At 44.9% G+C, this 465671-nt stretch overlaps 1 protein-coding gene across 1 annotated transcript; it reads left to right on the forward strand.

The window, feature by feature from the left end:
- Nucleotides 1-24548: 24548 nt before the first annotated feature.
- On the forward strand, nucleotides 24549-399294 carry TMEM178B (transmembrane protein 178B). Its single transcript, XM_060245680.1, has 4 exons — nucleotides 24549-25554; nucleotides 117308-117421; nucleotides 358234-358371; nucleotides 398961-399294. Exons 1-4 carry the CDS (start codon nucleotides 25173-25175, stop codon nucleotides 399209-399211), a joined length of 885 nt encoding a protein of 294 aa, XP_060101663.1. The 5' UTR covers nucleotides 24549-25172; the 3' UTR covers nucleotides 399212-399294.
- Nucleotides 399295-465671: the final 66377 nt, after the last annotated feature.

Genomic DNA, 465671 nt, shown 5'->3' on the forward strand with positions numbered 1-465671 from the left:
ATTTCTTTTGTCATATATCTTATGACAACATCTCTTGGTAAATTATTTTTCTTGGCACAGAGTGAGTTCACTCTATACATATAATCATACATATTTTTAGTCTCTTCAGGATCTTCCTCCAAAAATTCTGCAATTATTTTTATTATATATTCTTTCAAGTCACCATCTTCCTTTTCAGGTACTCCTCTCAGATGTATCTGAGTCTCCATCAGTTTGCAGTCATGGATTGTCACTTTTTCTTGTATTTTCAACAAGGTGGAGTCATGTATTTTCATTCTCCCTTCTACCTCCTGCACTTTTTAAGATGTTTCCTTTGTCTCCTTTCTGAGATCTTCCATATCTTTTTTAATCTCTTCTATAATTTCCTTTTTTGATGCAATTATCATCTCTCTTGTGCCGTTCATCATTCTGGCCTCCATTGCCTCTAATTGATCCTGCATTTTCTCCAATGAAGCAGCCCTTGTACGGGTTTGCTTGTGTTCTGACATTTAAAAACACCGAAAATTTTGATCTCACCAATTTGAAATTTGACTATCAAGTTCAAAAGATTAGAGCTTGCTTTTTACAACAAGCCTAATTTCGCTGTCCTCAGAGCTTCCTAGACTGAAATATTAATTTTTAAAGTTTTTAAATTCTTCAAAATGGCGGTCACGACTTTTTGCTTCTCTCTAAAAAATTTTTCCTTTTAAAGGCTTCTAAAGTCCATTATAAACAATATGTTCAATAGTATTTACCCTCTTATCATCATCTCAATTATTTCCAACAGTTTTTAATGTCCCGAACACTTTAAAAATATTATTTTAATTTTGACCTCCTTGCAATGGCCGCCGATATTTCTCAATGGTATTATAATCCTAGAGTAGGCTTTTTTTCAGCTACTTCCTGCTTTGCTTGCCACTAAATCTCGTTTTCACTGGTGAAGAGATCTCACAATACTTGACGTACTTCCTGTGTTGATTGTATATGCTGCAGGTCTGTGACGATGGTGTTCTTTTTTTCAAAACCACAAGTAGACCAAACAATAAATTCCTTTCCACTTTTTAGCTCTGTCCTTTAAATTTACAAAGTCCAAATTTCACCTCTTCCTCCCTTCTTCTTCCAAGCTGTCTAGATTTCCATTTCCCACCTTCTGAATTTATTCTGTTTAACTGTAAATAGTCCTGGAATGAAAGGTAGTAATCTGTACCTTTTCTGCCAATTAACCAGATCCACACCAGTCTTCTGTAGCTTTAGATGTTTAGCAATGTCCAAGAAGGTTAGGATTCTGTTGACCTTATGTCAAATAAATGACTCTGAGAACTTCTGCAGATGATGAAAATGCAACTCTTCTCCGGAGACCCCTCAAAGGAGCCCCCTCCCCGGGACTCCCTTTTAGCCAAGGTAAATCTCCTCAAAGTTTTCTGTGCATATCTTGGACTAATCTCTAACTGAGAAAAGTAGGCAGTAGGCATTAGTTTACCTTCCACTACCCTGAACAGAAGTTCCAGCTTGCTCCCGTTATGAGAAGCAGCTCAGCTCGGCATTTTCCTCCCCTGTAAGTCCGTGTAGCAGAGGTCCATTGAAGGTATCTTAGTAGGCAGGTAGTTGAGGAAAATTAGACCCCTTATTGTTTTCCTAGTCTTAGCCTGAGCACAAGTGGCAGGCAGACTAAACATGGGCAGTAAGGTTGGAAACTATGGGTGGGGAAATACCTGGAGGTTTGTGGGATGGAGCCTGGGACGGGCGGGGTTTGGGGGAGGGGAAGACCCATAGAATCCACTTTCCAAAGCAACCGTTTTCTCCTGGAGTGGGGCATCTCTGTCATCAATTGTAATAGCATGAGATTTTCAGGTCCCATCTGGAGGTTGGCAGCCCCAATTGGCAGCTCTGTGACCTCCACACACCTAGAAGAAGCACACAGCTTATTGGTAGGGCCTTGTCCACTCTAGAAATTCCAGCATGGTAACCCTGGAAACTTCTTTGTGGGAGCAACAGCTCTGTTGAAAAAATTAAAGTCAGTGGGGGGGGGAGTGTTTTTCTTTCTTTGGTCACATTTTTAGAAAATCAGAGAGAAACAGGTCTCCTTCACTTGAGAATTCCTCTCGCCTTTTCTACATGCTCTCCACTACCTCAATTTATAATCCTCTCTTTGTGATCTAATCATTTCTACAGCAACCCATTATAATATACACAAACAGTATTAGGATTTCAGGTGGGAAAATAAGCTGCAGGCACCGGGTGAACTCTGAAGAAACCAGAAAGTGCATTTGCATGCAAATAAAGAAGGAGAGAAGAAAAATGCAAAACTTGTGGGAGCCTGCAACAGAGTTTCTTCTAAACAGGGTTTCTTTTCTAAATCCTTGGCATCAGCTGCTCTGTTAGATATATTTGCTCTACTGAATGAAGCTACTCAGCTGGGACTATCTGCCAACCAAGATACAAAATTGACAAAAATTACAGGTTAGCCTTATTTCAAAGAGCTGGGTATTATAACCCGCTTTTTGCTACCTTAAGAGCCCCGTGGCGCAGAATGTTAAAGCTGCAGTACTGCAGTCCTAAGCTCTGCTCACGACCTGAGCTCGATCCCCTGTGGAAGCTGGGTTTTCAGGTAGCTGGCTCAAGGTTGACTCAGCCTTCCATCCTTCCGAGGTCGGTAAAATGAGTTCCCAGCTTGCTGGGGGGAAAGTGTTGATGACTGGGGAAGGCAATGGCAAACCACCCCGTAAAAAGTCTGCTGTGAAAATGTGAAAGCAACGCCACCCCAGAGTCAGAAATGACTGGTGCTTGCACAGGGGACCTTTCCTTAAGGAGTCTCAAAGTGGCTTACAATCACATTTCCCTTCCTCTTCCCACAACAGGCAAATTTGTTAGGTAGGTGAGACTGAGAGAGTTCTGAGAGAACTGTGTCTGGCCCAAGGTCACCCAGCAGGCTTCATGTGAAGGAGTGGGGGATCAAACCCAGCTCTCCAGAGTAGAGTCCACCACCATTAACCACTACACCATACTGCTTCTTATTGGGAGGGAGTTAACCGCCCCCCCTCCCAAAACACACACACACACACATGCACAATACCTTGGACCAAATGAAACATCACAAAATATCAAGTGCAAGCTTTTGAGTTCACTTCATCAGTATTGGATGTGATGTACCATAGGGGGAAGAATTTCAGATGGTTCCATTCACTCTTTTCTAATATTTCAGTTGGTCCTAATAAAAACGGTATTACACAAAAGATATGCAAGAATTATGTTTTCTTTTCTGTCCTTCTGCAAATATAAAGAACTTTGGAGAAACAGGTCAAGGCTCCCCCCTCCTCTTTCTGTCAACTCTAGACCTCCTATAGCAATTTTCCAGTATTCACAAATGTCAGCTAAAAATAATCCTTGGCTTCTTTTTCATTGGATGCCAACAGGTAGCAGCAAAGTGAGTTGCCAGCTGGGATTGATGCCGAGGACTAGTTGTAGATCTGATGCATTCATCCTGGAGAAGCAAAGTCCAGTTCTGTCTATTGGCACAATTCTCATCAGTCATTCCATTGATGCTTATGCTGATGGAACACACCCAAAGGGAGGAATTTCACCAAGACCATCCAATATAGAGTCACCTTTGATCTTATCGAAAAGTGTCCTTCATACTACAGTAAGAAGCCTTCAGCTATAGAAAAACACAAGCTAACCTGCCTACCATCCCTTACAAACAGCCATCCATTTTCTAAGTATCACACGGAAGAACCAAATCTTCATGTACTATGAATAACCTGGAAATGAATTATTCAGAAGGGAATCTCCAACAGTCTTTAATGTACCACATAGCTTTCAGCTGGCTGGTTCTTCAGTAGAATCCCTCTCCTGACAAACAGGCTCACCCACACCAGCCGGATCCCACCTTTTCCTCTGATGCTTTCCTCCAGTATTTCTGTAACCCTCCTTCATGCTTTCATAATCTCTCATTAGCAATGCAATCCCACACATCTCCAAGAGGTCTATGGGGCTTACTCTCAAGTAATCCAACGTAGGATTGCTATGCTTGACTACTTGAGAGTAAGCCCTATAGACAGTGGGCAACTGTGGCACAGTACTTGATGTACATATTATGAAAGCTCCACATGTTGTGCAGAACTTGCCTGTTTGTTCAGAGCTGCTGTTTTTTTAATTTGTGGTCTCTCTCTTTTTTTTTTTTGCAATATCTTTTTCATTGTGTGGAATAAAAGCACAGTCTTCCCATTGCAGGTGGTCCTTGTACTATTGTTCTGCACTACATTGAGAAGACTGCTCTGGTGACATGTCGGCTTGGAAAATGTTTATTTACTTCATGCATATCTTGCCTTTCTCTCCTCCCCACATGGACCTAAAGCAGCTGACATCCTTCTCTTCTCCTGTTTTATCCTCAAAAACCAGGTTGGGAATGTGAGAAAGTCGTAAGCTTCTGGAAAAGTATTATCCAAAAGGTGTCAGAAATTACGGGTGTTCGCATTCCATATACTCCAGATTTCATATTATTGTATAACTGGTTAGATTCGAAAATTCCATCTAGGCATTGCTCATTGTTGGTAACTCTGCCGACAGCAGCGAAATCTTTCATAGCTACCACATGGAAAAGCCGCAATTATTTAAGTGTTGATCAATGGTTTTCCAAAATTTGGGACCATATGGCCATGGAAAAAATAGCACCAGGTCTTAATTCTATAGATCCCTACACGGCCCATGAAAAGTTTATTGCAAAATGGTTTCCGATAATTGAGAAGTTAGATAACGATCCTTGCTATGTAAATTTGCTCTTGAAATGTGAGAGCTATAAATTTCTGTTACTATTGTAAATATGGTTAGTTTTGGGCAGGCATTTTGGTTTTAATTTGAAATATTTGGTTATAGTTTGTCTATCGGTTTTTGAGGATATATGTATACATATATTTAAGAATGACTCTTTTGACTCTTTTGTATGTATACAACTCTATTTTATGTTCGTCTTTCTGTGGTGTTGAAAAAACAACAACAACCAGGTTGGAATCCCCACTTGTGCTTTGGAAGTTTGCTGGGTGACCTTGGGACAGTCATACGCTCTTAGTGGACTCTAACTCACAGGGTTGTCATGAGGATAAAATGGAGGAGGGGGGGATGCAGTGAGCTGCATTCGGTCCCCAGGAAAGTGAAAGGAAGTGTACAGTGAAGTAAATTATATAAATAAGCAACCCTGTGAGGGATTGGTTTAATTTTGCCCATGCAAAGCAGCCAGAACATAGCTGGCACAGTATATATTAATATTACTCCTACCTACAAAAGGTGGTGTATCACAGCAGCTAAGAGACAGATTTGCAAGGCTGGCAAGTCAAATGACATGTCAGCCACAAATCCACTTGCTTGTGGTTTTTTGCCTTCAAGCCACAGCTGATTTAGGGTGACCGCATGGGGTTTTCAAGGCAAGAGATATTCAGTGGCCGTTTGCTATTGCCTGCCTCTGCATTGAAACCTTGGCCTTCCTTGGTTGTCTTCCATCCAAACATAAGCCAGGGCTGACTTTTCCAAGATCTGATGAGATCAGGCTAACCTGGGCTATCTGAGTGCCCTTGGGAAAGACACTCTCTCAGCCCCTGCCTCCGCATCTGTGCTATGGGGGAGAGAATAATACCAGCTTGCCTCAGAAGGATTGCTGGGATGTGCTTTGAACGTGCCATCTTAACCAGAGTTACACCTTTCTATGACCAGCGTAGTCAATGAGCTTAAAAGGGGATAAATCTGTTTAGGACTGCACTGTGCATACACTGTATAAATGCTTAGTATCTTTATGTAAATGTACATATTTGTATCCCTGTGCTTCACCTGAGCACACATACTCCATCACTGTCTAGCTCTTCTTGTTAACTGGCACTGACTATAAACTTAAAGAGATGGGAGTACCAGACCACCTCTCATGTCTCCTGAGAAACCTGATAAGGGTCAAGAAGCAACTGTCAGAACGGAATATTACATGCAGAATGCTGGCCTGGATGAAGCACAAGCCGGAATTAAGATTGCCGGGAAAAACATCAACAACCTCAGATATGCAGATGACACTACTCTAATGGCAGAAAGTGAGGAAGACTTAAAGAACCTCTTGTTGAGGGTGAAAGAGGAGAGCACAAAAGTAGGCTTGAAACTCAACATCAAAAAACCTAAGATAATGGCATCTGGCCCCATCACACTTTGGCAAATAGAAGGGGAAGATATGGAAGTAGTGACAGACCTCACATTTCTGGGATCCAAGATCACTGCAGATGGTGACTGTAGACATGAAATTAAAAGACGTTTGCTCCTTGGGAGGACAGCTATGGTGAACCTGGGCAGTATAATAAAAAGTAGAGACATCACCCTGCCAACAAAAGTCTGTATAGTCATAGCGATGGTATTCTCAGTAGTAATGTATGGCTGTGAGAGCTGGACCATAAGGAAGGCCGAGCGCAGAAGAATAGATGCTTTTGAGTTGTGGTGCTGGAGAAGAATCTTGAGAGTCCCTTGGACTGCAAGAAGATCAAATCAGTCAGTCCTAAGGGAAATCAACCCAGACTGTTCCCTGGAAGGTCAGATGCTGAAGTTGAAGCTCAAATACTTTGGCCACCAAATGAGAAGGGAGCACTCTCTGGAGAAGATCCTGATGCTAGGAAAGACAGAAGGCAAAAGAAGAAGGGAACGGCAAAAGATGAGATGGCTGGACAGTGTTACTGATGTAGCAAACATGAATTTGAGCAGACTTCGGAGGATGGTGGAAGACAGGAGGGCCTGGCGTGACTTTGTCCATGGGGTCGCAAAGAGTCGGATTTGACTGTGCGACTGAACAACAACAAACTATATTAAGGACTCTGAGAGAGTAAATTTCAGTGCAATCCTGTGCGGAGCTATTCATGTGTAAGTCCACTGAAATAAGTGGATTTGAAACAGGATAGCATAGGCCTCCATTGTTTGCATGACTCCTACTCACTCTAGGAAGCAGATTGATCCCTGGGGACACAGCAGTTGGTCATCCCTGTTGCACGCAAACCGTGAGCCAAGCATGCTCCCCCACCCAATCAACAAAGGAATGTGCAACCAGAGTTCTGTTGAAGCAGGAATTGTTTATATAAGACTAATCAATAGGCCTGGAGAAACGCTCCACAATCTCTCTATACCAATCTCCCCTGTGTTGCTCAAGAAATCAGGTCTATTACAGCAGTTTATATACGTTTTAATAACATATCCAACATGGGACAGATTAATTATAATTGGTTTATCAAAACATGATCCAATAGTTTATCTCTGTTCCCATTGGGCAGTTCCCTCTCAGGTTATTCGAGCCCTTGCAAAGAAGCTGAGCAGGTGCTGGTGCAGAAAGTGTATACCTTAGCACAGGGGTGCCCAAACCAGCTTAATATAAGAGCCACATAGAATAAATGGCAGATATTTGAAAGCTGTGAGACATGAATGTCAGATGTTTGAGAGCCGGAAGGAAGGAAGGAAGGAAGGAAGGAAGGAAGGAAGGAAGGAAGGAAGGAAGGAAGGAAGGAAGGAAGGAAGGAAAATAGATGGGGGAGGGAAGGAGACATGGAAAGAAAGCAATTTTAAATGCATCTTCCAAGCCGCCAGCTGACTTGGTGAAGTGATTTAAAGACAGAAATGGCTTCTCTAAGTCAGCTGACAGGGCAGTAGGGGCTTCCAGAGCCACACAATGTGTGTGAAAGAGCCACATGCGTCTCCCAAGCCACAATTTGGCCACCCCTGCTTTATATTTTTTTAAAAAACCACTAGTCAAGGCCAGTGTGGGCTGCTGGAAGTTCCATTTTTAGGGCAATGCTAGATTATTGTGGGATGCCCAGGGCTCTTCCCGAAGTGCCTGGATCAGCTTACTATTGCTTTGACCCACCTGCAGCTGTATGGAATGCGGACGTTTTCATCGGAAATGCTTCTCTTTGTTTGGCACTTTCTCTGAGATAAAGAACTTTGTTTAGGAACGTGGTGTTCTCTCTTGCTAATACTTTCTGGCTTAAAGTTTTCTCTATTAGAAAAATAAAGTAGACTTTAGGCTTAATCAATATATCCCATATTCAAGTATGATTCTCAGCGTAAGGCATAGCTTCTAATTAATCCCTGAAGTGTTCGTGCAAAATTTAATGTGCAAATAGGTTGATTTCTCTATCATCCCTGTTCTAGGACACATCTACTTTGCAGCTTTATAGAAACTTCATTCCATGTTCTGCTGGTGCAGGAAACAGAATGGACTACAGCCTACGTTATAGTTTTTGTGTGTCTGCATGCATTCTTTCCTTGCAGGCACTATTGCACTTGTGCTGGCCACCTCCTTCTGTCACACAAACTATCAGGGATCGCAGTGCATAGCACGTGGTTGCTGTACATCACACAGGGATCAGAGGGACTGAAGCAGGGTATCCGATTCCCTCTTGCAGGCCTGTTCTCAGAGCTCTATAGGGAAGCACCCTTTGAAAGCTTCGTGCTCCAGAAACTACAAAAAGGGATGGCCGTGCTGCATTCCTGCACTTCTGATCCCTGAAAAAGAAATCAGCTTCAAGGACGTCCAACCCCTCCCCCACTAGATGGCACTGAACTCTTTTTCTTTGTAAGAAAAAAAATGGAGGCGGGGAAAGAACTGGGCGGTGGGGGGGGGAGGGAACCCCACCACCCATGTTAATGGTCATGTTGGTGTAAAACAGATGAAGATGAACTTACCGAATAACCTCATGCAATAAATAGCATGATACTATGTTTCCTTAGAAAAATGACTCATTCACTTTAGCAGAACAGACTTTCAGGTTAATAGCTGCAATTCTAAAGTCACGGATAGGCTGATCGTCAGCATATTCATTCCAGACAAGTAGACCACTGCCTACTAGGCAGAGTAATTGTGGTCTAGTGGACTGGCTTAACTCTGTATAGGACTGCATGGTAAGTCTCACTGAGTTCAATTCCATTTCTTTCAGAGGCCATCCAGCACTACCTGGACATAGGCCACATGCAAATCATTGCAAAGCACAGCACAGTTCTATGCAATTTAACTCACAAGTGAGTCATGCTGATTTTGATAAATGTGCACAGGGTGCATCCTTATGCTGCTTCAGGCATTTTTTCATGCCCCAGGTCCATGAACTTTGATGCAGATGGGCCAGTTCCCACCACACTTAGTTAAATAACCTGTTTTTGGCTCCTTGGGGTGTTTAGTATTTTGGGTGTTGTAGATCCTCCTTTCCCCAAGGTAGCTTGATCTACGCAGGTTCAGTCCTGGTTAGTACTTCAATAGAAATCCATCAAGGAAGTTTGGGGTTGCTATGCAGAGGCAGGCAATGGCAAGCCCCCTCTGTAACATCTCTTGCCTTGAGAACACTACCAGGTTGCCATAAGATGGCTGCAGCTTGACAGCCCAAGAAGATAAAAAATTAACCTCTAGAGTCTTCCTTCTTTTTTATTATTTTTTATTTTCTTAAAGGAAGGGTGGGATACAGAAGGAACAAGGGGTTGGGGGAAATAAAAATTCATCAACAAGTTTTCAGATATCATGAATACAAGGAAAGTCAGGTATAGTAATACAAATACATTTTTCAAATATAGAAGCAGACAGTAGAACATAATCATATTTCAGAATGTTTTCTCTCTTTGGGAAATGAAACAAGTTGTTTAAAGATATTTAAAGAAGATCTAATAAAAAATTTAAAAAGATTACATCTCTAGCATAAAGCCAAATAGTAGCACAAGGTTTGAGCCTTTATTATAACCTACATATTATTTTAATACTTATCATATTGTAAATGTAAGTGTAGATGACTGGGGAAGGCAATAAAACTACCCCATAACAAAAAGTCTGCCAAGAAAATGTCATGATGTGATGTCACGCCATGGGTTGGTAATGACTTGGTGCTTGCACAGTGGACTACCTTTATCTTTTTAAATCTTATTCTTACTAAATATTTTAAATACTTATTACAATATTAAGTAAAAGGATTAAAACTTTAATCAATGTTTCCTTCGACTCTTTTATAATATTCAAATAGGTTCAAAATTTTCCCCATTTTGTATTGGATCAAAAAACTCAATTATTCCCCTAATATGAATAATTAACTTGCCAACTTAGGGGGAGGTATTTGTGAATGTCCTGCATTGTGCAGGGGGATTGGACTAGATGACCCTGGAGATCCATTCCAAATCTATAATTCTATGATTTCTGTTGATATTCTTTATGCGGTCTTTTGTTTACATATTTAATTTTACCATTATCATTTCATTGCCATGTATCTAAGTAAATCTTGTGGAGTTCTTTCTGTATTGTCTGGTAAAATTCCCAGTCTTAGGTTTCATTAAATTTATTTTGAATTTCAGAATGTATATTTTCCAAGTATCTCTTTGTCTTGTTCCCACATGTGGTAAAGGGTGCCTTCTACCTCCTTACATTTCATAGAATCATAAGAGTTGGAAGGGACCTCCAGGGTCATCTAGTCCAAACCCCTGCAGAACCTTTTGAAATTCTTACCCATCTTTTCAGAATTCCCATCTCTTTGGGGAACTGAAATGTTTCATGGTTATTTATTCTGCATTTATTGTTTGTAAATTATAATTTTGTTATTAACCCCTCCTGAGCCCAGCTATTGGGAAGGGCTGTCAAAAATGTAATTAAATAATAAATAAATATATTTTGGAGTGGCATATAATTGATAAAACATCTTGTACCAGAGAATCTTCCTTTCTTGAAAGGAGATCTGGTGTGATCTTTTAGCCCCATCCACCTTTTTGGAAAGCTCACTGTAACTTGAAAGACCACCATATCCCCAGGTGATAATCATTGCAGAATAAATTGAAATAATCCCACCATTATGCTGTATAGTTCCTGGGCAGCAACTATTTATTAGTCATTTGTTGCATTTATAGACTGCATTCTTACTGTGCTATCTGAAGCAGAGTTACATCCTTTTAAGCCCATCGACTTTGATGTCTTTAGAACTGTACTTAAGACTGCACTGTTTATGGAACTCTGTCCTTGGTGCTTGCCTCCTTCAATGGACGGCTGCTATCTAGCGTATCTCAGCACATCTATCACAGACTTGTGCCCTAAGCTACTCTGCTTTATGTCCCAGTGCTGTAGCTGCCATTTTCTCTGAATTGGTGTTGTCCCTCAAGATGTGTGGCCTATTGGTTACAGTCAGACTTGCATTTGGGAGGCCCACATTTGAATCTCCACGCTGCCATGGAACTTCACTGGATGATTCTGGACCAGTTTCAGTCAGCCTACCCTACCTCACAGGATTGTTGTTAAAAGGATAACATGAAGATGTTTGGGAGCAATGAAAGATATAAATATCTAAATAAATAAACATTTGATCCTCTCTCTGCCCTTTCAATCTAAGCAGGGCTTTTTTGTAGAAAAAGCCCAGCAGGAACTCATTTGCATATTAGGCTACACCCCCTGACACCACCATAGTTTCAAATAGGGCTTTTTTGTGGAAAAAGTCCAGCAGGACTGTATTTGCATATTAGGCCACACCCCAGATGCTAAGCCAGCCAGAACTGTGTTCCTGTGCATTCCTGCTCAAAAAGAAAAAAGAAAGAAAAAAGAAAAGCCCTGAATCTAAGTAAAGCTCCAATAGGACCAAACAAGGCATGACACTGGCTCTCTGTGATCATGTCCTCAAACAGGTCACATAGGTGCTCAAAGCAACAGTGGTATGTGCAGATGCCCAAGGTACAGGAAAGGGGGATTTGATACAGTCCTCCATTCCCCTGATCAGAAATGCCTTTGTCTTTTTTAGGAAGAGCAAAATATGTATCCACAAAGTGACAGATCTGTAACTGGCCATGAGAATCTAAAGGCCACCAGTTTGCGGCTTCAGGTGTGTCTCCACCACACAAAGCCACCTTAGGTCCTTTGGTTTATCAAGGTGAATGTTGTCTGCTCTGACTGGATCTCAGGCACCTCTTACATTAGGGATACCAGATACTTTTAGCTGGCAGGAACTGACCTGTACACAAAGGACCTCAAACTCACACACATATTCCAGGGTCTTAGGTGGTCATTCCCATCCCCTATGGTTGCCAACTCCAGGATGGAAAATTCCTGGAGATTTAAGGGAGGAGAGAGAGCTGAGAAGGGGAAGGAGTTCCGCTGGGGTGGGATTCCATAAAGGCAGCCCCCGGAGTTACCATGTTCTCCGCGGGGACTGATTTCTGTAGTCTAGAGGTGAGCTATAAGTCCAGGATAGCTCCAGACCCCATCTGGAGTATGGCAACCCTTACCACCCCCGCCTGTTTTCGCTGAAGGTCGAACCCAAGGCCTTCTGTCTGATGTTCTGCTAGGAGCCGGGGCTGCCTCCTAGGTCCTTACTGCTCCTCCTCTCTGCTCTCCCATCCCTATAACGCTTCTCCTTCTCCACCGCCCTCTTGCCAGAGGATCAGCTCGGAACCACGACGCAGAAACTGGGCTCGGACTGAGGAAGACCCGCGACGGGCCCTGCTTTTCGTCTCCGTTCACCAGTTCTGGGGCTGGCAGGGAGGCGGTCCTCCCTCTGCGCGCAAGAGCGGGCGGGGGAGGAGGGCTGGGTGGGCGGCAGCAGGGAATTCAATAATGATCTGTTTGTGCGGAGACGCGCCGCCCTCTAATAAGCCCGCGAAGAAACCCGGGAAACGCGAGTCGCAGGCGGGGGGCCGCCGAGTCCCTCCCACGGGCAGGAAGGATGAGACACACACGGCGGGGAGGGGGCGTGCAGAGGGAAGCGGGCGGGAAAGGCGCCAGCCGCCCGACCCTCAAGCGCCTTGGCTCGGAAGTCAGCTCGCTGACGTTGCCAGTTGAGCCAGGGGCGTCGCTTCCCAGGGAGGGCGCAGAGAAACGGCCTGGCTTGTGGAGGAGCAAGTCCCATTGAGGTCCCTGGGGCGTTACTCTCCGGTAAGCGCGCACAGGATCGAAGGGGGCCTAGAAAGAGACGAAAAAGTGGGAACCTTATTGCGGGCGAAACTTCAAACCTGGATCTACCCGGAGGCGCTTGGCTACCGGCCTCAGGTTTACCTCATCACAAAGAAGGCGAATCTTAGGGGAGAGGGGTCGAAAAGACTTGAGTGCAGCTGGAGAAAGGGGGAGAGCGAAAACACGGATATGGCTGCTAGACCAGGGCTGGATTCAGTCACATTGTTGATGTATTTTCATTGGTGCAAATGGAAATAACCCTCAGCATCTCAAATATCACCATTGACCGAGGTGAAATATTGCATATTATCTGGAGAAAGAACATAAAAGAAGCCATGCTGGATCACACCAGTGGCCTGTTCAATTCAGCACTCTGTCACACAATGGCCAAAACCCCTCAGGAAGTCCACCACTAAAACAGAACTCCAGAAGCCCTTCCACTGTTGCCTTCCCTCCAAGCACTTAAGAATACAGAGTATCACTGCCCTGATGCAGTGTTCCCTGTGGCTAATAGCCACTGATGGACCTCTGTTCCATATGTTTAGCCAATCCTCTCTTGAAGCTTTCTGTGCTTGTAGCCACCACCACTTCCTGCAGCAGTGATTTCCACATGTTAATTACTCTTTGGTATAGAAGTACTTCATTTTATGTGTTCATTAATTTAATTGAGTTCCCTTCAGTTCTTGTATTGTGAGAAAGGGAGAAAAGTACTCTCTCTACCTTCTCTATCCCATGCATAATTTTGTAAACCTCTATCATGTCGCCCCTCAATTGTCATATCTCCAAGGTAAAAATTCCCAACCTCTTTAACCTTTCTTCAAAGGAAAAGCGTTCTATCGTCTTAATCATTTTAGTTTCCCTTTTTGGAACTTATTCCAATGCTATAAAATTTATTTTTAAGCATGGTGACCAGAACTGCACAATATTCTGAATGAAGCCGTACCATAGATTTATACAGGGACATTATGATACTGACTGATTTGTTTTCAGTCCCCTTTCTAACAATCCCCAGGATAGCATTTGGCGCTTTTTTTTTTTTTAATTATTGCAGTTGAACACTGAGTTGACATTTTCAGTGAATTATCTGCCACTCCAAGGTCTCTCTCTTGGTTGGTTACTGCCAGTTTGAACCCCATCAACTTATATTTATAGTTAGGATTTTTGGCTCTGATTTGTGTTACTTTGCACTTGCCCATGTTGAACCTCATTTCCCATGTTGATACCCACTCACCCAGCCCTGATAGATCCCTTCACAGTCCTCCCTGGTTTTTACCGCCCTGAACAACTTAATGTCATCTACAAATTTAGCCACCACTTCACTTACTCAAATAATTAAAGAACAAGTTACAAAGCACTGACCTACGGAGTCCTGCAGTACCCCATGTTTACCACCTTCCACTGTGAAAACTGCTAATTTATACTCACACTCTGTTTCCTGTTAATTAAGCAGTTTTTAAATCCACAAGAGGACTTGTCCTCTTATCCCATGACTGCTGAGTCTGCTTAGGAGCTTTTGATTAGGAACTTTATCAAAAGCTCTTTGGAAGTCTAGGTAAACAACATATACTGATTCACCCTTGTCCATCAGCTTGCTCACCCTTCCCCCACAAAGAATTCTAAAAGCTAGTGAGACAAGATCTTTCCTTACTGAATTCATACTGATTCTTCCTCAATAGCTTTTATTCATCAATGTGCCTTCTAATTCTGTCTTTACTAACTGATTCCACCAACTTTCCCAGCATCTATGTTAGACTGTTTGGCCTGTATTATCTCAGATCTCCCCTGGAATATTTTTTTGAAGATGGGTGACTACCTTTCAGTCTTTGGGAATGGAGGCAGATTTTAGAGATAGATTACATAACTTTGTTAGGAGATCCACAAGTTCAGGTTTGAGTTCTTTCAGAACTCTTGGATATATGCCATCTGGGCCTGGTGATCTGTCAGTTTTTATCAATCATAGGACCTCAATCTGACCAAGGTGTTTTGACACCCCTCTTGGAATCAGTGGTTCTGGAGAGGGCAAGCACCTCCCATCTTCCATAGTGAAGATGGGGGGTGGGATGCATTCAGCTTCTCTGTCATTTCCCTATCATCCTTTAGTAATCCTTGGTCATCCAACAGCCCCACTGCCCCTGTGGCTTATTTTGTTCTGTGGATGCATTTGAAGATTTTTTTATTTGTGGTCTTTATTTTATTTGCAATATGTTCTTCATTGTCCCTTTTTGCCTGTCTGATCACTGACTTCTATTTTATTTGCCAAAGCCTGTGCTCCCTTTTATTTACCTCACTTAGACCAGCCTACCACCACTTAAAGGAATCATTCTTATCTTTTACTGCTTCTATTACTTTGTTTGTTAACCATGTGGGCCTTTTAAAATTCCTATTTGTACTTTTCCTAACCTGCAGTAAACAATTTACCTGCCCTTCCAGGATTGTAGTTTTTAAATAGTCTCTAAGCTTCCTGAAGGGATTTGACCCTCCTTACCTTTCCTCTCAGTTTATTTTTCACAATCCCCTTCATTTGAGAGAGGTTACCCTCTTCTAAACTTAAATGTAGTTGTGTTGGTCTTTGAGGGCAGTTCCCTATTTACATAAATGCTAAACTTAATAGCATTATGGTCACTGTTCCCAAATGATGCTATCATGTTCACATCTCTCACCAAGTCTTGAGCATTATTTAGGACCAAGTCCAGGATCACCTCCCCCTGGTAGATTCTGTGACCATCTGCTCCACGGCACAATGGAGCTCCATGGCACAACTTGAGAGTATCTGAAAACCCAATTTCTTTCTCTTGACCTGAACACATTGACCAAATCAATGTGTGGGTAGTTAAAATCACCTTTTATGACACAGTTATTTTGTCTACCTACTTTCCTTAATTATTTTGCTGTTTTTAAATCACCTTTGGTCTGGTGGGTGAAAATGAACTCCCAGAATTAAGTTTTCTTTTGGGCATAATTTTTCCACCCACAACATTTCTGTAAGTGCATCTATTTCTCTCAGATTCTCAGTTTTACTGGATTGTATATCCTCTCTGACATACAGATCTACTCCACCTCTGACCATCCCCTTCCTGTCTTCCTGATATAATTTATATCCTAGAATAATGGTATCCCGCTGATTATCCTCATCCCATCAAATTTCTGAAATGCCCACAGTGTCTGTGTTCTCCTCTCACACGAAGCATTCCAGCTCCCGCATTTTACCTTGGACACTTCTAGCATTGTATATAAGCATCTAGAAGGCCTGCAGCCTTCCTCCTGTGACCTTTAGACCTTGTCAGGCAGCCAGTATTGTTTGTCACAGTGGCCAGTCCTAATCCATTTGACTCTAGAACAGTAACAGCAGCCACTTTGTTTCTTAGAGATGAGCCATCCCAAACCAGAGACATTTCATCTCCTGTTCGCTTTCCTCTAAGATTTAGTTAAAAAACTGCTCTGCCACCTTTTTGATTTTAAGCACCAGCAGCCTGGATCCTTCTTGGGACAAGTAGAGACTGTCTCTTTTGCACAGATCTTGCTTGTTCCCAAAAGCATCCCAGTGCCTAACAAACTCAAACCCTTCCTTGTCTCATCCACACATTGAGACTCCTAGTTTGGGCCTGCCTAGCTGGCCCTGCACATGGAACAGGCAGCATTTCTGAGAAGGCTACCTTGGAGGTCCTGGTCTTGAGTCTCCTACCTAGCAGCTTAAATGTTTCCTCCAGGACCATGCAACTATATTTCCCCACATCATTGGTGCCAACATGTACCACAACCACTGTCTCCTTCCCAATGCTGTCTACCAGCCAATCTGGACCACATGTAATGTCCACTACTTTTGCACCAGGCAGGCAAGTAACCATACAGTCAGTACACAGGTTTGACACCCATCTATTTACATGCCAAAGGATCAAATCACCAAGAGCCCCCCTCTCTCCCTGCCCAGGGACAGTTCTTTGGTGCGAAAGGACACCTGTTCACCAACTGTAGAAGGGGTCCCTTCTGAAGAAACATTCCTCCTTTTTTCAGCATGGTGCCCTCCTTCTCCTAGAGCAGGGGTGGCCAAACTGCAGCTCAGGAGCCACATGTGACTCTTTCACATATATTGTGCGACCCTCGAAGCCCCCACCACCCCATTGGCTGACTTGGAGAAAGGATTTCTCTCTTTAAATCACTTTTTCAAGCGATGCTAGCTGGCACCTTGGAGAATCCATTTAAAATTAAAGTTGCTTTCTTTCCACCTCTCCTTTCTTCCCCATCTTCCCTCCCTTTCCTTTCCTTTCCTTTCCTTTCCTTTCCTTTCCTTTCCTTTCCTTTCCTTTCCTTTCCTTTCCTTTCCTTTCCTTTCCTTTCCTTTCCTTTCCTTTCCTTTCCTTTCCTTTCCTTTCCTTTCCTTTCCTTTCCTTTCCTTTCCTTTCCTTTCCTTTCCTTTCCTTTCCTTTCCTTCCTCCCTCCCTTCCTTCCTTCCTTCCTTCCTTCCTTCCTTCCTTCCTTCCTTCCTTCCTTCCTTCCTTCCTTCCTTCCTCTTGTGACTCTCAAACATCTGAGGCTTATTCTGTGTGGCTCTCATGTCAAGCAAGTTTGGCCATCCCTGTCCTAGACCCTCATGTTTCCAGGGATTGTGGAGCTGCCGTTCTCAGAGTGGGACACTTTTAACAAGTCTTATCCATGTGCCTAATTGACTGTCTTTGCTTCTCCAGGTCAGCCAAATGGCCTCAAGGGTGTGAACTCATCCTCTGAGAACCAGGAGCTCCTTGCACTGAGGATACACCCATGCCTTCTGTCCAGCTGGCAGATTGTCATACATGTTGCAATACACTGGATAACCCTCAATCCCCTTCATAATTGCTTTTGAAATCCCATTTTTAAATAAATTTCCCATTCAGGTAGATTTGTTTTGTTCCATTGCATCTGAGATGAAGTCCCATTTATTTTGTTAGTAAGACTGGGCAATATTACATTAGATTCTGCCACTTTTTCTGCTGATGGATGAGGGAGGAGGGATATTCTGATTCAATTTCCTTCCTCACTGCAGCCCCCATTCAGCATGCCCCCCCTTTTTGTCTCTGTGGGTTCCAATGATCCCTGGAATAGGTTGGGGAGGCTCAAAATGGGTCCCTCCTTCCTCTTGCCTAGTAGGAAGACCCAACCGATTTTTCATGTAGTTTTACATTTCATAAATGCATTTTCAGTATGTAACCTGGGTGCATGAGGATCCTACAAGTACAATCCAAAGCAGAGTGACACCTTTCTAAGACCAAGGACTTCAGTGCACTCATAATGGAATAACTCTGCTTAGGACTGCACTGTCAGAATTCTTTGCCTGAATTCACCCATTCTGCTTAAAGTGCTTTTCTGCTTTTTTCTCCCATTGTTATTGTGCATGATTGGCAGTAGAACAGATAGATTCGAATCCAGTAGCACCTTCAAGACCAATAGGATTTTGGGGGCATAAGCTTTCCAGAGTCAAAGCTCTGGCAGAAAGTGTTTGTGTCAGGTTTCTAAATCAACAGAGGGCACTGTAGGAAGGGCGGTTCACAATCTCATTTTCAGCCACCCTTGTGTGTCTTTCAATGCATGTGTGATTTCAGCCTTGGAAGGAAGCCACAGCACTTAACCCTATTCAAATGGACTGCATTGTCATGCCCCAGATGTGCTCCTGCTGGCAGCAGACTGGTGGATCCTGACATGGACAGCGCTTCCATTTTCCTGAACTCCCGAAGAGATGATTAATTTTAATGTCCTCAAACTTATGCAGACAAAGGATACTGCCTAGTCAGAGTCATTGTTTATTGCATGTCGAATACCAACATTTCTTATTCATACAGTGCGGAGGAAACGGAATACAATACAAAGACAATCGATATTCAGTAAACATCACCAACTTCTTGAACCTGTCTCAGCTGCTGTGCCTTCCCAAGGAACTTGCTCTGCAGTCCATAAAGATGAAGTATTTTGCAATACAAAGTTAAGCATTGTGCCCGCTACTATTCGAAGCAAGCTGCTATTGAAGAAACAGTTGCAGAGGGCAGTCAAGGAAGCCAGCAAACACGGGCCTGGATCCTCCTGTCCAACAAAGCTGTAAGCCTTTCTTCAGCCTAAGGAGCCTTTCTCCTGTGTAAGTGGTGCTTCTGCTGGAGCTGAGCAGAGGGGCTGGATACACAGTAGTACAGCATCCAGATCAGTATGTTTCCTATTATCCCTATCTTGGTTATCTGAAGAACACTTAATTGCCCATTTGCTATGTCCATATCTGCTACATTAGAGACATAAACTGATTTAACAGTCAATGGATTTGGATCTAGCGATCACAGATATTTCCTGCACAGCCTGGGGTCCGTTCAATAGTTGCTAGCCCTGCAGTTGGTATGTCTGCATGCAGATTCAGAGGGCAGCTGTGTTGGTCTGCAGTTGAACCGCTAAATTGGAATCTGGGAACACCTTAGGAGCAACAGTGTTTCGAGGTGGGGGTGGGGATGAGCTTTCTAGAGTCAAAGCTCTCTTCATCAGATACAAGTCAGGATGGAGATCCCAAATCAGGATGGAGATATGCCAGTTTGGTGTAGTGGTTGTATGCGGACTCTTATCTGGGAGAACTGGGTTTGATTCCTCCCTCCTCCACTTGCAGCTCTGGCAAGAATTGTCCTTGAAAGAGTTCAGCCCCACCAACCTCACTGTGTGTCTGTTGTGGGGGAGGAAGATAAAGAAGATTGTGAGCCGCTCTGAGATTCATGGTGGAGGACAGAATATAAATCCAATATCGTAGTCATCATCATCGTCATTATTATCTTCCTCCTCTTCTTCTTCTTCTTCTGGAGTCATGATGCAGAAGAAAGAGGCAAAATATAATCAGCTTGAATGGAGCAGGGGATAAATGCTTAGAGGCAGAAAAATAGCCTCTGCATCTGATAAAGGGAGCTTTGCATCTCAAAAGCTCAAATCCTGCTGGCCTCTAAGGTGTTCCTGGTCTTGAATCTAGCTGTTCCATACGCAGAGGCAGTCAGCCTCTGAAATCCAGTGCTAGGAGGCAACATTAGGGGAAGGTCTTAGCCTCTGTGCTCTGGGTTTTGTTGTTGGGTGTTTTTTGGCCTGCCAGGCAACTGCTTGGTCACTGTGTAAAATGGTGCTGGACCGGATGAACCACTGGTCTGATCCAGCAGGGAGGTTCTTACACTATTATGTTCTTTTATGCCCTGAGAGAGCGTGTTTTTGGGATCCAGAGTGTTTTTTAAAATATCATTTTTATTAAGATTTGAAAAGATGCTCATCAGCAAAACAGTAAGGACCATATAAACAAATAGTCACAATACAAGCTTAAAAGAAAAGATATCTTCATATGACACGCCTGCCGACTAATAGAGTTTTGATTGCTAGAATTTGCCACATGGAATTCTGATGCTTCTCATCAAAGAAACCCTGCTCTTCCAATGAACTGTCTGAACTTGGCTACAGACTGAGGGTAGAGAGCCAGTTTGGCATAGTGGCTAAGTGTGCGGACTCTTATTTGGGAGAACCAGGTTTGATTCTCCACTTCTCCACTTGTAGCTGCTGGAATGGCTTTGGGTCTTGCAGAGTTGTCCCTGAAAGGGCAGCTTCTGTGAGAGCTCTCTCAGCCCCACCCACCTCACAGTGCCTGCTGTGGGGAAAGAAGGTAAAGGAGATTGTAAGTCACTCTGAGACTCTGATTCAGAGAGAAGGGCAGGTCATAAAACTACAGTCTTCTTCTTGTTCTCTAGATCAGTATGAAGTCTGTTACTGGATCTGAGTTTTGTAGTGCTCATATATTTATTTACTCCATTTACCCCACTTACTTTTCCAATGGGGTCTCAAAGTAGTTTGCAACATTCTCCCCTTCTCCATTTTATTCTCACAACAATCCTGTGATGCAGGCTAGGCTAAGAGTATGTAACTGGCCCAAGAGCACCCTGCAAACTTCCATGGCATGAGTGGGGATTTGAACCTGGGTCTACAGATCCCAGTCCTACACTCTTAATTACTTGATTGCTTAGGGGGGGCTTAGGGCTGTGCCAAAATTAGAGGCCTGGAGTAAAAAAACTGGATGGATATTTCCAATCAAGTTCACATATTAACTACAGCTGTTCCGACATGTACAGTCTGTGGTCACTGAGCATCTCTTCTTCAAATGTAATCTCTTTTCAAGGCTCCCTCCTTTCAATCCCGTTTCCTTTGTATTGCTGCCCTATCAGGATCCTATTTCTTCTGTTCTTCCTTTAACCTGCTTACCTTCTTTATGATTTAAGCCAGGGGTGTCAAACATGCTGCCTGGGGGCCAAATCAGGCCCCTGGAGGGCTCCTGTCAGGTCCACGAGCAACTCACTGTCATCTGCTTCCTTCTCCCTCTCTTGCTTCCTTCTGCATCACCACTTGCTTTTTCAGGCTTGCTCAATCACACAGGAGCTACAGAACAAAGCTTCTGCCTTGGTGAGGAAGTGAGGGAAGGAGAACTAGCTTTGCCAGGCTCTCTCAATTGCACAGCAGAGCTACTGTGAGCCAAGCCTCTCTTCCTTCTGTTGGTTGAGGCTCAGCAAGCCAGTGAGGTGGATTAGGTTGATTGAGTGTGCGCCTTGACCTGGCATTACATTTTATGACACACACGGCTCAGCCCGACAAGGTCAAGATCCGGCCCTCATAGCAAATGAGTTTGGCACCCCTGATCTAAGCATTCCAACCAATGAATTATCAAATAGATTTTAGGGCAGTCCAACCATTCACTGCTCAGAGCTTCCCCATCACCACAAAAGTTCAAGTGCATCAACTAGCCGGTGAGTTCCAGTAGGAACTTTGTAGGAGAGCCACATTCTTGCAGTCTTCAGGCCAAAACTTGCAATCCCATACAAATAACCACCCTAGTTCTTTGTTGCAGTTCTCAGTTCAAAATTTAGTGACTACGTCAGACCTGTCAAATCCATGGTAAAAAAAAAAGGGGGGGAAGCGCCTCTTGTCAATAGCTGACATGGTAGTCGCATCTGTGAAATTCTGGCTTAAAGTATCAGTAGGCAGAGGGATGAATATAGGTGCTCATGAAGATAAAGCAATCATTACACATAAATTAGCCAATGCTAACCAAGCTTATTCTTCTTCCTTTCTGGTTCCAGTCTTGCCAGATCTTAGTTTGAGCAAGGCCTTCTGATCAGTATCCTGCTATGATGGTTATGTTTTCATAAGACACTTCAAAACAAGCCAGCTTCTTGGGGTATATTATCCAATTCCTTTCTATAATAAATTTCCTTTAATGTGGTGAAAAGTGTCATCAAGGCACAGCCAACTTATGGTGACCCTCTAGGGTTTTCAAGGCAAGAGACATTCAGAGGGTTTTTTTGGTCTGCCTCTGCATAATAGCCTTGGACTTCCTTAGTGGTCTCCCATCCAAGTACTAACCAGGGCTGATCCTGCTTAGCTTCTGAGATCTTATATGACTGGACTAGCTTGGGCCATCCACATCAGTTCATGCCTTAATATAGAGCAGGGGTGGTCAAACTTGCTTAACATAAGAGCCACATAGAATAAATGTCAGATGTCAGAGAGCTGCAAGACATGAATGTCAGATGTTTGAGAGCCATAAGACATGAACATCAGATGACTGAAAGCCTCAAGACACAGGAAGGAAGGAAGGAAGGAAGTAGATGGAGAGGTAGAAAGAAAGCAGGTTTAACTGCATTTCCCAAGCTGCCAGCTGGCTTGGATTGAAGAAGTGATTTAAAGAGACAGATGTCTTCTCCAAGTTGGGCAGTGGGGGCTTCAAGAGCCACACAATATGTATGAAAGAGCCACATGTAGCTCCTGAGCCACAGTTTGGCCACCCCTGATACAGAGCAATATTTCAATATAAATAACTTCCTTGAAAACCTAGACTTTCTGGCAACCCTTTGTTCACATATGTGCCTGGAAAATGTTTAGGTAGCAATAGCTAGCATCAATAATGCATATAGCACTTTTAGTGTATACAATGCTTTACAATGCATATCTCGTTAATTCTCCTAAGAGCACCGTGAGGGGTAGGTGATTAATTTTTAGCTGGAAATCTGAGCTAGAAAGATAGGGGTATACCCAAGATGACTCAGATATGGTGAAGGTTTGGAAGCTTTACATATATGCAGACAGACAAATTAGATCTGGTAATTTGGCAGTTTACCAAGGGGTGTGTTTGTGTGTGTGTGAGTCAAGGGATGTATATTTGCAAACTTCAGAGTAATCCTCATCTTTATCTTTCTCTGTGTGCATGTAATTGTAGTGGTTCATTTAGCCTAGCTGTAATTTTTTTGTTTTTGTTTTATATAGATTTCGAGGGTACGGCAGCCCCAGGTCAAGAAGTCCCACAGAGAACATTGTTTTCATTCTGCCCTCCTTAAAGAAAGGACAAATCAAGGAATTTCTCTCTCTTTCTTTGCCTCTCTCTCTCTCTCTGCGAAGGAGTGCAGTTTATCTTTAAGGAGGCTAGAGAAATAAGAAATGAGGCTCACGTTGCACGGGTGACATCACTGGCTTCTGGCTGGGCGCTCTGTATTCTCTGGCTGTCGGCTTCAGCCAAGGCTGCGGGGTGGCGTGTTTGAAGAAGGCAAGATTCCCAGGTGGCCGGAAGACTTGGAGCTGCTCGTATTTGGGTTACTAAGGGCGGGTGGATTTTCTTTTTTTAAAAAAAAGCACACTGTCCTCCACGCAGGACAATGATATTCCTAAAGCTCTCGGACGCTCCGCATCGCCTCTGTCGGCTTCCGCTCTCTGGACGAGATGGGTGAGTGATTCCCCTCCGCGAGCCCAAGGGGAAGGCGAGACCGAAAATGCCGGAATCTCCCGCACAGCTGTCGATGGCGGGACCGTGCCTCGGAGGAAGCTGCTGAGGGCTGAAAGATCTCGGCTCTTGCACCGGGGGATCGAACCCTGTGTCAGGGAAATGGTGCATACCGTCAGCTATTGACAAGAGGCGCTCCCCCCCCCTTTTTTTTTACTTGAATCGGCGCTATTGATTCATTTCATCCCCGCCCCTCTCTCGACTTAGCTTTTTTTTTTTTTTAAAAAAAAGATCAGGTATAAGCACAGAGGAAGAAAAGGTGCCTGTCTGTAAACATATGTACATTTGGAAAATCTTGCTCATCCGACAACGGAATCCTCGGTGCAAAAAAGAACCAGGCAGGCAGGCGGGTGTAATAGCAGGAGGAGGAGGAGGAGGAGGGAAAACAAAAGATTCCGGGGGCTGGGTCTAGCGAGAGGAAGCTGGCGCTGTCCGTGGTGCTGAATCGCGCCGCTCTTCCAGCCCCCACAGTTCCCGGGCGCCTCTCTCCAGCCGTCTGCCACACGCAGCTCCCCGGCAAGGAGGAATAATAATAATAAAAACCAACCACCCAAGAGAGGCTTTGCCGGCGACGCGGGGCTGCTCTCCCCCGAGCGCCCGGGCGTTCTCGAGCTTCAGACGTTCTCCTCTTGACGTTGCCTTGATCACAGGAGCAGACAACGCAACACAACGCCGCCGAAATCCGAGAGAGGCAAGAACGTGGACGCCCCAGACCGCTATGCCAGGACGTTGCTGCAGAGCGACAGGAGTTCCGAAGCTCGCAAGAAGCTCCAATGGAGCCGGGCGTTAGGAAAGGAGGGAGCCAGTTCGTCTAAGTCGGGATCCAACCGCGACCAAGCGGCAGCTTTTTCTCCGCTCCTTTCCTTCCTCTCCGCCCTTCGGGAACCAGCAAGCCTCCTAACGCTGGCCCGAGATTCTTGCCAAAATAATAATAAAAGCGTGCTTGGAATCAAGGTAACCGGCTGCCGGGAAGCGGAAGATTGCCAGCTGTTTTCAGTGCGGGGGGGAGGGGGAGGACTTTGATTTCCAGGCATATTTACCCTTGCGGATGTGATTCCTTAAAGGGATGATCCCGATATAAAAAGCCACTCCTTTGGCATTCCTGAGTGGGCAAGGCTGGAAGAGCTCAGTGGACCGATCCAGATGGCCAGACACAAGGAGGGGATGCTTCTCTACCACTGAGTACTCTTTGTGGCCAATGACAGATAACTCTGCTTTGCTGGGTACCATATTGACTTAAGGGGGAAGCTTCACAATTGCTGGCCGTTTTGCCTCCCTCTGGTCTCTAGGGCAAGTGGATGAGTGCTCAGGATCACTTCCTTCTGGGGGAGAAGTTTCCCTGCCTAGAGTCTGATGAATCTCCAAGTGCTTGTATGTGATCACTGAAGGAAGTCACTGTCCTGTGCTAGTTGCCCAGGAGCTGGGCTCATTGGGTACCAGGTTGAAGGGCTTTGCCTCTCACTGAAGATGCTCATGGTGTTTCTGTGAAGCTAAGGTATGGCTGCTGGAAGGTTATTGCTCTATGCTGGTCTCTCCTTAGCGTTGTGTGCTTTAGGCATGCTGGCTGTGGCCATCTGCTCTGACCATTGGTATGAAACTGATGCCAGGAAGCACAGGGAACGGTGCAAAAGCTTCACCACTCGGAGGAATGACCCTGGTTTCATTTATAACTCTAACAATAACCTGCCCCTCAGGGCTAGCCGGTCTAGGCTCGACCGCTGGGAAGGGAAACTTCTCTTGGCAAGAAATAGGAGGCAGCTCTTTGCCATGAGTGCCGTTGACGAGTGCAACAGACAGTACAACTCTACTAACATGGGGCTCTGGAGAAAATGCCACCGTCTGGGATTTGACCAGGACCTGGAGGAACTCATTGCTAAAGGTAGGGTCTTCTTTTTGAGATGTACCTGATTGAGCCACCTCGTCCAAAGTGGTATGCTTAAACCGAATGCTAACCTCTACTCAAAGTAGAGCTTTCTTACTTGCACCCATAGTCTTCTCCACTAGATTGCCTCGTTGGTTCCACGATCATGTATGAGATAGTTCTTCCTTATAGAGTTCGGAAATGGGGAGGGTGGTTGGGGGCACTGCTGTGAATAGCTCGATTAAGACATTAAGAAAGGGTGAGGTCATACCAGGCTTATAGGCCTTAGCAGGGAGAGGTTTGGAAGGTCATGAGACCTGCCTCCTAATTCATGTGTTGCCATTTTTTAAAATAAGGCCCTACATCATTGTGGCATTTAGGGCTTTTCCTCAATGCACAAACAGCATGGAGAACCTACAGAATCAAGGATTTTGAATCTGATCGTGCTTCACTGAATCTGGCTAATTTGTTTTTGCTTGTCAGTAATTTTGCACCAGAAACCTGGGTGATTTCTGAATTGAATGATTAATAGGCTTCTTTTAACATTGACTAGAGAACAAACAAAGAGAAATGCCAAAGGGATGGACACAGACACACAGCTCTTATTGGATACACGTTATTTGAAAACAGATCCTTAAACCATTTCAGGTGTCAAAATCATGTTACGGTGAAGCAAGAAAGCTCTAAACAGGAAATATATTGTGTCCCCTCTCCATAGATAATCTGTTGTCTGACAGTATCCTCCTATTCTACCCACCACCTTTATGAGGAAAATGTCTAACAATGACAATTGATCTGTTAGCATCGTATCATAGTACACAAAAAGGATTTGATGTAGCTACTTTTGCCAAACTGTTTATCTGAGGAAAATATATTAATTTGTAAGACATGTGGGTGTTAGTAGCGAAATCTGCACCATTCCTACAATATTGTATCCAAATGATACAAAAAAAGGAGCAGAGTCTCCTTCAATGGTTGTTAGGATGCAATGCAAGGATCACCTTGCACTCAGTGAGTAGGCAGGTTTCCCTCTCTCTTTTACAGGGCTTTGTGCTTCAGAAATATTAAATATCTGCAATGCTTCCTTAAGCTCTATTCTCTTTATTTTTGCTTCAGCTTGGTTTCCAAGGGCATTTGTATACACAAATAACTTTGCCTCCATTTGCTTCACTCAAGGCTTCCAAAGGTTGACATTGTGACATCAGCCAACCTTAGCCAACAAGAAATCCGATTGGAAGCCTGGTCAGCTCTTTGTTATGACTTCAGAGGCCACCTTGAGTTTAATGGCCAGAAGGCGTTGGGGGGGGGGGGGGGGCGGCTGTTTGGTGACTTCATGAAATGCACTGTTGGCTCCAGTCCATTTTGTAATGGGCAACCATCCATAATAAAAAACTGTCATTGCAGTTGGCACCCTGGTTGGCAAGCTCAGCAGGGAAACCAAGGATGCTTTCAGGTTAAGCTTCAGGTTTATAGCTCTGAAAAAGATAAGAATAAAATTGAGGGTTCCCCCCCCCCCCCCGAAACTGGTAAACAGGAAAGGAAATTTATGAACCTGGCTACTTTTACTTGCAGCAACTCCGCTTTAGCAGTTTCACTCGTAAAGCCTACATATTATTTATACAATGCTTTAAATTGGCCAAGTGCTTTGTCTTTTAATGTTTGCCCTTGCTGTATAATTCTATTTTAACAGATGTGGAGAGGCAGCAGCTTGGCCACGTAGCAAATCAGCTGTGATATGAGCATAGGTTTGATGGGATTGACATAGGAAACCCAGGTTCAAATCTCAGTTTGTCTATGGGCCTCCATGGGACTAGTCCATGCCTCAGTAGTAGGGTATAAGCCTTGAGTGCAGAAGGCCTCAGGTTCAATCCCGGACCTCTCAGCTGAAAGAATTTCTGGCAGGAGATGTTGGGAAAGACTTATGTTTGCCTGAGATTCTGGAGAGCTGCCACCAGAGTAGGCAGTGCTGTTAGATGAACCAGTCATCCAATTCCTTGTTTCATGTGTTCCTATGTCAACCTGGCTCATGTGACCTACCATACAACATGAGAATCAAATGCTGCTCTAAAGTTCACTGAGGAAGAACTAAGCACATACAAAACAAAGAACTAAGCACATACAAAACAAATACCAACAAGAAACACAAGTAAAAGCCAAAACAAGGCCCCAAGATAATAACAACTAGATAGAATGCTTCCACCATTAAAGATAGCTAGGCCAGACCTGTCCCTGAAAGTTACTCCTGCCAGTGGGGGTGGGTCCTACCTGTATCCTACCACTCCATTGAGCAAGGTTTATTTATTAATTAAAATATTTATATCACAGCATTCCTTTAGGTTCCATTGGCACTGTGTTGGGGCCCCCAGTCTGGCATGACATTAATAGCTATGGAGTATATCAGCTAACTCTCTCTGTCTGTCTGTCTATCTATCCATCCATACATATTTATGAGCCAATCATGCATTTAAAAATTGGGGAATGGGAAAAGAGCAAAACATTACCAGAACTATTACTACATGATTGGGGGCAAGGGGAATGATGGTAACAAGATATGCTCAAGATGGGTAGCCACTAATGCTCCCTTTAAGCTGTGAAGTCTTGTGAGCAAAAATTCTGTTTTGTGAGCAACTGGCATTAAAGTTGTGAGCTGTTGCATACATTAGTTTGCTCTGGGGTCATTATTCCTGAGCTAAGGCAAAAATGTGTGAGCCACAAGCTAAAAAACTGTGAGCTAGCTCACACTAACTCAGCTTAGAAGGAACATAGGTAGCCACATTAGTCTGTCTGTAGCAGTAGAAAAGAATAAGAGTTCAGTAGCACCTTAAAGACTGATAAAATTTGTGGCAGAGTATGAACTTTCATGAGCCACTGCTCACTTCTTCAGATACAGCTAGAATGACACAGCTAGCTAGCTGTATCTGAAGGAGTGAGTGGTGACTCACAGAAGCTCATACACTGCCACAAATGTTGTTAGGTTTCAAGGTGCTACTGGACTCTTACTAGCTATGCTCAGGGAGCATCTTGAACCTCCTCTCTGTTGCCATTTCTGGACGAAGGTACTGAAAATGATGCACACCTGAACTGGCCCCTATCAAGTGCTCAACAGAATACTTCTAGAAATGCTTGTTCCAACATTGAAACCAGAAGTTTCTTTGTTGTGCCTGCCCATATTTGTGGTCACTCTGACGTGTTTGACGTGTTTAGGAATGTCAAGATAGGCTAGAAGTTCAGGCACATCCATAACATATAGCTAAACAGAACAGGAAGCTATCTGGGAGAATAGCTACGCCCTGTGTGTGTAGAGTCAAGTTACAGCCAACTTAATGGTGACCCCAGAGGGTTTTCAAAGTGAGGAGGAGGAGATTGGATTTATACCCCACCCTTCGCTCAGAGTCTCAAAGCAGCTTACAATCTCCTTTTCCTTCCCTTCCTCACAACAGACACCCTGTGAAGTAGGTGAGCCTGAGAGAGCTCTGAGAGAACTTGTGACTGACTCAAGATCACTCCAGCACTTGCATGTGGAGGAGTGGGGAATCAAACCCAGTTGTCCTAGATAAGAGTCTGCACACTTAACCACTACACCAAACTGGCTGTCTCAAGGGATGTTCGGAGACAGTTTGCCGTTGCCTGCTTCTGTTTAGCAACCCTTGGTGGCCTCCCATTCAAATACTAACCAGGGCTGTCCCAGCTTAGCTTCTGAGATATGATAAGATTGAGCTAGCCTGGCAATCCAGGTCAAGAGAAACAAAAAGTGAGGTCAGGAATGCGAATCAAGTAGGAAAAAGGAAAATGTAGAGTCCCATGGTGTAGTGATTAGAGTACCAGAACAGGATATGGAAGAAACAGGTTCTAATTCCCACTCTGCCATGGAAGCTTGCTGGGTGACCATGGGACAGTCACTATCTTTTAATCTACCCTAACCCACAAGTTTGTTGTTGTGAGGATAAAATAGAGGAGGGGAGGGTGGTGGTGTAAGCAGCTTTGGGTCCCCATTGTGGAGAAAAGTGGAGTATAAATATTTAAATAATAAACCCAGATTTTTGCTAATTAAATGAAAACAGCTGAATGAACGTGATTTTGCAAGCTTCTGCATTGGCAACTACTCTTCATGTTGCCATCTGTGATAACCATAGTCAATCGGATTTATTTGTTGAAATCCATCCCAAACCCAATACTGCTGGTTGTTTCCTGAAAGTGGTCTGTGCATTTTCAATAGCTCCATATCCATGGAAAAAGTGAAACAGATTAGAATATATGCTTGGCATCAGAATGGATGGTTTTGATTTCTAGATGAAACAATATTCTAGTGTTCTCTGTTGAAGACACCCATTTTCACCAAAGTCTTTACATTGGCTCTTCAATATCAGCTGAATTTCCAGGTCCATATACTTCCAAGGAGGTGCTTATTTGACCCACTACTCTCATAAGTAATTTCTTTAGGAAAACCTTTCTAGCTTTCTTCCTAGAAAGGAGGGAAGTAAAGCCCCTGTTGGAGGAAAAATACAAGGAAAGATTCACATAGTTTTCTACCCAAAGGAGACTGCAGTAGCTACTTTACAGAGCTAATTTGATTGTTAATGTCAACACTCTTTTAATGCTCATATTTCATGGCTTTGCTGTATGTATGCTGTTCCCCCCTTATACTGGATAAACTGAGTCTATATCAATGTATTCCAATGGCTATTGTATGATATGGAGTTGGACAGAAAGGAAATTTGATGGTTCCTCTGAATTCAAGGGGATTGAATCCAAGTAATGGGATTGCACAGTTTCTTGGCAATAAGACCTATTGGCCCTGTCATGATCTGAGGTCTAGTGTGGCCTAGAGGGCAGGGAGAAGCCTGCCTAGGAGTTGCTAGAGGGCCTACATCTCCCAGGATCCCTTCTGTCCCTCTGGTTGGGTGAAGACGTTTAGGAGGGAAAACTAGCCCAAGAAGGATGGGACCTGGGAGGAAAGCATAAATAGGCTTGGCTGGAAAGGGAAATTGTTTTCTCTGGAAAAGGCTGCAGAAGAGAAGGGGGCAGGGGAGAGCTCTTACCCAAGGGGTGAGTTTTGGCAATAGAGGCAGGGAATCTCTAATCAGATGCATCAGGTTTTTATGTATTTTCACCAACCGTTACTGTATATATATTTCACTGTTGCACTGAACGTTTTTTTTTTTTAATTGCCCACCTATTGTTTGAGTACTGTAAATAAATTGTTGTTTAATTGCCTGGGTCCTCATATCTCCTTGGTCATGTTTAAAAGATTTTACTAAAAGGAAGATATAGGGATGGTTGGGTACTCTGGGCCCTCCCATGCAGACCCTTACCAGAGTAGTGGCAGCCAGTAGCGGGCCTTCCTGGTCCCCTGCTGTGTGACAGGCCCTGAACTGGATAACTCAGGCTAGCTCAAAGTCAGCAGATCGTGGAAGCTAAGTCGCATCAGTCCTAGTCAGAACTTGGATGGGAGGAAGCCCAGGGTCACTATGCAGAGGCAGGCAACAGCAAACTACTCCTGAACGTCTCTTGCCTTGGAAAACCTACAGGATTGCCGTAAGTCTGCTGTGACTTGACAGCGCTTTCCACCACCACCACTAAGTGTCAGAACTTGAAGAACGTCAAACGAGGCCCATGACTCTGGTTAAAGTCTAAGCGTTTATTGAGAACAGTACAGGTAGAAGACGAGTTGATTCTGATAACGAGCTCAGCAGCAGTTACATACTTTAAGCTAAGCTATTACAACAACAAACTGGTTCCCACCCCTCAAGAGGCCCTGCTTGGTTTCCAAGGCTTCTTATCGATGAGAGAGGAAAGGGGGAGGCAGCTTCAAAGGTTACTGGCAGATGTTTCCCAAGGACTCCCCGTCACCCTCCAGTTGGCTTGGAATGCGAAGCATTTGTACACACTACTAGATACAGGGCTAGCTATTTCCTAACAGTTGCAATATAGATTCAGCTAAGCTAAGCAGGCATTACAATCATAGAGTTTAATAATTACAAGTTCTGACATACTGCCCCCCCTAGGCCCCCGCCCGGGGCTTGTGCGGGTACAGTTGGTGGAATCTCTTAAGCAGTTGTGGGGCAGACACGTCACAGGCTTTGACCCACTCATCGCAGCTCGGGGGGAAGTGTTTCCACCGTATCAGATAGTGCAACACTCCACGTTGGACCCTGGAGTCTAGGATTTCCTGCACCTCATGGTGGCTCTGGCCCCTCACGCGAGTAGGGGGCGGTTCGGGGGGGCGTGGGTGCCAGGGCGTGGCCCCCGGGTCTTTACGAAGGAGGCTGCAATGAAACACCGGGTGGATCTTACTAAACATTTTAGGCAACTCTAGTTCCACAGTGACCTTATTGATCACGCGTTTTATTTTGAAGGGACCAAGGTATTTGGAAGTTACGGCCAACTCTCCCTTATACTTGCTCTCCAGCTTCCTTAGGTCTTTATGCTTTTTGTGGCAAAATGCCCAATTATCTATCAGACCTAACCACTCCAAGTCATCGCAGGGCATTTATGTTGGCCAGACTAAACGCGTTTCCCTCCAAAGTTTTACAAGGGAGATATCAGCGAGTCCCTTTAGCCGACAGACTTTGCTCCTGTGGAGCGAATACCCCTGACTCAATCCAGCATATATTGCTTGATTGTTCTTTTTACCATAACCTCCGTAAAGATTTATTTGGCAAGCTTTCTTTTTCTCCAGATTTGTCTATTCTGCCACCCTGTTATTATTTATTGAGTGATACTGAGGGGGTGGTTAGTGAGGCTGTGGCAAAATTTCTGGCTGACATCCTTAAATTTAATTCTGACCATGTTTGAATGTATCTGTAAGCTCGGTTTTATTTTGATTTTATCTCCAATGTTTAAATTTTTATATTCTGTGTATTTTTATCTGAATCTATTATGCCATTAAAGGTTTGGTATGGTATGGTATGGTATTTGGAAGTTAGTTTCCGACACTTCTGGGGAAGGGGAAGGTTTTTGGTGGAGAGAAATACTGAGTCCCCTTCCTTGAACTCCCACTCGGGAGAGTGCTTACGGTCGAAATGCTTTTTATAATCTTCTTTAGCTTTCTCCAGGTTCTCCTGTATCACCTTCCAGCCCTTCTGGATCCCCTCCCACCATTGTTGACAAGAGGTGGGCTCAGTGGCGTTTTCGGTCGGGGAAAGGAGAGGGACGGGCTTTCCTTCGTAGCCATTGACAACCTGGAAGGGGGAAGTTTTGGTGGAACTGTGTAAGCTGTTGTTGTACCCGTATTCGGCAAATGGCAATAGCTCCACCCAATTGGTCTGCTGGTAGTTGATGTAGCACCTAAGGTACTGTTCCAGCAGGCCGTTCACCCTCTCCGTCTGTCCGTCTGTCTGGGGGTGGTAGGCAGAGCTTAGCCCCTGCTCTATGCCTGTGAGTTTGCAAAACTCCCGCCAGAAGTTGGCAACGAACTGCGGCCCGCGGTCGCTAATTACCTTATCTGGGAATGAGTGGAGGCGGACCACGTGATTAAAGAAAAGGTGTGCCAATTTTTTAGCAGTGGGGAGCTGCTTGCATGGGATGAAATGAGCTTGCTTGGAAAAAGTATCTACCACCACCAGTATCACTGTTTTCCCTTGAGAGGGGGGTAGCTCGACTATGAAATCCATCGAGACCACCGCCCATGGTCGCGTGGCTGTCGGTAGGGGAATAAGGTGGCCAGGCGGTTTCCCCCCCCTTCGTTTCGCCATGATGCATGTGGGGCATGAACTCACGAATTCTGACACATCTCTTTTCAATTTGGGCCACCAGAACTGTCTCGTGACTAGGTTCAGGGTTTTCACGTAACCAAAGTGCCCTGCTAGCCTGCCTGAGTGGCAGTTTTCCAGTACTTCCTTTCGCAGGGTTCTGGGCACGTAGATCTTCCCCTTGTAGTACCAAAGCCCCCCTTCTCCCTTCTCTACCCGTTCGGGCCGATCCCCTCCCTCAGCTTCCGTTTCGGCCTCGAACCGGTCTTTCCCCTTCAGTTCCGGGGCTCCGGTTGTTTTCCCTGATCGAGTGGTGACTCCCCCCGCTACTTGGTTTGGGGAGATCAGGGAATCTATTACCTCCTCCCTTTGACTGTCGTGCTGGGGCATGCGCGAGAGCGCGTCGGCCAAAAAGTTCTTGGTGCCGGGGATATGTTTTAGCACGAAGTCGAATTTAGCAAAGAATCCCGCCCACCGGATCTGTTTTGCAGTCAGTTTGCGACGGCCGGTGAGGGCCTCTAGGTTCTTGTGATCGGTCCAAATTTCGAAAGGGACTCGGGCTCCCTCCAACCAGGATCTCCATGTTTTCAGAGCAAACATTACTGCAAAAGCCTCCTTGTCCCAGACCGACCAGTTCCTTTGTTCGTTCGAAAATTTGTGAGAGATGTAGGCGCAGGGACGGAGTTCCCCCTCCTCGTTCCTCTGCGTCAATATGGCTCCTACGGCGACATCGGAGGCGTCGCATTGTACCACGAAGGGTTTTAATTCATTGGGGTGAGCCAATATTGGTTCAGAGGTGAAGAGTTGTTTGGCTCTTTAAAAGCTCTGTGGCATTCCGGCGTCCACGTTAGGCGCGCGCCGGGTTTTTTCGCTTCGTCCCCTTTTCCCTTAGTTTTGAGGAGTTCCGTGAGGGGGAGCATTACCCGGGCGAACCCCTTAATGAACCCGCGGTAAAAATTTGCGAACCCGAGAAATGATTGTAGCTGCCGTCGGGTTCGGGGTGGTTCCCAATCTAGAACCGCTTGAATTTTGGGGGGGTCCATTGCTAGTCCCTCCCCTGACACTCGGAATCCTAGGTAGTCTAGTTCCGTCTTGTGGAACTCACATTTAGACAGTTTAGCATACAGTTTGTTCTTGCACAAGGTAGACAACACTTTTCTCACCAGGGGCACATGCGATTCAAGATCTTTCGAATAAATAATGATGTCATCCAGGTACACCACCACCCCCTTATACAAGAATTCCCTCAGCACTTCATTTATAAAGTTCATGAAAACCCCTGGCGCCCCTTGAAGCCCGAAGGGCATCACCAAATATTCAAATTGTCCCATGGGTGTATTGAACGCCGTTTTCCACTCGTCTCCTTCTTTAATCCGCACGCGGAAGTACGCGTCTCTGAGATCGAGCTTGGTGAAGATTTTTCCCTCGGCCACAGTGTTCAATAGGTCTCTTATCAGCGGGATCGGATAAGCATTGGACATGGAAATCCCGTTTATCCCGCGAAAATCTGTGCAAAGTCTAAGCCCCCCGTCCTTTTTCTTGCGGAATAACACAGGGGCTGCATGGGGGGCCGTGGCCGGCCGAATGAAACCCCGCTTCAAATTTTTGTCAATGAATTTTCTCAGTTCAGCTTTCTCTGCCCACCCCATTGAGTACAGTTTCGCCTTCGGTAATGTCTGCCCTGGGATTAGTTCGATAGCACAGTCCGTAGGGCGGTGGGGAGGGAGCTCGTCAGCCTCTCGCTCACTGAAGGCTTTCCTTAAGTCCCTGTATTCTTTGGGGATCGACCCTATTTCCTCAAGGGTGAGGCAGAGTCTCTCGTTCTGAGGAGGGGCCTTCGGACCCCACTCGGTGTTCCAATGGTGGTGCTCACACCGCCAGTTCGGGAATCGTACGATTTGTTCGGCCCACCGAATGTCCGGTTGGTGTCTAGCCAGCCACCCTGCTCCCACCACTACATCAAAAGAGGAGGACGGGGCTATGACGAAAGTCTCTATTCCCCAGTGCTCCTCCGTCCCCACGGGGGTAGCTTGGGTTTCTAGGGTGCAAGGTTCCCCTCTCATGGGCGACCCATCCATCTGTTCGAACTGGATGGGATGGGGGAGGGGGGACGTGGCTAGCCTCAGCGCTTCCACTAGGCGCGGGGTGATAATGTCTCGGGTGCACCCGGAATCGATTAGGGCACGGGCGTGCATAAACCGCTTGAGGTTGGGGTTCAGGAGGGTGACCGCTATGAACAATAACCCCCCGGTAACTCTCACCGTCAGTAGTGCCGGCGTTTTCTGGACCTGCTTTGCGGCACCGACTAAAGCAGGTCGCTGTCGTTTCCCACCGGCTCTTGATCCCAGGACTCCTCTATGGTGGTAACATCCTCGTCAATCGCCAAGGATGTGGCGACGGCGCCCCGGCTGGGCTCCTTGGAGCGGCTGCCTTTCTTCTTCTGCACGGTGGGTGCCGGCTTGGGCTGAGTAGGGGTCGGCGTTTGCCTCTCCGGGCAGTTGGCGGCGAGGTGATTCGGGTCCCCACACTCGAAGCACTTGCGAGCCGCGGTGGTGGGGTTCGAGGTCGCGGGGGCCCGCCTCCCTTCGGGCTTGCCGGATGCGGGACTCTGCTTCTCCCCCTTCTTGCCTTGCTGCCGACGCCGCATCTCCACATGTTGGAGGTCGGTTTCCACCTCCCCGGCCAGTTGGATCCATCCCACCAGAGTGTCTGGTCTTCCCTGGTGGTAGCACCGGTCTAAGATGTTCGCGTTCAGGCCGTTCTTGAACGCGGTGTATTTCATTACTTCATTCCATCCCCTGGCTGCCGCACAGTAGCCCATGAACTCGGTAGCGTACTCCCGGGTGGTGCGGTTTCCTTGCTCGATTCTTTGCAGGGCCGCGACAGCTTTCTCTTCCCGCAGGGGGTCTCCATATTGCCGAAGCATGGCTTGTAGAAAATCGGCCACGGTGGCGAGTTCTGGTTTCCGCCCCGTGTAAAGCCCCACGTACCATTTTTGGGCCGGTCCTCTCAGTCTGGAGGCGATGTGGGCCACGCGGCTCGCTTCCGTGGGGTACCCCGCTCCCCAGTGCGTGAAAAACGTGTTGCACTGGATCGTAAAGTATTCCACCGCTTCCCCGTCTCCGTTGAAGGTAATCTTCAGCTCCCGGTGTCCTCCCCCGTCCCCTCCGGCCGGGGCGACCGGCACTACTGGTGGCGGTCCCCCGGGGGCTGGGGCTGCTGGGGCGGCCGGCACCATGGGGGGTCCCGGTGCTGCGGGGCCGGCGGGTGGTGGCGGCGCCGGCGGGGGTAGCGGGGCCGGCGCGCCCCGTGGTCCCTCTCGGGCTCCGGTCTGCCTCCGGATCGCGTCCAGCTGTTCCCGGATTTCTCGGGTGATCTGGACATGGCTGGCCTGGATCTCTTCCATCAGGGCCCAAAGATCCGCCTCCATGGGTTTGTTGGTGGGCTCTCCGTTATCTGGTGCCCTTTTAGCCATCTAGCCAAGGTTCCCAGTTCGGATAAGCTCAAAAATAGGATCAGAATCAAAATGTCAGAATTTGAAGAACGTCAAACGAGGCCCATGACTCTGGTTAAAGCCTAAGCGTTTATTGAGAACAGTACAGGTAGAAGACGAGTTGATTCTGATAACGAGCTCAGCAGCAGTTACATACTTTAAGCTAAGCTATTACAACAACAAACTGGTTCCCACCCCTCAAGAGGCCCTGCTTGGTTTCCAAGGCTTCTTATCGATGAGAGAGGAAAGGGGGAGGCAGCTTCAAAGGTTACTGGCAGATGTTTCCCAAGGACTCCCCGTCACCCTCCAGTTGGCTTGGAATGCGAAGCATTTGTACACACTACTAGATACAGGGCTAGCTATTTCCTAACAGTTGCAATATAGATTCAGCTAAGCTAAGCAGGCATTACAATCATAGAGTTTAATAATTACAAGTTCTGACACTAAGAGTACTTGGGATCTACGGTATTTCCCTGACTTTCTTTCAAAGAACTCAAGGCAGTGGACATGGGGAGATCCCGTTTGGACATCACAGCAGTTCTGTGAGTAGGTTACTATGAGAAGTAGTGAGTACCCCAAGATCGCTCATTGAACATGATCAGGCCTCTTCAGCTCAAATCATTATTCTTTCCACTACAGCACACTAGACACAATTCCTTATTAATATAATGGAATTTCAGTGGACTGTCCAAGTGACAGGACAAACTGGCCTTTATCTGTTTAGCACAGGGTATCATTAATAGCTATGCAGTCCCATGGCGCAAAGTGGTAAAGCTGCAGTGCTGCAGTCCAAACTCTCTGCTCATGACCTATCCTGGTGGAAGCTGGGTTCAGGTAGCTGGCTCAAGGTTGACTTAGCCTTCCATCCTTCCGAGGTCAGTAAAATGAGTACCCAGCTTGCTGGGGGGAAAGTGTAGATGACTGGAGAAGGCAATGGCAAACCACCCTGTAAAAAGTCTGCCATGAAAACATTGTGATGCAACGTCACCCCAGAGTTGGAAATGACTGGTGCTCGCTCAGGGGACTACCTTTACCTTTTTAAAACAAACAAACAAACAAACCCAACCCATTAATAACTATGGAACGTATCTGCTATGTTTACCTAGTTACACATTTGATTGCTTGAACATTCATATTTGCACCCCTTTCAGTCCATTGATGTCTATAACTCTGCTTACAATTGCACTATCTGCTTACTTTATTTATTATGCTATTTATCATCTGCCTTTCTCATTGGAACTCAAGGTGGATTGCACAGAGTAAGTCAGTACAGTCAACAGGATGGAATGTCCAATACAAAAAGCAACAGGATTTGACTTGCCGAAATCTGGAGGCAACCAAAGGAGGAGCAAGGCATAAGTATTAACACAACAGGTTTAATGAATGCAAAATTTATATAGTGGAAGCCTATTTACAACAACAGATAGCATGAATTAAACACAGTGGCATAGTCTACAGTCCCTAACCCTTTATCTCAGGTTCTTTCTCAGTTGTATTCTTACAGTGCAGCCCTCTTTCCTGTGCAAAAGGCCCTCTTAAATAATTCAGTTTTGCATAGTTTGCAGAAAGCCAGGAGAGTGGAATCCTTATTTATTTGCTTATCCATTTTATATTCACTTTATATTCTAAGCAGCAGCTCAGCTGAGGTTCTCAGGTGCCCCCTGTATCATTTAATATAAGCATTATATTTGTAGACCCGTTTAGCTTCATTGCTGGAATTGCATCAAAGTTCCCTCAGACCATTCTCTAGACATACATCTATAGGATTTGAGTGTCTTTTGCCTCAAAGCTAAGTATTTTGGTTTGCAGATTGGGCAGCTGGCTAGCTTACCCTTTATTCCTAAATGGATTTGTGTGAAAATTCATTCTATTTAAATTGACGGGACTTATTTCCATGTAAAGGTGTTGGTGCTATAGTTCAGAGCAGTTAGGAAGAAACCTTGTTTTAATTGATCATCCTTTCTTTTGTACCCTTAGAAGCTCATTGATTCACAAATCTTGAGCAGCGGAAGACAGTTATTTGTTATTTCTTATTTTGTGGACGCAAGGGCTAAAAGGACTGAGACAAATTTCACAATTGCAAGAGTGATCTTAGGTTTTAAATGATCAGTGATTATAGGAATGCTAGTCTTAAGGTTGCTAGGTCTGTGTTGGGAAATACCTGGAGACTTTGGGGGTGGATCCAGGAGAGGGTGGGGTTTGGGGAGGGGAGGGGCCTCAGCATGGTACAATGCCATAGAGTCCACCCTTCAAAGCAGCCATTTTCTCTAGGGGAGCTGTTCTCTGCCAACTGGAGATTAGTTGTAAAAGCAGGAGATCTGCAGGCCCCACCTGGAAGCTGGCAACTGTAGCCTGGATTTTTAGCTCCTCTCCATTGTACATAGATCAATTTCCTTGGAGAAAATGAATGCTTTGGAGGATGGACTCCATGACATTGTACCCCACTGAGGTCCCTGACCCCCCTGGGCTCCACCCCCAATGCTCCAGCAGTTCCCCAACCTGGAGCCAGCAACCCTATCAGTGACTAACTTCCAACCTACAAACTTAGAGTGTGTGAAAACTATTCTTTGATGCTCATTTCAAACTGAGGTGTTGCTGAGGAGTGACATTTTGAAGTGTAACACTTTTAAGAATGGAGAAGGTGGTTTGATCATGCTGATTTTAAAAATTAATTTGCAAAAAGAATGACAAAATATTTACAAACCATATTTAGTGTACATTATTACAGAAATCATGAATTACAATACAAGAAGTCTCCCATCTTGGATAGAATGTGAAAGAGAGAAAAAAAGAAAGTCATATATATATATATGACTTTCTTTTTTTTCTGCCACAGTTTTCCTACTGTGGCAGGAAAAACGGTTCTCAGGTTTGGGGAATTTTCCATGTTTTTACTGGAGAAAACTAAATGTGTTTAGGACCTATTGATGAGTTCCTAGAAAGTTACCAACATGTGTTCTCCCACAGTCCAAGCAATCCAAGAGAAATTGTGAAACTATTAGTAATGTGATGATTTTTTAATAAAGGTGAAGGATGACCCTACATCTGCATAACACACGTCCCCTTTGAAAAACAAAAGGCTGCTTGATCCACAAAACAAGAAGCAAGGCCAAGGAGTGACCAAGTTTTCAACTTGCTGGTGATATTGGTCAGTGTATGGCAAGTTGCTGAACAACCTATTATGACAATTCTAATGAATTTTGCATCAGGCTTCTTCACAACTCGTTCTCTGCCTGCCTTTAGAGCTTACTTCTTTGGACATGGTGTCTTGAATGCAAATTAGTATGTGTTTATACTTTTCTAATGATCACCTTTTTATTGTTTTATGATGATATTTTATTATTTTGGCATGCATGGATTGCACTGTACATTGCCTTGGACAGGTTGTCTGGAAAGGCATTTTATATATTTCCTAAATTAATTATCTTTCATTTTTCTGTTAAAAGCACCTCTGGAGAAAGCTAATTGGCAGGATTTAGTCTTTAGAGCATACCGAAAGAGAATTGTAAGGGCAGCTTTTGAGGGACATTGGCAAGAAGCTGTCTGAGCCAGCAACAAGATATTATGCAGGGTGACACTACAGGAAGGAAAATACCAATATAGTGGTAGTTAAGGTGGTTATAAAAGCAGCTTCATGGCAGAGCACCTGCTTTGCATGCAAAATGTTCCAGTTTCATTCATGCCATTTAAAAGTCTCTTGCCAGTCAACTGCTTGAGACTGTGGAGAGCTGCTACCAGTCAGAGTAGCCAAGGGACTACCTAGGCAGACAAAGGGACTATAAGGTAGCTTCAGTATAAGGTAGCTTCTTCATGTGGCCCTTTTCTGGCTATTGTTGGAATCAGTGATCATGACCTGGGATTGCTGTCTCAATTATTGACTGGATTACTGTGGAGGGGCCATGGAGTGGTAGAACATCTGCTTGGCATGCAAAATGTCCAAAATTCAATCTCTGGTATCTCTATTTTAAAAAGAGCAGGCAGCAGATGATATGAAAGACCTCTGCTTGGAACCCTGGACAGCTGCTATCGGTGTGAGTAGACCAGGGATGGCCAAACTTGTTTAATGTAAGACCCACATAGAATAAGTGTCATATGTTTGAGAGCCACAAGACATGAACATCAGCTGTCTGAGAGCCGGAAGGAAGGCAAATAGATGGGGGAGGGAGAGAGGTAGAAAGAAGGCAACTTTAAATGCATTCTCCAAGCTGCTGGCTGGCTTGGCTTGGAGAAGTTATTGAAAGAAACAAATGTCGTCTTCAAGCTGGCCGATGGGTGGTGGGGGCTTCAAGAACCACACAATATGTGTGAAACAGCCGCATGTGGTTCCTGAGCCACAGTTTGGCCACATCTGGAGTAGACAATACTGACTTCGATGGACCAAAGGTCTAATGCAGTATAAAGTGACTTTATCTGTCTGTCTGTCTGTCTGTTGTATCAATCTATCTATCTATTGGTCTATCATCTTATCTGTCTCTCTGCCTGTCTAATAGCAGAAGTGTGCCCCCATCTGCAGATATCTAAATTTGCAGATTGGGGCCACACTGACAGAAAGGAGATTTTCCTCCAAACCTGTGGAGCCCTTCAGGTTTGCAGAAGAATCTGAATTTTTTTTTAAAAAAAAACTTGGAGGGGTTATGACCCTCCCAAAAAAATAACATGAACTGTGTAGGTGCACATGTACAGCAGCCCACCTCCTCTACTCACCCACCCCAGCCACTGAGGCTTCAAAACTGCAGGTGGGAGAAGGAAGTTGTTGCCACTGCTATTGAGGGCAAGCAAAGCTACAGGAAGCCACCTATAGTTAAACATTGTGCTTATATCCAGTTCTCAAATCTTTCCCCCCTCCTTTTCCTAAATTCCACTTTAAAAAATTATAAATTTTTATCCTAGTTGTGTCCTGTTTTATCCAGTTCGTGTCCTGATACCCATCTGTGTTCTGAGCATGTCATCTTGCTTACCAGTTCTGCAATTGTTAGGCCTGTTTCGAAAGTGCTTCAGAGTTACAACTTAACATAGTTTGTGTGTATCTTTGAGAAGAAATCAGTAAATGGACATTCTGAGAAAGGATGAAAGCGGGGTGAGCATGGTGTTTTTGTTTTGTTTTGTGGAAGGGACAGTGACAGGAGGCACTGGGAAGGAGAGGGGACAACAATGACAGAGACAGGTGAGGGAGAAAGAAGGGCGAAAGAAGGGTGAGGGAGAATGAGAGATGGGGGCATGAGCAACAGAGGAGGGTGGGGAGAAATGAGAGAGAGGGGGCATGAGTGACAGAGAAAGGGGGGAGGGGAGGAAGCAAAGGCAGAGAATGGAATTCCCTCTCCCCTCAAGATCCTTGTGGGTCCTCACTTGTGTGTGTATATAGTGAAGTTCACTAATAGTGAAGTTGGCAAAATCTTTGGATACTTAAATCTGGTAACTGAAGCTGTGAACAGGCAAGACAGATCTTTCTGCAAACCTGAAAAGGCTCCTGGTTTGCAGAAAAATGTGAAATCTAAAAAGATATTTGGGGTTTTAAAAACCTCAAATGATAAAAGGAGCTCCTGTAGCTTTAAACAACTAGTTCCCTCAGTGGCTGTTGCTAGGCAACCACAGTATTCCAAGCTAAGTTTGAGGAGGGGAGGGACCTCAGAGGGGTATAATGCCATAGACTCAGCCTCCAAAGCAGCCATTTCTTTCAGGCTAGAGTTGCCAACCTCCAGATGAGGACTGGAGATCGCCCAGAATTATAACTTCTCTCCAGATGACAGAAATCAGTTCCTGTGGATAAACTGGTTGTTTTGGAGGGTAGACTATGGCATTGTACCCTGATGAGGTTGCTTCCATCCCCAATCTTTGCTCTCCCATGATTCCACCCCCAAATTTGCAGGGATTTCCCAACCTGGAGCTGGCAACCCTAAGGGGAACTGATTTTTGTTCTTGGGAGATCCACTGTGATTCCAAGAAGTAAAGAGTCCAGTAGCACCTTTAAGACTAATAAAATAACCTTTTGAGATACACAGCTCAAAAAGCATGGAGGGTATGTAGAATGTAGATGCATGGAGGGTATGTAGAAGCTGGCCAGAGATACATAGGTGGTAAGGGGAGGGGCGGGAGGATGCAGGAAGTGAGTGCCATATAAATGCAAAGCAGTTGCAGAAGTCATGAAAAAGGTAGAATATGCAATCCAGGCTTCTTTCTATTGATAAATCTGAATGGAATACCTGAAAAGGAAAGGCAGTTACTTCTGGTAATGAGATAACCATCCAAAGTCTCTCTATTCAATCTAAGTCTGACTGAGTCAAATTTACATATGAATTCCAATACAGCAGCTTCCTATTAGATTTTGTTTTTGAAATGTTTCTGTTGAACAATGGTGACCTTTAAGTCCTTGATGGAATGCCCTGGTAGATTGAAGTATTCTCCTATTGATTTCTGGATATTGCCATTTTTTATGTCAGATTTGATGTCCATTTATTCTTTTGCATAAAGGTTGGCTGGTTTGTCCTATGTACAGAGCAGAGGAGCATTGTTGGCACCTGAGAGCATATATCACATTGGAGGATGAGCAGCTGTAGGAGCCAGAGGTTGTGTGGTGGACGCCATTGGGCCCTGTAATCATATTTTCTGGGTAGATATGTGGCCAAAGTTGGCATCTGGGTCTGGTTCCTGTGTTGGTGACTGTTGGATGGCCATGGTTGTTGGATGGCCATGGCCATGGTTGTTAGTGAGAAGTGATTTAAGGTTGGGGGGCTGTCTGTAGGCAAGGTGAGGTCTTCCAGCCAGGGCTTGTGAGAGAGAGGCATCATTTTCTAGGATGGGCTGCAGATCACTGATGACATGTTGGACTGGTTTGAGATGGGAACTATAGATGACAACCAGTGATGTTCTGTTGTTGGTTCTTTTTAGTTTGTCCTGGAGTAGGCTGCTTCTGAGTACTAGTCTGTCAATTGGTTTCTGGGTACTAGTTTGTCAATTGGTTTCCTCACCTCATTTGGTGGGTACTGTAGTCCCAAAGATGCTTGTTGTAAATCCCTTAAGTGAGAGTTCCAATCAAGAGCTCTGGAGCAAATACAATTGTAATGTAATGCTTGGCTGTAGGCGATGATTGAGTGGTATGTTTTGGGTGGTAGCTGGAGGCATATAGATATGAGTATTGGTAGGTGGGTTTCCAATATAAGGTGGTGTTTTTCTGTCCATCATGTAGTTGAACAGTGGTGTTCAGAAAGTGTACCGGTTGTGTAGAGTGATCCAGGCTCAGGTGGCATGAAAACTGTTGAAGTCCTGGTGAAATCTCTCTCAAGGGCTTCCTTCCCATGATGAAGATGTTATTCCTGGTGTCTTGCAGTCCATCCGCATGTGGCACTCCCCATGGATATATAGGAACGTATCCCTATGGACACACCCCAGGAACCATGGCAGGAACGTTTTACCTACCACCCTAAGTCCACAAACCAGGTAACCCAGGATGCCCCATTTTTTCAGGAATTGGCATGATCATGGTAGGAGTCACAGGATATATGGACTCTATCCTCAGGCCCTGTGCCATCAGCATATATAGCTATGTACGAGACACTACTGATTTTCTCAAGAAAATGCAGTCCATTTTCAGCCTCCCAGACAACATCATCCTAGCAACTATGGATGTTGAGGCTCTGTACATGAACATCCCACAGGCTTTCAGGAAAGAAAAAGAGGAAATAAAGTGAGATGCCTCCTTCAAGCCATTGCAGGTTTCTGCTTGTATAATATAATGGTGAGTCCAGTATTTTCGGTTGTCGTCAGTATTCTAGCATCAGAACCCCATAGGTCTTATGAGAAACTGGTGACATACTGTACAGTCCTATGGAGAGTTACTCCACTCTATGCCCATTGAAATCAACAGCAGTAGCTCCTTATGATTGCACTATGAGAAGAGTGTAACTTTTTAAAAGACCACACTTCTAGTGAGACCCCTGCACTGGCTCTGACTCTCTTAGCAGGAATTGGTCCTTATGGCTTTACTAGAGTACAAACTCTCTGGAGGGCACCTGATACATCTTTGCTCCTAAAGCAGCCACATGCATTACAGCCTCCAGTCGTGAGTAGGAATGAAAACAGCTGCCCAAGGAAAGCAGCATGAAATAATGGGATAATGAAGATGCAATAAACCAAATGAAGTAGTAATGTGACAATTTAAAACCTATGCTTATGGGAAACATCCTAGAAGACCTTTTCTTTCACATTTGGAAGACTGCCACTGGAAATGTTCTAATCTGATCACAGTTTGCTTCTGCTAGAGTCTGATTATATTTTTTTTTAAAAAGAAGAATTAATATATCTGCATTCATTTTTTTCCAGCAAAGCCATTGCATCCAGATTACAGTTTGCTTTGTGGGTATATTTAGCCACAGACACTGTGGGGGGGGGGGGGATCCCAAAACCTAACAACAGTGTGTAGCTCAACCTCCAAAACAGATCAAATGCAGAGAATTTGGCTAGGGAGGTTACCAGTTTAGCCTGTTGGGACTAAGAGAAAGTGAAAATGTCATCACAAGCAGGGGTCATGTTGTAGAAAAAGAGGTGCTGGAGCTCATTAGCACAACTCATTTGCATTTGCCACCCACCCCTGACATCACCAGAAGGTGTACTAAATTATATCAGCTCAGCATTTACCCTCAAATGCTTCTTGAATTATAATTGCCATAAGAAAACCTTACTCCCATCATACTTTTTAAATTACTTTTTCCTATGTGGCCACAGTGGCGTGATGATTTTCATCTGTCTGCTTTCTATGTTTTGGTTATTTTCCCAAATTTTTTGTGGGGAAAAAATATTAGAAAGTTTGTCAAATCTTAGAGTTCAGCAAAATTCTCACAGGGGGTTTAAACAATGGAGCCCAGAAGCAAGTATTTTGGTTTAAGAAAGAAAGAGCACAATAAAATTTAGAGGTTTAAGAACTCGGCTCCTTTGAGCTCCTGCCCAAAATGAGGCCTGATCACGAGAAACTTCCTTCCTAGCAAAACTTCCTTCTTACCGAAAGACTGATGGGGCCACTGGTTCCATCCATGTGATCATTTTTGTATCTTTTCTCCAATTACCCTTGTACATCTTTTCTCCCAATACTACTGTCTCTACTGACTTTCTCCTTAGACTTGTGGATATGCACCTGTCGTTTTTGGATCTTCTGTGGGTATCCTTGTATGAGAACATATGATGAACCTCACTGAATTGGAGAAGAAGTTCATCTAGTCTGGCCGCCCATGTTCATCAGTGGCCAACCAGGACTCTGGAAGGCACAGAAGTCGAGGGCACAAATGGGCACCAAAGCCTTATTGTATCCATGAGCAATTGGCTTTGAGATGCATATTGCCTCTGAGCATAGAGTTTATATGTAGCCCTTATGACTAATAGCCATTGATCAACCTGATCATCACAAATGTATCTAACCCACATTCCAGGCTACCTAAGCTAGTGTTATTCTCCTGCAGTGAGTTTTGCAAGTCAATTTTTGCATTGTGTATGAAGTATATGTTTAGATTATATATGGATCTGATCCAGCAAATGCTGCTCACTCACTGCCTAGTCTCTGACTCCTGTTCAAAAGCTGTCCTATGACAAACACTGACACATCCAGCCCAGCCCTGATGTACCCTATTTAACATCCCTTTCCAGTATGATATTGGCTCATTAAGGATTGCTCTTTCAGCCAATCCCTAACCTTGCTTTCTCAGAAGTAAATTTCAGTGGGACTTGTTTTCAAAGTTAATGTGGTTAGGACTGCGGCCTTTGGGACTATTTTCCCTGGCTCATTGTGCATCCTCTATAACAGCACTTTCCATTATATACTACTCACTTCATGGCAGATGTGAGTCCTGAGTCAAGGATCAATAAAATGCTTGTTGTACTCACCCACTCCATCAGTAATGTGTGTGTGTAAAAGTGCTATCAAGTCACAGCTGAATTATGGTGACCTCACCAAGGAGCTTTCAGGACAAGTGAGAAGCAGAGGTAGTTTCCCTTGCCTTCCTCTGCAGAGCCTTTCTTGATGATCTCCTTTTCAAGTACCAATCCTGATCTGGATAGCCCAGGTAAGCCCGATCTCAGAAGCTAAACAGTACTTGGATGGGAGACCTCCTTGAAATACCAAGTCAGGAGGACAGGGGCAGAGGTCCATCAGTGGCTATTAGCCACAAGGTATAGATGGAACTCTCTGTCTGGGACAAATGATGCTCTGTATTTTTGGTGCTTGGGGGGGCAACAGTGGGAGGACTTCTAGTGTCCTGGTCCTATTGGTGAACCTCTTGACAGCACCTGGTTTTTTTGGCCACTGTGTGACAAACTGTTGGACTGGATAGGCCATTGGCCTGATCCAACATGGCTTCTCTTATGTTCTTATGTTATTTATTCAGCCACCTCTTTGAATATCCTGCAGGCCCCCAGTAGGGGTGAAACACCAGAGGTCAATATGACCTCTAGGTGCAGACACACACACAAAGAAATATCAAAAAGTACCAACCCTGGTAGGCTATACCATTTGGACTTCCCTCTACTCATCAGTAATAGCTGTGCATATAGAGACATTTTGACCTGGAGAAGTTTTCTGCGTATGTCTCAACTTCAGGAAACAGAGAATGGACTTAGAAAGCCTTCAAAACTTAGAGCAGGAGTCAGGAAACTCCCACAGAATCTTGAGGATGAATCTTGTGGCCACCAGATGAATTTTCTTAGTCTGCAGGTCCTGGTCTCTGTCCAAGCTATTGAGGCATTGGGAGTCCTGCTGGGGGGGGGGGCAAAGGTGAGGCAGAAGTCATCAGGTATGTCTTTTGCCCACCATCGCCTCCTAGACCTGTGCATCCACCAACTGAGCCTAAGGCAAATCTCTGAATTGGTGGCAGCACACCCGGCTCCAGGTGTGACTGGCCAAGTACAGCCTTCATCTCCCTCCTATTTTGTTTGCCATCTCACCAATATCTTGACAGGTAGCTGTTGCATTTTTTTGGGGGGGGGCAGTTGGGTCCTTCCCTGCTGTTAGAAGATGATGAGTCCATGATGCTGTCAGTAAAAACCTGCATCGAGTAACAGTCTGTATTTATTTTGCAGCTGTGCTTGTGAAAGCTCAGATGTTAATTTATGGTCTTATATCTGATCTAGAAGCTGAAAGACCAAACAGCAAGCATTGCCAAGGTCACTGGCAAGGTCATGCTACTTTTGCTACAGCCTCCTAGTAGCTTTTTTACAAAGAAGACACTCGAAGCAGGCTGGTCAGCAGCTCCCAGTTCTACAGCAGTGCCTTGCATTTGCTTTCTGATTGTGTTGCTTGTCCATCGGTCCTGCCCTCTCTGTTTGCCTATTCCGTGCCTGTTTGTTTTCCTTTTCACCCTGCTAGGACACCTGAGTCCTAGCTTGTCCCTTGACATCTGTAGCTATCGGCAGATATAGTCGCACCTGTTACTGGAATTAGGACTGCAGTGGTTAGTACTTATGGAGAATGAGTCACCCTCTTTGTGTGAAATAGCTCAGTTTTCCCACTTCACTGCAAGTCTTCATTGTCAGTTGAGTGGCATAGAAATGTGGGTCTTATGCGCATGGGTAACAATTCAGATGACCCATTCAAAATGAGCAAAAGATAGCATTTGCCAGGAGAAGGAAGAAAACAGCTGTCATCATAAGCAAGATGGTTGTCTGCGCTGACTTAAAAAGTCTAATCAAAGATGTTACTCTGCCCACTGCCCCAGTGAATAACCCTAACATTAATTTAGAGGAGGATGGTGTTAAACTCCCAGCTCTTGGAAGAGACAGGTCCATTTATTTATTTATTAGATTAGAATCGATTAGGCCTAGATTCTGGAACAGGATGTCAGTGAACTCATAGAGCCCCATGAGCATGAAGCCCATTTAGGGAAGAGAAGATGATAGTATTTATCAAGGATGTAGGACCCAGAAGTTCACACTTCCCAAAGGTGTGAACTTACTTGTAGGCAAATGCACGAATTGCATTTTTGTGGTTTCGGTCGGTTTATGGTTTGTGGCTGAACCACAAACCAAATAACAACAACAACGCTGCAGGCTCAGAAAGGTTGGAGAGCCCTGCCTCAAGCAGTGTGAACCAACAACTGTAACTTTTCTCCCTCTCTTTCCAGATCATTTTGCTGATCTTATTTTTGTATGAGGCCCGTGTTTCATGCTCATTTTCCCCAGTCTCCTGAACATTCCATTGCACTTAGTTTTACCTTGGGGAGAAGATGAGAGAGTGAATGAACCATATATGTGACAGTTGTTCGACTCATCACTTAACGCGTGATAAGAAAATGCCACAAACAACACGTATAGGAGAAAATAACAGACTCTTATTAGGGGCATTGTATTGAACCAAGTAAAAAAAGGGTCATAAGGTAAAACTATTTGTTGCCTCCCAAAATGCCCCCCCCCCCCAAAAAAAATCAGAACTCCGCACTGGGCCTTCCATCCCTCTTTCCCATGCCGAATGTCATCTTTTTGTCAAATTCCACCCCCTGCTTCCCTCATAGTCGCTGCATTCTGTCTGACCTCCCCACTAGCATTGAAAACGTTCTGTGACATCTTAACAGTGAGGTGGCAGTTGCAAAAGTCAACATTTGTTGAGAGGGGGAAAAAAAGGATGGCTGACATTGTCAATACATTAATGTCAGGGATGGTTGGTGTTGGCAGGTGATGGGAGTCGCGCAGAGCTAGGCTGCTGCAGGGTGGGTTGACATCAATATTTGTGATACGCTGGCTCTTTCTGACTCCACAGGCTCCCAGCCATGCGGTACTCAGAGAATTACCAAGGCTTCTGCTGGGTTTCTGAGGGGCTAGAGACTACATTTCAGACAACCACCATGAAAGTAGGCCTACTGTGTGTGACGTTTTTCAGAGTTTTCCATGTGGCAAAGGTTTGTGAGAATCCACCTTGAAGGGAACAATGGATTCTGCCACTCTGACAAGCTAGATTTTCCCAACATGTCCATAGGGACGTTGTGGAATCCACTGAGGATTGGATCCTTTCGGACAACTGAGTTCCATTTGATTCCAGAATTTAATCTGGTTGTTAGAATTCCTCTGATTTCCCACCATTCCTTGGTGAACACTGTATCCTGTTAAGGGTTTAAACGTGGAGTTCTGCAAATTAACCACTAATACCTTATTATCTTTACCCCTCAGGATGCTGGTCAGAAGAGGGGAGGACAGGCAGTTTGAAGTGAGACACTAGAACTATAGCCGAGAGTTATCTTGGTTCTAAGAATCCACTGGTCTTGACTCAGCTAGAAAACTTTCAGCTCTGCATTACTCACCCAATATGGACATCTTATGGCTCAACCATGTTTAGCATGCTTAGAGCTATATCTTCTGGAGACCCACACGGTATTTGAATTTGGCATTCAGCAGAACTGGTGTTGTGATCAGGGTGTTTGATTTGGACCAGGGAACACCAGGGCTGAGGTCAGATGCACATAAACTGACAAGATGGGCATGGATGAAAGCCAGATGCATGTCGGATTTTATGCGGTTATCCAAGCATGAGCATTTGACAATGGTCATTGGCTCGTTCGTGTCCCGAACTGCCACGACTGAGATGCGGACTTTTTTGATAGTACATTAAATCCAGAATAAGAATGCTTCTGACGACTCCTGCGCGTATTTTCTATGTTTGAACGCTCCATTGTAGCCGACTCGTCGCAAGCGCATCATCTGCTTCCCTGCGAGAGCCCACTCCAAATGATATCATTGCGCCAGCAATTGTTGACTCAGCCTTCCAACCTTCCGAGGTTGGTAAAATATGTAGCCAGCTTGCTGGGGCGGGGGGGTGGGGGGTGGGAGGGAAATATAGATGACTGGGGAAGGCAATGGCAAACCACCCTGTAAAAGATCTGCCATGAAAACTTTGTGAAAGCAGCGTCACCCCAGAGTCGAAAACAACTGGTGCTTGCACAGGGGACCTTTCCTAAATGGGGGGGGAGGCAGATCGCCCACCTTTGCTGTCTCCCTGCCAGGCAGAGAGACAGCAAAGAGAGTTGCTGTGCTCCCCCCCATTTAAACACCATGGCGGGGTGTTTAAATGGGGGGGGGGAGGAAGATCACCCACCTTTGCTGTCTCCCCGCCAGGCGGAGAGACAGCAAAGAGAGCTCCTGGGCTTCCCCTTCCTTTCTAGGTGTTTAAATGGGGGGGGGGGGGGGCAGATTGCCCACCTTTTCTGACACCTTTAAAAAAAAAAAAGCCAAGCACAATATCCCACGTACTGTGCTTGCGCGAGTGCAGAATGCCATCTCAAAAAATGAGGTCCGGTTGAGACCTCTGATCAGTCAGCGAGGGGACCAACGCTGCTTAGATCTGAAGGATGGAGGGATGTCTGATCAGGAAATTCGTTGTAAAAAAGCTGCAGGGTATAATAGCGACGCGTTAGGGATGGATTTAATGGTGAGTGTGACTGCGGCCCTGGTTTAGTCCCTGAAACTGACTTGGATGTGATCTTGAGTCAGCTACTCTCTCTCAGCCTAGCCTACATCTCAAGATGGTTGTGGGGTAAAAGGGAGGGAGGGAGGGAGGGTCATATAAGCTTCCTCTGAGCTCCTGAGTAGAAAAATGTGATGGAATTCCTGAGAATCATTACTTTTATTGTTCTAAACCCTGAATTTCCCTGGTCCCAGACTTGAATTGATTTGTTTGAAAATGAACAGGTATTGTAGTAGTTCACTTGTACAAAAGGTGGTTCTTCTGTGTTGTTTACTTATGGCCCAAGTAATTTTTGCATGCTACCATGTACCGCTTCTGACTTTGCTTTACTAGATTTTCCCCATCCTTCTTCTCAAGAGTTCAGTGGTTCTCCCCTTCTTCATTTTATCTTCACAACAACCTTTCAAGGTAGGTTAGAGAGGGAGAGAGAATGACCTTTGTAAGTGATCTTTCCACTCTGAACAAAAAAACTTTGTGCAAATATAAGCAGATAACGATAGAATGGACTATTCACAGAACCGAATGCAGAACCTGTGGGGTCATGTGTGCTTTATTTTGGTTTCTGTGATTCAAAATGCCAGTTCTTTTTGCCACAAGGACATTTAATGATATACAGAAACCCCTGGATAAATGGTCTGGAGAGTTTGCATGGGGCCACTGTTTTCCAGACTTTTTGTACATTGGCCAGTTTTTAGCGGGGCGGATTAAACTGGAGGAATCCTCCTGCATTCAAAATGAAAAACAAATATGTGCCTACAAACTCCTGAAACAATAGGCAAGTGGCATCTGTGCAAGGATACAGGCTCCTGGTATCCTGTTCTCTTGTTAGCCATTTACTCAGAATTCAGAGGTGGGACTGAGATTTCTGGGCAGTTCTCCCATGCCAATCAATTGCACTACAGGCTGCGTTGGGGAGTGCATCCTTCTATAGAATTATGGCCCTACCCAAGTTTTAGTAGAAGGTGGTGCCATAGAGGCCCTCATGACTTTGTTGGCCATCACAGTGGATCTGAAAGCAATCCAAGGTCTACTCAGAACTCAACTCAGGTCTATTGAACAGAGTTCTCTGCGGAAAGCATGCTTAGGATTGCACTGTTTCCAAGCTGTCCATTTCCTTCTCTTGCATATACTCAGGGCCATAGTCAGCAGGGGAGCACTGGGGGTGGTGCCCCCATAGAATTTGCAGCACCTCACCCAATTGTGGGGTGCTGCAGATTCTATAGGGGGCACTGCCCCAATACCCCCTTGCTGGCTACAGCCCTGCATATATTGGTGTTCCTGGCCTGCGATTGTGGAAACACTGCATGGGGTTATTATGAATCTAGCTCTGCAATAATATTTGTTTAGCAGAGTAACCAGTTGGCCTGGAATGTGGTAGGAACATGTGACTTTCGACGTTCCAGCAGTTTCCTCCCCAATTGCACTGAGCAGTGATTAAATGGACAGCAGTTTCTCTTGGAGAAGTGTTAACTTTCGAGGCCCAGTGTCAAGCACCACCCCCCTGTTTCTGATGGCTTTCCCACTGTGAGGTGACTCGGCTGACATTTGAAGGTAATGGGGGTAAGGAACATGGATACATTTCCCTGTGGTTTTCATAGGAGACACGCAGGAGCCAGTGTGTACCTGTCACATTTCTTTTTTTTTACCAGCCTGGTTACAGAGAGCCTCTGGAGATGATACCCTCCGGCAAGCATCTGCTTGATGTTCTTGATTGCTGGTATTCATCCTGAGTGACCTTTCCATTTGCTGATGTGTGGGTCGCTGTACGTACCAGTCTCTTTCATCCAAGGCTACCATTTCACAGCGGTTAACTGTCTTTAGGGGAGTGATTTTCTTGAATGCTTCATTTGCCAATTTTGTTTGGGACAGAGAGGGGAAGCAGAAGATGGAAGTCAAGTGGCCACTGCAACTGATATTTTTGCCTTCTGTTAGGCTTTTACAAAATATATATATATATATATATATATATATATATATATATATATATATATATATATATATATATATATATATACTAGGCACACATATAGAAATATGGCTGGAGAAAACAATTGGTTCCTAACTCTAAGGCAGGTTCTGTTTCCCATCATCACCCAGCACAGTGATCCAAAAGACCACTGTTCAGCTCAAAGAGGAGTCCGTAGGAGGCACTGCAAAGGCTGTATCTCAAGAATGCCAACTAATGAATGAATCAAGGCACAAGGGGAACATTCTGCTTGAATTAAGCCTTTCTGGGATCAATTGAGGCAGCAGCTCTTCCATGGCATGATGAGAGAGCTCTCCTAGACTGTGGTCGAACCCAAAACTCAGGGGGACATTAGTTCCCATGATGCTCCCCAGTTCTGCACATATCTTAAATCTGTAGAAAGATTCAGGTTTGAAAGCCTGTTGCAAATAGTATGGTGCAGATTTTGAATGCCTTACTTGACTGAGCAGTGAAAGACTGATACGCATCATGTAGGCTACTAAGCTCCAGATGCCTCTTAAGTTCAAGAACATACTGATGATGTCACCAGTGCTGTCCTGGGTCTAGAGGTCTCTCTGACCTGCCCTGGTGAGACCTGTTACTGACTAAATGGGTCTGTTGTGTCAGAAAAGGCCAAAGTCGATGAGATACCGGAATATTTGTGATCTGACCTTCCTGGCAGTTTTAGAAGGCAAACAGCAGCCACCAGATCTCCCTGATTTGGACCACAGCCAGGGCATGGGGGAAGAAAGGATTTAATTCTTCCTTCCCTGCATGCTTTTGTCAGTTGTAGCTGACCTTCCCCTGACATGCTCCTCTCTTCTTTGCCTTTATTCCTGCTTTCCCAATCTATTAACAGCATGGGGGTCAGTTTTGACAGGCAAAGCAATTAAACAGTGGAAGGGTTGACTCCTCTGGTCCCAGATGGCTCTAGTTTCTTTCTGGTTGGACCCTGCTTTGACAAGCTATTCAGCCTCTGAACTCCATGGCATAATGGACCCCCAATAAAGTGGATAAGGGTTTTTTTAAAAAAATATTTCATTATTATTAATAAGGTGAAAAACTTAGTTCTATAAAAACCAGTGAGGGAGAGTTGTGCCTTGAAACTGAGTTCAGATTGAACCCAAGTCAAGCAGAACTCTGAGGTTTTTGAAAGCAAAAATATTCTCTCTTGCTATGTTTCTGTGTGTGTGTGAGAGAGAGAGAGGGAAGGAGAGAGAGAGACTGAAATATCTTTTCCTTCCTCCTTCATAATGCAAGAAGGAACTGGAGCAATGTGAGAAGCCCGATATATAAATATCTTATTTAGTTAGTCTCAGAAAGGTATTATTAACAGCCCTGCTTTAAGGATTTATTGGGGGATTTTGGTAAGACCGTGTTAGTAGAGGAATTACAGTCATACCCGGGTAAGACTTTGTCAGTGCAGGAGAAAATAATGTTGATCCAATCAGAGATATTTTACAGGATCAATATAATATTCTCCAGTATAATCACAACCAAGGAGATTACAGCCTTGGCAACAAGAATGATGAAGGATTACTTGACAGATCCTGGTCTCATTCATTCCCGTTGTTTTAACTTTTCAAACAGAAGAGCACCTTTCTTTAGTCTGGAAAACAAGCAACGTGTGTTTTACATTTCCAAAAATGTATCAGGATTCCTCAGGACAAGCAGAAGCCTTCAGAGTAACATTTTTAAACAATCCTCAGAACCAACCACATGAACTTTCCATTAGCAGGGACAGAGACAGTCTAGGTTACATGACCTTGAGAGATTACTTTCCCCACCTCACTCTCAAAGCTCGAAGAGAATGTTTTTGTGAACCAGACGAGAGCAGGGAAGAGATCAATAGACAATCCACGTCCTACAGTCTGAACATGATGGGGAAACACTGTGTAGGTCTGGTTAACCAGTGTCTTGGATCATTGAAGATTTTGCTAGAAACGGAGCGGGCTGTCTGTGGAAGGGAGCATTTTTTGTCTTCAGAAATTCAGCATTTCCTTCCAGAAAAAAAATAATTTGTAATCAGTGGAACTTCCTAATTGGTTACTCCCCATTTAGGGCCTTTTTTGTTGTTGTGTCTTACTCTGGTAGTTGTGGTACTCTGGTGTTGCGGCTTACTCTGATAGTAACATGCTCAACCAAAATGTGTCAGATGAAAGCAAATGCATTAATGTCATATTACTGGGCAGAAGAGTAGATTCTCACAGGACTGGTGCAGTTGTAATGGTGGTTAAGAGAGCAGGAAAGAGCCATAGGGGGTCACACGCTATATCCCTTCAGCAAGCATCACCCTCTATAGCTGTTTGCAGGAGGACTGGGGTATATATTAATGGAAATAAAAAAAATAGACTACAATGGTTCTTCCTACTCTATAGTTGACCTATAGTTGACCTGATTAGCCTATTGGTACACTTGAAAATGTAGCAGATGTAAACATTTCTTGCATTATTGATTGTTCTAACCCAGCAGAATTCTTTATGCATTCCATATTTCCTTGGTATGGAGGCCAGAATCCTTTTTCAAGGTCACCTCAAGGAAGTTTCTTTCTAATCCTGCATCTGACTGAGTGAACTCTTGATTCACAAAAGTACGTCTATTGTGGGGAGAGGAAGGGAAGGAGATTATAAGGCACTTTGAGACTCCAAGTGAAGGCCGGGGTATAAATCCAATCTCCTCCTCCGTCAGTTGAATAGTTTCCAATAGAGGCTTCTCTTATGTTCTTAATGACACCTTAGAGTTGGATTACAGCCAGGGCTTTTTTGTAGCAGGAACTCCTTTGCATATTAAGATACACCCCCCTGATGTAGCCAATCCTCCAAGAGCTTACAGGGTTCTTAGTACAGGGCTTACTGTAAACTCTTGGAGGATCTGGCTACATCAGGAAGGTGTAGCCTAATATGCAAAGTAGTTCCTGCTAGAAAAAAGCCCTGGTTACAGCAGGGATCCCCAACCTTTTTGAGCCTGTGGGCACCTTTGGAGTTGTGACAGAGTGGAGGGCCCAGTCACAAAATGGCTGCAGCAGGAGGAGAATCCAGTGACAAAACGACTGCTGCAGAAAGCAGAACCACACCCACAGAAGAAGTCCAAGCGTAGGGGAGAAGAAGGCGCAGGGGTGAAATTCTTAGCAGGAGCTCCTTTCCATATTAGGCCACACCTCCTAATGTAGCCAATCCTCCAAGAGCCTACAAGGCTCATTTTTGTAAGCTCTTGGAGGATTGGCTATCTCAGGGGTGCGTGGCCTAATATGCAAAGAAGCTCCTGCTAGAATTCCACCCCTGAAGAAGAGTGATAAGAATACACTGGGGAAGAGGAATAAGAGAAAAAAAACACTTTGGGGGCAGGCGACAGCTGCCACTGAAGAAATATTATTTTAATCTGCATAACCAATAAGATTTGGTGGTCAATCCAGGGCTTTTTTTGAGCAGGGATAGACAGGAATGCAGTACTGTCTGACTTGGTGTAAGGGAGTGTGGCCTATTATGCAAATGAGCTCCTGCTGGGCTTTTCCTGCAAGAAAAAGGCCTGGGTAAATCTAAAGCCTCCTTGAGCAAGAGCCTTGCCTGGCCCCACACACTTTCCTAAAATATTTGGTGGACGCCAAGAAAGGTCTCTGCCACGTTGGGGATCCCTGAGCTGAATCAAATGCCTATCGTAGACCTTGTTATTGCTAGCAATTGTTGATTCCTTTAGGCAGAGAGAAATTGATTAAAGAATGATTCAGCATTTGAATCATGCTGCAGACCTGTTGAAGTTTCCATGTTTTGGTTCTGATTATTATTGCATGCCAAGCCTGGAAAACATTAATTTTGGTGAAACAATTGAGATGTGAAGGTGGACAGGATGTGAAGCATTAGGGAAACACGTCTGGGAGTAATATGCCACTCACAGAGGTGGCTTAGATCGTGCCCAACTGTGCCCTTTTTAGTCTTTTCCCCTTGGTTTATCTCACTCCCCACCCTTTTTGCTGTTCTGCGCTGGCTTTCCTTCCCCTAGATGAGCTTAATGAAACACAGCTTTAGACTGGAAATGTTGGCACTCATGGATTCTTTCTTAGCTCTCTTCCTTCCCTTCCCTTGCTCTCCCCCCACCACATTCACTTCAACTTTGTTAGTCTTTCTAAGACATGTTTGTTCCACTGCTTCTTCAGTCTTTTCTTTTTGAGCTGTTTGTGCTCACTCCCTATGGATCATCCTTCCCTATTGATGTCCATACAGCTCAAGGTTGCCTGAAACCCTTTAACAGATGCAGCTGCCTTCCACTCAGTCAAACCATTGACCCTTGTGACCTGGCATTGACTCTGGACTTCAAGACTATTTGAAGAGCCCCACCCTTTTCTCCGCTGATATTCTTTTAGCTGGCAATGCATGCATTTCAGCTGTCCCTGTTTAGCAGAGGTGGTATATATTTTGGTCTCTGGAAAATCGAAGACATCCCGGGAAAATACCCCAGTGTGAAATTGGCCTCTGTATTTATGCCTCACCCTGATCTGGGGCCCAGGCTAGCCTGGTCTCATCAGATCTCAGAAGCTAAGCTAAGCACTGTTGGTCCTGGTTTGCATTTGGATGAAAGACCAGTAAGGAAATCCAGGGGCTCTGCTGTAAGAAAGGAAACTTCAAGTGGAGCTGAGGCTACATGACAGAGCAGGCACATAGGGGCCTGGATACGGTCCCTACCATCTTCATTCAAAAGCTCTCAGGTAGCAGTAGATGCTGGGAATGACCTGAGAACTGTCAATCAGAGTCAGCACTACTGAACTGAACACACGGCTGGGCATCCTCCATGGGCTTGAGGAGAGTCCAGTGGTGACCAGAGTTGCTTGACCCATCTGCTTCTTCCAGGAACTGTCCAACAGGTCTCTGAGGGTATCTCCCATTTGCTGGGAGGAGAGGTGCCTGGAGATGACTCTTTGGTTCCTTGGGGTTTGAAGGGGTACAAAAGAGTTGTGCTCTGCTCAGAGCCGGATTAACAATTAGGCCAAGTAGGCACTGGCCTATGGGCCCCACACCTTTAGGGGCCCTGGGCCAGCTTTCCTCCAGTTTCCCCCCTGCTTGCAGCCCTCCCAGCCTGCACACACAGACAGCAACTGAGATGCTCTTTGCCCAACTTGCCTGGTACAGCTGGTGATGACGTTGTCACCAAGTTTGCCTCTCTCTGCCTCTCCCCTGCAGCTTAGTAAAAGGGGCTTTTAAGAAGGTGCCCACAGGCTGCAGTGGGGGCTGTGTGTGGTGTGGTGAGTGCTCTAAGATAATTTGTAAGGGGGCCCCCATGATTTCGACTGCCTGGGGCCTCCACAGGGTTTAATCCGGCACTGACTCTGCTGCCTCCTTCAGGAAGCTGTGTACATGTGCAAAGGATGCACATTATCTGTACCTACCTACTTATCATATGTCTATCTACCTACCTACCTACCTATCGTCTGTCTGTCTGTCTATCTGTCAGTCAGTTTATTATTATGGCCCATGGCCAGCATAGATCAAAACAAGCTAATTTACATAAAATTCAGAAAGTGCACGCCATTTAGTGCATATCTATCTGTCTAATTTATCTAATCTGTCTGTCTGCCTATATTATGCCCTTCTCTCAGGGACTCAAGGTGGATTACACATAGTGAGTCAGTACAATCAACAAAATGGGACATCCCATAACCAATGCATTAGGATTTTAGACGGCTGGAACCACCAGACAGCAACTGAAGCATAAGTGTTCACAAGACATGTGAAGTGTTACAGAAATTACAGAATGGGATTCTACTTAAAGGAAGCTATACACAGCAGTACAGAGACCACAGTTTCAAGCATTTATCTGCATAAATTTGTGAACCATTTTGTACATCCCTCTTACCTGTGCAGAAAAGCCCTCTTGAATAGTTCATTTTGCATAGCTCGTGGAAAGGCAATACAGGCAGTTGTTGATTTGGCCCGTTTGTAAGTTGGCACATGTGGAAGCCCCAGCTGATGCAAGGGGGAGAAGAATGCTTAGTGTCCTGCCCGGGGACCCTGGCTAGACAGATGAATGGTCTGACCCAGAGCACGGCAGCTTCTATTCATCCCTCTTTGTTCCATGCTACTCTTGGCTAGTTTAGGCAGTGATTATGTCTGAGCAAGCCAGCCCCATATTTGTCAATACAGACCAGTAAGGGTTCTAATTTTTGGATCTCATGAAGCGAAAAATGCTTTCTAAAGTGGGTCTCCCACCACAGGGGACATAAGGGGAGCCATTGTCTGGATGACGAATGTTATCATCCCACATCGAGTCTGGAGGCGGACAATAGGTTTTACCAACGAGCTGACGGTGGTTGGCAAGAGAGATTGCCACTCGCGGTGTGTTCACACTTGTCCTATTTCCGTCTGCTGGTAAATAAGATTTGCAGGCGGGTGTATAGTTTGTGCAGAAGCATCAAGAGGGATGGGGGTGAATGGGTCTGTGTGTGGTGAAATGTGCATCTGTACCATGGGAAGCAACGGATCTCTCTTTCCACTATAAATGCTCTTAGTGATGGTTGTCTACTTCCTGCCTTCCGGGATGAAATAAGAATGGCCCAGGGAAAAAAAAACTAGATCATGTCTCGATGTCCCCCCCCCTCCATTTTTAGCCAGATATGAGTGGAGAGCAACAATTTTTTAAAAGGAATAAGTAATGCTGAGAAATTTTTGGAGGATTCCTTTGGCAGCCCAGCCCAGCCTAGCCTGGCTGCTGCAAGACTCTGGAGGTATTTATAGCCCTAGAACTGATGGTATCCTATCAGGTATTCTGCTGGGGAGCTGGTAGAAAATCCACATTCAAAGGACACGAGGGGTTCTGGCTTCAAGCCCACCAGAGCAAAGTGAATCTGTACAAATCCATGCTGATACACTCGACCTCTCTTGCATAAGTCCACAATTGGCTTTTGTCTTTGATTCCTCCCCCTCCCCCACTCTTGACTCCCAGTTTTCAGCCTCCTTCATGTTTATTCAGTGCTTGACATTCTAGGCTCATAATTCATTTCCTTGGGAAAAAAAAAACCATATCTCAGGAGGGGGTTTTGTCAAACGGTTTGAGAAAGACGCTTTGAGCAGTAAAGCCAGTGTTGTGTAATGGGGAGTGTGCCAGACTAAGTCCACAAAGACCTGGGTTTTAATCCACCCCTGATGCCATAAAGCTCACTGGGTGGCCTAGTCTACCTCACAGGGTGGCTGTGTGGGTAAAATGGAAGATTGGTAAATGATATACACTGCTCTGAGCTGCCGGAAGGAAAAGCAGAGTTACCAACCTCGAGGTGGGGCCTAGGAGATCTCCTGCTTCTACAGCTGATCTCCAGCTGGCAGAGATAGCCTCCCCTAGAGAAAATGGAATGTTTTCTTCTTAACTTCTTGCCTATCATTTCCCCAAGAACTGCTATCAGATCAGATTCAGAAAGAGGGAAGATGGTACTTTCTAGATCAGGGGTATCAAAGTCATTTGTTTTGAGGGCCAGATCTGACATAAATGAGACGTTGGGCTGGGCCATGTGTCATAAAGTGTAATGCCAGGAGGCAGAGATACAAACTTTATAAAGGACACAGAGGTTCTTTCTTTCTTTCTTTCTTTCTTTCTTTCTTTCTTTCTTTCTTTCTTTCTTTCTTTCTTTCTTTCTTTCTTTCTTTCTTTCTTTCTTTCTTTCTTTCTTTCTTTCTTTCTTTCTTTCTTTCTTTCTTTCTGTCCGTCCTCCCGTCCGTTCTTTCTTTCGTCCTTCCTGCTTTCTTTGTATCTCTCTTGTGGGATTGAGGGAACTGGGCCAAGGATGCTCTGGTTCTTTTCCTCCCTCCCCAGGGGTTGAGGAAGGGGAGGAGTCTCAGCCAATAGAAAGAGGAGAAACTTGGTTCAGTAGTTCTGCTGTGTGATTGAGAGAACCTGGCAAAGCAAGTCCTCCTTTCTCCCTCTCCCTCCCTAAAGGAAGACCCTCAGCCAATGGAGAAAATAGAGGCTTCACTCTGTAGCTCCTGTGTGGCTGAACAAGCCTGGCAAAGGCTTCTGTGTCTTCTGTGACACAGAAGAAGCAAGAGAGAGGAAGAAGGAAACAGACTTGCTTAAGGGTCTGATCAGAGCCCTCCAGGGGCCTGATTTGGCCCCTAGGCCACATGTTTGACACCCCTGATCTAGATGCTTATCTTGTCTCCCACAGAACCTAACAGAAGTTTGAGGGATTTCTCTTATGAAAACAGCACAGGGGGCAGACCCCTGATCCACTTCTGCAGCCCCAGATCCAAATCTCCTTTCGCAACTACTTTTTGAAGTAAAGTTGCAGATTGGAAGATCCTGTCACAGACCCCTTCCAGTGCATATAGACTTGTCCTAAGGATCCTTTTTAAGTTTCATGGTCCCAAGAAGTCTAAACATCTGGAATTATCCTATACGCAATGAGCTCACCAGATTGCATATAGGCAAAGCAGATTTACAGACTAGTTACTGAACTGCAGAGTGAATTCAGCAAACTGCTGACTGCTTAGAATGGTAATGAGCTCTCAAGAGAGAGAGAGAGTGAAGGAACTTGGAAACAGCTGGAGCATTTGAATGGCAAGGGCTGATGCACACAGAATGGCCACGGTATGGGGCACAATTCAAAATCAGTCTCCCAGTGGTAGCCCCTATGCAAAAATGGTTTGTGTGCAACCATTCCCCATGCAAATTTGGTGGGGAGAGAAAGCACCAGTGACAAAGTCTCTGGGACAGATGTTGGCAGGGCGGGGAGAAAACATGCCTGATCCGCATGGCAAAGTGCATCAGGGAATGCTGCAGTTGGCAGGGAAGAATGCTAAGGAGGCCCTTCTGCTTTGTATGCATCACCTCTAGCCACAGATTAAAAAAGAGCAGGGGTCATTTTGTAGAAAAATAGGTAGCGGAGCTCATTAGCATAACTCATTAGCATATTCCTCCCCCCCTGCCAAAAGCAACCTGATGCAAGAAAGGAGAGCCCTGGGTGAGTGAGGCCTGCTTGGGCTGGCTAGAGAGCCAGCCAGCCCAAGCAGGTCTCACTTGCCTGGGGCTTTCCTGCCCCCCTCTCAGTCAAAAGGCCAGCAAGCCACCCTAAATCACATAAGAAGTGGAGAAAGGGTGGCATGGGCTTCTCCTGGGGTTAATGAGGCCTGCTGGGGGCATGGCAAAGCCCCTGGTGGCTGGCTGGCTGCCCACTCTCCTAATCTAGCAATTGTTGTGCAGCTGCACCCACTATTCAATCAACAAGGTAGATGGGGAGGAAGAGGGGGAACCCTCAAAAAGGTTCAGGAGCTGTGTTCCTATGAGCTTCTGCTGAATCTGAGGCCTGAAAAAGACTGAGAGAAAAATTCAGACTAGACCTGGATAGCCAGGCTAGCCTAGTCTCATCAGATCTTGGAAGCTAAGCAAGGTCACCTCTGGTCAGTATTTGGATGGGAGACCACCAAGAAATACTAGAGTAGCTATGCAGAGGAAGGTAATGGCAAATCATCTCTGAATGTCTCTTGCTTTGAAAACCCTATGGGGTCACCATAAGTTGGCTGTGACTTGATGGCCAACCCCACCACCAAAAAACAACAACTGAGCAGATGGCAGCATGGTTAACAATGTAATGGAAGCCATCAATGGAAAGAGAGCAAGAGAATGTCTTGATATAAAAATGGTTGGTGGAGTTATACTTGGAATATTGTATACAGTTTTAGTCACCCAGCTTCAGAAAGACATCGTGGAGCTGGGAATGGTACAGAAAATAGCACATACGAAAGAAACTGGAATATTTTTATTTAGGGAAAGAGTGATGTGTTTAGAGATATTTAGTTCAGAGGGGGGGGGGAAGAAAAATAGGTGGGGGATGCAAGAGGTTTATGAGACTGAATACACAAATCTGTCTTACACTGAATCTGAACATTGGTACATCAAGGTCAGTGCTGTCTACCCAGAGTGACAGTTGCTCTCCTGAGATCTTTTACATCTTACTACCTCACCCTTTTAAGCTGGAGATGCCATGAATCTTCTGTACACTAAGCAGATGCTCTCCTATTAAGCTATAGCCCCTCCCACAAATTATGATTGGTCAAAGGAAGTGAATAACAGGACAATTTTCTTCTTCTCTCATAATGATAAGACTTGAGTGCACCAGCAAAACAGATCAGCATTCGGTTCAGAATGGACAAAAGCTGTTTTATGGAATTTATCGTCAGAGGATATGGTGATAGTCACTGTCTTAGATGGCTTTAAAAGAAAATGAGACAAATTCATGGTGGTTATGTCTGCCAGAAATGATTATCCAGGGTAACTAAATGAAACCTCTTTGACTATTTACCAGATAGCACAAACCATTGGGCCCTGATATGGATGTCCCAGGCTAGCCTGATCTCATTAGCTCTTGGAAGCTAAGTAGGGTCATCCCTGATTAGTATTTGGATGGGAGGCCACCAAAGTACGTAGTCCACGGTCACTAATGCAGAGGCAGGTAATGGCAAGCCACCTCTGAATGTCTCTTTCCTTAAAAACTTCATGGGGTCTCCATAAGTCAGCTGTGGCTTGATGGTACTTTTCAACCATCACCACAAACCAGGGGAGAAGGCTGCTTGAGTTCTTCGGGGGTATCAAATTGGCTGTTGCTGGAGACGGAATGGTTGGCTAGATGGACCTTAGGTGTAGCATGTTTCATGGGGTAATTTCTAAGTTGGCATCTCCTTGATTTCTGTGGTCTGTTCTGCCTCTCAAGGCAGCCCATTTGGCATTGAAGAAAGCCCTTCTTTTTTCCGTCATACTCCCACATCATGGAATAAACTTCCTGAAGAGGTGAGGTGAAGAGGTGACTTTTTTTTTTTGCTGTAACTCATAGACAGCTCATGGCAACCCCATTGGGTTTTCAAGGCAAGAGACGTTCAGAGGTGGTTTGCCATTGCCTGCCTCTGCCTGGTATTCCTTGGTGGTCTCCCATCTAAATACTAGCCAGAGCCCACCCTGCTTTGCAGAGATCTGACAAGATCAGTCTGGTTTGGGCTATCCAGGTTACATTGCACTGTTTTTAGAAGCTGCCATTTTATTGTCTAGGGCTTTTAAGTGGGAGGAGACTGCAGGCCTATTCAGGAGGAAGTTTGCTTTGTTATGGTTTTAATTTAGACTTGTAAGCCACCTTGAGCCACAAAGGTAGGGTATAAATATTTAAATAAATAACCACAGTGGTACAAGGAACAGAAAGAGAAGTGGTTCTGAGAGCATGAGAGGACAGAGAGTCAGCAGGATATGATAGGAAGTGATTTGAAAGTGGGCATATTTTACAATTTTGGCCCTCACATTTTGAATTCTGATTTTGAAATGAGAAGTTTTTCACTGAAGTTCAAGTCCTGTTGCTGTTGGTTTGTAATTGATTGCATTGGTTGTCATCACATATAAATTCTCCTAAGTTGTCAGTTATTAAAGACCATTGGATTTCATCTCCTCTGTATTGTCAAATTCCATGCATCCTGCCTTGCATTATTAAATGTGGTTAAATACCATTGCTATGATAGCTATTAATACCCTGCCAGATATTGACAGGGTCAAATACCCTGCATGACAGCTTTTAAGTCCTAATATGCCAACTATCAGATACGGAAGTCATAGGATGTCAGATGCAAATGAGAAATTGTCAGAGAGCAATTGGCAAATATTCCGACATACAAAAAACATCTGGAGAGCAATGTTCCCTCTAAGCTGAGTTAGTGTGAGCTAGCTCACAGATTTTTAGCCTCCAACTCACACATTTTTGTCTTCGCTTAGGAAGGATGACCCCAGAGCACACTGATTTATGCAGTAGCTCACAACTTTAATGCCAGCAGCTCACAACTTTAATGTCAGTAGCTCACAAAGTAGAATTTTTGCTCACAAGACTCTGCAGCTTAGAGGGAACGCTGCTGGAGAGTATTCAGCATCAGAGAAGAATGTGAGAATCGTTTTAGGGAATTTCAGCTCTCCAAACAGGACTTTCTCTTATGCAGAACCAATTGCATTCAGCCAAGGCTGGCTCCAGGCTTTGGGGATTCAAGATGCCTTGGTAGGACCCTCTCCTTAAGGGGGTTGAATGACTCCCTGCTACTGCACTTATTTGCCCCACTCCTGCTGGGTGCAATCCACACTGTTTACTCCAAGATCAGGTAACTGCTACAAACATCTCCTTCTCCTTGTGTTGTTCACCTCTTGCTATTTCAGAAACAGGGGCAGTTTTAACAATGTGGCATCCAGGGCAGATGCTGCACATCACATGTGGGGGGAGGCACAGGAGAGCCCCCCCTACTCTGCAGCCCACTGTCCCAGCTGCTGGCCAGAAGCCTTTGCTGCCAGGGAGCTGCTGCTGACTGGTGCACTTCCTCAGGCTCAGGTGGGCGGGATCAGCTGTAAGACACTGGGAACCTCCAGACTGCCTTGCAGCTGATCCCTATTTTATTTTATTATCCCTATTTTATTATATTATGCTGCCTGAAACTCAGGCTATCCAAGGTGTGGAGGGATCAGGTGTAGGGTCATGACCTCGCCCCCACTGTCCTACATCTTATTGCCTTCTCTCTGTGCTGCCTAAATGATTCAGGGGCCCCATCTATCAGTTTTGCTTGAGCTGCCATAATAATGATGCCCCCCCCCGGACAAGACAAACAAGCAGGTAGTTGCAGCCTAGGGTTGCCAACTCTGGACATTCCTGGAGATTTATAGGGGTGGAGCTTGGGGAGGGCATTGTTTGTGGACGGCTTAGTAGGATATAATACCATAAACTCTCCAAAACAGTCACTTTCTCCAGGGGAACAGATCTCTGTTGTCTGGAGATCAGTCACAGTTCTGTGGATCTCCAGACCCCATCTGGAGGTTGGCAACCTTAAATCCATACTAGTTGCAGCAGGGTCAGAGGTCTCCAGCGATTAGCTGTGAGCTGTTTGCTCCGGTTTGGCTATCAGCAGATACCTAACAGAGCTAACGCCTCACATGGGCTCTGTATTCAGGAAAACAATTTAAATGTAACTAGGTAGGGGTTTGCCCCCCTGCATCTGTATTGGTTTATGAGCTGAAGTGTTCATTTAATTAGGTGCTCTCTAATCCCATGGCCAAAATTAAAAAGACGGGCAAGGCAGTTGGCCCCCTTCCTGGACCGCGACGACCTAGCAACAGTGATCCACGCTACGGTCACCTCGAGGTTGGATTACTGCAATGCCCTCTACATGGGGCTGCCCCTGTGCCGGACCCGGAAATTGCAGCTGGTGCAGAATGCCGCGGCCCGGCTGTTACTGGGCCTCCCAAGGTGGGGGCACATCCGGCCGGGTCTTCAGGCTCTGCACTGGCTCCCAATAACATACTGAGTCTGGTACAAGGTGCTGGTCATCACCTTTAAAGCCCTATATGGCCTGGGACCTGCCTACCTGAGGGACCGTCTCTCCCCACACGTTCCCCAGAGAGTACTGAAGTCTGGGACTCAAAATCTTCTCACCATCCCCGGGCCTAAGGAAGTTTGACTCAAGACAACCAGAGACAGGGCCTTCTCCACAATGGCTCCAACATGGTGGAACCAGCTGCCGGAAGAGGTGAGGGCCCTGTGGGATCTTACTCAGTTCCGCAGGGCCTGTAAGACAACCCTCTTCCGGTTAGCCTACGCCTGACTGGATAAATGTAACTTACTAGATTTTTGTGATTTATACAGTATAGTTTTAATGTTGAAATTTTAAGGTTTTTAGGTCTTTAAATGCTTATTTTTTAATTGTAATAACTTTGCTCCTGTTTTATTGTTTTATCGTTTGCTGTGAGCCGCCTTGAGCCACTCTGTGGGAAGGGCGGGGTATAAGTTACGGAATAAATAAATAAATAAATAAATAAAAAGCAGTAAATGGAGACATATCCTCTAGCACAAATCAGAGGCAGCTTTTCACAGAGACAGTTCCCTGAGAAGGACACAATGCTGGAGACATTTGGTGTTTTTGTCCTCTGTGTTAACAAAGATACCAGCTGAGTGAGGTAGGGGGATAAGCAGGCGCAAAATTTGAGGATGACAGTCTTCAATGCAGCTTCTGCCCCTCCAGAGAAACAGTACACCCTGGGAAACTTGCAGATTTCCTTCTTGCTGATGGCGAGAAGTGCTGCCATCAAGTCACAGCTGGCTTATGGTGACTCTGTAGATTTTTGGGGCAAGAGCTGTTTGGAGGTGGCTTGCCACTGCCTGCCTCTGCATAGCAGCCCTGGTCTTCCTTGGAGGTCTCCAGTCCAAGCACTAACAGGGCCATCTTTGCTTAGCTTCTGAGATCTGACCACATTGAGGTAGCCAGGGCCATCCAGGTCTGGACTTGGCAGCCAGCTACAAGAGCTCATGTGTCTCTTCCTTCAGTTTGGTGTAATGGTCAAGAAGAGTGGTAGACTGTTATCTGGAGAACCAGATTTGATTCCCCACTCCTCCAAGTGAAGCCAGCTGGATGACAGGCAATACTCCCTGTAAGCAGTGGAGTCTTGTGAGCAAAAATTATATTTTGTGAGCTACTGGCATTAAAGCTGTGAGACTGCATAAATGAGTTTGCTCTGGGGCCTTTCCCCACATGAATATCCTATCACACATTAGCATGCTGAACAATCAGCAATAGACCTCGCCTACAGCAGTTACAAATGGCCAGCTGTGCACAAAATGGTGCTTTGGCCTTCTGGTCTAGTGTGCATGCTTTCATGTACCCACATACCAGCCAGCATTGCAATACACCTGCCTTCTGACCCTGAGACCCTGCCTTCATCACTGTATTTATGTTTCTTTCCAGAGAAACATTTCTGACAGCCAGCATGGTGTAGTGGTTAAGAGGGGCAGACTCTACTCTGGAGAACTGGGTTTGATTCCCCACTCCTCCTCATGCAGCTGCTGGGTAACTTCGGGTCAGTCACACTTCTCTTAGAGCTGTTCTCTCAAGAGCAGTTCTCTCAGAGCTCTCTCACCTCCACCTACCTCACAGAGTGTCTGTTGTAGGGAGAGGAAGGCGATTGTAAGCCACTCTGAGACTTCTTTGAGTAGTGAACAGCAGGGTATAAAAACCAGCTCTTCTTAATTAGCAATGATTCAGTTTTTGCCAATATGATGTTCAAAAATGGAATGCGCCTTGCTTCAATGCTTGTTTCCCATTCTCTCTTGAGCACCCTGTATAATTGCACAAAGGATTTGTTCACCATTTAAAACAAGTGGGATTTGAAACAGTTTTGCATCCACACAGCTGGCAGCTTTCGACATGGCAGCTGGCTGGACACTGATGTCAGGGCATGTTCACCATGGATAGGATGGCTGGGGGCTTATATATCTCACTCATTTTCTATTGTGACAGCCTTTGGCTATATAAAATAAATACTCTGACTGACTTTTGTATCTCACAGGAATTAGGGTTGCCAAGTCCCTCCAGCCACTGGAGGTGGGGTGGAAGGGTAGGGTTGCCAGATCCAAGTTGGGAGACTCCTGGAAATTTGGGGGTTGAGCCTTGGGAGGACAGGGACCTCAGTGGGGTACAATGCCATAGGCCCCGCCTTCCAAAGCATCCATTTTCTCCAGGATAACTGATCTCTGTAGTCTGAAGATGAACCGTAATTCCAGGGGACCCACAGGTCCTACCTGGAGGCTGGCATCTTGACTTGTAGTAGGTAGGTCACACATCACTGAAAACCAGCTAGATTTCATGTGCTGCGTTTGTGCTTGTGCTATTGGTGACATTTATCATACTGACATATACTCAGACAGTTCTGGATCAAACTATAGTTTCAAGACAGGAGGGTGAAAAAATGTGAAAATATCTGTGTATGAGTGTTTGAGGGTGCTGCTTGCAATTTGCAGCCACTCAACAATCCAGACAGAGGAGTGTTTGCCCATGATGGAAGGCACAGCAGTAGCAACAACAAAATCATTGAGTAACCTTGGCAACAAATGGACCACCTCCCCAAGGAGCCCAGTGGAATTGCCATGGAGGATATGTAGAAGGGATGGGCCAGAAAAAAGATGGCGGAAAGTGTGAAAAACTCCCACATGCAGGACCACCATCACCTGTGAGCAGGTCTTTGCATCCACAGAGAAGAAGAAAATAAAAGATTGGATTTATACCCTGCCCTTCACTCAGAATTTCAGAGCCGCTTACAATCTCCTTTCCCTGCCCCTCTCTGCAACAGACACTCTGTGAGGTAGGTGGGGCTGAGAGAGCTCTTTTGAGAACTGCTCTTGAGAGAACAGCTCTGAGACAACTTGTGACTGATCCAAGGTCACCCAGCTGGCTGCATGTGGAAGAGTGTGGAATCAAACCTGGTCCTCCTAGATAAGAGTCCTCTCACTTAACCAGTACACTTAACCAAACTGGCTCTCAGTACTTAACCACTACACCAAACAGAGGTGGTGATGGTGAAAGCAATGTAGAGAAGCCTCACAGGGTAGAAGCAGCTGAAGAGATGAAGGGGTCAGACTGGGTTCATATCTGCAACTGGCCACAAAGCTTACTGGGTAAGTCTGGGCTATCCACAGTCTTTCATCCAGGGCAAAGGGCAAGATGAAATATATAGCCTTCTTAGCTTCCTTGAGGAAAAAGTGGGATAAAAATGTCACAGGCGTTATATCTATTTAGAAATTTTTACCCTGTTTTTCTTCCTAGTGGGAATCCAAGACAACTTACAGCATTGTTCTCCCTTCCTCCATTTTTTCTTCCTTACAATTATCCCGTGAAGTAAATTAAGCTGAGGGAAAGTGGCCAGTCCAAAGTCACCCAGTGAACTTCCATGGCAGAACAGGGATTTGCACCTGGTTCTCCCAGATATCACTCCAACATTTTATCCACTACACTCCCCCAGATCTCTTTTATGTGCAAGGAGGACTGTGTGGGTGATGGAGGCCTTGTGGGGGTGGAAAGGGCTGTCAAGTCACAACCAATTCATGGTGACCCTGTAAGTGTTTTCAAGGCAAGTGACTGTTAAAACCCCTTTATTCTTGAGGTTTACAGTAGTAGCTTTCACAGCAACTACAGTTAAATCTGACTTCTTTTTTCTTTTTTGGGAAAAAAAGCTAGTTTTTAAGCCTCACAAGCCCTCGCTTGCCGTTGTGTTTTCTTTCCCTGGGCAATTCTGACATATTCCTGAAATGAGCAATTTGTGGCTGTCACTTTTCTTCCTTTCATCTCTCGAGTTTCCTTCTTTTTTGCTTTGTTTGCTTCAGTTTGGGGTGGACACCATATTAAAGGTCATTTGACAGTTTTAGGAGAGAGATTTTTAAAAAGAAAATAAAGGCTATTCAAAGGGGTACCCTTTTTTGTTCTTACTCACACTGCAGAATTTGATATTGAAAGAGGCATCTTTGCCTTTTTTATTAATATCAATTGGGGTACTTTCCAGTTTTCCCTTAAGCCCTTATTATTTGTATTTTCAAAAATATACTCAATGTACTCAGGTCGTGTGTGTGTTTTTTTAAATCTACTCCATGTATTCAGTAAAATACTTTTAGGCACACATTTTCCACATCTGTAAAACAGGATTGAACTTGGTCTTTAAATACAGTTGGGTTTACTGTGGAAGATCACAGGGCTTGAGAAACTGGGATTCTTCCACCCTAGGGTTGCCAGCTCCAGATAGAGAAATTCATGGAGATTTGGAGCCCAGGGAAGATGGGGTTAAGAGAAGGTGGGACCTTAGCAGGGTATAATGCCATAGAGTCTATCCTGCGAAGCAGACATTTTCTCCATAGGAACTGATATCTGTAGTCTGGAAATCAGGTGTAATTCCTGGGGATCTCCAGGCCCCACCTGGAGGCTGGCAACCCTATGAGAGCCAGTTTGATGTAGTGGTTATGTGTGTGGACTCTTACATGGAAGAACCAGGTTTGATTCCCCACTCCTCCACTTGCAGCTGCTAGAATAATAATAATAATAATAATAATAATAATAATAATAATAATAATAATAATAATAATAATAATAATAATAATATTTTATTTATATCCCACCCTCCCCGCCGAAGCAGGCTTAGGACGGCTAGCAACATCAGTCCATACAATAAATTATACAACAGGTTTTAAAATCACATTCACTTTAAAACATTCCAATTAAAATTAACATTCCTAGTGCTACTCTATTAGGTGTGGCCTTGGGTCAGCCATAGCTCTCCTAGGAGTTGTCCTTGAAAGGGCAGCTGCTGTAAGAGCTCTCTCAGCCCCACCTACCTCACAGGGTATCTGTGAGGGGGGGGAAGGTAAAGGAGATTGTGACTGCTCTGAGATGCTGAAATTCAGAGTATAGGGTGGGATATAAATCCAATATTCTCCTCCTCCTCTTCTTCTTCTTCCTCCTCTTCCTCTTCCTAGTGGGCACATGGCTGTCTTATCAGCAAGACCTCTCAGGGCTGGAGGCTCCCCCTGTAGCCAGGTAGAACCTGTGGCAGATTCTGGTTCTCTGGGAACTATCCTGGATATTTCAACTCTGCAGAACTGCACTATCAGATCAGAATTCTACCTTGGGAAGAAGTTGCTGGCAAATCTGTTTATTAATGCCCACTGATGGCAAGAGAGAATGGGCTCCATTTATAGGCATGATTTTAGAAGAACAAATGCCATGCTGGCTCTCCATCATTCAGTACTGGAAATGTTGGCTAGGGAGGATATAGAATCTCTTTCTCTGGAGGTTTTCCAGACAAGGCTGGGTTAGCATTTCTTGGAATATTTTAAGTATAATGTAAAGAGTATAGGGCATTGAACAGCATTTTTCTAAAACGTAGAAACCAATGAGATTTTTCTGAGACCCAGTATTCCTGACACCCAGACTGAGGCCTTGTATATACGTAGAATGGCATGAGGTGGAAATGTAGTGGCAGAGTCTTGAGGTGGTCAGCTGTACAAACAACTGTGAAACCAATGTGCATAGAGAGTGAGTAGCCATAATAGCACTGATGTGGGGGAGGGGCTGTTGTTAACATGTATAGTATATAGCAGGGATGGCCAAACTTGCTTAACATAAGAGCCACATAGAATAAATGTTATATGTTTGAGAGCCACAAGATATGAATGTCAGATGTTTGAGAGAAGCAAGGAAGATAGATGGGAAGAAAGAAAGGAACTTTAACTTCAGATGCATTCTCCAAGCCACTGGCTGGCTTGGCTTGGAGAAGTGATTGAAAGAGAGAAATGCCTTCTCCAAGCTGGCTGGCAGGATGGTGGGGGCTTTAAGAGCCACACAATATTTGTAAAAGAGCCACATGTAGCTCCTAAACCAGTTTGGCCACCCCTTGTATATAGAGCACACCCCTACATTGTGAGAGGGGATTGTTAACCCAGACTCAGGAAAATACCTCCAAAGAAAGGAGAACACTGCAAGTTCTTAAATACCTGACAATTTTTTTTGAGTACTAGCTAATACATGGTTCTAAATTTCTCTATTTCTTTTATTTAGTTTAAAAACTCTTAATTCATGCAAAAAGGTTACAATAAATACATAGTTAAACGGCTACACTCTTACAAAGCTAAACTAACCATTTAACCCAATGTATTAGCAAAAGCAAAGCCTTCCCATGCGTATAGCAGCATAACAGCATTTGTATCTCACCTCTCCTAGGGGACTTCTTGTAGTTGTCTGTGGCGAGGTTGTGGAGAAGTCAAGGTTCCCTACCTTCACTGGCTTTCCCCTACTTTTTTAATACACTTTTTTTAGGTGTCTGACCATGGAATAAGAAGACCGTCTTTGGCTTATATTTCAACATATCCTGGAATTTTCCTTATTAGGGACTTTTTCCAGTATCAAGGACCTTTTCCCTATTAGGGACTTTATAGTACCAAGGACCTTCTACGTAAGAGATATGCTTCTTTCTGCCAGGTGTCAGCCTGATCCTGATCATATCCTGACCTCCCTCCTTGGCTTCTCTTCAGATTGTCAGAGGACCCCATTTTGTATTAAAGAATCCATTTTGAATATGATCACTTTGGATTCATTTTACGTTCAATAGAATAAGTACAGACCACCAAATCTAAAACTCACTCACTCTATCTCTTGTAGATATATATTTGTAATAGGCAGGGCATTTTTAATAGAAAAGACCCAGCAGGAAGTCATTTACATATTAAGCCACACCCCTGACATCACCATTGTTTCAAACAGGGTTTTTTGGTGGAAAAAGCCCAGCAGAAACTCATCTGCATATTAGGCCACACCCCTGACTCCAAGCCAGCTGGAACTAAGTTCCTGCTAAAATAAAGCCCTGGTAATATGAAAACATGAATAGTGTACAGTAAATGTAGTATATGTGTGTGTGTGTGTGTGTTCTCACTAGTGTCCTAAGAATCTGTCATTAAGATTCTATGTAACCCCAACCTTCTACAACGCTCTGATAACTCTATAGCCTAATTCAGGTATCCTCAGATTTCTTCTAATCAGTTCAGATCAATTCACAATTTCCTAAAACACCTTGCAACTACCTAATTTACACAATATATGTCTATATGTTATAGTATAACCTTTACAACAATATATGTGTGTGTGTGACATACAAATATATAGCTAATTTCTATGTAAATTCTCTAAAATCCTTATACAGAAAACACGGAAAATCCTTATATGGAAAACCCCTAAGTAGCACTCTCTCCCCTCCCTCCTCCTCCTACCTACTATCATAGCATAATGTTGGATCATTTCCTTTTGGAGATTTCTCCCAACCTACCCAATATTAGAATTTAAGACCACCATCTTTCTTTTCCTCAGCCCCTTTTCAACAGCAGCATATTGGAGGGCCATACATATTCTTACAAAAACATGTATATTTTCTGCAAAATGTAAGCTATCCCCAGGTTCTATAACAGGGGTGGCCGAACTTACTTAATGTAAGAACCACACAGAATAAACGGCAGGTCTTTGAGAGCCACAAAGGAAGGAAGGAAGGAAGGAAGGAAGGAAGGAAGGAAGGAAGGAAGGAAGGAAGGAAGGAAGGAAGGAAGGAAGGAAGGAAGGAAGGAAAATAGATGGGGAGGGAGGTGGAAAGAAAGCAACGTGAAATGCATTTCCCAAGCCATTGGCTGGCTTGGTTGGAGAAGTGATTTAAAGAAATAAATGCCTTCTCCAAGCTAGCCAATGGGGTGGGGTGAGGTGGGGTGGCTTCGAGAGCTGCGCAACTCATGTGAAAGAGCCACAGTTTGGCCACCTCCGTTCTATAAGAAGGTCCAGTTTTCTTGGCTTGATTGGTCCTTACATCTGGAAATCACAAGTTGGCTTGACCTCTCCAAGTTTATATAAATTATCTCATTTTCCTCCAATGTAAATATTTTGCAGGTCAGTTTATGATTCTTCAAGTACTTTGCTGATGGCCAGTTCATAACAAAAGCTGACATGTTTCATAACAGCTGGTAAACACATTCCACAATGTAAACCTAAGCAATTCTGTATAAGGTCAAAAGTAAGTTCAAACCTTCAGTTATCTGCTTTTCCAGGTTGTGCTGCAAAACCTAGAAAGTATAGCAATAGTATAACAATGGCTAACATTGTGGCTCAGTGGTAGAGCACCTGCTTGGCATGCAGAAGACCCCAGGTTCAATCCCCAGCATCTCCATTTAAAGGAACCAGGCAGTAGCTGATGTGAAAGACCTCAGCTTGAGACCCTGGAGAGCTACTGCCAGTCTGAGTTATAAGACAGTTTCATATGTTTGTATGTGATTGTTGGCTTAGGAGCCTGGAGTCAAAATGTGTAGGAAGTAGGGTTACCAGGGGTGATTACAGGCTGGTACTTTGAGCCAACTCGGAGATGGCTCTGAAATTGACCCAAAAAATCCTTACACAAACATCTGCCGGCCGTCCTCGTCCTGTCCACACCCTGGCCTCCACAGTCCGACTCAAAAAGCTATCACTTCTGAAGTGGTAGCAAATATCTGAGCCGCACGCCAGTTGCCTCCTTGGCATCTGGAAGCAGAAGGGCGCAAGCGAGGCGCTTTGGCGATGTGAAACCGGCAAGCTGCCCCAAGTCACAACCAGCTTAAAAAAAACAAAACTGTTCAGAGCGCATGCACACACATGAGCGCGCATGCACATGACTACTGAAAATGTATGGGAAAAACCCAAGCTGAGTGATGGGAATGGTGCGCAACAGCCGTCTGAACATGCCCATGTCACCCCATGGACAGGATGGAGACAGCTTGTGGGGGACCATGTGGATGCTTCAGGACAGCTCTTTTTTAGCCAGCCCAATTTGGAATGCCTCCCATGCACCCAACATTGCCCGTCTGTTATCAGCTCAGATGTCCTCTTTTTAGAGGACATGTCCTCTTTTTTTTTTTAGTGTCTGTCCTTTTTTGGGCTCTTTTTAGAAAACTTCCTCTTTTTGGGTTGGAAGGTTAGAAATATTCTTAGTCAGTAGCAATTATTACATCTTAAATAGTATTTAAAATGAGATTTGTCATAGGGATCACTTGTTTGAAGTAGTCAGTTGGAAAATGTCTCCTCTTTTTAAGTTTTTCAAAATATGGTAACCCTAGTAGGAAGGGCACGCATTAGGATTCCTCCTCATGATCAAAAATGTTTGGAAAAGAATGTTCCCAGCAGGGGTCGTTTTGTAGAAAAATAGGTGGCGGAGCTCGTTAGCATAGTTTATTAGCATATGCTGCCTCCCCCAGCCGAAAACCACCCGATGTAAGAAAGGAGAGCCCCGGACAAGTGAGGCCTGCTTGGGCTGGTTAGAGATCCAGCCAGCCCAAGCAGGTCTTGGTCACCTGGGGCTCTCCTGGTCTGCCCCCCCCCAGTCAAAAGGCCAACAAGCCACTCGCCACACAAAATCACATAAGAAGTGGAGAAAGTGTGGTGTGGGTTTCTCCAGGGGTTAATGAGGGCTGCTGGGGGTGTGGTAAAGCCCCTGGTGGCTGGCTGGCTTCCTGCTCTCCTAATCCAGGGATTGTTATGCAGCTGCACCAACTATTCAGTGGACAAGAAGAAGACGACATTGGATTTATATTCCGCCCTCCACTCAAGAGTCTCAGAGCAGCTTACGATCTCCTTTATCTCCCTCCCCCACTACAGCACCCTGTGAGGTGGGTGGGGCTGAGAGGACTCTCACAGCAGCTGCTCTTTCAAGGACAACCTCTGCCAGAGCTATGGCTGACCCAAGGCCATGCCAGCAGGTGCAAGTGGAGGGGAATCAAACCTGGTTCTCCCAGATAAGAGTCCGTACACTTAACCACTACACCAAACTGGCTCTCAAGGTGGTGGGGAAGAAAAGGGGGAACCATCAGAAAGGTTCAGGAGCTGTGCTCCTGTGAGCTCCTGCTGAATCTGAGGACTGGTTCCCAGTAAGGCATTTAAACAATATACTTCCTACATGCATAAGCCATAGAGTTGCCAATCTCCATGCTATCTTTGCTCTGCCTAGACATCGTATTTCTACACATATGAAGTCCACAGATGCACAGTACTACTGTGAGATGAGACAGTGCCTTTGCCCCATTGTGTTGTGTTGTGAATTTTTAAAAAAATGTATAAATACCACAGTTTTCTTCTTCCCAAAAACATTGCCCAACTTTTAGAAAATCTTTAACATGTGTTATTCTATGAGTGGCAAATTCCATGCCTCTTTGTAATAAGTTTGAGATGTTTTTTCCCTAGGCCCAAAGTTATTCACTGCAAAAAGAAATTATGAATCATTTAAAATACTGAATACATTTTGAGACTTCTTGCAATCTGTTAGAAGGCAATAAAGGAACAGGAAAAAAAGGGCAAAATGTGTTGAATAAGTTGTGTTGTGAATTATACAATCCGTTCTGTGATGTGGGAGGTTCAGCCTGGCAATCCAAGTCAGAGCAACGTCATTTTTGAACCCTTGAGTCATTTGCAGTGTCATTCTAAAGCCAGCCTGCACACCGCTTAGCTCCTACACCAATATCATGTGGGCTGCAGTCCTAAAGACAGCTGGGAGTAAGTCCCACTGGATAGCGGACAACTTACTTCCAGCGTTCCTTCTAAGCTGAGTCAGTATGAGCCAGCTCACAGTTTTTTAGCCTCCGGCTCACACATTTTTGTCTTAACTCAGGAAAAATGGCCCCCAGAGCAAGCTAATTTATGCGGTAGCTCACAACTTTAATGCCAGCAGCTCACAATCGAGAATTTTTGCTCACAAGACACCACAGCTTAGAGGGAGTGCTGCTTACTTCTGAGTAGACCTGCTTAGGATCACTCCCTCAGAGCTCACCAATATAACCCCTTCCATAGTTCCAATGAAAACTTGGCACAGATGTGCTGGCATTGGGACGGGAAGTGGATGGTGCTGAGTGGTGTGCTGGAAGAGGTGGCAGGCAGGCTTTGTTGGCACCAGAGCTTTTTTTTGTAGCAGGAACTCCTTTGCATATTAGGCCACACCCCCTGATGTAGCCAATCCTCCTGGAGCTTACATAGACCCTGTACTAAGAGCCCTGTAAACTCTTGGAGGATTGGCTACCTCAGGGCTGTGTGGCCTGATATGCAAAAGAGTTCCTGCTACAAAAAAAAGCCCTGGTTGGCACCTTCAGTCCCTTGTCTAGTGTTACAGCAGCAAAGATGCTCATTGCAGTATGTTGAGTTTGGTATCCCTCCCACCATGCCTAGATAGTCACAGCATAGCTTAGATGAAAGACTATCTTTCGCACATGCTGAGTATGGCACTGTCAGCCCACTTTCAATGCACATTGCAACCATTGGTGTGGAATGGGAAAATCCACTAGCGAACCATCTCTAAAGTGCGCTGAAAGTGGATTTAAAGTGCATTATTCAGTGAGTGTGAAAGTGCCGTAAAGTCTGCAGCCTATCACAGCTCTCCTAAGTACTATACAAGGCTGAGCCAGGGCAGCCTTGATACGACACATGGGTACATTTGTCTGGCTTTGTGTTATGCATAATTAGAACATGCATGGGGGGGGGAGGGGAGCTTTGGTTAGGAATGCTAGAAAGAAGGCACTTTCCAAACACAGTTATAGTCTATTGCCAGCGGCGGCACCAGGGTTTTCAGTGGCCCAAGCAAGGCACCCTCACCTGTGCCTGCTTCGCCATCCCTGCTCAGCCCCTTCCTCCTCCCTGCTGCCACCTGCCCACCCACAGCACTCCAGGCCCTTGCCTCATGAGCTGAGTCACGCTCCTCTCTGACTTGCTCCTTGGCTCCTGGTGCTACTGCTGGGCTTTAAGGCCAGTTGCAGCTTCCCACACTGCTGGGCTTCTTCTGGGCCGGTGCTTCTTCCCAGCCTGCATGAGTCCATCCCAGCCGGCACCCCCCTGTGGCGGGATTCCACTATAGGCAGCTGCCTATATTGCCTATTGGTTGGTTCCAGCCCTTTCTATTGGTAACCCCGCTTTGCTCAGAACTTTTACAGATTCTCCATCTCAGGACACAGAGTCTGAGCTGAAGCTTCTCCTTCTCCAGATGGGAATGCAAGGTGCTCCATACAGGTAAGCAAAGCAGGGGTGGAACTGCATGCTTCAAATTCCGATGCTGCAATCTCTCTCCCTGTTTGTAATGATATTTAAAACTCTTCCTCCTTCCATAGTGGCTAGCAGGGCCTCCCCAACAGGGGGCACAGGATTAGCACACTACGGAAAAAGGGGAACCTCCTTGGAGATACAGGCTGTTATCACACACACTAAATAATGCACTTTCTGTCCACTTTCAATGCACTTTCCAACTGGATTTTGCCAGTTCAAACAGCATTGAAAGTACATTATTTAGAGTGTGTGATCACAGCCATAGAGGCAGAGCAGCACCGCATTTGTCGGTGTGATGTAGTGCAAAGTAACCCCACATGCAAGTGAGGGTAAAAGGGAGCACAGCTTCATTTCTTGGTAACTAGAAATTGGGGAGGGGTGTGGCTCAGTGGTAGAGCATCTGCTTGGCATGCAGAAAGTCCCCAGTTCAATCCCCAGCATCTCCAGTTTAGCATCAAGAAGCAGGTAGTGTGAAAGACCTCCACCTGAAGTCCTGGAGAGCTGCTGTCAGACTGAGTAAGCAATACTGATCCTGATGAGCCGGTGGTCTGATTCAGTCTAAGGCAGCTTCAGGAGTTCATGAACTAGTGGCCATTCCACTTTAATCCTTGCAACTGCAGGCCAAACACTCGTGGTACTTTCTGTCTTGCAAGACCAGAGTGCTACGGGAGAAGCTTAAAAAGAAATAACAGACTGAGTTTCAAGGCCACTCTCTACAAAGAATGGGTATGTATTGATTCAATTACTACAATAACTCCCCCAAAAGGTGAATTCCACTGTGTGGCTGCCCCTATGGGAAGGAAGGGTAGTATAAAAGCCAAAAGAACACCTAGCTGGTGTCACTCTGCTAAATTTATATCTCACATCCTGTGCAGTGCTTGAGCCCACATGTTGTCTGTTGCTGCTATGGAATGCTATTGTCCCTATGTCTCTTTTGGCTCTTGACAGGTATCATCCAATGTAGACAGAGGCAGGATGGACCTCATTCTCAGTGCAGTGTCAACCATCTGCAAGTGTTCAACAAGACCAACAGCTTACAATGACCAATGGGTATCCACCTGCTCTTCTGTGTGGTTGCCGACTTTCTTCTTCCAGCCTGGCTGCTGCCACAGTGCAAGCAAACAACAGACAGTTGTTTGATTGACCTACCCAGCTGTACTTATCATGGGTGTACAGTGACAAGGACATCTCTACCTGTTTTATGGTACTGCAGCTTTCAAGAGCACAGGAGTCTTGCTGGGATGAGTGTTAGCGGCCCTGTTAGTCTCATTGGCATTCAGAACTCTGTTCCTGATGCTGTTCAATAAAAGTTTGGATTGTTTCACAGCTGTGTCTTTGTTTTAATGGGGTCGGCAGAGATCTATGCCCACTTCCTGCTTCTGAATAAAGTCAACTCTCTTCAGCCTGTAACTCTCACTAGGATGAGAGGGTCCTCCAATATTTGTCTGCATGGTATATTCTGACATCCCCCCTTCCTCCGTGGAGCTCAGGAGTGGTATAGATAGATCTCCTTAGCAGTGCTGAGTACTTCTCTGCCAACATGTTCCCCAGGTGAAAATACTTTATCTGAATGCCTTGAATACACATGAGCTCCTGCTTGGATCACCTTGATGTTCACAGGCAAGGTTTGTTGTGAGCATGACTTTTTTTTGTAGGCCACACACCCCTGATGTAGCCAATCCTCCTGGAGCTTACAGTAGGTCCTGTACTAAGAACCTTGTAAGCTCTTGGAGGACTGGCTACATTGGGGTGTGTGGTCTATTATGCAAAGGAGTTCCTGCTACAAAAAAGCCCTGGTTGGGTCAATATGTGTTCTGGTAGAGAGAGAGAGATTGAGTTTCTTGATGCTCTCAATGACTGTGCTATGGAGCAGATGGTCTCAGAACCTACCAGGGATGGGGTGATCCTGGATTTGGTCCTAAGTAATGGCCAAGACTTGGTGAGAGATGTAAAAGTGATTGCACCACTTGGGAGCAGTGACCATAATGTTATTGATTTCACCGTTTGTATAAATAGGGAGTTGCCCAAAAAGACCGCCACAAGCACGTTTAACTTTAAAAGGGGTAAATACACTGAGATGAGGAGGCATGTGAGGAGGAAACTGAAAGGAAAGGTAAATAAGGTCAAAACCCTTGGGGAAGCTTGGACACTATTTAAAACCATAATCCTAGATGCTCAGATAAAATACATACCGCAAGTTAGGAAAGGCACAAACAGGCATAAGAAAAGGCCTACATGGTTAACAAACAAAGTAATGGAAGCTGTAAAAGGTAAGAAGGACTCCTTTAAGTGGTGGAAAACCAGTCCAAGTGAGATTAGTAAAAGGGAACACAGGCTGTGGCAAATCAAATGCAAGACTGTGATCAGGCAGGCAAAAAGGGACTATGAGGAGCATATTGCAAAAAACATAAAGACCAACAATAAAAATTTCTTCAAATATATTAGAAGTAGGAAACCAGCCAGGGAGGCAGTGGGGCCCTTGGATGACCATGGGGTAAAAGGATTACTGAAGGAGGATAGGGAAATGGCTGAGAAGCTGAATGAATTTTTTGCCTCCGTCTTCACTGTGGCAGACGAGAACTTTTTGCCCGCCCCAGAACCACTAATTTTGGAAGGGGTGTTGAAAGACCTGAGTCAGATTGAGGTGACAAAAGAGGAGGTCCTACAACTGATAGACAAATTAAAAACTAATAAGTCACCGGGTCCGGATGGCATACATCCGAGAGTTCTGAAAGAACTCAAAGTTGAACTTGTGGCTCTTCTAACAAAAATCTGTAATCTTTCATTGAAATCTGCCTCTGTTCCTGAGGACTGGAAGGTAGCAAATGTCACCCCCATCTTTAAAAAGGGTTCCAGAGGAGATCCTGGAAATTACAGGCCTGTCAGTCTGACTTCAATACCGGGAAAGTTGGTAGAAACCATTATCGACAGAATGAGTAGGCACATTGATGAACACGGGTTATTGAGGAAGACTCAGCATGGGTTCTGCAAGGGAAGATCTTGCCTCACTAACCTGTTACATTTCTTTGAGGGGGTGAACAAACATGTGGACAAAGGAGACCTGATAGATGTTGTTTACCTTGACTTCCAGAAAGCTTTTGATAAAGTTCCTCATCAAAGGCTCCTTAGAAAGCTTGAGAGTCATGGAGTAAAAGGACAGGTCCTCTTGTGGATCAAAAACTGGCTGAGTAATAGGAAGCAGAGAGTGAGTATAAACGGGCAGTCTTTGCAGTGGAGGACGGTAAGCAGTGGGGTGCCGCAGGGCTCGGTACTGGGTCCCATGCTCTTTAACTTGTTCATAAATGATTTAGAGTTGGGAGTGAGCAGTGAAGTGGCCAAGTTTGCGGATGACACTAAATTGTTCAGGGTGGTGAGAACCAGAGAGAATTGTGAGGAACTCCAAAGGGATCTGTTGAGGCTGGGTGAGTGGGCATCAACGTGGCAGATGCGGTTCAATGTGGCCAATTGCAAAGTAATGCACATTGGGGCCAAGAATCCCAGCTACAAATACAAGTTGATGGGGTGTGAACTGGCAGAGACTGACCAAGAGAGAGATCTTGGGGTCATGGTAGATAACTCACTGAAAATGTCAAGACAGTGTGCGTTTGCAATAAAAAAGGCCAACGCCATGCTGGGAATTATTAGGAAGGGAATTGAAAACAAATCAGCCAGTATCATAATGCCCCTGTATAAATCAAAGGTGTGGTCTCATTTGGAGTACTGTGTGCAGTTCTGGTCGCCGCACCTCAAAAAGGATATTATAGCATTGGAGAAAATCCAGAAAAGGGCAACTAGAATGATTAAACGGCTGGAACACTTTCTCTATGAAGAAAGGTTGAAACGCTTGGGACTCTTTAGCTTGGAGAAACGTCGACTGCAGGGTGACATGATAGAGATTTACAAGATAATGCATGGTATGGAGAAAGTCGAGAAAGAAGTACTTTTCTCCCTTTCTCACAATACAAGAACTCGTGGGCATTTGATGAAATTGCTGAGCAGCCAGGTTAAAACATATGAAGCTGCCTTATACTGAATCAGACCCTTGATCCATCAAAGTCAGTATTGTCTACTCAGACTGGCAGCGGCTCTCCAGGGTCTCAAGCTGAGGTTTTTCACACCTACTTGCCTGGACCCTTTTTTGGAGATGCCAGGGATTGAATCTGGGACCTTCTGCTTACCAAGCAGATGCTCTACCACTGAGCCACCGTCGGATAAAAGGAAGTACTTCTTCACCCAAAGGGTTATTAACATGTGGAATTCACTGCCACAGGAGGTGGTGGCAGCCACAAGCATAGCCACCTTCAAGAGGGGTTTAGATAAAAATATGGAGCAGAGGTCCATCAGTGGCTATTAGCCACAGTGTGTGTGTATATATAAAATTTTTTGCCACTGTGTGACACAGAGTGTTGGACTGGATGGGCCATTGGCCTGATCCAACATGGCTTCTCTTATGTTCTTATGTTCTTACCAGGCTGAGCAGCTTTATGACTGTCCAGTAGCTGTTTGATCATCAAAACCTGAGGCTGCTTTTGCCCAGTCCAAGGACAAAATAATCTCATTTACTGGAGGACTGGCAGGGTCCTCAAGGATCAGGCCAATAGATTTACTGACTTGTGTAAAGCATGGACCTCCTTGCAGTTTGTCCCTTCCGTGTGCTTGCAGAATCAGATTTATCATTTGAATGACAACATGGCTTATACTACACGACTTTGCTTTACATGCCTGTGCAGTGACTATGTTAACTTTTAGTTGATCACAAAGAGCTGGTTGCAAGATTAGTTTGGTTCATGGGCAGAAAGCAAAGGCACACAGACACTAAGTAGTAAGTCTCAGATTAAAATAACAAAGTGATCCCCCCCCCCATTTTCCAATGTGCTTTTTCAAAAATTGGAGGTGGAAACTAGGGTTCCCAAATCCCCCGCTAGGCCTGGAGACTTCCGATTTGGAGCCTCCTCCCCCCGCTGGCCATAAAAGGGAAAGCGGGGGGGGAGGGGAGGGGGGAGAACGGCAGCCCTTCCCACCCAGCCCCGATCGCAGCAGCCAGAGCTCTTCCGTTTTCTCAGGCTGCTTCCCACCCCCAGTCAGCTGGCCGGTGAAGGGAGGGGAGCCCAGCCACGCCCCCAAAGGACCATGTGCCTTTGCGCCTCCGGAGGTGAGTGAGTTCTGTCCCCTGCATGAGATTTCCCAGAAACGGGGGGGGGGGGGGTGGAGAGGGAAATGTCTTCTCATAGGGTATAATGGGGAATTGATCTGGAGGTTTCGGTGGCTCTGGGGGAGCTGTTTTTTGAGGTAGAGGCACCAAATTTTCAATATAGTATCTAGAGCCTCTTCCCAAAGTATACCCCAAATTTCAAAACGATTGGACCAGGGGGTCCAATTCTATGAGCCCCAAAAGAAGGTGCCCTTATCCTTCATTATTTCCTATGGAAGGAAGACATTTAAAAAGGTGTGCTGTCCCTTTAAATGTGATGGCCAGTACTCTCTTGGAGTTCAGTTATGCTTGTCATACTCTTGTTCCTGGCTCCGCCCCAATGTCTCCTGGCTCCACCCCCAAAGTCTCCTGGCTCCACCCCCAAAGTCCCCAGATATTTCTTGAATTGGACTTGGCAACCCTAGTGGAAACAGCAGTAGCAGATTGATGACAGTAGGTGGAGCTATGTAGATAAAGTCCGGTGGTGCAAGAAACAGTATAATCATGGCAACACAGGCATCCAAATTAATTCAGGCACATCCAAACAGCATGTCAAATGATCAGCCTATGGGAAGCAACAAAAGCTAAACTGATGGGTATTCAAACATAACTGATTCTTTCTTCCCATTTTGTTATCACAGCAACCCTGAAAAGTAGGTTAGTTTGAGAATGAATGACTGGCCTAAAATAATCCAGTAAATTTAGTTTATTCCATTTCTATCCTGTTCCATTTCCTGCAAGCAGGACTCTGGGCAGCTTACAACATGTAATATACAGCAATATATAATAAAATATATAAAATGCAGTTTTAAACCAACACTATTCAGCAATTCAGTCTACTAGATGGTGCTGTATATTAATCCCAGAGTACAGCTGGCTGGATCTATATTCCACCCACAGGAAGGGATCTTCAATAGGAAAGGATAGAGGAGAAGGGAAAGAACCCGGGAGGCCATTGTCCTTTCTAATCATCACTGTCCTCAACCATACGCACAGTAGAACATCTCAGTTTTACAGTCCTGCAGGGCCCGGATCTCACTCGGAAGAGAGTTCCACCAGACTGGGGCCAGGACCAAAAAGGCCCTGGTCCCATTCAAGGGCAGCTGGACTATTTTGGGCCCAGCAGATTAGTACCAGTTGAGTGTAATGCTTTTGGAGGGGCATACAGGGAGAGGTGGTCCTGCAGATACTATGGTCCCAGACTTCATACAGAGGTGGGAATATGATTCCAGGTTTTACATTTTCTATTTACTACACCATGGTGGTTCTTGAGGTTTACGCTGTTGTGCAATGGGGAGGGACAGGCTTCTCTGGGTTCACTGTTCACCCAGTCATTGATGGCATGTTTATTTACTGTTTTTATAGTCTGCCTTTCTTGCTGAGATGGATTACACAGGGTTAATTGAAGCAATCAGTAGAAGGAGACATCTAATAAGCAATATACTAGGACTAGGATTACAAAAATCTGAATGAGCATAGCATGTTAGGCCTCATACAGAGTGCAGATACGATGCAGAGACAGGGTATTATATCACTCATTAGACAACAGTGCAGTGACAACAGGGTATGCAGCTACCTTTTTTTTTGCTGTCAAGTTGCATCTGATTTATGACAACCCCCTGGGGTTTTCAAGGCAAGAAGATGCTCGGAGGTGGTTTGCCATTTCCTGCCTCTGCATCACAACCAATGCTCCCCCTAAACTGTGGAGTCTTGTGAGCAAAAATTCTCCCATGTGAGCTACTGGCATTAAAGCTGTGAGCTACTGCATACATTATTTTGCTCTGGGGCCATTTTCCCTGAGCTAAGACAAAAATGTGTGAGCTGGAGGTTAAAAAAGCTGTGAGCTAGCTCACACTAACTCAACTTAGAGGGAACACTGATCACAACCCTGGACTTCCTTGGTGGTCTCCCACCCAAGTACTCACCAGGGCTGACCTTGCTTAGCTTCTGAGATCAAATGAGATGGGTTTAGCCTGGGCAATCCAGGTCAGAGCAAACACATAATGTACACAGTGCTAGTGTCCATGTTGAGTCCCTTCCCCTTAACAAAGCATTTTCTGAAACCATTCTGTTCTATTGTAGACCTATTACTTTTATAGAAATGTCCTGCGGAAGAAATCTGTTTTAGGTAGTTTGCAGAATGACAGAAGCGTGGGAGCTTTCCTGCCTAAGCCATGCATGATGCGTGGCAGAGAGGAGAGATGGACAGCAAGGGTCATTGAGACGAAGAGGGGCAGCCGTCAGGAATGCAGGAAGCACCGTCACCCAGCCATGCTGCTGCCAAGCTCTGCAGATAGCGCCCTGTGTCTACGTGGGAAAGATACATTCCTCCAAACTAGTGGGCAAGCATTCAAAAACAACATATGGAAATTACACACAGGCAGCATCCGTCGGTGCAATTAATGGACTTTCCTGTATAGTCTAGCAGCAACATTTGGGAAACATATGGCTGACCTGGCAGAGAAATGGCCTCTCCCTTAGCAGAATAGATAGAAAAGCTTCTGAATTTAGTAAATATGAGAGTACTAGCAAAGCGCTCGGTTCTTCGATGGGCACAGTGTGGGGCTTTTAGGCAGAGCAAGGCTGCCAGTTTTGGATTTACATATTTGGTGACTTTCATGGCAGGCTGCCAGGCAGATGTTGAGCCTCTGAAACTGACCTCATTGCTGTCCATGCTGGGGAGAGTTTCACCCAGCCTGCAGGCAGGGAAGAGGGCGATTTCTTTCACAGGAGTTATAAAACTAAGGTTGCCAATTCTGGATTGAGGAATTCCTGGAGATTTGGAAGGTGGAGCCTGGGGAGGGTGGGGTTTTCGGGAGGGACCTCAGCAGAATACAATGCCCATAGAGTCCACCTTCCAAAGCAGCCCCTTTCTCCAAGGGAACTGACCTCCATCACCTGCAGATCAGTTGTAATTCCAGGAGGCCTCCAGGCCCCACCTGAAGGTTGGCAACCCTAAAACGCCACCCACCTTGACTTGGCAGCAAGGTCTAAGCATCATTGCTCCGGGCCTGATGCAAACTTGTAACGTGCCCCACTTTCTTGATTCTGTCCAGAGACTCATAGAGTGATGATAAAAAAGTCTATTCCATTCCCAAACTGTCACAAATAGACCATTTCATAGTAATGGGCTTGTAGGTCAGGCCTGCCCAGACTTTAGCGGAGTGTACCCTTTCCCCTCAGTGCATGAGTTCTGTTTGGCTGCTGTTTAGCAAAGGGAATGAAACCAGAATGGAAAGTTAATTACCTTGCTAGCGTCTCTGTATGGTAGATAAGAAGTTCAAGTCCAGCAGGGAAAGTTAGAGAATCAGAAATGAGTGTATTTTCCCTGTTCTACCCCCCTTGTGATTACAGAATTTTGTTCTGCACTGTGTTGTGTTCCTCCTTAATCTTAAACTGTGAGCATTTCTAAAATGAAGTCTTGGAATGGAGCTGGCACAGCTTGCCATGATTGTGTTTCTTCAGTTTATTTGTACTCCTCCTCCAACCTCAGCACTTTACTGACACACACATTCAACACTGATAAAATAATCTTGATGCAACTGCACATATTATTGTTTCAAGATCCTTTGTGTCTGGTGGTTGGCCCATTTGTGCACACTTTCCTGAGCATAGCTACAACACAACACAAAAACAATCTTGATGGAAGATTGGGGGTGTCTTTTTTTTGCAGAGTATCAGTTCACAGGTATACATTGGCAAGGTCACTTGTGTATTCTAAATTCAACATTTGGATTTTTTTAAAAGGAGCAACAGAAAATCCCTAATGCATGAGTTCCACTTTGGAAACCAGGCTGGGTGACTTAGAATTTTGAGGCAGCAGAAGAAGATAGCTGGAGCCAGGAAGAGCCAACCAAGTTGCAGGATGTGTCACATGATGAAGGACAAACCAAGGTTCAGAGCCACAGATTGCCATGAAACGACCTTGTCTCATTGCTAATGCTCTCTAAGCATGTGTGCTGACCAACTGGTGCTTCTAATAAGGCAGCAGAACAATGGTAGCTCTATGGGGATCCAGAAAGTGAGGCTTCATGCCCCTCCTAAAGATCCCAACTCATGGGTTAAAGACCACCACCCTAGGACATACTCAACCCTCCCTTGTAGCTGTGCATTACTGGGCAATCTGCCTTTTAAATTTTCCCATTCAGGAATCCATGACAAGTTTAGAAAGAACTCCAGAGTTGCCCAAAACTATTTGAACGCCATTCTCTAGACTTCCTTTTCTATGCCTGCCCTGAAATCTCTTTTCTCAGCCAGCTGGGATAGGCACAAGATCAGAACATCTGATTTCCCCCCTCCCAGAACATGTGAATTTATGCATGAAACTGTGGGGAAAGCATCACAAGTTTTTCTCTCCCTACAACGAGGGAAGCCTCTGACAGTGATGAGCAACAGAATCAGGGCACATGGAAGAGAGCATTTTTGTCATAAGGCGCATAGCTGACTTATGGAATTAGCTGCCATATGATGTGTGTCCAGTGGCTTTAGATGGGTTTAAGAAAGGATTAGACAAGCTCACAGAGGATCGGTCCATCAGCAGTTATTAACTTTGATAGCTATGTGCAAACGTCTTGCCTTGGAAAGCCAGTTGTTGGTGGGCAGAGGGTGGGAGAGGGTTCTGGATCCAATGGACCTTCAGCTGAACTCATCAGATTATTTATATATATATTTTTGTAAATGTGAGTCTTCTGCACAGATATACCCCCCATTCCCCAAACAAGCACTGACTACCCACTTTGTGATGGTTCTGCAAAGCCAGGACAGCAAATACATACATTTGGCTCTGTGTGCCTTTCCCTTTCGACTCCCTTTCCCCTCTTGCTGCTCGCTTGCTTTCATCCTGACTAATTTTCCATAGCTCTGATCAAGAAGGTCTCAATTTCCCTCTCGGCTGGAGCTCCCTTTTGCCCTTCTCATGGCATTATGTTATTTGTCGGGCTCTCGACATCAAACAGGATAACAAATTTGTTGGGCGGGAGGGAAATGGCTGCGTTAAATTGATTCCACTGTACAAACCTGGAGCAACCATTTCGAACCGCTAATGAATTGCAATCTTCTTTCATTACTGGGGGAGGAATTTTAGCTTTCTCTGTGTTATGGCAGTAAGCATGTCCCACTCGCCAGCTTTGATGCAAATCTCTTTCTTTATTAGCCCGGGTCCAGTGTAATGAAACCAGCCCCATATCTTTTTCCAAGCAGGAATTTGCAAAATGCTGGGGTGAACAAGTTCTCTCTTGTCCCCTTTGTGCATTGTTGGCTATGGGCAATGGTGACAATTTTGCATGCGATCCCCTACCCCCCGGAAGGTTAGGACAGGAAGTCAAGATTTTGCTCTTTAGACAGCAATTTGCTGCTGGTCCCGTTCCCTGGCCCTAAAGGCATCCAGCTGTCCTCAACCAGGGCCAGAGCCTTTTTGTTTTTGGCCCCAACTTGGTGGAACTCTGCCAGATTCCATCAGGGCCTGTAAGGCAGAGATGTTCCACCAGGCTTTTGGTTGAGGGCAGCGATGATTACCATTTTAACTGGCACCCTTCTCTGCTCTCTAGATGCGTTATGCCTGCTTCCCCTGCCTGCAATGTAGCTGCAGTCTGAACTGGGATTAATTATTGCCATCTGATCTTAAAATGTTTTAACGTTATCAGTTGTTTTATTTATATGTTTTCTTATGGACTTGTATATCACCCAGAGCCCTGCTGTAGCAGGGAATTAGGCAATTCATAATAATAGTAATAGTAATACTAATAATAATAACAACAACAACAACATTATTTCTGGTGGGAGGTAAGTTCATGGTAGATATTTATTTATTGGATTTCTATCCCACCCATCCCACCAAAGCAGGCTCAGGGCTGGTCACAACAGTATAAAATACAACATATTAGTTTCTTTTTCTGAAACTAATAAAACTTTTTGAAATGTCATATTAAGATAAATTTACATTGTTCATGAACAGTTAAAAGGCAGGTCTGGGCTAATGTATCAAGTGTCATAGTCAGGGCTTTTTCTATAGCAGGAACTCCTTTGCATATTAGGCCACACACCCCTGATGTAGCCAATCCTCCTGGAGCTTACAGTAGACCCTGTAAGAAGAGCCCTGTAAGCTCTTGAAGGATTGGCTACATCAGGGGTGTGTAGCCTAATACACAATAGAGTTCCTGCTACAAAAAAGGCCTTGATCATATTTAAACCAACAGGCCTGTTTCCTGGGGATCTGTACAGTTCTGCTTGACTCCCACTTCCCTTCCCACTGTCACAGAGTAGATCCACTTGTTGGAGCAAAGCAGGATTTAAAAAACCCTTTGAAGGCTTACATTAAACAAGGGAAGGAGGTTACCCCCTTTTCTGCTCTGCTTTGCAGTGCTAAAGGAGGGAAAGAAGACTGCCTTGTTAGCAGAGGGGGGCAGATCGTTTTAACTAGTACTGGTCACAGTTTCAGAGCAATATGAATTACAGGAGTATTCTAGCCAAATCCCTGACTGCCTATACACTTGTTTGACTGCCTTCTTCTTTCCTGGATCAATCACCTGCCAGCTGGACCTCATCTTGCCTCAAGGCCACCTACCTGGTCTGCTGCTTCAGTATGTAGCCAGCTATAAAGAAACACTTCTCTTGACCTGGGACCATTGATTCACACAACTCATTTGGGGTGGTTTCCTTCCTTCCCTGCTGTTGTCATTGTTGTTTCTGCACCAATACAAAGGGTCACGTGAATGCACCAGTGTGGACTCACATCACTGACCAATGTGCCTAAAGAATTCCACAAAACTTGTTGCATGGAACCCAGAGAGCTGGATATGTTGCTCTTCCTACACATAACAAAGGCAAGCACATTGCATGGTGGTAGAGCCCAAACTTTGTATACAAATGGCTCAGTGATGGTGGAAAGTACCACCAAGTTGCAGCCAACTTATGGTGACCCTGTAGGGTTTTCAAGGTAAGAGATGAACAGAGGTGGTTTGCCATTGCCTGCTTCCACATCACAACCCTGGAGAGAGATGGTGCTTGTGCGTGCACACCTTTTATTGCTAAAGATGACATTCCCCAATTGCTCATTCACTGTTATCCCTGCCAGCTGACTGCCTCACTGCCTCCAGCTGTGTTTTTGCTCCTGTGGACCAGAATGTTTAAGTAGTTCTTAAGGGAAAAAAAGAGAAAGATTAAACAACTGGCTAGTGTACAGAATAGAAAAGGGCCTGAAAGAGAGCTGGGTGGGAAAGGATTTTAAGCATTCGTGACTCCAAAGTGCGACGTAGGGGCTAATCAGCTGCCATTGAAATATGATTTTGAAAACACCATCAGGAACATGAGCTGGATAAGTTGGTTCTGTTCTCTTCCTCCCAAATTACCGAGCCATGGTTTGCAAAGCATTATGGCAATATTTTTGCCATATCACAGCTGATTTGGTGAGCTTGTACATTTTCAATGAGGCTAGAGTATGTTTTTCTTAGAGGGAATGATACAAACTTGCCTGCTGTCTGGGAAATCAGAGCTGTTCTGCTTGGGAAGGGCACTTTTTCTAACAACAGATGGAAAACCGAAGAGGGAGAAGGAAGGAGAGGGAGGAGAAAGAATAGGCGAGACCGATAGATTGCTGCTGCTCTCCGCCATCTTAAAAATAACACCCTCTGCATTTAAAGCAAAACAAGCAGTGTGATCGTTCATGTTGATTCATGTGGCTTGCTCATAAAACAATCCCCTCTGTTTTCAGCTAAGGACGTCAGTTCAGCAGCATTGGCCGTGCTTGGAAGGAAGTTCATTTTCACAGTAATTTACAGGCTGGATTCACTTTTTTCTTTCTTTCTTTTCTTTGTTAAAAAAGATGTAGTGGATTTATTTTATTGCTAATTTCCTTTTGGCAGTGATAACACCAGTCCTGGGTTTGTGAAAATGGCTGACCCAGTCCAAGCTAAAGCATACCTCTCTGTTTCTGCTATTTCCCCCACTCTGTTTATTGTAGGTAGGAGAAAGAGGTCCTTGTTATTGAAAGATGGTAGATGTAGCAGAGGAATTGCAGAGGGGATGATTCTTAAATGCATCAGCTCAGCAGGACTAGATTTGTTAGGCAGCATCAACCAAGAATCAGGTAATCTGTGCATTATATATGTCCCCTTGTCATGGATAAATTATTACCTCGTAAGGGCACAACTCAGGGACCTTTAATCTCTGCAGGAATGGAAGATCAGTTAAAATGGCCACTCCCCTGTTGCAGCACATCCTGGATATCATCGGTTTTCCAGAAATCTCTTGGATAACCGCAAACTGAACACCCATGAAGTTCACTGATAGTGAATCAGACCATCCTCTCATCAAAGTCAGTACTCAGGTTGGCAGCAGCCTTCCAGGGTCTCAGGCCAAGCTCTTTAATATCCCCTTTTAAGCAGAGATGCTGAGCATTGGACCTGGGACCTTCTGCATGCAAGAAGAAGACTGCAGATTTATACCACACCCTTCTCTCTGAATCAGAGACTCCGAGGCGTTTACAATCTCCTATATCTTCTCCCCCCACAACAGACACCCTGTGAAGTGGGTGGGGCTGAGAGGGCTCTCACAGCAGCTGCCCTTTCAAGGACAACTCCTGCAAGATCTATGGCTAGCTCAAGGCCATTCCAGCAGCTGTAAGTGGAGGAGTGGGGAATCAAACCCGGTTGTCCCAGATAAGAGTCCACACACTTAACCACTACACAAAACTGACTCTGGCAGCAAAGCAGAGGATCTTCCACTGAGCCACAGCCCCTCCCCTGCTTTTGCTAATCTCCCTGTATGATTGGGTTGCCTTCTGGAACATGGGCATCCCATGGGCCCTTGACATGCTGACTCCCAGGGAATCTTTCTTGCATCTGTGGTGGAATTCACTACCTTAAATGACTTTAAAAGGGGATATGACCAATTCATGGAGAGTAGGCCCAAGATGGCTGAGTGGAATCTCTCTGTTCTGAATATCTCTGAATATCAGTTTCTATAGACTGTCCAGGGTATTTGGCTTGCTACTGTAGAAAACAGGATGCTGGGCTCAGTGGGCCGCTGGTCAGATCCAGCAAGATACTTCTTATACACTTTCGTGAAGCTAATCAAATTAGTGAGGGAAACTATGCAGTCTTATTACCCACCCTTATGAATCATCATGATCCTTCCATGAGCTGTTGTGTAGACAGTATGGCTTGCATCTGTTCCAACTGAGATATTACTATTACAGCAGGCTCCAATCCAGAAGACTGCTTAACACCAGCTTGTCACATTTTCTTAGTTCTTCAGTTCCTTTGTTGCCCAAGGATGGGAATGGTATACTGAGAGAGATATAGCTTCATTGCCTTGTCTCTGGTCCCAGACAAAACAACCAAAATGGTTATAGTGACCAAATAACTGTGTATTCATTTAATACAGTCCATAGGAAACATAAATATACAATTCCCAAACAATACAACAATGTTTCTGTTTTTCATGCACTACAGATAATGGTATGGCTATAATTATTCATTTATTTGCAGCTGAAGAAAAATAAAAATATTGTTGCAGAACCATTTAGAGCATTGTACCTTGTGAGTATATATCCTCAAGAATATTGTGACTATAATCATGTATTGCCCTTTTGTTTAGAATGCGTCATATATTATGTTTCTTGTATTTTAGTTGTAAGAAGTGATTTATGGAGCACCCAATGCTAGAAGAGAAATCAAAGCAGGAGTAACCAAGTCGACTCCCTGCATGTCGGGACTCCATTGGAACAGTATTGTTTGGGAATTGTATATTTAAGTTTCCTATGGACTGTGTTCAAGAAATATACATAGTTATTTGGTCACTATAACCATTTTGGTTACTTTGTCTATATCCTTAAGGTGACCTCTCTCTGTGCACTAATTTGTCCCTGGTCCCACCAGTGCAGTCACCGAAAGCCATTGGGCGTGTTGATTATGGAACTCACTGCTGTTCATGAAGACTCTATTCAGTTTAACAGCTTATTTTTCCAATATGCTATTCTCAGAATTCTGTACTGAAGGGTGTATTTTGCAAAAAGTCATGACCATAGCAGTGTTAAAACTCAAGTTTTGAATAAATTTACTGACCATTTAGTTTGGAGTAATCCTAATACATTCAGTGGCACCGCAAGCCATGTGATTCAGCAGCACATTGTCCCTATTTGGGTGTGCATCTTAACATTTTCTACTGTCGAAAATGATGACTTTGAGGAGCTGTCCAGTGCTGAAGTCATTCAAAACCAATCCCCGGCATTTTGCCCATTGTAAGGTAACTACTGCACATCCCTGTAGCAATTGAAATGGAACTTCTGATAGCTTACAAGAAAAGGTACAGATGAAGTTTTTAAAAGCAAAGAGATTTTAAAGAAACTGCATTTTCAGAAGAGAACATAAAAATAACATCCTTGAGAAAAACAACAAAACAAATCAGGAAATAATCAATTAGGCATGAATATTTTAGAAAGTGCTTTGCGCTTAAATAGCTGCATGTCTCAGAAAACCTCAAAGTACTGGATAGTCTCTGAAGATAGCTGCACATATCTTAATGACTGTTCAAAGCAGTAATGTTAGTCAAGGGAATGCTGTGGAAGATACGACTGTATGTGGTTTGTATTGTTTTTGTTAAAAACCTTTTTTCACTTCCGCCTTCAGAACTTTGATAATATTTATTTATTTATTTGCTTCATTTGTATGTATCCTGTCTTTCTCCCCAGTAGGGACTCAAGGCAGCTTACATCTTTGGTCCATTTTATCCTCACAACAACTCTGTGAGGTAGGTTAATCTGAGTGAGTGTGCCCAAGGTCACCCAGTGAGATTCCATGGTATGAGTAGGGATTTGAACCTGGGTCTCCCAGCTACTGGTCAAACACTCTTAACCACTGTTATAGATAATGTTGCATAGAATGCAATTGAGTGATAACAGGTCAGTGACAAACACTTTAGAGAATGTCGGCTATTCAGCCCTTCTCCAAAGTACAATGGCTCTAGCTCCAAAGACAGTGGGTTGCTCAAGTCCCATTGGGCCTGCACTGGAGTCCCAAAGCCATGAGCCTGCGTTGGAATTCACTTTGAATGACTTGCAAGATTCTCCAGAGCCTGGTTCTTGTTGAGTTTGCGAGTACAGATTTTAAAGCTGACCATATGAAGCTACCTTTATACTTAGTTAGATCACTGGATCATTTCAGGGCCCTGCACTTAGCAACTCTCCATGGTCTCAGGCAGAAAAAGTTGTCTTTCCCAACATGATATCATTCATCTGGATATACCAAGGGTTGAACTAGGGTTCTTCTTTATTCAAAGTGCACACACTGCCACTGAACACTGGACTCTACCCAAGCTCCATCTATAGTTAGAAGTGGTACAGACCACTTGCTGGTTTGCCACCTTAGTGAGAACTAGACCAAAGATCCTCTAAGGTTGTATAGAAGCTGAAAAGATACATTCTATTAATGCTGTCATTCTGTGATGTTGAGTGACTGATCTACAGCCAATACTCCCTCTAAGGTGTGGAGTCTTGTGAACAAAACTTCTACTTCATGAGCTACTGGCATTACAGTTGTGAGCTACTGCATAAATTAGCTTGCTCTGGGGCCATTTTTTCTGAGCTAAAACAAAAATGAGTGAGCTGGAGGCCAAAAACTGTGAGCTAGCTCACACTAACTCAATTTAGAGGGAACATTGTCTACAGCAGAGCAATTTCTTTTCTTTAATCAATGCCTCATATTTGATGTTTCTTATACATTTTCAGAAAAAAATATGTCTGGTTGTTTAGAACAGTTTATATGACTGGTGTCTCAGTGATGTTTTACTTTCAGCAGAATGACATGGCAATGCTCTTTCTGGACCATACCTCTTCAGGTTGCAGAATGGTGCATTTGGATGCCCTCATGCCAAAACTTTATTTACTTGCAAGTAGAAAGATTGAATGTTGCAAGGGGGGGGGGGGTTGACAAAGCTGAATGGTAGCTTTCTACATGCAATGAGTTTTTTACTTGTGAGCAAGTGAACACCCTGTCTTGAACCTGAAGTTGTACAGTCTAGAAAACGGTTGCAACTTAGTTTTGCTGACTGCTTAAACTGGCTTTTAAAGAACCCTCTGTGGGTGGATCCCAGTCTAACTCCCTTTATCTTATCTTTCTTCTTTGGAGAAAACAAAACTCTTTCTCAAGAAAAACCTCAAGGATCTGGCCTGGAATTTCCTCTATTTGATTACTGAACATCGTTTTTCCTGACCCTTCCCCATTTCCTGTCCTGTTTGCTCACTCATTCACACTGGAGCAACCATTATAAATGATTTGGGATTTCATACTGCTGAGGTTTCTTCTTTTTTAGTTTAATAAATTATGAAGAGGTGACCTCTCTGCAAACTCCTTCTGGGACAATTATATCTTGCACAACTCCTGCTCATGTTGAGAAGAACTGCAATGAAGGAGTCAGATCCTGACAGACTGTGCCCATCTCTAAGATAAGAAAAACCAAATATGCTGCTAGGACATGCATACATTTGTTGGCAGGGCTCTTTTTGGTGGAAAAAGCCCAGCAGGAACTTATTTGCATATTGGGCCATACCCCCTGATGTCACCAGAAGTAATGTCACCCGCTCAGTAGATTACTTTCCATGGTATTGACACAGAACAGTACAGTGCCATCATCTGCATTTCATGGATGTGTGTTCTCACACAGCCCAATGAGAGGCCTTGTTTCCTCCCCTCCCCCAACATGGCCAGAGAGAGAGAGAGCCACAGGCAGTGGAGTGGGCAGTGACAAACCCAGCTTCTTCCAGGAGGAGGTGTTTCTGGGCAGCTCCACATCTTTCACTCTCTTCACAAGCCTGTTGACAGGCCTGTAGCCAGAAATTTTTTTGGGGGGAGGCCCAGTGGATAAATTTTTAGGTGGGGGGCTGTGGTGCCCAGAATGACATCACAAGAGGCTTCATCCCCCGCACCCCTGCCAAATAGCTGATCGGCGGTAAAGCGCTACTGCCACAGCTGCTGCCCCCTTCCCTTCTGTGGCGGCAGTGCATTCCACTACACACACACACATGCTGAGCATGTCTGGAATCAGCCCTATGCTTAGACTCAGCCAAGCCTCCTGAGGGAGGAGAATGCTTAGAGGTGTTGGCCCAGTCAGTGGGAGGGGGGTGGGAGGGGTGGGGCGATGGAGCCGCAAAAGGGAAGGGGAGGGGGGCAGCAGCCACTGCAGCAGCATTTTACCTGCTGATGGGGGGGGGGAGGCACGGCGGGCAGAGTCTGCCTGGGGTCTCCCAATTGAGTCTTGATTGGGTCTCGGCCCAATGGAGGGGCCACAGAGGTTGAAGGGGGATTGGTTGAATGGAGCAGCCTGGTACCCATGGGCCCCCTGTAACTACGGGACTGCCTGTTGGAGAGGATGGAGTGTGTCATCTGGGCTGCCTAGTGCCTTCCCTCTGCCTAGTGTCTTCCCTCTGCTGGAGACCTTTTTTTGAACCAGAGCCCTGGCCAAGCCAGTCAGAACTGTGATCTTGTGTGTTTGTGCTCAAAAAAATGTCCTGCTTGTTGGAGTCCTTTTTATTGATAGCCTTGCATTAGCCATATAAGCAATGCCGGGCTGCATTTTTGAGAGTGAGCCCCTGACTTTAGGCCCCTCTGCATTATCCATAAGCTTATGAAAATAGCTGAATTTGCAGACTATAGACAATGGAAGCAGATGCTGGCAAAATTACATAAGGGATTTCAAATGTTTGTTCAGACATCATGTTGGAAGTACACTTGAGTATTTCAACAACCTTGGAATGAATGTTTTCCTAACTAATTATTACTGCTGCATATGAATTTTATTTCTACTAAATAGAAGAGCTAGTCAGCAATGAGCTGCACTGTTCAAATCTCTGCTCAAATCACAATTCAATCTCCCTTTCTTGCAGCTGTCCTTCCCCCACCCATTCAGCATTTGACTAGCTCAGGAGGCAGAAAAAAGGGTTAACTTATAAAAGAGGTGGGTCCAAGGGTTATTTTTATATCTGAGTGGAGTAGGGTGAAGGTGTGCAGCTTGTCTTTCTACTATTCCAATCCTACCCATTTTGCCTGTGTAACCCTTGTGGCCCCAAGAGGGTCAGGTTAGTGGTCATGGTTTAATGGATGTCCTGTTCAAAGCCAGAAATGTGCTTAAACAAATAACTTTTCTTTGAAAGCAGGAAGAATGGGGGATATAGAATGAGGAGTTGCTCTCTTGGAACTTGCCGCTTCTCCTTCTTTGGTGGTTTTCAAACAGAGGCTAGATGGCCCTCTGACAGCAATGCTGATTCTGTGAACTTGGGCAAATCATGAGAGGGAGGGTAGGAAGGGTTGCATCAGTGCTTAGCAGCCCCGTAGCCAGAAATATTTGGGTGGGGGGACCCAGGGCATAAAATTTTGGGTGGGGGGGCACAAGAAAAGGGTGCGGAGAGTGGTGGGAGAGCAGCAGCAGCTAGAACGGGGCTGCGGGGAGAGTGGGGGCTGCAAGAAAAGGGTGCTGAGAGTGGCAGCAGCCGGAACCAGGCCATGGGGAGAGTGGGGGCCGCAAGAAAGGGGTGCGGAGAGCAGTGGGAGAGTGGCGGTGGCCAGAACAGGGCTGCGGGTAGAGTGGGGGCCTCAAGAAAGGGATGAGGAGAGCAGCAGCAGCCAGAACTGGGCCATGGAGAGAGTGGGGGCCACAAGAAAGGGATGCAGAGGGTGGCGGAAGAGCAGTGCTGGCGAGAATGGAGCCGCGGGGAGAGCAGTGGTTGCAAGAAAGAAGTGGAGAGAGCTCTAGGAGAGCGGCAGCAGCGAGGGCAGTGGGGAAAGGAGGGGCTATACAGGCGGAAGGGAGGTTTGGGTGGAGGGGCTGTGCCCCCCGGGCCCTCCGTAGCTACTTAGTTCTCATGGCCCCTTCTTACACACCCAGGGAAATGTTTGCCACTTTGGGGTCAGGCAACAATTTTTCTCTTGGCCAGTTTGGCAAGGTATCCTGGAGGGTTTTTTTTTTTTTTGCCATCTTCTGGGCATGGAGCAGGGGTCTCTGGGGGTGGGGGAACATATTTGTAAATTTCTTGCGTTGTGTAGGGGGTTAAACTAGATGGCCTTGGAGACCCCTTTAAACTCTATGATTCTATTCCTGTCCTTTTGCCAGGCAGCCAACCCCCAGCCTGTGCCCAAATCATCTTCCTCTAGAGGGCAGTATTTCCAGCCCAGGACCCACCAAGCCACAAAACGTTCTAATAATAAAATATTGTTGAAAATGCCTACAGCTGTATAACACCCAGGGCTGAGCATGTTCTTGTTATATTCTAAGTCCAATCACCAGGGGTTTTTTTGTGCAGGAACACACAGGAATGCAGTCCCAGCTGGCTTGGTGTCAGGGTGTGTGGCTGTCAAGTTCTGTGCAGTTATCACCCGGTTCACCTCTTTGATGTAAATCAAATTAGGCATTTATTGAAAATGATAGACATGGTCACAACAAAGACAGACTTTGCCAAAACTGGTCAATACAAGTCAAAGCATACCTTTATACTTGGTCACAGAGCCGTCAATTACGCAGTGCAAACAGGCACACAAATTATGGCGGGCAGTTATAAAAACCAGACATCTACTCATTCTCCCCCCCCCTTTAGTTCACAGACTCCTTTCTAAAGTGGAAGTTTTTTTCAGACAGCAGATAACTGGTGACCGTCATCTCTCCCAGAAATGTGCAGCTGAGGCAGAATGGTTATTTGAGAACATTTACAAAAGTAAATATAAGAAACAAGCAAAGCAACTGAGAACACCAAACATGAGAACTAGGAGGTAGACCAAGGGCCTGCACAAACATAGCAAAACATAGTTCTAATATGGAAACGAGTTCCTGCTGGGCTTTTCTACAAAAGCTCTGTGTGAAACAATGGTGATGTCATGGGGTGTGGCCTAATATGCAAATGAGTTCATGCTAGGCTTTTTCTACAATCACAGTATGTTATGCATTTTTGTGCTGCTGCTTGGGAAGTGTAGTTCAGTCCCATAAGTTTGGAACATGCACAAAGGTGATGCATGGCAAATGATACGTACTGTGGGTGCATGTGGGTGCAAAAGGGGCACACACATTCAAAAGGTAGCTGCTTTTAAATAATGTGTGGCCTGCCCATGTTTACCCTGGGTATACATAATCCGAGCAAGCCAGTACAGTGTGAACATGTGCTGACAGCAGCTACCCCGCTAAGCTGTTATGCTAAGTGCCACGTCACCAACTGCGCTGATGCAAATATCCTTGAAACACTCTTGTTCAATTGCAAACAAAGCATCAGTATGAAGATACAGAGGTCGTTTTCGCACTCACCTTAATCAGCAGCGACAACCCTCTTCACCGCGCAGGATCTGCGCGGATTTCGCACTAATTGCTGCGGAGCACCCAGAAGAGCCGGAAAGTCCCGGCGCTTTTGCGGCGCAAACGGAAACTGGTTTTTGGCGGTTTCCGTTTGCGCCGCAAAAGCGCTGGGACTTTCCGGCTCTTCTGGGTGCTCCGCGGCAATTAGTGCGAAATCCGCGCAGATCCTGCACGGTGAAGAGGGTCGTCGCTGCTGATTAAGGTGAGTGCGAAAACGACCAGAGTGTCTGAGTTGTAGGAAAAAGGGACACTGCAGACCAGATAGGTTTGATTTTGCATTTGCAAATTATTGAATCATAGCTAGAACTTTTGCTGTAAACAAGGAAATCCCCAGGTCAAATCTCACACATAGCACTTAACCTCAACGCCCAACTGAATATCAGTTGGTGCTTCTCCATCTCGTAAGGGAACAGGTCAACCCTGGACAGATACATGATCCACAATGCAATCCTACAGAGAGTTATTCCAGTCTAAGCCTTTTCATTTCAATAGGCTTAAACTGGAGTAACTCTTTTTAGGATTACACTGCCAAGCAAGCCAGTAGATCACAAATATGTGCCAGCAGTAGCTATTCACCCCAGGAAAAGAGTCAAATACCAAGGAGTAGGTCAGGGAGGGGACAGAATGTTAGAACTTTTATGTCTTCACCATATTGGAGATTCTCAACTTGGTTCTCTGCGTCATCTCTCTCTGCTGTGATTTTTGTCATAGCTGGCTCCATCAAGCTGTCAATGACTATTGAATTAAGAACAAAGCTTTTCTGTGTGGTGAATTTTTTAAATTCTGGATGCTTTTCAGGTATGGTGCTATTCCCCCAAATGGGTCTGTCCTCATCATAGCTTCCATCAAAAGTATTCAATGAGAAATCACTGAAGACCAATACTCCCTCTGAACTGTGGATTCTTGTGAGAAAAAAATTCTACTTTGTGAGCTACTGCATTAAAATTGTGAGCTGCTTCATAAATTAGTTTGCTCGGGGCCATTTTTTCTGAGCTAAGACAAAAATGTATGAGCCAGAGGCTGAAAATGGTGAGCTAGCTCACTCTAACTCAGTTTAGAGTGAACATTACTGAAGACATATTAGAACTGGGACCACTACTAGCCTCGGATTCCACAGCTCACATTAGACTGCTTACTTAAAACATATTAAGAACACTGTTAAAGAAATGCAAAAGATGACAAATGAATATTTCTTGCAGGTACTTTTTCATGAAACTGTGATTGGCTTCATCTACCTGGCTGAGTGTGACAGGGCAATGACATACTTGGATAATGTGTGAAATTGTTCTAGTGATGTCTAACATTTTCCCATGTAAACATCTGAACACAGGCGGCCTCTTCCTATGGTCTTTCATAATGTTTTCATCTGTAGCTTCTGAGCACCTCATTCAACTTGTTTACATTCAGCTCTCACAATGGAGTCTGATTCAAAGGTTCCTAAACCAGGAATTCCACTCAGCACATGATTAAAAGAGGGAGGAAAGAAAGGGGTGTTTGTGCACGAGCATGGCAAATAAGCCATATCTGAGCTGGTCATGGATAAACAAAGGTCTGTTGCGATGTCTGATGATGGCTGGTGAGATTTTTTCCTCCAATGTCTGAATCCTAATAGCTGACAGAAAATGTGTTGATTGACTGGGCTGTAAGCCTGCAGGCAGGATTGGTTCTTTTAAACTTTAACAATAGTCCCGCACCTAGTGTTTGAGGGACTTTATAAATAATAAATCTCCCCATTATTAGTCTGGTTAGAAGAGAAGTCCGTATGTCAAGTGTGTGGGTGGAGGTTTTTCTCTTCACAATTCTCTGATATGCTTTGACTCAGCGGGAGATGAAAAGTGGTGGATGAGACTTATCATAAGTGACAGAAGTCGCTGCTTTTGCCATCTGTGAGGTAAAAGGATTGCTTTCCAGGATAACCACCCCCCACACCCAGTTCCTAGTAGATTCTTGGCACAGGCCTTCTGGATTAGAAAAGATTTCCGGCCTTAGTGGCAGACTTGAAATCCTTTTAAATAAACAAAGGCCTTCGGATTTTAATTGGTTTAGTAAGTAGATTAAGCAAATCAAACTCTAATCACAGATTAAAAGTTGACCCTCCTATTAATTGAGGGAATGACTAAAAGTCAATTGTTACTGAGGTAGTGGTGGTGGTTTGATCCATTGTTTCTTTTGTGATCAGGCTTATTAACAATGGCCTGTTAGATTACTGACCAGTTGCTCTGAGGGGGAGGATGTTGTAACTTCTGTCATTGCTCAGGGGGTCAAAGACTGCTAAGAGATAGCATCCCACTCTCTCAGGATGTACCCCATGGAAATGGGGAGACTGCTAAGATTGACCTCTGCCTCTAGCCAGAGAATGAACTGTTACTTGCTGCTCCCTTTCCTGTTTGAAATATGGGTGCCAGTTTCCAGATGAGGACTGAAGATCTCCCAGAATTACAGCTGATTTTCAGATGACAGAGATCATTTCCCCTGGAGAAAATGGCTGCTTTAGAGGGTGGAAATAACTGAAATAGTAGCAAAGTTTCTTTATAGAGCTATCGTTACTCATCCTGATAAGTAGTACTATGTATTAGGTTTTACTATGTTGCTACCTTGTTTATATTTTGTAATCCTAATTTTATTCTGTTTGCACTCTGTACTCTCCTAATCTGTAACATGCCCGACCCTCTACTTTATATTTTTATATATGCCAAAAAAGGCTTGTCTTGATGAATGAGCAGGAACACAGTTCTGGCTGGTTTGGGGTCAGGGGTGTGTGACCCAGGGGTGGAATTCTAGCAGGAGCTCCTTTACATATTAGGCCACATCCCCCTGATGCAGCCAATCCTCCAAGAGTTTACAAGGCTCTTTTTTGTAAGCTATTGGAGGACTGGCTACATCAGGGGTGTGGCTTAATATGCAAATGAATTCCTGCTGGGATTTTTCTACAAAGAAAGCCCTGGTGGACTTTATGGCATCATACCCTGCTGAGATCCCTACCCTTTGCAAAGCTTGCCCTCCCTTGTAGAGTTACCAGGCACAGCCTGGCAACCAGTGGGAGACTGGAGGCGGGCAGGGGTATGGGGAGCAACTGTTTGAGATGGTATGATATCACTTCTGGGGAAATGTGGAAGCGATGTTGCACATCTCTAGGAAGCTAGAGATTTCTAGGGAAGATTGACATCACTTCCAGATTTTCCCTAGAAAGACATCATGCCATTGGCCTCATGGCCATGCAAAATGTTTCTCATTGCCACTCTGAGTAGCAGCAGGAACTGGAGGGCAGGTGTGGAGGATGCCCCACCTAGAAGAGGCAGCCCTGTTCCCCCAGCTCCTCTCCTGAATCCTCAGGAATTTCTCAAACCCTGGCCTGAAAGAATACTGAGTCTTCCTACTGAGTCTGTAGGAAGAAAGGGAAAGGCACTCTGATTTCTCTTCACTTGCCAGGGGACTCAGAATCACTGAGAAATTCCCCCACTCCTTTCCAGGAGGAATACCAACAGCAGCAGATAGTTTGGACTCAACTTTGTTAGATCATTTTCCATCTCCATCTTGGTCCTCCATTTCCTCTTCCTTGTGTAGCTATTTAGTTTGTAAACAGGAGGATGGGGGTATTGATCTCTATATTGATCTAAACTGCTTTGGGGAGACAGTTTTCTGAGAAACAGGAACAAATTAATAAATATGTTTGGAACTTAGGCTGAGAACCAGTGTGGTATAGCGGTCAAAGTGGCTGTTTGTGTGTGTCAAGTGCCACCAAGTTGCTTCCAATTATGGTGACCACAGGGGTGGAATTCTAGCAGGAGCTCCTTTGCATATTAGGCCACACCCCCTTATATAGCCAATCCTCCAAGAGCTTACAAAAAAGAGCCTTGTAAGCTCTTCGAGGATTGGCTACATCAGGGGTGTGTGGCCTAATATGCAAAGGAACTCCTGCTAGAATTCCACTCCTGGGTGACCCCATGAATTAGTCTTAACATTTTTGCAGGATATTTTTGTATTGTGTGTATTTCCATGCCTGGAAGTCATGGTGACTTCTGGTGAACCCTACTGGGGCATGGAGGACATTCAGAGAAGTGGCTTGATATAGCCTGCCTCTGCCTCCTGGTCCTGGTGTTCCAAGGAGATCTTCCATCCAGGTACTTGCCAGGGTTGGCCCTGCTGAGCTTCTGAGATCTGACAAGATCGAGCCTGCCTGAGCTCTCCAGGTCAGGGCTGACTCTATGAACTAATGACCACCAGGGGTGGAATTCTAGCAGGAGCTCCTTTACATATTAGGCCACACACCCCTGATGTAGCCAATCCTTGAAGAGCTTACAAGGTTCTTTTTTGTAAGCTCTTGGAGGATTGGCTACATAAGGGGGTGTGGCCTAATATGCAAAGGAGCTCCTGTTAGAATTCAACCCCTGATGACCACTAAAACGTCACATCCTTAATAGCCTCACTTTAATGTGAGGACTGTGGCTTCCATGACTGAGTCAGACTATCTCAGGCTGGCTCTTCTTCTTTTCTTGCTGCCTTCAACTTTTCCTAACATTATGGACTTTTGCAGTGATGCCTTCTCATAATGTGACCCCAGTATGATAGCTTCAGTTCAGATCTGGGAGACCCAGATGCAAATCCCCATTCCACCAGGGGAGCTCAAGCCAATTAGTCTCTCTCAGCCTAGCATGCCTTCTAGGTTTGTTGTAACCGCGAGGCTAAAACAGAAGAGAATAATGTTATAAGTCACTTTGGTCCCCATTGGGGAGAAAAAGTGGGGTACAAATATTGAAATAAATATTGAAATAAATAAATAGACCTAACAGCAGAGCACATTGCAAGCTAATGCTCCATGGTCTTCACATTTGACCCAAACGAGGAACTGGCTTGCAAGTGGGCTTTACTTTTGGTCCTCATACTAGAGTGAGAAGGAGATTTACCATGCTTATCATCAAGCACTAGCATCTCCCTCTGTTCCAGAGAGAGAGAGAGAACATGCATCTAATCCATTAAGATTGACTGGATCATTCCAAACAATGTCCATCAGCTAGTCTCCCAAATTTTCATTCCCCATCCCTGCTCTTTGATACTGTGTCAAGCCAAGAGATCTAGAAAAGGCTGTGTCTGTGGCCAAGCTGATGGTCCATAATGGGATTGCCAATTCACCACCCTCCATGTAGGGCCTGGAGATCTGGAATTCCAACATATCTCTAGAGGGTGGGCTCCATGAAACTATATATCCTACTGAGGCTCCTCCCCTTCATCCTAAGGCTCCACTCCCAAATCATAGAATCATAGAGTTGGAAGGGATCTCCAGGGACATCTAATCCAACCCCCTGCACAATGCAGGAAACTCACAAATACCTCCCCCTAAATTTATAGGATTTTCATTGCTGTGAGATGGCCATCTAGCCTCTGTTTAAAAACCTCCAGAGAAGGAGAGCCCACCACCTCCTGAGGAAGCCTGTTCCACTGAGGAACTGCTCTAATGGTCAGGAAGTTCTTCCTAATGTTGAGCCGGAAACTCTTTTGATTTAATTTCAACCCATTGGTTCTGGTCCTACCTTCTGGGGCCACAGAAAACAATTCCATACCATCCTCTATATGACTACCGTTCAAGTACTTGAAGATGGTGATCATATCACCTCTCAGCTGCCTCCTCTCCAGGCTAAACATCCCCAGCTCCTTCAACCTTTCTTCATAGGACTTGGTCTCCAGACCCCTCACCATCTTCGTCGCCCTCCTCAGGACCCGTTCCAGCTTGTCTATATCCTTCTTAAAATGTGTGCCCCAAACTGAACACAATATTCCAGGTGAGGTCTTACTAGAGCAGAGTAAAGCGATACCATCACTTCTGGACACTATACTTCTGTTGATACAGCCCATAATTGCATTTGCCTTTTTAGCCACTACATCACACTGTTGACTCACATTCAGCGTATGGTCCATTAAGACCCCTAGATCCTTTTTGCACGTACTACTGCCCAGACAAGTCTCCCCTATCCTATAACCATGCATTGGATTTTTCCTACCTAAATATAGAACTTTACATTTATTCCTGTTAAAATTCAGTTTCTTGGTTTTAGCTCAGTTTTCCAGCCTGTCTTCAGGAATTTCCCAACTCAGATTTGGCAATGGTAGCCCGAGTTCATGGTAGGGTTGCTAAGTCCCCCCTAGCTACTGGGAGGTGATGGGGGGAGGGGTTAGGGTTGTCAGATCCAGATTGGGAAACTCCTGGAGGTTTGGGAATGGATAATGGGGAAGACAGGGACCTCAGTGGGGTACAGTGCTGTAGATTCTACCCTCTGAAGCAACTGATCTCTGTAGTCTGAAGATGAGTTGTAATTCTGGGAGATCCTCAGGTCTCATCTGGAGGCTGGCAGCCCTAGTGCATGGCTGTGATATGCTGGTGCAGGAGACGTTCAGCAAACCAGTCATATGATAGGGAGTTTGTACAATTTAAGAGCATCTGGATTTTATCTCTGAATTTCCTGCATTGTGCAGGGGGTTGGACTAGATGACCCAGGAGGTCCCTTCCAACTCCAAGGCTGTGGTTGTGGGCCTTTTCACTACATCTGTTTGTCCATTGTGTAAAACAGAATGGTGGGTGAGATGGATCCAGTATGGCTGCTTTTATGCTTTCTTATGCTTTCAAAGGGGTATAATTAGCCACTCACCTGTGGCAACAGGAACGGGAGCTCAGGGGCAGAGACCATGCTTTGCATGAATGCAGTTCCATTTCTGACCCCCTGCATCTCTGTTTGGGGAAGATCTCATAGTAATGTTTGGAAAGACCCCTGGAGGGCAGCAGCTGGAGAAGACCACACTGAGCTAAGATGGACCAGTGTTTTGATTTGGTATAAGGCAGTCCACTTCTGTGCCTTTGTTCTGGTGTTCTTGTGCCATATAACAAACAGCTTGTCCTTCTTTTATGTCCCTAAAACACAACAAGCTGCTGGATCATTGGTGTGTCTTTACCAGCAACTGATGTCTCAGTGATTCTTTATCGATCATTTAACTTCTGCCGCCAAACAGGGTATAAAGACTTTACAGTTTTTTAAACCTCATTGTCCATGAAAATAGACATACAAGGAACCAGAACAATAGCCAACTCATAACTACAGTTTCCAACGCCCCCCTGGTCCACTCATCCTGTATTCTGACCGTGAGACTGTTAGCAGCTAGGCTCAAACTGTGTTTCATAATTGTCCTCTGTGCCTCTTTGGTGGAGGGCCTCTTTGTATGGCTAAGAGAAACTATGAGCACAATTCCCTGCTTGGGAGACTTCAGAGCTGGAATATGTATTTATTTATCCTTCCCACCAGCTGCTCCATTTAACCAGCTGTGTTCATCTGGTGCAACCTCATTCATATTCCTAATGTTAGAATTTTACTCTTGGTTGAAAGTGTAATGAGAAGGTATCATGAGATGACTGCTTCTAGAGATATATGAGGATCTGGTGTTTGTGCAGGGGTCTGATATTAGGGTTAAGGGAAAAAAAGGTAAAGGCAGTCCCCTGTGCACGCACCAGTCATTTCTGACTCTGGGGTGATGTTGCATCATGACATTTTCATGGCAGACTTTTTTTGATGGGGTGGTTTGCCATTGCCTTCCCCCCCAGCAAGCTGGGTACTCATTTCCCCCAAGACAAGCTGGGTACTCATTTTACTGACCTTGGAAGAATGGAAGGCTGAGTCAATCTTGAGCCAGCTACCTGAACCCAGCTTCTGCTGGGATTGAACTCAGGTCGTGAGCAGGGAGCTTGGACAGCAGTACTGCAGCTTTACCACTCTGTGCCACGGGGCTCTTCCTAGTAGAGTTAAGAAGGCAAGGTCAAAGATAATGGGTTGGATCCCATGATTGGTCAGCAGAGTTGTTGATGTCTTCTGATCTTCCTGCCCGCCCCCCAGCAGTCATTTCCAGTAGGGTTTCTACTAATTCCCAGGTGGGGACTGGAGTCTCCCAGAACTACAAGTGATGTCCAGATTACATTGATAATTTCTCCTAAAAATGACAACTTTGGTGGGTGGGCGCCACGGAATTATATCACAGCCAAACTCCCTCCTCATCCAAATTCCTCCCTCCTCAAGCATCATTCCCAAATCTCCAGGAATTTTCAAAGTGAGTGTTGGCAAGTTCAGAGGACCTACACAGAGTAACAGCAATGTGGAATGGAAGACTTCACTGGGAAGGGTGCACATGAAGCTATTTCTTCCTACTGCTTGAATGAGCAGAGCTTTGCTGACAGAAGGAGAAAGCAATTCCATCCCTTTCTTCTCCCCTCTGCAGCTTCCTATCCCTGTAAATAAACTTTCCTGATCCTGAACCATAGCTACAAGGAGAGGAAGCCCTTGTGTTGAGTCCAATTTAATGCTCAGATGCAACATTTTAAGGAATATTTCCTGTCCTCCGTTTTTAGAGAGAGATCTATCAAAGTTCTGTTTTCAGACTCTTTTAGTAATCAGTGCATCTCCCACTGGAAATGTGACCAACTGGTACTTTCTGAGTGATAAAGATTAGAATCTAGCTGGAGACCCTAAAGCAAAAATGTCATGAGATTGCAACCAAAATGAGATTACCGTCATTATGACATGCAATTTACTGATCAGGAAGTCTTGAGTTGAATGTGGTTGACTTCCTGAGTTGTGTAAAAGTACTCAATTGAACTGAAGTTTCCAAACCAGATTATACTGTGGAATGTGTTGGAATTTCATTGTTTGGAAGAACCTCCTGTTTTAGCAAAAACAGAATCTACAATACATACGATAAGTTCTTAGTAGAGAAATTCTTAGGGTTATGCTGCAGCAAATGGCAAATGCCATCAAAGACAAAGGTGGCTTGCTGGGTGGGCATGTGGATGGAGTACTCCATGTAGACAAGAAGAGGATCATTCTTGGTGAACTGGCACCTCCAACTTGCCTTTTGTGCTCTGAAGAAGGAAAAGTTGAAGGAGCTGGATATGTTTAGGCTGGAGAGGAGGTAACTGAGAGGTGATATGCTCACCCTCTTCAAGTATTTGAAGGGCTGTCATATAGAGGATGGTGCAGAGTTGTTTTCTGTTGCCCCAGAAGGCTGGACCAGAACCAACAGGTTGAAATTAAACCAAAAGAGTTTTTGACTAAACCAGGGCCTTTTTTGAGCAGGAATGCACAGAAATGCAATTCTGGCTGGCTTGGTGTCAGGGGTGTGTGGCCTAATATGCAAATGAATTCCTGCTGGGCTTTTTCTACAAAAAAGCCAAATGCTAAACAATGGTAATGTCAGTGGATGTGGCCTAACATGTAAATGAGTTCCTGCTGGGCTTTTTCTACACCTCCCCCCGGACTAAACGTAGAAAGAACTTCCTGACAGAGTAGTTCCCCAGTGGAACAGGCTTTCTTGGGAAATGGTTGGCTTTCCTTCTTTGGAGCTTTGTAAACAGAAGTTAAATGGCCATCTGATATCAATGCTGATTCTGGGAACTTAGGCAGATCATGAGGAGGAGGGCAGGAAGGGTTGCATCAGTGGTTAGTTCTCATGGCCCCCTTTTACATGCCCAGGGAAATGCTGATCACCACTTTGAGGTCAGGCAGCAATTTTTCTCTAGGCCAGTTTTGAAAGGGATCCTGGAGAAGTTGTTTTTTTTTTTTGCCATCTTCTGGGCTTATAGCAGGGGTCACTAGGTATGTGTATGTAGGGGAGAGGTACTTGTGAATTTCCTGCATTGTGGAGGGGGTTGGACTAGATTACCCTAGAGGCATCTTCCAACTCCATGATTCTAGGTTAGAAAAGACAGAGCTCACCAGGATTCAGCTGCTCATACAGGAGTGGACTATCCATTTAAATTACTAGGAACTTCCTTCTGCCTTAGGATACCATTCATTGTCCATCATCCTGATTTTGCCTCAAGAAGTATATTGACCTTACCATACTTTATGGCTATCCAACTAACTGTGCATTCCAGTTAAAATGGGCTACTGAAAGAACTAAAACCAAATTATGAGAGTCCACAACTTCCCACAGGAGAAATAATACAGTGTTGGGGCAGAAGTTCTAAACAAGCTGAAGTTTGACATATTTATTCATATTTAAATCATTATCAAATGAGTTGAAATAATAATATGTTCGTAAATATCAAAGCCAGAACAAAGAATAACATTTGAATTAATCATCCACCATGAACAGTTCAAATGGAGAGATGCTAGGTGGTGGCAATGGCAGAAACATGAAGTTTCACTGAAGGCACCTAAGTCATTGTATATATAAGTCATTCCATATATCTGTGAGCCCAGACCTGGATAGCTAAGGCTAGCCCGATCTCATCAGCTCTCAGAAGCTACAGCCCGGGTTAGTATTTGAATGGGAGAGCACCAAGGAAGTTCAGGGTCACTGTGCAGAGGAAGGCAATGGCAAACCCCCTCTGAATGTCTCTTGCCTTGAAAACCTCATTTGGTCACTGTAACTTCTAATGTGATGTGATGGCACTTTCTACCACCTCTACCACATGTCTCTATATGAACAATCATTTCAAGAAGAAGAAGAAGAAGAAGAAGATATTGGATTCATATCCTGCCCTCTGAATCTCAGAGTCTCAGAACGGTCGCAATCTCCTTTACCTTCCTCCCCCACAACAAACACCCTGTGAGGTAGGTGGGGCTGAGAGAGCTCACACAGAAGCTGTCCTTTCAAGGACAACTCCTGCAAGAGCTATGGCTGACCCAAGGCCATTCCAGCAGCTGCAAGTGGAGGAGTGGGGAATCAAATCCGGTTCTCCCAGATAACAGTTCATGCACTTAACCACTGCACCAAACTGGCTCTCTCAATCACAATTGAATGGGGGAATTTGGAATGAAAGCATGGGCATATATGGGGCTGAAAGGGCAGTGGTAAGTTGTGACTCTTGAAGCTCTGGGGCCTTGTGATTATGGGGCTAATTGTGTGCCATTTACACACAAAAGCTCACATTGCATTCAATTAGACATTAACCCCCTCCAGTTAAGAGAAAGCTGATATACCCATGGTTTTGCCTACTTGTGCATGCAACATAGCCCCTTACTTAGAAATAAGTTTACAATAACAAGAACTTTCGTTGGTCACAAACAACATAAAGAACTCTGTGGTCATAAAAGTGAACCTACAAATGTTGCTGACCAAGATGGGCTCTAGCTTTCCCAAGCACAGGATTCCAAAAGGGACCTTTGTCCAGGCAGTTCCAATATGCACAGAGGACTAACTGAAACACAGTGCCACTGCAGGGCTTTTTTTGTAGTAGGAACTCATTTGCATATTAGGCCACACACCCGTGATGTAGCCAATCCTCCAAGAATACAGGGCCTACTATAAGCTCCAGGAGGATTGGTTACATGAGAGGTGTGCGACCCAGGGCTTTTTTTTGTAGAGAAAGCCTGGCAGAAACTCATTTGCATATTAGGCCACACCCTGACATCACCATTGTTTCACACCGGGCATTTTTGTAGAAAAGTTCAGAAGGAACTCATTTGCATATTAGGCCACACCCCCTGATGCCAAGCCAGCCAGAACTGTGTTTCTATGCTTTCCTGCTCAAAAAGAACCCTGGTGTGGCCTAATATGTAAAAGAGTTCCTGCTACAAAAAAAGCTCTGGTCACCTGTGTTCTGCTGCCAAAGAAGAATGGGAGGGCACTGATTCCTTGAGAGCATGTGCCGAGTGCTTTCACTTCACAGCGGGGCATGAGGCTGAGCGCATTCACTCAGGCAAGGCTGGTCACATTTGCCACTGCTGGAAGAGGAAGTGCATGTAGGGGAAAGATTACATGGAGACATGGTAGAGGTATAGCAGCCCCGTGGCACAGAGTGGTAAAGCTGCAGTACTGCAGTCCAATGAGTACCCAGCTTGCTGGGGGGAGAGCGTAGATGACTGGGGAAAGGCAATGGCAAACCACCCCGTAAAAAGTCTGCCATGAAAATGTTGTGAAAGCAACGTCACCCCAGAGTCAGAAACGACTGATGCTTGCTGGTGGAGGTGCTGCAATGCAATATCTGGGTGTGACCCACACTTTTGCCAATATTGGTGGGAACCCATTATGCCATTGACATGTGTGGGTTGCTGTTGGCCATTGTACAGATATAGTGTTGTAGCGACTGGCCATTGTACACCTAAGATATTGCAGCATCTGGATCAGGCAACCTGTCCTGAACATCCCAGTTCCTTCGCTATTGTGACACAGGTTCAGAGCAAAGATGGAGGAAATCTCAGTCTCAGGGTCCCTTGAACAAAACACTTCGATCCACTCTAGTGTTCCATGGTGTTGACCATTGCAAAATCCCATTGATTTTAATAGAGAATGTGCAGATTGGTTTCTGTGTTAGGCCAAATAGCTACATGCTACTGCTGATGCTTTTTTGAATAATAAACAAGATACTTGCCATTACAAAAAAAAGCCTTGTAATCTCTTGGAGGATTGGCCACATCAGGAGGGTGTGGCCTAATATGCAAAGAAACTCCTGCTAGAATTCTACCCCTGCTTGCCATCATTTCTTTCCTACAACTGCAGATTTGTGTTCTGCAGTCCAAAAGAGGGCACCTGCTGGATGGGTATCTGAAAACACAAAAATTAATTCCAGCTACATAAGCATTTTACTGGTGGCGGAGCTTTGCATGCAGAAGGCCCTGGATTTAATTCTTGACTGATTAAAGGCTATCAAGAAACAGACATTAGGAAAGGCCTTCCATGGCCTGAGACTCTGGAGAGCTACTAGTCAGTGGCAGAGCACATGATTTGCATGCAAAAGGCTCCAAGTCCAATCTCTGACATCTTAGGTCAGGGGTGGTCAATGGTAGCTCTCCAGATGTTTTTTCTCTACAATTCCCATCAGCCCCAGCCATTGGCCATGCTGGCTGGGGCTGATGGGAGTTGTAGGCAAAAAAACATCTGGAGAGCTACCATTAGCCACCCCTGCCTTAGGTTAAAGGATCTCAGGAAATAGGTGCTGGAAAAAGCCTTGGTGAGCCACAAAGGAGACAGTGCAAAGGTAGCAGAACAACAGCTAGACTTAGTATACAGTGGAACAGCTTCAGTGGGGTATTGTTAGAGACTAGGATATGGGAGATGCAAATTAGAATCCTCACTCTGCCATAGATGTTTGCTGTGCCACCTTGGGCCAGTCAGAAACGTTCACCCTAACCTACTTCATGGGGTTGTTGTGAGGATAAAATAGAGGAGAGGAGAAAAATGTGAGCCACTTTGTGCCCCCACTGGGGAGAAAGGCATGGTATAATTGAAGTAAGTAAATAAATAGATGTGTACTGTCCATTGTGCATGGCAGCATTCATGCCTATGCTGCTAAGGTTGCATCATGCACCACCAGTTGGAGCTGGCCGCCCACTTTCTCTCTCTCTCTCTCTGTCTCTCTTTTTATGCCACCTCTTGGTGCTCAGAGCAGAGCTGGTTTCACCCAGCAGAGTCTGATGGATTTCCCAAATCAAAATGAAAACTGAAGGGTATATGTTCGTCTAGTACAAGGATATCCAACATGGTGCCTGTGGACACCATGGTGCCCAGGATACCTCTCTTCATGCCTGCCAAGTGTTTGAAGAAAGTGGGTGTGGCCAGGTGTGGCTTTCGCTCAGCAGGGCTTCTAATTGGCCATTAAAAATTTGATTGGCTGTGCAGATCTTTTAAAGAAAAATGTTGCTTTCCCAGCAGCTGCTACTTCAGCACAATACTCTTCACTGTGTCACTGAAGGTAAGCTGCAACAGCCATTTTGTCACTGCCTCTACCTTCTGTGGCAACCATTTTGTTGCAGCCATTGTGTCACTGTGTCCACCATGCTGTGTCAGAGTTCCAAAGGAGCCTGAAGGCTAAAAAAGAGAGAGAAAGCTAGGGACCTCTGGTTTAATATTTCTATCATTGTGCGCATTCTCAGATTCTGCATTCAAAAACCCTGCCTGGAACCTCAATGGCATCTGCCATTGATGGGAGCTAAGCAGGGGTGGAATTCTAGCAGGAGCTCCTTTGCCTGTTAGGCCACATACCCCTGATGTAGCCAGTCCTCCAAGAGCTTACAAAAAAGAGCCTTGTAAGTTCTTGGAGGATTGGCTACATCTGGGGTGTGTGGCCTAATATGCAAAGGAGCTCCTGCTAGAATTCCATGCCTAAGTTTGTAGGCATGGACTTCTTCACTTCCTCCTAAGGAATTACTTGTTCCATGTCTTTTAGCCCCAGTGCAGGGGAAAGATTTCAGGCACATCGCCAACTTAAGTAGTCACCCCCTGACCATGGCACAGTAGTCCACTTTGGTTTCCCACCCATATAGGTCCATTCTTCAGTAGCATAAATGCAGCAGAGCAAATAATAGTGCTTGAAGACAAACTTTGAACATTGTTACCCATATAAATATGTTAAATAGTTCATTGAACAGAGGCAATTACTGTTATTTTAGTAAAAAAAAAGATCATTGTAGTTTTCCTTTTAAGTGCAGCCCTTTGCTGGGAAACTTTTCATTCCGGGTGTGCATTTGGTGCCCAGATGGCGAAGGCACACGCCGGAGCCCATCACGCTGTCAGGGCAGACGGGCCCTTATGTAAATATTTTGCTTTCCCCCTATAATATTTGGTTTTGTCTAGTCTAATTGCTGTCAGAGGCAGAACGTCTAGGAGAACCCGCAGAAAGCAAAACAATGAACACCTCCAGTAAACTTTGGAAGATGCTAACCCGCCTAGGTCGTAACTAGCAATTAGGTTGCATAATGCTTTACTCACCCTCTGATTTTGTGGCACATCGCTACAGTTCATGCCAGATGCAATTTCATGACCTGAGGTAGTTCGAAAGCTCCTTTTATAAAGGCAAGTGGTAGGAGAAATCTAACCTGCAGGACACCGAATAGCATCAGGTCTGGAGATGGCAAAGAGTCCTGTTGTCTTGCTGAACTGAAAGGCCAGTAATCAAAGATATGGATAGACTTTTGGCTTAATTCTTCCTCCCAATCTTTATTCCCACTGAAAGGGAGCCTACAAACACCTTAAGTCTTCTCTGTGGTCCTCCTTGTAAAAATTATGACTACATGTTCCTTGGGAGGTCAAGTTCATGTTGGTTTGGTCACCACCTGAAGACCCTGCATAGGAATTCCTTTGCAGTAAATGGTGTTACATGTGAAAGTTTCACTGGAAAAAAAATCATATTTCATTATGAAAGTTTTGAAGCTAATGTGAGTCATTTGTTACATTATTTGATTTTTCAAAATAATTGGTTTTATTGGTTTCATAAGCTCTACAAAATCCCTGACCTGGCTAACTCAGCCTAGCCCCATCTAGTCAGATCTTGGGAGGTAAGCAGGATTGTCCCTGGCTACTATTTGAATGGGAAACCTCTAAGGAAGTCCAGGGTTGCTACACAGAGGCAGGCAATGGCAAGCCACCTCTGAATGTCACTTGCTTTGAAAACCCTGTGGAGTCACCATAAGTCAACTGTGACTTGATGACACTTACCACCACCACCAAACTATTATCAATGTGGGATCATAACATGATATCACTAAACAAAATCAACTCACATCTATTGATTGTTATCATTACTGAAATCCTCTATTCCAGGAGTGGCCAAACTTGCTTAACATAAGAGCCACATAGAATAAATGTGTCTGAGAGCCACAAGGAAGGAAGGAAGTCAAATAGATGAAGGAGGGAGAGGTGGAAAGAAAACATTAACTTTAAATGTATTCTCCAAGCTGTTGGCTGGCTTGGCTTGGAGAAGTGATTTAAAGAGACAAATGCCTTCTCCAGGCTGGTGGATGGAGTTCTGGGAGCTTTGAGAGCTACATAATATGCATGAAAGAGCTACATAATATGCATGTGGATCCTGAGCTGCAGTTTGGCCACCCCTGCTCTATTCTTCTTACACAGTGATAATTCCTGGGGTTCACTATTGAGGAAACCATGATGCTTAATCTGATTGACCTTCAAGTGTCCTTTCACTTTCCTATGAGTATGCATAGAAGAACTGTAGATGGGTTCCAAGCATATATTTTATCTTCCTGACCAGAATCACCTTTGAGGAAATCCCTTGGGATGGGTAGATAGGAAGCTTTAATGCTGATACCATTCTGCCTGAACATTGAGTATTTTTTATTTTAAAAAGTTGTATGACTTTATCAGCAATGCACAAACAGAAATCATACTTGCTTGTTTAATAGTTACATCTTAATTAAGCATACCAATTCAAATAAAATAAAATAAAACATATTGTTATTAATACCAACAAAGGATCAGATACCAACGTCATATTATCAAGCCATGTTTATTATTAGTATATATATATATTACTTAGATCCAGGTGGGCAGCCGTGTTGGTCTGAAGCAGTAGAACAGTAAGAGTCCAGTAGCATCTTTGAGACCAACAAAGTTTTATTCAGAATGTAAGCTTTCATATGCATGCCTACTACTTCAGATGAGGGAACAGGGTCCGTAATATAGAATATTTGTCGTGATTAGGAGTGCCTAATCTGTTCCTATAATTAAATATCCCCCCCCCCATTTTACCTAGTTCCATATGAACTTACCCAACTGCTATGGTCATCTTCTGAAGTCCTTCTTCAGATTCCTCCTTTTTATGAGGTTACATAGATGGTGACCTGAGGGAGGGCCGTCTTGACCATGGCCCCCAAATTATGGAACTCCTCCAAATTACTTCTTGGCTATGGCGCCCAAATTATGGAATTTCTTTCCAACCCCTTCCATCACTATCTGCACCAGTAAAAACCTTTGTTTTGTCTGGCATTTTCTCAATGACCCCTGATTCCTTCCTAATGTTTAAACTGTTCTCTCTGTGTTTTAAAGATGTATTGTTGCTTGGGTTTAAATGGATGATCTTTGATAATGTTTGGTTATTAACTGAAAATTCTCCCTCCCTTTACTGCTTCGGAGTGTTGGAAGTTTCCTTTACCCATCTTCATGAGTAGCTATTGGTGAAATTGTTCTCCATGCCTAATTTACATATGCTTGTAGACATCATTGTGTCCACTGGTAGTCAATTCCAGAATTTAATTTCTTGTTGCGTAAAGAAGCATTTCCTTTTGTCTGTCCTGAATTTATTTATTCACTGGGGGGCTCTTGAGTTACAATATCTGGGACTATCTATGTCAGTTTTGACTGTTTACAATGTTACTACCAAGAAGACATGAAAAACTCTTTGCAACATCCATACTTTTGAGAGAAAGAACAATGGTGGTCACACATTTTGTGATCACATTTACTGAAATAGCTGTTTTTTCAGGCCACTGGTAGAGAGCTTTCCCAGGTTCATAAATACTGCTTTAACTGAAATCTGTTCATGTGTACCTAACTTTGCTTTTGCAATGTCTTCTTGATTTTCTCAGGAGCAATTGACCAGTGTTCATACATCAAGTACCACTACTCCTCAGCAACCATTCCCAAGAACCTCACCTACAATATTACTAAGACCATCCGCCAGGATGAGTGGCATGCCCTGCGTAAGTCTCTCCTGTTTTTTCTTTCCATCCTTCTTAGTTATGGACAACCAAGTGGCATTCTTTGGGTTCTGCAAAGGGATGAACGAGAACCTGAAATCGTATATTTTGTCAATTTTACTCTTTTCTGTTAATTGTCTTGCTCATGCCAGAAACACCGTTGGTGCCAGATATGCAAGGGCTGCAGCTGAATTAAAACTGGAAATGACAAACCAAACCAACACTGTGATTGCTAATTCACTTACAACTTCAGCATGCTTAATACTTTTGCTCATGAGGTTGATGCCACTGCACAATTTCTTGATGATCTTGGAGCACAGGAAGCCAAAGGAAACCTAGATAATTCATAAGACATATTTAATTTGCTGAGGCTGACATAGATTGATTTTTTCCCACCTCAGTTCTTTCTGGCATGTTAAGATGGTCTTTCCAGAATATCAGCATGAATATAATTGATATATGAATGGTCAGCAGAACTATAAGATCAAATATGTGGTCCTGGCTTTCCCTCCCTTGACTTTCAGAGAAGGACTGAGAAGAACGTGGTCTTCACTTTGAACTATGGTTTGGCATGGTTAGCCATATTTATGCTGGCTCATAAATTTCCCCTTGGATTATTGCACCACTTGGATCTCTCCAACCAATACTCACTCAGCCAGAGCTCTTTCCCTTTGCACTATAAGCCACACTCAGCTCAACCCTTCTCTTTGCCAAGGGCAACACACAGAAGGCCACCAGAAAACTGGCTGGTTGTCACTATCGCCAATGGGCATCATGTTGTAATAACATCTAGAGGAACAGATCATCACAGTAGAAGTGTCCCTTTGGAGTGTGTGGCTGACATTAGACATTCCTGTTCCTCCCTTAACATTGGCAAAGATGGCAGAAGGGCTTTTGTGTCCAGAGGGAAGAAATATATTTTCTTATGATTGCATATGAAGCTTGCCAGGGTCCTTGCCAATGTCTATTCCAAACAGAATTTCTAGAGAGATGGGTGATGGCACAATCCATTCAAGGGGCAATCTTGGAATGATTCTATGAAAAAGAAGCATGTTCTGGTAGCTATGGGTAAATACAAAGGTTAAAAAAAGCAGAGCAGTAGGGAATGACAGAATACTCAAGCAGCAAGAACTGGTGAATCAGCCATCCAGTCTTATCTGATTTTAGTGGGCTTTGGTGGGGGCAGGGGTGGAATTCTAGCAGGAGCTCCTTTGCATATTAGGCCACACACCCCTGATGTAGCCAATCCTCCAAGAGCTTACAGGGCTCTTTTTTGTAAGCTCTTGGATGATTGGCTGTATCAGGGGATGTGGCCTAATATGCAAAGGAGCTCCTGCTAGAATTCCACCCCTGAATGGGGGCAATTATGCATAGATTGTATTGCAAATGTCCAATGGATTTTGAACTGGTACCTTTTCACAGGAGCACAATCTTAAAAAGCTGGGGAAACTTCCTACCACAAGAAAAATAGTTTCCAGCAGGTTGCCATGTTGGTCTGCAGTAGAAGAGCAAGTCCAGAGGCCCAGCAGCATCTTATACAATCTTTTGAGAGTCAAAATTAATCTTGTTGGTCTTTATGGTGCTACTGGACCAAATCTTGTTTTTCTATCCCAAATTTAGAAACAGCCAGAAGATATCTTTGTCCCAAGTGTATGGGATTTCCCCAAGTGTGCTTGCCCACGAAAGCTCTCCTTGATGAAAACTTTGTTGGTCTTAAAGGTGCCACCGGACTCGAACTGTGTTCTGTTGCTTCAGACCAGCTCAGTTGGCCAACTCAGATCTATGGTTTCCCCTCATTTTAGCTTCTTCAGAGAACTCAAAGTGAAACATACCTGCATTTTAGTTATTAAATGGGTGATACAGAACTTTGATTTGAAAGCATTTATTCCTTTCAGTTTTATTCTGCCCTTGAGGAAGAATACAAGCTTAAAGCATGTACAGCACCATCTCCCTAGTATTCATTCATTGCAAATAGGTGCATACCTGGACTTCCAACCATTGTTTCTGGTTTACAAACCTGTTACAGACTAACCAAAACCCCTCCTTAAGACTAAAACAGTAGGAAATGATTCATACCAAAAGAGATCAATACCAAAAGCACTATCAGAATGTCACTCATAGCCTCTAAAAGCCCTGGGAAACAGCAAGAACGAGACACCACTGCCTAAAAAGCTGTGTTGCTAGTGACTGAAGCTTTGAATCACAGAGATGAATCTCTTGGTCATCTCTTAGGAACTGGGCAGGTTGAAGTGGGAGGAAGCAGGCCTTCCTAGTCTCTGGTCACACACCTTTCAGCCCATTAGTATCCATGGTTTTTCTTTTTACAGCAAGTTTGGATGCCATAACCAATCAGGTACTCCACAATGGCCTCTGATGCAATGGTGATAATGCAATGGTGACATTGGGTCTCAGTGCTTCCAAGATCATCCTCAGTTCTGGCCATGAATGGTGTTGATTGTTAAGTTTTAGGGATGTTGTTCAAGGTCAGATTTTTTTTTTAGTTTTTTCCCCAATTGTACAGTACAGTACATTCTTACCGAGGATAACAAACAATACATTTCTTGCTCCATCAGGGAGAGTTTCTACCGTCTGATTGCAAAAGTGTGAGTGTGCAGGGTGGGGAGATATTCTGGTTGTTTGAGAAAGAGAAAAACATCTATTCCTGCAGTTACCAATAAAAAAGAACAAGGATATGCATCAATTTGATGGAACATTTGTGTGCTTTTTGGTAGAAAGAGCTCTGTGAAACTGATACGTTTGAAGCCAATAATAAATCCGTAAAGTACATAAAATCTGTAAAGCAAATAAAATATTCCAGGAGATTTATGTTTCTCGTGAACTTGGAAGTGCAATTTTAATTCAAGCTTTGCATTGCAAATGCCTTTCCCTCCCCAAAATAATTCACAAGTGGTTTTGATGTGCACCGCTGGCTTCCTGTTTGCACTTCATTTGCCCCCAGTTCTGTCAGTTCTGGCTGACTTGGAGATTCCCAGTAGAATAGAAGCCAAGTTAAAAATGCATCTAATAACTTGATATGTACAAAAGTTAATGCTTTTGGCTGCTTTTCCCTGTTTCACCTCAAAGGAAAACCAGTGCCAAAAAACAGTCCATCGATGATGGAATTCATTTATTTGTCAGAGATTGCTGGTGATTATGACGGTCCAAAGGAAAATCCAAAAATAAAAACCACGTAATAGGTTTTATTGAAGCAAAATATGAAATCACATGCATGCTCTAGAATAACAGATTCTAGCCCATTGAAGAATTCTGGAGAACCCAAACATTTGAACACTATTTTATGACTTTTTGGGTTTATCCTCACAAAAAGGGACTAGCTTGCTGCTTTAGGGAAGGATATTTACTTGCCGTAGTTGGTCTGGATGGCCTTTTGCCATGTTGGTGATCATTATCAAGGTGATTTGCTGACATTCAATCTGATCCTTTGAATGCTGGCAAAGAATCAGGTCTGGATCTAGTGCAGTTTACTCCCAAGCAAATGCCTATTAGGATTGTAGCAGTGCAGCAATTATTTTCATGTTTACCAATTAGAAAGTCTTGCTGAGCCCACTGAGATTTACTCCCAAGTAAGAGTTCAGGCTTAGGTAACATAGCTCTGGGAAATGAGACCATATGAGTCAAAATGGGACATGCTCAAATTGTGTTGCATGACCTCTTCACTTTGAGGGTTGGAAATGGAATGGTCAGTCAAGTTGTATTTAGCATCTGCAGATGTATTCAGTTTTGAAGGTAAGTAGGAATGGTTTTACTGTCTGTATTGGCGCTGGGATATTTATATTTTTACAGGTTCAGTAATACTAACCAGGGCCAACACTGCTTAGCCACAAAGTATAGATGGAACACTATGGGAGTGATCAAACGAGAGATTTGGCCCAACCTAGCCATGCCTCCCCTCTGGAGTTAATGTGTGCTATCACATGCACACATCTGCCCTGGAGTCCCATCTGCACTTACCTCACTTGAGGACATGCTGGAACTGGATTAAATAGTTCCCAGTAGCAAACCTCTAAAACATATGCAGGGCACATTCCCAGCTGTCTGAATGGCTGAGCGTGCTCTGCAACCGCCCCGAACCTGCCTGGCATGCACATGAGCAGTCTGAATTCTCCTCTTGCACGAATGTGGCCATGCTTCTCCTAGCAGCAGGGCAGGGGCTGTGTGATTGCTGCATCATGGATCAAAGAGAACTGGCTTTTTCAGAGCTGGGATACTGCCGTGTCAAATCTCTTGTGTGATCTCATCCTTTGTCTGGGGCAGTGATAGTATTTTTGGTGCTTGGGTGGCAATGGTGGGAGGTCTTCTGGTGTTCTGGCCCTGCTGATGGACCTCCTGTGGGCCCCTAGGTTTTGACCACAGAGTGACACAGAGTGTTGGACTGGATGGGCCATTGGCCTGATCCAACACGGCTTCTCTTATGTTCTTATGATTTGAACCTGTGTTTCCTGGGTCCTAGTCTGACATTCAAGCCTCAACACTTGCTGGCTCTTCTCCTAACTGCAACCCTGAGCACCCTGGAGAAAGGCCAAAATGTGCACCTCATAAAGTAAATAATTTCCACCTTGAGATAGGCATTAATGGAAATCTCTAATGGTGTTAATTTCTTGAGACCTTTTCCTTAAGTCATATTTTCTTGCAGAGGGGCAGTCCCTAATTCCCACCAGCCCTTGGCTGGTGTCCTTTCACTGCATCCCTATGCTTTGGTCAGCTTGGAAACTGAAGCTCAATAAGAAAATCAAGCACTATCACTCTTTGCCATAGGAATAAGGTGAACTAAACATGTAGATGACTTAAAAAAAAAATAACCCTCAGGCAGTAGAAGAGTTGAACCTCAGATCAATATGGGCCTGTCGACCCTTTTCTTGCTGTTGAACACAAACCGGGATTGACGTCCTCAGGGAAGTCTCCTTTGCAAGCCAGTGTATCCAATTGCCTGAGGTAGAGATGAGATTAGACTCTGGAGAAGGCCGGCTTTCCTGCAGGAGAAAGAGAGAAAGATATTAGATGAAGACTAAAAAAGATCCCAGGAACAAGCACAATTCCTGCCAGATGTTCCTAGCTAATAAAATTTTTGTTTCTTCATGAAAGCAAGACCAAATCCCCAGTGATGCAAAGATCCACAGGCAAGCTGTACTCGAAGCCCGGCTGTTTGTTATTCCAAGCACTGAAATGTTTTGCTTCAGGGGCTCCCGTTCTATCATCCTCAGACCTACAAAATGAAAATGGAGAGGAGTAAGTTCTTCTTTGGCTTTTACCAAAAGACATCCCCCTCCCCTGCTGCTGCCTTGCCAAAAGAAGAATCTGGAAACTCACAAGCTGGTCTGAAAAGTAGATTCTCCAGTTTGATGAAAAGTCAACCCCGATTTGAAGATTCTCTGGTTTGAAGAAATATGTAGACTCTCTGTTTTGAAGATTCTATGGTTTAAAGAGAAGTGTGCAGCTCATCAAGGGTTGAATCCCAGATGATGTTTCCAGGCACAAAAGGACTTCTGTCACTTTCCTCATGCAGACCGAAATGCCTCTCTGTGGCTGCGATCACACACGCTAAATAATGCACTTTCAATCCACTTTTTAACTGGTTTTTGCCAGTGCACACAGTAAAATCCAGTTGGAATGTGCATTGGAAGTGGATTGAAAGTGTGTGTGATTGCAGTCATTATGTCGCTCCTGGGGTATTAGGGACACCTAGGAGCAGCATGGGCGACTGTATGGGCAAAAATCACCATCTTTGCATAACACTGTTTTTTTCTGACAGGATCCTAATTATTTGTTTCATTGTTTTTCATTCCTTCTTCAGGTTGCAAAATTTGTTCAGAATTGTGTCCATTTTTGTTCCCTTTTTTGCCAGGATTTGGGGAAGGAAGGCTGACTTTAAATTTTTTTTAAATGGATTTGCTTTGTTAACATAAAAGAATTTCAAGTCTAAAGCCCTATATGGCCAGGGTCCTGCATACCTTAGGGACAACCTTTCCCTGCATATGCCCCAGCGAGCACTTCGGTCCAGGTCTCAAAACCTGTTGACAGTTCCCAGCATCAGAGAAGCGAGGCTCAAATCAACAAGAGCCAGGGCCTTTTCCGTTGCTGCCCCTAGCTGGTGGAATGAGCTGCTGGAAGAGATCAGGGCCCTGTGAGAGCTTTCACTGTTACGCAGGGCCTGTAAAAAGGCACTCTTCCACCATGCATTTTTATAAAGATAACATCTGCAGCAGCGGGATTGGCCCGAAACATCACCGATGGTCTACGTCTTCATGTTACTGCGATCCTAGGAGCTCTTAGAATGGCTAACCACCATTCAGATCGCTGTCTACTTATACTTGATACCAGTATAAGTAGATGTTTTTAGAAATTGTTTTAATATTTTATGTTTTTATTGTTGTTTTATTTTATTTGATCACACAATGTAACTGTGTGACCTCAAATTTGTGAGCCGCCCTGGGTCTGCCTCAGCGGGGAGGGCGGGATATAAATCAAACAAATAAATAAATAATAATAATACATGACACAAGATGCCGTCTGGCGTGTCTGGGGAGGGGCTTGCTCTTCTTCTCACAAGCATCAGTTCTACACTTTTTGCTATCTTATAAAACCCTTGCATTTTGTTTTTTGCTTTGTGTCCTAGCCGAAACATGGCAAAGGGTTGAAAATGAGCCTTTTCCCTCTAGGATTCGCAACTGCCATCTCAGCCTTTCCTATCAAGATCGACAGATGAGCAGCTGTGTTTTATGTCTCATAATTCAAGGCACATGTTACATCTGGCCATGGAACAACTGTGTGATTGCTATGGAAACTGAGCGTCCTTTTCTGCACATAGCTTGGGTAAAAATTGTGCCATTGGGCTGCCTTGGAAAGCACATGTTTATAATCCAGTAGCTGATGCTTTCTGGAAATCAGTGAGAATATATCTATATTTATTTGGAATAATTTCTGACTCTGATTCATCCCATGTTTACATGCTCCTTGTCACTCCATGATAGCTGTTATTGATGACCCACTGGCAGAATGTGCACAGCAAGTTTGGTGGTAGCCAATTCTATTGTTGGAGTTGATTTGTTTTGGTACATTTTCAGAATGCTGGCTGCTTCCATTTCACATTGGTGTCTTCTTTGCGTGGTGTTGTTAGAACAATCGGCATACAATTATAATCTCCAAAAGAAACAGAGAATAAGACCTGGGCATGGGAAATGAACAGATACTTCTAGAAGGGCATAGCACCTTCAAGTCAAAGGGGTGGCCAACATTTTATTGAGAGAATTTCATTTATTTTAGTCCCCCCCCCCCCGCAATATCCAAGAAACTTTCTGAACCTATGCTGTGTTCCAGGAGGGTATTAATCTCCAAGCAATTTATAATTGAAAGAGGGCACTTTTGACATTCACAAAGCTGGACCCAAAACTACCCCTAGCCTCTTTACAAACCCAGTCAGGGCAAAGCAATTCCCTCCAAAGTTAAAAATGCAGCTGCTGTTGAAACCATCAGCATTTCCAACTAGTAGTATCACTTTTGTCTTGTCTGAATGATTCAACTTGTTTATTGCTTGCTGAGATTTCCAGTTCAGAATCAGCCTTGACCTCAGTTTTTCTTTGCGGGGGGGGGGGACTTTTTTTGTAGCAGGAACTCCTTTGCATATTAGGCCACACACCCCTGATGTAGCCAATCCTCCAAGAGCTTACAGGGCTCTTAGTACAGGGCCTACTGTAACACTTGGAGGATTGGCTACATCAGGGGTGTGTGGCCTAATATGCAAAAGAGTTCCTGCTACAACAATAAAAGCCTGGGGGAGGGGCTTTCTGAGATGCTGGTGTCATACATACACTTCAACTACAATGAATAATGAGTATATAAAACAATGATCAGAAAGGTGTTTATTAGAGGCATTTTGGGTTCACCCGGGTCTCTGCTTTCTGCCATTTTAAAAGCAATGGAAAGCACCAAGTAGGATGAAGTCTTTTGAGGCTCCTATTCTGTACAGCTGAGATAGACAGTGTGGTGGAGGGAGGGGTAGCATTTGAGAGCATGGATTTGCCCCACTCAAAGTGTGTCTTCAAAAAGAAAATCTGTCTCTCTATTCTCTTTGTCTGCCAAAGAATTGGCAGAAGAGGTGGCTCCTTCAGATGATCAAAACTAGGGTCATGTAGGAAAAGTTCTTGAGACACAATGTGTTTTAGGATATCTGGCCCAAAGACACCTTTTCAGCTATGAGCAGAGTGTAGAGGCACAGCACTCCACTATTTTGGTCCCTATAGTGGTACAACTCCTTATATCTTCTTGAACCAGAGCACTTTAAAATGATTTCATGTTCATTTGCTCTTCTCCGTGAATCCTAGGAACTGCAAAGGAACATCTAGGGATCTTGTTAGAGAATTTTTACCAGTTAAAATTTGTAGGGTTCTTTAGGGGACACCATGACAGTTAACAAGGTATAAAACCAATCACAGTTTGCAGTTCCAATATGCCCAGTGTTGCAGAATATGCTTCATCGTGGGAACTATTAGTGAGAATTTTGATCTGTTGAAATATCTGGTTCCCAAAAATAATTTTTCTTCTTCCTTTCTACCTGACAAGGGCAAAAGTTGCTTTTCTTCATCATTTATCTACCTAAATAGGTTTTTATTCCACCCTTCTTCAGGGGATCAGGGGCAGTGTATTTGTTTCTCTCTGCCTCCATTTTATTCTGAGTCCAACTTTGTGAGGTAAATTAGACTGAGGCAGTAAGGCCAAGGCTGTTTGGTGACTTCCACAGCAGACTGGGGGCTTGAACCTGGGTTTTGTGGATCCTAGTAGTCAGTCCTCTATCCACCATACCACACTGTCTTTCACCACACTTTTATAAGAAAAGAAGAGTTGGTTTTTATACCCTGCTTTTCTCTGCCTTAGAGAGCCCCATGGCACAGAGTGTTAAAGCTGCAGTGCTGCAGTCCTAAGCTCTGCTCACGACCTGAGTTCGATCCCCAGTGGAAGCTGGGTTTCAGGTAGCCAGCTCGAGGTTGACTCAGCCTTCCATCCTTCCGAGGTCAGTATAATGAGTACCCAGCTTGCTGGGGGGAAAGCGTAGATGACTGGGGAAAGGCAATGGCAAATCACTCCGTAAAAAGTCTGCCGTGAAAACGTTGTGAAAGCAACGTCACCCCAGTCGGAAACGACTGGTGCTTGCACAGGGGACCTTTCCTTTTCCTTTCCTTTCTCTACCTTAAGAAGTCTCAAAGCAGCTTACAATCACCTTGTCTTTTCTCTCCCCACAAGAGGCACCCGGTGAGGTAGGTGGAGCTGAGAGAATTCTGAGAGCTGTGACTGGACCAAGGTCACCCAGCCGGCTTCATGTGGAGGAGTGAGGAATCAAACCCAGTTCTCCAGTTTAGGATCCTCTGCTCGTATATAAAAGGAGACCCAGATTACTGGGGGGTTTAAAGGGGTGGGGGATTAAAAAACTCTCTGGCTCTTCCTCTGATACTCCATAGCTGAGATTTTCCATGTAGCAGTGTTGACAGGTAAAACACACCAGCGCTAATCACTTCAAATCACTCAGCTAGTCAAAATATAGCTTTATTAATATGCATGTGGGACAGTGTCTGTCTCTCTTGCTCATTCTCTGGGGAAAGACACGGAGAGAAAGATGGGTGTACTTCTGTGTCTCCTGACTAATCAAGAAAGATAAGCGCATTCTTTGGGTGAGTGTGCTGCAATGTGCGTGTGTATGTGTTTTTTTTAAAACTCAGTATGGTACATGTCTTTTCCATCTAGAGCTCCTACAGTTTTTGATTTATATATCAATTTAATGACCAATTCATAATGATTTATCTCTCAGTTTATTTATGCCTTGGCCTATCACCACAGCCTGGCCTACTCTGCAGTGTGAAATCCGGCCAGAAAAATATTTCGAGGTGATTAACCTATTCAGTCCCCCACAGAAATATAAAAATCCAGTACTTTTAATACAAAGTAAATATTTCCTTTCTTCTGCACAGGCAGAAAGAGTTCCAGGCTAGAAAAAGGCTTTAGTGCAACTTGTTAAGAAAATGGCCCATACTTAATAAGAGGAATTATATCACCCAGCTGGTCTGTGAATGTTATGCATTGGAAGGGTATTTATGGGAGCACACAGATTGAGAATTTTTTCCAGTTGGACTGCCTTGCCACCTTTCTTGTGGATTGGAAATACAATGCTCAGTTTCCAACCAGAGGGAAAGATGCCAGTTTTATTGATGTGGGTAAAAACCTTGGTGAATACCATTCAGGAAAGGATTTAAACAATTCTGGAGGGATATAGTTCTCTCCTGGAGATTTTCCCAGAGCCCAAGAAGTAATAAGACCTTTAACCTCAGATTCAGTGACTGGTGGCCAATCAGCTGATGTAGCAAATTCAATAGCAGAGATCTACCTCTGTGAGCCATCAATCAAGGGTAAGGATGGAGGACTGCTATGGTTTCTTCCAAAGTATCCTAGAGATTGTAGCTTGGTGAGGGTGAGTAACGCCCTGTGCAGGGTTCTAATTGAACTCATCACAGAACTACATTTCCCAAGTTTCCACAGGGAGAGGGGATGACTATCAAATTAGTTCTGAAATAAGTTTTTCTTCCCCACCCCTCAGTTTCTTATATTAAATGTCAAATTCAGATATATAAATATGAACCTTCAAATATACACACTGGGATGTGGTTGCCAGTTTTGGATTAGAAAATACCTGAAGATTTTGGGGGTGGAGCCTGAAGAGGTGGGGTTTGGGAAGGGACTTCAATGCACTATGATGCCATAGAGTCAACCATTTTCTCCAGGCGAACTGATCTCTGTTACCTGGAGATCAGCTGTAATTCCAGGATATCTCCAGCCACCACCTGGAAGTTGACAACCCTAACTGGGAAATGAATTTTCGACTTGTTTCAAGTATCATTTCTACTTTTCCAGGCATGGCAAATTCTGTGCCTAAAATAGGAACACAAGTTCTGAAAAGGATCCTTTAATTAATGTTACATCCAACATCAAGAGTTCAGAGCATCACTGTCCCAGACAGAGTGTTCAGTCTATACCAGGGGTGGGGAACAGTGGCTCTCCAGATGTTTTTTGCCTACAACTCCCATCAACCCCAGCCATTGGCCATACTGGCTGGGGCTGATGGAATTTGTAGGCAAAAAACATCTGGAGAGCCACTGTTCCCCACCCCTGGTCTATACCTTGTGGCTAATAGCTACTGATGGACCTCTGTTTGTTTACCCAATCCCCTCTTGAAGCTGTCTTTGCCTATAGCTGCCACCACTTCTTGCAGCAGTGAATTCCACATGTTAATTATTTTTTGAGTGAAGTTCTTCCTTTTACCTGTTCTAAACCTATTGCTCATTTAATTTTATTGAGTGCCCACAAGTTCTTGTACTGTGAGAAAGGGTTAAAATTACTTCTTTCTCTCCCTTCTTATCCAATCAATAAGGTCCTTCTTGTTCCAAAAAGTATCCCAGTGCCTAAAAAATGTAATATTTCTTTCCCTACACCATTGTCTCATCCTTGCGACTCCCCCCTGGCTCCTGTTTAAACAATGGCCTGATGTTGCTTCCAGAAGTGACATCACACCTCCCCAGGAATCACCAGAAACTCTGTGGTTTTATCACAGTAGTTCAAAAATATCCCACTGATTGCCAGGTAGGGTTGCCAACTCAGTTTTGAGAAGTATCTGGAGATTTTGGGGGTAGAGCCTGAGGAGGGTGGGATTTGGGGAGGGGACGGTCTTCAGTGGAGTATAACGCTATAGAGTTCACCTGCCAAAGTGTCCATTTTCTCCAGGTGAACTCATCTGTCTCCTAGAGATCAATTGTAATGGTGGGAGATCTCAAGCCACCACCTGGAAGTTGGCAACCCTATTGCCACACCAGGCCTGTCCATCCTAGTGTTTATATAGAAACAGGTGTTGCTGTCTGTTTGGTGGCGCAGCACATTTACAGTGTGTATGCTATACATCATACATTTTTGGGCAGTAGTCTTCCAGTCCTGTTGATCTTGTGGGCACTTTTGGAATTTTGAGAAAGGATAGCATGCGCCACCATAAAATGGTTGCTTTGGGAGGAAGGAGTAATCACAAAATGACTGCCATGGAATATTGGAAAGTTTCAAGCCAAGTCTCTTCCTGTAATGGAGGAAAGCTATTTACACTCCCTGCAGACCCTAGGGTGGGGCCTTGAATCAGAACCACCTTGTTGCTCCAACAAGTTGAAAGAAAGCTAGGGTTGACCCTGTGTTTTGGGAAATAACCAAATGAGCAGAAGGAAATACCTTGATGAGTACTGTGGTGTTCACCATTGTGGTAGAATATTGCTGCAGATTATAATAGTAATATTTTCAAATGCACTTCAGTAGCTTCATTCATTTTTGTTACAATTTTTATTATTTTCATTTGTTTTTTATAATGCATTAATTTTGTTCACATTGTGGGTACTGACCTCCCCTCCACCATTTTTGTTTTTTCATCCTTTGTGGCCAACCTCAAGTACCCTTTTGAACCAAGACTTCTGGAGACCATTTCCTGTGTTTCTTAATTGCCCGGCTGAACTCTAACAAACATCTGCATTACTGCTCAATGTGTTTCTCTTTACACCAATCCACTCTGTGCAGCTCAGTCCCTCCACTATCACTGCCCTACCATACTTAATGCTTGCCCTGAAAAAAAAAAAAAATCTGTCGAGGGATAACTTCTGTTAGATTTCAGAGCAGAGGCCCGTTTGGTGAGCACGGATGGATGTTTACTTTAATGGTCATCCATAATGGCGGATGAAACGTGCATGTGATTGCTGGCCTGCCAGCTCAAAGGGATCTTCACTTCATCATTTGCACAGGACAGCTAATGAATCACTTTCCTGTGTGTGTGCGTGCGCCAGCATTCGTGAGCATGCATAGATGCATAGAAAATCCGTATCATTTCTTCATGATCACAGTTGCCTTTGCTTGAATTGCCCTCCGTTGTCTCTGTTTACTATTGGAAACTTAAACTTAATTCTCATTGAGGGACTGTGAGGAGGAGGAATCAATGGGAGCCTATCACTTACTGACATGAGAGGGACTCCTCTGCCGTACACAACAAAGGCGGTGAATTATTCAGAAGGGTCTCGATCTCTTATTCCCTCTCTCAAGGTTGGGCTTATTAAAATTGCATAGGAGGGCTCAATGGGGGTCAAGGATCCATTTGGCTATCTATCCCCAGGCGGAAATGTATGCTTTTTCAGGATGAGACGATAAGACCAATTTTGTTTCCTGTTTTGGTAGTTTTACCCAGCTTTTCCTTTACCCCACTGTGAACCTAAAGCGACTTAAAAAATGTAACTTAAATAAACAGAAAATAAAACCAGGACAATGCACCATATTTTTGGCTGTTCTTGAATCCACTGGGCTAGTCTACTCAGGGCTAGAAGTTGTGAACTGAGGTCCAACAGCCAAGGGCCAAGAGCCCTTTGGCTTCTACCTTCTACTTACTGCAAAAGGCTTGGGCCTCTGGCCACACCCAGGCTTTAAGGCCTGTATCAGGACAGAAACAGAAGTTCAGCACAGATCTCATCAAGTGGAAGGCATGCCTCCCAAATTCACCTCCCGTTACCTAATCTTTTGATTGTATATGCAAGGTTCTTCAACTTTTTTGAGCCTGCAGGCACATTTGGAATTCTGTAATGGCATGGTGGGCACAGCGACAAAATGGCTGCCACAAGAGGTGGAGTCAGTCACAAAACTATTGCCACAGCTTAACTTCAGTAACAAAGTGAAAATCCTTGTGCTGTGGTGGCAGCTGCTGCCAAAGCAACATTTTGAAAAATCTGCACATTTGATCCAATCAAATCTCTGATAGTCAAATCAGAAGCATTGCTGGGTAATTGCCGTACCTGTTTCTACCTGCTCCCTAAAAATATTTGGCAGGCACCAGAACAGGTGTTGGTAGGTGCCATGGACCCACAAGTACCATGTTGCAAGGCCCCTGGTGTATGTCATCACTGGTATGTTTACCCTGGGTTTTTTTAAAAACAGAAGTGCTAGATTTGCATCCAGTAGCATCTTGGTGGTGGTGGAGGAAAGTGCCATCACATCACAGCTGACTTATGGTGGCCTCATAGGGTTTTCAAGGCAAAAGACATTCAGTGGCGGTTTGCCTTGCCTGCCCTCCATCTCACGACTGTGATATTCCTTGGAGGTCTTCCTTCCAATCCCTAGCCAGAGCCAACCCTGCTTAGCTTCCTTTGATTCTCAAAAGCTTATACCCTGAAAATCTTTGTAGCAGGAACTGCTTTGCATATTAGGCCACGCACCCCTCATGTAGCCAATCTTCCAAGAGCTTACAGGGCTCTTATTACAGGGCCTACTGTAAGCTCCAGGAGGATTGGCTACATCAGGGGTGTGTGGCCTAATGTACAAAGGAGTTCCTGCTACAAAAAAAGCTCTGCTAGATACCAATTAAAGTTTTGTGGCATAAGCTTTCAAGAATAAAAGCTCTCTTCCTCCGGTCTTCTTAAAAACAGTGATTCTTTTCTTTCTTGTACATCAATTTATTAAGCTAAAAAGAACATATCTACTAAAAGTAATATGAGTTATTTCATTTACACCAGAGACTAGGAAATAGGGATGCCAGCCTCCAAGTGGGACCCAGGGATCCCCCAGAATTACAGCTCATCTCCAGACTACAGAAATCAGTTCCCCTGGAGAAAATGGGGGCTTCAGAGGGTGGACTGTGTGGTATTGTAGCCCACTGAGGTCCCTGTCCACCCCAGGCTCTATCCCCAAATCCCCTGGAGTTTCCCAATCTGGACCTGGCAATGCTACCTCCCCATCCCCCACTGGTGGCCAGGGGGACCTGGCAACTCTATTGGGAAACAAATTATGGGTTGAGAATGCAGGGGTTCTAATTAAGGGTTGCAAATTTTGCACTGAGTTGAAATCAAGGAAACTGATAAAATCATTTGTACGGCTGACTCCTGCAATGTTTTTACTATGACCACCATGCAAGCTGTTACCCAGTTGTTGTGTGGAATCCAGATGGTATTTCTTAAGTTAGCTCCTCTCAAATCACAGTACTCTTTATCATTGAGGAAATAGTATTTGTCCACCCGTTGACAGCTGGTGTATCTACTGCAGTCTTGATAGCTATGTGGAATATGGTTGCTGAGTGTCACACAGGTACCCACTGACTAGTACTTGTCACATTACTACTGATGAGTGCCATTACTCCACCTACTGATGCCCTTGTGATCTTTTTTTAAGTTTCAAAACAGCCTTGCAGCCAGGGGTCATTTTCTAGAAAAAGAGGTGCTGGAGCTCATCTGCATAACTCATTTGCATGTGCCACAAACCCCTGACATCACCGGAAAGTGTACTAAATTATATCAGCTCAGCATCTACCTTAAAATGCTTCTTGAATTATAATTGTCATAAAGTGAACCTTACTCCCATCCAATGCTCCCTCTAAGCTGCAGAGACATGTGACCTAAAATTCTACTTTGTGAGCTACTGGCATTAAAGTTGTGAGCTATTGCATCAATTAGTTTGCTCTAGGGCCAGTTTTTTCTGAGCTAAGACAAAAATGTGTGAGCCGGAGACTAAGAACCTGTGAGCTAGCTCACACTAACTTAGTTTAAGAGGGAACACTGCTCCCATCATACTTTTAAAATCCCTTTCTTCTATGTGGCCACAGTGGCATGATGAAGATTTCCATCTGTCTGCTTGATATGCTTTGGTTATTTCCCCATTTTTTGTGGGGAAAATATTAGAAAGTTTGTCAGATCTTAAGAGTTCAGCAAAGTTCTCACAAGGGGTTTGAACAATGAGCCCAGAGGCAAGTATTGGGGTGGGGGAGGTTAAGAAAGAAAGAGCACAATAAAATCTAGAGGTTCTGGAGCTCCGCTCCTGCCCAAAATGAGGCCTACTTGCAGCACAACTGTAGGTAGGCACAAATCCCTATAAAATTCCCAACTACACTGCATAATAGCTGCTCTCTTCAAGGAGTATGTAGTGCCTGGTTTGGCACTAGTATGTTTATCAACCCCTGATTTTTTAAAACCAGATCTGGAGTTCAGCAATGGGTTGGACAGATATACATCTAGCCAGTGTTTTTTGAAACCGCATTTCAGGGAATCCCGGAAATTCACCAAAGAAAAGAGCAGTAAAGACTGCTGACCTGTTCTGAAACACTGTTTACCCACCTCTAGTGATTTTCCCTTGCAGCTGCATGAAAGTGCTGGGCGCGTTTTAGGTCATATGTTTAAGCAGAAAACAATAAAGCCTTATCTCTGGCATCTGGACATCAGTTGTAATTCCAGGAGATCTCTGGCTACCACCTGAAAGTTGGCAATGTTAGGTGAAGCAGTACCTGAAATGAGGTAGTATATCCATCAGTCACATCCTAGTTATGGCTCTGTGATCAGGACTGGACTGGTGACCTTGAGGCACATCTACAGCCATACAGCCACATCCAGCAGACCACCGTTAGCTAGGTAGTAGGGATTTTATTTATTTATTTATTACTTTCAATTTATATCCCGCCCTCTCCGCAAGCGGACTCAGGGTGGCTTACAACATCATAAAATACAATCAATCCAATAAAACATATAAAACCATAATTTATGTATATCAGCTTTAAAACCATTCTATGGCGCTATTTCAGATGCCAGACTCCCTGCCCCCAGTGTGTGTAGTGGTCTCTTGGGTGTGCAACTTGAGAACCAGTTTGGTGTAGTTAAGTGCACAGACTCTTATCTGGGAGAACAGGCTTTGATTTCCCACTTCTCCACATGCACCTGCTGATGTGACCTTCGGTCAGTTCTCTAAAGGCTGTTCTGCTCAAGAGCAGTTCTGGGAGAGCTCCCTCAGCCCCACCTACCTCACAGGGTATCTGTTGTGGGGAGGGGAAGGGAGGAGGTTGTAAGCCACTCTGAGATTCCTTTGGCTAGCGAAGGGTGAGGTATAAATCCAATCTCTTCTTCTTCTCTTTCAGTCTCCGCTTATCTACCATTGGCCAGCCAGCCATTAGGGGGATTTCCCCTGAAAGGGAAGAATGTCGGAAATTAATCCATGTGCTTGTGTGTCCCAGAAGTGGCATAGGCATAGCAAGGATATTGGGCTGGGGTGTAATGCTCTGGTTTTGAGGCAAACTCTACGGTAGAAGCTAATTCTAATTCTACCATAGAGTTTTGCCTAAAAACAGAGCATTGCTCTCTGATGTGCCCATGTCACTTCTGGGTCATGTAGGCACATAATTAATTTCCAGCATTCCTCCCTGCTCTCGATAAGCGTACTCACCAGCTGTTCTGAGGGACCTAAACAGCGAAGCCCCAAAAGGCACACAACCGATGAGTCAATCACTGGAAACTCTATGGAGCCAGTAGAAATAATTTCCAGAACTCAGTGTTCATGTACCTTTAAGGATTTGTGTGAGATGAAGAGAGAGCCCTTTATGAATTGTGCCAAGTGTTTTCAACAGGTCAGCCGAATGAGTTATGCATTTATAAATATATCAAGGTTTTGTAAAAGTTTTTGGTGTATAAGTCTTCGCAGCATTATTGATTGTGTGCTTTTTGGGGCTTTGCTGTTTGTGTCTTTCTGCACAGCTGTCTCCTTTGTTTGTATTTTTCTGAGGGACCTGGCAACCCTACTAGGCAGTGAAGGATAGCTGAAGCTAGACTAGGGTTGCCTAGCTCCTGCGGGGTGGGGGATCCCTCCCCTGGGAGGGCCGCAATCTGCTGGCAGGTTTCTAGTGTGACACTCTAGGAACTGTGGTAAAACTGTGGTACCATAGAGTTTTAGCACGAGTCCTAGAGCATCCCTGGTGCGATGATTTCTTGGTGACATCATCATGCCGTACAGTAGAGGGGCTTGGCAACCCTAAGCTAGACACACTCTGGCAAGCAGGGCTTTTTTTGAGCAGAAATGCACAGGAATGCAATTCCAGCTGGCTTGGTGTCAGGAGGTGTGGTCTAATATGCAAATAAGTTCCTGCTGGACTTTTTCTACAAAAAAGCCCTGTGTGAAACAATGGTGATACAAGGGGTGTGGTCTAATAGGCAAATGAGTTCCTGCTGGTCTTTTTCTACCAAAAAAGGCCCTGCTGGCAAGCAAGCTGCTATTTCAACAGGCTTTTAATAAAGAAAGAGCCTTTTAATACCAGCTTGGCCTTTACAGTGAGCATGAATACTTAGAGCGAAGAACCAGGCCAAAGTCTGTATCTTTCAAAGGCCAGGTAAAATACCTATTGGCTTCTTGTGTTGCCTGACAATTCCTGTAACTACAAGTACTTCCTTCTGCCTATGCCTGTGCTGATGGCACTCACATTCAGCAGATCCCTCTTCTGGTGAGCTGCCAGTTATACACTAGAGTCAGCCTGCCATCACATCTCACTGCTTAGACATTGCTCGCATCTTTGAGAACAATGGAATGGGGTTAGCACACAGGGGAATGCATTTGGAATCTATAAGTTATGTTAGATGCATTTAAATGTTTCTGCCTTCAAGGGTCAGATTTGCTGATAAGTTAGGACAGGGAGTTTGGGGCAGTAGAACTTCAGCTGCATAATGCCCTTGATAAAGCGAATGCCAAAGTTTTTCCTTGACGGCTTTTGGGGAATTCGGTGAAAACATTCTTGCTTCAGAAGGCTTTTAGGCTGCTTGCTGAAACCAGTTCCAGTCCTGCTCTTTAGATAGTATAAAATTCTTGTCAGGCTGTTTGAGGGTTTGCCTTATGGTTTTAACCAGGGCTTGTTTTGTAGAACTCATTTGCATATTAGGCCACACTCCCGAACTCACCATTGTTTTGCACAGGGCTTTTCTGTAGTAAAAGCCCAGCAGGGACTCATTTGCATATTAGGCCACACCCCCTGACACCAGCCCAGCCGGAACTGCGTTCCTGCTAAAAAAAAAAAAAGAAGCCCTGGTTTTAATGTTTTTTTGTTACTTGCTTTGGATCCATTTGTGGATAAGGACAAATGCAAATATTTTAGATAAAGTGGAACTGGAATAAATAATTTGGTTTAAAGACATGGGTGTGCAACTTATTAGACTGTGATGATCTGGGTTGGGAAATACTTGGAGATTTTGGGAGTGGAGCCTGGGGAGGGTGGGATTTGGGGAGAGGAGGGACCTCAGCAGGTATGATGGACCCCTGTTAATTCCCTTGGATGAGCATAAATGGCACTGGAGACATTAGTTAGAAATTCAAATAAAACAACAAAATTTATTGGACATCTGGGTGGGAATAAGCAGACACTTTTAGGACCTTCAGATGGATATTGTGTTTCTGCACCACACTCACTCCCTTTTGCACTTTCCTCAAGACCTCCTCTGTGACACCTCCCTAGTGTCTCTTCTCTCTCTCCAACCACCACAAAAGTCAAAACCCAGCTCCCTCTTTAGAATTCTGTGGGCTTGTTCCATAAGAACATAAGAACAAGAGAACATAAGAGAAGCCATGTTAGATCAGGCCAATGGCCCATCCAGTCCAACATTCTGTGTCACACAGCGGCCAAATATATATATATATATATATATATATATATATATATATATATATATATATATATATATATATATATATATATATATATATATATATATATACATACATACACATTCCAACCAATGGGAGAGCTAGGAAAAAAGCTGTCAATCATAGCCAGTCTTCCGTCTCTGCCCCTCTTCAAACAATTCTTCAGTTTTGCAAAATCATCTTTTTGTTCTAGTCCATCACAGCAGGCTATAGTGCCACAGAGTCAAAGCATACATTTTCTCCAGGGGAACAGAAATTGAGCATCTGGAGATCAATTGTAATAGTGGGAGATCTCCAGGTGTCATCTGGAGGTTGGCAACCTTATTTCATGTGGTTGTCTAGTATTTTTACAGATGGTGGGCAGCAGAGGTTCTCTTAGACTGGCCTCTTGAAAGTGGAATAGCCTGTGTGGTTCGTGTTTACTGTATCAGACTGGGGCCATGAAATTCACTGAGTGAGCTGAGGCCAGTCATGAACTCTCAGTCTAACCTACCTCATAGGACCGTTGCAAAGAAGAAGAAGAAGAAGATATTGGATTTATATCCCGCCCTCCACTCCGAAGAGTCTCAGAGCGGCTCACAATCTCCTTTACCTTCCTCCCCCACAACAAACACCCTGTGAGGTGGGTGGGGCTGGAGAGGGCTCTCCCAGCAGCTGCCCTTTCAAGGACAACTTCTGCCAGAGCTATGGCTGACCCAAGGCCATTCCAGCAGGTGCAAGTGGAGGAGTAGGGAATCAAACCCGGTTCTCCCAGATAAGAGTCCGCACACTTAACCACTACACCAAACTGGCTCTCCAAAGGCAAAATGAGAGAGGGGAGAGGACTGTATATACTGCCTGGCGCTCCCTGGAGGAAGAGGGGGTTAAAAAGTCCAAGTTTAAATAAATAAAACCTACACCCTTGCCTCAGTCACGATGGTATGCAAACAAGCGACAGAGGAGTATGAAATGCTGTTTAGTGAGCAGATGAGTACAAGCTCATCAGGTCACAAGAGGACACATACGCTAGCGAGTACAAAATTAAGAAATGCATTTCTGCTGTGAAACATGAAATATACAGGTAGGCTAAAGTACAAGAGTACATGTTTTTCAGTGCAAAAATTTATGCGACTGAAAAATAATAGCAGAAACATGAATAGAATTGCAAACCTCTGGGCAACCATTGTCTCAACAGCAAGACAATACTGTCTTTTTTAACAGGCCAGAATTTACAGCATATGTCTTTGGAAAAAGCCATCATTTAACCACTGTGTCAAGGTGAGCAGGTTTGTTGGAGATATTTTGAGGTAGCAGTCAATTGCACATGAAAGATTACTGGTCCACAGTTCATATATTATAGGTGGTTTCATCTGAGAAATATTAAACGCTAAGGGTTTTCTGAAGGGTCTGCTATTCAAAGCACTTCAATTTTTGGCTACAGAGTCATCTTCTTGGAGAAGGAACTAGCTGAACCTGGCTAGTCCAGCTGATAAATACTGAGGTTGCCTGATGTTGCAGGTGCGTGTGAAATCCAATTCTGGACAAATTGAGTACTGTGTATAATTCTGGTCACCACACCTCAAAAAAGATATTATAGCATTGGAAAAAATGCAAAAAAGGGCAACTAGAATGATTAAAGGGTTGGAACACTTTCCCTAAGAAGAAAGGTTAAAACGCTTGGGGCTCTTTAGCTTGGAGAAATGTCAACTGTGGGGTGACATGATAGATGTTTACAAGATTATGCACAGGATAGAGAAGGCAGAGAAAGAACTACTTTTCTCCTTTTCTCACAATATAAGACCTCATGGACACTCAATGAAATTGCTGAGCAGTCGGGTTAGAATGGATAAAAGAAAGTACTTCTTTACCCAAAGGGTGATTAACATGAGGAATTCACTGCCACAGGAGTGGCGGCTATAGGCATAGCCAGCTTCAAGAGGGGTTTGGATAAGCATATGGAGCAGAGGTCCATCAGTGGCTATTAGCCACAGCGTATTGTTGGAACTCTCTGTCTGGGGCAGTGATGCTCTCTATTCTTGGTTCTGGGAGGGCAACAAGTGAGGACTTCTAGTGTCCTGGCCCCACTGATGGACCTCCTGATGGGACCTGGGTTTTTTGGCCATTGTGTGACACAGTGTGTTGGACTGGCTGGGCCATTGGCCTGATCCAACGTGGCTTCTCTTATGTTATGTTCTCTTATGCCCTCTCTCTCTTAGACGATTCTGTATTACCTACTGTTCTGGATGGACCTCCTAAATGGACAGATCATTCTGCTAAGCTTCGTTTCATTTATTTGATTTATACTCCACCCTTCCTGCAAAGTAGGCTCAGGCTCAAAGCACGTTCCATCATTGAGTCAAACAGTTAAAACATCTGACTGATTGAATGACTTAGGCCCATGTGATGCAAAGATGTGGCAGATTTACTTACCCCCAGAAGGGACTGACTGGGAGGAACATTTCCCAATCCCCGACATTTTGAGCCTGCGGGCACCTTTGGAATTCTGATGAAGTGTGGAGGGTGCAGCCACAAAATGGCTGCCTCAAAACAGCTGCTGCAGGAGGTAGAGCCAGTGGTAGGTGGGTAATAGTTTTATTGTATGTGGCCATTGGCCAGGTGGAGCCAGTGACAAAATGGTTGCTGTAGCTTACTTTCAGTCCCATACAGGAGATCGTTGTGCTGGGGAGACAGCTGTAGCCAAAGCAATGTCTTTAAAATTCTGCTGTGTGCTGGGGAGACAGCTGTGCTGGGGAGACAGCTGTAGCCAAAGCAATGTCTTTAAAATTCTGCACAGTCAATCAGATATTCAATGACCAGTCAGAAGCCTTGCTGGGCAAAAGCCCTACCCACTTTCCCAAAACACTTGGTGGCCACCAGGCAAAGTTTTAGTGGGTGCCACGATGCCCCCAGATATGATAAACGAACTAGCTTGATGATACTTCCACTTGTGATTACCAAGCAAGGCTGCCCAAATGGAAAACAATTCTTATACAAGCATTAGAATCCAGGGTCTCTGTGTGATGGACAAGAAAATGCTTTGCAAATATATGACAACTGAGCTTTGCTCAGAGGCAGAGAAGGCGTTCCTAACATGGCTGGCAAAGCTCAAAGAAGAGCATGAATGGAAGACGATGGTAGACGACTTCCAAAGAGGATGGGTTCTCTTTGTAGGAGTCTAGTAAGACCAACAAAGCTTCATTCAGAATGTAAACTTCCCTATGAGTGCTTACTTCATCAGACAATGGAATGGGGTACAGTGACATGTTTATAAGTAAGTTAGGTTGACAGGAACACCTCTGAGAAAAACATGTTCTCAATTTAAACTAGTCTGAAGGAGCAATAGCACAATTAACAGACTGCATTTATTGCCTAGGGACACTTTCACCATCATTCTCCAATTCTGCCTTTGCTGTTTTCCCATGCTAATGCTATCCAGACCAAATGTTCTTTCAGTTTGTTAATTTCACTGTTTTGCTGTATACTGCTCTGCATTCTTAACCACTGTCCACCAGCTGTATGTATTTCAGCTCACTGTACCCTATTCCATTGTCTGATGAAATGTGCATGCATACGAAAGCTTATATTCTGAATAAAATTTTGTTGGTCTTAAAGGTGCTATTAGACTTTGCTAGACTTTGTTGGTCTTAAAGGTGCTACTACTTTGTCCTATTGCTTCAGACCAACACAGCTGCCCACTTGGGTTCTTGTTGTGTTATTGCAGCTGTTGCCTTATTCAGAAGCGGTTCGAGCTGCTTCCTTCCTCTGCAAGTGGAATGGTGTCAAAGTGGAATGGGAGTAAAAAAGGCTGTCTTTCTTTTTTCTTGGCAAGAGAGCAGACGGTGCAGAAAGAATAAAGCAGAACAGGAGAGATCCTCACACCCCTTAACTTCCCACCCCCTCCTACAGCTTAAGATGAAAACTCTGAGCAAAACTGAAGAATTTTTGAGATTCCAAGATGCAGACTGCAAAAGTGATAATCTGACTACACTGTCAGTCAGGAGCCCAGAAGATGGAGAAACCATAACATGTGTCCCTGCTCCCTACTCCTAAACAAGGCCCAGTTACACCACATATGTATTTCTCTACTTTGACCAGGCTTTTCACTAAACACTTTTCCCATGTTATCCTTTAAACAGGTTATTTCTTCAGAGAGTCTTTCCAGGCAGTGGCCAAAGCTTGCCACCATATTTAAGAACACTAAGAAAGTTCTGCAGTATCAGTCCAGAAATCCACATGTCCATCTAGACCCCTACCATGGCTAATCCAGGTGCCTACGAAAGCCTACAAGTAGGATTCATCCCTGTAGATACTTGTCCCACCCCATAATTATTATTACACTGAACCTGAACATTCTACGTCATAGCCATTTCTAGGCAGTAACTGCCTTGAATAGCTCTCCCTTTTAAAGGTATCTATACTGATTAACATCTTGTTCCTGTTATATAAGAATATAAAGACAGCTCTGCACCAGTGCATCCAACCCCTGAAAAAAATGTTATGCATATTCAACTGGATATTCTGCAACAGGTCCCCAGCCATCTCAAGTGTGTAGGCAGTTTTAGAATTTTGAGAATAGGGAATGAGCACAAAATGGAGGTGCTGTGACTGAGCACAAAATGGCTGCCATGCTGGCAGAAGCCAATGACAAAAAGCTGCAGCATTCTAAACCAAGCATCCTATTCTGATGGAGGCAGCTGTTTCCAAATAGATGCTCCAGGCAAACACAAAGGTGAAACCACCTGCACTATTCTCCTGTTCCAATGAAGTAAAGCAAAATCAGGAATGGCTTTTTGTTTTGGGGAAGAAGGATGTGTGTGCCCAGATATGCATTGGGGGGCATTGTGGATACTACATTGGGGTTAAGTATGTGGACTCTTTACTTATATTAATCACTATCTATATGTATTTATAAATAAGTATATGACCCCTAGACAGCACAGTTGTTAATTATGCTTTGTTTAACAGTTGCAATTCTTTTACTCTGTATTGATTGGTTATAGTAATGTTATGCTTATTGAATGATTAAAAAAAAGTACGTGGACTCTTATCTGGGAGAACCGGGTTTGATTCCCCACTCCTCCACTTGCAGCTGCTGGAATGGCCTTGGGTCAGCCATAGCTCTTGCAGAGCTGTTCTTGAAAAGTTAGCTTCTGTGAGAGCTCTCTCAGCCCCACCTACCTCACAGGGTGTCTGTTGTGGGGGAGGAAGGTAAAGGAGATTGTAGGCCATTCTGAGATTCAGAGTGGAGGGTGGGGTATAAGTCCGATATCATCATCATCTTCTCTCTAAACTGAGTGTGTGTGTTGTTGCCAGGTCTTATCTGGCTGCTGGCAGGGATACTGTTCTTGTGCACACAAAGCACACACAGTGCAATTACGTCATCTGAAGAGCTCTGTCAGCGTGTAATGTGCCTGGCATGATTATGTCACCCAGAAGGGAACCCTAGTTTGTATGTGTGTTAAATGAGATCAAGTTGTTTCCAATTTTTAATGGTCCTATGAATTAATGTGTTCCAAAATATCCCATCATAATAGTCTTGCTCAGGTCTTGCAAACTGAGGGTCATGGCTTCCTTGATTGAGTCTGTCCATGAGTCTGTCCATTGAGTCTGTCTTCCTCTTTTCCTAGTGTTATTATCTTTTCCACTGAGTCTTGCCTTCTCATAATATGGACCAAAGCACAATAACCTCAGATTAGGCGTTTTAGCTTCTAAGGAGTTCAGGGTTGATTTGATCTAGAATTGCGAGAAACATCCAGTATTCCAGTCAAAAACCACTATAAAGTGAAGACTGAGGGTGTGATCACACAAGAGATTAGGCCAGCCCAATGGGAACTCTTGGTAGCAAATCTCCAAAGTGCATGCATGGAGCGCTTTCTGGCTGTCTGAATGGTCAGGGCATGCAATGCATGTGCCCTGCATGTGCAGTAGCATTCTGAATGCTCCTCTTGCATGTATGTGGCCCATGGCTCTCCCAGCAGCAGGTCAGGGGCTGTGTGATTGCTGCAGCATGCCTTTCTCAAAGCTAAGAGATAGCCGCAGCAAATTCCAAGTATGATCACACCCTGAGTCTGGCCAAAACTTGCATCTAAACTCATACATTTCCCCCCAGCTTTAGCTTCAAACCTCAGGGGCTCCAAGTTGGAGAACATCTTTAATTTGCTTTTTCAGCCTACATGTGTCAGTGTTTTGGCGTAGGAAAGATAAGTGGCAGGAAAGGTTGAGCAAAATAAACCCAGCTTCCCCCCCTCCAGGATCAATAGAAATCAATCCCTTCATTTTGTCTGCATGACAAAACAATAACAGCAGTTAAAAGTACATTTGATTCCTTCAGCTAGTGGACAGGCCCAGAGAGGGGGGGGGGGGGAACCAGCAGCTACTCAGCACTCCAGAAACAGGCTGTGCTGCAACTCAAGCCAAGCCAGGCCTCACACTTGCCACAAAGCTACGGATTAATCTCTTTTCTTTCTTTAATTCCTCACTAACTATTGTAAGAGAGTTTTAAAGAACAAGTTAATGGAGGAAGAGGAAGAAGAGGAGGAGGGTTTTTACACCCTGCTTTTCTCTACTTTAAGGAGCATCAAAGCAGCTTGCAATCACCTTCCCTTCCTCTCCCCACAACAGGCACCTTGTGAGGCAGGTGGGGCTGAGAGAGTTCTTAAAGAACTCTGTCTGGCCCAAGGTCACCCGTAGGCTTCAAGTGGAGGAGAAGTGGGGAATTAAACCGGGTTCTCCACATTAGGGTCCACCACTTTTAACTATTGTAACATGTTGGCTTTCAGGAAACCTATTATGTGAGGTAAGTATTATTAAAAAAAATTGGCTATTACTTAGTCCCGCCCCCATTCCTTAGTTCCAGCAGAAATAAAATCTAAAAGAAGTGCAGACTTTCATCAGAGGGACTTTGAACAGCCCCCTCGCCATACATTCACTGAGTTGTGGGGGAAAGTTGCAACCGTAGAGTTGCCTCCCTCCAAATGGGGCCCAGAGATCTCCTGCTTTTACAACTGATCTCCAGCTGGCAGAGATCAGCTCCCCGGGAGAAAATGGCTGCTTTGAAGGGTGGACTCTGTAGCATTGTACCATGATGAGGCCCCTCCCCTTCCCAAATCCTGCCCTCACCTGGATCCAGCCCTGAGGTCTCCAGGTATTTTCCAACACAGACCTGGCAACTCTACCCTAGAGGCAGGACTAAGTATGTGTATTTTGCCCTTCTCTCTTTTCTGGGAAATAAAATTCTTTGCAGGGCCTGGAATTCCCCTGGAAGAACAACTTCGGAAGGCTTTGCACAATTCAATCCTCGTCCTCTCTGATAAGAATACTATTGGCTGGATTTCAGAAGGAGTCCTGTGAGAGCTTTCTGGCGCCTTCTAGGCTGTTTTAGTTACCTCATTGGCAGCTGAAGTGATGCTAACAGCCTCCACTGCATGTATTAAAGTTTGAGGACCCAGCTCACTAGACATCGAAGTGGTTTTATCTGTTGCTGTACCTAGCATTGAGATAGTATTATTATTATTATTATTATTATTGCCATTGTTTTTGTGATAAGGAACACAAAAGTGCAAATACACTATCACATTGTCATCAGCCATTCTAAAGGCTGAAGGGAGGAGATGAAATAGTGCTACCAGCCTCAAGATGGATATGGAGGTCTCCCAGAATTACAGATGGTCTCCAGGCTACCGAGATTGGTTCCCCTGGAGCAAGGGTGGTCAAAATGTGGCTCAGGGGCCATGTGTGGCTTTTATGTGGCTCTTGAAGCCCCCACTGCCTTGGCAGCCAGCTTGGGGAAGGCATTTGTCTCTTTAAATCACTTTGCCAAGGCATCCGGTGGCTTGAAGAATGCATTTAAAGTTAAAGTTGTATTCTTTCCCCCTCCCCCATCTATTTTCCTTCCTTCCCTTCCTTTGGCATTATATCATTTTGAGGTCTCCCCCTCTCCTCAAATCCCACCTTCATCAGGCTCCCTCCCTCTAGGAATTGCCTAACCTGGACCTAGCAACCCTATTTAAGAACATAAGAATATAATAGAAGCCATGTTGGATCAGGCCAATGGCCCATCCAGTCCAACACTTTGTGTCACACAGCGGCTAAAAAAACTCCCCAAGTGCCATCAGAAGGTTCACAAGTGGGTCTAGAAGCCCTTCCACTTTGCCCCCCCCCCCAAGCACCAAGAATCACTGCCCCAGACAGTTCCAATAATATACTGTGGCTAATAGCAACTGATGGACCTCTGCTCCATATTTTTATCCAATCCCCTCTTGAAGCTGTCTATGCTTGTGGCCGCCACCACCTCCTGTGGCAGTAAATTCCACATGCTAATCACCCTTTGTGTGAAGAAGTACTTCCTTTTATCCATTCTAACCCAACTGCTCAGCAATTTCATTGAATGCCCACGAGTTCTTGTATTATGAGAAAGGGAGAAAAGTACTTCTTTCTCTACTTTCTCCATCCCATGCATAATCTTGTAAATTTCTGTCATGTCACCCCGCAGTCGACGTTTCTCCAAGCTAAAGAGCCCCAAGTGTTTTAACATTTCTTCATAGCAAAAGTGTTCCAAACCTTTAATCATTCTAGTTGCCCTTTTCTGGACTTTTTCCAGTGCTATAATATCCTTTTTGAGGTGCAGTGACCAAAATTGTACAGAGTATTCCAAATGAGACCACACTATCGATTTATACAGGGGCATTATGATACTGGCTGATTTATTTTCAATTCCCTTCCTAATAATTCCCAGCATGGCGTTGGCCTTTTTATTGCAACCACGCACTATCTTGACATTTTTAGTGAGGTATCTACCAGGACCCCAAGATCTCTCTCTTGGTCAGTCTCTGCCAGTTCACACCCCATCAACTTGTATTTGTAGCTGGGATTTTTGGCCCTAATGTGCATTACTTTGCACTTGGCCACACTGAACCTCATCTGCCACATTGACGCCCACTCACCCAGCCTCAACAGATCCCTTTGTAGTTCCTCACAGTCCTCTCTGGTTCTCATCACCCTGAACAATTTAGTGTCATCCGCAAACTTGGCCACTGCTTACTCCCAACTCCAAATCATTAATGAACAAGTTAAAGAGCATGGGACCCAGTACTGAGCCCTGAAGCACCTCACTGCTTACCGTCCTCCACTGTGAAGACTGCCCATTTATACTCACTGTTTTTTATTAATTAGCCACTTTTTTATCCACAAGAGCACTTGTTTTTTTACTCCAAGATTCTTGAGCTTACTAAGGAACCTTTGATGAGGAACTTTATCAAAAGCTTTCTGGAAGTCAAGGTAAACAACATCTATTGGATCCCCTTTGTCCACATGTTTGTTCACCCCCTCAAAGAACTGTAACAGGTTAGTGAGGGAGTTTTCTTCTAACCCCTTAGTCACCCTATCTTCACCTGTCTTTCCCAGGGCCGGTGTGCCCGCTAGGTGACCTTAGGCGGTCGCCTAGGACACAGCCCTGGGGGGATCACTGAGTTGGGTGCCCCTTGGGAGGATGGGGACTGATCCTTCACTCCCAGGCTATTTAAATCACACAGGAAGGACCTGGAGATCTCTCAGAATTACAACTTTACTCCAGATGACAGAGATCTGCCCCCTTGAAGAAAATAACTGCTTTGGATGGTGGCTGGTATGGCATTATATTTGACGGAGACCTTCCCACTCCCCAAACCCTGCCTCCCTCATAGGGCTGCCAAGCTCCTGACAGGGGATCCCCTGGTTTTGGAGGGCCCAACACTCCGGCACACAGCAGGCCACTGGAGGGATCCCCGCCCCCAAACAGCCCCGTCACTGTGTGACATGTCCCATGCAATGACATAACCTGGAAGTGGCATCATCGCACCAGGCATGTCACGTCGTAGATGCTCTAGGATCTGCGGTAAAACTCTATGGTACCAGAGTTTTTACCGCAAATCCTAGAGCGGCAGAGGGACTCCCTCAGATTCTACCACAAAATCTCCAGGAATTTCTCAACCTGGAGCTGGCAAGTCTAGTCAGGCCTAGCCCTAATGAGTCTTCCCTCAAGACCAAAATAGGCCTGAACCAAGCCCTGCCACCTTCCCCTGACTTTTACTCAATGAAAACCAGCTTGGAATACTGTGGTTACCTAGTAACTGCCACTGAGGGAATTTTGCTTAAAGCTAGATGGCGCTCCTTTTATCGTTTTCAGGCTTTTAAAAAGGTAAAGGTAGTCCTCTGTGCAAGCACCAGTCGTTTCCAACTCTGGGGTGATGTTGCTTTTTCAATGTTTTCACGGCAGACTTTTTACGGGGTGGTTTGCCATTGCCTTCCCCAGTCATCTACACTTTCCCCACAGCAAGCTGGGTACTCATTTGACCGACCTCGGAAGGATGGAAGGCTGAGTCAACCTTGAGCCAGCTTCCTGAACCCAGCTTCCGCTGGAATCAAACTCAGGTTGTGAGCAGAGCTTAGGATTGCAGCACTGCAGCTTTACCACTCTGCGCCACGGGGCTCACTACTAATGTGGGCTTAAAAAAAAAAGATTTAACATTTTCCTGCAAACCAGGGCCCCTTTTCAGGTTTGTAGAAAGGTCTATCTTGCCCACAGCTCCAGTTACCAGATTTAAGTATCCAAAGATTTCTGTCTGCATTTTAAATTGCTAGGAGCCACTTTGGGAGCCATTGTAATATATTTTAAAGCATAGTACCTCAGAGCCAACCAAAATTTCATTTGTCACCTTTACAACATCCCTGTGAAGTGGGGAACAGTGAGTGGGTTAGAGTGAAGCAGCAGCTCCAAATGACTGAAGAGCCTCGGCAAACCTCCACAAGGATGATCATGTCATGTTTGCCACCAGTGCACACGACATCTTTTGGACCATACAGTTGAAACCTTAAACTCAGGCTCTCTTTGGCTGTTTGGTAACCTGGCTCTGCTGAGCATTCAGTAAGCAGGGTTCTGAATGGCTTCCCACCCAAGCAAATGACCTTGGGCCTTCTTTAGACAGGTGCAGTGAAGGATTTTGAATGTTGAATATGCATAACACCAGGCCTCAGATTCAGTGGGAGCTCACAGGAGCACAGCTCCTGAACCTTTCTGAGAGTTCCGCCTCCTCCTTCTGAGAGTTCCACCTCCTTCTGAGAGTTCCACCTCCTTGTCCACTGAATAGCATGTGCAGCTGAATAACAATCCCTGGATGAGCTCCATCACCTATTTTTCTACAAAATGACCCCTGCATAACACTACCTGTTCTAGGCAGTCTATTGTTATTGTTGTTGTTAGTCTGAGACCTCATTTTTAGGTTTCCAAATCTGTACTTGAAAATTATCTTCAAATGCCTTCATCTAGTACATTTGGAAAAAAAAAATCACAGTAATTTAGTAATCTCTGTTCTCTTCCACATTTAAAAATAATAATGCACATAGACAGCTGTTCAATTCTCCTTCCAAATTGGCAGGCAGACCTCAGTACTTCATTCTCCTGGCTCCCTCCTGGGCCAGGCCCCCTTGGAAGGTACTGGATGTGGTCAAGAGAGGTCTACTTCATCACTCCTCTCTCTAGCATTTGCCCAAAGAGCCTCCAGGTGCATGAAGGCGATTTGTTTTGGCAGTACATTGTTCATGCTGTGGTGACGGGATGGGTGTTCGTATTCTGTAAATAGGTGATTAATATTCCAAACGCGCTGTAGCCTCATTTAATGTTAATGTCAATTCAGCATCTTAATTCCAACGTGCTGGTGGAAAGCTGATAAATCATCCAGCCAAATCCCGGGAAAGGGGCCGCACAATTTCATTGGCACCCTGCTACAGCTCTTTGCAGTTTCTTTAATCCATCGTGATGCTGTTATGAGCTTTGGCTTCCATCCTCTTTGGAGTGACATCATTTTTCATAGAAAGTCGGAGCTGGAAAGGATCCAGCCCCTAAAGTGAATTTGAAGGCAAGACCCCCCCTCCCCGCCTTTCTAAAGCATCCCTGACAGAAGCACATCTGGCACTGCCTTGGAAACCTTCTGGGAAGTCAACAAAAATGCTTTCCTGGAAAACATCACCTTTAAAAATAGCTTGGCGGTTTCTTTCTTCATAAGCAGGGATGTCAACTGGCTGGTATTTTGCCGATCTGACTATTAAAAGCCCTTTATGTCTAAATTCTGCCAGGCTTTTATGATAATCAAACTGCCATATACTGAGTTAGATTTTTGGTTTATCAAGCCAGAATTGTCTACTCTGACTACCAGTGGCTTTCTCGAGCTTTTTGTAGGAATCTTTTCTAGCACTGCTACATAGACTCCAGGAACAGAGCTTTAGACTGTCTGCACACAAAGTCACTGATGGACTTCATGACTTTTGTCTAATTCCTTTTTTAAAAGTCTCCTGTTCCAGTGGCAATTGCTACTTCCTTAATCATGTAGTCAGATAGGTAGACAGGTAGCCTGTTTGGAATCTAGTGCCCATCAACTTCATTGGATAACTCTGAATTCTAGTATTTTGTGAGAGGGAGGAAAGGTTCTCTCTCTCTCTCTTTGTTTTCTCCACCCCATGCATAATTTAAACACTTTTTATAGGGTTGCCAGTCTCCAATTTCACGGGCTCCTGGCTGGCAGGGGGAAGCTCTGCACCCAACAACCATGACCCCTGCATGATGTCCCTCATGTGATGACATCATACAGAAGTGACATCATCATGCTGGGAACATTCCATGGTGATGCTCTGATTTTGGGCAAAACTTTATGGTTTAAGCCCAATTTTACCATAGAGTTTGCTCCCAAACCAGAGCATCACCACATGACATCCCTGGCATGATGTCACTTCCACATGATGTCATCACCTCACCCCCCATGCCCAGAAACTTTTATCTTGTCCCCCCCCCATTACTGATCTGTTCTCCAAAGTAAAAAACCCCCAGAAATTTTAGCTTTTTCTCTTAGAGCAATGGCCCCCAACCTTTTTGAGTCTGTGAGCACCTTTGGAATTCTGACACAGTAGGAACAGCACAAAATGGCTGTCGCAAAATGTCTGCTGCATGAGGTGATTCCAGCCAGAGTATGGTTGCTGAAGCTTAGCTTCAGCCACACAATGAAGATACTTTTGTGTGGTGGCAGCTGCTGCCAAAGCCACATTTTTTTAAAATGTGTACAGCCAATCAAATCTCCAGTGGACAATCAGAACTCTTGCTAAGTAAAAGCCCCACCTGGCTCTACCCACTTCCCCAAAATACTTGGCTGGCACCAGGAAAGGTGTTGGTGGGTGCCATGCACTCATGGGAATGATGCTGGTGACCCCCCTCTTAGAGAATGTGCCCCACTTCCTTTATTGTGGCTGCCTGTTCCATGGCTAGTATGTATTAAAAGCCAAACCCACTTCAAGCTATTGCACCTGTACTATAGTAAGGCCCCAGATGGTGCTATCCCATTCTGATTTGATTTGTGACATGTCCTGAAAGGTTGCTCAAAGAGTAGTCTCCATGTAAAAACAAATAGCACACTTGTAATTCTGTTTACAGATTTTTCTTCAAAAATATGGTCTTTTGGTATACAGTGCCATATGTAACAACAATCAAACAACTTAGGCAGATCATGAGAAGGAGGACAGGGGGAGATACTTGTGATTTTCCTGCATTGTGCAGGGGTTGGACTAGATCATGGCTGTTCTACACCCATGCCAAGCCAGCCAGAACTGAAGCCCTGATTATATTTGACTTCTAGCTCACCCTCTTCTGCACGGCAAGGCTCAGGTTACAACAAATAACATACACAGTTCTCATCATTCTGTCTCAGAAAGGATGGCACAGAGTTGGACGAGGTGCAGAAAAACAAACCAGAATAAATGGACTGAAAGCCGTGGGGCTTGTTGTCTAGTCCCTCCTCTGCTTAAATAAGGCACAGGATATGAATGGCCAGGCTGGTTGTCTTCCAACCATTGATGGATGGGAGGGACTTCACATGCAGGCTCTGCTTATCCCAGACAGACATTTCCTGTGTGTGGCTGGTACACCCACCCTCCTGTGGGGCATCATGGGACCAAGGAATATTGAAGGGGGTATCCCAATGATTGATCTGCTATGAGGATCATTTTGGCCTGCTTCATGTTTCAAGGAGGTGGAATAATGAGGCCTGGTCCTTGACTGGTTAGGCCATAACTAATTTAGCAGGAATAGGGAGGGTTCCTCAGGAAAACTGGGAAACACCCTGAGATGTTGGATGTGACTGGAGGGCTAATCTTTTAATCATTTCATGGTGGGGTTGGAAGGGAAAACTCTTGATTAAGGTTGCCAGCTCTGGATTGGAAAATACCTGAAGATTTTGGAAGCTAACCTGGAGAGGACAGGGTTTGTGAAGGGGAGGGACCTCAGCAGAGTATAATAATGCCATAGATTCTATCCTCCAAAGCAGCCATTTTTCCCCCTGGGATAACTTATCATTGTCATCTGGAGATCCACTGTAGTAGGAGATTTCCAGTTGCTACCTGGAGGCTGGCAACACTACCTTTGATTCACAGTTGTCTATATGACAGGTTGGGAGAAGCTTGGCATCTCCTGGGGCATTTTATAAGAAAGCAAAGGATGCCATTGGTACTCTTTAGAGGAAGGGTAGGATAGAAGTGTATAAAATAAATAAGAACAAATATTTGGGCTCTCTTCTAGTGGCTCTGTGCCCCTCTAGGGGCCTAAGTCAGAGTGTGAGACTCCAAATACTGAAGTTATCACAGAAAAGGGTCTTTGCTGCAACGACACAGCAGTGGAACAGGCTTCCTCAGGAGGTGATGGGTTCTCCTTTTCTGGAGGTTTTCAAACAGAGGCTAGATGGCCATCTGACAGCAATGCTGATTTGGTGAACTTAGGCTGATCATGAGAGGAAGAGCAGGAAGGGTTCCTTGCATCACTGCTTAGTTCTCATGGCCCCTTCTTAAACACCCAGGGAAATGCTGATTGTTGCTTTGGGGCCCCGAAGCAATTTTCTGTAGGCCAGTTTTGCCAGGGATCCTGGAGAGGGGTTTTTTTGCCATCTTCTGGGCATGGGGCAGAGTCACTGAGTGTAGGGGGGGGGGGGGGCGGGAGAAATATATTTGTGACTCTCCTGCATTGTGTAGGGGGTTGGACTAGATGACCCTGGAGGTACCTTTCAATGTTATGGTACTATTTTATGAGCCTGCAAGCACCAGGATTTTGATGTTATAACAGAGAAGCAAAGGTCTCTGTATTACACTCCTTTTTCTAGCTACGATGGTTTCTATCTGACAGGGCGTCCCTGGGACAGCCAGCAATACGTGGCTTCCTCCAGCAGCTGTCACTGTAAAGACCCTGACATGCCTAAGACAGAATGATACATTTCCACTTTGGATTACAACAATCTTTTGGCAGACAGAAGTTCTAGTGACAAAGAGAGAAAAACTGATCCAAGAGGCCACACCAGTAAGACAGCATCCCAGCGCAGACAAAGCTGCCTCTGAACACCCAGCCATAAGGCCAGGCTAGGTCCCTGGAAAGTAAATATTGAGAAATGCTAATTCCTTAAGCAGGAGACTCACTGGAAGAGTTTGCCTTTTGGAAGGTGTCACACAGCACAGCAGGGGCCTAGGAGGGCCTTCTACTGGCTGCCACCACTCTGGTAAGGGTCTACATGGGTCTACATGCCCAGAGCACCCAGCCACTACGGCTGCCAAGCCCCGGGCCAGGTAGGGGTTCTCCCACCCTGGAGGTTCCCAACCCGCTGGCCCACATTGGGCCAGCAGGGGGAACCTCCCGCGACATCACCGGCGCGATGATGTCACCAGGAAATGATGTCATCGCAACAGCAACATCGCTCGCCAGCCGCTCTCGGTGTTTCCAGGAAAACTATATGGTTTTCCTGGATGCTCTAGTGATTTGGAAAACTCTATGGTACAATGGGCACCATAGTTTTTCCCTCCCACATCACTAGAGTGTCTGGAAAAAACGTAGTTTTCCTGGAAACGCCGAGAGCGGCCAGCGAGCAACATTGCCGGCATGATGACATCACTTCTGGGTGACGTCATCGCACCGCAAGCACAGCATGCTCATGGAAAAAGGCCCCTGCCGGAGGGAACCCTACCAACCACCTCTGTCTTCCTTATTAGTAAATACCTCTTAACTGTGACCAAGGAGACATGAGGACCCACAGGCAGTATAACAACGTTTATTTACAGTGCTCAAATAATAAGTGCGAAAAACCAGTAAAATATATATACAGTAAAGGTTGGTGCAAATAAACAGAAGCCCTGATGCATTTAGCTAGACATTCCCTTCTTCTAATACCAAAACTCACCACCTTGGGTAAGGGATCTCTCTTGCTGCCTTCTCTCCTGCAGCCTTTTCCAGAGAGAATGCACCCTCCCTGTGCTTGGCCCTTTTATGCTTTCCTCCCAGGTCCCACTCCTCCCTGGGCTAGCTTCCTTCCAAAACCTTGCCACCCAATCAGAGGGACAGAAGGGATCCTGGGAAATGTAGGCTTTTTGTAATAACTCCCAGGCAGGCTTCTCTGGACCCTGTCGGCCTCACTAGGCCCAGGATTGTGACAGAAGGGAACGTAGAGTTGCCGACTCTAACTTGGGAAATTCCTGGAAATTCAAAAGCAGTGTCTGGAGGGAGGAGGGAGGGAACTTCCATATGTGATTCCATATAGTCCATCTTTTAATTAGGGTTGCCAAGTCCAATTCAAGAAATATCTGGGGACTTTGGGGGTGGAGCCAGGAGACTTTGGGGGTGGACCAGGAGACATTGGGGCGGAGCCAGGAACAAGAGTGTGACAAGCATAACTGAACTCCAAGAGAGTTCTGGCCATCACATTTAAAGGGACAGCACACCTTTTTAAATGTCTTCCTTCCATAGGAAATAATGAAGGATAAGGGCACCTTCTTTTGGGGCTCATAGAATTGGACCCCCTGGTCCAATCGTTTTGAAATTTGGGGGATACTTTGGGGAGAGGCACTAGATACTATATTGAAAATTTGGTGCCTCTACCTCAAAAAACAGCTCCCCCAGAGCCCCCGAAACCTCCAGATCAATTCCCCATTATACCCTATGAGAAGACGTTTCCCTCTCCCCCCCTCCCCCTCCCCCTCCCCCCCCCTTTCTGGGAAATCTGATGCAGGGGACAGAACTCACTCACCTCCGGAGGTGCAAAGGCACATGGTCCTTTGGGGGCGTGGCTGGGCTCCCCTCCCTTCACCGGCCAGCTGACTGGGGGCGGGAAGCAGCCTGAGAAAACGGAAGAGCTCTGGCTTCCGTTCTCCTCCCTCCCCTCCCCCCGCTTTCCCTTTTATGGCCAGCGGGGGGAGGAGGCTCCAAATCTGGAGTCTCCAGGCCTAGCGGGGGATTTGGGAACCCTACTTTTAATGCTGCCATTTCCTCTGGGAGAACTGATCTAGAGGAAATTAGTAGTAATTGCAGGGGAATTTCAGGTAGGGCGACTTTAGCAGGTATGCTGAAAAAGATACCCTCCTAGGCAACTTACAGCCCAGGCCTAATCCTTGGTCTGTAAGAAAACGATATAATTCTGCTAGATCAGAAGAGACAAGGAGAAACGGAAACAAGGAGGCAGGTTTCTTCTTTGGGGTCCCTCAGAAGCTTCTACAGATAATTTTGTGTTTGTTTTGTGTTGGTGCAGGTCGGGTTCTTTTCGATTCAGGCCACAAAAACAAAAAATGTTTTAACCAAGTCGGCCATTTAATGATTTTACTTTTCAAAGAAAATTCAGCTCTTAGGTAGTAAAACATCCTACCATGGTTGACATTTGAAGCATGGTGATTGATTGTGAGGCTATTTCACCAGGAGAACACAGCACATCTGGAGCAGCTTTAAAAGATGGGTCATATGTCTAGAGGTATTAAGTTTTAATCTTGACATACAAGGGCATCAGCAGAAATCATTTGGGGGTGGGCAAGGACAAAGATCCCTGTAGACATTTTGCTGGTTAATTGGAAGTGTGTATGTGTCAGAGTACATTAAAACAACAGTAAATTTAAGGCAGATACCCCCCTTGCTTCTGGAGGACACCATGCTGATACGTGTCAGGGCGTTAATAAAACACATGTCCATGATGACACCAGCTCCTGTTAGTAGCTTGTGAGAAATGTCCCAATGAATATGCCCAATAGATGCCTAAAAAAGGTTTTTACACAGAGCTCCCTGACTTACCAGTTTTACCAGTGACTGGCTGCAGTCCATTCATGTCCACCCAGATAGTGACCCTCATTTTTGTACAAGTGTCCATGAAGCTCAGGGGTGGACAAACTTGCTTAATGCAAGAGCCACATAAAATAAATATCAGATGTTTTAAAGCCTCAAGACATGAATGTCAGAGGGAGGGAGGGAGGGAGGAAGGAAGGAAGGAAGGAAGGAAGGAAGGAAGGAAGGAAGGAAGGAAGGAAGGAAGGAAGGAAGGAAGGAAGGAAGGAAGGAAGGAAGGAAGGAAGGAAGGAAGGAAGGAAGGAAAATAGATTGGGAGGAGAGAGGTTGAAAGAAAGCAACTTTAACTTTAAATGGAGAAGTAATTTAAAGAGACAAATGCCTTCTCCAAGCCAGCCGTTGGGGCAGTGGGGACTTCAAGAGCCACATGATATGTGTGAAAAGCCACATGTGGCTCCCAAGCCACAGTTTAGCCACCCCTGGTGTAGCTGTTCTGGAATAGCTGTTCTGAAACTGTCTGAAACTCTACTCAGAAATGTGCTTAAAGAGTTTCCAGGTATTGAAGCAAGATCAGTATCTTGACTCTGCTTGTAACTGAGGATTCCATTTTCAGCAAACCTGTTTGGGAGTCAGACATACCTTGTTCCATACTCACAATCAGACTGTGAGCTGACCAAGAATGTTTTACTTGTTTATTGTTTTATTTCTTTATTAAAACATTTACACCTTGCCTTTCCCTTTGGCTAAAGGCGGCTTACAAAAATATATATTAAAATATTGCAAATGAAAACTAAATGGAATTACCTCCCCTACCCTGGCTGCTTCCCTCCACATGCCGGTTGCTAATACTCTATCGCACACCTTGGAAAACAGGCAAAGCTTGCAGTGGCTCCTGAAAATCTCCAGTGGTGAGGCTCCTCCCATCTTCTCAGGGAGCCCATTGTACAGAATGGGAACCATGATGGAAAAGACTTGAAGCCTTGCTGATGCCAGACAGACTACCCTAAGTAGAGAAAGAGCCAGCATGTACCAGGCTTGCATCAAGCAGATGGAACAGGTGCTAAACAAATTTGCACCTGCCTTTTGGCTGGAAACTGACTCACAGCAGATTGAGAAATTGCACAGGGGTCAGGTTTGGATCTCCCCAGGGCTTTTTTTGTAGAAAAAGCCCAGCAGTAACCAATTTGCATATTAAGCAACACCCCTGATGCCACCATTATTTTGCACAGGGCTTTTTGTGGAAAAAGCCCAGCAGGAACTAATTTCCATATTACGCCACATCCCTTGAAACCAAGCCAACCGGAACTGTGTTTCTGCTCAAAAAAAGCCCTGGATCTCTCATGACTTCTGTCTGCCTTAGATGAGTTGTGCTGGGACACAGGAAAGCTTCAGAAGTTCTTAGAAACCTGTACAGTGGCACTGATAGGAGATGATCTGGGGATGGGCTTCTGATCCAGTCCCACCCCATTAGAAAAATTGCACAGTGAAGATGAAGAGCAGAAGTGATTGGCTTCTCTCTACTGCAAAAGGGGCAGGGAAAAGAGATCATTTGCAGCTTAGGCTGCAGAGAAGAGAAGGGGAATCAGCCAGGCTTCTGATCCCCCAATGTCCCCCCATGTCCTGCCTCTTAGCAAATCTGGGACACAGGAAAGTTTCAAAGGTGGGAGATCAGAAACGCCTGACTTCTGCCTGATTCCAGCGATAAACTGGGAGGCAGTTCCGATTTCTGCCCCCTAAAATTACTTTGCTTGGATCCAGAGCAAAAATTCCCTATCAGCAGTTCAGAAGCCAGCTCCCAGAGATCCCTTTAGTTGGGAATCAACTTCTGATGGTTTCAAGAAGCTTTTTCCTGTGAACAGACATGAACAACCTGCGGATAGCTGAACAGCCCATTGATTCATTGGCTGCCTGATTGCCACTGCTGAGCAGGATGTAAGCCGAACTGGCCAGTACTTATCACTACTCTGAAAAGGTCATATGGGGTGAGTACAGACCGGCACTTTGAGCCAACTCAGAGACGCCTCAAAAATTGACCTAAAAAATCCTTCCACACACAAACATCTGCCGCCCGTCCTCGTCCCATCCTCACCCCGTCCTCTAGCTATAGTTTGGAGGTCAGTTGTAATTCCAGTGGTTCTCCAAGCCCCATCAAGAAGCTGATAACCCCTAGGCCCTTTTCATTTGTCCCCCAGGGCAGCTGGTTGGTTGCTGTGAGAAATAAGACTCTGGATCACTGGTCTGATCCAGCAGGCATCTTTTTAATGTTCTATGCTCGTATTTGCTTTGGTCTTGACAGATGCAGGAGAGAATGTGGCTATGGTGCAAACAGGTGTGTCCAAGCTAGACAGTTCACATTGGGGAAGGGGAAAAGGTACAGAGATCTCAAGCCTTAACTAACACAGGATTGAGTCAGTAGGCAGACCCAATGTCCTTCAATGTCCCCACTTACTTCAAAATAAGGCCACTCTTGCCTTTCTGCTCCTTCGCTTCCCTCATCCTCAGAATGCAGGAAGGCTCAGGCACATAAGGAGATTTTGGTTTCTCTTATCCTCATTGTTGCAAAGATTCTGTTTCCAGGATGTCATAGACTATGCAATTTTTGGCTTAAAGGGTTCACACAGGGGAAGCAGCACCTGTTTCAGTACCTTGCATTTGGATGAGTTAAAGCAGAACAGAGGAAAAGTAAACCAAAATTAGATTCTCAACTCTCTGCCCCTCTCCAAAGTAGGATAATTGTTAAAAATATCACAACAATGCAAAAACTGTGCCATGAACACTCAGTGATAGAGGCGACACAATCTCGATAGCACACAGTCTGAACAAGCATATTTGTCAGTGGAAAGTCACCAGAAGAATGAACCTGCATCTGTGGTACTTTGATCTTCAACCCGATTGGCAGAAATACACAATGGGAGGCTGCTGTCTCGCTAAAAGCAGTCTTAAATCATGACCGCTGATGATCACAAAGAGCCACAGTGGTCCAATATAGAAGAAAATAGTCCGAGGCAGAATAATCTACCCTCGGCAGATGCCCCCAAAAGGTATCATAACCTTTCTGACATCCCCATCTGCATCTTCCTGAATAACACATCTTCACATTAGAGGTGATTATTGCATTTATAAATAAAACTCAAAATCTCCAAAAAGCCATAGGAAAGGGACTCATGGACATCCTAAACTGGTGAAATGCAAAATAGGGGCGTGAGTGGGCCTATATCATGTTTACCTTTTGCTTGTAATCTGCAAGGTGCCCATGGAGGGCTGAGGGCTGCTGTCTGGTCTGAGACAGGTTCATTTGCAAAGTCACCTTTCGCCTGTCATTGCCAGATACTGGACACTGAACCATTATTCTGAATCTTCCTTTCCATTTTGTCCTTTTCCCTAATGATTCTCCTGAAAACTTCTCACTTGATCTGCAGATGTTGTGGATTTGTGTAATAGAAATGGACAGAAGCCCTCTAAGAAATGCTGTGAGTTTTATCAAAGCTCTCTCTCCCTCTCTCTTTTTGGCTTCCTTTCGGTTTCTCAGATGTTTTCCCCAGGTGGTTTCAGATTTGCTCTGGAGAAGGTTTGGTGGCAACTCATACATGTAACATATAGAACTGCCAGGTCTGTGCTGGAAAATACCTGGAGTCTTTGAGGGTGGAGCTGGGAGAGGGTGAGGTTTGGGGAGGGGAGGGGCCTCAGCATGGTCCAATGCCATAGAATCCACCCTTCAAAGCAGCCATTTTTTCCAGGAGAGCTGATCTCTGCCAGCTGGAGATCAGTTACAAAAGCGGGAGGTCTCCAGGCCTCATCTGGAGGCTGGCAACCCTATATAACAACCAAACAGAGAGCTTTGGGCTGCTACAGCCTTTCTAGAATTGTAACTGTCCCATATGGGGCAGCTCAAAAGGATGATTAAGTAGTTAGTAACTGAAGAAAGCAGCATTTATCATCTGTTCTGAGCAAACCAGCTTCATGGAGTATATAAATGGAATTCTCCCCCCATTTTTATTTTTAATAGTAATTTTCAGGGGAAGATCCAATGGCAGTCATTCCCCCAACAGCTGATAGTGTTGCATAGAGGTAGGGCCAATTGTAAAGCAATTACTGGACTGCGAGATGAATGAGAATAAAGTGCTGACATCTCTGGAGGGTAATGGCTTCTCTGCAGAGGCAGAGCACTAAATGAAGCAACTGTGACATTTGAACAATAGTGGGGAAGGGATCCAAAGGGGAATTGTTTGCATGCTGCCTGTGGAACACAAGCGGAGCGCAAGATTAATGCTGAGATGTCCTGCATTTAGAATCATAGAACACAGAGTTGGAAGGGGCCATACAGGCCATCTGCTCAGTGCAGGATCAGCCTAGAGCATCCCTGACAACTGTTTGTTCAGACACTGCTTAAAGCTTGCCAGGGAAGGGGAGCTTACCACCTCCCTCAATAGCTGATTCCAGCTACTTCAGGAGAGAGACCATTTCGAGTAAGCAGTGCACAGCTTTCCTGCTAAGTAGAAGATGTTGTGTTTGTCCAGAGATTTCTGATCGTTGTGAGGGGTTGATTCCCACATGCTACATTTCATTTGACCCAAAGGCTAAGATTCAGGTGGTACAGAATTTAGCAAAAAGGAAAAGGTTCTCTGCCCAGCTAGCCTGACTGAATCCTCACTGCCTGCTTCAGACGTCTGATGAACTGGGATCATCTAGAAGTGCATTAGTTTTCAAGTTTGACAGACCAACTGGAAACTTGTTCGAGCATTTTTGCTTATCTGATAGCTTTTTGCTGCTATGGATAGTCCAGTGTGGTTTATAGTTTAAAATGTTGGACTAGGACTGGGGAGAGTCGGATTAAAATTGCCAAGAACTTCACTGGGTAACCTTGGGTCAGTCACATTCTCTCATTCTCACCTGCCTCTCAGAGTTCTTGAGAGGATAAATGAGGAGGAAAGATCAGGGGCTCCCAACATGGTCCCTATGGGTTCCATGGCACCTGCTGATACCTTGGGAGCCAGTTTGGTGTAGTGGTTAAGAGTGGCAGACTCTAATCTGGGAGAACCGGGTTTGATTCCCCACTCCTCCACATGCAGCTACTGGGTGACCTTGGGCCAGTCACAGTGCTCCCAGAGGTTCTCTCAGCCCCACCTACCTCACAGGGTGTCTGTTGTGGGGAGAGGAAGGGAAGGAGATTGTAAAGCACCCTGAGACTCCAAGTGAAGGGTGGGGCTTTTGGGTTAGGCAGTGGGCATCAATTTTTATTGGGCTCCTTCTGTCACACGGTTACTTCTTTGGAAAGTGAATCTTACTCATGAAGACTTGGTCCCTCAAGAGCTGGGGACAATCTGCTGAGAAAGTTTACAATTGACTGGATCACCTGAAATATAATGAAATTAGTCCGGACACTTGTTTTATTATAGATTGGTAGTTTTAAATGGAGTAGTAGGTTTTAAATGTATTTAAATGTGAATTTTATTGTTTTGATTATGCTGTAACCTGTCCTGAGCCTGTTGGCTAGAATTCCAATCCAATCCAATACAATCAGTAAATAAATAAATAAATCCTACTCCTCTTCCTGGTGCTCACTAAACATTTCTAGAAAGTGGATGGGACCAGCACAGCTTCTGATTAGTCATTGGAGATCAAATAGTTTGTGCAGGTCCTAAAATGTTGTTTTAGCAGCAGCTGCCACCACAGCACAAGAACCTTTGCTGTGTGACAGAAGGTAAGCTGGGCATATACAACAAAATAGTTTTAAGCAATGCATTTATTTTTAAAGGCACCCTGTTTCCATGAAATGTTGAAGAATTAGTGTTAGAATTATAGACATGACCTCTCTCCTTGACATTTTGTGATTGGCTGTGCCTCTTTGTGGCAGCCATTTTATGGTTGGCTCCACATCCTGCAGCAGCCATTTTGTAGTTGGGCCCACCACCCCGTGTCAGAATTTCAAAGTTGCCCACAGGCTCAAAAAAGATTGAGGACCCCTGATTGTACACCATCCTAACTTTCTTGGAGAAAGGGCAGGATAAAAATTAAATAGATTATGCAGCAAAATCTGACTGACTTCACACATCATTCTTCTCACTGTATTACTCTCATTGGCTAGAATCTCCCATGTGATTAATCCTGGAAATAGAAGGAAGCAGTGGTGAAGATGACTCAGTGAAATAATGGCACGCCAAAGAACAGAAAGAATATTTGTATCAACAAGGGATTTTTTTTTTGTGAGAAAAAATTCCACCCTGCTGATATCACTGTTTTTCAACCTGAAAACTGAAACCAGAATCCTGGCATCAACCTGATGTTGGCATGGACATTAATGACACAATTCAGGACAGTTCATGGGGCTGGAGAGGATGTTAGTATCCAAGCTGATGGTGCTGCCAGCGTTGTTGGCTCTGACAGATTCTTGGCTATCCTAGCTGTGTCTCTTAAGCAGAGGGCTGCCACACAAATTTCTGCCCCCAGAGATACATACAGTGACTCCTCTGTGGAGTGGTTTTCACACCTCTGTTTAAGCCCAAGCATCTAAATGTGTTTGGGTGACTTTATGAATTAATGACCTGCAAAATGTTCTATCACTGACAGCCTTAGCAGTAAATTGTAAATTGTTACTGTCAGAAGTATGTTGAAAGAAAACATTACTGTTTATATTCAGAAGCTTCTAAAATGGTTTTAAATCTTTTTATTGATAATCATATAATATACAGAAGCTTACCATCTTCCAAGGAACATCTCCCTTAAATACTAGCTTCCTTAACCTATCCCTTGCTCCTTTAATGCACTTTGCAATGCTCAACGCTATAGAAACAATAGAAACAATTTCTCTCGGGATCACTTAGATATGATAGAAAAATTTACCTTGAGTTAGGGGGTTAGATGGTATCCTGAAAAGTGGTATCATTCTACATACATGGCCCAGCAATTAGCTGGGTCAGGTATGTTGAATGATGCCACTTTTCAGGGATCGGGGGGGATGAATGGAAATTGTCATGTCAAAATTTTAGAATCCTGTTTTGTTTTGTTTTAAATATTAGAGGAGGTAAATTGGTTTCTCCAGGTAGGGAAGAGTATCCATTGGCCCAGTCCTAGGGGTGAGCTCATGCTGGCAAAAAACTTTGAAGAAGAAGAAGAAGAAGAAGATATTGGATTTATATCCCGCCCTCCACTCCGAAGAGTCTCAGAGCGGCTCACAATCTCCTTTACCTTCCTCCCCCACAACAAACACCCTGTGAGGTGGGTGGGGCTGGAGAGGGCTCTCACAGCAGCTGCCCTTTCAAGGACAACCTCTGTGATAACTATGGCTGACCCAAGGCCATTCCAGCAGGTGCAAGTGGAGGAGTGGGGAATCAAACCCGGTTCTCCCAGATAAGAGTCCGCACACTTAACCACTACACCAAACTGGCTCTCTAAATATAAGAAGACATGTGTATATTTGTGGGAGGGGTGTATGCAAGAGAGAGAATGATTAGGGGACATGGAATTAAGCAACTAGGGAAGTCAAGGAGGCAGAAGAGTGACAGGAATGAATTTCACAAATTGATTTGGAATAACCAGCCAAACTGCTGGCTGCAGCTTTTTGCTTATTACAGTAACATGACTTTGCTTTGCCAAGTGAAAGGTAAGGCTGTATGGACCTGAACAGAAATGTTCTTTTAGCTGGGCTATTGACAGGGATACTGATCCAATACATGAGGGACTATCACAAGGAGCACCCGGCAGGGTCCTTTGCATCAGGGGTTCGCTGTGAAGAAAGCCGCCCTCCTCCTTCCTGGAGAATCTTAGCAAGCCAGATTGTATCTTGGCTGAAGTGTACAGAAGGCAAGAAGCTTCCATGGCTGATTTAATTTCCATGGTAATTAGTTTCCCTCTCTACCATATAAACGGACTATCTCCTGCCAGCGAAGAGAACAATTTGTACTTTTCCTTGGTTCTGAAGAACTTTTGGCCTCACTCCGTAATATCAAGTGTCGCTGAGATTTCTTCAGAGGAAGGAGAAGAAACAAAGGCGAGCGTGATTTGGCTTTCAGGCCTGCATGGCTTCTGCCTCCCCAAGCTGAACAAAGCCCACCAGCCATATGTTGAGGGCCACCAGGGGCTCATTAGGCCAGTTTTTGCAGTCAACCTGGGATGACCAAAATAGGAACTGAAGGTTGTCAAGCACTTTCTGCACCACCGTACATGACTGGCCTCTGGGCTGCCTTCAACATAGCAGGTCACAGGACACACGGGCCTTTTTATGTTGCACTCCTTGTCCTGCCATTTCTAGTTCTGTGAGGGCAATATTTGTTTAGCATGACTCACTCTCCTTGCAATGGAAAGGTGGCAAGGGATATTTTCTAAAAGGAGATGCTGATGCTATCGTGCGAGGCTAGTTTTAAGCAATCCTGGATGGTTTGTGATCAGTGTTCCCTCTAAGCTGAGTTAGTGTGAGCTAGCTCACAGTTTTTTCATCTCCAGCTCACACATTTTTTGTCTTAGCTCAGGAAGGATGGTCCCAGAGCAAATCAATTTATGCAGTAGCTCACAGCTTTAGTACCAGTAGCTCATGAAGTAATATTTTTGCTCACAAGACTCCACAGCTTAGAGGGAGTATTGCTTGTGATCCATCCTGCCAAAGATAGGCAACTAGTCATTTATTCTGGCTCTCCAGATGTCTCAGTCAGGAAATAAAAGTGGGCATTTTAGGAAGCCATTGGTAGTTGATGAGCTGACATTCTGACTGGCATGTTGTGTGGCTCTTGTCAGGCTGGATGTATCACTGTGAAGGAAACCTCCTGGCATTGGCTCTTGTTCCCTGACACCCATTGACAGTCTGGTGGGAGGAAATGGGGGGCTCTGACACTGTGCCAACTCAAGGTCACTCTCAGTGAAAAACTGGAAGTGACATCATTGGTTGAACCATCTGGTTTTGGCCAAATCATAGAGCGTCGCCATGACATGAGAAATCATAGAGTATTGCCATGAGAGCCAGTTTGGTGTAGTGGTTAAGAGCCACAGACTCTGATTTGAAGAACTGAGTTTGATTCCCCAGCCCTCCATATGCAACTGCTGGTGTGACTTTGGGTCAGTCACAAGTTCTCTCAGAGCTGTTCTCTCAGGAGTAGTTCTCAAAAGAGCTGTCCCAGTCCCACCTACCTCACAGGGTGTCTGTTGCATGAAGGGGAAAGAGATTGTAAGTCACTCTGAAACTCTGAAAAAAGGGCAGGTATAAATCCAATCTCCTCCTCCTCCTCCTCCATGACATCACTTCTGATTTGGCTACTATATTTCCTGTGCACCCCAACACACACAAACAATAATACATAACTATAAAATATAACCCTTTTAATTACCACAAGAGTAGTTATGATCATGTACATGGATTGCATAGATCATCTCTCCCCTCTATTGTTGAATATTTGCATATCTGAAGTGAGGGTTGGAAGTAAAAGTTATGGCACCAAACAGTGCACAAGCTTGTGAGTTCTTCAGAACTGGAGGTTAAAAAAAAATGCTGAAAGTTCCTTTCAAGTTTTACTCTAGTTCTGTAGGAGAACGGGTGGTTAGGGACCTCTCTCACTAATAAGTTTTCAAATTGCAAGGTGTTTTGCTTTATGGGCAAGACTGGTATTTCTCATTCCATTACCCCGTTTCATACACTGACCCCCAGACTCTCCACAGCTTTGATATAATCATCATGGACACAATGTACGTATTGAGTTTTAAAAACCAAACTGTTAGTTTTATCTTGGGCCCTTAGTAATGATGAAATTATTTCAATTTCTAAGAAATTGTCCTGCTTTCCTGCAATATGGGATGGGTGCCATTGGTAATGTTACTCAGAAGAGCCACACGTGGCAGGTCAAATAGCAGCAAGCGACTTCTGAGGCACTGAGAAAATATCTCTAGGTCAAAGTCTGTGAAGCACAATAGCAGCCCTGGTATTTTGCAGTCGGTTTGGGGGATTATAAATCATATGGACCTGGTTTGCACATTGCAGCCAGGTTTGTGGTTCCAATTTTTATTCCATTTTTTGTGGCAATCTTTGTGGTGTGGAGAGACATGTGACTGGCCATTCTGTGTACCTATTTGATACTATGAATTTGTAGCCCTGCAAGAGAACAGTCTCTGGATAGTGTTTCATCCTGGAAGGGAAACAGATTTGATATTTACCAGACTGTGCAGCAGGGAGCTTCTTATTGCTCTTAATCTAATTATTGGAGTGTTCTTGTTAACTTATTGATGGTGGGAGACATTCCTTCTCTTTTGGTATATGGGATTCATGTGCAGTGGCTACACATGGCCAGTTTTACCTCATGGCCACAGGCAGGCCTTGAATTCAGCCGGAGCTCACAGGAGCACAGCTTTCTGATGCCCGCCTCCTCCTCCCCACCTACTTTGTTCATTGAATAGTAGGTACAGCTGCATAACAATCCCTAGATTAGGAGAGCAGGCAGCCAGCCAGCCCCAGGAGCTTTGCCACCCGCCCCCCCCCCAGCAGCCCTTATTAACCCCTGGAGAAGCCTGTGTCACCCTTTCTCCACTTCTTATGTGATTTTGGACAGCGGGTGGCTTTCTGGTCTTTTGACTGGGGGGCGAGGTGGCCAAGAAGAGCTTCAGGTGAGTGAGGCCTGCTTGGGCTGGCTGGATCTCTAGCTAGCCCAAGCAGGCCTCACTCACCTGGGACTCCCCTTTCTTGCATCGGATTGCTTTTGGCTGGTGAGGGGGGGAGCATATGTTAATGAGTTATGCTAATGAGCTCCACCACCTATTTTTCTACAAAATGACCCCTGGCCACAGGAAGTCCCAGACAGAGTTAAGTCATGGTTGGGGATCTTCTCTGGAGTTTTTGCTTTCAGCATTCAGACTGCACGCACACCAAGGGGATCATCTTTGGTGTCACAGCTAATCAACTGGGGATAAATTAAACAATTGCTTTGTTTGATGGGAGGGAGCTTGAGTGTTCCCCATAGAATTCTGGATTCCATCTAGCCCTCATTTCTATCCACTGACATAACCTGACTTAATCAGTGGCTACCTGGATCACTTAATCAGTGGCTACCTGGAAGCATCACAATGTCCCAATAAATGGCCAGCAACTAACTGGGCTCCTTGAGTGGGGTCCGACTCAGGAAATCTGGGGACTTTGGGGGTAGAGCCAAGAGCAAGGTTGTGACAAGCACAGTTGAACTTTGAAGGAAGTTCTGGCCATCTCATTTAAAGGGACCACACACTTTTAAATGCCTTCCCTCCATTTGGAAATAATGAAGGACAGGGGCGCCTTCTTTTGGGGCTCATAGAATTGGACCCCTGGTCCAATCTTTTTGAAACATGGGAAGTGCTTTGAGAAGAGGTACTAGATGCTGTGTTGAAAATTTAGTATCTCTACCTCAAAAAACAGGGGCCCCCCAGCCCCAGGTACCCATGGATCAATTCTCCATTATATCCCATGGGAATTGGTCTCCATAGGGTATAATGGAGTGCCCAGCAGGCATTTCTCTCTTCCCTACCCCATTTTCTGACAACCCTGAAAGGGCAGGGGGAGAGGGCCTCCAAACTGGGGGATCCCCTGACCTCAACGCGGGTTTGGCAACACTAATCACAATTCCTTTTTAAGTGAGGATCACTACATGTTCACTTTTGTTACATCACATCGTGGCTGTCAATCTTCTTTCTCTTTTCACTGATCCACCCCTTCTCCAAAGTAGGAAGCACCTGGGCCTGAGCAACTCACACACTCTCTCTTTCTCTCAGTGCAAACGTAGTTATGAACACCCTGACTCAAGTCTTTCCCTCTGTACCCGGGTTCTCTCACCTGTCGGTCTCTTCATACAACCGCACTCTTCTTGTGACCATTTCCCACAACTACCCAAATGCCAACAGCTTGGCAGTCCGCCCAAAGAGGACTGGCAATCATAGGCACCACTGTGTTGCAAAGCTTTCTCAGTCATGCAAAGACTCTGCCGTCACCCTGTAATTGTTCCACCTCTGAGTAACTGCAGTAAGAGGTTGTGTAGTTGCTTAATGGCAGGAGCACCTGCTTTACATGCAGAAGGTCCCAGGTTCACATCTAGGAATCTCCATTTAAAGGAGGTTTTGAGAAAGTCTTTTTGAGACTTTGGAGAGCTGTGGCCAGACAATAGTAACCTAGATGAGCCAATGATCTAATATAGCAAAAGGCAAATATATGGGAACAGATCAAGCTGCCTTGTACCAAGCCCTTTACCTAATTTCCTTAGCATACATATTAAATTTTCCAGGCTCTTTTTGTAGAAAAAGTCCAGCAAGAACTCATTCACATATTAGGCCGCACCCCTGACTCCAAGCCAGCCAGAACTGCATTCCTGTGCATTCCTGCTCAAAAAAAGCCCTGATTATTTTTATTTTTTTGCTTTTCGTAGTTTGACAAGCACATCTGTCCTTCCTTCACTTGGTCCTTTGCTCCTTCCTTGCTTGGGGCTTTACTCTGAACAATTACTATCAAATTTCACAACTTTTCTGCCGCGGTTACTTTTTTTAAAATCACTTCTGGGTTTTACATTTCCTGTGATTTTGATGTGCATATTATGACACTTGTACACATATCCAATGCACACAGGACACTGATGAGGTGTAGGAGAAAGGACTCAACAAGTAAAGTTTTCTGCAATTAAAATACCTATAGAAAAACCCTTATGGAAAGTTCCATAGTTTCCTTTCTTAGTTTCCACACTGAATGTACTTAGTCTAAAAAAGTAATTTTTCCCCCTAATTGCCAACTCTTCAAATGCAAATTTGAGTTCTCTCTGCTTCATACATCATCTCTGGGAATAAAGAGCCTCCAATTATAGCTTTGCTGACAATTTCATTGGTGATGAATGAGGCCAAACACAATTCAGCTGGCTCCTCAATAGCTAGATTTTGCTTGTTAGAACCTCTGAGCAAAAACTTCATGTCAATAAAGGAAGTGGATACGACTGTTGGAGATGCAAGCAGTGTGAGGCTGTGGGCTTGTTGCATGGACAGCACCTGCCACTCACATGGTGAGTGAGGTGCGTAATAATAATGCGATGACTAATTTGGAAACTATCAATTTCCATTTCAAGTTATGATGTCTGAAGAGGCCTTTTAATAGCATCTCACTCTGAAATACTCTACTCTTCCCTCTCCTCAGTACATTGTAACCACCATCAAGGAAAGTCACATTCTGTAAGCAGAAGCTGGTTGAAGATTTCTGCTTGTGCTGCAGCCCTTGTACAAGTGGAAGCATACTAAAAAGATTGCATAGTCTAGGGCAAGGGTGTCGAACTCATTTATTATGAGGGATGGATCTGACATAAATGAGACCTTGTTGGGCCCAGGGTTTGTGTGTCATAAAATGTAATGCCTTTGCGAGACTATTCAGTTAAGTGAGGGCAGAAATTAGTGTTGATGTGGATCTGATACAGTTAAGAGTTATCAACCCAGTGAAATTCCTAGAGATTTGGGGGTGGGGCTTGGGGAAGGCAGAATTTAGAGAGGGGAGGGAGTTCAACAGGGCACATGATGTCATAGCTTCTGCGCTCTGTAGAGATCATTTTCTTCAGGGGATCTGGTCTCTCTAGTCTGGAGGTCAGTTCTAATTTTGGGAGAACTCCCTGCCCTGCCCTGCCCTGCCCTGAAGGTAGTAACCCACAGGTACAGTAACAGTCTGAACATGAGGCAAAATTTGACAGGTTTGTCTTCTTCTATTCCTATGCCAGCAGAATAGGGGAAGGATTTATAGATTCCAGATTCTTTGCCACTCTTAAAGACACAGGAGCCATTTCAGTGTCTGAATCTTATAAGAAGCATTGGATTCTCTGGATGCAGGAAACGCACACTGTTTATTGTATCTGGAAAAGCTTCCCGTGTATGCCATGAGCTGCTGTGGGATGAGGAGAAAGTCTCTGACTCACCTGCCCAATTATCTGCTCTTATGATTTATACGAGATTTTTTTCTTTTAATCATGCTGTTAGCTACTACATCTACAAACAAGCACTCCCCATTGTATCCATTCAGTTTTAGTAGGAGAGCTTCAGGCCTTGGCAGTCTCAGATTCTCCAGGGGGAGTGAATACTATAAGGCGGGAGTGGTGGTGGAGGTTAGTATATAGGCAGCTGGGAGATGGGAAGTCTGGTGGTGCAGAAGGTAAACCTGGTAGCCTTAGTCAGCAGTACATTGGCAAGACTGAAGAAGAACAGCAGATCTGTAAGCTTTATATTAGTTAGTAGGACAGGGCCTTTTGGCCAGAAAAATTTTGGGTTGGCAAAAACTTGATAAACCTGCAGTTCCCTCTTCCAGCAAGCAGCCAGAAGGAGCAAGGAGTCTTGAGACCAGTTGGGTGTAATGTTTAGGATCTGGGAGAACCAAGTTCGAATTCCCACTCTGCCATGGAAGCTCACTGGGTGATCTTGGGCTAGTCACTCCCTGTCTAACTAAACTCATAGAGTCGCTGTGAGCATATAGAAAGGACGAGCAATTCTATCAGCTGCTTTGGGTTTTCACTGGGGAGAAAAATCAGGAAATATACAAACGAACAAATGAATGAATGCGTATGAACTTCATGATTCCCTGTTTAGGTATGTGGTGCCTGTCATAGGCTGTAGATATTAAGACATACAAACTCCTTGAGAAGAATGACTGGTCACTGTCTTCCACTGTTGGTAGCCAGTGACAAAATAACATAGTTAGCCGTGCCTAGGGTGCCAAACAGTCTAGGGCCGGCCCTGACTACAGGCATGTTCCAAGGCTCTGTTTTGGGTGCCCCAAATTTCTGAGAATACTTTGGTGGCAACCCAAGAGAGGGTCTTATTGGTCATAGCACTAAAACTATGGAACTCTCCCCCAAGGATATTGTCTGTCCCCTTCTCTCACTGTCTTCTACCAGCAGGCAAAGATGTATTGTTCTGCCTGGCATTCCCTCAGTGATTTCTCAACCTCCCCCTTGCTTGTCTGTGCTTTTAAATATGTATTTTCCATTTAGGTTTTAATTGAGTTTTTTGGTGATGTGCTTTTAAATTGCTCATTTTAACCGTTAGCCACCTTGATGGGGCAGCAGGGCAAGGTACATGTTCCGTGAATAAATGAATGCTGTTCTTGACAGGCCTCCTTTCAGATCACTCTCACCCCAATAATCCAGTATCCGTGCCTTCTTTGAAACCCGTCTGGAGGTGACTGAGATATCAGATGAGCTTTCTGCCTGTTTGTCCATCAGCCAGACACAGGCAATAAATTCATTTCCTTTTCTCCTTGAAGTTCAGCCTGTCACCTGCTCCTTCCATTGCTGCTATTAAATATGAGGGGGTGTATTTACTTGAGGCATTTTCCAGTTCATAAATTTCTACCTTCACAGGATACAAATACAGGAGGCAAAGAAGATTGTTAGAAGAAGGCAGAGAGGTTTAATTCTGATTTTTTTTTTTTGGTAGCCCTTGTTCCTTCTGAATTTATGGCTGGGTAGAAGAAAATCTCCTGGTCTTTGATACTTCCCTCTCTCATGCACAAACATACGTGTATGCACACATGTATGTACATGGGTTCAAGCCATAGTCCCAGGGCTTTTTTGGTAGAAAAAGTCCAGCAGGAACTTATTTGCATATTAGGCCACCCCCTGATGCCACCGATGTTTCACTCAGGGATTTTTTTGTAGAAAAAGCCCAGCAGGAACTCATTTGCATATTAGGCCACACCCTGGCACAAAGCCAACCAGAACTATGTTCCTGTGCGTTCCTGCTCAAAAAAAGCCCTGCATAGTCCTAAAAGGAAAAAATAGCTATATGGTTTGCAAATATATTTCTTCTGCTACAACCAGCAAAACGTGTCCAGATTGTGACACATTTCAAAATAGCACAACGCCAGAGACCTTGCAGTGGAGCTTAGCATCCTTTAGGATCTATGCAGATGGCACTTCCTTTTTGCTAAATAATGATGGCAAGAAGTACATCCCGGTTTTTGTGTGTGCAGGTTTATAAGGCAATTTTTGTTCTATGGACTAAATGGATTGCTGTCATAGTATTATGGATGGTTATAGCTGGCCTTTAAAAAAAACGGATTAAACACATTCATGGAGGATTAACGGGAATTACCCACAGGGGTACAAACAAAGCACTTGTATTTAAATGTAGTATTTATCTGATTGCCAGATGCTAGGGTGGAAAGAATAGGAAATGGCTGTCCTCCTTGCACTTTGCTTGTTGGAGTCCCAAGGGCATCTGGCCGACCTTCATTAGAGATAATGCTGGAGAGCGGCCATGGCTCAGTGGGAGAGCCCCTGCTTTGCATGCAGAAGGTCCCAGGTTCAACCCCTGCCATTTCCAGTTAAAAAGGACCAGGCAGTACATGATGTGAAAGAATTTTTCCTGAAACTCTGGAGAGCTGCTACCAGTCGAGCAGACAACGCTGACCTTGATGGACCAATGGTTTGATTCCGTATAAGGCAGCTTTGTGTGTGTGCTCATTAGAAACCATGCTGAATTAGATAGTCCTTGGTCTGATCCAGCAGGGCAAATTCATATGTTCTTATGGGCCAGTAGGAAATCAGCAGGGAATGATGTCATGTATGAATACAGGGATAGAGCATCCATGCACCTTGAATGAAACTTTAAACCCAGACTTTCCCCATTGATGTAAAATACCCCTATGATGTCTTTTGCTTTAAGTATTATCTTGAAAGGTCTGCCCCCCCACCCATGCTTACTTAAATACACAATTGCTAGCATTGGCCAGCAGATGGGGCTATTCTTACTCCACTGCAGACAGCACACAACTAACTTCTTCTAAAGGGAAAACAAATCCTTGCATTGTCTTCTTCTGGGAACAGCAGCATTTATTGTTTGTGAGAAATCCATTCTGAGGGCATCAGGAGATGCAGGAAGCATCTCTCTTATATCTCTAGGACATTGTGGGGATTGGGGGGTGGAATAATGGAGGGCCATGGACACATTGTGATTAATAGTCACTCCTCTAAACGCCTCTGCGTTTGCAGGATGGCACATCCTTGATCTGTATCAAATGCAGGCACATCTTTCCTGGGATATGTGGGTGTGATTAATAGCCATCCATTGACCAGAGAATTAAATGGTGGGATTCTCTATGAGATGCATAATTTCTGTTTATGCTGCTGGAGCCTATTTCATCTTCCAGATACCTTCTGCATCTCAGAAAGCGCCACAGATGGACAGTAGGGGTGATCAAGGAGTCATAGCTTTGGGTGTTAGGAGCTTTCTAGTATGCTTTTAATGGGGTTCTTAGATCTTAGACAGGCAGCCCAAATAGCTCAATTTTGCCTGGCCTTGCCAGAGCTTGGGAACTAAGCAGGGGTGGCCACAGTCAGTGCTTGGATGGGAGGCCACCAAGGAAGACCAGAGTTCCTAAGTGGAGGAAGGCAAGGGCAGATCACCTCTGCTCAGCTCTTGCCTGGAGTCCCCCATGGATGGGGTTGCCATGAGTCAGTTGCAAATTGACAGCTTCTTCTTCTATCTCAGGTCTCCTACAGGAGACATTTCACATGTCTGTCTTTGCTTTGAGATAGTCCATAGCAGAAGGGTCAGCAGCATCATGGCCAGATAATATATAGCGGTGGTGGCCAAACTTGTTTAACATAAGAACTATTGAATAAACATTAGATGTCTGAGAGCCACATGATATGAACATCAGATGCAACGTTCTCTCTAAGCTGTAGAATCTTGTGAGCAAAATTTCTACTTTGTGAGCTACCGGCATTGAAGTTGTGAGCTACTGCATAAATTAATTTGCTTTTGGGCCATTTTTCCTGAGCTGAGACAAAAATGTGTAAGCTGGAGGCTAAAAATCTGTGAGCTAGCTCACACTAACTCAGCTTAAAGAGAACACTGATCAGATGTTTGAGAGCCACAAAGAAGGAAGGAAGGAAGGAAGGAAGGAAGGAAGGAAGGAAGGAAGGAAGGAAGGAAGGAAGGAAGGAAATAGATGGGTGGAGGGAGCAGGTAGGGAGAGGTGGAAAGAAAACAACTTTAAATGCATTCTCTGAGCTGCTGGCTGGCTTGGCTTGGAGAAGTGATTTAAAGAGAGAAATGCCTTCTCCAAGCCAGCTGACAGTGTGGTGGGGGCTTCAAGAGCCACACATTTTGTGTGAAGGAGCCACATATGGCTCCTGAGCCACAATTTGGCCACCCCTGATAGACATTGGCAAATTAGAACTGAGGATCCTGATTTGGACATCTTCTGTCCCTTGTATGTGGATGTGTCATCTTTTTGGATGACAAAACCGAGATGAAAAAGGAGATGCTCACAAACAGATTCTAACCCAAAAGGTTAGACAGCCCCCAATGGGATCAATTATTTAAGGACAAACTTGGAACAATCAATGTTTATAATGTAAAAGGACTTAAGGCACTAGATTAAAAGAAATAAAAGACTGTGCTACAAGGTCATAAAATGTCCTATAGAAAAATCCTTGGTTAATTTGATAAACTGCCAGCCATTGGATTCTTGAAGTCCACTACATTGGACAAAGATCAAACTTAATGACAGCAAATGGGCAGCTTGTCATCGTGACTATTCCCACAAAAGCTCTGTGTTCCAAATTCAAAGTCACATAAAGTCAGCATGGGGTAACAGTGGAAAGAGCGGGACTGTGGAGATCCAGAATGAAATCTCCACCCTGCCATGAAGGGTAACAGGGCCAGTCCCAGGTTTTTGTAGGCCCAGGGTTAGAGGGTATAACAAGGTGCCCCTTTCCCACTTTCCCTGCTGGGCAGAAAGACAGGGAACAAATGAAGCAAATAAATATCTCAAAAGAACCCTGAGAGATAGGATAGAATAAAGCTGTAGCGACATGGTCAGGATTACACAGTGAGCCAGATGAAGGCTGAGTGATGAGGCCCACGGACAGATCTCGCTGGTCAGTGAGTGCCTACCTATGATGCTAGCCCTTCTGGGTAATCTTGGACTAGGCAGCTCTTCCTGCCAACCACACAGTGCTGCTTTGAGAATAAAAGTGTGGGAAAGAACCTACAAACACCACCTTCAGCTTTTTAAGAGCTGGTCAAACGGGGAGAGAAAGATAGGAATCTGTGGAGAACAGAAATACAAAACTCATCACATGTCCAGAGTCTTCAGAGCCCTTTATTGGCAAGGAGATAGAACATAAGCCGGGGTGGCCAAACTTGCTTAATGTAACAGCCACATAGAATAAATGTCAGATGTTTGAGAGTCTCAAGACATGAACATCAGATGTTTGAGACCCGCAAGGGAGGGAGGGAGGGAAGGAGGGAGGGAGAGAGGAAAATAGATGGGGGAGAGAGAGGTGAAAAGAAAGCAAATTTTATTTTGAATGCATTATCCAAGCTGCTGGCTGGATAATGCCTTCTTTGACAGGGCAGTGGGGGCTTTGAGAACCACACAATATGTGTGAAAGAGCCACATGTGGCTCCTGAGCCACAGTTTGGCCACCCCTGAAATAAGCCTTTGGCCAGAACTTTTTCTTCATTACCTTTAAGCAACCTCTGGCCAGGCATCATGACACCTTCCCTTCACTTTCTTCTCTTTTGCTATTGGACCTGATGCGATGTGTCAGTTTTCAGCAGTCTGTTTACCTTGAATGGAGCTTCCGAATCCTAGCCCTGAAGGGACTAAAAATGGGAAGTTATTTTTGTCACTCTTTGTTCTCTCACTTCAGGTTGCTGGAGCTGTGCGGGGGGGGGGGGGGGGGAGAGAAAAGATTTAAGGTCCCCCCTGGGTGCTTAGCCTGGCATTTTGATAAACTAGTTCTTTATCATATGCAGACTGGATTCCACCTAGAGAACTTGGTTCATTGTTCTAGTCCTGCTGCTATCCTGCCAGTTGGTTGACATCTTCTGTGTTCTAAATATTAAGAGGTCACAATTGGGTATTTGCTTGGGAGTTGACTGAAGGATTTCCATCTTCTCTGCCACTCTATGGCTTCCAAGTCTGTTTCTGGGAAGTATTAGGCAATTTGTGGCAATGGATAAACAGGTGGGCTGAGATCTTGGTTTTTTGCTTGCACTGAACTGGGGTGTGCATGCCATTCACACCTCAGTCTTCTGAGGCCTGCCATTCGTATCTTGTCATGAGAAAGCCTTTCATTTTCAGTGTCCCACTAGGAAGAAGAAGAAGAAGAAGAAGAAGAAGAAGAAGAAGAAGAAGAAGAAGAAGAAGAAGAAGAAGAAGAAGAAGAAGTTCACTCAGAGTCTCAGCAGTTTACAATCTCCTTTCCCAAGGCTTTTTTTTAAGCAGGAGCACACAAGAATGCAGTTCTGGCTAGTTTGGTGTCAGGGGGTGTGGCCTAATATGCAAATGAGTTCATGCTTGGCTTTTTTCTACAAAAAGCCCTGTGTGAGACAATGGTGGCATCAGGGGCGTGGCTTAATATGCAAATGAGTTCCTGCTGGGCTTTTTCAACCAAAAAAGTCCTATCCTTTCCCTTCCCCTCCCCATAACAGACACTCTGTGAGGTAGGTGGAACTGAGAGAGAGAACTGTGAGAACTACTCTTGAGAGAGCAGCTCTGAGAGAACTTGTGACTGACCCGAGGTCACACCAGCAGCTGCATGTGGAGGAGTGGGAAATCAAGCTCAGTTCTCTAAATCTGAGTCCACGGCTCTTAACCACTGCATCAAACTGGCTCTCAAAGGAAAGAAAGGCTCTGATATGGATAGCTCAGACAAGCCCAATCTCATCAGATCTTGGAAGCTAAGCAGGGTCGACTCTGGCAAGTACTTGGATAGGAAATCTCATTGGAATATCAGAAGTTGGGAGGCAGAGGCAGGCTTTATTCAGCCACCTCCCTGAATATCCAGCAATCCCCTAGTAGGGGTCAGTCACCAGAGATCACCATGACTTCCAGGTGCACGCACTCACACACACACACACACACACACAAAAAAAAAAAAAAAGGGAGAAAGAAAGGTGGTAGTGTATATCTCCTATGGGATCCAGGGAATGGAGCAAAGGAAGCTCTGGCTCTTTCCTTCCTTTCCCAAGGGATAAAGAGGGGGAGGAGCCTCAGCCGATAGAAGGAAGAGAGGCTTGGCTCAGTAGCTGTGCTGTGTGATTGAGACAGTCTGGAAAAACAAGCTCCGCCTTTTCCCCCTTCCTCCCCAAGGGAGGAGCCTCAGCCAATTGAGGAAATAGAGGTTTTGGCTTGTAGCTCCTGTGTGATTGAGAAAGCCTTACAAAGCAAGCTGTTATGCAGAAGGAAGCAAGAGACAGAGAGAAGGAAGCAAATGACAGTGAGTGGCTCAGGGGCCTGATAGGAGCCCTCTGGGGGCCTGATTTGGCCCCTGGGCCTCATGTTTGACACCCCTGCTTTAAGCTGTGAAGTCTTGTGAGCAAAAATTCTACTTTGTGAGGTACTGGCATTAAAGTTGTGAGCTACTGCATAAATTAACTTGCTCTGGGACCATTTTTCCGGAGTTAACATGAAAATGTGTGAGCCAGAGGCTAAAGAAGAAGATACTGGATTTATATCATGCCCTATACTCAGAATCTCTGAGTCTCAGAGCGGTCACAATCTCCTTTACCTCCCCCCCTCCCCCACAACAGACACCCTGTGAGGTAGGTGAGGCTGAGAGAACTCTTACAGCAGATGCCCTTTCAAGGACAACTCCTACAAGAGCCATGTCTGACCAAGGCCATTCCAGTAGCTGCAAGTGGAGGAGTGGGGAATCAGACCCAGTTCTCCCAGATAAGAGTCCGCACGCTTAACCACTACACCAAACTGGCTCTCCAAAAACAAATGAACTGTGAGCTAGCTCACACTAACTCAGCTTAGAGGGAACACTGCCCCCGATGGACATTTGACTGGGAGTCTGGTGGCACACCAGCACATGTCAGGTACATCACACAGCTTGGCCCTCAGTGCCTGCAAATTAGAGTTGTGCTGCATAGTACTCATCTCATGGGTCTGCTGCCAGAAAGACATCCATGTGCTGACATATTCTCTTTTAGGATTGCCAACTGTCAGGGGGTGGGGCCCTGAAGTTCTTCAGGAGTTACACTTAATACCCAGTTCCCCTGGAGGAAAAAAGGCAACTTTGGAGAATGGTCTCTTTATAGGCCTCCCCCTTCCCAAAGCCCTTCCCTGCCCAGGCTCCACTTCCTCCAGGAATTTCTCAACCCTGAGTTGGCAATCCTATCTTCCATCCTGAATCATGACTGCTTTGGCTGGAGGGACACTTGCAAGGTAAGGGGTGAAAAGTATTTCATATTGACTTTGTGGTGGAATGGTGGGCAAACATTTGCTTGCAACTGATGGAGGGTGGGAGGAAGACCAGTTTCCTCTCTCCTCCAGCCCTCTTTATCACTGTTGGGAAAACAGCTCCCTCCTGGCCTGCCAACCTGTGTGGCACATGCTGAGCATTTTGCACTTTGCTTATGCAGCATTAGTGGCTTCATGGCACAGAGTGGTAAAGCAGCAGTACTGCAGCACTGTGGTCTGAAATCTCTGCTCACGACCTGAGTTTGATCTCAGCGGAAGCTGGTTCAGGTAGCCGGCTCCAGGTTGACTCAGTCTTCCATCCTTCCGAGGTCGGTAAAAGGAGTACCCAGCTTGCTGGGGGGAAAGTGTAAAAGACTAGGGAGGCAATGGCAAACCACCCCATAAAAAGTCTGCCATGAAAACATTGCAAAAGTAATGTCACCCCAGAGTCGGAAATGACTGGTGTTTGCACAGGGGACCTTTCTTTTCCTATGCAGTATTAAGGAATCCAGTCACACCTGTACCCTTATAGAGAACTTTCCAGGCAGACAGCTCCATCTGGCTGCAAGACCATTTTCCTGAGGTTAATGATTGCCTGAAGGGAGCTCCTGGTGACCTTTCACCCAGACAGTCATTAAAATTCCAGACCTGGGAGGCGTTTGCTGCTATTCTAAGCACAGCAGAGCTACCTTTAAGAAGCCTGGCTGGTATTGCTGAATCAGAGGGTCTCTTCTAAATTGGTGGACGATGTCGCTGTTAAAGGGGATCCTCCTGAGCCACAAGGATTGCAAAGGTCTGCTTCACTGGAAGCGTCTCATCAGGACGATGTGTAATTTTGCCAGGGTCCATTCCCTCCAAGGTTCTGCTTCACCCTCATCAGGGTCATGTCCTTTAATGTCTGGAATATGAATCTTGTGCGCTGAAAATGAAAAAAAAAAAAAGTGACTTGTAAAGCCCCCCCAAACTACTGCATTTTGCACCTGGAGGATTGTGTGCAGTTCTGGAGGCCTCACTTCCTGAAGGATGTGGACAGAATGGAACAGATGCAGAGGAGAGTGATGAGGATATGGGGCCTGGAGACCAAGCCTTAGGAGGAAAGGCTGAGGGAATGTTCAGTCTGGAGGAGAGGAGTATTTGAAGGGCTGTCACTTAGAGGAGGGCAGGGAGCTGTTCCTGTTGGTAGCAGAGGAGAGGACTCGCAATAATGGGTTTAAACTAAGAAGGAGAAGAAGATATTGGATTTATATCCTGCGCTATACTCTGAATCTCAGAGTCTCAGAGCGGCTTACAATCTCCTTTACCCCCCCCCCCCCCACAGCAGACACCCTGTGAGGTGGGTGGGACTGAGGGAGCTCGGACAGCAGCTGCTGTTTCAAGGACAAGTCCTACGAGAGCTATGGCTGACCCAAGGCCATTCCAGCAGGTGAAAGTGGAGTGGGGAATCGAACCCGGTTCTCCCAGATAAGAGTCCGTGCACTTAACCACTACACCAAACTAGCAGGAAGGTACCAGCTGGATATTAGGAAAAACGTTTTTACAGTACAAGTTGTTCAACAGTGGAATCAGCTACTTGTGGAGATGGTGAGCTCTCCCTTGCTGGCAGTCTTTAAGCACTTGTCATGGATGCTAGTCTAGGTTGATGCTGCATTGAGCAGGAGGTTGAACTAAGTGGCCTGTATGACCCCTTCCAACTCTGTGATTCTGTGAATTCTCTCTGAGAGCTTCTATAGCAGAGTGGGTCTCCTAGGCCCTAGTCCAATACCATGTTGGATTTACTGGAATATAGTTCCTGTTGCTCCTAATCTCTTGACTTTTGGCACATTCCAGGAGCATCAAGGTGTAGAGTTGTCAACTCCACACTGAGGAATTCCTGGAGGTTTGAGGGCAGAGCCCAAAGGGAGTAGAGTCTGGGGAACGGGAAGGAGCTCAGCAGGTATGAGATGCTATGAGTCTATTCTCCAAAGTTGCCATTTTCTTTGAGGGAATTGGTCTCTGTCATCTGGAGATCTGTTGTAATTCTGAGAGAACTCCAGGCCAGACCTGGAGGCTGGCAACCCCAGACAGGCTCTGCTGTAAGCCATCTTCACTATCATTTCTGGCTAAGATTGGATGGAAAAGTGAAAAGGGGCAGTCAGAACTGCTGGTGAATTGAATTTATTACAAACTCAGTCAAATCAATGAAGAAGTCTGGTCTCAATCTGTAACAGGTCTGGGGAGGGACAGGGGAATATCTAGGGTGCCTCTTTCTGACCTCTCCCCTCCCCTTTTCTGAGATTCTGCAGTGACACTCTTTATATGACAAAGAAACAGGAGAGAAAGGGTGCAAGCTCAATTCAATTACCCTTTGCAAGTCACCTTCAGGGCTGCCTTGCTATGATTGAATGCATTTCTCGGCGCCTGATAAGAACAATGCGTATGCATTGATTAAGCTAAGTTATGTAAGATTTTTGGACGCTTTTAACTGCACCAAAATGAACTTCTCAGCCTGATCCAGGAAACATGGCAGCAGGACTGGAAACAAGACCTAATGAGCTGATAAACTGGAGGGAAGTTGCCAATTTGATGACAACTCGGAGTGGCTGCAGCTGCTGGAATTGCAAGTCGCAAAGCAGTGGGGTGCAAAATACATTGCCTGGCACAGAAGAGCATTGCCAACTCTCCGGTGGGGGGAGGCCTGAAGATCCCCCAGAATTATATCTGATCTCCAGACAACAGAGATCAGTTCCCCTGGAGAAAATGGCTGCTTTGGAAGGTAGTTTTTACTGTACGATACCCACTGAGGTCCCTCACCTCCCTAAACTCTGCCTTTCCCAGGCTTTCCCCTCAAATCTCAAACTATGCTCCATTAGAGCTATACTACTTTCTAGCCTTTCAATGGAATACTCTGTGGTTGGGGCTGAGAACTTGCAGACTGCTGGATAAGGTTTGTGGTACAGGGTTGCCAGCTCCAGGTTCAGAAATTCCTCATGTTGCCTCCCAACACTGATATCTGTACTGAGTGGTCTTTAGTGAAGCGGTTCCTTTCGACATTTTGGCTAATAACTACTGCAAGCAAAGGCAACCACTGACTTAATCTCTGCTGCACTGTAGCACTGCCATTACCGATGGTCAGAGGATGCAATTGCAACATCAGGCCCAGCATGACCAGATGGCTGAAGAGCCAATAGAGTCCCATTTGGCCTGGTATAACTTCTTTCTCTGACCCGGCTCCTCTAAAATCCTGCATGAACCTCTATTATTAAACCTAGTGGACTGCTTCCTGGCCACCAGACATACAGCGTATCCAAGTCCTTATTCTTGAAAGTAACAGAAAATGAAAAGGGCATCACTCTAGCTTGGAGCTTTGCACTCATGGTGACCTTCAAAGTGTATTTTCTAGCTTTTTTTGCAGGAAGGTTCCCAGAGAGTGAGTAGACCAAGCGCTGGGTGAAGGGGCAGAGCTCTCACTGGTCACTGTCTTTTCTGATCTGCATAAAAGCTTGCCCTTTCTGTTAGCAGACTTTGTGTGTATCCAACCACCCCTCGCTCTTCCTCTTCCAGCTTTTGTTATCTCACCCAATGATCCTTCCCCTGGTGTCTCAGCCTCACCAGTCTTCGTACCTTCTCCTCCTTCCACATAGCTGCCTTGGCCATCCTCGTACCTTCTCCTCCTTCCACATAGCTGCCTTGGCCATCTTAAGTCTCTTTTGGGGACTGACCTCAACTTGATGCCATCACTTTTGCACCTCCCCGGATCAGATGCATTGGCCCAACCATACCATTAATAAGTGGGGAAGGGCTATGTGGCTCAGTGGCAGAACATCTGCTTGGCATGCAGAAGGGCCCAAGTCCAATCTCCAGCATCTCCAGTTAAAGTCCCAGGCATCTCCATTTAAAAAAGATCAGGTAGTAGGTAACATGAAAGACCTCTACTTGAGGACTGGAGAGCTTCTGCCCATCTGTGTAGACACTATTGACCTTGATGTACCAAGGGTCTGATTCAGTATAAAGCAGCTTCATGTGTTCCTGTCCAAGCTTATAGAGATGCAGTTCCTACTGCTTTCAGCTAAGAAGCAGTTAACCTACAGAGGGACCTTCTAGTGTGACATGGATGCCAGGCTCCTCCATGTGACAAGAGCTATATCTAGAAGACACTCTAACTCCACTAGCAGTAGCAAGTGGGGGGCAGGATTGTGCTTAGGGTTGCCAGTGGGTTTCTCCCCACTTTGGGGGGCTTTGATTCACCACTGACCAGCTGACTGGTGGGGAAAACCCCACTCAGCTGTCCAACATCCCCAGCATGATGACATCACTTCCAGGTCTGACCGACTCATGAAGTAAGTCTGTGAGGAAATGACACTTTCTGCAAGTATTTGTGTATTTCTACTCAGGTTGACTGGCTAGGGTTGCCAGCCTCCAGGTGGGACCTGGGGATCCTTAGAATTTCCATTTATCTCCAGACTGCAGAGATCAGTTCCCCTAGAGAAAATGGATGCTTTGGAGCAGGAGTGGCCAACGGTAGCATGGCTAATGGCTGGGGCTGGTGGGAGTGGTAGGCAAAAAACATCTGGAGAGCTACCGTTGGCCACCCCTGCTTTGGAGGATGGACTCTACTATGGCATTGTACCCCACTATAGGTGATGTCATCATGCTGGGGATGTTGTGTGAGGATGCTCTAGTATTTGGATACTCTATGGTTTTAAGGGTGGGGAAAAAACAGAGTTTCACCTAAATACCAGAGTGTCCCTGCTCAATGTCCCTGACACAATGACATCACTTGCAGGAGACATCATCATGTCAGGAACTTTGCATAATGTCCCTGCCACCCCCAGAACACCGCCCAAATCCCCCCACCAGATGGGCGAGGGGACCTAGCAACCTTAGCTGTGCTTCACACAGTCTTTCACTGGTGTATCATTACTCTGTTTTCTGTGTCAGCAGCTGACCAAGGACTGTTCTGTAATATAGGATGGAACAGATCACACAAATATTTAATTTAAGACGTGTAGCATTCTAGTTAAACCAATAACCGCTGGAAACCAACATCAATATTCCTGTAGCACTAGCTTAGCAATTTTTATGAGTAGAAGGGGCAGGGGAGGAAAAACATCAGCCTTGTCACTGACAATGCCCAGCTTTGTTTCATAAGCCCAGTGTTTTTGCTGTGGTCAGTCTGAGAAGTTGCTGGTGAAGGGTCTTGCCATTCAATAGATGCCATGCTGTTACCCCCCACTTCTCTCTCCACCTCCTGCCTGTCAAGTTTCCTTTTTCAATTGCTAGGAAGAGCAATCGTGGTTGGCTTTGAGAAACTCTTCCTGACCTTGGAACCATAGTTAAGCAATCGGGGAGGGGGGGGGTGTCTGGGGAACTGCATGCTCCATTCCTTCACCACCGCCCCTTTTTGGAGCAGAAATTATCCACTTCTGGGTTTAACTCTGCTGCAGCTTCAGTGCCAGACCAAGAGCACCTCCTTGCTGCCACCACCCACCATTCCCCCAAGCGCGCCATGCTTCGGTATGGCGCCCACTCCCTTCCCTTCTCTTCCCCTTCTCATTGCCTCCCCCCCTGCACAACCTGAGCGTGCCTCACCTGAGCTGTACCAGCCGTGACAAAGCATGTATCTTATCTTTCGAAGAATGCACTGGAGGCTTCTTCCCCCTCCTTTCCTGAACTAGAAGGGAGGGGGAGCCAAGCCTCCTCCAGCATGTTCTTTGAAAGATAAGATGCACGCCACATCATGGCTGGCAGGGCCCAGGCGCAGTGCACTCTGATCATGCCAGGGGGAGGGGAAGGGAAGGAAAAGGAGGGGGCGGGTGGCGGCTGGTGGGGCGGCAGGCGGGAGAGGCAGGCAAACTAGGTACTTGCCTGGGGCACCGGGAGGGGGGAGCCTAATTCGGCACCCCCACCCTCCCAGTGCCCTAAGCCAGCGCCTAATTTGCCTAGTGGACGAGCCAGCCCTGGCTACAAACAATCACATGGCTTTAAAATGCGTCTGACCAACTAATGAAGTAGGTCTGTGAGGAAATGATACTTCCTCCAAGTATCTGTGTATTTCTACTCAGGTTGACTAGCTAGGGTTGCCAGCCTTCAGGTGGGACCTGAGAATTCTTAGAATTACGTATTATCTTCATACTGCAAAGATCAGTTCCCCTATAGAAAATGGATGCTTTGAAGGATGGACTCTATGGCATTGTACCCCACTGAAGCCCCAGTCCTCTCCAGGCTCCATCCCCAAATCTCCAAGAGTTCCCCAACCTGGATATGACAACCCTACCCCCCATCCTCCACTGGTGGCCAGAGGGGACCCGGTAACTCTATCAAACTATCTGTACTGACAGTATGCTCAAAAGCAAGAGCCAGCTTCCTCCTCCTCTCCCCTTTTTCTCAATTCCTTCTGAATTTAGTGTTATCAGACCTCCTGCTATGGTAGGAGGCCTCCCAACAACCACTGCTGTTGCTTGCTTCCAGAAGTAACTCTGGGTAGGTCTAGGAATTTCCAGAAATTCTGTGGTAAAGCCATAGATTCTGGTGCTTCCTAGAGATACACATTGCACAACCATAGAGTTTCTGGTGATTCCTAGAGGTACCTGTTGTCACTTCTAGGTTGTACCCAGAAGTGACATAGTGATGTCACCATGACCAACCCCGCCCCCCCAAAAATCTTCCTGCTCCCAAACCTCCTGCAAACTGCAGAGTTTGGTGGCTGTAATGGAGGCAACCCAAGAGCTGCTGCAGGTTTGTAATGGGGACTTCCCTCCTAAAAGTGACAAAATGATTCTAAGTTTTCCTTTTCCCACCTTGGCATATTTTTACAAGGCGGGTTGGTGGGTGGAAGAAAGGAGCCATTTATGAGAGGCAGCTGTGCTTTGGGAGGCATTCAGAAGCCATTCTTGGAGACTAGTTGATCTTGAAACACCAGGAGACACACACAGGCACATGATCTGAAGACAGATGACCAGCCAAGATGGTAAAACTGAGATTAATAGAGCCTGAACTACAAACTTGGAACCATTAAAGTATTTCTGCCTATCTCTTTAACGTCACAGAGGTAAGATTTACATCAAGGAAGGGAAACAGGAATGTGTTATACCTATTCGATTTTCTCTATGCTCACATGCCGTAATCATCGCTGTTCAACTGTATTTACTTGCGTATTCATTGCTTGCATATATTCTTTAAGATGAAAATGTCCTTTTCTGACATTTTTTTGGGGTCTTTACAAACATGTACATACACACACACACACTCACACAGCCTCCTGCTTTGATGTAATGCTTATCAAAGTACATAGAAGATGCAGGGACAGACTGCTTAGACAACAGTACCTCTAACAGGTGAGATTTCAAGAATCTCCCCCCCTCCATGTTTGCTGAATGAAGGAGGGGATTCTGAATCTGAATACAGAGTCTGATTATTGGCTGTTAGACTCCAGTTCCATTAATAGCTTGCTGGTGGCAGCAGACTGTAAACTAGGGTTGCCAAGTCCGACTCAAGAAAAATCTGGGGACTTTGGGGGTGGAGCCAGGAGACTTTGGGGGTGGAGCCAAGAACAAAGGTAGGACAAGCACAATTGAACTCCAAGGGGAGTTCTGGCAATCAGATTTAAAGGGAACACACACCTTTTAAATGCCTTCCCTCCATTTGGAAATGATGGATAGGGGCACCTTTTTCTAGGGCTCATAGAATTGGACCTCCTGGTCCAATCTTCTTGAAACTTGGAGGGTGTTTTGAGGAGAGGCACTGGATTGTATGCTGAAAATTTGGTGCCTCTGCCTCAAAAAAACAACCCCCTAGAGTCAATGTTCCCTCTAAGCTGTGGAGTCTTGTGAGCAAAAATTCTACTTTGTGAGCTACTGGCATTAAGGTTGTGAGCTACTGCATAAATTAGTTTGCTCTGGAGCCATTTTTCCTGAGCTAAGACAAAAATGTTTGAGCTGGAGGCTAAAAAACTGAGCTAGCTCTTGCTAACTCAGAGGGAACACTGCCTAAGAGCCCCAGATAACCACAGATCAATTCTCCATTATATCCTATTGGAATTGGTCTCCATAGGGCATAATGGAGTGCACAGCAGACATTTCCCTCCCCCCGCATGCTTTCTGATAACCCTGAAGTGGGGGGAGGGCCTCCAATCTCGGGAATTCCCTGATCCCACCTGTGGATTGGCAACCTTACTGTAAACCCTACTTGGTGAAAGGGAATGAGCCTGTTTGCGGGAAGGGCAGGATACAAATCTAATATGATAAAATAAATAAACTGGTAGAGGTCAAGTCCTCATTGTGGTCCAGAAACTTGAGGTCAGGGCAGGCTGAATAAACCCCTTGTTCTCAGTGATGAAACACAAGGATCCAGGGGCAGTTTTATCACAAGATCCATCAGTTTCTATTAGCTATGATGACTAAAGGGAACCTGTGAATACTGGTTGCAGTGGGGATAAGTGGAGGGGTTGGATTTGGCTTTCAGTGCCCTGAATATAGGCCCTCTGACAGCACTGGATTGGCCACTGTGAGGAACAGGATGATGCCACAAAGGTTGCAGTTCTCTCTAAGAACTGGCCAAAACTCTATGGTAAAACAGATCTGGTAACCCTGCTGAAGAATGACTGAGGGGGTCTGTGAGCAAGGAAAATAAATTGCCAGTTTAGTCTGGATCCAAGCCAATAACAGCTAACACAAAGTTCCTTCTTATCCGAAGGTTGTGGCATCTACTTGTTAGATCAGTTGGTCTCCCCTGCGATATCACACTGCTACCACAACACTATATCACTCTGTTGGACCATCCTGCTATACTACTAACTCACTATTGTAACTGATTTTATTGTGATTTTATTGTAATTTATTGTGATTCATTGATGTACTCCGCCATGAGCCCCCATGGGGGAATGGGCAGAATATAAATAAAATATTATTATTATTATTATTATTATTATTATTATTATTATTATTATTATTATTATTATTATTATTATTATTATTATTAACAATTTTTTAAAAAAAGGTCCAGGGAGCATTCCTTTGCCTTCCAGGAAGGAATATAGGCCAAGAAGGAGCAAGCAGTTCTGTAGCACCCTCTTTTTGGGCTGCCTTACAAATATTTAAATATTGTTCCTGTGGAGTCCATGTCAGCTCCTGTCATATTGGTCTATTCCTCAATAGCATCTTTACAATTGTTCTGCCCTATAGGAGATCCTCTTTATATTTGAATCAAGGCCTCTTCAGGGGTTAAAACATTAAAAGGAGAGTTATCACCCCCTGATCAGACAAAGGGCACTGTATAAATATGAAATACACAGGAGATATTTCTATTGATTGAGTATCCTTCATAATGACCTTCTCCTTCTGGCTTATTGTTAAATGGCCTTCTGTGAAAATTATGTTCTAGATCTTTCTGAAGAAGAGTATGGCTTGGCTTTAAGGGCCAGCTGGTCTGGCATGTCATGATTTTTCAAACAGCAGCTTTTTGGACCACTAATTGATTATACCTCGTGGGTGCAACTCACGCAAATAACGTGCACCATGTGAATTATTTAGTCCTGGTAATCAATGTCATTTCCAATTTCCAACATTCCCTATGGGGGAGAATATTATTCTTTAATATCTTTAAATAAAAATGTCTTCAGTGCCGAAGATTTGAAAATTCCATTCATTTTGGATCACTTTCCAACACAAATGTAGAGTCTATAAATAGCAAGCTATTACTGAGACCGGTGGGAGAGACTGGCATGTTATTTTATATTCATGTTTCAGTATTATTGTGACAAAAGAGATTGACTTTCTTAGGACGGTAGGGGTTGATGGACATGCAAAAGGCTGATTCGCTTTCACGTCAGTGGGACTGAATTCTCTGGAGGCCAAAGGATTTTGTTGGGGGATTTTGTGTGTGGCTGAAATGGTTTGTGAATCACACTGCTTAAATTGTTGTGGATGACACTGTTCTTACCTGGACTGTCCTTTGTCCTCCTCTAATGACGACTTCTCATTAGGATGTTAGAAGAGGATCAATGAATGGGAGGGCAGGAGGCTGTATGGATCCCAGGTTCCCAAATGGCATTGACTGAGATGATGATGAAGTGGACTCCAGGTTCATATTAAGCTGCTTCTAATCCCTCTTTCCCATTAAGACTCTGCCACTGAAGAGAGAACTTATTTCCTAGTGTTTTGACAGAAGATGAACAATTGCATTTGCTAAAGCAATTTGAAAGATCATAAAAACTGTCAGTACAAAGACAGCTCTCTGTGTGCATGCCTTGTGTGTATTTAAGAGACAAAGGCACAGTATATGTGTGTGTGAACTGTTGCCTGTCTGTGTACACCAGGGATATACAATTGGGAGGAGGAGTTCTGCCATGATAGACATTGACCCAACTCAAAGTGATGGATTTCTGTGACAAATAGGTCAGCTTTTACAGATTTCATAGACCCTCTGTTGTGGTGGCTAATAGCAGGTCCCCCCACCCTTGGTATCTGCAGTTTGGACCCTCTAAATAGATTTGTGCATTTATCATCATCATCATCATCAGCTGAGAGCCAGTTTGGTGTAGTGGTTAAATGTGCGGACTCTTATCTGGGAGAACCGGTTTTGATTCCCATTCCTCCACTTGCAGCTACTGGAATGGCCTTGGGTCAGCCATAGCTCTTGCAGAGGTTGTCCTTGAAAGAGCAGCTGCTATGAGAATCATCTTAGCCCCACCCACCTCACAGGGTGTCTGTTGTGGGGGAGGAAAATAAAGCTGCTCTGAGACTCTGAGATTCAGAGTGTAGGACAGGATATAAGTCCAATATCATCTTCACCATCATCAATAACTTTATATTCTGCCTTTCTCCCCAATGGGGGCTCAGTGTCTTAAAATGTCATCTCTTTTGCATTTTATCCTCACCATCACTCTGTTAAGTAGGTAAGGCTGAGTGTTTGATTGGCTCAAGGTCACCCAGGAAGCTTCCATGGCAGAGTGGGGATTCAAACCTGGGTCTCCCAGATCCCAGTCTGACACTTTAACCACTACACCATGCTGATTCTTCACTTAGAGTGGCACTGGAACATGAGTTTTGTAGTCTTAAAAATAAACAATAGGTTTAGGTGTTATGCATACATATTTCAAACTTCCTTAATATGGACACAATCCATACATGGAGGGTGGATTTTGCTCATGCCTGCTACTCTACCCTGACCTCCATGTATTGCTCAAATCAGTACAAAGCTCCCCTGCATGTAGAAACACTGCGCATACATAGGGCTGGCTCTAGACTGTCTGGCACCCTAGGCAAGGCTAACTTCTGGCACCAACCCCCCTCCTTGCATTGATAATGTCATCAAGTCACATGGGGGGGGGGGGCACCACAGAAGGCCAGCGCCCTAGTTTGCCTAGTGGCAGGGCTGGCCCTGCACATAATCCATTCAATTTTTTTTTGTATGATACAAACCCTGCCTATGGAACCTCCATATATATAAAGCAACTATGCAGGAAGCCTCTGAGCACGAGCTCTGTAACATATGTAAAACATCCCAAATGCCCCCTTTGCACATTGATTGAACCTACTAGGCTTCAAGAATTGAAACAGAAGGTTAGGGAAACTGCAGTTCCCATCAACCCTGGCAGGAAGTCATACCATGAAAGTTTGGGAAGAAGCTGATCAGGGCCTATTTACTATTAATATATATATATATATCTTGTTAACCCCCCCCCACACACACATTTGAAAGTCATAGTTTGTGATTTAGGGGAGGGCTGTGAAGTCTGCTGGATAATAGTGAGCAGGGCTTTTTTTGTATAAAATGCCCAGCAGGAACTCATTTGCATATTAGGCCTCACCCCCTAACATCACCATTGTTTCATAGGACTTTTTGTAGAAAAAGTACACCATGAGCTCATTTGCATATTAGGCCACACCGCTGACACCAAGCCAGCCAGAACTGAGTTCCTGGGTGTTCCTGCTCAAAAAAAGCTCTGATAGTGAGCTTTTTTTGGGGGGGGGGGGGTGAGCCAGTTTGACTCATGTAGTTTTGAAAGAGTCTGTCCTAGCCTAAAGAAATGGTGTGTTTTTGTCAACATTGCTAAACCGCTTCACTCTAAAGATTAATTTATTGTATTGCTAAAGGATGAATTTAAGCAGGGAGAAATGCAAAATATGATCAAAGGTAGGAAGACTCTGTATGAAATAAGACCAAACAGCTGGACCCACCTGGCATAGCAAAATATAAGACTTTGTGAATAAATCAAAGGGGTTAATCCGGGAGAGGAGGAGATAGATTGAAGGTGTACAGAAACAAGTGGATTATTAACCGCCTGTGAATAAATTTATGTAACAAATCAAACTGGCAAAGAGGTGAAGTTTGGCTTCTGCATGACTTGTAAGAGAGGTTAGGATTCTGGCGTAGGGTTGCCTGGTCCTTCCTAGCTACTGGCAGGGAATGGGCAGGTAAGGTTGCTAGATCCAGGCTGGAAAACTCCTGGAGATTTGGGGCAAAGCATAGGGAGGACCGGGACCTCAGTGCCATAAAGTCCACCCTCCAAAGCATCCATTTTCTCCAGGGGAACTAATCTTTGTAGCCAGGCCTTGAATTCAGCAAGAGCTCACAGGAGCACAGCTCCAGAACCTTTCTGACAGCCCCCCTCCTCCTCCCCACCTATCTTGTCTATTGAATAGTAGGTGCAGCTGCATAACAATCCCTGGATTAGGAGCAGACAGCCAGCCACCAGAGCTTTGCCACCCCCCACCCCCCCCAGCAGCCCTTATTAACCCCTGGAGAAGCCCATACCACTCTTTCTCCACTTCTTATGTGATTTTGGGTGGCGGGTGGCTTGCTGGCCTTTTGACTGGGGGGGGGCAGCGCCCAAGGAAAGCCCCAGGTGAGCAGGCCTTGCTCACCCCGGGCGCTCCTTTCTTGCATCGGGTTGCTTTTGGCTGGTGTGGGGGGCATCATATGCTAATGAGTTATGCTAATGAGCTCCACCACCTATTTTTCTACAAAATGACTCCTGTTTGTAGCTGTAATTCTGGGGGGTCCCTGGGTCCCACCTGAAGGCTAGTAACCCTACTGCAATGAGGTTTGATATGAAGAATTTACCACCTTGATTTGGCCTCAGACCTGGCCACTGCTGAGAAAAAGATAAGAACATAAAAGAAGCCATGTTGGATCAGGCCAATGGACCATCCAGTCCAATACTCTGTGTCACACAGTGGCTAAAAAAACCAAGTGCCATCAGGAGGTCCACCAGTGGGGCCAGGACATTAGAAGCCCTCCCACTGTATTATTCTATTACACTTTGTGAAGAGTGATATTATAGTTTATGAAGAGTGATCAGCCATCTCCAATCACTAGATTCTAGTGGTTGATTGCACTAGGTCAAGTGGTGTCTCTCAGCTCAGTTGCCCAAACTGAGTGAGTTCAGCAGATCTGAGAGTATGTCAGACTGACATGGGATTGGTCTTTGGGTGTCACATGATTCCCCAAGCCAGGGGAATTCTGGGCTGTTGTTTAAGTGTCCCAGTTGTTACCAACAGTTGAGGTGGATGGAAAGGGAGCAGGACCTAGTTGTAACAGTCTTTCTTCATGTATAACCTTGATCTGGAATTTCTCCTCCTTCTTTGAGCCTTTTTAAAATGAAAATCAGGGCTCAAAATATTTTTAAATATATGAGCAACAAATATATCTCTTCAAGCCTCAGATTCTCAGTCTATTTGACGGGGGTGGATTTTCAATCCTATCGCAACTGTGCCATGAAACCCAGTTTCTTAGGACTCACAAAGCACTTCTGAGATCTTGGGCTGATAGTCTGCGAGGAGAAAAATATATATATTCTGGGCTTGGTGAGTGGTTTCTCCCAGTAACTCAAATAAAGATTACAGCTTTTCACATTCATCTGAAAGAGGCAATCAGGGACAGTCAGAAAGAAAAAGCAGTGGAGGAAATTCAGGTGTAAACATTTCCAGAGGCTTTTTCTTTCCCTCCCTTGGGCTCAGATAGGATTTTCTGATGGTGTCCCAATTGCAGTGCAGCTGCTAGGAGAAATTAACCACTCCATCACAGATTTTGCACACCACTCCCCCCCACCAGCTCCAGCCTTGCCTGTAAGAGCTTCCATACAGCTCTGGGTTCTCACAGCAACCATGTTCCTTTGAGAATATTTGTTCACCCTTTCCACTGAGGCTGCTGCAGGAAGGAATTGTCCAGTCTGATCTACAGTTAGTTACACCAGGCTTACTGACATTGAAATTATAGTATCCGAGGCAAGGTCCCCCCCACAGGCACGCCAATAAAAAAGAGGGAGTCGTCTTTCATTTGCATACAAGTTACAGTTATGTCGATGATTGGTGATGATGATGATGAGTGACTCCATGGGTGGATGGCCTTGGAAAAGGGCTGTACTCTTACCTTCCCAGAGGAGGGAAAGTGAGCCTACATAGCCAAACCTGAGGAAAAGGAGAGAAAACCTTGTGATGAAGATCTTAAGGTCCATTTGAGCTTGAATGGGGAGGGATGGTCCTTCAAGCATGAGGGATTCAGGTTGTAGAGTTTGTGGGCATTACATCAGTGCAACCAGTAGCAGTGAGTTCTGCAGTTTAATGATGGGTTGTAATTCTACTGGGACCCAGGACTTTTTTTTGAGCAGGAACACACAGGAACGCAGTTCCGGCTGGCTTGGTGGTGGGGTGTGTGGCTTAATATGCAAATGATTTCCTAACAGGCTTTTTCTAAAAAAAAAAAAAGTCCTGCTGGGACTTCTCCTCTTTGATTTGTCTTCTGGATCATAGGATAAGCAAATTTGAGGCTATCTCTTTCTTTCACCCTGACCTTAATAGTTCAGGCTAGCCTGATCTCATTAGATTTCAGAAACCAAGCAGGGTTGGTCCTTGTTAGTAATTGAATGGGGGACCACCAAGAAAGTCTAGGGTTGCTACGCAGAGGCAGGCAACAGCAAGCCACCTCTAAATGTGTCTTGCCTTGAAAACCTTATGGGCCACCGTAAGTTGACTGCAACTTGATGGCAAAACATTTAAAAAACCCTCTTACATATTACGATTTGGGGGGGGGCTTTTCAACCCCCTATCCCCCTCTCAGATTAAAGAGGCTCAGTATCACGATGTTTGAGAGCCACTGGTATACCTTAATGGGTAAGCGGCAGGAGAGAGATGGTTTGTGAAAGCTTGTAGCGTAAACAATGTCTGCTATAATCTGTATATGAGAACACTAATAACGGCTGACGTTGCTTTGTAGCTTTGGGGTAAATACACCATGCAGAGATCCCAGAAACAAGTCCAGTGAGGAAGGCAGGGCATAAGGAAGGGGGAGCTACATGGCTCTGGTAATAGTGAAGGGGGGCTTCACTATTATCAAAGCCATATAGCTTCCCTTTTTCACATCTACGTGGAATGAATGATGAACTCCTGCACACCTCAGGTTGGCATCTTTTGCCAGCACAGCTCAAACTCAGCATGAAAATATATATGCCAGTGCTGTATCTCACCTGTATTGTACTCTAAGAAATTAAAAACCAGCAAAGCCAGGCTAGTAAGATTAGAACTGCTATGCCCCCACCCCCACCCTTGAACTCAAGCAGCCTCAAATCATGCTAAACATCAGTTAGCTGGTGTGGTAGAACCTCAGGAACAAACCAGCGTGCATTTATTGGCTAGGGCAAAAGCTCACACAGATGGTAGCCTACCAAGCAGAAAGTTGCCTACTAGATATTTATTTTATTTATTTTGTAGCCTTATATTCCGCCTTTCCCCATAAACGGGCTCAAGGCGGATATTGGTTATAACCAGGGCTTTTGGGGTAGCAAGAACTTCTTTGCCTATTAGGCCACACACCCCTGACGTAGCCAATCCTCCAAGAGTTTAGCCAATCCTCCAAGCCAATCCTCCAGGGGTCTTAGTACAGGACCTACTGTAAGCTCCAGGAGGATTGGCTACATCAGGGCTGTGTGGCCTAATAGGCGAAGGAGTTCCTGCTACAAAAAATACCCCTGGAGATTCCTGACAATGTCATGTGTATTCAGTTCTAGGGGTGTTATTGAGTTCCTGGTGAGTATCTAAAACATAGCAGGTGGGCTGTGTTTTTAACTGAATCTGAATTTAATGACAGATTGGGCTAGAGAATTGGATGCAGACCTGAGAATCATGAACACATGAAGCTACCTTATACTGAGTCAGTCAATTTGTTAAGATCAGTGGTACCTGCTCTGGAGAGGGAAGGTGACATGGGTATAGTCTGATCTCATTAGATATTAGAAGCTAAGCAGGGTTGGTATTTGGAAAGGAGACCACCAAAGAAAACTCCCCACCCCAATTTCCCCGGATTTCCCAAGCCAGAGCTGGCAACCCTAGCACCATATGTGGGATCCCCTTCTCCCAAACACTGTATGAGATAGGACAGGTTGAGGGACTGTCTTATGGCTGAGCACAGATGTGAAGCTGTGTCCTCCTACCCCAGTCAAAGTCTGACACTCCAGCCACTGAGCTATGTTGGCTTTCAAGCCATTGCTTGATTGAGAAGGTGCCAGTGGATTCCCTAGTGTGGATCTGATTGACCCTAGTCTCCAGTAGGCTGGAGTTAGCCAGAGGGTATTTAACTCAACGGTTGGACACTTACTTTGCATGCAGAAGGTCTCCAAATTCTGTTTGTGCTATTTCCTGCTAAAAGCCTGGAAAAGCGTTGCTCGTGCCAGGCAGAGTTAACACTACTAGGTTGGAGGGACCAATGTCAGGGCTCAGTAAAAGGCTTGATTTGCTTTCTCGTATGAACTCTCCTTTCCTTGAATGGTCATTGGTGGACTCATTTTGATCAAAGGCCTCAAGTGAGGCCGGACACACACACACACACACACACACACACAAATAAGGAAATGATACAGGAATAATGTATGTGCGTGTGTGTGTGTAAACTATTTTATTTATAGATTTAAAATCCGCCCCTTTTTAATTGCTATTTCTAAATTGCAGGAACTCATTTGCATATTAGGCCACATACCCCTGATGTAGCCAGTCCTCCAAGAGCTTACAAAAAAGAGCCTTGTAAGCTCTTGGAGGATTGGCTACATCAGAGGTGTGTGGCCTAATATGCAAAGGAGCTCTTGCTAGAATTCCACCCCTGATATTAGGCCACACCCCCTGATGCCAAGTCAGCTGGAACTGTGTTCCTGTGAGTTTCTGCTCAAAAAAATCCCTGGCCCTATCATTAAAAATACATCTTTTCCTTCAGTGTCATCATCACCAAGAAGAATTTTGCCATGTCGAAAGTGATCTTTGGATCCTCATCCTTTAGTAAAAATGGTACTGTTTTCATTCTATCAACAGATAGTAAGTTCTTTAGGATCAGAAGTAACCATTTCATTCTGTATATATTTCTACCATGGACAATCCAAGATCATATGATTCAGCGTTTCAAGCTCTCTCTACAATATCTGTCCTGGAATGCGATCTTCATATAATGGGCCCTCATTGTTACTGCCAGGAATGCATTCATCCAAGCTATAAAAATGCTTGACTATAGGTGGGGAATGTTAACAATGTCAAGTAGACTGGCAGGGCTGGGAAGTATGAACAGTAGTCTGAACGGGAATCTGTGATTGGATCTCCCAATCCAGTTTGACTTTGCAAAGCAGATGCACGGAGGTTGCAGCTTTGATTTGAACTGTGGAACTGGGCCATGGGAGGCTTAACCTGGTTTTTTTTTAGAAAAACCCCAACAGGAACTCATTTGCATATTAGGCCACACCCCTGACATCACCATTGTTTTGCACCAGGCTTTTTTGTAGGAAAAGCCCAGCAGGGATTCATTTGCATATTAGGCCACATCCCTGACACCAATCCAGCTGGAACTGTATTCCTGCTAAAAAAAGGGGGGGGGGACCCCTGAGTTGCGCATAATAGCAGTTCAGGGAGGGAGAAAGAGTGCAGAGGAGGAAAAGAGATAACACAGGACAACAACCCTGATCCTAATCTGCCCGCATTCCAACTGCCTTTTTGGGGGAAATCCTGTCCTGAAAAACTATTGATGTTTAGCCTTCACAAATATAACCCCGTGACTATTTCCATAGTAAATGACAATTTTCCAGAGCAGAGTCAGGGTTCTTCCTGAATCCCTCCTCATCTTTACTATACAAGGTGGCAAATATACTTCTTCCCCCCAAATACCTACAAGCTAATCTCTCTCTGTTGGATCAAAAAATAGCTAATCCTTCAATCTAATCTTTCCAACCTATACTCTGCCATTGTGATAATTCTGATTTAGCATCCTCCTTCATCTAATCTCGCTCTGCTTGATCTTTCCCATCTGTCCATTTCCATAATCTCTGTGTAATATTACTAATTTAGTTAATATCAGGGTTTCCAAAGTGCCTCTTAGGCTACTTCTAGAGGTGGCAGAGCAACCCTTCTCCACTGCTCCTTCTCAGGGAGTTATACAATCCATGTTTTACATTCTGTAGAACAGAATTCAGAAGTTTGGCTTCTAGCAAAACAGTGAATTGCCCCATGAAACCTGTAAGAGCTGAAAGGTCGCTGTACAGGTCTGTGTTCATTAGGGTGATAATGGGCTGCTAATAGCCTTAGCCAGGACTTTGATGCAGAGATGCTACAGAAGATGCTGGACATGTGTATCACTGTCTAAGGATTGTGTACAACACCACTTCTCTGAAGATCAGAAAGCGTGTCCCCTTACTTTATTTATTTATTTGATTCCATTTTTATCCCACCCTCCCTGCAAACAGGCTCAGGGAGGGTTACAAGTCACACAGATAACAGAATAATTTAGATAATTAAAATCATGATACTATTAAAGCAACAAAAACAGTAGTCTTAGTGGGTTTGCCTCAAGAATGATGTTCAGTATGGGCTGCTCAGAGGCCAGCATTTCAGCAAGGGAGACCAAGATGGTCCATCAGTGGCTATTAGCCACAGCGTATAGACGGAACTCTCTGTCTGGGGCAAGTGATGCTCTGTATTCTTGGTGCTGGATGGGTGGGGGGGGGCAACAGTGGGAGGACTTCTAGTGTCCTGACCCCACTGGTGGACCTCCTGATGGGACCTGGGTTTTTTTGGTCAGGATGTTGGACTGGATGGGCCATTGGCCTGATCCAACATGGCTTCTCTCATGTTCTTAAGATGGATTTGGATGTCTGCTGCCTCATCTGAAGGCCTGGCAGAATAGCTCCATTTTGCAGGTCCTGCAGAACTGTAGGAAATCCTGCAGGGCCCTGGTCTCGAGGGGGAGCTTTTTCCACCAGGCTGGGGCCAGGGCAGAGAAAGCCCTGGCACTAGTGGAGGCCAGCTGGGCATCCTTGCAACTGAGGATAACCACAAGATGTTGATCAGTTGAGGCACATATGGGGAGAGATGATCCTGAAGATATGCAGGTCCCTGGCTGTGTAGGGCCTTGAAGTTTAACTCTAGAACCTTGAACTGGAACTGATACTCTATTGGCAGCCAGTGCAGCTGGCACAGAACTGGCTGAATGTGAACCCGCACATGTGCCGCCACATTCTGCACCAGCTGCAGCTTCTGGGTCAAGTTCAAGGGCAGTCCTGCATCAAGTGAGTTACAGTTACCCAATTTGGAAGTGACCATTGTGTGGCTCACTGTAGCTAAATCCTAGGAACTGAGATGTGGGACCAGTTGTTTGACCAGCTGCAGATGATAAAAGGCCAATCGAGCAATTGTGGCAACCTGGACCTCCATTGAAAGGGAGGCATCTAGAAGCACACCCAAACTCTTCACCCTTGACGCAACTCTAGCAACAACATTATATCTGGGTGAGAAAGATAGTACCAAGGAAGGCAAACTATGAGCAAATTGTGAATAAATTGTTTGGTAAATGTGCTGTCTCTCATCTCATCCATCATGGATCTGACGCATCTAAAGAGCTCAGGGCAGCCTACCTGGTTCTCCTCTTCTCCCTGTGAGGTAGGTTAGGTTGAGAGAAAGCAACGAGCCCACAGGCACCCAGAGAGCTCCCTGACTGAGTATTAGTTTGAACCCAAATTTCCCTTTCCTGATAATCACTACACCATAATGGCCTTCTAGTGTGGGTAGACCCAGTGCGATGGGGTGGTTAAGAGTGCCAGGCTAGTATCTAGGAGACCAGAGCTGGAATCCCCACTCAGGCCGTGGAAGGTTGCTGGGTGACCTTGGGCCAGTCACACTCTCTAATCTATTCACAGGGTCATTGCAAGGATAAAATTGAGGAGAGGAGAATGATGTAAGTTTCCTTGGGGCCCCAATAAATAAGATGCTGTATGTATATTTGAGTGGGGAGCATGCAGTGTCCATTGCTCCTCTAATACTGACGATAATCTAATACTGATGATAGGAGCAACTGCTAGGGCCCAGTGCTTCTGGTAAGGTCTACTACCTACCCATCTCCCCTGTTGCTTGCGTGCATGTCTGCCCCCTGCCTGCTTGCAAGGTAGAGCTGCAAGCTTCCAGGTGGTGTCTAGAGCTCTGCTGAGATTACAGCTGATCTCCAGGTGACAGAGATGAGTCCCCCTGAAGAAAATGGCTGCTTGGGAAGGCAGACTGTATGGTCTTACATCTTGCTGAGGCCCCTCCCCTCTCCAAACTCTGCCCTCCTCAGACTCCACCCCTCAAATCTCCAGGAATTTCCCAACCTGGAGCTGGCAACTCTATGCAATGCAAAAGTTCCACCAGTCAAGCTCCAGTTTAAATGTGCTGCTCAGCATGGCTAGTGAAGGGCCTATCGGTGTTCACAGAGGCAGCAGTTCCAGCCACACCTCCCACCCAGCATCTTTAGGGAAAGGGCATGCAGGCAGCATGAAGGGTGGTGAGCAAGAAGAGTGGGAGAGCTCACAGCCAGGCAGGGGAAGGATGCATAGGCAGGTAGGGGGACAACGGTTGATGGGGTGGCCCTGGGCACTTTCTGACAGGCCTGGCCCCAAACCTAGAACCAGCCCTGCTGGAATCTTCTGCGTACAAAGCAGAGACTCCATCACTGAACCTTAAATGCTGTTGGCACTGGATTTTCAACCTCCTGGACTCGGGGTCTACCTCCTCTGTCTTTTTTTTTTGCTTAGGAAACTCCATTAAGAGCCATTTAAATAAACCAACAACAAGAAACAACCGCAATAGGCAATAGCAACATTTCCCCACATGTGGCCTGGTTCCCTCCCCCCTCCCCATTCCATATTTAATAATTAAAAGCAGATAAAACCACACGACTAGACACCCATGGCTACACTTTGACCACAATGCTCTCCCACTCATTTCTCTCTACAGCAACACCAATTAGCTTCAATGTTCATAATAGCACGCCAGGCTCACAGGTGTGAGAAGATCATTGGTTACTGCCATAGCAGCCCCAGTGACACAGAAAATGGCTGGAGAGAAACAGCTTCTGTTTAAAACGGGAACGGACTCCTTCTCGGTTTGTGTAAGCAGCCGGCGAGATACATGCTGCCTTGCAAACGCTCAAGGACTGGGAGTCTATTTCTGTTCGTTCCACAAAATGGCCTTCATAATTTTCTCTGTTTCACAACCCTTATTTAGCAAGGCTGGCTTTTGCTGAAGTAGCGGGAATTTGAACGATCCAATTCTGTATGGAAATCATCTTGGCTCAGGAGGAGTAGGGCTTGGCCGACTTCCAGGGGGAAACGGCCTTTTCTTGCAAGCAATTTTGAATACATATACCTGAGCGCTGTCAAGATTGTGGCGGGGCTCATTAATTGACTGTCTGGAATCAAGTGTGCCGCGCGCCAATGTGCCTCTGTATTGTAATTTCAGTGTACCCTAAATTTTTCAATCTCGCCTGAAGTGGTACTTTCTACCTTGAATGCAGGTTTGTTGTTTTTAAAAGGTAGCGTAGATTGGTGAGGTCTGGGCAGCATTTATAAAGCTAGTTGCCCTTGGCAGATTCTCTGAGCACTGATAATAAAGTGCTGACCTCTTTTTTCCCCAGTGGTATTTGGCAGAAAAAGCTTCTTAATAAGGGTGGGGGTGGGGGTAGAGATCTGTGTGTTTTAAAACAAACTTTAAAGCTAAGCTCTGCAAAAGAAAGCAGGCTGAGTGGCCGGAACTTCTCCATTCTCCTAGATGTGGTCACACCTAGCAAATGGTGAACGGTGGAAGCTTGCCTAAGTTGCCCCTGTCCATCCATCTAGCCCTGACTCACTGCCACATGATTCCCTACATTTAGAAAGGTAGCCAAGTGTTGAAGAAGGGCTCAGCATGCCTTTTACCTGACCTACTATTTATTATGTGCAGGAAATATCTTTTTCTCCTACCCAGGGGTGGCCAAACTGCGGCTCAGGAGCCACATGTGGCTCTTTCACACATATTGTATGGCTCTTGAAGACCCCACTGCCCCATAGACTTGGAAAAGTTTCTGTCTTTAAATCACTTCTCTAAGCTTGTAGGATGCATTTAATGTTAAAGTTGCTTTCTTTCCACCTCTCTCCCTCCCCTCCCCTCCCTTCCTCCTTCCTTCCTTCCTTCCTTCCTTCCTTCCTTCCTTCCTTCCTTCCTTCCTTCCTTCCTTCCTTCCTTCCTTCCTTCCTTCCTTCCTTCCTTCCTTCCTTGTCTCGTGGCTCTCAAACATCTGATGTTCATGTCTTGCAACTCTCAAAACCTGTTGTTTATTCTGTGTGGCTCTTATGTTAAGCAAGTTTGGCCACCCCTGCGCTACCCCTTCCCCACAAAGCACTGGAAATGCAGCATGGCGGAAAGCAGTTTGTATCCCTGCTCCCCACCACCATTAGTTCCTGCTCTTGACTGAATTCTGAGAACGCAACACATATAATCAGAGTGGAGGCCAGTCCCGCAGCAGCATTAGACCCAACACTCAAGAGGCCCTACAAGCTGAGTCTAGGAGGTGGTAATGATGAGTAGGATAATGACTTTGGTTGGGCTAATAGATCTTGGCAGCGTAATTTCCCCTGATGAAAATAAAAGGAAATAAATCTTTAAAGTATTGCTAAATCAATAGCCACTGGCAGAGGGGCTGCTGGAAGATCCACAGAGTCCTGTTCTTTCGTAAGCTGTGTGCTCAGAGCCCTGCAAGGGAACCTTCATGCCGTCCCACATCCCCTGTACAAAATGAAATGCCCAACAAACCCTTCCTGCTTAAATTCTAAAATTAAAGAAAGGTTCAAAGGCTCAATTCTGTCTGAACATTATTGCTTCAGATTGCTAAGAAGCCTTGTCCTGAATTCTAGATGTAGTGTTTGATTACTGGGAGGAGCGCCATTTCATCTGCCTACTGTGCAGATGATGATGATATTGGATTTATATCCCGCCCTCCACTCTGAATTGCAGAGTCTCAGAGTGGTTCACAATCTCCTTTATCTTCCTCCCCCACAACAGACACCCTGTGAGGTGGGTGGGGCTGAGAGGGCTCCCACAGCAGCTGACCTTTCAAGGAGAACTCCTGTGATAGCTATGGCTGACCCAAGGCCATCCCAGCAGGTGCAAGTGGAGGAGTGGTGAATCAAACCCGATTCTCCCAGATAAGAGTCTGCACACTTAATCACTACAAACTGGCTCTCAGGAGAATGGAATGTCCAAAAAAGGAGCTAGATAAGAATGTGCAGGACTTTCCGTAGGAAACAAAGCACCAATACCTGACTACTTGCTAGAAGAGGGATCCAAGTAGGCAGCCGTGTTCTTAAACCTGTACCATTTTGCATTCTGGGCCACTACCTACCAGCTATGTATGGCTCCGCTCACTGTGCCAGATTCCTCGTCTGATGAAGTGTGCTTAGGTAGCAAACAAAAACGTATGTTCTGAATAAAACTAAGTTGGTCTTAAAGGTGCAATCGACTCCTATTTTGTTTTGCTAGAAGAGGGTTTGAATTGGATCCTTCTCTACATATGACTTTGCTCCCTGGTGTATATCATGCAAGGTTGGGAATTCTTGCTGCCTCATGGAGTTTTCAACTCTGGGTTGGGAAATTCCTGGAGATTTTGTGAGTGGACTCTGAGGAGAGTAAGGTTTGAGAAGGGGAGGGCCCTCAGCAGGGTATAATGCCATAGAGTCCACTCAGTGGAACAGGCTTCCTCGGGAGGTGGTGGGCTCTCCTTCCTTGGAGGTTTTAAACAGAGGGTAGATGGCCATCTGACAGCAATGAAGATCCTGTGAATTTAGGGGGAGGTATTTGTGAGTTTCCTGCATTGAGCAGGCAGTTGGACTAGATGACCTTGGAGGTCCCTGCCAACTCTATGATTCTATGATTCTCCAAAGCATCTATTTTTTAAAAAAAAAACAGGGGAACTGATCTGTGTAGTCTGGACATGAGTTGTAATACCATCAGATGTTAACAACACTTCTTGTGAACCGTCCTGAGCCTGCTTCAGCGGGGAGAGTGGGATATAAATCTAATAAATAATAATAATAATAATTCTGGTAGCTCTTCAGGCCCCATCTGGCGGCTGGCAATCCCACTGCCTCAACATACACAACCACTTTCTACAGAGCTCAAACTGCATGTGCAATGAAGCTCATTAACTCTAACCAGCTTATGGGAGGAATGGCTGCCTTTTCAGAAGCAGGACGCTAGGGTACAATGCTCACCATCACAGAAAACAGGATGTAACAGTCGTCTTAGTCCACGATTTGCATCAACTCCAGCCATAACTACTGAATAGGTACAACATGTTTTCATTTATTGTGTTGGGTTGACCTAGCCTTGCCAACTCTGGAGGGGAAATTACCTGGATATTTTGGGAGTGAAGCCTGGGGAGGGTGGGGTTTCGGGAGAGGAGGGACCTCAGCAGGGTACAATGCCATAAAGTCTACCCTCCAAAGAAGCCATTTTCTCCAGGGGAACTAGAATACAGTTGTAATAGCAGGAGGCCTATAGACCCCACCTGGAGGTTGGCAACCCTAGCTTGACCTAATTTGAGGTGCTTTTTATTATTATTACTAGGAATAAAGTCCATTGTGGGAATAAATACAACACGCTCTAGAAAGAGGCTCTGGGTGAGTGCCCTGGCCTTGGGCACTCAGCATTCATTTGCTGTGACATCATAGCATGACGACGATCACACAGATGCTGAAGCTCAGCATTCTTTTCATCTGTACTGTGTTGTTGCTACCTTTTCCTGTCATATTCAGCCTTGTGGCTTTTAGCATCAGTGTGCACTTGTGGCATGATCTGGGTTTTTTGGCCTGGCATGATTGTGTTATGGCATACCATAAAATATGCACCTCCAGGCAGCCATTTTCTGTAGCGGAGTTGATCTGACTTCAGCTTTCCATCTCCTCCCCTCCTCCCTGCAGTCTATACCTAGAAAAAGTACAGTCGTTCTCCACTGGGGCCAAAGCAGGAGGGGAACAATCTTGGCAGAGTATAATGACACAGAGTTTACCATTTTCTCCAGGGGTCCTGATCTCTGCCATTGGACAGCAATTGTAATTCTGAGTGATCTCTGGCCCTCACATGGAGATTTGCAACAGTGATTCCCCAGGAGGACATGGCTGGTTGGGAGTGTGGAGTCTATGGCATTATACCTCTCTGAGATTCCACCCCTCCTCAAATCCCACCATCTCCAGGCTCCACCCCCTCAAATCTCCAGAATTTTCCAACCTTAGAGTTGGCAACCCTATCTCATTCTCAGCCACCATCAACCTTCCTTTATCTGCCCCTCTGACGTCACCTTTCCATCTCGTCTCCCTTCCCTGCAGCCTCTACCTAGGAAAAGTACAGTCTTTCTCTGCAGTGGGGACCCAAGCAGCTTACATCATTACTGACAGAACGAGGATCATCATCATCATCATCATCATTATCATCATAATTTCTACACTGCCCATAGCTGGGTGGTTTACAACCAATATAAAACAATAAAATACAATAGATAAAACTTTAACTTTAAGATAACATCAAAAAATTAAAGAACAATAGATCTGACTCCAAAAGATCTGACCCAAAGTGAAAGAAAAACAACCTGACTAATAGTATCAGACCCCTGTGTCAGGGGGACATTTAAAGGCCTCTGCAAAGAGCGTTGTCAGGGGGACATTTAAAGGCCTCTGCAAAGAGAGTTGTCTTAACTTAGTGCCAGAAAAATGGCAAATTTGGCAACAGGAGAGGTACAGCAGGGAGGTTGTTCCAAAGATGGGGGTCATCACTGAAAAGGCCCTACCTCTGGTTGCCACTCTCTGAACCTCTCAAGGGGTTGGCACCCAGAGGAAGGCCCCTCTGGGTTTGACCATAGTATCCAGATAGATTGAGGGAAAGGCGCTCCAACAGATATTGTGGCCCCAAGCCATATAGAGCTTTATAAGTTAAGACTAGCACCTTGAATTGGGACTGGAAACATACAGGCAGCCAGTGCAGGCAGGCCAGAACTTATCTCTGTTCAGACCTCTGGGTCCTAGTTATTAATCTGCGCCAGATGCAGCTTCTGAACTTTATGTTATTTTGCCTAGTCTGTTTGATCTTAAGCACTAGACCTTGCAGACAGGTTGGTGGAAAGGGAAAGGAGGAGAATGTTCCTTTGAAACCCCCAAGGAAAGGAACAGGGAAGAAAAAGGCCTTTGCTCCATGGCTCACTTAAGTCTAAACTTGGATTCCAAAAACTTAAAATGTAAACTTGGAACATTCTGTCTTGTATCCAGCCATCCATGGACTTCACAGCTTGCTGCTTCCCTTCTTCCTGAAATTTGTTTCCAGACAAAAGTGGGCTCTTGGAAATAACATATGGGGGAAAGTGGGATCCTATAATGGGTCGACTTTCCCAGGAGTCCAAAGCGACCCAGACTACTTCCAGCTTTTTAATAAGTAGCCTTTTAAAAACTGCACCACTAATCAAATCTCCAATGGCCAATCAGAAGCCTTGCTGGGCAAAAGCCCTACCTGGCCACATCCACTTTCTGCAAACACTTGGAGGCTGCCAGGAAAGGTGTCAGTCGGCACGATCACACTCACAGGCACCACGTTATGGACCCCTTCCTTCATTTTTAGGGAGCCGCAATAGCAACCACTGCCATTATAGGATCAGGAAGAATGGCAAACCCCTGGGTTTTCTTAGTCAATATGTAGTTCCATTTTCCTTCCAGGCTTTCCAGTTTGTTTGCTTATATAGTCAGGGTAGGCTTGCATGGTCAAAACTGTTATGAGAATTCACCATGTGCTTTAAATTTGTAAAGGCTCTCTTAACAGTTAAAGCTGAATGTATCCATGTTATGTGATTCTTGCTTATGGAGTCCCCTGTAGGATCAGATCAAGGTCTGTTTAGTCTAGCAGTGGCTCCCAAGTTCTTTGTTTTTTCTCAGCCTGGTTACCTGCAGGGCTCACTTTGTAGCAGGAGTTCCTTTGCATATTAGACCACACAGCCCTGATGTAGCCAATCCCCCGAGTTTACAGGGCTCTTCTTACAGGGCCTTCTATAAGTTCTTGGAGGATTGGCTACATCAGGGGTGTGTAGCCTAATATGCAAAGGAGCTCCTGCTACAAAATGAGCCCTGGTTACCTGCAATCTCAATAAGATATGTCACAGATTGCACCTGAGATCTTTTGTGTGGCATGCAAGTAGGCTACTGAGCAATGGACCCTTTGCTGTGGCTGAAAGGAGAAAAAAAATCACCATAAGACTTGAATAAGGATCTCTGAGGACCAAATATCAGTTCATCCACTATGCTCTATGAATCAGCTCCCTACAGAGATCCAGGCCCTACCTGGCTTATTAGCCTTCCGTAGGGCCTGTAAAACGGAGCTGTTCTGCCAGACTTTTAGTTGAGGCTGCAGGCGTCTATTCTTGGTCTGGTTGGCCTCCCCTATCGGCAGTGTCACCTGTGTTACAAAATGAATTGTCATCTGCCATTTCTATAAGATATCATGATGTGAGAAGGCCAGGCTGGACAATATGTGATGTGGTAAACTTCTCTGAGTGCTGTTGAGCTGTCTGTTTTTAAAAATGTTTTTATTGTATTTTATTGTTTTATCATATGCTGTACTTCACCCTGAGCCCTACGGGTGGAATAGAAATATACTAAAATAAATAAACCAGAACAGCTTATTGCCTACTTGCCCCATAGAAAACATAGGTCTGCCAGGTCTTCCCACTTCACTTCCAGCCTTTGCTTCAGCTGTAAAGAGCCACAGGAGCAAACAGGGCATGGGTTAAAAACAGCAGAGACCAGAGGGGGTTCCTAGAGCCTTGCACAATGCAGTGATGTCACTTCCAGTTTTTCAGCAGGAAATGACATCACAACACCACACTATGTTTTTTCTGCCTATCTTCACCCCTCCAAACCTCTTGCTGGTTACCAGCAACCCTGCAGAAAAGTCAGTGAGTCCTAATTAGAGGGCAGACTCTATGATATTCCATACATCAGGGTTCCCCAACATGGTTCCTATGGACACAATGATAACACCCCCAGTACTTCCGCTGGTGCTCACCAAGCTAGATGTGTCCACTGTAAGACAGGGCTTGTCATTGGCTACCTGCTTTCAAACAGTTTTATGTTGCAATAGCAACCACTACTATAGGATCAGGAAGAATGGCAAACACCTGGATTTCCTCAATCAATGTGTGGTTCCATTTTCCCTCCAAGCTTTCCAATTTATTTGTTTGTTTGTTTTTTATTTTGTCTTCTTTTTCATCCTCTCCTCAGACTCCCCCCTCCCTCTCCTCAGATTTCCTTGTTTTCTTCTGTAATTATTTTGTAAAGTGGAGGAGGTGGTATTGCATGGGGCTCCCCATTTTGGCATGGTGCTCACTGCTGCCTCTCAAAATTCCACAGGCTCAAAGAGGTTGGGATCTCTGACCTAAAGTGACAATACATAATGTTGTTCCTCTCTCCCTCCCCCACACTCTGCCTTCCCCAAGCAGCACCCCCAAATCTCCAGGAATGTTCCAAACTGGAGTTGGCAAAGATAGACCCAACCCATTTCATATACTGAGAATTCAAGAGAGGGTTGCCAATCTCCAAGTGGGGTCTGGATTTCTCTTGGAATTACAGCTGATCTCCAAATGATAAAGATCAGTTCTCCTGGAGAAAAAAAAATTAAGAGGTGGACTTCCTGGGTTTACACCCTGATGAGGTCTCTCCCCTCCTCCAAACCCTTCCCTTCCAAGGTTCTACCCTCAAATCTCCCAAAGTTGGCAACCCAAATTCAAGACTGATAATCTATTTCTGCAATTTTAGAAGAGGACTCTCTCACGTTCTTTTGTTGCTTGTTAAATGTTTGCCTCTGCATCAGCTTGATCTGGTAGGATTTCTGACCACCCTTGCATACAAAATCTACAGAATTATGCTACAGAGTTCTTTTTCAGAGGTTGCTCTGGTTCTCTTCCCCTAAATTATTTGTGTATTCCCATTATACTTTCCTTTGTAGTGCTAATAAAATCTATATAAGATTTTCTCACCATGCAAATGAAAAAAAAAGAGCGAGAGCGAGAGGAAGGTTTTACAGCTAAAGAACAGCAACTTAAGAAGCAGAAACATAATACTAATTATTACAATCATCAATATTTAAAGAGAGGTTAGAATTCATTTCAGGCTGGTAGGAGGCTGCCTTGTCCACAAAAAGCCTTTCTTTTTTGTTTTGTTTTTTTTTTAAAGCAGAGAAAATTTCTGCCCTGCAAGCAAAATTCCAGCAGCAGAATTAATGAAAGCGACCAAACCAAGTTAGTGAATGCACATATAAACAAACTCAATTTAAATAGCAAATGGGATGGATGGTTTATTGCACCTTTTCAGGGCAGGGGGAAAAAAACCCATGAAAAACTAATACATTGCAGTTGTACCACTCCAGTCTGAGTGAAACATGAACTAGGGAGAGTTGCAGTCAAACCACATCTAGTGAGGACAACATTAGGCCAAGGGTCAGTATGGCGTGGGACCAGCATAAAGGACCAGTGTGGTATAGTGGCTGGAATGTCAGATGCACTGTGGAGGTAGTGGTTATGGATAGGCACATACCGGGAAAATGCAGTTCCGTTTGTGGCACACCCGGTTCATGAGCCACAAACGGTCACAAACATTTAGGCATCAAATTAACCAGTTCAGGTCATGAGGCTTGTGATGCAATAGAACACCTCCCCCCACCCAAACATGCTAGAGACACCAAACTCACAAGGGATCTCCAGCTCACTCTGGTCTACCTGCTTTCCAAGTTATGTGCAGATTACATTTTGGGGGACCAAATTATGCTCCCTAAAGATGCCCCCAGGAAAGTGCTTTTGGGGAAAATGTCAGGTACAGGTTCAAAAGTGCAAGCTACGCAGATCAGATGCACACGGAACCTCACCCTACTGCCCTGTCCTCTACAATTTCTTTCGTGTTGCTTTGTAGTTTGGCAAACATTTCTGTTGAGTGGAGACAGTCTGTCTGGAAATGTACTCATTCACGAACTGCCACAAACTGCTGTGAATTGCTTGACAGTTTGTGGAAAGTTTGTCCTGGTTGACCTGCCACAAACTTCAGTTTGTGAACCACAAGAAGCCAGAATCCATCATGAACCAGTTCGTGCCCATAAATTAATTAATTCAATTTATAACCCACCCTTCTTGTAGAACATGCTCAAAGCGGGTTATATCATAAAAGAAGACAATCAGCAGTTAAAACCAAATTAAAATATATTAAATCTAAAATTACAGAATGGTAGTGGTAGGGATGGTACTACCATCTCTAATGGTAGTGGAAAGCGTTGTCAAGTCACAGCTAATTTATGGAAACCACATAGAGTTTTCAAGGCAAGAGACATTCAGAGGCGATTTGCCCTTTCCTTCTTCTACATAGTGACCTTGGACTTCCTTGGTAGTCTCCCACCTAAATCCTTAGCAAGTCCAGTATTCGAGGTCTAACAAAATCAGGCTAGCCGGGACCATCCAGGTCAGGGCATTGCACTGGGGAGACCCAGTTAGAAATCCTGGGCTGCTATAGAAGCTCATTGGCTGATCTTGGGCCAGTTATTCTCTCTCAATCCAACCAACCCCACAGGTTTATTGGAAGGATAAAATGGAAGATGGGAGAAACATACACCACCCTCCAGCACTTTGGATGGATGGTGAGATAAGGCTCTCAATAAATAAATACATTAAATTTGATTTCCTGTGCAATGAGCACAAACACATTTGGAAGACATCATGAACAAGATCCAAACACATTGTGCTTTTTAGGCAATCTTAGTTCACATTAGTAATCTTCAGCTGCAGTAGAGAAGCAGAAAAGCCTGTAGAAGTAACTGCCAGCCACCTAGAGCAATGGAAGGAATTAACACCACATAGCCTTCATTTGGTTTAAAAGCTATTCTGTCTTCCTGGGGATCTGCAATTCAGCAGACCCAGGAGAGCTACTCCCAGGCAGAATCACAATACTCCTCTTCAGTTATGAAATTTGCAACTATGAGATGTGGCTTTGACCACTAGTTTATCTGACTTTAAAAGGTGGTGTCATGGGCTCCAGGGAAGCCTGTATTAAAGTAGCAACCTACATCTCCTAGAATTTCTTCAGTCCCTCTGATTGAGTGGGCAGCAGTTTTGCAGGGAAAACTTAAGCAGTGAGAATAGAGAGGTGGGACCTGGGAGGAAAGGATAAGAGGCCTAGCTAGAGGAGGAGATGTGTTCTCACTGGAAAGGCTGAGCTGGGAAGAGGCTGCAGTCAGGAGAGTTCCCTCATCCAAATAGGGGTGAGTTGGAAGCAGTTAGTCGCATCAGGGCTTTTATTTCCTTTGTACTATCTTTACTGTTTTTCTGTTTTTCACTGTTGCACTAATAATTAAAACCCACTTGTTTGTTCTTGAGCACTTACAATAAACTTATTATTGTTATACTGCCTGGGTCCTCATGCCTCTTCAGTCACAGAGGAAGGTATTTGCTAAGAAAGAAGACAGAGGGGTTGGGTGGGTGCTCTGGGCCCTCCCAGACAGACCCATACCACAGTGGTGGCAGCCTGTAAAGGCCCCCCCTACTCCCCTGCTTGTGACAGGCAGTTACACAAATTCATGGAGAATAAGTCTGTCACTGGCTGTTAATCGTGATGACTAAATGAAACCCCCATGTTTAAAATAAGTAGTCCTCTAATATTAGTACAGGGAGGCATTGGGTTGACCACTGTGTGAAACAGGAGGCTGGATCACTAGTCTGCTCCAGCACAGATGCTCTTCTGCTCCATTACACTTATGAATTCTTCTTTGGTTTGTACATATGAGCCTCTCCTTCCCTCACCTTCCCTTGACTACATTTCCTGTGATGTCTGAGCCACTAGGGAAGAAAGAGGAGGCTCCCCACTCACCAGCGCATTGCAGGAGAGGAGTTCTAAGCTGAGAAAAAACTGAGCTGTTTGTCGAAAGTCAGTGAGTAGCTTGGATCTCCTGAGCCTGAATCCACACTGAGCTCAGGAGGACAAGCCCATCTCTACAAAACAGACAGTACCAAGCTGAGTGACTTATAGTCTAACTCAGTTCTCAGGCAGCTTCACCAATACTTGGTGTGGGAAAAAGAAAAGAAGACCCTGCAGGGGGCAGCAAGAGGAAAGGCCAGTTAGATAGGATAGTGAAGTCAGCAGTGCACCTTCTTTCCTGCTAAGTGTTATTCGTTGTCTGTCTCCAGATTGCTACTCTTAGAGTTATGTCCTGATCCTTCTTGGAAGTTCCACAACTCTCCATCCTCTCTCTCAGCTAGCAATGCAGCTAGGAATGTATCTTTGTCTCTTCTCTTGACTATCAAGTAAGTTAATTCCTGTATGAAGCTTTCTTTGCACTTTGATCGGTTTGTGCTCCTCTGTTGCATTAATCACTCAGCCAACAGAAGGTCCACCTACCCTAGTATTCTGCAGCCAAAATCTGAAGCCTCAGAAGCAGGATGTGGTAGGTGATGGGCATCTTTCACATCTCCTACGGGCAGGCCACACACCCCTGATGTAGCCAATCCTCCAAGAGTTTACAGGGCTCTTAACACAGGGCCTATTGTAAGCTCCAGGAGGATTGGCTATATCAGGGGTATGTGGCCTAATATGCAAAGGAGTTCCTGCTGCAAGAAAAGCCCCCCCTATGGGCATTCCGTTTCACAGGCTAATAGCCACAAATGTGTCTAATGCTTTTTGAGACCATGTAAGTGGGAAGCTTGTGTAGTTACCATGTGCTGTGCAGTACCTGTTCATTTCTGAAATGGGGTTAATGACTGTGCTTTTGACTTTATTCCTAGAAAGCTCATAGGAACAATTTGCCAAGATTCCTGGTGAGACTGTCATCCATCCTTCTCTTGTCCAGTCCTTTAACCCTCCCCCCCCCCCCACTAAACACTCCAGTGCCTCTCACCATGAGCACTGCAGCAGGCAGAGCTGAAACCCTGGGAGCTACTTCCTACATTACAGAGCTGCAGTTTCCAAGGTGACCTTCATGTTTTAAGAAAACATAATCAAGGCACATTAGTGATTTTATTTAATTTATTCATTTATGTAGGCCTTGTCAAGCAAGACAACTGTGTAGTGTGCTTGGGTAAATATATGAGGCAAGGTCACCTCCCCCCGCCCAATCCCATTGTAGGATCCTTCTGGTGGATATATCATGCCACAGAAATAACTGCGAATAGCAATGCGGAAGCTGCAGAAAGTGAGGAAATCAGGACTGGAAAGCTCTGATGTGAACGTAGATCCTTCCACCCCTTTTCTTCCTGGCAGGACTGCCAGCTCTGGGTTGGGAAATACTTGAAGATTTTGGAGATGGAGCCTGGGGAGGAGAGAGTCCTCAGCAGGGTATAAAGCTGTAGGGTCTACTCTCCAAAGCAGTACCTCCAAAGCAGCCATTGTCTCCAGGGGAACTGATCTTGGTCATCTGGAGATCCATTGTAACAACAGGAGGTCTCCAGCCACCATTTGAAGGTATAGTTTTTTTTCCTTTTGTTACAATATCACTTTTCTGTATAGCCACTTCTTTCTGCACCACTTGAAGGTTGGCAGCCCTACCTATTTGTAGAGTAGGAACTTCTGCAGTGTGTCATCCACCATGGGATAATGTGAGAAAGTCTTGTTTGTAGGAAACTAATCCAGTCTATAGAGGATATGGCAGTGCTAGAGTAGAGAGGAGCAGGGGTTTTTTGCAGAAAAAGTCCTGCAGGAACTCATTTGCATATTAGGCCACACCCCCTGACATCACCATTGTTTCACTCAGGGCTTTTTGTAGAAAAAGCCCAGCAGGAACATATTTGCATATTAGGCCACACCCCCAACATCAAGCCAGCTGGAACTGCATTCCTGCTCAAAAAAAGTCCTGGAGAGGAGCTACTTGTTGGCTTCTCCCACAGGTTGTTCATGTTATCCAGGTGGTGCTGGAAGGATCTGTGCTTGGTCAGTTCTCACAATACCAGTGTAATGTAAGAAGGAGCTTTTACAGGGAGGAGCTTTTCTACACAGTGAATAGAGTTGCACTGTACGAAATGATTCACAAAGTTACTCTGAAAAATTGTTAGGGACTGTGGTCTATACTACTTTGTATAGCTTGCTGAAACTAGCATTCTACTGTGGGATTTTGCAGCATTTAATGTGTCATGTTAATACTTATGCTTTGTTTCAGGTCTGTTTTTGGACTTCTGGTTGGTTCTAGAATTCTGATCCTGTTGCATTGTTTATTGAACATCCCGTCTGTTGATTATATTGACTCATACTGTATCATCCACCATGAGTTCAAGAGAGAAAGGGAGACTACATAATAATAATAATAATAATAATAATAATAATAATAATAATAATAATAATAATAATGATGATGATGATGATGATGATGATGATGATGATGATGATGATGATGATGATGATGATGATGATGATGATGATGATGATGATGATGTGAAATAAATGGAGGTGCCTTTCCATGTCATGAAACATCCAGGGGAGTAAGCATCAAATATGGGCAACTGCATCTCATTTGCAGCTGTATGGCATTAGCTATGGTATTTTAGTTGTGTGTTTTTCTGTCTTGCAAACAGTGCCAAGCAGAGTTACAGCTTTCTAAACTCATTGATTTCTAACCCTGTCCCATAATTCCTTGAAATCTAGGTGCTCCTGAGAAATAAACGCCTATAATCTTTTAAAAATAGGGTACAGGATGCCTCCCTCACCTTTCTCTTCTGAAATAAGTGAATATGGTGTGATGGAAGATTTCTTCTCCTTCTTCTATTTTAAATGTCCAATCCTCTTCCTTTGACATTCCATTTCGCATTTTGAAAAGCATCTCAAAGCACGACATGAAACTGCTACAAAGCAAGCAGTGGGGGTTTTGACAGTTCCCACATTGAGGATTTTTTTTGCATCAAAGAAAGAAAAGTCAGGTATTGGCACAAACTGTGGTGACCTGGCTGGTGAATATAGCATTTTCTTTTTGTTCAGTGAGCCAAAAATTAAGTCAAAGTCCCACATTCCATACTTCCCTGCCAGGCCAGCTGCCTTGATGGAATGACATTATAAGAACACACTGGCAGAAAACTAGCCCATGAACTGGAGACTGAGGGACTGCCTCCTCACACATTTAGGCTGTGCTCTCACCGGGCTGTGTTAGAAAGTGTTGATAACATATCCCTTGGCCATGGTCGTTTTCAGCTCTTTCACAGTTTGTTCTCTCATAGACATCATTTCTTGACCTGACAGAGACAGAGTTCTTCCTGGCTTCTCAGTGGGATTTTTCACACACACTCAGAGCTGTTATTTATCTTTTCTGTCAGAATCCTTCCATGTTTCTGCTTGACTATGATACGCATTTTCCTGAAGACGGGTTCCTTTTATGGATCTTAGTATCCCCTGTGATGTCACTGCCATATCTGTATTAAGCAGAAGGACTCCTTTGGTACAGGCTTGTGCATCACCACAGAGCTTGGAAGGGTGCAGAACAAAGCAACCCATAAGATCAAGGGGTTAGAATATCTTCCCTAACAAAAAAGGCTAAAGAGCATTGGGCTTTGGGGTGTAGGAAAAAGATGACTAAGGATGGACATGATAGAAGCTGGTACTCCAGTGGGGGCAAAAATGGGGAGATTGGAAGCAATGGCACACAATTGTACTTGAAAGTGACATCAAGATGTTCTCAGAACTTCCCAAATCTCTATGGTTCTTACCATAGAACCTGGAGAATTCCTGGAGTTTCATGATGTCACTTCTGGGTGCAATTGGAAGTGACATCACATTGCTCATCCACCCCCCTGTTCCTGCTGGAGTGGAGGTTGCCTGGCAACTCTCTCTACCACTTCTCTGTTGGATATAGGGTGCTAGACTAGACAGACCTTTGGTCTATTCCTGCAAGGCATGTTCACCTGCAGAAATGCAATAAAATCCAATTCCTTTCTGCCTGTGAGGCCTGGATTCGATCAGACACATAACAGAAGCTTTATAGGCTTCATAAGCTCCCCTGCTTGCAGGATTCTGTTGCTGTGCGTGCTATGGTTAGTGTATTAATTATTCATGTTTACCTTAATATACATTACATGGAATATTCCCATTTCGCTTCTGTTCTCTCTCTCTCTCCTGCAGGTGAGTCATGTTAGATATCATTGACATTTAGAGCTTTCAAACAACTTGTCATTTTTGCTTTGGTCTTTTGCGATTTCCATATCATGCAGCTCCCTGGGAGTGCAACTGTGCTGGAGGGTGGGGGCAGTGGTAAGAAAATCTGCAGTGCAGCTCACAGTGTTCCGGCAGCCCCACAATTATGGACCACCCTCCCCAGGGAGGGGCACTTGGCCCCATCACTGTCAATCCTTAGGAGGCAGTTGAAGGGAGTTTCATTTAGGACTGCATTTTGATTGATTTAGCTTTTATTATTGGCAGTTCTATTTGGACTTTTTAAAGAGTTGACTTTTGTGGGTTTTATAATTGTCGTTTTATTTTTTAAAATAATGTTTTATTTATATTGTAAGCTCCCTTGAGTTCCGCACACATATGGGCATGCGTGCGAACACACACACGCATACACACACTGTGTTTACATGTCTGAGCAATGTGGTGCTTCCTGGCCTCTAGCAGGACTGGATTAAGAGTATAAGGGGTGTTGGAACCTCTGGGAGAGCATAGGTTGACCCGTGGACACCTGGTAGCATGGACACCTCTCTCACAGACACAGACATGTGCTTGCTCATGGCAGAACATAGCCATTCTGCTTCTCATACCAGATGAGCTAGAAACGCATCCACTCTGCAGTGTCCAGGCACGAAATGTGGGAAAAGTAGAATTTACGAAGCCCCAGGGTGGTGAGGTGGGCTCGGGCTGCGAAGTAGCTTTGAAAAACTAGTTGGTAGCAGCTTTGAGAAGGCTCAAGGTGCATTTCCACTGGAGCTTCCTGTTGGCAGAGTAATTAACACAGCAATGGTGCACAACCTGATTAAAGAGTAGATAAAGGTTTATTTAGGAATTAATATACTTGATAGGAAAGAGAGGGCTTTCCTTACTTGAGGTAAGACTTGAGATCAGATGGGCAGTTTGGCCTGATATAGTTGCTTTACCCTAACTGATCAAAAGGGCTCATTCACACACCTACATCTGGCAGCTGATCCCCAGTCATACTCACCCCATCGTAAGATGAGTTGGAGATGGAGTAAATAGACAGCAGATGAATTTTGGTGCTTTCAGATCTCTGCACATCCATCCCGAATTGCCAGGTATCTGAACTCCCCTGGTGCATGCTCAAACTGGTTTGGAAGTGTGAACTTTTAGTTCTGGTTTTCTGTTTTTTAAAATGGTAGAGCATATGTGCATGGGCACACATGCACACCCAATTATTATTATTATTATTTTTTAAAAAGTCAAAGTTGTGCATGGTTGACGTGCAGCACTAATTGGAATGGCCAACCATGGAAGAAGCTCAAGGTGCAGCCAGATCAGGGTAGAAATCTGATTGAAAATCCCCATCACAAAATGTAATTAAGGTCGTGCCCAACCTGCGCCCACCTGTCAATCTGAGCACAGCCTGAGTGTGGCACTTCCAAGAAGAAGGGGGAAATTGCCCTAAGAGTAGCAATCTGAAGACAGACAAGGAATAATTCTAAACAGGAGAGAAGGTGCTGACCTGACTATCCTATCTAATTGTCTTTTTGCTGACCCCTGCAGTGTCCTTTTCTTCTTTGTATACCAGACATTGCCTTTTCCAGCACTTCCCACATAATTGTCCTGGTACTTCAAAGCTAAACTAGAAGAATACGAAGAAGTTCCCGAACAGTGTGGGACAAGAAACGTTCCTTATTCCATTCACCCTATTTCTCACATGACAGAGCTGTACATACAGTTGCTAGCCTGTAATAGATACAGGCAGAATATAGATGGGTTGAGAAGCAGCAGCAACTAACAACTGACTAGATGTAAAGGAAGAGGAAAGGCTAAGAGAGTACAACCATACCGAAGATCAAGGCTGGTTCAAAAGTCTCTCTCTGCTAGGAACTTTAGTTCTGAGATCATTCTTAGCACAATGAACTATGGTTCCAAGGATTCTTTGGGGGGAAGCCATAATGGACAAAAGTCCAAATAATATTAATATAAGTTTGAATATAGGCACAAAGAGAGCAGAATTGCTGTTAAATGAAATGGCCCTGCCAGAGTGCACTTCAAAATGGAGGCGGTATGAAGGTGCTTAGCAGTGTCACCCAGAATCATTGGAAGAGAAGGGTTCTAAGCAACCACGGTCTGCCTGCTTACTGAAGCCTATATTCTAGGAGACCAATATATTTCTATCTCTATGCTGAGGATGAAGAGAATGAACAGGGATCTCCTTGGATGCTGCTTCTCCTCGGCTCTGACTTTATTTTGAAGGGATGATTAAATATAGCTGGGATTCCGGCCTGCTGGTCCATCCATCACTAACAGCTTGAACAGTGGCCAAGCTGAAAGGCCTCCATCTTGGTAGGGGGCTGGCGGATGCTGGATCGCTTGAAGCAGAGTGAGAAGCTTTTTAAGGGGAAAGAGTTCGTCGGGAGTCATGAGGGTTTTGTAGCCTACAAACGAAGTTTGCCCTGAGAGCCCATCACAGGAAGCAGTGGCAGAAGCAGCAATAATTTTCCCTCAAGGCTTTCTGTAGGACAGAAGGAGGGGGAAAGAGGAAAAAATTAAAGTGTGGAAGGTTAGTCAAACAGCTAACCCACATTTTTTCCCCAGCAGCCAGAATTAGTTGTTCTGACAGATGAAATGTGGCTCTTAACCTTCCCTTCTCCTCCTAGCAAGCGTTTCCCTTAATTCTTATCACATTTGAAGCTTGCCATTGACATAGCCTGTGTCTTTTCTGTCAAACTCTCTTTTCAAGACCAAGAAAATGTAACATGAATATCCCTGCATACAGATTTTCTTGGACTGCACCCACAGGGGGAAAATGGCTCCCACCAGGGCCTGTCCTTGGTGCTCCAAAGGGCATGATCATCACTGGTGTTCTCTTTGGCCTTTCTCTGCCCTTCTGGAGGCAGTTTTGCTTCTGATGCTAAATGGTCCTGATTATCGCCTGGATTGGAGACTGCCCAGGAACCAAATGCAAGCTGCTCTGAGCTATCTGGGAAAGGGCAGCGTATCAGCATTACAAGTACCAATGGGCCAACTAAACACACAGCTACTGCAGCTACCCATTGAGTTTAGCTCCTTTGAGTTTAGCTCCTTGAGTTTAGCTCCTTTCTCCCCACTTGTAATGCCCATTTGAACTTACTTGGTGGGAAACTGTGAAATTAGGATATTGTGCAGGCCTCAGATTCAGTGGGAGCTCACAGGAGCAGAGCTCCTGAACCTTTCTGAGAGTTCCACCTCCTTGTCCATTGAATAGTATGTGCAGCTGCATATCAATCCCTGGATGAGCTCCACCACCTATTTTTCTACAAAATGACCACTGATATTGTGCATTCCCCTGCTTCACCTGGTTAGCTGCTGGTGATGAGGGGAGCACAGGATATAGTGATGTTGTAATAAAGGTTTAGCTTGGATGCATGGTTATGTTTTATTGAAATACAGGAATAAATCCCAGTAGAGTCAGTGGCTTTCTTCCTACTTTTTTTATAATGGGTTAAGTGGAACCTGATATGCTTTAGTAAAACCAGATTGTGCACAATCACCGATTGCAAAGGATGATTAGTTATCTTGAGGAGCAGTACCTGAAAAAATTCCATCCTTTTCAAGGGGAAATGTGGACATGGGTTGGAAGGGTTTCCACGCATGACATTGTCATAAACCTTGACTCTGCTTCACATATACAGTGATTGTGTACTAAAGTGGGGGATTCTTCAAGTGTAGCTTACGATCCGCTTAGGGATGGTTCTTGCAGGCTTGTCCCTTGATGGCTTCCTTCATGTGTGACTAAGACATCCTAAATTTACCCCCTGTAGTTAGAACTGACTGATGGTTTTCCGTTTATCAATGGATCTACTTCACACATTCATTCATCAAAAGCAGTAAAACTGAGTGATCTGTCAACCATACCCCTGTTCAACAACTTACAGTGCAATCTTAAGCAGTGTTTACCCTTCTAAGCCTATTGTAGTCAATAGGTTTAAAAGAGTAACTCTACTTAGGATTGCACCATTAGCTCAATAGATAAGTATAACTCACCAAGTATTGATGGCTTCTATAAGGACTTGTTCCTTCAGTGGGGTGGCTCTGTTGCTATGAAGTAGCTTACTGGAAGAAATTAGGCATGCAGACTTCTTTTAATCATGTTAATGGATTTGTCACAAGCTGTGCTCTTCCAAAGGGCCTTTTGGCTTTTAAAAATCCAAAGGGCTGTGGCTCACTGGTATACATGCCAAGAGCATCTGCTTGGCATGCAGAAGGATCCAGGTTCAATCCTTGGCATCTCCAGTTAAAAGGATCAGGCAGGAGGTGATGTGAAAGACCTCTGCCTGAGACCCTGGAGAGATGCTGCCAGTTTGAGTAGACAATACTGACTTTGATGGACCAGGGGTCTGATTCAGTAGAAAGCAACTTCATGTGTTCATGCGTTCAAATGCTTGGATTTGAAATGAGCTTCTTACATTATGGCTGCCTCTGTGGGGTGTTTAATACAGTTTTAGGGTTTATTGCAGGTTGGTTTATTGTTATTATTTGGTTTATTGCCTTTGAATTTATGTCTACTGTTGACCACTTTAACTAGATTTGTGGTGCAATCCCATCGAAATCAGTAGACAGACTGGACTTGCCCTGCATGGGATTGTGCTTTTAGAAAAGCAGGATGAGGCAGAGAAACACTCCCAAAAATTGAACAACCCACAAGTAATCCAAGAGAGATTGTAAAGATACACCACTGAAGCATTCAGAAAGTATCTTTTGTTATAGACAGGCTAGTTATCCTATAGTGAAATTATATCTGAGCCTTGTCTAGTCTTGTTCAGACAAAACATGCCACTCTTACAATAGGATTTTAAGAAAAGAGTCCCTTTCACTCACTAGCACAGAGATGGCCAAACTTTCTTAATGTAAGAGCCACATAGAATAAACGTCAGATGTTTGAGAACCACAAGGGAGGGAGGGAGGGAGGGAGGGAGGGAAGGAAGGAAGGAAGGAAGGAAGGAAGGAAGGAAGGAAGGAAGGAAGGAAGGAAGGAAGGAAGGAAGGAAGGAAGGAAGGAAGGAAGGAAGGAAGGAAGGAAGGAAGGAAGGAAATGCTTTCTGCAAGCCAGCTGACTGGGGGTGGGGGGCTTCGAGAGCCATACAATATGTGTGAAAGAGCCACATGTGGCTCCCAAGCTGCAGTTTGGCCACACCTGCACTAGCACTTCATAGCCTAACCAGTGACAGTGGGAATAAATCCTTCCATAACATGGTGACATTGGAACTAAGCGATACTAACCCCTACCAAGGAAGATTGAGTTATTTGCTTCAGTGATTTCAGTTCATTTGCTCTCAGATATAACCCCCTGATCAACATTTCACACTTGGCAACTGCATTGTAATAATACCACTCAGAACACAATCATTACTGTAGAAGAGTCATACCCTCCTGCAATCTGGTATGTTTCAACATCTCTGGAAGCATGGAGCAGGGGGGAAAGATTCACGCCAGTTTATAATGTAATTCCTTCTAGTACTGGGTTCTCTCCTAGCCCAGATCAGGTGGTTCATCAAGGGATCAAGTATTTACTTTCCTGTTTTCAGTTGCTGTGAGTTCAAGTTGTGTTTGGCTGTTTTAAGACATTTTGGTGAAAAGTATTCTGTCTCACTCACCGTGGTGGGGGAGGGTGGGAAGGAGAAAAAAAAAAGAGAAGAAAACCCAAATCCTCTGCATACAGTTATTCTTATCAGCCAAAAACATGCTGCCAGGGACTCAAACATTTGAACAGTTCTTTGTACTCAGGAAGCAAACCGTAATAAGCTAAAGTCTGATTCCGCATAAATGTTGCATCTGCAAGGAGGGCTTTACTCCATATGAAGTAGAAGGATATACTTTGAACTGTCTGTCCTTTCATTTCCAAATTTCTCTTTCTCCATCCATTCCCTTCTGCCTATAATCCTGCAGCTGTCTTCTTTGTTTTTATTGAGAGGAGGCTTTTCTAACTCAATCAACAGGGCCAGGAGACTTGTCTCTGTGTGTATATTGAGCATTTAAAAGTACTCAGCCTGTGGATAGATGGATAGATCTGATGATGAATTTACAGGAGGAGAGCAGTTAATTAGCCTGGTTTTATGCCAATATCAATATGTTTCTTATGACAATCATGGGGCCATGTTGGTACCCTCAGGTGGTAATTTACATGAAAGTTCTCAAATGCATTAAGCTTTAAACAACAGCTTTAAATAGTCTGCTGAACATGGTTGCCGGATGCCGCTTCTATAAAGGACTGGAAATTTGACTCCCATCGTCAGGGTTTTCATTAACAACTAAATCAGCAACCACACTCTAAAAAACATACTTACATTTCTCTTTCTGTGAATGAATACATATTTTTAAATAGTGAGCCAGATTTTTGTTGTTATTAGACTAGGAAAACGCAAAGTATCTGAGCTGTGCTTGATCAAGTGGTCCAAGAAATAATTGATGCTAAAGGATCACACATACCATACTTTCCAGCATTTAACTGAATCCTCCTGCCCCATGAATATGGAGTTACTTCTGAAAACCTCTCCTCATGAACTTGCAACTATGCAGACATAAGACACAGGCTGTGCCCATCATGTGTTTCCACTTGTTAACAGCAATCTCCTCTAATTAGGGGGAGGGACGGTGGCTCAGTGGAAGAGCATCTGCTGGGTAAGCAGAAGGTCTCAGGTTCAATCCCTGGCATCTCCAACTAAAAAGGGCCCAGGCAAGTAGGCATGAAAAACCTCAACTTGAGACCCTGGAGAGCCTCTGCCAGTCTGAGTAGACAATACTGTCTTTGATGGACCGAGGGTCTGATTCAGTATAAGGCAGCTTTGTATGTTCTCACTAGTCAGGGCTAGGCAAACTAGGCAATTGCCTAAGGTACTGGCTTTCTGGGGGTGCCAAATTGGGTGCCCCCATGTGACTCAGTGATGTTATCAGTGCGGGGGGGGGGGGAGCACCAGAAGTTAGCCTTGCCTAGGGTGCCAGACAGTCTAGGATTGGCCATGCCACACTAGTACAACCTAGAGATGGGGCAGGTCCATACAACATGTCAGCAACCAAGCAGAACAGACCCTTGGCAGCTTACCAAGTGTATGCTAGACCTTCTGTTTCTATAGTCTGCCTTCTCCAGCAACAATGAGAGGGGTGGGGTGGGAAGCCACTTATTTCATTGCTGTAATGGGTTATAGCCTAGACTAGCCCAATTTTGCAAGCTAAGCAGGGTTAGCTTTGGTTAATATTTGGATAGGAGAATACCAAGAAACTCCAGGGGCACTGCCCAGAGGCAGCCAATGGCAAAACACCTCTGAATGTCTCTTGTCTTGAAACCCTATTGAGCCACCATAAGTTGACAGTGACGTGATGGTACTTTCTAGCACCATTGCTGCCAATGGTGTTATGAGGAAAAAATGCAGTGTCAGTCTCGGACTTCATTGGGTGGATCCCAAGGTCCAATGGCTGTAAGAAGGCCTATTTCTGTGTAGCTGCAATAACTGTCAGTCCTGAGACTTCTTGAGCACCTGCTAGTTTGGCTCCTGTCTTGTTCTCCAGAGTTGAGTTTTCATGATGTAACAAGTCCTGCTATGATGGGCTTTGGCTACTGTCATAGCAGGTCACCGCAAACCATCTTTTGCATTTCCTGCATGCTGGCAATGACCTCACACCAATTTTCATGAAATGTGAATACACCCATTTAATATACACCTCACATTTTGTAGAGCATTCTGTACTGCTTCTCTGTGCCAAAAATGACAACTAATCACATCAGTCGTTAAGGGTAGAACTGCAACTCTGGTTATTTATTTAGGACATTATTGCCCCACTCTTACTCAAAGGAGATCAAGGAACACCCATAAACATATGAAGCTGCCTTATACAGAATCAGATCCTTCATCCATCACAGTTGATATTATCTACTCTGACTGGCAGCAGCTCTCCAGGGTCCCAGAGAGAGAGAGCTCTTTCACATCATTTATTGCCTGGCCCTTTTTAAACTGGAAATGTCAGGGACTGAACCTATGGCCTTCTATATGAGAAGCAGATGCTGTACCCCTGAGCCACAGTGGTCATCTTCATTGCAGCACCCCCATTTAGTAGGTAAGGCTGAGAAAGCAAGGGAATAGCCCAAAGGCACCCAAGTAAGCTTTCCTTTGCAGAGTGGGGGTTTGAATGGAACCTGAATCTCCCAGGCCTTAGCTCAGGCATTTAACCACTCCACCATGCTGTCTCTCAATCTTGTTTGATGTGCTTCTGAAAGGAGAACAATGTAAGCTCTTTTGGATCCTAACTGGGGAGAAAGGTGGGGTATAAATAAATAAATAATAAATAAATTGTTCCTTTCCTGGCCAATTAAACAAACAAACAAATAAATTGTTCCCTTACAGGCCAATCCCTGTTTCTTGTTAGCAAACTGGGATAGGGAGAGTTCAGGGTGCAGAAGAGAGTCTAAGACAGGAAGAGGACACAGACTGCCTGCCAATTTAACATCTGCTGGTTTGGATAGGAAAACTACCAGCAGATTTGAGACTGCAGCAGAATATGTAGTTGTGACCTATGAGAACATTTCTGGGCAAGAATATAAAAACCTCAATCTATGTACATTTCAGTTCAAAATGCTTGTGTCTTTCACATCCTACCACGTTAGAGGTACGCAGGGCTTTTTTTGTAGCAGGAACTCCTCTGCAAATTAGGCTACACCCCTCCGATGTAGCCAATTCTCCTGGAGCTTACAGTAGGCCCTGTATTAAGAGTCCTGAAAGCTCTTGGAGGATTGACTTCATCTAGGGTGCGTGGCCTTTTATGCAAAGAAGTTCCTGCTACAAAAAAAGCCCTGGAGGTATGGCTATTTCTAGTCAATCCATTGAGTTTGCCAGGTCTGCTGCTGTGATTGTAGGCCTCCAACTAGCAAGTCCCATTGCCTGCCACTGTTCCAAGTGGCGGTGGGGAATCAATGTTTAAAAAAGAACCAACACTGCTGAAACTATAGAGTTTCTGGAGATTCCTAGAGCTACCCATTGTCACTTCTGGCTAAAACCCCAAAGTGAGGTGGCCACATTGGCAACATCACTGATGTCACTGACGCCATGTCTCTGCTCCCAACCTGCCTGGCAAACCTCAGCCGCCTGAACCTGGTCATGTGACTTCTCTTTGTCCATTCTCCAGGTTTTCCTTCACCTTTTGGACTCTTTCCTCTTCATCCTTCTAGATCACTCCATCCTCACTCATCCCTCTGCTTCTCTTTGCTGATCTTCTATGCTCATTTTTTGCCTTCTTTCTAGGCCCTGCCCTGACTTGGATGGACTGAACTGGCCCAACCTTGTTAGATCGTGGAAGCTAAGCAGAGCTGGCCCTGGTTAGTACTTGGAAGGGAGACCATCAAGAAAGTTCAGGGTTGCTATGCAGAGGCAGGCAATGGCAAACCACCTCTGAATGTCTCTTGCCTTGAAAACCCTGAGGGGTTGCCATGGGTCAGCTGTGACTTGATGGCAGGGCTTTTTTGTAGCAGGAACTCCTTTGCATATTGGGCCACACACCCCTGATGTAACCAATCCTCCAAGAGCTTACAGTAAGCCCTGTAAGAAGAGCCATGTAAGCTCTTGGAGGATTGGCTACATCAGGGGGGTGTAGCCTTATATACAAAAGTGTTCTTGCTACAAAAAAAGCCCTGGGTGGCACTTTCCACCAACACCATCTAGGTCCTGGCTCTACCTCAGTTTCAAGCACACAACCAATGGCAACTGCAGTCTCTTTGACCCCCAAGGCCAGGTATTCTACTGCAACCACCACCACTAAAGGCTTTGCTACATTGCAGTACAGATCAACCAGAAAATGTCACAAAGGCAAAAGAGCATTTTAATGTCAGATGCAAAAGCGGCCCTTGAGATGTCCCAGTGTGCTTCTGTTTTATCATATTTGAGAGATTCTTCAGAAAGTGCTGAATCCAGTCATAAGGTCAAGAAATGGTGGAATTAATGGCCTCTTATGATTCTTTCTAGATGGCTGCTTGCAGATGTCCTTACACGCACACACACACCCTCCTCCACCCCCACAGATCACCATCTTTTTTCCACATGACCTTCAGAGAGCAGAGGTGGGAGGGAAGAATGCTCAGCCTAGAGTATCAGACCAGATTCCCTGGTTCCATTGAGCTTCAATGTGAAAGCCTCTCTCTAAGATTATAGGAAGGAGTGGGGGGGAGAGAGCTGCTTCCCTTATTGAGTGCCTGTCAGAAGCAGGAGAAAAGGCAAACGATTTTGTCTTAAGGAGAGGCTGGGGAATGAAGGATTGCAGACAGGATCCCTCCGCAAGAGACCCAGAAGGTTATATTTCCTGACGACATGGCCTCCGTTGGTGTTGACAGGTTGGTGGCAGAAAGGAAATAATCTTTAAAACAGTTAAAAAGATTTCTGGAAGCCTGGTACTAATAATGACACCCCTGATGCTTGTAAATGAATATTTTAAACAATCTACTTCTAGTTTACTTTGGGCTGTTTATGCAGTTGACTGCTCTGTGTGTCTCCAGGTTCAGCCCAGGAAAGGAGAAAAAAAAGAGACCATGTCAGTTCCAGAGTCATTTTCCAGTCAATTTCACTCTCAAGTCCTCCCTAATGCAGAGATAGCAGTTGCTTCAGCCCAATTGCTAATTTGCTTTTTCGATGTTTCTGGTGTATTTTTCTCCCGGTAGCTTCCTTTGGGTTTTGTAATTTCCTTGGTACATCCCTATTGGTCTTGTGTTTACAGAAAGTTTTCCCATACTGAAAGTTTTGTTTCAATATCTAACTTTGCTTTTAATGAGATAAGGCAACAACTCATTTAGCCTAGGAAGGGCCTCAGCATTTCCCTTCCCTGGTTCCAGTATGAACTTATAACACACACACACACACACACACAAGGGTCATGTCCCCTACATACAATTTCAGTCACAAATTTTAATAGCTTTTTGATGCTCACCCCTGCATTTCAATGCTCAGGTGCTCATGAGAACATAAGAAAAGCCATGTTGGATCAGACTAATGGCCCATCCAGTCCAACACTCTGTATCACACAGTGGCCAAAAAACCCCAGGTGCCATCAGGAGGTCCATCAGTGAGGCCAGGACACTAGAAGCCCTCCCTCTGTTGCCACCCCCAAACACCAAGAATATAGAGCATCACTGCACCAGACAGAGAGTTCCATCAATACCCTGTGCCTAATAGCCTCTAATGGACCTCTGCTCCATATGTTTATCCAACCCCCTCTTGAAGCTTTCCATGTTTGTAGCTGCCGCTATCTGCTGCAGAAGTGAATTCCATGTATTAATCACCCTTTGGGTGAAGAAGTACTTCCTTTTATCTGTTCTAACCCAACTGCTCTGCAATTTCGAGTGTCCATGAGTTCTTGTATTGTGAGAAAGGGAGAAAAGTACTTCTTTCTCTACCTTCCCTATCCCATGCATAATCTTGTAAACCTCTATCATGTCACCCCACAGTTGACATTTCTCCAAGCTAAAGAGCCCCAAGCGTTTTAACCTTTCTTCATAGGGAAAGTGTTACAACCCTTTAATCATTCTAGTTGCCCTTTTCTGGACCTTTTCCAATGCTGTAGTATCTTTTTTGAGGTGTGATGACCAGGATTCAGGTGCTGAATTTAAGCATTGGATGTTTGCAGCCAAATCGCTGGCTGGCAAGTTCAAGTGGCTGTATGATTTTCAGTCCCCATGCTGGACAACATTTTGGTTTTTGCTACTCCCATTTGAAATGCAAGATCAAAATGATGCAATAACAATACACACTAATACTTGCAAATTCTCCTGTCTGAGTCTTGACTTGAAGGTGTAGCATCCATTTCCTTTAGTGAACCTACTTCTTGACCAGTTTCTCTAGCACTCTTGCTCCCTCCTTCACTCTTCATAGCATGGTGTCCCCTCTATGGTCTACTGCAAATCCCAACAATTTTACCCTGCTATGAGAATAATCTAAAATGAGCCAGTGTCAAGGTACCAAACTGTGTTCTGGTTCCAATGAATGGCAGATGAACAATGTGTGCATAAAACAGAGATTGGGAATAGCATGGAGAGAAGACAGAAATGGCTTTAGGAGAGGACATGGTTTGCACTGAATGGCAACAGCTGGCTGGGATAGCAGCCTTACTTTCATGATGCATGCATTCCATCACTGGAATCTGATGGTTCCCAAAATGAGAAGGAATGATGCATACATCCAAAGTTGCAGTCATTGCCACCAACTCTATGAGAACAACTTCTTCCTAATCCCAGTTAAAAGTGTGATACCACAGGTATCAATGTTGGAACAGCTTTGGAGGAATCAGAGGGTGCCTGTCTTTGCTTGAGAGAGAAGCTGGCTTGGTGTACCCTGCTCTCATCAGAACTTGGAAGCTAAGCAAAGTCAGTACTTGGAAGGGAGGTCATCAAGGAAGACTCTGCAGAGGAAGGCAATGGCAAACCACCTCTGCTTCTCACATGTCTTGAAGGCCCCTTGCTGGGGTCATCAGACGTCAGCTGTGACTTGATGGCACTTTACACACAGAATCTTTTCTCCAGAAGGGAGAAGAGGTTTGGGGATTAACACCCTTCATGTTCATACTGCCCCACTGAATCCATTTGTCTTTGATCCAAGCCTCCCATAATCCAGAAATTAGGGCACAGCTGCTGGCAGGCTGATCAAAAATAACACAAAACATTTTGCATCCCTAGCTTCATGTATAAAGAAAGTGAGGTTTGAACTGTGGACTTCCTCAATGGCCTTTCTGACAACTCTGCTGTACCAGAAGACTATTCTTCCCTCACACCATTCACTCACCACAATAAGGCCCCATCTGGTTCACTGGGCGTGGGTCAAGAAGAGAGATTCAGCTCTCTCTTTAAATGCAGTGTGACATTTAATCTCCCAAGTGGTTGCAAACTAGAATGAGTGCCAGGGAAGTGGATCCCCAACTCTGGGCTAAGCAAATTCTGGCTGGAAGCTCTGTGCAGCTAAGCCATTGCAAAACTGGCAACTTTGCTATAGCAATTCGTTGTAAAACCCATCTGCAACGCTCACAGTGACTCCTAGATGGAAATTGCTGGGGAGATGAATATAGATGAGCCAGCAGTACCATCCAATTCCCACCACAGTTTCAGCACAGATACAGCTGAAGCACTAAGCAGAGGAAGAATGTCCAGTGGGACCAACAGCTCTTTCTTTTGACAAACACAGAAGAGTAAAAATGATACCTTACATTCATCACTTACCTAGTGCTTTCACAATACACACTATGTCTTATAATCCATATGTCTATCATCTTGACAATTGCATGAAGAAGCCTTCTTCAATTTTATGAGTGGGGGGCACAGTCTGAGAGGTGATGCCAAGCTAGGGCTACCCTAATAGCTCTCAAAGCAAGAGCCTGTGAGGACCTGTGGGAGAACAGAAGCCAGTCTTCCATCATCTGGGCCCCATTCCATGCTCTCCCCTTGCTCCTGTTTTCCTCCATTTGCTCTGACTGCCTTCTCCTTTGGTGGTCCCTCCTTCTCCTCTGGATCTTTCCCCTTCCCCTCTCCTGCAGCATCACTTTCCACTTGATCCTGCCCCAGAGACCCCTTGTTTCCTTTCTTGGTTCTTCTCCTTCTTGCAGCCCCCATTTTCCTCCTCCCCATTGTGGCTTTTACTTGCTAGGCAGTTCCATAAAGGCTGTTGGGATCTTGCAAAACTGCACCATGAGATCTTCTTGACCATTTTGGATTATGTGGATGTTTTAACTAGCATGAATTGTGTATAAGATGATTGCAGCAAGGATTGGGATCCCCTCCAATGCAAGTTCAGTTCTCATGTTACATTCTGTGCATGCATGAAACATGTATTGGGAGTGAGTGTGCTTATATTTTTGAATATCTTGAGGAACAGAAATCAGGACATTGATTTCTACATACTCAACTCACATCAGTCCTATCTACTTGTAAGGTGCTGCAGCGATTGTATACATAAGAACATAAGAGAGGCCATGTTGGATCAGGCCAATGGCCCACCCAGTCCAACACTCTGTGTCACACAGTGGCCAAAAAACCCAAGTGCCATCAGGAGGTCCACCAGTGGAGCCAGAACACTAGAAGCCCTCCCACTGTGCCCTCCTCAAGCACCAAGAATAGAGCATCACTGCCCCAGACAGAAAGTTTCACTGATAAGCTGTGGCTAATAGCCACTGTTAGATCTCTGCTCCATATACTTATCCAAACCCCTCTTGAAGCTGTCTTTGCTTGTAGCTGCCACCACCTCCTGTGGCAGTGAATTCCATGTTAATCATGCTTTGGGTGAAGAAGTACTTCATTTTATCTGTTCTAAGCCGACTGCTCAGCAATTTCATTGAATGTCTATGAGTTCTTGTATTGTGAGAAAGGGAGAAAAGTACTTCTTTCTCTACCTTCTCTGTCCCATGCATAATCTTGTAAACATCTATCATGTCACCCCTCCGTCGATGTTTCTCCAAGCTAAAGAGCCCCAAGTGTTTTAACCTTTCTTCATAGAGAAAGTGTTTCAACTCTTTAATCATTCTAGTATAACCTGGCATTATATGGACATATAGTATTGGTAGACTTATCAGGACTACTTTCTTTTTAGGATTCAGGCAGTTCCTAATTCTAAGCTTTTCCGAATAATGGCCACTTTTATGTCTTGGCTGTATCTTCTTGTAAGACAGGGATACTTCTCATTTAGATTTTCCCCATCCAACTCTGACCAAAGGAGGGAATTACAATGAAATAAGTCACCACCAGTATGGAAACCACTTTATACTGATAAGCCAGAGTAGATCAGGTCCTGCTCCCTGATTCCTTGAAACCTTTGGTTTCAGACTTTCTTGCTAGTCTGAACAATAGGAGACTGCTGACAATGGGGTCAGAATGTTGGCTAGGGAGCACAGCTATCACACTGAATGAGAGCATACTTGGGAAGAGAGGAATGTGGTTATGAGGTGGAGCACATGCTGTGGATACAGATTGTCTCAGTTTTATCCCCATCTTTGGTTCAAGAATCTTAAAGTAAGCGGTATCGGGAAAGTCCTCCCTCTGACTGAGACCCCTGACCATCACTGGCAGCAGAGTAGATAATAATAAGCAAGGTGGAGCAACATGATGGTGTAAAGCAGCTTCATGAGTTCACAATTATTCTTATAGGGTTAGCTGAAGAGCACATGGTTTGCATGCAGAAGGCCACAGGTTCAGTCTCCAGTTTTCCAGTTTAACGATTCCGGAGAGCAGGGGCTGGTAAAGAGTCAGACCACTCTACATCAGGACCTTGGAGAGCTCTCACTAGAAAATGCCGAAATAGATTGATCAGGGCTGAGAGCACATCCACTAAATAATGCACTTTCAACCCACTTTTAATGCTCTTTCCAACTGGATTTTGCCCATTCATACAGTAAAATCCAGCTGGAAAGTGGATTAAAAGTGGATTGAAAGTGCATTGTTTAGTGTGTGTGATCACAGTTCAATAGTCAGATTTGGTACAAGGTAACTTCATAGGTCTAATTTCATGGGCCTGATGGCATGACATTGCTCTGCCCCATTAGGGGTGTGTATTCAGATATATCTGAGTGAGATTGTCTCCAAAATTAGTGGTTTAGGGTTGGCTCAGAGAGACCTAAATTAATGCAAAGCATTCCTGAAATTCTGGACTTAAAACTTTTCTCCCAGAATTTTGGGAGGGTTTCAGAGTTTTGAGGAGGCACGAGAGTGGGGAGGGAGAGAGAAAAAGCTGGCCCAGGAAACAGCAATTTAAATAAGACTCTAGCTCCTTCCACTGCAGAGATATACCTTTGTCAGATCTCTGATGACAGAGCTTTGACTCTCAGAAGTTTATGCCCAGAAAATCTTTTTGGTCTCTAAGGTGCTTCCGGACTCCGATCTAACTTATTTCTTTGTATTTTGGCAATGAGAAGAGCTAATGATTTACTTTTTGAAAAATGAAAGCTAAATATTTACTTTTTGAAAAATGAAATCCAGAGAACCTGGTGCACATATCACTATGCTGTTGTATAGATATCATCATCAGTCATCATCATCATCATCGTTTCTAAACTGCCCTACCCCAAAGGGTGTACAACAAGGATTAAAACATACAGTACTTCATTAGAAACATTAAAACAATCAATGCTTAATCAGATTAAAACCAGTAACAACTATCTTCAGATGGTGTTCAATATCAGATTTCTTCCACCATGGGGTGAGTCATGGGCTGAATGCAATGGGGAAAAAAATGTAGCTGTCCTCAACCGTAGGCCAGAGGAACATCTCTGTCTTGCATGCCCTGTTGAATTGTTCAAAGTCCCACAGGGTCTGGATGTCTCCATTCAGATAGTTCCACCAGGCTGGGGCCAGATCTGAAAAGGTCATTTAAGAACTATATAACACTATTCCACTGTTAATTTTATAAAAGCACCCAATGGCTGGGGAGGAAATGGCTGCTGCAACAGCCAAATCCTCACAGGAGTTCAGGAGCTTGCTTGCTGGCCTGCTGTTTTCTGGCTGTGGGGCAGGTATTTGGTCCAGGACTGGTTCCATATCTTGCCCCTCCTTTCCAATTCCTGTTGCAGGGGGAGTGGGAGGATGACAAAAATAATGGGCCTGAATTTTACAGAACCCGCACCTCCAAATACACAGGGGGGAAAAATTCTGAACCCTAATAACACTTCTGGGGAAAACAGATATTGAAAATGGTGCTCTATCTGAAATCCAGATCCAGAATTATTACAAAAATTATTGAAGTACACATTCCTGTTCCCTGTGCTTTTTTAGCAGACAAACTAGGTACTTTTGCCTTCAAGTTGTTGACTATAAAATCTTCAGAGGAGTTTAGACACCCCCTGGATTAGGGATAGGAGAGCTGCTAATTCTTTCCATTTGCTGCCTTTCCAAATCATTTTCAAAAGGAAGACATTTGTGTGTGTGTTTTCCTTCCTGCTTCCATTTGGGGATGTATTTGTGCTTAAATTATGCTTGTGAGCTTGATTATGTGTGAGTGGCAGCTGAGGACACTAACAAGATGCCTACTTTCCAATACAATTGCTTCATCAGGAGGATGGGGAAAGGAGATAATGAAGGTGGTTAAACAGGGGATAGCTCTGCCAAACTTATTTGCTTCATAAATATTCATGCTCTTTCCCTCCCATCTCCTTGCCCTTGGGCTGGTTCTATTAATGGGGAAGTGTTAGCTGAAGATCGAGAGCAAATCCTTAAAAAGGAGGTCCTATTTGGTTCATACCTGGTGCTTTTTCTGCAGTAGCTAGAGGCAGGGGCATGGCTGACTAAGTATTGTGCTGGAATGATTCCTAGCACAGATAGAGTTGTTTACAGAATCATTCTGGGAATAAGCAAAAAACAAACACACACATGTATGATAAAGTAGGAGTCCAATAGCACCTTAAGACCAATAAAGTTTTATTTAGAATGTAAGCTTTTATGTGCTCTAAGCACACTTCATCAGATGAGGAATCAGGTACAGACTTTGTTGGTCTTTAAGGTGCAACTTGACTCCTACTTTATCATACATTTTATTAGTCTTTAAGGTGCTACTGGACTCTTGCTCTTTTCTAGTGCTGAAAGGCTGAGATAGAGAAGAGCTGGCCTGAGATCACCCACTGAGCTTCAAACAGAGCTCTGAATTCAAATCCTCACAGTTTGAAGTCCAGCAAACCAGTCATTACGTCAGACTGACTGGTATGTTTGTACTGGATAGCCTTCTTTATTGTAAATGTAAGTGTAATGAATGGTAATAACAGTCAAGGTCAGAGGAGAAATTGCCTTGTAGAGAGATTCACATGGAGATTCAATGCACATTAGACTTATTCACCAACTTAACTGTTTTTGTGACTGTTATTAATAGGTTGGCTCCAAAGATACTATATGCGTTGATGGAAATAATAACAATAGCAGTAACAACAATACCATGTACATTTTTTCTTTTTGTTTTGCTAGAAAGCAACTAGCTTAGCTTCTTGATAGTTTAATACTGAATGATATTATCTTTGTATGAGATTAAACCCAATACAATTTTAAATTTTATAATAACAATAGTAACAACAACAGCAACATGTTTGGCTCTAAAGGTGTATTGTGCTCATGGAAATAATTCATCCTAATAGGGATTTGTCCATGAATGGAAGAACACATCTGTATAGGAATTTATCCCTCCATCAATGTATATTTTGCTTTACAGAGTAACATAAGAAAAAAAGACTATCCCCACCCCAAAGGAAATTAAGCATGCTAAATTAGGCAGTTATAAGGACTTGGACTTCATTTCATGCAGGGAACTAAGTGTTAAGGTCAAAGCCTTGTGGAAGAGAGAGTTTTGAACCAAAGTTTGAAAGAGAAGAGAAAAAACAGATTACATGATTAATTATAGTGTTGATCAGGGCTCTTTTTGTAGCAGGAGATCCTTTGCATATTAGACCATATACCCCTGATGTGGCCAATTCTTCAAGAGCTTACAGGGCTCTTAGTATAGGGCCTACTGTAAGCTCCAGGAGGATTGGCTACATCAGGTGTGTGGGGCCTAATATGAAAAGGAGCTCCTGCTACAAAAAGAGCCCTGTTGTTGATTATGATATCAGCGAAGAAGATTATGACTTTTTAATGAGAGAAGGATGTCCAGGGGAAGCAAGAGAACATATAGCATTTGAGGGAGCAGGAGGCCTTCATGGTAGCTGAATCCCATCAAGCTGATAAAACTAGGCTGGACTAATAGACCTCTATAGTACACTATACCTTTTGGTCTGTGTGATCAGAGAAATGTTTTTTTGGAGGGAGACTGGCATTGTTTATTAAGACTATCTATCCTGCATTTGGCAGAAGCGATGTGGCCAGGTACGGGCCTTGGGCTCTTCTTAAGAGGAAAAATGCACCAGGTGCAGAGTCTCCTGTGTCATCCCGCCACTCGGACAGGAACAGCCACACCTGGCGAAATCTTTCCTTCAAATGCGATGCTTTCAGATCTAAGTGCCTCTAATTGCAGCAATTGTTGCTATAGTCAGTTTGAGCTGGAAAAGCTAATTGCGGGTGTTTTTGATCTAAAGGGGATGTTAATCTCAGGTAAGGTACTCATTCCTTGGGTAGGTACTAAAGACAGCTATTAAAAGTCTGCTTCGGCAAGCTATTATGGTTCTTTTGTTCTTTTGGCTCTCAGGGTGTCTGGTCATCGTCTCATTTAAATTCTGGGTCAGGTGTACAGGATTTTGCTTGAAATGAAAGCACAAGGTTACAGACGGAAGCAGGTGGGGACTGAAGGAGTAAATGTTAATGACTCTCTAACATCTCATAACAAAACGATGGCTAATTAGATTCTGCACTACGTTTTCAGCCATTTTCATATCCCACATTGTTTCTCCAAGGGAAATTTCCATTAACAACAAAGTCAACTTTTTTTGCTGCTGCTGCTGCCTGTTCTTTTCCATCTGAAATCCTAAGCCTTTGTGAACACACACAATTAATTGCTGTGGCAATTATGATGATGTCACCGGGAAAGGATTATGACTTTTTAATGAGAAAATGAACTGCCATTGTGTATTTCCTTTTCAACCAAGAATTACTTTCACTATGAATGCTGGGAAGAAAAGCAGTGTTGGAGAGCAGATATATAGTGTGAGGAGGCCAGAATGGTTAGCACTAGAGAGGTGGTCTGTGAGATCCAGTAACTGAGATCTTGGATTTGGGACACTGTGGTCTCATCTGTTGCTTACTTGGCCGTGGCTTTCTTATTTGATGAGTAAGTCACTGCTTCTCAAAGGCAAAGCACAAGGAACAGCCGTGTTTCTGGAGTGCCCCTTTTCTACCATATATAGGCAATGACAGCAATCCCAGGAAGGATCCATTTCCTGACCAACAGCATGGTGCAGTGGTTAGAGTGCCAGACTTAGGATCTGGGAAACCCAGCTTCCAATCCCCACCTGCCATGGAAGCTTTCTGACCTTGGACCAGTCACTTGGACCAGAGCCAGTTTGGTGTAGTGGTTAAGTGTGTGGACTCTTATCTGGGAGAATCGGGTTTGATTCCCCACTCCTCCACTTGCACCTGCTGGAATGGCCTTGGGTCAACCATAGCTCTGGCAGAGGTTGTCCTTGAAAGGGCAGCTGCTGTGAGAGCCCTCTCCAGCCCCACCCACCTCACAGGGTGTCTGTTGTGGGGGAGGAAGGTAAAGGAGATTGTGAGCCGGTCTGAGACTCTTTGGAGTGGAGGGTGGAATATAAATCCAATATCTTCTTCTTCTTCTTCTCAGCCTAACCTACCTCACAGGGATGTTGTGGGGATAAAATGGAGGCAGGGAGAATGGTGTTGGCTGCTTTGGGTCCCCATTGGGGAGAAAGGCAGGGTATGAATGAAGCAGATATATCAATAAAGTCAACTGTTCTCCACCTAGGCATAAGATGGCACTGATGGTTAATTAATGCATAAGAAGCATTTTCGGTATGAGGAGCCGGGCTGTTCAGCTTACATTACAAATACTGCTACCTCTGCTTTCCCACTGCAGTCATTTAAGCTCCCCAGTGACCCCCTAGAACACCATAGGGCCAAAGTTTGGAGAGCCTGTTTGCTGTAGTGGTTAGGTACTTAGACTCTAATCTGGGAGAAGTGGGTTTGATTCCCCACTCCACATGAAGCCTGCTGTGTGACCTTGGGCAGTTCTCAAAGGGCTCTCTCATTCCCATCTACCTCATGGGATGTCTGTTGTGGGGAGAGGAAGGAAAAGATTTTAAGCAGCTCTAAGACTGAATGAAGGGCAGGGTATAAATCCAATCCTCCTCCTCCTCTTCCTCATCTGACAGCAGTGAGAAGAGAAAATAGGAAACAATTTTCCTCCCTCTTTTCCATGAGTGGAAGTCCCTACCATGAGTGGAAAGACAGCTTTGGATCTAAGCCATTGTTTCCACCAATGTTTGGACAGCTGCAACAGCAGCCTTTTTACACTATGGGGCACTCAGTTAATGTAAAGATTTGGCTGTCTGGAGCTCCAAACTTGCTTTGTGGTGGTTCTTCCATGGGGATTTTTTTCTATGCAGCTACTTCCTGTGTGAATTTGACCACAGGTCTTGAAAGGGGTGGGATTTCTACTTTTCAACCTGAATTGATATATGTCATATAAATTGGAGCACTGCACAAAAGTGGTTAAAATGCTGGCTAGGTCCATATTTATCAAATGCTGGCTAGGTCCATATTTATCAAAGCTAAATTCCCAAGTCAGAGTCAACGTTCAGGTCAAAGGTCAGTTACTGGGACACAGCAGAGTTCAGTTCAGAGCAGTACACAGGAAGTGAGGTCTAATAATCCAAGGTCCTTCAGGTGCAGGCCCAAGAGTTGTGGTCATTAAGCAGGTCCAGAGTCAGGTAGTTCAGAAGTCTCAGAAGAGAACACAACCTGATTCAATGGTCATGTCATCAGTGGCAGCGTGATGCGTTGCTTTCATGTCTGATTCATCTGCCGCTTACCCTTTTATGCTAGGCTTGCAGCTGTATTGGGCTCATGAGTGAGCTGTCAGCCTGGCTCGTTAGTCCCAGGTGGTCCTCCTGAGTTGTCAGACCAAGGTGCCCTTGGGCAGCTGGGCATGTGCTTTACCCCCTTTCAAGGAGTTCCAACTGCACCCTCTGGTGCCAGCGCTCAATGTCTCATATGGATCCTGGGTTGTCCGCTCACAACATCTCAACATCCTGGGTTGTTGAGGCACTGCCTTTCTGGGATGACCCCTCAGCAGACCCAATGTTCCTGGGGTCTGAGGGCATGCTATCAGCATCTAACTGTGTACTGGAGCCTGCCTCTGTTGTTTGTGCATTGCTGCAGAACACAAAGCACAACATATTGTGACCAAATCACAAGAAACAAATAGAATATTATAAATCTATTCAAAGAATCTTTACAAGAAAACCCTCAAATGACAATATAATCAATCGTTTTCAGCACCATGGATACTGTATTTGGTTTCTGTGTTGTTGACAGCACTGTAAGTCTTGTCAGGATAGGCCAGCTCAAGCTAACCCACAAGAATATTCCCACTGAGTTATTATTGGGCTGACTATCCAGGCTCTGTCCTACTTTTAATTTTTTATAACTCTTGATCATATTCTCCCAGGTATTAATAGCACACATGGCTTTGCAAAATAATCACAGTGTGCATCCTGATACCAGATGTTCAATAGTGTATCAGAATTATTTCAGCATTGGGTTTAGGCAATTCTGGGAAACAATAACTAAGCATCTGGCATGTAGTAGTCATTGAGCAATGAGGTTTTATCGCCATCTTATTTGGTGTCATAATTCTATCCAATTTGCCACTACATTGAAGTGAATCTGTTACTAATGGGCAGGGAAGATTTTCTTTAATCGTGGGCTGTTTCAGCAAAAGTAACCACAGAAGACCCATTTGGTTCTACTTTACGCAGAGCCCAACACCAACACTATCATGATGAAGGCTTTATAGAGTACCATCTCAACAACTTGGAGTAACAAGGTTTCCTGGGATGAGATGGGTGGTCTTGCAGTTTCCTCCTTTGGCCGGAGCTGAATGCCTGCCTGATAACACTGGGGTCACTTGTTCATGACCTGTGGTGGGCAATGTTCTTATGCCTTGGTAAGGTTTAATGTATCCATAGCTTTATATTAATCAAGTGTTACCATTTCTGAAATAATCACTTCTAAGACTTTTGAGATGTTGTCATGCTGTCTTCAGTAGCTCCTTCAGGGAGCTTTGACTTTCGAAAGCTTATCTCTGGAAATCTTATTAGTCTTTAAGGTGTTATTCAGGCCTCAGATTCAGCAGGAACTTACAGGAGCGCAGCTTCTGAACCTTTCTGACAGTTCCCCTTCTTCCTCCCCACCTACCGGCCATTGAATAGTAGGTGCAGCTGCATAACAATCCCTGGATTAGGACAGCGGGCAGCCAGCCAGCCACGAGGGGCTTGGCCATGCCCCCAGCACCCTTTGTTAACCTCTGGAGAAGCCCACGCCACTCTTTCTCCACTTCTTATGTAATTTTGGGTGATGGGTGACTTGCTGGCCTTTTGACTGGGGGGGGGGGCAAGAGAGCCCTAGACAAGTGAGGCCTGCTTGGGCTGGTTGGATCTCTAGCCATCCCAAGCAGGCCTCACTCACCTGGGGCTCTCCTTTCTTGCATCAGGTTGCTTTTGGCTGGGGAGCAGCGGCAGCATATGCTAATGAGTTATGCTAATGAGTTCAGCCACCGAATCTTGCTCTTCTAAATCTATGAGAGCTAGTGTGATACAGTGGTTAAGAGTATTGCTCTAGGACTGGTGAGACCTAGGATCAGATCCCCACATTGTTAAGAAGTCTACCTTGGGTTATTCACTTTTACTTTAATCTATCTGGCAGGGTTGTTGTGGAGATGAAATGCAGGAGGGGAGAACCATATATGCTGTCCTGATTTTTTTTGAGGAAGGATGAGATAAACAGTGAAAGATGGGTTTTGTTCTACTAATTATTCTACCAGACCCCACTCTCCTGCCACCAATCAACTGACTGATGGGAAGACTTACCAGGACAGAGATGAAGGCCCAGGCAACATTGCTGGCAATGTGGCAACATCACTTCCATTTTTACTATAGGGGTTTTGTGCATGTTGGAAGTGACATCTCTACATTGCCTCTCTCCTGATAAATCTACCCCAACTCCTGCTGGTTGCAAACCCTATAGTCAAATCACCTTCCTGGGGAATAGCATGAAAATCTAAAACCATATTGATCTCTATTGAGGTAAGTCCGTCTTTTTTAGATTTGGAAGTTGAAAGAAAAGGACCAGCTACATATCAAAATGCATTATAAATAGATAGATGGATAGATACACATACATATATATTTAATGTTTTGTAGTACTTATTTGGGCAAGAAGATGTTATTTAAAGACTGCTGATTCACTGGCTCCCTTAAGAAATTTTATTTTTATTTTTTTCACCCCTCATATTTTATAGAGCAAAAACTGCAAATTGCAGGATGTCTAATTAGGAAGCTTTGAGGAAAAGATGACAAAGCAGCGGTTGCCATGGAAATGGAAGTCGATAGCTGGTTTACAGCCAGCATCCAGACAAAGCAAGAGACTCTGATGAGCTATTCTTGGGGTCAGTGGGAGGTAGCCAGTGAGAATGAAAGGGAGGTGTGTGGGCCCAGGCATACAGTACTGCATGGAGTGCCACATTCCTGGGCATCGATAAATGAAAATTTACCATGTCCTCTAACCACAACACTCCCACCAGGCTCGATCAATGGTCAGGTTCAGAATCCAGTCAAGAACAGACTGGAGCTGGGTTATACCTTGTCTCAGGAGGTGGATTTGTCACATTTCCAGGTGGGACTTGTAAGAAAAGAAAGGAAACCTGGGTGGACCATCCATTGGGCAAACCTAGGCAATTGTCTAGGGCACCATAGGTGGAGGGGCACAAAAACCAATCCCACCACTTTCCTGCCTGCCTGCCACTTCAAGGGAAATGGCAACCCCAGGTGGTGCCCCCTGGCTTTAGTGAGTGGCTTGCAATGAGACTGCCCTTTTCTTTGTTCCTTCCCTCCCTCTACCAGAGGGTGGGCCCTCCTTCCCTCCCCTTCCACTGGGGATGGGCCAGGTAGGGCTGCCTACCTCCAAGTGTTGGCTGGTGGTCTCCAGGGATTACAACCAACCTCCAAGTAACAGAGATCAGATCACCTGGAAGGTGGCATTATACCTCACTGAAGTCCTTCCCTTTCTCAAACAGCACTCTCCTTAGAATCCACCCCCAAAATCTCCGGATATTTCCCAGTCCAGAGCTGATAACCCTGGGCCAGGGGTGGGATCCTTTTCCAGGGCATCCCAATCCACCCTGTTGGGAGGTGTGGCACCACAGAGGTCCTGAGCCCCAGTCAGCGTGGCATGAGCAGGGACAGCAATGTGTGTGGGGGTGGTGGTGGTGGGGAGGATGGCAGCAGCTTCCTCACAATGTGGGAGAGGGTGGTGATAGGGTTGCTAAGTCCAATTCAAGAAATATCTGGGGGCTTTGGAGGTGGAGCCAGGAGCAAAGGTGTGACAAGCATAATTGAACTCCAAAGGGAGTTCTGGCCATCACATTTAAAGGGATGGCACACCTTTTTAATTCCTTCCTTCCATAGGAAATAATGAACGATAGGGGCACCTTCTTTAGGGGCTCATAGAATTGGATCCTCTGGTCCGATCTTTTTGAAACTTGGGGGTATTTTGGGGAGAGGCACCGGATGCTATACTGAAAATTTGGTGCCTCTACCTCAAAAAACAGCCCCCCCCTGAACCCCATATACCCATGGATCAATTCTCCATTATTTTCTATGGGAATAAGTCTCCATAGGGAATAATGGAGTGCCCAGCAGACATCTCTCTCCCCTTCCCCCGCTTTCTATTGACCCTGAAGAGGGGGAAGGGCCTCCAAACCGGAGGATCCCCTGCCCCCACCTGGGGATTGGCAACCCTAGGTGGTGAACTCATTTGCCTAGGAAATCAGAAATCCTTGAGGCAATCACAAGATTACTGTTAGACCTGGCCCTTCTGTGATATTTTAGCACTTCTGAATGCATTATTAAATTATATACAATAATTTGTACATTTGCACTAGTTATATTTTACTTTCTTTTTCTTTGTTTCAACCTTTTTGGTTACCGTACTGGTAAACTTATCCGTTCTATGCTCATTATAGTGGCTGAGGGTTACATCTGGGCAGGACTTTTTTTGTAGCTGGAATTCCTTTACATATTAGGCCGCACACCCCTGATGTAGCCAATCCTCCAAGAGCTCACAGGGCTCTTAGTACAGGGCCTACTGTAAGCTCCCGGAGGATTGGCTACATCAGTGGGGTGTGGCCTAATATGCAAAGGAGTTCCTGCTACAAAAAAAGCTCTGCATCTGGAGATCATTAAGGCAGGATAAGGGCAATAGTGTAAAGCTGGGCAGACTGCTTGGGTGGACATTAGGGTATTACCACTTGGAAAGATTTATCAGCTGCTTTTAAAAAGTGTTTCTGAGAAACTTTCATTCTTTAATGTAAGTCCCATAGCTTTAAAAGCTTGCTTTAAAAAATATTTTAGTTGAAGCAAATTGGGCTTGCAGTGGGATATGGCATGCCCTGACTCCACTTTGGTTACAGAACTGAGCATACATTGTCATGCTTTTTTTGGAGGGGGGGAGTGTTATATTTAGTGCTTTCTATTGTTCAGTTTGACATATTTATTTCAGGTATTCATATATACTCTGCCTTTCTCACCACATAGTCATCACCCGAGGGAGATAACAACAATAAACACAATAGAAAAGGCAAGACAGAAGTTGCAAGAAACCATTTTGGTCCACAGTCAACTTCCAAAACCATAAGTTGGGACCATTTGAAATATCACAAAACCATGCATATCAAAGCATGTGTGAGCTTTCATGGTCTCTAGAACTCTTCATCAGGTTAGATACCCAATACAAAAAGAAATAGATGGGTAGAAAATAAGGTCTCTCAAGATACAATGGCAAACCTAAAGTCTACAATTATATCTTAGAATAGGAACTGCTGAGATAAGCAGCCCAGTCTTAAGACCCTGACGCATGCACATCTCTGTGGACACATTAGCACCCACTGGCTGGCTGCTCCCATCTCTGCCTTCTGCAGGGGCACCATCATCATGCTGAGTCCTGATTGGTGGGTTGTGACGGACTCCAGTGTAATTGCGCTATGCTCTCTGAACCTCCATGAGAGGTCTACTATTCTCTCCTATGGCACATCTCCCATTGAGGATTTAGCCATAACCCTAAACCCTTCAGAAATGGGTTTAGGATGGCCCTACTAATTACTTTGTAACATATGGTAACTTTATTACATTTTAAAACTTCTGCTCTAGGGTGCCTTGAGAACTACTCTAGTATGAAGGCAGAGTTGAAATCCTCTACATAAAATGAAATAGGTTTTCAGCCTTGCCTTACTACAAAATATGCGTGAAGTGAAAACTCCATATAAATGTTTATTAACAACAGCAACAAAAAGTCTAGGACTGCTTACATATAGTATTGTTGACACAGATCCGCAGCTGCCTAACAAAGACATTCCTGTTTCCTAGCAATTAAGAGTAGTTGCTGGCCTCCTTTTTAAAAGAACATTCAGAACTGGAGCAGCAATGGATGAAGTTGATAAGGGCTCAACATGTAGCGATGGAGAGGCCCATAATTATTATGGATAATAAACCAAGGTAGCTTCAACACTACACGAGTGAGTTAAAAATGTTGACAAAGAGGGGTCTTGAAGCTTGGAACCGGCACATGAATATGGGATGTGGACAGGGCTTTTTCTGTAGCAGGAACTTCTTTGCACCCTCCTGATGTAGCCAATCCTCCAAGAGTTTACAGGGCTCTTAGTACAGGGCTTACTGTAAGCTACAGGAGAATTGGCTACATCAACGGGGTGTGGCCTAATATGCAAATGAGTTCCTGCTACAAAAAGGCCCTGGGTGGGAAGGAGGACTGATAGGGGAATGATTCTGCCGTTTTGGCAGAAAGTTGGACATTTCTGTGATTCTAGCTGATGTGTTGCTATTCAGAGCAGCTGTGAGGTTCTTAGAGCTTCCCCTCTACATAATTGTTGTGAATGCTCTTCTAAAATAATTGTTTAGAATGGATGCTGTGAGGGAGATTCATTCACCTCCAAGCCATCCTCTGTGCCCATATCAATTTATGAGATCCCAGAGGCACAGTTTACATTATAGATTACATGATGTCATCATTTTAGTATCTCATACCCAGCCATACCTCCCAGCAGCATTTCATTCACCAATGCCAACAGCGATGGAAATATTATCCACTTACTTTTGATTAATACTCTTGGCGTCCAACTGACTGTGTGGTTCCATTCGTGGAATGCTGTGTTTCAGTGCAAGAGGTGTGTATTCAAATCCAGCTATGAATCCACCAGGCCACCTTGTACAAGTTAATGGGTCAGATGGAGACTGCTTTTTCACTCCATTTTACTTAGTTCTGCTCCTTACTACAGACCTTATCCCACATGCCTTTTTCTCATGCAGGTCCCACAATCCCCAGCATAGCCTTTTGGTGATCAAAGGGGACCTTTCCTCCCTTTCCACCAATGAAAAAGCTGGTTGGCACACCAAACATATGGTTGGCACACAAACTATATCTACCAAACATAGTGGTGGGGGATGAATGAGATAATGCAGGACTCAGTGCAGTCTGCAATTCTGTGGGAACACTGGAAGGCAAATGCAGGCTCTGAGCCTGGTTCTCAAATCTAGCTTTTTGGAAATCACAGAAAGAAACAATTTGCTAATCCCTGTGACCGAGACAATCAATTTGATGTATGAGCAATCCCTGCCAATGAAGATAGAGGTGAACATGTGAAGCTGCCTTATACTGAATCAGATCTTTGGTCCATCAAGGTCAGTATTGCCTACTCAGAATGGCAGCAGCTCTCCAGGGTCTCAGGCAGAGGTCTTTCCTATCACCATTGCCTGGTCCCATTAAGTGGAGATGAACCTGGGACTTTCTGCATGCCAGGTAGATGCTCATCCGCTGAGCCATAACCAAAAGTGTTGCAGAATATGCTTTCTAGCGACTGGGGATAGAGCATTTATGTCCTGTATGACTCCTGCCGCTGCCAGTCTGAGAAGACAATACTGACTTTGATGGACCCAGGGTCTGATTCAGTATAAGGCAGCTTCATATGTTCATATGTTCCTTTTCATTGCCTCTGACTAGTAGAACTTAAATAATTCATGCACAATAGTAAAAAATGACAGAATAAATTATGCAAAATGTGAAATTAAGCACATGTGCTCAGTTTCTACAATTTATATCAGTCACAGGATTTGTTGGTGCAGAATTATAATATCTTTAGTCTGGGGCACTTTTTAAAAAAATGTTCCAGTTTTGGAAATAAGAATTGTACAGTGATAGGTTCAGCGGCACCTAGGGATTTCTGTGACCAAACCAAAGAAGAGGATCTCCAAAAGGAGAAACTGGGAAACTTTTTTGGCCTTGCTGTTCAAGTCAGGAAAGCAGGTAAAGAGTTATGCCTTTGATAACAGTTTTGTGATGAAATGTGAACTTATGCTAAGAGAGGAAAAACATGCCTCTTTTGACCTGCTGTGGGAGATTCCATCAGAGGGGTAGTAATCCCTTAGAAAACTGCATGCTTTGCGGCCTCTGCTATGCATTCTGTCGAAGGAGAACATTGAAGCCAGGTAATTAAAAGTATCAGCTCTTTATCTGGGAGAGGAGGATATTAAATTATGTACAGTAAATATTTTGGGGAGGTAGAACTGGAAAGAGAACGTTTTGATTCATGGCAGACTGCCAGGCTGCTGCAATAGGCCAAGACTCAGTCATGCTCAGAATCTAGTTTAAACTTGGGTGAAATACATATATTTAAGGGAACGACAGGATATATCAGAGGAAGGGTGTTATGGAGTACCCATAATTTTCCAGTCACCAGCCTCATTTGTAATGGAGCACAGTGCTGGCAAAAAACTGAGCCCTCATACATCCAAACACACAGCCCAGTTTTTCATATAGCTGTCAAATTGATTGTGGGCACTGCAGAAAAGTTTGCTCAGCATTCGGTTTTTGGCTGTTCTTGTGACTGGCAATATTAGCAAGGCTGTTGAGCCATGGCAGGCCAAATTGGCAGTGAAACTAAAATGGACATGTTTGTCACAAATGCAGATAAGCTAGCAATGCTGAAAAAAGACAGCTGGCATTAAACCGAGAACTGGGCACCTTGGCAAGATTTCTGCAAGACTGGGGTGGGAAGTTCAATGTCATTCCTATATTTTTCAGTCTCAGGGGAAGGAAGCCACGGAATGCCGAGCAGATGGGAAGGACAGGCAGATGTGCATTGGTATGCTGGGCATATGATTTTCATATGTTGCACTTGATTGAATGCCAAAGCCCCAGATGCTTCTCCCTGAGCATCACCCAGAGTTCTTTGGAGGAAGGTGTATGTGGGGAGGAGATGCAAATGGGATACAATAGCCTGGCTATTGAGGTCAGCACGCATTCTTAGTGGGGAAAATGACCTGGGTGTAGGAAGCAGGTGATAGGCAGGAAGAGAGATAGAGCTGGACTCTAGAAATTGAATGCTTGGTGTCAGGGAGAGCTCTCAAGAAGTAAAGATATTCCTCACCTGGAGCCATAGCTGTGACTTTAAAAACTCAAAAGAGACTTGATAGCTGCCCAAGTTCTGATTTTCAAGTTAGCTAAAAAGGCAGAGTTGTGACATGGAGCCTATGCTCCAGAAATGTTGCAATCTCTAATAACATCACCGTGACTTTCATGCATGGGACCGAGGGCCTTGTGTGGCCAGAGCAGAGCAGCAGTCCCCGACTTGGTGCCCATAGGCACCATAGCACCCACTGAAACTTGCCTAGTGCCCACCACATGATTGCAGCAAGGCTTTTTTTGTAGAAAAAAACCAGCAGGAATTCATTTGCATATTAGACCTCACCCCTGAGGCCTGTGTTCCTGTGCATTCCCACTATAAAAGCCCTGGATTGCAGCATGTAGGCTGGACCATAAGAACATAAGAGAAGCAATGTTGGATCAGGCCAATGACCCATCCAGTCCAACACTCTGTGTCACATAGTGGCCAAAAAAACCCCAAGTGCCATCAGAAAGTTCCCAAGTGGGGCCCTTCCACTTTGCCCCCCCCAGGTGAGGCTTTGTCCAGTAAGGATTCTGATTGACCAGCTGTTGTGCAGATTTTTTAAAAAAATGTTGCTTTGGCAGCAGCTGCACTGCAGTATCAAGATCTTCATTGTGGCAGCCATTTTGTGGCTGGATCCACCTACTGCAACAGCCATTTTGTGCCAGCCATTTTGTGGTTGCATGCATCACACTGTATCATAATTCCAAAAGTGCCTGCAGGTTGAAAAAGGGTGGGGACTTCCAGAGTAGATGTTAGACCTCCAAACTGGAGATATCTATCTTTGAGGCAGACACAGTGGACATAAGACAAGTCCTCTTACTCAGTGGAACACAGTTATTTGATACAACCCCTTGTGTTTGTGTACCCATGTGCCTGTGTCTTACAGATATACTTCATTACCACTGACCACCCCTGGAAACATTTCAGATATGTATCTGTCTTTGTACTGCAGGAATGTACAGTTCTACTCACTTAACACAATACTCGTTCTCTCTCTCTCTCTTTGCTGGAGAAGTTAACAGTTTTACTGAGACCTTGTCCACAGAAGCAGAAAGATCAGGCAAGGTGCAAAGCGTAGTATTATGTTCTCTGCAGGGAGCCATCGCTTTGTTATTTAAAGACAGCTCTTCATTTTGCAGCAGAAGGTCATTTCTTGTCGGAGTGATGAAATGCCCTCTCTTACCCACAAAGATTTAATTTTGAAGTGCTCATTGCCTCTCTTTGACTGGAAAAGAGCTCCCCTTACTTCTACTGTCACCATTATCCCAGCCAAAAAGGAAACCAAGAGACGTGAGCCATGTATCACCAACAGTTTTTCAAAGGCCATGTTAGAGAGATCACCAGTGGAACTCCCACTTTTTAAAAATCTCATTTGTGGTCTGTGATCAAACATGTGTTGGAGGGTTTTGAAGTGCTATTGGCAAACCCTGAAAAATTACCACTCATATATCCTCATTCTGTTGATGTTAATTGGTGGTAGAAGACCATTCCCAATACACAGTCTGGTATCCCAAGCTATCCACATCTTAGTTCTTCAAAGAGTCCCACCAAATCCACTAATGAACAAACCTTATGTTGCCTTATGTTGAGTCAGATCAGTATCACCTGACAGTGATTCTGCCAACCTCGGGTAGAGGTGTTTTATACCACCTCTAGTACCTGCTCCTGGAGATGCTGATGATAAAAACTTCTGTGCCACTTAGGGTTGCCAATCTCCAGGTGGGGGCAGGGGATCCCCTAGTTCGGAGGTCCTCCCCCTGCTTCAGGGTCATCAGAAAGTGGGGGGAGGGAAGGGAAATGTCTTCTGGGAACTCTATTATTCCCTATGGAGACTTATTCCCATAGGAAATAATGGAAAATTGATCTGTGGGTATCTGGGGCTCTGGGGAGGCTGTTTTTTGAGGGAGAGGCACCAAATTTTCAGTATAGCATCCAGTGCCTCTCCCCAAAATACCCCTCAAGTTTCAAAAAGATTGGACCAGGGGGTCCAATTCTATGAGCCCCAAAAGAAGGTGCCCCTATCCTTCATTATTTCCTATGTAGGGAAGGCATTTTAAAAGCGTGTGGTCCCTTTAAATGTGATGGCCAGAACTCCCTTTGGAGTTCAGTTATGCTTGTCACACCCTTGCTCCTGGCTCCATCCCAAAGTCTCCTGGCTCCACCCCCAAAGTCCCAGATATTTCTTGAATTGGACTTGGCAACCCTAATGCCACTTCAGGATACAAGATTCACGTGTTCATGTATTGTTTTCTGTTGCTTTCCTGGTGGCTGACAACACTCAGATATACGTAAATGGCAATATTAAGAGAATTTCTCTTAATTCCTTTTTACCCTGCTTCTCCCTGAAATCCAACATTCTGCTTCTTCAGTTCAAAGAGGGGAGGTGCAAGAAGGGAAGTTCTGCAAAATATCCGAATTTTGTTTTGCACATGCTTAGAGGCAGCCTGTGTCCTCCCAAGCCTTCCTGCCCTCCTGTTGGCTAATATCTTTATTGTGTGGAATATCAAAAACAAAACAAACAGCTTGCAAGGGCCAAAGTTACAAAAGCATGCATGGAGGTGTCACAGAAATCTGCAAAAGAGAAAATCCTCTTGAAAAAGGAGAAGAGGAACCAAATTCCCTCAAAAAGGGAATTTCAGAAAAAGAAATTCTACTCCATGCAACATTGGCTACAAAGGCACAATACAGTACAAATATAATGATCAACAATAAGACCAAACTTTTATTTTAAAGATTTAGAACCAACCAGGGCTTTTTTTGAGCAGGAATGCACAGGAATGCAGTTCCAGCTGGCTTGGTGCCAGGGGGTGTGACCTAATATGAAAATGAGTTCTTGCTGGGCTTTTTCTACAAAGAAAGCCCTGGAACCAGCAGATAAAATGCAGGAGAGGGAAGAGTGGGAGAGAACAGAAATGGTTTCTTTGCCTGGCACCTAGAACTCAGCAGACTTGGTACACGGTCAGCAACCCATTCTGGTGAGAAGAGTGCCAGAACAAGGTGTCACAGTTGGAAAGGCCCTGTGTCTACCACTCAGTCACTGTGCCTTGTAGGGTTGCCAAGTCCAATTAAAGAAATATCTGGGGACTTTGGGGGTGGAGCCAGGAGACATTGGGGCGGAGCCAGGAACAAGGATGTGACAAGCATAATTGAACTCCAAGGGAGTTCTGGCCATCACATTTAAAGGGACAGCACACCTTTTTTCATAGGAAATAATGAAGGATAGGGGCACCTTCTTTTGGGGCTCATAGAATTGGACCCCCTGGTCCAATTTTTTTGAAACTTGGGGGATACCTTGGGAAGAAGCACTAGATACTATACTGGAAATTTGGTGCCTCTACCTCAAAAACCAGCTCCCCCAGAGCCCCCAAAATCTTCAGATCAATTCCCCATTATACCCTATGAGAATCGATCTCCACATAGGGAATAATGAAGTGCTCAGCAGATGTTTCCCTCCCCCCGCACACCCCATTTCTGGTGACTCTGAAGCGAGGGATTGGGATCTCTACTCACAAGTTGCTGTCAACTTCTTCAAAGTAACACAGACACACCATTCCAAGAGGAAGTCTTTCAATCGGAAACTGTAGCCTCCCGAGGTGGAAAGGCACATGGTCCTCTGGGGGCAGGGCTTTCCCCCACCGGCCAGCTGACTGGGGGCGGGAAGGAGCCTGGGAAAGCGGAAGAACCCCCACTGGGACCTGGGGATTGGCAAGTCTAGTGCCTTGGTAGGTCAAGGCACAAAGAAGAGACCTTTAGCGGCAGAACTTTCCTTATGGTTGGGTTTTAAGGGATTCTTCGAGTACCTCTGCTCCTAGTCTGTTCATAGGCAATAACTAGCATTTTACATTGTGTCCAGAAGGAAATAGGTAGCTAGTGTTTAAAGCAGGGGTGTCAAACATATGGCCTGGGGGTCGAATCAGGCCCCTGGAGGTCTCCTATCAGGTCTCTGAGCAACTGGCTGTCCTCTGCTTCCTTCTCCCTCTCTCTTGCTTCCTTCTGCATAACAGTTAACAGTTATCAGCTTGGTTTGCCAAGCTTGCTCAATCACACAGGAGCTACAGAGCAAATCCTCTATTCTCTCCATTGGCTGAGGCTCCTTCCTTAGAGAGGAAGGGGAGGAGGGATAGCTTTCTTTGCCGGGCTTTCTCAATCACACAGCAGAGCTACTGAGCCAAGTCTCTCTTCCTTCTGTTGTCTGAGACTCCTCCCCTTCCTGGTCCCCTGGAGAAGGAAGGAAAGAGACAGAGCTTCCTTTGCCCAGTTCCCTGGATCCTGTGGGAGAAATACAAAGAAAGCACCTCTAAGACCATTGAATGCTAACGTTTTAAGCATGTTTTAAGGTTTTTTTTTAATTAATTGCATTTGCCTGTGTCCTTTATAACGTTTATATCTCTGTTACTTAATCTTAAACAGGTACACACCTGGCCTGGACTGACATGGCCTGGCCCAACAAGGTCTCATGTCAGATTCGGTCCTCATAACAAATGAGTTTGACACCTCTGGTTTAAAGCCTCAGTTTACTCCCAAAGCTTCCCTCCCTTTCAACAACTTAGCTAAGGTATCTGTCCTCCCAAGCAGGGAGTCTTATACCCCACTCTCCATTGGCTGTCTTCAGGAGGGGGACATATTAATCCTTATGTGACCATGTGTTAATCCTTACCTCCTACCATGATAGGATTACAGATTGAGTGGCCAGCCTCTAGGTGGGACCTGGATATCTCCCTTTTAGATCTGATCTCCAGCTGGCAGAGATCAGCTCCCCTGGAGAAAATGGCAGCTTTAAAGGGCGGACTCTATGGCATTGTCCCATGTTGAGGCCCCTGCCCTCTCCAAACCCCTGTCTCCCAGATCCAGCCCCAAAGTCTCTAGGTATTTTCCAACGCAACCCTAGTTACAGATTGAGCAGAAATATTTCAACAGATAAAAGGGAGTTCAATTGTTTTGCTTTAGGAATCCCCTGCTTATCAGTCGAATATATTGACTTACTACATATTCTCTCATAGGTAATCAGGCATGCAACTGTAGAAAAATATTTCCTCCTCCCTCTCCCTGCCCCACAAATTGCTGAAACACTTCACTCACCAACTGAAGATAAGTCTCATGGACTGAACGTTCCTGAATGCTATATAAATAGCTAACATTGCTAACCTAGCAGAGGCAATGACAAGATCACAGATTAAATGTATATTTGCACTCTTCCGTCTCTCTCTCTCTCTCTCTCACACACACACAGTCTCCCAGACTCACAAGAGTCGAGTCCAGGGGCCAAATTAATCTGTTGACGTCACTGGAGCGGTGAGGGCGCAGGCCAGCTATAAATTTATCCCCAGGTCACTAATGAGAGATCAATCACACAAGCTCTAACCTCTCAGAGGGCTCTGCAGGCACAATTCTGGCTCAGCGAATGGGAAGCTGGCATTTATTTCTCCCCACCCCCCACCCCCCAGTTACAATGCGACTGAACTGTATTTAATTTAAAAGTGATTATAATCAGTGGAGAAAATCCTGCAAATTAGGTAATTATATACTCTGCTTTCTTTGGGGGGCTTTGCTCACCATCTTGTTTTTCTGCTTCGGAAATCAAAGTGAAAACACATCGAGAATGACCCAGGTGCTCTTCATTCTAATCAGCTCACGTCACCACTCTCGGATCGGGAGGAAACTTTCTCCCATACATCCATTCCCTCCCTCCAGTTTAAGATTTTCGGTTATTTTAAATGTGCTGCCATCATCTGAGGTACAGCTTCAGGGTTTTCTCTGAAGTGGCATCGCAGTTTTAGAAATCCATCCTTAGGGAAGCTCCAATGGTCACCCCTCTCTTCTCATGCTGACAAGCAGGGCTTTTTTTGAGCAGGAACGCACAGGAACACAGTTCCGGCTGGCTTGGCATCGAGGGTGTGGCCTAATATGCAAATGAGTTTCTGCTTGACTTTTTCTACAAAAAAGCCCTGCGTGAAACAATGGCGATGTTAGAGGCGTGACCTAATATGCAAATGAATTCCTGCTGGACTTTAAAACAAACAAACAAACCCCGCTGACAAGAACAATCTTCTTATCTTCAGATAAGGGAGTAGCTGGACTGGCATAGTAATATCACTTTTTCTATGTTATATATTCTGGATTATTTTAGTGAGTGAAGTATCATATACAGTATGATATTTCATTAATTCTAAGTCACTTGGGGGTGGGGCTGCAATCAAATCACAGCTGATTCTGTAGGATTTTCAAGGCAGGAGATGTTCAGAGGCGGTTTGCCATTGTCAGCCTTTCATCATGATCCTGGTATTCCTTGGAGGTCTCCCATCCAAATACTAATAAAGGCTGACCCTACTTAGCTTCCGAGAGCTGATGAAATCAGGCTAGCCTGGGGTATTCAGGGACTGATAAACAGGATACTAATTGTAAATACATATATCCAAGCATTTTCAACTGTTTTTATAGCACTGAGGTGGTCCAGCTGTTGCTGTTCTTGTTTACTTATGTCACCGTGATGCTAATTACTTTGACAACCATGACAAGTAGAGATGTGCAGAGTCTTTGGTTGCTTTACTTCAGGTGTGCTCTGGAGATCTCCCAGAATTACAGCTGATCTCCAGATGATAGAGATCAGTTTCACTGGAGAAAATGTCGTCTTTGGAGAATGGACTCCATGGTGTTATACCCTGCTGAGGTCCCTCCCCTCCCCAAACCCTGCCCCCAGCCCCAAGTCTAGGAATTTCCCCCACCCTAGCAGAATCTTTGGTAAAATTTTCATGGGTATAGGGCACAAAGCTGCTACTCACAAGTTTTATGTAACTGGGTTCATTTCTTGGGAAAGTGTTTTTAGAATTACATCCATGATCTATCGCTATTAATGGTAGACTTTTACCAGATGGAATAGGATGAAACAAGGTCCACCAATGGGGGTGCTTGCTTAATTTTACACAACAAACTAGGCACACACCAGGGTTCCCTCTGCCACTTTTCAAGGTCAGCCAAAATATGAAAGAATGACATCACCTCATGAGGTGCTCAAGATTTTTGCTGGACCCTTAAGAGAAAGTTCTAGTTAATGGCATTGGATGCATGACATGAGATTGTAACTCACCACTGTGACTCCATTACTGAGGCTTCAGTCCATTGGAGATACAGTTTGCTGTGTCCCAAGGACTCATAGTAGGTTACTGTTCCTTCCACTGATCATCTGTGTCCATTGTGGAAATGTTTTTAGCAATTTTATAGCACAACTTTCAGTACTCAGTACAGAGTACTTCTGTTCTATCTCTCAGAGAAAGCCATTTTCTCTGAGGGAATTGACCTCTGGTGATCTGTTGTAATCGTGGGAGAACTGCACCTCCCACTAGGTTGAGAACCCTTTCTTGTCCCCGTAACGTGGCAATTATATGTAGAACTGGGCAGTTGAATCTTTTCCAAGCATGGAAGTCAATATTATCAGAGGCAGAACATTTTCCCCCTCCAGATCAGTTGGCTGCCATATATGTCCTCACAGTAACCCTCTGAGATAGGTCAAGCTGAGGAAAAATGACTTGCCCAAAATCACCAGCAAGTTTCATTGCAAAGTGGGCTTTTCAGCTATCTAACCATTATACCACATCTTCCCTGCTGTACCACATTGGCTGTCTTCCATGCAGTAGCCCTTTCCTCTCATCTTGCTTGCTGGGAGAATAATGTGAACAGTGATGACTTTTCCTTTTCTTTCCTGTCATGGCAGGAAGCAATGGCATAGTGGAGAGACAGCAAGGCCAAGAAGCTCTAGGCATTGGCAGTGCTGGGGCATGGGTCTTGGCAGGTACCTTATAGTGCCAACCTCTGATGCAAGCCTTGATGACCATAACATATACAAAACTGGTGAAGCCTACTCTAAGACCATCAGACTGAACAAGCTGTAAATAATTAGATGGTGCCATTTTTCTAATACAGTTCTCCAGAACTGTTGTGTTTAAATTACGTGTAGCTCTGTTATTCTAAGGAGCAATTCCATACTACAGAAGGAGGAAACACATATCCTCCCCACCCCCACTCCCATACCTGGTCCATAGGATCCAAGAAAAATCTAGAGTATTTTGCTCTTGAAGCCACCCTTGAAATTCCTTGCATAGCCATTCCGATCTAATGCTTTGACCCTTATGTACTTGCAGGATAGCTTCAAAAAAGCAAGCCATTAATCTTTTGACCTTTCGTTGGGATTAACATCCTGTGATGGTACCGCTGGTGGGAGGAACCTCTCCAGAGAAGAGGACAGAACAAAGGGCAGCAATCAGCCATATGCAGCAGGGCATCTCTTTATGCAAAGTAGGATTTAAAGATAGAAATCCCAAGCACACAGTAGGGAATAACGATGTCATCAAATACCCCACTACTCTGGCAATGACATATTGCAGGACGGTGTATGGTCACAATATTACAATTATTCTGGAGCCCAGTTTCAGCTTTAAGTGTGGACGACTTGCTTTGTTTTGTTGCTGTTCTTTAAATTTGATTTGCTTTTATGTTGCTTTAAAACCTGTTAAGGATATCAGCCTCCAGATGAGACCTGAGGATCCCTTAGAATTACAGCTCATCTCCCAGACTGCAGAGATCACTTCCCCTGGAGAAACTGGATGCTTTGGAGGATAGTCACTGTTGCATTGTGCCCCACTAAGGTCCCTGTCCTCCCCAGACTCCATCCCCAAACATCCAGGAGTTTCCCAGCCAGGAGTTAGCAAACCTACTCCCCACCCTCACTGGTGGCCAGGAAGTACCTGGTAACCCTAGAACTTGTCAATGTCACACATGCCTAACCATCTGAACAAATTAAGGTGGGTAGCTGTACTGGTCTGAAGCAAGGGGCACCTTTAAGACCAACAAAGTTTAATTCCATGTAGAAGAAGAAGAAGAAGAAGAAGAAGAAGAAGAAGAAGAAGAAGAAGAAGAAGAAGAAGAAGAAGAAGAAGAAGATATTGGATTTATATCCCGCCCTCCACTCCGAAGAGTCTCAGAGCGGCTCACAATCTCCTTTACCTTCCTCCCCCACAACAAACACCCTGTGAGGTGGGTGGGGCTGGAGAGGGCTCTCACAGCAGCTGCCCTTTCAAGGACAACCTCTGTGATAACTATGGCTGACCCAAGGCCATTCCAGCAGGTGCAAGTGGAGGAGTGGGGAATCAAACCCGGTTCTCCCAGATAACAGTCCGCACACTTAACCACTACACCAAACTGGCTCTACACCAGAGAGTCCGCACACTTAACCACTACACCAAACTTTCATATGCACACACACTTCATCAGATATGAAGGATATCAAATGGAAATAATACCTTATCTACAAAACAGAGAATATAGATTGGAGTATAACAGAGAGAACAGAAATTAGAATATACATTTAATCTTTATGCATATAAACCAGGGGTGGCCGAACTTGCTTAATGTAAGAGCCACATAGAATAAATGTCAGATGTTTGAGAGCCACAAGACATTAATGCTAGAGAGAGAAAGAGAGAGAGGGGGAAGGGAGGGAGGGGTGGAAAGAAAGCAGTTTTAACTTAACGTGTTTTTCATGCCCCCATGTCAGCTGGCTTGGCTTGGAGAAGTGATTTAAAGAGAGAAATGCCTTCTCCAAGCTGGTCAACAGGGTGGTGGGGGTTTCAAGAGCCATACAACATGTGTGAAAGAGCCACATGTGACTCCTGAGCTGCAGTTTGGCCACCTCTGATATAAACTATACAGTGAACGGGTAAAGTGTGAGACTTTTTGTTCACAGAGCTTCAGCCTCCAGGTGGTCACTGGAGGTCTCCTGGGGATAACAACTCATCTCCAAGCAACAGAGATCAGTTTTCTTGGAGAAAATGGCCGCTTGCGAAGGTGGACTCTATGGCATCATACCCCATTGAAGTCCCTCCTCTCCCCAAACACTGCCCTCCTCAGGCTGTACCCCCCCAAATCTCCAGATATTTCCTAGCCCAGGGCTGGCAGCTTTACTGGTCTGATTGAGCAGTTGTTCCTAGTTTGGTGTAGTGGTTAAGTGTTCAGACTCTTATCTGGGAGAACCGGGTTTGATTCCCCACTCCTCCACTTGCACCTGCTGGAATGGCCTTGGGTCAGCCATAACTCTGTCAGAGGTTGTCCTTGAAAGGGCAGCTGCTGTGAGAGCCCTCTCCAGCCCCACCTACCTCACAGGCTGTCTGTTGTGGGGGAGGAAGGTAAAGGAGATTGTGAGCCACTCTGAGACTCTTCGGAGTGGAGGGCGGGATATAAATCCAATATCTTCTATCTTCTTCTTCTTCTTGCTGCACTGACAGGTGGGGAGAGGCAGTCTTTTACAGAACTGAACATTCTTTAAAGTAGAAACTACAGAGCAATCCTATTCTTAGAGGAATTCATCAGGCCCACATTGTGGGGGGGAGAGAATGAAGTACTTGTTTCAGGCAATGAATTCCAGAGGGGATGATCTCCAGCGGGGTGACATGATAGAGGTTTACAAGATTATGCACAGGATGGAGAAAGTAGAGAAAGAAGTCCTTTTCTCCCTTTCTCACAGTACAAGAACTCGTGGGCATTCAATGAAATCGCTGAGCAGTCAGGTTAAAACAGATAAAAGGAAGTACTTCTTCACCCAAAGGGTGATTAACATGTGGAATTCACTGCCACAGGAGGTGGTGGCGGCTACAAGCATAGCCAGCTTCAAGAGGGGATTGGATAAAAATATGGAGCAGAGGTCCATCAGTGGCTATTAGCCGCAGTGTGTGTGTGTGTGTGTGTGTGTGTATGTGTATATATATATATATATATATATATATATATATATATATATATATATATATATATATATATATATATATATATATATATAATTTTTTGGAGGGGCCACTGTGTGGCAGAGTGTTGGACTGGATTGGCCATTGGCCTGATCCAACATGGTTTCTCTTATGTTCTTATGTCTCTTATTTTTCCTGTTACTTTAAGTTTCTGGATCCAAACTGGCAAGGCATCATTTCAACATTTCACTTCAGGAGCAAAAAAACTGTACAGCCCACAGATGCACCATTTTCAGAATGATTTGCTGGTTTAGTTACCCTACCCACCCCTGGGCTTTTTTTGTAAGGAAAAACCCCAACAGGAACTATTTGCATATTAGACCACACCCCCTGACACCAAGCCAGCATGAGCTGTGTTCCTGCTCAAAAAAAGCCCTGCTCTCCCCACAGCTTTCTAAGCAGTCCTAATATGGAAAGTAAGGTTACCAATCTCCAGGTGGGGTCTGGATTTGTCCTGAAATTACCACTGATCTCCAGACTACAGCAATCAAACTGAAAGAAAGGGCAGCTTCAAAGGACAAACTCAGTGGAATCACATCCTCACCCAGTTTCTATCCTCTCCATACACTGCCCCAAAAATCTCCAGGAATTTTGCAAGACGATGTTAGCAACTCTTCAAGAAGCCCACAAGAGTCACTTCTTGGGTTCAGACAGACAAGCTGGTATCTGGAAAGGCAGCATATAAATCTTGTACATAAGTTATATAACTTCAAACATGCACTCAAGCATCAGTTCTTGAGGTCTAGTACAAAATCTGGAACATGGACCATTGTTGAGAGGGCACTGTGTCTAAATATTAGTGTTGGGTTAGAGTTAGGGAGGGGGATGTGGAATGATATAGCATAAGAACATAAGAGAAGCCATGTTGGATCAGGCCAATGGCCCATCCAGTCCAACACTCTATGTCACACAGCGGCCAAAAAACCCAAGTGCCATCAGAAGGTCCATCAGTGGAGCCAGGACACTTGAAGCCTTAGTCCACTCTAGTCAGAACTTGGAAGATAAGCAGGGTTGGTTCTGAGAAGGAAGACCACCAAGGAAAACCCTGCAGAGGAAGGCAAGGGCAAACCACCTCTGCTTAACCAACCACTTGCCTTAAAACCCCGTTGGGCCATCACTATAAGTTGACTGCAACTTGATGGCACTTTACACACACAGAGAGAATGGGGTTTAAATCCCCATTCAGCCGTGAAGTTAGTTCACTGGGTAACTTTGGGCATCTCTCTCTCTCTCTTTCTCATTCACCGCCTAACCTGCCTTATAGGGTTGCAATGAGAAGGGTGGAGGCATGGAGCCCATTTCCTTGAAGGAAAAGTATTTGTGTGGGGGAAATGTGATACATTATCTATTACACACAATCCTACCCTAAAATACCAGTTCATGAGTTCAGGAAAAAACAGTTTTTATTTCTAAAATGAGAGCTATAACATGTAATGGGCTTAGAAGGCAGGACAGACCCCTGTGGACGGACCCATTCCGCCCCTCCCCTAGCACGCTTGTGCTTTGCTGGCAAAGTTCTATAGCCATTTTTCTTTCCATGTTGGTTTTAAGCACCATGATTTGAGGCAATGATATGGCCATTTCTGATGCTCTAAAACAACTGAGAAAATCCTTGCCAGTAGCAAAGAGAAAACACAACTACCTGGGGCACTACCCAGCCATACATGCAACTGAAGAGAAAGACATTTTATTTTTCTCACAACCTGCCCCTCCCTAGACTCCAGCAGTCACTTTGACCAATTGTTGAATCACCTACATCCAAAGGGGGAGGGGGAGGCAGGCTGCTTGCAAGCCTCTGTTGCTATGGAAACCAGAGGAGAGACTGAGGGAAGCAAAAGACTGAAGGAGAGGACAACTTGAGAATAGAAATCAGGGCTTCTTTTCTCCTCCCTCCCCCGTTTTCGTTTGCCAGTCTATATTTCAGACACGAGCTGTACAATTTATTTGTTAAAAAAAGAACGGGAGCCAAGCTTTCGTTCACTGAACAATTTCTCCACCCCACCCCGCTTTGCATTTTCTTATGCTCCACCTCCTTTCGAGTTAGCCTATCACTATTTGTCCCACATTCAGTTAAAAAAATTACTGCATCATAAATTTCTCTCACTATTCTCCAGCCTTCCTTTCCTCTAAGTGAAAGTCTAATCATTTTTAATTTGAACTCTCACTTGCAGCTCTCCAGGGGAGAAGAGTGAGGATGGAGGGGTAGGAAATGGAATTTGGCACTTATTTGGCTTCTGTCTGAGGGCTGGGGGAACACTACGGATTTCAAGCTGACTCAAATACTGTATCACACCCATCTCTTTTTCTCCTCTTCTCCCTATCTTTGTTTGCAGACTCAATCTTGAAATATTTTTGTTGGATTTTTCAGAGGCATTCTTGATATTCATCTTTTTCTATTAAAAAGCTATAGTTTCAAAAGGTGGTAGTGGAAAGTGCCATCCAATCGCAGATGACTTATGGCAACCCTATGCAGTTTTCAAGGCAAGGGACATTTAGCAGTGTTTTGCCATTGCCTGCCTCCACCTCACAACCCTGGACGTTCTTGGAGATCTCCCATCCAAGTATCAAGAAGAGCTGATCCTGCTTTTGTTGCTGAGATCTAATGAGATTGAGCTACCCCTGGTTATCCAGGTCAGGAAATAACCTCACTCATTTTAAAATCCAGCAGAATATCTTTTAAAGGGCACTGATGAGAAGTTTTCATATGTGCCTCAGAGCTAGGCTAGAAGCTCCAGATAGAAACCTCTGCAGCTGCTGGACTTCACTAATTTAACATGTCTCATTCTAATCTGGAGGGCTGGGAACATAGTTTACAAAAATTTAAAGTGCTAGAGAAAAGAAACAACTAGTAGGTTCAAATCATCATGTGTTTGGGACACAGAGACAGACACCGCCCATAAGAACATAAGAGAAGCAATGTTGGATCAGGCCAATGGCCTATCCAGTCCAACACTCTGCATCACAGAGTGACCAAAAAAACCAGGTGCCATCAGGAGGTCCATCAGTGGGATGAGGACACTAAAAGCCCTCCCACTGCGCTCCCCCCAAGCACCAAGAATACAGAGCATCACTGCTCCAGACAGAGAGTTCCAACAATACGCTGTGGCCTACTGTGGTTCTGAATACCTCCTTAGGTTCACCAGGTCACAGTGGTGCAGTAACTTTAAATATACACATGGCAGAATTCCTGTCAAGGCATGTTCTTCAGACCTAGTAAATCATGGCTATGTGGATCATGATTTCCAGCTGTCTAAGCTTCCTTTGCCTTCCCAAGTCCTTCCTGCCAGTGGTGTACAAACCCAGTCCTACTTTCTATTAAAATAAAGCAAAAGTCCAGTGGCACCTTGAAGACTGACAACATTTATTTTAATATGAGCTTTCATGAATCACCGCTCATTTCTTCAGATATGTAAGGAAATCTGAGAATCCTTCTTAATGGGGCATGTTATTTGCAAGGGGGTGGAATTTAACTCAGAGGGTTAATTCCATCAAGTATAGATGTGGACCTATGCTTGAAAAAATATATGACGGAATTAATACCCTGCCAACTCCCGAGGTTGCAATTGACATATATTTTCCATCTCTTTTCCTCTCTCCATATTCTGGTGCCTTTTAACTGTAGCAATAAAATTAAACAGGGGCAGCTTGTTTTGACCATTTACATCTCCATTCGAAGAAAAGCTTCATCCCCTTCCATTTCTGCAAGGCTGCTCTTCAAGGCCGAGAAACTGTGCCAATAAGAGAGCAATATTAGTCACTAACACCTGGTCCCCAAATAAAAGTAAAATAAAGCATTGTTTTCCCCCTTCTCTTTTAAAAAAACATAAAAGCATTTTCAGCATGTTAATTCAGCTTGTTTTGTAAAGGCTGTTTTCCCCCAGTGGTCTTTAATTCTTGATTTCCAGGTTGGGGGTGGGAAAGGGGAAATTGACTCAGTGTGGTGGGTTGTGATTAGATGCATCCCAAATTCACTGGTTAGTAATTATCTCATTAATATGCAGCCTTGTCTTAGGAAGAATTCGTAATAAGAGCTTCCAACCTTCTGAGCTCTGTTCTTTCTGCAAACAGTTGAATTGTTGCTCTCAAGAGCTGTGTTGTGGTACCAGTAGGATCAGCTCAAACTAATTAAGCATCTACCTCTTCCAAATACATTCCAGAAAAAAATCCAGTCCCCTCCCACCTTCCCCAAATGTATGCTCTTATAAGGATAGGGTTTCCAAAGGAACAAAAAACCCTGACCTGACCTGCTACTGTAGCTTTAATCACTGCTTGCTAGAAATTAGTATATGCCATGATCCACAGCATGGAAAACAATTTTATCACAAAGAGTCAGACTTGACTGTGCAACTGAACAACAACAAAAAGCCCATGTAAACCATGACTGATTTTGCACTCACCCTACACTGCTCTGACATTCCTCTTTTCAGCATTGGGTCCTTCTGATTTCCCACTATCTGCCCCGGGGCTTCAGCTTGCGTTGGTTTTTTTGCGTGGCAAAGAGAAACTGCTAAAAAACAGTTTCTCTTTGCCACACAAAATGGCAATCTTTGCTGAAGCCCGGGGGCAGATAGTGAGAAATTGGAAGGAAGCTGCGCTGAAAAGAGGAACGTCAGAGCAGTGTAGGGTGAGTGGGAAATTGGTCCTTGACTTGGATAGCTCAGGCTAGCCTGATCTCATCAGATTTTGGAAGCTACTGTGCAAAAGCGGGCAATGGCAAACTACCTCTGCTCAGCTCTTGCCTTGAAAACCCTGAAGGGTCACCATAAGCCAGAACTTGATGATACTTTCACCACCACCAGTCTGGTTAAAGACTGGGACCAATTCCTTTCTAGCCTTATGCCGCCCTCACGCTCTTCTTCTCCCCAGGACTTCTGTCAGATTTCACACTTTCTGCCCCGGGGCTGCAAATAACTTCACCTTTTTTGCGCGGCAAACAGAAACCGGTTTTTAGAGGATCTTGTTTGCTGCACGAAAGAGGCGGAGCTAGTTTCAGCCCCAGGGCAGAAAGTGTGAAATCTGACAGAAACCCTGGGGAGAAGAGGAGCATGAGGGTGGCATAAGGCTAGAAAGGAATTGGTCCCAGTCTTTAACCAGACTGGTGGTGGTGAAAGTATCATCAAGTTCTGGCTTATGGTGACCCTTCAGGGTTTTCAAGGATCTTGTTTGCTGCACGAAAGAGGCGGAGCTAGTTTCAGCTCCAGGGCAGAAAGTGTGAAATCTGACAGAAACCCTGCAGAGAAGAGGAGAGTGAGAGCAGCATAAGGCTAGTGGAGAATTGGAGTGGGTTTTTGAAGGCCAGAGTCTTTGCTATACCCAGGAATGATCTACTGTGGAATCGGTTAGAATCCCCCATGCAGAAACGATCTCTGTTGTTCCATTTTCACAAAATGAAACTGTGAACATAAACATAAAGATGCTGCCACCACTTGAGCATGAAATGTGCCTTTTATTTAACTTGATACCTGGCAATTGAGTGAAATTCTTATTGATGCAGCAGAAGAAAGGAGAAGTGAAGGGGAAATGGTGGAATTAGGAATAAGGCAGGCATGGCTAGGCTTCCTCGACAGAGTTATATGCTGCTGTATTTCCATTCCTGTGTCAATCCATTGGTTGGTCTCTCCTGAGCAAGGACCAGCAATGCATTACAATTCTACTGCAGCAGTATTCAGAAGGGATTCAGAATCTTAAGTGGTTTATCTTGAGACCTCAGTGTGGGAAGAAAAACGCCACCAGCCAGTTATAGACCCACCTCAATCTGATTAGTCCTCCAGAAAAATCCAATCTACAGTTGGAAAGAAAAAAAAACCCCTGATGCATGGAAAAAGTAGCCTCAGAGCAGATTTCATTCTTTGTGTATTCAGTTGATCAGAACGATGACAAGCATGTAGTTCATGGAAAGGGAAGGGAAGTTATCTTGCTGGAACTTGGAAACAAAAATCATCATCTACCCATCATCAGCTTGTGATGTGCCAATGATGTGGGTCATTGCTTGGCCAAGACAAAGAATTGCTGATTTGGGCTACCTAAATTTGAACAGGATCACCTACCTCAGACACAGATGATTTATCCTGTTGCCCCTAGTGGTTTCTTCTATTTCCTGTTTTTCCCCTCTCCTGTCCTGATCTTGCTTAAAGCAATGTACCCCTTTTCTTTGATTTCTCCAACTTTGACTTCAAAATACAAACCCATTTAAGCTTTAGCCTTTGGCATCCTGGCATGAATTTTTGTAAGGGTTGTTATGTACACAGAAGAGCCACAGACAACCATCTGGAAGACTAAAACTGTGGCTTGATTCACAAATTCAGCAACTGGCATGACTCTCCTTCCCCCAGTGTTCATCCAGGACTGAAGCTTCATGAAACTGCAAGACTATCTGGATCTTTTTCGTAGAGGTGTCCCCTGATTGGTCTTGAGAAGTGCCTTCTCCTTAACTACATCTGCCCACTTTAAAAGAGACTTATATGAAACTAGGGTTCATTTATTCTTGCAACTATCTCTCTTAGGGCTGCCAGGTCTTACCTGGCTCCCAGTGGGGGATCTTCTTCACACACACTTTGTGCACCCAGTGTGATGATGTCACCTGGAAGTGATGCTGTTGTGCTGGGCACATTTGGGGGGGGGGGGCATGCTCTAACACAGGGGTGGCAAACATGCAGCCTGGGGGCAGGATCAGGCCCCTGGCAGGCTTTTATCAGGCTCCTGAGCAACTGGTTGCCATCTGTTTCCTTCTCCCTCTCTCTTGCTTCCTTCTGCATCACAGCTTGCTTTGTCAGGCTTGCTCAATCGCACAGGAGCTACAGAGCAAAGCCTCTATTTTTTCCATTGGCTGGGGAAAGAGGAGGAATAGCTTGCTTTGCCAGGCTGTCTCAATTGCATAGTGGAACTACTGAGTCAAGCCTTTCTTCCTTCTATTGGCTGAGGCTCCTCCCCCTCCTGGTCCCCTGGCGAAGGAAAGAAAGAGCCAGAGCTTCCTTTTCCCAGTTCCCTGGATCCCATGGGAGAGATACAAAGAAAACACTTTTTTTTAAAGGGCAACTTTTTTAAAAAAAACTTTCCTTAAGAAAACAACAACCATCTTTTCAATATTACAGGCAATACTTTTCCACATTTTAGTTTCTGGCCTTTAAACTCTTCTTGGTTCCTTTGCCTTGGAGCTTATGTCTTTAAGACCAATGCGTACTAATGTTTTAAGCATGTTTTATTGTAAGCTTTTAAAAGATCTTTGTGATTGTCTGTGTCCTTTATGAAGTTTATATCTCTGCTACCTGCCATTACATTTTGTTACCTGCATGGCCCAGCCCAACAAGGTCTCATTTATGTCCCTCCATAACGAATGAATTTGACACCTCTACTCTAGCACTTTGGGAAAAACTATGATTATCATAAAGTCCTTCCCAGTCCCCACCCGCCGCCAAAAATAAATAGTAGAGCATTCCCCTGCAACATATCCTGCATGATAACATCACTTCTGCCTGATGTCCAGGGCTGTTTTTGTAGGAAAAGCCCAGCAGGAACTCATTTGCATATTAGGCCACACCTCTTGGCACCAAGCCAGCTGGAACTGCATTCCTGTGCATTCCTGCTCAAAAAAAGCCCTTCTGATGTCATTGCACCAGGTGCATCACCAGGAGTGGAATTCAAGCAGGAGCTCCTTTGCATATTAGGCCACACACCCCTGATATAACCAATCCTCCAAGAGCTTACAAGGAACCCACTCTGTCTGTCACATTGGTATAAAACCTTTTCACAAAGGAACTCAGAGCAACAGACTAGGTTGTCCATTTTACCCTCAGGATAACTGTGTAAGGTCGGTTAGGCACAGCAAGAGCATCTAGCCCAAGGCTGGTGAGATTTGTGGTTGAATGGATTTTGAACCCAGCTCTCCCCAGACACTCTAACTGCTACACCTCACTGAGTCTCAGGTTATTTGCTTGGAGTTCAAGCATTCAAGACTGATTCTCAGTAGTTCATCAAAATTCAAAAATTTTAGTGGAGGCCTGAACCGCAGCTAGAGTTCCCCTGCATTTTTGATGGATAGAAAGCTGAGAATCCTTCCTGATTAACTGTTATAATTTAAGGTGGGGGTGCGTGGGAGATTTCCCTCCTTGTCTCCTTGTGACAAGGGTCATTTGCATATATGCTTGAAAGAAGCCACCTCGTCCCTCATGTTTGCCTTTCCACTGTGTCTTAGTCATTGTCACCTGCAGTCACGATCCGCCATGACATCTCCACAGCAACCGGCAGGAAGGTCACAAGCAAAGGACAATATTCATACAACAAGAGGCCGAGCACCATTCTCACAGAGGCCATCAGCCTATGGACTTCAGGACAGCCCGCAATCTTCAGAACCTGACATGATCAGGTCACACTGGAGGATATTGTAGAAGTGCACTTAAACATATGAGATAAAAAGGAGGGTTTTTCTTCTCCCTTGCATGAACAGCATAATAAAAACGAAGCAAAAAGTAGGTTTGCCTGGAAATAGAAACCTCTTTAAAAGTTTTCTAAAAGTCCCTGCTGGGTCTTTTAAAAAAACAAAGGCAAAACATTTACACGCCAGTAAAAATCAAAGGAGCAATTAACCCTTGTGCCCACTCCTCTCCTGCCACCCCTTTTGTGCTGAGGTTGATCAATAATCCTCTCCAATGAAATAAGCAGTTTTCTTCTTCTGTGAATCACAGCTGTAATTTCCACATCTTGGCTCTTCCGTTTCTCTGAAGTCAAAGTCTTTTTAAAAATGGTTTCAAGGAGGGTCTTTTGATAACTGTTTCTTCATCTGTGATAAAACAAACAATGGCTGAGGAGAGAGAGAGAGAGAGAGAGAGAGATTGATGATGGATGTGATAATTCAATCACGGTCTTTTGATGATCTATTAAATTACTCGATGCCTCCAGATGCCCCTCTAACTGGGAAGGGACTTTTGCAGCTCTGTGCAATCATGCTTTGCCTTAACCTATAAATAACCCCAGGCATTTGGAGGTCAGACTGTAGGGTTGCCAACTGGGAGGGAGCCCATTCTAGCTTGTTATGTGCCTTTAAAAGCAGCTTGGTGTGCAAAGATAGCAGACAGCATTTTTTGTTTTTAACAGCATGGTGGTAAAGCAAGATCAACTATTGAGATGTTTTCAAAGGCACAAGAAGGTTTTTTTTGTTTTTTTTTTAAATTGCAATTCTATCAGTTTGGCAGGTGGGCATCTCTGGTTCCACTGGCAATCATTTAGTTTATTTATTTATTTATTTTATTTATTTGGGATTTATATCCCGCCCTTCCCACGAATGGCTCAGGGCGGCTTCCAACAATTAAACAAACTTAAAATTAAACAATTTCAAATATAAAACAGTTAAATAGTTAAACAGTTAAAACATTAAAACAGAGTAATTCAGTTTCCTGTAAACAGATGGCTGGCCAGTTTCCTCAAGTTGTTATCCTAGGTAAATGTAGGCTAGGTATAGGCTAGCCGGAAGAGGGTCGTCTTACAGGCCCTGCGGAACTGCGCCAAGTCCCGCAGGGCCCTCACCTCTTCCGGCAGCTGATTCCACCATACGGGGGCCATAACGGAGAAAGCCCTTTCCCTGGTGGCTTTCAGACGGGCTTCTTTTGGCCCGGGGATAGTGAGGAGATTTTGTGTTCCTGACCTCAGTGCTCTCTGGGGAACATGTGGGGAGAGACGGTCCTTCAGGTAGGCAGGTCCCAGGCCATATAGGGCTTTAAAGGTAATAACCAGCACCTTGTACCGGACTCGGTATATCACTGGAAGCCAGTGCAGAGTCCGGAGACCCGGCTGGATGTGTTCCCACTTTGGGAGACCCAATAACAGCCGGGCCGCGGCATTCTGCACCAGCTGCAGTTTCCGGGTCCGAGACAAGGGCAGCCCCATGTAGAGGGCGTTGCAGTAGTCCAACCTTGAGGTGACCGTAGCATGGATCACTGTTGCTAGGTCGTCGCGCTCCAGAAAGGGGGCCAGCTGCCTTGCCCGTCTAAGATGAAAAAATGCGGACTTGGCAGCGGCTGCTATCTGAGCCTCCATCTTTAAAGAAGGCTCCAATAGCACTACCAAGTTCCTGACCCTGTCCGTCGCCATAAGCGGCGCACCATCAAAAGCCGGCAGGGGGATCCCCCTCCCCGGGCCGCGGCAGCCCAAGCAAAGGACCTCTGTCTTCGTAGGATTTAACTTCAGCCCACTCAGTCTGAGCCACTCAGCCACGGCCCGTAGTGCCTGGTCAAGATTTTCCGGGGCGCAGACAGGCTGGCCATCCATCAGTAGATAGAGCTGGGTGTCATCAGCATACTGGTGACACCCCAACCCATACCTTCGGGCAATCTGGGCAAGAGGCCGCATGTAGATGTTAAATAACATCGGGGAGAGAACCGCCCCTTGGGGCACGCCACAATCAAGTGAGCGCCTCCGAGACAGCTCCCCCCCAATTGCGACCCTTTGTCCCCGACCTTCCAGGAAAGAGGAAAGCCACTGTAAGGCCAACCCCTGAATCCCTGCGTCGGCGAGGCGGCACGTCAGTAGCCGATGGTCGACCGTGTCGAACGCCGCCGACAGGTCTAACAACATCAGCACCGCCGAGCCACCCCGATCCAGATGCCGTTGAAGGTCATCCACTAAGGCAACCAACACTGTCTCCGTCTCGTGTCCCGGGCGAAAGCCGGACTGAAATGGGTCGAGGACGGAAGTGTCATCCAGGAAAGTCTGTAACTGCTTCGCCACTGCCCTCTCAATAAGTTTACCCGGAAAGGGCAAATTTGAAACCGGCCGATAGTGTGTCAATTGGGCCGGATCTAAAGATGGCTTTTTTAAGAGGGGTCGGACCACAGCCTCTTTAAGTGGTGTTGGAAAGTGCCCTTCCGTTAGGGATCTATTTATGATATCCCGCACGGGATATCTAAGGTCCCCCTGGCAAGATTTAATAAGCCAGGAAGGGCATGGGTCTAATTTACAAGTTGTTGGGCGAGCAGATACAAGAATCCTGTCAACTTCCTCCAGACTGAGGGGGTCAAAGCCATCCAGTATATAATCCGAGGACAGGCTCGGGGCCTCAGGTTCGCTAACTGTCTCCAAACTGGCAGGGGGGTCGGGGCGGAGTGATGCGACTTTATCCGCAAAAAATTTCACAAAAGCCTCACAGCCTATTTCCAATTCAGTAGAATTTAACCTGCCTTGCGGCAGCGTAGTAAGTCCTCTAATTACGTCAAATAATTGTGCCGGGCGCGAAGTTGCGGATGCAATCTTAGCCGCAAAGAATGCTCTCTTTGCGGATTTGATTGCCATCTCATAGGCCTTCAAACTCTCTCTATAAGATGCTCGGGTCACTTCGTCTCGAGTACGCCGCCATTGCCTCTCTAGTCGTCTGAGCCCCCGCTTTTGTTGCCGCAGCTCCCGGTTAAACCAGGGCGACGGTTTCGGGCGGGGGCGCAGAGGGCGCCTGGGTGCGATCTCCTCGATGGCCCTGGAGAGCCCATTGTTCCAGGACTCTACCAGACCATCCAGGGAATCACCAGTGGGCCAGGTATCCCGTAGAGCTGTTAGGAACCGTTCCGGGTCCATCAGGCTCCGCGGGTGAGCTAAAATACGCTCTCCGCCTAAACGGGTTTTGGGTGATACCTCCATACAGGCCTTGAGGGCAAAGTGATCTGACCATGGCACTGCTTCCATAGCAATATCAGTCACTGATATTCCAGCCGCAAAGACCAGGTCTAACATGTGTCCCGCCTGATGAGTGGGTGTTGTAACAACCTGGGAGAGTCCTAGTGTCGCCATGGATGACACCAGGTCCATCGCCTGGCTGGATGCCGCGTCATCGGCATGGACATTGAAGTCACCCAAGACCAAAAGCCTTGGGTGCTCCAACGCCCAGCCCGCCGCGGCCTCCACCAGGGATGGTAAGGCGCCGGCCGGTGCGTTAGGCGGTCGGTACACCAGCCAGATCGCCAACCCCTCCCCAACATCCCACATCAGGCCAACACATTCAACACCCGGGATCTCTGGAGCCGGAAGAGCCCTAAAGGAGTAAGCCTCTCGTATGAAAAGTGCCACCCCGCCCCCCCGCCCGCTAGTCCGTGACTGGTGAAAGACCGAGTATCCCGGGGGAACGGTCTGGGAGAGAGCTACCGTCTCCCCTTCGCGCACCCAGGTCTCGGTCACGCAAGCCAGGTCCATATCCTGTTCGATCAGGAACTCCTGCAGGACAGAGGTCTTATTATTAATGGACCTGGCGTTGCATAACACCAGTGACGGAGGCGAGTAATTCAACCTGGCCCCACTACCTGTCACCGTCGGGATGGGACGAAGGCTGGAAGGGGGTCGAGCACTGTTGTGTCTCGATCTCCTTCCTTTAGTCTATTGCCACCCTTGTGATTTTGGAAACTTGAAGAATGGAAAGAATTTCAATAGATGAAAATGCATTGGTGTACTTCTTTTCATATGGTGAGGGGACAGAGGTAGAGTTGTAGTTTACCATTAACTATTCCAAGAGATGAATCTTTTAATTTGAAGTGAACATAAGAAGAGCCCTGCTGGATCAGACCAGTGATCCATCTGGTTCAGCATCCTGTCTTGCACATGGGCCAACCAGTTCTTCTGGAGGGCCAACAATAGGGGATAGTGGCCAAGGCCTCCCTGGATGTTGACTCTCAGTCTGATATTTAGAAGTTTACTGCTGCTATATATGTAGGATCCCTTTAGTCAGCATGACTAGTAGACACTTATAGGCTTCTCCTTCATGGAATCTGTGTAATCCCTTTATAAAGCCATCTATGCTCATAGCCTTCATTATGTCCACTAGAAGTGAATACGCCCTGACCTGGCTAGCCTGATCTTGTCAGAGCTAAGAAGCTAAGCAGGGTCAATTCTAATTAGGGTTTGGGAGACCCTACCAAGGAATTCCAGTGCCACTACACAGAGGCAGACAATGGCAAACCACCTCTAAACATCTGTGGCCTTAAAAACCCTATAGAGTCTCTATAAGTCAGCTGGCACTTCGTGCCCCCCGGAAAAAATGTGAATTGCACTCTTTAGTTATGCATTCAGTAAATAAGTACTTTCTTTTGTCTCTCCTGAATCTATTGCCCATCAGCTTCCTGGACTGGCCAAAAGTTCTTGTATTATGGGAGAATGAGAATAAGTTCTCCATCCCATGCAACATTTTATAAACCTCTATCCTGTCCCCAGGATCATCTAGTTCAACCCCCTGCACAATGCAGGAAACTCACAAATACTTCCCCCTAAATTCACGGGATCTTCATTGCTGTCAGATGGCCATCTAGCCTCTTTAAAAACCTCCAAGGAAGGAGATATATTCATCTCTTTGTAAATGCACTTGACTTTCCCCATAAGAAAGATGTTTCAGCCCCTTAATGAAGTAGTTCTACATGTGGTCAGGAGATTTTTCAAGGCCTTCCGTGGATGTTAGCAGAGGAATGTGGAAGCATCACCTCTCTGTGCCAGGTGCCCCCACCTTCCTATCCTATCCCACATAGACAAACCTGGGAATCATGAAATAAAACAAATTGCTGAAACATTATCCATAAAATATACAGGCTTGTAGCATTAGCCATGAGGACTGGATCCCTGTAAAGTGTACCCACTTAACCTTCTTCTGAAGCTTCAGTCCCGGGCTCAGAGTACTCAAGGAGTGCAGGCACAGCATAAGGTCTGTAGATCAAGCAAAAAGTCCACCTATGAGAATCCTATTAGAACAGCATCACTCAAGGCCTGAACAGGGATTACTGTTTCTTCCTCTCCTATTATAAGAGTTGAGGGTAACATCCTTTTTGTACCCCTGATGTGTAAGCTTTATTGATGAATCTCTCTTGCAGAGGTCTTGTGTCAACATTCCACTAATTCTTTTTCCTAGCTTGCATCTCATGGTCCCACTGGTATCTGATGAAGCAGGTGATATCCCACACCAGCTGATGCCCTGTAATTTTTAAGAAGGAATTCGTCTTAAAGATGCAGTTGGATTTTCCTAATGAGCCTGTAATGGGGAGGGTGGGATATAAATCTAATAAAATTATATATATATATATATATATATATATATATATATATATATATATATATATATATATATATATATATATATATATATATATATATATATATATATATATATATATATATATATATATACATACACACACACACAATTGTGATTTTCAAGCTCACTCAATTACAGTTCACTTTCTGTGTCAACTCATGTTCCATAGAATCTGCAGAAGATTTGGGAGGGGCCCTGGAAGTGTCAGTTTGTTGGTGGGCTACCAAGCTTATGCTCCTGAGTGTTGTTGAATGGAATTGGCATCCTTACAAGAAGGCTTCAGGAGACAGTGAAACCACTAGAGCAGCCAGTTCACATGCACAGCTGCTGAATGGATATAGCCAGGGATGGAATTCTAGCAGGAGCTCCTTTGCATATTAGGCCACACACCCCTGATGCAGCCAATCCTCCAACAGTTTACAAGGCTCTTTTTTGTAAGCTCTTGGAGGATTGGCTACATCAGGGGTGTGTTGCCTAATATGCAAAGGAGCTCCTGCTAGAATTCCACTCCTGGATATAGCCATACCAATACATATATAGCTCATAGCAGGTTCTGCTACCACTTGCAGCCATGTACCTGAATGGCTCTGAAGTCTGTTGCCTCCACCCGTGTTAAGGTCATCACTGCAAGTTGCCACTGTGGCACAGCCAATATTCAGTCCATGCAAAAGACTAGTCGGACCTTCTTTGGCCTCACAGTTATCTCACTCGATCTAACAGCAATTGCCCTCCACTTGGTGGCCACACATTGCATGGAAGAATGGGCAGTGGTTGGCCTTGATTACTGATCTTCATATGGAGGAATCTCCCCTCCCCCCAATGAGTTTTCAAGGGTTCCCCCAGAAGGTTACTCTTCTACAGAGATGGCCAGGAGCAGGTGGCCAATGGAAGATCGGATGGACAGAGTGAAATATCAGAGCTTGTAGTGAACAGGAATCAAGCAAAAGGCTGTAGCATTGGCAGGAAAGTTAAGAGAGATGTTTGGAAAATTGGGGGCGGGGGAAGTATAGTAAGAAGTTCTAGAACTTGGTCCAGCAGGTCCTCCTGACCCAGTCCGGAATATTTACAAGGAACGGCACTGTGTTCTTAGAGCCAGTGGATCATCTGATTTTCTCATTCAATAAATCAGCCTCTTCACCTCCATATGCCATTTCTGGTTGCATCAAAACCCCAGCAGTTCTCTTCTGCAGCCGGCTGTCAAAAAATCACAAGATCTAGTGCCTGTTCCTCCCACCCACATTCCCAGGGGTTGAACCCTACCTCTAAAGCATAATCTGCAGCTGTCAAGTACATTATCAAAAGTGGAAGTGAAGGAAAAGAACCTTTTGCTTTTTGAACTGAGGAATGCAGGGTCAGGAATCAGCTCCTGATGACCGATGATAAATGACAGACCGGTGTGCTAAAATGCTTTGGGATATGCTGCTCATGTAAACATGGTTGTTTGTTCAGGAAGCAAATGCAACTTTGGATGTCCTTTGTCATGTCTTACAAAGGGTTCAATGACCTAGCCTTTGAATCCCTGACCCACCTTCAACTGCAGTTTCCTCCATGTGAATGAGCATGTGTTGTGCAATGGGGTGTATCAGTAGTGCAGAGCGCGGCGTTCCTTGTTCTCCACAATGAGATGAATGCCCTTGGAGAAGATCCCAGGAGCAGGTACCTATGTGCTGCTTAGTGATCAAATTGACAGCAGGAACAGGCAGTTTCTCTCCAAAGAGAGAAATTCTACCTTTGCTTCACTCACCTCCATTTTGAAAATAAGGTCAGGCACAGAACGCAGGAGGCAAGGTGAAGTCAGGTAACTGGTTGCACAGAGCGATGGAGAAAACTGCACAAATGCTTGCGTTTTCCTCTGTTGCTTTGAAGCATTTGGTGGCTGTGGACCATGGTTAATGCCAACATACCCAGTCCCCTGGGGTGACACCCGATGCTTTTAAGATGGAAAAAGTCCACGGTTCAGGCTTTGTTGTGGAAGCAGCAGACACAGTCTTCAATATCTGGTAGATCCGAGGCAAAACTGGGACTAGTACTAGCAAAACATTCATCTTACTCATGCTATACTTTTGCGTCCAACATCTATCATGTCCTTTGAATAGCTGGTCTTGAAAGCTGTTTGAACCTTGATTCATAGTACTGGGACTCCGTTAGCAAGCACACTGCTGCAGAAGACTGTAAAACACAGTAATTCTTGCACTTGCATGACACGGACTGGCCTTCTGTTTTACAGGGAAAGTTCCTAGTTGGCTGTTGCCTTGGAGGCCTCTGGTGCCCAGGTACAAGTAGAGCCAAGCCCCAGCAACTCTGCCATTGCCACAAGGACCACTTGGCTTACCATGCCCAGTGGTAATGATAAGTGGTGGATTGGATCATAAGGGGCTGGGAAATTCCTGGAGATTTCGGGAGTAGAGCCTAGGAAGGTCATGTCAGGATTTGTGAAGGAGAGGGATCATAGCAGGATCAAATGCCATAGAGTCTGCTCTCTCGTAATTCCAGAAGATCTTGCAAAATACCTTGCAAAACAGCTGTAAACATGTGCTTGTCACATGCATGCGTTAAGGGCAGGGTTGGCCAAATTGCCACACATATTGTGCGGCTCCTGGAGGTTGAGGAAAAACTTAATGCAGGCTTATTCTCAAGTAAGCATGCATAGCATTAAGACCTCAGTCAGCCTCTGAGTGTTGACCCATAGGTAGGTGACTGTTTCCACCGTGTGTGAAGAGGGAAGGAGGGAGAAATAGGCCGGCTTGCTAGCTCAGTTGTTGCTGGAACCTAGAGCAGGGAAAAAGAGTGCAAGAGCCGAGGGAGCCATTGGAAGGAGGGGTGGAATTAAAGAGGCACAGGATTCCCCAGTAGTTTCATAGCTCTTGTAGGAGCTGTATTTACTAACCTTGGTGTTGCAGAAAATAGAGCACATAACAATGCAAATGGTGATCAGTGATTTATATGGTGCATGTGTGTTCCCTTCTCTTGAATTCCCTAACCTTTCCCTATGCTGGTCTTATGGGGATCGTTATTCCCAGTTTTTGTCTCCTTCTAGCATGGTTGTGTTGTAAAGTGCATACATATGTATTTTATCTTCCTGTGCAAAGAAAATGTATTAAGAGTTTTAATCTAAAACTTGTAATATTTGTTCATGTCTTGCGGCTCTCAAATATCTCAGCCATAAGGACAGTGACGGTTGCCAGACTGGCACCTCATTCTGCCACCCCTCTGGGCTACTCCCTCCCCACTGTACTGGAATAGTAGAATTGAGAAGAAGCCATCGGGGAGACCATAAGATGTAATATTTTATTCTGAATGTTTTCTATGTTTTTAAACCAATATGTTTTTATTGTTTTACATTGCCCAGAGCCTGGCTTTGGCCGGGATGGGGTGATCCATTAAATCTAATAAATCATCATAAATAATAATAATATCTGATTCTATGCAGCTCTCAGGCTGTGCACCCCTGTATTGGGGTGTATTCCTAACATATTTTAGATATAACAACTCTTATTCAAGATGATATTTGATTTGTTTATATCTGGGATTCCTGATCCCAGACAATATTCTACTGTTCTTCTGTCATGGAAGCAAGACCCCCAGAGATCTTCTAGCCGGACACTGCCCAGATAAAAATCAGCTCAGTTTCAGCATGTCATAGGCTTCTATATACTACAGCCAGGTCTCCTCTCTTGCAGCAAAAATGCGTAGCCAACTGAAAATCCCTCACTTCTTCTGTCTTTTCATAAAAACCACTTTAAAAACGTGCAGTGAAACATTTAACTTGTCAAGTAAATAAGGTATATTGAATGGAAAATTGCTCTGTGTTGCAGTTTGGTGATTATTCCATGCCATGCCAAATAATTTATTGGCAAGATGCAATTTCCCTGAAAGGGGGAAAAAATTCCTTTCAGCTCCACCTTGAAGAATGGAAAGTACTTTCACTGAAAAAGGAAAAATGGCACTTACGGTCAATTTTTGTGTGATTTTTTTTTTCTGAGGGGGAGGAACATTATGCTCAGATAATGTTGGCCTTTTCCCAGTTCCCAGGATGAAATTCTACTAACTATTGAAAGGGGGGAAAAGGAGACACTTCTGATATAACATCAAAGTAAATGTGTGATGTCTTTGTACCTCAATTTATATAGAAGTCCTACAGTGAAATCCTAAAAGAATTACAGCCTTCTGAATTAGGGTTGCTATGTTTCTCCTGGCCATCAGGATGTGAGGACTGGTTTGCCACCTCCAGGCTGTGAAACTCCTGGAGAGTTGGGGTGGAGCTGGGGAGGACAGAGACCTCAGTGGGGTACAATGCCATAGACTCCATTCTCAAAAAAGTCCATTTTCTCTAAGTGAACTGATCTGAATTACAACTGATTTCAAGATCCCAGGTCCCACCTGGTGGCTGGCATTCCTATTCTAAATCCATAGAAGTTTAGAATGGTATAATTCTGTGTAGGATTGCACTAATTTCCATATGATATAATCTTTAAAGTAAATCTGACTTCATGCATTACTCCTGTTTTATATTGCTGTTAACATGGTAAAATGCTAGATCTTGGAGACCAGGGTTTGAATCCCCAGTCTTTCAGGGAAGCTCACAGTCACCTGAAGCTGGTCACACTCTCTCAGACCAATTCCCCACTAGCCTTGTTCTGATCTCATACTCCTCTTCTCCACGGCGCTGTCTGATCTTGCACAAGCTGTCACGGGGCTGTGACTTGCCCCGCCTCTTTCCCATGGCAAGCAGAAACCAGTTTTCAGAGGATCTTGCTTGCAGCGGGAAAGAGGCAGGGCAAGTCACAGTCCCATGGCAACTTGTGCGAAATTGGACAGAAGCACCACGGAGCAGAGGAGCTTGAGACTGGGACAAGGCTAGTGGGGAATCGGCCTCAGTCTAACCTCCACACAGAGGTGTTATTGGGAGGATAACATGGAGGGGGGGACAACATTGTAAGCTACTTTGGGCCTCCATTGGAGAGAAACCAGAGTATAAATCTCTAAATTAAAACTGGCTGATTTTTAAGGTGCTAGAATGCTTTGTTCCTCTCCTTTATGAGTGCAGAAGTGGAATGGGAAGATGGTGCTCATAGAATCACAGGGTTGGAAGGAACCTCCCTAAACCCTGCCCTCTCCCAGTTCCAACCCCAAAGTCTCTGGGTATTTTCTAACACATATTTGGCAACCCTATGTCATGTGGTCATGTCATATGGCTTGAACATCCCATTGCACATTTCCTCCTACAGAGGCAGTGATTATGTTGGGTTATGTTAGCCAGGATCCAAAATGCAACAAGACATAGCTTGCATTCTCTGCAGAGGCTCCATTGGCTGCTTATTTGTCACCAAGCTCTGTTTAAGGTATTGGCTATCTCACAGAAAGCCCTTCATGGCCTTGGACCCTCTTACTTGTGGGACCCCCTCTCTTCCTTCGTTCTGCTCTAGCCATTTCATTCAGGTCGGCAGGAGCTTTTGCAGGTGCCAAACTGCAAATGGGCAAAATGAAAAACTCCCTGTGCACACGTGCTTTCTTCATTGCGGCTCTTGCCTTGTGGAATGGCCTGCTCGAAGAGTTCTGGAAAGCTAGCTCTCTCCTGGCCTTCAACAACCATCTTCATAATTATGATGTGTTTCAGTTTCTTTCTGGTGGGTCCAGACTTCTAGAATCCTGATGCACTGGTTATCAAATGTCCCACTTTGATGACTGTACTGACTCACTATGTGCAATCCTCCCTGAGTCCCTGTGAGAAAGGTAGACTATAAATAATGTAATCTTTTTTAAAAAAAATGAATAAAAATGCCCTAAGATAATTCTGCCAAACAGAACTTAGTGTGATAGATGTAGTCAATGGCTGTGGTTCATAATTTTTGAAGCAAAACTTTGCAGTCTCAAGTAAAGTAATGGGTTTCAGAATTGTTGCTGCAGACTTATACTCCCACATGCACAAAAGCAGCAGCACATAGTTACGTAATGGAACTAATTGCATAGAGTGGACAAGGAGCTCCGTCAAGGCCAGATCCTTACACATCTGCCACTTGCCTCACTTGCCACTTGCCGATGAAGAGCATTAATACTAGTAATTCCAAGTAATAATTTGGAAAATCCCAATCCTATGAAAAAGACATATCTATTTTTATAGTTAAGTGTCCCATCCACATCACCTTTATGTGAGGCAAAAAAATCTGCAGAAATTAAAGCTATATTTTAATTGTTGGTCACCCAAGGGAACTGGTTGGCCACTGTGTGAGACAGAATGCTGGGCTTGAGCAGGGCCAGCCCTAGACTGTCTGGCATCCTAGGCAAGGCAGACTTCTGCCCCCCCCCAATGATAACATCACCAAATCACATAGGGGACACCCAATTCCAGCGCCCTAGGCAATCACCTAGTTTCCCTAGTGGCAGGGCCGACCCTGGACTCGAGGGACTGTTGGTCTGATCCAGCAGAGCTCTTATGTTCTTAATCCTATCCTCCCTTCATGGTTCTCAGGGGATCATACAGGGTCTGACCCCCATTTTACCTTTACAACCATCCTATGAAGCATTTTAGGCTGAGAGACAAACTGGTTAAATATCATTCAGTGAGTTCCAGGGTTGCACTGAAGTTTTCAACCCAGGTCTTCCGGGGCCAAGTCCAACACACTATTTGTCATCCAATGTGGCTGTCCTGAAATACAAGGGAAGGTGTTGGCGCATTCCGAATATAAATGAATCCAGTCACAATGCATGAAGTGGGCCTGGTGACTCTTCATCACTTGCATACTTCGATTTCCCAGTTTGGAGGTACAGTCCTTCAAGTTATTGCAGAAAAAAATAACTGCAAAATAGCACCTTTACTGACAATGCAAAGTAGATGGAGACAATTCATGGAAACAAGAACCTGCCTTATATTGAATCAGACCACCCAGGTCACTATTGTCTACTGAAGACCAGCCAAGGCTCTCCAGAATTTCAGCTGAGGTCTTTCACATCACCTATCAACAGATTCTTTTAACTGGATATGCCAGGGGTTGAACCTGGGACCTTCTGCAGGACAAGCAGATGCTCTGCTACTGAGCCACAGCCCATCTCCACGCCAGAATTCTTGTGGTGGAAACTGCCATCAAGTTGCAGCTGATCTTTGGCAACCCCATAGGGTTTTCAAGGAAACAGACAGACAGAAGCAGTTTGCCATTGCCTGCCTCTGTGTAGCAACCCTGGACTTCCTTCAGGGGTCTCCCATCCAAGTACTGCATAGCAGTATTCCTTCTAAACTGTAGTCATGTGAGCAAAAATTCTATTTTGTGAGCTACTATCATTAAATTTGTGAGCTACTGCATAAATTAGCTTGCTCAGGAGCCATTTTTTCCTGAGCTCCAGGGATGTCAAACATGTGGCCCAAGGGCCAAATCAGGCCCCCCGGAGAGCTCCTATCGGGCCCACGAGCAACTCACTGTCATCTACTTCCTTCTCTCTCTCTTGCTTCCTTCTGCATCACAGCCTACTTTGCCAGGCTTGCTCATTTGTGAAGCAGCTATAGAGCAAAGCCTCTGTTTTCTCCATTGGCTGACCTGCACATGAAGCAACATGTACAAAAGCTCACAATGCTGAGCCATTTCATATTTTCTCCTCAGACTTAGGCTCAAAGAACTGACCACAAGATTTCTGTAATGAATGCCAATAAATCAAAAGTAGCTTTGCAACTTACAGACACACACCTGGAAAACACCTGAACAGCATACTCAAGATTGCTACAGCACAGACATTGTCTCCAGATTTTGATGTAATAATTCAGAGCAAAAGGTGTCAGCTATCAGAAACTGTTAAACAAAATATTTTAAGCATATTTTATTTTAAAAAAAAAATATTTGTGTTTTTCTGTGTCCTTTATAAAGCTTATATCTACACTACCTGGCATTACATTTTATGACACACATGGCCCAGTCCAATAATATCTCATTTATGTCAGATCTGGCTCTCATAACAAATCAGTTCGACACCCCTGGTTAAGACTAAAATGTGTGAGCCAGAGGCTAAAAAACTGTGCGCTAGCTCACACTAACTCAGCTTAGAGGGAACACTGCTGCATAGATAGGGTTGCCAATCCCCAGTTGGGGGCAGGGGATCCCCCAGTTTGGAGGCCCTTCCCCCACTTCAGGGTCATCAGAAAGCAGGGAGGGGAGGAGAGGAAAATGTCTGCTGGGCGCTCCATTATTCCTTATGAAGATCGATTCCCTAGGAGATAATGGAGAATTTATCCACAGATATCTGGGGCTCTGGGGTAGAGGTAGAGGCACTAAATTTTTAATATAACATCCAGTGCCTCTCCCCAAAATGCCCACCAAGTTTCAAAAGGATTGGACCAGGGGGTCCAATTCTATGAGCCTCCAAAGAAGGTGCCCCTATCCTTCATTATTTCCAATGGAGGGAAGGCATTTAAAAGCGGTCCCTTTAAATGTGATGGCCAGAATGCTCTTTGGAATTCAGTTATGCCTGTCACAGGAGCTCCGTGGCGCAGAGTGGTAAAGCTGCAGTACTGCAGTCAGAGCCCTCAGCTCACGACCTGAATTCAATTCCAGCGGAAACTGACTCAGGTAGCTGGCTCAAGGTTGACTCAGCCTTCCATCCTTCTGAGGTCGGTAAAACGAGAACCCAGCTTGCTGAGGGGGTGAAGTGTAGATGATTGGGGAAGGCAATGGCAAACCACCCCATAAAAAAGTCTGCCGTGAAAAAAGTCGTGATGCAATGTCACCCGAGTCGAAAACGACTGCTGCTTGCACAGGGGACCTTTCCTTTTTCTTATGCTTGTCACACCCTTGCTCCTGGCTCCACCCCAGTGTCTCCTGGCTCCACCTCCAAAGTTCCCAGATATTTCTTGAATTGGACTTGGCAACCCTATGCATAGGGCTGGCCCTGCTTAACTTCCATGATCTGAGGAGATCCGGGTAGCCTGGGCCTTCCAGGTAGCAGTGCCAGGATTCCAAGAACTATACTTTCCCCTTCCATAATGTGGATTTCCTTCCATTCCAGGCACCCAAGACAATGAAATGTAAAGTCAGCAACAGAGAACTGCAAGTAGCAGGACAATTAATCTGCAATCAATGACACGTATAGGACCAGAAAGCTTAGATGATTCTACGAAATGAGAGCATGGGATTTTGAAATGTCTGTTAGCTGGCACTTTTCAATATCATATTTATTGAAGAAGAAGAACAAACCCAAGCATCCGTGTCTATTCATCCATTCTGTCTGAATGAGACACAGCAGGAGAGCATCAGTGACACTTAAAAGGTGCCAACAGGCCAGGAGAAAAATATTCTCTCCCTTTAATGGAGGCTCAGTGTGTGGAAATGGACAGCTGAAGCTTTTCATGGCATGGAGGTAAATCATTTTACCTGGTTAATCCCATCCCAGACCATCAAGTCTATATTAAAGGGGCAGAACATTTTTCTGCAGGCCTTTTGACAGCCCTAGCTACAGAGATGGTTCATAAACACTGAGCTCGGCAAGGAAAAGAAGACATTTGAGCAGTTTTGGTGGGCAGGTCGGTCAGCAACAGTTAAATGCCCCTGGTAAAACACAGTATATTTTAAGAGCATTCTCTTTAAATATACTTCTTAGCAACACTAGCAATGTTTATATTGCTGACTGTTGAATGGTTTAAAACAGTAGTATAGATAAAAAAATATTGGTCTACCTGAGGTTTTGCAGCATGTGGCTGGTTAGACCTGTTCCTAGAGTTCTTCTGAAATCATGCCCCTGCTAGAAACACTCTATTAAAGGAGTGTCAAACATAAGGCCCAGGGGCCAGAACCAGCCTGTCCGGGGCTCCTATCCAGCCCTTGAGCAACTGATGTGAGGAAGGGAACAGGATGCTGCTGGGGGCAAATGGGTGGAGTCAGGGCTTTTTTTTTAAACAAAAAGCAGGAATGCACAGGAACGCAGTTCCAGCTGGCTTGGTGTGTGGTTTAATATGCAAATGAGTTCTGTTGGGCTTTTTCTAAAAAAAAAAAGCCCTGTGGAAAACAATGGTGACAACAGGGGATGTGGCCCATTATAGAAATGAGTTCCTGCTGGGCTCTTTCTACTCCAATTGTGGCATCATCATGGCAGAACAATGTTGTCTGCAGCAGTAACGCAGAACCCCCTTGCTTCAGTGGCAGCCTCACTGGTAAATTGGGAGCCACTGCAGCCACATTCATGCCAGGTCAGGGTTCCAAGGCAAAGTTGCTCCTTTTCTGCTTGACATACAGCTCTGGGGATGATGTTCCAGATCACTACAGGGATTGGCATTTGCACATGGGGGAGTACAGACAGTCCTCCACTGGGGCTTGCCAGCGGTCATCACTGCTGTTGTATTGGTGCCCCCCATATGGTAGCTGTGCTTTGGCTCATGGGACAGTTCTTTGGCAGTTTCTTCCACACATCAGAAGCCTAGTCCTGCCACTGAGCATGTAACCTGGTGGCTGGACCTTCCTCTTGCATAGACCAGTGGGGGACAGTGCTGGTAATCTCTGGCTATGCTAGTTGTTGCATGGCCTGGGGCCTCTCCCACATGCATGGTCTTGTGTGTGGGCTGCCTGCTCCTCCATCAGATGATCCAGCCTCATGGGAGAGGTATGGTTTGCTGATGATCTAGGATTGCCAATCCCCAGTTGGGGGCAGAGGATCCATCTCCCAGCTTGGAGGCCCTCCCTCCAGGGTTATCAGAAAGATGGTGGGGGAAGGAAATGTCTGCTGGGCACTCCATTATTCCCTATGGAGACCAGTTTCCGTAGGGTATAATGGAGAATTGATATGTGGGTATCTGGGGCTCTGGAGGGGCTGTTTTTTGAGGCAGAGGCTCCAAATTTTCAGCATAGCATTTGGTGCCTCTCCTCAAAACTCCCCCTTCAAGTTTCTAAAAGATTGTACCAGGGAGTCCAATTTTATGGCCCCCAAATTGGTGCCCCTATCCTCCATTATTTCCAAAAGGTGCACAGTCCTTTTAAATGTGAAAGCCAGAACTCTCTTTGGAGCTCAATCATGCTTGTCACAACCTTGCTCTACCCCCAAAGTCCCCAGATATTTCCTGAGTTGGACCTAGCAACCCTATGATGATCTCTGCTTTAACACCTAGCTTCACCCACCATGGATCATCTGGTGGCCTTGGCTGGAGGCAGTGGCTGCTGCACAGGCATCTCCAGTTTATTGGGTTTTACTTGGCCTTGGTCTGGCCATGCATGTGGCCTCAGACCTGGGCCACTGCCCTATGCCTCCTGGGGGTGGGGGGGCTAGTTCAGCATCTTTCCAGTCCCCTTCCGTGGTGGCTCAGGGGCAGGGAGGAGTTCATAACACCCAGCTGCTTCGTGTTTTTACTTTAGGGCCCAGCCTTACAGCACTGGTGGTGGGAGCAGGCTAGGGACTGCCCCCCCCCTGCAGGCAATACTCAGGACTTTTTTTTTTTGCAGCAGGAACTCCATTGCATATTAAGCCACACACCCCTGATGTAACCAATCCTCCGAGACCATACAGGGCTCTTAGTACAGGGCCTACTGTAAGTTCCAGGAGGACTGGCTACATCAGGGGTGTGTGGCCTAATATGCAAAGGAGTTCCTGCTACAAAAAAAGCCCTGGCAGTGCCCATGGGGCCTTGCAGTGAAGAGACACCAACTCAGAGTTTACCAGCTGCTGTCCTTTAAAAAGTTTATATCTCTGGTAAAAAGGTAAAGGTAGTCCCCTGTGCAAGTACCAGTCACTTCTAACTCTGGGTGATGTTGCATCGTGACTTTTTCATGGAAGGCTTTTTATGGGGTGGTTTGCCATTGCCTTCCCCAGTCATCAACACTTTCTCCCTAGCAAACTGGGTACTCATTTTACAGACCTCGGAAGGATGGAAGACTGAGTCAACCTGGAGCCGGCTGCCTGAACCCAGCTTCTGCAGGGATTGAACTCAGGTCGTGAGCAGAGTTTGGACTGCAGTATTGCAGCTTACCACTCTGTGCCATGGGGCTTTATATCTCTGGTACCTGGCATCAAATATTATAGCACACGTGGCCTGGCCTGAGAGTCACATTTCTGTCAGTTCTGCCCCTTGTAACGAATGCATTTGACACTTACGTTTCATTAGGTTCCACTCTGTTCTCTGGCAGGCTACATAGGAATTTGTTCTTGTATTGCACACACCTTCTATTATGCAGAAGTGTGTTCCTCAGTAATGTCTTTAATTCTGTCATCAAACCACAGTGAGAAATGTGTTAAAAGGAAGCTGGGCTGAATTCTTACAAAACTGAAAAGAATGCCTGGTAGCTGTCTATAATGACCCTCCTGAGGAAGGCCCAGAAGGTTTGGGTCAAAATTCAGCAAAGCTCCAATTATTACTGAACAGGTGGGAGCTGCTTAATAGTTAAGGTGAACTGAGGTGAAGTGTTCCACTGCCAAATTTCCAGCCCGTTCTGTATGTCTGGGTGTAGCTATGAATGTTAAAAAGGTGCTGGCTAGATAAGTGCTGCTTGTGCTGTGACTTATAAGGCACAGGTGCACACACAGATGCCTTTGGATGCTTCCAAATGTTAAGCAAGAATAACACCCTGAGCTTGATTTTTTTCCTAAAATAGGGAGCCATGGCTCATGCCTTCTCGGAGGCCAGATTCTCTAACTCTGGCATCTGGTTATTCAGTGATCAACAGAATTGTGAGCAATTCCTGCAAGTACCAGAAACCTCCAGTTGTAGGAGAATTTGGGTATGTGAGCTTATTTGGAGTTGTGGTTAAGCACGCAGACACTTATCTGTGAGAACCAGGTTTGATCCCCCACTGCTCCACATGCAACTGCTGGAGTGAGCTTGGGTCAGTCATAACTGTCTCAGAGCTGTTCTCTCAAGAGCTGTTCTCAAAAGAGCTCTCTCAACTCCACCTACCTCACAGGCAATACACCCTCTAAGCTGTGGAGTCTCATGAGCAAAAATTCTACTTGGTGAACTACTGGCATAAAAGTTGTGAGCAACTGCATACATAAATTAGTTTGCTCTGGGGCCGTTTTACTGAACAAAGACAAAAATGTGTGCACTGGAGGTTCAAAAACTGTGAGCTATCTCACAGTAACTCAGCTTAGTTGGAACAATGCTCACAGGGTGTCTGTTGTTAGGAGGGGAAGGGGAAGGAGATTGTAAGCCACTCTGAGACTCCGAGTAGTGAAGGGTGGGGTATAAATCTAATCTCTTCTTCTTCATAAGCCTGATCTTATACTTGCTAGCTCTGTTCACATGTTACAGTAAATGCATGTACATCTTGCCTAGTATTCATGGCTAAAAAACTGGCCCTCTTGTTGTAAACACTACAAGATAATGCATATTAAGCAGGTAAAATGCTGAAAGTCCTTTCTAAATTATATGTATTATGAAGAAGAGTAGGTTTTTATAACCAGCTTTTCTCTACCATAAGAAGTCTCAAAGGGGCTCACGATTGCATTTACCTTCCTGTCCCCATAGCAGGCACCTTGTGAAATAGGTGGGGCTGAGAGAGCTCTGAGAGAACTGTGTCTGGATCAAGGTCACCCGGCTGGCTTCCTGTGTAGGAGGAGTGGGGAATCAAACCCAGTTCTCCAGATTAGAGTCTGCCACTCTTAATCGCTCTTAACCACTACACCATGCTGGCTCTATTTATGGTCTTCGTGCAATCTGCCATTCTGAAGGGAGTGAAAATGTCTATGACAACCCCCCCCCCTCCAATTCCTCTTGCTCTAGTACCAAATAGTGAAACAGATTGACAGAGGTGGCAGTTGGGGGCAGGGGATCCCTTAGTTTGGAGCCCCTCTCCCTATTTCGGGGTGAGCAGAAAGTGCGTGTGTGTGTGTGTGGGGGGGGTGATATGAAGAAATTTTAACTGAAGAGGAGGTTGCAATCTTTCTGAAAGACACAGATGTGTGTGTGTTTTTGTCCTTCTTCACAGCCTTGCCCTCCATTTTTCTTCTCTCCCCTCCCCCTGCTGTTCTTTTCTTGGCTTAAGCTTTGTTCTGCCTCCTGGTGCCTCCAAGGTCTCCATTCTTCTTAAAAGGTCGAGCTGAGGACTGATGTAAGTGTGAGGCTAGCTGAGGCAAAAGCACCATCCTGCTCACACAGCATCTCCTTCACCCTGGGCTGCTTCCTATGGTTGGGGCATCATTTCTTTGCAAAGGCAAAGCAGCCCAGGTTAAAGGAGAGATCAAACAAATGCAAAATCTCAGGGCAGCCAGTATGATGTCTCAGGCAGGCCTGATGCACTTGCTTTGACCCCCAAGGCTTCCCTCCTATAGGAGTTTCAGACCCTGGCAGTTTTTTGATACCTTGGAAATGTAACCCCTTCACATTTCAGGATGGTTTAAGGAAGGTGTCACCAGATACTAGTGAAGGCAGTAAGGTTGCCAATCCTCATTTGGGGGCAGGGGAACCCCTAGTTTGGAGCCCTCCCCCACTTCAAGGTTAGTAGAAAGTGGGGGGGATGTCCACTGGGCACTCCATTATACCCTATGGAGATTGTGGGTATCTGTATCAATGGTGAATATAAATCTGTATGTATCTGTGGTCTCTGGGGCACTGAGGGGCTATTTTTTGAAGTAAAGGCACCAAATTTTCAGCATAGCCTCTGGTGCCTCCCCTCCAACCCCCCCCATTCAAAAAGATTGGACCCCAAAAGAAGGTGCCCCCATCCTCCATTATATCCAATAGAGGAAAGGCATTTAAAAGGAGTGTGGTCCCTTTAAATGTGATGACCAGAACTCCCTTCAGAGTTCAATTGTGCTTGGCACAACCTTGTTCCTGGCTCCACCCCCAAAGTCTCTTGGCTCCACAGATATTTCCAGTCAGACCTGACAACCGTAGCAGGCAGGGATAGCTTATCCCTGCCATAGTGCTGTAAGTCTAGAGGTGCCAGTCCACAGTTGGAGGTGGGAGATTCACTGCCTCTTGTTTCCTGTTGATGCTCAGAGAGGTTAATCACAAATAAAACATCATGTATTGTTATAAATTCACCACACAACACTTCAACACTGTAGTATATTATTTAACTTCAAATCAAAATAGAATCAGTGTGCGCTTAATACACTTAAAAGAAAGATTTTTCAGTCACTGCCACACTATCCAACCCATACAAATTTTGACCTCTATGTTCTCACAGTTTTACCATGATGCTCAACATCCAACTGGAATGGTCCTTGAGTGCTTCTGTCAGTTCGCAGATATAGTTGAATTCAACAATGTGATGCACCTGTTGTCAGAACTAGGGTGACAACATGCACCCTAGGTTGATAATTTTGCATGTCTCAAGACAATATATTTTCTTCTGGTCACCTTGCTTGATGCAGAACCACTGCTTAATACATTTCATATGCTCAAGTCTAGTCCCACCAGCTATCCAGGCAATATGGTTCTCCAGTCCACAGGTGGGGGTGAGGGATTATCCGCCTCTTGTTTCCTGTTGATGCTCAGAGAGGTGACAGGAGAAAAGAAAAATGGCTGGTGGACTGTTGGCATGATATCACTTCTGGGCAGGGGGTGGGTGGGAACTAGAAGTAATGTCATACCTCTCTAGGAATCATACTGTGGTTTTACCTTAGACTTTTCAGAGATTCCTAGAGAGGCATGACATCTGGGAAAGTGACAAAACACCATGTCCTTGCCTCCTTCCTGACATTTGTCAAGTCAGCCTGGCAGCCCTAGCTGTCACCCTGCAAGTAGCTCAGGTAAATCATTTTCCTACAAAACAACTCAAGGTACAGCAGTCCTGGCTTCTTTTATGTTTGACCCTGTTGGGGAAGATGTCACCAAATTGTGTTCTTGCTATAGGTCCACTATGTATAGTCAGAGGGACTGCAGGAGATCAACTTTGTAAACACAGTTCTAGAGAAGTCTGGAAGTTTCTAGGAAGGGCTTCCAGCCAGTGGCAGAGAAATACTGGCAGTCCAAAAGAATCTGGGGATAATAACACACACAACTTGTAAGTAGTACTGACAACAGTATGGTATCCAAGCCCTTCTGTTTCCTAGGCTATGCAACAGTTCCTTCAGTACCGCCACTGGCATTGCTGTGATTTTTGGAGCACAGAAATTAGCTTCTATCCCCAGTGTCTTCAGGCAGTGCGGAATGGCCTTGGTGTGCAGTCAGAGGATCCTGATAACGGTGCAGCCCTAAGGCCATTTCCCACAAGTGACTTAAGAAGTCGATGTTTGCATTTCTAATTCCCGCGTCTGCAGTTGAAGTTCAGTTATGCAACCCACAGTGGCGAGACTAGAAATCTGATTAAAAATGGCTCTTTTCTTTAAAAACAAAACAAAACAAAACACCTTGTTCTCAAGTAATGCACTTCACACTAAAGGGTACTTGTGAAAATGCTCCATACAGTTTTGCTTACAAGATAGCATCCCTTCTCCTTCTGCCTCTGCACCAGTTCGTCAAGCCGCGTGTTATCTTAGAGTCTAGTAATCCCACTCACAGAGGCTCTCAGTGATGAGCTGAAACCTTCGGGAAGGATTATAAATTGCCTGCAGAGAGGAGTTGGGAGTGTTTGGACTGGAAGTGACCTACCTACCGCTGTGAATTCTTTCTCAGGGAGACGCTGCATACCTGTTTGGCAAGTGGTATGGGGCAGAAGGTAGTGTTCACTTCACTCCTGTCTTTTGAGTCCATGCTATTAGAAGTCATGTGGGCTATGTCGCCAAGTACAGGGTGTGGAGTTAACAGGGGGCAGGGTGAAGCAGTTAGCATTCCTGCTAAAATAATCTCCATCTGAGCCCCAAGAGAGCTGCTGGTCCAGGTAGACAATACTAACTTTGATAGATGAATGGTCTGATTCACTATAAGGCAGTTTGTGGTGGGGGGGGGAGGGTTTGCCAGCTCTGGGTTGTGAAACATCTGGAGATTTGGGGGTGGATCCTGGGGAGGGGCAGAAGCTCAGTGGAATATAATGCCACACCCCTGATGTAACCAATCCTCTACAAGCTTACAGGGCTCTTCGTAGAGGGCTCTTTGTAAGCTCTTGGAGGATTGGCTACATCGGGGTATGTGGCCTAATATGCAAAAGAGTTCCTGCTACAAAAAAAGCCCTGTCCAGGGGAACTGATCTTGGTCACCTGGAGGTCAGTTTGGATTCTGGGAGACCTCCAGGCAACGCTAATGCACTATTTGCCCCAATCCACAAATTCTTGTAGGTGATGCTAGGTGAGCCACCAAGCCACAAGAGGGACACAGATCGTGCCCTTGGTGAGAAACTCCAAGTGTTTATCCACCACCAAGCAGATGGTTGCCATGGGTTTTGCACTGGTGTGTTCTATAGGGGAGGGGGCATCCTCAGAAAGCAGGTTTCAAAGTTTTGAGAGACTCTGCCTAAGCTATATGACATGTAGGAACTGGCCGTCTGTGTTTTCTGTTTGTTCCTGCCTCTTCTTACCCAACCCCTCTCTCTCTCCTCATCCAAAATAAACCTCCAGTAATTTCCTTCTATCTAATTTGTCTCAGGGCAATTTGCATTTCAAATCCATGTTTATTCTTTGCCTTGATTACCTTTTGCCCCAGAGCTGTTGTTGAAGGGGGGGGGGGAGTTAAAGTTTTTGTATTTAACAGCATCATGGTCTTGCTTCTTTAAGCCACAGATTCTATTAACTCTTCATCTTCTAAACTTCTATGCACCTCACACATTTGGTGTTTCACTGGGCCTGGCTTCTTACAGATATGCAGGAAGCATCGTCAGGAAGCTTTTGGCTTCTTTGCAGTTTGAAAGCCTCCGCTAAGAATGACTTTTTGACAAGCCCTGACCCAGATAACCTAGGCAAGCCTGCTCTCGTCAAATCTCAGAAGCTAAGCAGGGCTGACCCTGACAAGTACTTGGACAGGAGACCTCCAAGGAATACCAGGAGCAGGAAGGCAGAGGCAGGCTGTATCAAGCCACTTCTCTGAACATCCTCCATGGCTCAGTAGAGGCTGCCAGAAGTTACCATGACTTCCAGGCGTGCATGCACACAAAATACAGAAAATATCAAAAAGAAAAGTACAAAAAAATGGCATTTGACAATACAAGGCATTGCTCCTGAAGGACTGTTTATAATCTGCTTTTGTGCTGTTCTTTCCTCTTTCTTCTCTGTGAGAAGCACTGGACTCAATTATATGCAAAGGCTTTGTGTGACTGGGACACATTCCGTGTCCATCTTTACTGAGGCATTCTTTTATGTTTAGTCATTTGTTTACTCTAGTAATAGCTACCCCTGACACTTAACATGGGCTGCCAACCTTCAGGTAGAACCTGGAGAATCCCTGAAATTTCAACTGATCTCCAGTTGATAGGGATCAGGTAAAAGGTAAAGGTAGTCTCCTGTGAAAGCACCAGGTCATTACTGACCCATGGGATTTATGGGGTGGTTTGCCATTGCCTTTCTCAGGTACTCTGGAGAAAATTGCTGCTTTGAAGAGTGGACTCTGTGGCATGATACTTTGCTGAGGTCACATCCCTCCACAAACTTCACCCTTCCCAGGTTGTACTTTCAAATCTCCAGGAATGTCTCAATCTGAAGTTGGCAAGCCTACACTAAACAGACACAGTTTCATCTAGCCAAAATACTGTCTGTTTTGACTCATAGTGGCTCTACATGTCTCTGGCAGGGGCCTTTCCTGTCATTCCTTTTGTCTAAATGTTTCAGAGACAGTGCAAGCAATATGGTCATGCCCACAGGCTTTAATGTCAATATTATATAGATTGTATGGGAGTATAAAAGCCTTCAGTTCTACGGACCTCTTCAGGAAGAAAGGAGCTTAGCCTCTTAGCATCCCATCTTCTTGTCTGCTGGCGCTTCAGATGCCAGTGGGATGCAATGAGGAGGAAGGAATGCATGCTGGCATTATGTCAGTATGCTATATCACTTCTAGTGAAAACAGGAAGTGACATGGTGGATGCTCTAGCACTTTGCAAAGACTCTGCTACAAATGCCATAGAGTAAAACAATAGAGTTTTTTGCAAAACGTTAGTGCATCCACCGTGTCACTTCCAGTTTTCAATGGAAGTGATGTAAGGACACTGGCACTATGCTGGAGTACTAGATTTCACACACACCCATTTCCTCTGAGGGGGTTGCCAGCTGCAGCCTGGCAAACCTAGAAAGGAGAGGCCCATGAAATTCCAAATATTTAATGCTTGGCTTCATGCTTAGAGCCTTCGGCCTCTACTAATGGGAGTCACTTAAGTAATAGTGGCACAATTACAGAAGGGTAGATTTCAGGTGAACGTTAGGAGAAACCCCCTTATGGTAAGAGTGGTTGAACAATGGAAACAATTATTGGTGGTGGTGGGGAACTTTACTTTGCTATATGTCTTCAAGCAGAGGCTGGACAGTCATCTTTCAGGAATGCAGAATCTTTCTTTTCTGCATTGAACAGGAGATTAGACTAGATGGCCAATAAGGTCCTTTCCAGCTCTAGTAGTCTATGCACTGATGCATCACTGGACATAGCACTTTCATTGCACTATGACAATAATTCGCAACTGGATTTTCCTGTGTGGACAAGACACTTCAGTCATGGATAATTGCTATAGCATAATATCCAAGGATGTGTCATGTGTGTATTCTCTATATGACTCTGTGACTGCTTGTGGTGTGATCCCATGCAGCTGTACTACATGCATAAATGATGCACTCATGTAGATGGGGGCCATTACGCATGTCCCTCTTGTTCAATTATTACTTGGAATGGGTGAAAAAGACCCATGTAGTTGTGTCATTTGAATGTAATATTGCAACCACACAGGACTGAATCACTGTAGGAAAGCCCCTCCCACATCACTATGGTTTCTGTGTGAAGGGGTCATAAGTTGGCCCAGTAAATATTATGTGACCTTCTTTTAACAAGGCCACCACCATCTACTGATTTTTTTGTTTAAAGTCAGACATGGTGACAGAGGGTTAGGGATTGAAGGGAGTATTGGATGGTGATGGTTTTAGGTGGGGCGGGGGGAGATAGCAATGGAAGAAAGAGTATGGCTTGGAGTGAGACCAGCAGAGCTGAGGAATGACTTTGTGATTCATGAGGAGGAACTTGCTAGAGGAGAGGTTATCAGGTACCATTCTACTGATGGATATCAGTGTTGAAAATTGAAAATGGAGCCTATGCAGTCAAGGACAGTATATCTTTGATTATCAGATGTTGGTGCCAAATAAACAGCAAGGGATAGCTATCTCTACTGTGCCCTGCTTGTGATGTTCAGAGGAATAATGGGCCAGCTGCATGATGACAGAATACTGTAATTCATGGAAAGTTGGTCAGCCTGATCCCTCACAACATCATTCCAGTTTGGTGTAGTGGTTAAGTGCGCGGACTCTTATCTGGGAGAACTCCACTTGCTGCTGCTGGAATGGCCTTGGGTCAGCCATGGGTCTCGCAGGAGTTGTGACTGCTCTGAGACTCAGAGTATGGGGTGGGATATAAATTCTCTTCTTCTTCTTCTTCTTCTTCTTCTTCTTCTTCTTCTTCTTCTTCTTCTTCTTCTTCTTCTTCTTCTTCTTCTTCTTCTTCTTCTTCTTCTTCTTCTTCTTCTTCTTCTTCTTCTTCTTCTTCAAATGGGGATACTGGAACAGGCTTTCCTTACTATAATTTCTACTTTTCTGATCTTCCTCTCCTTATTTTTTAAAAACAAAATCTAAGTATTTTCTAAAGGCATGCTTGTTGATTGAAATTCATCTCCTTTTTGAATACAGTCAGAATCCAGACAAAGGATTTCTCTCTGTGTTAAGTGTCATCAAGAACCTACAGAGTTATGGTGACCCTATGAATTAATGTCCTCTAAAACTCCCTATTGTTAACAGCCTTAGAAGGATTTCAAAATCATCACAAATGTCTCCAGCTACCTATCAGAGAATAACGACTGTTGCATCACAGGGCCTCTGCAACTCCTCCATTCTCAGTGATGCATTATTTTCTAATTCTGACCATAGCTTACTAAGCGGAATGCACATTTGTGTGTTTCCTTCTGGCCTAGCTTGCTCAATAGATTTCTAAAATGTGTTTGCTTTCTTCTGCCTGGTCGAATGTTCTGTGTAGCGCAAAAGCTCGCATACCATCAGTCATTTCGCCTTCTCTGCATTTTAAACAGATGAACATTTGTAAGTGAACACAGCTTAACACTGAGGCTCAGAGGACCTAAGTACACATTACACAGTCCTCAGGTTATATCTGGACTGTGTGCCATCCTCCTTGAAGGAAACTGAAGGCTCCAGAGAGTCAGGGCAAGTGAGGACACTGTTAATGAACAAGTGAATAACACTGCAAAGATGTTGATAAATTGCTGGAAATGTCCATGAGTAACTATGAGTAACCAGCTCGACTTTAATTTTTGGCCTCATTTCACATTAAAATATGTAAGTCGCTCTCCTAAGAAACCTTCCTAAGCAACAATAATTGCAAATCCTCTTAATCGCTGCATGCCCTCCCATTTGTGCTGAGATGCACTCCTCAAAGCTTAAACTTCTTACACCCTCAAAGCTAAAACTTCTCACACTCTTTAATATTCAGTTCCTTTTCTGAAGGAACCCTTGTTGCAGAACTTCCAGGGTTCTTCAGAAAAGGAACAGAGTATTCCCAGTAGTAATATATGGCTGTGAGAGTTGGACCATAAGGAAGGCCGAGCGCAGAAGAATAGATGCTTTCGAGCTGTGGTGCTGGAGACGAATCTTGAGAGTCCCTTGGACTGCAAGAAGATCAAATCAGTCAGTTCTAAGGGAAATCAACCCTGACTGTTCTCTGGAAGGTCAGATGCTGAAGCTGAAGCTCAAATACTTTGGCCACCAAATGAGAAGGGAGCACTCACTGGAGAAGACCCTGATGCTGGGAAAGACAGATGGCAAAAGAAGAAGGGGACAGCAAAAGATAAGATGGCTGGACAGCTTTACTGATGTAACTAACACAAATTTGAGCAGACTTCAGAGGATGGTAGAAGACAGGAGGGCCTGGCGTGACTTGGTCCATGGGGTTGCAAAAAGTCGGACTCAACTGTGCGACTGAACAACAACAACTTTAAACCAGTCTAAATGTAGAAGAAGAAGCTCAATTCAGGAGGATTTGGCCTTAGGGAGGGGCCATGGCTCAGATGCAAAGCATCTGTTTTGCATGAAGAATGCCCCAGGTTCAATCCCTGGCATCTCCGGTTGAAAAGTGATGTGAAAGACCCCTACCTGAGGTCCTGGAGAGATGCTGCTTGTCTGAGTAGACAATACTGACCTTGATAGACCAATGGTCTGATTCAGTATACGGCAGGTTCATGTGTTCAATGGTGTTAAGTGTTACAAAGCTCTGCCTCCCACCCCCCCTCAGATGAAAGTGAGTGGGTGCCATTTGGGTCAATATGTTTTTATATGCAAGACTGGAAATGGAGCTAGTGTAACACTTTGCCTGGATAATTTAGGCTGATCTCCCACTTGGGCTGAAGAAGAGAACAGATTCTTTCTCTTGCACCACGTTCAGAACTTCACATATTCAGCTCCTTCTCATCCTCCTCTTCTACCCCCTGCTTAGCACTCATGGGCTGCGTTCATTTCCATGTCAGATCACACCATCTTGCCAAAAATCCCATCTGCTAATCATTAGTGGCATTCTACTCCAGAAGATCCTCAGGGGACCTGCAGCTGATTAATAGCATATTACTCCTCAAGCTCAGTGATGAAAGAGGGGGGAAGAATCTGTGCCAGTCTAAGGTGTAAAGAGTGAGGTCAGGAAAACTCTTCCCAAAGGAGCCTCACCATCTCCAAAAGATCAGATGGGCAAATGAAACCTCTTCTAGGTGCTGTCAGTAGGGTTTTCAAGACAAGCGATGTTCAGAGGTGGTTTGCCATGCCTGCATAGCACCCCTGGACTTCCTTGGAGGTCTCTCATCCAAATACTGACCAGGACTGACCCCGCTTAGCTTTTGAGAACTGGCAAGATCTGGCTAGCCTTATCCAAGTCAGGGCATCCATCACATTGGCCAAACTAATTTTTTAATATATATAAATCATAAGATCAGACTGCTCCAAAAGAGCTTACCAGGCAAAATCACAGGACTTTCTAATGGCAGAATGGAACTTTCCTGTCTTTCCCCTCCTGCCTGCAGCTCAGGTCCATTCTGCATAGACAGCTTACTTCTGATCTTCACTGAAGTCAAGTCGGTTGGGTTTACTTTGAATGCTGTGCCTACATTCTACATCTTTTTCTCTCTCTCTGATTTCTATTTAGATGTGTGGTGTATATATTCTCCATACCAATGAGAAAAGCCGGGTAGTGTTCTGAGATTGGTTTCTCCTGATTGGTTAGTTTCACATTGGGTGTGCCTTTTGAAATAGGAGACTCTTCCAGCTGAATTTACTGTGGGGCTGCTGTTAGTGCCCCACCCTTTATCAGTAGTCAAGGAGTTTGCTGGAGAAAAAAAATACTGCCAGGTACTGCTTTAAAAATTTAGTGAGAGGCAATGCTGACCACTTGGTTACAGAGGAGGCAGAGACATCAGTGCCCCATTGTTATTTAGAAATAAGTTGACAAAAGGAGATGTTGAGATGGACCAGATTTTTTTTTAAAAGGCTGCTGCTGCCACAAACTAGGTTCCACAGCGTTATTCTCATGACTGAAATGTTTGTGTTCAGAGTCAATTTAAAAGGAAATTTCCCCCCCAAAATACAAAATAGCCCAGCATCTTAACCAACCAAACTAACTTGATAGACAAAGACAATTACTTTCCTAATCTTCTATTTTGAAAGGCATGCATAGTGTGAAACTGGCCAATAAGAACAGACTAGTTAGCCTGCCAGGGGAGGGGAGGGGGAAAGTCTGAGGAAAAGTTTTTACTTTTAAAGGCTTGAAAGGAAATTAAGAGGAGGAAGGGGAAATTTGTTGTTCAGTCGCACAGTTGAGTCCAACTCTTTGCAACCACTTGGGACAAAGTCACGCCAGGCCCTCCTGTCTTCCACCATCTTCCACCACCCTCCAAAGGAGGGGAAAATACTCCTCTGAAAAACCACTTGGAAGCTATGGAGATACAGTGGAATGGCAGCAGAATGCTGGGAAAAGGATGTGGAAGGAATTTCAAAATCTAGTGGAAGAGGGAGGTGAGTGAGCATGTGAATACGGAAGCAGGTTTTTAAAGTGATGGAGGTGGGAGGTGAGAGCCACAGTAAACACAAAAGCAGAAAGGGCCTCAGTGATCTCTACAAAATGCTCTTTCTGGGCAGTAGGGGGACCAGAAGAATTGACATGAGGGGGGCCTGCAGTGGTAGGTGTTGATCAGCAGAAGATGGCAATTTAGTCTGAATCCAACTCCCTGCCTTCGATAAGTTCATGTATACATCAGGGTGTATATATAATAACCTTTCAGTAGGGCCTGAATCAGAGATGTGTATGCACCTCTCCAAGAAATTGTGCTAGCTTCATCCAGTCCCCTTTTGCTTCCCTTGAAACTCCCCAGATTTTAAAATCACCTTGAAATTTAACTTTAGGAGAAATTTATTGGCAAACCCATTCCCGTTTCATATTGACTTTCCTTGACCGTATAGCGGGTCTCCTCAAAAGTCTCTTCCAGACATGCAGTAGGACACACAGGTCACAACTTGATCAACAATTTGTATTAATCCAAAAACAAAATCCATGTCATACTGTTTATTAAAACCAACCAAAATAATGCCACAGTATACAGGCTTCTTCTCTAAAGAATCTCTTACCTAAGTGAAAATACCAATCCTGACTTTCTTCCACTTCATTGGAGTAGAAGAGTCCAAGAGGTATCACTTTTATGTTTTCACAGAGTACCCCTTTCAGAAACAGCTGCCTCAGCTGTAGGGGGATACTGTGGCATTATTTTGGATTTAAACATTTGGAAAGCCAGGAGATGGATTATGGCACTTCAACTCTACTGAATCTATGAGTGCAAAAGATGATCCCTTGAAGAAGGATACTTCTGAAACTAAATTGGACCGGTTCTTTTATCATTCGTTGGACTACAGTTAAAATGGCATGATTCTTTGGACAGTAGTTGGGTTGTGCATAGGATGGTTTATTATCTGTATCACTGAATTGTTTATGAGTTTACAAAAATCACTTATTGTGGATTATACTGAGTATTTTCTACAATGGAGTGAGTGTGTTGTTTTTCTCCGGTTAAATGTTGAAGGCAAGGGGTAAGCTCGTAAATGAATCACAGAATAATCTTTAAATTGTTATTATAGTATATTTATTTTATATACAAATGTTGTATCTGACAGTTCCAGATGTAAGGTGAGGTTCTAACATTAACAGCAACCTTGAAGACTATGAAAATGTACTACAATATGGAGAGTGCATTGTTGTTGGTTTGTTGGGGTAACACTTCATGTCTGTGGTTTTGTACAAAAATCTTGAGAGTTGTCTCTCAACAGTGAGGGCTGACTTATTCTTTATTATAGGAAACAGAGTGAATGGACCCCTTAAGTTTGATGCTGGAGTGTTGTTGAACCTTGTTATATTCATTGTGTGAAGTTGTAGGGAGAATAAGAGTTACTTGACAATTTTACACAAAGGTTCATTTTGCAATTTTCATGACTCTATAGCCTGTGGCCCCATAGTCAGTGCCAGAGTTCCTGGTGCCCTAGGCCCTGCCTCTGCCCTAGGCAAACCCGGGAAGGTGAGGGTGGGGTGGGACGGTACGCATACCATCACATTGCCCTGCCGGGAAGGTGAGAGCAATGGGGCAGGAGGAGGGGGCATCCAGCGGTGCCCCTGTAAGCCAGGTGGTGCCCTAAGTGGCAGCCTACCTGGCCTAATCCTATGGACTGGTCCTGCACATAGTTTGCATAGAGGTGTTCCACTATGACAGTTGACCTCTGAGCAATCCTTGTTTTTGATCTTCAGTGCTTGAAAGGCAAACTAGGGAGGTGCTCTATCATCGCACCAGTGTGTAATGTCCCTTCTGACAAAAACTGGAAGTGATGTCATGTGGGGGGAGATGCTCTAGGATTTGTCAAAACCACAGAGTTTTTGAGAACCATAGAGAATCTATGGTTAAACCATAGAGTTTTTGAGAATCCAAAGTACCCCCTGGGCATCATGATGACAAATCCAGGTTTTGCTGAAAGTGACGTCACATGCTGATGTGATGCCAAAGTGCCTGTCCCTGCTCCCAAGTGCTCCAATAAGTTTTTGGATGTGGCCTGGCAACCTTTGCAGCATCCCATCCTGTATTTCCCCTTCCTGCTTCCTTCCTTCACCCCCTTCATTCCCCTTCTTCTCCACTTCTTTCCACCACACAATTATCCTTACTTGATTCTTCTTTATTTGAAGTGTGGGCTTCTTCTCACCTTACTTCCTTTAACAAGTTTATTTTTTTTTCACAAATGCAAGATAAAGGGATTGAATACTGAGGGAGTCCTCAGTAGGAGGAATGCCAGAGGAAAACACTCATAATCATTAAACGTATTTATAAAAGGACATCTGTTTATTGCACGTATTCATAAGAGAGAAAACAGAAAGAAAATCACAGCTAAAATGCTTCTTTATTACCCAGACACCTTGTTTACTTCACAAAGTAGGAGTCTTGCCAGGGCTGAGGCAAGCAAGGCCTCCTAGGTAAGAAGCTGGCATTCGTAATGGTGAAGACAGTGAGGCCTGGTTGAACTTGTGTTCCTTTGGGGTTGCTAGCAGTCCTGGTAACTGTTGCCATGACGACTAGATGAGCATCAGTTGCCTTCTTCCTCTCCCCCCCCCCCCCACTCCTCTTGAGGCAGCAAGAAAACACAGCAGTCGCCAAATGCAGCTCGTGAGCAAAAATGGTTTTTAAAAAAAACTGGGTTGCCCAGACACATGCACCCTTTTTTGCTAATGTCTCTTGGAAAGCATCAACAACACAATCTCTCTTTCTCTCTCTCCATCTCGCTTGCTGAGTCTGCTGTCAGATTTACTGGGAGAAGGAAGAGGAAGGGAAGGATGTGGGGGAATTTTTATAGGAAAAGCTTGCCATTTCCACAAATCACTTTCTCTAGATATAAAGCAGTCTTTTCTAATTCTCCTGAAGAGATGCTCATAAGTCATTTCAAGTGATTAATTGTTGTCATTTCTGTGAGGGCTTCCATGTGCAGAAAATGCTCTAGATTCTTGATTCTTTTGCATTGATGCAGTAGAGTACTGAATACACCCTTCAGCAATGCCATGATCTGTTTGTGAATGGTAACAACACATTTGGTAAGTTAAAAAGGTATTGTATACGCCAAGGGCTCTTACAATATAACAAAAACAAGTGCCCCAAAAAGTGATAAATAAAACAATCATAAAAGCCTAATAAAATTGAAAACAATGTTAAAAATTCAAGGACCACAAGATCACATAAATTGTAGCACGTTAAATGTCGAGCAAAAATTTCATGTGGTTTTTCTTAGTAGCTAGTGCATACAGAGCTATCATAAATGTATCATATATGGAGAGCCAGTTTGGTGTAGTGGTTAAGTGTGTGGACTCTTATCTGGGAGAACCGGGTTTGATTTCCCACTCCTCCACTTGCAGCTGCTGGAATGGCCTTGGGTCAGCCATAGCTCTTGTCCTTAAAAGGACAGCTGCTGAAAGAGCTCTCTCAGCCCTACCTACATCACAGGGCGTCTGTTGTGGGGGGCAGGGGGAAGGTAAAGGAGATTATGACTGCTCTGAGACTCTGAGATTCAGAATATAGGGCGGGATATAAATCCAATATCTTCTTCTTCTTAACAGGATGTCTTTGTCAGATAAGAGGATACATTATTTTATTTATCTGAGTATGAAGTTAGCCTGGCTAAAATGGCTGCAAGAAATTTGGACCTGGGAGTCAAGTAAAGATGGCAAAACAAGACATAGTATAGAAGGCCCTCCAGTTCTGGACTTCTGCAGATACATTCTGGAGCTAAGCTGGTATAATGTCTGACTTTGTGAAGCTGGTATGATTTATTCCATCCTCTCCTAGCATTGTGAGACTGTAGAGCTATAGGCCTGGAAGAAAGCTGTCCTGAGAAAACTCCTCTGACCCATGGCAGGACCTTATATTTATCAGTTCTACTCCCTGGCCACAAATAAACCCATACATGCCTGCCAGATAACTCAAGAAAGTGAGACAAGCCATGCAATACAGGAGAAAGCTTTTTATTGTTTTTATTATTCTTTTAAAATTGTTGTAAACTGCCTTCAGGTCCCTTTGGGTGGACCGGAACACAAGAAATAAATGAGGAAACATCCCCACTCCTCATAACCACCTGGTCTAATCAACTCCATAAGAGAAAATTACTTGAGTTTCATTGCTTAAATCATAAACCATGTGCAAATCTTAGACAACAAAGTCAATGCATCTGGAACACAAGCATGCCCACCTTCTTCAACATCTTCCATCTCTTTCTGCATAGTCCTTTACAACTGAAGTCTATGAAGAGCAAAATTCTAGTTTTAGGTGTGGCAAAAATTATTCCATAATGAAGAGGAGCACCACTGAAGCACCAGAATTAAAACTTAACTTCAGAAACTTGTCCAATCCAAGACAAAGGATGGGGATACAAGAAAAAAACATCACTTTGATAGATGATGTCATATCTAAATCTAGGAATGCACACCTTTCAAAAAGTCAAATTTTTTTGGATTTGGGTTTTCAGAAAGGCCTAATTACTGGTATTTGGGGATATTCAGGTTCCTGAACCAAAATATCAAACTACGGAATCCCAGAAGAACCAATTTAAGCAAGAGACAGTGTTGCCAGTCCAACATAACTGATGTCAAACCAGAGAACCCCAGCAGACACCAGACTGACATGATAAGCCAAAGGATTACTGAAGGAGGATAGGGAAATGGCTGAGAAGCTGAATGCATTTTTTGCCTCCGTCTTCACTGGGGAAGTGTTTGCCTGCTCCAGAACCACTAATTTTGGAAGGGGTGTTGAAAGACCTGAATCAGATTGAGGTGACAAGAGAGGAGGTCCTACAACTGATTGAGAACTCAAAGTTGAACTTGTGGATCTTCTGACAAAAATATGTAATCTTTCATTGAAATCTGCCTCCGTTCCTGAGGACTGGAAGGTAGCAAATGTCACCCCCATCTTTAAAAAGGGTTCCAGAGGAGATCCGGGAAATTACAGGCCAGTCAGTCTGACTTCAATACTGGGAAAGTTGGTAGAAACCATTGTCAAGGACAGAATGAGTAGGCACATTGATGAACACAAGTTATTGAGGAATATTCAGCATGGGTTCTGTAAGGGAAGATCTTGCCTCACTAACCTGTTACAGTTCTTTGAGGGGGTGAGCAAACATGTGGACAAAGGGGACCCAATAGATGTTATTTACCTTGACTTCCAGAAAGCTTTTGATAAAGTTCCTCATCAAAGGCTCCTTATTAAGCTTGAGAGTCATGAAGTAAAAGGACAGGTCCCCATATGGATCAAAAACTGGCTAATTAATAGGAAGCAGAGAGTGAGTATAAATGGACAGTCTTCGCAGTGTAGGACGGTAAACAGTGGGGTGCCACAGGGCTCAGTACTGGGTCCCATGGTCTTTAATTTGTTCATTAGTGATTTGGAGTTGGGAGTAAGCAGTGAAGTGGCCAAGTTTGCAGATGACACTAAATTGTTCAGGGTGGTGAGAACCAGAGAGGATTGTGAGGCACTCCAAAGGGATCTGTTGAGGCTGGGTGAGTGGGCGTCAGTGTGGCAAATGAGGTTCAATGTGGCCAAGTGCAAAGTAATGCACATTGGGGCCAAGAATCCCAGCTACAAATACAAGTTGATGGGTTGTGAACTGCCAGAGACTGACCAAGAGAGAGATCTTGGGGTCATGGTAGATAACTCACTGAAAATGTCAAGACAGTGTGCGATTGCAATAAAAAAGGCCAAAGCCATGCTGGGAATTATTAGGAAGGGAATTGAAAACAAATCAGCCAGTATCATAATGCCCTTGTATAAATCGATGGTGTGGTCTCATTTGGAATGCTGTGTACAATTCTGGTCACCACACCTCAAAAAAGATATTATAGCATTGGAAAAAGTTCAGAAAAGGGCAACTAGAATGATTAAAGATTTTGAACATTTTCCCTATGAAGAGAGGTTAAAATGCTTGGGGGTCTTTAGCTTGGAGAAACGTCGACTGAGGGGTGATATGATAGAGGTTTACAAGATTATGCATGGGATGGAGAAAGTAGAGAAAGAAGTACTTTTCTCCCTTTCTCACAATACAAGAACTCTTGGGCATTCAATGAAATTGCTGAGCAGTCAGGTTAAAACAGATAAAAGGAAGTACTTCTTCACCCAAAGGGCGATTAACATGTGGAATTCACTGCCACAGGAGTTGGTGGCAGCTACAAGCATAGCCAGCTTCAAGAGGGGATTGGATAAAAATATGGAGCAGATGTCCATCAGTAGCTATTAGCCACAGTGCGTGTGTGTATTTGGCCACTTTGTGACACAAAGTGTTGGACTGGATGGGCCATTGGCCTGATCCAACATGGCTTCTCTTATGTTCTTATGTAACCAACAGCCTTTCATCAAAGGTGACCCTGTTCTGTCCCACCCCTGTAAAGGGAAAAAAAAACACAACAGCAATACAGCATGCATGAACTTCATTTTAAGTGCTTTTGTGGGGTCAACTCGCACTTGTTTTAAATTGAGATATTCATCTCCTTTCCTAAAATCACTTGTTCCAATTATATTTGTGGGTTTTCTTTCCTTTATGAGAATGGCAAGAACAACATTTTTGGTATTCATATATTTATTTTCTGCACAGAAATGCTCTCTCCCTAGCATCTGATCCTGAGAGAGCTGCCTCTCTCCTTCATATCTGTTGCCTGGAAAACTTGTAAAATTGAAGGAAAACTTGGCTGGGAATCTTAACATGCCAGCCCCTAATATTTTTGGATACTCCCAATTATATCTGGATTTTTTTAAGGACTCAATATCTTGTATCCTGAAAATCCTAACTATCACCCAGATACTTCAATTTACCCCCAAAATACTGATAAAGTGTGATAAGCAATGAGGTTAGTCTATGGGTGGGGAAAATGCATCCCTACAATGGTTTCACCCTAGTGTTCTATCACTGAGCTGTGACATTTCAGAGTGCCAGGTATTTATGGAACAGGGTGCTAATAGAGGGGGAAAGAGGTCAATGGAACAAGAATTTAATGTAAAGAATTAACTTTCTTTCCTTCCCAGAAGGAAACAGACCAGTAAGACAAATCACTCATTTAACAGACAGTACATCAGTTAAAGCAAAATGTGCACATTAATATTGCAATGTGAACGAGCATCTACATTTCCGTTCCTGGGATTTCAGAGTGAAAATCAACTCTGGCTTTGCTAGAGTAAGCCATTTCCCCCTCTGTTCTAATTGTGAAGCTGTCATGCTCTGTCCTTAGTGCTATATGCATCTGGTTATTATTTATAAATTGCCAGGATTTCAAATGGAGATAAGAAAGGTTGAATTATTTTTCCCATCGTGTCTGGATACTAAGCAAAGGGAAAGAACATACCTAGTCAGATCTTCAGACCAATGGAAGATTGAAGGAGCCAAATAGGAGAGGGAGTGAGGGGGAAAACTCTGTTGCACTGCCTGCTCTTTTCACTTGGGGTTTTAGCCTCCAGAGAGAAAGACTAGAGAGACCCTGTCTTAGAGACTGGCTTTGAGTGTAAGCCGGCTAAAACAGTAAGTGGTTAAGCTCCAAAGGGAGTGAGACTGGTTTCTCCCCCCAAACCAGACTCCAAGACCTATAAAGTCTCCTTTTATAGGTCTTGGAGTCTGGTTTGGGGGGAGAAACCAGGCTGATTTCAGTGAATACATCAACCGGTAGACTGTGTTGTCTCAAAGCCTAGATCCAAAAGAAAGCTAGCTAAATAACTGAAATTTCCAGGAGCTCACAGTTATACTATGTTATACACAGTTATACACAGATTCCTGAAGCTGAAGAAAGGCCAAAGATTCACCTCAGGAATAAAAGCTTGACTGATAACTGTTCTCTGCACCCAAGAATTGACAACCAAAAAATTACAACTGTATAAGCCCAGCAAATGCTGTGCATTATACTTGTATATAATTTCAGGCCTCTTTATAGAACAATCTTATTCTAGTCAAGAAAGTTGATTATTGTGCCTCCCCAATTTACGTCAAACCTCATCCAAAATACCTGCATTTAGAAGCTACAGGGTTCCCTCTGTCAGGTGGAGGTTGGAGTACATAAGAACAAAAGAATATAAGAGAAGCCATGTTGGAACTCTGCTCCATATTTTTATCTAACCTGATCAAACAATCATGCCACTTCTATTCAAATGTCATTCAAGACCCCTGCCTTCACAGTAGTGTGGGCCATGAAGAGCTCAGTTGAGCCAAGTTCCACCCGTCCAGAACCACAGAGGTCAAGGGATCAGCCCAGTGGAGACAAGGAATAGACTGTGGGTGAGATTGCATGAGAGATTTGGCCTGACCTCCCCTCCAGATTTAATGCGTGTGATCACACACATACATCTCCCCCACACTGCCCTGAATCCCATTCATCCTTATCTAATCTTAGAATGGGCTGAGACTGGATTAAACAGCTACTGAGAACTTCCTGGTAGCAAAACACATGCAGGGCACATTTTCTGGCTGTCTGAATGGCCAGGACGTGCAGTGCACACACCCTGCACATGCAGGAGCAGTCTGAATGCTCCTCTTGTGTGTGTGCAGCCTGTGCCTCTCCCAGCACTGGGGTGTATGTGTGTGTGTGATTGCGTGATTGCCATGGTGTACATCACAGAGCACTGGCTTTTTCAAAGTCAAGATACTGCCATGCCGAATTCCCAGTGTGATCCCACCCAATGTGTGCTCAGGGCAGAGTTGAAATGTCTGTCTGTCTGTCTGTTTATCTACCTACTTGGGCAATGATTTCAAGCATTAGGAGATTTCTCCCATTGATTGGGTGTATCCTTCTCTAAGGAATGCTAACTTCTCATTAAATGATATGTGGCAGTAAATTTTTCTGTTTTCACGTAACATGTTCCATGTCTGACAGGTACATATTCATCAATGGGCATCATTCCAATTATGTCCTATAGAGAACAATATTCTACCTTGAGATAAGTGGAGGTTCACTAATGTAGAAGGAAAATAAAGCATTATGTCAGCCAACTGCTCTTGCTTCTCCATTAAAAAGCAAACCGGCACTGCTCTCAGCATGCTCAAAACCACCATTGATCAACGGATGATTAAGATAATGGGCCAAATTTAAGTCTCTGATAATGTCATTGTCAGATGCACTCTGTGCTTTACAACAGGCACAGAAAAGATTGAATGTTTCAGGGCTTTCAAAATGCAATCCACACTGCCCTAGTTTTGAGACCCAGATCTCAAGTGAAGTACTCCCTGGTCCTGCTGAACAGGAAGATAAGATTGAACATTCAGTGTAACTTCAGTACAGCTAAGCAAATGGTGTGCATAGTCAACCCAATCCAGTGGATGGAAAGGCTTCCTGGGTATGGATCACCATTCTGGGAAATGTGCTGTTCAAGCATGTTCAACAACTTCATCCAGTTGTGTAGTGCCATAGAGATGGCACATAGCACACCTGCATTGTATGTGAATGGCTGAACTGGTGGGCTGTGCTTTCATTGATGCCAGGCCCAGTCACCTGTTTGAGAGGCCTTCCATCCATCCTTAACCTAGGTCTATCTTTACATCTTCAGCTATGTAATTGACAGTGTCATCCAAAGCAGAGTTACACCCTTCTAAGTCCATTGATGCCACCATATCTAGAAGGGTGTAACTGTTTAGGGTGGCACTGTAAATTACATATCTGGAGATGTAAAGATAGACCTAGATTAAGGATGGATGGAAGACCTCTAAAACCTTCAGCCTTTATTAGTCAGTGTCATCAGCCTGTCACTAAGATTAGTGCAGGAAAAAAAATATCCCAGCTATAGTGAATTTGAAACCTAAATTTCCATTGGGCAGGGGAAAAAAAACCCTCTGGAAGAAGGCTGGAGAAGCAGAAAGGCCTCAGAGTTCTTCCCTTTCCTTTAGTAGATAGCAGGCCTCATTTTGGGCAGGAGCTCATAAGAGCAGAGCTCCTGAACCTCTACATTTTATTGTGCTCTTTCTTTCTCCTCCCCCCAATAATTTTTTTCTGGGCTCCATTGTACAACCTCCCTATGAGAATTTTCTGAACTCTTAAGATCTGACAAACTTTCTAACATTTCCACCCACAAATGGGGAAATAACCAAAAACATATAAAGCAGACAGATAGAAATCTTCATCATGCCACATAGAAGAAAGTAATTTTAAAAATATGATGGGAATAAGGTTTTATTATGACAATTATAATTCAAGAAGCATTTTAAGGTAAATGCTGAGCTGATATAATTTAGTACACCTTCTGCTGATGTCAGGGGTGTGTGGCATATGCAACAGAGTTGTGCTAGTGAGCTTTGACACCTCTTTTTCTACAAAATGACCTGTGGTAGATGGTATCATTTGTATGAGACTTGAGGCTCAGAAACTGGCATCCCTCCCTGCATTCGGGACAGAAGACTTCCTTTGCCTATTTTGGAGTTCACGGGAATAAGTTTTCCCTTCCTCTTTCCCCAGGCTCTAGCAAGGCAAATTCAGCCTATCTTGGCTTGGCCTGCCCCAACATGCAGGACACAGGAGAAGAGAGATTTTAAGCACCTGCTTCCTTCCCTCCTCCACAACAGATCTCACAGCACAGACCATCTGCTCAGCACAGGAAATCCTCACAGGTAGTAGGATGCAGGCAGCCCACTTGTTGTGTACAGGAATGTCTGGATGAGAGCCACTGTGCAGGCTCAGAGGTAGAATCTGTTAAATAGATTCAAATGGAAAGATAAAATTCATGCCTGCTTGTGAATGATGGTAAACATTTTGAGGGCTTCGGGTTGACCTTGCTTACCCTGGCCAGTTTCAATCTTGTCATACCTTTAGCATCAACCTTAAACATGGGACTTCATTCTCCATGCATTCTTCTTTCTTCATTCCTTGCCTCTTCTTTTCTTGTTCTTCCATTCTTTTCTCATTTTCTTCTTTTTGTTGAGAAAATAATTGGAAATTGTTGCCAATCAGGATGTGATCCAGTTCTGACCTACCAATTAAAGACTAAGTGTTTTCCAAACAAACAGTTGTTATTCACTAGTCTTCTAAATAGCCCTTAGGCATCACAGATTATTCTGAGATACACTGGTGGGGGGATCTTTTTCCAGCCCTCTTGGTCTCCTCCCTATTTTGAGGGCTTCAGGTTGGACACATTCTCATTCTCCACTGTCAGCAAAGAAAATAGGAAGAGACAGGTCTGACTCAAAGGTTCAAAAGAAGAAGAGATTTATCCCCTGCCCTTCACTTGGAGTCTCAGAGTGGCTTATAGTCTCCTTCCCACTTCTATCCCCACAACACACACCCTGTGAGGTAGGTGGGGCTGAGAGAGCTCTTTCAAGAACTGCTTTTGAGAGAGCAGCACTTTCAAGAACTGTGACTGACCCAAAGTCACTCAGCAGGTGCATGAATGAGTGGGGAATCAAACTTAGTTCTCTGAGATTAGAGTCCACATCTCTCTCGCTCTTGTTGCTCTTCATGGTTCTTAATGGTATTTGACCTTCAAACTGTTTAACACTTTTTCAGGAGAGTTGGCCTACTAAGCACTTTTGCAGTCTGGTAGGATGGTGCTCCGAACAAATTGTTAAGCAGCATCAGGATCAAAAGACACCACCCATAGTAGGCTTGCCATTTGCTCACCTTCAGTAGGTACACCTCTGCCCTCAAGAAATTGAAGAGATGGAGAAAAATGCCCCCCAAAATGGCCTCCATAATTATGATCTAGGAATTTCCCATGTCAAGATCAGGGGAAATTCCTAGGGGTTCACTCAGAAGTGGTGTCAAGTCCTTCCCAAACTCTGCCCTTCCTTTCAAAATTTCTTGCCATTTGCTGAGACAGTGCAGACAACTCTATCCCATTGCCATAATTTGTCCACCTTTCCTCTATGGGGTATTCTGTGTAGGATATTAGCCCTAACTGTTGACTGCACAAATACAAGCAGACCCAGAGATATACATAACTCCCCTATATTTGTATGTTTCAAATGAAACCAGTAAAGGTGGGCAATACATAGAACCTTGGAAAAGTTGCTGAGAGCCCCATCACACAATTTGAAAATCATCAAAGCTGAGCATGGAGGGAGGGGTGAGAGTGGTGAAGTGAAAGGAAACATCCCTGGAGTATCTCCATTTTGTTTTCACCCTCCATCAGATCCAGCAAGCTGTCTGAATGGACATCGGTCTTGATTAGGCTCAAGCTAATAAACATATCCATCACTTGTTTTTGCCAGGTCTGCTGGAATTTCAGGTTTCCTTAATGGCAGAGGGTGGCAGGGGTTTCAGCGGAGTAGAATTTACTGTAGCAGAGAGCTGGAGCACAATCATAATAATCCAGTAATAAACACATTGCTGCTCCAGCAGCGAAAGCCAAGCTTCCAGGCCTGTAAACAGTCTGGCAGTCGGAGGAGGCAGCAGTGGGAGATCAGAAGAATGATGGGGGAAGAAGAAGGAAAGAGCCGCAGGAAACCCAGGCAGCACTTAGAAGCTGGCAGCGGGGGGATGGTCCAGGAGATTGGGAAGTAAAGCAAAAGGAGTGAAGAACACAGATTCAGGACTCAGAGCAGGAACTGCATGATTTTTTTTAAAGCGCTTTTTTGACAACAGGGTTATAATTTTATCTTGTGTTTTTCATAATCAGATGGAAGCACTCACATTCTCAGTGGGTTTCATGGGATTATGGTCCTTAAAACTCACACCTGCTTATGTGGCACTCCTAAGGCAGCATTTATACACAATGGACATGGTGGAGAAGGGAGGGTCTACCTTTTAGGGCTTTGGAGGTTCTTACTGCTATTGGGCTAGGGGTGATTTATTTATTTTTTTGCAGGTTTCATTCAGGATTACTAATGGCCCACGAGCCATCTGCATCCCTGGCAGAGTTGCTGCTCTTTCATCCACTTCCAGCTCCAAGTGAGGGGCATGAAAGAACTGGCAACAGGATGCTGGAAGTTGAGAGATGATGCTGTGGTCCTTGGTCTCTGACTTCTTTCATGTAGTGATCATCCAAGAAATTTAAAGATTGGCTACATTATAAAATCTTCAGATTGGAACCATCATGTATTCAAACTGGCATCATTTTATGGGGAGTTAGAAACAATTGTGCTATCAAACAGGAGTCTGTGATGTCTTCAAGACTTACAAACTTTCATGAGTCACTTCATCAGATGCACTGAAGTGTATCTCCAAGAATAGCTGCAATAGAGAGATCCTTTATGATAGCACTGTTATCATTTATACAGCACACTTCCACCATATTTATGTGCCAAGTTGTATCTGATTTATTGGGACCGTCTGAATTAATGATCTTCAAACATTTGATTGTTAACAGCTTTGCTCACATCTTGCAAACTGAGGACCATGGCTTCTTTTATTGAGTCAATTCATCTCTAACTGGGTCTTCCACTTTTCCTGCTGCTTTCAACTTTTCCTAGCATTATTTTCCTCTCCAGTGACTCTTGTATCCTCATAAATGACAAAAGTACAATAGCTTCAGGTTAGTCACTTTAGAGCAGGGGTATCAAACATGCAGCCAGGGGGCTGAATCAGGCCCCCAGAAGGCTCCTATCAGGCCCCCAAGCAACTGGCTGTCATCTGCTTCCTTCTCGCTCTCTCTCACTTCCTTCTCCATCACATCTTGCTTTCGCAGGCTTGCTCAATTGCACAGGAGCTACGGAGCAAAACCTCTATTTTCTCCATTGGCTGAGGTGCCTCCCTTTGGGAGGAAGGGGAGAAGGCAGAACTTGTTTTTCTCTTAGGGTCTCTCAATCGCACAGCAGAGCTACTGAGCCAAGTCTCTTTTCCTTCTATTGGCTGAAGCTCCTCCATCTCCTGGTTCTCCAGGGAAGGAAGGAAAGAGCCAGAGCCTTTTTTGCCCAGTTCCCTGGATCGCATGGGAGAGACACAAAGAAAACGCCATTAAGACCAACAAGTGCTGACGCTTGTGTTTGTCTGTGTCCTTTAAAAAGTTTATATCTCTGCTACCTAACCTTAAGTGGGTGTACACATGGCCTGGCCTGATGCAGCCCTGCCCAACCTGGCATGTCCTGGCCCAACAAGGTCTCATTTATGTCAGATCCAGCCCTCATACCAAATAAGTTCAACATCTCTGCTTTAGAGCCTAGGGACAGTTCAGGATTAATTTGATCTAGAACCCACTTATTGCTATTGTGTCTTGGGTGGTCTTTTTGTAGGTTTCATTCAAGTCATTTTAGCTTCTAGGAAGAATTCATGCTTTGTTTGTTCTATAGCCCACTTATTTGTCTTTTTGGAGGTCCATGATGAATATTTACTCCATAGTAAGTCTCACCAAAATCAATGGGACTTGATCCCTACTAAGTGTCTTTTATAATATTATTTTGTTCATCATTGAAACCTTGCACGGTCACTATCCTGTTTTGCAAGGAAAATGAAATACCAGTCCTGTTTCTTGTGAGTCCTCCCCTTGCTCCTCCATCTTTCTTACTGTTCCTCCCCTCCCCAGGAGTCCTGTTCTAGTTATTGGGGGTTCTTTGGTACTTGGCATGTCTGACAGGAAGAATAATCGAAATAATTCTGTGTGAGAGGTAATCTCCTTTTTGGTGGAGACTTTTCCTCTAATCTGTGCAAAGCCTACCTGACAGTCGGAGAAAGGAAAGAGAAGTAGACATTGTGACAGCTGAATTCCATCAGCATTTTTAGGAAGAAAAGTTTAAGGTAGGAAGGGAAAAGGGGAAAACAAAATACAAGAAAATTATATACATGCATACATATGTAATAAAGATTTCCCTATGCACACAAGAGCCCTGTGGCATTCATTTAACCTTCAGCAGGACTGAAAATTCCACTGGCAGGTGAACAGAATTATTGATGTTTGAAGTAATTACTTCAGCAGGCACCGCTATCAAAATTCATAGTGATTGATTTCCCACTAGTCAGCTTATCTCTTCCAGAACAAGTACCCTAGAAAGCAGCTTGTAACCCTTTCCTAATAAGCCGTGGCACATTATTGAACAAAATGGCTTTGGGCTTGCTTTCTCTGTTTTGTTTTGCATTTTCCTATTGCTGTAAGAAGCTGAATCATGTAGAATGTTTAAACAACTCGCTTCCTTTCTCGGTACTCCATCCCAAGGCCACTTTCAGAATAGTTAGTTGTCCACTGTTTATCTCCTGGCTGTCTTCTTCTAGCCAGGCTGAGTGCCTTCAGGGCACTGCACAAAATCTGGAAAGACCTGACCTGGAACAGAGGGGAACTGGCAGCAGGATGCTGAGTAAGGAGCAAGCAGCAGATCTTCAATAGCTGGGAGCAATTTGCAGGCAGCTGATCAGAATCAAGTGCCGCAGGACCTTGGAGAGCTCCCAGGGACTGCAGGAGTGGCTCCAACTAAGTTCAGCACTCAACACCGAATACTTAGAGATCCAAGCACGATTTTAACTTGAGGGGTCTAACCTTGTTAAATACACATACAACTGCATCTGTTTGTAAGAAAGAGTCAATGTGCATTCACTTTGCAACTGAAACTGAAAACCAGTTGCTGGATAAATGTGGGCTTAAAGCACATATCCAGCTTGACGTGTGCTGAATGTAACATGAGAATTATGTTCAAAAACCAGGAGTATACCGTACACAGATTGTATGAATGGGGCTCCTATCACTCAGTTAAAAATGCAGGGATTGAAAGGGAAAGGTCTTTGGCTTGGATCCACTGGGTGGAGTCAGGTCATGCCCTTTGTCTCCAAAGGAGATTCCAGGAGAAGTAAATGGCATTGGGTGGTTGGTGGACCATTGAGTTTTTTCATCCCGTTAGTTTGAGTTGCTAGTCCCAGTTTCAAATACCAGTAACATTTCTTTTTCATCATCACCATCGTCCTCTACTTCTTCCCCATTATGCTAGTGGCAATTTCCCTGTTTTTGCTGAATTCAAGATCCATGAAACATGTCAGGTACACTCTCCCAGACTGAGGTCATCATGGAAAGGGACACCATGCACGTGAAACTTCCTTTCTCTGTCCCTGTGCAGCTGAAGACTCAACCCCTTTTCTTGTTTTCCTTGTTTAAATGACATGCCAATTTTATGAGAGTTGAAAATGCCCTTTTCCCTTCCGACTATTCCATTGTTGTGAACCTATTTTTTTTTTTTCATTAGTCAGAGTAATCATCCCAATATCTTCAGGCGCTTGTTTCAAAGCAGTCTTCATTTACATCAGGTTTCAAAGCCTAATTTGAATTCGTGTTGTCACTGATAGTCTTTGACCTTTTATGAGGAGAAGAAGAGATTGGATTTATACCCCACCCTACACTCCGAATCTCAGAGCAGTTTACAATCTCCTTTACCTTCCTTCTCCACAACAGATACCCTGTGATTTAGGTGGGGCTGAGAGAGCTCCCACAGAAGCTGCCCTTTCAAGGACAGCTCTGCGAAAGCTATGGACCCAAGGCCATTCCAGCAGTAGCAAGTGGAGAAGTGGGGAATCAAACCCGGTTCTCCCTGATAAGAATCTGCACGCTTAACCACTACACCAAACTGGGTCTCTCACTGGTGAAGAGACCAGCTTTCTATCTTCTGATAGCTTTATTCTAAGCTGCTCTGAGAATATGTTCTAGCTCAGCCAAGAAGCCATGACATCCTTATTAGTCCAAACATTCAGCCAACATCATTTTGAAATAGCTTGAACAAAGGATTGTAACCCAGAATAAGGGCTTTAATATCTAGTACCTTTTAAGATATTAAAGCTTTTATTCTATTGCTTTTGAATGCTTCTTGCTATTTGTAGACATTTTCTAATTTTACCCCTGTAAATACTATGCAAATTATGCTATCTCTTTTATGATAAATCCATTAAAATATTATCACACTTTCAATGTGCCTTTTTGACCATTCACATATAGTTACCCATGTCACCCTTCAATTATGCTATAAGCATTCAGAGTGTTGGACTGGCACCCTTCAATTATGCCATAAGCATACAAAGTGTTGGACTGGATGGGCCATTGGACTGAACCAGCATGGCTTCTCCTATGTTCTTGTAATAACCACAGATGATACTGGGGCTCCTTGCATTTAATGTAAGAGCCAAGCTAACTTATAAGAAGGGATACAGGCAGCTTCAACAGTTAGAGATGAAGTTAGTTGGTGAGAGTTCTTATGTAGCTTTGGGACCCTTAGTTGTATCAGGAGATACACCTGGGGTACAGGGTAGGGAATTAGGCTAGAAAATATCCTGTATATGCTCAGGAAATCCATTTTTCATATTTAAATTAACTATCTTGAGGCCACTTGACACTTTTGGAGACCTGTAGTTCTCATCTCAAATAAAGGAATAAAAATACATTTCTTATAGCACACCCTATCTCTTTGGGGAAAGCTTAAACATAATGTTAGTGTGAACGATTCTTGTTTGGTGCTGCTGTGGTTCATTATGCGACTTCATATAGGTCAGATAGGTCCTGCTTTGGGCAGGATCTACACTGATGTACTTTGCAGGTCTATAATGTGACGAATAGCCATATTTCATTCTCCCAGCCATGAATTTTACATCTTGATAAAACTGGGTCTCTAGCATTTAATGTCAGAGCCAGGCTCACTGATTGCTTTCAAGGCACTGAAGATTTAGTTTATTGATCTTATCCTTGCTGCAAACTATGCACACAGCTGTAACCAAATCCCCAAAGTCTTGTGGCCAACCTATAGTAGGCCATTGGGGTAGCCTTTATTGGTTGTTCCAGAATCCAAGCGAGATGACCCAGGCCATTAGAGTTAACTGGAGCAATGAAGGATGGCAGTGCTATGAAGGGAATACAATTGAGCACTTTTCATGCTCCAGGTATCCTAAAGTACCTGATAAAGCAATAGAGTGGTGTCACATGGCATTGCAGCAAGTCTGCAGCCAAACAGTCGTTTACTGATTGCTTTGGTGGGGAAGTGTTTGAATGTCAGCCTCTGATTTACTGAAACTAGCAATATCCAGGATACCAGCTGCTTATAAGCTTGTAAGGGGTTCATGGCCTGTATCGGATATAATGTGCAGTAGAGAGTGGGGAACAGAGGCACAAGCAGAAGATCTGGGAAAGGCATTTGCAGCCAGTCTCCTTGTTGCTTAAGAACAACAAGCAAGCCTAAATTGGAAGCCTGTATATGCAGTGATCCCCAACATGGTCCCCAGGGGTACTATAGCACCCACTGGATGTGTTTGTTGCTCATTCCCCAAAACCTGTCCTCATGAAAGCAGACAGTTTGGTGTTTCTTCTACTCATCTGGAGCAGGAAATGCTTCAGAAGAGCCCAGGAGGTATCATTTTTGTATCTGAATGGAGGACCCATTTAGAAAGAGCTGCTACAGTTGGAAGATTCTTGCCTTGGAACTTCCCAATGTTTTGTAGACAGGCCTGGCACTGACCTTTTGAGCACCACAGGCTGAAATTTGCCCCCTGACCCTCCTCTTTTTAAAAAGAACTTTTGCGTCCTCCCTCCCCTTCCTTTCGCTGCAAAACAGCAATGCACTCAGTCGCCCCCCGCCCCGGCTTATCCTTACCCCCCCCCGCCCTCTCTCCATTGCAGAGTGCAAGCCAGCGCTGCACTCCCCCCTGCTGCCGTTGCCGCCACCATTGTCTCCCTCCTTCCCAGCATGATTACCTCCCCCCCCGCTGCCCCCACTGCCCTCCTCCCTCCTCCCTTTGCGGTGCTGGAAGCCAGAGCCATGTTCTGCTCCCCCCCCCCCCCGAGCCTAGGCTGGTCCTTACCAGCTTCCATGAGGCTGTGTGCAGCTTCTAAGCCTTTGAAGGGCCTGCGATAGGCTTAGAAGCCGCGTGCAGCCTCATGGAAGCTGGTAAGGACCAACCTAGGTTCGGGGGGGGGGCAGAGCGGAGCCCATCGCTGGCTTCCAGCTCCAAGAAGGGAAGGAGGGAGAATGGTGGCAGTGGGAGGGGTGGAGCAAAGCGGAGCCGGGCACTGGCTTCCAGTGCTGAGAAGGGGAGGAGGACGGCATTGGGGGGTGGCAATCGTGCTGGGGGGGAGGGAGGAGCCCCTGTGGGAGTCAGCGCCATAGGGTGTTGCCTAGTTCACCAACTCCCACGTGCCGGCCCTGTTCGTAGAACTTTGCAAAATTTTGAGACTGGACATAGCCCCTGTAGCAGCCATTTTGTCATAAGTCTCACCCACCCATAGCAACCAGTTTCTTTTAGTGCCACTACTTGTTCTCAAAATTCCAAATGTGGCCACAGGGTCAACAATGTTGGGGACTTCTGGTTGTACATGGGCAAGGGAATATCAACTGATGTACTTTGGCTTGCTAATGCAAAGAGTTTTTCTTGACTAGTGTAGCTGATATCTCTGGCCTTCTCTCTTTTGGGCAGAATTTGGTAGTGGGTTACTAGCATAAATCCCAACCTTTGGTCCCACAGGCTAGCAATTCAAAATGTCCTCTAGGATAGGAGATGACTAGATGGAGTGTATGAGGGTTTAGGAGGTTATAAGTAGGTTGGTTACCATGACCTGGATGGTCCAGGCTAACCTGATCACATTTGGAAGCTAAACAGAGTCAACCCTGATTCGTATTTGGATGGGAGACCACCAAGGGATTCTACGCAGAGGAAGGCAATGGCAAACCATATTTGTTACTCTCTTGCTTTGAAAGCCAAATGGGTTAACCATAAATTAGATGAGACTTGACAGCACTTCACACACACACACGCACACGCACACACACACACACACACTAGCTGATTTGGCAAGCTGGAATGGGAAACAACTGATTTTAAGGTTAATCTTCCCTTTCCTTCTAGTTTGAAATTTCATCTTTAAATTTAGTTCTTATCCATTTCACCTTCCCTGAGGCTTCTTAAACCATTGTTTGCAATTAAGTTGTTTGCAGCTTTCCAAGAGCTGACCTGGCTAACTCAGAGCAAAGCAAAGTACTTCACAAAAGAGTGCCAAACTAACTGAAACAAATATTGCCTGACTCCAAGCTGCTGGATCAAAGCAGAGCTCCCTGCTGAACTTCGGTCCCTTTGCATGTTAGTTCTTATGGCACTGTTTTTACTCATAAGCCACCTCAAGCAAGTCTCCAGAAAGGTATCATATAAGTTCCTTGAATAAATAGTTGTCTTTGTTAGTTAGTTAGCTAGTTAAAAGGGAAAGTTATGTAAAGTGCTCTGAAACTGGAGTTTGTGAAACAAAGCCTCTTTCAAATTTTCAGGGTTGCCAGCAATATCACCTCTAAACTGTGGAGTCTTGTGAGCAAAAATTGTACTTTCTGAGCTAGTGGCATTAAAATTGTGAGCTCCTGCATAAATTAGTTTGTTCTGAGGCCATTTTTCCTGCGCTAAGACAAAAATGTGTGAGCTGGCGTCTAAAAAACTGGGTGCTAGCTCACACTAACTCAGCTTTGAGGGAACATTGGTTGCTAGGTAATCCTGGCAGATAAGCCTGGCAACTGGTGGGGGGAGGGAGGACTTCTTGGCAGCGGCAGAGGCCTACACCAGCATTCCAGCATCATCACTGGCAATGTGGTGATGTTACTTCTGGCAAGTACAGGAAGCAACACCATTGTGTCACTCGGGATGTTCTGACATTTGGACAAAAACTGCATGGTAGAAGCCATAGATGCTCAGATGCTAGACTGCTGGTAAGCCCCCCACCAGCCAGAGGGACACCCCCGTTTCCCTCTCTCCAGTTGATAGGCAATAAGTACAGGACAGACAGAAGAAAACTTTTTTTTTTTTGCTTAATAAATAACTAATCTGTGGAATTCACTGCCAGAGGAGGTAAAAATGGCTACAAGCATATATGGCTTTAAGAAAGATTCAAGGAGGAGAAAGATTCATGAAAGCATTTTCCTGGAGTACCTTCTGGGGGGGGGGCTGTAACTTGAACCCCATAAATCTTATCCTCGCCAAACTTGGACAGCATGTAGAGAAGAGTCAGACACAGACCTCTTATACGTTTGGTGACTGTAGCTTGCACAGGATCCTTTCTATACACTTCTGAAACTCCTGAACCTGTGCCTGTCAAAATGACAGTAAGTTCTAACATTGAACACATTTGTGGTGAAATTTGCAGCATCTCTTGTTGTAAACAGGTTCTGTAATTCACAAAACAACAGTGGCCAAGCCCATGCCTCAGCTTGTAAGTAAGGAGACTGCACTGCATTCCGCTTCACTGAAGCCCAGAAGTGAGCGGAGATCCAAGTAGGGAAGTTATTGCACTGTGAATCCCTAAACTATCTGTAATTTGTATCTGCCACAGAGGAGCCTCATTTGAAAGTACATTTCCCCTCTTTCATTTGCTTCTCTTATGTGTAGAGCCAGAATGCTCTCTCGTTCAGGAACTGCGCTTTCACCCCGCCATCTGCCGTGAGCGCAGGAAGCAAATTATACTGTTTAGCAGGAAGTGAAAAGATAATTTGCTGGAAATGGTTTGGTGAAAAGAAGGCATGAAATCTGCTGAATGAGAGCATTTAACATGGTGAAAGAGGGATCTTGCATTTGCAAGCACAGCGATGAGGTGCTTGCTCTGATACCTTTCCACTGATCAAACAGGATGATGGAAATCTAATGACTATGGCTACCCAATTTTAAAATGGTTGAAAATAGCAACACACTACGGAAGGGCATTATGGGTGGAAAGAAGAGAGCCTCTTCTGCAATTCCAACACAGCTGTTCTATCTTTCTACGTTAAATCTCCTGCTACAACAGAAGGAACACATTCAGGAAAATTGTGCATGGATGTGTATGATTATTTTCTTTGAGGGAGGTTCACCCCCAACATTAGAATGGGAACATCTTGGTGGTGGAAGTGCTGTCAATTCTCAGCCAATGTATGTTGACCCCAAAGGTTTTGCAAGGGACGAGATGTTCAGAGGTGGTTTGCCATTCCTTGCCTCTGTGAAGCAACTCTGAGTTGTGATCACATACACTAAATAATGCACTTTCAGTCCACTTTCAAGGCACTTTCCAACTGGATTTTACCAGTTCACACAGTAAAATCCAGTTGGAAGGTGCATTGAAAGCTGCTGCATGTGATCACAGCCCTTGGTGGTCTCCCATCCAAATAATAACCAGGGTCCACTCTGCCTAGCTTCTAAGATCTGACAAGCTAGACTAGCCTGGGCCATCCAGTTCAGTATACATATGTTTTTTACCACCACCCATATTTTGAGTAGATTGCTTCCTATCTGCAAAAGTGATTTGGATTCAGGTAAACATTGGAAGCAGCTCTAATCTCAAGACATTACACATCTACACATTCATGATTTCTGTGGTTCCCAGGTAAGGACAGGGAAAGCATTTGCTAAGCTTCCTAAAACTATTTTCCTTCCCTGAAGATGTGTCCAATGTTTCCCCTGAGCAGAACCTTCAAGTTCACCTCAAAAGTCTTCTTAAAGTGAAATTCAGTAGCAATTTTAGATGCAACCCCCCTTGAATTTCACTGATAACACAAAGTAAGCAAAACATGTATCTGAATTCACTGCCTAACCATTGCAAAGGAAGATGAGATGGAAAGACTACCAGGGCCTGAGGATCCTGCAGAATTCAGCACAGGTGGCAAGTTCATCGGCATGATATGGGCTATTTATGCCATGTAGTAGTAGTAGTAATAGAAGTATTAATTAGTAGTAGTAATTAGTATATGTATCTGTCCCTTTTCTCCCTATTGGGACCTAAAACAGCTTTCAACAAATCAAAATGCAATCAAATGGAATAAAGGAAATACAATTTAAATACAACTTGGAAAGTGCTGTCAAGTTGTGGCTGACTTATGGCATCCTCCTAAGGCTTTCAAGCCAAGAGATGAACAGAAGTTCATTGCCTGTCTCTGCATAGTGAACTTGGACTTTCTTGCTGGTCTACCATCCAAGTACTTCCCAGGGTCAACCCTGCTTAGCTTCTGATGTGATGAGATTGGACTAGCCTGAGCGATCCTGGGTGAAATGGCAAAAATGAACCGTATCTTGGGACTGGTCTGGAATCCCCTGGGCTAGTTGTCCAAGTCTGTTGGGCAAAGCCACGGGCTAAGAACCAAAGACTAACAATCCTTTGACTCAAGTGCTCATGTCTTATAGCCACAGATGGGAAACAGCTGAGCTGTGAGGGTTTCAGCCTCAAAACAGCTAAGCCTGCTCCCGAAGCTCAGCTGTTTAAAGGGGCTTTTCTTGGGCTGCCCAAAAAAGCATCTTTAAACAGCTGAGCCAGAGAAGCAATTTGCTCCATGTCACTCAGCTGTTTCAGGCATGAACATCACGAACCCGGTTTGTTTTGTATGTGAGCCAACAGAATAAATGGGGTTTGTGGTTGCCCATGAGCTGAACCGAACCACATTTTTGCAGTTCATGCCCATCCCTGTTTAAAATGTCAGTTAGGACTGCCAATAGAAAATCCTGAATTCATCAAAAGCTGTCTTAAATAAAACTGTGTTCAGCTGCCTCCTGAAGACTGAACGTGAAGGAGCCAGGCTTACCTCCCTGGGGACAGTGTTCCATAATTGCAGGGCTGCCACCAAAAAGGGCCTCTCTCAAAAAGCTCCTCCCAGATGAGCTGAGACAGTAGGGAGGACTTCTCCCTGTGATCTTAATTTCTGGATTAGGAGCATATGGGAGAAGATGGTCCTTCAGATACCCCAGTCTCAAGCAATGTAGGGCTTTGAAAGACAAAACCAGCTCCTTGAATTGGGCTCGGGAATGCATCAGTAGCCACTGTGATTGCTGTAGTATCAAGGTCACATACTTCTGTTAACAGGCCCTGACCAGCAGTCTAGCTGCAGCTTCTGAACACTTGTCAAGAGCATTGCAATTGTCCAGTCTAGACTGAATGGATCACTGTGCCTGGATCAGACTGCTCCAGGAATGAATGCAGCTAACCCTTCAGCCAAAACTGGGCAAAAGCACTCTGGACCACCAGAGCCACCTAGTTTTCCAAGGTGACAACTGAGTTGAGTTGCACTCCCAAACTGTAAACCTGGCTTCTCAAGGGGCATATAACCTAATCCAAAACAGGGATGATCTGAAGTCCCAGGTCTGCCTTTCTACTAATCCAGAAGACCTCTGTCTTGTCAGGATTAAGTTTCAGCTTGTTCGCTTTCATTTGGCCCATTACCGACTCCACACGTTGATTAGAACATCAACAGCATCCTTGAAATTAGACGGAAAAGGCAGACCTAGTTGTCATCCACAAACTGGTGACACCGCAGCACAGATCTCCTGATGTCTTCTCCCAGTGGTTTCATATAGATATTAAATAGCACTGGGAATAAGATGGAACCCTGTGGGACCGTACAGGCTGACAGCCATGGGGCAGTGCAGGAATCCTCCAACAGTACCTTCTGAGATTAATCCCAGAAGTTAGGACTCAAACCATTGTAACATGGTTCCCCTTAGTCCCAGTGATGAGATGGCTCAGTAGGATACTATGGTCAACAGTATCAGATGGCACCGCATGATCCAACAGAACCTGCAGGGTCGCATTCTCCATCTAGGTCTCAATGGAGGTAATCAAACAAGACAACCAAAGCAGTCTCTGTTTCAAATCTCAGCCTGAAATGGGTCCAGACTATATAAACTAGTGCACGGTTTGTCTGCATGACGGCTGATGGGCAGAAACCAAAATGAAAAAGAAAAGTAGGAGCTCACTGGAATACTTTAAATGCAGCAGTAGTAGCAGTAATAATAATAATAATATTCCAGAGATATGTTTTTGCTGTTTTCCTGCATACCCTCCAAGAGCTGTAACTCTGTGCTTTGTGGTTTCATGCACATCTGTTGAGATACTTGTCTGTGCATTGGATCTTCTGCTGGTCCTTGCATGCTTGGAAGCATAATAACAGAATACGGACTGGACAGTTTCCCTTTGGGCTACAAAGCCTGACTTTGCCTGTAATTGTTTCTGATATTTCACCTGTCACACTGTGAGCCTTTTCTCTGTGTTGGGGTTGAGGAATGAAATGTTTGGATGTCTAAATGTGAAGTTGGCACACTGTGTTCTCTGCTGACATGAGATTAAATATGTCAAGACTCCAGAGGAAAAGACAACAATGAGAGAAGGGGAAGGGGGGAAAGGGGGGAGTGTTAGACACCTGAATATGGATGAACAGATGATTGGTAATCCAGAAAAATAGAAAAACTGTGTTGGATAATGTTGATTCAAGTATTAAGACCAAGAAAAAAATCCAGAAATATAGAGAAGCTGTACTGGATAATGATGATTCAAGTATTAAGACCAAGATAGTTTTTAGCAGCATAAAATGACTGTGGTTCAACAAGAATTCTTGCTTGGTGAGATCTGGGAATAAACTACAGCAAAGACCTGTGTGGGGAGATTTCATTTTCACTTTCTTGGAATAAACTACAGAAGATCCACTTGAAGGGATTTTTCATGTAAATTTCATGCACACCTTAATTCTACCTTTCTTATGTATACTAACTTTAAACTGGCATGGAACTGCTATGGAAAACTGTATAGCCTAGATTCTGAGAAGCACATATTGGCTGCTGGTCTCATAAGAACATAAAAAGAGCCCTGGTGGATCAGACCAGTGGTTCGTCTAGTCCTGTATCCTGTTTTACACAGTGGCCAAACAGTTCCTCTGGATGGTCAACAACAGCATCAAGGCTGAGGCTTTCCCTGGCTCTGGGATTCAGAGATTTAGTGCCTCTGAATGCAGAGGTTCTCCTCAGTCACCATGGCTAGTAGCCATTGATAGACTTACCCTCCATGATTCTATCTAATCTCCTTTTAAAGCTGTTTATTCCTATGGTAGCAAATTCCACATTTTAATAATGCTCTGTGTAAAGCAGTATTTCCTTTTGTCTGTCTACTACCCATCAGCTGCATTGGCCTCAGATTCTAGTATCTTGACAGAAGGAGAAAAAGTTCTCTTTGTCAACTCTCTCCATCCTATGCATAATTTTATAAACCTCCATCATGTCCCTCTTAGTCATCTATTTTCTAAACTGTAAAGTCTCAGACTCTTCAGCCTTTCCTCATAGGAAGGTGCTTCAGCCTCCTAATCATCTTGGTTGTCTTTCTCTGCACTTTTTCCAGCTCTGCAATGTTCTTTTTGAGATATGGTGACACAGAACATATGAACATATATGAACATATGAATCTGCCTTATACTGAATCAGACCTTTGGTCCATCAAAGTCAGTATTGTCTTCTCAGACTGGCAGTGGCTCTCCAGGGTCTCAAGCTGAGGTTTTTCACACCTATTTGCCTGGACCTTTTTTTGGAGATGCCAGGGATTGAACCTGGGACCTTCTGCCTCCCAAGCAGATGCTCTTCCACTGAGCCACCGTCCCTCCCCTGTGTAGAACTCTACACAGTGTTTCAAATTAGGCTGCACAATAGATCTATACAGGGGCACTGCAATATTGGCCATTTTATTCTCAATCCTAATAGCATAGAGTTCACCTTTTGCACTGCTGCAGCACACTGGGTTGATCCTTCCATTAGCCACTAGCACCACAGGATCTTTTTCCCTCTCAATCTCAGCAAGTTCAGACCCCATTAGCCTATACTTGAAGCTGGGAATTTTTGTCCCAGTATGCATCACCTAACACTTACCAGCACTGAACTTCATTTGCCACATTGTCACCCACTCACCCAGTCTGTGAAGGTCTTCTTGGAGTACTTCATAGTCAGCCTTGTTTTCACTATCTTGAATCATATTGTGTCCTCTGCAAAATTTGCCACCACACTACTCACCCCTAGTTTCAGATCATTTATGAATAAATTCAATAGCCAATTTATTCATTTATGACTGTGGTCATTTATGAATAAATTCAATATGGTTGCAATACCGATATTGTGGGACCCTACTGCTTAGTCCCCTCCATCGTGAGAATTGTCCATGTATGCTTACTCTTTGCTTTCTGTCATTTAACCACTTTTTAATCCACAAGAAACCCGTCCTCTTATCCTATGACTGCTAAGTTTACGCATGAGCCTTTTGTGAGGTACCCTGCCAGAAGCCTTTTGAAATTTCAATTAAATAATGTCTACTGGGTCACCACTGTGCATATGCTTGTACATTTTTTCAAAGAACTCCAAAAAGTTGGTGAGGTGGACTTCCCTTTGCAGAAGTCATGCTGATTTTCCCTCAGCAGGCTTTGTCCCTCTATAAAAGGTAAAGGTAGTCCCCTGTGCAAGCACCAGTCATTTCCAACTCTGAGGTGACGTTGCTTTCACGTTTTCACGGCAGACTTTTTACGGGGTGGTTTGCCATTGCCTTCCCAGTCATTTACACTTCCCCCCCAGCAAGCTGGGTACTCATTTTACCAACCTCAGAAGGATGGAAGGCCAAGTCAACCTGGAGCCAGCTACCTGAACTCAGCTTCCACTGGGATCAAACTCAGGTTGTAAGCAGAGCTTTGGACTGCAGTAATGCAGCTTTACCACTCTGTGCCACGGTGCTCTTTTGTCCCTCTGTAGGCCTAACTATTCTATCTTTGATGACAGTTTCTACTAATTTGCCTCAGATGTTAGGACAACTCACCTGTAGTTTCCTGGTTCCCCTCTGAATCCCTTTTTAAAATATTGCTGTAACATTTGCTACTGTTCAGTCTTCTGGTACGGTGGTTGAATGTAGTGATAGGTTACATATACGGGTCAGTAGATCAACTATCTCACACTTGAGTTCTTTAAGAACTCTTGGGTCAATGCCATCAGGATCTGGAGACGAGCAGGAATTCACCAGGTCAGTTGTTAAGCTGTGATGTATGCAGGCAGTTAAGCTGGTGGACTGTCAACCCCTGTTAAATGGGGATGGGAATGGTGAGAACAACTCAGTCTGTATCTGATGGCCACCTGTCCCTCTAGTAGAGGTTTTATATGTGGGAATGGACAATTGAAGCTTTTCATGGCATAGAGGTAAGAAGTATTACCTGGTAAATAACATCCTATTAAGTTTCTGTTAAAGGACAGGACATTTTTCCTCCAGGTCTGCTAGCAACCCTATATCTCAGTGTTAGAGTCCACAAAGAGGCCAAAAACAAATAATGGAGGAGATCACAAGATTTCTATGGCGGCAGCTGGAATCTTAAGATGGATGCCGCTCAGTCACTGTGGTGCTGCTATGTTCACTAATCTGTGTTCAAGTCATCAATAAATCACGTCAATTATTTCAGCCTTAATTAATGGAACACATTCTTTACTGACTGATGCCTGTCCCCCATAGGCATACACATGGAGGTTGCCTGAGGCAATTCAGAAAATAGCCCCAGACTTGGGTAAAGTCTTTTGACACATCCAAGCTATTGTTCTGAAGAACTGCTGTACAGTCACAAGGTACTTTGGTTGCATTTTAAATGACATGGCTCAAAACTGATAATGTGCCCTAGGTTACAATTGCCTTGAGAGGCTGTTTGTGGGGTAGAGAGAGCTGTTCTGCAAGAGGATTTTTTTTTTCTTTTGTAGCAGAGCCCTCAGGAAAAGTGTACCACTGCCTACTTAGCCTCAAGGTAAAGTGAGATGGTGGGTCTGAATTTTCCATTTTGCTGTGTAAGCAAAACCCAAAAGTTATTTTTCTTAGATAGCAGTCTACGGACAAATCTGAGTGATCTTACACACTGACATTCTTACAACAACTCAGGGATGATTTTTTAAAAAGCATTCATGAATGAAACCAGATTTCACTCTGGGGTCCACTTTCAATAGATTTTTTAAAAAACCTAGAAGCTGGTAGGCATTCCGGAAGATCTGCAGATTATCAGTACTTTAGCTGAAGAACATCTATGGTTGTCTTCCATATTTAATTCAGATAAAATTGGTAGACAGCCCTTTGAAGAAAGGCTGAGAAGAAAAAGAAGAAGACTGCAGATTTATACCCCACCCTTCTCTCTGAACCAAAGGCTCAGAGCGGCTTACAATCTCCTATATCTTCTCCCCTCACAACAGACACCCTCTGAGGTGGGTGGGGCTGAGAGGGCTCTCACAGCAGCTGCCCTTTCAAGGACAACTCCGGCGATAGCTATGGCTAACCCAAGGCCATTCCAGCAGCTGTAAGTGGAGGAGTGGGGAATCAAACCTGGTTCTCCCAGATAAGAGTCCACACACTTAACCACTACACCAAACTGACTCTCTAGACCAGTGTTTCCCAAAGTGGGTGATATTGCCCCTTGGGGGGTGCTGGAATGACCCAGGGGGGCAGTAGTAGCCTTGGGTGCAATTGGGGTGGTGGTGAATAAAAATAAGGGGGTGGTGGAAGCATAAAGGAAAAAGAGAAGAGAAGAGAAGAGAAGAGAAGAGAAGAGAAGAGAAGAGAAGAGAAGAGAAGAGAAGAGAAGAGAGGAGAGTGGGAGGTGTCAAAAATCACATTTCTGGGTCCAAAATTTCTATTTTAGAGAAAAATTTCAATTAACAAAAATAGAGATTTCCTTTTTGTCTGCTACTTAGTGCGAATTCACCAATTAGACTAGTAATGAGGACCAGAACTCCATCCAATTAAAATATAAGAAGGATCCAGTTTATTTACAAGACAGAATTAAAAAATAGAGGTGTAGAGACAAACAAGAAACACAGAAACAAAAAACCTTACTAGTCTATCCTAGCCAATACTTGTAACAGCTAGCAACTTCTCAAGGTTGCTTGCAGTTTCTCTCTCAGCAATACAGTTTAAATCAGGATGGTGGAAGCTCTGAGGCAATTGCACAGACCTCTCTGAAGAGTTCCAACCTGTGGCTTTCTCCTCACAAAGTTTTCTGCAGAGTGTCAAACTTCTTACAGTCCTCTGGTTACCAGTTGATTGCTTCTGTTGATTTCAGCCAACTGCAGTGCCCCAGATACAGTGTCTTCTGCAGGGCCAGCGCATGGGAGTAGGCAGGGTAGGTGACCACCTAGGTGACCTGCTATTGGGTGCCCCCTTACTCCCCCTTCCCATGTGGCATGATCGTGCCAGCCAGCAGGCAAGCCGAGAGCCCTGGGTGGTTTTCTTCACAGGGCAAACATTGCCTTTTCTTCACAGGGCAAACGTTGCCTGCGCTTGTCGAAGACTTCCAAGGAAGCCTCCGAAGAGCACCCCATTTTACTGCTGCCTGATGCTTTTGGGTTAAAAATGGCTGGGTGGCGGCACCTTCCCATTGCACTAGTTGGAGCAATGGGAAGGTGCCGCCCACCCAGCTGCAGCAGTAAAATGGGGCACTCTTCGGAGGCTTCCTTTGAAGGCTCTGATAAGCACAGTCAATGTTTGCCCTGTGAAGAAAAGTGGCAGTGCGGCAGCACTTGTGTGCACCGCCCGGGGCTCTGGGCTTGCCTGCCGGCTGATGTGATAACATCATCACCGGCATGCGAAGAATATCCCCCCTTAGAAGCATACTGAGGGGGGGCGTGGAGTTCTTCTTAGGGCGTTGAACCCCTAGCGCCAGCATTGGTCTTCTGTTCCTCTTCTTGAGTGTTGATATTTTACTAATCCACTTATATCCCTGACTGGCTGCCAAAGTGCTAGAATTGTGCAACCAATCATTGGTACAAAACAACCAATTTAACTGGGTCCATCTAGATCTTCTCCTGTCAAACTAGATGGCCTCCCGTCAGTTGGAATTGAAATTTCAAAAATTCTCTGTGAATGCGAATGCTACTATAGTTGATTTTATAAAATAATTTTAGAATTTCATGCTTCAAAGTGTCTCTTTTCCAACATCTTTGTTTACTCTGTGTGCAAATATGACATTGCATCTTTTAGTTCACTTCTTGAAGGTAGATTTTCAGGGGGGCGCTGAGTAATTTTTTTTTTCTGAAAAGGGGGCGTTAGGCCAAATAAGTTTGGGAACCTCTGCTCTAGACGGTGAGGGGTCTGGGGTCTGGACGGTCTGGAGAAGTGGAAATAAAGCAACTTAAACTTTAAATGTATTCTCCAAGCTGCTAGCTGGCTTGGTTTAGAGAAGTGATTTAAAGACACAAGTACCTTCTCCAAGCCGGCTGACAGAGTGGTGGGGGCTTCAAGAGCCACAAAATATGTGTGAAAGACAGGCTCCCAGGCTGCAGTTTTGCCACCCCTGATCCTGCACTGAGGAGGTGGCTGGACTAGATGGCCTGTATGGCCCCTTCCAACTCTATCATTCTATAATCACAAGGTAGAACACATGAACACACAAGCTGACTTATACTGAGTTGGACCACTGGTCTATCAAGATCAGTGCTGTCTACTTTGACTGGCAGCAGCTTCCCAGGATGTTAGGTCAGGGTCTTTTCCATCACCTCCTACCTGCTCATCTTAACTGGAGATGCCAGGGACTGAACCTTGGGCCATCTTTGCATGTCAAGCAGATGCTCTACCATTGAGCCTTGTGGCCTTGCTTACTTTGACCATCTCTGAGAAAAACGACAACAAAAACAAAAGTTAAACCAAAGTGAGATGCAGCCAAGAAATTCTAATTTCAGGAGTATCTAAAGAAACATAGATAAGCATTTTATTCATTCTCTCACCTAGCATGCGTATGAAGTTGTCTTCACATCCCGCATATATGATAAGCATATCCATCCTTCTTCTTGCATCCTTCCTTCATCCTTCCCTTCTTGCAGGATATCACAGGAGCTCCTAATCACCATCCTTTGCTTTGCTGCAGCTGTGTAGCTGGAGAGGTAACATCTGCAGCTGTCTTTTATTTTTGAAATTTTCATCTGGCAGCTCTGCATGGATGCAACTGCCTGATCTGTGTTTAAGAGCTGGCCCCATTGTGGAAATGGAGCGCAGAATTAGAAAGTGGGAGGTGAATTATGAATCAAGCAGCTCTTTTGTGAAGCCAGATTGTGAGGTTTTTTTAAAAAAACCCTGACTGTGGCTCTTCCAAGAAATATCAAGCATATTAAATAAGACAAATAAAGCTTGGTGGGAGTAGGAATGAAAACTGGAAAGAAGCACATCGTGTGCCAGAATCTGGCTAAATATAATCCCATTCAGTTGTACAAAGTACATACCGCTCTACAAATGGGGAGGGTATCAGGATTGAGCCTGCTGGTTAATGCATACAGACAAACACGTGCAAGCAGCCCTACATGTATATGCATGGAGGCTTCATAAGCACAATCGGAAATTGTGCAAGAAGAAGAACAAGAAGAAAACAGGTCCCAGCCTCACAGACAAAGAGTATGCATGTTGGGGATATTCAAATTCCTGACAGCTCATTTCATGTCATGTCCTGTCCTCCGGTCAGGACTAACCCTGCCACTAGGTGAACTAGGTGATTGCCTAGGGTGCTGGCCTTCTGGAGGTGCTGAAATGGGCGCCCCTCCTGTGACTCAGTGACATTATTAGTGCGAGGGGGAGGGGGAGCGCCAGAAGTTAGCCTTGCATAGAGTGCCAGACAGTCTAAGGCTGGCCCTGCCTCCAGTCACAAACACAGAACTAGGTTGTTGTTGTTTTTAATGGACTGTTTGTCTGTTCATTTACCTGCTTGGTTTAGCATCTTGTTTCACTGTATCCCTTCCAAACAAGGCAGTGCAGTCATCTTTTCACAAATGTGCATTCTCACACAGTCCAACTTTCTACTCTCCCCCTCTCCCCATCCTTGCTGTGCTGCTGCTCCATGCAACGGCAATTTTTTAAATAGACCATTAAATTGGTCACAAATCATGGAAACCAGTCATAAGTAAATCCTGCATCTACCCCGCCCCCCTTCAGTTTGGTATTAATCGAAGTCATCTTTGGCAATGTTAACAGCTGCTAGTCTGCTTGAATCAGTAGAGTTTTGATGCAGGCACCATTTTGCAAAACACCCTATGTAGACTTGTTTAGCGGCTGAACAAAACAGACCCAGTGGTCAATTCATCTTTCATCATCACTGTCATGGTAAGCTCAGCTGCTGATCACTGTAAAATTCACAGCATGTTCAGTTGTGTGCCCGTAGAGATCCCTGGAAATATTTCTCTGTGCACTGGAACAACAGGGTAGGACCAGTGGGCACAGCCCCACTTCCTTTTACCCACAGAGAACCAGGGCTTTTTTGAGCAGAATCTCAGTGCCAGCTGGCTTGGTGTGAAGGGTGTGGCCTAATAAAAAAATGGTGTGAAAAATGGTGATGTCAGGGGTGTGGCCTAATATGCAAATGAGTCCCAGTTGGGGGTTTTTTATATTAAAAAAGTCCTGCATAGAAACAACAGGAATCTCAGCTCAAACACATGGCCATTTTAGGTATATACTTTTAAAAGAAACTTAAATGCACACCTATAAAACATAATGCACAAAGGGGCCCTTTAAACATTTCATTGCAACTGAGTTTGTGATTTAGGAAAACAAATAAATAACTCGCATACTGCACATGGCCCAGAATGGAAACTTCTCTCCGCTGACTCAACTACTCCCTATTTCTGTTGAGATATTTTTTTTCTTAAGGAATAGACGCATTAATGCAAAACAACATAAATACAATGCCATTCCACAGCTGGCTCGAACCAGATTTGCGTGTTTTGTTTCACACTGTGACTTTTAAAAGTCTCGAAGGCCTTACGTGCTGCACGCTGTTAGATATGCTTGAAAGCTGTATCAATTTCTGTACAGTTTGGGGGCCTTCCCCCCCTTATTTGGTGCGCTGCTTTCCGTAAATGGAGCTTGGAATTCAAATGCTTGCGTGTTTGTTTATTTTCTATTTCATGCACCAGTTTCCAGGATGGATGATGTCAATAAAAATGGAATCTGACTTGCTTGGTACACATTGTTGCTAAGCTACTGGAAGAAGACCATTATAGAGGGGGAAAGAGCGGAACCAAGCGGAGATCCTGTATTAAATGTGGAGTGCTATAAATACAAGCAAGCCGCTTCAAACTTCCTGGGGTATGGTAGGAAGCAAAGGAGGCCAAGGATGAAGAGGGCAAAGAAGATACAGATGGGATAGATGGGTCAATTAAGAGAAAAATTAAATGACTTGTTCCAGGTTGAGGGGAAGGGTAAATTGCATGGTATAGCCCAATCTCAACAGATCTTGGAACCTAAGCAAGGTTGGTACATGGATGGGAGACCACCAAGGAGGCTCTGCAGAGGAAGGCAAGGGCAAACCACCTCTGCTTCACTCTTATCTTGACAGCTCATTGCTGGGATTGCCATGAATTGGTTGTGTGACTTGATGGCATTTATGTAAGTATGTCCATGTTAAGGATTAGTTTTAAAAAGAAAGTACGATATAATGGTGCCATCCTAAGCAGATTCTGAGTATAAGCTTTCATGTGCATGCACACTTTTTTGTTGGTCTTAAGGGTGCTACTGGACTCAGACTTTGTTCTATTGCTTCAGACCATGGCTGCCCACCTGCATTTATCTTGGACAGAGTTACACCCTTTTAAGGCCATTGTCTTCTGCTTACTATGCTGGCACTTAATGAGCCCTATTACATCAGACCATTGGTCCATCTTCTAGTCCAACCTCTTGTTTCTTACAGTGGTCAATAGAATGACTCCCAAATGTGCACATATAGGACATGGAGTAGAAAATGCCCCCCATAACTTCTCTCCTACGTTTTTATTCATAGGAATGGTGCCTTTGAACACGGACCTTCCATCATAGCTAAAAGTCACTGAAGCACTTATCCTCCATGAATGTGTATTTAACACCTTTAAACTAGTGGTCACCCATATATTCTTCTTCTTGCCTTAGTTCTTTTGACTCAAAGGTCTTGAACAGATCAAGATCCAACCCACTTACAGGCAATGACCACAGCTAAATATTTAGCAACTGGTAAGGCAATTTTCCAATCCTTGTTTACAAGGAAAGAGATGATTCTTTGAGATGGTAAATTCACATAACCTATTAAAATCCTCTCAAATTAGACCAGATTTCACACTCCAATCAATATGTCCTAAGGACTTGAGCTGACTGGATCTGCTGTGCCTGAGAATCGGCCTTCTAGTATGGCTAAGTGAAAAGAATTTAACTGAATGAGCATAAATGCTCTTCTGAAGGATTTTTAGGTCTTTTAAGTGACGTAGCTTGGAATAGCATAAGAAAAGGGAACTCCGAAGAATGCTGGTGAGCATGCATGCTGTGCTCTCAATAAGGTACTTGTTCTATCCAGTTAGGCCATTGCTGATACATCCTATGGCAGTGAGTTCTATGAGTTAATTATACATTGTGTACATGCAGAGTCTGAAGTGGATTTTCTGGCTATCTGATGTAGCATATTTTGGGTGACATTTAAAGGGTTCCCAGATCACAATGGGCTTTAAAGGTTAGCATCAGAAGTTTTAAATGATCACAGAGTCATTTTCGTTTCTAGGGGAATTTCAAACTTGATTTGATTTTGAACATTTTTTTTTAGCATTCGTTTTGTTGCTCAAGTGTTGGGGACAGCATCATGTAGAGAATTCTGAAAAAAGCCAGAACATCTCAAGGTTGTGGTACAAGCAGTCCAAACTGATAATCCGGCAACACTCTGCCTGCATAAAACAAAGTCTTATTTTTGTGTACAGCATCCATTCAATGTATACAACTCCTTGGTCCTACATTGAATAACTATTTGTATTAGTATTGTGAGGAGCCCTGTGGTGTAGAGCAGTAAGCTGAAGAACTGCAGTCCAAGTTTTGCTCATGATCTGAGTTCAATCCTGGCAGAAGCTGGGTTCAGGTAACTGGCTCAAGATTGACTCAGCCTTTCATCTTTCCAAGGTCAGTAAAATGAGTACCCAGCTTGCTGGGGGTAAAATGTAGATGACTGGGGAAGGCAATGGCAAACCACCCAGCAACAAAAAGATTGCCAAGAAAATGTTGTGATGTGACATCACCTCATGGGTCAGTAACTCAGTGCTTGCACAGCGGACCACCTTTATCTTTTTAAATTAGTATTACAATATTGAGCTTAATTTATGCTTGACCAATGAAGAAAGCCAGTTAGGCTGGAATGCATTGGGTCACATTAGGTTCCATTTATGCATATTGCACAGTTTTATCTTGTATTGAGGCTATAGTTGTGCCCATAACTGTTTTTAAATTATCCTGTAATAAATACATGTATTTTTGATAATTCTGCATTATTTATGTTTATGTTCCACATTTATTGTTTTTAGTCATTGGCCCTCAGATTTGTATTTATTTAACCTTCCAGGTTCTTAATTCAAGCATCTGGGTTAAGTTTTTTGTTCCCTTCCTTTCTTTCCTTACAGAGTCTTATCCTTCATGGGAGGCGGCATGGCCCACTGGTACAGCATCTAGATTGCATGCAGAAGGTCCCTGGTTTAATCAGGGCCTTTTTGGTAGAAAAAGCCCAGCAGGAACTCATTTGCATATTAGGCCACACCCCTAACACCGAGCCAGCTGGAACTGCGTTCCTGTGTGTTCTGGCTCAAAAAAAGCCCTGGAACCCCAGGGGTGGCCACTGATCGCTCTCCAAATGTTTTTTGCCTGCAACTCCCATCAGCCCCAGCCATCATGGCCAATGGCTGGGGCTGATGGGAGATATAGGCAAAAAAACATCTGGAGAGCTACTGTTGGCCACCCCTGCTCTACCTGTCCACTTAAGGGATCTGGCAGAAAGTGATGGGGGAAAAGTGCAGCCTAGAGAGCTGCTGCCAGTCTGAGCAGACAGTCTGACTTTGATGGTTCATTGGGCTGATTCAGTATAAGGCAGCTTCATGGGATCAAGTCCACTGAAGACAATGAGCTTAAAAGCGTGCAACTCTGCTTCAGGTAGTGCAGCCAGTCACTTCCTCCTCCCATTATTCTCAAGGAGAGTCATAAGGATGCTACATATTCATGAGGCAAGATGTTGATGATTTCCATCTCAGCTGCAATCATGCTCCAGCATTCTTGTGAGGCCTGTCTCCCCCACCCCAAAGTTGTATTCCAAGGAGGCTATTCCCAGGCATTCTTCCCTCTCCTTCATTGTGCTGCGCATTTTTTTCTTCTTCTTCTGTTTTTGAAAAGCAATTTCATGGCTCATGCACTTAAGATCCCATCAGAAAGTTGAGCCTTTGATCAGGCCGAGAGATGCCCTGCTGTGCTTTCATTGGCAAATCACAAGTCCCTTAATTAACACTCTGCGTCTTGATGTTGCTAAACCGGCCCTGGTTCATTTTACATCCACCGATTTATCCATGTTGCACAGCCTCAACCCCTGTAAAGGACACATGGGCATCAATCAGGAGAGCTTTTCCAAGCTGGTCCTGCAGTGCCCATTTCATCCTCATCTGCATGCATCAGAGTGCTCAGTGGGCATAGGATAGGAGTGTGGGATGACAACTGCCAGTCTTGTGCAATCCTTTTGCTACCTGAAATAAATTAGGAACTAGAGCCAATAAGACTTGTGCTATTTCTCCACATGGTCGTGCTCAATGGAGAATGGTGGCCAATCCAGGCTCCCTAATGCCTTTCTTTATGGTGCCTAATGGGCTTTGCTGCAATTTCAGCAGTTGCTTTATGGCAGCTTTGCAGCACTGTGAGTCTGTGACCCAGCTGATACTCACTGTTTTCAGTTTGGCAGTGGTCTGCTAAGGCAGAGGACTTCAGTTAGGTTTACCAGCTCATGGCTAGCAGCCAGCAGGAGATTCTGCAAGGTGGAAGTACCTTTCCAGTGTGATGCAAATGCCATGATTCTGGTGCAACCCAGGAGTGACATCATAGTGTTGTTTTGACACCAATTGCTCCATTTCCCACCGCAGTCCAGTGAGTGGTGGAGGGATGAGCAGGGCTGCCAGTGGGAAGCCTCCCACTAAAGAAGGAGACCTTGCAGCCCTGTCTTCACCCATGGGTCACAATCCTCAGGTGAGCCATGGAGACCCACCAGCTGAACTGGGAGCTCCTATAGAACTGCCTTATTTGGTGGCTTGTTAGAAGTGAACTGTTGTTTGGGATGCTCAAACATCGACCAGCTGCTCCAGAGCATGCCGCTTAAATTATTCCTGGGTGAGGAACATCCCTAGGTCCTGCTAATCTTTCCTCTCCCTTGACTCAGCCCTGGGAAGTGGCAGGTTTTGGGGCCAATGGCTTCTCTGCCTAGGCTGCCTACTTCCCCTTCCCCTTGGCTTCCCTCAAGAGGCCATTGCTCAGACCTGGGTGGGCTGAAAAGGCCCCAGGAAGGCTGCTCTTCTCTCTTTCCTCCTGCTAGAGCTGCCAAGCCCCCAGGCCGGGCGGGGGGGTTCTCCTGCCCTGGAGGTTCCCAACCCACCGACCCACATTGGGCCAGCAGGGAGAACCTCCCCCAACGTCACCGGCGCGATGATGTCACTTGGAAGTGATGTCATCATGCTGGCAACATCGCTCACCAGCCGCTGTAGGCATTTCCAGGAAAACTCTATGGTTTTCCCAGATGCTCTAGCAATTTGAGAGGGAAAATTCTATGTTACAATAGGTACCATAGAGGTTTTTCCTCCCAAATCACTAGAACATCTGGGAAAACCATAGAGTTTTCCTGGAAACACCTAAAGTGGCCAGTGAGCAATGTCATTGCCATGATGACATCCCGTTTGGGTGATGTCATCACACCGGGCGTGCAATGCGCGTGTGAAAAAACTCCTTCGCTGGAGCCCACAGGGGACTTGGCAACCCTACCTCCTGTACAGGCTTCCCCAAGCTGCAAGGCCTAGCTAGTTCCTGTGGAGGATTCAGCAGCTTCACCTTCCCTTTCCTCACCCTGCTTGTGGCTTGTAGAGGCCATAGCTGCAAGGCTGCCCGGATGAGCCTGATGCCAGGTGCCTCTCTTCCATGCCTTACTGATCATGAAGAGCTGAGCTCATCCAAAGTGGCACTGACCTGGGGCTCAGCTTTGTATCCACATTGTCCGGCTAGGCTCCTTCTGGCTGGGGGTCTTCAGTGTGAGCTCCACCAGGTGTGTAGCTTGGACTGTCAGCTCTGGCAAGGGTTGCCAGCTGTGGGTTGGAAAATACCTGGAGATTTGGGGGATAAAGTATTGGGGGGAGGGGGAGGTTTGTGGGGGTGAAGGACCTCAGCAGGGTCCTAGAGTCCACTATAGAGACTATCCTCTAAAGTAGCCATTTCTGTTCCCTTGATCTCTCTAGTCTGGAGATCAACTGTAACAACAGGACATATCCATGCTCCTCCTGGAGGTTGGGAACCCAACTCCAGCAGTGCCAGGGCTTGTTGATGGGGTTACTTCCCCTGGGGATTCCTTGCTTCCCCAGATGAGTGCAGAGGCAGGCATGCTTGCTGACCCAGGGCCCCAATGCTCTGTGCTCTTGAGGTTAAGACTACTTTATACTGAGTCAGATTAATAGTCCATGTAGCTCAGTATTTCAGTGCTTGGCAGAGATTCTCAAAGGTATTATATAGCTCTGCCCCTAAGAGCTTTTAAATGGAGATGCCAGAAACCAAACCTGGGACCTCCAGCATTCCAAATTTGTGCTCTGCTGGCTACAGTGCCCGTTTCTTGATGAGATTTTTTCTCTGCTAATCCCTCGTCGAGCAATCTGAATGCAAAACTGGTTAACCGTGTTCCTCAAATGGCAATCATAAGCTAGTTTTCATCACAGTGAGGCTGCATTTATCCATCATTGTCCTTTGCCACAACAATTTTGTTCAAGCATAATGTTTTGTCCTCAGTTACTTTCCCAAGTGGGTTTATACAGATTCAGACTTGGATGCAGCTGAGAGTTGAAACTCCCTTAGCCGGCATTCTAGATGGAGCATCATCAGTTCTCGGGTCTAATTGCTTGAGGTGAAGCGGAGGAATCTGCTTCAAGAGTACTAGTGTTGACCAATTGTTGAGTTGGACAAATTCATGGAGGACAGGTCCAACAGTGGCTATTAACCATGATGACTAAATGCAACCTGTATTCAAAGAGGACTAGCACTCTGGCTATCAGAGCTGGGGGGAGGATTGCCAGCTGTAGAATACTTGAGGAGGGCAGGGTTTGGAGAGGAGAAGGACTTTAGTGGGATATAATGCCACAGAGTCCACCTTCCAAAGTGGCTATTTTCTCCAGGTGAAGTGATCTCTGTCACCCATGAGATCTCCAGCCACTACCTGGAGGTTGGCAACCCTAACTGGGGCTCCCGTAGCTTCTGTTTGTGGGTCTTTCAGGAGTATGTGGCTGACTTCTGTGGGGGCTCCATATCCAGATGCAGTAAACTTCTGAACAGCAGTGCTGAGGGGAAACATGAAGGGTGGGGAGGTCTTGGCTTCTAGACTATTTGCTGGTCTTCCATGACAATTGGTTGGCCACTGTGTGATACCAGAACACTGGACTAGTTGAACCACTGATTTGATACAGCAGCCTTCTTCTTTTGATACTGAAGAACTTATGGTCTATAAAGAATGTCAGCATACAGTGCTTGATCGAAGTGATGATGCCAGATTTCCAGAGCTGTGGGACACAATGGAAGAGGGCATGTCAGGTGACTAAGGGCTAGGTAGCAAATAAGTGAGAAAGGATTAAACTTCCAATAGTGCATGCTTCTTGTATTTCACTGCTGTAAAAAGTAACACTCATGGAACTGAGAATTGCTAGAATACACATGCCACTCAGCAGCTTTACATTTACATAGGGAAAATACTGCGATCATCTGGACAAAAAGAATGTACATCCATGATCCACATGATAGTGAGTGCTTCCTTGAAGCAGCTGTCTTGACAAGGGTAAATATCAATAGGTTCCGATGTGAGTGTATAATAAAGTCAAAAAACACCGGAATAACAATAACACTTTTACACAATATAGTGTATATGCAAGCTACATTTATCAAAATACATGCATAGCAATAGTCATCATTAGTAACTTAAAAACATTCCTGATACTAAATTCACAAACACTCATAATACAAACGTGTTTGTATTATGAGTGTTTGTGAATTTACAGCACAATCCGGGGGTGGGGTGGGGGACTGAAAGCGCTGTGGAAGTGGACTTACTGCTATGCTGGCGATATGGAGACCTACGCTGGCGGATCCTCCTCTGCGCTGGTGGAAATGGGGCGTGTGCCACTCTCTGGCCACTGCAGCATGCTGCTGCCACGGGCTGATGGCAGCACGCCGCCATGACGCGCTTGGGGCACAGCAGAGGCACAGGGTGGCACTTCGGCGTAGGTGGGGGCCGACCCAGGGACGTGGCCACTGCTGGTCAGCTCCCAGAGAACTTTCTGTGCAGGAACGCGCCCTCCCACCAGGCGCAAACTTGCACCACACAAAATGCGGGCATACCCCATAGGCACTAGTGGAAGCAGAAAGCACACGCTGGTGGTGCTGGCGCAGCAGCGCACAAACCCGTTTGGGAGCCATGCTATCGCCCCACCATCCCCTCCTGCTCTGGGCTGGGCATGGTCTCCCTCCCACACCCAATCAGTGCCCCCCCTGCCTACAAAAGTTTCGACTCCTGCCACGCACAACTCCCCAGGGAGGGCAGGGCACACGGCATGCCATTCTGCTCTGGAGGGCCATGCCGTACAGACTTAACACGAGAAGGGGTGCACTTGGTGGAGGGAACGGCACAGAGAAGAATGTTAGTTAAGTTAGAGCAGCTGGATTTGGGGGGAGGTGAGCTAAGTTTTGGCTGCCTGTTTACCACTGTGCTTCCAGTCCTAACAGGTCTCGCTTCCAGAGCCCCCCATATGGACAGGTAAGTCCAGCTAGGATTCCCCATGGCCCCAGCCCCCAAGACTGTCCAGCGTGGTTGCAGCACATGTGCATGTGGGGGTGCGCCCTAACCATCCATCCCACTGGCGGCCCCCCATCCCCTGTCTCAGTCATCCCCATGACGGGGTGAAGGGGGTGTGACACGTGTTCTGGCTTTCCTCAGCCCAGCCAGCGACTCGCCATCTAAGGCAGGTTCAGCCGCTCACGCCAGCCCCCGCTGCAGCTGCCGTGATTGCACGCTCGCATACAATTCTGCTGGCCTGTTATGCAGGACAGCTGGAATTGTGTGGGATGGCTCCACCGGAGGCAGCTGGGACACTCGCCCTGCTCCCTGGGTGGAGTCCTATGCCTGCAGCCGGCAAGGCTCCCCCCCCCCATCTCTCTGTCTTTCAGGTGTGTGCGCTTCACTCTAGCCTCTGCGGCCATAAGAGCACAGCCGGCCGGTCCCATCAGTCCCGCAGCTGTTGGTGCATCCCCCGGCAACGGCATTTCGGACTGCGGGAGCCAGGAACCTCCACACGCGAGCTTGCTCTCCCTGCTTGCAGATCAATAAGCTTAGCCCAGAACACTCATCTCGTCTTCTGTGTTTTTCACTTTTCCCACCTCACCCCGGCCCCCTGTATCCCCCGTGCACTCTGCTCGTGGCCGTCCCAAGGGCATGGCTCTGTGGCTGGGGGAACTCTCGGGGCACCTACTTAGTGCAATTGTGTGGGAGGTGCAGTGGGCGATAGCGGTGAAGGGCGGGGGTTGATAGGTGGTGAGGCAGACACTTGTCCGGGGCTGCATCGTGTGTCCACGCTGCCTGGGTCTGTGATGCAGCTGATAGGGGGGCTGAGATCGGGGTGGGTGCCCACAGGAAAGGGGGGGCGGCCCAGGGAGTTGACTTGGCCAGCCAAAAATAATGGTGGCTGGATGGCAGGCTCAATAAAGAGGGAAGCTGGGCATGTGAGCAGTCCTGCTGCAGGGCGGCCTTGAACCTATAGGTCCAACATAATGAGGCGGGGGAGTAGCTCGCTAAGCCAAGCCGCTTCCGCTGTGTTCTGAGGCAGCTTACAGCTGCTTCATGCCGGGGACGGGGTTGGTCCTGGCTGAGAGTGTCGGCCCTCCTGGTCCCCTTTGGAGTGGGCTCGGTGGGGTCACGCAGGGGCCACAAGCAGGGGGTGGCGAGGGTCGCCGCGGGGGCTTCTGGATATGCAAATGAGATAAACCTGTGGACTTGAAGGTGCACCTGCTCAGCCCAGGGATCACGTGGGGAGGTGTGAGTGGCGGCTATTGTCCCCGTTGACCGCTGTTTGCCAAGGGACTGCTTTAGCTGGGAGTTGAGTCTGTGGCCACTCACACCTCATAGGAATGCCTGTCGTGGTGCCCTGCCTGACGGTCCCATGGCCACGGCATGCGGGAACCCTGCAGAGGTGCATCCAACATTGCACAGGGGTTCCCGGGTCCCCTCGCTATGTTTTTCTACTTTGTCTTTCTTTTTTGTGTCTCCCCCAAGGATTTCAGCTCTGCCTGCCATTTTGTCATCTTCCCCATGCCTTTTCCAACAAGTGCATGAATTCTTGAAGGGATCCCGAGAGTGGTCCTGACAATTCTGGTTTAATAATAGAATGAAGTGCCCAAGAGGCATCAGCATACATGGGAGTGCGCGGTGTCCCCCCAGCGGCCCCGGGCATGTGAGCAGCCGTACTCACGGCATGCTCTCATCCCTGGGTGCCCTGCCCACACACTGATTGGCCCATATGTGAGCTTGCACATGGTCCTGATCCAAGTGCCCCCAAAAGTCCTGCTGGGTGGCAGCCCATGCCCCTGCCTCCTCATTCTCCCCCATCGGAGACCCGGGGTCTGGGAGGGGAAGGTCCTGGGGGGCCGGCAGGCATTGACGGGTGGCAATGTTGTGTAGCATGACGCACATTGGATTAGCTTAGCCACAGGCAGGGGCTGCATGCTGCGTCAGCCACCTGTGTGGTGCAGGCAGCGGAACCTCATCTTCAGCTGCCCGAAGGCATGCTCGATGACCATGCAAGTGGCCCTGTGCACCTGGTTGTATGCTGCCCAGTCCTTGGGTGTGTCCTCCTGGCACGCCGTCAGCAGGTAGGGCAGCAACGGGTACCCTCGGTCACCTGTGGAGGACAGCAAGGTGAGGACAGGGGATGGGAGGGGTGCCCCACGCCACCACCTGGTGTCCTTACCTAGCAACCACCCCTGCTCATCCGGCCAGGCTGCCAGGAGGCGATTGAGGCTCGAGGACATGAAGATCTGGGCGTCATGTACACTCCCTGGGAACTTCGCCACCAGATCTGTGAAGAGTCCCTGGTGGTTGCAGGATGCCTGCATATTGAGGCTGTAGAAGTGGTGCCTCTTCCGGTACACCATGGGATCCTCCCGCAGGGCCACCAGGGCGACATGCGTGCAGTCCACGGCCCCCATGACATTGGGGAACCCCGCAACCGCCGCGAAGCCAGTTCTGGCAGTCCGCAGCTCCTCCTCGCCTGTTGGGAACCGCACATGCTGCTGGAGGCGCTGAAGCATGGCGTCTAGGAAGGAGTGGAGGCAGTGGCTGGCTGACGACTGGGAGACCTCCAGGACCTCGGCCACCACACCCTGGAAGGAGCCGGTCACTAGGAAGTGCAGGGAGATGAGGACCCACTGTAGGATGGGGATGGGGCGGGGACCTGTCACCTGGCTGCAGAGGCTCGCCCTGAGCTGCTCACACAGGTCCTGGATGGTGGCATGGTCCAGGTGAAAACAGTCCAGACAGGAAGCATCCTTGAGATGCAAAGTGCTCAGGTGCTCCCAGTATCTGCGTGCCTGACGGCATCTCCGCCGCAACTGTGCAACTCACATATAGAGACAGGGGAGGAAGCAACAGTCGCACCTGGGGGGGGCTCTGGTGGCAGAATGAGGGGGCACCACCCGCCATGGGCCCCCATGGTTTGCGCGCTGTGGCACGAGCTGTGGTGGCTGTGCTGCCGCCCCGAGGCACTCTACCACAGCTTCCAGACACCGCTGGAGCTGTGAGAGGCCCTGCACGAGCGGCGCCATGGGGCCGTCAAGGCCAACAGATGCCCTGTTGGTATCCTGTGGGAAAGCCGGGTGACCACTATCAGCCAGCTGCACTAGCAGCCCCCGCATTCCACTGCCCATGGGAGGAATGGCGGCAGACAGATCGGCATCCACCGAGAGTCACCACCAACCTAACTGGAGTGAGGCAGAGAAGACGCTCCTCTTTGACTTGGTGGCCAAGAACACCGTGGTGGTGCTCGCTGCCATAAGAGCCGGTGGGGCAAACTCCCGTTGACGGGATTTCTGGCGTATGGTGGCGGAGCGAGTGTCCGATGTGAGCCAGGTCCCCCGCACAGAGCAGTCCACCCTGAAGCATTGGAATGACTCATTCGGCGCTGCCAAGAACTGAGTCCGGCGTCTCATCACTGAGGGCTCGACCTATGAGGAGGTGGTGGCCCGGGCCATGACTGGCTCTGAGGCAATCATGGGACCCCTTATCTGCCCTGTGGCTGTAGCTGGCCATGGCATTGAGGTGAACCGTGGTAGGTTGGCACCTCCCCCCCCGTCCTTGCCACTGTGGAACTGCCAGATTCTGATGGCAATACCCTTTGCCCCCACCATGTGACTCCCAGGAATCGCCGTGGGCTGCCTTGAGCTCCACTGTGGACTCGGAGGTGGGAGGCCGCTCTAGCAAGACAGCTGAGGCCTGCAGCTGACCGCCCAGCACCTGAGCAACGGGAGGTCAGAAGATCCAGCACCCCCTGCTGCCCCCAGGACGTCCAGACAGCCGTCAGGAGGCGCCGAATCGGGGAGGACACATCGAGTGAGGAGATCATTGATGCCGTGGTGGGTGACCTCCGTCTGTCCACAGATGATGAGCAGCCCTCAAGGTGCAACACTGAGCGCAGGGCATAGGGCGTCTGCAACTGGCCGCTCGTGCCAGCATCTGACCCCTGTCCTGTTCCACAGGTAGCCACACAGTGACACTGATGGCTGACGTGGAGGAGAACCTACGGAGGGCGTCCCCACACAGACGGTCAGCCCTAGCTGCCTCCCTCATGCTGTGGACACTGGATCTGCCCACATTTCCTCCCCATGCCCTGCGGGCCAGGAATGCGGGGGGGCAGGCATGGCAGACTTGTGTGCGGGGTGGCCCCCGCCCCCCCGGCCCCTAACCAGGAGAAGCCGCTGGAGGATCCGGAAGGTGGCAGCGATGCAGAAGGCTGTGCAGGTGGAGGGGAACCGGGACCCAGGGCTTGGGGATCATTGCCAGCTGAAAGAATCCCCACCACCCTGTCTCCATGTGGGCAGCCATAGAGTGGGACCAGCTGGAGGGGCACCAAGAATGGCGGGAGGCCATGGCTGCGGGCCAACGCTGGATGGCAGTGATGGAGGGGACTGTGTCCATGGCCACCGGCCACCTGTCCAGTCTCCTGGCCATGGTGAGACAGTCGCAAAAGTGGGGCGCAAGGGTGGAGCGGCTGCTCACCAATATCGACCAGTCCCTGGTGGCTGGCGGAGGGGCTGCTCCTGCTACTTCTGAAGCAGATCCCGCCCCAGCGAGGCGGGTGGGGAGACGCTGCATGTGGGCGCCATCAGGGATGACGTTTGGGATGTTGCGCCTGCCCCTGACAGGGGACCGATCACCCCACGGCTCCGCCCCTCAGGCAGCCACCTCTGCCCACCGCGGCTCGAGGCAGCTTCCTATGAGGAGGGAGGAAGCCCTGGCACTTTAATAAATCTTATCCCTGCACATTGCGTTGAGTCCTTATTCAAGGGGGATCTGGGTGTGGGGGGAGGCGAGTTTTGCACACAGCCACTTCAAAACCGCCTCACGCCCCTTATGGGTGTCCAATTCTCTGCAGGCGGGCATGAGCACTAGCCACCAAGGCGACTGTCGCCGGCACCTTTGGTGCATGGGTGCCTGCAGCAGGTGGCCTACTGTGTCCTGGCAAGGGGCCCTCGCGGCATCTGGGATGCCATCCGACCATGCAGCCCACGGGAGGGACACTGACAGGGGCTCGGCTTCGCCCCTTTGGCGGATAGGCTGCTCCATGGAGCTAGCGGTATGTGCTGACCGGATGCTTCTTCAAGGATTACACAGCCACACCATGGGGCTGGGTGTGTGCATGGGGGGGGGCATGCGGGCAGCCTATCATCGGGGAGCACTCTCTCCGCCGCAAAGTGTCATGTGGGCCGGCTCCCCGGCAGCCGCCAGCCAATCCCTGGTGTCCCTGTGGAAGTGCCCCCTCCTGTCCCCACCCTCATGCTGCTCTGGGAGCCCACGCTCCAGCGTATTTTACACATCTGCAGGCGGTGGCCTGGGCTTGGGCGCCCTGTGCTCTGGCGCCCCAAACCCCTTTGGAAGCCAACGAGCAGCACCGTAGATCCGCCCATGCCCAAGCAGCCGACCGCCACATATGTCTGGATTGGTCTTCCCGTGTCAGGAGTGGTTTATAAGTTACTAATGATAACTATTGTTATGCATGTATTTTGATAAATGTAGCTTGCATATACACTATATTGTGTAAAAGTGTTATTGTTATTCCAGTGGCATGACAAAGGTGGCCTCAGAATGATCTCTGTTGAATTATATACCATTAGTTATTGATGTTTCTTGTGTGGGTACAAGACTTGGTTCTTCAAGCCCTATTAGGAAAAGCTGAAGGACTTGGGAATGTTCAGTCTGGAGAAAAGGAGGTTGAGGGGTGATGTGGTTGCTCTCTTGAAATTTCCGAGGTCAGTAAAATGAGTACCCAGCTTGCTGGGGGGAAAGCATAGGTGACTGGGGAAGGCAATGGCAAACCACCCTGTAAAAAGTGTGCGGTGAAAACATTGTGAAAGCAACGTCACCCCCAGAGTCGGAAACGACTGGTGCTTGCACAGGGGATCTTTCCTTTCCACTTAGAAGAGGGCAGGGAGCTGTTCCTGTTGGTTGCAGAGGAGAGGACTCGAAATAATGGGTTTAAACTAAGGGTAGGAAGGTACCGGCTGGATAGTAGGAAAAACCTTTTTACACGAAGAGTAGTTCAGCAGTGGAATCAGCTACTGAGGGAGGTGGTGAGCTCCCCCTCACTGTCAGTCTTTAAGCAGCGTCTGAACAAACACTTGTCAGGGATGCTCTAGGCTGATCCTGCACTGAGCAGCGGGTTGGACTAGATAACCTGTATGGCCCCTTCCAACTCTGATTCTGATTCTATACCGCTTAGCTTGCAAAATAGATGTGTATGAACCTGTCAGCTTCACATTCCGTGCATCTGAGGACATGAGTTCAATGTCCAAAAGTGTACCCATGTCTTTTAAAAGTGACATGGGAGGCATCTTTCTGTATCATCAATTTTTTTTTTGTCACTTGTAAAGCTAAGCCTGGGAGGCAGCCTGGTATGTCCTAAGAAATGAGGTTGAGATTCTGCATGGGGACACTACCTGCTCAGTGCCACCTTGCTTAGCTTACAAGATCAGTTAAAGCCACATGCCAAGTTAGATCCCATCATTTTGTTTTTGGAAGGAAGCAAGTGTCTCAATGCATCAGCAAAAGCCAGAGGAATGCAAACACAACGAAAACATAGTTGTAAGACGGATTTGCTCCAGTGGAGACATTTTGCAAATTGAGTAATGAAAAAATCCAGTCTGGCCCAAACAAAAAGTGCTCAAAGAGTTAGAACGAAGTCTGAGTCCAGTGGCACCCTTAAGGCCAACAACGTTTAATTCTGGGTATAAGCTTCCACATGCATGCACATTTCTTCAGAAGAGGAATGTATCTGAAGAAGTGTGCCCCCTGAACATGAAAGCTTATACCCAGAATTAAACTTTATTGGTCTTAAAGGTGCCACTGGACTCAGACTTTGTTCTATTGATTTAGGCCAACATGGCTACCCACCTGGATCTACTCAAAGGGCGTTTTCCCACAGAGCTTACCTCGGAGCGACGTCCCTCTTCACCGCGCAGTGTCTGCGCAGATTTCCCACCAACTGCTCCGCATAACCAGGAACCTTTTGCGTCGCAGATGTAAACCGCTAAAAACCAGTTTACGTTAGCGACGCAAAAGCCGCGGCTCTTCCTGGTTATGCGGAGCAGTTGGTGGGAAATCCGCACAGACGCTGCGTGGTGAAGAGGGACGTCGCTCCGAGGTAAGCTCTGTGGGAAAACGCCCAAAGAGTTGTTTTGATTTGTCCACTAGTTCAAATGAATTTTGTGCCTCCCAGACTCGGATAAGGTTCCCACCTCCAAGTGGAGTCTGGAGCTCTCCTGGGATTACAGCTGATTTTCAGGCTACATAAATCACTTATTTATTATTATTTATTTATTTAAAGCATTTGTCCCACTTCCCCTGGAGAAAATGGCTGCTTTGGAAGGTGGAGTGCATTATACTTTACCACGGCCCCTCCCATTCCTAACTCCCACTCTCCCCAGCTCCACCCTCAAATCCTCACACATTTCCAAAGGCAGAGTTGGTAACCCTAGACTCACACGTTCCCTTTTATCCTCCTGACTGGGCACACAGGCAGAAGTGGCTGTTGCCTTCCCTTCAACACTGCCTTCTCCTCCTTAAAGTGCCCTGCAGAGCTGCCTTTGGGGGCTCTGTCGCAGAATTTGTGTGCAGCCACGTAAGCAATGCGATTTTGCAAACAGAGCTTTCTGTGATACTTTGAGGAAAAGAAAAAAAATACGGAGAGGAAAGCATCCATTGATTCTGCCTGTGTACCCCCCTTTGCAAGGAGAAAAGGCTCACGTGGGAGTCTGGGAGGTGAAAAAAATTCCCATTGAGTCTCTGCTTCAAAGCCCCTTGTCATTGTTCAACAAACACAAGGAATTTGGAACATGTAAAGAAATCCTTCAAGAGCGACAAAGATGGGGAAGAGCAGAATTCAGATATTGGGTTTAAATAACCAGTGGGATAGTTGGCTGTCAAGATCTTGTTGACTTTGAATGTCTGTTCTGAGCTGTAGTTTCTTAAAAGTGAGCACCCCTAGATCACAGGGTAAAGAGCTCAAAGTTGCCTTACCTGTGATCCTGAAGTTGCACAACCAGCTGGTAGTAGTAGGAAAATGCTGTGCTTACATACTAAGAGTTTTGCTTCAGATAAATGATCTTGAAATGTCAGGAAAAACACAGGGAGGAGGAAATACGCTCTTTTCTGTTCCCTGGCTTCATGACAATTAGCCACAGTTTAGCCTTGCCAGCCTCAAGATGAAGCCTGGAGAATTTTCCAGGAGATCTCTGGAGACTGGTTCCCCCTCCTGTGGAGGAAGTGACAGCAGGAAAAGGCAGGGTATAAATTAAAAAATTAAATTAAATTAAATTTTGGAGTGTGGACTGTATGGCATTACATCCCCATGGCACTCCACCCCCTTCTCCAAATTCTATCTCCCCAAGCACCACTTCCAGGAACTCCTTTGGGAGTGTAATATATACAGGTTTTGGAGAGCTGTCCTTTAGTGGGAACGTTTGGCCATGCAGCAATGAATCCTGTCCTTTGATAGTGATAGATGCACAGCTGTTATTTTGATGGTCAGCATGTGGATCCAAAGCAAAGGACTGCAACAGCATATGTTGCGTGCATGCTTGCCCCCCTTTGAAAGGAGAAAAGGCTCATGTGGGAGTCTGGGAGCTGAAAAAATGCTTGTAAAAATTCCAGAGGGACTGTCTGATGCACCAAACATATACAGGAATCAAATGAGACTATAGCCAAATCTTTTGTATCAGTAAACATAATTTTTTTAATTCTGGAATCTATTACACATGCCTAAATATGTATCCATGTATGCAGGGCTTTTTTTTGAGCAGGAATGCAGAGGAACACAGATCCAGCTGGCTTGGCATAAGGGGGTGTGGCCTAATATGCAAATGAGTTTCTAGTGGCTTTTTTGTAGCCACTAGAATGTATGTATGTTTGTGAGATTATTATAAGCACTTGAAGCTGCCTTATACTGGACTGTCAATCCATCAAGATCAGTATTGACTACTCAGGCTGGCAGCAGCTCTCCAATGTCTCAGGCAGAGGTCTTTCATATCACCTACTACCTGACTATAAACTGGAAACCAGGGATTGAACCTGGGACCTTCCGCATGCAAAACAGATGCTCTACCACTGACCCAATGGTTGAGCATCTACCCCTAAAACAAAGTGAGAAAGCTGAGTCAAAGGTCATGGAACAACACAAATTACAGGTTTTGGTGGAATTATTTAATATTTCAGAAAATATGTGTGTGGCTTGTTTGTGTGTTTGCATGGGTATGGGTGTGGGTGTGGGTGTGAGTGGGTGTATACCAGGCAAGGACCCATCTTGTGAATATGATAGTGGACTCAAAATCACATAAGTCTGTGCTAGAATAAAATGTTGCTAGTCTTAAAGTGCCAGCAGATCTCCTGCTTATTTTGCCCTGTATAGATTTGCCAGCCCCATACAAATATACACATTGAAAGGGCATCTCAGGCTAGACTAGTTGGCAGCCTAGGGCATTTGCTGAGGCTCATCTGGCTGTGTAGGATGAGACATTCTTTTCATTTTCACTGTCTGCAACATCTGTGCTGGGATTCTCTCCCCCGCCCCCCTCGACTGTTGGTTTAGGCGGTTGTGTCTCCCTCCTGACTCCCTTCCCCTGTCACTGCTTTGGCTGCCATCCTAGCATTTACCAAGTTACAGTTTTTATATTCCTTCTGCTTTTTGGCAGCCCTTGCTTAGAATGATCAAAATGGCATTGGCATTTGATTGCAAAAAGGTTTGCACCCTGCGGTACTCAGGGGTTTATTAACAGGGTAATGATTGGGGTTTGGAGATGGGGAGTGGTGGGGGGCAAAGGGAAATCCATTTTCCTGGCACCTGTTTTCCCCCATGCATTTCTTTTCTTGACACCTAAATGTTCAGGGAAGACATCCGTTTGCATAGCAACGAACCAGCCTGGAATGAAAGATGGTATAGAAGAGGTGAGTGCCATTTCCTCCTATAATCCTGCATTCGTGCATGCAGAAAGAGAGATGAGCTGGTACTTCAGCAAGAGGAATTGATGTGCAGAAAGCAGAAATGGGATCAAATTGGTAAATTTCCATCTTAAGCAGGATACGGGAAGGTGAGATGGTCTATTTACCCATATTAAGGGGAAGGAGAGAGGGTGGCAGATGCTAGAGTTCTTGGTGCTCAGGGCTTGTGTTAGAACAACAACTCCATTTTATGGCTCTGGGCAATTAGGAAACCACTGGTGGAAGAACTATAAAGATTTAAAAATTTGGACAAGTCAAATGTAGCATCAGGGACTTTTTCTGCACTACAGAGTTTATAAACTATGAAGAGAAGAAGAAGAAGAAGAAATAATGCTCCAGCAGCAGTAAGAAAAGGGATGGCAGTATGAGAATGGTAACCTGTGTTGTATAGGGGTTAGTGTTGAACTAGGGCCATGGAGACCAGGGATCAAATCCCCCTACTGCTGTGAAGTCACTGTGTGACTCTTGTTCAACTACACATCCCCAGATCCAACTGACAGGTGTGATCTGGGAGTTTCTTGCTCAGAACTTGATTTCCGAGAACATGGGGCAAATAGCAGCTTGCTGGTGCATGGGAAAGACCTATGCCTTTTTCCTTGTTTGCAGTGGTGTTGATGCAAACTGGACTCCTGCACACACATGAACATACATGAAGGTACCTTATACTAAATCAGACCATCAATCCATTGAGGTTAGTATTGTCTACTCAGATTGGCAGTGGCTCTCCAGGGTCTCAGGCAGAGGTCTTTCATTTTACCTACTTGTCTGGTCAGGGTTTGTTTTGAGCAGGAATACACAGGAACACAGTTCAGGCTGGCTTGATGTCAAGGTGTGTAGTCTAGTATGCAAATGCGTCCCTGCTGGGCTTTTCTCCTTTTATCTGGAGATAGCAGTGAATGGAATCTGGGACCTTCTCCATGCCAAAGAAGATGTTGTAACATTGAGCCATGGCCCCTCCCACCAAATGAATATAAAACTCATGAAACTGCTTTCTATGGAATCAGAGCATCAGTCCATCAAGGTCAACATTGTCTACTCAGATTGGCAGTGACTCTCCTGGGTCTCAGGCAGAAATCTCCCACATTGCCTACTTCCTGGTCCTTTCTAACTGGAGATGCTGGGGACTGAATCTAGGACCGTTTGCATGCTAAGCCCTACACTGAGCCACACCTGGAAATCAGGTGAGGAACACACAAGTCCCAGACCATATCTGTCCACTGACCTCAGGGCAAACCCCGGAAAAATACAGTGTTTTCAGCTAACCTACTTCTACAGTATGTTGTGAGACTAAGTCAGAGGGTGAAAGAACAATTATGTATGTTCATGTGTATTAGCTCCCTGAACTTGTTGGAGGAAGGTTGTGATTTAAAAACATGATATTTAGATGTGCTTTTGAATATGCGAGTCAGTCTGGAATTATGTGAAAGGAGCACCTCAGCTTACTGTGGTCACAGAAAAGATGATATCAGTGCTGTCCAATCTTTTTGACCAGTGTCCCACAGTTCAAGTCAAAGTTTGACAGAGTGCAATGCTTGTGCACATTGCAGGAAAAAAACCCCCGCAGGGCTCCCTCCCTCCATGCAGTGGGGGCACTTGGCATTTTAGTCTGTTGATCCAGAGAGCCAGCAGCCATGCTGCTCTGGAGACACAATCTAGAGTATAAACTTGACTCTATACTGTAAGCAGTCCTTTGGGTCCTCCTGCTTCTGTATCTAGTCAGTTACTTCAGCAAGGAGGAAGGAGGCATGTGCTGTTACATGTATTACTGACCCCCTGCTACAAGTGTTGCTTGTGGAAAGGTGCTGCAAAGTTGGCCATCCATGGATCACACACTTTTCTGCATAATGGTGGCCAAATGCGATGATGCAATAATGTTGTGCTTGTTAAATCAGGGTGGTGGCATCCCATTTCTCACTGCCCAGCCTTTTGAACAGGTATCATCTCTCCCATGTAGCAAGTGCCTCCAGTAGACACTGCTGCCATGTTTTGTTATCAGTAGATCACATCATAAGGAAACATGGCAGCCCAGATTGGACTGGAACACTGTAGGCCGCTTAAAGCGAAACAGATACTATGGGCATCAGAAAGGAAAGGAAAAGTAGATGGTAGATAAGGATGGCCTGAAAGTCTTGTGGGACATAGGGTTGCCAGCAAACCAGGATGAAAAAATGCCCTGTCCCTTTAATGGACATTTAATGGGATGTTATTTGCCAGGTGATGTTATTGACTTCTATCCAGGGCTTTTTTTGTAGCAGGAATTCCTTTGCATATTAGGCCACATCCCATGATGTAACCAATCCTCCTGGAGCTTATAGGGCTCTTAGTGCAGAGCCTATTGTAAGCTCCAAGAGGATTGGCTACATCAGGGGTTGTGGCCTAATATGCAAAGGAGTTCCTACTACAAAAAAGCGCCCTATCTTAGCAAAGCTTCATCTGCCCATTTCTACAGCTTAAACATCTATTAGGGACAGGACATTTTTCTTCAGGCCTTGGATTTCAGAAGAGAAGTGAGGTCAGCCTTGGTCATTACTTGGATGGGAGACCACCAAGGAAGTCCAGGGCTGCTAATCAGAGGTAGGCAATGACAAACCACCTTGATTTGTCTCTTGCCTCAAAAACCCTCAACTGCAACTTTATGACACTTTACAGACATGCACTTATACACACTCATCTTTTGCTCTGAAACCCCACGAGGGGTCATCATAAGTCAGTTGTGGCTTTTTGTTTCAGAGCTCTAATTGGGTGGAAAGAAAGGTGGGATAAAACAAGCGTTATCTATTCAGTGACATTAGGCCTGCAAGAGGGTAGGAAGGATGTGTGTGAGGACATCTTTACATCACAGGCAATTTTCAGATGGCCTTAAAAGAACAATGAGAGTAAGAAGAAGAGTTTAGGTATGAAAACAGCCAGGGATGAAAGTCTCTCTTGCTTGATTTTGTTGTGAAGGCCCAATTAATCCATGATAATGAAGCTCCCCTTGATGTTCTGGCTGCTTTGAAAATGAATAAAAAAGGAAAGGGCCTTCTTTACAATTTTTGTTCGTATCTCATCATTGTTAGCTTCATTCACCTTCTCTAGGGAGACACTTTTCCAGAGAAAACTCTGATGCCCATGGAATCTCTCCCTTTGTCGTGGCCACTTCCTCCATTTCAGAGAGAAGAGCCATTTCTATGTGTCATGCTGGGCAGCTGGTTTAATGAGAAAAAGGACAAGTCTCACTCCACAGAAACTTGGATTCAGAGTCTGGGAGAAATGTAGAAAGGGATGCTTGGACCCATATGCCTAGGGCACCAGCCTTCTGGGGGCACCAAACTGGGTGCCCCCCATGTGTCTCAGTGATGTTATCAGTGCAGGGGAGGTGCCAGAAATTAGCCTTGCCTAGGGTGCCAGACAGTTAGGACCAGCTCTGCCAATATGCATACACATCATACTGAAGATTTTCAGAGCAGCAAGCTTTTAATCTTGATTTCCAATTCTGCACCCACCTTACACATCATTCTTTTTCCTCTGGTGTATTTATTCTGCAGTTACTTACCTAAGTTTGCCAGCCCTCAAATCCCAGTGGGGGATTCCCCCAGTTTCAGGGGGTTATCTCCTCAGTGGACCAGCAGTCAGCGGAGGAAACACAACACAATGATGTCACCAGGAAGTGATGTCATCACATGAAGGATGTTACGTGTGGATGCTCTGGTATTTGGGCAAACTCTATGGTTTCCAGGGTGGAAAAAACCATAGAGTTTCACCCAAATACCAGAGCATCCTTGCATGACATCTCTGATGTGATGACATCATGTCTGGGTGTCATCATTGTGTTGGGGATGTCATGCAATGTCCCCGCCCACTCCTGGATGGGTGAGGAGACCTGGCAACCCTATTAGACAGCAAAAATAATAATAATAATGGTGTGCATAAAAAACATGGTGTGGATTTACTGTCTAATAGTGTGAAAGAATCTATCAATATGTGCTTGGGCTACGTAACACAAGCTGGAACAAAACCTATGATAAAAGAATGTTGATGTTTCTTAATCAATGCTGATTGTTAAGAGATGGCCCTGTAAGTTCTGCTTAGCAACCACAAGAAGCTGGAGGAAGTGACTCCCCCCACAAGCTGAGGGAAAGGGCAGGTATGTGTGTGTGTGAATGAAGAAACAGCAACTTTGAGTTTGGGAAGAGTCTGAAAGAGACAGCTGTGAGTGATAGGGCTCACAGTCTCTAGATGGGGCCTAGAGATCTCTCAGAATTAGTATTGCTTGCCAGACTACACAGATCAACTCCCCTGGAGGAATTGGCTGTTTGGAGGGTGGATGGGGTATTACACCCTGCTGAGCTCCCTCCACCCCCCAATTCTTCAGGAATTTTCCAAGCCAGAGTTGGCAACCCCGGTAAGCTGAAGTCCCTTGCTGTGCAGGATCTCTCTCTCTGAAGATCTGCTGCAGCAGGCTTGGTGCCCCAGAGGAGTGTTTCTTTACCTCCAACTGTGCTCTTCCTGTATCTTTGCAACTAAAGCCAATAATTCTGGCACCTTGAAAACTCCAGGGGTCTCCCCCCTCCCAAGAGAATCAGCCCACTGAGTGCTGTCTTTAGACTGTCTTGCCACTTGATGAAATGGGGAGTGCATAAGAATATTTACGGATTGCTTCGGATGAAGTAAGCTCTTATTGCCTGTACAAGCCCCCATCCTGGCCTGCCACTCCTCCCACCAAATGGCGGCAATAAAATAAACAACAGCCAGTCTGGAAGGGCTGAACTCAACCTTGCAAGAACCACAGAGCTGACTGTGCACCGCTCTCCCAGGGCCCCTCTTCCATTGACAATTGTGTGAGGCAGGGATGTAGAAATGCACAGCTAGGGGTCCCAGCCTCCAGGTGGGACCTGGGGATCCCCCAGAATTCCAGCTCATCTCCAGACTACAGGGATCATTCCACCTGGAGAAAATAGATGCTTTGGAGGCTGGACTCCATGGCATTGAGGTCCCTGTCCTCCCTATGCTTTCCCCCAAATCTCCAGGAGTTTCCCAACCTGGAGCTGACCACCCTCCATATCGCCCACCAGTTTCCAGTGGAACTGACAACCCTATGCACAACACTATGACAGCGTACTTATATACTTACTTGCTTCATTTCTACTCCACTTTTCTCTCCAATGGGAACCCAAAGCAACTTACAACATTCTCCTCTCCTCTATTTTATCCGCTCTGTCTCTCTTGTTGCAACCGGGGCTTTTTTTGTAGCAGGAACACCTTTGCATATTAGGCCACACACCCCTGATGTAGCCAATCCTCCTGGAGCTTACAATAGGCCCTCTAAGAAGAGCCCTGTAAGCTCTTGGAGGATTGGCTACATCAGGAGTGTGTGTTCCAATACGCAAAGGAGTTCCTGCTACAAAAAATAGCCCTGGTTGTACCCCCTTGTTCTGCCCTCAAGGAACCACAGAAAACTATTCTCTGTGCAGTTCCTCCCTTCGGAGTCTGCCCAGCTATAGACTGGACTCTTGTTAAATTAAGAGCTCTACAGGGATCCCAGAGGTAAAGACCGTTGCGCATACATTGCCCCCGGCTCTCAGCGTTCAGTCTGACCTACATCTGAATAGCTGACCTAGAGGTGGAAGATACCAGAGTCCATTACTAGCTCCCCTAAGGCATCCCATTCACCTGGATCTATTTCCTGAAATGGCATCCAAAGCCCGCTAGGTTGTGGGTAATTCAATGCCCGGCGACAAAGTGTATGTATCCTATTTTTCTCTCTTATAAGAATGATACTGAAAAATCAGACAGCGGGGGCTGGTGAACGGAAATGACTATTAATACATGGAGTCCCCTGGGGGATTTTCCAGTGGAGATGAAACCCATTGTGTGGTGGAATTAGAGCAGACGCCACACACAGGTGTCCTTTTGTTAACCCTGTATGGTTTTCATAGGAGACCATTTCACCGTTGGAACAAAAAATGTCTACGGAGATTCTAAGGCAGAGTGCTGAGAAAGTGAAGGTGTGAAATGGCGCTTCTCTGAATTCTCTCCTTGCCCTTCCCTTTATAACCATAGATGAGAAGGGAATGTGTTCAATCAAAGCTTGTCATGCTAGTGAGGAAATGGCAAATGGGTCATGTGTACAGCCAGGCAGAAAGCTGTCTACTATAGGACGGATGTAAAAAATATGCCAAAACCATGAATAAAGAACTAAGATTTGTATCTTCCTGGACATTAAAAAAAAAGATGGTGGCTGTCCAGGAAGAGACTTTTTCAGCACAAGCCATTTTGTGGAACTGTGGTTTGGAACAGATCATTTTCAGCTTATTGGAATAAGCCACGTTTAGCAGACTTGTGGAAATGAACTTTGTGTGTAATACTTGATTTTGGATTGTGAACGGATACAAGGGTTGTTATAAATCTTTTTTGTATAAACATAGGACACAATTCTTAGTTATTCACGGTTTTGGTATACTGTTTACATCCTCATGAATCTAAGATAAGAAGGAGGCAAACATCAGGAGACCCATACAAGATGGAGGACTTGCCTAATAGCTCAAGAACGGCTTAATTCTCTTGAATTCGCATAAGACAGCTTTGTGTTTCAAACTCTCATCTTCAGGATGCCAAGTCTTATGATTGTGGGGAAACAACTGGAAAATGTAGATCAAGAAATCTTGCAGGACTGGCATTCAGAATTTTGTAGGACTAGAAGTAGCTGCCCATGCTTTTGCAAATCTATTCCTATGTTGCTTGCTTTCTATCCCCACACTACTGCCTTACTCCAGAGTAGCATGCTATATAGAAAATGCTAGCTAATGGGACATGGGTTTCCATAAGAGCAGCAACAAGAACACCAGAGAGTAGGCAGAAAGCTTTATGATCACATGGTTCAAGCCTCCCTATTTATCCCTAAGAAATAAGCTGAGGAGAGGACCATGTTCTACCTGGACCCACTGTCATTCATGTGGTGTTTTGTAAACATTTCAGAAGCACTAATTCTATCAGGATAGGTGGACTGAAAGCCATTTGCAGAGAGTAAAGCCTTACAACCTTAAATCTCACTGAAAAGCACTGCAGATAAATGGTTAGTATTCTGAATTTGGAACAAGATTCAGTTCTATTATGGTAGTGCTTGCATGTCAGTCTCAGACAATCTTTGTTTCTAGTAGTGTGGGGCTGGGGGACTTCTGCTCTGCCTCTTGACATTTGGCCTACAGGGTTTTGCAAGGTTCCATCTTGTCTCCCATGCTTTTCAACATATACATAAGGCTTCTGGGAGAGATCATCTGGATCAGGGGTGGCCAAACTTACTTAATGTAAGAGCCACATAGAATAAACATCAGATGATTTAGAACTGCAAGACATGAACATCAGATGTTTGAGAGTCACAAGATGGAAGGGAGGGAGGAGTGGAAAGAAAGCAACTTTAAATGCATTTTCCAAAATGTTGGCTGATTTGGCTTGGAGAAGTGTTTGAAAGAGACAAATGCCTTCTCCAAGCCAGCCAACAGAACAGTGGGGACTTTGAGAGCCATGCTCTATGTGTGAAAAAGCCACAGTTTGGCCACCCTTGATCTGGAGATAGGGCCCTAGTTACCTGCGACAACTCCAAGCGGTGAGAAGAAAAAGAGCAAAAATGACCATGTTGTTTGTACCACTATGTCATTTCCAGGATACCTGGAAGTGATGATAAATAGTTCTAGAAATGTCCAGAAACTTTGTGCAGATGACACTCAGCACTATCTCATAGAAGACTGCAGAAGAAGAAGAAAACTGCAGATTTATATCCCGCCCTTCTCTCTGAATCAGAGACTCAGAGTGGCTTACAGTCTGCTGTATCTTCTTCCCCACAACAGACACCCTGTGAGGTGGGTGAGGCTGAAAGGGCTTTCACAGAAGCTGCCCTTTCAAGGACAACTCCTGCAATAGCTATGGCTAACCCAAGGCCATTCCAGCAGTTGCAGGTGGAGGAGTGGGGAGTCAAACCCGGTTCTCCCAGATAAGAGTCCGCACACTTAACCACTACACCAAACTGGCTCTCAAACTTCCAGCAGATCCCAGGGAGGCTGTGGAAGCTATAAAAAGATGCCTGGAGTCAGTTAATGGATGAGCGCTAACAAACTGATACTTAATCCCAATAAAATGGAGGTGCTACCGGTTTGACCCAGAAAATGGGGCATTTCCTGTTCTCAATGGGGTTGCACTTCCCCTCAAGAAGCAGATTCATAGCTTGAAGTGTTCCTGGACCTGGGCCTCCAGTTGGATAAAAAAGTAGTATTTATTGCTGTCAGCACCAGCAGGAGAGTGCTCTTCAGTTGAGCCCTAGTTTAACACACAATATTGCTTCCTTAAAAAAAAAAACAGTAAAGGCCTCATTCCCAGGATAATCCTGTCTTCAAATACCAACACTTCAGACCCTGGCAATTAAATGATATCCTGAAACTCCTTCCCTTAAACGTTATTCCACATTGATTTTAATATATTTCTAATTTCATCTCTCTTTCATGAACAAGAAAAAATCCAATCATTTAAAGGACAAATCCTTTTGAAAGCAAATGGAGATGGCTTCCATATTGCCATATGTTTCTTCCCACTTTTCAATGGCATTGATTTAAATACAGATTTCTCACGTGGAACTTGGAAGCCAGGGCTTTCAATTTAAATGTTAATAGAAGAGTAAACTTCAAAATTAAAAAAAAACTCTATAGAAAAAGATCACTTTCTTCCTATAGTTAATATCTTTCTATACTTTCCCTTCCCTTTTTTTCTCCTGCTGTGGGCTACCTGCCTTAATAATATATGTTCAGCAAAGAGAGAGAGAGAATTAGAATAACAATATGTCATTGAAAATGTTTAATTTAAAGTATTTAATGCCACAATCTGCAGGAGGTTTGAGCAGAGTCTGGTGATAACATGGAGATCTCATATTTCCATCTTTACCATTTTCCTTAGCAGCCCATTCATCAAACTAACTATTCTGAATGCGTGACATGATTATTTTCAGACTGGTCCAGCATAATATTCCTTGGGAGGAAGAAGGACACTCCAAGAACATCAGTTTTGAATATATGCCTGTTTATCTTCTCTACCTTCCCCCTCCCTTTGCTGTAACCCCTACCACGGCCTTTTAATTGTAAGCTGTTTGGGACAGAGACCTGAATTTCTGCATATGTACCCTGTAGGGTTCACACTTTAGACACCAAATATATAAATTCATACCTGTGTGTGTATATCTACAGTCCTGTGTTAATCAATCAATCTGTATCTGTTGTAATCAGGTCAGCCAAAATTGACACACAAAGGCTGCCATCACACACACTAAATAATGTACTTTCAACCCACTTTTGATGCACTTTCCAACTGGATTTTACTATGTAAACTGACAAAATCTAATTGGAAAGTGCATTGAAAGTGGATTGAAGGTGTATTATTTAGTGTTATGAGCCAATGAGAATAATCAGTTCATTTATATACAATGAAATTTTGAAGGCACATAGTAGGCTGAGTTCAATAATACAGACATAATTAATAAAATACTTAACCACCTGATTCCTTGTTGAACATGCGAAGGCACAAAATTTGGCCCCACATAAAGATAAAATGTCGGCCATTTGGGGAGAAATTAAACAAAGAAAGGATTGCCATGTAATGGAGTGCTACCCATGTTCATTTCTCAGCACTTGCCATTGCTTTTCTGTGTTCTTTCTCCATGTTCAGTCTTTAGAGAAAAAGTTCTTGAGGCAGAAGATTTTTTTTAGTGCTGAATGATAACGGGAATGTGTGTGGTTAAAACTGTATCTCATTCTTTAGCCTTGCCTTATATTTCAGCTACCTTCTTTAAATTTTTCATGGTTGCCAGGTATGTCCTTATAGTTTCCAGCCTGTTGAGCAGCTGTGTAATCCTTCATATTGTCTCTTTGGCTCATTCCCTCAGTTGAACAAAGCAGGAGTCAAGTTGCACCCTTAAGACCAACCAATTTTTATTTAGAACGCAAGCTTTCATGTGCTCTTAAGCACACTTCATCAGTGCTGGATTCCCCATCTGATGATGTGTGCTTAAGAGCACACGAAAGCTTACATTCTAAGCTGATTTGTTCAACTGCTTCAGACCAACACAGCTGCCTGCTTGGATCATTCCCTCAGTGTTCTCCCCAGGTTTCCTTTGACTCTCCATTTTGTCTTTCACTTCACCCCTGTTGCTACTTCAATTGTCATGGAAACTCTAGGCAACCATTTTGTTGGCTGGGAAAACGAAGTTGTTAAGGAGGGTGCTTTACCAGGAGGGTACGTTATTGTCTTCTTTTTTTCTTCAGTAAGCAAAATGCCCATTGGTGTAGGTATATAGGGGAATGTCTCTGTATTTGTTGTCAATAGTTTAGGAGTATACCATTTTGTTTGAAAGCAAAAGACTGAACTGAGTCCAGAGCCATTCACTTCCTGTTCCCATTACAAAGCTGCCATGTGAGTGGCTGGACCATGCCACCAACCTGCTCTGTTGTCTGTATTCCTATGGGGGCAGTGTCCTATTTCCCTCGCTTTAGTTGGCACCCAAATGGCTATCTTCAGTTGGAAATGAGAAGTGCTGATCAAACTGTGTTGGGACTGAGACTTGTTACGCTAGATCACCTGCAGGAGTTCTTCCAGTTCCGAGGCAATGTTAGCAGAGGCACTCTTCTTTTCTCTGACCTTGTTCTTCTTAAATAGCTGTAGGGTGCTGATTCAACGATGGGCTGCTGAGCACATAATAATTTCCCAATTGGAAGAATCACTCTGAATAGACTTATCCTTAGCACTACCATTTCCATGCAGGTTGACCTGGCAGATTGCATCGGACAAGTTAGAGACATTCAGACATCTAGTGTACAGTTCCTTTTTCACACCTCTGCCATTGGTGCCCTCAGCAGAAGGAGGATAGAAGATGGATATCAAGAGAACTTTAAGTTTTGTTTCTTCTTTGTATATCTATTATTTATTAAATTATTATTACTTATTAAATTTATGAATCACCTAATCCTGGCCAATGCCAGGCTCTAGGCGATGTTTATATATATAAAAAATTAAGAAATTACAAGCACTAGAGCTTTTCTGCAGCCTTGATCCTGCCTGGTGCACAATGGTACTCTACTCATCCTACAAGTTTGCATCAGCCACTGTAATTTGGCTCCTCTTATGCCTCTGTTGACTTGGAACAAACCAATGGTGGTATCAGTGGTGCGATTACCTCTCTCCCCAACACTGCTACAACCCTGAGAAAGGGCTGTGGCTCACTGTGGAAGAGGCTCTGCTTTGCATGCACAAGGTCCCAGGTTCAATCTGTAGCATCTCCAATTAAAAGGATCAGGTCATAGGTGATGTGAAAGACCTCAGCCTGAGACCTTTGGAGAGCCACTGCCAGTCTGTGCAGATAATACTGATCTCAATGGACTATCAATCTAATTCAGTATAAGGCAGCTTCAGGTGTGATCATCCTAAAGTGCTGTGACACTTGTGGACAGTGTGATGTGGTGGCTAAAAAGGCAAATGCAATTTTGGACTGTATCAACAGTGGTATCACTTTACTCTGCTCTGGTAAGACCTCACCTGGAGTGTTGTGTTCAGTTTTTGGCACCACATTTTTAGAAGGATATAGACAAGCTGGAACGGGTCCAGAGGGAGGCGACGAAGATGGTGAGGGGTCTGGAGACCAAGTCCTATGAAGAAAGGTTGAAGGAATTGGGTATATTTAGTCTGGAGAGAAGGCAGCTGAGAGGTGATATGATCATCATCTTCAAGTACTTGAAGGGCTGTCATATAGAGCAGGGGTGGCCAACGGTAGCTCTCCAGATATTTTTTTGCCTACAACTCCCATCAGCCCCAGCCAGCATGGCCAATGGCTGGGGCTGATGGGAGTTGTAGGCAAAAAATGTCTAGAGAGCTACCATTGGCCATCCCTGATATAGAGGAGGGTGTGGAATTGTTTTCTGTGGCCCCAGAAGGTAGGACCAGAACCAGTGGGTTGCAATTATATCAAAAGAGTTTCCAGCTCAATATTAGGAAGAACTTCCTGGCCGTTAGAGCAGTTCCTCAGTGGAACAGGCTTCCTCAGGAGGTGGTGGGTTCTCCTTCCTTGAAGGTTTTTAAACAGAGGCTAGATGGCCATCTGACAGCAATGAAGATCCTGTGAATTTAGGGGGAGGTATTTGTGAGTTTCCTGCATTGTGCAGGGGGTTGGGCTCGATGACCCTGGAGGTCCCTTTCAACTCTATGATTCTATGATTCTAAGTGCTGATGTAACGGACTCCTTTTGCATGATCCTTCATATGTCTGTCCTTCAAGGGTTTCTGGCCATGTTGTTTGAGCAGCAAAATCACTCTGGCTTCATAGTCTCAGGTATATGTGCTTTCCCTCTGTCTGGTGTAATCTAAGCTCTCTTCACATGCAGAGCAGGGCACACTGAAGATGAAGATGGGGAGGGGCAGGATCACAGAAGCAGAACTGAAATTCAATGCACACCAGAATCGTACATGTGTGCTATTAATTACTCTGCGTTTGTAAAGTTCCGCAATCATTGTATGTTTGTGGGCTCCGTAAAGAGGGCTGAACATGTTATGGTTGGAGCTGTAGTCCTGGTTCCCACCCCACCCCATACACTGTATTTATCATCCAAATGAGTTCCTTCTGGATAGTTCAGATTTCATATTGTAAATAGCTTCTAACAATCCCCCCCCCTTTTGCATAGTGTTGAAGGGCATACAGCCCCTCTGCACTGACCTGAATACTGCTGCCCTGCTGTGGTCACTGGTGTGTGTGGGGGGGCAGGGGCAGGGAGGAGAGTAGAGTTGCAAGCTCCAGGTTGGGAAACTCCTGGAGATTTGAGAATAGAACCTGGGGAAGACAGGGGCTTCAGTGAGGTACAATGCTACAGCATCCACCCTCCAAAGCATCCCTTTTCCCCAGGGGAATTGATTTCTGTAGTATGGAGATGAGCTGTAATTCTGGGGGATTCCCAGGTCCTACCTAGAGGCTGACATCCCTATCCCTTGTCCTCCACTCCATTTTAACTCACAGTATACTGTCTCTCGGGAAATCAACCCTGACAGTTCCCTGGAAGGTCAGATACTGAAGATGAAATACTTTGGCCAACAAACGAGAAGGGAGCATTCACTGGAGAAGACCCTGATGCTGGGAAGGACAGAAGGCAAAAAAAGAAGGGGATGGCAAAAGATGAGATGGCTGGACAGCATTGCTGATGTAACTAACACAAATTTGAGCAGACTTTGGAGGATGGTGGAAGATAGGAGGGCCTGCCGTGACTTTGTCGACAAAGAGTCGGACTCGACTATGCGACTGAACAACAACATACTGTCTCTCAACTATAGCAGCACCAACATGCTGATAGAGAAAAACATAAGAAGGCCTTTTTAGATAGCAAGTCCAGGGTCACTGTATCCATTGGAGGGGAAGCAGCAGAGTTGCAAGAGTGAACCTTGCCCCAACTTTATGCTCAGAATACTGGGAAGCAGACCCAGTATGCATCCACACTGTATACATGTAGACACTGGATGTGCAGGTGGAAGCCATGCTTTCTGTACAAGGTTGGTCGTAATAAAATATATTGTTTAGTTTTGGGTTTTGGATGTTGCTATTAACTAACATGGCTGCTGCTTTTTTTTTGGGGGGGGGGGTCTTATTTGGAAATGACAGTATTTATATGCTTGAAAAATAAATAAAAGAGTCTAGGAAATCTCTTGATGTTATTTAGCTTTTATTGACTCTTGACTTAGTATGTTTGTAGGTGCTGTTTAGTCGTAGACAACTTATTGCAACTCCAACAAAGGGTTTCCAAGGCAAATGAGAAGCAGAGGTGGTCTGCCATAGCCTACAGTGCATTTCTTGGTGGGGTAACCGGAAAAAAGCCCAGAGGAAGAAAGCCCACAGAAAAAAAGTTCACATAAAAAACCCCACAGTCATAAATGCTCACAGGAAAAAGTTTGCAGGTGAAGAATTACCTCTGTGAAATAGTTACCTCAAGTTGGCATTTTATGTTGCTGAGTAACAGCTGCCCTTGGCATTTTCCCCCTTCTGATAGAGCTCTCTCTGACTAGAAACTTGAGAAAACACCCAGTCAGATTTTTTGATTCTTTAGAACCAACAGCCAAAGACCATTGTATGAATACTGGAATATCATATGAGTGAGAATAATTTTCTGTTCTGCAGGTTGCTGAAATCTGAAACTGAAATTTTTACACTAAGATTCTCTCTTGTATTTTTTTACAGACTTGCGCAGAATGACAGCTGGTTTCATGGGCATGGCTGTAGCCATCATCCTCTTCGGATGGATTATTGGGGTGCTGGGCTGCTGCTGGGATCGAGGCCTTATGCAGTATGTGGCAGGACTTCTCTTCCTCATGGGAGGTAAGAGGGGGAAAGTTTATAAAATGAATGTCATTTTCTTTTGCTGGTTTTTTTCTTTTTGTCCTGCTGGTTTCAAAGTGCCAGACAATCTAATTTGATTCTGCCATTTCATTAAGGTAAGTCAGAAGCAACCAGTTTGAAATCTGATGCTACAACAACACACAATGTTACGGTTTCAGAGAATAACCATGTTGGTTTGCAATAGAAGAGCTAGATTGGAGTCCAATAGCACCTTAAAAACCAACAAGATTTGGGGAGTGTAAGCTTTGGAGAATCAAAGTTCCCTTTGTCAGATAGGGAGCTGTGATGAAAGGATCTTTGACTCTTCAAAACTGAAGCGGCTGTTGGACTCAAACCTAGTTATTATGGAGCACTTTCCCTCAGTGTTTGAAGTACTTTATTTCCCAATAATTCTTATAATGTCAGCCAAGGTAGGTTGATACTATAATACCCATCTAGCAGATAGGAAGACTGATGCGATCACACACACTAAATAATGCACTTTCAATCACGCACACTTTCAGTTTGGTAAAATCCAGTTGGAAATTGCATTGGAAGTGAATTGGAAGTGCATTATTTAGTGTGTGTGATCATAGCCACATGTGACTGAGAATGTCAAGTCTAAGGCTGTCTGGTAAATGCAGCTTTGTGATTTGAACAAAGAAGAAGAAGAAGAAGAAGAAGATATTGGATTTATATCCCGCCCTCCACTCCGAAGAGTCTCAGAGCGGCTCACAATCTCCTTTACCTTCCTCCCCCACAACAGACACCCTCTGAGGTGGGTGGGGCTGGAGAGGGCTCTCACAGCAGCTGCCCTTTCAAGGACAACCTCTGCCAGAGCTATGGCTGACCCAAGGCCATGCTAGCAGGTGCAAGTGGAGGAGTGGGGAATCAAACCCGGTTCTCCCAGATAAGAGTCCGCACACTTAACCACTACACCAAACTGGCTCTCCAAGGAATGATCAGCTCATGTTTCTGCTACAAGCTTAAAACTATTTTACCTTTAAACCTCTAAAAGGTCTGTCATTTCAGTGACCTCAAAAAAATGCAGTTACCTAAAGTCTGTAAGAAAGCCATGACAGTTTGGTGGGTGTAAAACCTGTTTTAAGTTGGTGGAGCGCTAAGGACCGGGTGAGAGCTGTTTCATCTGAGCCTGTTGGTGTTTACTTTGAATAAAGTTCCACTGATTTCCATGGAACTTTCTGTCAAGTAAGTGTGGATAGGATTGCGGCCTACATGATTGACAGTGGGTATGAACTGCATTTGTTGAATGGAGATTGCTAATCCCACCCCTGCCACCGCCATAAAACCCTCAGTCTTTTAAATTGCTGGCAACTTTGTGATATAGGAACATGAACATGGGGACCTGAAGATGTCAATGAAGATCCTGTGAATTTAGCAATGAAGATTCTGTGAATTTAGGGAGAGGTATTTGTGGGTTTCCTGCATTGTGCAGGAGCTTGGACTAGATGATCCTGGAGGTCCCTTCCAACTCTATGAATCTATGATTCTATTACCTTATTTAGGAGGAAAAGTGGCATAGAAATGTTTTAAATGATTTTTTTTTAAAAAAATGATTCCCACAGAATGTTTCCGTGAGAAGGATGAACCAAATAGAAAGAGGTCCTTAATCAGCAAGACTGTGAAGTTTGATAAGGTCAATATAACCCTATCCAAATAATTCAGATCTAGCTCTTAGGTACAGCTGTCAACCTGATAAAGATCTTCTAATTGATTAATTGTCTCACTTTTAACTACTTAATTAACTGATTACACATTCTGACACCTTAATAAAAGTGTAGAGGTGTAGGGGTTTTTTTTTTAATAAAGGTGACAATTTATAAAACATGACTTAAACAAAGTTTTAATCATTGGTTAGAAAAAGTGAGATCATCTTTATTTTCATGATGAAATTGTTGAACCAAACAACACTATGATTCTCTTACGTGATTGACTGGTGTTTCCTGACTATGTTGTGGTTCTTTCCTTCTAATTAACCAAAGGTTTTCAGTCACATTTTTAAATGCCTATAATTTGTTAACAGTGTCAGAGTCAAATGATGTGCACAGTAAAGTATTCACAGTATCCTTTATACTTCATTTTTATTATATCAGACGTCTACAATTTACAGCTCTAAAGTCATATGTGATTCAATACAACTCTTAAAAAAATAAAATGAAAAGGTATATTAGAGGAGTAGGTGGGATACTAGAATAACCAGTATGTGAAGGGAATGTTGCCAGACAAAGATTTTTGTGGGGTAAATTACTTCCTAGAGATTAATGTTAAGTTGTGTATTTTTGGTTATGAAAATGGGCTTTCTTACCCTGACTCTTTCGTGGTCTCTTGCTCTGAATTTTAACATAATCGGGGTCTTCAAATGGAAAAGATTGCTGCCAATGCACTAGAATATCACTGTTACACATGATGTTGATAAACTTTGGAATACAATGTACCGTTTCTTAATGCATGCTCAAAGTTATCTTGCTCCACCATGAATCTGTGATTAAAACTCTGGTGGACTGACTGCACAAAGTCATATATTATCAAATAACCTGTTTGTGGGGTGATTTACATGGAGCAATCCAAATGATCTGCTTGAATGAGCCACGGTTAGGTGGAGGGCCACAATTCTGTTAAAGTTCAGCATAGAGTTTCATTAGGAAGATTTAGAACTGTACAGGGGGGGCGGATTTTGGAGCGGGTGGGGTTGCGGTAGGGGAGTATGCATGTCACTCATCTGCATCTAATCTGTGTGCACTCTGGTATAGTACACCTGTGCATTCTCTTTATAGGTGTGTGTATACTGGGAAATTCCCCCCTCTCTCTTCCCCATGAATAATCTTGGCCACTCTTGTGCCCAGTTCACTTACTTGATCTAGCTCACATTCTCACTGCCAACAACAGCACAGATGTGGAGTGCTCTCTCAGCCCCAATAACATCCTTTGGGCATGTCTAGTCATGCAATGAGACTTAAAAATCAATTTTCTGCCTTTATAAATGTAGAATCCTAGGCCAGTGGCACTCCCTTGAGTCAACAAGTGATCTTCTTGAGTAACCAGCTGGCCAAAATCCAATCAGCAATTGATATTTCCATGGTGGTTTTAGGGTGACTTTTAGAGGCTGAACTCAGCTATTGAGTATGATATGAATCCTGATAAGTTTTTTGAAGAAAGACATTTGCTTTCCACCTATCTTCTTTCATTCTTCAGCTACTGATTCAGAACTGTGCAACTGAACAAAATCTGGCTTAGAACTGCAGAATGGGAGAGAATGGTATAATATGAAATCCTTTAGGGATCAGATTGCCATTTGGGATGTAAAATTTAACTCTGTGAGAATCTGAGTTCACAGGCTTTTTATTTAAAACAAAACAAGTTTCTTGCTGCTGTGGCTGCAAAGATAGGATGAAATCTTGATGCTACTGTGGGCCAAATGAAATGTCACTTTTGGGGGGTATGGATTTCCTGGACTCAGTTCTTGTTCACAGCAGCCGCAAAGCAGCAGTGGGGAACTGCAGGGAAAAAGCAGCAGTGGGAAACGGAAGGAAGGAAAGTAGGTAGGTAGGTAGGTCCCAACAGGCTTGGAAGGGAGGCGCTGGGGGATATTCTGTAAGGTATAAGAATATGTCTTTTCTTGACACAGAATTGGATTGTCTGAGATTCGTGTTGCAATACATAAGCAGGGAATAGTCAAAGCTTGAATATGAAGTCAGATAAGCAGCACACACCTACAACCAAGTATATATTTGTTCCATTTGTACACAACGTTGGGGGACCCAAAGCAGCTTACATCATTTTCCTGTCCTCCATTTGTCCTCACAACAACCCTGTGAGGTTGGCTAGACTGAGAGTATGTGACTGGCCTTAGGTCACACAGCAAGATTCCAGAGTCGAGGAGAGATTTAAACATGAGTCTCCTAGATCCTAGTGTGACACTCGAACAGCCACACCATGCTGCTGGCTCTTATTCCCAGCATATATCCCTCACACTGCTGCTAGTTCCAGAGAGCAGCCATGTTGGCCTGCCATGGAATAGCTAAATTCGATTCCAGTTGCACCCTCGACACCTACCAGACCCTGCCACTGTGATTTTCTTATTACTAGGTTTTTATTCTGCTCTTTCTCCAAGGGGCTTAAGGCAAGTTACCCCCTTGCATCTTATCCTCAGTGACACTGGGATGTAGCTGAGGCTGAGACAATGGGTGGGATCACATGAGAGATTTGACCCAACCTAGCCATGCCTCCCCTCTGGATTTAATATGAGCAAGCACATGCACACATTTGCCCCTTGAGTCCCACCCATACTCACCTCATTTTAGGATGGGCTGGGACTGGATTAAATAGCTACCAGGAACCTCCCGGTAGTAAATCTCTAAAATACATGCAGGGCTGGTATTGCACCCGCCCCACATGAACAGGAGTAGCCTGACTGCTCCTCTTGCAGGTGTGCAGCCTGTCCCTCTTCCGGCAGCAGGGTGGGGGCTCTGTGGTTCCCGTGGCGTGCATCAAAGAGCACCAGCTTTTTCAAAGTCAGGCTACTTCTGCACCAAATTCCCAGTGTGTTCCCACCCAAAGAGTGACAGGTTTAAAGTCAATTAGTAAATTTAATCACAAACTTGGGATTTGAACCCAGATCTTCCCAGTCTAAAGCCCTGAGTCCGCTTGCGGAGAGGGCGGGATATAAATCAAATGCAATAAATAAATAAATAAATAAATAAATAAATAAATAAATAAATAAATAAATAAATAAATAAATAAATAAATAAATAAATAAAAGTACTGGCAGGAGAACTAACGCACCACATTGGTTCCAACACTGAAACTGCTTACATGACTAGCCTGCAATCATGGGTGTTTGTCTGGTCAAATGGGTCAGCAAATAGGTCATCTGAAGCAGCTCTCCAGTTTAAACACTTCTGACCTTATTGATCTTCGTGAACTACTTTCTTTTAGTTTACATTAGTCCCAATTGCCTCGAGCAACTCTATTTGTCTCCCTGTCTCTGTTTACATCCCACCTTTCTGCTACTGCATCAAAAGTGATTTGCAATTCAAAATAATTGCCAGCAACATAATATACATTTTTTTAAAAAGATGGAAGGGGGGATAGAAAACCAAGCAAATTCAAGAATCTTCTTTCAGATTATCTAAGAGGCTGGGACTCCCAAGGAATCATGGGGTAATGAATAAATACAGGAAATCCAAAAATTCCCTTCCAGCATTTGAGAGTTCGCAATGGACTGAGGGCATGTTAAGTCCTGTCATCTTTATTTCCTTCTTCTTTTTTGGATAATGCATTAAGCTCCCCCCGCCCCCCCCCCCCCCATACATGTAAACAGTTTTTGCTGCTTTCATGATTGGGACAAGCCAAACAGTTTACTGTTACATTTAAGGATGGGTACCTAATGACCAGCTGGAACAACTATTAGCAGAAGTAGTTCTGAGAGGGGAAGAAACAAATCACAGTTAGTCCCTGACCACTCACTCACTCTCTCTCTCTCTCTCTCTCTCTCCCCAATGCAGCCAAAGGAACCACTGCAGGAATCAGTTTGGGGACTAATTTATAGAATGCCATTTAATATGTAATAAAATCTTGCCCACAAAATCTTAACAGATAGTATTTGTGAGTTTCCTGCACTGTGCTGGGGGTTGGACTAGATTACCCTGGAGGTCCCTTCCAACTCTATGATTCTATGTTTCTATGAAACCCACCAAAACTTTTTCACGGCCATGACAACAGCTAGTTAGCAGGGAGGAAGCCATAGCTCAGTGATAGAACATCTGCTTGGCATGCAGAAGCTCCCAGGCTCAGTCCCCATTAAAAGGGTCGGGTAGCAGATGTTGTGAAAGATCTCCACCTGAATCCCTGGACAGCTGCTGCCCCTCAGAGCAGAGAATACTGACCTTGAGAAACCCAGGACTTAGTATAAGGCAGCTCCATGTGGTTACAACAGAGTAACACTGAATACGTGGAAGGGATACCACTAATGAAAATGTGCCTATTTGGGCTAAACAAAGTTCAGACAATGACAAGTGTTTATATGAAAACACCCTTTATTGACATCATGCGCTTACGATTTCTATGCGATATTTGATTCAGTGTTGTGGGAGGAGGGGAACCTGGAACTGCACAAAGATCGATATGAACATGAATCAACTGAATTAGGAATTGGGTAACTGGTTCCCAGATGCAATTGTTAACAGGGAAATTATCATTAAATGGAAATGTTGCACAAGCATCAATTCCTGACCCAATGCTATTCGATATCTTTGCCAGCCATCTGGAAGAAAATAGGAAATCGCTGTGGATGATAAACACAAGGACGGATGGGATGTCAAAGAGCGACAATAATGTCGATGCTACCAAGTGAACCGAGTTGTTCAGTAAGCTTCTCAAATCCGAGGTCCCAGTGTTGAAATACGCTGCACAGAGACTGGGCTGATAGTTTGTGTGTATGTGTGTGGGGAGTGAATTAATGGCCACCCCATAACATCAGCGTATCTTATTTAAGCTGCAGACCCTGAGCAAAACATGATTTCATATGTTATGCTTAGTCTGTTTTCCAGCACTTTCAGTTGATGAAACAGTCCAGAGCACCTGACAAATCTGGTCCCATGTGGCAAAAAAGATCATCTGCTTTCCTTCACTGTGTCTATAACCCTGTATGTAAACTGAGGCCTAAAGGCATACATGTCTGCCCTAATGTTTCAATGTGTTTGTTCATTCTTTTCCCATAGGTAATGGACCAAATGAGTAAAGCCTATATTTGCAGGCCACATGTATACAGAGAGCCAGTGTAGTGTAATTATTGGGCTCTAACTGTTAGTGTGTTGGATTCAGGATTGCCAGCTCTGGGCTGGGAAATTTCTGGAGTTTTGGGGTGCAGGCTGGGAAGGGGTCATACCACAGTGAGGTATAATGCCATAGAGTCCACCCTCCAAAACCTCCATTTTCTCTGGGATAATTGGTTACTGTTGTCTGGAGAGCAGATATAATTCCAGGAGATCTCCAGACCCCACCTGGAGGCTGGCATCCTAGCTGAATTCAGGCTAGGGACAGCTGGTGTCAGATCTCACTGGTCTCAGCCATCCAAACTTTGGTTACAGCTGGTTCCTTAAGGAAAGCTCCTCATTCAGGTCTAGGGAGACAGGGTTTCCCAACTTTTGCCTGTTCTGCCTGTGGCTGCTGGGCAGGTTGGTCATAGGAAAATGGCCAGGAAAATCAGTGTCATGCCACCACTTTTGGTGAATACCCAACAATGATGTCACCACTCCAGCACATCTCTGTGATTTGCCCAAAACTCTATGGTTTGCCATATAGTTTACCATAGAATTTATAGTTTGCCACAAAGTCTTGTCCTTTATAGGTTTTGCATAGAGTTTAATTTACCATGGAGCTTTAGGAAAATTGAAACACCTGATATTTGTGATATCCCTGAACCCTCCCTCACACTAGAGGTCCCAAGTAGGACAGAACTGGTGGGTGGGATCCAAGCCATTTAGGGCTTTCAAGATTAAAAAACAGCACCAATAAACGAATTAAAAGTCAGTATAAATGGCAATCAAGTAAGAACCCCAGCTTGTTGTATTTTGTACTGATGGTTGTTTCTGAACCATCTCCAAAGACAGTCTCAAACAGAGTGCAGTACAGTAAAGACTAAATTTTATCAATGCATGTATAACTTTGGCAAATCTGGCTTTCTCCAGGAACAGATGCAGTTAGCCAATCAACATCAGCTGTCACAAGGTGTTCTAAGGACCTTCTGACGTATTTGTCCAAGGACAATGTGGAGACCAAAAATACCCCCAACCTGTATAACTGATTGACCCCTGTGGCACCCCATAGGTTAAGGGTCACTGATCTTAGTAGTACTGAAGCACTTGACACCAGATGTGATGTATTGATTCTATACATTGCAATGGAACAGTCTGCTTCCCCCTCTCTGATCTTTGTGTAAGTTGGTTTAGTATCATGAGTTGGAGTCCTTCCTGGGTCCTGTTTGTTAGTTAGAATTGAAGATTGCAATGAGCTCCCTGGCCCTGGAACCAGTCGCTCCCATTGTTGTATCATCCTGCCAATAAATGGACATTATTTTGAACATACCTATCTCTGCTGTGTGCACTTAAGAGCAAGTACTCTAATCCTGATGATCAAGCAGAAAGGAACATCAGGTACCTACCTACCGACCGACCTAATAAATAAATACCTTCCAGGACAAAGCTGGCCAAATCCATACCTGCCAAGTGACCCAGAACCCCCTCCCCCCAGGTTAGCGGTATTAAGTCCTGCTGAGAGGTCCCAGAGGCCCACCAAGGGCACAATACTTTTGTTGTTCAGTCAGTGTTGATCATCTAACAAGGTGACCAAGGCAGCTTTCATGCCATAGCCAGATCTGAATTCTGATTCAAAAGGATGTTATGTTGGCCATTTGGGGATAAGGTGAACAAAGAAAGGATTGCCGTGGAATAGGGCCCTTGGATACTCATGTTTGTTCCTCAGTACTTATGCCTTTGCCTTTCTGTGTTCTTTCTCCATCCTCAGTCTTTAGAGAATAAATTTTTAGGGTGAAGCTTTTTGGATGTGTTGAATGACAACAGAAGTGTGTGTGATTAAAACTGCACCTAAGCACTCATTCTTTATCCATACCTTCAGCTACTTTCATTAAACCTTTCATGGCTGCAAGATATCCATCCCTGCCAGGAGGTCCAAAAGCCTGTATAATCGTTTCTACCATCTCTTTGGTTCATCCCTTCAGTGTTCTCCCCAGGTCTCCTTTGACCTTCCATTTTGTTTTCACCCTGCCCTGTTGATGCTTTTGTTACCATGGGAACTTTAGGCAGCCATTTTGTTGACTGGGAGAAATGAGGAAGTAATTAAGCATCATGGAGGTTGAATGGAAGAATATTTTACTGAAGCCAAATGGCCACCAGTAATTTTTACAGTAATATAAGGCAATGGTAGTGGAGTGAACAAAGGATCATGGGACTAACAGCAGGGTTCTCTGTCTCCCTTGTAGGGCTGGCACCAAGGTCAATTGTCCATTAGTCCTGTGAATGAGTCAGTTCTTCCTTGTTATAATATACTTGATCCCGGTCCATCTAAAGACCTCTAATTCCAGTCGTGCTTTGGTTAGCTCTTGGTTGCCAGATTCTTTGACATGATTCATTTTGTCAAGCCTAGAGATTTGTGATACATTCTTGTCTTACCTGCTGATACAGGCCCTAGCAGCACACCAGATTGCTGACTGCACTAACTTGCCCTTGATGGGATTCTGGAAATCCCATTACGATGAAGTATAAACCTGTGTCCAGTTTCTGGCAGGCTTGCTTGTCTATGTTCAGATTGGTTGTCCTGATAGTTCCATACATTTTTAAAAACCCTGCTCCCTCTTTGTGAAGCTTATTCTACTCCCCAGAACGTATAGAGAAGCCAGTCCTGATCTCACTGTGCCTTCCTTGGTCTAGTAAGCAGGGGTAGAATTCTAGCAGGAGCTCCTTTGCATATTAAGCCACACACCCCTGATGTAGCCAATCCTCCAAAAGCTTACAAAAAGCTCTTGGAGGATTGGCTACATCAGGGGTATGTAGCCTAATATGCAAAGAAGCTCCTACTAGAATTCCACCCCTGCTAGTAAGCATGGCTTTTGTGATGTTCACTTGACTTTGGTAGCTGATTTGGTGAAGAAATAAATCTTTGGAAGCCATTTGTGTGAAACTAGACAGAACCAACATATAGAGATCAAATTCCAAAAAGATAATGGCTGGACTGGCAGACCAACCTTAACACTGGTAGATTGCCAGTGTTTCAGCTTGCCTCTGTAGTTGTCCTTGTAACAGCTGCCTGTCATGCAGAGATTACCAGCTAATCATGCCCATCTTGTGGTAGAAAGCGTCACCTGTGGATTTCTGTATGGTGTAATGGGGAGAAAGGCAAGGCGTATCAACCAATCTACGATAGATTAAAGGTTTTGTTTTTTTTAACTGAGATGGCCCTCTTGCCACATGGCAGTGAACAAAAATGGCTGTCCTGAAAGCTCTGAACTGATACAGCCTTTCAGCAGGGGGAAGAGATTGATAGCTGGAAAAGAACAAGATCGAGCCTGTTTAGCTTTGCCTGAAAACAAGATAAACCAACCAGCCAACCCCTCCCGCAGATGAACATCTAGGAATAGTGATCCCCTGCTTGTGTTTTAAGGGACAATTTCCATATTTCTGGTGGAAACACCACCCTGAAGTACAGACATGCCACATGCCCATGCTCAGTTAGTATAACATGGACCGATTCCCCACTCGCCTTGTTTCAATCTCGTTGCTCCTTTTTCCATGGCGCTTCTGCTGGATTTCGCACAAGCTGCCTCGGGGTGGTGAGTTGTCTCTTTTTGTTCCCTCTGTGGCAGGCAGGATCCTCTGAAAACCAGTTTCTGCCTGCTGCAGAGGGAACTTGAAAAAAGGCAGGGCAACTCACCGCCCCAGGGCAGCTTGTGGGAAATCCAGCAGAAGCACCTCGAGAAAAGGAGCAACAAGACCAGAACAAGGTGAGTGGGGAATCAGTCATGATGTCTTGTCATCATCAAAATCAGCAGTTTAAGATAGTAAAACAAGAGCTTCTAAAAAATGCAACAAATCTACAATTATCATCATTGGTAAGCCTGTTTCCCTTGACTAAAAGCACAAGTCTGCAGGATGGATTTCACCTCCACCTAAAAGAGACAGCATGGTGCAGTGCTTAGGTCAGAGAGACAGACTAGGGTCTGGGAAACCAGGTTCAATACCTACCCTGCCATGGAAGCCTGCTTGGGTGACTTTGAGCCAGTCATGCTCTCTCAGCCTAACCTACCTCACAGCATTGTTGTGAGGATAAAACGGAGGAGGATAGAACAATGTTGTAAGCAAGTGGGGGTCCCACTGGGGAGAAAAGCAAGGCATATGTAGCTAAACCAACCAATCAAAAACTGCTGTTTAAAGGTCAAGGATAAGCAGATCCATTCTTTTCTGGCCAGCTGGCAACCTTCTGAGTAGCCCACCTTTCAAGGCTAAAGAGTGGGAAAGTCTGCCTTAAGTTTTATGAAGTACAATCCTTTATCTCCATTGAGGCTTTTTATTTCCCTGCCAACTTCTATTACTCAGCATAACAAGGCTTTGAATCAAGTGTTGAATCTGATTATTGCAAGGGATTTGTCAAGATGAGTCATTGGTGGGCTATTATCTCATATGCTCCCATCCAGAATACCAGTGAGGAAAGATGTGTTCTGTACTGTTATTCAAACATGTGCTTGTAACGAGGTTTAAAATAATTAAAGCTATTTTTCCTCCTTAATGTAGTTTACAGAGTTGGACAACAAGCAGACCAGTCTCTCCAATGTTTTCCATCAATCCTTTACATTCTGTTGTTGTTTGTAGTGTAAACTGCCTATATGTTTAACATGGTCCCCCACAATACTCCAGTGATAAGGCTGCCAACTCCGGGCTGAGAAATTTTGGAAGATTTTGGGTGAAGTCTAGGGAGGGGAGGGATGGAGGAGGGGAGGGAACTCAACAGAGCTGTGATGTCATAGAATCCACTTTCTGTAGTCTAGAGATTGGTTGTAATTCCAGGAGATCTCCAGGTCTCACCTGAAAGTTGGCCACCCTAGCATCTCCAGGTCCTACTTGGAAGTTGACAACCCTGGCATCTCTTTAACAGCTCCTATGGAATTAGGTAGGTGTGGTGCTCATGTGCAATTTCCATTAATTTTGATGCATCTCAGGTAGGAGATACAGTTGTGGAGGACCATCCCCCATATTCTAAGCCCTCTCCAGATGTTTAAAAATTGGTAGAATTTATATGCATGGGGAGAATGCAAGATCACAATAGCAAACTCTGCCCTCAGGCTACACTGAATTCATTTGAGTGTAGCCATTAATTCTATGCGACTAGTATTTATGTGGATATATTCATGGAGGGGGGGGGGGAAGGGGCACGACTCATTGGTAAAGCATCTGTTTTGCATGCAGGTCTCCAGTTCCATCCCCAGCATCTCCAGCTAAAAGGATCAGAAAGCAGATTGGGCTTCCCTCCCTCACCATTTTCCTGAGCTGAAACAGCCCCAGGGGGTATCATTGGCCCCATTCTGGAGTTGCATGTGCACTACTCCAAACAGAACCAGGCCTTTGCTGTTATTTAAAAGGCAGTTCCCCAGAGCCCTTATGTGACCCAGGCCCGACTCATTAAAAGCTGGAACATCTAGACTGAGCCTCAGTTAAGACTCTCTAGAGCACCAACAGAAACTACAATTTCCGTGTTTTCCTGGGGAGAAGGAATGATTATTGAATTATTTGAAAGTCATAGTGTGGGTATGCCCAGGAAGGAGCACATGTATTCCCACTGCATGTCAACAGCCCCCTTCTATCTCATCTCTTACCATTTTGGGCTATTTATTTAGATTTATAACTAGGGATGCTGCAGTATCCACCGTTTCAGTTTGCACCCTGTTTGCACATTGTTCAGCAGACAGTTTGTGTTGCTTGCAAGCAGCTCAAGTTGAGACTATTTGCCAGCTTACATTCTATGCACGCACACTGTGTGCATTAGCACCACTGCCACATCACCCTGCACCCCCACCAATGCATTAAGTGAAACATGAACAAAACCAGTCTATATATATATATATATACACAAACGCGCGAGAATGTTTTAAAAGCAAATGTCTCATTGTTGGGGTTCATCTAATCAAGAAGATTAATGGCTGTCCGAATCTGCAGTGCTTCATGCATGTGCATTTTTGCACAGCCCCATGGGAGTTGTAGTTTTAGAGAAACACACACCATGGAATCAGTTAATTATCTGACCCAACCAGCCATGAACTGGAGGTAAATCAATGGCAGCGACTGTGTAAGTGCAAAAGCAGCCAGGAGGAGGGGGGAGGAGATTGGATTTATACCATGTCCTTCACTCAGACTCTCAGAGCAGCTTACAATCTCCTTCTCTTCCTCTTCCCACAACAGACACCCTGTGAGGTAGGTGGGGCTTAGAGAACTTCTCTTGAGAGAGCAGCTCTGAGAGAACGGTAACTATCCCAAGGTCACTCAGCAAGTGCATGTAGAGGAGTGGGAAATCAAACTCAGTGCTCCTGGATTAGAGTCCGTGCACTACACCAAACCACTACACCAAACTGGCTGTCATGACAGAAGGACATGAACTCCTCTTCCACCACCACCACCACCTTTAGCATGCTTTTCAAGTCAGATGGCTTTAAGGTGAGGCAACCCAAGGCTTGGCACATGAATGAGAGCAGTGGACAAAATGGTTCATTCACCTGTTGAACACAGACATTGTGAAGTTCTCAGCATCCCTCTTTACAACCCATCATGTCCCTTGTGCTGTTTAAAATAAGTATGTAATATACAGAGCTGAAACAGGTTTCTGCTTACCCCCTGCTATGAATGCCTGCCCAAATGGGAAGAAGAGATGGTCCATCATGCCTCTGCAAAAAGCTCAAGCTGCGGTGCTGGGCAATCTCCAGGGGCTCCGCTCAATACTATACAGCCGAATTCCTTCTGCAAATTGTGGCTTGTCCTGTCATGGCCGTGCTGTCACCCTCCTCCTCATTACATCTGTACAACAGTATCTCGCCGGGTGATTGAACTAGTTGTGAAGTTGGCTCGGTCATCCATCGTCACATCCCATCTCAAGCCCTTATCTGAGGATGCAGAAGTTCATTCCATTTGGCTGCTGGTGATCCTTTAGATACGACATGCCCTCTTTCTAGTGACACAGACGTCAGCCAAGAGAAAATTGTCTTCCGGCTTCCTATCAGCAAATTAGACCTCGTTCCCTTTTCAGTGGGATGCGTTCCTGTTGTCAGTGCTGGATCTAGATAAGCTCGGTTCTTCTCACTTGCCTGATGCATCCTGCAATTCTTAACCAGCCAGCTCTCTTGTTCACTTCGATCCTTTATCCCAGTTATCAGGGATATTTCAGTCTTTGTGGATCTGAGCTTGCTTATGACTCTGGCTTGCTATCACAAGATTTCTTTTCATCATCAGTCCTATGGTGTGGGAAGCCTCATGTCCAAGCTTGTCTCTTGGAAGTGATGCTCCTGTGCAGCTGATAAGCTCATTGGGCCTGTAGAATGACTGTGTCGAACAACTTCATGATCTTCCAGAGTACCATATTCACTGAGAGCCAGTTTGGTGTAGTGGTTAAGTGCATGGACTTTTATCTGGGAGAACCAGGTTTGATTCCCCACTCCTTCACTTGCACCTGCTGAAATGGCCTTGAGTCAGCCATAGATTTCACAGGAGTTGTCCTTGAAAGGGCAGCTGCTGTAACAAGCTCTCTCAGCCCCACCTACCTCATAGGGTGTCAGTTGTGGGGGAGGGAAAGGTAGAGGAGATTGTGACCACTCTGAGACTCAGAGTGTAGGGCAGGATATAAATCCAATATCATCTTCTTCTTCTTCTTTGTGTCCTTACGTAATCACCTCACCTCTCCTGTCCTGCCATTTATTTATTTACTTCATCTGGACCCTGTCTTTCTCCCCAGTGGGGGACCCAAGGTGACTTACATCACTCTCCTCTCTGCCAGTTTGGTATAGTGGTTGACTCTTATCTGGGAGAACTGGGCTTGATTCTCCACTCCTCCATTTGCAGCTGCTGGAATGGCCTTGGGTCAGCCATAGCTCTGGCAGAGGTTGTCCTTGAAAGTGCAGCTTCTGTGAGAGCTCTCTCAGCCCCACCCACCTCACAGGGTGTCTGTTGTGGGGAGGGGGGAATCTAAAGGAGCTGGTAAAGTTTCCTGAGAGTTCAGAGAGCCCTGGAGAGAGAGATTTTGAGGGTTACGATTGGATTTCCAAAAAATTTACACACATCCCCATCTCCATGATTCCTTGCAACTCTCCAGCTTGGTAATACAAAAGCATCACCCAAACAAGGAACATTTCTCTGAATTAAGGAACAGATGGTGTCATGGTTAAGAGTGTTGAACTACTATCTGAGGGACCTGGGTTCAAATCCCTACTTGTACCATGGAAGTTTGCTGGGTGACCTCAGGTCAATCACCTTCCCTCAGCCTAACCCACCTCACAGGGTGTCTGTTGTTGGGGGGGAAGGTAAAGGAGATTGTAAGACTGAGATTTGGAGTGTAGGGCCAGGTATAAATCCAATATCTTCTTCTTCTTCCATTTTATCCTTACAACCACCCTGTGGTTGTAACGACCTAGCTGAGGAATGCTGTAACTCTTTCTTGAGTTCTATGGTGGAAGAAAGGCATAATGCAAACGTAAAAATAAATTAACTTGAAGGGACATGTGAAAAAAATAAGAGAGAAATGAGTGCTGCTAATTCATGCAATGGGGATTTTTCTCATAAAGGCAATAACTAACCCAACGGCACAACATCTGAAATTCTCCTCACACCTGCTTTATGGCATTCCACGAGTCAGAAGAATAAATAAATAACCCTGTAGAATGATTCTGATTCCTGTCTATGCTAAAACAAAAGGTTCTCCAAACATTGTCCTTTCGCTGATTTGATGGACGTGGGGGAGAATCCTGTCAGCAGTAAACTTAACAGGGACTCAAGATAGATAAAAATAGATTATAACTGATAGGTTCATCCCAGGTATTACGTTTGCAATGCCAAACAAATAAAGAGGGGGAGGGAATAAATGTGCTTTTGTTTCCACAGAACGCTACCCAAATCCATGCAGTGCTCCCAACAAAGCCAAGTTATACATTTGTCTTCATTTTGGCCCTTGTATCCTACTCCTTCTGGGATGGTGGCTCTGCTGTCAGCTCCCTTGTGGCACCTCCACCACTTGGATTAGGACAGCCAGCTTGTTTTACTCACCTTTCTCCTGAAGCCAGTTTCTGGTGGGTAGCCATGTTGATCTGCAGTACAGAAGAAAGATCTGAATCCAGTAGCAATTTCAAGTCCAACAAGATTTTCAGAAGGGATACTGGGTTTATAGTAAAGGTAGTCCCCTGAGCAAGCACCAGTTATTTCCAATTCTGGGGTGACATTGTTTCACAACGTTTTCACGGCAGACATTTTATGGGGTGGTTTGCCATTGCCTTCCCCAGTCATCTACACTTTCCTCCCAGCAAGATGGGTATTCATTTTACCAACCTCAGAAGGATGGAAGGCTGAGTCAACCTTGAGCTGGGTACCTGAACTCAGCTTCTGCCAGGATTGAATTCAGGTTGTGAGCAGAGCTTAGGACTGCAGTAGTGCAGCTTTATCACTCTGTGCCATGGGGCCACCCTTTACTTGGAGTCTCAGAGCAGCTTACAATCTCCTTCCCTTCCTCTCCCCACAACAGGCACCCTGTGGGGTAGGTGGGGTTGAGAGAGCTCTGAGAGAGTCAGGGGTGGAATTCTAGCAGGCACTTCTTTGCATATTAGGCCACACACCCCTGATGTAGCCAATCCTCCAAGAGCTTACAAGGCTCTTTTTTGTAAGCTCTTGGAGGATTGGCTACATCAGGGGTGTGTTGTCTAATATGCAAAGAAGCGCCTGCTAGAATTACACTCCTGGAGAGAGCTATGATTGACCCAAGGTCACCAACTGGTTGCACGTGGAGGAGGAGTGGGGAATCAAACCTGGTTCTCCCAAATTAGAGTCTGTGCTCTTAACCACTATACCAAAACTGCCTTTTGAGAGTCAAAAGCTTGCCTCCCGGAAACCCTGTTGGTGTTGAAGGTGCTGATAGGCTGAACTCTAGCCTTTGTCTTGTTACTTTAACAGCAGCCCAGCACTGGCAGAAATTAAGCAAATGAGGATCTCCTCATCATTTTAGCCTCAAGCCAAGAAATGAAAACTGTGATTTTTGCATAAGGATGCCATTAAAAGGCCAGATTTTTTTAAAGCTGGAAATCCAGAGACTGCCTTTGCATCATCCAATGTGACAGATCATGAGGGGACAGCAGCTTCTCTAGCAAGTTATTTTATTTTATTAATTTACTGAATTAAATCAGCCTGGCTGAAGGCTTCAGTCTCTGCTGAGCAGCGTGGTAGGATACAGGCAAACATTCTGACACGTTTTGCATGTCATTTTCTTATGGTCTCACAGTATGACTTCCTTGTGGGGCCTTGGGATCACTCATGCTGCACACTGGCAATCGGTGATGTTCCAAAACTGCTTCCTCCTGCTGTGATTTTAAGGGCTGGAACAGTATTTAAGGCCCTCGTATTTAAACGGCTTGAAAGATTTTCATTTCCCATAAAGTTATTTTAACCCTTAACTAAAAAAAGGCAAGCACTGAAGATGAATTGCCCTACAGTGAAAGCATATGAACTATGCCCAGATTGAAAACCCAACTTTCAAAAGAAAAGCCCCATATGTATGAGAAGGAATACAGTTGGTTGGGTCTTTACCAGGTCCTTTCTTTTGTAGCAGGAACTCCTTTGCATATTAGGCTGCACTCCCCTGATATAGCCAGTCCTCCAAGAGCTTACAGCAGGCCCTGAAAGAAGAGCCCTGTAAGCTCTTGGAGGATTGGCTGCATCGGGGGGAGGGCAAAGGAGTTCCTGCTACAAAAAAAGCCCTGGTCTTTACAATTAGGACAATTACAAATTTGAATAGCCAGAGGTATGGGTGTGAGGTGAGTGGGGAGGGGTCCCAAATGTCTGAAGCACAAATAGGAATGCCATATTTGTGCACTAGTGTAAAAAAAGAAATCTTGACCTAGATGGCCAAGCAAGTCTGATCTTGTCAGATCTCAAAAGCTAAGCAGGGTCAGCCCTGGTTAGTATTTGGATGGGAGACCACTAGAGAGGCAGGCAATGGCAAATCACCTCTGAACGTCTCTTGCCTTTGAAAACCCTGCGGAGATGTCATAAGTCAGCTGCAACCTGATGCACACACACATAAAAAATGATGATCAACATTACACAAAGAGCCTCCTTATCTTAGCAAAGCTAATACGATGGAGAAGATTGGAGATGCAGGAGGCACGTCCTGCCCTTTCAGACTATAGAGAGTCTCCCTCTGAAGTCTGAGGCTAGGAGCCAGCGCAAAGTCCTCCACTTCCAAACTGGCTCAGATTTTATGGGGGTTGTTTGACTGTTAGTTTTATTGTCTTATTGTTTTGCTGTAACCTGCCCTGAGCCCGCTTGCAAGGGACAGTGAGATATAAATCACATGAAATAAATATTATGGGACCCAAATGGAAACCACAGTATGTGATGATGCTACACTTGGGCTTTTCTCTGCATCTGCACCGTGAGGATTGCCCCACCTTACGTCTCACATGTGCCTTTGCTGTGGTTTCTACATGGAACCAGCTGCCACATAGGAAGTCTGTAACGTAGGGTTGCCAGTCTCCAGTTGGGGCCTGGTTCCTGCTTTTACAACTGATCTCCAGTTGGCAAAGATCAGCTCCCCTGGAGAAAATGGAGAGCCAGTAGCAGCAGATGAGAGCATGCATTGATCCATGTTGTAAAGAATTGAGTTGTGGCTCCATGTAACGTCAGGAGAAAGAGGCTGAAGAAGTATTAAGTGAAACTGTGAGGATTCCTTTCAAAAGAGGTTCCTTATTCTCTCTGGACCTTCATGAGTAGAACACTAACAAACTCAGAGACTTCCACTCGCATCTTTACTACGTCTATTCTGAAGAAGCTTGTTTCTAAGAGACTGTGTGAGACTCCGTGTGGGGAAATTTCAAGCATTAAGTATTCTTTGAAGGGAGGTTTTTAAACAGAGGCTAGGTGGCCATCTGACAGCGATGAAGATCCTGTGAATTTGGGGTAGGTATTTGTGGCTTTCCTGCATTGTGCAGGGGGTTGGACTAGATGACCCTGGAGGTCCCTTCCAGCTCTATGATTCTAAGTGTTCCTAAGTTCTGTTTTATTTTAGCTTGCACTAAAAGAACGCATTTATACAAGTTTTACATGAGAGTTTAATTGCTTCCAGTGGTTGTTACATATAGCTCACTGTAGACACCGGTTCCAGTTGTATTTACTACTACCCCTGGTGAAAATGGCTTCTTTGGAGGGTGGGCTCTATGGCATTGTACCATGCTGAGGCCTCTCCCCTCCCCAAACCCCACACTCTTCCGGTTCCATCCCCAAAGTCTCCAGGCATTTTCCAACACGGACCTGCCTGGCAACCCTACTGTAATATGCAAATGAGCCCAGAGTCTTTGCCATTTCTCTGCAATGTACCTTATAGAGATTTGTCCCAAAGGAGGCAAGATTGCCCAATTTGTGTACCCCTATGCTTGAGATGAGGAGGACGCGTGCAATTAAGTGGCAAATGAAGTGTCTGTATAGAGGAAGCCATGAATAACTACCTCGTGCTGAATCATCTGGGCCTCTAAGTTAACGTACCTTGAATGTTCCATATGCTAGTGAGAAACAAGACCTCGTTATGTGGAGAACTCAACCAAAAGAACCCTTTAAAATGCTGAAAAGATGTAAGCTGCAATCCTATACATAGCTAGCCATTCAAAAGCTCTTGAATTCCACCCCATCATTGGGGAGGAATATAGTCTTTGGGCCCATTTAGACCTTCCCAATTGTGCAATCCAGATGAGTGAAGAGCTTCAGCACAGACTGCCCCATGTTCAATAACATTCCTGAGGTAAACGTGTTTCTCTTTGAGCATTTTGTTCACTCTCAGTTATTCTGAAGGTGACCTTCATGTTTTAAGCTGATCACCTTTGGTTTGCCCAAAGTAGTCCTATTAAAAATGATGGGATTGCTTCCAATAAAATTTCTTTATCTCACTGCTATCCTTGCTTGACAAAAGAAGCAAAACTTGACTACAAATGTGTGGTTACCAACCTCAAGGTGAGAGTTGGAGATCTGGAATTACAATTAGCCTAAAGGCAACAGAGATCAGTTCCCCTGGGGAAAAACCAGTAGGCTGTACTCTGAAATCTCCAGGAATTTCTCATCCTGGAGTTAGCAGCCCTACCCATAGTCACTAATAATAATAACAACATCATTTAATTTATACCCTGCCCTCCCCCCCGAAGCAGGCTCAGGACAGGAGTCTACACATTCAGGGGATTCCTCAGGTGTGCAGAAGAAATTTCACTTTGTGATTTAACCAAAAGGGAGAAAGCAGCCTGATGAGGACAGATTATGCTTCAGGAGGTGCATAATGTTGCTTGCTGCTGAAAGTAAAAAAAAGAGGGATGGGAAGATGAGCCCACTCAGTCCCTTTAGAATGTACAGAATTCTGGAGAGGGGAGAATGCTCTTCTCAATTTGTGTTGACCAAATATGGATTGCCAAGAGTTAGCATCATTTCCCCCTAGACAGAAATTCCACAGAGGAAGGGTCCCCAACCTTTTTCAACCTTCAGGTACCTTTGGAAGTCTTATACAGCATGGTGGGCACAGCCACAAAATGGCTGCCCCATCTTACTATCAATTACACTGTGAAGCTCTTTGTCTTGTGGTGGCAGCTGCTGTCAAAGCGATCGTCTAAAAAAAAAAATCTGCCAATCAAATCTCCAATGGCCAATCAGAAGCCTTGCTGGGCAAGAGCCCCACCTGGCCCTGCTGACTTTAAAAAAACACTCAATGGACACCAGGAAGGGTTTTGTTCGGCACCATGGGAGCCATGAGCATCACGTTGTGGAACCCTGCTATCAAGGTTACATATACCAATGGGGGGGGGGGGGGAGGCTGTACCTGTTGAATTTTTGCCAGTTAAAAGCATGGGGAAAGTGGCAGTCCTAGATCAGGTTCACTTGCAATTCTTTAGCAGTTTATTGCCATGGAAACATTTGCATCCAACTTCAGATGGAAGCTTCAAAGGTTCTTTTCTTCTTTGTGGCTCTTTGCCATTTCTAGAGAGATGCACACAGACAGGGAATTAAGAAGTCTCGCATAGTTCTGGACCCTTTGTGCAGCCAGTCGATCACAGGCAAATGACAGCTTGAAGGAGCAGAAGTCAGAAGCATCTTTACCCTTCTATAGAGATCTGGGAGTCTGGAGCAAACCATGTTATTGACCAAAGCTTATTCAAGCTTTGCCGGAGTCACAGCAAGAAGTCAACTAATCCCGATTTTGCAGTTATTAACCATTTTTTCCACACTTCATTCATTGCTCATTTTCCACTTCAACAAAAGTTACAAGGAAGACTAGAGTGGATTGAGGGCATATAATGGGCATGCAGAAAAAGCACATGTGATGACACTACAGTTAAGTTTTTCACTGTGTGCACACAGGATTGTCATACTGCACAACTCCTGCTGTTTCTTATACAGAAGTGTGTACTGGATTGGAAATCTGCAAGCTCTCCATTCTGTCTACTTGCAAAGTTTCCATAATTTACTACACAGTTGTCCTGGCACAGAAAACGAAATGTCACCATACCTTCACCAGCTTCTCCTTCCCCAGGTCCTGCCTCTCCAGTGACATTTCTTTGTACACTCCTCACTCATGTCTCTGTCTCACGGTTGGCATGGAGACTATTTCTTCCTCTGGAATGCTTCACATCCTCTAGGACATTTTGACTGTACCTAGCCTGAACCTCCTCCATGGCCACTTCCAGAGCTATGGAGCACCTTCATCCTGAGACCCTTCAGAGTTTTAGGGATGTTTTATGTGAATACATGTTCCTCACTTCCCTCTGTGAAGGGGCAGAATTATAGGGTTTGGTTTTCTTTGAGTGACAGAGCACTAGGATGTGATGGTATTTGTGTCAAAAATTGGGTTTTTGTTTTTTTTACAAATATAGAGGGAGGGGAGGTGGCATGATATAGCCTGATCTTGTCAGATAGCAGAAGCTAAGCAGGATCAGTACTTGGAAGGAGACCACCAAGGGAGGCTCAGCAGAGGAAGGCAATGGCAAACCACCTCTGCTTCTCACTTGCCTTGAAAGCCCCTTGCTGCGATCTCTATTTTTATTTATTTAATTAATTTTTAGCCTGCCCTTCCCATAGAACAGGCTCAGGGCGGGTTACATCATAAAAGATGATCAACAGTTAAAAAGCAATTAAAATATATAACATCTAAAAGTACAGAGAATTCCTTCTTCTACAGAGTAACAACAGTAGAGACTAAAATGGCAGATTCTGCCTCACAAACATGGCCTATTGTCCAGGTCCAGCAGTTCTTACAGCACTGGGATGGAATGAAAGGGGGGAGGCCAATAACAAATGATGTCCACTGCCTCAGCTGAAAAGCACTAGACGTTGCTTGTGACTTGAAGGCAATTATGTACATATAAAAATATAGAGATGGAACACATTCTTATTAGGTAGCAGATCTGCTCCCTCATGTCATGTGAGCTTATCCTCCATCAGTTGCCAGGAGGAACTTGGCAACCCTACATTCTACCATGCTGAAATCTCTCCCCTTCCCAAACCCTGCTCTCCTCAGAGTCCACACCCCGAATCTCCAGATATTTCCCAAGCCAGAGCTGGCAACTCTACTTTTTAATTACCTCAGACATAGACTTCCAGGCCCTGGTTTTGTGGCATTATCTATGACTCTTTCATCCCTATATAACAAGAGTTCATTCCTGAAGAGGGAAGAGATATTCACATGGTAAAAAACTACCATCAGTGCTGGCCAAAAAGGAAGGAACAATGATCATCTGATGAAGGGGAGGGTTGCCTGGCCAAATGGGTGTTGAGGGAAATAACATTCAGCGCAGGCTTAATAGCTTTGGACAACTACATGATGCTGCCACAGACTTCCTGCCACACACTTTCAGCCAACCAGCTAGCCTGGCTTAGCTATCAGTCACATGAACCCACCCTTTGGAGGAATCCAATCCAAAGTATCTCACTAGGATCTCTGGGGAAATGAGGGAAATCGATACTGCTTTGTGTTGCTCACTGCAGCTCTATCCAAATGGCTTAAGGATGAAAGACCCACAAACATTCCTTTTCTGCTGGAAGGTGTCTCTGATGCACAGCTCCCATATGACCAGGTGGCCACTGAAGGCCAAATGAGCAGAGAATGCTCTTCTGGGAACACTAAAGGAGGCCCCCGAACAAAGTCAGGGAAAGCAAGCAAGTGCGCTTTTGAACATTTCTGCCTCTTGATAATGTCACTAGGCTTTGCAGCAGTTGCTATATATAAAGAATAGGATCATTAAAACTAGAGTGGGTTAGTTAGAGAAATCCTTTGCAGGCTCGCATCAACAATCAGTGGCCTTAGAGAGGCACCATGATGGAATTCCATTCAAAGCACTTGAATTTCAGAATAAAGAGGGGGGCTTTGTTATTCTTTTTCTTTCTTGGAAGCCTCATGGCAAGATCTATCTCTGACTGAATGATTCATGGCACTGGCAATAAAATAAGAACTTAGAGCTCTAGGCAGCCAGACCCCCAGTTCAGTTCACACTTAATTCAGGCCAGACACTGAGGGAAGAAGTCATTTCAGCCCAACAGCTGTTCATTTCAACGTGGCCTATTATGCATGGGTGTTTTGCCTTGCTTTCGCTATGCATATCCACTGGGTTTTCTTTTTTGTTCTGCATTGTTTTTCCTCCTTTCAGTGCTCAGTTCACTTTCTCCTCGCTGTTTCTTCAGGTTTTCTGAGAGTGCTTTTGTGCTGGTTTCCCCCTTGCTTTGCTTCCAAGCTGAAGGTAATTCAAAAGTATATGGATTCCCTCAGATTCCGCCCTTTGCCCTTTTCCTGCCCCTCATGGGCCACTCCTATGCCCACATCCAAGTCATTCCACCCCCTCTGCATCTTCTGCCATTTCTTTGTGTGTTCCTTGTTGTTTTACATTTAAATTTTTTTTACAAGCAGCATGAGTCTAGTGATATGAGACTCTTGCTAGTCACAGATAGCTGTAAAAAAGAGAAATTACTTCCAGCTGGGCTGCCCTCTACTGCTACCCAGTTTAAACTGGGTGGTGGGAGGAGACAGCACAGAGCTGTATCTGCAGGGAGCTATTGGCTCACAGCAGAGAATCTGAGCAGCCAAAACTTGTGGCTGCAGAATAAATACCCCGGAATAACGGTGTATACGGCAGGCACAGAATCTGACATCAAGCTTAAAGGCTTGACTGCTTGGATCCTCTGCGGTAAGCTGTGTGTGCATAATAGGTCTGTGAGGAATTTGGAATGTATGGGTTTCACAATACCATCCTAAGCAGGGTTACACTCTTTCAAACCAACTGAAGTTTATAGGCTTAGAAGGGTATATCTGGTTAGATGGCACTTAAAAAAAATATTCAATACAATAAAATGATGCACATGATAAAAAGAATATACATCATAGGTACAAGACCACGTGCATATCTGAACCATAAAAACCATGTGAAATTAAGAACTCTACGGTTGGTTCCACACCGCCGGCTCAGGGCGGCAGCGTGCTGATCCGGAAGTGAGCCACCCTGGAGCATCCAGACAGGCCACGGAACAGGGATGCGCCATGGGCACCCTGAAGGAGAGCACTCTGAAGCACCCCAGCACTTAGGTACCACTTTTTGAGCCAGCTCCAGATCAAATGAGGACAGATTGTGTACAGGAGCGGGAAGGCAAGCAGATGTGCATGTTTGGATGTGCTTTTTTGGTCTACTCACCTGTCATCCCTGGGGTGGCTTAAACTGCCCATCGGCACCAGTCTATTTCTCACATTTTGCTGCAAGAGCCATTCTCCACACAGCCCTTGACTACAATTAGTTGAATCTAGAAGTAGATCTGTTTTGCTGATGTTAAGTGAAACTGAAAGGGGGGGGAGCAAACTGAATTTAATTCAGAGCCTAAAGGTTAAGATCCAGGCCTCGGATTCAGGGGGAGCTCACAGGAACGCAGCTCCTGAACCTTTCTGAGAGTTCCTCGTCCTCCTTCTGAGAGTTCTACCTGCTTGTCCATTGAATACTATATGTAGCTGCATATCAATTCATGGGTGAGCTCCACCACCTATTTTTCTACAAAATGACCTCTGAGAAGATCTGAATATGGAGGCCCAATAATGGCGCTTTCACACACACACGCAACACACACTTTCAATCCATTTTCAATGCACTTTGCAACTGGATTTTACTGTGTGAAATGACAAAAATCCAATAGCAAATGGTTGTTGAGGTATATTGAAACTGTATTATTTAGCATGTATGAAAGTGGCCTGAAGTTAAATTGAAAACATTAAATATTGATTTTAAAAAGAGGTATTGGTCCTGGTGATAGACTCAGTTAAGAATTAAATTGTACAGCGATAACCAAAAATAACTATTATTGACCCTAACCATATGCATTTCAATCCACTGGCCTCATTCAGAGGTAAAATAAATGATATTACAAGATGGCTCCTGACATTACAACGCAACAATCATGTCTTATACATTGCCCAAGATGAAATGTTGTCTGTGACCAAAGGCAAAGATTATCTCATTTTTGATAATTTGTTGCCATGGTCAGGTACACTTTCTTATAGTAATGATTCAATGGTGTACCTTTTTCCCTTCTCAGAAACATTTGATTCAGCCAGAAGCCAAGATCCATTCTCCACACAATGCTTAGACTACAATTACTCAAATCTGAAAGTAGCTCTGTTTTGCTGAAATATGTGTGTGCATTAGGTCCATCAAGTGATTCTGATTTTTTTTGCTTCCAGTTCTAATTTATTTGTGGTCATTATAACTAAAGCTGCTGTTTGACAGTTTGTAGTCATAGCAACTACGCATTTTAACAGTAAAATCTCTGTCTTACATGCAGCTTGTCTCTCCAGCCTGACTGATACGATTTCCATCAGTTGTTTCCAATAATCTGTGGCCTGTTCAAGTATCCCATCTGCCTTCTCCACCTCACAAAACTGGTGCTTGCTGAGGTTAGATGCCATGCTTATATGGCACTGTTAATCTAGCCTCTTGACAGACAGGTATTCAGAAGAGGCTGTTAACATCAGCTGGCAAGCTTCATGGCATCAAGAGCCAGGAGGAGTCAGAATCAAAGGGTTGTTATAGGACTAACAATCCCCAGGTCCGGGTGGGGGTTCTCCCGTTCGGGAGGTTCCCAACCTGCCAGCCCACATTGGGCCGGCGGGGGGAACCTCCCCCCAAGTTGCTGGCGTGATGGCGTCACCCAGAAGTGACATCATAAAAATGGCAGCACGCATGCGGAGCCACACTAGGCATTTCCAGGAAAACTCTATGGTTTTTCCTGGATGCTCTAGCTATTTGGGAGGTAAAAACTCTATGGTGCATAGAAAATCATAGAGTTTTCCCAGAAACGCCTAGAGCAGCCCCGCATGGGCGCTGCCATTTTGATGATGTCACTTCCAGGTGACGTCATTGCAGTGCACGCGCATTCTGCAGTGGGGGACTCTGCTCTGGTAAGACCTCACCTAGAGTATTGTGTTCAGTTTTGAGCACCACATTTTAAGAAGGATATAGACATGCTGGAACAGATCCAGAGGAGGGTGACAAAGATGATGAGGGGTCTGGAGACCAATTCCTATGAAGAAAGGTTGAAGGAGCTGGGCATCTTTAGCCTGGAGAGGAGGCAGCTGAGAGGTGATATGATCACCATCTTCAAGTACTTGAAGGGCTGTCATCTAGAGGAAGTTGTGGAATTGTTTTTTGTTGCCCCAGAAGGTAGTACCGGAACCAATGGGTTGAAATTCTATCAAAAGAGTTTCTGGCTCAACAGAAGAACTTCCTGACCGTTAGAGCAGTTCCTCAGTGGAACAGGCTTCCTCTGGAGGTGGTGGGCTCTCCTTCCTTTGAAGTTTTTAAACAAAGGCTAGATGGCCATCTGACAGAATGAAGATCCTGTGAATTTAGGGGGAGGTATTTGTGCATTTCCTGCATTGTGCAGGGGGTTGGACTAGATGGTCCTGGATGTCCCTTCCAACTCTATGATTCTCCTTTGTAAATATTGTAACCCTGAGTTGTATCAAGATAAACACACCTTCAGGAACCTGGAGCTGTCAACTGACAATAAAAACCATCTGGGCAAGGAAGCAGTGACTGGGATGGTGCTTTCAAGACCCCGTAGACCCCAAGTATGATGTTCCCTTTCCCCCAGAGGGCATCACAACCTGCTTAAATTCAATCAAGCATACCCAAGCCTGTCTTAGTTAGAATCCAAACAAATATAGTAACAGCTAGATCTAAACCAGATTTTTAAAAGATGAAACTCTTGACTACCTTTTCTTGAACCATCATTTCTTAAGAGAGAATGAAAGAACAAGCTTTCAAGTTCCACAGACCTCTTGAGATATAAAGAAGGGAAAGGGAAGAAGAAGAGGTCTGCACAGCACTTACACTGCACAGTACCCACTTACCCCTGCCAAGAGAAGTCAGCCTCCTTATCTACTCGACAGATAAGCAGCAAAGTTCTCCAAGTTTGTCAGACTGACAAATTTCAGCAACTCTACATTTCTTTTTAAAAACTAAAAAGACAAATTCAGATCTGGAGATGCTGATCTCCATTTTACTTTATAATGAAGTATATTTTATGCACACAGGAGAACAGATACAGGGACTATGTTGCTAAGAGGTCACTCTCAAAGGGTGTCAGAATCCCTTTGCTGCTGTAGATGTAGCTCAGTCCTCTCTAACAATTAAGAGCAGTCTGAATTAAATAATGAGGAGGGCAAGCAAGGCTGAAATTTGGGAACACTACAAAAGGGCTTTGTATTTGGAGATGCAAGGGAATGGTATGGCTTGACAACAACCATTAGACCAGCATCCTGCAAATGTATTAAGTTGCCATGCCAACATTTCCTATTTATTTATTTGACCAGGCTTTTTTTGTAGCAAGAACTCCTTTGCATATTAGACCACACACCCCTGATGACGCCAATCCTCCAAGAGCTTACAGTAGGCCCTGTAAACAGGTCCCTGTAAGCTCTTGGAGGATTGGCTACATCAGGGGTGTGTGGCCTAATATGCAATTTTTCCTGCTACAAAAAAGCCATGGATATATAGATCCCACTTTTCTCCCCAGTGGGGACCCAAAGCAACTGAGAAAAAGAAATCTTGGAAGGCTGATGGGGCAAAGGGTGGAGCTCAAGAAAATGTCTTGTTCATCTCACCTTGTTTATATCTTTGGTTTTCAAGTTTCCCTTACCATTCTCATTATTATGGGGCCTCCCATAGTGCAGCCAGAATCCTGAGCCGCAGTCAGAAAGCAGAAATTCTGGGGTTCCCAGCCCCCTCACTATTATAATTAATCTCCAGATAGAATCATAGAGTTGGAAGGGACCTCCAGGATCATCTAGTCCGACCTCCACACAATGCAGGAAATTCACAAAAACCTCCCCACCCACACTCCCAACAACCCCTGTTCCAGAAGATGGCAAAAACCCTCCAGAATCCCTGGCCAAACTGGCCTGGAGAAAAATTGCTTCCTGAATTTTGATCCAGGTCAGTTAACTTGTAGAAAATGGCAGTTTTGGAAGGTAGACTGAATGGTATTATACGAGGATTGCCAATCCCTAGGTGGGGGCAGGGGCCCCCTGGTTTGGAGACCCTCCCCCTACTTCAGGGTCATCAGAAAGTAGGGGGGAAGAAGGGAATGTCTGCTGGACACTCCATTATTCCCTACAGAGACAGATTCCTATAGGGTATAAGGAAGAATTGATCTGCGGGTATCTGGAGTTCTGGGGGGAGGGCTGTTTTTTGAGGTAGAAGCACCACATTTGGAACATAGCATTCAATGCCTCTCCCAAAGATACCTTGCAGGTTTCAAAAGAATTGGACCAGGGGGTCCAATTCTATGAGCCCCCAAAGAAGGTGCCTCTATCCTTCATTATTTCCATTGAAGAGAAGGCATTTAAAAGATGTGTGGTCCCTTAAAATGTGATGGCCAGAACTCCCTTTGGAGTTCAATGATGCTTGTCACAACCTTGCTCCTGGCTCCACTCCCAAAGTCTCCCAGCTCCACCCCCAAAGTCCCCAGATATTTATTGAATTGGACTTGGCAACCCTATTTATACACCACAAAGGTCCCTTCCCTGGCCCAAACCCTTTCCTGACCAAATATCGAGGTATTTCCTAGCCCAGAGCTGGAACCCTTTGCAAAATAGATAACTCAACAAAGTGAACCAAGCCACAAATAACACACTATACATATGCATTCTGCAGTCAAAGATATTAAGTCTATAGGAAACACTCTCACACACTTTTTTCACTTGATTCCTGCACATCCACAGTACAGGACTGAATGAGACCCTTCCTCTCCCTCTCCCTTTCACACAGACACACCTGGTTCCTTGACCTGGATTCCATCTGCTTTGCACTGTTGCATTTGCTAGTTTGTCACGTTAACAGATCAATACCCCTATGGTGCTCACTTTTTAAACCTCATTTATTTTTAACAAAACTTCTACCCCACCTTTCTGCCCTTACAAGAGCTACCAAAGCAGCCAACAAATTAAAACATATATAATAAAAATATATTTTAAAACCAATAAGAAACCCACCCCCAAACAACTAATTCTGGCATACAATTTGCTAGGTGTCCTTGGGACAGTCTTTCTCTGTCTTTCTCTCTCTCTCTCTGCCTAACCTGCTTCACAGAGTTGTTGTGATAATAAAATAAGGGAGAACAATGTACACACTTTGAGCACCTTGAAGGAAGATTGGGGTAAAAATGCACTTGACAGATTTGTATGTTTGTAAGATGAAATGTTAGAAGCCCTTCTTATTGGAGAAGACAATTTACCGTTTATAAGATGATGACTTCATGTACATGCCACCTTGGAAGTCCCTTCCAACTCTATGATTCTATGTTGACCACCCAGTGTGATAAACTGAGTATTATCACATCCCCGTGTTATTTTATTTTCTGTTACTGGATAGAAGGATGGTAAAATTCTGTCAACTAAATGGCTGGCTGGCTCCACCCCTTTGTCAATGACAGGAAGTCATTTTGACAGGTGCAGATTCAGGAGGTTCAGTAGTGTATAGAATGGATCATGTACAAGCTAGAGACACCAAACTTGAAGGGGACCTGTCTGATACTCCTCTACATGCCCTCCACATTTTCTCAGAAATCACTTTCCTGGGGGCAACTTCTTTGGGGGGGGAGCCCTAACATGGACCCAAAAAATCCAATCCTCACCAAATTTGGAGGGCAGGTATAGGAGAGGCAAGTGGAGGTCTCCTGTGAGTTTGATGTCTCTAGCATGCCACTTCACAAACCAAACCAGTTCATTTCATGGCTAAAAGTTTGTGACAGTTTGTGGTTCCCAAATCAGGCATGCCACAAACCACAAACCAAACTGCATTTTCCCTGTTTGTGCCCATCCCTTAGGCATAAATGAATGTTGTGGAATGGGATAAATGTATTGTTCTATTTGAACATGGATTCCTTTGGCCATGGAATTCACAGGGTGTATTGAGAGGTAGTTTGCCATTGCCTTCCTCTGCGTTGCAACCCTAGACTTTCTTGGTGGTGTCCCATCCAAATATTAACCAGGGTTGATATTGGTTCTGCTTAGGTTCTGAGATCTGATGATATGGGGCTGTCCAGACAGTAGGCAACAGCCATTTTTGCCCTAGTGGTTGCACTTGTTCAGTGCCCCACAAACACAGGAATGAAGGCAGCTGTCCTTGTGTGAAGCCTGGCTCACCTGGAGCCTTCCCCACACATGTGCTGCCCCCTTGAGGGAGGAAGCAAAACTGGTCTAACTTGGTAGAACCAGTCCCCATTCAGCCTGTTAAAAGACACTGAGGTGCTCATCTGTTGGGGTTCTCAGATTTTTAATAGAAGAACATTCCCATCTGGTCTGGGTGGATTTATGACCTCATATGGCACGGGCTCTGAATTAGCCAATGGAATTGTTTGCTCTTTCCAAGGCATTTCGATAAATAAATAGGCACAGATTTAAACTAAACCTTATCTGTCACGCACTCGTCTGCTAGCCGATGATGAAGCCGTGGTGTGTAATTAAACAATCATTTATATTCTATGCGAGTGTGTGCCGAACAATGAAACACTCTCAAGAGCCTCATGCTGCTGAGGCGTTTAATCCATGCACAGAAGGGGTTTGCTGCAAAGCTGCTCTGGCAGAGTGTGGCTCGTCACTGTGGAACAGGGCAGGAGTGGAGTTGTGTTCCTCCCTGATTTGATAAGGCTGCGCAATAATTGAAAATGCTAATAGGATGCTGTATTTCTTGGGCCAGGCCCCCATTTTACAATACTTGCTCCACACACTTAACATCTTCCTAAGAACATTTTCCTGGGAATGAACTCCATTTCCTTGCATATCTGCTTGGGACTGCTCTCTGCATATTTGTAGGGGGTGTTGGGTAGAGATGTCTGGATCAGGGCTGGTGCCAGCATACCCTGAGGTGAGGCAACTGCCATGACCTAGGGCTTCTGGCCGGGCCCACTGATATTAACTTTCTCCTGCCCACTCTTTTGCTCGCAACCAAGGCTTTTTTGTAGCAGGAACTCCTTTGCATATTAGGCCACACCCCCTGAAATAGTCAATCCTCCTGGAGCTTACAGTAAGCGCTGTGCTAAGAGATCTGTAAACTCTTGGAGGATTGGCAACATCGGGGTGTGTGGCCTAATAGGCAAAGGAGTTCCTGCCACAAAAAAAAAAAAAAAGCCCTGCTTGCAACCTATGCTCCAAGTGGCCCACATGGCCATTGTCACTGGGGAAAGGGCTGCAGGTAGCCAGGCAACTGTGAGCATGGTTTTGCAGGTGGGAAGGGGAAGAACATCCAGGCAGGCGTGGGGCTTGCAGGTTGGTGGGAGGGAATGAGGGCAAGAGCAGAGTGGTTGATGGCGGAAGGGGAGAGGGCAAGGAACCTTCTGCCCAGGGTCCACCACCAACATCTGGAATATGCACCTGTTGCAGTAGAATTCTTTTGAATGCAGCAGCATCCATGACTGTCAAAGCTGTGTGAGCTGGAAAGGGAATTCTTGGACCAGATAAGCATCTAAATCGGGCCCATTTCTGCAATAGCCAAGGAAGCAGAATCCACCCCAAAATTCTATTATGAAAAATCCATGACCAGGCTGGCAAGCCCTTTGATTCCCCTTCTGCTCTCTGAGTGATGCTCTTCTATCTGATACCCAGGCCTGTACACCTGTGCTTTCAACTGATTGCAGACTGTGGTGGTTGCACTGGTCACAGTGATGTGTCAGCAGTTCTCCAGGTCAAACTGGTGTTTTGCTGAGTCATCCAGGGCTCTGGGTTTTTAAAAACTAGGTCTGCCACTCCCCCTACCATCAGCTATTCTGGTAGTACCTTTGAGCAGTGGATATATCCAGCTTAATGTGCTTGTGGCTCCCTCTTCTGGCCAACTGCTTCAGAGGCAAGGCAGTAAACAGCTGTCACTTGGTTTCCTGGCTTCTGGACTGAGAGACTCGTCTCACCTGCATAAACAAAGGAAGGACATCCAGCTACATTAGCAACATTCAGCATTTTTTTTCAGTCACTGGCAAGCACATGCCCAGCCTCTTATTGATATAAACATTCCATAGTACAAAATTTACTGTCCTAAGCTGCCTGATTTTCCAGCTCCCTTTTTTGAGGGGGTGGGGATTAAATAGGGTTGTCAACTCCAGGTTGGGAAGTTCCTGGAGGTCTGGGGGTGGGACTTGGGCATGGCTGGTTTTGTGGAGTGGAAGGAGCTCAGCAGGGATGTAACTCCATAGAGTCTACTTTCTAAAGCAGCCATTTTCTCTAGGGAAAATTGTAGTCTGAAGATCCATTAAAATTCTGGGAGATTGAGCAGAAGGTTGGACTAGATCGCCTGTATGGCTCCTTACAACTCTGGAATTCTATGAGATCTCCAGGCCCCACCTAGTTTTAAGCACTGCACCTCTGTCTTGTCTTGTCTTATTTTATTTATTTATTTATTTTAGTTGGCTTATATTCCACCCTTTCCTGTAAGCGGGCTCAGGGTGGAGAACAACATGATTTAAAGCAACAATTAATGCTTACAGATTAAAACCGTAAATAAAAATATAGTAAAACCATTAAAACAATAATATACATGGGCGGCAATTCCAGTTGGGTACACTCAACATATCAATACAGGCCCAAGGAATTCAACAATAAGATGGTAATAATAAATATAATGTCACAGTAAGGAAGGCCAAAATAGGTAGAATATGGACACCCGCTACCTCAACCAAAGGCCTGATGGAATAGCTCTGTCTTACAGGCCCTATGAAATGATAGTAGGTCAGATAGGGTCCAGATCTCTATGGGGAGCTTGTTATCGGCCTCCTCCCTTCATTCCATCCCAGTGCTACAAACAAATAAATAAATAAAATTCCACCAGGCCAAGTTGGCCTTTGGTCAAGGCAAGATGGATGTCCTTCGGGCCAGGGATGATCAAAAGAAGTGAAGCAGACTGTAATGATCTCTGGGGCACATATTACAACCCTATTATGTAAACTAATTGTAGTAGCACAGCAAGGGCTTATAGGATTCAGCCAAAGTACAGTAGTCATTAAGATGCTGGGATAGACCTAGGGAGACCCAGGTCAAATCCAGGCTCAGCCATGAAGTTTGTTGCGTGACCGTCCACCAGTCACTCTCTGTCAGTGTAAACTGCTTCATCGGTTGTTGTGAGGATGAAATGGAGGAAAGGAGAGCTCGGTTTGCTGCCCTCAGCTCCTTGGAGCATTAATATGTAATTGATAGATTCCAATTACCCCTTCCACAGTACAAGAGTGGAGGAGAAGTCAGAGTCATTCTGTGGAATTCAGATGCCCTTGGCAGTGTCCTGAAAGGCAAGACAGGTCTACATATTTTTAAATATCAAAACTGGTAGCTGGAGACAAATGAAGCAGATAGATAGATGGAGAGGCAAGCAAGTACACAGCCAAGCAGGGCACAATCCGAGAGCAGTTGTGTGACAAGGTGCTCAGACTGCTGAGGGAGCCCCATGTCTGCGATTTTGTAAGGCTACGTGGAATCCTATTGGCTCCTTCTTGTCACCTGACAGCTGCAGATTTAGCTGCTGCAGAACTGCAAGAACTACAGCATTATGGTTTTAAGTGCAGGAAGGGGCAGGAGAGTAGGTCCTCTTCTGACAAGTTGCCATGGTGACATGGACTGTGGGGTACATGGGAAGTGTTGTGAACAGTATCAGGCAACCTCACGTGCTCCTGTGTGCATTTAAAGTAGTGTGATGACTGCTAATTCAAAACTGAAAATAAGAAACTTTCTAAACTTCAGCCTGAGGTAGCATTTATCAACCTCAGGATGAAGTTTGGTTGTGGGAAATATGGCATGTCACGATTATGGGGGAAAGTAGGAATATACAGGAAAGGGAAATGGCAGCTCAGGAGAAATTTGTTAATCATTGGTAACCACTTTTAAGGTATTTGGACAGGGCTAAAATAACAAGATTGTTAGAGGGGAAATTCTGAACTCTATATAATTAATCTGGAAGAAGTGTAGATATGATTTCCAACAAAATATTGTAATCTAAGAATGATGATTTAATAGGATGTGTATTTGTGTGATTGCTGCTTTTTTTCTACTTCTCTGTTTCACGCATGGTGTTTTGTATATTATTTATTCTATATAAGTTAAAAGGGGAACAAATCCTTCAAGACTGTAGCCTCTAGAATTAAACAAATATACATGGAGCCTGGTCGTGACTGCAAGAAGCCTGCAGAGGGAATGCAACCACATTTTGATCTGAAAGCTCTGTTTCCATTTCAGCTCTTGTAAGGATGAATGGTCTTTAATTTCATGGCCTTTTCTGTTTCCTTGCAACCTGTATTCCCCATTAAACTTTAGACAACATTCAGTGTCGTGTTTGCACTGATTGCATATAAATGTCATCAGAGTGGCCTAAAATAATGTTAACAGAAACAGAGGAACAACAGCAACAAGGAACAAAATACATGGAATGAAAAAGGCTCCCAAGACAACATAGGAAACCGAAAAGGAATGAAAAGAGGCATGTTCACATAACTCTAGCCAACCTAGCACATGAACTTCAGACTTTCTCTCCATGATCCAGAGTCCTGCTTTCCCAAGCTCTATATAATCATTCAGCTCAGTGGGTATAGATCAGGGCTTCTGGGTAGAATTGCGCTGTCCTGATTTGCTGCTGCTGAAATCTAAAGGGAAATTTGCAATGAAAAGAATCCCTGATGAAATGCCATTGGGATAGAAAAGAGTGAGTCTTTTCCTCATCCAGAAACTGAATAGCAGACAAACGGACTTGTGGCAGCTCAGCCGATGTACACAGATCATTATGACAGATTTAAACAGCAGCCTCTAGAGCCCTGGGTCAAAACTTTAAACTACTAATCATCGCATCGCCTTTCCTAATGAAGTCTGAAGTATGAATCATACATTTCTGTTGACTAATATTTCATTGCCCACAGTTGATCTCTAGGGGAAATTAAAGTTGGCTTGGAAAAAATGAGTTTTTGGAATGCAGGGAAATAACATCTGGTCCATAAGAAGCTGGGAGACACTCCTCCTCTTCCTTCATAGCCATGAACTGGGAGCTAGGGTTGCCAACCTCCAGGTAGGGCATAGAGATGTTCTGAAATCACAATGGATCTCTAGATCATGGATATCCATTCCCCTGGGAAAAAACAGCTGCTTTAGAGAGTACTCTATGGCAGGGGTCCCCAAGCCCTGAGCCATGGTCCGGTACCGGTCCATGGCCCATTAGCAATTAGGCCATGAGTTGTATAATTATTTCATTATATATTACAATGTAATAATAATAATAATAATAATAATAATAATAATAATAATAATAATAATAATAATAATAATAATAATAATAATAATAATAATACATTGGATTTATATCCTGCCCTCCACTCCAAATTTCAGGGTTTCAGACCGGCTTACAATCTCCTTTACCTTCCTCTCCCACAACAGACACCCTGTGAGGTGGATGGGGTTGAGAAAGCTCTCCCAGAAGCTGCCCTTTCAAGGACAACTCTGTGAGAGCTATGGCAAACCCAAGGCCATTCCAGCAGCTGCAAGTGGAGGAGTGGAAAACCAAACCCAGTTCTCCTAGATAAGAGCCCGCACACTTAATTACCACATCATACTAATAGAAATAAAATGCACATTTGTATCATCCCGAAACCATCGCCCCTCCCCCCCCCCTCGGTCCATGGAAAAATTGTCTTCCACAAAACTGGTCCCTGGTGCCAAAAAGGTTGGGCATTGCTGCTCTAGGGGGTTGCAAAGAGTCGGACTCGACTGTGTGACTGAACAACAACAACAACAACTATGGCATTATGCCTCCTTGAGATCCCTCTCCTTCCCCAACCCTCCCCTCCCCTTCCCAGGGCCTGCCTGCAAATTTCCAGGAATTTCCAGCCCAGAGATGACAACCCTAATGGTGGCCTTTCATTGACGACTGCTGATGAAAGGCCAACATTTCAGAAGGAGTACCAGAAACTTAATTTGCTGAGTCCCTTCCTCATTAAGGTATTTTGTCTTCCATTCTGTTATAACAACTTCCCAGGGCTATTTTTTTTAGTAAAAGCCCAGCAGGAGCTCATTTGCATATTAGGCCACACACCCCTGACACCATGCTAGCTGGAACTGTGTTCCTGTGTGTTCCTGCTCAAAAAAGACCCTGTAACTTCCTACTTTGTCTAGGATGGGTGTGAGAGAGGGAAAACCCAAGCAGGTAGGGTACAGGCAAGTTCAGGGGTGGAGTGACTATGTAAGTTACTGGGGAATTTCCTAGTGGGGAGAGGAGGAGGAGGAGCAGCATCAAGGGAGAAGTGCATGGTTGCCAACCTCCAGGTGGCACCCAGAGATCTCCTGCTATTACAATGGATCTCTAGATCAGTGGCTCCCAACCTTTTCGGCACCAGGGACCAGTTTTTTAGAAGACATCTTTTCCATGGACTGATGGGGGGGGGCGGTGCTGGGGATTTTGCCACCCCAGGCTGCCCAGGTGGGTGGAAGGGGCAGCGGGGCACCAGGAACCGGTTTTGTGGAAGACAGTTTTTCCACAGACTGGTGGAGGGGGGGGGGGTGCTGGGGGTTTTTCCACCCCAGGCTGCTCAGGTGGAAGGGGCAGCGGGGCTTCTCTGCCTCGTTCCGAGGCTGCCCCTCCTCTGCAAGGGGAGGCAGCCTCGAAGCGAGACCATGCTGCCTCTTTCACCTGGCCAGGTCCTGGGGAGGGGTGAAAAGGGCAGTGCAGCAACTCTGCCTTGCTCTGCAGCCCAGTTGTGAACAGACCACGGACCGGGACCAGTCCGTGGCCCAAGGGCTGTGGACCCCTGCTCTAGATGATCAAGATCAGTTCCCCTGGAGAAAGTGGCTGCTAAGTAGGGGTGGACTCTATGGCATTATACCCTGCTGAAGTCCTTCCCCTCCCCAGGCGCAATCCCCAAAAGGTCCAAGTATGTCCCAACCCAGGGCTGGCAGCCCTAGAGTGTCATTTATTTGTGTGCAACCTGAAGCCACATGCTCTTGGCATCAGCCCAGCCACCTCAGCAGCACTGTGGATGGAGTCGTAAGTGATGCTTCCTCTGGGATCAGGAATAAGTCAGGCCAGTCAGAGCAAAGCTGATTCATAGGCTGCCCCAAGGTGCCATTTTTAATGCAGCCTGGAGCCATTTGACTTTGATGGCCTCCAGAAGTATATTGGGAGAAGTAGGCTTAGAAAATGGATGCACTACCCGGCAAGCATTTATTTTATTTATTTATTTACACTAGACTTCAGGGCATGTATACCTGAAGCACTGTATGTATACCTTGGTGCTGGGTGTGTGTGTGCAAAGTGAAAGGGCTTCTAGCCCCACTTGTGAACCTCCTTTTTTTTGGCCACTGTGTGACACAGAGTGTTGGACTGGATGGGCCATTGGCCTGATCCAACATGGCTTCTCTTATGTTAAGCGTTGTTCTTCTGGAGGAAAGGCCACTAATTATGAGGAGCTGGAGGAGCAGTTTGTATTGTTTGACTTGAGTAGGGGGGATTTATATAATGCAAATAAGAACATAAGAAGAGCCTTGCTGGATCAAACCAATGGTCCATCCAGTTCAGTATCCTGTCTCACAAGGCAGCCAGCCAATTCTTCTGAAGGCTTAACAGGGCATAGAGGCCAAGGCCTTTCCTTGTTGTTTGGTGTGGCTGGTTTGGAGTTAAGAGCAGTTAAGAGCAATGGGCTCTAATATGGAGAACCAGCTTTGATTCCCCACTCTTCCACACGCATCCAGCTGGGTGACCTTGAGTCAGGCACAGTTCTCTCAGAGAGGTTCTCTCAACAGCAGTTCTCTCAGATCCACCTACCTCACAGGGTATCTGTTGTGGGGAGAGGAAGGGAAAGAGATTGAGCCACACTGAGACTCTGAGTGAAGGGCAGGGTATAAATCCAATCTCCTTCTTCTGGCTCTGGGAGTCAGAGGCTTAGTGCTTTTGAATGTGGAGGTTCCTTTCAGTCACCATGGCTATTAGCCATTAATAGGCTAGTCCTCCAGGAATCTATCTAATCCCCTTTTAATGCTCTTTACTCCTGTGGCCATCACTACATCCTCTGGCAGCCAATTCCACATTTTAATCACTCTCTGCTCTTGCCCTGTTTGTTAAGGGTAATTTGCTGAGACTGTTTTTTAGAAAAGAGAGAGAGAGAGAGAGAAATGAAAGCATGCTGTCTCCAGGTTCCCCAGATACTCAAGTCCTTCCCCCACCCCCACCCCACAGCTGCCCACTTCATTTTCCCTCTGAGCCAAATCTCCATTGCCATCCAAAGGGAGGACAGAGCTGAATGATGATAGCTGCTCTATTTGTGCAGGGGGTTGCGCTAGATTACTCTGGAGGTCCCTTCCAGCTCTATGATTCTATGATCTCCTTCCTTGTCCCTGCTCTGCAGAAAGCAACTGGGTGAGGGACTCCATTGGCATGGGTTTCCTGCTGGGATATGGACTTTGACACATAACCTATGAAACCAACCCCTAAAGCCAGCCATGATGTTCCAAAACAAGAGAGAGAGAGAGAGAGAGAGACTCAGCTCACATCTGTATCCTAAGTTTGACCCTTTAATTTTTTTGCCCATAATTTTATTGAGATTGTTTTTAATAACACAAGAACTAATGAGAATAGAAACTAGAAAATAAAATAAAGATGATAAATATTACAGGATTAGAAAATAGAGAAAAAGACATTAAGAACAACAGAGAAGACTTCAGATTTTCTCTATGACAAATGCATATAGAATTACCAACTTAACACTCTATAATTACATAGGAAACAAGAAGCTTGACCCTCTAAAGGCTTCATCTTGCCATTTCCAGGTCCCATTTCTCATTCTTCCTTTCAGTGCTGGGAATGTAGCAACAAGGAGAAGCTTCCTTGCTTTTTTGTGTCTGCATCCTAGCTGTATTTAGAAGCTCACAAGTAGATAAATGGGTGGGTCTCAAAGGGCAGGGCTGGTTGATTTCCCTAGGACCCCCAGTCTTCCCTCCCATAATTCTCTTAAAAGTTATCCCATATTAATCTGGAGGACAAAATGAGAGTCCTTCTGGGGAGAGGGGAGGGATGACAAGTACCAGAGAGCAGAAGCCACAGCTGAATCATCTTACGTTGTTGAGGAACTGTTAAAACAGCTCTCCAGTTTGCGGCTTGGCAGACCAGGAGCCAATCCTTCAAGGAGCTACAGGCATAGCTGTCTCCATCTTGTCTGCCTTGTGTTATAAAAATGGTTTGCCCTAGCATGTCATTGCTAAAGTTAGAGGGGGTGAAAGTGATCTCTGGCCTTCCTTTGTCTAGGTTTTTTTTTTTTACTTGTATGCAAGTAACAGGATGAGACCATGTGTAGTTTGCTTCTGGTTTACACTATCAAACATCTAGGAACTGTTGCTAAAAGTGCTGTAGCTAGAATGTTGACTGGAGTGAGTTATAGAGACTACATTTCTCCAGTCTTGTTCACCTACACTGCTTCAATTAGTTTTTGAACCCCATTGAAGATGCTGGTATTGACCTTTAAAATCCAATACAGCCTGGGACCAACATGCCATAAGGACAGCCTAATCCTATATTAACCTACCTGACCACGGCAGTCATTTTCAAGGGCCCTTCTTTGGATTCCCTCTCCATCGGAGGCTAGATGGATGCCTACCCAAGACAAAGCCTTCTTGGTCATGACCAGTGTTCCCTCTAAGCTGAGTTAGTGTAAGCTAGCTCACAGTTTTTTAACCCCTGGCTCACACATTTTTGTCTTAACTCAAGAACAATGGTCCCAGAGCAAACAAATTTATGTAGTAGCTCAAAACTTTAAAGCCAATAGCTCATAAGGTAGAATTTTTGCTCACAAGACTCCACAGCTTGGTCATGACCCCAAATTATGGAATTATCTCCCCAGGAAGATCCATCTGTTCCCTTCTATCACTGCCTTCCACCAATAGTCGAAGAGTTACCTGTTTTGTCTTGTATTTCCTCACTGACCCTCCTTCCTGTGTATCTGCTTTAACTGTGTGTGTGTTGTTGTTAAATTCATGTTTTTGATTGTTTTTATGCTATGTATTCTAAATTATTATGTATTTATTTTGCCATCAAGTCACAGCCAACTTATGGCAACCTTGTATGGTTTTCAAGGCAAGAGATGTTCAGAGGTGGTTCGCCATTGCCTGCCTTTGTGTAGTGACCCTGGTATTCCTTGGAGGTCTCCCTTCCAAACACTGACCAGGGCCAGCCCTGCTTAGCTTCCTTGACTTGTGTGGTTCTAATGCTTCTCTGTTTTCCCGTTCTCCTCCCCCACCCCCTTCTCTTTTTCTAGGAACCTTCTGCATCATTTCACTGTGCACGTGCGTGGCTGGAATCAACTTCGAGCTCTCTCGATACCCCCGATACCTGTACGGACTTCCTGACGACATCAGCCATGGCTATGGCTGGTCAATGTTTTGTGCATGGGGGGGCCTGGGTCTCACTCTGATCTCTGGCTTCTTCTGCACCTTGGCCCCTTCCGTCCAACCTGTCCCCAGGACCAACTGCCCCAAATCAAGACCTGAGAATGGGACAGTGTGCTAAAAATAGATGCAAACACATCTCTAAATATACATATATAAATATATATATATACATAAACAGATATTATATATATAGATCTCAAACGGATGCCAGTGCCAAGGCAGAGTGGAGTCCCCAATATGGCGCCTATAACTCCACAGACTTTATGTCTCTCTCGCTCTTTCTCCTGAAGGTGGGAATAGCTTTTTGGCAACATCGCTCTTCCATCTAGTCCTGAACAACCTTCAGCATCCCGATTCAAAGGTCAAGTGAACATATTGTTGCATCTGTCTACTGCCAGTTGGGTGGGTTGGGATAGGGTGGGAGGGAAAGGATGTCTTGGTGTATGTGATACTGAGTCTGTACAGGAAGCTTAAAAAAAACTTGTCTGTTGCAAATTGGGGAAATACAAGCAATGAGCAAAGAACAAAAATCAAGCATTTTTTAGTTACCTCTCTAAACATAATCTCCTTGAGGCCATCTTCAGACTCCCTCTTCTTGTACACTCTCTTGCAGTGTTTTTGTTTAAAACTCGCCTGTTATTTTTCTTGGCCCCATCAACAAGAAGGAACAAAATAGTACATTTCAGAAGTCTCCCCCCTTTCCTTGCTAAACTTTAAATGACAAAAAAAATCAAGAATCTTGCAGAACAAATGTGGACCCTTCAGTGGATGCTCCAGTGATGCTCTGTTCGACTTCCAACTGCCTTACATCCAGGCTTAAAGAGGAGGCTGAACTTCTAGCCAAAATGTGGGAGGAAGCCTCACTACAATGCTGTGATGCCCATATGCGCAACCCTCCCTTTCCTGATTTTGTTTAAACAAGAAAACAAACCCAGTCTTTGCAGATCATCTACCCCAAACCATCCTCGCTGTGTTTGTGACCCAAAAACTAAACATCAAGACTGTGGATATATGAGCGAGGGGAAACATCTGTTTGGAGATGCCTGGATGGTGCTGAGTGTATTCCCACCTTCCATAGAACGACAGGAAATCCCACGCACTGGGCAGAAGGCATTCTGAGTAGTGGGGCTGCAGAGGGAGAAAGCCCTTTTTGGTTGGTTGTTTATACAGCAGGAGTTCTGGTAGGGCTTTGCTTCTGTTGCCGCTTTGTCAGGTAAAGACAACGTGGCAAAAGCCTGGGCTGAGGAGATGAGGAATTCTGAATGAACGTTGTGAGTGAAAGATACTAAGAGGTGCCTCTTTGTTATGTCCATGTCCATGTACATCGGTATAAGATGTCTCTCACGCTTTGTCATCAGAAGGTTACCTGGGTTCACTGCATATCTCCTTGTGTTTGGAAGAAAACCGTCTATACATACAGAGCAGGATTGGAGGCAGAGGATGAAAAACCTATTCCTCAGTCATCCCCTCAAAGCTTGTATGTTATGGTTGTGACTCTCTCTCTCTCTCTCGCTCTCTCTCCTTTCCCCTTCCTTCTGCTTCTTTCTCCTTTAGGCCAGGTTCCGCTCATTCTTCATACCAAAGATCTCTTAGGATAGCTAATTTTTCTGAATGATCATCAGGCACATAATGTAATGAGCAGTATGTCAACCCAGGAGGAAAAGGTGATCTGAGGTCTGAATGGTTCTTTTCCAGGACAGCACCTAAGAGAACGACAGAAGTGCCAATGGATTGGATATGCTCAGGGCTTTTTTTGTGGCGGGAACTCCTTTGTATATTAAGCTGCACACCCCTGATGTAGCCAATCCTCCAAGAGCTTACAGGGCCCTTTGTACAAGGCCTACTGTCAGCTCCAGGAGGATTGGCTACATCAGGGGTGTGGCCTAATATTCAAAGGAGTTCCTGCTACAAAAAAAGCCATAGGCATGCTCAGTGACAGTTACTGAATGATTGGCCTCAGAAAGCACCATCAGTGTCCTGTTTGAGTGGATTTTTAAGTAACATGGGGAAAATGCACATGTATGTATAGGTCATTTCCATAAACCTTGTTCATTTTAAGTAGGAGAAACAGCGATCAAAGAACATCCCTCCCTTCAACTCAATAACAAAGTTGTGTTGTATAGAAGCCAGCTCCCCTCCCCCCCCCCCAAAAAAAATATGTTGAATCTATGAGCAAATCATCTTCCTGATGTCAGCTTCCTCCAGGTTTGTCTAGATATACAAGAAGATCACATGGAACTACACCCGTTCAGACTGGAGGTGAAAGAATTCCATATTTGCTCTTCCGCATCAAAAACTTGGTTTAGGAGAGCCACCTACGATTGCCTCTATCACTTAGTTTGTGTTTTTCACAAGAAGAAATACTGGCATGCAAATGACTATTTCCCCTCTTCTCCAAATTCTACTTAATCCATTTGTGCCAAATCAAATCTTTCCAGAGAGCCGGTTTGGTGTAGTGGTTAAGTGTGTGGACTCTTATCTTGGAGAACCGGGTTTGATTCCCCACTCTCCACTTGCACCTGCTGGAATGGCCTTGAGTTAGCCATAGCTATCGCAGGAGCTGTTCTTGAAAAGGTAGCTGCTATGAGAGCCCTCTCAGCCCCACCCACATCACAGGGTGTCTGTTGTGGGGAGAGAAGACATAGGAGATTGTAAGCTGCTTTGAATCTCTGATTCAGGGAGAAGGGCGGGGTATAAATCTGCAATTCTTCTTCCCAACAAGGGTGGGTAATTACAATGACCAGATGAATTATTGGTAAGAGAAGATAACGAGATAGCAATGCCTTTATTACATCATTTTAGGATGATGCAAGGATGACAGATGGCCCCCTGTATGATTCAGCTGAGAGGAGGGGGTCCTATTACAGTCATAAAAGGCAAGGATACAGAGTTTTTCTATTTCTGGATTGGCTGCAGGAAGGGATGTTCTGCCCAGAGCTGCTCCATGGTTTTCCTTCTGAGATGGAGCAAAGGAGATTTTGTTTTGTTTTGGCTCTGGCTCAAAGGAGCAAAGTACAGAAGTCCATGAGTCATCTTCGAAATGAGCACAACATCTTATAGAAGATCCCTCCAAAAGCAGAGCATCCAGCTGGCCACACAGGGCAAAATCTCTGTGTGGAAGTAGTCGTGAACAAGAAAGGTGTGAGAGAGATGAAAGTAAGATGTTACGTGATCTCAAATTCATTGTAATGCTGCTCTATACAAAACGAGGTGGTAGACTACTGAGATAGCAGCATGTGGTAGAACACCAGACTAAAGATAAACAAACTGCATTATTTCAAATTCTCCCATGTTAATAATTTTGTGTAAGTGGGAAACTAACCTACCATGGGAAGACTTGGGATAGAATGTTCCTTTCAAATGTTTTAATTTGTTATTTGCAGTGTTCCCTGCTGGCATTTTCTCTCACTGCTCAGAGCAATGGAGGGGGAAAAAGAAAAGAAGTGATGTCACATCTCTCTAAATATTAGCCAAAACTATGGTAAAGCCATAATGGTTTTTTTGGGGGGGCAGGGTTTGATTTTTCCTTAGAAGTGGTCATTCTTCTTCAGAAATCACCAGAAGCTCTATGGTTTTACTATAAAATTTCAGTCAATTCCTAGAGAGGTGTGACATCACACTGTTGGCTGATCACCACCCACCTATTCCCACATGCCCCCAGTTTCCCACTTATTGCCAGGCTGAGCGTGACAACTCAAGATCCTGCATCTCCAAAGTCAGTTGCAGATTGGGACATTAAAACAGCCCTGGAGAAAGCTGAGTCAACTGCCTTCTATAATGCTGACATCATCCCAAAGGCCACATCACTTGCACCCATGCTGCGGCAATGGCCTAGCCTCCAACCATGGTCATCATTGCTGCAGCCTGGGGGTGAACCATGTGGGCCTTGCAGCACCACCAGCACAACAGGGAATATTTGGTTTCATTTCTTCCAAGGCAACATAAGCCTCCCATTTATTTGCCCTATGTACCTGCGGGACCACCTCTCCTGGTATACCCCCAGATAAGCATTATGCTCAGAAGGTCAAAACTTATTGGTGGTGCCCAGCCTGAGAGAAATCTGGCTGTCCTTGACTAGAGCCAGGGCCTTCTCTGGTGAAACTCTCTGCTGAATAACATCCACACTCTGCGGGGTATCTTACAGTTCTACAGGGCATGCAAGGCAGAGATGTTCTGCCGAGCATTTGGTGAGGACATGACGGTTCCCCCTTGGCACTCCCATTCTCCCCCCCCCCCCCGGTCCCTCATGAGATAGCATCACTATTAGGATTTTAGCGCCATCTGAAGTCAACGAAGATAAGTAGTGAATCAGACTATGAAGTTTTTATTGTCTTAAATGTTATTGTTTTATTAATGTTTTATATGACTGTGTTGTACACTGCCCTGAGTCTGGTTCCACTAGGGAGGGTGGTTGATGATTTTAGTAAATAAATAAATTCCCCACCCCAGACCCAATTTCCTGCCACTTAGAAGTGGGAGGAAAAATGGCCTCCACAGAGTGACACTCAGGGAATTTCCTCTACTCTCTTTGGTAAAGACCAAAAGAGACTATGGGAGGCAGCCTAGAGTGTCACCCAGAATTGACATCTTATCCTTCTCAAAGTTTGCCCTCCCCAGTCACCACCCCTCCAGATCTCCCAGCATTTACCAGGTCAGTGTTGGGCACCTTAAGGCAACGGCCCACTGAGAATTTTCCCAGTAAGTTAAAGAGCTCTCCAGCAAATTCTCAGTAATGTATATCCTCTTAAGCGCTGATGGGCTCTTTTTCTGAACTCTCTGGGGAGCCATCTCATAGCGATTGGTGTCCAGTGGGAAAATATCCGCAAACATTCAGAAACACAACCCTCCTCTTAACATAGGATTTTGGTCTCTCCAAAAATACCACTTTAAGCCTAGCCCATAGACCCATTCACTGTAACTCGTCTCTCAACTCATCAGAATAGAATAGAAAGGGAAAAGCTTGGAGTCGTCAACTACAGAACCAGTGTACAGCCTTAGAACATCTTCAGTCTGAATGTGCTGAATTATTTTATAGCTCTTTGGAAGTTAGAGAATTCTCAGCCACCTAATTTGATCCATTACTATTTTTACAGAGCAATTTCCAGCGTTTTAGTGCCTTTCTTTGTGGATTTGCTATCTGATCATCTGCAAATTTTCTTCTCTCTGTGCTGATATGAAATAGTAAAACTGGGGGGCTTTTGAAGATTTCTTCTGCTGCAGCGACTTAAATTACTCTCAATCATTATTAGGTCTGAATGTGGCACCTGAAATACGTGTGTATATGCCTATATATAGGATTTAATTTGGCAGTTCATGTTATGCGATAAAAGTCAGCACTTGTGAAACTCTTCTGAAATGAGCCTGACATTTTACAGATCAGGCAAAACTCTATTTGATTTCCAACTGGTAAAAGCAACATATTTTTTTTGCCTGTAATATCGGAAGAAGTGAGCAGTGGCTCTCGAAAGCTCATGCCCAGCCACAAATTATATTAGTCTTTAAGGTGCTACCCGACTCTTTGTCTCTTTTTTTGCCTAAGTCAAGCTAAAGAATTGCACTCTTGTCCATTTGTGTATAGGTGAGAAAGACATCACTTGTGAGCTGGGACCTGATATATACATGATCCACCATTGGTTTAATCCCATTTAATGCTCATAAAAGCCATAGACAGTAAGCCATTACAATGGTCAGGGCTTGCCTTGTTTGTTTGGACACTAAAAGTGCAACACTGAAATATCCCCCTCTTCATCCAAGATGCTGGATTTTCTAGAACCTTTGGTTCCTCACTTATCATGAACCCTAGTGATGCATGTCCTGGTGCCCCCCTGTGGCTCAAATGGTACCTCTGGCATTCTTTCCTGACTCCTCCCCTTCATGTTCTCTCCATAAGCATTAGCTCTCCAATCCCAACTGCCTGTTGCTGCTCAGACAGACATCCCATACGTCTTTTCTTAGGCCCACCGAGGCCAGGACCCCCTTCCTTGTCTCCTGACGGTTCATGTCCTTCCTTCACTCCCTGAAGCCTGTGAGCTGCTCAAGGACAGGTTCCAAAGTATTACTGGAAAAGCAATTTCCCTTTGATTTGTTTATTAAAATATTTCTACCCCAAGGTAGCATACAAAAATAGCTGACGCTAAGTGGGTGCCGCTTCCTTAAAAAGTATTGCTCAAGGCTTCCACTTAGCATTGCTGGCTGGTAAGAACAGCCTGGATGAGTGTCTGTTACATCTGGAGTATCGCAATGGCTACTCACGCTTGCAGGTGTGCGTGTGTATGTATATATGTGTACATAGGTGTATATATGTAGATTTCCAAAGAATGCTAATGGGTCTGTGATTACCTAGAATAGTATGAAACTGATGTACAGTGTGCCAGGCAAAGGCCTGCTGGAACTCTGCAAGCCGGAAAATGTGTTTTGCTTTGAACCTTTGTTTCCTTTTCTCTCAAAATGGGACAGTATTCTGCCTTGCTCCAAATGACCACCTTGGCTAAGTCAGGATGGTTGGATGAATAAATGATTTACTCCAGTGTTATCTTGGCTTAATGTCTGCAATACCACTACAGAATCATGTGAAGATTTGCACACTAAGCCTGAGTCTCCCCTACAGATTGTTAAACTATTTTATCTGTCATAGTCAGGGCTCTTTTTCTAGCAGGAACTCCTCTGCATATTAGGCCACGCCCCCTTGATGCAGCCAATCCTCCTGGAGCTTACAGGAGGCCCTGTGCTGAGCCCTCTAAGCTCTTGGAGGAGTGGCTACATCAGGGGGTGTGGCCTAATACGCAGAGGAGCTCCTGCTAGAAAAAGAGCCCTGGTCATAGTGTATCCCAAAGAATCATGGGAACTGTAGTTTAGTGAGGGTGCTGCAGTATCCCTAGTCTTCCTCAACAAACTACAGTTTCCATTATTCCTGAATGAAAGGAATGATTATGGAACCACTCCATGTCCATAGGCTAGCTTTAATATAATTCTATATTGCTGTTGGTGCTTGATTTTAAATTGCACAGCAACCGTTTCTCTCCTCACCACAAATTTGAAGCTAAGAATTAGACATGGGCCTCATTTTTCAAAATAATTCAATATTTGGGACCACTTCTGCTCAGGAGTTGTGATTCCAGACTACTAGTGAGTGAGTACAAGAACACATGGCCATTTACCACAGTGTGCATGTCAAGTACTTGGCTCAAGGCCAATGTGAAGGTTTGGCCTAGCTGGGCATCTACCCAGGCCCACATCCTGCCAAAACAGTAGGAATCATTTTACTATATTTTCTGGACCAGCAGCGTTGAGGGTTGGCAAAAGTTTCCTTGCTGCCTCAGCAAGACTGCACAGAGGGACTCATTTATGAATGAGGTGATGAACCTGCATCATGAAACAGCTTCCATTATGTATATGGCTCCGACTTGACAGCCAATGAAAGGATTTCTTAGAAGATCAACTGTCTGGCTTTTAATGGATGCATTGGATCAATAGAGTAGCACTTCAGAACAGGTGGTAGTGTATCTGTGTCCGTGAGCAAGTGAGTGTGAGCGTATTTAATGAAGATAACAACATCCCTGGAAAAAACAACTTGATTTATCTTTTGGAAAGTGCTTGCATTATGATTCGTGATTGTTTTGAGCAAAGCCATCACCTTGGAAAGACCGTTTCAAAGGGCATGGCTCTAACATTAAAAATTCACACTCAAAATGTGATGGATTCATTCCACGGTGTCTATCTGATGAATGCTTTATGGAAGAAATCAAATCCAACCATATTTTCAGTGACAGCAAATTCCCACTTACCCATCTGAGGGTAACACCCTCACCATTGCTCCTGCAGACTTGTAAGATGCCATCATTTCATGCAAGGTACAGTGGTGCTGGGCAGCAAATAATTAAGTGGGCAAACGGCTCTCTTTCCTCGCAGGCCCATGATTGATTTGTATATGTTGATGGGCAAGTGTGCTTTTCCTGTTCCCAAGCATTACCTTTGGGATGGGGGAATTCTCCACCATTTGACAAATTTAACAAACTTATGTTATTATCACACAATGCAAAATTTCTGAAAGCTTAAAAAAAATAGGCCACTAGATGATAAGAGATAGGTGGATTCTTAAGTTGCAATCCTCTTTCCTAGGAGTAAGCCCCAATAAATAGCACGGTGCTTACTTCCAAGTAGACCTCCTTCAGCTTGCTCCCCTCATTTTGGAGAGGAGCATGAATAACATGTCCAGTTGCAACCTGGAGATCCACACAACCTTTTGAAATAATCCAGATGCATAAGCAACTGTAGCTTCTCTCTCTCTCTGGTCTCTTCCCATGGGTTTATGCTGTCCCTGATTCCCGCCCCCTCCCACCTCCTGGAGAGTGGGCCTCACTCATAAGTTCTTGTTGCATTTCATTCTGGCCACTTGACCAGACTTGTGAGGTTCTGAGATGATTCTGAAGGGTCAGGCAGTTCTTCTAGCAGTCCATCCCCCCCTTCCCTCTGTAGCTCCTCTGGTGATGTCGTGACTGAGTCTCACATTTGGGGCTTCCTGCAGTTCTGAATCTTGATGTCTTGGGCTACACAGTGACCACAGCATACTCACATGCAACAAAGCAACTTCTATTGAGATGGTATCTACACCATGGAAGGATACGGTGGGAGGAGCCCATGCAGTGACTTGTCTTTCATCTTGTGGACCGCAGTCCCCAAGCTCATCTTGTGACTTCCCACCTTCATATAATGCAAACAGGCATGTGAGAACAGGAGTGGTGTGTGGTTTGCAGTAATCTAATGCACCAAGACACCTCAAAGTTACCCCCAGGGAGACTCTCCTGAAAATTCAGTCAGTGGTTACCAGCTAAGTCTTAGGCCATTTCCTCTTTACCCATGATCTGTCCCACTCTTCTATCCTTACCTCTCTCTTTCTCTCCCTCTCTCAAAAACAGTTTATATAAATAGAAGAGCTTCTCTTCCATGAGCTCCATTTTCACATCAGCACTTCCCATGCGTGACTGTTTTCCAATCCAGATGCCTGTAAAAAAATGTACGAACTGAAATTGTGAACTGGAGGGTGGGGAGGGATTCAGTATTAAAGTGAATTCAAAGCCGCAGAATCCATTTTTCTAAGGAATTTTTTGAGCCCGCCCCAGAAATTGCCTCACTGGCTCTCCCTCTTTGTAAGAGGGTGGGAGGGAGCCAAGAGCGTCGGAGCCTCCATTGTCGTTCCTTTTTCCTGTAGAAGTCACTGGTTTTAAGCAAACTGTTTGCATGTATTGCTGTCAAAGGAAAACAAAAAACCCTGTCTCTGAAAGGCTTGTAAGGTCTTTGTGTCCTAATAAAGTCAATGTCATAAAAGTTTATTGGGGAGAAAGTGAGGAGAGACGAAGTGGTTCTTTCCAGCAACTTGTTTTACTCTCCTGTTCCTGGCTGTAGCCCCAAGAATCTACTCCCATTGGTTTATCTTTTCTCCACTGTCTTGACCTTGGCCAAGATATATGTTAGCCAAGAAAGGTCAAACATCATCTATTTCTCCAGCCAATAACCTTACGAGGCTGCCTCAGAAACAAATTCTCTCTTAAGTTTGAACTGGTTTGTTTGTCCCTTTGCTGCTTCATAGAGACAGAGGGTCATAGAGTCCGGGACTTAGTAACCATTCAAAGCCAATGCCTATGTCAAAAAGATGCCATGAGCTGCTGGCTCAGTAGCAGAGCCTCTGCTCACCATGCAGAGGGTCTTAAATTCAATCCTCGGATTCTCCAGTTAAAAGGATTAGATGGTAGATAATGCCAAAGGTTTCTGCCTTGGAGAATTGCTGCCACTCATAATAGACAATATTGACCTTGATAGACCAACGTTCTGACCCCAGTAGAAGGCAGCTTCAAGCATTCAGGTGTCCAATAAAGCATTAAATGTATGGGCTGAAGGTCTTCAAGCGAAGAGTGAATAACCATCTGTTGGAGATGCTCAATGTTGGAAATCCTTCACTAAGGAGGTGGTTGAACCAGATGGCATCAGGATTTGCTGGTTCTGATCGAAGCTTTAGGGCCATTGACAGTGCAATCCTAAGAAGATCCTTCTTAAACCATTTATTGAAATGGACTTAGAAGGGTTGCTTAGAATGCACTGCAATTTTTTAAAAAAAAAATTAAAATCAACCCCCAAACCTAGTTAAATAAGGAGGTCATCACTTGATGTCTACAGGTAGTAACTATGGGGAAAGAGTTTCACAAATCAGAAAGAAAGAAAGAAAGTTAAGCTGGACCTTTCTCCCTGGCATGCTTGTTTTCTGTTTGCAGAGAATTTGTTTTCATAGTTTTTCTTATTTCTTAGATGAGCATTTAGATGTACAACTTTCCCCTCATCTGCAGCCTTGTGCAGAACTGTCTAGGAAAACCCTTTTCACATATAAACTTGGCCTAAGTTAGACACTGCCTCTGACCTGATTCATTCATACTGGAGAATGAGGTGGGAACAAGATGGGAGAACTCGGAGAAGACCAAAGGAACTGCAACTGCAAGGGGTGGATTTAGCAGTGAATATTCCTTTGCATAAATAAAACTCCCTGCAAATGAAAACTAGCATAGCAAGGAGAAATCTCTTCCCTCTTGTCTTGAAATTTGTTGTTGTTCAGTTGCACAGTCGAGTCTGACTGTTTGTGACCCCATGGACAAAGTCACGCCAGGCCCTCCTGTCTTCTACAATCCTCTGTCTTGAAATACTGCTTATTTAAGGCAGGGAGGATTTAACATAGAAGAAGTTTCCAAAATGTGATTCTCCAACTGCAGTCCACAGCTTGTTCTGCCACCTGATCTCCACCTCGTGTGCAACAGGCTTTACTCCATTTCTGTGCATTTATTTGCAGCTCGCTTTTGCCGGATTGTGTTCACAGTGTTTTACTTTATGCCTCACCAGTGTAAAGCTGCAGTGTCCACTGAAATCCAAAGCCCTGGAGTGTGGATTGCTATCATGATTGCAAAATGTCTCCGACGAAGCAGAGTTAATACAATGTTCAGAACAACTAGCAAAACACAATCATATTCCACAGAGATGCAATGTTCAGATTTGGAAGCTTCTTCTATTTGGAGCATCTCTATGTATGACCATTATTTTTTTTTCAACCCCATGGGTTCCACCCGCTACACTTTAAAGCTTCCAAAATAAGTCCCAGAGTTGATGATGTGCTGTCATCTATGACAAAGCGAAATGCAGTTGTTGATCTCACCATCTAAATTTGCATAATATATTACAAAAGCAAGCTGTGAAATGTCTTCTTGCAGAAGTTGGTTTCCTTAATGTCAGAATTTAACACAAAAATGCCATGGGGCTATGTAATGATATGAACAGCTCAACAAGGTTTCCACTTCCTTAAAGTGACAGTAGCTAATGGGCTGGATCCAGTGGAAAATTTCTGTATGCATTAATGTCCTTATGTGTGTTAATGTCCTTGCACAAGCAAAAACAGAATGAATGACTTGCACATTCCACATGCTAACTGAGGGTTATTGTGCCCTGCCATTTTCTCTGTGTACACAAGACCTTGTGCAAGGTACTTTATCCTACACAATATCAGAGGAAATTTTCAGAAATAACGTGTTCATCATCTGTATCACACGCCACTTCTGTTTGTCAGAAATTATTGATACAATGCAGATACAACACAGGAAATCAAGCCACAGGTGTTGCAGCTGATCGCACACAATTACTCGCACAAATGGATCTATGCTATGTCCAATCACATTTCTATTCAAGCACTGCTGGATCCAATCCATCCTCCCATTATAGCTATTTATTGCAACAAACATAAATAGCATCAAATACTAAGCCACTTCTATTATGAGCCATCATCCCTTTGGCGGTATCCAAGGTCTACAAGCCATTGATGATGTGCCTGAATCAAGAGACAGGGAAAGGATGCAAACAGTTCTGAGTGGACCAATGTGGAAAAATATATTCCAAAATCTGGCAGAGCAAACAATACCCCCCATAGGTCTTTGTTGTGTAAACATCATGTGTGAAACTGAAACAGCTGTGAATTTGTGCACTTGATTCAGGCTGTACCTGTACTGAAATATTTTGACTCTGAAAAGTCAATCAAAAGAGCTTATCAGATGCATCAAAGCATGAATTGGGAGCAGCAAGAAAGTGGGAATGGATGTAGATTACCAAATCCACATGCCAGATTTGTACAAAACCTACCTGTAATGGATTATGTGCATGTTTCTCTCCGCCCCGCAAGATTCACTTTTCCATTTAGGGTACACGATAAAGAAAATTCACAAGGGTAACCTATGCATTGAGAAATGTAAATGAAGAGCTAAAACTATTGTTTATTGGTCTGATATTAATAGTGATATAAAATTCCTGTGTTTATGACCTACTCACAACAAATACAGTCATTTTCTCGATCAAGCAACTCACAGTTATGAATGCCAACCAGGGAGCCCGATATGCTAAGCATGACCATTCCTTTGTACAGGGTAGCTGAACAGAAATCCTATAAACTTCCTGCCCAGAACTGCAGGGACATGGAGGTTGGCTGATGTTTTCTGTGCTGTCATCAGGTCTTTTTTGAGCAGGAACACACAGGAATGCAGTTCCAGCTGGCTTGGCATCAGGGGGTGTGGCCTGATATGCAAATGAGTTCCTATTGGGCTTTTTCTACAAAAAAAGCCCTATCATACTGGTCACAGTCTTTTCCTTTATCTTGATTGAAGCCTGCTGTCCACTTTTCTATCACTGCAATTGTAACCTTTACATCAGGGCAATCTTAAGTATACTCCTCTATGCCTGCTGACTTCAACAGACTTAGAAAGTAAAAGTGTTGTAGCAAAAAAAAAAAAAAGACTTGGAAAGGTGTAACTGTTTAGGATGCCACTGTAAGTTACAGGCAAGCTACTTTTTTCTAAATAAGTCAGAACAAAACATGCAAGTGCTTCTGAGAAGAATCTCAGAATTTCAATTTTTGGTAGTGCCGGTATCTTTCTTGGAGGAGGAGCATGCATGGAAAAACCAAATCACTCTATACTAGGGTTACCAGACCCTTGGTGGAGATGGGCGTCCCCTACCCACAAGCCCTGTTCCTAGCCACCTACCAGCTAGCTAGCAAGTGGACTTACCAGTAGAAAGAGAATGGCCCAGGCCATATTGCCGGCATTACACAGGAAGTGACATCATCACACTGGCAACTTTCTATGGCACTGGCAACATGGACTAGGCCTTTCTCTTTCTTCTGGTAAGTGCTCCCCACCCATCATCCACTAGTTGCCAAGAGGGACCAGGCAACCCTGCTCCATACTGCTGATGGATGTTCACATGCCCGAATGCTTTCCCTTGTGGGGGAAAATCAGCCTAGACATAGGCTGGTAGACAGCTATTTGTTTATCACATGGCAGAATTACATACAGGAATTATGTAATAATATAAAATATGCAACAAGGGAAAGCATGGTGTCCTATCTCTAGAGAAGTCCAGAGTCACAGACGTGGTGTTGTTAAGCATTCCAGAGTGACTTGATTCACATGCTGAGTAGACCCCTGAGGTATAATGAGTATAAATATTCCACCGGTGACTACTGAGGGCTGCAGATAAGGGCTGAGCATCCTTTCAGAATCCTAGTCAACTAAAAAGTCAAATTGCATATTACTCTGAAAGTGAAGAGTACTACATAACTCCAAAGAGTCAGTTGGATAACTTTGAACCATTGGCCTATTTTACACAGAGAAGGAAGGAGAATTGTCCTTGGACTATACCACTTCAGATGGTAGGTGGGGGTTGCAACATGAACACTCTTTGGAGGTTAAAAACAACCCCCTCTGCCTGTACCAAGGTAGCATGTCAGGGGAAAAGCTAGATGCCTTCACTTTGTGTGTCATATCAAGAAATGCCCCATTCTGTTCATTGTGGAAGTAAAAGTGGGGTCAGCCTCTCTTCAGGAGGGGAGATGATGAAGTATTTGATATGGGTTGGAATGCTAAACAGCATCTGCTGAAAAAAGGAATGAAGAAACAGAAGCAATTTAAAATTGGCAGCCTTTATCATTGTAAAGATAGACATGGAAAGGTGGCTGTGCTATGATGACATAGGTACTAGCCAACAAGTGCTTATGACTGTAGCACTGTTAGCAACACCAGCTGCTGGTACCATTAATCACAACATGGCTATTGCAGATTACTAGCAATGTACTAGTGTGAACGCTGGGAAACAGAGATTCTTTCACAGTGGAAGCATTTTCTGGCACAGTACACCTGGGTGGATCATTGACAACTTGCACAATCCCTACAAGTAGATCACAATATCTGGACAGGCAAAGCATTTCAGATATATATAACATTGACAACCGAGTCAGAAACATGTTTCTTTGAGACAAATTTCCATGTACAAATGGAACTTAATTTCTAGGTATTTGTGCTAAGGATTGCAACCCTGAGGTCCAATAATTCAGACCTGAACATCTTGGAACTCATCAAGCCAAGTACAATTTATCAGCCATTGATGGCTGGACATCTAGAGGTCAATCTCCTCCTACCCAAGATGACTACAAAACCAAGGGGCTGATGAGCTGCATGTGGTGTGGTGGCTGACATTACAAATCATTAGTTCAGCAATAAAATATCCCCTCTCCCCCCCCCACACACATATATCCATTATATGCTTTGCTGAAAGGTTGTGTGGATATGGTTGGGTGGATGTATGCACACATGCTGGGTTAGAATATAAAATGCTAAATTGTGTAATATCAAATATCAAGAAAATATGTATCATTTCTCAATATTTTAAAACCTTTGGTTAGCTGAGAAATCTTTATTTATTTATTATTTATTTTATATCCTGCCCTCCCCGCCGAAGCAGGCTCAGGGTGGCTTGCATGGGATCAAAGTCATTGAGCTGGGTACAAAGATACGGTTCCACTTATGGAAAGACTGCTTCTGCTAATGGAAGAACACTTTGGACTCAACCCCATTACTTGGCTCTATCTCAGTATTTCCAGCTATTTACCTTTTCAACTACCCATTTGAAGTAGTGATCAGAGCGAGTATTTTCCTGATTCAGCCCAATGGTTAGATGTGAATTGGGGCTGCATGTAGCATATGGTCTTTGGCTTCTGGGACCCCCCCAGATATGAACGGCCAAAATGGCTTTTGGTGCTAAAACATTTAATAACAAAAACTCATATCTTTTGATTCTTGTTCTGATATGATAAATGTGGATAAATGTGGTGTTTTTTCTTTTTTACAGTTATCACTTCTATTTCTTCTCCTAGCTGGTTCTAACCCAGGTGAGCAAAGGTAGCTGACCAGAACAGGGACAAAGGTGTTCTCCTGTTTTCAGGGTACCATTTCTGCACAATTGTATCCCTATAGGTACCTAGTGGCCAGTGCCTCTTTGATTAGTGTGAAATAGTTGAGAGGTATATGGGAATGAAAAAGGAACATGGGTTACGTTCTTGTCTCATTTTGGAACTGTGAAGGACACTGGATATTTCAAGCTTTTTCTGGCATTTAAACAAAAGGGAGTCACACACCATTGTGAAGAACAATACATATAGCAGGATGTTCCTGGAACAATCAAAATGAAAACTAAACGAGCTGCCTCCTAACACTTCTTTGTTCGTTTTTTTCGATTGGCAGACAAATGTTGTATTTCCATCAATTTACAATCTCATCTGGTAAATGAAATGATTTGTTAAAGAAAAATGACAAGTTAACCGTCGATTGTGGAATGTAAACAATTAAATAAAAGGAAATCATGTTGTGTGTTTTAAAAGACCGTGTCTGCTTATTTCTCAATCAATTTATCCTGTCCAAGGACTGGTAGCTGCATTTGACTTGATCCTGAACATCCAGAGAGGGCTTGGGGGGGTGGGGAGGAGTCAGACCTGAGGGACTTGGTCTCCTGCATTCACACAGCAGATGTGTGGAAAGGAATTTTTAAAACCCAGCAGGGCTGATTTGACTTGGAATGACAACACAGGTTAAGGAGGGCTCCCACACACCCTTGTCCATCCTGAGCCATGTTAGGCCCATGTGGATTTTAAAAATTATTTCCCTCTGTGCTGCAGGGTGGACTTAGAGTTGCCAGCCTTCAGGTGGTGGCTGGAGATCTCCCACTATTACAACTGATCTCCGGGAGACAGAGATCAGGTCACCTGGAGAAAAAGGCAATTTCGGAAGATGAACTCTATGGCATTATACTGCATTGAAGTCCCTCCCATCCCAAACCTCACCATCTTCAATTTGAGAAATCTTGCATGGGATCAAAGTCATTGAGCTGGGTCCAAAAATACCCTTCCCCTCATGGAACGACTGCTTCTGCTAATGGAAGAACACCTGAAATCTTCCTGAATACCCCCTGAAATCTCCAGGTATTTCCCAACCCAGAGCTGGCAGCCCAATGTGCAGTGCAGGGACAGCAAGTTGGGCTTGGAGAAGCAGGGACCCTGGACCCTACTCAGCAATATTCATAATGTGTAGTGTGGTCCTTAAACCACTATTGCTCCAATTTGGTGTAGTGGTTAAGTGCCCAGACTCTTATCTGGGAGAACACACAGGCCCAGGACCTGGTGTCATCCATGGAGACACTGGGGCTCAGCCAGATTGTTTCGGCTCCTACTCATCAGCCGGCCCTACACTTGATTTGGTCTTTGGGGCTGGAATAATACTGGATCTTATAGCTGTTGATACAGTTCCATGGTCAGATCATTCTGCCCTGAAAGTCTAACTGGACCTGCAGCCCACCTCTTGTTTGGGCAGTGAGCAGATTTATGCTCGCCCGGGGAGCCAACTGGACCCGTAGCGATTTCGGGAGGCTCTGTAGGATGCAATGCCCCCAGGCGGAACGTTAGATGAGCTAGTGGAGGACTAGTATTCCCGGTTCTCCACAGCTATCGACGATATTGTGCCCCAGTGCCCTCTTCGCTGCCGCACGAAAGTAGTGCCTTGGTATATCTTGGAGTTGCAGAGGATGAAGCAGCAGCTTAGATGGCTAGAGCGAGTGTGGCGGAGATCCCATGACGAGGAGTCTAGAACTTCTTATAGAACATTTATGAAGGTCTATGAGAAGGCAGTGAAGGCCGCTAAAAGAGATTTCTATGCGGCCTCCATTGCATCTGCGAAATCGCACCCAGCTCAATTGTTTAGAATGATTCGATCATTGACTATGGTGCCGGTTGGCAATCAAAGGTTTAGGGAATTGGATATCGGCTGTGAGGCCTTTGCGACTTACTTCACAGATAAAGTCTCGACTCTACACCATAATCTCCCAGCAACAATTGACACAGTACAGGAACTGAAAGCCTGTTGTCCATCTTTGGGTCCCACATTGGGCCACTTCAGCTGCCTCTCTCAGGAGGATGTGGACAGGATCCTAGCTGCAGTGAAGCCCACCACTTGTCCTCTGGACCCGTGTCCATCCTGGCTTGTTAAAGCAAGCGGAGAGGACATTCAGGGGCCCTTAGCTGACCTATCCCTGTCATCAGGGGTATTTCCAGCTAAGATTAAAGAAGCAGTGGTTTGCCCACTTCTGAAGAAGCCATCTCTGAACCCATTGGTCCTAGCCAATTATTGCCCAGTCTTGAATTTACCATTTCTGGGCAAGATAATTGAGAAAGCGGTGGTGGAGCAGTTTCAAGCTTTCTTGGATGATACGTCTGTCTTTTATCCCATCCAGTCTGGCTTCTGTCTTGGTTATGGGGTGGAGACTGCTCTGATCACCCTCACAGATGACCTTAGAAGGCATCTGGATCAAGGTGGGTCAGCACTGCTACTACTTTTAGATCTTTCTACAGCGTTCGACACGGTCGACTATGATCTAATGACCCATCGTCTTGCCGACATTGGAGTCCAGGGGGCTGCCTTACAGTGGTTTTCCTCCTTCCTCTGTGGCTGGGGACAAAGGGTGGCGATCGGCAAGAAGACCTCCCTGCGTCACTCACTAGAGTGTGGTGTGCCGCAGGGAGCTATTCTCTCGCCGATGATGTTTAACATCTATATGCTCCCCCTTGCCCGGATTGCCAGAGATTTTGGGCTGGGTTGTCACCAGTATGCAGATCACACCCAGCTCTATCTGTTGATGGATGGCCATCCAGACTCTGCCGCAGATCATCTAACCAGGACGCTGGAAGCAGTGGACAATTGGCTGCAAATGAGCCAGCTGAAGCTTAATCCAACTAAGACAGATCTTAGATCGAGGGGGACTTGGATTGAGGGGGACCAAGATCGAGGATCTGGCTTCCCACTCTGGATGGCGCATCTCTTGTGCCAACCCAGAAGGTGAGGAGCTTGGGTGTGATACTGGATGCCACCCTCTCTATGGAGGCCCAGGTCACGATCTGCCTTTTATCATCTCTGGCAGGCCAAACAACTAGCACCCTATCTAGCCCTTCGGGACTTAGCTACAGTGATCCATGCAACAGTCACTTCCAGGCTAGACTACTGTAACTTGTTGTACGCAAGCTTACCCTTGAGGCTGATCTGGTGCAGAATGCGGCAGAACAATTGCTGTCTGAATCGCCTGTACGGGCAAGCAGTCGGCCGATGCTGCGCAGTTTGCACTGGCTACCAATTGAGTACCGGATCCACTTTAAAGTTTTAGTAATGATGATGATGATGATATTGGATTTATATCTCGCCCTCCACTCCGAAGAGTCTCAGAGCGGCTCACAATCTCCTTTACCTTCCTCCCCCACAACAGACACCCTGTGAGGTGGGTGGGGCTGGAGAGGGCTCTCACAGCAGCTGCCCTTTCAAGGACAACCTCTGCCAGAGTTATGGCTAACCCAAGGCCATTCCAGCAGGTGCAAGTGGAGGAGTGGGGAATCAAACCCGGTTCTCCCAGATAAGAGTCCGCACACTTAACCACTACACCAAACTGGCTATACCAAATTGGCATTCAAAGCCTTGCACAGCCTGGGAGCAACATACCTGCGGGACCGTCTCTCCCCATATGAGCCCCGGAGGTTGCTACGATCAGCCGGCCAACATCTTCTGACCATCCCTGGCCCAAAGGACATCTGGCTTGCTTTGACCAGGGCCAGGGCTTTTTCAGCCCTGGCCCTGACCTGGTGGAATCAGCTCCCGGTGGAGGTTCGGGCCTTCCAGGATCTGTTAACATTCCAGAGGGCCTGTAAGACAGAGTCATTCCATCGGGCCTATGGCTGAGGCAGATGGGCGTCCTACCATTTAAACAGGCCCCCCCTGCACTGTACTGATTCTTTAAAACCAATATAGCCGGGATTTGAACACCTAGGTTGGGACAAGTAAGCCGAATCGATCTGTTAATACCATCTTTTCCGCCCCACCTAATGTGAGCTGTGGCTTAATTGTCTTAGTTTAAACTGTTTTAACTGTTTTAAATTGATTTAATTGTTTTATTGTGTTGGAAGCCGCCCTGAGCCCACTATGGGAAAGGGCGGCCTATAAATCTACAGAAATAAAAATAAAATAAATAAAAACTGGGTTTGGTCCCCCACTCCTCCACATGCAGCTGCTGGGTGACCTTGGGTCAGCCACAGTTCTCTCACAGCTGTTATGCTCAACAGAAGTTTTGTCAGAGCTCTCTCAGCCCCACCTACCTCACAGGGTGTCTGTTGTGGGAAGGAGAAGGAGAAGGAGACTGCAAGCCACTCTAAGGCTCCTTCAGGTAGTGAAAGGGAGGGTATAAATCCAATCTCTTCCTCCTCCCCATTTTGCAGGCGGCAAGTGGAGGATAAAAAGTTATGTTATAGCTTAAAACAGGTGTGCAGGAAAAATGTCCACCAGCTTCTTCTTCCTAGCATGCTTTTAAAACCAAAAGAACAACCTCTCTCTTGGTTTTTATGGCAGTGAAGAACAGGATGCTTCCAAATCCATGAATATAGTATACAGCAGGCAGGTAGGTGCTCAGGAAGTGATGCTTATTTTGAAAATACTGGTTTTAACAAAAATTTCCCTATCTTCATCTGAAGGTAGTTTCAGAGGGTAGCCATGCTGGTCTGCAGTGGAACAGCTAGATTCGAATCTAGCAGCTCCTCAGAGACCATCAATTTTGGTGATATGAGTTCTTGAGAGCCAATACTTCTCTGATGAAGATATTAACCAATAAAGGCAGCTTTGACTCCCGAAAGCTTATTGCACCCCCCCGCAAACATTGTTGGTCTCTGAGGTGCTAGTGGATTCAGATCCAGCTGTCCTATCTTTATCTGTTGGCTACACTCAGGGGTGTCAAACTCATTCATTATGAGGGCCGGATCTGACATAAATGAGATCTTGTCAGGCCAGGCCATATGTGTCATAAAATTCAATGACAGAGGAAATATAAACTTTATAAAGGACATAGGCAAACATAATTAAAGATTGTTTAAAAACTTTTTTAAAAAGCAAGCTACGACACAAAAGGAAGCCAGAGAGAGGGAGAAGGAAGCAGATGACAGCCAAAAGTTGCTCACAGGCCTGATAGGAGCCCTCTGAGGGCCTGACTCGGCCCACAGGCTGCGCGTTTAACACCCCTGCTCTATGTTATTAGAATTACACTACAGAGAAAGTCACAGGAAAGCAGATCTACATGCTGAGACATGCAGGAATGCATGTCTTGTTACATGAGGTGAGGGGGAAGAGTACCTTTGAGTAAAACAATAGCTTTTGCCTTCCCAGCAGTTTTTTCCAGAGTCCATGCTAGGCCTGCCCTCCTAATACCATTTGCGTCTTCCCTTCAGACAGTGTGTTGACTTGGAGCAGTGCCTTATGGAACTCTGGGTAGTTCAGGAATGGGGTGCCTATGTGTCCAGCTGTATTAGGTTACCCTGATATGCAGGATTACAATCTTGGGGTCACCTATGGCGGAACACTGCCAGCCTGGTTAACTGGGTGCTAAGAGGAGACATCAGGCTGTGTTTCTATGCCAAGTGTAGGCAACCCCTGGTACTGATGTTGATAATGGCACACCTATTTCTCTTGGCACCCAGGGCCAGATCACCACCCAAGCAACTGAGGCACTGGAGGGACTGCTGAGGCCACCAGTGTGGTGGAAGTCTTCTGCAAATGATCGCTTCCTGGATCTGCCAGTCCCTGAGATGATAGCCATGCCACTGGGCTTGGCTTGCTAATCTGCCCAAGTGCAACCCACGTTGCCCCAGCATTTTGTTTGCCAGCTCCTTCACTGATAGACACTGAATTTTTCGGCACCTGTGGCAAAAAGGTCACCTTCCCTGTTCTTTGCTGTGAGGCAGCCCCTTATGCAGAGAATGATGCCTGAAGGATGTATGACGGGATTCACACCAGACATCTTGTTCTGAAACCAGATGCTCATGTTCCTCCTTGTTACTAAGTGGATACTGTTCTGAGCACACCTGTCTCTATTATGAACCTGACAGTAGGAACCTGAACGAATCCTCTAATCTTGATTTACAAGGAACTTTACATTGAAATGTTTAGTGTCTCAGAGATGCTGACTGCTTCTCTTAGAACTATCTTTGTCTCCCTCAGACATCAGAAATCGTGTTGCTGTCGCTCTTTTCTTTCAAAGCAGCCTTTTCCTCCTGAGGAAATGACCTACATATCAGAATCATTAATACCCACTACCCCAAGCTCTGTCTTCCACCTGACCATACATCAAACGTTTGTCAGTAGTCAAGCGTTTAATGACAGGAGCGCTGAGGTAAATGACAGAGATCAACCCCCTGACACCCTTGTCAGGATGGAGTGCTTCCTGTGGCAGCCATCTCGGTGCTGGTGCTTAAATTAAAAAAGAGGAAGATGTACAAATCAACATCAGAGGGCCGTCAGTTTTCAAATGCATAATTTACATGAGCTGGCACCGCATCGACCCTCCTGTCTTGGCGAGCGGAGGGGGAAGTGTGAAGTCTGTTCAATCATCTTGGGCAAGCATTAAGTGCAAAACAAAAGAGGCTTTGAGCACTAGGAGAATCGCTTAACCAAGTACCCGGCAGATACGGAGACCATGATGGTGTATTCTTGTTCTCCATTCATGGGAGAATGAAAGGAGAACACAAACGCTTTAACTCTCATAAATACATGCATGGGGCCAGGCCTGCTGGACTTGCGACCTGGAAGTGTGCTCTGACTCAGGAAAACTTCTGCTGGAACTAACTTTGCTAGTCTTTAAGGTGCTGCTTTGGAGAGTGGACTCTATGGCATTGTACCATGCTGAGGCTGCTTCCCTTCCCAAACCCCACCCTCTCCTGGAACCACCCCCAAAGTCTCCAGGTATTTTCCAACCCAGACCTGACAACTCTATTGCCACATTTTAACTTCAGTAACACAGTTCAGATTAGGGTTGCCAATCCCTAGTTGGGGGCAAGGGATCCCCCAGTTCGGAGGCCCTCCCCCCACTAGAGGGTTATCAGAAAGCAGGGCAGGGAGGGAAAATGTCTGCTGGCCACTCCATTATAGCCTGTGGAGACCAGCTTCCATAGAGTCTAATAGAGAATCAATCTGTGGGTATCTGGGGCTCGGGGGGCAGGGGGTCAGGCTAGGATCTGGGAGATGAAGAGCCAGGTCTGAATCCCCAGCCTGCCAAGGGAGCTTGCTGGATGTCATTGGGTCAGCTGCATGCTCTCAGCCTAAACTCTCTCACTGGATTGGAGAAAGGGAAAATGCTGTAAGTCACTTTGGGTCTCCAATGGGGAGAAAGGTGGCGTTTAAATTCCACAAATAATAAATGTGTGTCCAACATTTCCACAAATGAGGTTGAGCACCTTTTAGTCTGAAAGCCATCCCTCGAGAAGGAAAACAGGATCATTATAAAACAAGACAGAGCATTTCAGTCAACGCATGCATACCAAATGACCACAGATGTGGGACATGAAAAGCAGATTAGAGTCCTGCTGCTGAAGAAAAGGCTTTCCAGCTTCAGCCACATACCATCTGCTGGTTGCACAATTTGGTAATGAGAGGGAATGTGCCACTAAGGGAGGCATCACCCCTTCCCTTCTGTGATGCAGACCACACACCAGATGCATGTCCCTGGGTATCTCCCTGGGCAGTCACTGGCTCAGTGGTCAAGCATATACTTTGCACGTAGAAGGCCACAGGTTCAATCCCTGGCAACTCCAGTTAAAGAATCTCAGGTGGCAGATGCTAGGGAAGACTCTTCTTTGCTTCAGAACACTGAGACTGCCAGTCAGAGTAGGCCAGGGGTGGCCAGACTTGTTTAAGATATGAGCCACACAGAGTAAAGTCAGATGTTTCAGACATGAATGTCAGATGTTTGAGAACCACAAGACGGATGGACGGAGGGAGGGAGGGAGGCAAATAAATGGGGAGGGAAAGGTGGAAATAAAGCAACTTTAACTTTAAATGCACTCTCCAAATGCATTCTCCAAGCCACTCAATTTAAAGAGAAAAATGCGGTGGTGGCTTCGAGAGCCACACAATATGTGCGAAAGAGCCACAGTTTGGCCACCCCTAGAGTAAACAGCGCTGCAGTTGATGGATTTGGTATTCCTATGAACACACAAAGCTACCTTCTACTCAGTTAGACTGTTGGTCTGTCGAGGTCAGCATTGTCTCTACTCTGACCAGCAATTGGTCTCCAGGGTCTCAGGCAGAAGTATTTCACCTCACTTACAAACTGATCCTTTTAACTAGAGATTGAACTTTGGACCTTTTGTTTGCAAAGCAGATGCTCTGCCAAAAACCCATTGTACTGCACCCTCCATGAAAAGCTTCTTGTTGTGGATCACCACAAATTCAGAATACAAATAAAAGACCCCTTAAAAATGCAAATACCAAAGTAAAAATAAAACACAGCAGAAATGAGTATACACATAACAGAGTGTCACATTAACCTTGCATTAAATAGTCATCTTTAAGGGAAAATCCTTTTGCTTAAATAAGTGGGAGGCGAGAGAAAACATTGCTATCATTATGAGGTATTTAAAAATATCCAGAATCAATGAATTTTTAAAAAAAAAACACACACACGTGTTTTATGACCACATCCAGCCTTTTAAGCCTGCAGAGAATCGTGGCTTCCCATCCCCACAAACACACAGAGCCAGACACCCCCTCAATCTCAAATAAATGTTTTCAATGGGGCTGCCAGCTCTGGGTTAGTAAATATACCTGGAGATCTGGGGGGTGAGGCATGGGGAGGGTGGGGTTTGGGGAGGGGATGGACCTCAGCCTGGTACAGTGCCTACAATCAACCCTCCAAAGCAGCTATTTTCTCCAGGGCAACTGTCTGATCTCAGATATCTGGAGATCAGTTGTAATAGAGGTAGATCTCCAGGTGCCACCTGGAGGTTGGCAAATCTATTAAGCTCATGGTTGTGAAGAGCAGGTCAGGAAGATTTGTTTATTTGAAAGTAGCTGATCGAGGCACACAGCAATGTGCAGTTTCGGTGACTCATAAGAAGCTTGATAAATACAAAGATATGTACATCTGCAGGTATTTAGGAGTGTAAACGTGTGCACGGCTCCAGCTAAAAGTGGCGAGCTGCAAGGAGAAACCAGAAGCTTCCCTCTTGGAGGCGAGCGTCTCTTTCCGCCTGCTCTGAAGCTGACGACAACCCGCTCTCTAGCAAGGGAGGAGGAGAAGGAGCCTGAGACTGTGTCTGGTATTCCGCTTGCCCAGTGGGAGAGCAGCCACTCTGTGGACGACCAATGAAATCGCTGTGAACAGGTAGTAACAGCCAAATTCCTCCCTGAAAGTCTGGCCAATCCCGTTGGTCGGTGGTTTCTCTGTTAAAGCTGGACTGCGATCTCTCTCTCTCACACACATACAATGCTGGGGCTTCAGGTGTTTCTACAGGCCCTTAGGTTCTACCATCTGGTGAAGGCTAGATGCAGGGAAATCTGGCCGATGCCAGGTTCCTGGCCAGATGATGTGCCTTCGGGATTCAGTTCTGGAATGGCAAACTCCCCAATGCATTCTTTGCAGCAAGTCACCAAAAGCTGGACCCTGCGCAACTGGCTGGTGACGTCCTGGGAGGCAGCATGCATGGGATTTTCCTGTGCCTCCTACCCCCCCCCCCCCCCATAACTGTCTGGTTTATCAGTAAGAGCATCTGGAGGAGTCACAGGAACAACCTTGCTCCTAAATTCAGATGTAGAATTGCAACTCTTTCGTCTTTATTTTCATCTCTCAAAACAGGTTTCAGAAATTTTCAGTTTCTTGCATCTCTCAAATGTTTATCAGTCTCAAAGGCAGCCAGTTTGGTGTAGTGGTTAAGTGTGCAGACTCTTATCTGGAAGAACCAGGTTTGATTCCCCACTCCTGCACCTGCTGGAATGGCCTTGGGTTAGCCATAGCTCTGGCAATAGTTGTCCTTGAAAGGACAGCTCCTGGGAGAGCTCTCTCAGCCCCACCCACCTCACAGGGTGTCTGTTGTGGGGGGGAGAAGATATAGGAGATTGGAAGCCCCCCTGAGTCTGATTCAGAGAAAAGGGCAGGGTATAAATCTGCAGTCGTCAGTCATTGTCTTCTTCAGTTACGGTACTCCACCCCACCCCCTCATTTAAACATGAGCTGAAGCAAGATTGAGGACTAGACTGGCAGCGTGAACAAAGAAGACAGCGCTTATGTTGTACTCTGCATACCAGTGTTGGCACAAAGCTGTCAGCGATGCTACTGCCCCTTCCTTCCTGCACACACTATCCCAACTTCTGTATGCCTTCGACCAGACAAGGAGTGATGGTGGGGGAGGGTCTCCTCTCGCCCCGATATGGCATCCTATAAGCAAGTTCCAAAAGGAACACTGTCAATGTGCACCAGCCATATCTAGCAGTAAGAAGGGAGCACTCCCTGGAGAAAACCCTGATGCTGGGAAAGACAGAAGGCAAAAGAAGAAGGGGATGCAAAAGATGAGATGGCTGGACAGCATTACTGATGTAACTATCATGAATATGCGCAGACTTCAGAGGATGGTGGAAGGCAGGAGGGCCTGGAGTGACGTCGTCCATGGGGTTGCAAAGAGTTGGACTCGACTGTGCAACTGAACAACAACAACAAAACCATGCAGCATAGATTCAGGTGGGGTAGCTGTGATGATTTGAAGCAGCAGAACAAAGTTGGAGTCCAGTGGGACCTTCAACCAAGTTTTATTCTGGGTATAAGCTTCAATGTATGTGCACACTTCTTCGTATACCTGAAGTGCACATGGAAGATTATACCTAGAATCAAACTCTGTTGGTTTTAAAGGTGCCACTGGGCTCTGACTTTGTTTCACATGCAACATGTCCCTGCTGCTCCTTAACTTCTCCTTAGCTCCGTTTCCCACTACCATGAGTTGTAAGAGGCGTGTATGCATAGGAAGTTTTCCAGTTTGGTGTAGTAGTTAAGTGCACGGACTCTTATCTGGGAGAACCGGATTTGATTCCCCATTCCTCCACTTGCAGCTGCTGGAATGGCCTTGGGCTGGCCATAGCTATTGTAGGAATTGTCCTTGAAAGAGCAGCTTCTGTGAGAGCTCTCTCAGCCCCACCTACCTCACATGGTGTTTGTTGTTGGGGAGGAAGATAAAGGAGATTGTGAGTCACTCAGAGACTCTGAGATCCAGAGTGGAGGGTGGGTTATAAACCCAATATTATCTTCTTCTTCATCATCAGACCCCGAGGCAGCCTTAACCAAGGACCAAAAGGGACAGCTGCCCAGGGCCCTGTGCTGGGGGAGGGGTCCTGATTGCCCTCCCATCCAGGGCTAGCATTAGTACATTCTGGGAGTGGCCAAACTTGCTTAACGTTAGAGCCACACAGAATATATGTCAGATGTTTGAAAGCGACTAGATAGGAAGGGAGGGAGGAAAATAGATGGGGGAGGGAGAGGTTGAAAGAAAGCAACTTTAAATGCATTCTCCAAGCTGCCAGTTGGCTTGGCTTGGAGAAGTGATTTACAGAGACAAAAGTCTTTTCCAAGGTGGCTGACAGGGTGGTGGGGGCTTCAAGAGCCACACAATATGTGTGAAAGAGCCAAAGGTGGCTCCTGAGCCACAGTTTGGCCACCCCTGGTATATTTGATGGGGCAGCTGCCCCCAGTGCACTACCTCTCACATACCAGAAGATGGAAGGGCTTGAGATCAAAGGATGGGTGCATAGGTAGGGGGAGGAGACCTGAGGGGGGTTGGTGGTGGGCAAACGGGGGCTTTTGTGTACTGCTTGCCCAGCCCCACCCCTCAAATATGGAACCAGCCCTGCTTCTCTCTGAGGGGTGCAGCCACATTGACAGCAATGGCTGCTCATGTTTGCCCTCCCAAAGTGTCAAGCAGCCAGCTTCTAGTAGCAGCAGCTACTGCTGCCCACCTTCCACAGGACAATCTACCAGATGGAAAATATGGTGCTGGGCACAGCAGGGCGGTGGTGGCACTGATTCTGGTGCCCATTCTGGCCACCCCCAGAATGTACTAATGCTAGCCCTGGATGGGAGGGCAATCAGGACCCCTCCCCCAGCACAGGGCCCTGGGCAGCTGTCCCTTTTGGTCCTTGGTTAAGACTGCCTCTGGGTCTGATGAAGAAGTAGATAATATTGGATTTATATCCCACCCTCCACTCTGGATCTCAGAGTCTCTGAGTCCCATAGTCACTAGGAAGAAGAAGAGATTTGGATTTATACCCTGCCATTCACTCCGTCTCAAAGCAGTTTACAATCTCTTTTTCCTTACTCTCCCCTGTGAGGTAGGTGGGGCTGAGAGAACTGCTCTTGAGAGAACAGCCCTGAGAAAATTTGTGACTGACCTAGGTCACCCAGTTGGCTGTATGTGGAGGAGTGGGAAATCAAACCCAGTTCTCCAGATTAGAGACTACTGCTCTTAACCACTACATCATACTGGCTCTCACATCTGCCTCTGATCAGACTGCCTAAAACTGCCTCTGTTCAGACCTTGATTCTGCCTCACCTGAGATTCTTCTCAGCCTTGTTGCCTGAATTCCTCTTTAACTGGACAGGCCAGAGGTTAAACCTTTGATCTCTTGTCCTGCAAAATGCATTTTACCATGGAGCTATGTGTCCTTGCATGAGTCCACAGCCAGCAAGGTGTCACTGAGGACATGGGAATGGCACACTCCTTGCCTTGAAGGCTTGCAGGCATCATTAAACAACTCAATGGGGCTGCCAGGGAGAGGTCAAGGGCTGGCTTATAGGTAGTGGAGACCAGGAAGAAAATGTCCATTAGCAGACTGGCTTGTTGTTGTTGTTGTTATTTTGCACATCTCTTAAAGGGAACAGACAGATCAAAATGATATGGAGGGTGCTGACTTTAGGCAATTTTATATTTCCCTGAAACAAAAAAAAGTCCAAATGACAATCCTCCCCCAGATTGGAGCTCAATAGCTTTTCACATTGAAAATGGAAGATGGAGGCTGTGATCACACCCACTAAATAATGCACTTTCAATCCACTTTCAATGCACCTCTCAACTGGATTTTTCCAGTTTACACAGTAAAATCCATTTGGAAAGTGCATTGAAAGTGGATTGAAAGTGCATTATTTAGTGGGTGTGAATGCAGCCAGAGACTAGAGAATGGTGCCCGCTCTGGAGTTTTCTGCTTGACAGATGATGCTTAAAGCTACCTCTGTCACTCCAGAGGGCCATACAAACAGGGGTACCTGAGGATCAGTGTTCCCTCAAAGCTGAGTTAGTGTGAGCTAGCTCACAGTCTTTTAGCCTCTGGCTCACACATTTTTGTCTTAGCTCAGGAAAAATGACCCCAGAGCAAACTGATTTATGCAATAGCTCACAGAGTAGAATTTTTGCTCACATGACCCCACCCTCCCAGGTTAGAGAGAGCATTGAGGATCCCCCAAAATTACAACTCACCTCCAGGCTACAGAGATCAGTTCTCCTGGAGTAAATGGGGGCTTTGGAGGGTAGGATCTGTCCTCTTCAGGCTTCATCCTTAAATCTCCAGGAGTTTCTCAACCTGGATCTGGCAGCCCTCCAGTTCCTGGCAGAGTGGCTCCTCATTGGAACAGGCTTCCTCAGGAGGTGGTTGGCTCTCCTTCTTTGGCGTTTTCTAAACAGAGGCTAGATGGCCATCTGACAGCAATGCTGCTCCTGTAAATTAGGCAGATCATGAGAAGGAGGGCAGGAAGGGTTGCATCAGTGCTTAGTTCTCATGGTCCTTTCTTACGTGCCCAGAGAAATGCTGATTGCACTTTGGGGTCAGTCGGCCATTGTTCTCCAGGCCAGTTTGGCCAGGGATCATGGAGATTTTTGCCATCTTCTGAGCAGTGTTCTCTCTAAGCAGAGTTAGCGTGAGCTAGCTCACAGATTTTTAGCCTCCAGCTCACACATTTTTGTCTTAACTCAGGAAAGATGACCCCAGAGCACACTAATTTATGTGGTAGCTCACAACTAATGTCAGTAGCTCACAAAGCAGAATTTTTGCTCACAAGACTCTGCAGCTTAGAGGGAACATTGCTTCTGAGCATGAAGCAGGGGTCACTGGGGATGTAAGTGTGGGGGAAGAGGATTGTGAAATTCCTGTATTGTGCAGGAGGTTGGACTAGATGATCCTGGAGGTCCCTTCCAACTCTATGATTCTATGAATCTTATGCCTCCATCCCCCACTAGCGGTGGGGTAGGTGGACCTGGCAACCCTATTGAGAAATGAGATGGGTGAAAAATACAGAAAAGATCTCTCCTTCGGTGGTTCCTCCTCTTCTGGACTGTCTTCTTCTCAGCTGCTTGCCTGGCTCCTGATCTTAATTTCAGGCACCAGGAAACAATCTTTCTTTTTTTTTAAACCTAGTCTTTTGGCTTATTTCATTGTCCTGTTCTATTTCTGGATATTTGGGTCCTCCTTCACCCTCTTGGGAAGTGGATTTTGGTCTTTGTTCTGTTCCACTTATTTTTTGTGGCTAACACATCTTCCTCTTGCATTTGAAGCTGCTTTGTGATGCTAGACATTTACATGGGTTAGATTTTATGTGGGTGTTCACTGGGAGACTGATGGCTCTGGGTGGCATGTAAATCATTAGCATGAATAGCAGCAGCAATAACAGTAGTAGTAGCAATAGTAGTAGCGGCAATTCAAGGGAAAGGGTGATGTGATGGACGAAAATTAGAAGTTGAGCAGTGAAGTAGGACAGCTGCTTCATCACACATGATGCCCTTAGGGCTGCCAAGCCCCGTCTGGGCGGAGAATCCCTTGCCCGGGAGGTTCCCAACCCACCAGCCTACATTGGGCTGGCGGGGGGAACCTCCCCCTACATTGCTGCCGCGATGACATTACCCAGAAGTGATGTCATCAAAATGGTGGCGCCTGTGCGGGGCTGCTCTAGGCGTTTCTGAGAAAACTCTATGGGTTTTATAATTTTTGTAAGCTCTTGGAGGATTGGCTACATCAGGGGTGTGTGGCCTAACATGCAAAGGAGCTCCTGCTAGAATCCCACCCCTGATTGTAGTCCATTGAGGTCCCTCCCCTCTCTAAACCCCACCCTCATCTCTCTAAACCTCACCTTCCTCAGGCTCAACCTCCAAAATCTCCAGGTATTTCCCGATCCAGGGCTGGCAGCCCTAGCCTACTATCTTCATAAGACAATGAAGAAGAGGTGGAAGGAAATGAAAGGGTGTTCGTGGACTTGGCTATTAACCGCTATTGAAAACAAGTTGTCAAAGTCTCTTCATCTGAAGAGAGTTATAAGAAAATCTATTGGTTCTCCCAAGAGAAGCATCCAGCTTTATTAAAAAGAGAAATGATTAATACATGATTTATCTCTATTCTCTACAGAATGTTTTTCACATGCATTGCAAAACCATTTTTGCCCCCTTTGCCAACTCTCACCCATTTGTCAACCCCTGGTAAGGAAATTCCTGAGATTTTGGGAGTGGAGCATGGGGAGGGTAGGGGTATGGGGTATGGAAAAGACCTCAGCATGTCATAATACCATAAAAGTCCACCCTCCAAAGCAGCCATTTTCTGCATGGGAACTGACCTCTGTAGTAGAATCATAGAATCATAGAGTTGGAAGAGACCTCCAGGGCCATCTGGACAAACCCCCTGCACAATGCAGGAAACTCACAAATACCTCCCCCTAAATTCACAGAATCTTCGTTGCTGTCAGATGGCCATCTAGCCTGTTTAAAAACCTCAGGGAAGGAGAGCCCACCACCTCCTGAGGAAGCCTGTTCCACTGAGGAAGCACCCTAACAGTCAGGAAGTTCTTCCTAATGTTCAGCCGGAAACTCTTTTGATTTAATTTCAACCCATTGGTTCTGGTCCTACCTTCTGGGACCACAGAAAACAATTCCACACCATCCTCTGTATGACAGCCCTTCAAGTACCTGAAGATGGTGATCATATCACCTCTCAACTGCCTTCTCTCCAGGCTAAACATGCCCAGCTCCTTCAACCTTTCCTCATAGGACTTGGTCTCCAGACCCCTCACCATCTTTGTCGCCCTCCTCTGGATCTGTTCCAGCTTGTCTATATCCTTCTTAAAATGTGGTGCCCAAAACTGAACACAATACACTAGGTGAGGTCTTACCAGAGCAGAGTAAAGCGATACCATCACTTCACGTGATCTGGACACTATACTTCTGTTGATACAGCTCAAAATTGCATTTGCCTTTTTAGCCACCATATCACAGTGTTGACTCATGTTCAGCGTATGATCCACTAAGACCCCCTAGATTCTTTTCGCACATACTACTGCTAAGACAAGCCTTCCCCATCCTATAACCATGCATTGAATCTTTCCTACCTAAATGCAGAACTTTACATTTATCCCTGTTAAAATTCATTTTATTAGTTTTAGCCCAGTTTTCCAGCCTGTCAAGGTTATCCTGTATCCTGTTTCTGTCTTCTACTGTATTTGCAACCCCTCCCAATTTTGTATCATCTGCAAATTTAATAAGCATTCCTTCTATTCCTTCATCCAAATCATTTATAAAGATGTTGCATAAAACAGGTCCCGGGACAGATCCTTGAGGCACTACACTTGTCACTCCTCTCCAAGAGGAAGAGGAACCATTCACAAGCACTCTTTGGGTGCGATCTGTCAACCAATTACAGATCCATCTAATGGTAACAGGATCCAAACCACATTTTACCAACAAGGATAGCATATGCAACCGTACCAAAAGCCTTACTGAAATCAAGATAAATGATGTCTAGAGCATGCACCTGATCCAGCAAGGTAGTCACTTTCTCAAAAAAAAGGATCAGGTTAGTCTGACATGACTTGTTCTTGAGAAACCCATGCTGGCTCTTAGTAATCACAGCCATCCTTTCTAAATGTTCCAGGACTGACTGTCTGATGATTTGTTCTAAAACTTTTCCAGGTATAGACGTCAAGCTGATGGGTCGGTATTTACCCGGATCATCCTTTTTCCCCTTCTTGAAGATGGGGACAACACTTGCCCGCCTCCAATCTTCTAGCACCTCTCCTGTTCTCCAAGAATTCTTAAAAATAATAACCAGGGGCTCAGAAATTACATCTGCAAGCTCTTTTAGAACCTTTGTCTGGAGATAAGTTGCCATTCTAGGCTCTGCTAGGGTTTCCAACCTCCAGGTGAGGGCTGTAGATTACCCTGAATTACAATTGATTTCCAGGCTACACGTATTTGTTTATTATTTTACTTAAAACATTTGTTCCTCTTCTCCTGGAGAAAATGGCTGTTTTGGAAGATGGACTGCATGGCATCACACCCTACCAAGATTTCCCCTCTCCCTAGATTGGTGTAGTAGACTCTAATCTGGGGGAGCTGAGTTTGGTTCTCCACTCCTTCATATGCAGCTGCTGAGTTGACCTTGGGCCAGCCACAATTCTCTCAGAACTGTTATCTCAAAAGCAGCTCTCTCAGCCTCACCTACCTCACAAGGTGTCTGTTGTGGAGTGAGGAAAGGAAAAGAGATTGTAAACTGCTCTGAGACTCCGAGTGAAGGGCGGGGTATAAATCCAATCTCTTCTTCTTCTAAACCCCACTCTCCCAGGCTCTACCCTCAAATCTTCAGGTATTTCTGAACCTGGAGCCGGCAACAATAGCTTCCCCAAAATAATTGCCATAGGGATCCCTGATAGAATTCCTCTCAACCAAATAAAAGCAGGAAAATGCCAGACCAGCTTCAAGAACTATGCTGCTTCCAGAATTCAAGCGAAAGCTCATTTCTTCATGAACTCAAATGATTTGTACACACAGGAAACACACCCACTCACTCAAGTTGGGGGCCTAGCATACTTCAGAGCACTCTAGTTAAAAGAACAGATGTTACCCCAAGCCAAACTCAACTAAGGTGGAGAATTTTTAAATTAATAAAGGAAAAAGAGTAGTTGGGGGGGATCTTTCCTGCAAACAGCAAAGAATGCAATACAAACTCAACTTGATAAAAGAGATTGATTAGAAAATGTTTTCCCCACACAAAACCAATACGAGCAATAAATGTTACATGGCACAGTGCAAAAGCTTTCTATTTTTAACACCCTTTTCAAATACTTTATATGAAATTAATGTATTTTAGGCAGTTTTCATTTGGAAGAAATATTACTGTCTGCCAACATTTCATTTACTACTGAGATAAAGAATATTGCTTTCTTAGAATACTTAGGGTGGGTTAATATTAATGCTACTCAGTTTTGATATAAATACATGAAATGTGAACACTGCATCAAGTTATAACCATTCCTCCCCACCACCACCCTCATTTTGAATAGCTCTTTTTTTACAAGCACAAATGCCTGTTCAATTTATAAAATGCGTAAAGCTAGGCAGAGAGCACCCAGGTTGAGTTAATGGGTTGCATACGTTACTTGAAAGTTTGGCCCATACATATGAATAAGAATTATTTTTAACTAAAGTCTCTTAACTTTTGATTAGGTGGTGAGAACAATGAAATAAGAAATGCCTTGATTTTAGAGAAACCAACTAACCCTTCGTGCCTTGGTTAGAAAGAAAATGATCAGTATATAGCCTGATACTGTGCCCTAAGAAATCTGGATCTTATGGCTACCTTTCAAATTTGTTTTGATCATGGTTATCTCACATGCATTTAGGGTTGCCAACTTCCAGGTGGGGCCTGGAGATCTCCTGGAATTAGAACATTATCTCTGGCCAACATAGATCAGTTCCCCTGGAGAAAATGGCTGCTTTGGAGGATAGAATCTATGGCATTATGATCCACTGAGGTCCCCCTTCCCACACACCCCCTCCACAGGCTTCACCCCCAAAATCTTCAGGTATTTCCCAACCCAGAGCTGGCCCCCTACATTGGATAGCCAGCATTGTGTAGTAGTTAAGAGTGGTGGACTCTAATCTGGAGAACTGAGTTTGATTCCCCACTCCTCCTCCACATGCAGCCAGCTGGATGACCTTGGGTCAGTCACAGTTCTCTCAGAGCTCTCTCAGCTCCACCTACCTCACAGAGCTTCTGTTCTAGGAAGGGGAAGGGAAGGCGATTGTAAGGCACTCTGAGATTCCTTTGGGTAGCAGGCTATAAAACCAACTCTTCTTCTGCATGCATTGTACATCCTGAACTCTCGTGTACTGTACAGTCCTCGGGATAAAAAGTGAAATTGGCATCTAGAAGTAAAAATAGGCAAGAATAGCTCAACAATGCCCACTAAGAACAATGGAAAGAGGAGGGCTAGATCCTGGCATCAGGATACAAGTTCCAGATCTCTGCATCTGTTTGAGGGATGCATTCAGATCCAAGACTCCCATGTGCAGTTCTTAGGGTTGCCAGTTTCCAGATGGGGCCTGGAGATCTCCTGTTTTTACAACTGATCCCCAGCTGGTAGAGTTCAGCTCCCCTGGAGAAAATGGCTGCTTTTAAGAGTGTATAGCATTGCACCATGCTAAAGTACCTCCCTTCCCCAAACCCCGCCCTCTCCCGGATCCACCCCCAAAGTCTCCAGATATTTTCCAGCGAGCACAGACCTGGCAACCCTAGCAGCTCTAATATCTCTAAATGGAATGTTACCAAATTGTATTATATCAATTGCAGTCAAATCTCTACTGAAGTCCCAGTTCTTCAAAGGATTTTGGTCTTTGAAACAGTGGGGAGTATTTGACCAATCTCTGCAACAACAAAAAAATCCTTCTCTAGGATCGTTCATTAGGCCAGGGGTGTTGGTGCAGCCCAACGGCCAGATCAGGCCCCCGGAGGGCTCCTGTCAGGCCCTTGAGTATCTCACTGTCATCTGCTTCCTTCTCTCTCTCTTGCTTCCTTCTGCATCACAACTTGCTTTGCCAGGCCTGTTCAGTCACTTAGAGAACAGCCTCTATTTTCTACACTGACTGACTGGCACATGGAACAACTGATGTACAAAAGCTCACAATGCCCAGCCATTTCATGTTTTCCCCCCAGTCTTAGGCTCAAAGCATTGACCATGAGATTTCTGTAATGAATGTCAATTAATCAAAAGTACCGGTTTGCAACTTACACACACACCTGAATAACACCTGAACAGCATACTCAAGTTTGCTACAGCACATAATTTGTCTCCAGATTTTGATGCAATAATTCAGAGCAAGAGGTGTCAGTTATCAGAAACTGTTAAAAAACCCCAAAATATTGCAAGAGTGCTAATCATTTAAGCATATTTCAAGTTTTTAAAAAACCTTTAATTGTGTTTGTCTGTGTCCTTTATAAAGCTTATATATCGGCTACCTGGCATTACATTTTATGACACACATGGCCCAGCCTGGCAAGGTCTCATTTATGTTTGATCCAGTCTTCATAACAAATGAGTTTGACACCCCTGCATTAAGCATTGTTAATCTAATTTGCTTTCTGTTTCAGTTATTGTGCTTTGTTCATCTAATGAATGCCATAGTTGTAGTTCATAAGAGTATGGGCAGGGAGAAACTGAGCTGCAGATGGATTGGTAATTAGGTGCCACCTTTAGGGAACTTCCTGTTTAAGAGACACCATGTGCTGTCCTCAAGTCAATAAAGGCAGAAGAAGACACTGGCGGTGGTTGTTAGAAGTTAGGGTATGTCTGTAATGAGGAAAGCTTGCTCCTTTCTAACCCTGCAGATGTTGACACCGCTAGCAATTACGGGCCTGATTCCAAGCCATTAACTCACCTCTGATCTAGCAGGACATATGATGTTTGGCATTTTGGAAACATAATAAGTGAAGCACAACATGATTTCATTAGACTGGAGAAAGGTACAAAGGCCAAAGTGGCTATGCAAGCAGAGACAAGAAAGGCCCACAGAATGAAACAGAATCTTTGTAGTTGCTTTCAAAACTCCAATTCTCAACAAGTTTTGAACATCCCCAATATAAGATTTTTTAAAGCCCTCTAAATGACCCATGAGTATTTTTGTCTCATGTTCTTCCCATTTCGTCTTTCTAACCTTCAACTCATTCCTCTGTTTGGGCCATACCTCCTATTAACCAATCCAAAGATGTACATTAAAAAAAAACTTTTAATTTTGATTAATTTGCATCCTACCTACTTTCCTTAGCAAATTTCCCGCTTTGTGTGTATTTGTGTGGTGGATGCACATGGCTGGAAGTAATTTCTGGCAACCCCTATGGGGGAATGGAAAACATTCAGCGAAGTGGCCTGATACATCTTACCTCTGCCTCCGGACTCCTGGTATTCCAAGGAGGTCTCCCATCCTGCTTTTATTTGTTTAATAACATTTTTACCCCATTTAAAAGCTATGTTCCATTTTTACAGTGCACCATTTCACTCAGTGACATCTGAAGCCTTTCTCCAACTTATGTGACTCTTTTGCCACTCTCTCAAACTCTTCATTCCAGAGGAAGGCTTCAAACTTTGATGAGAGGAGAGGCCAGTAAGAGAAAGACCCCCATTTATATGCTACTGATACTAAACTGGAACCAATTTTAGTGACCCTATTTCTAGCAGATTTTATTCATGTGGTTGGAGGAATGGATGCTCACCATTTCATTGTGGCTGCAGAGAAGTCCTGAATACTGTAAGCCATGCCATGATCCTGCTAACTTCCCCCTGTGCTTTCCAATGCATTCTGCCTGTCCTGCCTTCTTTGGACAGCACAGCCAAGGACAGCCAGAGAACTTTCTTTTCTACCTCCTCTCACTCAAGATGGTGTTCTTCCAAGCAGGAAATTCCCAGCTGACTTTGCATTTTGCTTGAAGTGAATGCCATGGCAATCTATCGATGAGCCCTCCAGCCAAAATATTGCTGGTCCTGTCTAAACTAATTTAGCCTCCTTTGAAAAGTTTCTGATGTTTTACCCCAAACAGCCGTTATTTCAACCAGCCTTGGGGTGAGAATGCTTTGATCTTCTAGCAAATGACTCCTACACAACCCTCTTAGTGCTGGCCCCACATCAGCCTACAGCTCAGTGATGACATCAGGGAAAACTTAATAAGTCTGTGGCCCTGGGGAAAAGTCCAAGATGGGCCCCCCAATCGATGCCCCCCAGAGAGGTCCACCCCTCTACCAGGGCTTGGCAAAGGGGTGCCCTTCATCCCATGTGATATGTAGGAGTTGCCACCACTCTGAAGCTGGCTGCCTGACCCCTAGACAGGGTAGGCACAAACAGCAGTTGCTGCAAGTGGGCAGCCTAAGCCCTAAATGGAGTGGGCACTAGTGGTGGTGGTGGCAGCATCCTTCTTCTTTTGCCCTCTCCATCAAGGCCCCTCCAGCACAGTGCCCAGGGCAACTGCCCTGGTTGCCTTTTGATCAAATCATCCTTGGATGACATCAGCTCCAAATTAATCAACGAGGCAAGGCAAGCTGTGTGCAATGGGGAGCTCTTAGTTTGCCTGAAGAGAGAAAGGAATTAATATGGTATAAGATTTTGCTAGTTACTGTCCTCAGGAACCTAAGCACATATGAAAATGGTCAAGGTTTTAATGAGAGTCATGCACAGGGCAATGACCTTCTGCTGAAGAGGCATTGCCCAGAATAACTTGCATACAACCAAGGCAGATACTATAGGAAACAGAAAAGGCATGCAAAAGTTAGCTCCCTCCTAAAGTCTGTTACAATTCCCAGGCTTCGATGTGAACAAGTGTTCAAGGTTACTCCACTAATTCTAGCTGTTGCCATAAAAAACAGATAACCAGCTCTCTGCCAAGTCACCTCCTGCACAACTTCGAAAAATTGTTACCAGCAAGCAGACACTACAAGACAGGCTGAATGAGTAAATACTTGGCAAAACAATATAGTACAGATATGCTCAGTGAAATAAATGTCCAGTACAGTGAAGGCATGAGAATACAGTGCAAGTATGATCAGCCACACAAATATCAGGGAATGCAATAAATGACCAGTACAGTGAAGACATGAGAACACAGTACAAGTATGATCAGCCGTGCAATTGTCAGGGAACCTTCCATATGGACCACACAAGTTAAAACTATATATTTGGCAATGAGGTGAATGAGATTCTATGCAACTCATCGGCTGTGACCTCTGACTGAGTAGTATAACGTTAGCAACATGTGAGCAGCAACGTAAGAATAGTAGTGATGGTAAACGAATCTTGGATGACTAGCCTATAGTTCTGTAAACTGGTATATTGTTGTTTTATTATATTGTCTTGTTTTTGTTGAATGGTTGATTTTAAAATGTTGTTAGCCACCCTGAGCCCATTAGGGGAGGGTGGGAGAAAGAAAGAAAGAAAGAAAGAAAGAAAGAAAGAAAGAAAGAAAGAAAGAAAGAAAGAAAGAAAGAAAGAAAGAAAGAAAGAAAGAAAGAAAGAAAGAAAGAAAGAAAGAAAGAAAGAAAGAAAGAAAGAAAGATAGTTCTGCAGAAAAATGAAATGCTCCAAAGTATGTAGCACTCAGTGTATTATTTTATTATTCCTACAGCATTTATCCATATGCAAAATGTATCTTAAAATCCACACAGTGGCCTGGTGAGAGAAGTAGCTGTTGGGGATTCAGCTTTTGCTAGACCAGGTTATATTTTATTCAGATAGATCCTGTAGACTTGGCAGAATTAAATCCAGCTAGAGGAAAGATCTGACAAGATCGGGTCCAACAGACAGTGACAAGAAGGTCCAGAAGTTTATTCCAGGGTTATATTCCAAGCAGACAGGCCGTGGGGAGAAAGACAGGAGCCAACTGGTAGCTGTCGCAAAAAGCCATCTGGAACAGGGAGTATGTTGGAAGCAGGGTAAAAAACAGTGCTTTGGAACCCAAGGCTGAAAACGTCAAGTGCACCTGTAGTAGCAGCTTGCTAGGAAGACAGCTATACAAAGAACTTGTATGAAGAAACCATGTATATATATATATATATATATAGAAAGAAAGAAAGAAAGAAAGAAAGAAAGAAAGAAAGGAAGGAAGGAAGGAAGGAAGGAAGGAAGGAAGGAAGGAAGGAAGGAAGGAAGGAAGGAAGGAAGGAAGGAAGGAAGGAGGGAGAAGATCAGCGGCAGGAGACCCTTGTGTCTTTCTGCATTTTCCAACAGTATGCTTTATGTAGGGCTGCCAGGACCGACTCAAGAAATATCTGGGGACTTTGGGGGTGGAGCCAGGAGCAAGGGTATGACAAGAATAATTGAACTCTAAAGGGAGTCTTGGGCATCACATTTAAAGGGACCATGTGCATCATATTTAAAGGGACCATGTGCCTTTTAAATGCCTTCCCCCCCATTTGGAAATAATGAAGGATAAGGACACTTTATTTTGGAGCTCATAGAATTGGACCCCCTGGTCCAATCCGTTTGAAACTTGGCAGGTATTTTGAGGAGAGGCACCAGATGCTATGCTGAAAATTTGGTGCATCTACCTCAAAAAAAGAGCCCCCCAGATATCCACAGATCAATTCTCCATTATACCCTATGGGAACAGTCTCCATAATGTAATGCCCAACAGACATTCCATAGACACACACACACTTTCTGATATCCTTGAAGCAAGGGGAGGGCCTCTATACTGGGGGATCCCCTGTCCCCAACGGGGGATTGGCAACCCTAGCTTTATGGCAGCTTTACAGCAGTTCACAGTACTGTCATTCAGCAACTGACATGCTACTTTTCAGTCAGTAGCCAGTTGCTATCTCATCTAAAGGATATAGGAGGAACCTGAGCGGGAAAAAGATAGCCAAATGTAAGAATAGAAAAGAGGTTACATTGCATCAATCCATTTAATCCAGCATCCTATTTCATACAATGGCAATCCAATGCACCAGTAGGCCTACAAGGAAACTCACAAACACCTCCCCCCAAATTCACAGGATCTTCATTGCTGTCAGATGGCCATCTAGCCTCTGTTTAAAAACTCCCAAGGAAGGACAGCCCACCACCTCCCGAGAAAGCCTGTTCTTGCTTTGGAGTTGCTTTGGAGGGGGGACTCTATACCCCACTGAAGTCCCTCCTTTCCCCAAACCCTGCCCTCCCCAGGCTCCATGCCCCAAATCTCTGGGAATTCCTAATCAAGAGTTGTCAGCCCTAATTCTACTCCTGCCCACCACCTCTGCTTCAGGTAACTTTCTATATAGTGGAACTTTCATCAGTTATATCTTTCAGTTACCGTATATCTTTCTACATAGTGGAACTTAACCTTGTCAGGACTTATGGATACCAAGCCTTCAGGTGGGGCTTGGGAATCCCCTGGAATTAAAACTCATCTCCAAACTACAGAGATCAGTTTTCCTGGAGAAAATGGGTGCTCTGGAGAGTAGACTCTGTGTCATTGTACTTCACTGAGAACCCTGTCTTCCCCAAGCTCTCGGGCTGCCAAGCTCCTGCCAGGGGTGGAGGATCCCTCAGTTTGGAGGGCCCCAACCTGCCGCCATAGAGCAGGCCACCGAGTGGATCCCCACCCCCAAAGAGCCACATCGCCACACAACATGACCTGCATGATGACGTCACCTGGAAGGCATGTAGTACCATAGAGTTTTACCAGGAATCCTAAAGTGTCCCAACACGACATGCCTGGCACAATGACATCACTTCTGGGTGACATCTTCACACTGCATGCACTTCACACATGCGAGAGGAAAGTTCCCCCTTGCAGCAACAGAGGGACTTGGCAACCCTACCAGGCTCCATCCCAAGTTCTCCAGGAGCTTCCCAACCTTGATCTGGCAGTACTACCACCTCATCCCCCACTAATGGCTGGCAGGACCAGGCAACCCTGTTAGGACTTGTAAGGTCTCTGGATGTCAAGCAATATATTACCAGCAGAGAACATGAGGGAATAATACTCTCTAGGTGGGGCCTGGTGTTCTGGAATTGCAACTGATTTCCAGGCTCCAGCTTTCACTTTCCCTAGAGGGAATAGCAGCTTCAGAGAGGGGATGCTGTGACACATCACATCCCTGCTGATCAGTAAACTCTCTCTTCTCCCCAGACCCTGCCCTCCCCAGGTTCTAATCCAAAATCTCTAGGAAATTCCCAAGTAGTAAAGAAGTGAATGCCTTTCTGAGGTTTCGAGATGAAAAATTTACCAAGTAAGAAGATCTAATGTGATCTCTCTTAATTAGCTTGAACCAAGGGGGAAATTTAGACTTAGAGATGGTAAAGCTATCCAATAAGGCATCACATCTATACACCCAGTTTCGTAAGTTGGAGCCATTATTCAAAGCCCCCAACAAGTCATCTGGAATAGAATAGCAGGCAAGTATGTTATTATAGCATACAGACCAGATTATATTGTTACATGACATTAACTGAAAACACTGATTACTGGGTGAGTTGATGGTAGTGATATTACCTTTGCTCCAAAATTTAAGTAAGGTGAGATGGACATGGGCCCTAACTGATGGCAGACCAAGTTCTGCCCTCATAACGGCTGCAGGGGTCCCCTTGGCCAAGTCTTCTAATGAATACAATTTGAATTGATTCCAGGCTGGAGATTATATGTTCCTTCCAGCCCCATACCTCAATACCATAAAGAAGATGGGAGCTTGCCTTGCATGTAAATATTTTTACCACCGGATCTATAAGAAATCCACCCTTAGTATGATAAAATCTCAGGATTGCCCCTATTATTGTTATGGTGGCGGATTTGACAATATCCAGCTTTGGATTCCAATTTAAAGTCTAGCTGAAGGTCACTCCCAAGTATTTAAAGGAGCTGCACCTTTCAAGTATTTGGAGGAGTTAGATGTCAACCCTAGGTTAAAAAATTCTTGAAGATTTGTAAGTAGAGCATAGGGAGGGAAGAGTATGGGAAAGGGAGGAACCTCAGTGGAGTATAGGGTTGCCAGGTCCTCCCAGACCACCAGCATGGGATAGAGGGGTAGTATTGCCAGAGATCCAAGTTGAGAAACTCCTAGAGATTTGGGGATGGAGTCTGAGGAGAACTCAGTGGAATTCAAAGCATTCATTTTCTCCAGGGGGATCTGGAGATGAGCTGTAATTCTTGGGGATCATACCATTTTCTCCAGGATAACCGATCTCTGTGGTCTGGAAACTGGTTGGAATTCCAAGAGAACCCTGAGCCCCAACTAGAGCTTGGTGACTAGTAGTAGAATCTATTATAAATAGCCAAAGGCTGTAGCAATCTTAGACTAAAAAATAATAAATGAAATGCAAAAGTTAACAGACAACAGTGATACAAATAACAGTGAAAAAACTAGTTTAAATGAACAAAGGTAAAAGTTCCAAACCCTACATGCACATTGCAAAGTAACAACACATTAACATCTAGCATAATTTTAGCAGTTTTTCTTGGCAGCCAGTGCAGGTATCACATAAGGGATGTGCTTTACTGTTGGTTTATAACAGGAAGAGGACAATTATTATTCCAAAATTGACTGGAAGCTGAGTTTCTTCTTCATTACACATTTAAATATTTGGATGGCCTACCTTTGCATCTCACTAAGAAAGAAAAATAGCATTACGCTGGGCTATTGTATGACTGTTCTGCTCTTTCCTTTTGTGTTTGTTTAATTGTATTTTAAATGTGTTTTGTTGGTTTTATTATGCATCTCTTTAGGCAGTGTTCTGTCACGGAAAGATGACTAATATGCTTTAAAGCAAACACGATAATGGAGAAGTAGTCTCTCAGGTATGTAAACCCATAAAAACATTCAGATTTTATGGATTACAACTGGCATCTCGAGTTACGCATAGAAGCTGCTGCAGCGCTGGCAAGTAGGTCCTAATTGGAGTCCCACTGACAAAACCACCAGCATGGGACAGAGCAGGGCCTCTACTCTAAACCAGCCTCAAAGCCCAGGAATACATTCCCTATAAATGAAAGTATCTCTTCCTTGGTCTTCACCAAGGACTGGCTTCTTTGGTTTGACAGAGCATGTTTTAAATAGGTGTCACAGCAGCTGTGCTTTTTGCTGTGTTAATTTTGATTCTGCTGGCTGTGGTTTTATTAGATATGCTATTGTTTTCAATGGGATTTGGCAGTGTATAAAATAAATCATGTGGTCCTTGTCACCCACTAGGGACAAGAGCTTGGCAGCTCAGAGCCTACTTGGACAGTGATTGGTTGAAACCAGATCTCTGTGGCTGAAACCTACATTCCGGGGATTGTAGGAGCATGGCGAGCTGAGAATCTGGGCCCTTCTAGGACCCGGACTCGCGGCTCGCCATGCCCCCGGCCCGCCTCCACCCCCCCCCCTCGATTCCACCCCAGAGGCGGAGCGGGCGAGGCCGCCGCACCGCTGCCGCCTCTTCTCCGCTCGCCGTGGCTGCTCCTCCGAGATGGGCTCAGGCTGAGCCCATCTCGGAGGAGCAGCCACAGCGAGCGGAGAAGAGGCAGCAGCTGCGCAGCGGCATCACCCGCTCCAAGACGGGGCAGCTTGCCATGCTCCCCGGCGCCGTTTCCTCCCCCTCCCCCTAACTCCACCCCAGTGTCTCCTGGCTCCACCCCCAAAGTCTCCTGGCTCCACCCCCAAAGTTCCCAGATATTTCTGGGGTTGGACTTGGCAACCCTAACTTCGACACAGGCCTCACAGGCTCCCTAGGCCCGCTAGGCCTCTGTCTCAAAGCACAGCACAGATCATGACACCCCACCACCACCACCAGACCAAATCATGGGGTTCAGCCATCAAGGACTCCACTGATGCTGTCTGCACACCAGTGATCTGTGCTGGGTTTGATACTTCCAGCATAACAAACAATATAGGAGCAATAAAAACAATGTTCTGTTACTGGCACTAATGTAATATATCGTCAGGTTACTCTTGCAAATAGTGTTCAAGGGCAGCCCCACGTAAAGCACATTTGAGAAGTCTAGTCATAAGATTTGGAAGACAGAAGTAACAAACGGGCCCTCCCACTCCCAGGCTCCAACTGTTGCTCAATGGAGCTGTGGGAACAAAAATAATGGAGAAAACCAGTGTTGCATGACATGCTAGAAATTTCCCAAATCTCTGTGGCTGGCAACTCTAGTGGCAGTTGCCCGCCATAAAGATTTGGGAAATTCCTAGCATCTCGTGCAACACTGGTTTTCTCTTTTATTTTTGTTCCCACAGCTTCACTGAGCAACAGTTGGAACCTGGGAGTTGGAACCTCCAGAATTGTTTAATGGAATGTTATTTACCCAGTATTACTTTCCTCCATGCCATGAAAAGCTTCAACTGTTCATTTCTACACAGTTTGTGCATGTGTGCCATCAAGTCACAAGTTCCACTGATTTATGGAAAACCTGTAGGGTTTTCAAGGCAAGAGATTTTCAAAGGTGGTTTGCCATTGCCTGCCTCTGCATAGTGACCCTGGTGTTCCTTAGTGGAATCCCATACAAATACGAACCATGGCTGACCCTGCTTAGCCTCTGAGACTGGACTATCCTAGCCTCTCCAGGTCAGGACTTCCATGCAGCAAGCCTCTATTAAAGGGGCAGGATATTTTTCTGTGGTCCTGCTGACAACCCTAGGATTGAATCAGAAAGAAAAGGCTGAAGCCATCTTCTTGCCAAACGGAATTCAGGACATTTGGCCACCACTGCAACCTCAGTATCTAGATGCAATCATTAGCCTCAAGGCTACCAGCCTGCGAGACTAGGAGAGGCTGAATCCAGTTAGTGACCAGAGTGGCCATCCATCACAAACCAGAGGCCATTACATCAGTATCGGTAGTCAGCTCACTGGCATAGTTTATGCACATTGTTTGAAAATGCTTAACCCATATATGCAATCTGAAGCTACTGACAGCTCAATCCTATGCAGAGTTATTCCGATCTAGGCCTTTTGAAATTAGTGGGTTTAGGGTGGCGTAATTCCGCAAAGAGTTGCACTGTGAATCTCTAAAGCTATTAAACTAGTTTTATAGTGAAAGCACTAACCCCGCTGTTGTGTAAACATCCTGGGGCTGTTATAGAATTAAGTCCATAATGAGGGCTCTGTGGACCATCTCTTCCACCTTCAGTAGCTGCACATGCTTAAAGTACCTCCTTTGGGGATTTCTTTTGCTTGGAAAGGGAGAAAGAGTCACAACTAGCAACCTTGGGCTGACAGAACAATTTACAAAAACCTCATCACTGCAGGTAGTGTAATACAAATGGATTTGTAGGATTTGCTTCATAATTAAACAGGGAGACTCTCATGGTGCCTTACAGATGAATGGATATGCTGTGACACGCCACAGTATTTGTAAGTCTTTAAGGCAGCACAAGACTCTTCCTTCTTTTGGTTGCAGCAGAATGAAAACAATGCCATTCTGAGAAGAGAAACACCTTTCTAAGTCCATTGAAGACAAGGATGAGACTGTTGTCCCTCCAAGAGCAGTCCAAAATACAACCAGAAGTACTGCTCTAGGGGGACAACCCCCCCCCCAATCATGAGGGGAGAGTCTGCAATGGGGAGGCATGAATTAAAGAAAATCATCCTCTCTTCCATTTGTGGAAATTTTCTGCAGGCAAATTGGGGCTTACAGGGACATTTCTGACACTTCAACGAGTAAGGTCCTGCAAGTAAACAGACCCCTGCTGCTTGAGAGGATCATGAAGGGACCCGAGGTCCTAAAAGGTGCCAAATTGCAAAGTAGAAAATACTTACTTATGTGTATATATGTATGTATACACACACAAACACATGTATGTATGAACACCAGAGTATGTCTGGAAGGGCATGATTATATTTGAACAAAGCGTTAAAGGGGTCATTTAATAGAATAAGAGGTGCAACTCATTTACATACCTCATTTGCATATGCCACACACTCCTGACATCACCGGAAGGTGTACTAAATTATATCAACTCAGCATCCACCATAAAATGATTCTTGAATTATAATTGTCACAATAAAACCTTACTTCCATCATACTTTTAAAATTACTTTCTCTAATATGGCCACAGTGGTATAAAATACTTCCTCTAGTCTAAGCTGTGGAATCTTGTGAGCAAAAATTCTACTTCGTGAGCTACTGGAATTAAAGTTGTGAGCTACTGCATAATTTAGTTCGCTCTGGGGCTATTTTTCCTGAGCTAAGATAAAAGTGTGTGAGCCAGAAGCTAAAAAACTATGAGGTAGCTTCTGCTAGTTCAGCTTAGAGGGAACATTGATGGCATGATGACGATTTCCATCTGCCTGCTTTATATGTTTTGGTTATTTTCCCCTTTTTTGGGGGGGGGGGGATATTAGAAAGTTTGTCAAATCTTAGAGTTCAGCAAAATTCTCACAGGGGGTTTGAACAATAGAGCCCAGAAGCAAGTATTTGGGATGGGGGGTGGGGTAAGAAGGAAAGAGCGAAATAAAATGTAGAGGTTCAGGAGCGCCACACCTGTGAGCTCCAGCCCAAAATGATGCGTGCTTTTAGAGATGGTTACTAAAAGCACCCTAGATCAGTATATTTATTTAATCCTTCTGATTCTAAGGTTTTATATTTAAAATTGAGATTGTCTTCACTAAGGTCTCTTGCACAAATCCTTTAAAGATGGTTACTAAAAGCATCCTAGATCATGTAGAATCCTTCTGATTCTAAGGTTTTATATTTAAAATTAAAGTGGGATTCCATTCAACAAGATCTCTTCTGGGTATCTATCTTATTGTGTGAATGCAGCAGTATCTGCAGTTTTAACTCTGTTTGTTTAACTGGATTTGGTGATTTCATGAACAAGAAAGTTTCTTGTAACTATTCTTGAAGTGTTGCACAATGCAATTAAGAAATAGTTTCTGTTTCTTTAACTACATTTTCAAGATAAGTGGGTAGCGTCTGCTATAAATAAGTCACTAATGGATTCAGTGAATGAGAACAGCAGAGCCACGCATTATTTGCTAGCAACAAGAAGTTTGGGGAATTGAAGAAAAAAGAAATAGGCATAGCTGTTCCAGGATTAATTTTCATTAAGAGAATTGTAAGTTCTATTATGTATCTTATGGTTGTGCCATTAATATGTGTTATTGTTGTTTATTTTTTGTGTCTCTGTGTCTTGCATATTTATGCAGTTTCATGATATTGGAGATGGTCTATATTTGTTTTGTCTTTTATATAGACTCCCAGCTAGGGTTCCCAGGTCTGGGTTGGAAAGTACCTGGAGACTTTTGAGGGTGGATCCAGGAGAGGGCGGGGTTTGGGGATGTAAGGGGCCTCAGCATGGTACAATACCCTAGAGTCTGCCCTCCAAAGCAGCCATTTTCTTCCAGGGAGCTGATCGCTGCTGCTGGAGATCAGCTGTAAAAGCGGGAAATCTCCAGGCCCCACTTGGAGGCTGACAACCCTACTCCCAGCCCTTGATAAAGACTTCATTTCATTTGTCGAAACAGCTTTTGGGCAGCGGAGATCTTGGAGAATATTTCACAAGCACTTTTCAGTTTGCTGGGGGCTGGTGAAATTAATGGACTTTTATATATTTTTGTACACCTGAGAACACCTTTTGGGAGACTTGACTGCCTCTATGTATAGGTTCAGAAAGAGTACTCTCTTACATATATGTATATATTTTCTATGGTTTCAATATCTTTGTGACTATTATCATGTATTTTTAAGTACACTACATGTCAATACCTATTTTGTTTCCAGTGAGATGTCTTTTCTGGTTACTGTAACTTGGTGACTCACAGGGCCCTTTTTCATTTGTTGTTTATAGCACAGAACCTGGCATTCACCACCTGATGTTATTAGCAGCAGAGTCTTGAGGCAGCAGAGTTATTTCGACCTTCAAGAGGGCAGAAGAGATTGGCTTGTTGAAGGTGTGGTGTCTTCAGGATTCTTCCAATTGAGGAGAAAAAGGAAGTGTCAAGACCCTGTGAGGATACCATGTGGTGCAGTGCCTTCAGGATTCCTCCTATTGAGGAGAGAAAGGTATCGAGAGACCCTGTGAGGATACTATGCTTTCAGTGGGGCACATGAAACTGCCTTCTACTGAATCAGACCCTTGGTCCATCAAAGTCAGTATTGTCTACTCAGACTGGCAGTGATTCTCCAGGATCTCACGCAGAGGTCTTTCACATCACCCACTGCCAGAACTTTTAACTGGAGTTACCAAGGATTGAACCTGGGACCTTCGGCATGCCAAGCAGATCCTCTGCCAGCATTTGGTGCTGAACACGATACACATCCCAAAGGGTCAGAGCAGATGAGCAGAGTCAGGGCTGAAGCAGCAAGTTATTCTCCGGCACCTTTGAGATTAATTGTCATGGCTTCTGTGCAGGCATCCATTGTGTGTGTGCATGCACAAGCCAACTGCCGAAAAGATTTCTAAGTCATCCTAGTGAAGAATAAACTATGTTTAAAGAATAAATGTGGCTGGGTTTACAATGAGTCATTATGGGTCAAAAGGGGCCTCCTCATGACCAACTGTGACTTTAAACATAGTGCTGCTAAAGGCCCATTCTCTGTGCCTTCTCTGCCTAGGGATGCACAGAACAGAGTGCAGGGCTAGAATCCGAGAGACAGGTCTGAATGCCAGTCTGTTTGAAAACTTGCTTGGGACCTTAGGTTCATCACATTCTCTCAACCCAACCAGTCTTGCATTGTTCTGGTGAGAATGGAATGAAAAACTGTTAAATGTTATAAGCCATAAGACGGGGTACAGATACACTCCATACCTCTCTTTTTAAAGGACTCAAAACAGCTGTCCCTTGGGACAAGGTCTCTGATGTGCAAACTCTAATTATTAGCCAATGGTTTGGCTTCTGCTGCAGTACTTTAGCAAACATATGCTTGATTCCACTGGTCACCTCTATTGCTGTTGATGGCCTACAGGAGGCCCCAGAGATTCTTCCCGTCTATCCTTTCCCCTGCTTCCTACCAGATCCTGCCATGGGCCGTAGAGAAAGAAGAAGAAGCCAGAAGACATTGGATTTATATTCCGCCCTCCACCCTGAATCTCAGTGTCTCAGAGTGGCTCACAATCTCCTTTATCTTCCTCCCCCACAACAGACACCCTGTGAGGTGGGTGGGGCTGAGAGGCCTCTCACAGCAGCTGCCCTTTCAAGGACAGCCTCTGCCAGAGCTATGGCTGACCCAAGGCCATTCCAGCAGGTGCAAGTGGAGGAGTGAGGAAATCAAACCTGGTTCTCCCATATAAGAGTCTGCGCACTTAACCACTACACCAAACTGGCTCACTGAAAGGATTTGGGATGCCTAGAAAGGTTTCTAACAAGCATCTCATCTCTGGGTTGACCTCTGCAGTATGAACTAGAACCCCTCAGTTCTGGTGGTGCAAATCACAATGCCCGGGGGGAAATGAAACCATTGTAATGCTAGGAGGCTGAAATTGATTCCTGGTTCCCAGTTCATTCATTATTCATGACTTATTCATGAATTCAGCCAAAATACTTCACTCTGGACCCCAAAATAAGGTTTGGGCCACCATAAATCACATCCATCTACATTCAGGGGACTCTCCCTTTTGAGGGGACATACATTGTTTCCTGGTTGAAAGTGTAGTTCTTATGCTCTGAAACAATCTGTGGACTATCCCAAATGACACATCTGCACGCTCCGGAGACTGTCCCCTGCAAGAAGATATACATCGGTGCTTTTTTAGAGTAAAAAAAAGAATATCTTTATGTGCCCCCAATCACTGGGTGAGCCTATTGTTGCACTATATTTTTAAAATTGGTTTTGTTGGAATTTTAAAAAATTGTCTTATTTATTGATGTGTTGGTACATGTTGTACATCACTTCAGGGGAAGGCAGTTTATAAAGTAAATAAATCAAATCAATTAAGTATAATGCAATAGAGTCCTTCCAAAAGCCTTCCAAAGCAGCCATTTTCTTCAGGAGAACTGATCTGTGTCATCTGGAGGTCACTTATAATTCCAGGAGATCTCCAGCCATTGGGTTGGCAACGTCCGTATATAATTAGTTTTTCCTACAGTTTGCTGTACAATTGTGTCAATATAGAGATGTCCCTCAGATGTCTTGTGCTTGTGTGTGTGTGTGGTGACTCCTAACCTGTTATGCTAACAAGAAAGTAAGTACAGGAAGGAGTGGGAAGTGCGGTTCTCAGCAGACTTTTATCCACGTTAGCCCCCTCATCAGCAGTTACATAATGTATTCTCTCCACCAATGGAGCAGGAATTAAGAGAACTGATATAAATTGCCAGGCAAGTCCCCCTGGGCAGTATCAGACATGAGGCAAGTGAGTCCTTCATCAACCTTTCCTGTTCAGTAGCTCACAAACCCTCTTTGCTGGACTGTGTGACTAATAACATCTTCCCTCCATTTGGGGCTGTGAATTCTACTGCTGTATAGGGATATTTAGAAGTAAACACAGGAGGGAATGGCAAAGCAAAAATATTCACACATGCAGGCCTCAGATTCAGTGGGAGCTCACAGGAGCACACCTGATAGAGGAGGAGTTCTACCTCCTCCATCTGAGAATTCCACCTCCTTGTCCATTGAATAGTATGTGCAGCTGCATAGCAATCCCTGGATGAGTTCCACCACCTATTTTTCTGCAAAATGACCCCTGCACACATGTATGTATAATTAAAACATGTCCTTGCTCATATTTTGCAGAGCTTTCAACCCTGCTCTGTTTCTCAGGGCTAGTGTTGCCAACCGGCTTGGAGGAAAATGTCGTATCTGTCAAGCAAGTGAATCTCAAGTAACCAGTCCTTGATTTGAAACAAAGTATCGGTTTATTGATAATCCATATGCTTCTATTGAGCCAAGAATTGGAACTGATACAGAGTAATAGCATGGTGTATACTTAAGGATGGCACATCAAAGGTTCTATCAACAAAGCTACAATTACTAAATAGTCCTGTAGTCACGTCTGAAAGTTCACACAGTACTTTCTTTATCTCCCTGTGGTTATACTTCCTGGGTCCAGACTTGGCCTGGGAAAATGTCCCTGGAGGCTTTATCTTCAAAGAGCGAATTCCTGCATTTGTTAGTAAAAATGAGAGAGGCGCAGGGAGGAGGCACCAGCTAACTTTTCTACTTAAGAACATAAGAGAAGCCATGTTGGATCAGGCCAACAGCCCATCAAGTCCAACACTCTGTGTCACACAGTGGCAAAAAATTTTATATACACACATACACTGTGGCTAATAGCCACTGATGGACCTGTGCTCCATATTTTTATCTAAACCCTTCTTGAAGGTGGCTATACTTGTGGCCGCCACCACCTCCTGTGGCAGTGAATTCCACATGTTAATCACCCTTTGGGTGAAGAAGTACTTCCTTTTATCCATTTTAACCTGTCTGCCCAGCAATTTCATCGAATGCCCACGAGTTCTTGTATTGTGAGAAAGGGAGAAAAGTACTTCTTTCTCTACTTTCTCCATCCCATGCATTATCTTGTAAACCTCTATCATGTCACCCCGCAGTCGACGTTTCTCCAAGCTAAAGAGTCCCAAGCGTTTCAACCTTTCTTCATAGGGAAAGTGCTCCAGCCCTTTAATCATTCTAGTTGCCCTTCTCTGGACTTTCTCCAATGCTATAATATCCTTTTTGAGGTGCGGTGACCAGAACTGCACACAGTACTCCAAATGAGACCGCACCATCGATTTATACAGGGGCATTATGATACTGGCTGATTTGTTTTCAATTCCCTTCCTAATAATTCCCAGCATTGTGTTGGCCTTTTTTATTGCAAAGGCACACTGTCTTGACATTTTCAGTGAGTTATCTACCACGACCCCAAGATCTCTCTCTTGGTCAGTCTCTGCCAGTTCACACCCCATCAACTTGTATTTGTAGCTGGGATTCTTGGCCCCAATGTGCATTACTTTGCACTTGGCCACATTGAACCGCATCTGCCACGTTGACGCCCACTCACCCAGCCTCAACAGATCCCTTTGGAGTTCCTCACAATCCTCTCTGGTTCTCACCACCCTGAACAATTTAGTGTCATCCGCAAACTTGGCCACTTCACTGCTCACTCCCAACTCTAAATCATTTATGAACAAGTTAAAGAGCATGGGACCCAGTACCGAGCCCTGCGGCACCCCACTGCTTACCGTCCTCCACCACTACTTTGATGTGCCTTAGCTTTGTTTCAATGTTAGTAACAGGTACAGTATAGCAGTCACATTCTGATAAAAATAGACAGTTAGGGTAAAATGAAACATTGCTTGACAGTATCCTGGAAGTAAATCCCATTATCTGATACATAACGTTCTATTAAAGGAACTAGAGATTTTCCTCTAGGCTCTCTGGCTATGCTACAGGGCCCTTGCTTGATGTTGATTGCTTTATTTTTTTTTAAACAATAGGTGTCTAACCACAATAGGTGGATTTTCTATTTTATTTTTTTAGATCAATTATATTTTCATTTTGTAATTCAGTAGTGCTCACTCTGTGGGTCACAGAAAGTCACATTGGCAATTACCCTCAATCCAAAGAGCTATATTGACTTCCATCTTTGGTATGATGCCTACATCACAGGGAGGCTTGCAGTTTACCTATACCTGTGCTCTGGCAGGGGACCTAGCTACCAACTACAAGCTCCACTAGAAAAAGGCCTTGACCACTGGAGCATAAGGCAGATGCCACATTGGGAAATGGTGCTCAGAAAAGATTGCTAAAGATGCCTTTTTCTGAGCCACTTACCACTGCTTTAATCTAACTTGAATGTATATGTTTTTGTCTTTCTGTAAATTGGTTTTTTGTCCTAGATAATTAATACACAGGCCAGTACTCATCATTTTGGAAATTCAAAGGAAGTTTTAAATATTATGTGTGGCAGGGTCCCTCACCAAAAAGGGGTGGGGGGAGCAAGCACATTTGGCAGTCTAGACTGTTCCTAGCCGGGTCTGAGAATCAAGGAGCCTAACAGGAAAACCCAGCACCAGCTCACCCTTCTCTACCAGCCTGGATCTAGATCACGGGTGGCCAAACTTGCTTAACATAAGAGCCAGACAGAATAAACATTAGATATTTGAAGTCAACCAGGAACAGGGCCTTCTCGATCACAGCCCCTTGCTGGTGGAACCAGTTACCGGAAGAGGTCAGGGCCCTGCGGGACATTGGACAGTTCCGCAGGGCCTGTAAGACAGTCCTCTTCCGGTTGGCTTATAACTGACCGGCACTGAAGCATTGAAATACTGAAATATTCTGACGGAAGACTATAAGCTAGCACACTGAGACTGATTGATGTATTGATATATTAGTTGTTTTAATTATGTAAATTATTATTGTATTTTAATTCTTGAATTTTATTGTTAGAGTTTTTATGTTGTGAGCCGCCCTGAGCCCGCTTTGGTGGGGTAGGGCGGGATATAAATCAAATAAAATGAAATGAAAAATGAAATGAGAGCCACAAGGTGTGAATGTCAGATGTTTGGGAGAAGGGAGGGAGGGAGAAGTGGAGGAAAGAAAGCAACTTTAAATGCATTCTTTAAGCTGCTGGCTGGCTTGACTTAGTGAAGACATTTAAAGAGAGAAATGCCTTCACCAAGCCAGTTCACAGGGCAGTGGGAGCTTCAAGAGTCACACAATATGTGTGAAAGAGCCACATGTGGCTCCTGAGCCACAGTTTGGCCACCCATGATCTAGATTCATGTGGGTAGCTGGGTTGGTCTGGAGCAATAGAAAAAAGTTTGAGTCCAGTGACACCTTTTAAGACCCACCAAGTTTTATTAAGGATTGAGCTCTTGGTGTAGAGCCAGTTTGGTGTAGTGGTTAAGTGAGTGGACTCTTATCTGGGAGAACCGGGTTTGATTCCCCACTCCTCCACTTGCACCTGCTGGAATGGCCTTGGGTCAGCCATAGCTCTGGCAGAGGTTGTCCTTGAAAGGGCAGCTGCTGTGAGAGCCCTCTCAGCCCCACCCACCTCACAGGGTGTCTGTTGTGGGGGGAGAAGATATAGGAGATTGTAAGCCGCTCTGAGTCTCTGATTCAGAGAGAAGGGCGGGGTATAAATCTGCAATTCTTCTTCTTCTTCTACTCTTCAGATACAATGAAATGGAAGTTATCAGTCTATAGCTACATTAAATTACATACAACATAATGAAGATGTTTAACCAGGGCTTTTTTCTGGGGGGATGTGGTGGAATGGAGTTCCAGAACCCCTTTGTGGACACAACATTCTAAAAAAAAAAAAAAGTCTAAAAGTTAATGAGGGGCACCCATGTGTTTCTCCTTCATATTCCTTTTGAAAGTTCCAGCACCTCTTTTTCCAGAAAAAAAGCTCTGTGTTTAACAGATGCAAGGACCAAACAGGAATAATAAGATTAAGTTGTACGGTCACCATTTGTTTGGATTTAATTCTGAGGGGGGGAGACATAGTGAAGCAAATAAATATATCAAAATTGGAGATTGATGTGTAAATTTACCCTTCTTAATTGTGGAATGCTGTGAAGAATTAATTAGCACTTTGTTGTTATGCACCATCCATCTCCTCCCAAGCATGGAGATAACTAACAGCATCCTTTTCTTTAAGGTGGACTAACTGCTTGTACAGTGTTCTGTCTCCTCTGTCACTAGACCAGAGAAATACATTCCAATCCAAATTATCTTACATTCTACTCTTCATTCCATCCCATTACAATCACTATTCCAATCTACTGTTCCAAAGAAGAAATACAATAAAATAAAGAAAGAGAGCCATCTTGTGGTATATTTCCCCCCTCCCTCTGACTGTATGGAGGACTCAACAAATCAACGGGTCAAGGCTTTTCTGTCAGAATTAAAATGCCAAGCGAAATACCAAGCTCATCCTCATGCAGGCCAGCCGGACATTACTAAAACACTCCCAGCTCTAAGCTTTAAATCAGCTTAATTAGTAGATCAGTCAGCTTTAGGTGATTAATTGGTGGGAGCCAATTGCAATTGATGGGAGTAAATTTTAATCATTAGAGCTTAGAAACAATAAAAGAAACTTAAACAGGAGTCCAGTAGCATCTTAAAGAAAAACAAAATGTATAACATGGACCAAGCATAAGATAGTTTTTTTGTTGTCTTTAAGGTGTTCTTGGATTCCTATTTAATATTTTATATATATTATCTGATGCTATTGGTTTTTAACTTATCTGTTATGATGTTGTTTAAGTGAATAAGTCACTGCAAGACCCTTCAGGTGAGTGACAACTAAAAAACCCCTAATAAAATAAACAAATAAATAAAATTGCCACAACAAACTGACACAGGGTAGAGGCACCAAATTTTCAGTATAGCATCTAGTGCCTCTCCCCAAAATACCCCCCAAGTTTCACAAAGATTGGACCAGAGGGTCCAATTCTCTGTGCCCTAAAAGAAGGTGCCCTTATCCTTCATTATTTGAAGAAATTGAAAAGGTGAGCCGTCCCTTTAAATGTGACGGCCAGAACTCCCTTTGGAGTTCAATTATGCTTGTCACAGCCTTGATCTTGGCTCCACCCCCAAAGTCTCCTGGCTCCACCCCCAAAGTCCCCAGATATTTCTTGAATTGGACTTGGCAACCCTGCTACTCTCTCTACAAGTGTGTATGAACCAATTTATACATTCATAACCATCATGAGATAAAACTTTTCTTGGACTGCCTCACTTTGAGTTTAGGGATCATATATTTGGGTATACCCTTATCTAAAACTGCCTTGTCCACACAAAAATTATATTTTATTTTTTATATACAGCCTGCTTTTCTCCTTCATAGGCACCCAAAGCAGATTATCACATCATTCTCATCTCTTCCACTCTGTCCTCATAACAACAATCTTATGAGGTAGGTTAGGCCAAGTGACTGTGACAAGCCCAATGTCCTTCAGCATGCTTCCATGGCACAGCAATGTTGTTTCTCCCACCAGTGAAGCACTAGAAGTATGACCAGGCTCTTATGGACTCTACACAAGATCTATTTTGTTCCTGCAGTCAAATAAGCTCAGACAAACAAACCTCAGGCATACTAGGGAGCTGGGAGCAGGATACAAATTAGACCTGCCCAGAACCCTAGCCATTGTCTGAAGGGTCAAAAGGAGCTGGGTTGTTTTTCCTTTTGACAAAACTGTGTTTAGTCTTCCTCACCTTTAATGAAGTCAATTGTGCTGTGTGGTTCTTCATGATGCTGCAACATATGGATTTTTGTAACTGTGCAGTGTATCCTCTGATGGTGTTGTGTTCATTTTTCCTTCACTTCCATTGAATAAGAAAGGGGAATAAATATAGAGTGTGAAATAGACACAATTATATTTCCTTCCCCCCTCCCCATCTTTGTTGCTGATGTGTTGCTTTACACTCAGAAAAATAGTTAAGAACAGGTGATGTTTTTTCCCCTTTGGTGGGTGACTGCATGATCAGTGCAACCACTAAGGTTTTTAAAAAAATCACAATACTTGCTTTGGAATGTACTTCTCCCCCTCACTGGATTAGGAGCAAGCACACATTATTTTTTTTTGTTCAGGTAGGGGCAAGACTGCACCTGAACGAATGTTGATGCAGTCACGGTTCTTCTTGGTATAGCAAGCTTGAGGTCTTCTGGGAATTTGTGGATGCTCCTGAGCTATTTGCTTGGCCCTCTAAGACACACAAGAAAGAAGAGAGTAAAAGTGACTTATCTGCAGCAGATGCTTGTCCAGTCAGTCAATGGCCAAGATTTTGGCCTTCAAGGCCTGCAGATCACTATCACCCCATCTCTGCCCTTCCCCACTGAGATAGTTTTTGCAATACTATTTAGAGTGAGTGAGTTGCACTACAAAAAGGGGGGGGGAAGGCTCATTGAGATTGAAATAGTTTATTCTGTAGCCATTACAGCAGCTGTTTCTTACTCAGTATACCTTACACGGTAATCCTCAATTTATTGTTTTGAGACACAGAGGCAGGCAATGGCAAATCACCTCTGAATGTCTCTTGCCTAGAAAACCATAAGTTGGCTGCAACTTGATGGCACTTTCTGCCATCAGGGGAATCTGCTGGCCTCTAGGAGTGCCTCTCTGCCTCCACCTCTGCTGTAAATAAAGCAAATACCATGACACCATCATAAGTCTCCATCACTCTGTCCTCCAAAGGAACTAACCCAGGAGCTGGCCGCTTGAACCTCTCAGAGCTCAGAAAAGTAGAGCAAGCATTAATAATAGGTACTCTCAAAATTGGGTTACAGACTGTGAGAAAGCACCCCCCGCCCCCCCCCCCTCTTTTTTTGGCAAACTAAACATAGGGGTTTTTTCCAGGTGAGTGGAATCAAGGAAGAGGAATTTCCCCTGTCAAGTGGGGTGACAGTTGAATAGAACTATGTCCAGGATGCTTTGCTGCAATGATGAAAAATCTTCAGGATAAATTTTGATGATACGTCCATAGTCTTTTGGGGGATCAGCACTGCATTTTACAACCTACCCTACAACCTACCCTTCTACTTAACCGCTATCAACCGCTGACAATTAAAGCAAGTATTTTCAGTAACCTCCCAAGAACATTCTAAAAACAAGAACAAATGTTGGGTCACTTCCTTTGGCCTTTAAATCAGTACAAAAATGCAATACAAAATATGTACAAAAATAAGTACAAATGCAGTACAAAATTTAAAGGACAACTCTCAATGCTCTATTTGTACAAACTTTTTGCTAATAACTTCCATTAAGTGTCTGAAACAAAACAGCAGAAAAGATCGAAAGAAGTACCTGCTACTTGAGAAAATAAAGTACAGCAGGTAGGCTATGCCCTTAAGGGGCCCAGCTGTCCAGAGCCAAAAAAAATAGGACAAGCACTTTTGCCAGGAGGGATTCTGATAAAGATGTTGCATCAGGTCACAAGCCTGGATGGGTAATAAGGCAATAATAAAGTCAGTTGCAGCTGTTCTTTATTTCTAAAGGCAGATAACACCTGGTAGGTTTGGGCTAGTCCATTGTTCTGGTATAAAAGGTAACACACAAGTAGCATTACCTGTGCTGCATTAGCAAATGACAGATCTTCCGTGATGATTCCAAAATAATGTTTCATGTTTCCGTTTTCTCCTGTAACCGTTCTATTGAATGCAAGGGGGGGGGGGACCTGAAAGCCGCTTACTATGTCCTTTTCATAATGTGTTTATTTGCAGAAACACAGTAGAGCAGGCAAGACAAGTACAAATACACAGCTGTACAGAAGCAAGAGAGGCAGTACTGAGCCTTGATATTCAGAACGCCTTGATATCCACAAATGATCACTCCCCAGAAGTCTCCTAGCAACAATGCCAGACCATGCAAAACCGGCTTCAGCCATAAATCCTTGGAGCATAAAGTTCTTCAGTGCATCTGAAATAGAGAATGGGTTGCTGTGCAAGAAAGGGAACCTAATGTAGGGTTTTCTTTTATCCTTTTTGAAAGTCACTTATCATATATTTTCTGTTTGCAGTCCACAGAAGAAGGGTGTTTTCTAGGTATGAGATCTTATCATGCAGCAATTCAACCCAGGAATTTTGCTGCCATTGAAATGGAGAACAGCCACTGGGGTTCAGGTAGGAGATCCTCCAAGTAAGATTCTTTTTGAAAACCAGCTACTGCTGCATCAAGACCTGAAAGGCAAGCAGCATTCCAAATAAGGCATTCTGACATATGGCACTGTCTGACAAATTTTTAGACAGTGCAACCACCTTCTGCTTTCTCTAGCCTCTCCTGAAATGAAGATTAAGCTACTAGAAGGTCCAGGAAAGGTATCTGCAGGATATACTGATATGTAGATATTCATGACAATATTCACAACATTTGAAAACAATTTTTTGGTGGGGGGAGGGAACCTAGTGAAATAAGATTTGATCACCTCTGAAATTTTTGACCCATCATCGACCCAACTTTTTTGACAACTCCATGACAAGAATGCATTAAGCTGTTCTATACTGAGTCAAACCATTGGGCCAGAATTGTCTATTCTGACTAGCAGCAGCTATCCAGATTTTCACGCAGAAGTCTTATCTCATCACCTACCAGCAGATTTTTAAAAACTAAAGGACTTGGGAATTGAACCTGAGATTGTCTGCATGCAAAGCTAATATAATACCAGTGTGAGCAAAATCCCTTGCCTTCAAATCACCTTGTACCCTCAGGGGATGGGAAGTACGAGGGAGGAGAGAGGGGAGGCTCTGCAGTGACCATAAGGGCTGGACTTCTGCAATAGCCAATAGCAAGTTGATTGGTAGCACCTAATTGGGTACCCATAACTGACCAATGAACAAGCTTGGGCCCGGGTTACCTGATTGGCTGTACAGGTAACCATGGGCCAAGGGGGAAGCTCCAAAATGACAGTTGGGGAGAAGAATGGGAGAAATTACTGGGTGGAGGGGTGCTTAAGATTATTAAACTTATCTAAAAGGGTTACAATAGATGGCCAAATTATTGCCTAGATAACACCCGGTTTACACAAAGGAACTTGGCTCTGGCTGAAGATGGTCTTCCTCTTCTTCTGTGTTCTTCTTGCTACCAGTCTTTGTCCTGGGTTCCGTTGGACAAATGCTTGGGCAGTCTGGCAGGATCCATGCCCGGATAAGCTTGATGGTTCCATGGGTGGGTAACATCTGTTGCGTACGTGTGCTTCCCGCTGTGCTGAAATGGAATCTTGGCATTGCTGGAAGATAGCTGGTATTAGCCTCCCAAAGTGGATTCTATGATCAAGGCTGAAAACCGCATGGCCTGGATAGCTCCTAACGGCACGCTTTCTTCCACTCCAAGGGACACGGAGTGCTGTTTTAGCGTTGTGGCTGTTAGTATTCATAAGTCCTTTCCATTCTGGTAGACAAACCCACGTCCTTCTGGCAGATGTGTGAGAGCTCTGTCTCCAGGCACTCCAGCAACCAGACGGGTGACTACGATGTTCTGGAAATTAGGGGCATTTCCTTACACAGCTTCCAGGTGGGAGCTGGGGATCCCTCAGAACAACAGATCAGGCTACAGAGATCAGTTCCCCTGGAGAAAATGCAGGGCTTTTTTTGAGCAGGAACATACAAGAACGCAGTTCCAGCTGGCTTGGCATCAGGGAGTGTGGCCTAATATGCAAATGAGTTCCTGCTGGGCTTTTTTAAACAAAAAGCCCTGTGTGATACAATGGTGATGACAGGGGGTGTGGCCTAATATGCAGATGAGTTCCTGCTGGGCTTTTTCTGCGAAAAGAGCCCTGAGAAAATGGATGCTTTGGAGGATGGATTTTATGTCATGAGGTTGTATCCCACCAAGTCCCTGACCTCACCAAATCTCCAGGAGTTTCTCAATCTGGATCTGGCAACCCTACCCCCCACCCCCCGCCAGTGGCCAGGAGAGACCTGGCAGCCCTAGTGCTGAGGTTAGCCATGAACAGCTTGGGCCCGTATTAGATTGTTGTGGCAGTTTAGTATGTGGTTTTGAGTATTTTAAGAACAATTTATTATGCTTCATAAAAAGCTAGCAGAAAGTGGCAGACTCCAAATGACAAAGTGTTCTCAGAATCATCCAGAAAAACTGCCAAAGAAATTTTCTCACAAAAGCCTCATGTCCCCTATAGCAGCTGACTGGGGAAGGATTAGAAGAAGACTTCAATCTTCAATTTATTTTCAGTAACATGTTCCATCCTCACCAGCTTGTGAATTTCTACAAGACTGCACACCTACAGAGCAATTATATGCTGCAGTCCTTAAAAATCAAGGGTATGGAGAAAGAGCCCACAGATATGACACATTTAGTGCCCCAGAATCATGTCTGGTGTCTCCTAAACCTCTCCACTTCCACCAGCATAGAGAAGTCCTGACCTCTAAAAGCCAGTAAGGTGATTTAGTGTTTAGTGTGTCAGAATGGGATGAAGGAGACCTGCTATGAAGCTTCCCGAGTAACCTTGGGCCAGTGACATTCTCCTTGCCTAGCTTATCTCATAGGGTTGTTATAAGGACAAAAAAGGATAGGGAGAACTGTGCTGCCCTGAGAAAGTTGGGACAAAAATGTACTAGGTAGATAGCTGGATTCTCCCTCCCTTCAGGCTTCTGCTAAGTTATGCGAGTAGAATTTTTCCAGGAACTTAATTAGGGCTGCCAGGTCTGTGTGGGAAAATACCTGGAGACTTTGGGGGTGGATTAGGGAGAGGGCGGGGTTTGGGGAGGGAAAGGAAGGGGCCCTTAGCATGGTAGAATGCCACAGAGTCCACTCTTCAAAGCAGCCATTTTCTCCAGGGGAGATGATCTCTGCCAGCTGCAGATTAGTTGTAAAAGTGGGAGATCTCCAGGCCCCACCTGGAGGCTGGCAACCCTATAATGGTTCTGAAAAGCCAGGAATGAAGGTGCCCTATTCAACATTCTGGCAAGCCATTTCAAAATAGTATCTCCACACCAGAGACCACCCTAAGTAAGGTGAAATGCAGCTGTTCTATGTTACACTTTTTTTTAGTCCTGCCCTTTCTACAAGGAGCTCTAGAAGAATCAATGAACCTGATTCTCCCTCCCTATGTTTTATCCTCCTAACAGCCCTGAGAGGTAGGCTATGCTCACTGACAGAGAGCGAATGAGCCAAATAAAAGTCCAAAATGAGCCAAAGAAAACAAAAGCTCATGTGGAAACAAGTTTAATTTTGAAAACGTTTTATGCCATGTTTCCACCTGATTAGATCCCCAAGATGGCAAACATCTGAACATTACAACAGTATTTAAAAATATTAAATAATTCAATAAAAACACATGCACCAAAATCATCGAGGGGGCCAAGGAATAGGGCTGCCAACCTCCAGAAGGTGGCTGGAGATCTCCTATGATTACAATTGATCCTCTTGATCTAACTGATCTTCAGGTGATGGGCCCCCAAGTCTCCAGGTACTTCCAAACTCAGAGCTGGCAACCCTATCCATAACTGCTATTAGGGTAAACGAAGCAAAAAAAAAAGTCTTTGATGTCACTGGACTTTTATTTTGCTACAACAGACTAGCAACAAATATAACCCTTTGCAGTTTATAGCTGAACAAGCAGTAAGGCCCGTTGTAAAGAAAAAATACAACGGGCTCTAGGAGGAGGCTCTGGGCAAGTGTCCACCACCCTTGCTGTCTTCCCACCCACACAACTGAAGGCATTAACTTCCCCCCACCTCAAGTGGAGCTTATCTCTGCTATCTAAAGAGCAGTTGTAAATCTGAGTGATCTCCAGTGGTTCCCTAGGAGGAAATTGCATTTTAGCAGTCTGAGGTCCCACCCCTTAAATATCCATGAATTTCCTAACCTGGAGTTGGCAACCTTATCTCCTTCCCTTTATCTGCCCTTCTGACTTCAGCTTTCCATCTCCTTCCCCCTCCCTGCAGCCTCTACATAGGCTGTTTTTCTCCACAGTGTGTGTGTGTGTGGGGGGGGAACCAAAGCAGCTTGAATCATTCTCTTCTCACAACCCTGTGAGGTGGGTTAGGCTGGAAGTCTGTGACTGGCCCAAAATCATTCAGTCAGGTTCCACAGCAAGGAACTGGGTCCAGCAGACCCCACTCTGAAGCCCTAACTCCTATGCCCTCCTCAAACTCTGCCACAGAATCTCCAAGAATTTCTCACCAATTTGGAACTGGCAGCTGTAGTCAGGAGTGGCCCCAGTGAGTTCTGCCTCAGAGGCCTGTAGTGAAACCTTTCAGACCAACAGTCTATCTCTGACAGTCTGTTTAATAGGGAGGGGTCATCAGCCATTACATCAGCTTACAATATTCTTCTCTCCTCTCCCCCCTTTCATCTGAACAACATCCCATGAGGCAGGTTAGGCTGGTTTGAAATCACCCAGTCAGCTTCTACAGTCCTCACCTGGAGATTGGCAACAGTGGTTCCCCAGGAGGAAAGGCCCCCCCCCCCCTCAGAGGCCTGTAGTGATATCTTAGGAATTTCCGACCAACATGGAAAGATATAACTATAGGCCTCTGGGAGAGTGCCCTCCAGCCTTGCTGTCTTCCCTCCTACCCAAGTGAAGGCCTTACCCCCCACCCCACCCCGTGGGCCGGGGGGAGCAGAATCAGCCAATGGCACAGCAGAGACAGTGTGAGCCAATCATGTGCAGGCTACATCCAATGAATGAAAATCCTCAGAATTGCCGCCACAGTTGGGCTTTTATTTACAATATGATGTTGATGATGATGATTAGGGTTACCAGATATCCTCTGTTCAGAAGGGATGTCAGGGGAGGGATTACTGGCCTCTTTTGGACTCTTTAAAAAAACTGATGAAAATCAGTTAGGGTTAGTAGCAATTATCACACTAGGGATTATTATTATCATAGCAGGGATATTTAAAATAAGATTTGTCATAGCGATCTCTTGTTTGAAGTATCAATAGGGAACGACAACCTCTTTTTTGCTTTTCAAAATATGGTAACCCTAGTTGAGTGCTATGCCCACCCAGTCCTCTAAACACAACTCCCCATGGCTTCCATCCTCCACATGAATTTCAGTCTGTCAGGAACAAAAAAAGAGGCAGTCCTTTAACATCGAGCCTCACTGTTCTACTGCAGGGATGGCCAAACTTGCTTAATGTAAGAGCCACACAAAATAGACGTCAGATGTAAAAAAAAAGAAAAGCAAGAAATTTAAAATGCTTAAATAAATGGAAACAAAACGGAGACAAGAAAAAAAAGATGTTTGAAGGCTGCAAGACGGGAGGGAAGGAAAGGTGGAAAGAAAGCCACTTAAATTTTAAATTCATTCTCCAACCTGCCGTTTGGCTTGGCTTGAAGTGAATTAAAGATAGAAATATCTTCTCCAAGTTGGCTGACAGGGTGGTGGGGGCTTCAAGAGCCACCCAATATGTGTGAAAGAGCCTCATGTGCTCCCCAGCCACAGTTTGGTCATACCTGTTATACTGGGTGCGCTCGCTCTCTCACTAGCTGTCACTCTCTCTGTCTCTTTCATTTGCTCTCTCTCTCTCTCAATGTCACTGTCGCTCTCTGGTGCTGTCACTTTTGCTGTCCCTCTCTTGTGCTCTCTCAACCACTACCGCTCTCTCTCTCTCGCTTTTGCTGTCCTGCCTCTTCTCGCCTTCCCGCTCTCTCTCACTGTCCCTGTCTGGTGCTCTCTGGTGGGGAGGAGCAGGGAATAGCCTGGGAATTGAGTCGCCCTACAGAGGGGGGGGAGGTTTACATAGAACAGCCTGCCCCCCCCCCCCCCCCCCATGGCTAGGGCCTGACTGGGTTGCAGTTTTGTTTTGGCTGTCCTGGCTTCCTCCCAAGAGACTGGGGGGGGGGGGAGGTGTTTGGGGGCTCCTTATCAGTCTGGCGCAGAGTGGTAAAGCAGCAGTACTGCAGTACTGTGGTCTGAACTCTTTGCTCAGACCTGAGTTCGATTCCAGCGGAAGCTGGATTCAGGTAGCTGGCTGCTGGCCCAAGGACGACTCAGCCTTCCATCCTTCCGAAGTCGGTAAAATGAGTACCCAGCTTGCTGGGGGGAAAGTGTAAAAAGTCTAGGGAAGGCAATGGCAAACCACCCCGTAAAAAGTCTGCCGTGAAAACGTTGTGAAAGCAACGTCACCCCAGAGTCGGAAACGACTGGTGCTTGCACAGGGGACCTTTCCTTTTCTTTCCTTTCCTTTCTGTCTCTTCAATTTAAAAGGCGACGCTACGTTTTCACGGCGCAAGCTTCCTCATTTCATCCACTTCGATCTGCAGCCGTTTCTTTTCACACAAATGAAGCACTAAACGGGGGGGGGGGGGATCCGCGCCCCACTACAACCTGGCCATGAATCCTCCCCCCTCTCTTGCTTTTTTATGAGGAAATACCGCCCTGACGCCCGTCTGCCCCGGCCTGCGCGGAACCAAGGCGAGGCGGCTCAGTGTTTCCACTGGAGAGCGGCGTAGAAGAGCGCCGAGCCAGGAAGCGGCGTTTTTTAGTGGTCGGCAGTGGAGAAAGAAGGCGAATCGTTCGCTCGAAAGAAATCTCCCTTCCCGACCTGCTTCATCAGCCTCGCAGCAAAGGGGCAGCGCTGAAAGACGCCGGGCGCTTGCCCGAAAGGAAGGGTGCGGCAAGGAGGAAGAAGAAGAGGCCTGGCCGAGGACGCCCCGTGCCGGAGAAAGAGAGTAGAAGAGTAGGCAGGTCGCCCGCCTTGATTCTGTAAAGAGTGCTGCAGTATTCATCAGTCTGTTTCATTTTAGGTACATATTTATAATAACTGTGGAGCTATATGCACAGTGTAGATGCACGCTTCCCCTTCCCTGCCCTCCAATAGCGATAGCCCTTGTGAGGGATGTTAGCCTGAGTGACTGGGTCAAGTGTTCTTCAGTAGCAGCTTGGGAGAACGGGAGCTTTCTCCTGTGTTAGGGTTATTACCACTCTGGCGTTGAAAATCCATCGAGATTTGGCGCCTGGGAAGGGTGGAATTAAGGGAGGGGAGAGAGCATGATAAGAATATATTGCCATTAAGATGGCTCTCTGAAGCTGCCATGTTCTCCAAGGGAACTGAGCTCTCTAGTCTGGAGAGCAGTTCTAATTTCAGGAGAGCTCCAGGCTCCATCTGGGTTGTCTACCTGAAGGCTGACAACGCCACCTGTGACTTAATTCCTAGTGTCACACTAGTTATATAGTGTATACCTAGTATGGCGTACAGTGAGCAGAACTCTCAAAGGAGAGAGGCAGTGGCTCACTGGTAGGTCCCATGTTCAGTTGCTGGTATTTCCAATTAAAAAGGATCAAGCAGAAGGTGATGTGAAAAATCGAAGACCCCGGGGAGCCCCTGCCACTCAGAGCAAGCAAGACTGATCTTGATAGCCCAGTGATCTGACTCTTAGGGTAAGACGTGCATTGGTTTTAGAAAGACTAGCCTAATAGTGTAACTCAGTAGAAGGCAGTAGAATTGGAGCTGCTTGCCAGACTATAGAGATCACTTCACCTGGAGAACCTGGCAGCTTCAGAGAGCTGTCTTAATGGCAGCGTATTCCCACTGAGTTCTCTCTTCAAGAGCTAGTTCAGGGCTGGCTCACCCACTAGGCAAACTAGGCAGTTACCTAGGGCGCCAGGAGGTGGGGGGCACCGAATTGGGCTCCCCCCTCCATGGCAAACGCCTAGTTTGCCTGCCTGCCTCCCTCCTCGCCACTCCCTCCCCCCTCACCGCCCCTTCCCTCCCCAGCTCTGCAAGCCAGCACCACGGCGGCTGCTCCTTACTGGCTTCAATGTGGTTGGCGCAGCTTATCCTTTGAAGAGCCCATGAAAGGAGACTACGCTCCCCCTCACTGACCTAGACATGCAACACAATGAGGTGGTAGACCAGGTTGTCCCTTTTTCAAGGACATTGGTCTGCATAGACAGTTTCGTGTCTTGAAAAATAGCACAGAATGGTTCTAGCCCAGCTCTCAGTCTGCTATGCTAACTTTCTCTTTGCAAAGGAGTCTTTGATGTTGGGGAGCATTGAGAGATGGCATATCTTGGCCTGTGGTCTAAAGTTACTTAGCTCATGATACCACCTTGCTGCTGTTTATCTAGAGGAAGCCTAAGCTGTGTAATAAATTTTGTAAATAAATAAAATATAGCCAGGCAACAAGAGGTTAGACTACCCATGCAGCAGAGTGAGGTGGTTGAATGGGCTGTAGCACTTTGTGGGATGAGCATTTTTGACAGCACCCTTGCTTTATAAGGCTCTCAGTGGGAAGA

The sequence above is a fragment of the Heteronotia binoei genome, chromosome 8, assembly GCF_032191835.1.
Source record: "Heteronotia binoei isolate CCM8104 ecotype False Entrance Well chromosome 8, APGP_CSIRO_Hbin_v1, whole genome shotgun sequence".
Classification (NCBI taxonomy): Eukaryota; Metazoa; Chordata; class Lepidosauria; order Squamata; family Gekkonidae; genus Heteronotia; species Heteronotia binoei.

What these genes read in the sequence shown, in the direction of transcription:
- TMEM178B (XM_060245680.1), top strand. Translation starts at nt 25,173, where the DNA reads ATGGCTGCTGGAAGGTTATTGCTCTATGCTGGTCTCTCCTTAGCGTTG. An exon ending in GGAGGAACTCATTGCTAAAG is followed by an intron (nt 25,555 to 117,307) that starts GTAGGGTCTTCT and finishes TGATTTTCTCAG; the next exon opens with GAGCAATTGACCAGTGTTCA. An exon ending in GGATGAGTGGCATGCCCTGC is followed by an intron (nt 117,422 to 358,233) that starts GTAAGTCTCTCC and finishes ATTTTTTTACAG; the next exon opens with ACTTGCGCAGAATGACAGCT.